Source organism: Pipistrellus hanaki (genome assembly GCF_964339955.1).
Source record: "Pipistrellus hanaki genome assembly, chromosome: 1".
NCBI classification, from domain to species: Eukaryota; Metazoa; Chordata; class Mammalia; order Chiroptera; family Vespertilionidae; genus Pipistrellus; species Pipistrellus hanaki.
Genome location: NC_140503.1, coordinates 42,064,380 through 42,554,689, shown reverse-complemented (window position 1 = coordinate 42,554,689; position 490,310 = coordinate 42,064,380). Strand labels below are relative to the sequence as shown.

Sequence of the window (490,310 nt, the reverse complement as noted above, 5' to 3'; positions counted from 1 at the left end):
CCTTGTTGCACTACAACATTAGGAATGTTTTTTAACTTTCGCCTGAGAATGGAAGGTTTCAGATCTCCTGTATTACCCCTTGCTCAAACATAAATAAAAGCAGTTATGGAAAAACCATGTGTAATCAATGCTAAGACTAAGTATACTGATGTCATGTAGAAAAACACCACACAGAGGATCCTTTTGTGGGTTTATTTAATTCTCTCTGTAATATATAGTATTTGCTCTGAAATATAACTCAGTAAAGTTCTAGCAATTAAAGAGAAAGGAAATCAGTTTTAGTCGAATATTATATTAGCCCTAGTCCCCAAATGGGGAAAAAAAAATTTTTTTTATAACACATACCAATCATCCAGAGAGACCACAGAGTCCATCTGTGCTTGCATGTAGGAGATATTCAATAAACGTTGAGTCAATTCATTAGTGGGCACTATATAATGGGCTATTGTAGGGAAAGCATGCGATGGCTAAAATGTTACTTTGATCAAATTATGGGAAAAATGGTAAAAAAAAAAAAAGAAGATGCCTGGGATTCAATCCCCATTCTAGCCGCCCACCCCCCACCCCCAATAGTGCTATAGCCTTGGGTAATCCACAAGCATCTTGGGCTCCAATTTCTTCATCGCTTAACCTACTCTTGGGTCAAACTGCCCGGCCGCTCCCTGTACGCGCTACATGATTTCCCAATTCAATATCCTTCTCCTTACAGCTCTCTATCTAAAACCTTCTCTCTTCCTCCCTCCCTCCCCTCCCCGCCCCCAATGCTGAAACCGGTTTGGCTCAGTGGATATAGTGTTGGCCTTCAGACTGAAGGGTCCCAGGTTCGATTCCTGTCAAGGGCATGTGCCTTGGTTGCGGGCACATCCCTAGTGGGGGGTGTGCAGAAGGCAGCTGATCGATGTTTTTCTCTCATAGATGTTTCCACCTCTCTATCCCCCTCTCTTCCTATCTGTAAAAAAATCAATAAAATATATTTAAAAAAATAAAAAATAAAATGCCTTCCCCCCCACCTCACTGCATAATTAAACTTACCTAGCTACGGCATCCTATTTCTTAGTAATCCTCCTAATGCAAATACTCACCTACCAAGCCTTTTTTAACACCACCCCAGCTAGAAGTTACCTTTCCCTCAGCTCTCACAGAACATTTTCCTCTTTTATCTCAATGGTGTACTTTGATACTTCATAGCTTGTAAGCTTTCATGTAGATATCTGTACGAGGCTGGAAGGTCATGAGGATAGGGCTCATGCTTGCTATAGTTTTGTAGTCCCCTCTCTCCCATATAATACCTAGGAAAATACATTGCCAATTATGTGTTTAGTAAATATCTGCTCAATCTAAAAACAAAGGATAATAATGTTTTTCTTCTGGTGAGAGAGATGTGTGTCAGATGGTAGCTTAAAGTCATTTCCAGCTTTTATTTTTATTTTTATTTTTTTAAATATATTTTATTGGTTTTTTACAGAGAGGAAGGGAGAGAGATAGAGAGCTAGAAATGTCAATGAGAGAGAAACATCGACCAGCTACCTCCTGCACACCCCCTACCAGGGATGTGCCCGCAACCAATGTACATGCCCCTGACCGGAATCGAACCTGGGACCTTTCAGTCCGCAGACCGACGCTCCACCACTGAGCCAAACCGGCTTCGGCCATTTCCAGCTTTTAAACCAATGATTGTAGAGCACTGATGGTGAATGCTGGATATAAATAAGTTAAAAAAAAATTGTGTAAGCTACCTGTGGAAGAAGAAAAGAAGAATATTTGGATGGATTGGAGCCCAATTTAAAAGCAAAGATGACGAGGGAAATTGATGATGCAAGAGCAGAAAGTGACAGAAGCATTATAGATCATTCTATTCTAGTCATTTTTAAAAAGTCCTTTTTTCTACTGCATTTTTTTAGACAACATGTACCTGTGTACAGTTGGTATATGAGCCAGAAAGTGAATTGCATTTTTAATTTTTTTAATGTTTTTATTGATTTTTAAAGAGAGAGGAAGGGAGAGGGAGAGAGAGAGAGAGAGAGAGAGAGAGAGAGAGAGAGAGAGAGAGAGAGAGAGAGAGAGAGAGAGAGGAACATCAATGAGAAAGAAACATCATTGGTCAGCCGCCTCCTACACAGCCCACACTGGGGCTTGGGGACCAAGCCTGCAACCCGGGCATGTGCCCTGACTGGAAATCAAACCCGGGACCTCTTGGTTCCTGGGTTGATACTCAACTGCTGATCCACACTGGCCGGGCTGAATTGTGTTATTATTATTGTCATCATCATTATTTAGAGATAGTGGAAGGGAGGAGAGCAGCAAAGACAGAGAAACTTTAATGTGAGAGAGACACATCGATTGGTTGCCTCCCACACCCACCCTGACTAGGGCCAGGGATCGAGCCTGAAACTGAAGCATGTGCCCTTGGCTAGAATTGAACCTGGGACCCTTTAGTCCACAGGCTGATGCTCTGTCCATTGAGCCAAACCAGCTAGGGCGGAATTGTGTTTTAGAAATGCAGTTAAACATCTTACAGACATAATGTTGAATTAAAAAAAGCAGACAGCCCTGGCCAGTGGCTCTGTTGGTTGGAGGATCATCCTGTTGTACACCAAAAGGTTGTGAGTTCAACTCCTCGTCAGGACACATACCTAACTAGGTTGCGGGTTTGATCTCTGGTCAGCAACCAATCAGTGTTCTCTCACATTGATCTTTCTCTCTCTCCCCTTTCTTGAAGAAGAAGAAGAAGGAGAAGGAGAAGGAGAAGGAGAAGGAGAAGGAGAAGGAGAAGGAGAAGGAGAAGGAGAAGGAGAAGGAAGAGACAGTTCATTCTGTATGATTCCATTAATATGAAGTTCAAAATCGGAATTTTTTGAACTTCAAAACTAATTTTCTGGTGATAGATGTTAAAATAGTGGTTACTCTTAGAGTGTGGGTTAGAGCACAAAGGGTGTTCTGAGGTGCTGGTAATTCTTTGTATTTGATCTGGGCATTGGTTACATGGTGTATGCACATGTAAAAATGTTTTTAGTTGTATACTTAAAGATTTGTGCACTTTACTATATGTAAATTATACCCCAATTTTAAAAATGCAGCTAACAAATTGGGTCTCTCCATGTTATAACCGATGAGCAGGTAAAAGATAGATCCAGGTTATACAGTGTGTTTCATGGAAAAAAATGCAGCACACTTTAAAATCCCCAAGTTTTATCTTCAAACCTGTTGCCAGATGGCTCTCATAAATAATGCATCAAAATGTGGTTAGAACTAGAAGAATTTGTGATGTGTGATAAAATGAAAACAACCAATGATCATCTGGTTTACTCATTTTGACTTTCACTGTGACTTTCTGAGTCAGGATCACCAGTAAATTGTCATGCATTAAGAATGGAATAAGTACTGTATGAGGAGAATTGCTAGCTCTGAAATCTTGAATAAGTCACAGGCTTTCTGGGCATCAGACTCTTCCTGTTAAGTGGGAAAATATTTATCTGTTCAAAGAGAGAGAACAGGAGCGAATGATCTCTTAAGACTTGCTTCAGTTCTTAAAAACTTTGGCTTTTGGAAGTTGGAACGACAAGGAACAACTCTGGTTAAAGCTTTTACACTATTGGAATTAGGGAAAATCTGTAACAATAGGCAACAAAAAATGTAGGTGGGATTTGGATCATGCCAAGTGGTGAGAAATCCAGGCAGAAAACATCTTTACAGATACAGCCAGTTACCTGAAGCCATTTGCTGTTGTTCTCTGAGGGTTTCCCTAGCCTTCAAGAAGGGGTTTACCTACTAGTACTAGAAGAAAGGGGAGGAAGAGGAGGAGAAGGAGGAGGAGGAGGAGGAGGGGGAGGAGGAGGAGGAGAGGAAGAGGAGGAGGAGGAGGAGGAGGAGAAGGAGAAGGAGGAGGAAGAGGAGGAGAAAGAGGAAGAGGAGGAGGAGGAGAAGAAGAAAGGAAGGAGGGAGGGAGGGAGGGAGGGAGGGAGGGAGGAAGGAGTGAACATTTTTAGACTTCAGTCAAAGCAAGTATTGTACGGTACGTTTTTCCTTTTTGTGTTTATATTCGCAGAGAATAAACCCATTGCAGAAAACGGTATTTCATAAAATGTATGTGCAGAAAAGGAGCACCAATCTAAGTTTAACTAAAATAAAATCTTACAACTGGGAGAAACTGTAGGTGTCACCTCTTCTTTCAATATTAGTACCTGTGAGCATCATATCTATTTTTCTAAAGAGGCAACTGAGGCCCAGTGAGGCCAAATGACTTGCCTAGGGTCACAGAGCTAGGAGGAACACAGAGCAGACACAAAGCCACTTCTGTCTCCCAGGCTATTACATCTTCCACTGCACTAGGCTGCCCCCTGTGGTTCCTTTTGGATGACTTGAACTCCAATATATATTTATTTATTTATTTATTTTTTACTTATTTCAGAGAGGAAGGAAGAGGGAGAGAGAAAGAGAAACATTAATAATGAGAGAGAATCATTGATTGGCTGCCTCCTGCATGCCCCTTACTGAGCTACACCAGCCACGCCAGCGTCTCATTTTAAAAGCAGTTGAGAAAGTGGAAAGCTAATAGGCCTGGGAGTCAGAAGCCCTCTGCCCTTCCACTTATAACTGGCTATGTGACTCTGGAAAAGTATTAAACTTCTCTGAGCCTCAGTTTTCTCATCTGAAATAGCACCTCAGGGTCACTGAGGCAGATATCAGTTTAAATAACCTATGGAAAAGTGCTGTAAAAATTGTAAACCAAAATGTGATTATTAAAATGGACACTTTCTTATCTACTTGGGAAATTAAGGAATCAGTAATTACAAAACAATACCTGATAAAAATGCTCTAGGTGAATACATTTTAACAGCAGGGCTGCTATTAGCATGGATAATAATCAGCAATCCTATTACAGAAATGTCTTTTATTTATCCTAACAGTCCAATGTAGTCACTTTTTTTTTTTTTTTTTTTTTTTTAAATATATTTTATTGATTTTGTACAGAGAGGAAGGGAGAGAGATAGAAAGCTAGAAACATCGATGAGAAAGAGTCATCGATCAGCTGCCTCTTGCACACCCCCTACTGGGGACATGCCCGCAACCAAGGTACATGCCCTTGACCGGAATCGAACCCGGGTCCTTTCAGTCCCCAAGCCGACGCTCTATCCATTGAGCCAAACCGGTCTTGGCGCAATGTAGTCACTTTTAATAAGTCTCCAAGGAACCTTTCCCAACACATAGATGTTGATTGTAAAAGCAACTCTTATATGAGGACATGTCTCTAATCTCTCCTGTACTTTGCATTATCAATCTTTCAAAAATTTGAACCCAATGTGGCAAAGGTGGTGTCCTATTGTTATTTTAATTTGTATTTTCCTGATTGTTAGTGAGGCTTGGCATCTTTCCATCTTTTTATTGGAAGTGTAAATTGATGAAGCTTTATGGAAGGCCTCTAGGCAGTACCAAGTAAAACCTTAAGTGCACCTCCTCTTCAAGCCACAAATTCACGTGTCAATAGTTCCCTTAGAGAAATAATACTCACATACATGTACATAGAAGCATGTACAAGGTTTTTCACTGTAGCATTGTCTGATAGAAGATAACTAAAAATAACCTAAATAACCATTAACACGAAGAGTGGTCAGATAAATTGTGAAATATCCAAACTATGGAAAACTATGTAATGATTGAAAAAGAATAAAGTGGAACTTCAACACGAGAAGAAAAAAAAAAAAGCAAGTTGCAGAATAATATGTATAATATAACATCAGTTACTTAAAAAAACTATATTTCTGTATGCATATCCATGCATGTAAATAATAAGCAATTGTCTTGAGGGTAACAGACAAATTGAAAACAGGTTACCTAAGAGGAGGAGACCAAGTGTGCTCAGGGAAACTTTTATATTCTTTAAACTGTTTGAATCCTTAAAACAATAATGTATTTGTGTATTACTTGCCTAATTTATAAAAATAAAGTAATAATTATACTGAACACTAAACTATAACATTTAAAAGAGAGAACATTATTATTTATCATTTGGCTTATTAAAACTTCTTGGCTTTTCCAGAGTTGCAAAATAAGGATGAGGCCAACTAAAGCCAAATTAATATGATACCTGCCATCCAAGTGAAGAGTATAAAGAGTTGTCAAAAGTAAAAATCATCTAATATCTAGATATTTGATGTAATGTAGAAATGGACTGACATTTTTTCCACCACAGATAACAAAGAGTCACAGATTGAAATTTACCCTTCATGTCACTGGTTTTAATTTACTTAAACAATTGTCCTTATTAATATTTTAAATTGAGCAGAGTCTATTTCAATGAAAAATAAACTCTCCCTCTTGGCATTGCTTTTTCCCCCTGTGACCACAAAAGTATCCTGTGATTAATCTAATATTAAAGAAAAAGGAAAAACATTTGAAGTTATGAAGAAAAATGTAGTCCTATCATAAAAAATAAATATTTGAACTTTTTAGGTGTTTTCCCCTTTGCACATAGGTGTTCATGGAATTGAGTTAATACTATCCATGCACATTTGTATCTTTTCTTTCTTTTTAAATATATTTTTTATTGATTTCAGAGAGTAAGGGAGAGGGAGATAGAAACATCAATGGTGATTGGAATTGGAGAACATCATGCTGGGTGAAATAAGCCAGTCAATGAAAGAGAAACACCACATGACCTCACTCATTTATGGATAATAAAGAACATTATAAACTGATGAACCAAAAGATAGATATAGAGACAGTAAAACAACAAGCAGACTGTCAAATTACAGCGGGGAGGGTAGGGAGATCTGGGGGAGATAAGAGATCAACCGAAGGACTTGTATACATGCATATAAGTACAACCAATGGACACAAAACTCTGGGGAGGGAGGGCATGTATGGGAGGGGAGGGCAATGGTAAAATATGTACACAGATAATAATTTAATAAAAAGATACAATAAAAAATAAAATAAAATAAAGAAACATCAATGATGAAAGAAAATTATTGATTGATTGGCTGCCTCCTGTACATCCTCCACTGGGGATCAAACCCAACTGAGCCACTGTAAGCATTTCTGCATATCATCACAGATCCTTCCAAAATGTTTATAATGGCACAATGATATTTCAAAGTAGGAATACACTATCATTTATCCATCTAGTCTCTTATTACAGAATTAGTGGCCCAGTGTATGAAATTCGTACACATTAAAAGGGAATTAATTAGAAGAAATATTTTAATATTACTATTTGCCCTCTCTCTATAATAGAAGTGTCAGAGATGGAAAAAAAATATTGGGTCGGCAGCTAAGTAATTGCGGGTTTCACACATATATGGCTTCAGTTGAATTTTTAGGTTTGCAGACTTAGTACAAATGTAAAACACATTTTGTTATTTGATAGTTGGCTATTCAGCTGTTAATCAGTAAAAAAAGTTTTTTGATCTGTTTTGTAGTTTTCGTTTGGCGTTCATTGAAAAATGGAAAATCAAAAGGAACATTTTCGTCATATTTTGCTTTTTTATTTCTGCAAAGGGAAAAACGCATCGCAAGCTCATAAAAAGTTATGTGCTGTTTATGGTGACGAAGCCTTAAAAGAACGGCAGTGTCAAAATTGGTTTGCCAAATTTCGTTCTGGTGATTTTTTACTCAAAGATGAAAATCGCTCTGGTCGTCCAGTTGAAGTTGATGACGCCCTAATCAAAGCAATAATCAATTCGGACTGTCACAGTACAACACGTGAGATTGCAGAGAAGCTTCATGTATCACATACATGCATTGAAAATCACTTAAAACAACTTGGCTATGTTCAAAAACTCGATACATGGGTTCCTCACCAACTGAAAGAATCACAGTTAACGCAATGCATTAGCAGCTGCGATTTGCTAAAGAAACGTAATGAAAATGATTTATTTTTAAAACGACTGATAACTGGCGATGAAATATGGGTTGTTTACAACAATATCAAGTGGAAAAGATAGTGGAGCAGGCCAGGTGAACCAACTCAAACAACATCAAAAGCTGATATTCATCAAAAGAAGGTTTTGTTATCAGTTTGGTGGGATTACAAAGGAATTGTCTACTTTGAACTCTTACCACCCAACCGAACGATCAATTCTGATGTCTACATTGAACAACTAACGAAATTAAACAATGCAGTTGAAGAAAAGCGGCCCGAATTGACAAATCGAAAAGGTGTTGTATTCCATCATGACAATGCAAGGCCACACACATCTTTGGTCACTCGGCAAAAATTAATGGAGCTTGGTTGGGATGTTTTGCCACATCCACCATATAGTCCTGACCTTGCACCATCTGATTACTTTTTGTTTTGATCTTTACAAAACTCCTTGAATGGTAAAAATTTCAATAATGATGATGATGTCAAATCGTACCTGATTCAGTTTTTTGCTAATAAAAACCAGAAGTTTTTTGAACGTGGGATTATGATGCTGCCTGAAAGATGGCAAAAGGTCATTGATCAAAATGGGCAATACATTACAGAATAAAGTTATTTAGTTCCATGAAAAAATTGTCTTTGATTTTCTTTAAAAAATCCGCAATTACTTAGTTGCCGACCCAATAGTAAAATGTATATGAAAATCTCCCTCCTGTTAGAATCTGGGGCATGCCGTGGAACTTAGAGTTCCACCATCTGCATGTCCTTCAACAGCCTAGGAGACCCAGACCCAGCCGGCCCCACCCCCATTGGGTGAGACCCAGACGTGGCTGGCCCCACCCCCCATCAAACCCCTTCGGGCGGGGGTGCACAGCCTCAGGTCCCCCGGCCGGGCACCAGGTGGGGGGGCGCTAGTCTCAGGTACCCCAGCAAGCTCCACCAGGCAGGGGGTGCAGCCTCAGGTCCCCGGCCTGGCACCAGGGCAGAGGCTGCGGCCTGAGGTCCCCTGTCAAGCTCTGCCAGACGGGGGCCATGACCTGAGATCCCCCAGCCTGACGCTAGAGCTGGGGGCACAGCCTGAGGTCTCTTGCCCTGGCTCAGCACCATGCAGCCTCAAGTCCCTGCTGTCCCGTTGTAATGCTAAGGCATCTGGGCTAATTTGCATATCCCCCTATTGTATAGACAGATATTTAGCTTGTTTTTACTTTTTTCACCCTTACACATAACTCTATGGAAAATGTCCTTGCATAATTCTTTGCTTTCATTTTTTATTATGTCCCTGGGATATACCATATTTTCCGGCGTATAAGACGACCTCCTAATTTTACAGTTAAAACATAGGTTTAGGCCTATATTTGCTGTATAAGACTACCCCCCACTTCAAAGAAAAGACTTACTTTGCCGTCAAGATCTGCAGGTAATTTTTGTGCAGTCTTGGTCTTTTGCCCCCGATTTTCGGTTGACTTTTTTTCATTTCAAAAATACGTATTCCTAGAAGTGTTATTATAGAATTGTGCTGGTTATTTGCATTGCTACCCCTTCTCTGCTTTTCTTCATTCTGTTTCCATAGATGGCCTCTCCAGGATCCTTTGCCTCTTGGGGTTTGATGGGTGGCACCAGGAGGAGATGAGAGGGTCAACAGAAAGGGAAGTCTGGGTATCTCCTCCTCTGTCTTCCTGCTTTGAAGCAGCGGCTACATGCCCCGCCCCACCTCCTGCCCAGCCCCCTTTCTTGGCGGTCCCTCCTCTACCCGGCCAGCTCTTACAGATTTCATAAGATTATTTCCAACCTTTGTCCTTTTATCCCGAGGAATGGTAACAGCTGTCCACTGTTCTTCTCCAGGTGCCTCAGCATCCCTGTTTACTCCCTTACCCCGGCCTGCAGGCAGTTCCTTTATAAAAATCATCCTGCATGAAATGCCTTCCCTTTGGAGATTCTGACAGACATAAACTCTTAGGTGCATGTTTCAAAGATACCGCCAGATTGCCTTGCAGAAAGTTTAGATCAGTTTACATTCTCATTAGCAGTGTGTGAAAGCCTGATGGGACGAGCTCTTCAAGTTGAAATAGATTTTTAAAGGCGTTGGTCTCCCGTTTGTTAGCTGGTGCCTTCCTCTCTGACGTCATTCCTAGACAGAGTTCTGCCGTAGACCATCTAAAGAAAACTCATGCACAACGAAGATGAAAATATTGGGATAAGCAGCGGCGTATCATGTACAAACTTGAAATTCACAACATAAAAAGAGACCCTGGATTGTGTTGTGAAAATGACCTCTTTTTGAATTGAGTAAGGAAGAATTCGTTCTGCCTGGCACACAGATAGTAAGTATATTATATGGTTTGGGGATGTCAGTTCATATGCAGACGACAGCTAACCAGTGGGCCAGGAAAACAGGGAAGATTCAGTGCTGCTGCCTATAAGGTCTTAGTACCCATTTTGTGGAAGAATTCCTACTTGGTCCGATAGTTCTGGCTTTCACAGGGGAACAGTTTGCGGATATGTGGATTTTGAGAAGGAGAAGATCCACAAAGACATCTTCCCTTCTCAAATAAGAGGCAGCCACATTCTGGCATTTTACACAATGATTACTAGAAAGTAGCTGAAATTGGGCCAAGCTGACTCATGACACAGGTGGAACTGTGCTTTTTCCATTTTTTTTTTCTCCAAAATAATGAGACACCTAGTGGGCACAACATGAACATGTCTTAATGGGAGATGGTGATTCAATTTCCAGGTAAAGGATATTCAGTAACTGCCTCATGCTTAATGCTACAAAAATATTCTTATTAGAGAAATACCAGAGCCAGGAATCAGATCAACTATTGACTCATATTCAATAATCAAGACATACTATTATTATTTATTTTGTAGTACTCAATAGTTCGTAAAATCTTTTAAATATGATGTTTCTTCCCATCACAGTATAATAGTCTCCACCTCCAGGCTATGGACTCCCTAAGGGCAGGGGCCACACTGGTGTCCTCCCAACACTAGCTCAGTCTCTAACGCATGAGAAGCAGGTGCTAGGTAAGAGTTTGATGAAATGAACTCATCTGAATGACGAGTCCGAGAAGGGGATAGTTTCTGATTTTTTTTTTTTTTCTAGGTGAGAAACCAAAGATCAAAGACTTGAGACAGTGTCCTGTGGTTTATTGAGTGGAAGAGCCAACCTTGAACCATATCCTGTACTCGATTTTTGCTCATGCCCAAACAGACTTTGTGGGAACGCCCCCTTGCTTACATAAATGCCCACAGGCCCTCTGATTTAGGTTGGCAACATCCATATGTGTTCCGTTGCAAGGTACCCTTTTGGAAGGTCTCAGGTATTTAAATCTGGGGTGGTCCATCTGTGACCCAAGAGAGGCCCCAGCAGGAGGCCTTCCTCAGAATTTTCCACATGTTACCTGGTAGCAAGCTCTTTTTCCATCTCATCATGGGGCTTATGCATTTCTATATTTATAGAACATACAGTATATTTAACTAACTATCTGGAGTGGAGATGGAATAATTTTCTTTTGTTACCACTGCTTAGCCTAGGGACTTGTAACGTCCTTGTCCAGGCTTTGTCTTCGGAAAGCACCTTGGGAAAAGTCTTCATCACACAACATGTAAAAGGGTAACAAATCCTGGGGGATTATCTGGGCCAATGTTTCTCAAACTGGGGTTGAGGACCCTTGGAAGTTTTGCTGATGAGTTCTTGGGGTCCGGAAATGATCTATTAGTGTTTTTAATTTCAGATATTCTTCCATGATCATGTAAAGTTAACACTGGACCACCTGGCTAGCCACATCATAAGTGAATCTGCGATTCACTGTCCCACAAAAAATTTATCTTGGTACCCAACAATCAACTAAGATAATATCATGTAACTTTAAAAATTGAGATATAATTCAAATACCATAAAATTTATCCTTTTAAAATATACAATTTGGTTGGTTTTAATATATTCACAAGATTAATGATTCACAGCCATCATTACTGTATAATTTTTATCACCTCCCAAAATCCCAATGACTATTCCTCTCTCCCCCAGACCCTGGCCACTACTAATCTATTTTCTGTCTCTTTGGATTTGTCTTCTGGACATTTTATATGAATGGAATAAATGACACGTGGCCTTTTGTGTCTGGCTTCTTTCATGTAGCATGTTTCCAAGGTTCACCCATGTCGCAGCATGCATTAGCATTTCATTATTTTTTCTTTTTAAAATATATTTTTATTGATTTCAGAAAGGGAGAGGGAGAGATAGAAACATAACGATGAGAGAGAGTCATCAATTGGCTGCCTCCTGCACACCCCTCAGTGGGGATCGAGCCCACAACCTGGGCACGTGCCCTTGACTGGAAATCAAACCATGACCTCCTGGTTCATAGGTCGACTCTCAACCACAACCACGCTGGGCAGGCAGCACTTCATCTCCTCTTTATGGCCGAGTATTTCCTCCATTGTATCCCATCACTTACCCAGTGGATGGACATTTGGTTTGTTTGCACAATCTGGCTAGTATGAATAATGCTGCTATGAGAAACTTTAAGCCTGCGTTATAAAAATTTGGGTCTGTAAGTCTTCAGATATGTTCTTGGGGTCTGTAGCTTCACAAATTTCAGAAATACTGACCCAGGGGGACTGCATTGCTTAATAAATAAATTGATCAGGTGACACTCACAAAATTAATGGAAGCTTCTATGACTAGATTCAGAGCACAAGCTTGTTGTCTTCCTTATCTATAAGAGGCGGACCTCCTGCTTTAGGGCCTTCCCACGTCATCTGTTCGGTTCTTGAATGGCAAGAGCCACCCTGTGCAGTGTGGTTAACACTTAATTAATAACACTGGCGTATGTTAATGCAGCCCAGATGCTGGGCTACGTCTAATTCTCCAAACCTGGACCGAATACTGATAATATTTCCTCAGGCTAAAAGCCACCAAAAAGAATCACCTGGTCAAACATCCCTGTCAGCCTGCTTTTCCTAGCGTGGCCTCCCTGGGGGGCTCTCTGGACAAACACAGCTTGTTGACCCAGTTTGAAAGCCTGGAAAATGATCATCTGAGTCACTGGGACAACAGCGCGAGGTGCCAGACCCTTGAGAAACGATGAGCACAGGCTCCCAGTGTCTGTTGTATCCCAATAGGGTGGGACCGGGCACCCCAGGGAGGCCCGCCGCTTGCCACCCAGCTGCTCCTCCAAGTGGTTTCCAAGCTCTCCGTGTGCGGTGCCGCAGAGGCCCGTTCTGCTTCCCTCCCCACGGGCTTTGCCTACAGCAGTGCGGAGAGCCACAGCGCAGTTGTAGGAAACCAAAACAAGCCTGGGTACTTAGAGGAAGACAGTCAGTGTTCTTTGGAGCAAGGCCACAGGCTCTCCATGGGAAAGGAAGGGCTGAAGCAGCTCCAAACGTTTCAAATTAAAGACCGAGAGTCCAGAGGCAGTGTTTTTCAATGATGCTCCCGTGAGTGAGGCAGACCCTTGCAAAAGAGTACCTCCAAATTACTTAAGGAGTGTTTTATAATGCTCTGAAAATGCTACTTCCTAAATTACACAAAGAACGAAAGAAACTAGCCAGGGAAGCAATGCAGGTAAAACTTGTGACAATTACATGGTGGGCAGTCTGTGGCTTAGATGGTAGGATGTCAGAAAGAGTGCCAACGGCTTTACAAATCCTAAAAAAACTCTCCCATGGGTACACAAGATTTTTGTGGACGGTTGAGTGCCAAGTGGGGACAAAAGGATAGGTGTTGAGCCGAAACCCGTTTGGCTCAGTGGATAGAGTGTCCGCCTGCTGACTGAAGGGTCCCAGGTTCAATTCCGGTCAAGGGCATGTACCTTGGTTGCGGGCACATCCCCAGGAGGGGGTGTGCAGGAGGCAGCTGATCGATGTTTCTTTCTCATTGATTTTTCTAACTCTCTATCCCTTCTCCCTTACTCTCTGTAAAAAAAAAAAAAAAAAAAAAAAAAAATCAATCATATATATATATATATATATATATATATATATATATATATATATTTTAAAGAAAAAAGTATAGGTGTTGATAGGAACAGATAAGGTGAAAATCATCCATGCCCCTACCCCCCAACCACAACACACACGCCTTTTTTAGAGCACCATGTCATTCTAACACTAATTCTAAGGTCTTCACCATTAGGAAGATGTAGTTTTAACACATAATTTGATCCAGAATTGTATAAATTCATGTTTGATTCATATTTTAAGAGAGTTAGAAACTATCAAATTCCTCCCACGTGTAGGAATATACATGGAATCTACCTCCTTCATGGCTTGAAGGATAAACTTTTGTGCCTGGAAGAACTAAGAAGATAATTTGATCACCAAGTTTTTAGTGACTACTCTCTTCTCCTCACTTCGCTTCTTACTTTCTCCCTTTGTCCTTTCTGCTTCTGTCGGATCTGCCAAAATACAGCGGGTTTGCAGAAACAGGCTGTCCACTTCCTACACTGTTACTGTCACTACAGATTGCTTCAGAGGGGCTTGGGCAAAGTGTCACTATCAGTCTTTGTCATCACAGTCCTGGTGCCTGGCAGAGCCAGCAGGCCAGCTGCAGGCATGCCCTGTGGATGCTCAGGTAGAACACCGAAGGGAGACTAGGAAGCGTATTCAGAATTAGACAATAATGATGAAAGAGGGGCAGACTCAGGTGAAGGTAAGTGCTTCGTGTGCCTAACTGTATCTTCCTGATGCATGACAGTAATATGTTAGCAGCACTTTCCATTAGAACTTTCTGCAATGACTAGAGGCCCGGTGCATGAAATTCATGCACGGGGGGCGGGGGAGGGGGGGCGGATGTCCCTCAGCCCAGCCTGCACTCTCTCCAATCTGGGACCCCTTGAGGGATGTCCGACTGCACTCTCACAATCCAGGACTGCTGGCTCCCAACCCCTCGTCTGCCTGCCTGCCTGATTGCCCCTAACTGCTTCTTCCTGCCAGCCTGATCACAGCCTTAATCACTCCCTGCCAGCCTGAGCAACACCTAACTGCCCTCCCCTCCAGCCTGGTTGCCCCTGTCTTCCCCTACCAGCCTGGTTATCTCCACCTGCCTTCCCCTGCAGGCCTGATCACCCCCAACTGCCCTCCCCTGCAGGCCTGGTTGCCCTCAACTGCCTTCCTCTGCCAGCCATCTTGTGTCCACATGGGGGTGGCCATCTTGTGTGCTGGATTGATGGTCAATTTGCATATTACTCTTATTAGATAGGATGAAAAATTCTACATCTGTGCTGTCCAAATATAGTAGCAACACATGGCTATTGAGCACTTGATGTGTGGCTAGTGAGCAACTGGAATTTTTATTTGGGTTCATTTTATTTTTATCTTTTTTATTTTTTGGGGGGGTCATTTTAATTAATTTAATTTAAATAGTCATATGTGACTAATGACTACTGTAGAAATGCTAGCATCTTTTTGTGATTTTTTTTTTCTGCAAAAGTTTTTTTGCTTCCATTTGGTCCATAGCATGGGAGAGGGCTCCGGAGTGATTACCAGGCTGCCTAATGGCTATGGGGAGGTGCTCAGGTACAATCCTGGCACCAGGGGATGCAGGGAAACCCTCAGGCCTCTGGGCTTCAAACACGTCTAATAATGCGGGAGGGCGAGCCTTTCGAAGGGGTGGTTGTCCAGCCTGGGGGCCAGTCAGCCTGGGGAGGTTGTTAGGTAGTTGCCCTTCTTCTTGTTGACTTTCACCTTCTCCTCTGGGAAGTTGTTCTCCAGAAAGCTGCAGAGATGGGGCTGTGTGTGGACAGAACTCAGGGCATGCAGATCCAAAACGGCTAAGGTTCAGGTTCTTCTTTGGACAGTTTCTGCAAGTCCTGAAAGAGGGTGTGGCCACCATGCTAGTTTTGCATTTTCTTTTTTTTTTTTTTTAATATATATTTATATTTAAACTTAGATAACTTTTAAAAAAATGTTTTATTGATTTTTTTACAGAGAGAAAGAGAGAGGGATAGAGAGTTAGAAACATCGATCAGCTGCCTCTTGCACACCCCTTACTGGGGATGTGCCTGCAACCAAGGTACATGCCCTTGACTGGAATTGAACCCGGGACCTTTTAGTCCGTAGACCAACGCTCTATCCACTGAGCCAAACCTGTTTTGGCTAGTTTTGCATTTTCAAGAGACTCTGGGTGCCCTTCAGTTCTTCCTTGGTCAACTTTCAGAAAAAGTGACCCGTATCCTCCAGAGCCGCATGGTCACGGTTGAAACAACCCAGAGAGAGGGAGATGCAAGAGGCCTGCAAACGCAGGTTGACCAGGTGGTTGGCAGTGGCCTCCACTGTGGTGGGAAAATTCTAAAGAATCTGGGAGCTCATGGTTGCTAGGCAATTGGAGTTAAGCTCAATAAATAATGCTAACTGGTTTTGGAGGTAGAAGATGGTTCTGAAGGTTACAACTGGAGAAGAAGTTGGCAGGTGGTGGGAGGCTGGAAGAAGGGGCATCCCTAGGTCTGTTCAGCTCAAACACTATAGAAGCAAGAGAAAGATCTGCAGGACTGCTGAGTGCACTGCCGAGAGACTAGTGTTTTAAAAGATAGCAGACAGCCCAGGCAGTGTGGTTCAGTGGTTGAGCGTTGACCCATGAATCAGAAGGTCACGATTCCATTCCCGGGCAGGGCACGTTCCCGGGTTGCGAGCTTGAATACCAGTAGGGGGCATGCATGAGGCAGATGATCAATGACTCTCATCATTGATGTTTCTGTCTCGTGCCCTCTCCTTTCCTCTCTAAAATCAATAATAATAAAAAAAAAATGTACATCTTTGAGTTCTGGGTTCAAATCCCATTTCTTCTGTGTTATTAGCTTGAAACCCAAGGAGAGACGCTTAAACTATACCTCTTTTTACACAGCTGTTCGAGGGGCTCATAATGCCGTGGTGTTGTTATGATAGGTAAGGTGGATGGAGCCTTGGGTGGAAAGAAGGAGCCATTTCCCAGTGTCCTCACTGAACAAAACTGGCCACAAGTATCTGGAAGAGGCAGAGGAGGCCCAGGGGAGGGATAACCTTTTCACATCTTGTGTTGTCCATTGTTGTAGTTGTATTAAGATCTCTCATTTACAGTCAGTTCCTTTTACTTTTTCAATAGGATCTTTCACTTTAATTCTGAAAGGCAAACTATCAATTTGTTTTTTGCAGGTGAGAAAACAGAGACCCAAAGAAAAGAAACTAATTGCCCCAAAATGTTACACTGAGGAGTTAACAAAGGAGAGAACAATGATCCTGTTGGTCAGGGGCCAAGGGTCCTCTGTCCAGGCTGCAGGAAAGTCCTCAAACTAGCGTGTGTGCAAAAAGCCTCCTATCAGTTCTGTATCCTTCACATCTTCAATCAGCCATTAGTGTGATATCTGTCTCGGCTTTGGCCTACTCACAAAAACGGGGAGCGAACCTGTTTTCTGGACGGCAGCAACTGTAATCTTTGCCATCAGAGAATCCTATACTTGGCTCCCATATGACTGTGAAGAAATGCTTTTGTCTTGCTACCTCATCCTCTCTCTGGCTGAGTCTATAAATGCTTGCTACTCTGGCACTGAGATATTTCAGCAGCTCTGGGCTTTACTGTAATCTTTGCACACCCATTTGTCTGTATCTTCATGCCTATAATTACTTAATTGCTTTCTTTTAATGCCTGTGAATAAGAGCTCTGTTATCCGAGAAAAGATCAGGAAAAACAAAACCGCGAAACGAAAACACAGGAAAACCATTTTCCCCTCTTGTGGTGCACAACCGCGCCCCCTGTTGGCGGAGGCATGCCAGTTTAAAAGCACAGAAAGAAATTCTTCACAACGTTATTGAGGTATAATTGATGTACCATAAATTTCACGATTTAAAGTGTACAACTTGATGAGTTCGAACGTGTGTTTGTGCCTGTGAAACCACCACAGCCAAGATGATGAACATTTCCATCACAGACAGCTTTCCCATTTTAACTGAGGTCTCCCAGTTCAAAAGTATATGGTGGTACTGGCCCCTGCAGGCCCATCTTTTTTCCAATCTCTATTCTCCATTTGACCTCTACATGGCTTTTCCTCCTTTCCAGCATTCTTCTTTCTGTGTAAGGCCAACTCCTTTCCTGGTGCTCTGGTTTTCACCCCCTCCCCTCTTCCAGGTCCTTCCACTCTGCAGCAAGCATCCCCTCTCCCTGCTGAATCATCCACTTCTTATCTACAGGCTCTCTCCCTCTCTCTCTCTCTCTCTCTCTCTCTCTCTCTCTCTCTCTCTCTCTCTCGGTATTTTTCCCATTGACTTTTAGAGAGAGTGGAAAGGAGGGAGGGAAGGGTAGGAAAGAGAGATTGTTGTGTCTCTCTCTTTGTTTAAAAAAAAATGTTTTTATTGCTTTTAGAGAGAGGAAGGGAGAGGAGTAGAGAGATAGAAACATAATTGGCTGCCTCCTGCACACCCCCTACTGGAGACTAAGCCCACCCTCATATGCCCTGACTGGGAATCAAACCAGGGACTTTTGGTTCATGGGTCAACGCTCAATCACTGAGCAACACCAGCCAGGCTCTTTTCAATCTTAAAAATAAACAACAACAACAAAAAATTAAATACCTGTTTCTGCCTCCCCATTCCTTTCTTCAATCACACATTGCTGCGTGTCCTGTCTTCTTGTCATGAAATAGTTGTCCAAAATTGCTCTCTCCACTTCCTCACTTCTCCTCTCTCTTAAGCCATTCCCCTGCCCCCACCACACAGACACTGTTTCTGACCAGGTCACTTACTAACCTCCCTGTGTTGCATCCAGTGGGCCAGTTTGGTCTCAGAACTTATCATACTGGGACACAGTTGACCACTCTGTCCTTTACAAAATAGCTTAGCTTGGTTGTTTTTACAAAAGTAATTGGTGCTTTCTTTTTTTAAAAAAGAGTCAATAAATAAAAGCATTAGGAGGCTCCATCTAGACTCACCCTGTCTCACTGCTACAGATGGAGCCGCAGCTGCAGGAACCCTCAGCTGATAGACAGCACGGAGCAGCCTCAGGAAGTTCCAGAAATTAGTCGCTGCAGATTTCTGATTTTGGGGAAATCCTAGTTGCTTTATTATAGACACCATAGAAGCCAAGAAATTGTTATAAACAAACACACAGAGAAGGGCCTGCATTCAGCAACTCTTTAACTCCTGTCCTAACTGTTGCCTTTAAAAAATTTTTATTATTGATTTTAGAGAGGAAAGAGGGGAGAAACAGAGATATCAATATTTTTTCACTTTTTAAAAAATCCTCACCCAAGGACATGCTTATTGATTTTTAGAGAGCGGGGAAGGCTCAGGAGAGAGAGAGGGAGGGAGAGAAACATCGATGTGGAAGACTGGTTGCCTCCCATATGTGCCCTGACCAGGCATCAAACCTGCAACCTAGGTATGTGCCCTGAACAGGAATCGAACCCACAACCTTTTAGTGCATGGGATGATGCTCCAATCAACAGAGCCACCAGGCCAGAACTGTTGTTCCACTTATTTATACATTCATTTATTGATTCTTGTATGTGCCCTGAGGAGGGATTAACTTGAAACCTGGGCATATGGGGGACAACGCTTTAACCAACAGAGCTACCCAGCCAGGGCAAGAGTTGCTTTAACTTCTGTCCTAGAGATGCTTGTTCTCCTTTACTAGTCCCTGTTGGTCTCGCCAGGCAAGGAAACCTGCCTGGGCATGACTTTCCTAATAGCCACCCATTGTGTTCCCCTTCCTAAAGCTTATAATTGGGAGAATGACAGCAATGAAACATAGGCTGACCCAGTGGCTTTAAAGGTTTTTAGACACATACTAGTACATAAAAACAGTGTTCTCACAACTAATGTTTTTACCCAAAATAAAGTACGAAACAGAAAATAAAAAACATGCCCAAACCCTACCATCTAAAAGCCATAACAATTTTGGTGAGCATCCTTTACACATCTCTATGCAGTATATACACATAGAATTGTATGTATAGTTTCACATACATGAGATCATGACTTACATGTTCTTCTGTAATGACTTTTTTCACTCAGAATGTACTGGATGAATATACAAGCCAATAGCTATAGACTAACACCGTAATTGCTAATGTTTCTCAATATGCAGGATATTTATAAACCATGTTTTACTCAGCCAGTCTCCTGTGGTTGAGCATTTAGGTTGTTTGTATTTTTTTGCACCATAAATGCACAATGATAAACATCCTGAGCTCAGGTTTTTGCTTTTGTGCAATTTTCTCCTCAGGCTAATCTCTAGAGTGGATTAGCTCAATACAATGGAATAAATGCTTTACATTTTGATACAATTAGGCTAACTTCCTTCCAGAAATGTTATACCAATTTATTTTCCCAGTATAGCTTTGCCCCATTATTACCAATTTTAGGCTTTATTAATTTCTGATTTTAGATGTAACTTTTTATAGACTGATTCTGTGTGTTTGATTAATTTGAGTATTTTTCATTAAGTTTATCTCATTCACATTTATTATTGTAATTATTATGTATAGTTTTAGTTCTGTAATCTTTTGTTTTCTATTTTTATGCTTCCTTGGCATAGCTTCATTTTTACTGTCTTTCAGTAGATTCTCTGTGTTTTCTTTGGATTTTTTTTCCTTCTGATAATTTTGAGAATATTTTGCCTGCTTTTAGTTCTATAAGTGGGCATTAGTGCCTTTCATTAGCTACTGAGATATGTCTTTCTCAAACAGTACAATATTTACTGCTCTCTAATAATAGCTAATCTTTATTGTGCATTTACTTGCCCTCATAACAACCCTATGATAATGTGTTTTCTTTCTTTCCTCCCACGAGCCCATATCTCCAGGCCTAAATCATCTAATCTGAGTGGTGTGTACCCTAAAAATTCTTTTGGAAAGAAAAATCAACCTTGGTTGGGTCTGAGCTCGGCCATCTCCCCCATCCAATTGGGCAATGATGATTATTTCTGTCCTTCCCTCAACTGACAGTATCCCAAAGGCATTATTCTGTAACTAGTCTGAGCTGCTCCAGTTTAGGCTGCACTTTCACATAGGTAATCTCATTAGGTCCTCAGAGCAAGCCTGTAAAAAACCTCTCATCTTTCACATTAATGACAAAAAAAACGGGTTTAAAAAAAAAAGTGTGTGGTCTGGTGGTGTGGTCAGTGTTGAGCATTGACCTATGAACCAGGAAGTCATGGCTTGATTCCTGGTCAGGTTGCAGGCTCAATCCCCAATATGGGGCATGCAGGAGGCAGCCGATCAGATTCTCTCTCATCATTGATGTTTCTATCGATCCCTCTCCCTTCCTCTCTGAAATCAATATATATATATTTATTTTTTTTATTTTTATTTTTAAAAGAATGTGTGTGATTTATCTTTGTGACAAAGAACTCTTAGTACTCTGTGGGAGCACTCAGCTGATAGCCACATTTTTAAAAAAAGAATAAAACAGTCAACATCAAGACAACCCAAAACACCAAATTGAAATTCTTTAGGCCCTTGCCCAAGAATACACTTTTAACTGGATGCTATTTAACTCTTATCTCTCTGTTAAAAGAAGTTATATTTATAAAAATTGCTTGGAGTTTATAGAACTCCACCCATTTCTCTAGATTTGTAAAAGGGATTGCTCAAATTTTATGCAGGATGTTAATAACCATTACATGAAAGTATGGTCAACTAAGGAGGTAAAACACTGAGTTAAAGTTGCTACCAGAAAGTGCTCAGAGAGTTGCCATATATATATATATATATATATATATATATATATATATATTTGTATTAAATTCAGAGAAGAAGACAGAGGGGAGAGAAAAATAGAAACATCAATTATGAGAGAGAATCACTGATCGGCTACCTCCTGCAGGCCCCACATTGGAGATCAAGCCTGCAACCTGGGCATGTGCCCTTTCCAGGAATCAAATCCGGGACCCTTCAGTCCACAGGCCGACATTCTATCCACTGAGCCAAACAAGCTAGGGCAAGAATTGCTTTTAATAGGCCAGTGTGCACTCTGCATGTATAAGAAGAGATTACATGCAAACTTTTTTGACTTCTATTTATGTCTAATAGGATGCTAGACAGTGATGGGTGGGAAAACCATTTCCACCAAAACCCCAACTCATTATTAATGGAAGAAAAAGTAAATTCAGGTTTGCCAAGTATAAAGCAAGTTTTGGGGAGAAAGAGAAAATATTCCATTTATTTGCTTTCAAAATTAAGAAAAAAAAACATAAACTATTTGAGTGAGAAGGTGAGCCAGTGTTTGTTGGCCACTTACTCATGTTGGCTGTTTCACATACTTTATCTCCGGTAATCCTGACAAGTCTGAGGTAGACTTCTTTGCCCCACTTCACAGGTAAGGAAACTGAATCTCAGAGGGGCTGATAATTTGCTCAAGGTCCACAGTACTTGGAAGTGAGAAACTAGGACTTGAATCCCTGTCTGTGTGATCTGAAACCTGTACTCTTTCTTCCATATCATTTTTCAAATAAATTATTTTTGAATGTCTTTCAGGTCATGGCACAGCCCACTGCTTCATAGGAGTTGCTCGTTGTCTGGTGGGGGGCAGCCTGGGTTCTGTAACAAATTAAATGGCCACAGTGTCCAGCAAAAGCAAAGACCACACCACCAAGAAGCGCCCCCAGCAGTCAGCATCTAATGTGCTTGTCATGTTGAACAGTCATAGATTCAGGAGTTTAAAGAGGCCTTCCACATGATTGATCAGAATCGAGGTTTCATTGACAAGGAAGTTTGCATGCTATGCTTGCTCCTTTAGGGAAGAATCCAGCGGACTCCAGGGCCTGTACATTTCACCATGTTCTTCATGATGTCTGGTGAGAAGTTAAATGGCACGAATCCTGGAGATGTCATCAGCAGTGCGTTTGTTTGCTTTGATAAAGGAGTAACTGGCACCACTTAGGAAGATTATCGGAGAGAGTTGCTGACAGAAATGGGAGGTAGGTTTACAGACAAGTAAGTGGAGGAGCTGTATAGAGAAGCACCCATTGACAAGAATGGAAGTTTCAAGTACATAAGTATCTTTAAACATGGAGCTAAAGATAAAGATGACTGAAAGAACTTTAGCTAAAACTGTCCAATTACTTTGTCTTACTCTGTATTATTTCCTGTAACATCCCCCATCGTGGTAGACAGAACTGTAGCACGCAACTTAGTTTCTTTCACAGCTTTGCCTCTTTGTTTTGATGGATTTATTATTCTAGATCTTTCTGCCACTTAGCACTTATATAATCAGAATGAGGATGAGTCTGTAAATTGTGTTGAAAAAGAGATTGCAAATAAAAATCAACATATATAGAAAAAATAAAAATGTTTTTCAATATTGGAAAGTTAAGGGAAAGAAATAGAGAGACGATAAGAAAGAAAATGAGAGGAGAGCAAGAAAAAAAAAAGTAAAAAAGGGAAAAGCAGAAAGAGGAACCAAGAAAGAAACCCTTGTTAATTTGTTTTAAGATAGAGAGATAAAATATACAAAGAAAGAGAGGTATAGAAATAGATATGTGTGTTTTTTTTATTATCATTCAAACACAATTTCTAGAGTTTTACACACAGAGATACACAGGAACTGATGTCTACACTAAGATATCCATCCCTCTTTTTTTTTTTTTTAAATATATTTTATTGATTTTTTACAGAGAGGAAGAGAGAGGGATAGAGAGTTAGAAACATTGATGAGAGAGAATCATCAATCAGCTGCCTCTTGCACACCCCCTACTGGGGATATGCCCACAATCAAGGTACATGCCCTTGACCAGAATCAAACCTGGGACCTTTCAGTCTGCAGGCTGATGCTCTATCCACTGAGCCAAACCGGTTTCGGCTCCATCCCTCTTTAAAAAATGTAGGCCTTTAAAAAAAAAAAAAAAATGGATGCCTTTGAGGAGTGGCAAGAAATATTCAAAGTGATGAAAAGCAAGGACCTACAACCAAGTGCTCATTTAGAATCCAAGGATATATTAAGAGCTTCTTAGACAAAAAAGGACAAAAGAGTTCATCACCACCAACACAGTTTTACGTGAAATGTTAACAGCCCTGCTTGTGTAGCTCAATGGTTGAGCATCAACCCATGAACCAAGAGATTACTAGTTTGATTCTAGCAGCCGAGTGATGTTTTTATCTCTATTCCTCTCTAAAATAAAACATTTTTAAAAAAACATTAAAGGGTCTTTTTTTAAGAAAAAGAAAAAGATAAAAAAAATATGAACAATAAAATGATAATAAATACATATCTATCAAAAATTGAGTCTAAAAACAAAATAGCCCTAGCTAGTTTGACTCAGTCAATAGAGTGTCATCCTGTGGACTGAAGGGTCCTGGGTTCGATTCCGGTCAAGGGCAGATGCCCGAGTTGCAGGCTTGATCCCGAGTTGGGGGCATGCAGGAGGCAGCCAATCAATGATTCTCTCTCATCATTGATGTTTTTATTTCTCTCGTCCTCTCCCTTCCTTGCTGAAATTATATATATATATATAAATGAACAAGCAGAACAGAGATGGATTCATACATACTGAGAACATTTTGAAGGTTTCCAGACAAGAGGGAAATTGGGGGGAATGGGTAAAAAAGGTGAAGGGATTAAGAAGTACAAATTGGTTGTTACAGAATAGTTGTGGGGATGTAAAGTACAGCATAGGAATAGCCAATAATATTCTAATAACTATTTATGGTGATAGATGGGAATGAGATTTATTGGGATGATCACTTAGTAAGTTACATAATATCTAATCACTCGGGTATACACCCGAAACTAATATAATATGTGTTTCAACTGTAATTGAAAAATAAATAAATGATTTTTAAATATAGGCCTTTGAATTAGTAATCTCAAAAGTGAACAGCTAAAATAATCAGTTAAAATATTTTTATTGCTATCTCAAGCTGGGAAGTAAACAGATGTTCTTCAAGTCATGTCTTTCTGAATTTTGATTAGAAAAATCTCTACTGTTATTCTTAGGAAATAGAGAATGTCAGCCATGGCCAGGTAGCTGACTTGGTTAGAGAATTGTTCTGATACACCAAAGTTGGGGTTTGATCCCCTGACTGGACACATACAAGAATCAACCAATGAATGCATAAATAAGTAACGAATTGATGTCTCTCTCTCTAAAATCAATAAACTAAAAAAAAAAAAAAAAATAGAGAATGTCACATTCTACAGGAGAAAATGGTTCCAGAAAATCATTCCTATCTTGTGGGTTCTTACAATATCACTAATAAAGATTTTTAAAGCCAAATGCTATGATTTAGATTATATCTCATCTGACATTTGCTTTGTGTATTAGATGAAAATTAAGATAAGAGACAAATCTGGCCTGGGAGTGGAAAGGAATTCTTTTTCCCTTTCCTAAAATATTTGGATTGCACATAAATAATGTGCCTTGTAGCATACAGAATGACATTTCAAATTTAGTCTTTTGATGGGAGACTGTTGATTTTTGTTGTTCCACTATTTCCACCCCATCCTAGAGATGGGGTGGAAATAGTGGATCCTAGCGATTTGTCTAAAGACATGTTAAAAAACCTACAATTTGATAGAAAATAGCTTTGTTAAAATAAAGAATTAACAAAAACTAGATCTTCATGTATTTGTAAGATTTTAGGCATCATGGAATGACTCTACAACTCTGCACATAGAATAGTTGCCTCTTTTCTCTTTTATTTTAATACCTGATATGTTTTTAGCTATTTTTTTTAAAAAAAGCTATTTGTAGGTTTTCCCATATGTTTACCAGTTCTCTTGCTCACAATTGCTTTTGGCACCCACTCCTTCCTTCAGAGTTCGGTTTCTTTCTCCCTAAGTATATAATTTAATAGCTCATTCAGCAAGAACCTGTAAAAAATAAACTTTCAGTCTTTTTATGTCTGGAAATTGTTTTTCTTTTGCTGAGTGGAGGGACGAGGAGAAGAGGCCCACATGGACCCTGGACTCAGGGCAGTTGGAGCAGTGTCACTGTCTGACTATTCATCAAGGGCACTGACTACTTTTCCCTGAAATTGTAAAAAAAAAAAAAATTAAAAAATGACAGCACAACAATAGCCATCTGGTGTGAATGAATCAAAATTATACCTATTTCTTTAGTCAGATCAGAAAAAAAAATATTTGTGTGTGTCACAGAATTTAGTAATTAGTTTATTTGGGTCGTGAGCTAAAAAAATAAATAAATAAAAAAAATTAAAAATGTTTAAAATTGCTGACCTAGACTATCAGCTCTTTTATTCTCTCACTCAAGAAATTTCCAGGGGAGCTTGGCCAGTGTGGCCCAGTGGTTGAGTATCGACCTATGAACTAGGTGGTTGAGATTGAATTCCTGGTCCGGACACATACCCAGGTTTCTAGCTTGATCTCCAGTACGGGGCATGCAGGACACAGCCAATCAATGATTCTCTCTCATCATTGATGTTTCTATCTCTCTCTCCCTCTCCCTTCCTCTTTAAAATCAATAATATATATATATTAAATAATAATATATATATTAAAAAAAAAAAAAAGAAATTTCCAGAGATCATTTGAGATCTTGCTCCCCAGCAGATGTCATCAGTTTTGCTCAAATAAACTCATAAAAATTCTCTACAGGTTTGGATGTTTTAAAGAAAGTTATTTTTAAATTGCTTTAGATTGTTTCTAATATCTTGAATTGTGGTGTGTGTGTGTGTGTGTGTGTGTGTGTGTGTGGTGTGGTGTGTGTGTGTGGTGTGTGTGTGTGTGGTGTGTGTGTGTGTGTGTGGTGTGTGTGTGTGTGTGGTGTGTGTGTGTGTGTGTATGTGGTGTGTGTGTGGTGGTATATGAATAAATTAGACCTTTCATCTAGTGTATATAGGCACAGAATCAATAGAATGGACTTCAACGTTTTAAAATGCCTCATTTTTCTTAAAGTAGTTTTCAGTTCCATATTTCAATTTTGTTTCAAAGCAGTAAAAACTGAGCTCTTACTTTCATTCATTTACCTTGTTGTAAAAAGTAGAGTGTGCTGTTTTAAATTAAGTCAACAGTTCAATACTAAGGGGATTTTTTCCTGCCTTCTCTATCAGCTGTTGCTGTTTCGCCTCCGGAAGGAAAGGCACTGAGACCTGAAGAAAGGACTTCTTGTCTGTAATTTACAGACTTGATTGGGAAACACTGTGAATTACGCTTGCCCTGAATAAATTTTAATGATTCACTGCTTGTTGGGGATTTAGAAACGATTGATTCATGTTCTGCCCTAAGGATGTTGCCTCTTTCTGCTGAGGGCTGGGTTTGGGTTTCCACTCTGCCTACAGGCAGACCATTGCCCACTTTTTACTCTAGAGTGCATGGAAATTTTCCTGAGGTGTCGCAGGCAAAGTTTTGATACAGAGTTAAATATAGTTACACATCTTTTCCTCAAATGTTACCTAATTAGATCAAACATTCCAGAGAAATGAGAGATTTCTCTGTTATCAGATAACTAGAGGTCCGGTACACAAATTCGTACACGGGTAGAGTCCCTCTGCCTGGCCGAGATCAAGGCCTATGAGGGGGCTGGCCATCTGGAGGGAAAGACCATGGGAGGTTGGCTGACTGCCCCCCTGATTGGGCCAATTGGGGGTTCGGCAGCTGGGGGGAGGGGCCGTGGGAGGTTGGCTGGCCTTGCGGGGAGGGGCTGCAGGAGATTGGCCGACTTGGGGCAAGGGTTAGCTATGGAAATGCACTGACCACCAGTCACTATGATGTGCACTGACCACCAGGGGTCAGACGCTACATTGAGCGCCTGATCCCTGGTGGGCAGTGCACATCATAGTGACTGGTCGACTGGTTATTCCGGTCATTTTAGTCATTCGGTTGAAACAGTCACTTTGGCTTTTATTTTTTATTTTATTTATTTATTTATTTTTTTTGAAAGGTTAATAGTTTATTATTTACACGGGCAGAGTGTGGGAACAGGAGGTGGGGGGAGGCGCAGTTGGAAGATGAGTCCAGCTCAGTCCGTGATGATGAGCTCGTCTACCCCCCAGACTTCATAGCTGCCATCAGGCAGGTAGGGCCGGATGATGATGGGGATCTTTCGGGCCTTGAGCTCTTTCATAGAGATAAGCAAGGGATCTGTCTCCTCCTCCAGCTCCACCATCACGGCGGCACACATCGCGATCTGGAGTGCTCGGGTGCCCAGCACGCGGGCTCGCTCATACTTGGTCATGTATGGTGTGGTGATCCGCTTCTGGTTGGCCTGCGGTCGCTCTCCAGAGGGGAGGATCTCCACATTCTCCTGGCCCTCCTCCTCAGCATTCTCCAAGTCATCTTGTCCTTCATCCTCCTCCACATCATCAAAGTCGTCGCCATCAAAATTGTCCTCATTGTCTGACATGACGCCTGCGCCCCGGCGACCCGGCTCCGCGCCCCACACCCGCGCCGAGACCCCGAAACGCGCGCCTCCGCCTCGCCCAGCACAACGCGACCTCTCCACTTTGGCTTTTATATATAGGTAGAAATGTTTGAGACCTGCACTATCTAATAAGGAAGTCACTAACCCATAAGTGACACTTGAAGTGTAATCAGTTCAGATTGAGATGCATTGTAAATGTAAGATACAGTGTATGAAAAAAATGTAAAATGTCAATGATAATTATTATATAGACTGAGTGGCCAGATTATTGTGATCTCTGAACGCATAATAATCTTACCACTCAGTGTATATCCTATATAATAAAAGGCTAATATGCAAATTGTCCCCTTGACCAGGAGTTCGACCAGCAGGCAGGCCAGCCAACTGCCATGTCCCCTCCCGCTGGCCAGGCTGGCCAGAGCCCACCCATGCACAAATTCATGCACCGGGCCTCTAGTACACACACACACACACACACACACACACACACACACACATTAGAGGCCCAGTATGTGAAATTTGTGCATGGGGGAGGGGGGGAAAGGGTGTCCCTCAGCCTGGCCTGCACCCTCTCCAATCTGGGACCTCTTGGGGAATAACTGGCAGTAAGACATCCCTCTCACAATCCAGAACTGCTGGCTCCTAACCACTCACCTGCCTGTCTGATTGCCCCTAACTGCTTCTGCCTACCAGCTTGATAGTCTCTAACTGCTCCCCTGCTGACTTGATTGCCCCTAACCACCTCTGCCTTGGCCCCACACACTCAGGATTCCCTCCTCCAGCCAACCACAGGCACCCAGGATCTGGGCTTCCCTCCCTCTGGTCAACCATAGGCACCCAGGCTGGCTACAGCCGCAGGGGATGGTGGGCAGGTGGCTTCACCTGGGCTGCAGCCACAAGTGCTGGCACCCAGGACTGCGGGTTGGCTACATCTCTGTCTCCTGGGTCACAGCCAGCCCCAGGTACTGGTGCCTGGGACTGCGGGGTGGGAGGCTTCTCCATCTACCAGGCTGTAGCCAGCCGCAGGTGCTGGCACCTGGACCGCAGGCAGCGGCTTCTCCGTTTTCCCTAGGATGCAGTGTGGGTGACTTCTCCAGCTGACTGTGGCCTAGGATCACAAGGCAGGCGGCTTCTTTGTCTCCCGGGCTTCAGCCAGCCTCAGGTGCTGGTGCCAGACTTCTTCAACTCCCACAGGTTTGGAGTAGCTGGGGGGAAGGGCTGCTGCCATCTTTTCAGGTTAATTTGCATATTCACTCCTGATTGGATGGTGGGTGTAGTGGAGGTATGGTCAATTTGCATCTTTCTCTTTTATTAGTGTAGATATATACACTGAGTGGCCAGATTATTATGCATTCAGAGATCATAATAATCTGGCCATTCAGGGTAGATTATATGTTGAAATGACAAAGTTTTGGATATATGTTGTATTAAATGATTTATGTTAATATTGCCTGTTTCTCTTTAGTTTTTTAAAAATGTGACTAACTAGAAATTTTGAAATTACTTATGTCTATTTTATTCCTATTGGACAGCGCTGCTACAGTCCTATGAACAGAGAACCCCAAAAGCACTCTAATAAGAACATCTGTCATTTTCCCCTGTACTTTTCATCCACCATTTTTTTTTACAATGTCATAAATTTTGGTGTGAGGTAATGCTGTACACTGCAATGCACATAAATGTACAGGGTGAGTCTCACATGGGTGAGGTTTTAATGGTAGCATAAAAGGTGAAAGTTGAATATAGTTAAAATTACCCTTGAAAATCTCTTAGGAAGGCTTCAGGATGTCCCTGACACCTGTCTTTGATTAAGTTCGACCAGACCACTTTTTGTCTACTATTAGGGTGGATCTTTTTTTCTTCAGTGAGACAAGTTGACCTAGTTGGTTTGTTTTTTGGTGACACACCATAGGGGGGAAAAAGTCATAATGAAGCATAATTACATTTGGTGGGTGGGGTTGGGACTTTGTGGACATATGAATTGGGGAGTGGAGATGTCACAGGTTGTGACCTCCAGAAAGCAGACAACTGAATGCGTTTAGCATTGGGGACATTTATTTTTTTAAATGCTATTGGCATCAAGACCACTGGGAGTGAGTGGTGGAGAGCGGGAATGAGTACAGAAAAATGTTGAGTTGTACTGCAGGCACAGATACAGCCTCAATCAGCCCTAGAAGGAGCTCTGGACCAAAAATGTCCCTAAAGAACTGTCCCAACAGTAAACTGAAGTGACCAGGCCTTAACACCCCAACTTCAATGATATGGGCTGCCCTGGAAAGGGTATAACTATGGATGAGGTGGCTCTGCAATTCCTGGAAGGCTGACAGCTGAAGGCTGTCTCTAAGCAACACTACCACAGCTGGGGCAACAGGTCCTTCCTTGGAAGGAGATTCGCACAGTGCATTTAAGGTGTCACCATAGAGATTGTTTTCCTTTACTACCCAGCATCCATTTCACCCTTCAAAACTGAACACTGAATGCCTTCTGAGAAATTACTTCTTTCACAGCAGGGGCCTTCTTTTATTAAAATATATTTTTATTGATTTCAGATAGGAAGGAAGAGAGAGAGAGAAACATCAATGATGAGAGGGAATCATTAACTACCTCCTACACGCCCCCTACTGGGGATTGAGACTGCAACCGGAGCATGTCCTATTGACTGGAATAGAACCTGGGACCCTTTAGCCTACATGCTGATGCTCTATCCAGTGAGCTAAACCAGCGAGGACTCGGGCCTTCTTTATGGGATAGTAAATTATATGCCCTGCCCTTCTTCTGAAGTTCAAGATCAACTGAAGTCTCTTTCCATGAACTTTTGAATTTTGAACAAAATGAAAGAAGGATGAAAAAAAGGTTCACACTTTCACACTGCAGGATGGAGTCATCCTTGTCCTAGTTCCAGCTCTGTTTTCTGCAGATCCATATTCATTCTGTGAGCTGTTCCATATACCTCTAATTAATGCTCGCCTTTATTTTGATGAATTTAGCCAATTTCTTTTGTTTGCAACCAAATAACCCTAATTAATGCTGGCTCCACCACATTGAAGTATATGATCTTGAATAAGTATCTCTGAGTCTTGGTTTTCTCACCTGCAATTTAGTACAATAAAATCTACCTTGCAGGGCAGAGCCAGGGTAAGAGATAGTGTATTGGACCAGAATTGTAATGAATAGTCTAAGCCTTAGACTCTAAGGGGTTATAAAACGAATGAGAGGGTGAAAAGGGGGGACATATGTAATACTTTCAACAATAAGATTTAAAATAAATAAGATTAATGAGGACTATCTCTGGCCCTACAGTTTATAATGTCAAATGCCATATCTGGTAAACATGGGAACATGGGAAATGCCACATTTCTCTTTTGGGACTGGGCTTCATTCTGCCTCCGCTATACTGCTCTTCTCTAAAGGGCAGAGGGGGTGACACCATTCCTGACACTGCAGCATAAATTAATGTAATGAGGAAGGAGATACGTAATCTGTCTTCCAAGGAAAGTTGGACCAACAGACAATTAGATGGAAAGTTACAAAAAATAAAATATGTCTGCCCTGACTGCTGTGGCTCAGTGGGTTGGAGCATCATTCCCTATACCAAAAGATGGCAGATTCAATTCCTCGGCAGGGCACATACTCAGGTTGAGGGTTCGATCTCCTGTTATGGCACATGCAGGAGGAACCTTTATTGGTTTCTCTTTCTCTCTCTCTCCCACTCTATCTCAAAAATAAATAATAAAATCTGTCCAAGGGAGTTTATAGAAAAATCCTTTTTAAAAGCTAATATTGGAGCCCTAGCCAGTTTGGCCCAGTGGACAAAGCATCGGCCCACAGATTGAAGGGTCCCAGGTTCAATTCCAGTCAAGGGCATGTACCTTGGTTGCAGGTTCAATCCCTGGCGCTGGTCAGGGCACATGTGGAAGGCAGCCAATCAATGTGTTCCTCTTTCTTTCTCTCTCTTTCTCTCTCTCTCTCTCTCTCTCTCTCTCTCTCTCTCTCTCTCTCTCTCTCTCGCTACTGTTATACATCATAATGAAAATATCTATGTTTTCTGAGGAACCGCTGCTGTAGAGCCTAAGACCATTGGAAAAGACAGATATTTACATTACAATTTGTTAACAGTTGCAAAATTACAGTTATGAAGTAGCAACAAAAATAATTTTATGTTTGGGGGTCACCACAACATGAGGAACTGTATTAAAGGATCTTGGCATTAGAAAGGTTGAGAACTACTGTCATAGGGGTTGTCATTTCTTGGACGTGTATGAAAATAAACAAGTTAACTTTGGTCTAGAAAATGAGCCAGCCTACAGAAATTCTGGGAGGCTGTCAGGAAATAGGCAAATCTCCTCAGAATGACAGGAATTCTGAGAAGACAATCTTGTGCCACTATCTGTCCTTTTTCCTGACCTTCTGTTTCCTGTTTTGTTTTGTTGGTGTGTGTGTGTGTGTGTGTGTGTGTGTGTGTGTGTGTGTTTGTTGTTGTTGTTGTTAATCATCGCCCAAGGATATTTTTTACATTGATTTTTAGAGAGAGTATAAGGGAGGGTAAAGGGAGAAGAGAGAGAGAGAGAGAGAGAGAGAGAGAGAGAGAGAGAGAGAGAGAGAGAAATCGGTTGCCTTCCACAGGAGCCCTGATTAGGTGACTAGGGTGGGAATGGAACCTGCAGCCCAGGTGTGTGCCCTTGGCTGGGAATTGTACCCAAGACCCTTCAGTGTGAGGGCTATCACTCTAATCATTTAGAAACACCGCCCAGGGCTGTTTCCTGTTTTTATCCACTTTTTCAAAAAAACAGATCTAGTTTCTTTTAATTTTGTGCATGCATTAAGATATACATAACACCTGGCCCATGTGGCTTAGTTGGTTGAGCATCGTCCTATGCAACAGGAGGTAACTGATTTGATTCCCAGTCAGGGCACATGCCTGGGTTCTGGGTTGTGAGTGTGCAAGAGGTGGCCAATAGATTTTCTGACTCTTTCCCTCTCCCTTCCTCTTTCTGAAATTGATAAAAAATATTTTTTAATAAAAATACATAATATAAAGTAAACCATTTTCATTGGTTCAGTGACATAAAATTTATTCATGATGTGCAACCATCACCACTATACATTTGCAGAATTTTTAAATCATTCTAAATGGAAACTCTGCACCCATTAAACAATAGTTCTCCATTCCTTTGTACTTTCTGTCTCAGAATTTACTCATTCTAGGGACCTCATATAAGTGAAATCATACAGTATTTGTCCTTTTGTACAGGCTTATTTCACTTAGCAGAATGTTTTCAAGGTTCACCATGATGTAGCATGTATCAAAATTTCATTTCTTGAGGCTGACTGATATTCCATTGTATGTATATACCACATTTTGTTTATCTATTCATCTGTTGATGAAACTTGTATTGTTTCCGTCTTTTGGTTACTTATTTCATGTCTTTAAAAAAATATATTCCCCTAGCCAATGTGGCTCAGTAGATTATTTGGCTTTTCCAGCTTTCTTTTCTTTTTCTTTTTTTTTTAATTTAGATTATTTATTGTTTAAAGTATTACATAAGCCTTCTTTCCCCTCAGTGACCTTTCCACTAACACCCCCCAACCCCCAGCATATGCCCTCACCACCTCACTGTGTCCATTGGTCATGCTCATATGCATGCATACAGTCCTCTGGCTGATCTCTTATCCCTTCACCCACTGCCTTCCCTCATAGGTTGGACAGTCTATTCAATGCTTCTATGACTCTGGTTCTATTTTTGTTCATCAGTTTATGTTGTTCATTATATGTAGAACACTTCCATACAATATTTTATTGTAGCTATTTTACTCCTTATTTCATCTTGATTCTTGCATATGGTGTTGATTTTCTCATCCATTCAGTTTATGAACTGTATGGCCCTTATTTTGAGTTCTTTTTCTGACATATTGCATACCTCCGTTTATTTAGTTTCTTTTCTGGTGATTCCTCCTTTTCTTTCCTTTTGGGGTTGTTCTTCTGCGTCCCCATTTCTGCTCTCACCAAAGGATCTAGATGTTGAGTCACTTGGGGCCTGTTGCTGCAGCAGTGGGCCTGATGGTGGGTTGCATGGTGGTGATGGCAGCTGCTCCTTGGGCGGTCTTGAGTGGCAGCTGATCATCAGGCGGTCATGGGCAGCAATTGTTCCATGGGCAGTCGTGGGCAGAGGCTGTTCCACACATGGTTGCAGTGGCTGCTGCTGGCATGACTTTTCGTGCAGTCACTGCTGTGGCTGCTCCTTGGGCAGTCATTAAAGTGAAGGTTTCCAGATACTCCAGCCCTATTTTCTTATGTTCTTACGTCTTTGATGAGGAATTAAGGACTCCAACCAAGGCTACAGAAGACACTAGCCAGTGTCTTGAAGCTGATCATTAGCCCAGTTTACTTTTTCTTTTCTTTTCTTTTCTTTTCTTTTCTTTTATTTTATTTTATTATTTTATTTTTTTAAAATATATTTTATTGATTTTTTTTTTGACCCCCTCCCTCCCTCCCACACATCCCCTCCCTCCCCAGAGTTTTGTGTCCATTGGTTGCACTTATATGCATGTATACAAGTCCTTCGGTTGATCTATTATCTCCCCCAGATCTTCCTCCCCTCCCCGCTGTAATTTGACAGTCTACTTGTTGATATACTGTCTCTATATCTATCTTATGGTTCATCAGTTTATAATGTTCTTTATTATCCACAAATGAGTGAGGTCAGTTTACTTTTTCTTAAGACCACGTTTATTCAATCACCCCTCATTCCACAAATGTTTGATGGCTCCCCCAAAGTGTTTAGAAGCATGCTAGTGAGTATTCCATGGAAAAAGAGTTCTGTGGTCTGATGAATCTGGTAAACGCTGTTTTAACACAGTTAAAAAAAAAAAAAAAAAAAAGATTTCTTCAAAGTGGAAGAGCTAGTCTTTAAAGTGGCAATATGCTAAGTGTCAAGGTAAAATAGGTCCAAATCTGTAAGACTAATTTTTATCCTCATCTGAGGATATGTTTATTCATTTTAGAGAGAGAGAAGGGAGAGACAGAAAGAAACAATGTGAGAGAGAAACACCAATTGGTTGCCTTCTCATATGCACCCTGACTAGGGATTGAACTTGAAACCTGTTAGTGTGTACTGGAGGATGCTGCAACCAACTGAGCCACCTGACCAGGGCTGTAAGAATTTCAACTGAGCCACCTGACCAGGGCTGTAAGAATTTCAACTGAGCCACCTGACCAGGGCTGTAAGAATTTCAACTGAGCCACCTGACCAGGGCTGTAAGAATTTCAACTGAGCCACCTGACCAGGGCTGTAAGAATTTCAACTGAGTCACCTGACCAGGGCTGTAAGAATTTCAACTGAGCCACCTGACCAGGGCTGTAAGAATTTCAACTGAGTCACCTGACCAGGGCTGTAAGAATTTCAACTGAGCCACCTGACCAGGGCTGTAAGAATTTCAACTGAGCCACCTGACCAGGGCTGTAAGAATTTCAACTGAGTCACCTGGCCAGGACTGTAAGAATTTTTATGAGTTTATTTGAGTGAAACTGAGACCAACAGCCAGGAAACAACATCTCACTGGATTGAGAAAATGGTCTAAAAAATAGCTGTTTTACACTTTATTTTATACATTAGAATCAAATGAGAAGCTGTAAGAGGACTACAAGAAATCCATTGGTGATAGGGTAGGGAGGCAGGATAAAACATAGGGTGGAAATCTCTGAGATTGGATAAAAAGTAAAAGTCACATTTCTTTTACATAGTTGGGCATAGGATAGTTAACAATGAACACTTACAGCACATAGAGATGGTATGTGGAAGAAAGAGATAACAATGAGGGATTCTCTGGTCTCTTGCACCTGTTTTGCCCTGAGAGGTCTAGAAAAAGATTACCCTGACATTGCAAAAGTATGTTATCATAGATACACTAAAAGATAATAGATATGCTCAGCTAAGGTAAAGATTGACCTTTGTCAAAGTAGATAACCAGCTGAGGAAATGGCTACTTGCCATGACTCACCTTTAGTTAGGAAGTTTTAATTTCAGACCATCCTATGTAATAGTTACTTTGGTCTCTTGAGTTTGTAAGGCTTCCCATGCATGCCTCCCCTGTGCTTGTCAGGTTTAGTATGTCGCCCCCGTTTTGTCCCATGAGACAGGATAGTAAGCCAGGACTAGTGGAATAAGGAAACTAAGATAGATAGTTAAACGTCCAAGCAGTTTATAGTCATTTAGCTTGAAAATTGCAAAATCTGCCAGGACCGGTTTGGCTCAGTGGTAGAGAGTTGGCCTGCGGACTAAAAGGTCCCGGGTTCGATTCTGGTCAAGGGCATGTGCCTTGGTTGCGAGCACATCCCCAGTGGGGTGTGTGCAGGAGGCAGCTGGTTGATGTTTCTCTCTCATCGACGTTTCTAACTCTCTCTCCCTCTCAATTCCTCTCTGGGTAAAATCAATAAAATATATTTATAAGAAAATTGCAAAATCCTATCTTCCCTGAACCAAGAACACTTATGAGTGTCATTTGGGAACATCTGCATAAAACTGATGAATATTCTATTGAGATCCTCCCTTAAGATCTCTCTTAAATTCCCAGCCTTTAAAACCCTTGAAAAAAAAAATAAAAGTTCCAGTATCTACTCTCCCTCCCAGGAGCACTCCCTCACTTTTCCCTTCCTCCTTTCCTCCCCCGACAGGCATAAATCCCTTAAACACCAAAGGACCCCCAAAGCTAGCAACCAGGAAGCAATGGGCAGCAGCAATTCCTCTTGGGCTAACCTTCTGACCTTGTCTCTAAGGCTCCCTTTTTTTCTGACTTTAAAAATATGTTTTTATTTCAGAGTGAGAGGAAGGGAGAGGGAGAGAGAGAAAAATATCGATCAGCTGCCTCCTGCATGCCCTCTACCAGGGATCAAACCCCAAACCTGGGCATGTGTCCTGACTGGGAATCCAACCAGCATCAAACCAGTGACTTCTTGGTGCATGGAACAGCACTCAACCAACTGAGCAATACCAGCCGGGCTTTTCTGACTTCTCAGGGAGCCAAAGCAGCCCAGCCTAGGCTCATTCCCTTACCTAGTCCCTCTCCTGTTGCTTCTTCTGTTCTAGGCCCTTTCTTGTTTCATTGCCTCCAGCTTTAATAAATGTCCTCTAAAAATCACTTGATCTCCTTTTGTGATGTCTTCCCTGCAAGAACCCACATACTATTGGCTGGCTGTAGACAGTAACACATAAGGGAACTTCTAAGGGGGTGGGGAGAGAAGATGTGTAGTTCTCAATTTATTTTGACAATGCAATCTTTCTTTTGAGGAACTCTATTGATATTCTCAGAATGATACCATTGTAATTAACTGGTTATTAATAGCAGGAAAGGAGCAAAGGGAAGGTAAAATATCATTGCTTATCATTTGGAAAGCTTTACCAGGAAGCTAAAGTTTTACACTCAGCTACCACAGATTGCTGGGGGAAGGGACGAGGCAGGGAGGAGTATAGACTCAAGTCCAGTAAAGTTGGGGTGACACAGGGAAGGTACTTACTTGTCAGTCACTCCAGGGAACAGGTTATTGGCCATAATGGGCATGGCTACTGCAAGAGTGGGTAAATTTGGGATCCTTAATTCCCTGAACAAAGAAGCTCCCTCTCTTCTGCTATTGGTTTCTCTTGGTTCCCCTTATGCACTTGGGACTCTTCTTGGCCAGGGTGAGCTCTCCTGTATTCACTCACATGGCCCATTAGTTGTCTATTGCTGCTGTAACAAATGACCATAAACTTGGTGATGTGGCTCTCACTGAGCTAAAATGGACACAGTGGACTAATGGGCTATAACTGGACCCAGCTGGAACATAGCCTGGAAAGTCTGGACACTGGCCTTGCTTTTAGTTTTACCGAAATCCCAGCTACACTTCTATAACTGGAATGGGACATTGGAAACCCAGGGATATAGTTCCACACAAATAAAAATCACTCATCCTGCCATGTGAGTCTCAGAAAATTATTTTTCTCAAGATATAGTAAGGATCCTACCCCCAGCACCCAGTGGGGAAGAGAACACCCAAATCTCTCAGATAACAAGAACATACATTGAGAAACAATGACTTAAGGGAAAAGGTTAATAATTATTCTTCGGGCATTTTTGGCCTTGCTCAACATGTTCTTATCATCTAATTTCCTTCATTTCCCAAAATGAATTTCCTTCCTTGTATCTCCCTTCAGGGGTCAATGCTAGTTCCTCCTCCTCCTCTAGGGAGTTCTAATTCTTTGTCTCTCTGAACTGTGGCACTCATCACCAGAACTTACAGTGTTTACCCCTTCAGAACGGTCTAGTTATTGATATTCTTCTTTTCTTGGGCCCACATTGTGTACCCACCTGAATAGTGCTAGGGCTGTGTAGTGCAAACTGATAGTGCTAAAATTTAACTGCTTGAATAATATTGTACTTCTTTTCCAATGTGGATAATTGTTCACTCTTAGACAAACCTTCTATTGCATTATACTGTCGCAGAAAGCATTGAAAATGGTGCTGTATTAGTTGTCTAATGCTGCTGTAACAAATGACCACCACCTTGGTGATGTGGGTCTCACTGAGCTAAAATTAAGGGTGGTGTTCCTTCTGGGGGCCTTAGGGAAAAATCCATTTCCTTGCCTTTTCTTTTTTATAGAAGCCCTTGCATTCCCAAGCTCCTGGCCCCTTTCCTCTATCTTCAAAGCCACAAGTGCTAGTTAAAGGACAAAATTCAATTTTAAAATCTAATTGGTTTTATATTAAGCAATTCATGAGTCAGGCAGCATCTCATCTAGCAACTAGAAGGGAGCTTTAAGAGGTTGTTCAAACTGAAAGATTTTTATAGGCAGAAGGGCTATTATCAGCAAAAGCAAAGGAAGGATTATTTTGTTCAGCCTATGTGCCACAGTGTTTGAGTGTTGACCTATGAACCAGGAAGTTTTGATTCTGGGTCAGGGCACGGACCTGGGTTTCTTTTGGGCTTGGTTCCCAGTAGAGAGCTTGCAGGAGGCAGCCGCTCAATGATTCTCTCTCACCATTGATGTTTCTACCTCTCTCTGCCTCTCTTTCCTCTCTGAAATAAATACAAACATACCTATATATATGAATATTTTTAGGTCAGGTCACATTCTTTTGACAAAAAAAAATGGAAGAGGTCCTATCATGTAGATTACCTACCTCACTGGTATTTGTGATAAGGATATTCCAGACTCACTGATTTAAAATTCTATTCCTGGGAGAGGCAGAAACTGCAATTAGATTAGTAAGTTTTGGTTTGGTGACATGGCTTAGAAAAACTGACTCCATTTTGACCCATTGTTTCTTTATTTTATTAAATAACTATATGATCCATTTTTATTTTTTTATTTTCTAAAATATATTTTTATTGCCCTAGCCAGTTTGGCTTAATGGATAGAATGTTGGCCTGCGGACTGAAGGATACTGGGTTCAGTTCTAGTCAAGGGCATGCACCTAGGTTGCAAGCTTGATCCCTGGCCCTGGTGGTGCCCACGCTGGAGGCAACCAATTGATGTGTTGCTCTCACATCAATGTTTCTCTCTCTGTGTCTCCCCCGCTCCCTTCCACTCTCTCTAAAAAAAATGGACAGCCGAAACCGGTTTGGCTCAGTGGGTAGAGCACTGGACTGTGAACTGAAGGGTCCCAGGTTCAAGGTTCTGGTCAAGGGCATGTACCTTAGTTGTGGGCACATCCCCAGTAGGGGGTGTGCAAGAGGCAGCTGATCGATGATTCTCTCTCATCGATGTTTCTAACTCTCTGTCCCTCTCTCTTCCTCTTTGTAAAAAAATCAATAAAATATATTAAAAAATAATAATAAAAAAAATAAAAAATGGACAAATATCCTTGGGTGAGGATTAACTGATATAATATATATATATATATATATATATATACACACACACACACACACACACATATATATATATATATATATATATACACACACACCCTTGGGTTAGGATTAACATATGTGTGTGTGTGTGTGTGTGTGTGTGTATATATATATATATATATATATATATATATATATATATATATACACATTTCAGAAAAGAAGGGAGAGGGAGAGAGAGATAGAAACATCAATGATGAGCAATGGCCTGCAAGCTGAAAGGTCCCCAGTTTGATTCCTGTTAAGGACACAACCCACATGCCTGGGTTGTGGGCTCGATCCCCAGTAAGGGGCGTACAGGAGGCAGCTGATCAATGATTCTCTCTCATCATTGATGTTTCTCTCTCCCTCTCCCTTCCTCTCTGAAATCAATAAAAATATTTTTTTTTTTTTTAAAAAGAAAAGAAACATCATTGATGAGAATCATTGACTGGCTCCCATCTGCATGCCCCCTACTGGGGATTGAACAGCAACCTGGGCATGTTCCCTGACCATGCCTGGGAGTCAAATCATGATCTCCTGGTTCATAGGTCCATGCTCAACCACTGAGCCACACCAATGGGGCCTGCCTGCCTGCCTTCCTTCCTTCCTTCCTTCCTTCCTTCCTTCCTTCCTTCCTTCCTCCCCCCCCCTCATTCTTACTTTCTTTTAAATAAGACTATTAACTTAAAAAAAAAAAAAGAATTTTTTAAAAGGCCAATGTGTGAGGAAATAAGCCTTTATTTGAGATCCAAAAGAATAGCTATCAGGGAAGGACTGATTCAGAAAAAAACCCAAATAGGGTTTTGATTAGGAGGTGAAGGCAAGAGATATTTATGAGAAAGGGGAAGGGAATAATTATTTGAATAGAAAGAAGGAATTTCTATAGGTGCATGAGTACTAACATAATGATGCTAATTCTAAAGAATATCCTTAATTTTCAGTCCAGATTTCATTGTCTACTTTCCCGTTAGCTTTGCAAACAGTTGTTTGGAATACAGTGCTGCTTTAGGCCCAATCCAAAGGTTATTTTGACCAGTTTTACTATCCCAAAGGTTGAGGAGTTACACATGCAAGGTAGTTCCTCTGGGATGGCAGCTCTGACTCCATTTTGAAGTGGCTCTGTTTATTATTTTTTATAAGGCCTTTTCACACTTCTCACATCACTCTGACCTTTTCTGCCTTCATTTTCCACTTTTAAGGACCCTTGTGACAATATCAGGCCCAAGTGGAGAATCAGCATAATCCCACTATTTTAAAATCAGTTGATTTGCCCTGGCCAGGTGGGTCAGCTGGTTGGAGCAAAAGCGCATCATAAAGGTTTTGGGTTTGATTTCTGGTCAGGGCATGTATCTAGGTTGCAGGTTCAAGACCAGGTCAGGGGAGAGGGGGTGTATGTGAGGCAATCAATCCATGTTTCTCTCTCCCTCTCTTTCCCTCCCTTCCTCTCTCTAAACATATCCTCCAGCGAGGATTACAAAATCAGTTTATTTGCAACCTTAATTCTCCTTTGATTTGCCCCCAGTTCCCAGGAATTGGGAAGAGAATATTTTTGGGGAGCCATCATTCTGCTTATTAGCCATCACCCTTGCTCAAAAGTCTAAATTGAGGATTTGCATACAGGTGATATGGGCAGGGGGAGAGGGCAATAAATGGGAAAAGTTTTGGGAATAATAACTCTAAATATAGAGAGACCCCTGCTGCATGATCTTTGGCAAATCACTTATCTTAGTATCCACATTTCTGCTAAAATGGAAATTGCCATCTTTGCTCTGCATCAAATTACTTAATTATGTAAATGAGTTTAACTTACAGCAGTGATTTTCAACTTTTTTCATATCATGGCATACAGAAATTACTAAAATTCTACAGCAAGCCCATAGAAACTATTATATATTTTTGCCAATCTGACAAAAAATATTAGGCATAATTTTGATTCATTCAAATCAGATGGTTATTGTTGCGTTGGCTGTTGTCATTTTAAAATTTGACAATCTAAGGGAAAAGAGGTCAGTGCCCCTGACTATAGTCAGGTATTGCACATTTTAAAAATTCTTGCAGCACACCAGTTTGCCTGGCACTCTGGTTGAAAATCGCTGGCTTAGAGCACATGTGTCAAACACAAGGCCCGCGGGCCAAATCCAGCCCGCCAGGCCTTGCAATGTGGCCCGCACCGCGCTGTCATCACTGCACTCCGCTGTCAGTTTATGACATTGTCAGTTTATGACTGTTCAGTAAACCATTCGGCCCGCGATTTAGGCTGGATTTTAGATTTTGGCCCCTTCTCTGATTGAGTTCGACACCCCTAGCTTAGAGGATGTAGCTCAAGAAGTTCTTGATGAATCTTGATATGGAGGGTGGGCGAAATTCTCTCAATGACATCTGTAAATAGTGGGAGAGACTATGAAGGAAAGATGTGAGTGAAAAGAGCCTGCTCTTGCATAAATTTGGGAGGTTGAAAGTTCTAGAAAAAAGGAATCAAATTAATCCAAGCTTTTCAGTTAAGTTTTGAGGGAAAGGACCCAGGGTTTTTTTGTTTTTTTTTTTTAAGGGAGAAGTGAATAAGTTGTTTAGGAGGCACCCAGGTGACAGAAAGTACAGGACTGAAGGGGTACCTTTGTGAGATCTCTGTAGGCAAAAGGTTAAATTTTATGAAACTCCTTTTAAAGATATATCGTAGTCACAACAATGATCACTCAATGAATAAACAGAAGAACTAAAAGTGTCGGCCAGAAAAGTCTAAATGGTACAGGTTCCACCGAGATTTGAACTCGGATCGCTGGATTCAGAGTCCAGAGTGCTAACCATTACACCATGGAACCACCACACGTATGGGAGGCTTCCTCCGGCTGTCTAATTACCCCTCCCCCATCCGCGAACCCACCACGAAGAAGGAAAAATGACCTATTCAAGCAAGGAGGTGCGGGAAATGAGGGAGGGGACACTGAGAGTACGGTGAGCGGCTGAAAGCGGTGGAATCAGCTAGGCGTCCAGGGCTGCTTCTCCTTGGAGCTTCCAGGAGAGGGTGAACATTTGAACACACACAGTCCCCGCACGGCCCTCCCTTCCCGGGCTCAGGGGCGGGGCGCAGCCTCCCCGGAAGTACTTCCCCTGAGGTCTGCCGGAAGTGGCGCACGGCAGGGAGGGGTTCTTCACCCGGTCAGGCTGCTGAAGCTCGGCGCTCGGGTTGCCCCTGCAGCGACGCCCCCTGGTCCCACCGACACCGCTGCTGCTCCCGCCCCTTCGCTCCTCGGCCGCGCCATGGGCACCCGCGACGACGAGTACGACTACCTCTTCAAAGGTGAGGCCGTGGGCCCCCCGCCCCCCACCGACTCCCGCTCGGGGGGCCTGGGACACTGCCGGGGGGCCCGCGGGAGGCTGCCTCCGTGCTGACATCGGCCTTCCTCAGCCCTTTTCCCTCTCCGGGTGGTGTGACCCGTGGCCTCCCAGCTCAGCACTTTTCCTTCCTTCACCGGGGTGGGGATGGCGCTCGCCGACGCCGGCCGGTCTCCTAGCGCCCTCCTCAGCGGCCTTCCCGGCCCCGGAGCCCCGCACCGGGAGTCCCGGCGGCGGGCCGCCCGCTCCCACATCACCTGCCCTGCCCGGGTGTGAGGCCCCCGCTCGGGGGTCGCCCCTCCCACCCTCCTACCCTCCGGACTCGGCGCGCCCTCCCCCTCAGGAGGCGCCCGGCCGGCCTCTCTCCCCGGCCGGCCCCGCTCGGACCCGCCCTTCGCTGCGCTGCTCGCCCAGCCTGGGCGCGGACTGCCTGCCACCCCACGTCTCTCCTCCTCGTCTGCCTCGCTTTCCCCTCTGCATCTCCTCACAGCCCCACCTTCCCCTCGGACCGACATCTCTCCGAGCCGTTTTCCATCCCGGGCCCGGGCCCGGGTTACAGTCTGAGCGGCCAGAGGTCTCCCCCCACACGCCCCACAGCCCTCGCCGTCCGTCACCGCGCACGGCCCCCTCCTCCCCCGGGGTTGGTAGCTCTTCCTGGACCTCCCCTCCTCAAATAGTTTCTCGCTCTCTCCTGGGTCGACTGGGCGACCCCGAGGGTGGGGCGTGGGGCGAGAAGGTGTGGCCCGTCACCCACGCACGCACTTGTCGCAGTGACCCGGCGGGCAGGCGGGTGTGACTTCCCAGCCAGCCAGCCTTTTCTCTCCTACCCTCTCTCCTTCTCTCCCTCCCTCCCCAGCGGCCACCAGCCCGGGGTGACTCTTGGCTCCGTGCTGCTCGCGAGAAGGGGTTGCGGATGGGTGGTGGCTGTTATCCCTGCCAGACCTGAAGGCCCAGTTCCTGAGCAGGAAAGGTTGTGCGCTGCACAAATGCCGGCTTGCTTTATCGCTGTGGACGGGCCGCTTCCTGCTGCAGCGGCTGGGAGGATCCAACCTGTTTTTAGCACAGGAAGGGGAGAGTCCCAGTTGGGCTACATTACCTTTCCCAAAAAGTGGGCGGCGGGGAGAAGTTGTGTGCTTTTTGGTCACATTGCTTACTTATTGTAAGACAAACCGTATTGGAGGGTGAGGAGTGGAGAGGAATTGCTTATGGGTTCGTCCGGAAAGAATCCAGATAGTGTTGTTGTTTTGTTTTAATCAACAGAGATAAAGGGTACAGTTTTCAATGAGATAAGAGTACAGTAAATGCTTTTTTTTTTTTTTTTTGGTTCTGTGAATGGGTTCTCTCTTTCTGATGTTCTTTCTTTGCTCCTGAATTAGGAGGGCAGCCATCAGTGGTTATGTTGAACAAAGATCATTACCAGGGAGGAAGAAGCCATTGCTGTTAAAGCTTTACCGTGGAGGGTGGAGTTTAAAAAGAGTGTTAAGCATGGTGACAGTGTCTGACTTTCTAATTGGGTGCTAAGTAATAATGATTGACCAAATGAGGCAGGTAACATTTCTTTACCAACACTTTGCAAATCTCGGCATTCTAGCTGATGATGCCCTTATCACTACTTACTCCTCTGGGCCAGAATATTCTATTATATGGGGTGAATATGTTCAGTATATTACCCCCTCCCCTTCCTTGGTGGAAAATTTATTACACGAAGAGGGTACCTAATGCGTTTTATATACTGTTTGCTGAAGTCATTTGAGATCAGGTGAAATTACTTAAGTGAGAACCTGGAGACAAGTTTAGCTATTAAAGAGAGAATTATTATTATTTTTTTTAATGAGGTGCAGTGGCAGTGAGCAGCTAGCTACCTTTAAAATAATTGATTCAGAACAAGATAGACTTTCAGAGTTTTTCTTCTGTTTGGTTTGGAACCTAAATGTTGATTTATAGAAGCCATTTCTTTTTCACTAAGAATATTATCCTGGGTTGGCTTAAGAAATTTTAACTTAATTTTGGCCTTAGAACATCCTACTAACAATGATCGAGAGCATAGGGCTTTGGAATCACAGAGGCCCATTCTTTTCCTGACTCAGATCTTTAATTTGTTTTGTGACCTTGAGAAAGTTAACTTTTTTAGCATCAGTTCCCTCCTTTATAAAAAGGAAATAGTACGTATCTCTCGGGATGTTGTGAGAATTAAATGGGATCGGTTATAAAAGTTTAGTTTCTGTGAGGACTCAATAAATGGTGATAATGTGAAAGAAGTTACTGTGATCTTGTCAGGTTTTTTTAAACCATAAATCTTTATAAATATAAGAGCATTTAAATATTAGTAAGGAAACTTAAAACTAGGAACTTCTAAAGTACTTTGTTTCCATGGGTTATGGTTTCATTTTGCTGTTTAAGGTAGGGTGTTTAAAAAAATTCTGCTGAGAAGGATTTCCACTTTAAGTTCTTACAGGATATGAGTCACTTTTTTTTTTTTTTTTAATTTCAGTGCTGATTAGTTAGCCAAATTCTTATTTATATAGTTGTTGTTATTTAAAATGAAGTAATAATAATTCTATTTTAAAATGGTTTCATTCTAGACGTGAGATAGGCTGCAGCTCTCCATTTGGAAGAAGGCTTACCTAGCAAACTTAATAGTTGAGGGAATGGAAGTTAGTTTTTAACCCTAACCAGTTAAAAATGAAGAGATATTGTCCTGGCCCTGTGCACTGAAAACCAGATGCTGGTCAGGGCACATACCTTGGTTGGGCGGGTATGGGAGGCAGCCAATCAATGTTTCTCTCTCCTTTCCTCCCTCCTGTCCCTTCCTTTCTCTCTAAAATCAATTAAAAAAAAAACAAAAAACTGTATTTTGATTAGTATAGGTGGTCTGAATGTGAGGAGAATAGGATAGTTAATATGAATTAAGTATTTTTTCTTGAACATTACTCTTTAGTTAACATGATTTTTGGTAAGGGATTGATTTTATTTTTAAAAACTTGACTTTTTATTTTAAACCACAATGTGGTTAAGGCCCCGTGGAGCACATTAGTGAAGTAAGCATCAACCATAGTTCCTATTTACAAATATTGTGGTAGACACTAATCCACTCAGTCACATTTTCTGAAAATACCTGGATTACTTAGTCACACCATTTTCTTTTTAATCTCGTAAAGGTCAGTAATAATTAATTATCAGCTAATTATCTGTGGAAGTGATCATAGGAACTTTGCTGTCTTGCATCTTGGTAATTTTCTTTCAAAATTTTTGGTTGAGCAATTCAGATTCTCCTGAGCCTGGAAAGCATGTCTAGATCTCAGCCTTATTATGAATATTCTTTTGGTGAGGTACTATGAATATACAGGATGAGGCAAAACTAGGTTTACATTTATTCATATGGAAAATAATACAATAACTAATCCTATATAATAAAACTAATATGCAAATCAATTGAAAAGTGGAATGACCAGTCGCTATGATACATAACTGACCACCAGGGGGAAAATGCTCAACGCAGCAGCTGTCCCCTGGTGGTCAGTGCACTCCCACAGGGGGAGCACTGCTCAGCCAGAAGCTGGGCTCCAGGCTGGTAAGTGCAGCAGTAGTGGCAGGAGCCTCTCCCACTTACATGGCAGCACTAAGGATGTCTGACTGCCAGCTTAAGCCCCCTGAGGGGTCCTGGTCTTCGAGAGGGTGTAAGCCAGGCTGAGGCTCCCCCCCTTCCCCCAAACGAATGTCACACACCAGGCCTCTAGTAAATAATAATACAAGAATAAACTGTTTCAAGTACTCATAACTGTAAGCCTACTTTTGCCCATTCTGTAGTTCGAAGAGTAGAAAGATCTCCAAGTTTATTTATGAAACCAGTATGAAATTTATCATTTTTTTCCTTCAGGTGTTAACTTACAGATCTGATATAATGTGATTGATTTGTTGAATTAAATTTTAGTCCATCCTGGCAGGATAGTTTAGTTGGTTAGAGCATTGTCCTGATACACCAACATTGTAGTTTTGATCACCAGTCAGGGCACATACAAGAATCAACCAATGAATGTTTAAATAGGGGAACAACAGATTGATGTTTCTTTTTTTCCTCTTTCAACTCAATAAATAAAACGAAAAAATTTAGTCCAGCATATTAGTTTGCAAGGGAGTGTACAAAACTAAATGTGGTTGAATAGGTGTTTTAAATTACTTAACATGATTAATATGTATAATATGTTTTATGGCATTTAGCAGCCTACATATTTGATATATATTGAACCAAATTTAATTTTAGGGTTAGAGATGATACTTAAAATTCAGCAGATAAGGTTAACCAAGTGGCAATAAATACTGTCAGGCTATTTTAGAAATGCTATAGTTATTTCATATACTAATATAGATGCTGTTTTATGTTTATATATTTTACTAGAGGCCTGGTGCATGGATTCGTGCACTGGTGGGGTCCCTTGGCCTGGCCTGTGTCTCTCTCAATCTGGTCCAGGAGGGATCGCAGGAGGTTGGCCACTTGGGAAGGGACTATGGGAGGGCTCCAGGGCATGTCCGGCCTATCTCACCCAGTCCAGATCAGTCAGACCCCAGCAGCAAGCTAACCTACCGGTCGGAGTGTCTGCCCCCAGATGGTCAATGAACATCATAGCAACTGGTCAACAGATTGGTTGGACACTTAGCATATTAGGCTTTTATATCTATGACTAGAGGCCTGCTGCATGAAATTTGTGCAAGGGTGCGGTCCCTCACCCTGGCTTGCACCCTCTCCAATCCAGGACATCCCTCTCACAATCTGAGACTGCTGGCTCCTAGCTGCTCACCTGCCTGCCTGATTGCCCCTAACTACTCTACATGCCTGCCAGTCTAATCACCCCTTAACTGGTCCCCTGCTGGCCTGGTCTCCCCCTAACTGACCCCCTGCCAGCCTGGCTGCCCTCTAACTACCCCCCCCAACCCCCGACCTGGTCACCCCCTAATGTCCCCCCTGCCAGCCTGGTTGCCTTCTAACTGCCCCCCTGCCAGCCTGGCCGCCCCCTAATGGCCTCTACCCCTGCCACCGTGGCTTTGTCTGGGAGGAAGTCGTCGGCCATCCAGAAGATGTCTGGTCAACCTGGTCTAATTAGCATATTACCCTTTTATTAGTATAAATTATTAGTATAGATGATGGCTATCCTATCTAATAAAAAAATAATATGCAAATTAATCATCACTCTGCTACACCCACAAGTCACACCTACAAGTCACACCCAGAAGCCAATCAGGAGGTGAGTATGCAAATTAACCCAACCAAGATGGCTGCGGCTCCAGAGAGAGCAGGAAGGAGGCTTGGATTTTTCAGGTGATGGAGGAAGCCAAGCTTTCTGCACACCCTCGGAACTGCTTGTTGGGCCCGGGCCTCTGCTTAAGGCTACAAAGTTTCAATTATAGAAGATAAATAAATTACAACATAAATGGCTGCCACCACTGAGCCAGCTGAAGGCTTGGCTCTGTTCAGGGCTACGAAGTTTCAATTGTAGAAGATAAATAAACCCCAGATTAGGGGGGGGGGGGGCATGGCCAGCCTGCAAACCACCAGAGGCCCCTCACCCAGGCTGCCCCATGCCCCAAGGGAACCCCCACCCTGATTCAGGACACCCTTCACGGCAAACCAATTGGCCCCCACCCATGCCCCAGGCCTCTATTCTATCTAATAACAGCAATATGCAGATGACCAGCATTCCAACACACAAGGTAGCTGCCCCCAGTGCTCAAAGATCCTGCCCCCATGTGGACACAAGACGGCCACCACAAGATGGGGAGGGCAGTTGGGAGGGACCAGGCCTGCAAGGGAGGGCAGTTGGGGGCAATCAAGCCTGCAGGGGAGGGCAGTTAGGGGTGACCAAGCCGGCAGAATAGGGAAGTTGGGGGCAAACAGACTGGCAGGGGAGCAGTTAGACATCAATCAGGCTGACAGGGAAATGGTTAGGGGTGATCAGGCTGGCAGGCAGAAGCGGTTAGGGGCAATTAGGAAGGCAGGCAGGCAGGCAGGCAAGCAATTGGGAGCCAGCAGTCCTGGATTGTTAGAGGGCAGTCAGATTGGAGAGGGTGCAGGCTGGGCTGAGGGACACCCTATCCCCCTTGCACGAATTTTGTGCACTGGCCTCTAGTAGTTATAAAATGTTCAAAGTACTTTTAACCTAAGATACTATTGTAGATATGGAAAATAGGAAAGTCACTGCAAATTCCTTTCTTGAACTTTATGGTGTGATCATATTGTATGTTACATTTTAAAAATGCAATTAAATATTCCCATCTTAATGAAAGAAACTGATTAGGAATTGAGTTTGAGTTCATGAAAAAAATTTTTTTAATGTATTTTTATTTCAAAGAGAAAGGGAGAGAGACAAATAGAAACATCAATGATGAGAGAGAATCATATATTGGCTGCCTTCTGCACACTCTCCTACTGGGGATCAAGCCCGCAACCCAGGCATATGCCCTTGACCAGAATCGAACCCAGGACCCTTCAATCCGCTAGCCAAAACTCTATCCTCTAAGCCAAAATGAGCTAGGGCTTTGGTTTGATTTTTAAATTATAGCCAGTGAATTCTCTTCTGTTGCTTAGATAATTTAATCTATTCTTTCTAAAAATCTTTTTTTTTTTTTTTTTTTTTTACATTTTATTTTATTTATTTTTTTAGTGAGCCTAAATGTTTACTTCTTAATTTGGTTTCTCATTTGGTAACTGAATAGAAGCAGCTTTCCTCATCATGTCATTTCTCAGCATCATCTAGGCAGCACTATTCTTAAGCATTATCTTCTGTTGTAATTTAAGATATAATCCTTTAACAAGTTGCTAATCTTAATTCTAGCAATCTTGTCTGTATCATTGAGATAATTATTTTATACTGTATAAAGCATTTATAAGTCTTGAATTATTTTTAGCTAAAGGTGCTATTTTTCATAATGTTAATTGGTTACATTGAGGCGGAAAATGCCCTCACTAACTTACTTTATGATGGCATAAAGATTTGAGGATGGGGAGAAAACATAGTTGTTAAGTGGAGGTCAAAGGGAAGACATAAAAAAACTTTAAAGGGCTAGAGTTCTTGTGTGAGGGAGATGGTGTTCTTTTATTTTCTAAAGGTGTTGTCATTCTAAATGTCTTGCTCTTTGGCTCCTGAACTGCTGATTGATTTCTGAGTGCCTATGAAATAGAAATGGTTAACTTTTTGGGTTTCTTTTCTTTCCTATTCCCACTTAAAGTGAGGCTTTATACCTCAGTGCTAGTGTGGCGCCAAAAATGATTCAAAGGAGGTTTCCTCTGCAGAACACTTGGCCTCTTTCACTGAGAGGCAATAGTGAGCATCCTATTCAGAGGGTAGACTCTATGACTGAAATTGGTATTTGATCTCACGACCAGAATGGTGGACCTTGGAAACTGACATATAAATCAACTATAAAATTGGAAGTGTTTTGTTTTTCTCTGTTACTTTCATAACCGTAATATATTATTTGATATCCACTTTAAGGCATTTATGATAATATCTGTATTTGCCACAATATTTTGCCACCTCTGTTTTACTATATAGCTAGAAATAACTCCTTGTGCTACATGGAATCACTGCTGCCTGGATGAATTCTTGCTGAATCAGCTGATAAAGGAAACCAGAAAGATATGCATTTGATAATATACTCCCTCCAAGACTCCCAGAGGCCAGCTTCTATTCGCTCTTATGGCAGGGAAGGAATGCATAATGGATTCTCTTTGCCCTCTGACCAGAATACTGTGAACTCTCACAGTTAAAAAAAACAAAAAACAAAAAAAACAATAATTTTTATTGATTTCAGAATGCAGAGGGAGGAGAGGGAAAGAGAGATTGAAAAACATCAGTGATGAGGGAGAATCATCAATCAGCTGCATACCCCCTACTGAGAATTGAGCTTGAAACCTGGGCATGTGCCTTCACCAGGAATTTAACTGTAATCTCCTGGTTCATGTGTCCATGCTCAATCACTAAGCCACACCTGCCTCTCAGTTGTTTTTTAAATATATTTTTATTGACTATATATATATATATATATATATATATATATATATGTTTTGTGTGTGTGTGTGTGTTTGTGTGTGTTTCTTTTTTCCCTTTCAACTCAAGAAATAAAAAATTTAAAAAAAATTTAGTCCAGCCCTGACTGGTTTGGCTCAGTGGATGGAGCATTGGCCTGCAGACTGAAGGGTCCTAGGTTAAGGCCATGCACCTTGGTTGCAGGCACACTCTCAGTAGAGGGTGTACAGGAGGCAGCTGATCGTGTTTCATGTTTCTCTCTCATTGATGTTTCTAACTCTCTATCTCTCTACTTTCTCTCTGTAAAAATTCAGTAAAATATATTTTAAAAAATTTAGTCCAGTATATATATTTTTGCTGTATCCAATGAGCAAAAATGGAGCTGCCTCTCAGTTTATTTTATTATTTATTTATCTATATTTTATTTTTTACCTCTCAGTTTTTACATCCCTCCTCCCTACTCCCTGTTCATCCCATCAAATCCCAATTTCTTTAGTAAGGCGTGGTCTTATTTGGTGTTATTCTTGCATATTTGATTTTCTAATCCTGGTGTCTAAATCTATTAGCTAGTAAGAAGTAAGAGGAAGCATTAGTGATTCACAATAGGAATAAGTGTAATATTTCCTGAAATGCCTATAAAATTTTTAGAAAGGAAAAATGTTTTATCAGGCTCAGATCCTGTAAATTGGTGAACTCTTTTTGTACTTTAAATTTTGATAAACATGCTTTAAAATAATTTAACTGCCTCTATCCCCATTGTTTTTGACATTCTTAAGGGGAATATTGCCTTGGGTGAAAAAGAATCCTCAGTGTTTATTAGTTAGTAAATAAACTGTCTCCTAAATAGTAATTATAGGGAATGATTTAATCTAATCAAAACCTGTTTTAAAGCCCTGGCTGGATAGCTCAATTGGTTAGAACATCGTCCCTATACACAAGGTTGAAGGTTCGATCTCAGTTCAGAGCACATACAAGAAGCAGCCAACGAGTGCATAAAGAAGTGGAACAACAAATTGATGTTTCTCTTTCTCTCTCAATGAATCAATTTAAAAAAAAAAAACTTTTTTTTTTTTTTTAAACACAAATCATGAAGTGGTAAGTGAAAGTGTATGTTCCCTGTTGGCTCAGAATTATTAGTCAGCTTTCTAGGGTCCCTGTTAAACTTGGTGGTTAGAGTGTTTCATTTTGGAGGAGTCTCTAGTTTCCTGCAATTCTGCTAAATGCAAATGTTGTTTCTGTGATCTGGGTAGCAAAGTTTATAAACCTGATGCCTCGTATGTTAAACGTGTTTCATTTTGCCCAGGTGTGAGTCCTTAGGTCATACCTAGTCTTTGATGAAACCAACTACATAATATTCATTTTTTCTCTCTCTACCACCAACTAATATCCTTTGTTTTTTTTTCATATCTGATACAAGTTAGAGTCATAAATTGGTCATTTGGTTTAGAATTTATCTTTCAGGTTACCTTCTAAGGCAGCAGTTTTCAACCTTTTTCACCCCATGGCACACAAACTACTAAAATTCTGTGGCACACCAAAAGAATATATTTTTGTCAATTTGACAAAAAAAAAAAATAGGTATAATTTTTATTTATTCACACTGGACAGCTATTGTTGTGGTATCATTCTTTTATTTGATAATCTAAGGGAAAAGAAGTCGGTGCTTCTGGCTAAATAGACAGGTATTGCATGTTGAAAAAATTTTTGAGGTACACCGCTTGAAAATTGCTGTTGTAAGGTGGTGTGCTTGTCTCATTCATCTTAGATAAAGTTCTTTGTCTTTTCAGTTGTCCTTATTGGAGATTCTGGTGTTGGAAAAAGTAATCTCCTGTCTCGTTTTACTCGAAATGAGTTTAATCTTGAAAGCAAGAGCACCATTGGAGTAGAGTTTGCAACAAGAAGCATCCAGGTTGATGGAAAAACAATAAAGGCACAGATATGGGACACGGCTGGGCAAGAGCGATATCGAGCTATCACATCAGCGTAAGTCTCAGCAGTTTTATAAGTTCTGTGAAATAGGCTGCCATCAAATGAATTGGTTGCCATTTAGGTAATTAGTTATATTTTGTTATCATAAAAGGTTTTTTCCCCTTTTAAGAATGCCAGTATTAGGATTTTGAAATTTATTTATAAATGTTTTTAAAAATATATAATCCATGCCTAGCTGTTGTGGCTCAGTTGGTTGAGTTGTCAGTCCCATGCACCAAAAGATTGCTTTGATTCCTGGTTGGCGCACATGCCTGGGTTGTAGGCTCCCCAGTAGGTGGTGTGCAGGAGGAAACGAATTGATGTTCTCTCTCTCTCTCTCCCTCTTCATTTCCCTTCCCCTCTCTCTAAAATCAGTAAAAACATATTAAAATGTATATAATCGATATATTTAGTTCTTCCTAGCATTTCCTTCTATTTTGTGGTTGTTTTCTAATAGTTACATATGTTTCTGTTTTCAGATACTATCGTGGAGCTGTAGGTGCCTTGTTGGTTTATGACATTGCTAAACATCTCACATATGAAAATGTAGAGCGATGGCTGAAAGAACTGAGAGATCATGCTGATAGTAACATTGTTATCATGCTTGTGGGCAATAAGAGTGATTTGCGTCATCTCAGGGCAGTTCCTACAGATGAAGCAAGAGCTTTTGCAGGTTAGTGATATTAGTTTCATGTTTTTACAGTGATTCTGTATTTTTTACTGTCATATTTTCAGTTTTGATAACCCTTCCAATGAGGTTAATCAGTTACAGTAGTTTCCAGAAAGTAAATATGAATAAATAATGAATGCTTAGCAAGGATTGTTGTTTTTAAAGTATATGATGACTGTTGAGCTCTTTTGCTTAATTTTGAGTCATTAAAACACTATAGTTTTTTGAGTTTTTGCTGCCAAAAATTGAATGTAAGTACTGTCTCCTTTTCTCTCCCTGAGTTCTTGTTTCTTTTTCCATTATATCTCTGTGTTTACCAAAGCTGCTCTATGTGGGTCCGAAAAGTAGTAGACCTGGGAGTGTCAAGGATCATAGGCATTCAGCTGCTTTGGAATGAAAGCTTTTTAAGCTTTACAGGGGTTTACTGTTCTGGAAGGGCATTCTACCAGAAGGCAACATTGTACATTCTTGGCTAGTGGAGGTTGTGAGCCTCCACTAGTGATTATGCTGATTTTTGGTTTTCCAGGCAAGAAGCTTTATTTCAAATAATATAGTTACAGAATTCTAAGTGAATCTTATATACCCATCCTTATTTATACTATAGTTCTGTGGTTAAAGGACCATAAGAGATAGAGTATGAGAATATTTGATATTTTACTGTATTTTGAGTAGTGTTGTTATTCTCGTGGTAGTATTTAGGTATAACAACTATTTATTTTAATGAACTCAATGAAAATTTCTTATAGTTAATTTTAATCTACTAGTGTAAGTAGAATGGTACCCTTATTGCCAACAAGTTGGGAAAGTGGAATAACAAATCAATTATTTCTCTCTCCCTCTCCTCCTTTCCTCTCTCTCTATAATTAATTAAAAAAAAAAAAAAGGAAAGGAAAGGTCTTTTATATTTCCATTTAAAGTCTTGAGTGTATTATATCTCTTGCATTAACTTTGCCGAAAACTGAAGTTTTTGCGTCTTCCCACAGAAAAGAATGGTTTGTCATTCATTGAGACATCAGCTCTAGATTCTACAAATGTAGAAGCTGCTTTTCAGACAATTCTGACAGGTAAGACTCGCATTTTAAGATTATACCAAAGGAAAATAAAAGTTTTAGGGAGATAATTTAAACAAATTAATTGGGAAAACGAATGTCACACTCTCTGAGAATGACTCATTTGAGAGAGCCACTAGAGCAAGAGCTATAAAATTAGTTACAACTTTTGCTTGCTGAACTTTAATCATTCTAATTTATCTGGTTTATAGCAGGAAAATACTTTGAAAATTATTTGCTCACTTCTGTTATGATCCATGTATTCTATAATTCATGGTTACAGAATAATGTTTAAATGTACTTTCTAAGATAAATATTGAAATCCTGGCTGTGGAAAGATACAATAAATGCCTTATTGAAAGTCAATAAAATAAAGGCATCCTAGGTTCTGATGAGTGTTATAGAAGCAGCTAGGGAAAAATATCTTCTTAAAAATTTAAATGAAAAACAAGAAGTAAAATTCTCCTGATATATTGTAGAAGAAGCAGTGTGTCACCTGTGGAAAAAAATCAGCAGTGATTGCATATAAAAAAGTTTAAGTAGTGGGGAAGGAACAAAGTTCATGCTGTTTTGGAATGTGGATATGCAGACTAGGTCAACATCAAGGATAAGAAGGCATTTTATTTGTAAATGACTCATATATACCTTGACTTTATTAATCTTAATCCTCTAATAAGTACTTTGATAGGTTTTAAGTACTTTAAATTATATGTTACTTTTAAGAACTCACTAGTTATTTGTTTTTAAATATATTTTTATTAATTTCACAGAGGAAGGGTGAGAGAGAGACAGACAGACAGACATCATTGATGAGAGAGAATCATTGATTGGCTGCCTCTTGCATGCCTCGTACTGGGGATCCAGCCCAAAACCCCCGGCATGTGCCCTGACCACAGAAGCAAACCATGACCTCCTGGTTCATAGGTCAACTCTCAGCCACTGAGCTGGGCAAGAGCTTGCTAGTTTTAATACATACCCGTGTTTCCCCGAAAATAAGACATCCTCCAAAAGTAAGACCTAGCGCATGGAAAGATAAGACATCCCCTGAAAATAAGACCTAGCGCAACTTTGGGAGAAAAAATTAATATAAGACACTGTCTTATTTTCGGGGAAACAGGGTAGGATAGTCTTGTTCTAATAAAGTCTATATGGAGAGATGGTTAAATTAATGTTTTCAATTATAATGTAACAAGTTTCTTTATATACAGCACTTGTATTAGATGTAAACAGGCTTTAATTTTAAAATGTCTTATTTTACTCTAAAAAGGTAGGGAATAAGTCTAGGATTTAAAAGCATGGATTTGGAAGCCTAACTTGGTTCTAGTCTGGCTCCTCTTCTTATTAGCTCTATAATCTTAGGTAAGTTACTTAATCTTTTTTAGGCCTTTTTTTTTTTTGTGTGTGTGTGTGTCTGTAAAATTTAAATATGTTTTGGGCAGTTTTGTTATTTTCTTTTTGGTGAGAGTCTGCATTTATAACAAATACCTGTGACACGATTTGACTTAACTGTTAGGTTGTGACTTCAAGGTTTTTGTCTCTATAATCCATAGAAAAAATTGCCTGTCACTGAGACATCTACTCTAGATTCCAAAATGTGTACATGAGTTTGTGCATATAAAATACCTAGCTATTCCTGGTACATAGTGAACATTTGATAAATTAGTAGCTAAATAGCAGTAAAGGTATGAAAACATTTAATTAAAAAAAAAATCCCTAAATATTGGTGAATCGTATACCTATCTTTGAATTCTTTTCTGTTATAAAAAAATAGTAACTAAAAGAAATGGTGCTGGGGTTGGATAGTCTTTGGATTATAGTTGCTTTTATTTAGAATCTTGTGTGTGGTTTCATTGCAGATCATTTCAAATAGGCAAGATTTGATTAAATATGCAGTATGTGTAAATCCTTTTTCCTTTATAACCGCTTATGTGACTTTTATTGACTCAATATATAGAATAATACTAAATTTAGACCTAGGAGTGTAGGCTTTTACTCTTTAACTATTTTCTCCCACTCCCTCTATAACTGAGGTCATTGAATCTCAGATTTATAGTGTCTTAAAATCAGGAAAGAGAAACAGGAAAGAGAAAAAAAGTCATCTTGAAGGTCTGAGTCTCTCAAGGCCTCTAAAAATGTCACTTGAAAAACTTTGTAGTCAGTCCTTATTGTTGGGATATTTTATATGTCCAGTTGTATCTCCTCTGCTATAATTCTAGCCCACTTATTCTGACCCAATTTCTGGCCCATTTATTCTGATATTAAGTAAAGGTGAGACCAAGTCTTCCATCTGCTGTGGACTATTGTATGCATCATTTGTGACATTGAACTTACAATCTACTTAAACCTGAACTAGTCATAAATAGTGATATATATACAAAAAGGAGCTGTTTTGTTCTTAAAGATGAAGAACATCTGGCTATTTTTCTTATAATTTACCCTAGATTAAACTTTTGTTATTGCTTGACTAATGTTGTTTGACTACAAATAAGACTTTAGCTTTACTTACTACCACTTTTCCTCTCTATATTCACTATTTCCTCAACTTCCTACATAAATCTCAGTGTTCGTCTGTGGGATCCAAAATCACTGCATATGGCAGCAGACATCTGTGGTGTTTTGCAAGTGTTAAGATGTTTGTTTGAAACTTTTTTTTTTTTTTAAACCAGTGGGAGTATAATGCATTGAAAGAATCTGGAAAAAGAAAAATAATCATTAAGCTTAGTTCACCTTAAATGTTAACAATATTGAAGGATCATTTACATTGTATATTGATGTTGCTGTAAGAAAAAAATAGTTTCTTAACTATAACAGGCAATAGGGGGGTGAAGACCTGAGGGATGTGTAGGGGTTGAAAAGAGGAGATTAGAAAGGGGGAGGGAGGAAGAGTAGGAGACATCTATAATACTGTCAATAAAATATATATTTAAACAAAAGAAAAAACAGCTTTTTAACTTTAAAATTATATATTGAAAAATTTATCTACAATATTACTCCTAAGTTAATTGTGTTGCTTATTTTAGAATAGAGCCATGGCATTTTTGACATCTATGAATTTGACTGTAACTCCATGACACAATTTTGCTGATGGTATTTTTTAGAGTTAGGTAGTACCTGAGTGAATCTGATAGATTGCTCAGCCTCTGCTTTTCAGTGCAGTTTTGTTTTCTTTTATCAAACTCATTAAAGAAAGTTTTTAACCCATACTTTCCATAGTCTTATTTTTTTCTTTTAACTTTGAATTTTGACAATTTCACCTTAAAGAAAAATTACAATCATAGTAAAAAAATTGGCAAATACCCTTCACCCATATTAACTCAAATGTTGATATTTTACCATATCTGCTTTATTTTTTCTTCTTCTCTCTCAATGTATACATATTATTTTTTGGTACCATTTCAAATGATAGACATGTTGCCCGTTATACCTAAGTACTTTTTATTGTGCATTTCCTAAAAACAAGACCTTTTTTTTTTTTTTAAAACTGTAGTATAATTCTCAAAGTTAGAGTTAAGTAGTAACTTTAAACATCAGTGTTTAAATATAGACCTTATTCAGATTTTGTCACATGTGTCAAACACAAGGCCCGCGGGCCAAATCCAGCCCGCCAGGCCTTGCAATGTGGCCCGCACCGCGCTGTCATCACTGCACTCCGCTGTCAGTTTATGACATTGTCAGTTTATGACTGTTCAGTAAACCATTCGGCCAACGATTTAGGCTGGATTTTAGATTTTGGCCCCTTCTCTGATTGAGTTCGACACCCCTATGCTAGTTGTTCCAATTATTAGCAAAATAAAGTCTGGAATTAGATTACACATTATATTTCACTGTTGTATCTCTTTAGTTTCTACTAATCTCAAACAGTTTGTCAGTCTTTCTATATTGTAATTTTTTGAAGGATACAGTTACTGAATTTGGGATTTTGTCTACCGTTTCCTCATGATTAAATTCAGGTTATGTATTTTTAGCAGGAACATCACAAAAGTGCTTAGTACATCATATTAGGAGGCTCATGGTACTGGTTTGTTTTATTATTAGTGATGTTAGCTTTGGTCACTTGGTTAAGGTGATATCTGTCAGGTTTTTACATTAAATTAATAAGTCCAAGTCATCTTTTTAGTATGAAGACTAAATCTTTTTGTGTTTGAAAGGATTTTAATTCACTTAGCATATTGACTTAAAAGTGGAGTAAGAGTTTTCAGGCATTACAGTAGTCTGCCCTTATCTGCAGTTTTACTTTCCTCAGTTTTAGTTATCCATAGTCGTCTGTGGTCCAAAAATATTAAATTCTAGAAGTAAACAATTTATAAGTTTTAAATTACACACCGTTTTGAGTAGTGTGGTGAAATCTTGTGTCCTTCACTCCATCCTGTCCAGGATGTCAATCACCCCTTTGTTCTGTGTTTCCTGCTGTATACACTAGCCTAGTCATTAGTCACTTAGTTATCAGATGACTGTATAGCAGTTCCTGTGTTTAAGTAACTCTTATTTTGCTTAATAATGGCCCCAAAACATAAGAATAGTACTAGTAGATGATGCTAGTAGATATGCTTAAGAGAACTTAACCAAATGGACTTCCATTTGGTGAAAAGGGTTGTATGTATAGGAAAAAAACATAGTATATATAGGATTAGGTATTACCTGTGGTTTTAGGCATCCACTTGAGGTTTTGCACTGTATCCCCTGCAGATGGACGGGAGGAGAAGGGAGCTTCTGTAATTTTACTAGAGTAGTGAGAATTTCTTATTTAGGTGTAGTAGCTTTGTTCTTGGAAAGTGGCAACTTTTAAATGTGTGTCAGTAATTAAATTGGAGAATTTTTTGACCTTTGAGAAACTTACTTGGACTTGGTGAGCATTGGGTTTGAAGAACACCCAAACATTTCTGATTTATAACTCAGGCCTCTGCTATTTTCACAATTTTTCGAGTCACTGAAGAATTTTAGCTCTTTTTGTCCCTAGTTTGGAACTGTGCATTTGACTTCCTTAGAATTTACTTTGCAACTTGATCCATACTTCCATCCAATAGAAACAGATATATGTCTTTTTTATTTAACTTTATCTGCTTATATTTAAAGCTATCTTATATTAACATTTTACTTCATATTTAGGTCGATAAGAGATTCTTATATAAGAAAGATAAAGCAGAATCCTTTTCTTTCTAACCTTACCTATTCTTTGGACATTTTGAAAGGGGACTGCACAGGAATTGGTGTATCATATACATTTGTTTCTAAATGAGATTATCTCCTAATTTTTCTGACCAATATTTTCCTCTTGATTTATTGCCTTTATTATTTTTATTAGCAGGTATCTTTTTGGTGACTGCAGCAAATGTAAAAGTAATTCATTTCTACAAAACAGTAATAGTACTTGTAGGCAGTTATACCACACTGCTCAAATTTCTTGCTTTGTAATAAGATCTCTTTAATTAACTTTCTATGTTCTTTGGCATTATTCCTTTTCCTTCCTTCCAGTATTTGCTTTTCATGTAAGAACCTGCAAAGTATTTTTTTTGTTTTGGTTCTTCTAATGTAATGTTTAATATAACTTGAGAAGTTAAAATTTGTAGAGGGTCACATTTATTCATTTGCACTTGAAAAAGAACCAGCCATCCAGTTTGGGATTAGAGAGAAGACGTAAAGAATAAAGAATGAGGCCGGCACCGGTTTGGCTCAATGGGTAGAGTGTCGGTCTACGGACTGAAAGGTCCCAGGTTCGATTCCGGTCAAGGGCATGTACCTTGGTTGCGGGCACATCCCCGGTAGGGGGTGTGCAGGAGGCAGCTGGTCGATGATTCCCTCTCATCGACGTTTCTAACTCTCTATCCCTCTCTCTTCCTCTCTGTGAAAAATCAATAAAAATATATTAAAAAAAAAAAAAAGAATAAAGAATGAATAGTATAGCCCAGCTCAGTGGTTGAGGGTCAACTTATGAACCAGGAGGTCACTGTTTGATTCCTGGTCAGGGCACATGCCCAGGATGGGAGTTCAATCCTTAGTAGGGGGTGTATAGGAAGCAGCTGATTGATTATTCTCTCTCATCATTGATGTTTCTATCTCTCCCTCCCTCTCTCTTCCTCTCTGAAATCAATATATATATGTATATGTTTTAAAAGAATGAATGGTATAGTTTTACAGTAAGTTGATGATTATCTTTATTCCTTAGCCACTAGTCTGATTGAATGACTGTCTTTCTTTTTACCTTTGAAACACTCTGGTCCCATCCCTTTTCAATGAAAATAATCTAAATGAAGACTCCATATCCTTTGTTGGCCTTGTTTTTTTTTTGTTTTGTTTTTTTAATTCTAGTCAGTAGTTTTTCTTTATTGTAATCTGTTTTTTCTCTTGATGCTTCTTAAGCTTTGAACCATTGTCAACCTTCTCAAATATAAATTTTAGTACCAATTCCTCCCTCCTTAAATCATAAAAAAGGGCACACTAGCTGTCAGTGTTTCTGTTAATTTATGCATTATGTTGACTAGCAGTATCACTTGCTGTTCAGCTTTAAGAAAATTAGTTTTTAATTTGGAGAAAATTCCATTTGTACATTTTTTTTCTCTTTAACTTTTTGTTTTGGAAAGTTTCCAACATACTAAAAGTAGAATAGTATCATGAACTCCCATGTAGCTGCTAGCCATCATTATGGCAATCTTTTTCCACCTACTCCCCCCTACCATTATTTTGAAACAAATCCCAGGTATTACATAATTCCATTTGTAAACATTTTGTGATGTATATCTGAAAGATTAGGACTTAAGCCCATAACAACAAAATCACTTAGAAATGGGCAGTAGTTTCTTATTATCATTTATTATCCAAACAACCTTAAAATTTCCTATCTTAAGCTTTTTATATTCAAATTGGAACCCAAAAGATGTTCATATTGCAGTTGGTTGACATGTTCTTGGAGCATTTTGAAAACACAATTCCACTTTCTTTTATCTTATAACTTTATGTTTTTAAAATTTTCAAGTATTACAGAAATAATATAGTGAATACCTTATACCCTTCATCTAGAATCATCAACTTGTCACATTTAGTTTATTTCTACATGTGTATACATACTCCTCCCTCCCCCCCTTTGCTCAATCTTTGGAAAACAGTTTGTAAACATTTTGGCACTTTACTTCAGTATTTTCTCTCCTAAGAACAAGGTAATTTCCTATATAATAACAATACCATACCCAAGTAATTTGCATTTATACTATAGTATATAATGTGCAGTAGTTTTTCCTGTGTGTACTAATGTCCTTTATAGATTTGATTATTACATTTTAAATCTAGAGTCTGGTCAGTTGCATTGATGGAATTGTTTTATATGTGGGGTATCAGATAGAGTAGCCACTGATAACAAGTTGTTATTTAGTACTTGAAATATAGCTAGTGCTGCTTGGCTGGTGTGGCTCAGTGGTTGAGCATTGACCTATAAACCAGGAGGTTACAGTTTGATTCCCAGTCAGACACATGATTGGGTTGTGGGCTTGATCCCCAGTTTGGGGCATGCAGGAAGAAGCCCATCAGTTATTCTTTCTCATCATTGATGTTTCTGTTTCTCTCCCATTCCCATTCTCTCTGAAATCAATAAAAAAAAAAAATTATATATATATATATATGTATATGTATATGTATATATATAAATATATGTGTGTGCATATATATATATATATATATATATATATATATATTAAGAGAGAGAGAGAGAGAGAGAGAGAGAGAGAGAGAGAGAGAGAAATAACAACTGTTTGCCTCTTGTACGTACTTGCCTGGGATCGAATTCACAACATAGGAATCAAACCTTTTGTTGTACGGATGACACTCTAACCAACTGAGCCATCTAGCCAGGGCTTTCATGATTTAAGCCCATAAACTATGAAATTTCTTTAAAGCAAGATTTATTAATTGGCTGGCAAATCTTTCCCTCTGAAATGGAAAACCTGTTTTTCTTAATCCAAGGGAAATTGTTAAAAAAATAGGTTGTGATAATTCTTGTGTAGTAATTAACTACTACTCAAGAATTATCTAATTAGTGGCTGTTTGAAAGTAAAACTTTAAATTTATGCATTATCTGTTCAGTTTATTTGCAGTTTATTCTGTGAATGTATCTTTTACCTTTATGTATCTTTTATGTCAACTATTGGATGGATCCGTTCAACACTGAGTGTTGCTGTTTCTTTTTTCCCCCTCACTCAGAGATATATCGCATTGTTTCCCAGAAGCAAATGTCAGACAGACGTGAAAATGACATGTCTCCAAGCAACAATGTGGTTCCTATTCATGTTCCACCAACGACTGAAAATAAGCCAAAGGTGCAATGCTGTCAGAACATATAAGGCGTTTCTCTTCTCCTATAGAAGGCTGTGTATAGTCCATTTCCCAGGTCTGAGATTTAAATATATTTGTAATTCTTGTGGTCACTTTTGTGTTTTATTACTTCCTCATACTTACAAATTTTCTGTGTTTTAAGTCTTGATTTTAGCTTTATAAAATCATCCATTTGTCCCGAATGACTGCAGCTTTTTTTTCATGGTATGGCTTCCCTAGCCTTAGTTTAATAAACTGAATGTTTGGATTCTTCAATGATTGTTTCCTTTCCATCAGGGAAACCTGTCACTGTAGTACATAATAGAACTTGATCACTTGAAGCTCAGACCTGTTGGTCTTAATCAAATCAAGCTAAAAAGACTTTAGAAATAAGCTATCATTTTGCCACAGAGCAGCTTACAATTCATGCACTCTTCTCTCAGTGCAGTAAATATTACCACAAAGCTAAGAATTGCCCTATAAACATAGCAGGATTTTGAGAGCTTGAAAATTTTACATTATTCTGGAAGTCACTTTCTAAAATGCCTTAATAGGGTTATGTGTTTTTTGTAAGCATCAAAGTTGATTCAAGAGGGCACCTTTTTTTCTGGGCAAGAATTATCTTAATAAACACAGAAGACTGTATTGTGGTTTTCAGTTGTGGCATGGTTATGGGTTCTGGAAGCTGGGAACTGGAGAGACTGGTGGAGTTCTATTCGAGGTGCTTCTGTGGGAATGATCAGGCAGCCTAAGTTTAATGATAAGTCATTTAATTTATCTAATTTCCCAGCAGTAGATTAGATGGCATTTTATTGCTCAGGCAATAACTGGTTTAATGCTCTTAGTATAAAATTGTGAACTGGTAATTTTTGTCTCAAAACTTTCCATTAAATGAAATGCAACTTAGTTTTATCACCATATTCACCAGCAGGCATGGATAATTGTTTTAATAATGCTGATTTTTTAGTTTTGCAGTATATTATGGAATATAGTCCAGTTAAATATCTGGTTTCAGTATGTCAAAAGAATACAATGAGAGGTTAATTACTCAAGAATTATCACTTAAAGGCATGTATTCTTTTAGTACTTAAGATGAAATAGTACCTTGAGTTTAAATAGAATGTATTTAGGCCATTATACAGACCTAAAATAGTTTTCTTCCACTATGTTATCGAAATCAATGGAGCAACTAGTTTCTCATTCACAAATGTGCACACTAATATTTAGTTTTACTTTCTTGTGGATAATATTAAGCACTTACTCTGCAGTGTTCTGAAAGTTGTGTCAACTGAAGTGATTCTATTCAGGATGGTGGAATATCCCCAAAATATATATATGTGTGGGATTGCATAGATTACTATGTTTCACAGTTAATCTCCTGTCTTTTGCGATGCTCATGATGTGTGGGGCACACTGAAGGCATTGCTGTGGTTTGTCATTTTGGTTTTCTTATTTTAGTGTATTAGTATGACAACTTATCTGTTTGTAAATCACTACTTTGTATTTTATGCATGCTCTGTAACTTGGCTTTTTTTTAGTTATTGATTTGGAATATATTCATATTCTAATAAACAGTTATAGGGGGACTATTCTTTATGTTGTCAGATTACATTTTCCCTTTGTTTTGGATATAGCCATAGGATATTTGATTCTGATGAATGAGGTATTATAGGTCCTTGCATTACAGAGTAAGAATGGAGTTGGAGGCACCAATGTGTGAATTCAGCTTTGGCTTTAGACATGTAGTTCAATTATGCTTTTCTTGGAAAAAGTATTGTCAGAAGTTCAAGGGAAGTAATTAATCTCTGTACTTTCATACATAACCCTGTCACTAGGCTCAGGAAGAGGCTCCATCACTCCTATTTTACTGTTTCTTACAAAATTATTTAAGAGAAGGAAAAAATAGGTAGTGAATTGAAAATGATAACGTAACTGAACTTTTATCAAGTATAGACTTAATGCTGCCTTGGATCTTGGGAGCAGTCCAAGAAACCGGAAGTAATAGAAAATGGCTTTGATTGCATTTCAAGTATCTTCATCCTGAACAATATCTCACGAGACAAACATTTAATGTCTCAAATAAGAAACATTAAATTAAAAAATATTATGACAATTTAGGGCCCAAGGCAGTTTAATAGAAATATTTTGCTGCTTGACCCTACTTTTTAGTTTTTTTAACTTTGATTTTTTAAAAATTATCTATTCTTCTGAAAAGTCACCTAACCATCTTGACTTGTTAAACTTGTATGTAAATATTCTCAAGTGCTATCTATGATTTCTCTCTTATAGTAGTTATTACTCTGTAAGGGTAAGTTCTTAAATTTAGCCATTGCATTGAGTATGCTAAAATTCTAAGGAGTGCTAGCTGGTGAGTTATGCCAGAGGTCTTTTAAGTTCTGAAGCATTCTGCAAGAAAGTTAATCTTCTTAAGGGTTTGGATTTTCCATTAAATCTAGTCATATTTATTTAATCATTGGGAAAGTGCACATCTTAAATTTTTATTTTTATTGATTTGTATTTACAAAATACAAATGCTCTCTGTAGTTTGGGCTATTGTGATTATCTCTTCCATCTACCTTAAAGAGACATGACTACTTAGACAATTTTCGCCAATACCAGAAGCAGAATAATTCAAGGACTGAGTGTATAATTAAGAACATATTCCAATCTGTTATGTTTCAATTTATGGAGCTCTTTTAATGAAGGAGAAAATGGAGATTGGTTTGCTGTTTCACAAACACCATAGCCTGAAAAAATTTTAAAAGAAAATATGAATTTTGTATAAGGACTGTGCCTGGTATTCATTCCCTATGTGAAAAAAAATGAACAAAGACCATGAAAGGATCCTCTCCTACTACATCATTTATTGGGTTAGCATAACAGACTAGAGCTGAAAAGAACAGGGCTCAATGGTATATGTACAAAGATAATAATTTAATAAAAAAAAAATTAAAAAACAGGGCTGATGTTTTTCTCCTGGTTGGGGCTGTGCTGGTGCCATACCCCCTTTCTGCCACCTTTTCTACCACCAGTATACCATGCCAAATAAACTAAAGTTGTCATTCGCAAGTTTTGAAGAATGGTGTGTTTCCCCAAACTGTAGGAAGCTGATGGAAACAATAAAGCAATACAAAATGCTATTGTCACTACAGCTTAGGTAAGGGAAAGCCATTAGTCTGAGAGAGAATTTTAATTCAAGTATCCATTTCCCTGAAAATTGAATTGGAAGATAAAAAAAGACTATTTGAAAGGAACTTGATACTAGGTAGGTAGGAGAAAATAAGCAAATTCTGTAAGTTAAAAGAAAGTGGCAGGTATAATAGAATGCTGGACTGGGTGACAAAGACATGGATTCTAACCACAGCTCTTTAGTCATTTTATTTCTGAGGCTCACCTTCCAGTTATTGAAGAGATTAGACTAAATCATTTCTGGGTTTCACCCCAGCTCCAGTTCAGTAATTCTGTGAATGAGCTCTCTCTTCATGTACTAGAGCTAAATTATTCATTTTAATAGATAGTAAAAATGAAGTATACACTTTGCTTGATGATTTTGGTTTTATCATCATAACTTGATTAGAATGTTATCTTTATTTTCATCTTAACTCCATTAAATAAGATGAAAGCTTTCAAGAACATTTGCAAAATGACTGTCAATTTCACAATATGGTATGCATCATAATACCATATGCGCTAGCCAGGGAGAAGCACTTTATGGGCTGCTATGTCAACTGTAAATTGAGAACTCCTTGTTTTTTTGGCTTTAACTATTAAAATTGCTGGCTTTTAATATACACTTTAAAATATACTCATGTCCGGGAGAGAACTTTTAAAAACATACTATGTTTAAATTTTTTTTAAAATTTCTAATAGGAGTCTAAAAGAAGGTAGGTGAATCCACAGCACTAGCTATCCAGTAGAACCAATTAAGTCCAAGTATGTATAGGATAATGTGTAGAAGAACATGATATTAATGGCATTATTGGGCTGTTAGATTGATAATATAATTATTAGTAGTCCAAACATTTGAATTCGATTATTTAACATTTTGAAGCATAGAATTGATAGGCCCTGGCACAGATGTCATGTATATTTGTTATTAACTACTCTATTACTGGTATCAGTGATGATAGTGAAAAATAGTAGCCAACAGGATTCCTTCCTATGTTTAAATCAGTGGAACTTAACATTGCCCTGTACACAAAATTTTAGATCTTATTATCTCCATCCAAATGAATAAGTAAGTGTACTGCTGCTTTTAGTACCCATTCCCCTACTGAAAACTCAGATTCTCAGCATACCATTTTCTCAGATCTCTATAGGGAAGTGGTATGGTTACTTACCGTATCTGTAAGAGGTTTCTGACTATATTGTACTATCCTCTCTGCCAAAGCATTTCATCATATAGACCTAACAATATTATAGAAAGTCATGCCTGAAACAGAACAGTCTGGGAAGCCCCAGGAATCAGCACTATTTCTGTAGGTTGTCTTTGATATGAAAGTAGTTCTGGAGGATGTTAGGAATCTGTTACTGGTCTAGGTTTACATTCAAGTGGATGCCTAAATAACAGCACTTGATGTAAGATCTTAGGTCCCCATATTTTCTCTTACACAAGGCTCTGGACAGTTACCTGCTGGGCCAGACAATGGCTTGGGAGGCAGAAGCTGGAATGAGGAGGGATTCTGATTACCTACAGACCAGAGCTTCAACCTTCTGTAGGTTTGGATTGGACCACTGCTCAGAGTCTTTCTAGCTCTTCAAGTGCAATAACCATCTGGCCCTCCATTTATTCCTCCCCTTTTGTAATTGCTACATTGTAAGATCCACAAGGACAAGAAATGAATGTGCTTTGTTCATATTTATATTGCTACTGTTTATCCCCCCCTTTAACCTTGTGTTAGATGATAAGGAAGAATCATTTTAAAGAGTGAAGGGACTCACCTTAAGGTTCATTTTAGTTTAGCTTAGGGAATATAGTCAGATAATTACCATTCAGGTTAAAAATTTTTAAATTAGAAATTATATATTAATAGAATTATAATTATGTAAATATTTAATTATACAAAATTATAAATAGTATAATGAGTCCCTATGTGTCCACCCATCCCTTCTAAGAAAGATGTTCCATCTCCTCTTTTGCCACATACTAGATGAATGGCAATAGAATGCATCATTCTTGAATCTTCTCTGTTGAGTATAAAACCTGTAGTCTTTGTTTAATATTTATTTAGTAATCACACCCTCTGTCTTTCCCTTTTTCTGTATTGCCTGATTTAATTTGTGGTACGTTTCCTTAAAAATCAGAATGCTAGAGTTAAAGGGTTTTAGGGTTCCCTTACCCCTATTTGTGTTGGGTGGTATTCTGAGCCTTCTAAGTCATAATCTTAAACTATTGTTCTCACTAAATGCCCTTTTTAGCCTTAAATTTTTAATTGTTTTATCTTTTACTAAGATATTAAGATCCAGCCCTTGAGAGGTGTTCATTGTTAGGAGAGGAGGGTCTTTTCTGAACAAGTTTTAATCTCAAACTAGCAAAAATGTATTCTTGGTTAAACATTTTATTAAATGGGGGTACTTTTTGAATATCACATAAGCCTTGTAAACAGACCATTTGAAATGTTTTGACTTAAGTATGTACAAACCTTTGAAAGTCTGAAGGAATTTTCAACTTATACCATTAAATATATTCAATAACCTATTTTTTTTTTAGCATCTGTATTTTATAATAAAAATTAATCCTGCTGCTTCTTTACTAGTTAGGTCACAAGGTTATGTTTTAAAAGGTCCTAAAATATTTGCATCCCAGAGTACAGTACTGGGTGATAACTTCTAATGGAAAGCTATTTATTACTCTTATGCAAATTAGGTGGCACTTATATTTGCCTTTATTCCCATTCCATAGAACAGTCGTCTCCAACAGTGAGGTCCGAAAGGTTGGTGACCACTGCCATAGAACTACCTTTGTGCCTCTGAAGCTGAGCACAAGCTGTAATAGTTGCCTTTGAGTTCAAATCTTTGTGAAAACAGAAATTCTCTATTTGAGTATACTAATGCTTATGAGCTATTTCAGTAATTTTTGGATATGAATTAAAAATATGTAGCTTCCATTCATTACTTTAAAGGAAGAGACTCTCTTGTTTTAAATGTAGGTTTGTTTTACATTTAAACCTAAGGTGTAGATTTTAGACACATTTTTGGTTTGCAGCACAACAGTAGGCATTCCTATAAATTAGTTTGAGAAATTAATTTTATTTTGTACAAGGTATAATTCCTCTGCACAGTGAACAAATATATTACAAGTCTGGGTTGCTTAAAAAAAGTATTGCCATTTCAGTCTTACTTACGCTGTTGTACAATGATTGTTTTCTTTATTTATTTGAATTATATGCACATCACTTTATTTGAGTGAAAACTTAGTTTCTGTATAATACTTGAACATATCTTTCCAAGTTGTAAATAAAATGCACAGTGCACATGTTTAGGTTGACCATGAACTTATTTGTGACAGTGATAGACAGAAGTTCCTAACAGTTGCTCTATAAGATTGAAATGTCTCTTACCAATAACTCTTAGATATGTGAAGACAATTGTCACCATCAAGTAATCACACCCTTTGTCTTTCCCTTTTCCTGTATTGCCTGATTTAATTTGTGGTACATTTCCTTAAAAATCAGAATGCTAGAGTTAAAGGGTTTTAGGGTTCCCTTACCCCTATTTGCTTTTTCCTTTTTTTTACACACAGAGGGGTAAAAGCCCACAGAAGGCAAGTAACACTCAAATCTCTTGTCCAGTGTTTTAGCAATTCCACCATTCCACCTCTTGCTGAAATTTCCCTAGAAGATAATTGGCATAAAAGAGGTGAAACTTGAAACTTGAGTGATAGTGCTTGTTTGCAGTTTGCCAGGCAGCAGTTACTGTACATGCAGGGTAAGGGAAGAAGATAAAACCTGGGATTGAGATGAAGTTCTTGCTGATCTGACTTCACCATGATTCTTAGTTCTTGCTTCACAAAGGAAATTGAGCACTTGCTGCCCTGAAATACTGAGGTAAGCCTCTTATCTATATTTCTTTCTACATATGTATGAGAAATATTTACTTGGGTCTACAAAGTAATTTTCTAGTATTTATATTTAATAAGACTTTTTGGAAAGTAAATTTGCTAGTACTGATTGCTTGCTCCCATGCACACATGCAGCATTCATGTTAAGTATTAGATTATTTTCCCCTAACATTTGCTTAAGCCTTGAGTGAAGTGGGGGGGGGGGGGGAAGAGGGGGAGGGGGATTACTCATTTTTGTCCTTGCTTTTGCTGATTATTGGCCAAACTAATGGGTTCCATGGCAGACTTCCAATTTGTATCAAGGACTTCAGAACTCCCACACTTCCTGTAGCAGCTATTCCAGGTTTGCAGTCATGTACTTCCTCTTCTGTATACCTTTTGGAAGTATGTTTCCAGGCAGAACTGTTACCAGAGAATGGAGTAGTATAGGGGTATGCGTTAGTTTTAATGGTTTGCCCTTTCAGTCTTTAATTCTTATGAGGAGGTCCTCTTTAGGGTTTGGGAACTGACTCCATTTAGACTCATCTGAGCCCATTTACCTATGTTCATTAGTAATGGAAGGTATAGACACGTCTGAATACTGGGATCTGGAGCATTAGCTCATTGTAATTCAGTTTTGGCCATCTCAGCAGATAGTGGGTTTAAGGTAGAAAGTAGAAGTTCTTCATGCCCTTACGTGCTATTTACTATAAAGTTTTTACATCATGTTACAGCAACTGATTATAGTACATTCTTTGATCATTTCAATTTAGTGCCATCAAATAGCATAATGTACTTTAAGCAATTTTAACTTGATATATCCTCTTTTGTTTAATTTCCTCTATACCAGGGGTGAGGAACGTCTGACTTGCAGGCCGTATAAGGCCTGAGAAATCATTTGTTCTGGCCCTGCCTAAGCATTAGTGGTCAGTTAATTAAATGTTTGACCAAATATAACAGGCTAATTTCAACTTGATAATTTAGTATGGCCTCGAATGATATTATAAATATCCAAATGGCCCTTGGCAGAAAAAGAGTTCCCTACCCTGCTCTACACTTTTAGTGCCATATTATATCCAGCTCAAGATTTATGAAGAAATGCTTGAAAGTAAGTACTTTTTTGAGTCAAGGAATGCCAACCAAATAAACTTGATGAGAGGCCAGATAGCCATTTTTAGGGATACTTAATTCTTATCAGCCTGTGACTGCTTGCTTGAAGCATCACAGTTTTATTTCCCATGGACTGACTCAGGTGTTGGGTGACGAAGGAGATATGATAAGGCCAGCGCTGAGTTGGCAATGTTCTGGAACTTGGAATTGGCAAGATTTGGTCAAAACCGGCCAGAATTATTGTTGTAGACTGAGAGGCTAATGAGCTTTGAAAACATTTTTTTCTTCTACTACCAGCAGGGGCAGAAGAGGGAATATTAATTTGTATTTATGTATTATTATCATTATTATTATTTTAGCTTTCAGTTTTATTGGTTACAGAGAGCTGAACTCAAAAACTCTGGTTCATTCTTAAAATGTTCTTTAAACTGAAATTGACTTTTAGAGAAAGGCTTCATCTATTACCGTGGAAGATAATACTATTTTAGATAGCAAAATGCAGGTTCTTGAGCATCCTGATATACTTGGTGCTAATAAGAGAAGTATGGATTCTAATTTCTCATCTGAGACATTAAGCCAGGTTCAGTGCTACACATAATTTGTATTTATTTAAATCTTATTTTAAAAAATTGAAGTTGTTAGCATTAGACCACAAAATAAACTGTAATCTTGGCCATTGTAATTTGACAGACCAGACATATATGTGTAGGTACTTAAGGATTGATATTAGCACAGTTTTTGTCTATGCACTGATTATCTTAGGTAATCAAACAGATGTTGATAGTAACAGCAACCAAAAGTACATATACATTTCAGATATTTTAAATGAATCCTCTCCCCTCTGCAGTCCCCCTTTCCTCTTAGGAAGGTTTATAAAACCTATTCTACATGTTCTTTAAGCATCATGTTTCAGATAATTAAATATATATAATTAGCTGTATTTAGCTGATGTTGATGAGTAGCTGTATTCTAAATGTTTTAAAAGATCATGTAATCCAGGTCTTTTGGAGTTGGGGGCTGGATGAGTGACAGGATTTACCTTTGCAAACAGACCTTTTGAGCAATTACCCCAGTCCCACTTGGAAGCTCTTCTTTAGTTCCAGGTGAAAGTAATAACTAACACGCAGCTGAAGTCAGTCTGTACCATTATTTCAAGTCAGGGGATTGTCTTCTTTCAGAGTCAGAGAATATTCAGTAGAGCACATTGCAAGAGAGAAGCTTATCCCTCTTAAGACTGCTTGTCCTGGGAGGGCTCATTGGCAGGGCTCTGTCTTTCTGGGAGGAGGTCATAATGACCAGGAATATGGCTGTTCCTAGGTAGGTCGTATGGATTCTGGATATAGCTGGAGTTGGGACCACGGCCTTCTTGGACCACACTGATTGTGGGCTCTAAGGAACATAGTGAAAAATGAGTGCAGAGAACAGATTAGCTTTGGTTGTCATGCTGGGGGGAAGAGAGTTCTATTCAACTGGGTGGTGAGAGAAGCCAGGGATTTATAAACCTGTGATAAATATGAGGATTAGGACTAATGCTAAGAGATGGAAAACTTAAGTGAGCATGCAGGCAGAAACCCATCCAAAGCTTGGTCAAAGCGGAAGAGATTTAGAATATCTTAAATATTTAGAATATTTAGAATGGGTGGGTCCTTAATGGTGACGTAAGGTTTTCACTGCTATTCTTAGCACTGAGCCTAGGGACGTGGGTTAAACTGGGAGAAAATAGAAGGTGGTGATTTAGAAAGTTAATAAATATTCTGTTCTGATTGTTTTCTTTTTTAAACTGGGATTTGTATCAACAATCAGTTGAGGTGTATGTGTGTGTGTATCCACTCCCCACCTCCGGTATTTCTGCTTCATACTAGTCCTGGTATGTTGTTTTTTTAAAGCAGAGTTGGCACAAGAATTTGATTTCCTGCATGAGAGAGGAGGGTAGTCCCCGGGGGAGGCAGTTTGCCTTGGATTCCTTAAAAAGCAACGAAAAAAAAGGTGTGTTTTCAAGACAGGGTGAGTAGAGAGGGATTGTTTTTATTTCAGATGCTGCACTATTGCCCTGATTTCGCTAAGTTACTTATTTGAGACACCTACCAACTTCATATATATTTTTATTAGATGTCGACAAGGATGGCACATCTGTGTACGGAGACCCCCTGTGCACAGGCGACTTCATTTCTACATAGCTGCTTTCTGGAAGCTTGCAGGTGAGGATGGGTGGGTCCTTAATTGTGGCATAAGGGTTTTCACTGCTGTTCAAGGAACAAGTGCTAGAACTGCACGCGGATTCTTTCATGTAATCTGCAAGGCAAGAGGGATTTCTTAGGATAAACAAGAACATAAGACAGTTTAAGTACCAGAAACAGACTGCAGTCAAGCTCATGTGCTTTCGGGATCCTGAAGCCGTAATAGCCTGTGGTAGTCCAAGATTTACTTAGGAAAGCACTCAGCATACTTAATAAGTAAGCAGAGTTCTTTTCCAAAAAAAACTTACGTTTTTGGAGGGATAGGAACATTTTTGTTTTTAGTAGGTATAGCACCAGAGAGATTAATTTAAGATATTCATAATGTACTTTCACATCTATTAATTTCTACAAAATCCTGCAAGGGTAGATGATAGTTTGCATTTTATAAGATGAAGGCCCAGAGAGAGATGAAATGTCTTGGCTAAGGTCACACAGCTCATAATTGGCAGTGCTAAGACTTAAATCTATGCCTTGGGACTCCTTGGCTTGTGCATTTTCTATAATACCATTTTTCTGAATTTGTTTTGATGATTAAGATGCTTAGGTTCAGAAGTAGTGCGTGTGTTGTCACAGGTGCTAGCAATTTGGTATCCTTTCAGCAGCAAATTGCCTGCATCCCTGTTCTCTGAGAAGCTCATGATCAGAGGTGGGGCAGATAGAAGTGTAATAGAGGTCTCAGAAACACCTGGGTCCTAAGCTAGCCTTTGGGAAGTTCCTATTTTCTCGCACGCCTGCAATGTATTTTCTGGGGTCATTTACCTCAGTTCTTGGGACTGCTAAATGAAACATTTTAACAATAACTTTCTCTGATACATGCTTCCTCTCTTGCCACCTCTCAGGCATGCATCCTCCCTCCTCCATACTTCAAGGAATGTTAGGGTAAAGAGATACAAACTAGTTTCCCAATATAAAGCCAGATAACTAGCTCCACTAGAGGAAGTTCACTTTGTGACTGGGAGTCACATGAGGAAAGGGGAGCCCTTCAGTCTACCCCATTCCCCTTTTGGAGACGATCGCTGCCTCTTGTAGATTGTTCCGAGTGAGTCGGGGCTTTATTACTCTTACTGTGACCTGGCAGTTCTGGTCCTCATCTGTCTGAGGCTCTGCCAGCCCGGGGCTTTTAGAAACAAGCACTGAGTTGGAGCTTGAAAGTCGAGAGTGATCTAAATCGCCTCTCCACTCCAAATTTCTACAAGTGGTAGCAGGTGGTGATAGTCTTGGACGATCCTTCTCTAGAACTATCACAAATTACATTTGGGTTGCTATTTATCTCTGCTTTCTGCTCCCAACTTGTGAAATTGATGGAAATGTAAAGGTAAAGTGATCTTGTAACTCAAGGGGTGACTAGACGAGCCTTGGTACAGTGAGAACAGAACAGAACAGAACATGCCATGTGGCTGAAGTAGTTGAGGTATGTGTTACCTCAAGTCTTTTCTTCCCTAATTGGTGATTGCGAGGGGATTTACTTTTCTGTTGGTGTAGAGTGAATGTCTGTTTCAGCAGGTAGCATTTCCTCAATCTTATACAAAAGTACATTGACCTGTTAGTTCCTTCAAGTGTTCATAACACCCTGTGGTGTAGGTAGAGCAATAATATGATTCTTGTTCCTCCCCCCATGGCTTATGAGGAAATTGAGGCTTCACATGGGGAAGTGACTGCTAATCAGTAACAAAGCAAGCTCTAGAACCAGGCTCAGAGCACTTTTCCATCACAACTTCGCTCACAGTGAGAGGGATATTGTCTTGGTTCCATCTTAGATCATGGCCTCTTTCTAGCATAAAACCCTAGCAGGCCCAGCCAGCCCCAGCAAGGACTAAAGGGAGGCTGCATTGGCCCAGCTGCTGTTGTAGCTCAATGAGGAAGGGGTGCCTGTGGGTCCTGGAGCATGACCTGCCACTAGTGAGTACTTTTTTCTTCCAACAAGGGAGTGGGGCTGAATCCAGAAACCCTGAGAGTATGGCTCATTGGTCCCCCTTTGAGTGTTCTGACCTTACCAGGCAGGGAGTAAGGCAGTGTGCCTCAGTGGCTTGTTTGGAAGCTGAGGATTGGAATTGCTTAAAGATTGTCCTCTGAGAGAAGTCTTAACACCTCACCCCTCCTATCCTCCCAAATGCATCCTTTTACTTTGGCAGCTGCCTCAGTTGCACATTTTCTAGAACAGCGGTCACCAACCGGTGTGGTCCATGAGGTCCGAAAGGTTGGTGACCGCTGGTTTAAGGACATCTTTGGATCAACGATCATCAACCTGTGGTCCGAGGACCACTGGTGGTCCATGAAGTTTAAAGGTTGGCGACCACTGTTCTATAACTTAATGAATATCGATAGCTCACTTTGTGTGGCACTTAAAACAAGTATTTCAGGTCATTTGAAACTTATTATATCTGTGAAGGAGGCTGGGCAGGAATGACTAGTATTACTACTTTAGAAATGTGGAAACTGAAACTCATAAAGTTTGTTTAATGTTAGTAAGTAGTTAAGACTCAACCCCAGTCTTCTCTGATACCCAATCAAGGTGTTTTTCCCTCCTATCAGTTTCCTTGTGCTCTTCTCTGATATCTGTACTAAATGCAAAGTATATCTGCAACAGCTTCACCTTACCTTCAGGGGACACCTTTTATCTATAGGGCCAAGCCCGGCTGAAAGAGAAAGGCCAAGCTCTAAGCTTTTCGTGGATATCCCTTGACTGATTCAGGGATATGGATATTCCTTGACTGATTCAGGGATAAGGCAGAGTGCCTCAGTGAGGAGAGCCTTGGCAGTGGGAGAGCCATGGAGCTCTAGCTCAGTGCCTGATAGAGCCCCAGCCAGGTAATAGTGTCCCTCTTTTCATTTCCACCAGAAAAGTCATGGCTGTTTCGAGTTTGGGGGACACATCTAAATGGATAAAAAAGAAGCTGGAATTGTGGGGGAGGTGATTAGTGTCAGGGGGAAGCTGTGTTTTCCATAAAGGGGCCAGCAGTAAAGACAAAGGATGAAATGTGTGTGTGCATGTGTGTGTGTGTGGAGGTGAAGTGAGGTGATAGGGGACGGTATTGAGTTATGGAATAATCTGGATTCCTATCTGGAACTGGTAGTTGGGGGACCTCTAGGCAAGCAGGAAGCAATTCTTCTCCAGCTGAGTCATCTACCTGCCTGCCCAGAGGGAGGGAGGTGAGAGAGAGAGGGTAGGATAAGGGGAAGAATAACCAGCTGCTCGAAGATATTTCCTCATCCTTTTAGAGTTCCACCCTTCCGTCTCTCCCCAAGGCCAGTCTCTGCACTTCAGGGCATTTTACTAAGAAAGGGGAAGCATCAACCAAAGCTACCCAAGCTCTGGGGAGTCAGTCACTCCTCCAAGGCCTGTAATTAGTATCAGTATTAAAGGGTTAGCCTGATAATGCCCTGGCATTTTCTCTCAGCTAGTTCCTACCTCCCCAAAATCACACACTGCCATATACTATGGGAGGCAGAAGGGACCTCTGAAATGAGCTAACGTAGTCATCTTCATTTGTAAAAGGGAGCAGCAAATCTGCAAGGGGAAGTGACTTTCAAGGCCACCTTGCCAGTGGGATCTGAATTACCAGGGCTTTAGGTTCAACCAACATCTAGCTAAGGCCAATGTTTTACTGTTGGGGAAAACGTAGGAATTCCATCGCAGCTGACTACTACTATTAGAAGGCCCCCTGCCTTTTTCTAGCCCGAAGTTAGCAGCCTTCTCTGGATTGAGAGACAAGGATATGGGGAGAGGAAAGGGAAGGTATCAGTCAGGAGAACCACATTAGTTGAAAAAAGTTTTCAGGGTGTCAGTGGGCTCCTAACTACCTTGGAACCCAAGGCAACTCCAAGAAGAGACTTATTTAGATTATCCAAGGGCATGAAGTGGGAAAAGTGGCAGCAACAGTGGAATCCAGGATTTCAGGACCATAAAGGTGATGGAGAGTAGTATTGGGGAAGATTTCTTCTACAGCAGTTTGAAATGCCTGATAGACAAGGAATTGAACATGAGGTAGTTTGTTGCTGAATCGTGCAGAGGGGAGTTCAGAGAATACTTAAAGACTCTTCACTCTTAATTGTTTGGTGCATAGGTTTGGGAAATAAGTTCATTCCCGGTGCAAACTAGTTTAGTAAGTGTTTAGGAGTTCAGCCAGTTATTGTGGGTTTGTTCCAGGTCTTTGATAAGTACTTCTGTAAAGTTTTGAAGTGGGATATTCCATTTTCCTCTTTGAAATTCTTTTGTTCAGATATGTTGGTCTCCAACACATGCTGGTACATTTGCCTACACATCCTCCTTTTCTCTCTAAGTTAAAGGACGATTGTAGCCACAGTGGTGGGAAAAAAAAATCTGCACTCAGAGGCTCAAATATATGACCACAAAACAGGAATGAATGACACTGAAGCAGAGACAATGCTCTCTTTAGTGTTGTTTTATATTCATGGTTGCAAGCTCTAATCACAATGGGCAGGACAACACAGTGCATAGGAAAGTTGTGTGCTTATTTGTTGAGGTGTCTGGGCCTGTCTTGAGCTTATTTACGATTGAATAATGCATATTCTTAGATCTGGAAAGGCCCTTAATAATATTTCTGCCCAATCATCATGCCTATTTGAGAAAGAAACAGGTCTCAGTTGACAGTGCTAAATTAGTAGAGCTATCTTTTCTGTACTAAGTCTTATACCTGCTGTAATGGTGCTTGCCTTCCTTGGGATAGTTTAAGTCAAAACTCAAAGAAAATTGCCAGAACAATGCTCCCAAGGGAGTGTTCGCTAGCTGGCCAGGAGCCCAGGCATGCCCTGTCTCCAGAGGCTCCTCTTGAGCAGTGTGCACTCTAACATGCTGCTGCTGGAGTCTTGCCCTTCCTGTCTCTTGCTCAGAGCACACTTCTCACCACCACCACCACCCACCCACCCTTAGCTCACCCCATTTCTAAGAGCTACCTTACCAAGGGCTACAGATGACTCGTTCTCTTTGGTTAGGAAATGTTTGTGTCTTTGGGTGTGTCTAAGGTTGAGTCAGAGAGACCAGAACAGAATCTAGGAAATCTGGGTCAGTCTAAACCAGTGATTTCTAAGTGTTAGTTGGGTCATTGCTGCAAGGAATTCCCTGAGATGCTCTTTGCCAATGCAGATCCCAGGGCCCCACTGAGATCTACAGCATCAGAATCTTACGGAGATGGGGTATGAACATCTGTAGTTTCTGCAAGTTTTCCAGGTGATTCTGGTGAACAGCTAATTTTACAATATCCATTGGGACCTTTGCTGTCAGTCATCTCTTACTTGGTTTGGCTGAGTCTCTTAAATAGACCTCTGAGACAAAAGGACAGCCTTGTTACAGTAGTATGTAATATTTTACATTATGCAAAAATACTTCCCACCTGTGATTTTATTGAATATTCATGACAGCCTTGGTAGACAACAGGATGATAGGCATAATTATCCTAACCCTGTAGATGAGGAAATGGACCTGGAGAGCTCACAGTTTAAGGTCTCAGTTAATAAGTAACAGAGTGATAAGTGACATGGTTCCAAAGCCACCTATTTCATACCTTCTGTCATTTAAACCTGGGGCCTAAGCCCTGGAGCAGGACCTGACCTTTCATCTTGGCTTTACCCAGAGACTTCCTAGAAGGATGACCCGACTTGAGCCCCCATGTATTGGGAATAGTCCTGGTGTCCCTGCTCTCAGGGGCAGAGATTTCTTGAGGGTGGAGTGCCATACATCATTAGGGTATCATTTTCATTTCCTTGTACCCCAGAAAGCCAGCAGGTGGCAGGGTGGCATTTCTTACCAGTGCAATGACAGGAGGCCTCTGGGGCAGGTAGATTGACTTTATTTCAGATTTTTAACCAATTTAACTCGTACTAATTGGTTGGATAATCACGTTCCACATTTCCAAAGACATTTATTTGGTATCTATAAAAAACCCACAGCATTTGCTAAGCAGGTGCAACTGAAATCGAAAGATGAATTTATTATTATGGTTGCTCCTCCTGGGCAGAGCTACCCAGCAGCCCCAGGTCCTGTGGTCTTTTAACTGTTAAGGGGCTTGGGGGGAACAGGTGCGCAGTTCTCTCTGGTAGAATTTCTGGCCATTTCAGATCTGCACTCTTTATCTTGCTAAGCCCTTTCTAATGGGACGTCAGGATTGGATACTCTACCTTTGAAGCCTTTGTCCATAATGTATGTGTTTTGACGTCTATCCATTCCACAAGCACCTGCAGAAAGAGTATAAGGAAAGAAAAACATGGTGTGAGGCTTACTTGGACTGCATGTGTAGGCTTCAATCTTTTGTTTGCCTTTTTCTCTTTCTCCCCTACCCAGAAAATAAATAGTTCTTTAGTGCTAGAAAATTGTTTTGGGTTACTTTAAGTCTTTTTGACCATATAGTAATTCTTAAAAGGCTCATAAGCATTAATGGTGAGCTACAGCGCCCCCTGGCATATTTGGCATTCCTCTTCTTTAACCTTCATTCTGAGGCAGTTCTGATGCCACCTGCAGTCACTAAAGGTGAAGTTCCAGGCTCCAAAAGTTTACGATAAGGAATGAATCAGAACTATTTCTTAGCTTGGGAAGGGTGCATGTTTTTCCAAATCCTAGTTCTTTTGGATATTAGAATAGGGTTGAAGACTGTTTCTTACCCCTCAGCTCTGGTCCTGCCTCTCCTCTTCTGGATCAGAAGCTTGACTGAGGGGACCCAGAGAGGGAGGTGGACAGGTGACTGAGGTCATCCTTATGTGACATACAGCCATTCCCCATCTACAGTCAGCTTTCTTAGTTATTCCTTATTTTGGGTGGACCATTTGCACCTAATTGAGAGCTGTCTCTGAAAATTATCATCGGTGTTTTTCAATCCCAAGGGTTTCTTTCCTCCCTTTCAGTTGTCACAATTTATCCTAGGCTTCCATGGTACATGGTCCCGAAGCTTAAGCCACAGGCAGGACATAGAGCTCAGGTTCTGTGCAGCTGCTGATCCCAGAAAAGAAATTGGGGCAGTAATGACACTGGCTCAAACCATTGAAACCATTTCCACACCCTACCTCCACCCCCAGCTTTTTATTGAGGACACAGTACTAGGCAAGACATGCAGCAAGTGCTTACAGTTTGGCTCCTCTGGACCCATTAGTTTCTGATACTGACCAACCAATCTGTTGCTGTTTAGATACTCCCTGTACCTCCTCCACATAGAGTTCCCAGTTGAATTTATAGGAGTCTACTCTTGTCTGCCTGCCTTCATACCTTACTGAGTGATAGGGCAGAACTAGGTCTAAGGTTTGCTATTCTTCTACTGGCCAGTAAGTACCTGTGCCCTTCAGAAACATTACTGCAATAGTCTGTATCCCTGACATTAGGTCAGCCCTTTTATACCAGACAAGGGCTTCCTTTGCCCTCCCTGAGGGACGGAGGCTAGGCTATTCACTCTGCCCTTTTCAAATAACAGGAAATAGAGGCCCAAAGAAGGGCAGTGACTTGTCTACAACCACAGCAACAAGTAAGAAGTTGAGTTGCACCTAGCTCTCTCCCAAGTATTCTTTCCCATCGGCTACCAGCCTGGTTGGATATAACCCCCAAAACGCTCCATTGTGGAAAGAGATACAGGGGGATGGTAGTGTGTGATGTGAGTGTGTGTGTGTGTGTGTGTGTGTGTGTGTGTTTGGGGGGGGGGTAGTAGAAAGGGAGGAGATGTTTTTGGTGGGGTTACTAAATGCTCTGGACACTGCCCATGAGCCCTATAACCAAGAATACAGCCTCCTGGGTACAGGTACAGGGTCTCTGCAGCCCATGCTACTCAATCAGCAGATGAATTTGGAATCTTCACTTAGTGTTATTGGGCCTAAAGACCTGCAGGGGTTGATAGGGCTGTTTGCCTTGAACTCTAAAAACCAGCTAGAGTTGAGCTCAGGCCAGGATTGTCCAGTGTGCTAAGGTCCTGCCCTAAAGGGGCACTTGTAGGGAGCCCACATTCTCTTCATTCACAGCACTTGCTCCTGTGATACCTCCTGTAACTTCTACCCACAATCTTCATTGCAGGACTAACTTTCCAAGAATCCTTTTTGCATATTTGCCAGGCTACCAAATTTGAACCTAATACATGAGCACAGAGGATGTTTGTTGACACATCCTGCCCAGCTTCTCCGACCCCTATGGGATACCCCTACCCTCGGGTCTGGGAGAGCTTAGCCTAGGCCACTGGTGGGTCTGGGGGACATTGGGCTTTTGTGCTAGAGAGCCTTCTGTGTGTCACACTCAGATGATCCAGATAACCCCAAAGATGTTGCCATCCTCGGGTCATTTCTCAGTGGTTTTGGGTTGTATTCTGTGGACTGCAGGGATTACAGTCATGTTTTGTCCCCTTCCTCTAATACTAGTCGTAGTTTGTCCACATCCACTGACCATGATGGGAGCAGACACGTCTCATTTGTTAGGGGATTGGGATTGTAGACTAATCATGTTTGGAGGGAGGGGGGTTTCAATAGGGAGAGTTCTGGGATGAATGGGGATGGGTCAAGCGAGGGGCAGGAATGGGAGGTAGGGCCAGTGCTGAGTCTGGACTGGTATGAGAGCCTTAGGGGTAGAGGGTAGGGCTGGGGTTGTCTAACCTGGTGAGTGTGGCTCAGCGGGGTGGCTGAGGTGTCTAAGTTCAATGTAGAAGTCCTCTGGCGGGTACCTGGGCTCCAGGGCACTGATCTGGAAATGGGAGTCTAGTGAGAGGAATGACAGGGAGGAGCCATTATTCCCAGGGCCCTGGCTTGGCAGGGGAGGGGATGGGGGTCTGAGGGTAATGGTAAGGCAGGATGGAAGGAATTAGGGCCCCTATGTGTAGCATTCAAAGGGGCTGGGGCCGGCAGGGCCATGGGGATTTGCTAGAGCTGAGGCCATTGGCCTTGCTTCCCCACCACCCTCTACCCTTACCCCATCCCACCCTTTATAGGAATTGGTGTCCACTAGAACAGTGGAAGAAACCCTTGAAAGGGGTACCTTGTTAGGGCTGAGTCAGACAGGGGTTCCTTTTCTAGATGGTGAGGCATCTTTGGCCTCCATCTGGAATCTCCATACCTGGGCCCTAGCCGTCTCTTTCCCTGGGTCACAGCCACCTTCTCCCTACCCCCTAATATAGGAACGAAGAGGGTCCTGGGCTTATAAGTCTGAAAAAGGCACTTGGGGTTCCTCCTTATACCCCTACTCCCTGGGGGAAATCATGCTCAGGATTCACCTACTAACCCGCTATCTCAGAGCTAGGACAGGGCCCCCCCCTCAATGCAGAGAAGGAGAACAGGGTAGGACATGATGGCAAGGGACCATACTCAACCACTACTGACCTAACACGTTCACATAGCTGTAAGGGGTCCAGCCTGCTGTGTCTCTGTCAAGGGACTTGTTACTGAGCTGTTTGGAAAGTAGGAGAGCCGGTTAATACCTAGTGCCTGGAGGTGCTCCCTGCCAGACTTCACTCTTCCCAGACTTGTGCACCCACCTATGTCCTGTGAGGGAAAGGGAGAGCTAGGTGTTCTGTGAGAGGCCGCCATGGTGTGGCTGATGGCAGCAGAACAGAGCATACACCCATTTATGCTGTCTGGCTGAAGCTGTAGGGTTTCCAGGTCGTTGGGGGAAAGGAGGGCAGGGGAAGGTCCTTCCCAAAGGCAGAGAACCTGCCTGAGCCGCGCTGATTCTGACAGGGGAAGTAGGTCAGCTGGTTGGGCTCTGGCAGTCTCACCTGCAACATGAGGCCATCTCCAGCACAGGATGGTGCTGAGGCCGCCTGCAACAGCACTGGCATCTCTGCTATGAGACGGGGGCTGAGTGTGAGAGTCTCCCTTTCACACGACCAAGGGAAAGCTTCAGGGTATGGTGTCCTTATGGTGCAATCTTTCCTCTTCCTGCATTTTCACAGCCGTATGAGGCAAGGACGGTTGTCCTCATTTTACAGGTCCTGCACTTGGTTACACAAGGAGTCTATGGTAGAGCTGGGTCTACAGTTCAGATTGTCTCGGCTCTGGGATTCATATCCGTATCATCTCATCCCAGCTGCCTGCTTTTCCTACATATGTCCTGTTGCCAGATTGAGGGGTCTTTGACCACCTAGAGCCACTTTGGACCCTGGGGTGAGGTGAACCAGAGAGTTAATAAGTGGGCTACTCTGCAGGAACTCCAGCACTTGACTGAAAGTGGCTCACGCCTTTCTATTAGAATGAGACCAAGAATGACACAGCCACAAAGGACCTTGTCATCCCTTGCACCCTCTGTCTCTTACCTGCTGCAGCTTTGATAATGTGGCTCTAGCTAATCAAGGGCCTCCTACTGGGAAATGGGATTCCTTTCTCTTAGCTTTCAGCTCCTCAGATAAGCCTAAAGCTAAAGCTGGGAATGAGGAGCTACACTGGAATGGGGTCAGAGCTATAGGGCTTGATGGCCACAGTTTTTGCAAATAGGCCTCAAAGCATCCTGCACGCAGCACTCCCATTTGGAAAATCAGAGGTGGGTGGCCTTGGAGTGTTGGCTTGACAGTGGTTGTCCTCGGTTGTACTAGGGGGTCCAGGCTGCATTGCTTTGGGTTCTGTGGAGCAGACAGGGAGAAAGGTTTCCCCAAGCTCAAGGGCAGAGGCCTGGAATATGAAAACTGCTCCTGTCCATGTTCCCAGCAGGAGGGGTTTTACAGGAAGCTAGGAGTCTGGGCCTGCTTCTGTGTGTGTGTATATAGGTGGGTGTCAGGAGGTATGGGCAGCATGAACCTGTCAAACATTGTGGGCCTTGAGGCTGTTCTTCCTCATTTCTGAACCTCCCACTCTGCCAGGGACGGGCCCTAGTACACCAGCAGGGCTCACTACACATGTATTCTGAGACATCCTTGCCCAAGGGCTGTAAGGTGGCATCTTACCACCAGCCCAGGTTTATGCTCAGAGCTGTGAGGAAAGACCCACAGGACTCACTGTTAATGAGAACACTAGCTATGGCTGAGGTTTGGGTCCCGCATCCTTTGCATTAGTTCTGACTACAATAAATGGTTGTGTACTGATGACATGTGGTATGTCCAGGTACAAGGACATCAGCTGGTTATCTGAGTAATAGTGGTTACTCTCTAATGTGCTGGTTGCACACATGGTATTGTGTGCATAACCTACTGCAGTGATTGGTGGTTTGTGGTGTATTTTGATTACATGTGTTAACATGTGGCAAAAGTGACTACATGGTGTACATGGTTATGTGACAAGGTTACACATGATTTTATGATCACATGACTTGGTACCAACTGGTTGTACACAGGTGTGAGGTTTATGTTATATTGAGTGTTGCTGTGGTTAGTTACATGTGATGCCTATTGGTTACATGGTGCTTGTTGGTTCCATGTAACCTGTAGGTTCCCTGCTACATGCTCACAGAGTGTTTACATGTCCCATGGACCACAGGGCTGTGTTTAATGTATTGGCAGTTGGTTCCAGGGGGACCTTTCAGTTCATGGGGGGCGGGAGAGGGTAGGGGGTTACGGTTCCTTCCTGGGCAGAGGTGAGGACTGAATGGGTGGACAGTGGGTAAGGGCTGGGGAGTCAGGGGCCCGGTACCTTGGTGGGGCTGTTCCTGTCCAGAGTGCTGGCCTGGCTGGTGGCAGGCCCCCCGCACTCCAGTGCGTAGTAGCTGGAATTGGAAAAGCACTGGGCATGGCTGCTACTTTGAGACAAATCTGGGAAGAGAACAAGTTGCCACATACCATCATACTCCTGCCCCTGGCATGAGATGCCCCAATACTAACGCTTGGGCTGGGCAGCCTTGAGAGTGCTCTGCAAAGAGATAGCCAAGTCGTCCATCCCCCAAACTTTTGGCATCCACCACCCCTACTGAAATTTGTGGAGTTGGATTTCCCCTTCCCTTGCAGTGGCCTTCCCTGAAGCATTGCCAGTGTGGGGGGTGGCACCAGGAGCGTGAATGAGGAAACGTTGGCTTTGACAGCCTCACTTGTCCCCCTGTTAATACTTAGGGCTGTGCTGATCCTCTCCTCCCCATGGTTATATCCCAGTATTGAGGCCATAAAGAGAAACCTCCCCTTGGCTCCAGACCTGCCCTCCTGCCCTATGGATTCCAGCACCTCTTGACAGGGATGGGGGATTCCAGTGGAATAGCATGGGAAAACCTGGCCAAGCTTGCTTATTACAGTGACAGAAGAAAATCCCCAAATCTCTGGGCTTGGGCTTTCATCAGAGGATACCTGCTTTGGTGGAAACCCCAGTGTGGGAGTAGGGAGGTGGCGGGATAGCAAGGACAAGGACAAGTGTTTGCATGCCCCATGCACCCTCTGCAGGGGACTCTGAAGGTAAGGTCTGCATCTGGGCCACGTCCATCTGTCCTGGAGCACCTGGCATGGAGCTGGGCACACGGTAGGCAACATGTAGCAGGAATGAGCCGACATGATGTTGTTTTGTAAATACAAGGTGGAGGAGGCTTCAGATCAGCCATGAGCAATGGAGCCAGCTGGAGTGAGCTGTCATCCTTGTGCTCTGGCAGAGAGCAATTTCAGAGCATTTCAACCTCGTCTTTTTAACTAAATATGAAGCAAAAAGCCTTCCTTCTTTCTAAGGCAGCAGTCTAGGGTTCAGGGGAGAGGAAGGATCTGACCCAATAGTCCCCCTTTCCCACCCCCAGACTCCCATGGCTGATATTACCACCACATTGATGGACAGGCTGATTTCCAATAGGCCTGGCCAGAGGGACATTGCCCACACTTTCAGATCTCCCCCAAGTCAGACACAATCCCCTTGGGGCCCTCCTGACTCTGCGAGCTGGGAAGGGAGGTTTACTGAGACCTTCACCCAAAGAAGCAAAATTGGGACACTGGGTCCCAAAGCCAGTTGCCCTGAGTTGTCACAGCCATCAGCCGGGAGAAGTTCCCCTGGAGAGTTTAGGAAAGTTGCTGTTTAAGTGGGTGCTCTTGGGGCTGAAGGATGGGAAGGTCTGGGGAAATGGAAGGAGGCTCCTGATCACAGGCACTCAGAGCTGGGGGCCCAGAAAGTGACACCCCATGGGACCTCATCTACCTTTTCTCAAGTAGGCCCATGCTCTCCACTCCCATCCTCTCTCTAGGGGAGTCTGAGCATCCAGCCCCCACCACCCCCTCTGCAGGCATGACCACCCAGCTTCGGCAGTAAACCCGGGTGTCCCCAAGGATATGCTGTAGCTCTTCCTGGGTTGTAAGTGTGAGGGAGATGGGAATGCTGGGCACAGCCCTTACCTGAGAGCGAGTAGTCCGTGCTGGTCATCCTCATGGCAGGTGTGTAGGAGACGCGGGGAGCCAGCTCTCGGCCCTTCTCTTTCTGCCGGCGGCGCCGCCAGGCGAACAGGCCCAGCAGCATCACAATGAGGAACAGCAGGAGGACGATGCCTGTGACGGCACCCACCGAGTGCCGCTCTGCACCCAGCGCCGGGCTGATCTTGGTGTAGGGATTCAGCTCCTCCATCATGAGGGCGGCTGTGGGCGGAGGGAGGGCCTCAGCTGGGGCGCCTGCGGGCTCCTCAGATCTCTGGGACCTGGACTCCTCTAACACTGGGAGGCTTGGGTTCCGGTCCTGGCCCTGGTCTTTAATTCCTGGGATCCCAACCCTTTACTGTGCCTATTTCTTCAGCTGCCTACCATGAGTGGGGTCCTAGGGAACTCCCCGGGGGACAAATGTGATTGTGGATCGGAAACAAAACAATGTTTGAATATTTTACTCTTTTTCAAAAAATAAGTTAGATAATAACTCACTTAACCTTCCCAGCAGCCTGATTAAATAAGGACTAGTTCTTTCTCTTTCACAAATGGAGAAACTGAGTCACTGAAAGGTTAGGTAACTTGCCCAAGATCAGACAATCAGTAATTGGTAGTGTCAAGTTTCTCACGAGTCAGAAAATCTTGGCTCAGCCCCTCTTACTAGCTGTGTTTCCTAGATGTGACTCCAGAGAGTCCTCAGTTGGCTCGGTAATTGCACCCTCTGCAGGGGACTGTGAGCACCACCTGGCAGACTGGCAATGAGAGCTGTGCGTGCTGTACCAGTGTGCCTACAGATACTGTTCACGAAGCCCCTCTTGATACATGTAAGGGCTAACTCCCGTCAGAATGCAATGTACATGGTTTTGGTCCCTTTTCTGTCATGTGAATAACCGAGCCCATTCTTATTCCCCATTTCCTTAAAACCAATAGCAATGTAATTCGCTACATGTGTGCAGCACTTTTCAGAGGGGTTTTATTTATAAAAACCATTTCTCAAGGCCGCACATTGTCTCACTTTGGTCGTCCCAATTGCCCTATGGGGGTCTTCTGACTAGACCTGGAGCCAAGGCTGAGCCCCCTTTGGGCTCCGTGGTTCTCCGTGGAACCTCATGCCATGATGGAAGACAACGGCTAATCTACTCTTTCCACTTTGCGTGTGAAGTAACAGGCCCAATGAAAGGAGATGACCTGCCCAAGGACACCTAGCAGGTTGACAGACCAGAATTTGGCAGATCTTCAGATGGCCTGTGACTCCCCAGCACTAGCTTGTGGCTACCCTTGCTTGGCTCACAGGAAGCTTGCCAAGGATGGGCACAGTGAAGCTGAGGCTGCCTGCTCCATCTGCTCTCCAGCATCTGGGACCTCCTCCCTCCTCTCCCTTTCTGCCCAAAGCTGAATAAAGTCACAGTGTCCTTATACAATCCAGTTGTTCCTGTTGGGACCTCCCTAAAGTCTGCCTGCATGGGGCCCTTTCCACAGCCCCTTGCCTGAGACTCTGCCATCTGTGCATTACCTTGGTCACACCTGATTCCTTTGAATCCAGAGCTGCAATAACAGGTGCCAGTGACGTGGTCACAGGTGGCATTGTTCATGCACTCACATAGCTGCTGACAGCCATAGCCAAAGGTTCCTGGGGCACATCCTGTGGAACATGGGGAGTTGGGTAGACAGCGAAATGCAGCCCACACCACCCTCCCGTCCATACTTGGGCAGTTCTGCCTCACAGACCGGAACCTACTTCTCTAACTCCCGCTATGCTTTGATTTAATACTTGGGGGTAGACAGCAACTCTACCTCTGAGTTGGAGGACACCTCTATTTCCATTTAACTCATCAGTATCCTCCACATGCTAAACCCTAAGCTGAGTGCTATAGGGGCTACAGAGAAGGATAGAACCAAGTCCCATCCCATTAGGCATCTGCTGTGCCTCAACAATCCACCATCCCCACCCAACTGGAGGAAGAAACCAGACACCAATGTAGGCACCATCTTCAGCGCTTTTCCCTGGGAGTTAACTCCAGAAGTCAAGGGAGCAGGGTGTGGAGCCCGGGATGGGGGGCCCTTGAAGAGGGAAGCTTTCCCTGTGGGAGGCTGAGGCCTGGCCCCGACACCCAGGGGCATGAGTTGGGACAGCTTACTCTGCTCGCAGTGTTTCCCGGTGAAGCCTGTGCGGCAGGTGCACTTGCCGCTGACGTGGTCACAGCTGGCACCGTTCTGACACTGGCACACACGCCCACAGTCCTTCCCATAAAATGCTGCCGGGCAGCCTGGAGAAACAGGGTGCGGGCAACTGCGGAGGTGCCCCTGGGACCAGACCTGCCTCCTGCCACCTTTCTCTGAGCATGGGGTGAAGACTAGTGGGACCATGCACCCGGGCCATTCCCACACTGAACCCTCACACTGAGGGGCTGGCGAGTCCTTTGGACAGAGGTGTTCTGGAACTAGAAGCCAGGCTGGGGTCTCCTGGCTATGTAGTAACAGGCCACTTCTGTTCACTCTGGGCCCCACTGTCCAAAGGTGGTCTGGTCTTGGTGATTGCTGGGGAATCCGCCAGCCCTGACCTCCCAGGACTCTGGGCTCTAACCCCCAAATCCAACCAAGCTTCTCTATCCTAGAGGTGGGAGTGCTCCCAGCCCAGAGGCCCCTTCTCCCCCCAGCCCATGGACCCCACCTCCCCCCACCTTTCACGGAAGCCTGAACAATGCCCAAGGCAGCCAGCAGGCAGCTGTAGGGTTTCTAAAGAGCTGGCGACCAGGAGGCGGAGCTTACGCTGCGTGCAGAAGAGTCCAGTCCAGCCTGGGGTGCAGTGGCACGCCCCGTCCTCCGAGCTGCAGCGTGCCCCGTTGTGGCAACTGCATGTGTGGAAGCAGGCAGGGCCCCAGAACCCAGGTGGGCAAGCTGGAGGCGGGAGGGATGGGAGGGTACGGGCAAGGCAGAGAGGAGCAGAGGGAAGGGAGGGAGAGGGAGGAAGGGTGCACGTCAGAGTCAAGATGCCAGGATGCACCCAGGTGGCATTTCCTGACTATGGGTGGTGGTGATGGTGGGAGTCCTGTATTCCCAGAATTCCTCTGTTCACTTCTTGGCCCAGCCACCCAGGATTTTCATTAAGTCCAGATTCTCAGCTCTGAGGGCTCCTTTAAACCTTACCTGGCTCTGTCTCACCCATCAGCCAAGGAGCTACACAGAGCAGTTGGATTGGATACCCCTTACATAAACAGCCCCCATAATGCCCTTTCTAGGCTTAATTTGTGCCCAGGACCATTTATATGGGCCACTCACAGGATGCCCTCACCCCTATAAGGTGACTGCCCTAGCCTCATCTCACTTCCTACACCCTAACTCCAACATGCCAGTCAGTCCTTGACCCCTCTTCTCTCCATCCAAGGAGTAGGGGCCACTCCTTGCTCAGGTGCTGATGGAGTATCAATTTTCAGCATTAACAATATTAATGGTACTAACAACAATATTAATACCTTTGATAATGGCAGTTAATGCCAGTGATCAATTCTAACAACTCATCGTATTAGAGAGCTAAGCAGGACTCAGGTGGACATTCCTATGACAGGAGATTTCAGGTCTGGGAGGTCGAGGCACCAGTGGCAAGGAGTGAGGTGTTTGGGGGCCTTACCTGGGGTAGGGGACATTCCCAGGAGGCAGCAGCTTACCCTGTGAGCAGTCCTTGCCAATCCATCCAGGGAAGCACTGGCAGGAGCCATCAATGGGGCTGCAGGTCCCATTGTTGGCACAGGAGCAGAACTGGGCACAGTCCTGCCCAAAGCGCCCTCCAGCACACACTGTGGGCACAGGACAGCTTGGTACCTGCCCTCCCATCAATACTCAGGCCACCACCCACAGCTGCATTCCCAGAAGTTTCTAGACTGCAGCCATGACCATCCTGGTCTCTGTAGGAACTGCCCAACTTGGCCCTTCTCCATTTGCACAGGAATGAGTTCCCCCCTCGTGCCCACAGCTGCGTCCCCTCCAGGTGAGGAACTGATGGAAGCCCTGGGGTAGGATCTCTTGACTGAGGTCTTGCAGACACAAGTGGAGAGCTAGGAATCCCACTGCTGCACCCTCCAGTGCTCCCTGCACTGCCCTCCATCACCACACTCTGGCCAACATTACTAACCCCATAGCCATGAGGGCAGAGAATGTAGCTGGAAGGAGAGGGGCAGATAGATGTGGAAGGCAGGACTATCTGCTGTTTATTGGAGGCCTGGCCCTGAGATCTATCCCTGTCCACCTATTTCCTCTGTTTCTCCAAATCTGACCTGTTCCTCAAGCCTCAGCTCAGCCCTGTCCTCAGGAGAGCCCCCCTGGGTCCACAGGGAACTCTCACTCACCAAACTTCTTTCCACCTGAGTCGCTGTAGGGCTTGGTGTCAGCCCCTCCCGGAGGAGTCACTCATTGGCCCCTGGAAGAGGCTATTTCCTCAGCTAGGCCACAATCAACTTCAGGACTAGGTCCGAGTGTCAATCAAGCACCTACCTTTCATTCCCTCCTGCAATCCCGCCTCCACCTTCTTCCTACAGCATTAGCTCTCGGAAGCCGTTGTCTCCGTGGCACTCCTGAGCCTTGCCTGACATCCTCAGTGGCTCCCTGGTGCCCCAGAATAAAATCTGGATCCTAGAGATCAACACTTAATCTACCTCATCCAGACACATGAGCCACTAACACACACCACTTTCCAAATGAGCCTCATGCCCATCTTCAGTCCAGCTCCTCCCTTCCCTGAACCTCATTTCAGCTGTAGAAATCCTACCCTGCCTACAGGACTCATCTTAAATGCCATCCCTCTGTAAGAGGCGCCAGTCCAACAATATCAATTCTCTCCTTCCTTAGGCCTATGGTCACCTGGAATAAATGATTTATTTCCTTGGCTCCTACAGAGCTTGGTGTGGCCATAGGACTACACTCTAGCCAATGGTAAGTAGAAATGTGTCTCTCTTTGCCTGTTCTCCTTGTTCAAGGATAATGTGGATTATGGTAAGAATGTTGGGTGAGATGGCTGGCGCTCAAGCAGCCATCTTTCATCAGACATGGAAGCCACGTGCTGAGGATGGGAATGGCTGAAGGAGAGAGAAGGAGCCTGGGCCCCTGACATCTTTGTCGGATGTCCTACCATTCCCCAATGGCCAGCTTCGGGATCTTTTCCCTGCTTTGTTTTATTTTAATGTGTGAGGGACATAATGTTTGTCATTTTCAAACCAGATATTTTGGGTTTTTAATGTCACCTATAGCTGAGCTTGGTCCTACCTGATTCACTTCCTCTTCTCTGTTCTGGGGGGCTATTTGTTCCTGTTAGAGCTTCTAGAACACTCTGCTAGTTTCTTCCCTGGTCTTCTGTTACTGTGGCTTGTGAGCCTGTTTCAGGCCAGGCCTGGGTTCTGCGCATGTAGGCACGGCAGCTGAGTGTGTGGAAATACCTGCCCGCCCCCCTTCCCCCTCCCCAATCGTCTCCCAGGTCCTGCTTTGAAAAGCAGCACTTCCCCTCTGACCCTAGCTGGTTTGGCTCAGTGGATAGAATGTTCATCTGCAGACTGAAGGGTCCCAGGTTTGATTCTGGTTAAGGACATATGCCCAGGTTGCAGGCTTGATCCCTGGGGGGGAGAGGGGGGGGGGTGTAGGAGGCGGCCAATCAGTGATTCTCTCTCATCATTGATATTTCCCTCCCTCTCTCTTCCTCTTTGAAATCAATTATATATATATATATATATATATATATATATATATATATATATACACACATATATATATATACATATATATATATATATATATATATATATATATATATATATATATATATATATATATTAAAATCAATCAATCAACAATGGGGAAAAAAAGTTCCCCCTAGACTCCAGGCATGGACTTGGCTCTCCTGCTCTTTGTGCGGTCTGAGGGCCCAGCACAGTTCTTGGTATGCAGCAACCACTCAGGAAGCATTGCGAAATGGCCCAAATAGGCCCCAGCAGCAGCGACCTTCCAATCGTTTCTGCTAGAAGCTCCTGTCCCTTTGAGGTCCTCTCAGGTCAGCATGCTCTCCTCCAAGCCCAGTACCAGCAGCCCTCCATCCTCCAGGCTTCCTTGCATTCCTGTTATGGGAGAGGAACTCCATACGGAGATCATGGGGAGGTCTTGATTCTTGAAGAGAAGCAACTTCCCCAGGGCCCAGGCTCTCAAAGCTTGGGCTGCACCCCCTTTATGCAGCACTGCCTGGCACCCGTATTGCCAGCCCTTCCCCAACCAGATCGCAGTACCTGGGATCTGTGCCTCAGATCCTGGACATGATTAGTGGTTGGGACAAATAGTAAAAACAGCGTGGTTAGCCAAACTCTCCGGTCCAGCCTTGGGCTCGTGTTTTATATGTTCAACAAGCCCTTCTATGGCACTTCTGTGCCCCAGGCACTATCCAAAGTGCTTCACAAATAGGAGTTCAGTGAACCTGTAACTCTCATTATTCTATATTTTCGTTATTATTCCTTTCTATTAACTCTATTTCAGGTGAGAAAACTGAGGCACTGAGAGGTTAAGTAACTTGCCCGGGTCACTCAGCTGGAAGTTCTGTCACTTACGGGCTAACTAGCTTTGAGCAAACCACATCCCTCCTCTCAGTGTTTCCCCATCTTTGAAATGGGCTGGTAAGCCTCAGGCTGTGGGTTAATAGCTATGGGCAGGGTGGCTGATGGGGGCACTGAGCTCCTGGTAAAACCCCTAGCTCCTTCCAGGGCAGGTCCACTGCCTGGAGGATGAGAAACATCTCCCTTTGCAGTTCAGGCTCTGGCTCCAGCTTCCTGAAAAACTCATAGTCCAGCCCTCTGGGAGGTGTGGGTTTGGGGAACACACCCCCCTGTCCTGGCTAGCGCTTTCCACTCCCCCCATCTCCGAAACGAGCTCTGAGCTTCTCTAACAAGACCATCTTATCTTCCAAGTCCTTGTCACGGACACAAATCTTTGACAAGTCCACCCACAGAGCTGCTAATGCGATCAGTATAATACGTTAATTGGTCCACTTCTTAGCTGAATCAAGAGTGAGGAAGAGAGGGGTGGTGGAGAGAACGAGGGCTGGTGAAAAGAAAACATCTGGTTATATTTAATCTATGTTTAATGATTCTGCATGAGCAATGTCTGCAATTTGTAACTCGCTGGGAAGCTGGTCATTAGAAAGTGTCAGTTCAATTTTTTACAGGGTTTGAGACTTAACCAGGGCAGTTGCCATTAATAGCAAACTCTATTAGATCTATACGTGGGAAATGCACATTAGGCCAGCGGGCGATAAATCAGACATCGCAGGATCTGAGAGCTACTCCTCGGGCTGCTTAGGTCCTAATTTAGACTCAGCCTATCTGTACTGATGGCGGGGTCTCTGGTGTTTAATAAGTAAACCTCGATGTGTCAGGTTATGATTAAGCTGTCCTAGGAGGGCTGCAAGCAAATGAAACTGTCACATATGTTTCCCTGGGGTCCAAACTTCTCATGACCTCAGAGCATCATGGAGTAAACTTTTCACTCATACATATTAACGGCCCATCCACTTATAAAAATAGCCCAGCTCAGTGGTGATTATTCATCAAAAGAATCAGTTCCCTGGGCGGTAGTCAGCACTCAATGGAAGTATTTAAGCAGAGGCCAGATGAGATTCCTGCACAGATGACCTTGACATTGCTTTTAGCTCTAAGTTTACTTTAGTCTAAGATCCCTTCCCTCTTTCCAGGCTAGAGTGCAAATTCTATACCCTTGTGCTTAAAGCTGTTCTGAAGGCCCCAACCACCTCCTCAGCCCTTTCCCATCCGCAGCTCCGCCATCCTTCAGCTGTTCCCTACTGCTGGGCAGTCGCGTGTCCACTCCCCTGTGCTTTGCCCAGACTGTTCCCTCTACCCAAATGCCTTTCTTCCTTCTCTGTCTTTCAAGCTGAGGCCCAGGGAGGTCCTGCCCAGCATGGAGCCATCTCCCAAATGCACACTGCCCCGGGGCCCTGGGGACATGAAGCCAGGGGCTGCAATCAGCAGTGGTATGTGCGGGAGCCAGCTTCGACCTTTGCACTGTTGTTAAATATTCAGGATTTTTTTTAAAAAATATATTTTATTGATTTTGTACAGAGAGGAAGGGAGAGAGATAGAGAGTTAGAAACATCGATGAGAGAGAGTCATCGATCAGCTGCCTCTTGCACACCCCCTACTGGGGATATGCCCGCAACCAAGGTACATGCCCTTGACTGGAATCGAACCCGGGTCCTTCAGTCCCCAAGCCGACGCTCTATCCATTGAGCCAAACCAGTTTCGGCAAATATTCAGGATTTCTGTGGCAGGTGTTAAGCCACTGGAATCAGCCATAGTGGGAATATTTTATAGAAATTTGCAAACATTATCAATCAGAGCTCTCCCCCGCAGAGAACCAGGTTAGCAGCACACCAAAGCAAATACGCTTTGAGTGGTAGGGGTTGGCTGGAGTTGGTGTTGGGAAGGGTTCTGCAGCTGAGACAGGAAAGGGGGTGGTGTGTGATTAGTGATGTTGGCCTGAGTGCGAGGGGAGAGGGACTGCAAAGTTGCCATCGCCAGCTGAAGCCAGAACCGACTCCTCTGAGCTCCCACAGCTATCTCTGCCTCTCCCACTCGGCCCTCATGTAAGCCATGAGGACCCCACCTACGCTTGTTTTATTTTTCATCCACTTAGCATGGACTTTGGCATCAGAATTTGTTTCTTGCTCTGCCACTTGCTAGCTGTGAGACCTTCGAGAAATGATCTGACCTCTCTGAGCCTGTGCCTTTAACTGCATCGTGGCTTTGTCTCATGCCTTGTGGTGCCCAGGTCTTAGAAAGGTAGGCCCAAGTCCTGAAGAGGCAAAGAGCTACCTCCAGAGATTATGATGAGACTCCCAAACCCTCCCTCCCTCCCAGGACTCCTCACCTCCCTGGCTCCCATCCCCCCTGAGACAGTACCTTGGTTGCAGAGGGCTCCGGAGAATCCGGGGAGGCACTCACAGACGCCGCTGACGTGGTGGCAGGGCCCGCCGCTGTGCACGCAGAGGGGGCACGGCTGGGCGCAGCTGTGGCCATAGAACCCAGGGGGGCAGACTGGGGGTGATGGGGAGATGTGGTCAGCAGCCCGAAGGGCCTCAGCCAGCCTGGTCGCCCTTCCAGTTCCACCAGTGATGAAGGGAGGCTCCTCAGAAACACAGGGAGAGCCACGCCCGCCACACCCTGGAGGGCCCGTCTCTCTGTACAGAGAGGAGCTGTGGTCTGGTCCTCTTTCCATGGAGGAACAGGCTGGGCCCTGAACTTGGGGGCAGAAAAGCCAGGGGGAGAGGGGACTAGAGGAAGGGCAGCACTAGTTCTAAATGGGAGTGGATGGGAGGACGAGGTGACTGCGGTGAGGTCTGAGGGTGGAGAAGGGGGCTCAGCCTTACTTCTCTGGCATAAGGGTCCTCGGAAGCCAGGGGCACACTCGCAGCTCCCATCCTCCGGGGAGCAGGAGCCGCCGTTCTCGCAGCTGCAGGAGACGGAGCAGTTGGGGCCCCAGCGACCAGGTGGACACGTGCTGTCACAGCGGATGCCTGTGGGCCAGAGGCAGACTCGGGTCAGCGGAAAGAGGGGTAAGGGAAAAGGAAGAACAGTGGGCCCGGCATGGCTCAGTGGTTGAGTGTCAGCCTATGAACCTGGAGGTCATGGTTCGATTCCCGGTTGGGCACATGCCTGGGTTGCGGGCCGATTGGGGAGGGCAGGAGGCAGTCAATGATTCTCTCTCATCATTGATGTTCCTATTTTTCTCTCCTTCTCCCTTCCTCTTTGAAATGAATTTAAAAAAAACATTTTTTTAAAGGAATAATGGTGGGAAGGGGCACCATGCAGTATGAGAGGTGGAGGCAAACAGTGCATCTAGAAATGTAGAAGAAAAACCTAGCCAAGGCTTGGTCTATCAGGGAGGGCTTCCAGAAAGAGGTGATGCCATAACTGAGTCCTAAGGGCTAAGGGGAAACTGACCAGGTAAAGGAAACCCTATGTGCAAAGAACAGGAGGCAGGAGAGAGAATCATGCCTTGAAAGAAAAAATAGTTCTGTGTGGCTGCACCATCCTATATAATAAAAGAAACATGTAAATTGATCATCCCTCCCATATGCTCACCAGCCAATCAGGAGTATGCAAATTAACCCAATAAAGATGGTAGGTTAATTTGCATACACAGGCACCGGGCAGAGAGTAGAATGGGAGAGCTGGCGGAGAGTGGAGTGGCTTAGGGAACTTGGCTCCCCAAGCCGCCAGACGAAGAGCAGAGAGGGAGAACTGGCGGTTTGGAGGACTTGGCAGAGCAGGAGACAGAGCAGAAAGGGAAAACCCAGAGTGTGGGAAGCACCAGGAATGCTGGGAATTGTAGTTCTGGTTTCAGACGGATCTCCTAGACCAGTGGTTGGCAAACTCATTAGTCAACAGAGCCAAATATCAACAGTACAACAATTGAAATTTCTTTTGAGAGCCAAAATTTTTAATCTTAAACTTCTAACGCCACTTCTTCAAAATGGACTCACCCAGGCCGTGGTATTTTGTGGAAGAGCCACACTGAAGGGGCCAAAAAGCCACATATGGCTTGGGAGCCGCAGTTTGCCAACCACGGTCCTAGACACTAGAGCAAAGTGAGCTTGGGTCAAGTTACTGTTGTGGTGGGGGATGGAGGGAAAGCAAAGGTGAGAGACATAAGTAAAATCAGAGTGTCTAGGAAAAATTAAAGGGAAAATACCCTAAAACTTCAAGGAAATTCCTACCAATGAAGCTAAGACAAAAATACCTCTATTATCCTGTGAGCAACAAACCAAACTGGGTTGGGGTCTCAGACAGTTTGCTCATATGATTGCAAAGACAGAAGAAACTCCCAGATTGGAGAGGGCTCCCCCTGAGGGCTCCCAGATTGGAGAGGGTGCAGGTTGGGCTGAGCCCTCCCCGACCCCCCTTCGCCCTGTGCACAAATCTCCGTGCACCAGGCCCCTAGTAAAGTATAAAATGAGATTTGGCAAAGAGATGTGATTGTGGGAATAAGGGACCAGGTCATGGAGGCCCTCCTTCATTTTTGACATATTAGCTGGTATCTAAGGTTAGCCTTGGGAAAAATCAACTGTGGGGCAAGTGAGTGCTGTGATGGGGGTTCCACCCATGTTAGCCCAGGAGCCACTGGTTCTCCCTGGGTTCCAGCCAGTCAGCTCTGGCCGGGCCCAGAGAGTGAGTGAGGTCTTTTCAGATTCTTTGACCACAGTCCTCGGTGCAATATGTATTTTATATCATAGGTGCACACGTATATAATAGAAACCAAGCCTTTGAAAAATGACATTTACTGTATATGATGCACTCTGATATTTTCTCTGCACTCTGATATATCCTATTAAGAAAAAAGAAAGCTAGTTGTGACCAACAAATGGATTTAATGACCCTCAGTTTGACAAATGGTGGTCTAAGGGGGAGGGAGGGAATTTCTAAGAAAGAGGAGCAAGGCCTACACATTCTTTCAGAGCTGAGAGGAAATTATATGTTGGGGGTGATTATCGCCAAAGGCTAAGAAGGAATTTGAAAAGGCCCGAGACTGGAGGCCCCAGCTCTGGGGTGGGGTTTGTTTCCAGGCAGAATGTCTCACTTGTATTAATTAGCTGGATGGACTGGGTGGACCCTAGAGACTGCATGGCTTTGGAAGGTGAATATCAGGAGCTCAGAAAATCAGAATTAGTTTAAAAATCATGTCTGCCTTGTTACAATGACAGGGATTTTGAGAGAAAGAAAAAGGGAGGAAGACAGGCCCACTGAACACGGCTAGTCCTAGCAGCGGAGGGAGAGCAGTGTGACCAATTCAGCTGGAATTGTACAAGCCCACCTGGGCTGGCGGGGAGAGAGCAGACAGGAGGGGAAGCAGCAGGCTGCATCATCCTCCAGTGAGCCTGGTGCCCGCTCCCTCCCCAGGACGCAGGTGTCTGTGTGGAGGGTGAGGGGCAGCTTCCCCAGGAAACGGGGTCTTTCCCCAGTGAGAATCTGGGGGCCACACCCCACCCCTTGATGGAGGCCTCTCCCTGGGGAGTGTTGGGTGTGCAGAGGTGAGTCCTGGACCTGCAGCATGGACTGACTGCAGGGGAGCCTGGGGAAGGGGACACCAAGGGGACACCGGGAAGCTGTGCAGAACCAGAGGCTGCTATCTGCCCCAAGGAATTCCTTTTCCCTCGGGTGTTGAGCACCCAGGCTGCTAACCCCCAGGGAATCTCCCTGCTTCACTTTTCAGGACCCTCCACGCGTTTTTATTGGGGTAAGAATCCACACATTGTGACTTCTAGTTCATGTCCCGAGGCCAGCAGCAGCTCAGCAGCCCTCATCCTATAGGGTCTCCTTCTCCAGGAAGCCTTCCTGGATGTCTGCCCAGGGATTCAAGCATCTAATTGATAGTCACCAACATACAGCTTTGCCTCCATCTATTGATTGAATGTTTCATATATAGGAGTCCTGTCTTTCCTGCCAGCAATTTGCAGACAGAGATTCTCCTAACACTTTTGATCCTTCTTCCTTGGTACTCTGATGGATGGGGATGTCGTCTTGGTCATTTTTGCATCTCTGGTGCCCCGCAGTGTCTGACACACAGTGGGTGCTCAGGGACTGCGGCTCTTTGTGAGTTTTGCCATTCACTGTGGGTAGGACTGACACAGTGCTGGACACCTGGTAGCTGCCAAATAAAGACTTGGTGAATGCTTAAGCCAGGAAATGCTAACTGAATGAGTAAATGGCTCCCCCTGAAAATGGAACCCTGTGTCTTCCATCCCTTGTCACTAATGTCCTGAGACCCTGGGCAACTCCCTTTCCTTATCTGTGGCAGGAACAGGTTGGAACCTTTCATCTTCAAGGTCTCCTTCACTTTGAGAGGAAAACCCATATATGGTGATAGGCCAGCTCCTTTCCATTTATCTCAAGAAACATGTAGTAAGCACCTACTATGTGCAGGGCAAGATGAATTAGTCACGAGGCCAGTCGTCAAGAAGCCTGTGGCTCCTGGGGGCCAGGGGAGGACACGCACACACTTTGGGCCCAGAACCCCTGGTGCTGTGCCAGGCACCAGGAATACGCCAGGGGCTGGGGAGGGGCCACTGAGGGCGGCTGGGGCCTGCCCCCCACCCCCTCCCTATCTCTCCTCAGTCCCCTTCTGCATGATAAACCCCAGGACATCAATCGCTCCTTTGAAATGTCTTCAGGACCATGTTTGGGGAAATTAGCTTTAGAACAGCAGAGGCTTTACTGAAAAGCTGTCCATCACAGACAGAATTCCTAAGCACCAGATGTCATTAAAATCTTACCGGGCACACTTGAAATTAAGGCAGTGAAAAATTAAAGTGAATTTCTACTTGGCTCCAGTAAGAGTCCAAGGTGCCAGTGTCCTGAAGGGCAGGGCAAGGGGAGCCAGGTCGAAGATTCTGCCGAGGTGGCAGTGTCCCTGGCCCTGGGCTGCTCAGAAGCTTTCTGCTTACCGAGAACAGAGGCTGCTCAGCAGCCTGGTGTGCATTATTTATCTGAGGATATCCACTGCAGCAGTGCCTGCATTCCTTTCTCCTTGGGCCCGGCTAGTGGGTTCATTCACGCAGTACATCATTATTCAGCACTTCCTGCGTTCAAGGTTTACATTTACTGAGCACTTACTCTGTGCCAGGCACTGTTAGCACTCACAGGTATTAATTCATTTAAGCTTCAAAAAAGACCCTGTTGTCTCAAGGATTATAATTATCTGCGTTTTATGAATGGAGAATCCAGGCCCTGAGCAGTTAAAGGACCCGCCCAAGGTCACAATCCCGAACAGTCTGGCTGCTGCTCTGAACCGCTGTGTCATCCGTGTCTCCGTGTGAGGCAGGCAGTGGGCACAGTGGTGAACAAGGCGGATGTGGCCCCTTCCTCCACAGAGCTGACGGTGGAGGGAGGGAGGCAGATAATAAACAAATACGGTAGCTACAATTGAGGTTTGTTCTGCAAAAGGAAAAATGTAGGGTATTATGAGAATAAATAAAGGTTAAGGGGGTGGATTGTAACTGGGGGAGAGAGCCTTGCCAGAGGAAATGACCTTGGAGTTGAAATCTGGTGGAGGAGAAGGCGTTAGTTATCAGGTGCAGAGACTGAGGGAGTGCCGAGGGGCTAGCGTAGGAAGGCCTGGACAGCTGGAACAGTGAGTGATGGGAGAGGGCAAAGGAGAGGTAGAGGAGTTGGGCCGATGCCAATTTCACGTGGGCCCCAGGCCATCTGAAGGATTCTAGATTTTATATGGATGCCCTGGGAAGCCATGGAAGCATTCTGAGCAGGGACTGATGGAAAGGAGCTGGGTTTGAAAAGTTCATGTTGGCCACCATGTGCAGAATGGATGTGGCCAGGCAAGAGGGGAGGCGCAGAGACCAAGCAGGAGGCTGAGGCAGTGCCAGCTGAGAGGCAGTGCCTGGTGGGCCGGAGTGGGGCAGTGGGAGGGAGGAAAGTGATGGATGACAGACAGGTCATGTAGAAACCAGCCTGGGCTGAGGAGGAAGTTCCTGGTCCCCCTCTGCACCATAGCTTCTGCAAACATGGACAGCCACCAGGGGTCAGCCTTTGTCTGATTCTTTATTGGCGTGCCCCTTCTCAGGAGAGAGCCTACACATAGGCGTTCAATCAATATTTGTTTACACAAATCGAGTGGAATGGAGAACTGAAGCCCAGGAAATAAAGGGAAAGGTGCTTAGTTAGGAAGCTAGAGGAAGTAATGAAGGAGAGAGAGCAGTCAAGAGAAGAAGGAAAATACCACGAGCCCAGTTTCCAGGGCTTGGGTGGCGATGAGGCCGAAGGGGGTTACCTGTCCACCCTGCCAGGCAGCAGCAGTGGCCTGTCACCGGATCGCAGCCATCGGCGTGGCTGCAGTCACAGCGCTCACTGCAGTTCGGCCCAAATGTGCCATCCTGTGGACAGAGGGGAGAGAGAAATGGTCAGCTCTAGCTCCCCGGAGCCCCACGCACTTCTGTTGGAATGTGATGACAAAACAGAGCCACTGCCCCACAAGGATGCACAGAGACTCCGGCTGGGCACAGTGGGAACACTTTTTATAACTGGGTAGCCCCACGGCCGGGAAGCCCCTCCACGGAACTCTCTGGCTGCTTTAACAAGAGCATGGGGTTCGGAAGGAGGGAGGCGATGGTCTCACCCTGCTTCTCAGCGGTCAAGCTCAGAGGGCCGCAATGACCATCCATTAAGATTGTAAATGGAAATGCACTTTGCAGATTGCAACGCATCAATCACCTGGGAGGAATGACTGATTTATGCTTTGTTGCATGGGAAGAGGGGGTGACTAACACGTGTTGGGTGCTCGTTAGGTATCAAGAGCCTTATGTTCTCTCCACAGTGACTCCATGCAATGGTTCCATTCTATTCACCATTTAGAGGAGAAACATTGTTAGGGAAGGGAAGTATCACGCCCAAGGTAATCCAGCTAGGACAGTGGTCGGCAGACTCATTAGTCAACAGAGCCAAATATCAACGGTAAAACGATTAAAATTTCTTTTGAGAGCCAAATTTTTTAAACTTAAACTTCTTCTAATGCCACTTCTTCAAAATAGACTCGCCCAGGCAGTGGTATTTTGTGGAAGAGCCACACTCAAGGGGCCAAAGAGCAGCATGTGTTTGCTGACCACAGAACTAGCGGGTGGAAAAATCAGGATTTGCACCCAGGACTGTAGGGCTCATGCGACAATATCACATCAGTTGGTTTAACTTAGTCATATCTAAGACTGAGGTCCAGCGGCTACGTCTGGTGGTTATTGCTGGATAGGGCTTGGTTCAGGCCTCCCACACCCCAATCATAAAATGATAGACACTGGAAGCAGAAAGAAGCTAAGACACGATCTTTCAAGGCAACTGGTGGGTTAGGAAGGGCTGTCCTATAGCACCGTATTGTGAGATTCTGAAGCTGCATTTGGGCTCAGACAAACATGAGGGTCCACTAATGTTTACCGAGAGCTGCAGGGGGCAAGGAGGGCCACACCACCGCCTCTGCCCAGTATTTGCCGTTTTATAGATGAGAGAGCTGAGACCTGAAGTGGGAAAGTGGCCACGGAGAGGTTAGAAGTAGGGCTGAGACCTGATCTAGGGTTTCCATCTGTGCTCTTCTCTGTGAACAAAATAACTCCAGGGAAAGGGCATGCAAGGCTGCTGGGCCCACCAGGTGCTTTGCAGCCCTGGACACTCACCGGGCAGGGCAGCTCGCAGGTGTCTCCCAGCCAGCCGGGGGTGCAGGAGCAGGAGCCATCCGTGGGGCTGCAGGCCGCCCCGTTGGCACAGGCGCAGCTCTCGTTGCAGTTCAGGCCCCAGGTCCCGCCGGGACAGGGCAGGCTGCAGTCCAGGCCCTGCCACCCTGAGGGAGGGAAAGGCCGTCAGCTCTCCTTTCAGGCCCCGCACAGCCTTCTGCTCACGCCCCCCAGCTCTGTACGGGGCATCCTGCCCAAACCCAAACCTCTCAGGGTGAGAACACACACTCCACAGAGCCCACTCCGAAATACGGTTGCCCGTGCTGGGTGGCTGTGACGGCTGTGAGGAGAGCTGGGGCTGGGATGAGGGCCTCCTGCCTCCCAGTTCTCACTGTTTTTGCCTGGGGCTGATGAGGCCACCTGGACAGGGAACCAGCTGAGCGGGGAGGGCTGTCTCAGCCCACGTGGAGTCAGCCAGTCGATCTCAGGGCCGTTGGTTTGGGGGACGGCCTGGTTTCCCACTCGGAGGCTGGTCACTGGCCTGCTTGCCCTCGGATCCTTTTTTCCTGCCCCTGCTCTATTCTATGTCCCAGGGGGGCTGACCCCTGCAGCTGCATCGCCCAAGACCCCCTCCGCTGGCTCCCAGGTGGGCTTGCTGATGGGAGACCCGGCCCACAACCCGGAGTGCGGGGGCAGGAGAGACACCAGGTGTCTCTTATTTCTCCGCCTCGAGCCCCTGGGCTGTGTCTCCATGCTCCAGCTCTATTGTGCTGTCCCTCTGTCCATGCCCCAGCTCCACCAGGTGGCCCTCACTCCCAGGAGTGGCAGCAGATCCTCCCACAGCTGCTAATCTCTGGTTGCTCACCTACCCTTGTACCTACTTCAGCTCTTCTCACGTCAGGTAGCAAATCCCCTTTATTTCATCCCCTCTGTTGAAGCCCCTGGCCTGGGTTTTGGTGGCTGGAACCTGACATACAGGCTCCCTGACCTTGTGTGCGGGTGGATGGGGCAGGGGCAGCCCAGACCCCTTCCCCGGTGGTCCCCCTGGGCAGTGTGCACATCGGAAGGGGGTGGGATTGGGAGAGAAGGCGCGTTACCTTCCTTGCAGGTACAGGAGCCGTCTACTGGGGAGCAGGTGCCACCATTGTTACAGCCACAAACGGATGAACAGTTGGGGCCGTAGGTCCCCGCTGCACAGGGAACTGCACAGACCTCTCCCTGGAAAAGGAGGTGAATTTTGGGTCAGAGGCTGCCCCATGCTGGGTGGCTGTGACTGGTGAATAATGACCCTTTCCCAAGATGTCTATGTTCTGGAATCTGTATGCTATCATACGGGGCAAAAGGGACTTCGCAGATGTGATTAGGACCTTGAGATAGAGAGTCTTGGATTATCCAGGTGGGCCCAATCTAATCACATGAGCCTTTACAGGGGTCCTCAAACTTTTTAAAGTGGGGGTCAGATCACGGTCCCTCAGAGAGCTGGAGGGCCGAACTACATGAACTACTAATTCCTACTGTAACACCTCGGCTGCGCTCACTGCCCAAAAAACCTGGCGGGCAGGATCAGACTCCCCTGGGGGCTGCATGTGGCCCGCGGGCCGTAGTTTGAAGACCCCTGCTAGAAGTAAAAGGTCATTAAAAGGGTAGCCTTGAGATGCTCTCCACCTGCCTTTGAAGATGGAAGCGGAAGCCACAAGTCAAGGAACAAAAAGAGGGACCTCAGTCCTGCAACCCTAGTAACTGAATTCTGCCAGCAACCGTCAGAGCAGGAAATAGATTCTCCCCTAGAAGGAGTACAGCCTGCCAACACCTTGCCTTTAGTCCTAGCAGACCCATACTAGACTTTGACCCACAGAAATGTGAGATAATACCTTTGTTTTGCTTCGTTTTAAGCCACTGAATTTGTGCTAATTTGTGATAGCAGTAACAGAAGACCAATACGGCGATCCTCACCGGTTGGCGGAGAGTCAGGCTTCCAGACCACAGCTCCAGGATGGGCAAAGCCCCCAGGGAGCTTGGCCTCTGAGTCTGTGTTAGGTCACAGCAGCCCAGAATTGAACCCTTTTCCTCTCCGTCTTATTTGATTGTCACCAGCAACCCCAAGACTCAGATGGTAATTTCCTATTCCTATTCACCTGAACCCAGAGAAGTTAAATGTACTAGCAAGTAATAATAGCTAATGCTTATTAAGTGCTTTCTCAATATCGGGCGCCATGCATCCATCATCACATTTAATCCTCACAGGACCCTCAGGAGAGAGGAACTATCGGCTCAGCAGTATTCGTACGTAATAGAACAATTGTATGGAGAAGTGGGGTGACTTAGCCCAGGTCAGAGAGCTAAAAATGGTTGCTCTCTATTTGAACCCGGGCTGGCTGCTTACACCTTCTGTTCCCAGGGGCCATAAACTGGCCCTCTTGGACCACATCCTCTGAGGCGGAGGTTAGCGAACTCTTGAGGGGAAGGGGAGCAGGACTGAGCAGAGGGAGTAGCTGCACTGAGGACTGATCTTTGGGGACGCTCCAGAGCTGGGATGGCCCTTAGACTTGTTCCACCAGGGGAAAGGGAGGGAGGGCCTAAACACCCCACCCGTCATTGGATCTCCACTGCCCTGGGGAAGGGGGCATTTCAGGCGAAGCTCTTGGCTGAGGACTCAGCCTGAAGCCCCCAAGTTCCTGCAGCTGGGGAGGAAGGAGTGCCTCCATCCCAAATTGTGAACGTGAGTAGCCTACTACGGCAGCCACTACAGCAGACCTTGTTGGTGGGCTATTAGCTCCAGGAGGGAGTTCAGAGCGAGGGCAAGTCACAGAGCAGGAGGGCCAGGAGAGGGATTTCAGAGGCCTTGAGGTGGGGGTGGAGGGAGCCTTCAGTTAATCAGAGAAGAGAGGGGTCAAGGCAGTCAAGTGGGAAGAGTGTGGACCAGGGTGCAGAGGAATATGAGAGGGAAGAATGTTCCAGGGGTAGCTGGAGGGAGGTGATTGGTGTAGGAAGGAGGAGGGAGATATTAAAAGGGGAGTTGGGAGCCTTGAATGCCAGGTAAGGGAGTCTGGGCTTTGTTCTGAGTCCCCCAGGACATGCCTTCCTCACTCAGAACCCACTCTGGAGCTGTCTGCTCTGGAGAAGGTGGTCACTGGATATTGAATTCCCACTGCATCCCCCAGGGAGTGTCTCCAGCCAGCTTCTCGGGTCTTACACCTCGGCTTACTGTGGGAATGCTGAGCAGATGGGACCAGGAGACCAGAGCTTGTCTGGCCCCACTAGCTGTTCCACGGGGTAGGTTACTGCCCCTCTCTGAGCCTTTGTTCCAGCATCAGTGAAATGACAGGTCTGAAGTAGAGGAGCTCACTCTTAACTGGAAGGGTCCCAGGCAGCTGGCCTCACTCCCGCTTAGGCCACAGAGACACAAGATTACGTAGGAGCCGTTAGAGGGAAGCTCCTCTCCATCCCTTTCCTCTCCTGGCTCAGCAGCACTGGCTGGGTCAGGAAGGAGAGACTGGGAGGGCAGCGTCCTGCACCAGAAGGTTCCACAGTTCCCACTCTTTCCCCTGCCAGCCCCTGGCAGGCCCTGACCAGCCTGAGTCTGCCAGCACTCCCATTACCCAGATCACTCTAATTTCCCCAAGATTACAAATAGCCCAGAGAGCATATTTTTGCTGTGAGAGCCTTGGCCCGGGTGCAAATTGCATGCACAGTTCATGATTTTCTCTGCATGAGTTTACATGGAGAGCGGTTTCTCTCCTGGTGCCCTCATTCATGTCCCCAATCCTGGGAGGCCTCCAGGGCCTGTGTGCCCAGCTCAGGGGCTGCTGGTGGGGCTCAAAGAAAACTCTCCCTCCTGGCCCTGCTCCAGGGGCCAAGATGCAGAGCACCCCGCTGGAAACACCTGCTCCCCAGAATGCTGCACCTGGGCCCCATTTCCCCCAGCACAGCCCATGCAAGGACATGGATAGTCGGTGTGGTTTTACAACAGCCCTGGGAGGTCGCCAAGTTGAGAGGACGTTTTGCTTCCCAGAGAAAGAGACGGACACTCAGAGGGCCAGTGAATGATCCAGGGTCCCACAGTGTATTAATGAGGGTGAAGGGGCAACAACTAGACTTCTTTCCAGAGTGGGGGCAGAGCCCAATGGTTAGAAAACAGACTCTGGTGTCATCTTACCATTCTACCTTGTGCAATTTACTAAACCACTCGGGAACTCGGTTCCTCCATCTGTAAAATGGGAATAATAATATCCCTCCTTCATAGGGTTATTAAGAGGATTACATTAGCTATCATATGTGAACCAGATAGAGCAGTGCCTGGCAGTCAGAAAGCACTATACAAGCTATTAGTACTGTGCCCTGGTTGGTGTGGCTCAGCAGTTAGAGCGTCCAAAGGGTCTCAACGGGCTTGATTCCTGATCCAGGGCACGTACCCAGGTTGCAGGTTAGCTCCCCCACTCCCACCCCCCATGCTGGAGGCAGCCAGTCAATGTGTCTCTCTCAGGTAGATGTTTCTCTCTCTCCCTCTCCTCTTCTCTCCTTCCAGTTCACTCTCTCTGAAAAGCAATGGAAAAAATGTGCTCATGTAAGGAGAACATAAAAAAGCTATTATTATTGTAAAGAAGTAATATCTCTTATGAAAAGAATACACAAAAACCCCCAAGGTTTCAGCAGAAGACAGCTCTGGAGGAGGGATCCACCTCTCACTCAGTGAATAAGCTCCTGGGCCCATTTCCTGCCACCTCCTTCAGGCTGGCTCCCTGCTTCCCCTCCTCATAGGAGAGGAGGCTGGAACTTAACCATAACATACCAAGGGCATGGTCTTGGGGGACAGAACGAAGGGCTACCACGTGCCAGGAGCTGTTCCCAGCACTTTCTATTTGTTTGCTCCTAAAAGCCAAAATGTCCAAATGGGGCAGCGGGCAGTTCCTGAAATGCACAGTTCTGCCCAGCAGGGAGGTGAGCTCAGCACAGCTACCTGCACTCCCCTTCCTCCACCTCGATGTCCTGACTCCGACTTGGTTCAGACTCCTCAGCAAGCACAAGTACTAACAGTTAAACTTTTTGTCAAGTTCCCTACCTTCTGGCCTCTGATCTGAGGGTCAGGTCTGGTGTGCAGGACATCAGCCATCTCTCGCGATTGCCATGCCAAACAAGCTAATAGTCAGCCTAACTTCTCAGGTTTAGACTGATCGCTCATCCCCCTGCCTAGGCCTGGGGATTCCCAGGGTGCCCGTGCCAACCCCCCAACACATCGGCCATTGTCTCAACCACACACTTCCCCAGTTTGGGGGACCACCAGCAGGCCTTGGCCATGATGGCCTGTGTGGCACCCAAGTCTACAGAGGTCATCATTTATGTCTGCACATGCTTAGGAATCAGTGAGACTCAGAGTATTTGTTTCTGGGGCTATCTGTTTATACATCTGTGTAGATTCGGGTATAAATTTGTGATTCCTTCTTAGTCCTTCCCTCCTGGTGTGTTCCCTCCCCAGCCTCCCAGCCCTGCTGGGAACTGGTTACACACAGACACTGTAGTCCTAGCATACTGGGGGTCCTGGTTGGTTCACATGCCTGCCTCCATCTGGGCTGTGCGTTCAGGGAGGCGGAGGCCTGATTTTATTCACATCCAGATTCTCAGGGCTTGGGATCCTGCTGGTACATAATGGGCCCTTGATAAATGTTGGTTAATTGAAATGAGATATTTTTGTGTACATGCTGGCTTTTACTGTGGACATAACCGGGAGGGCTGGGCACTTTCCATATGCTTTCTCTCTCATGCCAAGCAGTTCAACAAATGTTTGCCGAGTGGGGGCCAACTCTGAGCCAGCCCTGGTTGTGGGCTCTAAGGGCACACTGGAGCCTGAGAACTGTCTCTGTCCTTGGCAACTCCCAAGGCAGTGCCCACAGCCATACTCATGCCTGCATCCAACTGTGTTTGTCCACTTACTAATGTCTCCCCAGTTAGACTGGAAGCTTCATGAGATCAGGGATCTAACTGGTCTGGGCTGCCCAGTATCTCTAGCTCAGAACCTGGCACAGAGTGGAGGTACTTATAAACAGCGTTGAACAATGAGTGGCTCCCATCACACACAGGAAGCAGAATGTTATCTGGTCTAAGGACGGGTCCCATGCTATTCACACTGATTCTAGGCCTCCCTGAGGGCTCTTGTCAAAAGGGAAAGCCAGGCCAGATCTGGGGTATGTCAGTGGTCCATGCCATCCCCTGCTACCTCTTGACCAAACCCTGCTGGCCAGGCTGAGGGTCAGAAGTACAGCCAGAAAATTACCCTGTTGGCCTCTAGTGCATCCACTCAGAGAGACAAGCCTCTCTGAGCTGAACAGTATCTCAGAGCTGATCAAATCCATCACCTTCATGAGAAAGAGACCAAAAGAGTTGGTGGAGCTGGGGCTTGCAGGCCAGTGCTCCTTGGGACTGGCTGCAGAGCAGGGACTGTGTCTTATCCAGCCCAGTGCCTGCCCACACCAGCCTGAAAGCACACCTGTGGATCTTTTCACTCTCCTGGAAAAAGGACATGATGGAAGCCCAGGACTGTGAGCTCAGATGAGACCACACATGCTTCACATAGTCTAGCACCTCTGCCCACTTCCTCAGCCAGCAGTATATCCTCAGGCCCTTTATTGAAGCTGTTCCCCAAGATTTCTACCCAGAATTCATATACATCTTACTGCTAGGTAATAGATTAGTATCCTATGAGAGACTCGTGTCCGTGCTAGGTAATGGACAGGCCTGGGTTTCCTTATCTCCCTCTACAAAACCCTAATATGCAAATAGACCGAATGGTGGAACAACCGAACAACTGGTCATTATGACATGCACTGACCACCAGGGGCATGCACGGAACATGGTAGGCATCGGCTATGGTGGGATGGTGGAGCAGGTGAATAGGGGGACCAGACCAAGGCAGGGAGCCAATCGCTGTCATTGGGGTGAGCCTCTAATGGTTATTAAAATTTCTTTGCTCCTGCACACCGCTGTCCCACCAGGCACTCCCACCTGCTGCCGGCGCTGGCCCTGACTGCATCCACTGCTGGTGTTGGAGCTGCCTCTCACGCCCACTGCTGGCACCCAGCACCTGCCCCAATTGCTCCGTGCCATCACCCCTCAAGGCTTCTCCACCTCCCCCTGCTCCTGAGGGGCAATCAGGGCAACAGCCACCACTTGCACCCGCTGACAGCGCTGGCCCCGCTTGTACCCACTGCTGGCACTGGCCCCAGTTGGTCCACATCATCAGCAGGTGTGAGCAGGGCCAGTGGGAGCAGGACTGCTGGCAGACAGGACCAGGGGACCACAGTAGGAAGGGCCGGGTGAGGGTGCAGAGGATGGGCCGAGCCCCACCCTGAGCCCACTGCAGCCTCATGGCCCACAGTTCCTTTCAAGGTGCACGAATTCATGCACTGGGCCCCTAGTCAAGTATATGTGGCTGTTGAAATCAATCACTCTCCCCAGCATTCACCACCAAGAATCCTTGGTAGTGCGCTCCCTCTACAAAGCCTCTCAATGTGAAAGACACTGCTGTCACTCTGTGGGGCCTAAGGCATCATGTTTTGAGGAGGTGCAATCTGTCCAGTAACCACATGACACGTGACTCTGGTGGCAGCATCCTGTTCACCAACCATGACCTAGAAATTCCCATGATGTCACCCACAACCAATCAGAGCTTCTGATCAGTGTATGCTAGCCTGGGAATATTACACAGAATTAATTTAATTCCAATTATAAGCAAAAACAAAACAAAGCCGCCTTGGTCTTTTAGTTAACCTCATCACAGGCAATGGAAGTTTGCCCAGAGGCTTTGTGAAATGTTCAAAACCACTCTTGGCAACCTGCTGTGGGCTTTGCAGGTGTTTAGCTTGGAACCACTGGCTGGGTCATCTCTAAGGGCCCTTCAGCTCAGATTCTCTAAGCAGTTTCTTGCCTACAGTAGGAGGTCTTAACCCAAAGGAGTGAGGAATGGTGGAAATGCAGATTTCCTGGGCCTTTAAGAATCACACAAGCTGGGTGGCTACCTTCTCTGCTAATGTACGCAATCATCTGGGGCTGGCCATGTGCTCATTCCTAATGGTGGGGGGACAGTCCCTCATGCCAGACCTAGAAGGGATGAGTGGGGATCACTTGGTCCACGTGCCTTGCTTTACAGAGGAGGAGACTGAGGCCAGGAGAGGGAAAGCAAGTTGCCCATGATCACACAGCCAATGCTAAGCAGAGATGGGGTTGGAACTCGGATTTCCTGGCTCCCATTCCAAGCACAGAGTGCTAAGAGCCCAGATGTATGAAGCTCTGGGATAGCCCATGCTGCCCTGCTCGAATGCAACATCCAGAAGACATGGCTTTGACCTTGAGGAAGGGCCACTTGCCAAGGCCCAGATGCTTTGGCCCTCTCTCAATCCCAGTTCACCTGCTCAGAGCACACCTCACTTCCCACAGGGGCAGGGCCCGGAGGCCCCCTCTTCACTGGGGAAAGCCTGCCAGGCCCGCTCAGTGTCTTCATTCTGTGAATGGGGGATGGATGTGAACTCTTCTTCCCATCCAAAGGCCTGTTAATTATACATGCAGCATTGGCTATTAACATCTTGAACTTGATTTGAAAGAGCTACTGGCAGAACGGAACCCCTGGTGCTAGTCCTGCTAAAGAGATGCAAATATCCCCTCCGCCTCCCACCCGCCTCCTTGCACAACGCGGCAGCACAGGCCCAGACCCCGGTGGGTAATGAGTTATATGTTCTATTAAATTTGTTTCAAATGCTGTTTATTTAATTTTCTCCCCTGCAAGATGATGCTTTGTAGTTTGGCCCTATTTGGGAAAATTAATCAACAGCTGGGCTTCTTGTGCTCGTCATCCATTTTCCTTGCAATGGGCAGGAGGTTAATGAGAATTTTTTGGAGTGGAAGGAGGAGATGGAAAGCGGTTGACCCTCCCTCACACGAAAGCGGGAGGCAATGGGCGCAAGTTCGCCTCTGGGTCCCCTTAAATGTGTGTTCTGTGGGTGGGAGGCAGAGCAAATGGAGTAGAACTGGGTTTTCTAGCTCCAGGCCAAGGTGGTGGCGTTCTCCTGTCAGCCGTGGCAGCTCAGCAGAGAGGACTCTGCCACGGGAACTAGGGAAGTCGCCCCGGCCCACACGTCTTCTTGTTGGAGAGGAGGGATGGTTTAAGCAAGAATGGGCCCTGGACCCGGGGCCAGAGTACCTGGGTTTAAGTAAGGCAAAAGCCCTGGCTCCAGGTGACCTGGCCTCACTCATTCATCCCACTGGACATTTGTGGAGCTGTAGGCCGAGCACTGTGGCGGGGCCTGGGTCTCACTACCCATTACGTAGATGCGATGTGACCTCACGTGCCTTTAAGTCCCGTATTCTTCAGCTTCCAGAGCACGTTTCCCTATTAACCTGCCCCTGTGGCACGTACCACAATTGTACTGAACTAAAAAAGTCAACTCTCATCCATTAGACTAGGGGTGTCGAACTCAATCAGAGAAGGGGCCAAAATCTAAAATCCAGCCTAAATCGCGGGCCGAATGGTTTACTGAACAGTCATAAACTGACAATGTCATAAACTGACAGCGGAGTGCAGTGATGACAGCGCGGTGCGGGCCACATTGCAAGGCCTGGCGGGCTGGATTTGGCCCGCGGGCCTTGTGTTTGACACATGTGCATTAGACTGTAAATTTCATGAGGGCAAGGAGTGGGTCTGTTTTATTCAACCCCATGGCCCTGGCCCTACCCCAGAGCCTCACCCACAGTCAGTGCTCAGTGCATATGTATGAATGAATCCAGCCATCCAGGATATGTTTGTTAAAGCACTAGTATGTGTCAGACACTGTATGAGGCCAGGGGACCCGTGGCGAGCAGAACAGAGCTTGTCCCTACCCTCCCTGGAGCTTCCCATGTAGTGTCTGGAGGCGGGTAGGACACAAGATGAAGCTGTAGCAAGAGAGGGGCTCAGGCTAGCCCCTCCTGACTTCCAGATGCCCTGCAGGCGGCCTTCGGTGGCCTCCCCGGCCTCCGGTTGCTCCCACTCCCCTCTCTCCCCTGCTATTCCTGGAGTTTCAGGGCCACCAATGCAGGCCGATGTTTGGTGTCTGATGCCAGTCACTTCAATGCCAGCAGCACACACGTGGAGTGTGCTTTGCTGCTGACAAAGCCCCTTGCCAGCATCTGCTTTGCCACACAAAGTGCCAGCCTTGGGCTGCTGCCTCCCCCTGCCCACCCTTCTCAGTCACCCCACTCCCAGCTCCAAGTCTTAGGCGGTGGGATTCCCAGGTGGGAGCCTCATTTGTGATGTTCTAGGGAGAAAGAGTGACAGGATCCACAAGAGCACAACTTGGACAGAACGCCGGCCACGCAGGCCTCTCAATGCAGAGCAAACCTCGCTGGACCTAATTAGTGTGTCGCTGGCAAGGCAGCTCCTGCCAGCGGATGCATGCTGGGGAAAAGGAATTCTGCATAAGGCATGAGGAGCAGGGAGCTGGAGAGATGAGACGGAGAGAGGGCAGGAAGCTACTTGTCACAGCCATCCCCACTTCTTCCTCCCTGTGCTGAGGGGAAATGCCCAGGGGAAATGCCCAGGGAAATGTCTTTGGCCTGGCTCCCATGGGGGAGGGGTCGGGGAGGCTAATGGTTAGGCCTGGAAGCCCTAGGTCTGTCCGAAATGAATACGCCTTCAGTGACCCGTGGCTGCTTTGTAGGGTTGTGCAGGCTGTACTCTGGAGGTGCCACCCACTGGCGTTACCATTGCTTGCCGTGTGTGAGTGGGCTTCGTGTCAGTGGTGTGACAGCTGTGGGCGGGGTAGGCTTAGCCTCCGCATGCTGGACATTTGGCCAGAGAGCCCCCCAGGGTGATTTGGTCACGGTGGCTTTGAGTGTGGTGCGCACGCTGTGAGGGCTGGATGTATGGGGTGTGTGCATGGACACGGCGGAATCCAGATCCTCTGGGTGGTGGCTGGGTGGTGTGGGCCCAGCCAGTGGCCTGCAGAGCCAGAGGGTGACAACAGTGACAGTGACAATGTCCCAAGTGGGAACCGGATGGTGGGGAACAGGGGGTCCCGCAGAGGCCAATTGTGTACTAAAGTCCCAGCAGAATGTGGACATTCACATGTATGAATGTAGAGGGATGCTGCTAAGCTTCCTGCCAATGAATATTCATGATCACACTTAGTGCAGGACACCGTACCAGGCCCGGGAGTGGGCTAGGGCCAGGAGGTGGCAGGATGGGGAAAAGGGTAGCAACACAGGGACGATCCGATCGACCTGTCCCCCAGCAACTCTCTGTTCAGTAGAGAAACAGAAACATCTGTGAGGACAGAAAGATCCTCACTGTGCCAGCAGAGTGGGCGTGCCAGCGTCGAGGCTGAGGGGCAGCAGAGGGACGGGAGCCCGGAGGTCAGAATGGCCCAGCCAGGAAAGCCTGGCATGCCGAGCTTCAAACGTTCCCTCCAGACAAAGGCAGCCCCGAAGAACCCCTCCTCCAAAGGCAGGAATCTGGGCTACTCCTTTCTATTTGAGAGGCTGAGCCCAGACTCAGGCAGATCCAACTGCTTATCGATTGTGGAATCATTAAAAAAAAAAAAAAATCATAGACCAAATGCAAAGAAAGTTCTAACGTTGAAACCAGAGCAGCTTTTGCCAGGGAACGAGAACGCGTTGAGGGTGAGGAAGGTAGCCTCCACTGTCCACAGGGTCTCTCCCTCCTGTCCTCCAAGTCCTGTGAATGACCTAAGTCTTCACAAAGCTGGCTGCCTCTGGATTCCCTGGCCCCCGGAGGTTTCTCAGGCAAGTTCTCACAGAATGCTTCTCTACACGTAACTGGGGTCTGGGAGGAGTCCGCAGGGACTGGCTTGAAGGGAGCTCAGTTCAGATCAGCCACCACCCCCCCCCCCTCCCCCGCCCAAAGGAACACAGTAGCTTCAGCCTGGGGTGGAGCCTGGCTGGGAGAGAAGAGGCAGGAGGGGTTCTTCCCAGCATCCTCTGCCTGGGGAGGGGCTGGGCCTGGGCTTGAGAGTGGGAGGGTAGAGAAGCTCAGGGTTGGGTGACCTTGCTGAGCCTGTTTCCTTGTGTATAAAATGGCAGCAGTGACACCTAACCTCAGAGGGCTGTGGGCACTCCCAGAGGATGGCTATGAGGGGACTGTGGAGTGGAAGGACTGTGGTCCAGATGGCGGTCCTGGTGACCAGCTGGTGCTCCATCCACACCATCTCCTGAGCAACACGTGATAGATGCCCGACTGCCCTATGGTTGATGCCACCTTTGAAGTCAGCTTTGGCGGCTGGCACGCCCCTGTGAGGGTGGCTAAGGTTTCATCCTGGAAGGGGGCAGTGAGCGTCACTCTGGGTTTGCCCACAGATGAGGCAGGCCACAGCGAGGGGGCAGAAGGTCCCGTCAAGCCCATGGGCTCTGGAACTGGTTACATGGTTCAGGTCCTGGCTCTGAGGGATCTTGGGCAATTTATTATTTTCCCCCCCAGCTTTATTGGGGTGTAACTGACAAACGTTGGCAAGTTGTTAACCCCTCTGTTTCCGTTTTCCTACCTGCACAATGGGCAGGCAGCAGTGAAGACTACGCTGATACACACAGTGCTGCCAGAGCAGTGCCCAGCCCCGAGAAGGGACTGTACGCGCCTCAGGCATTTTGATGGTTACACGTGGCGCAGTGAGAGCCTAGGCCACAGGAGGTGTAAGAAGAGAGACTAAGATCTACCTGCTCTCTCACTTCCATACTTGCCCTGCTTCACCCTCACCACCATTTCGCAGGGTGTCCTGTGGGAGGGGAGGTCTCAGAGGTGACTTCCCAAGGTCACCCAGTGGGCAAGCAGCAGGGCTGAGATTCAAGTTCAGGTTTCCTCGACTCAAAGCCCTCCCAGAGCTCTCCCCATTCTGCCGACCTGCCTATATGGAAGAACCATGGGGGGAGGGGGGCGCGAGAAAACCAGCATCTGTTGAGCACCTACTGCATGCTGGGTTCTCAGACTGCCACGTTACCATCTCCCTGCACAGGGTACAGAGGCCAAACGCAGCTCCGTTTGGTCACGCCCCTGCTCAAGACTGCGGGAGCTCCCGCATTGCCTGCTGACTCCCGCACATGTTTCCAGCCTAGCCAGCAGGACCCAAGCTGCTTCGCTCCCACCATGCTCCTCCACAGCCCACTCATCTGGGCCTGAAGGCTAGGGGTGGGGGGTGGGTAGGTGGGGTGGGGGGTGAGTAGGGGTAGGGGTGGGCAGCCTGGCCCGGCTTCCCTGTGCCTGTCTCAGGAAATTAACCCCCCTCTGCAGAGCTTTTAGGACAGGCAAGAACAATTATTTAGTAATGTTCTTGGGAGAGAAGACTTGAGGATTTTTGTTTTGTTTTGTTTTGTTTATATTTATCCCCCTTGTTAGCTTTCTTATTAGCCCGACTTTGAAATAATTTATTCATGACCGTTTCTGCAACATCTTTCATTTTCCAGGCATAATCACATCTTCTGGCAGGAATCCTTTCCCTTCCTGGGGTCCGTAATTACTCCCGCCGAGGGGATCATTGATGCCAATGACTAAGGGGAGATGCCTGGGAGGGGCCATGCGAGGTGGGGTCTTGAACTTGAGTGCAGGGGTAGCAGGAGGGGAGTGGGTTCTTCCTTTGCTCCAGACCTGCAGCCTTGGGCGGGTCAGTCTTCGGGCCCGGCCCACTGCTCCCCCTAACGCCTCTCAGTGCATATTCCTGGGCACTTCCTTCAGTATTTTCAACAACTCGTTTCAGCTCAGCTCTACAGCAGCCCCAGGATACAGGGTGCAGGGTTTGCACCCCCATTTTGCAGAAGACCAAGTTAAGGCACAGAGAGGTGAAGTGACTTGGGCAAAGTAAAACAGCGAGTTGGCGCGGAGCCAGGGTTGAATCCCAGGCCTGACTCCTGCCTGGTCCTTTCCTTAGCACTGACCTCCTCTCTCAGAGCATCTGTCCCGGGGTGAGTGTGGCCTAGGAACATAAGCCCTGGGTTCCAGGCCCAGCTCGATCACCTTAGACAAGACCTGTAATCACTCTGACCACCAGCTCCCTCATCTGCGAGATACAGCCTGCTTTCCTCAGAGGAGCGCTGTGAGGATGGACAAGCTCAAGTGTGAGACGGCTGAGCCCCAAAATAAGGAGGGAGATGGAGGTACGCAGCCTCACCTCCCCTCAAAGACAAAAGGTCTGGAGGTCAGTAGGCTCCAGATGAGCAATGGGGTTGCGGGGTTGTCCCCTTCCTAGGAAAAGGCCTATAAGAGCCTCAAAATGGCAATTTACCAGGGACCCACAGCCCTCTCTCCAGACATTTCGGTTTGTGACTGAGAGTGCAGGTTCTGGGTGCAAATTCAGCCGTGGACTCAGCCACTTACCGATGAGGACGGTTACTTTACCTCTCTGAGCCCTAGCTCCTCATCTGCACGGTGGGCATCCCAACAGCCCCACACACAGGCGCTGTGAGGACGAAGGAAGATCTGTGAGGAGCAGAGTGCCTAGCCCAGGGCCGCCGCAGTGACTCAGGGCTCCAAACGTGTCCCCTTCCTCCGGACATTGCAGGGAGCTCCTCTGACACTCAGCCCACCCCCGGGCTGTGGGGAGGCCAGGACTGGGAGCCGGCAGGGGCGTCAACACTGTCCACAGAGACTTGGACAAACAGAACTGGGAAGTGTTTAAGGCATGGACGTGTCAGACCGGCCTCAGCAGCTTCTGCAGCTGCCCGGAGAGAGGTGCAGGCCCAGCCTGAGATCGAAGCCTCGGCTCCGGGCCGGCCCCGGATGGAGGGCACTGATCCGGACACGAGGGGGAGGTGTGACAGGGGCACGTTTAGTTTCTAGAACAGAAGCGTCAGCAGTTTCCCCTAATAAAGCCACAACTTCGGGGCCCCAGAGGGGGGAAGGCTGGACTCAGCCTTGTGACATAAAGCCAATTTCCCCTACTTTGCACTGTGGATTAATTGCCAACATGATTTAACACCCCAGGGACCCTCCACCCCACCCCTTGCTGCCGGGAAAAATTGCTAGGTGCCTCCGCTCTGAGGACAGCTAACTCAGAGGTGGGGGCGAAGGTGGAAAAAGCATTGACCGGGGATCATGGCCCCCGCTTTCCATTCCAGTTCTTCCGGTGATTTGCTCTATATCACACTCGCTCTCTGGACCTCAGTTTCCTCCTTTGTAAAGTGAGAAGATGCTTGAGGGAAGGACTGAGTATTCATCCAACTCTGCCATTATGAAGAAATATTCCCGTTCTGTGCTCACATCCACCCTGCAGGGCAGGGATTATTAACCTGTTTTATAGATGGAAACTGGAGCTCAGAGAAGCGAAGTATATTGTCCAAGGTCACACAGCTATTGAGCAACAGACTTGGGATTCCAACCCTGGCGTGTCTGACCCCGGAGTCCATGCCCTTTGCCTCCAGTGTGACATCTTCATACAAACACACAAGGGACTCCTCAACAATCATTTACTGAGCATTCGCTACATGCCAGGCTTTGTTCTAAGCATTGAATCTGTGTTATCTAATTCAGTCCTAAGAATAATAGCATCACACAGTACCATTGTTTAGTTGGCTTTATGAATGAAACACCAAGATTTGAGAAGCTTAAGTAACTGGGCCACAGCCACCAAGCAGGCAATGGCAGAGCTGATATTTGAATAATGGAATCTGTGTGTGTGTGCATGTGGGTGCACACGTGTGTGTGTGTGTGTGTGTGTGTGTGTATGTGTACGAGTGCATGTGTGTGTTTGGATCATTTCTACTGCTTTGCACTACCTAGGCTCCTCTGCTCACATGGGCATGGCAGCTGGAGGGTGAATTCCTCATCCCCAGCACAGCATCCTGGAAAATCTTTTCCCATAATCGTTAGGAAGCTACTCAATGGTGGGGTGCGGGGTGGTTTTCTACTCTTAGGGCTAACAGTCTTCAGACTGGAGTTTGATGAACGAAACAATTAGAACAGGAAATGCTCGCACATTCTAGGCGTGCCGCCTGGCTATAACTTTCGGTCCATAGCCTCTTCTGGCCCCGCCATTGTCCTTGATCCTCAGTTCCCGTTTAGAAGCCGTACAGGAGGCAGATACGCACTCTGCCCAGCTCGAGGGGGTGGAGGTGGACCAAGGGAGGGTGACATCTTTAAAGGGCATCGGAAACCTTGGAGGAAAATTCAATCACTGCTCCACTGATCTGGATTTTCATAACTCTCACCCCCCTCCCGCCTTCCCCAGCCAGAACCACCGAGGTCTGTGCCTGACCTACCGACAGCATGGAGAAAGGGGAGAAAAATGTGGAACTGAGTTTGTTCATTTGGGTGATGGAGTGCCTGCTCCCCTCGCCAGCATGCAGGGTTCAATAACGGCAGACAGGGCTTCAAAAAATCGCCGCATAAATAGATGAGCCCTTTAAGGTAATAGAAATTCTGTCATCCCGGGGAGAAATATAGGCCCCGAGCCCCATGGGAGGGGACACTGGGTCTGTCTCCCCCGCCCCCGTGCGCCTCATCCCCATTATAGCCACAGCTGAAAGGGGCCATCTGGGCTGAGGAATGGCCAGGGGGGCCCTTATCTCCCGGCCACACGGGCTCCATGTGGGGAAGAGGAGGCTGGGAGGGGATCTGGGAAATCAGGTCTTCACAGCTCTGGCAGTGACCTCGCAGGCTGTTCACTCAGGTGCCAAGGAGGCAGCCATTAGTCCCAGGGCAGCACAGGAGGTTTCATCAGGCTGGCTGCCTAGGTGAGGTCTAATTAAGGAGAGATGGTCAGCGGAGGAGCATAGTGGGGCCGAGAAACTGACCTCCCCTGTGATGAGCAAGTCTGTTCTCAGTTCGGTGGCTGCTCTTGGGGACCAGAGAGCCCCTTGATGACCCTGTAGCCCCCAGCCAGGAGAAAGTTTCAATTCTCACCCATTTCTTAAAAAAAAAAAATACACATACACACACACACACACTGATATATATAAAGAAGCTCAGTTCCTAGTTCTGGTTGTGCTAACTTTTGATCCTTCAGGAGGAGATGGAAGGGTTAATTCTGATATATATATATATATATATATATATATATATATATATATATATCAGAGAGGAAAAGATAGAAACACCAGTGATGAGAAAGAATCATTGATCAGCTACCTCCTGCATGCTCCCCACTGGGATCAAGCTCACTACCCGGGCATGTGCCCTAACCTCCTGGTTCATAGATCAATGCTCAAGCACTGGACCACGCTGACCAGGCTCACCCTCATTTCTACCTGTACCCTCAAACAGGGTGTGCAGGACAGGGCCAGTCAGCCTCTTCAGATGGGGGAACCCTTGGGGTAAATAACAACAATAGCAGGGCAACATTAACACTAATCCTATATAATAAAGAGCTGATATGCTAATTAGTCTGAACAGCAAAACGAGCCTCCCGATGGCCTTCCAGACGAAGCCAGGGCTGCGAGGGCCGAGCCCCTTGCATGCATCGGGCCTCTAGCAATGCTAATGATAGCTAACACTTGCTGAAATATTACCACTTTGCCAGGCATTCTAAATATCTTATAGGCACAAATTAACTTAATCAGTTCAATAATCTGATGGACTTTATTAATATTCCCCTTTCTCATATAAGAAAACAGAGGCACAGAGAGGTAAAGCATCTTACCCAAGGCCACACAGCTCATAAGGATCATGGCTGGTATGTGAAGGTAGGGAATCTTGCACCAGAGTCTCTTCAAAACCACCACACAGTACTGCATACAGTAGAAGCTCACATCATTTACCCAGAGAATCCAGAGATAATGTTGGGGTAGCTGCCCCATCCCCCTGCAGCTACCTGTTTATCTGAACTGCAGAGAAGCTAATGGGTAGACTCAAGCCCCCGCCCTGCTGGCAGGGTCTGCTGAGAAATGCAATAAATGTCCTTCCTATAAAGGTCAGTTCTGGAAATGTCTGCTTTAAGGGCATTGCCTGTCCCAAGAATTTCATTCATTTCAAAAAGAATATATTTATCAAAATGTTCACATTGTGGCATGGAGGGAGCAGTAGGGGGTGCAGGGTTGGAGGGAGACAGATTCTGAGTATAAACCATGTCCTGTGGGAAAGGAGGAGATGGAAGGGTTAATTCTGGAGAGGAGTATTCAGGGAAGGCTTCATGGAAGAGGTAGCCTTTGCTTAGCCTGAAAGGCGGAGGAGGATTTTCATAGACTGAGATAAGGATATTGGGGGTGAGCATTCTAGGAAGAGCATAATGCTTGAGAAAAGGCACAGGCTGAAGCACCAAAGCAGACACTGTGTTTGGGGAAAAGTGAGTTTTGTGTGGGTAGCACAGGTTTGTGGCAGAACTTAGCAGGACATGAGGTTAGGGCAAACTAGTTTTGAGGAAAGGTTACAAAGGACTGGGGTTTGAGCTTCACGTGGTGGATGAGAGAAGCTGTGGAGAGGGATGATGTTCTCCAACTGGAAAGACAGCTTGGCTAAATGTCCTCGCCACAATTCAGCTACCCCCCCCCCCCCAGCCCCGCCAGTGGTCAGCAAGAAAGGTCCTTACTTTCTGGATCATTCCTCAAATGGGCACTCTCAGCACTCTTCTAGCCCGAGCCCCCTGTCACCCTCACTCTTTCCCCCTCACTCCTGCTCACCAGGTGTGGACCCAGGGTCTAACCCTGAGAAAGCAACCTTGAAGCTGAGATTAGTGGAGCTGTCCAGGGTGCTGAAACAACGCCCTCCCATGCCACTCCCAATTTTAATCACTCCCAGTGGAACAACTGGCTCCCATACCATTGTTTCATTCCCATTTAACAGATGAGAAATAGAAAGAGCAAAGGCTAGCACAACCAGACTTAGGAACTGAGCTTCTTGCCTTCCAGCCCCGGGTTCTTTTCCGCCACCCGAAAGCCCTAATATAATTCAGCGATACACACCCTAAGCGATTCCATTCATGCTGCCCTGTTAACATGTAAAATGCCCAAAGTCTCTCCCACCTCTATCTCTGTGTCCCTATCACCAAACATTGATAGATATGTCCACCCCACAGTGCTGCTGAGACTGACCGTGTAGGGTAGGTGGGTAGATCTGCCTAAATGTATGTTCAAGGCTTTGCTCTGCTGGGAACCCATGGATGTAGCTCATCCTCACACTTTCCTGGAAAAGGGTGCTGGGCTCCGAGGAAACAATGGTCCTCCACTACTCTTCATAATTCACTAATAATTCTTACGGGTTGTCTACTGTGCTCCAGGCACTGAGACATTAACTTTCCATATGAAGTTTCTCACTCTTATGGCCAAGTCTCCTCTCAACAGAGAAGTCAATTCAGACTTCAGCAGGATAAATGACTTGCTAGTAGGCAGGGTGTGAATTGGAGGGCCAGACTATGAACTCAGATTTGTGTGGTTCCATAGTGACCTGTCAATAAAACCTGTCACCTAACGTATGATAGGTCGGTGGCTCTCGCCACTACTGGCTTTGTGATCCTGGGCAAATGACTTAGCTTGTTTGAATTTCACTCTCACTTGCAGATTGAGGAATGTGAAAGTGCACCTCTGTAGGGCTCCTGAAAGGAATAGAAATGAAGCATGTAGCAAGGACTCCATAACTGTTTGCTGCTAATGTGCATATTATTTTTATTGGGCACAAGTTCCTTGATGGCTGGATGGGTATCTGATGAGACTTTCTATATCCCCAGCTAGGAAGGCAGGAAGGAAGGAGAAAGAGTGTGAGGGCCAGCGCAAACAGAATGCCAGGTGGGACTTGCTTCTTGCTCTATATTTCTGTGGCCTCAGTGGGTGGGACCACCTCGCTTGAGCAGGCATGTCTCTGAGTAGTTCTGCACTATTTCATCAGCACTCCTCACATTTATGTTGAGCCTGAGACCACTGTCAGCCCTCAGAGACTGCTTTCATAGAGCGATCCCAATATCCTCCTTAACAAGCCCTTGGCAGGGAGAGGTCTGGTGGACTGGGATTGCTGAGGATGAGCCTTCACATCCATTACCACATTGGCTACTCACATTCAAAAACAGGCAGACTGATGTGCCTCCCATCTTACAGATAAGGAAACTGAGGTCCAGCAAGGGGAAGTGACATGTCCAAGGTTACTGAGCCTAGGACCAGGGTCTCTAAACACTCAGAAAATACCTATTTTAATTAGTCTTTAATTAATTGCTGATCCTTAAAATATCTTTTTTTGCTTTTGTTTTTTAATTTTTTTGTTAACCTTCACCTGAGGATATTTTTTTTTTCCATTGATTTTTAGAGAAAGTGGAAGGGAGGGGGAGAAACACAGAAAAACATGGATGTGAGAGAGATACATTGATTGGTTGTTTCCTGCGTGAGTCCTCACCAGGCCTGGGGATCGAGCCTGCAACCAAGGTATAGGCCCTTGACTGGAATCAAACCTGGGACCCTTCAGTTTTGGGGATGATGCTCTATCCACTGAGCAAAACCGGCCAGGGCCTAAAATATTTTAAGGAAAAAGGCAGGTACATAAATTCACAAGCCAACCAGTAAATAAAGGCTTTGATAATTCTTATTGACTGTGGGACATTTCGGGTAGGGGTTCAGCCAACTCTGCTCTGTTGATTATCATACCCTCCATCCTCACCAGGCTGGCTCATTACAGGAAGTCCCATTCACTCAGAAGTGAGGGCAACAGTAATGATTTCCCCCTTAGAGCCTGGTGCATGCAGGAATGAGTCACTAGATGCAACAACTGACTCTTATAATCACCTCCGGTGGCTCTTGTTCAATACCCAACAGGGCCCAGAAGAGCCTTCCCAGGTATAATGAGGCTGGGTGGGAGGAGATGGATGGAGATTTGCGGGGGGGTCTCACCAGGGCAGCTTGGCTCACAATCAGTCTTACCCCAAGCTTCAGGCAGGGGGCACTCAACAGCTAGCTGATTTCTGTAAGTGCCAACCCTTCACCCCCAAGTTCAAGGGCAGGAAGTCATTTGCATCCGAGAGGGGAGGAAGAGAGACAATAGCCTGGCCTCAGACTGTTGGACCTCTGACCTGCAGGCAGTGGGCACACAGTCACCAGCCTCTCTAGGTTCCCCCAGGGTCCTATTTTCCCTTCTGAGGAGCAGTGACTAGGCTGGCAGCTGGAGGTAAAGACAGGGGAACAGGGAGGTGGGACTCCCAGCAGACCCAAAGATAATGTACAACATCAGACCATAATAACCTCAATGAACCCCCTCCCCAACACACACATACACGCACACACACCTCCTTGCTCCTACTTTTACCTCATTTCCCCCCGAAATGTGTCTCCTGACTTGGTCCATGGAGTCTGCATAATAGACCCTCTTAGAAGTGAGATAGTTCACCTCCCTCTACAAACTCATCGTTTACAGATGGCGGAACTGGGACCATGAGAGGGAAAGCCACATGCCCAAAGCCACAGAACTACCCCAGGAGCCAAGATGCCTCACCAGCAGGCTGGTGTGGCCAGTGAACTTCAGCTTCAGTCGCCTGAGCTATGTGAGATTTTAATCCCAAACAACTTTCTCACCCAAGCCCCAAACCCAGGCATTGCATTTTTCTGTGGAAGTTATGGATGAAGCTCGCATCAAAAAAGGTAAATTAGAGACAAAACCTGCAGGAGAAACAGACTTGTCTCTTTTGAAGCTGCCACTGGAGCTAATTTTCACCCAGCTTGTCTGCACAGGGGAGGAGGAAGAGAGAGTGGAACTGAGTTTTGTTCTATAGACAAGGGACAGCCTGCCAACAAAACATGTCACCAGGCAAACCCACTCTCCTGCAATGCTAAGGGCTTCCTTGTAGGATCTCCACTTTGGCAGCACACTGGCATCAACCAGACCGTATTGGGTGTGTGTGTGTGGGGGGGGGGGGGGGGTAGGGACTGCAAAGTTCCCCAGGTGATTCCAATAGGCAACCCAAGTTGAGCACTTTCCCCTTCCTACAAAACCAAGGCCAGCCGAAACTGGTTTGGCTCAGTGGTAGAGCGTTGGTCTGTGGACTGAAAGGTCCCAGGTTCGATTCCGGTCAAGGGCATGTACATTGGTTGCGGGCACATCCCCGGTAGGGGGTGTGCAGGAGGCAGCTTGTCGATGTTTCTCTGTCATCGATGTTTCTAGCTTTCTATCTCTCTCCCTTCCTCTCTGTAAAATATCAATAAAACATATTTTTTTAAAAAACACAGAAAAACCAAGGCCACTGATCAGCAGCACTGGCATTGCTTGGGAGCATGAGAAATGCAGAACCCTAGGCCCCTGCTCATATCCATGGGATCAGAACCTGTACTTTAACAAATCCCACTGGGGGTTTCTAAGTTCACTGAAAATTGAGAAGTGCTGAGGCAAGACACTTTACATCTCTACACCCGACAGCAACTTCGCAAGGCAGGTGTCCCGTTCCACAGGTGAGGAAACTGGTCCCGTTAGCTTGTGGCCCAAGGTCACCCAGTTGGTGAGTGGGACGGCCTGGATGTGACCGTGGTTCCAAAGGCCATACTTCCTACTGCACAGACCACTTCCCACAGCACAGTTAAAAATATGGCCGCGTGGGACCCCTGAGTTTTGGGGCCCTGAGGCCCTCTAGGCACTCCCCACCTTTGAACAGGATTTCACTTCCAATGTCAAGTTCCCTGGAATCAAACCTCATAAGCACCAGCATAATTCATGAGGAAATACAAATAGTAAACAAACATGTGGGGAAAAGGTTCACTCTCCCTAGTAATCAAAGAAATGCAAATGAGAGCAACATTTGAAAATGAGGAGCCATTTTCTAACTTTATAATTAGAAAAAAAAAAAAAGAATGTTAGCCAAGTTGCTTTGAAATAGGTACATTCATATGCAGCTGGTGGCAGTATAGATTTATATAACCCCTGAGGAAAGTAATATGGTAACATCCATCAAGAGCCATAAATAATTATGCCCACTGACCCCGGGAACTCACCCTAAAGGAAATCATTCAACGGGAGGGAAAAAAGCTGTTTGTAGGGAGATGCTCCTTGCAACACTTGCTGGGAACACTGGGAACAACTCAATATGCATCGGTAAGGGCACGGCTGAGTTAATGGGGTGCGCCAGCTCCTGTGGTGCTGTGTAGCCATAGAGAAGGATCATTAAGAAGCCCAGGCAGCAAACGCCGGTGAAAGAAAGCAGATGGTAAACTGCCCATGTGCACTGTGATTACTATGATGTGAAAATACAGATGTTCCTTGACTTACAATGGGGTGACGTCCCAATCAACATATGGTAAGTTGAGAATATTGTAAGTCAAAAATGCATTCAATACACATAACCTACGGACCGTCATAGCGTAACCTGGCCTGCCTTGCACGTGCTCAGAACACTTCCATTTGCCTGCACGTGGGCAAAATCACCGCACTGCTGGTGCCGGGCCCCAGGGGAGAATAATGTAGAGCATATCACTAGCCCAGGTAAAATCAAAGTTCAAAATTCTAAGTATGGTTTCTACTGAATGTGTGTCGCTTTCACACCACTGTAAAGTCAAAAAGTTGTAAGTCAAACCACCGTACGTTGGGACCATCTGTATTGTGTGGATATGAACAGGGAAGAGCTGGGCACAAAGAAGACAACTGGTGTTTCAGGGTGAGGGGGCAATGGACAGAACCCCGATTACTTTCACAGTTACACTCCCTCCTCTGTTCCCCCCCACCCCCTCCCCGCAGAACTGGCCCTCTGAAGACAGCCTTGAGGGCTCTCCAGTCACAGGCTCTGTCTCTGAGGGGGACACAGAGACGCTCCCATTCTTTATCCCTGGGCACAGGGCCATACTCCCCGATTCCACCCCAGGGCAGGAGGAGCTGGCCCCTCTTTTCTGGAGTGAGGGGGGGGGGGACCAGAACCATGGGAGACCCCTCCCATCTTACCATGAAGCCTGGGGCACAGGTGCAGCTCCCAGTGATGCTGTGGCAGTCGGCGCCATTCTGACAGGCGCAAGGCAGCTGGCAGCCGTCGCCATAGTAGCCAGCGGGGCAGGACTCGTTGCAGTGGTGGCCAGACCAGCCAGGCTGACAGGTGCAAGCTCCAGTTACTGGGTGGCAGCTGAGCACATGAGAGAGGATGAGAGGACGGTCTGGTCAGGGATACAGGCATGTCCCACCCCCTGGTCTGCCCGGGGTAGCAGGATCAAAGGGTTTCTGAGGCTAACCTGTATCATGTCTCATTTACCTGTCAGAAGACCCCAAGGTCATGTGGTCTTATTATCCCCAAGACACTGAGGCTCATGGTGGTTATATGATTTGCCTGCAGTCACACAGCAAGAAACTGATAAAATCAGGGTTAGAATGCAGGCCTCTGGACCCCCCAAACAAGCGCTCTATATAGTGCAAATACACAGAGACCAAAGCGGAGGCAGCCTCTTCAGACCCTTCCCTTACGGAGTCCAGACCTTCACCAGCTCTGCGCCCAACATGGATGCCTGGTGTGGGGCAGGCACAGGAGGGTTTCTGTGAAACCCAGCGGCACCGGGCAGGTACTCGGTGAATGTTGGTTGAGTTAAATGACATCTCAGGGCAAATGGGGCCTCCCAGCGCTGGCCATGTCTGCACCGGAGAGGACGCTCTATCTGTGCTTTGCCAGGGCCCCTCCTTAGGAGTGAGGACACTGCCTCCATCCCCTGTCTGGGTCAGAGAAAGGGCCACTTGGCTAACGGCAGGAGCTGCCTGCCAGGACCTCCCGACATGATCAGAGGGGATGTGAGATGCCATGTCTGCTTCTCAGGCTTCTGCAGGTATATCTGACCGGTGGCCCCAGCTGTGGCACCTGGAATCCCTCCCTGCATTTGCCCAGAGGCCGCACGTTCCCTGGGCTGCTCCCAGCTAGAACGCAGCAGGGATATGAAGGTCAGAGCACATTCCCGGGAGAGCTGGGACTCCTCCGGTGGGCAGTTTTGGTTTAAAGACTTCCCACCTTACCAAACTTTTTTGGCACGGTGCTGCAGTCTAAGATGTCCCATCCAGTCTTCCTTGCTTCCTTCTCTCCTTCGCACCGTCAGACCCGTGTGACAGTCTGATGATGCCTACCCAGGCCCTTCCCCATTTCCCTCACAGCTGTCTCCCCAGTAAATCTCTTGCACTTGGCATCTTCTTCTGGGAGGACGGAGACTAACACCCCAGAGAAGATGCAGGATGGTAGAGACGAGCCTCTTGGATGCCCTGTTACCTGCCTCCTGCACCAGAGCCAGCGAAGGGATATGGTTGAAGGAAGCATCCTCTGGGCTGGCAGGAGGAGCTTGGGTACAAGTCTTAGTTCTGCTAAGCTCCCCGAGGACACGGGCTTTGTCTTCCTGGGTCACTGGTGGATCTCCAGAGCCTGGCTCATACGGCCAATTACACATTTGGGAATGAATAGTACTTTCCCTGTAAGTAATTATTTTCTGTGTCTGTTGACTTGTGTGTCATATGTTCCCCCCCCCCCCACACACACACACACACAAGGTGACAGCCCCGTGGGGAGAGCCTGCTGTCTGTTTCACGTCTGTATTTTACCCCAGGATGGAGCAGGGCCCCTGGCACACTGGAGAAGCTCAGTACATATTTGGCGAATGAAATCGTGAACAAACTAATTGTGTGAAGCCCAACCAAGCCATTTCTCTCCTGGGACCCCCTGGAAAAGGAGGGGTGGACAGGCAGTTCCTACATAGGAAGTGCAAATAGCTAGTAGTCATTTTGGAAAATGTTGGATTGTTAACTAGTCTCATTAATCATCAATTGAATAGCACTTTTTGTCTATTATAACAGTAAAAAGTTGGTGTTTTTTTTTTTTTAAGGAATAAGACTCAATGCTGGTAAAGGTTTCTGAAAAACAATGTGGGGATATGTACTAGTATCGGAAGTCCTGCTAAAAATAGTCAGATCCTTTGATCTGGTAATTCCATTTCTTAGAATCTATCCTAAGGAAATAGTCATAGTTGTGGGGAAAGATTTATGCACACAGATGTTTCCTGAAGCATTATTTATAACAGTGGAAAATGGAAGCAATTTAAATAATAAATAACATGTGACCAGGCTGTTAAAGAGCCAGGCACTTCACACACATATTTCTAATAATCAAATAAGCCTGCGGACGAGGGGTTGGATCCTCTATTTTACAGATGGCGCTTGGAGGTGCCCAAGGTCACACAGCAAAATCAGTGGCAGCCGGGAGTCACACCCAGTCTGTGTGACTGTGTTCTGTCCACTGCCTCTTGCTGCCTCGGACAAAAGGATCCTGGTAAAATGAATTATGACAATTCATAAGGAGGAATATTTTAAAAAGCACTCAAATATCTTCCAGACTATTTAATGACATGGTGTAAGGTTAAGTGAAATAAGCAGATTATATGCAAAGTCATGATCTAAAGTATGAAAAAAAAGTGATGTAGATATATTCAGACATGGATGATGGATGATGAATGAACAAATTACAACAAAATGGTTTTTGTGCTCCCCTCTGGGTTGACAAATGATGAGTGATTTAGCATTTTTTCCTTTAAGTTTCTATATATTCTCTAACATTCCCAAATTGAGCATTTATTCTATGGTGTGTCCTCAAATATGTAAATACACTTTAACAGCTGATAGCTCAATTTTGAAAAGAAAATGTATTTTAATAAAACCTGCCTTTATAATTCAAAGTGTGTGTAAACATTTTTGGGGGCGACACCCTATATTTATAAACAGATATAAAACAATCAAAAGTACAAAAATGTAAAAAAAAAAAAAAAAAAAAAAAGATGAGTTTTTTAAAGACTTCCTGGCCTAGAAATTCTTCCAAAAATTTCCAGAGAAATTCCTCCCTGAGCTCCACGTGGTAAGGGCAGAAAGAGTGGCCTGCATGGACGCAGGAGGCCCCATTTGGTGGCTCTGATCCTCTGCCAGACAGTGTGGGCTATTCCTTTTTGTCCCAACACTCAGCAAAGCACTCAAACGGGGCCTTTCTCAGTTCCGACTTCCCAGGGGCCTCCTCTGAGGTGAGGGTGTAGGCTAGAGGGACCAGCTCAGTCACTGGTGGAGAATGAGATGCTTGGACCTGGGAAATGACAGCAGGCCGTGCTGGCTGCAGCGATCAGCTCTGCCCAGCCTCTAGTCTAAAGGGTCATAGGCACCCTTCTGCCCTTCCCATCTATAGAATCTCTCTCTCAGGTCCTTGTTCTTGTGGGAACACCGCCCTGTGAAGCACGCTAGAGATACAGTGAACCAGCAAACGCTGACTTCTAAGCACGCCTGCATTGCCCATCTTCCATCACCGCTGTCAGCGTTTGGGCTGCTCAAAGGTGTGTCTCAGCAACAATTTTACTTTTCACCCTGAGTACCAGAAATCCAAAAACCAAACTTGAAATGCTTTCTTTCTCTCTCCTTTCATATCCCTACACTTGTATTATTTTTTTAAAGATTTTTTTTTTTTTTTTTATTGATTTCAGAGAGGAATGGAGAGAGAGATAGAAACATCAATGATGAGAGTCATTGATTGGCTGCCTCCTGCACACCCCCCACTGGGGATCAAGCCCACAACTTGGGCATGTGCCCTGACTGGGAATCGAACCATGACCTCCTGGTTCATAGGTTAATGCTCAACCACTGAGCCACACCAGTTGGGCTATATCCTACCATTTCATTTAAAAAACCAGATCTCTATTTTCGTAATTTGGTCACCTGACATGTTTTATAAAAACTCCCAAACCCCTTTGAAAAGAGGGAGGGGAGTGCCTGCTGACTGAATGGCAGTGACTGAGCACCTGCTCACTGTGCCCTCCTCCTCCCCAGCTGGCAGAGCCACTCATGCCCTTGGGTCACAGGGCGGGCAAGCGACTGCTGGTTTGGCTCAGGCACAAGTCACGATCGCTGGGCTGAGCTTTGCTCTGGGTCTCTTTCCCCGCCTTCTCCCATTTTCCCCAGACACAGATCAAGCACAAGTTAATGGGAGCAGGAAGCTGAACAATATAGGAATCTTTTCAGGGTGGGTTTTTCTACCTTTCCCTCCCCCCGGCTGCTCTGAGATTACTATCAATGCTGCATCTGTTGGCTAAATCACATCTTTCAAAGGTAACACATGATCATGGCTGCTAGAATTCGTCTCTGACAATCCGATTGTGGAGGGGGCCTGGGAGAGGCCCGGCATGCAGGCACTCTTCCTCAAGGTTATTCCTTTATGAAGGAGGGTGGCTTCTTTGTGTGTGCCACACAAAGGGAACCGGGTGCTGAGGAATCTTATCAGCCACTTGCTCCTTCCCAGGCGCGTGGACTTGACCTCTTTGAAGAAGCCTCTCCGGAGGGGCGGAGGGGCGCAGAGCAGACAGGCTGGGGATGGCTGGAGGAGCAGGGATTCCTTCGGTCGGGGGCTGGGAGTCCTTGTCTCCCTGGTAAAGACACTCAAAGCCTTGCAAACCGGCTCGGGAGGGGGGGCTTCTGTTGAAAACTCTTCCAACAGAAGCAAGCAGAGGCCCGAGGAAAATGAGGGTAGGCTTCCGGGGGTCCCATGCTCCATCTCGGGAGTTGGAGGGAAGCTTCACTTTCAAAAACCACAGGAGAACTTTACCCGTCCTGGGCTGCTGAAAGGTGACGGACAGATTGGGAAATGGAGGCAGAGAGAGGAGAAGCACCCAGCTCAGGACATTTGCTCAGACAGAGGTAGTTCTGAGGTCAGGACTCGGGGGCCCCGGGCCCCACCAGAACCTGCAGATGATCTGTTTGGGGATTAGAAGTTATAGAGGTGTCCCTCAGTTTTTCTAGGGCCCAAGAGAGGGCTCTGTAGTGGCACAGAGGTTCCTGGGAAGAGGGAAGTGACCTGTGCCCACACAGCAGAAGGCAGCTCTTCTCTGTCCATGGGGACAAGGACAGTGCAACATGAGAGGCTCAGTCAGACTGGAGGCTCTGAGCCTCGGCAATTTTGCCTCCCCCGTGCCACCCAGGAAACGTTTCTGGTTTTCAGAACTTGGGGGCGGGGTGTTGCTACTGCATCTTGTGGGCAGAGGCCAGGGATACTGCTAAACAAGGAATTGTCCAGCCCCAATGTCAACAGTGGTGAGACTGTGCAACCCTGAGTTAGACTGAACTCTGTGAGCCTTGGGGGCTCAGCCACTGGGGCAGTATGCCAAGAGAAAGGGGTGCAGTAGTTTTAAAGTTAGGGCTACAGCAGCTCAAGGGCAGAGCCATCTGCTCTGTGCAGGCACTATGCCACGCTGAGGCTACAGAGGAGGGCAAGCCAGGCGCTCCTGCCCTCAAGGAGCCCAGGCTCATGTAGACTCTGAGGAGACCAGCCTGGGGGGTCGGCTATCAAGTGCTCTCAGAGCCTCCACTTCTAAGCGGCGCTACTGCCTTCCAGTCTCTGAAACATGACATGCATTAAAGACAGTAAAGTAAATAATCATTAATATTGGATGGGCTGAGATTAGCGACAGAGAAGAGGGAGTCCTTCCAGATTAATAATGCATCGAGGACTCCTTCAGAGAAGGGATCAGTTATGCAGGGCATGGCTGCTCAGGCACGGGAGGAAACAAGAGCTCTGTCATTGGGGTCTGGTTGGCTCTCTGTGGCAGGGACTCGCCCTGCATCAGATCTCAGCAGCAGCCTTGCTTCCTGTTTCAGAGAGGGTCCTCCTTCGGCTTCCCAGCAGGCATGGGGGTTCCTCGTGTCCCTAACCATGGAGCAGCCTGAGATAGATACCCAGTCCCCTGACCAGTCATGTGGAACCCCTAGCAGACGAGGGCAGTTGTTGGCGATCAGGCCAGCAGGGGAGGGCAATTGGGCTGGCAGGGGAGCAGTTAGGCATTGATCGGGCTGGCAGAGGAGGGTTAGAGGGTGATCAGGCTGGCAGGCAGGCAAGCGGTTGGGAGTCAGCAGTCCTGGATTATGAGAAGGATGTCCAACTGCCGGTTTAGGCCTCATAGGCAGTCGGACATCCCCCAAGGGGTCCCAGATTGGAGAGGGTGCAGGCTGGGCTGAAGGGCGCCACCCTCCCCCACCCGTGCACAAATTTTGTGCATTGTGCCTCTAGACTAGGGGTGTCGAACTCAATCAGAGAAGGGGCCAAAATCTAAAATCCAGCCTAAATCGCGGGCCGAATGGTTTACTGAACAGTCATAAACTGACAATGTCATAAACTGACAGCGGAGTGCAGTGATGACAGCGCGGTGCGGGCCACATTGCAAGGCCTGGCGGGCTGGATTTGGCCTGCGGGCCTTGTGTTTGACACATGTGCTCTAGAGTGTGTGTGTGTGTGTGTGTGTGTGTGTGTGTGTGTATTTCATTGGTTCTAAGATGCATTTTCTCCCACATTTTCATCTGATACTGAATGTGTTATACAATCAATGGGGCATCATGATTAGTTGATAGCATTTTCCTTGTTTAGTAGTCCATAAAATACAGTTGTGCCTCACAACTGGTTTTGAAGAAATATGATAGGTGCTCAGTGTGTATGACTGCCCCAGACCCAAGTACCTATGGGCTGGACTAGTGATAAAGGACACTTTATTTCCTCTTTGCAGTCCCCCACAAAGGCATTCAGTGTTTGCTGAATGAATGATTGAGCGAATGAGTGTGAAGGTCATATACAGGCCAATTCTGTTGGCTCCAGGGCCCCCTGCAACAGTCTCCTTCCCAGCCCTCTGCCCTGTAGGCAGCACCACCCCTCGCCGCTCAGCTCCAGGAACTGAGGACTGAGGACAGATCCCACCTAAGCCATAATGCTCCCTAAGATGCCTGTTTGCACTGGCCAGAGGCTGTTGGGTGATTTGTGGAGAATCAAAAGCTGGAAATGAAGAGGGTCTGAGGCTAAGTCCTGGCTGTCCCAGAGACAGGGCTGCACACAGCGGCATGCACTGCCGGAGCGGCCAGTCCTCTCCTGAGCTGTCCTGCAGGCCCAAGGGGAGGAGGGAGCCTCTCCCCACACGTTACCGCCCAGATGAGCGGCAGCCACATAGAGGGCTGTGGAGGCATCTGTCTGGGACCATCCGCCTCATTTATACCAGAAGATGGTGCCAGCTGGTGCGAAGCAGGAAGTGAAGGGAGCCGAAGAGGTGCCCCAGGCAGCTCGGCTCTCCAGCTTCAGCCCAGGTGCCCCCAAGTCCCAAAGGACACAGCGCAGGGAGAGGCTGGCTCCAAGCCCAGGGCTTTCCATTCTTGTCATCAAAGTGGTCAGCAAAGATGGTTGCTGAGGTCCCAGTTCTCCCACTGTCCCGCCTGGATGACTGGGCTGCCAGTGAGGGCCTGTGCCCTGAGAAGCCCTCTCGCCACCCGTGCCCACCCCACCCCTCCCACCAGTTCATACCTGATGGTGTTGTCAGCGTCACAGGGGCAGGGCAAGGTGCAGCCTGGGCCGTGCAGGCCCTCGGGGCACAGCCGCTCCTGGCAGCGCGGGCCTTTGTAGCCAGGCTCACACTCGCAGGCGCCGGTGGTGGGGGAGCACTGGCCCCCGTTGTGGCAGTCGCAGTGCTGTGAGCACTGGAAGCCGAAGGTCCCGAAGGGGCATTCCTCTTGGCACCTGAGGGACAGCAGGACAGGGCTGAGGCCGTGCCCCTCACCCGCCCTCCAAGACCCACCCAGCAGGCACCCCCCACAGCCTCCTCCCCTTTCCCTCCTTCCAGAAAGCACTCCCGGGCATCCCGGCCCGCCAGGACTGGCAGTCCCCCCCTCTCCCCCCCTCGCCCCCAGGTGCCTGGTCCCCTTGGTTCCCGCACTGAATTTGCACAATCCCATTTCATGGATTATAGGCCTTGTGTTTGTTTTTTTGGTGTTTTTTTTTTTTTTTTTTTTTTTCATTTTTTGATTGCAATAAAATAGGTTGCATAAAATTTGCCACTCTGAGTATCCAGTTCAGTGGCATTATGTACATTCATACTGTTGTGCAGCCATCACCACCCCCCGTCTTCAGGACGCTTTCCTCTTCCCAAAGGAAAACTTCTCTGCCCACTGAACACCAAACCTCACCTTTTAAAAATGCATCTCAACATCCCTGAAATCAGCTAAGTCTTACAACTGATGGCACGTCCTAGTGCAATTACCAGTGCTCTTCCTTCTTCGCAGAATATGAAATAATGATGCATTTTATAATCGGTGGCATCTTAGATTGGATGAGAGGGGTGATTTCATTCCCATTCTCTGTCCCTGCTGCTCTGAGCCTCCCTTCCTCACCCGGGGAGGCGTGTCTCCTGTGTGGGGCGGACTTTCCCCAGGGTCACAGGAGGCAGCCTCTTTCATCGGACTAGAATTCCCCTCCCTGTCCGACTGGAGACTTCCTCCGCCTTGGACTGAGGGTCCCCGGAGCCTCTCCCATCAGCTGGGGAGCCCCCACAGGCCCGCTCTGGGTCCTGCCTCGGCTCAGGCCTGGTACTTGGAGCTCCCAGCAGAAGGGTAATCATTTGACTCAGACTCACAGCCGCTGGTTGTGGATCCTCTGTGGGAGGTGTGAGCCCTGCTCCCTAGCTCCCTGCACAGGCCAGACCCCCTCACCTGCCCCAGGGCTATTGCCCAGGGGATGCGAATTCACTGTCACAGCATCTGGCTCTGACAAGGGAAGGGGTAAACCTGGGGGCCTGTGGAGCAAAGAGGTGGGCAACTCCTGCGTCCCAGAGACAAGCAGAAACGGCCGCTGGGGTGCGGGGTCACCCTGTGCCGGCGGCGCTTTGATGGAAAGGAGAATGGAGAACCGACAGCCCCGGCGACTGCTTCCTCTTCATGAAGGGGGACAAGAACGGAAGCTCACCCACCAGGCTGTTTGAGGGTTAAATGAGATAATGTGTGTAAATGTTTAAAAAGGTATCCTCTGCATGGTAAGGGCTTGGTAAGAAATGTTCCTTATTATTATTATATTATGACTCTCGTAAATACTGTTTTTTGGTTGTTCTCATAACAGAGCCCATCTGACTTTCTGCCTCAGATTCTGACATAAAAAAGCTCAAAGGGAACAATTCCAGAATGTTAATAGTGGGGTGGACTTGGGGACTTACAAGTATTTGCGTTGTCACATTTCCCCGTTTTCCAGGTTTTCTACAATAATCGGGAGGGGTAGCAATAAGAGATGTTTACAAAAATGCAGCCCTGGTTTCTTGGTTAATCTTGCAGAGTCCTGAGTTAGTACCAGTGTCCTCCACAGCGGGGCTGGAGACCTGTGTCTGGGTAACCTCAGTTGCCTTTTGTGAGGGTCAGTGGCCAGACCCCTGTGGTGTGGCAGGGTCAGCCGGCAAGTGGCTGGGGAACAGAGCAGAGAGGGTGTCGGGCATGATTCTTGGCAACTACACAATGGGGTGTCTCTGTCTCTGTCCTTGTTGCCTTGAGCCCACAAGGACAGGGAGGAGACGGTAACTGGGGTCAAGCCCCCGGCCTTCCTTCAAAGGAAGATGCTACCCAGTCTCACCTCCCATGGCCGCTGTGGCGAAAGGAGGGGGCAACAGGGATAAGGATGCCTGCAGCCCCAGGCACCCGATAGAGAGGGGCTTCTGGCTGCTGGTTCCCACAGCCTGTCCCCAGGCTCCCAAGGCAGCAGATGCCCCATCACCCTCACTTTGGAGTGGAGGAGGCTGAGATGCAGGCAGGTGAGATGACTGCTCCAACCTCATGAAGCCAGCACATGGCTGTGATGATCCCAGATCATCTTCCTGTAAATCTTGCTGTGTTTTTAGCCAGTGGAGGCCTCATGAAGGGACAGAGAACAGGAAAGAGAGGGCGGAAGAGGAAGAAAGAAGGGAAGGTCTGGAGAAGGAATGGAAGGTGGAAGACAGGAAGGAGGTGGGGAGGCAGGAGGCAAGGAGGGAAACTGAGGCAGAAGGGGAGGACGCAGAGCATGGAAGAGCTGGGGGGAAAAAGTCACTATATGCCTCACCAGCCCTGTTCTGCCTCAGAATGGATTTTTCCAGGAGTCACTGAGCGAGGCCCCCCTCAGGTGTCTCAGACATCAGGGGAAGAAACCCAAGCATCCTGACCCCTCTTCCCTTTCTCTGGAACATTCCTGGTCCCGCCCACCAGCAGGACCGGGCAGATCCCTGGACAGTCACTGAGCTTCCTCTGAAGGGCACTTCCCCACGGGCCATGCTTGTGAAGTGATTGACTCCACAGCCCCAGAAAAAGGATCTGGAAATGAAATATTGACAATCTAATCCATTTGCATAATCAGCCTCCTTTTTTTTTCTGTACTCACAATTTAAATAACTTATTTATTTAGAGATCAAGCAATGACTGCTAATGAATTTTACACAAAGCACGCTAATAACGGGGCCTGCGGAACAGAAGGGTAATCACAGCAGGAATTAGTTTTCTACTTAAACATCCTTCCTTTGCAACATATCAATCTAATGTGTCTGATATTGCCATTAACAACCAGATACATTGCTCAATTAAATTACAAAATGAGCTGCAAAGCCCTCGTTACGTTTGGTGTTTAATTTGCACTGGATTCTGCCTATCCGGGGAGGCCCGCGTTATTACACCCACTCAGTTTTAATATGCTCGTGATGATTTGGGGTGGGTGACTGCAGCTGTCACCTACAAAATTCATGGAGGCAATTTCACAAAATATTAAACACCAGGCAGCCCGTGGTGGTGGGAGACCCAATGTTACCCGGCCCTTCTATTGAACTCTTGTCTGTTGTCCGATTGGTGACGCTTGCTAGGTGACCCTGAGGCTTTTGAGATGTCCCTCCACTCCAAGACCAAGGGCTGGACCCCAACAGGAAGAGGGATGGACTGCTTCTCCATGTGGGACATCCTGGCATTGAACATGGACAGTGCCAGTGAGGCAGGGTCCACTGGTGTTGGGTCCAGTCACGTGGAGCCCTGGGCCTGCTCCTCTCCAACAAGTGGGTCCTATTCCCCATCCTGTGAAAGTGGCCGAAACAAAGGGGGCCTGCCCTGTTCCTGCCTTCCCGTTCCTGTCCCTATTGGCTCATCCTGAGTGTTTCCTTCCTGGGGGGAGATGGATGGAAAGGTGGGCTCAGTGCTTCAGTCCTTCCTCCCCTCCTTCCCTTAGGGACCCAGCCTCTGACAGAGGCCACGGAGGGATGGGTCCCCAGCTGTGACACCCCAGGCTTGGTGCTTGGGAAGCTCATCGAGATACACCCGGACTCACAAAGAGCTCAGATCTGGCTTGAGGACTTCAGGCGAGGTGAGAGCAACCCCATGGCTAACAACAGAAAAGCTCCATTCTGCCATCAGTAAGGATTTGGGACTGACTCTAGTGAGAGCGGGAAGAGCCCAGTTGGGTCAGTCAGAGGCAGAAGGACTCACTGGTTGATTCAGCCCCATCTCTGCTCCTCATGTTACCTGGGCAGGGGAGGCAGAGGAACGGCAGACAAATGCTCCTCTCATCCCACGTTGCCCGGGCAGAGCAAGCCAATCCAGGGCCAGAGATGAAACATGGGTCCCAGAACCAGGCATGGGCTTTGAGGGTCTCCTCTCTCTGCCCAGAGAGAAACAGGTGGATGAGAGTGCAAGGAAGGAGGCTTGACCCCAGTCTCGTGGGCAAATGTCCTCTTCCAGCTCTGAGTCGACTCACCACCAGACGCTGGAACATTCCTGGTCCCGCCCACTGGTTGTTTCTCATCCTTCCATAGCACCCTATCCTATCATCATGGCATCCTTCCTACTGTGGCAAATGTGCCCCCGCGGTTATTCCTTAGTTACGTGTTTTGTGGATTATCCACTCTGCAGGGCTGGTTTGATCCCAGGATACTGGTGTCCTTGTTCAGTCTGCTTTCAGACCACAGGCCTTCGGAGGATGCAAACTGATGTCAGTATCCACTTGGCGGAACTCACATTAGGAATACAAACCCACTTCCAGAAGAAATGGTGCAAAGAGTTGGCACTCTTGGCTTCTTTGCATTGTTGGTGCCATCGCCTCCCTCCAGGAGGGCAGAACGTCGAGAGTGGATGGTAGGTGCTCACCTGCTTCCCCAGGTGAGTCAACGCCCGTTCAGGGCTCAGGCCCCTGGGCTGCGGGAGGGGGTACATTCAGCAGCCCAAGGGTGAGGAAGGAGGAGTTGATACATCTCCCTGGCAGGACTCAGAATGCTCTCTGAGAAAGGAACGGGAAAGCTGGCTGGACGATGCTGTGGGCTAGTAAATATCAGCTATTTCTCTGCAAGGCTGCTTCCTGTGAATGCTCAGAAAATGAGTGACGTGAACAGCAAGGACAATAGTTAGCATCATCCTCACCTGTCCCCCATGTATCCCGCTGTGCAGTGGCACTGCCCAGTGACGTGGTCACACTGTCCTCCATGGTGGCAAGGACAGTCCTGGCTGCAGTTCTGGCCGAACGTCCCCGGTGGGCAAGGCTGGGCGCACACCGCTCCCTGGAACAGAGGAGGAAAGGCAGCCTAGGCGGTGCTTCTGAGATGCAATCCGAAGGCCACTCTCTCCCACAAGGGGCGCTGTGGCTACGGCCGCAGAGGCCACCCTGCTTCCTTAGTGGAACTTTCCCCCCAACCACAGAAGCATAGAAAGTTAGACATCATGATACCAAAGCCCCATTTTAGAGATGGGCAGACTGAGGCCAATTTGTTTATCCAGTTGTTCAGCACACATTTATTTGTTGAGTGTCTGTTACATACCACGCACTGTTAGACACGGAAGATATAAAACTATGATTAAGACTTGATTCCTGCCTTCTAGTTTATTGGGGAGAGAGACGAGGAAGAGAAGGTGACTAAAGTGTCAGGTGTGAAGTGCTCTCACATTGGTACACAATGAAGTGCTGAGGGAAAACAAAGAGACTGTGATTAAACATGGTGATCTGGAAACATATATGTATCTCTACTTCTTTCCCAAACACACCTAACACCAGAGTAAAGGGGGAGGATATAAACTTATACGGACAAAAAGAATGGGGGAGGAGACTACAGAGGATGAGAGATGTCACTGTTGGATGGAAAAGCAGATGGAGGAACAGAACTGCTGAGATTCCTGCTTTCTCAGCAATGCTAAGTGCCTGCAAGGGAGTGTGGGAAGACATCAGGTGGCTTTGTAACCTCAGAAAAGCTCAGGAAGCAGAGACAGCAGGAACCTCAGAAGGCATACAGGTGTGATAAAACAGAAAACTATTTGAAAACTTATGAAAGAGGGAATTAGCCCTAGCCGGTTTGGCTCAGTGGATAGAGCATCGACCTGAGGACCAAAGGATCCCAGGTTTGATTCGGACAAGGGCACATACCTTGGTCAAAGGCTGCTTCCGAGAGCTTAGGCCCTGCTCAGGGCACATGCAGGAGGCAATCAATCGATGTCTTTCTCTCATGTAGTTCTCTCTATCTTTCCCTCTCTCTTCCACCCTCTCTCTGAAAATTAATGGAAAAATATCCTCGGTGAGGATTAAAAATATATATATATATCCTCGGTGAGGATTAAAAAAATAAATAAATAAATAAATAAAAGACCCCAGATTTTTGTGCCTTCTTCTTTTTTTTTTTTTTTTAATATATTTTATTGATTTTTTTACAGAGAGGAAGAGAGAGGGATAGAGAGTTAGAAACATCAAGGAGAGAGAATCATCGATCAGTTGCCTCTTGCACATCCCCTACTGGGATTGTGCTCGCAACCAAGGTACACGCCCTTGACCGGAATCAAACCCGGGACCCTTCAGTCCGCAGGCTGACACTCTATCCACTAAGCCAAACCGGTTTCGGCTGTGCCTTCTTTTCAAATAGACAGATGGCTTCCCAAGACTGGCAGTTTAGCAAGGTTGGCCCACATAGGCTGTGGACACAGAAATACCAAGCTGAGGGTGGGGTTCCACGGGAAATGGGGATCTTGAGAGCTCTTCCTGTGAATGCTCAGACCCTCTGCTCTCTTCCTTGCTCAGCTCCTAGAATGCAGATTCCCAGACTATACTCTCTGTGGCAGGATTCTGGAGGGTTCCTTTCGGGGACACTGAGAGCTCAGGAGGAAAGACCTACCGATTCTGGTATTTGAGGATCCCCTCTGTCAACACACCTAGCATCTATCCCCACACGTAGGCTGCCAACCAGCTTTTCTGAGTTCATGGTAAAGTATGAGCAGGTGGCTAAGGAGCATCAGGTATTTGAAATGAGGCTCTAACATGAAAGAATATTCCAACACGAAGACTTGTTAGAAGAAGATTTCTAACAAGAAGGCTCTAATATGAAAGAAGACCAAAGCAGACAAATAGACAAAAGGAACAATGCAGGAAGCAAAGAAAACAGGATTAACAACCTTTGCTATCATGATAGTGAACACCCTTATACAGTTGTATGAAGAAATATGGAGGAAAATGCCAGGAGAAATGAACAGATTTGAGTGTGGTTGCCTGGGAGTGGGATTTGTGAGTGGGGCAGGGCATGGCTCTCCTTTCCCTTGGTGTCAGCCGTGTGGTATTATAATGAGGTAACTTTTAAAATAGAACATGAATCTTAGATCTTTATCAAACAGAAATTGCAGCCCGCTCTTGTCTCTTGCTGCCCTTCCAGCCTCTCCCCGGCCAGAGGTAGTTATTTCCCTTATGGAGATGGAGGATTCTCCCACAATTAATTAATCAATTAGTTCAACACACAATTATTAAGCACCGATAATTGCCAACCCTGAGGCAGCTAGTGTAGGCAGGAAAATCCTGCTGACCAGAGACATCTTTCAATATCATTCAATTTACTTGTAATGAATTAAGTGGGAGGCTTTTTAGCTCAGGCGTCTCCTCCACACATAAGTCAGACAGCGAGGAGCTGAGAGGGCTGAGAGGGGGCAGGAAGGGCAGTGAGAGGAGTGGGTGTGTGAGGACAGCCACAGGGAAAGGCTACTCAGAGGAGGGGCCCCTCTACCTCCTGCAGGAGGTGGGAGAGCCCGGGTGTGGCAGGGGCCTGCATTTCTCGCCCTGCAAGCTTGGGGATTCTTGAGAGAAGAGAGGAGTCTTTCTGGCCTTTCTCTGAGTCGTCCTCTGCCGCCCTGGGGTGACCAAGGATACTCTGATCCTGAAAACACACACATACACACACACACACACACACACACACACACACACACACACACACACACAAGACCAAGGCTCCCGGAGAAGCCCAGTGGGAAAGTTTGGAGCACAGAATGCTTCCTTCCAACATTGCCTGGGGGAATCAGGGATCCTTGCAACTGCTTGGTATTCCCCAATTGCAGGCAACCCAGGTCTCTAACCCCTACACCTCTCCTAGGGCTTGAGCTCCTGAGGCCTTAAAGAATTTGATGCTTTGGAAGACCTGCTACTGGTGTGGCAAGAACACTGGATTCAAAGTCAGAACTTGGATTCAAATCCCAGTTCTACCTCTTCCCAGATGGCTGAGCCATGTGATTGTTCTGAGCCTCAGTTTCTTCATCCATAAAATGGGAATGGTAACCTTGGGTCCCCTAGGTGGTGGTAAAGATTAAGTGGGATTAGAGATATGAAGGATCAGTGTCTTAAAGAGCAGGCACTAAATTAATATAAATCCCACCCAAGCAGACATCTGATGAGGGGTGTGTGTTAGGAGCCCGGTATAACCTGGGTCTGAAAAGAGTGGAAAAGAACCACATAAACTAGTCAATCACTGCTGGTTAGAAGAACAGCCTTTGGGGAGAAGCAGGGGGCAGGGGGAGAGCAGGCAGGAACACATCCTCTTGAGAGAGGGCTGTGTCCAATATGGTTTCCCTCCTGTGACTATGAGCTGAATTGTGTTTCCTCAAATTCCTGCATCCTAACCCCCAGCACCTCAGAATGTGACTGTATTTGGAGATGGGGCCTTTATAGAGGTAACAGAGTTGAAGTGAGGTCATTAGGGCAGGTCCTAATCCAATATGACTAATGTCCTATTGAAGAGGAGATCAGGACTCAGAACAGGGACAGAGAGAAGACCATGTGAGACAGCCATCTACAAGTCAAGGAGAGGAGCACCGGAAGGAGCCAACCCACCAATACCTTGACCTCAGGCTTCTGGCCTTCAGATCTATGAGAAAGTAAATGTCTGTGCTTCAGGCCACCCAGTCTGTGCTACTTGGCCTGCCAGCCCTAACACGCCTGCCCTATGGCCAGCTAGGTGCGTGCCTCCAATTGTAGAGGGAGCATGGGCTGTGTGGCATCTGGGAGGCTGGAGATGCCGTGAGGCCATGGTCCTGCTCTTCTCAGAACTGGTTAGACCTGCTCATTGGTTTTATCAAAATCTGGATACCAGCCTCACTTTAAGAGGACAGTGACTAAACGGAGGATGGAGAAGGAGAGGGCCGAGATGATAAAAGGACTCAAGGCCATGGCAAGGAGACATCTCAGCCTCTCCAGGCATCTGAAGGCGTTTCTAATGATCACTGTGGCCCAGGGCAGCAGAGGTGCTGGGCCACAGGCCAGGGCTTGGGGCTTCAGAATCCTCCTGCTCAAACCTGAGCGTCTGTGATGCCAAACCTCTGCTCCAAACGCCTCTCTCTGGCCTTCCCTGGTAATGGATCCCTTCTCTTCGGGCCTGTGGTCTCCATGGGTACGCGCACACACTCTATCCAGCCTCACCATCAGACTGGGAACTCCTAATGAGGGTGATCACATCTCCTACCACCACGTCCATCTGCAGTGCCTGCTCCCATCAAGCTGCTCACACCTGGCTTCTCTCCTCGGAAAGGTCTGAGAGCTCAGAAAGAGAGAGGAAGTAGCCGAAACCGGTTTGGCTCAGTGGATAGAGCATCGGTCTGCGGACTGAAAGGTCCCGGGTTCGATTCCGGTCAAGGGCATGTACATTGGTTGCTGGCACATCCCCGGTAGGGGGTGTGCAGGAGGCAGCTGGTCGATGTTTCTCTCTCATCGACATTTCTAGCTCTCTATTCCTCTCTCCTCCTCTCTGTAAAAAATCAATAAAAAAAAAAAAAAAAAATATATATATATATATATATATATATATATATATATATATATATATATATATATATATATATAAAAAGACTCTTTGCTAAGCCGTCCACTGGAATGGGCTCAGCACAGCTGGGCAAGTGGAGTGTCCCGTGGGCATGCGCAGGGCCTGGTGGCAGGAATCTCTGAGGAGGGGCTGGAGGGCCAGGGTTGCTGGCAGCTCCCCTCCAGCTCTGCACAATGCCTCGGTTCCTTGGGGAGCTGCACCGTGTGAGTGAGCAACTGGAGTCTCTGGGTCTGATTGTGGCATCCAGGTAACACCCACAGGGGCCAAAGGCAAGCGAGGCCCTGGAGGAGGATAAAGGGGGGACCCTTCTGCCCAGAACCCTCTCCTTGGCCCCAACCCTCTCTGGGAGGGGCCTGAGGCACTGGGACTCTGCATGCATCAGGGGTATTAATAATTCAGACAAATCTGCAAGTTAAATGCTGTGTCAAAAATAGAAACGCAATTGTCTGCAATAAAATTAAAGACATAAAGTCCCCAATTCCAAAGCTTCTATTGACAGAGTTTCCTGTCTTCTGGAGGAACAAACCTCTCCCTGTGCTGGGGACAGAAACAAATCTCTCCTGTGTTGGCTTCCTCCCTTCCCCTGCTTCGCTCCCCAGCCTCTGCCAGTCTCTCTAGAGCAGGGGTCTTCAAACTACGGCCCGCAGGCCACATGCAGCCCCCAGGGGAGTCCGATCCTGCCCGCCAGGTTTTTTGGGCAGTGAGCGCAGCCAAGGTGTTACAGTAGGGATTAGTAGTTCATATAGTCCGGCCCTCCAGCTCTCTGAGGGACCGTGATCTGGCCCCCACTTTAAAAAGTTTGAGGACCCCTGCTAGAGGCCTTGACAGGCACAGGGCCTGCTCCACAGGACCACTTCCTGATCTTCTTGACCCAACCTCACTGCCTGCCGCTGGGCCTCTGAGGACCAGCGGAGGGTGCTGGGATTCTGGAAGCTGGCTGCAGATGAGAAGGCCTCTCCAGAGCGTGGTCAGGTGGGAGAGGCGGCAGCAGCCCCTGTGTCTCCTCAGAAGAGACAGAGAGACAGACAGAGAGACACCAAGGGTTAGGATTCAGGAGTCAGGAGACCTGGATTCCAGCTCCACCTCCCTCCTGACCAGTAGTGTGACCTCTCTGGCTTCCTCACATGAGAAAGGAAGGTGTGAATAGAACAATGGTGTCCAAGCCTGTTTAAAGCGGAGAGACTCTGATCTGATGAGAAATCTCCCTTAGAACCTCAACAGAGACAGTACGCATAGATTAAAATGGAGACGTGGGTGTGGGAGCCAGAGTCCTCATTATCAGGCTCCCACCCCCACTCTCACCCCCAAGAAACCCAAGGACTCTGTGAAACAAGGAACTCCTATGGTCTCGATTGATTATTTCCAAATGCAGAGCAGCAGACACAGTCGGCTGCTGCAGAATCAGCTGGGAGCTTATTAAAAATAGAGTTTGCTGGGCCCCAGAAGGTCTCTGGTGGAACCTGGGAATCCGCATCTAACATAGACCCCATCACTCTAGTGTGCAGGTTGGGGTGCTGCTGGACCAGATGATCCCCTAGGTCCTCTCCCGCCCTGAAAAGCTCTGGCCAGTCTGTCCCTCTGTCAATGGGCCCTGCAGGAGTCCCTCCTGCCTGCCTCCTGTGACCTAGAGGGGCACAGCCCCCTGCAATATTCTGCTCCTGCTCAGCAGCCCTGTCCTCTTTGGCTTGGCAAAGCTTCAGACCCCAGGATGAGGCCCCCAGCCATGTCACCGAGCTTCCCCCAGACAGGAAAGTTAGGGACTCGCTGCTTCTTAGGAGCGTGGGTCTATGGACAGGGAGGAGGGGCACGGCATGGGGAGCATCTGGCTAAAGGAGGCTGTGGATTGTCTGTGGCATCCACATAACACAAACACGTGCAGAGCACTTACATTGTCAAGGCACTCTGGACATGCACTGCCTCATCGGAGCCTCCTGCCGGCCGCGGCAGCTAAGGAGGCAGGGCTGACTGCTGTTACACCCGTTTTGCGGATAGGAATGCAGAGACCAGAGTACCCGAGGGTTTTTCTAGGGGCAGCATTGAACGTGAGACTTAATTTAGGCCTGTGAAATTATAAATCCCACTGCTTTTCCCACATGGGTGGCTCCCGGACACGAGACCTGGGTTGGTTGAGGCTGAGGCTGCATCAGAATCATCTGGAGCACTTGTTACAATGCAGACTCTTGAGCCCACAGAATCAGTGTGTGTGTGTGTGTGTGTGTGTGTGTGTGTGTGAATGTAGGGGATGGAGGCTGGGAACCTGAGGTTCTGCTAATGCAGGTAATCCATACCCTCCACCTGTACACCATGCTTTTCTGCCACTTCTGCCCCAGAACCCATAGTAGCTTAAGTGAGTACCTATGACCAAAGACAGAGCCCATCTATGAGAAGAATTCAACAACTTATCACGTGATGGACCACAGGTTCAGAGAAGTTAAGTAACTGGCCCCAGGACACATAGCACTTAGATGGTAGACCTGGGTTTCAAAGCTGTGTCCATGACGGTGTCTAATGATGCCTATGACCATAAATAGGAGGGAGGCTATTAGGGTGGGAGAGAATTTAGCCCTCCAGGGTGTGAGTGAGTGACATTCAGACCTCTTACAGGAACCCACCCAGGCCCACCTACCGTCCAGCCTGGGGGGCAGGCACACTCGCCAGTGATGTGGTGGCAGGTGCCCCCATTCTGGCAGGGGCAGCGCAGCTCACAGTGAGCCCCGTGGCTCCCAGGCGGGCACAGCTCCTCGCAGCTGCATGGGGAAGAAGAGGTGTTAGATGCAGCAGCACCCGTGCTGGCCCCAGTGCTGCCAGTCCCAACGCTCCAGGTTCCTTAGGAATTAGTCAGTGTTCTAGGCACAGGCCAGCTGAGATGCAGTCCTGCTTCCTGCCAGGAGGGGGAAGCAGGGCTCAGACATAAGGAACTGGATGGTGCACCTGGGCCAGTACTTGTGGGATGGCTTACGTGCTTTCAGTGTAAAACCGTGTTCTTCTGGGAGGGAGGGCTAAGGACAGCTTCCCTAAGGAGACCTTCCACTGAGCCTTAAAGTTGAAGTTCGTTTCACTGGGAGAATGGAAGGGCATGGCAGGTAGGGGAACAGCATGGGCACAGACACAGACACAGCAGGGGCCATGGATCCTGCCTTCAATTGTTTGCCTAGATTCAGAGAGAGGGAGCGTCTGGGGCAACCCCAGCCCAGGCTCTGGAAGGCTCCCAGGTACCATGATAGGCTCATGTGTAGGAATGGGCATGGGGGCGTGGCTTTGGGTCTTAGCCCAGTGGCCCTGGCCTCTGGCTGGAGCTAGCCCTGCAGCCGGCCAGACAGGGGGCAGGCACCACTCTCAATCAGGATCTAGGGCTGCTGGGGAGGCTGCCAAGCTTTCAATGAGTGTGTGTGTGTGTGTGTGTGTGTGTGTGTGTGTGAGAGAGAGAGAGAGAGAGAGAGAGAGAGAGAGAGAGAGAGAGAGAGAGAGAGAAACTTCAATCTTGCCTCTGAGTGGGTCTCAACAAAGCAATCTTAGGGGTCCCCTGACAATACAGACTCTCCAGGGAGCCAGAGTCTCTATTTGGGGTCTGAGGGAAAGAGGTAAGGGAGAGGAACAGGCAGAGTAAACTACCCAAATCTGTGCCTGGCATCTGGCCAGGGCCCTCACCCCCTCTGTTGTAAGTGGCCTGGAAGCGCCAGGACCCAGGTGAGCAGAGGCATCTGGGTTTTACGATCAGGAGAGAATTACAAGGTGAGGTCTGGGCCCTGACCAGCAAGGGACTCCTGGGAGGAGTGTAGTGAGCTCCTCTGGCCCTGGGAGCGCCCGCCCTTCCATGCACAGTCCCAGCTTCACCATTTACCCCAGGACAGGAGCAGGGTCTGTCATGTGACCCGCCTCCCGTCCCCACCCTGTGGCCACTTTACTCACTAGACGCCGGTGTAGCCAGGAGCGCAGAGGCACTCGCCGGTGCGCGGGTCACAGCTGGCGCCGTGTTGGCACTGGCAGGGCAGCTGGCAGCCCTTGCCGTGGGTGCCGGGCGGGCAGAGCTCCTCGCAGCGCCAGCCGCGGAAGCCGGAGGCACACACGCAGGCGCCGGTGATGGGGTTGCACAGGGCGCCGTTCTGGCACTGGCACCGGTTGCTGCAATGGGGGCCCCAGTGGTCGCTGTCGCAGCCTGCAAGAGAGGAGCGGGTCAGGGCTGAGGGATCCAGCGGACTCTGCTTGGGATGCGGGCCGGGAAACGAAGCCCAAGCTGAGAAGCTTCCATCTCCGCTTCCCTCTTCCCCAATAGGCGGCAGCGAAGGGTCTTTTTTTTTTTTTTTTAAATATATTTTATTGATTTTTTTACAGAGAGGAAGAGAGCGGGATATAGAGTTAGAAACATCGACGGGAGAGAAACATTGATCAGCTGCCTCCTGCACACCCCCTACTGGGGATGTGCCCACAACCAAGGTACATGCCCTTGACCGGAATCAAACCCGGGATCTTTCAGTCCGCAGGCCGAAGCTCTATCCACTGAGCCGAACCAGTTTTGGCAGCAAGGGGTTTCTGGTGGAAGCTTTGGCACCGCCTAGCCTCCATCAGCTCTTCCCCAAACCACCAGAATAATCAATCCTACAGGCTAAGAAGCTGACTTCTTCAATGCTTCTCCCAGGCATGACCAGCCCATTCCAACCAACACCCCCCACCCCGAAATCCCTCTCCTTTATGGACATTCTGGAACTGCCCGTGGTTGACCTCCCTCTGCCTTTGCTAAACTCTTCTCGTTGGCTGTCTGTCCTCTCAGCCGGGTCCTTTTTCTTAAGGTCCGCCACTCCTCTTCTCTGTGGCCCTATTCCTCTTGGGGACCTCCCCAGCCCTGCTCCCATCTCTCTACCTTTCCCTCTCTTTACAAGACTCATTAGTTTTCTCACCTCTTGCACCTCATTTTCTACGATCATGTCTTCCTCCTGCCTCTCCTTGGCTCCATCTGTCGGCCGCCCCTCCCATCTCTCTCTCCTGCTGCTTTTCCCGATCAATAATGCCTCCACCCCTGGTTGCTTCATCTTCAGTTCAATTTCATTACTTTTCAAGCAGCCAACTTCAGAAGGAACAGGAAAAAGAAATGTTTCCCTGCGAGGTGACAGACAGCCTTCAAGATCGTTATATGTAATTAAATGTTTCAAAGAGGGATATCTGAGCCAGCTTTGCAGAAATTCACCCCACAGCGGTGGAAAGGGGCTGAATAGCAGAGCCCCAAGTAGGTCACCCAGCCTGCCGCCACTGCCCACTCTAATCCTCAGCTGGTGCACACAGGACACACAACAACATGTCTTCAAACGTGCCTCATTCACTCCAATCCTGGAGAAGAGATGCAGGTGGAGTTCAGGCATGGACAGGCACAAACAACATTCAATGGAGAGAAAGACTGTCCGAGCTAAGGGGAGCAGATAAGACTTCCTAGAACAGAAGGCATCTGAAATGACCTGTAACAGGGGTCTCAATTGTCTGCCTTATCATGGTGACCAACTGCCCAGTTTCAGCACTGAAAGGGCGGTATCCTAAGAAACCCTCAGACCTGGGCAAATGGGCTGGCTGGTCAGCCTATTGCCTGAAGACAAAGAGATGGTTAATTGACCTTTGTGCTCCAGTGATTCTAGGGTTTAGGCTCAGGAAACGAGGCATATGAGTGGGATTGGGGCAGGCTCAGTATGAGCAAATAGACAGTGGCACTCAGGTATTGGGCATGTACAAGAGCACAAGGTTCTTCAAGCCAGTGAGTGGGTCTTTGGGGACTACCAACCCCCCTGCATGTACCTCTCACTTGTTGACTAGGAGGGTCAGGTGATCAATGTCATGGAGCCTGTCTATCACTCTTTAGCAGATGTAACCATGTGGAAAGCGGTTAGTGTTTGGGCAGGTTATGGTCCGAACCTGTGGTCCCACGTGGCTAAGTGATATAAGCTGCGGGAGGTGCAGCAAGTAAACAAAGCTTGATCAGGTGCATGTAATTGAGTGGATTCAGAACCCAGGAGAACATTGTAATCGCACCCTTACTTTGCCTCATGGAATCTGGTTATAAAATGAAGACACGGTTTGCAGGCTGTGGCACTGCCTCTCTCCATCAGAGATAGCAGTGTCCAACCCAGACCCACCTTTATTCTCTTGTCTGTCTTTTCTTAATCCTTCACCTCCCCCTCTCAGGCTCACCGAAACTGGCTGAGCTGGTGCAGCACAGAACCATGTCAGGCTCCATATCCTAATCATCTGATTTTGTTTTATCCCTTCTTTGTGCCCCAATATTCACACATACACACTGAGCTGCCAGGTTATGAGTGAACATCACTGTCTGTTTTCCACCTGGCACTACTACTATGAATGTGAGGCATAAATCAAGGACAATAGACAAAGGAATTTTGAGAAAGAAAAGAAAACCTGGAGGCATCATGCTTCCTGATTTCAAACTATATTACAAGCTTTAGTAACCCAAACAGTATGGTATTGGCTGAAAAACAGACATATAGGTCAGAAGGGCAGAATAGAGAGCTCAGAAATAAACCCATGCATATAATATATAGTCAACTAATTTACAACAAATGAGCCAAGAATATACAATGGGGAAATAACAGTTTCTTCAATAAATGGAGTTGGGAAAACTGGACAGGCACATGCAAAAATAAAAAACAAACAAAAAACAAACAAACAATAAAAAAAACTGGAGCACTATCTTACACATAGATAAAAATTAACTCAAAACAGATTAAATATTTTAACGTTAAGACTTAAAGTCCTAAAACTAAAAGAAAACAGTGGGTAAGTGGGTAAGCTCCTTTATCATGGATCTTAGCAATGATATTTTTGGATTTGATACTAAAACCAAAGGCAGCAAAAGCAAAAATAAATGGGACTACATAATACTAAAAAACTTCTGCACAAAGAAACCATCAACACAATAAAAAGACAACTTACCAAATGGGAGAAAATATTTGTAAACCATTTATCAGACAAGGATTAATATCCAAAATATATAAAGCAGTCATACAACTCAATAACAAAAAAGCAGACGATGTGATTTAAAAATGAAACAGATGGTGGTGGCCTTGACTACAAAGGTAGTGGCCATCGGGATGGACAGAGGGGGACAAGAGTCCAGCTGCATTTATGAGGTAGGAGCAGCAAGGATTTGTGATTGACAGGGTGCTTAGGGAAGGAAGAGGAAGGAAAGGGTATGTCACCCCAGCTCTGGTTTAAACTGCTGGGTGGATATTGGTATCACATTCTTTACAGGAAACACAAGGGCAAGGGGAAATACTGGGGGGAAGAGAAGGAGGTTAATTTTGGTCATTGTCTAAGGCACATTTAAGGTGGCATTCAAAACCCATTCACTTACCACTAACAGATGCACTAACATTAGTGTGTTTTCATCCTTCTACTCGTCCATCCAAAAAAGATTTAGCGAGTACCTGCTAGTGCCCTTTCGGAGTGTGCAGTCTAGTGGGGACCGTGAAAGTTCATATGGGTTCTCAGACCACAGATTGGGCGAGTGTGCATATGCACACGTACAGGTTTGTGTCCTCATGTGTGTATGTGTGTTTTAGGCTCTTAAAAAATAAGCAGGGGCGGTACTATGTGTCACAGTAGAAAACGAAGGAAACAGACTAAAAAGTGTAGACTAGTTGAACCGGTTTGGCTCAGTGGATAGAGTGTCAGTCTGGGGACTTAAAGGTCCCAGGTTTGATTCCGGTCAAGGGCATGTACCTTTGTTGCTGGCACATCCCCGGTAGGGGGTGCGCAGGAGGCAGCTGATCGATGTCTCTCTCTCATCGATGTTTCCAACTCTCTATCCCTCTCTCTTCCTCTCTGTGAAAAATGAATAAAATATGTTTAAAAATAAATAAAATAAAATAAAAAGTGTAGACTAAAAAGCAAAGCAACTTAGCAGCCATGAATATAGGGGCAGGTAGCCCCTCATATCCAATTTAAAATATCCTCATTAAAGAGTGTAATCCATACACAGACATCCCCACCCCTTCCCCACAGGGATTAAGTGAAAAAAGGTTCTCGTTCCCAGGGATGAGCTTCACTTATCTAGAAAATCCACCTACAAGCACCTCACCCTCTGCAAAGACAGAAATGAGGCAGAGCTGCTGTGAGTCAATTATTGACCCTGTTGCAAATGAATAAAAACTAACATCATTAAAATTACGACATAATTTTGCATTCTTTCACCGATAAGCACAAACTCTTCCCAATTTGGCCTTGGAATGGTCCTCACACACTTAAAAAAAAAAAAATCTGTCACAGATGCTCCTTCCTAATTATTCTTGGCTTTGGCTGATTTTTCAAATGGATGTATCTTCTCGGGCAGCTAGTGAGGGGTTGAGGGGCACCCAGAAGTGTAAGGCCTGGCTTGTTCTGTCCCTGTGAGCTGGCCAACTCCCCCGCTTCCCACCAGTGGATCTCCCTGCTGACCTCTTCAGACTGTGGGCCCACAGACAAGCTTCTACATTTGTAACCACAGTGAACACACACCAGGCCACGAGAGAAAGGGATACAATAAATTTTGTCATTTAGTAATTTTCATAACAACCTATTGGTAGGGGATGCTATTATTCTCCCCATTTTACAGATGAGAAAACAGAGGCCCAGTGAGGTTAAATAGCTTATCCAAGGTTGAACAGTTAGGGAGGGACTGGGTGTCTGGGCTCCTAACCCCTGCTTCCCACTGGGTGTGGTCTGGTGTTGATGGAAGAGGGAACTTGGGATGTTGGCCGCCAGCTGGGCGTAAGCAGTCACCTTGGATAACAGAGAGATGAGAAGGCACAGAGACGCATCTGCCAGGGCTTGGTTTATGTGTGAAAGGTGGTCAGAGGCCCAGGTTTTCCATGACTGGTCCAATTTCACCTAATTTTATTCTCTTCAGTAATTTATCTACTTGGAATACTTTCCACGTGATAAAACATATCTAACATACATTTTGTCATTTTAATCATTTTTAAGGGTACGGTGAATTCAGTGGCACTCATTGCGTTCACTGTGTTGTGCGACTATCACCACTATTTCCAAAACGTTTCCATCACCCCAAACAGGAACTCCGGAGCCATTAGCAATAACTCCCCCTTCCTCCCTCCCTTCTGGTGACCTCTATCTACTTCCTGTCTCTATGAATTTGCCTGTTCTGGATATCGCTATAAGCGGAGTCATTCAATATTAGTCCTTTGTGTCTGGAATCTTTCACTAATCTTTCACCAAGCATACGTTTTTAAGGGTCATCCTGTTGTAGCATATGTTAGTGCTTTATTCCTTTTTGTTGCTGCAGAGTAATCTGCCGTGTAAGCCACACTTTGTTTCTCTGTTCATCTCTTGATGGACACTTGAGTTGTTTCTACCTTTTTGGCTATTGTGAATGCTGCTGCTATGAACTTGGCGTACTAAATAAGTACTTATTGAAGGCACAGCTATGTTTTTATGCCTTTATTGAGGTTCTCCATTGGGAACAACTAGGCTGACCATTGTTTCTTTTGTCACCACTTCTGTTCGGTGCCTTGTGTCAGATCTCCTCCATTAATTAGCCTTGCGGTTTCTGTGGGTTGCAGTGGGGGGCTGGAGTGTGTTCCTGTTTGTACTGTCTCTCTCCCCCCTCACGCACACATAGCTCCTCACAGCGTCCCACCCAGAGTGGGGCACAGGAAGAGCTGTGAGCAGTGCTGATGAGGGTGGTTTGTGGGGCGCGGCTACAGTGTTCGGACAGGTTCAAGCCTTAGACTGATGAGGGCACGGTCCTCTCGTGGCCACGTGCAAGTCCCAGCTTGGAGGGCAGAGCCCTCCCAGCACAATTATAGCCAACAGCTATAGTTGTAAGCTTGAACCTATGGTCTCAACACGTGGCCCCACGTGCCTGAGTGATAAGGGCTTAATAGAGTTCAGGTGCATGTAATTGAGTGGGATCGAAACCCAGGAGAATGTTGTAAACATCTTGACCACGCCCTTACTTGGCCTCGTGGCATCTGGTTATAAAATAAAGACACAGCTTGCAGGCTGTGGTGCTGCTGGGCCTCCATCAGGGAAGCAGCGTCCTACTGAGTACCAGCTTCCATTCTCTTATCTGTCTTTTCTCAATCCTTCACCGCCCCCACTCAGGGTCACTGAACCTGGCGGAGCTTCGTGGCACATAAGTTGCCCTGGGGCTCAGTGTGCCGTGGCCGTGCTGGCTCCCCACAGGGGTCCTTCTCCAGTGACCCAGGAGCCCCTCCCAGCCGCTGAGGAGGTGCTCCCTCAGACAGCATTCTCAGCCTGGCTGCTCATTAGCATCGCCCTGGAGGTTATAAACAGCACTCTGCCTGGGCTTCACCCCTGGAACTTCTGATTTAATTATTCTGGGGCGGTGGAGCCCAGGACAGGCCCTTAAAAAAATGCAGTCGGTGAGAACTACTGTCCCTCTGGTAACCTGTGTTCTCACTGGTCCTCTCAGGGGGTGAGCAGGAAGATGTTGGGTGTGTGTGGGGGGGGGCGGGGAGGTGTGGAGAGAGATGGATGGTTCCTCACATTCCTGAGTCTCAGTGAGGAGGAAAAGGAGGGGGAGAGGTGGAGGAAGAGGAAGAGAGGGAGGAGGAGCCACTGAAGAGAAGGTCAAGGGTTAGGAAAGAACCTGGAATCCACTGACGCTGAGCTGCCCCGGCCAGTACTAGAGCCTGAGCCTAAGCCCGCACCCCCCACCCCATCCCCTTTAGCAACAGAAAGGCTGGACATGGTCCCAGCACCTCCCAGAAATGGCCCATGGTCCCCATGCCCCCATCCATCCCAAGAAGAAGTAGGGGAGCTGGCAGGTAACGGGATTGCTCCCGAGTTTACAAAACGGCAGGCATGGAGGCAGAGATGGAACTGCAGCCACCAGAAACCATTCCAGCTGATAAATAAAGTGACTTTCCACTGAGCAAAGCCATTTGTCAACTGACTGGCCCAACAAAAGCACAGGCAAGTTCTCAGAGGTTGAGCCCCTCCACTCTTTCCAGACCCAAGTTGCAATTCTGAGGGAGAATCAAAGGGTGGGTCACAGCCAGTGCTTTGCAATCCTGGCAGCCCCCTCCTCCTCTCTCTGGGCCTCTGTTTTCACATCTGTAAAACGGGGCAGGGGTCATTAGGTTGTCACAGGTGATCAGGGCCAGTACCGCACAAAAAAGAACTATGGCTCAGTTGGTTGGAGTGTCACAAAAAAGAACTATGCTCTCCACATGTCAGTGGTGTCCTCATTAAGAAACACCAGTGGGGCTCTGGATGGATGGCTCAGTTGGTTGGAGTGTCACCCATACACCAGAAAGTTGAGTGTTTGATTCCCAGTCCGGGCACATACCTAGGTTTTGGGTTTGATCCCCAGTCAGGGCACATACTGGAGGCAACCAATTGATGTTTCTCTCCCACATCAATGTTTCTCTCTCCTCCCCCTTCCTCTCTCTAAAATTAAAAACAAACACATATCCTTGGATGAGGATTAAAAAAAGAGGAAAAAACACCAGTAGGTAAATGTGGGGTCTCTCCCCATTCTGATTGCGATTCTATGCTCTGTTGCTAAATGTCCCCACTTGAGAAACAGGCCAGAGGGGACGGGGTAGGAGGTATGCTTGTCCTTTTGTGAAAAAGAAAAGTTTGAGGTGGTTACCCAGGCCCTGAATTGAGCCATTGCTCAGCTCCCTATCTTTACACCACTTAGACAGTTGGAATTAAATATTAATAGATCAAGATGCTGTAGATTAAAACCCAAGTCTCCTGACACAGTCCCTGAGCCTAGAAGGTGCTGACAGCACAGGATTATAATGATGTATCATTAGCTCCTAGTGATCCATTTATTACACTTGTTACTTCTGTGTTATTTAATCACGCTGTCTCTTTCTCCTTTTGAGCTCTGAGGGGAGGCAGGATTCACAGGGGCCGCGTGGAGTCCGGACTGCCCCTCCCTGGCTCACAGTGTCCTAGGAGGACAGGGGTGGAGGGGCACACACCCACACGCAGGGGGAACCCCAACCCTGTGAGCTGCGCTCACACCTGGGTTACATTATTTAATTCTCTTACTAACCCTGTGCCATTTACTCATACCTTGCTTTGTTCCAAAAAGGATTTGAGGCAAACCATCTGAGGTGAATGATTATTTCATTTTTCAACTGAGAAAACTGAGTTTCAGAGACATGGAGTAGCTAAATAGACTTTCTCACCCTTGGCATGACAGACATTTTGGCTAGAAAATTCTTGGCTGTGGGCTGTCCTGTGCACAGTATAGCTTTTAGCAGATGCCTGGACTCTGTTTACTAAAAGCCAGCAGCACCTCCCCCTCCACAATTGATACAACCATCAGTGTCTCCAGATAGTGACAAATGTCTCATTTGGGACAACATTGCTGCTGATTGCAAAAGGCAGAGTTGAGGGCCAGAGACTGGTTTACTTAGTCCTAGGCTTACAGGTCATCTCATGTACCCACCCAGCCCATACACACATTTTACAAGTCAGGAAACTGGCTCAGAAAGGCTGAGTGACTTGCCTGTGGCCACACAGCCAATGCGCTGGAAAGCCAGATTTGAAACTAAGGCTCTTTCCATCCCACCACACCAGCTTTTGGGAGATGAGTTAGGCTCATTTATTTGCTTGCCAAACAATTACTGAACACCTACTATGTTCTAGATGCTGAGAAGCCCACAGTCGGTGTGAGAAACACACACAAGAAGGGAACTGTTGGCCCATCAGACCCTGGGACGATGGGAGGGGTGCTGGGAAAGCTGCTGCTGGGGCAGCTACAACTAGGAAGAGTGCCCCACGGTCAGGCCAGGGGCCAGGAGGGCCCGGGAGCTGGCAAGGTCTCAGGGTAACAGGACTGGGGGAGGGAACAAAGCCAGTGGGGACATCAAAATGGCCTGAACATAGTCAGTCGCTTCAGCTCATGGCCTTTCTCAACCCCATCTTCGCAGCCTTGACCATAGCCCCAGGCAACCACATCCATTTTAACCAGACGTTAAGTCCTCAAACCATCAGGAGGGAGGAGGCTCAGCAACTCCATTCCATCAGAGCCCTGCCTCTCTCTGTGGATGGATGCATCCGAGTCTGCCTGCCAATCCATCCTCAGCACTGCATCCTCAGGGTCTGCAGAGATCCCCTACAGAATGGACATGCTTGTGGAGGGGTGTGTGTGTGTGTGTGTGTGTGTGTGTGTGTGTGTGTGTGTGTTGGGGGAGGGGAGGTAGCCATCACATTATGAAGCATTATCAGCCATTAATACCCCAGTTATGGGTTAATATCTGAGCAGCAATGAGCAGACCGGGGAGCCAGGTTAGGAAGTGGGTGTGTGCACGTTAAGCTGCTTTTGGGGAGAGGAGATGGGGACGGTTCCATGTAGAATGCCACAGCATTGTGTGGACAGATAATGGGAAAGGAAATTGGGGATTAGTTCCTTTGCAGTCCCTCCCTTGTTCAATTCAAGCCTCGGCTCCAAGGGTAGCTACAGGCACCCCCACTTGACCGAGGAAGAAACCAAGCTTAGGTGTGGCAGGCGACTGGCCTGTTTCTCACCCGGGATATTTAACAGCAGAGCCTCAACTCGCAGCACCGGGGCAGCCCTGGGACGCTGGGGTTTGTTCACACCCGGGCTCTCCTTGTGCACGAGGATAGCAGGGCCCAGAGGGACGGTTGTCTCAGTGAGAGGCAGGAAAGGGGGACTCCAGGGCCCAGTGAGGTCTCTGGCCATGCGGAGCAGAGGCGCTGGTGTGCACCCCACAGGCACCTCCCTTTCAGAGCCCACGCTGGAACTCATTGCTACCCCTCCAGCCTCCACCCCTCTGCCCTCTGCTGCTCCCATCTCTGGGATAAAAGTACCTCAGGGACCCCAGCACTCTTGTCTCACACACTTCAGCTATGGGGCCAGTGAGGCCGAGGGTGAGGGGCAAGCTTGGGACCCAGGAGCCGGCCAGGGTTAGTGTATCCTCAGCTGCTCAATCCTCCCTCCCCAACAGGCTTTTAATGAGGGCCCAGCTTCGGCTGCCCAGCTCCCTTGATCTGCCTGCATCAGTGCCTCTGAAGCTTCCCAGCCCCAAAGACCATTTATCTCCACAATTTGCCTAGAAAGCCTCATAAATCATGTCTGTGCACAAAGGAATTACCTCTTCGGAGAGCCTTTCAAAGGCAGCCGGCGAAGGCAGCACGGACCTGCCAGGGGCCCGCGTCATCGGCCCTGCACACTCCCCAGCAGGGCCCATCCCTCACTTTCCTGTGTAAGGGAAACAGGCGGAGCTCTGCAGTGGTGGTGGGGGGAGGGACCCCCGCGTGTGGGCTCTGAGGGAAGTGAACCCACAGTCCAAGTGGAAAAGGACATGGGAAGCCATGGGGTCCAAGCCCATTTCCTGTGAGGAGTAAGATCCTTTGCCAACCTTGTCCACCAGTTTCCCATCATCCCTCTTCCCTCTGACTTTCTTCAAATGGTGACGTCTGATCGGGTGGAAAGAGCCCCTCTGGCTCTGTCACTGGCCGTGGGCAAGGCAGCACCCTTCCAGGCCTCGGCATTCCCCTTGGCAAAGAGACAGGACAAGCTCAGATGAGTGGATGTGTTGGGTTGTGACTCACTGAGTCCAAAGAGGTCCTGTACCTTGGTTGGGGGTTGGGGGCCACATAGAGGGGCCCACAGAGCATTTTTATTGTTAATTCTCACCGGAGGATATTTTTTCCATTGAGTTTTAGAGAAAAGTGGAAGGGATGAAGGAGCAGGGGAGGGAGAGAGAGAGAGAAACATCAATGCGGAGACACATCAATTGGTTGCATCTCAATTGACGCAACCCAGGTACATGTCCTTGACTGGGAATCAGACCCTCAATCGTTTGGTGTGAGGACCAATGCTGGAACCACTGAGCCATACTGCCAGAACCCACAGATCATTTTATTTTTTTAAATATTTTTATTGATTTCAAAAAGGAGGCGAGAGAGAGAAACATCAATGAGAGAGAATCATTGATTGGCTGCCTCCTGCACACCCTCTACTGGGGGTGGGGGTGGGGTAGGTTCTAGGGATTGAGCCTGCAACCCAGGCATATGCCCTTGTCCCGTGTTGAATCTGGGACCCTTTAGTCTGCAGGCTGACGCTCTATCCACTGAGCCAAAATGGCTAGGGTCCCACAGGGCATTTTAAAACTCAGGCTTGGCTCAACTGTTGCCCTGCTCATGACTCAGCTGAACCCTCCTCCTTAGGTGGGGGGATGGGGGTGGAGGAGGGAGCGGATGTTGAAGCTGCTCCTGTAGCTCATTTAGCAGTTCACCAGCACTGGGTGTGGGTGTGGGTGTGGGTGTGGGTGGGGTTGTGGGTGGGGCTTGGGGGAAGGAGGAGTAAAGTAAGCTGTAATTTGGGCCAGGGCAGCCTGAAGAGTCACGTTGAGAGTCAGCTAGAAGGAGAGGGTGAGCCAGAAGCAGGATGGACCGGGACCCTCCGCCCCAGAGCCTGGTGGAAGGCTGTTCTCACCAGCAGGTGCACCAGCGCCTCCGGCTGTCCCAGTGAAAGGGCTTCACACCTGAGCCACGTTTGCTCTGGGCAAAGGCCATACTGGAGCTGACTGGTGCTCCTGGCGCTTTGCATCGGCTCGGCTGACACTCATTGAGAACTGATTGGCGGGAAGGTCCAGACCGAGCGGAGCTAAGGAAGGGTGGAGGGGCTGGTAGGTCCCAGGGCACAGAGGGATTAAAGTCAGGCACATGCGTGGCCTCCGTGGGTCACGTGAGACAGACTGTGAGATGTGCTTGCTGGAGGTGGAGTGCACTGGGAAATTGGGGTGCAGTGGGGAAGGGGTTCATCTGCCCAGGAGGGCCTTGGGCAAGAAATGGGATTTGATTTAAGCTCTAAGAAGAGGGATAGGATTCAACAAGTGGGAATGCAAGGGGTAGGCAACCTGACTGGACCAGACAGCAAAGGCAAGGGAGGGCGAATTCTGGATGGAAAGCCATTGGGAAGGAGGGTGCACACAGCCCTGGCAGGGGTGTCTGTGAAGTGGCTGAGGCTCTGCTTCTCAAACTGCCCAAGGGAAGGACCTGGATTTTTGTTTTGTTTTCTAGCCCAACACGGAGAGATACTTGGTCTTGACTGAGCATGACTCCTACGCAGGTCACACTGTGTGACACTCACCATGGGCTCTGACAGCACCCACACTAGGCTGTGCCCTGGTCAGCAGAGGAGTCCACCGACATGGGCTTGTCTGTCAGCAATGTCAAAACTCAGAGCCACAGGCTCAGGGATGTGGAGAACAGCAAACCCAACGGAGGAAGGAAGTGTTGAATCTCAGAGCACATGTGTGTGCTCTGAATTTCTGCTCACAGGCACCCATTGATTTATAGGCATAAATAGCATTTTCACGAGAAAACAATGGATTTAGGTTTGACTCACTTTATACAATCATCCTTCCAAGTTCTTGTACAATAAAATTGCTATTTGGAATAACCCTGTTTATCTGTATACTTTTGACCTCCCAAAGCATCTCTATTAAAACAAAGATTGGCATTCCCATTGCTCAGATGGATAGACTGAGGCCCAGAGAAGTGGAATGGCCTGTCCAAGGCCATTGGTCTAGTTAGTAGGAGAGTTGAGACTCTAGGTATTGAGGCTCTGATTCCACCCACTATTCTCCATGGCACTGCTTCCCCAGGGGGGTCACATAACACAGGGCCCACCTCTCAGCAGGACACTATATCTCTGGTATTTGGGTCCCATGCTCAACTCTCTCTAGCTAGTTGTGCCATTTGTAAATGGTACATTTATCTCCATACAAGGAGGGACTCTGAGAGCATCTCCTAGCTGGACTGCCAGTCAGAGGACACTCTATCCATCACTGTTGGGTGAGGACCTCTGATTGCCTACAGAGAGGAGGCCTACGGGTGAGTGACAAATAGCTTTCGCATCCATTGAGAATTATTATCAAAGGACAAGGACCTCCTGGGATCTGCTAAGGTTGAAGCCAGGGAAAGACACTCATGCTGCAGCAGTAGGAGGTCTGACTAGCTGCCCATTTGTTCATTAGCTTCATAAAGCTTTATTGAATGTCTACTATGTGTCAGGTACCGGAGATCAGGCAGGGAATAAAGGTAACAGCCCAACAGCATAAACAAACAATAAGCAAATATAGACCTTTATTCTGGCCTCTGCTCAAATGACACCTCCTCAGAGCCGTGGTGGGCCACCCTTTCTAAATTCTTCTTCCCTTCCCACTGGCTTCACTTCTTCTTTCTAGAATTGATTCTCTCTGATAGCATAGAATCACTGCGTTACACATTTACTTTCACCCCTTTCTTTATTGTCTGGGACTCCCTCTAGAATGCCAACTCGAGAGCAGGAGATTTGTCTTATTCACTGCTATGCCCTCAGTGCCTAGAACAGTGCCTGGCATAGAGTAGATGCCCAATCAATGTTTGCTGAACAAGTGAATAAATTAACAAGCAAATGTGTAAGGGTATGAAGGTTCGAATAAGTGCTAGATAGAAAACAATGAGAGGGGCGTCTTTTCAATTGGGAAATCAAGGAAGAGCGCTCTGAGGTGGTGACATGTATGCTGAGAGCTGAGAGGTGGATGAGACGGAGGCAGCCACGGGAAGGGCAGGAAGTACGAGCCTTCCAGGTAGAAACAGGGGCGGGGGCAAACATCCTGAGGGAGGGACAGGCTGGCAGAGTCAAGGCACTGAAGGGGGCAGACAGCTGGCCACTGTGAGAGCAGCGAGGGAGGGAAAGGGCTCTGTATGAGGCAGCCGGGGCCAGATCACATGTGGCCGTGGCAGGGAGCTGGGCTTTTCTTTGAGAGCAATGGAAAGCTCTTGAAGTGTTGGCTGTGACTCGGTGTGAGTAATGAAGCAGGACTTCCCTGTGAGCAGGACTGACCACCGTGGACGAGGAGGTGTGCAGTCCCTCTCTGCAGCCCATCACCGTTTTGTAGACTAGGCCGTCCAGGCTGAGGAGGAGTTAGAGCGAGGGGAGAGCATGAGCATGCGACAGAGCCCTTCCACTGCTCAGCACTGCCTGGTGTCAGTGAGATGCCCTTCCCCTACTCCTGTGCCAGGCAGGAGACACTGGGGGAGGGGGCATGGGGGGAAGGAAAATCGGACAGGACAGCTGAGTGCACATCAGCATCCAGCAGATTCAGGGACAGGTGCTGACAGTTGTACACAAGCTGCGATCTCAGAGATTACCTGCCCCCCCCCTCCCCCTGCTGGAGAGGTGGGGGCTTGCCAAATACAGTTCCCCTTGTTATTGACATCTCTGGGCGCCAAGCAGCAACTCCTGAAGCTGGTCTCACCCCATCCACCCCTAAATGTGGGCGCTGCATTGGCCAGCCGTTGGAGAGGTGCGAGGGCCGGTCCCAGCAGAGGCCGCTCCCCCTGTGCACCTGAGAGCCCTGAGAAGGAGGCGTGGGTGTGGGGAAGGCCAGGGCCCCTCTGGGCGGATCACAGTCAGTTACCCAGCTGAGACCACCACCAGCACATGAGCAACGGCGCAGGGTTAATGACCCTTCGGGTTTCTGATGCCCGCAGGGTGGCCTGGAGTGGGCAGAGCAGGCAGCCTCAGGAAGCAGGGCACCGCATTTTACGCTCTGGAGCAGTGGTCGCCAACCTTTCTGGCCTCACGGACCACCGGCTGGCGACTGCTGCTCTGAGCATCCCTGAGCTCTGAGGGGCCTGGGACTTCAGAGGGACTCTCACAAGCTCCCCTCAGCAGAAGCGGCCCGGGCTCAGCTGGGGGACGCTCAGCCTCCTCTGGAGCTATATCTGTCTCCACATCAGAGCCGCTCCGTAAGGCCCCACAGAACCCACACAGAGGAGGGGCTTCTGTCTCCTGAGACCTTGCTTGTCCATGGAGGCTCAGGTTAAATGCCTCCTCCTTAGAGCAGCTTTCAGGACTCTTCCTGCTTCCCACGTCCTTCTAAATGCATCGTGCCCACTACTTTTTTTTCCCTTGTATTAGGTGGATGCTCGCCCACCAGTCAGGACCCCGAGCTTTGGAACCATCCGGACCTGCTTCAAATCCATCTCTGCCCCTTGCTACCTGTGAGACCTTGGCCACATAAATCACCCCCTGAGGTTTAGCGTCCTCATCTCGCCTATAAAATGGGGCTCTTCGGTGCCTTAGAAGGCTAACTGCAGGAAACGGTACAAAAGCATCTGGTTCAGTGACTCTCAGGTAGGAGGTACTCAGCAGTATTCAACAAACTTGAAGAAAATGTAGAGATAAATCGATGCATAAACGAAGCCATTGATCTAGGCATCATGCCATGTGCAAGGGTAAACGCATCAGGTATCTGGATGATTAGCTGCATTAATACGAGGTCATTATCCTCATCGCCCGGCTATAAGCTTCTTCGGGGAGGGACTTGGTGTGAGCTTTCCCAAGGGCAGAGCCTGAGGCAGTTCCCCGGGTAAGGGAGGGGAGACACAGGGCAACTGGGGCTCCATGCCCCGGGACTTCTGAGGGACACGAAAGCACTGCCTGGAGGTTTCCCAGCCCATGCACCTCTCGGTCCTGCCTCAGTTGAGGGCATTTGCATTCGCTCTCCCTCTGTGCACTGTGCCCGTGGCAGAGTCGCAGGTGTTTGTTGCAGGCAGCCTGTGGGGTGCAGGGGTGAGGCCTGAGCAGTCTGGGGAGTCAACAGCGTTTGCTATAGGGACCAAGTCTGTTTTGTTCCCCACTATATACACAAAGCCAAACATGCTGCCTTTTGTGTATTGGATGCTCAATATTAATGCTTATTGATTCCATGAGTAATTCACCAATGAATTCTACATAAGAAATAAGCAGAGAGGCTGGGGATAAAAAGATGGCATGGCTTCTGCCCTCAAGTCTTCTGGACCTGAGGTGGGGAGGAGGGGGACACAATGACACATGAAAAGGCTAAGGGAAAGTCTCATGGACAGTGAAGGCACGGATGCCCAGGAGGGGTGAGGACACTGAACCTGAATACTCAGAGGGGTGGCCCCTGGGGTGGGAAGGCTTTAAGGAGGAGATGGGACTTGCCTGAGGGAAGAGTGGCTGAGGCATTAGGGAGACCAGTCAGGGAGGCTTGAGAGAACAGCACAAGCGCAGGCCTGGAGGCGGGAATGTCACCACAGAGTCTCTGGCTAGCGTGTCTCTAACTCTCTCACCTCTCAGGGTTAGAGTTGGGGGGTGGGGCGGAAATTTAGGCTTGAATGCTCACGAGAGAAGGGAGCTCAGGGCACGTCTAGGGAAAGCCAGGATTGGGAACAGCATGGGGTTGAGGATGGGTGTGTACAGATGGCTGTGTGTAGAAAAGGTCCCTTTGGGGTCACTGGAGTCCCCACACCCATCCTCAACCCCATAAAACTTCCCCTGTGTGTACTCTGCATAGCACATGAACTCCTGCACAGGGAGCCCTGCCTCGCTGCAATGTGTACCAGCCTGTTTGCTGGTACCAGGAAGACAAAGGTATAAAGAGGTGCTCAGAGACTGAGGAGGAAGGGCCAATTCCGCAGGCTGGAGTGACTGGGACCCCATCACACCTCAGGCCCCAGCACTCCTGAGCCCAGTAGAGGATACTGTTGCTTCCAAGAATCAGCTTCCATGGAACCTGAGGTACTGCCAAGGCGGTCCTCACTGGGCAGCTCAGCCTACTCTGGGAGAACGGGAGTCTCAGCGGCTGCTCCTCCCGATGTCTCTGCTTCTCTACCTGCCTCTGTTTCCATCCTTGCAGCCTCTCTCTCCACTCTCACCCCCTTTTCCTCTGTCCTACCTTTCTTCCTCATCTCCCTCCCTCAATGGCTGGGACCCAAGGGCATTGGGTGGGAGGTTTGGTGAGGCTGCCTTCCAGGAGGTGCTGGGAGATGTGTGGGAGGGTGGTCCGGAGGCCCCCTGAATTGGATGGTTGAGCCAAAAGGAGTCCTGGTGGAACTCCCCAATGTGTAGAGTTTTCTTTTCCTTTTAAAGCATTTCATTTTCAAAGGAAGCCAGGCCCAAGTGACGGGAGCAGGATAAACAGGAGCATAATCAAAATCCCTTTGAACCTGAGCCGAGAGCTGTGGGGTCCTCTCCTGTTCAGGGTCAGGGGCTGGGGAACCCTTGATGCCTAATTGGCAGCTAATTAAATACTGGGAGGGGCAGTGCAAAGGGGGCTGAAAGCAAGTTGTTTGGGATTGGGCGAGCACAGCTCTTTTCAACTCCATGTACAAAGCAGGTCCATTAAGGGTTTTCTTGCTGCGTCTAGGCAGTAGGGAGATAGGCTTCTGTAGCTTAATGAGCTCATGGCTCAAGCTGTCGCCAGCTGGGGAGCTCACGGAGGATTTCAAAGTAACGTTAACACCGTAGTTAGTTCTAGCTAGCTACCTGTCATCACTCAGGCTCAGGGGAGAGAGAATGATCTTAATAACATGAGCAAACAGGAGGCAGGCGCCTCGGCAGAGATCTGCATGTGGGGGTTAAGGTGGGGTCTGGTCACTCACAAAGCCCAGGAGAGCCCCAGACAAGTGTTCCCTTATGGTTCGATGTGGACCAAGGAGAACTTAGAAGGCACTACTATGGGGTCCTGGCTTGAGCCCGAGCCGGACATTAAGGTAAAAGAATTCAGAGCATGACAATAAAGGCCTGGGTTCAAATCCTGATTCTGTAGCATGACCTTGGGCAAGTTACTAAAACTATTGGTGCCTCAGTTTTCCCGTCTGTAAAATGAAAATATAGCACCTTCCTGGGAGGTTAGTCATAGTCATTAAGTGCTATTACACAGTGCTTAGCACAGCGCCAAGCATGTGCCAGATGGACAATCAATTGTAGCAATTATGATTTTGAAAGATCCAGGGCCGAGTAAAGTATTTGTAGGACTCAGAGTTAAGAATCCCACTGGGAATGAAGAGGATGACTTAGTTACAAAGTATTAGAACTGCCAACACCATAGTATTCTGCTAACCCAGTACTCTCCCTTTGTGGTCCAGAAAGGGAAGTGGTTTCAAGGTCACATGATGAACTAGGGGAGATGCTGAGCTTAGAACAGGTCTCAGGAAGCTGAGGGCTACTTCTAACAACAGCACCTGAGCTAAATTGCAGATGCAAGCCAGAAATGAGAGTGCAGCCCAGCTGATGTGGCTCACTGGTTAAGCTTCAACCTATGAACAAGGGGTTCGAGTCCCGGTTGGGGAATATGCCCAGGTTGTGTGCTTGGTCCCCAGTGTAGGGAGTGTAGGAGTCAGCAAACCAATGATTCTCTCTCATCATTGATGCTTCTATCTCCTTCTCCCTCTTCCTTCTTCTCTGAAATCAATAAAAATAATTTAAAATAAATGAATACTGCATTTTCCCTGCCATGTGAGAGCTGGTGATGGTGGTTTCTTTTCCATATTCTCCTCATGTCTCATTAAAAACGAACTTTCTATCCATAGGAGTGACTGAGGGTGGGGAGAAGGTGGCTCAGCAGAAGCTGTCAGGGCCTGAGAGTTGTCTGTTATCTGCTAAATAATCCAATAGTACCAGGAGGAAGAGAAGCCATGGGTGGCTGTAGCTTGTTGTAACGTGTCCAAACCAGCGCCCCACTTCTCCTGTCTTCCCCCACCTCACCTCTGCCTAACTTCCAGAATGATCTTTCTAACTCACCAAGCTGATGAGGCCACTGATGAGCCTTCCATGGCTCCACAGTGATTCGAGGTTCAAGTCATTCAGAGCCCTCCCCACGCAGGCCCACCCTCCCCACTTCGCAGTCCCTCCAGGCACCCTTCATGCCCAGGTTCCCAGTAGACCCTGCCTTTGAGTGCCCCTGCTCCATCACCCAAAGTGCTGCTACACTCAATTCCATTCTCAACTCCCATAGGGAAGTCAAGTTAATTTACTTTATTACTCAGTTATCTTTACCATGACTCAAATTTCTCATGTGGGAAATAAGGGGTAAGCCAAGGAATTCTTCCAAATGTGATTTACCTGGTATTTTCACCTGCACCAGAGGGTGACCTGACTGAGTTGAGATGGGAGATCTAAAAAGGCAGTTGAACAACCCAAAAGGCCTATAAAATAGATATACTAATCCATATCCCACTCCACATCAAAATGTTGGGTAAAATTAAAGAGAAGATAATGGCCATGAAAGGGCTTAGGAAAGCCACTGAGATCTCAAGTCAAGTCTTCCCTCCAGGTCTTGATTTCCTCATCTTCTAAATGAGGATTCAGAAAAGGAGGTCTCCAGGAACCCTTTTTGGCTCTAGCATAACTTTCTGGGTTGCAAGGTCAGATGAGCTGGGGGAGGGGGGAAGAGGAAGAGGGGGGAGCTGGAGAGAGGAAATTAGATCAGGGAGAGGCACAAAGAGGGCTTCATATATTTTTGTAACATTTTCTTTCTTTAAAAAGTATCTAAGGCAGATACAATGAATATTAAGATTTTTTTTTCTGTCTGGATGGTGGATTTTTTTTATATGATTTTCTATAGGTCACAAATATTTGATAATTTAAAAAGAATTTGGCAATCTGTAGAGAGCCCCTTGGGAATGCACATGGATGACCTTTAATTATCATCAGCTGAACTCAAGGCATAGGCAGAGCCACGCCCTGGGAACATGTTTCCCCAAAATGTCAGAGACTGTTATCAGTACAGATTTCTTATCTTTATCCTTGTACTTGGAATGAGGAATGAATAGGACCTTGACTTACCCAGGTCTTGATATGCTAAATCCCAGGAATGAGGGAATGAATAGGACCTGGCACACCCAAAATTTCTTTGACCTTAAACCCCCCTCTGGAAATCAATAAATGCACTGTGTTGTCTGTGGTGAGTGGTTTAACTGTCTCTCAGAGTGACAGCACCCCACCCAGATCCCAGCTTGAATCTATTTCTGTGTCTTGGTCTTTTTCTTCTTTAATTTCTTAATCCCCAGCTCCTCCACTCAGGAACCTGTCATTTTCTGTGTGGGTCGCAGAAAACAGAGAAACAGCCCCCCACAGCAATCCTCTTCTCTGCAGTAACCATCTCCCTGACTTGTCCACTTGCATCATCTCCAAGTACAAACCATACATCAACGGAAAGGACTGAACAGGGAGTGGTAAGACTCCCTACTGAAGGAGGTATTCCAGCAGAGGTCAGATGGGCACTAAATATTGGTTTGTAGAGAGGGTGAAGGTTGGATTCTGTGACCTCAGAAGACCCTGCTAAGTAGCAGGTCTTGTAATGCCGGGATTTTGGGGCCAGTGGCGCTGTCCTTGGTGCTGAATTCCACCCCAATGAACTTCTGAACACATACCATAGAAAGACGGACAGCAGAATAAAAATTCTTTCCATTCCTGTCACTCTTAGATAAAAACTAATGTTTCAACTTCCAGGCGATCAAAATGACAGCAAGAATTCATTCTTATAGCAATATCTGGTGTTTGCTCTCCTAAAACTTCTTCTGCCACCCACATCTCCTGCTAGTATTTGCTTCCTTCCCAACCCTATTGTAAAAAGCACAGAACGGGGACTCAGAAAGTCTGGGATTGAGTTCCAGCTCAGCCAATGACAGGCTGCATGACCCAGAGAAAATATCTTCACGACAGAGAGCCTCTGATTCTTCATCTGTCCAGTGGAGATAATTGCACCAGGTGATAAAATGCTTGAAAACATGCTTGCAAAAACACTTACGTGTAATATGATCCTTAATTGGTAATACTATTAGGATTCCTGCTCCAGTAGGTATGAAGTGGAACTCTCTTTCAGGGTGGGAAGCAAAGAAGGCAGTGAGTGTGGGAGGCTGAGTTAAGCTAAGAGAACTCTTGAGGGAGTTTTGAGAAAAACTGTTGGATTGGCTTCCCTGAAGGTACATTAAAACCCATTTGGTGCCTGGTGACATTTGCAAACATCACAGAATTTCAGAGTGAAGGTGGGCAGTGAAGCGTCTAAAGGGATGGTCATTCACACCCACCGAGCCGAGGGGCAGTCTTACCGGGTAGGGAAATGAGGCCCTCCTGGGACAGGATAAAGGTTGGAGGGCTGAGTGCCAGGACCCGAGTTCCTGTGTTGGCGCTGCCACTAACATGTTCACATGGTGGAGAACAGCTGGGCTCAAATCCAACTTTCTCACTGACTAGCTGTGTGACCTTGGGAAAGCCACTCACTTCTCTAAACCTGTTTTCTCTGATGGGCATATGTACCAAACAGGCAGATGTACTAAAATCTATCCACCAGGATAGGGTGGTTATGAGAGTAAAATGAAATCGCTAACCTATAGCACTAGGAGGTGGCTGGGATTTAACTTTTCTGAGCCCCAGTATTCATCTGCAGAATGGAGACAACAGGCCTGACCTTGTAAGTGGAATAAGGATAGGAGAAGAGTCACACACCCACACATCCATTTTGCTATCATTTTGAGGAAAGAAAGGAGGTGCAATGGGTCAGAGGAGAGAGACTAGGGTTTTCTAGTCTCTGCTCTACCGCTATTTAAATGCATGATCTCAGCTTCCACATCTTTAAAATGATAGATGGGATTTGGTCCCTTCCAGCTGAAATGTCCTACAAACCCACACACTGGGCTTCTCCCTCTGAGCCCATAGAGCCAAAGCCATGCAGCCTGGAGCTCTCTCTGAGGGAGATGAGGAGGGGCCAAGCCAACGACTTCCATTTCCGCTTCATCGCTGATTGGAAGGGCCAAGCATCAAAGACCAGAGTAAAGAGACTTCCCTTTCCCTCTCTCCTCCATGTGTGGCTGAGCTCCCAAGTGGGAATGGCTTGTACATGATGGGCCCTGGACACTCCAGACAGACAGGCTGAGCTGTGACAGTCTCAGTGTTCTGCTGAGCTCGCCGCCTCTGGCCCGGCTCTCTCCCTGCTGCTGGCATCCTCGACAGGGAAATTAATTGCTGCTGTCATTCTGCTTTTTGTTCCAGTCTATAATCCCAGGAATAAGATATCTGAATGGCATTAAGTAACCTGTATATAAAAGCCCGTCCTAAAGGCCAGAGCAGTAAGCACAGAGAGGCGGGTTCCAGGGAAGAGAGCCCCCGGGAAGCATGCGCATGTGGACACACCACAGGAGAGGGACCGTCATGCCTTCCCTGGGAAGCAGAGCGAGTAGAGCCTGGTCATCCCGCCTCACAAGCAAACACAAGCCCCTGACCCTTCTCACCCCAGGTGTGCCCCTCTCCACATTCCTTCTGCTGCCTGCTACCCTGTTTCCCCCAAAATAAGACAGTGTCTTATACTAATTCTTTCTCCAAAAGTTGTGCTAGGTCTTATTTTCAGGGGATGTCTTATTTTCGGGGAAACACGGTACTACAGGCATACCTCAGAGATATACTGAGGGTTTGGTTCCAGACCACTGTAATAAAGCAAGTATCGCAATAAAGCAAGTTATCTTTTTTGCTGGTGGAGGGTCTTGCCTTCAGTTCATAAAACACCTGTGAGGTGGAGCCTGCTAAAACGAGGTATGCTTGTCTCTACCATTTCCCCCCCTTGGCTCAGTGGCTTGTCCGTTGTTCTGATTCAGGTTCTGATTCAGTGGCTGCACACCATGACCTGCCAGCACTGAGTGAGTTAATATAGGAGGCTCATGGGTCAGCAGCACACGTGAGTACCAGGCATTTCTGCCAGCTCTGGCTGCTTCCTCACACTGATGGCAGAGTTCACACACATCTTTATCAGCAGGAGGCTTATGCAGAGTTTACTGGGGACAACTTTAGGAAAATAAAGTCACACACAGACACACGATCACTGCAGCACAGGGCTTACCATCTGGTCTAACTCCCTTCTTTTATAGGTGAGGATGCTCTTGCCCAGGGAGGAACAGTGACTTGCCCAGGGTCACAGAGTTACAGGAGCAATAAACTAGGTCTTTGGACTCCCAGTCCAGTGCTCTTGCTGCCACGACTTCCTGCCTGCCTCTAACAGCATCCCCTGTTCCAGCAACATGTGACATCCTGTCCCATCCTGGCCTGCCAGGCGGGCTGGGAGGCTGTGGGAAGGACAGCAGTGGATCCTGAAGTTCACAGAGCGTTTCACTCGCATTCTGGGAGAAAACTCCTGGTTCTTTGGAGTCTGTCTACTTATGGTCTTAATTACTTGCATGTACAAGATCTCGCAATCTGTGCCTGGGGACTCTTTGAATTGCAGATTAATATTCAACTAGCTGGAACGATCTTCAGAAGGAGGCTCGTGGTAATTAAGTTGGTTAGAGAACACTTCAAACTAACTTTTTTATAGAACACAAGTGCTGTAAATTACCAGCGGAGAGAAGACCAGTCCCTTAATGGGACCCCGTGGGAGTCACAGGAGGCCACGCACCTTCTTCTGAGCAGAGGCAGTGTCCTTGGGGGCCCCTTCCGAGTGGTTTCGGGCTGCAGACTGCAGGGATGGGAAGAGGCGGAGAAGGAAGTGAAGATGTGCGCTGGGCTGAGAGGCTATTAGGCAGGCTCCCATCTGTGACTCAAGATTACCTTTCCCAAGGCTCAGTGGCTGTCCTGGGAGGGAGGTGTCAGAGTGAAAGGAAGCGGCAGAGTGTGGGCATTGCAAAAGCAGAGGCTGGTGCTGCTGAGCAGAATCAGCAAGTGAAAGTGCTGGCTCACGTTTGGTCTTTTAAATAAAAGAGGAGGGAAAGGAGCCTCAAAACACTGTGTCTAAAGCTGCAGGTATTTTAGAAAATATATTTTTTTGATACCAGTACAATCTATGTATTTTAGACTAGATGCTCTTCCTGTTGTGTCATGACAAACCAACATAACACAATAGAGGGTGACATTTATCACAAGTAATTTGCTACTAATGTAATACGAAGCTGGTGAATAATTTATTCTTCATGCTAAATAACAGAAGTGTCAAGATTGTAAGTGCACGATAACTTCCCTCTGTATCATTTGTATTGCTAGATGTTTTCTCAAATGAGGAAGGAAGGGCCGGGTACCACCACCCGAAGCTACTGAGACTGCCCAGAACACACAGCCAACTTTTCTTGGGCCCCGTCCATGTGAATAGCGTAGGTCACCACATCTGGGTGGAATGAAGACTGAGGAAACCACTCAGGAAGACATGGTCAGTGGACCACTCCCATAGGTTGGAGCCACTAGATGTCAATGGGGATGGGGTAAAGGTGGAGGGAAGGAATTCCCCAGCTAGAGTCCCCCATGGTTCTCTATGTGGCATGATATATGTGTGTGGGGGGGGGGGGGGCGGTTCTTAAAGTGGCCTGGTAGGAGCAGGCACAAGTGGCAATTGTCCCAAAGCTGGAACAGAAATGCCCAGTTGCAGCAGGAGTTGCCCTGTCTCTCCCTCCAGCAGCGTCAGCCTCTGCAATCGGTTGAGGACAGACGTCTCAGGGATTGCTCTGCCAATATTTGGCCACCACAAGATTTCAGAGGACCCTGAGGGAAGAATGGTGAGGGAGGGGGCCAAGGAGAGAGGTGGCATGGGGGATAAGGAGTAATAGAATCTTGACCAGGGAGGCAGAAGGCCTGGCTCCCTTCTTGGACATGCCATTGTCCAGCTGTGAGTCTTGGGCCAAATTTCTTCAGACTTCAGTTCTTTGTCTGTCAAAATGATAATTGTAGGGGGGAAAAAGCAAGATGTGGGAAGCTGTGTGTGGCAACCTGCTAAGTGAATATAGAGAAACTAGAGACAGAATAGTGTTGTGTTGAAAAAGAAAAACACACACACACATACAAAAACAAACAAACAAAAAAACCCTCTCAGTTTCTTACAAGTTCCGCCTCCAAAAAGCCTCATGTGACCTTAGGCAAGTCACTTGGATGAGTCCCTTAACTCCTCAGAGTCTCAGTTTCACCCTCTGTAAAATGGGGATGATGGCATTACCTATTTCATAGGATTGTGGTGAGGATTAGACAAAACAATACATTTAAGCCCCTGGAGCAAGCTGTGAGAATGGACACCCCAATGGTTTTAGCTATTACTATTAAACAACTCCATTGGCCCACAATAGGGAACTGGTTAGGCAAATGATGATCTATCTATGGAATATTATGCAGCCATTCAAAATCATAATTATGTGGCAAATGAAAGTGATTATGCCATGCCATTGAGAGGAGAGAACATACTATCGCATGCTATGTGTATATATATTATGATAAAATAAGGTATGCATGCAAACAAAGAATACAAAATTATAAGCAAATTAAGGATTTTTTTCCTCCCCAAATTGTTTTTGATGTTAAAAAATAAAGGTAAAGGGTGGGATGCTCCTGTGGGGCCTCCAGTTCTGGTGTCTGGAGGCCTAGGAGCTCTGGGCTCCCATAAGCCAAGGGATCTGGGGGTCACCTGGGATGCCGGAACCCAGAGCTAGAGCCCAGCGTGAAATGTTCTCAGGCACCTGCCCAATCAATGTCAAAGTGGCCCAACTGACTCCTCTTTTGCTTAATTTACGTCAATCGATTTCCTATTTCTAATTAATAATTCTAATTATGATGCAGCAAATTTACCCAATGGCCACAACTGAATTAATCAGGGTCTATTGATTGGGGCCGAAGCCTTATCCCACAGTTTCTGATATCATCGATTTCCTGTTGGGAACAAATAAGGAAAGCACACGCACAGCAGATGTGGCTGTCATCGCTAAATAAGGCCCAGAAACACCGGCCCTCCCCCAATCCCCAGAAGCCACAGCTGCCAAAGCCACCCGGCAGCAGGGCCTCCCTTAGGAGCCTGGGGAAGCCTTCTTAGCCCTTGTTAGCGTCCCTGAGGAAGCAGGGAAGGTGACTGATAACAGGCCTGCAGAGGCACAATGGACTCTGCAGATGGGATCAACACAGTGTCTGCGGGCCAGCGGGTCTGGGCTCTGTTTAGAATTTGTTTAGAATTCTGCTGCTGTATCAATGGGTAGAGAGTAACTCCATGTCCCTTCTGTAGTAAGTACCTTGGAGAGCCTCCTCTCTTGCCCAGACATTTTATAGTTGAAGAAACCAACATCTATGGAAGACCAGGGTCTTGCCCAAGAGGGCCCACTGAGTGATTGCACAGCTGCAGCTGGAACTCAAGTCTTTGGCTTCCATGTCCTTTCCCACCCACAAGGAGCAGCAAGTGTGCCCAGCTGAACTGGGGAGACTGGTAGGCAGGGACAGTTTTTGTCTGTGTCTCTGATTACTACCATGGGGAAAGGTTGTGGAGATCTTGACCTCACCCTCCCTCCCTGTCTCTGTGCTTGGCTCCCATTATTAACCTCCTGGACCTTGAGAATTCAGCCTCCCACCCCCACCCCAAGTCTCTCGCCTCCACACCTGCTCTCGATATCAGCATGGTGACTTACGTTACATTTCTGCAATCCCAAGTCCTTGGCGAAACAGATGAAGCCCATGCCCTAAGTGCCTGCTCTGTACTGGGCACCTTGCACATGTGATCTAATGTAATCTCCACAACTCACTGAAGAACAGATGTAGGAGGAAAATGATGCTGAGAGAAAGCAATTTGCCATATTCCCACAGCAAACGAGGGACAAAGAGTTGAGCCTGGGACTTTCTTACTCCAAGGCCACCACAATTCCTTTTAAGAGAGAAAAAGAAAAGGAATCAGAAAAGACAAATAACAATGGAGATTATATAGAATGTACTAAGTGGTCCTCAGAACAACACAGTGAAGGGGTCCAGAGAGGATACCCAGTCAATAAACAGAAAAATGACATATGATTCTGGCAAAGGTAGGAAAGTGTGGGGAATGAACAAGAGTAGTTTGATTTGGATACATGAAGGTGAGTGAAGGGTGGAGGCTATAGGAATAGGTTGGGCCTAGATCATGGAGGACTTATAATCATGGAAGACTCTGAACTTCCTCTTTGGGGGCAGTGAGAGCAGCTGCAGGCTTTGAACAGAGGAGATTCATGGTCAAGGTCAGTGTTTCCCAAACTTCTCTCATGATGAGAATCACCTGGTGGAGTTGTTAAAACACAGATTCCTGAATCCCAACTAAGAAGTGCTAAACTAGAATTTTTGAGAACATATAGGTAAAATTGCATACCTAACTCAGTGCTCTGTATATAAAATCTGTCTTAGAGCACTAGTTAAGTATACAATTTTACCTATATGTTCCCCAAAATTCTAGTTTAGCACTTCTTAGTTGGGATTCAGGAATCTGTGTTTTAACAACTCCACCAGGTGATTCTCATCATGAGAGAAGTTTGGGAAACACTGGTCAAGGTGCTGGTTCAGGAATCCTCATCTGATTAGAATGAGTCTGAGTGGCGACAGACCGTATGAATCAGAAACCATTAGCAAGTTACTTCAACAGTTCAGGCACAAGCAAGGGACACCTGGAGCCAAGGCAGTGGAGGCAGGGATGGGGAAAACAGCAACACCAAGATTCAAGCAGGGTTGCAGCACCTGCAATCAATTGTGGGGAGCCCTGGATGGGATGTGGATGACTGGCACACCAAGATAATCTCATTGTATCTTGATTACATCTGCAAAGATCCTATTTCTAAATTAGGTCACATTTACAGGCTCCAAGTGGACATGAATTTGGGGGACACTGCTCAATCCAGCACATGGAGGAATAACACCTCTGCCTCATTGGGTGGTTCCTTCCTAGGGCTAGATGAGATACCGCTATGTGGAACAACTCCCTATGTGAGACACCACTGTGTGAAACCACCACCCGTCTTCCCTTATTCTTCTTCCGGCCACAGAGTTTGCTCCAGAATCCCCAGCTAGGATGCCTTAGAAAGACTATTTAGAAGAACAAATTCAGGAGGGAGAGTGGTAGTCACCAAACACTGCCTTGAGACTCCCCAGGCACTCCAGGAGCAAGAACTGGAGTTGCCCATTATTCATTAAGTATCTGGGGAGCACCCCCAACTTGGAGATAGTAAGCTCTGTAAGAGGCAAGAGAAGTAAGGTCTCTTCTTTTATCTTCATGAACTTCCTGTCAGCATTACAGCACATGCAGCAACTGTAGCAAGTGGCAGGAATTAACTATGAGGACTAATACCCTCCCCAGAGAAAATCCTCACATGGAGATGTGTACCTCATATTCACAATTCACTCTAAAATAAGGTGACCAGATGTCCCACTTTTGGCGGGACAGTTCCGATTTTTAACAATTTGTCCCGCGTCCCGCGGTGTTTTAAAAAGGCGGAAAATCGGGACTTTTTAAAAATGCTGCAGGACGCGCAGGACAAATTGTTAAAACTTGGGACTGTCCCGGACTTTTTAAAAATGCCGTGGGACGCGGGACAAATTATTAAAAATAGGAAAGTGGGATGTCTGGTCACCTTACTCTAGAAGCTTCCTGATATTAGCAATAACCTAGTCAATGGGGTGTTCATAAATGCTTAACAACCAGGGCTGCAGAGAAAAAACAGAAAAACCCTGATTTGTTGCATTTGCCAATCTCTATGGTGTAAATGCGCCTACTATGGCCAACAACAAGCTACCAATCCTATATAATAAAAGGGTAATATGCAAATTGACCCTAATGGAGAAACAACCAGGAATGACCGGTCACTATGATGTGCACTAACCACCACAGGGCAGATGCTCAATGCAGGAGCTGCTCCCTGGTGGTCAGTGCACTCCCACAGGGGAGCTCTGCTCAGCCACAAGCCGGGCTGATGGCTTGAGTGCAGTGGCAGTGGCTGGAGCCTCTCCCACCTTCTTTGTAGCACTAAGGATGTCCAATTGACAGTTGGACATTTCCTTAAGGATCCTGGGCTGCCAGAGAGCGGGCTGTCAGATCCCCCAGGGAACGGGCCTAAGCTGGCAGGTGTACATCCCCCGAGAGGTCCTGGACTGTGAGAGGGCATAAGCCCCCCTCTGCCCCCCCCACCAAGTGCACACATTTTCATGCACTGGGCCTCTAATATGAAATAACAGAACATAGAGATGGGAGGACATGCACACAATTGGCTCTTGTGAGCTAGAGTGAGCCAGCTCCAGAACACCATTGCACACAGTTACCTGGTGACCAGGGGGCATGAAGAGCGGTCTAACACACACAATTCTCCTCACCACCAGCCAGCGCCTTTTGGATTAGTCACCACTGCAGTGGTCATCAGCCAATAGATAGGAATTTAGAAGTTGCAAAGCTTATTGAAGAAGTTGTGCATCATTTTGAAAGCTGCAGTGTTGCAAAAGGTGCCCTAGGCTAGATCTGAATCTCGATTCTGCCTCTCGCCAGCTCTGTAACTGGGATAAGTCATATGACCTCTTGTTCAATGATGAACCATTCATTTATTCATTCATCCAACAATTATCTAATCTTCACTGTGATAGGATAATGGGCAATAAAGATGAAAAAGCTCACAATTTGGTGGAGAAGAACCACCATAACAATAATATCACTGGTTAGGAATTGACTTCCTCAACCAATGGAATGGGAACACAAATAGAAAGCTCCCAACATAGTACTTGGAAGAGAGTAAGGACTCAGGAAATGCTTGTCAAATTTAGGAAAGCCATCTTCAGTGGAAAATAGTCAAATCGATGGTTCTAGTGTGGCACCATGTTGGGAGACCTGGGGACTGTGAAGATGACCACTGGCTATGTCCTGGGAGGCTGGTGAGAGGGTCCCCTGACCCTGACCCTGACCCTGCATCTCTGTTCAGCCAGCAGTCCTCTTCTTTCCCTGTGCTGCTGAGGGAGTTAGAGGGGCAGCTGGGAAAAAGATCACCGTCTTTGTGACAGGAGACAGATCCTTTGATATTCCTAGGCCTCAAATCATAGATTGAGATGGGGCAAAGAACTTGGTACTTGTTTAGATAATTATCTTTTCCTTCTATTTAGCTAATCAACAACAACACTTTTTCTCGGCTTCAGTGATCATCAGCATATGTCCTATATTATTTCAACTTATCAACTCTCCCAACCTCTGCCCCTCCCCCTAGTTTTTTCTTTTAATGATCAATTAAAAACAGTTGAGTTTTGCTGTAGGTCTGAAAAATATTCTCCGGAGTACTTTTCTTGCAATACTCCTATGCTGCCACCAGAGAGCAGCAGGCTGTCTTATTTATATGGTTCAAATATCTGAGATCAAAATTATAACCCTGAATTTTCCAATAGAAACAATTTACCATTCTATTCTTTTTTTTTTTTTTAAATCTCCTTCCTATTCATCCATTTTTTTTAAAAAAAAATGAAAGCAAGGAGTTAAACGCAGTTTAAACATAGTGAGTCCTCTTAGCAACGCCCTTGACAACCTGCAACATTGACAAATTATCTCTGGTCCAAACTGTCTTTTTTTAAAGAAAGCTTCCAGCTACAAATCCAAGCTGACAGCCGACTATCACCTTCAAAATGACAAGTTAAATGAGTTATTATTTGTAAAGGGCTTGGAAGGTTTTATTTATCTTCAAATTTTTAATTCTTTTTTCCTTTACACAGGAATGTAAATGTGTTTCGGCACTGCAGGAATTAGCAATATTAGCAATGAATGAGTCTTCATTACTCTGGTTTAATTATCCAGCTCCCTGTGAATGGGGAACGGGACGCCTGTGGAGACAGGAAGTTGTCCCAAAGGTGGCCTCGCTGGGGCCCAGGCTGATTTCTCTCCTCCTCTGACACCTCCTACGGGGAAACTGTGGCTCCCTCTGGTTCACTCTCGGTCACCTGACTCAGGGCTGAGCCAAATCCCTTCTAATAACAGAGATGTTGGGCAGGGGTTATTTATTTTTTCTTTTCCTATCGGAGTTAAGCCAAGAAGAGCTGCTGGAGAAGCAGAGCCGGTGTAAGCAAGATCAATTAAATTATCATAAGCAGCAGGGGCATGGAGGAGGGGAGGCCCCCAAAGCCAGGCCCGTTATTACCTCAATGGAGCTGTCATCTGCCAGCAGACAGCACACATCAGGCCTGGCAGAGATGGTCAGTCTGACGGGAGGCCTCCGTGCCACCTCGGGGAATTGGTGGCACCCACAGGTCCTTAGGATGCTGCTGCTGAGGATGGTGACAATAGCCACCACCATTAACTGAACTCCTTCTATGCGCCAAGGTTTCCTACATTAACACCTAAAGGAGTGTAACAGTACCCCTTTTTCCAGAAGGGGAAACCGACACTCAGAAATGCTAGGCGACCTACTCAAGGTCACACAGCTAGTAAACTGAAGGAGCTGGAACAGGGCCAGGTCTGTCTGGCCACCACATCCCCTCTCAGAAAAAGATGTGTGTTTCTTTCATCCTCGCCACTCTGGGTCCTGGCCCCGCTGGCTGGACCCTCCTTTCTCCCCTTCTCAAAGTGTCTCCCCCAGGAGGTGCCTGCTTGTTCCCTGGTTCGTGAGGGCCACCCTTTCCCTCAGGACCCACAGGCTCCTTGCTAGGGGACAGTCTGGGAAGCTGCAACCCAGGAGGCATTTTTGCTGCTGTCTTGTCCAAGACACAGAATGATATCGGGTTGGATTCTTTATCTTCCAAGGACTGCCAGTCAAGCCCATGCAGAGATGTATTCCAAAAAGTGTGTGTGTGGGGGCGGGGGGGGGGAGGGGGATCTGACTTGCCAGCTAGTGTGCAGAATGCAGTAAGCCCTGGAACCTGACCCAGGGGTGACCAGACTCAAAGCCCAGGAAGGGAGATGAGGCAGGCCCTTAGAGACAAGACTTGAGGGGGTTTCTGGGAAGGAAAGGAGCCTATTGGGGCTGACACAAGAAACAGCTGAGTCAGCGAAGGTGTGAGGGAGGGCACCGCAGGATGTGCGGGATGGGGGCGGTCCGGACAAGACCAAGGATAAGGAAGAGGCAGCCCCAGGAGCTATACCCAAACACAGTGCCCAGCAGGGCCTCCAGACCTGAGTGGGGTCCCCCAGGCCTCAGAGCTAGGCTGCTTGATGGACAAGGTTAAGCGGGTCAAGCGGGCAACGGTCAGGGATGGACAGGGAGGAAAGCCAAGCTCTGCTCACATCTGCCCATCCCTCATGATTGGTTGTCGAGTCTCAGTCACATGAAACCCCCAGGACAGCGCAGGGTCCACCCTCCATCTCAATCCAGTGACCAAGCAGGACGTAGGCCACCCAGAGGCACTTCCAGTCAGGAGTGTCTTCCACCTCACCTAACCTTGACCCTGCCGGGCAGGTAACATCTTCTTGGCCCTTACCTCTGATCTGTGAATCAGAGGTTGGCCTACAAGTGGCCCAGGGCTGACCTGGCCACAGAGGCACCCTACAGGGTGGGTGCAAAGCAATGGGTGAACCCCTAATGCCCACCCAAAGGTAGGAGGTAGAGACAGAGACCCCCTGGTTCCATCTGCTGAGTCAGCCAGCAGCCTGGCACTGGGTGTGACAGTGTGAGAGAGGGTGTGTGAAATGGAGAGTATGAGAGTAAGTGCTTGTGTGTGTAGAAGTGTGTGTAGAGAGTGGGGCAAAAGTAGATACAGGGTGGGGCAAAAGTAGATTTACAGTGGTAAGTTCGTGAAACATACAGTTGTTTACTAATTATTGTATTCCTTTCCGTACAAACAACTGTAAACCTACTTTTGCCCCCTCCTGATTATGTTTGCAATACTCTGGGTGTGAATGTTTCAGAGTTTGCGAGTTGTGTGTGTGGTTGTGAAATTGTTCTGAAAGTGAGATTAGAGAAACAGAGGCCTTTACAGAGTTGGGCGTACGCTCAGAGCCAAAGAGAGGCCAAGATCAAGAGAAATATTTGGAGAGAGAGGCTCCAGGGGGAGGCCGAGAACGTCAATGAAAAGGAATGAAACGTGTGAAGTGGAGAGGAGAGAAGAGAACGGACAGAAAAGTAAGTCGAGGAGGAACAGCATTAAACAGATAGCAATTCTGCCCTGGCTGGTTTGGCTCAATAGATAGAGTATTGGCCTGCAGACTGAAGGGTTCCAGGTTTGATTCCAGTCAAGGGCACATGCCCTGGGTGCAGGCTCGATCCCCAGTAGGGGGCGTGCAGGAGGCAGCAGATCAATGATTCTCTCTCATGGTTGCTGTTTCTAGCTCTCTCTCCTTCTCCCTTCCTCTTAGAAATCAATTAAAAAAAATAAAAAAATAAAAAATAAATAAAAAGCTAGCAATTCCACCAAGAAGGCAGAGTCAATGATGCCTGCATGTCCCCCTAGATGGCATCCCCCTAAGATGGAGTTGGAAGGCCAGCCTAACAGTGAGACCCACACCACAACCCCAGCCTGGGGGCTCTGTGTTCCAATGTTGGCCTTGGCCCCTTCTATAATGATGGAGGGAAGACGGAGGCTGAGGAAGGAGAGAAAGCACGTGTACTTGGGGATGTGCTGATAGTTTGGTGGACAGGGCCTGTGAGTATGAACCAGGAGCATGTCCTGCAAAGGGGCCTTGACCAATTGCCCCCCCCCCACCTTTTCCCCCATACCCACACTCCCTCCCCCTCAGTAGTCCCAGAGGCCACCTTCAGCCCCCAGCATGTTCCTCTCTTGCCAAGCGCCAATCCTGACATGACATGCTTATTCTGCTGACCTAAGTCTAATTTACTTGGGGAAAAAAACCTTCCCTGGCACCCAAATCAAATCAAATCACTCAGGGAAGGAAGGGGGTTGAAAGGAACCAGGGGAAATAAATGCATTCAGCAAGTGTATTTTTATTCCAATAAAGCTTGATTCAATAACCACCATGAATATTTCATTTGCAAGAGGCTGCCCCCTCCTCCTGCAGTCTGCACTGGTCTCAGGCCAATTCTCCCCTCCCTCCTCCTAGGCAGCACAGGCCCTGCTCAGTGCCCGGGACAGCTCCCAGAGTGGATGAGGAATGGCAGGCCCGCTCTGTCTCCTGGCCACCAGCACATCAGCTCCTCAGGGGGCCTGGCCTGGTTTCAAGAATAGGGCAATGCCAAGAGCTCAGAATGGCTTGAACACTCACACTTGCTGTGTGACCTTTGTCACATATCACTCCCTGAGCTTCAGTTTCCACTCCCTACCTTAACAATATTCTTCTGAGGATCAATAACCACCAATAAAGGTAGAATAGAAGTAAATGAACTTTATATACATCATTTATTATATTTCCTGGAGCTTGAGAGCCAAAGTATGAGTTATCCACAAAATTTTATCCCCACAAAAGCCAACCTCCTTCTGGCGTTTGATTCCAGCCCTGCTCTCAGAAGGAGAGCACATGACCAAACTCTGGCCAATCGGAACATTTCACCCCCCCTGGTCTTAGTTCTGAGATGGGCCAACCAGGCCAATGGGACTCAATTCTGGGACTTTTGTTGGAACTCTCTTCATTGGAGATGCTAGGCTGAGCAACTGTGGACATCACCATTGCTGCTGTCCAACTCAGTTGTTTGGGAATTCCTTGAGAAGAGAAGACTTGAGAATGAAGCCAACATAAAGGAAACCAGGGCCAAGGCGGAGACAGATCACTGACATCATCTGAGCCCCATGATGCAGCGGTGCCTGAAGCAGCCACCACTTGCTGTTCTTTCCAGTTATAAGAGGCAACCTATCTCCTTTTCTGCCTAAGCCAACTTAGGTTGGGCTTCTGTCACTTACAATAAAGAAGCACTGGTTAATGGCTGGGATCTGAAGCGTGTCTTTTCTCAGCACTAATTAGAGCCTTCTTTCTCCCCAGGAAAATGTCTGGGGAAAGTGGGACATTAGATTGAAAGGAATGGTGGGGCTTCAGCTGGCTGGTCCCCATCCTCTCACCCCTGAGGCCCCTTTAAGAATTCGACATTTTGACCTCTGGGGTCACAGACCCACAGGCTGCAGCACTCTGGGCCGGTCTCGAGGAGGCCTTATTGAAGGCAGCATCCCCACTGTGCAGTGGTGTGTCTGAGGCTCATTGAGCCCCAACAAGCCAGGATTGGGGCCTCTGTGCCTCCCAGATTCATCTCTGCTTACAGAGTTCAACTCAGCGTCACCCCATTTAACCCTCCAGCCCGGGGTGTGGGCGCCTCTCAAGTCCTGCAGCCCAGACTGCAGCGTCCAGAACAGATAGGAACTTTGAGGACATGGCCATTGCCTTCTCTGAGCAGGAGTGGGGGCTCCTGGATGAGGTTCAAAGATTTCTATATGGCGAGGCGATGCTGCAAGTCTTTGCATTTGTATTATCTATAGGTTGTTGGCACAAAACGGATGCTGAGGCGACCTGTTCTAATCAGAGTGTATCTGCACAGGGAGAGTCATAGGTCAGGGTTTCTAAGGCAGCTCCAGCAATCCAGAAGACCCTTCTGTGGAAGCAGTGTTTCTCAGTGTTAAAAGATACTTTACACCTGAGTCACATGCAGCATGCTTTGAACTGAAAGGCTTCTTCAGTGATGCCTGTGTGAGAAACTTCTGTTCCATTGCAAACCCTCACTAGTAACAGGGGGAGAGAAGCCCTGGCCTCGATTTGAGCAGATTCTACTTATCTTGGGCGCCTTCAGCCAGGGGGAGGTGGGGAAAGTCTCCTCAGGCATCTCAGGGCTTCTCCTGCACCAGGCCACTCTTACCACCGAGGAGCCACAGAGGGGCAGTGAGACGTCACAGGAACGTCTCAGCCCGAATAGTCATCACCATTGCAGTGAATCTGAAAAAGCTGCCAGCCACAACCAGGAAGTTGCTCAACATCAGGGCGTCTGCTCTGGAGACAGGAATTAGGAGTGTAACAAATGTGGGAAAGTTTGTAGACGTCTCTTTAACTTCCATCGACGTAGGAGAATTCATACTGGAGAAAAGCCATACCAGTGTAGTGATCGTGGGAAGTCTTTCAGCAAAGCTCTAAGCTCATGGGCCACCAGAGAAGTCACACTGGAGAGAGGCCTCATGAGTACAGTAAACGCGGGAAATGTTTTAGCTGCAAACCCAGCATGATAGACACCTGAGAGTTCACACTGGAGAAAAGCCTTAAATGTGCAAAGACTGTTTTATCTTTCTCACTCAACAACCCTGAAGGAGACGCAGACCCATCTCCCTGAATATAAACCCCTTTTATCAGGACAGACACTGGGCTAGATTCCTCTTAAGCTTTAAGGAGTTGCATTGCACTTGCTAATGTGCCGAGGCCTTCTACCTAATGGATGTCACTGAATTTGTGGCTGAAGTGACCCCCTGGCTCACCTGACTAGTGTGTATCCGTCACAACCCCTGCGTGCTCAGGGAAAATGAATTCTGTGTTCTCACTTCGGCATGAGGAAATTATGAATAGTCCGAGCTCCTGGCAGGATCTTCATTCCTTTCTCTCTGGCTAGGAAATGTAGCTGACCCAGGGTTCATCCACAGCACCCATCCTCAGCTCAGAGCTACCTCTTTCAGGGACATTGTGGTTCTCACATTGTGCTGTGATGAATTTTTTGTGCTGGTTCTAATTCACCATCCTGCAAACTGCTTTGCTGTACACTGCTCTGGTTTATGATGGTTTGTAAAGATGTTTTTGTTTTTGTACCTTAAAAAAAAAAAAGAAAGGAATTCAAATGCTGCCCTTTCTGGTGTTGCTCAGTGGTTAGAGCATTGACCTGCAGACCAAAGGTCCCAGATTTGATTCCCTGTCAAGGGCACATACCTGGGTTATAGGATCGATCCCCGGCCCTGGTTGGGGAATGTGCAGGAGGCAACCAATCAATGTATCTCTATCACATCAATGTTTCTCTTTCTCTCTTTCTCTCTCTCCACACATGCTGCCTAAAAATCAATGGAAAAAAATATCCTCAGGTGAGGATTAAGAACAACAAAAAGAATTCAAATGCAATCAGAGGCTGTAGTGCTGGCTCCCCTGAGAAATTCCCAGCATCCCTTAGGGAACTGATGTAGGGTCTTACAGGGACAACTGTTGGGGTCAACCTACCCCTTCCTCCACTGTAGCTTTTGCTCTTCAATGTTGTCATCAATCAATCAATCAATCAATCGGTCAATGAAGGTGTAGTAGCAGGATGGGCCCAGAATCATGAAGCCTTGAGCAGGTCAGATGTCCATCTGAGCCTCAGTTTCCCTGCCAGTGAGATGAGGGGGTTGGACAAGATGAACTCAAACCCAGTTCTAACATCGTTCATAGTTATGTCTTCATTATGTTTAGACACTAGGGGTAATAAAAACAAAGAAAGGATTCTGTCCTTAACCTCACAACTTCTTTGAGAATTGAAATTTTAAAAAATCAATAATGCTCTCCTCAAGGTGAAATCTGAAGTAGAGAAGAACTGGCAGCGTGGTCTACAGGCTCCTTCCTGCCTGGGAATCTCAGAAGGAGAGAGGCTGTGTCTTAAGGAGACACTCAGCAGCCAGCTCCCAAGGTCTCGAACCTGAATACTTTTTCCCAGGAGATTCTGGGCATCAGAGGAGTTTCCCAGATGCCTCAGCCATTCCAAGCTGGTGTAGCCAACCAAGCGTGGAGCCAAGCCCCAGGTGAGCAGGTGTGGACGCTCAGGATGAAGAGGGGAGAAGAAGGGACAGCATAGGCGCTTCTGCAATCTGTTCACTATTTCTTCCATTTGCAAGAGTTTGCACATTTCAAAGTGGCTTCTGGCAAGAGAGAAAACTATCTCCCCAGAGTCAGAGGGTGCCTTCAGGCTGGAATGGGGGGAGGGGCATCTGGGGAAGGGCTGGCACTGGGGAAGACAAAAGTAGAGGACTCTTCCATCAGCTGGGATTGAGGGTATGGGACAAATGAGGAGGCCAGGCAGGTGGGTGGGTCTGGAGGGTCCATCAAGGGTCAGGATCAGGGACAAGCAACAGGTCAGATAGTAAGACCCCTGCAACTAGAACAGAGTGTTACCCAACTTGCAAAGTCTCTTCCTCTTCTCATCTCAGAACCACTAGGTATCCCCTGATTCCCAACGCCGTTAGGAACCATTCTAGGTGCTCTCCTCTTCCCTACTCTCTGGAACTAACCAGTCACCAAATTCTGTTGGTCCTACTTCCCCCAAACACCTTGGTGTCCCCCTTTGCACACTCACTTGCCTTTGCCCAGGACCCATCATTTCACAACGAACTCATTGCCTCTGCCCTCCCGGTAGATCCCTGGACTTGGCCTCCAGCCCACTTGGTTCACCTGTAACGTGAGAGGCTTGGCCTGGGTGACTCCTAAGCTCCCGCCTAGAGCTGATGGTCATGACCACTGGTGTAAGGCAACTGTGCTTTGACCACATGGCTAGGTCTCAGACCCGTTAAGGAGTCTAATGGAAGTCACAGACTCTCCCTATCAAAATGCACACACATACACGCGCTTGTGCACATATAGGCATTCCTCACTCTATGTTGTGTTTTATACAAACTGAAGTCATGACCCTCCACCAGCAAAAGGATTAGGACTTGCTTTATCATGATACTCCTATATTACAGTGGTCTGGAACCAAACCCGCAACATCTCCAAGATATGCCTGTAAATTCAAGGAGTTCACGCTCTTACTGGGGCCCAAGTTCACAGACTTCAGATTAAAAATCTTTATTTTGGGGGGGGGGGATGTTAAAATATGTACACAGATAATAATTCAAATAAATAAATAAATAAATAAATAAAAAAGAATCTTTATTTGAGCCCAGCCAGTGCTGCTCAGTGGTTGAGTGTCGACCTATGAACCAGGAGGTCATGGTTTGATTCCTGGTCAGGGCACATGGCCAGCTTGTGAGCTCAGCCCCCAGTAGAGGGCATGCAGAAGGCAGCCAATTGATAATTCTCTCTCATCTTTGATGTTTCTATCTCGCTTTCTTCCTCTCTGAAATATATATATATAATATATATATATATATTAAAAACGAATCTCTGTTTGAATTTCTAGGGCCCTGAGGCTCAGAGAAAAGCCCAGGTGGGGATCCCATTCTTTCCTTGTCCTCTGGACAGACTCCAGGGGCAACTGCTTCTTGCCCTGAGTGCCAGGTTGCAGTAAACTGCCCATCAGCTCAGAGCCTGGGGCTGGAGACTGCCTGGCAGAAGCAGGGTTGTATGCACAAGAGCCACTAGACATGGCCCTGCAGGGTGACTGAGCTGGTAGGAGGCCCAGCTGGGGCTGGAGAGTGTAACCATGGCCTCGGTCACACGCAGACCCAGTTAAAAGGCAGATGAATGGGCAGTCAGGTGTGAGGAAGCCAGCCAAGGTGCCATGCAGCGAACACAAGGCACTTGTTTGGGTCTGTAAAGCACTTTCTGACTCCCTCCCGGCCAGCCTTTCTGAAAGGAGAAGCCTCCCAAACACCCTCAGCCCGGTTGCGAAAAGGCCCCTCTGTCTTTGCTCCCTGCAGAAGGCACAGAAATCCAAGTGCGGTCGGAGTGCGGGGAGCGTGTGCGGAAGAAGAAAAGCAGATGAATCAATGGGCTGGATTACAGACCCTGCCGCGGTGGGCAGATAATAGCGAAGTGCCAGTTGGGCAGACAAAATGTCCTTACCTTTGCCCTGTAAGAAAGTGCCAATCACAGGGGATTAAAGCCAGCTGGGGTGTCCCCCTCCCCCCAAAGGCCTGAGGCTGGGCTATCAGCCAAGAATGGGGCTGAGGATGTGGGGATGGGCTGATGGTGGGTGAAGGCCCAGCCTGGAGGCATGGGGCGGTGGGGGCGGGGGGGGGGGGTGCAGAGTTGGGGAAAGGGGGAAAGCATTACAGGCTGCTCCTAGCAAGCAGAGGATGGAGGAGGCTGGGGCTGGGACCAGGGCAAGAAAAGGTTAGGACAGAATGCAATGGAAAGAAGTGTGGGCTTAGGGTAGGGGCTGGATCATTCCTGGGGGCTGTGAGCAGAGTTGGCAGCCAGACTGGGAATCCTGCTAACCCAGCATTGTCTGTGTCCTGGAGCCCATTTCAAACGCTGGAAGAATTCTTATAAGACCCACAAAGTCCCCCGAAGCCCCAGACTGCCATTAGAACTCAGGTGCTGAGGAGCGAAAGGTTGCCCAGAACAGATTTGCCAGGAGGGCAGCCGCGTGGTCGCCAGAATTCTGCGCCTGCCTTCCCACACACGAGATCTCACCCGACCCTCCCAGCAAGCCCGGAGGCGGGCTGTCACCACTGGGGCCTCACGAGGGAGGACACCAGGCTTGGGAAGAGCAGCTTTCCTAGAGTCACACAGCTGGTCAGGGGGCCTCCATGAGCCCGTTTCCTTGTTTGTGAAACAGGTATGATAACAGCTGTCTCACAGAAACGGCCATGAGTGCTGGCACTTACTATGTGCCGGCTCTGTGCTAAGCACTTAATGTGTATTATGTCGTGGATTTGTTTCAAGAATGCTGTAGGCTGGTGGTCCCACCCCATTGTGCAGACATGGAAACGTGCTCAGAGAGGTGAGGAACCTGCCCAAGGTCACACCGTGTGCAAGTGGCCAGCCCAGGATTTGAACCTGGTGGGTGTGGCTTGGGCTCCTGTGAAAATCTAATGTGAAGGGGTTTTGTAAAGAGAGGAAGGAGCCAGGATCTCCATCCCTCTCAGCTTAGCTAAGTGAGGCCAGAGAGGAACCAGCTCTGGCAGGAGGTGAACCGGGTGCCTATCTGGGTGGAACGGGGCTATGGGTATGTGTATGCTGGTGGCGATGGTGGTGGTGGTGGTGGTGGCAGTGGTGGTGATGATGATGGTGATGGTGGTGATGATGATGGTGATGGTGGTGATGATGATGGTGATGGTGGTGGTGGCAGTGGTGGTGATGATGATGGTGATGGTGGTGATGATGGTGGTGATGATGATGGTGATGGTGGTGATGATGGTGGTGATGATGATGGTGATGGTGGTGATGATGATGGTGATGGTGGTGGTGGTGGTGGTGGTGGTGGTGGTGGTGGTGGTGGTGGCGGTGGTGGCGATGGTGGCGATGGTGGCGGTGGTGATGGAGGTGTGTGTGTGTGTGGGGGGAGAGAGAGTTGTGGCAGGTGCCTCTCTGTAATTCAGCCTCCCATCACTCCTGTTCACGGCCTTCGGGGAAATCATCTACAGGAGGGACTTTCTGCTCCTCAGAGATCAAAGCCTGGTTGGGAGTGAGCCCCTCACTGGATAATGAAGATGAATCCCAGCCAGGTCTGCCCAGAAAGAACGTTAACTAAATGAAGACGGCAGCTCAGTGACTGTGGAGTTTGTATCAGGGCCAAATTGAGCTCTCTTCCAGCATGTAGATGCAAAACTTGGGCTGGTGCCAAAGAAAGGGAGAACGAACACACACACACACACACACACACACACTCTTTCTTCCATCCCCAGCTGCTGTCAGCCACTGCAGGGAGGGGCTGGTCCCCACTGGCTCTGGGTGGGGGCCTCCTCCTGGCTCTCTCCAGTGGAGGCTCATTGACACTCCTGCTGGGCCCCTCATTCAGCTGAGAAGCAGGGAGGGAGGGGAGAGGGGGAGCAGGGATGAAGACAGCTCAAATGGGAGGGGCTATAGGAGCAATAGGAGCCCTCTAGGTCTCCAGTCTTTAACCGGAGGACAAGGGTAGCATAGTAGTCAGCCTGGGTTCAAGTCTGCCTCTTACAAGCTTAAGTGACCTTGAAGTAAAATCTAAAAATCTCCAAGTCTCAAATTCTTAACCTCTAACGTGGGGATGATAATGAAACCTGACACCAGATCCATGCTGGGCAGTGTGGTGTGAATAGTTAAGAGATGGGCATCCTTTTGCCTGGGGCCTTTCAGAGCTTTCCCGGTCCCTGACCCAGACTGGGCTTGCAGACCTAAACTTTGCAAACTTCTGATGGAAGCACCTTCTTCTCCGGGATCAACCTCCCTACACCACACAAGGATGGGAAATTCCTGGCCCATGGGCTCCCAGAGATAACTAACAATGACTCCAACACTGTAGTACAGTACCGTATTTTTCGGCGTATAAGACGACCCCCTAATTTTACAGTTAAAACATAGGTTTGGGCCTATATTCGCTGTATAAGACTACCCCCCACTTCTGAGGCAACACCAGTTCTTTTTTTAATAGACCGCCTCTCTGACTCTGGCCAATCTGAGCAGGCTTTTTACTAGAACACAGTGTAGCTTCATGTACACTGTGTTCTAGTAAAAAGCCTGCTACACAGTGTAGCTTCATGTACACTGTGTTCTAGTAAAAAGCCTGCTCAGATTGGCCAGAGTCAGAGAGGCGGTCTATTAAAAAAAGAACTGGTGTTGCCTCGGAAGTGGGGGGTAGTCTTATACAGCGAATATAGGCCCAAACCTATGTTTTAACTGTAAAATTAGGGGGTCCTCTTATACGCCGGAAAATATGGTAAACTGAATACTTAGAGGGAGAAAACTTGTGGGGGTGAGGGGAGCCCAAGGGGGGAGGTGCCGGGGGAGGGGGGCTTGGAGTAAGGGGGGGGGGGGCGCTGCAGGAGAGAGAGGCCTGACCAGAACAAGCTTCCTCACCTTGGTTGCCCATTAGAATCACCTGGGGGAACTTATGCACATCAATGTCAATGTCATGTCAATATCAGATCTTGATTCAGATCTCTAGCCTGGGGTGTGGTCAGGGGATTTTTTTCTTTTTCTCCAAAGCTTCCCAAGTGATGCTAATCGGCAGCCAGCATGCAGAACCCCTACCTAGAGTCAAGGTTTTTGAGCTTTAATGCGTGTGACAGTCACTAGGGATCTCGTTAGAATGCAGGTTCTGATCAGGAGGTCTGGGTGGAGCCTGAGATCCTGTATTTCTAAAAGCTCCGCTGATGCTGACACTGCACGTCCAGGGACCACATTTAGAGCAGCCCTGCCTGGACAAAGGCACAGGTCTTTTTCATCTCTGTTCTTTGCCAGCCCTCACAGGCTTCCACACTTGTACGCGCTCAGCAACCACTTGTGGAACTTTATGCGCCCGTAATTGAGACAGCAGTACATTTGGAGCCTGGTGGCCTGTATTTGAATCCTAGTTTGATTCTTCTAGCTCTATGGATAAGGGCAAGACTCTTATCAACCATGGTCCTCAGTATTTGCATCTGTAAAACAGGTATGCTGTTAGTGCTCCACAAACCTATAAGATGAGTGGGAAAATAAAATGACATCATGTATATGAAACATAAACTGATATTAGTATTCTTGTTCTTCTTTTACCTGCTGCCGAAGGGCACCCATTCCACCCTCAATGACTTCTTAGTGCCTCTATTCTGGCTGATCATCTCTGGCAACCCTCATGCACCGGCACACCCTGACACGCCTGAAATGAGTGTGCACTAGACCAGTGTTTCCCAACCTTCTCTCATGATGAGAATCACCTGGTGGAGTTGTTAAAACACAGATTCCTGAATCCCAACTAAGAAGTGCTAAACTAGAATTTTTGAGAACATATAGGTAAAATTGCATACCTAACTTAATGCTCTGTATATAAAATCTGTCTTAGAGCACTAGTTAAGTATACAATTTTACCTATATGTTCCCAAAAATTCTAGTTTAGCACTTCTTAGTTGGGATTCAGGAATCTGTGTTTTAACAACTCCACCAGGTGATTCTCATCATGAGAGAAGGTTGGGAAACACTGCACTAGACCAGCAGGGGGTCGCCAACCAGTGGTCCATGGACCTCTCGTGGTCCGTGAGGTCTGAAAGGTTGGTGACCGCTGCACTAGACAGGCTAGCTATGCAGAGGCTTCTGAGCCACCCTATGCAGCTCCAAAGCCCTTGGCAGGCCAGAAAGCTCACTCAGAAACAAGCATGCTTCCAGATTTACAAACACACAAGACTCAGGGGTCCTGGGTTCAAATCCAGACTCTGCCCCTTCCAGCCACAGCTGAGCCCATATTTGGGCTCCCAGCAACCTCATAAACAACCAGCCTCCAAGTCACCCCCTTCTGAGGCAGCCCTGGGCTGTGGTGCCTGCAATCAGTGTCTCTTCAGGCCCACCTGCCTGCGGACAGGCAGGAAGACAGGGCCGCTCCTTCTTCTCCATCACTCTGAATCACAGCCATTTGCTGGGACAATGAGTGCCACTCATTCTCTCCTATTCACAGTGGCAGAGCTCCAGCCTCTACCCCCCATCCCGTCACAACCGCTCTCAGTGGGCCACAGCTTCCGCAGTGCCTCAGCACCAGGGTTCAGTTATGCAGGTCTTGGGTGGGGGTGGAGAATCAGGGCTGAGAATTGCTGCCCTCCATACTGTCCTTTCCCCATGCAGATGCCCACTAGGAAGCACTGGGCTTAGAACCAGAAACCCCCGGTTCAAGTTCTGGCTCCTCACCTTAAGCTGTGACCCAAAGGTCACTCAACAGAGCTGGGACTCAATGTCCTCATCTGCACACTGGGGGTGGTGCAACCAGTCATCCTGGAGGAATATTCAGGGTCAAAAAAGATCAAGACTGAGAAAACACGGATGTGCCACACAAGGACAAGGTGCTCTGAGTGCTGTGGCATAGAACACACAGCAGCACCCTCCTGGAGTCCCTGCCACAGAACTGCCCCAGGCCCAGCCATCCAGAGCCACCGAGGTCCTTCCAAGGGTCCCTGGCCTGACCCTGCAGGCTCCCCCTGCTGGCTGCACCTCACCTGTGCAGCTCATTCTCTTCCCACCCTCCATTCCAGTTCCCAGGGCACACCCTACGCTTTCCCATCCCCATGTCTTTGCTCAAGTTGTAACCTCTGCATGGGTTGCTCTTCCCCCCTTCTCAGGTTCGAAGTTCAGCCTTCCAGAGCCCTCTAAATGGCATCTTCTCCAGGAAAACATCTCTTCTTACTGTGCCCAGTCTCTTCTTCCTAGCAGCCATCCTATATAATAATAGGCTAATATGCAAATCGACCAAATGGCAGAACGACTGGTCACTATGATGCACACTGACCACCAGGGGGCAGACACTGAACACAGGAGCTGGCCCCTGGTGGTCAGTGCGTTCCCACAGGGGGAGCACTGCTTAGCCAGAAACCAGGCTCACCTGGCGAGCGCAGTGATGGTGGCAGGAGCCTCTCCCGCCTCTGGGGCAGGCAGAGGTCCTGGACTGCAAGCGGGCGCAGGCTGGGCTGAGGGAATCCCCCTCCAGTGCACGAATGCCATGCACCAGGCCTCTAGTTTAAGTATAAGCATGTATGGACTCTGAGCTTCCTGAGGACAGGGAGTTTGTCATATAGCCCCTGCAACAACTAGCACAGATGCCGGCACATAGCGAGCATACAATAAGAGCCTTTTGTAACACAGAAAATGTGTGCCCTGGCTAGAAAGCCAATAAATGCAAATTAATGCAACATAAAGGTCCTATTTTATACTTCCCAAATTAGCAATTGAGGGGGGAGAAATGATAACATGCACCACTGGCAATGTTATGTTGAAATTGGTACACATATCACTGATAATGTTGAAAATTGGAATGATCATTTTGGAAAGCAATATGGTAATATATAATCAAGGGTTATAAAAATGCTCATTCACTTTGACCCAGTTATCCCACTCTTAATGCTGCAGCCAAAGGAAATCATTCAAGAGAATAACAAGTGTTACATATACATGAAGATATTCATTGCAACATTATCTATAATAGCCCCAAACGGAAAACAACCTAAATGTTCAACAATAGGGGAACTGTTAAGTAAATTATGGTATATAAACTCAACAAACTATTCCTCAGCCATTTAAAATATTTATAAAAACTACGGAACATGGAAAATGCTTATGGTAAAATGTGAAATAAAAAACACAGAATGTAAAATTATATACACATTATAACTATGTAATAAAAATGTAGGCATGCTGACAAGGATCAGAAGGGACTAGGCAAAATGAAATTAATTATTGTGTTAAGGTGGTAGGACTGGAGGTAATTTATTTTTATTTTTAAACACATTTCCTATAAGGTTGTTATAATGCCATTTTCACAATGCAAAAGTTATGCAGCCAAATAATAAATGTTTGTCAGAAGAATGCAAGAAGAGGGAGATGAGAGTGAGTAGTGCTGTGTGTGGGGCAATTCTGGATCCGCTTCGTCTCTGTTCCAGAGTACCTTGGGCCAGATTCCCTGTGGTCTGGATAAACAGTGGGATTCTTAGAAAATCCTGGCCACGTGAACACAGTGGACGTTCCTAAATGATTTGGGGTGCCTTTTGGGGAAGGCTAGGTTTTCTCAGAGTCTCCCAGAATCCCTTGCTGCCCTACACGTACCTCTGGGGGCTGGGCCAGGGAAGGGTTCAGAAGATGTTCAAGCGCCAGGGGCTGACGGTGCTGGCCAGGGCATCGCCCACAGAAGACAGACTGAGGCTGATGAAGAAGGAGGAGCCTTTCTCTGCACACTCACCTCTCCTCACCTCCGAGCTTGGAGAAACTACTTCCCAGGCGACTGAGACAGCTCCAGTTTCACCTGCTGTCCTGGTATAATTATTAATAGCTCCTGCTAGTCTCCAAAGTGTCCCAGTTGAGGCATGGTCACAGTACCCAAACTGCATCAGGGCAGGGAAACAGGAGCGGTTGGATGTGTCTTTCTCCCGGGACGCTCAGACCCAGAGATGTCAAGATCGGTTTTAGGTGAGCCCAGTCCCTGCTTCATAACTTCCGTGAGTTGTCTCTGTCCTAGGCACCTCGGGGGGGGGGGGGGGGGGAAGCCCGCCTCATTCTCCCCTCCTGGAGCATCCTCTGTCTGCATCTCCCCACCGACATTAACACCCGCCGGCTTCCCATGGCTGTGTCTCTCTCTCCTGCCTTCCTCTCTGCCGAGCGGGCCCTGTCCCTCCTCTGAACCCCTTCCTCCAACCAAGAGACTTTCCGTTTTAATCAGGTTTTCTTTCCTGTGTCACCAGTACCAGCTCATCCTCTGCTGAGCCAGTTGAATTCCTTTCTCTATTCCTGAAGACATTTTTCATCCGTCCTTTCTCCAACCAATGTTATCTCGGCGCTAAACGGGATCATAATTCTGCCCAGTGTCATGGGAAGGCTCAGCAATCGATTGCTTCTGGCAGTGACAAAGTCCTCCGGGCTCAGATACCTGAGCGCATGCTCACCGATAGATTTGGGCACTACTTTTCACATACCCAAGCCACGTGTCTGCGATATGCCACATGTCAGACCACATATCCATGACACACACACACACACACACACACACACACACACACACACCCTCAGTGAAGGCTCTGGGGCTCCTGCCGTGCCAAGACCCTGCTCAGGCACAAATGCTCAATTCTCGCCACAGAGGCCACGTCCCCCACCAACCTGCACGAGAACTCAGCGCGGAGGAGTGTTCATTACTGCTAATGAGCATAAAGGGCCTAATTAATTCCCAGGCTGGGTCTGAGGGCCTGACCCAGGACCTGATTTCCATTCTGAGAGAAATGGAGAGCTGGAGGGCTCACGTGCCGGGTCAGGAGGACTTAGGCCCCACTTGCATTCGCCCATCCTGTCCCCAAACCCGCACCTCGGGGATGCTCAGCCTGACAGAACAGCAGACTTCATCCAAGTGGAGGGAGCTGGGTCTCTTCTGCCTGCCTTTCTGAAGCACGAGACCACGCCCCCAAAGCTGGAATGTCCTGCGAGCATCCTTGGGTGGGTTCCATGCTCGTGGAGAAGAGCCCCTTCTTGGCACCGATTCACATCGGACACTCCCCAGGGCATGTCCCCATGTGTGCACAGGCAGGGCCTTCCCCGCCCAGGCTGGGTGCCCTCCCCCAGATACAGCGGAGGACGGAGGCCTGGGCTCAGGGTGAGCAATCACAAGACTCTCTCAGCAAACCCGCTTTCTGATCACCACACTCTCCCCCCCTCAACCCAGCACCCCCCCACAGCCAGTTCGGACACGGTGTGAAGGATGAGAACCGCGCCCCTCCAAGAGAAGGGCGGTCACCACTTCAGCAGTTTCCTGGGGGGTGGAGAGACCATCCATGTGCAAACCATGGAAAGAACGTGAGGAGAACGGGGCAGAGAAACTGAGCTTTGGCACAAAGCCAACCTGGATTCAAATCCACCTTCTGCCAACCATTAAGCATGTGACTTTGGGCAACTGCTTATCTTCTCTGGGCCTCAGTTTCCAGATGTGTAAAATGGGATCACATGGTATTCCTCATGGGGTGGTTGTTGTGCAGCTTAAATGAACTGACGTGCATAGAGTGTGTAACGGAGTGCCTGACATGGAGTAAGAGCTTATTAAGCAGTAGTACGGAGTTACTGTATAATTAGTATATTATTATTATTGCTATTATATAACTATTATTGTTGTTATTATTTCTATGGCTGCTGCTTCTCCTCCTGCCACGCTGATACTCCTGTGGTGGAGGTAAACTCCTCAGAATGGCACTAAACACCCTCCATGATGTAGCCTCCCGCTGCATCCTGCACCTTTAGCTCCCAACACACTGTTTCCCCCCATCGAACCCGGCTGGTCTCCCACACTCACCCCCACATCCAAGCCTTTGCTCACAGGCCCGGTGGCCCTTCCTCCCTTGTCAGTCAAATTTGCTCCCTTAAAGTCAAAGCTCTTGCCCAACTTCCACCATGAACCACCCCACTCATCACTCACCCTGAGGTCCTTCTGTGTGCATTTCTATGGCGTTTGTTATTATGAAATATTTTAAATAAACAAAAAGTAACAAAACAAACACCCATATGCCGCCCCCCCCCCCCCCCCCTTAGCTTGCAAAAGGAAAGACAAATCACAGATGCAACTGAAAACTCCCAGTTCCCTCCAGATTGCGAATCCCTTTTTCTTCCCGGAGTAACCAGCCTTCCCAATGTGAAGTTTATCTCTGTCAGGAGTGTCTGTAGGTTTTATTACACCTTTATCCCTCTCAGTACAGGTTTGCAGTTTTGCGTGTTTTTGAGCTTGACACACAGGCATGGCATCTGCAGCAGGCTCCCTGTTCTCTGTGCCGCATGCCCACGTGGGCACTCTGCCAGCCTTAGCGATATTGAGAAGGACAAAGCTGGAGGTATCACACTACTTGATACCAAACTGTATTGCAAGGCCATGTAAAACAGCATGGCACTGACATAAAAGCAGACATGTAGATCAATGGAACAGAATAGACTGCCCAGAAATAAACCCACATCTATATGGATCAATTAATATTTGACAAGGGAGGTAAAAACATACAATGGGGTAAAGAGAGTCTATTTAATGAATGGTGCTGGGAAAATTGGACAGATACATGCAAAAAAAGTGAAACTAGACCACTTTCTTAGACCATTTACAAGAATAAATTCAAAATGAATCAAAGACTTAAATGTAAGACTTGGAACCATAAAAATCCCAGAAGAAAATACAGGCAGTAAAATACCTGGCATTTTCTTAACAAGGTTTTTTTCTCCTGTATTTCCTTAGGCAAGGGAAACAAAAGAAAAAAATAAACAAATGTGACTCTCTCAAACTAAAATGTTGAAAGGAAACCATCAACAAAATGAAAATACAAGTTATTAAATGGGAGAACATACTCACCAATGATACATCTGATAAGGGTTTAATTTCCAAAATTTATAAAGAACTCCTATTATTCAATAACAAACAATCTAATTAAAAAATGAGCAAAGGACCTGAATAGACACTTCTCCAAAGAGGACATACAGATGACCAACAGTCATAGGAAAAAATGCTCAACATCACAAATCATTAATCCCCCTTTATCTGGCTTTCCCTTCCCTGTGCCCTCCTTCTACTCCCTCCCGGCAACGCTCCCAAAGCAACTCCCTGTCTGCAGGCTCGCTTTTGGGGAACCCACGCTAAGAGAGGACAGTCAGCTCTCTGTATCTGCAGGTTTCAGATTCACCCAACAGTGGAGTAAAAATAATTTGGCAGGGGGGAGCAAAATTTGAATTTGTCATGCACCAAGCACAATGATGAATCCACACAAATAAAGAAATGGGTAGGGATATCTATACTAATAAAAGCATAATATACTAATTAGACTGGACATCCTTCTAGACATCCTTTGGATGACATTCTGGACAAAGTTGCGATGGGGGCGGGGGCTGAGGCAGAGGCGGCTGCTGTGGTGGTTGAGGGCTGAGGCAACTGAGGCAGAGGTGGCCTGGGGGGGGGGGGGAGAGGGAGGACTGAGCCCCTTGCATGAATTCTGTGCATTTGGCCCCTAGTGCAAATATAAGTTATATGCAACTACTACGAGGTTTTATATAAGGAACTTGAACAGCCACAGATTTTGTTATCTGCAGGGTCCTGGAACCAATCCCCCGTGGATATTGAGGAACTATTGCTTTTGCTCTCAACATGCATCTAGAGAGCTGCCTGTGTTTTCACATACAGCTGTTTCACTCATTTTCACAGCTGCACCACATCCCACAGAATGAACAGGTCCGGATACATAGCCTCCCTCAGCCGATGGACACTTCTGTGGCCTGCAGTGTTCCGCTGTGACCACCAGGGCTGCATCGTGCCTCATGCCCCACGTTTCCTGACAGCCCTCGTGGTTCCTATCAGACTCTCTGACCCTCAGTCACATTTTGCCTCGCATGTCAATTCAACTCTTTGGAGTCTGCATCTCTCTACCTACAGGCAACCCCAAAAGGCTGAGAAAGGAAGGGAGGAGAGGAAAAGAATTCACCCAATAACTCAGGGAGGAGCTGGTGAACTTCCATACAAGCTGGTACCCAGTTTGATATTGCTATCTACTCTTAAAATGATCACTCATTCATTCGTACTAGAGGCCTGGTGCACACAATTTGTGTACTCGGGGGCAGGAGTGGGGCAGTCCTTCAGCTCAGCCTGCGCCCTCTTACAGTCTAGGAGCCCTTGGAGGATGTCCATTCATGGCACAGGGAATGGGCCTAAGCCGACAGTGGGACATCCTTAGCACTGCCGTGGAGGTGAGAAAGGCTCCCGCCACGGCTGCAGTACTCACCAGCCGTGCATTGAGCATCTGCCCCCTGGAAATCAGTGCACATCATAGTGACCAATCATTTGGCCGTTTGGTCGACTTGCATATTCACCTTTTATGCCTGCGGGATTGGGCCAAAACCAGCTCTCCGACATCCCCTGAAAGGTCCCAGATTGTGAGAGGGCGCAGGCCAGGCCGAGGGACCCCACTGTTGCATGATTGGGGCCAGGGAGGAGCGGGGGAGATTGGACAGCCGTGGGAGGACTGCAGGAGGGCTCTAGGGCATGTCCAGCCCATCCCGCTCAGTCCAGATCGGCCGGACCCCAGCAACAAGCTAACCTACCAGTTGGAGTGTCTTCCCCCTGGTGGTCAGTGCACGTCATAGTGATTGGTCGACTGGTTGACTATCTGCCCCCTGGTGATCAGTGCACATCATAGAGAGTGGTTGAGCGGCCTTAGCATATCATTAGCATATTACACCTTGGTTGAACAGGATGACTGGACACTTAGCATATTAGGCTTTTATTATATTGGATAGTCTTTCTGTGCCAAGCTCATTAAATGAGATAAGAAGCCTCCACCAACTTCCCCTCCACTTTTCTCTAATTTCTCCCTACAATTCAACCTTCTCACTTCCTCTTCTCCCTCTTTCTTTCTTTTCTGCCTCTCCAGGGATCCCCCCAGGCCCTGGGACCATTCTGTAGTAGTATAAAGGCAAAAGCCACATGAGCCCCTCCCTGGCCAGCACAGGTGGGCCCGCCAGCACCACCAGCAATAACCTGAGCTATTTCTTAGAACAACACGCTGGTAATGCTGTTCATGGCCAGTTAACCTGTGTGCAGATGGCCTGCCAGCGGCAATTCCCAAGTTCCTGCCTGAGTGACTCTGCTGGGTGGGTGAGCAAGACTCAGTCCCAGTAGCATCCAGCTCTCCAATCAAAACCCACGTCTCTGTCTGGGAAGGCTTTCCTGGCTCTCCCAGACACCAAATCCTGTAGCATTTAGCACTTCTATCTAATGCTCACACCAGCCAGTGACTCAATAAGCTCTTATGAAGCACCTGCTATCATCAGGAAATGAATGAACTCAGCACCTGACCAAATGAGCCTGCCAGTTCTCATACCTGAGCTTGGTGGCTGGCCTCAGGCAGGTGACTTAGCCTCTCCATGCCTTCGTTTCCTCAGGAACCGTCCCTACCTCAGAGTTGCTGTGAGGACAAAGTGAGTCCTCCTGTGTAAGGACCTAGATCAGGGCCTGATGTAGAGTCAGTGCTCCTTGAGGGTTCGCTCTTGCAGCCTGGAATTCTCCATGGCTGTGACGGAGTGGGGAGGGGTGGGGAAGAGGGAGGCTCTCACGTGCAGGAAAGAGATCCTCCGTTAGAACAATGGCTACACGCCCGGGTCCTCTCGGGCCTCTCCCACCATGCTGGGAGCCCCTGACGTCAGGGACTGAGCTTCCCCATGAGACTAGCTTTCCCTGAGGTGGGACAAGCAGGCAGATGCAGGGGCTCTGGGGGGCCTGACTGCTGCCCCAGGGTCTGGCCCAGGGCTCCCTCCCTGGGGTCAGTGCTTCCCTGGGGGGCAGGTATCAGGAACATGGACAGGAGACGCCCTCAACCTGACACCCCTTGGCCACACCAGACCTGGAAGTTTAAGCGATTAATAGGCTGCAACATTAAAAAAAAAAATTCTTTTATTATCAGCTAATGGCCATACTTACCAAAGCAGTTTTATATGTAATAAAACTTCTTTATTATCTTAGTCTTGGCTAAGAGAGGCAGAAAAAGAGACAAGCCCAGGACCAGGGAGAGAAAGAAAGGAGTAATTAACGAGATTAATAATGGAAACTTCCTGAGAGAGTTAGGGATGATAAATTGAGGCAGACACCTGGTTTCTCCTCTAAATCGGGGTGAGGGGAGAAGGGGAATGAATGCCTGAGCCCACATTTGGGGGAACGTCTAAATTCTGGGGTGGAGAAAGGAGCGGGGCCTGGGGGAAGGCTGGATTCTTTTCCTGGTTTGCCATTTGCCCACGGGTATGTCACTTCCTGGCTCTGAGCCTCAGTTTTCCCCTCTATAAAATGGAGGGATGTTAAAGGGGCCGATTGCCCAAAGTCCCTTCTGTAGCTAAGGCTGTGCATCTTTGTGTTAAAATTCATTTTTTTTTTTAAATTCTTTCCTCCTCTTTCACACTGGGGACAAGATTAGAGTTTGTTTGACACTTTTATTTAACACAGCCTGTCAGAACACGGGAGACGTGCCAGGAGAACACTACTGTCTCCATTACAGAAGGGACTGAGGACCAGATGAGCTAGGTCACCACTGCTTCCATTACAACTCCTGAGAGTTCAAGGTCAGACCTCCTATGGAGCAGATACCAGGCTGAACCAAGGCTCTGCTCCGAGGTTCTGCCTCCATACCTATGTTCTCCCCACCATCTGAGGCAGTTTCTCAGAGCAGATGATGGGAGATCGAGCCAAATTCACTAATCCAGTCACCTGGGTCTCACTGGCACCTGTGCCGAGCAGCTCCCGGATCCAGAACAGGAGGGAAAAATAGAAACGGGAGTAGCAAGGAAATCTTCGTTTAACCCTTCAGCACCTAGGGGCTTCGCAGCGTATTCTGCACATACCCCTGCTGGCGCTGTCAGTCTAGGGCTGTGGTCAGCAAACTGTGGCCCGTGGCCCCTTGAGTGTGGCTCTTCCACAGAATGCCACAGCCTGGGCGAGTCTATTTTGAAGAAGTGGCGTTAGAAGAAGTTTAAGTTTGAAAAATACGGCTCTCAAAAGAAATTTCAATCGTTGTACTGTTGATATTTGGCTCTGTTGAATAATGAGTTTGCCGACCACTGGGCTAGGGCATGGTTCTCAGAGTGTGGTCCCCAGGCAGCAGCTCAGCATGGGTCTCTCCTTGGAGCTAATTGGAAATGCAAAGTCTCAGGTCCTGCCCCAGACCTACTGAGTCAGAAATGAATGATAAATGGCTTTATTTTATACGAGGCAATGAGGTGGCTACCCACATGATACAATGTTAGGAATGGATTTCACTCATTACACCACTGGAAAACATCTGCCTGGGGCAGATGTGAGGAGAGGTAGAAGAGGGAGAGGAGCTTTCCTTCCAGGGAGGAGGAATGTCCAGCAGGAGATCTGTCCCCGGAGTGAGACTGCAGTGGCACACCAGCTCCGAGAGGTGGGGGAGGTGAGGATGGCCGCAGGGAAGGGAAGGGGGTGCTTCTGTATGCCACCCAGCTCCGCCCGTGAGCCTCTCTCCTGACCTGGGAAAGGGGGAAGAGGACGCACATATGTTGTGCCTTTCTGATGTGCTAAGCACTGAGCTAGACATTTCATTTCGTCCTCACAAATGAAAGGCAGGGGACAATAGTCCCATTTTACGGATGGGGAAAAGCGCCCAGGGAGCTTGCATACGCTGCCCAAGTGGTTGCGTAGGGTTTAGGTTAACACCCAGGTGTCAATGATGTCAAAAGCCCCAATCTGCTCTCTGGTGGATTTCAGTGTCTAGGATGCCAGCTCTGCCCCAAGGCCTGGTGCCTGCAGAGAGGGCACAGCTGAGCCATCTGGCTGAGGGTTCGGAGCTGAGTCAGGTGGACACGAGGTGAGAGCCAGCTCTCTCTGATCTCTGTGTCTTTGCGGATCCTCTCAAGTTCCAGTGAAGGTGTTGGGGCTGCTGGTCTTCTCAAGTTCACTAAGGCTTAGAGAGGATAATGCCAAATGTGCGATCAGAGGGCTTGGAGTCCAGCCGGGGAGACAAATGCAACCCAATTGAACCAGTTTCTAGTGCCAGGCAGAAAGTGGTTAAATACCGATAGATCCTCCCTTCCTCCAGTTGATGGACAGACATAAACCCCACCTTCGGCCAGACATTCCTGATCTCTGAACCACCAATCAGCACCTGCCAAATACCCTAAGCCCCCATTCCTAAGTCCCTAATCACCAATCAGTGTGTGCTGAGTGCCCTAAGCCTCATCTTGTACCCCGGCCCTCCTCTCTTCCACCCCTTTCTCTGGAAGCAGCTGGCAGGGGTGCTCTTCCCTCCAATAAAGCCTGTGTGTGTCCTGCTATCCCAGTCTCTGGCTACCTTCTTTATTTAATCTATCAAATACCAACATGAATGGCTTAGCAATTCAGGGAGGGGGGCGATGAGTGGGGCCAGGAGCGGTTTGGGGGCTGTTGGCTGCAGGAAGTTTGGCACTTCAGACTGGCTCTCCATCAGGCCTCGAACACAATTCCAGATGTTTTACTGATGTCTCCCCGACCCCTCTCCCAGACCGTAATTACCTTTTAATGGCATACATTAATGCAAATTGGGTACATCGGAAGCACGCTGCACAGCCAGCATGCACTCCGTCCTCCAGGCAGCGGCCCCTCCAAGCACTGCAAGGTGAGGCAGGTGCTCTTCCGGGGTGGGGGCAGGGGTCCAGGCTGAGGGCTGGTTATGCGGGCACAGAGGGGGCAGCTCCAAATGGGGAGTCTGAAGTGGGTAGCCAAAGAGGGAAGTTGAGGGCATCCCAGAGCATCTTACTGATCTCTCATTTAGAGCACTCATACCACTGCTATCATACCGCTTCCGCGCCTCCCCACTCTTCAGACCGAAGCTCCAGAGAGCGAGGAAACAGGAGCAGCATGCAAGGGGGGTGAGCTGTGCACCGCTCACGGTGCCTGGCCACGAGGGGAAGGAGCTGAAACCCAGTCTGCCTTCAACTTGTCATTGAGGCTGTATCCACTCAGAGGAAGGGCTGTATCACTTTCACAAAGGGTCCATTTAGGCTGGTGGTGTCCCTGCTTGATCCTGTGCTTATTTGTTCCTCAATGTATCCCCGTCGCCCAGCAAATACTGGACACGCATTAGTACCTCCATGTATGTTTTTGCATCAATAACAGCATGAAAATTAGCAAAAAAGAAAAAAAAAAAAAAAAAAGAATGACTTCATGGAAGGAAGAACAACTCTGAGATGGGCAGGTCTGTTATTCCATTTCACAAGTAAGAAACCAGCTTTCTGAAAACTGGGGCAGGAAGTGGGGCTGATAGTTACCTTTAGTATTTTCCTCCTTCCCAGTCCCTGCCCGCCTCTCCCCCCGCCCCGCCCTGTCTAAGCTCAACAGCCCTAAGCACACAACAGAGCCTTGGGAAATCAACCAACTGGGATAGAGATAAGCCTTGTCTGTTGAGACACATCATGAGCCGGATGAGTGAACAAGCACATGCTATTGAGAAGAAGACACAAGCTCCCTACCTCAGGCTCCCTACCCAGCAGGACAACAGCTTTCCTAGACCTCAGTTTTCTTGTCTGTAAAATGGGAATTCCCACAATGCCTATCTCATAGGGTTTCTGTGAGAGCAAATGAAATGTGTGTGTGAGAAAGGATTTTGTAACTTCTGAAGTACTACAAATAATGGTTCCCACGGGTGGAGGGCAGCTTTGTGTCACATGGTAAACTAAGTGCTTGTGACAGTGGTCCGTGGGTTCACCACCTGCTTTTGTAAATAAAGTCTTATTGAACCATACCATGTCATTCATCTGTATACTGTCTGTGGCTGCTTTTTTTTTTTTTTTTTTTTTTTAACATATTTTATTGATTTTTTACAGAGAGGGATAGAGAGTTAGAAACACTGATCAGAGAGAAACATCGATCAGCTGCCTCTTGCACACCCCCTACTGGGGATGTGCCTGCAACCAAGGTACATGCCCTTGACCGGAATCGAACCCGGGACCTTTCAGTCCGCAGGCCGATGCTCTATCCACTGAGCCAAACCGGTTTCGGCTGTCTGTGGCTGCTTTTGCTCTATAATGGCCGAATTGAGTACTTGTGACCAAAACCTATGTGGCTCACAAAGCCTTAAATATTTACTATCTGGCCCTTAGTAGAAAAAGTTTGCCAACCCCTGTATTAACACATTTAAGCCTTCTCACTGTCTAAGTCATTAATGCTAATATTATCACCTCCATTTTACAGATGAGAAAACTGAAGCACAGAGCAGTTACTTAACTTGCCCAGGGTCACACAGCAGGGAAATGGCAGAGTTGGGATTCAAACCAGTGTGGGCGGGGGCCTGGTTTAAATATGAACATGCTCTACAATACAAAATCATCTTCCCTCGGGTCCCTAAAGCAGGGGTCAATTTACAAAGCCCTGAGCCCCAAGTACAAAAGGGGCTCAACGCAACAGCCTAAAGATGTTCTTGCTCATAATGGAGACAGAATGCACAGGGTAGCGGGACGGGGCTGAAGTGGAAAATGAGACCAAAAAAAGGTTCAGATAAATTTCTGGGAACAGATTTTTTCCAGGAATGCTCAGAGCACTGAGGGAATGTATCAGTTTCTTTGGGCTGTAGGAACAAATGACCACAAACTGGGCGGCTTACAACAACAGAAATATATTCTCTTACAGTTCTGGGGGTCATTAGTCTGAAATCAAAGAGTTGGCAAGGCCACGCTCCCTCTGAAACCTGAAAGGGGTCCTTCCTCACCCTTTCCTGGCTTCGGGGTGTTTGCTGGCAGCCTTTGGAGTTGCTTGGTTAGTGGCTACAGCGGTTCAAGCTCTTCCCTCATCATCAATGGCGTCCTCCCTGTCTCTGTCTTCACACGGCCATTTTCTTATAAGGACACTAGTCCAGCCGGGTTAGGGGCCCAACCTACTCCAGTAGACCCCAGTCCTAATTTTAGTAATTACACATGCAATGACTATGTCCAAGGGAAGGTTGTATTCTGAAGTACTGGGGGTTAGGAGTTCAACATTTTATTAGGAGTTCAATATTTATTTATTTACTTACTTATTTATTTTTTGGAGGGGAACACAATTCAGTCCCATAATAAAGAATGTCTCAAAACTCTGAGGGGGCTATCCCAACTCTTCTCTGAGTCAGGGAGCCAGCCAGAGACAGAGTGAACAGAGGCCTTCAGGCAACCAGGATGGGGTGAATTCATGGCCATTTCCAATGCAAATGTCCTCTTCCAGAACTTGTCTGGTCCCCACAGACTGAGAGCTGCTTGAGGCTGGTTCTTATCCCCTGTCTCCACCAGTAAGTGTTCAATAGCAGCTGAACCCCAAAGATGAAATTGTCCCTGTGTCTGTTGGAAAAGTGGCTAGGCTACAGGGCCACAGGGCTGACCTGCTCTGTGGCTTCTGTTGGGCTGAAATCAGATGCAAATAAACTAGGCACTGCCAGGCCACCCAGGAGGCTGGGCCACTTCGGATAGGAGGACCCTGCACTGGCCCCATCTGCTTCCTGGCAGGGCTGCTGAGGGATGTCTGGGCAGAGGCATCCAGATGACACGCAGCCCAGTGGTCCTGTGCCACATGTTTGCATAGCTAATGGAATTACGTTCACAGGATGTTGACACAAAAGGAGCCATATTTGAGAAGGCCTTATCAGCCACCCCAAAGTCTCAGATTATTGCAACGGGAAGGTTCTCACACATACACAACCTAAGGAGCATTCCATCTGGAAGTGCTGGCTGCAGGGCTGGCCCTGCTGAGAAACAGAACTCTGTAGGAGCTGACTTGGAGGCAGTAAGATACACTAGGCACCTACTCATGGTCTCACCCAGGGCTCAGACATCTATTCACTCAACAAACACATCCTGAGCAGTTTCTAACCAACCAAACACTGGGGAGTTAAGGATGAAAAAGACCCTAATGTCAGCCAAGAGAGGGAAAGATATGCAGAAATAGGTAACCGTATGCTGAAATATTTACAGATAAACTAACATGATATTAGACATGGGGAAAGGAGGTGGGGATGGAAGATGACTGGCCAGCAGTTGATACTTGTTGAAGCTGGGGATGATTACATGAGATTCATTATGCTATTCTTCTACTTTTGTATATATTTCAAATATTCCATAAGAAAAAGAAATTTAAAAGATGCAAGGGGCACTTGGAGCAGTAGGGGTAGGGTGTAGAAAGAGTGTGTTGAGTGATTCCTAGAAGAGGCAGTGATCTGGGTCTAATCTGAGAAAGGACAGGAGCCATCTACCCTTGGAGGACTTATACACAGCTCTGTTATAGCAAGATGATGCAAAAGAAAAATTGTTTCCAGCATTACCCAAACATGAGTTCAAATCCATCTCACCCACAAGTAATATCTACCTTACATTGCAGAGAAATTGTTAGCATTAAAAGAAATTAATAGATAAGAAGGGGCCTTGCACTAAATTAGTGATCATTTCATCAATCTTTCTACACATTGATATATTCATTTTTCATCTTCTATCTATGTTCCATCCACTCACTCATCCATCCGTTATCCATCCATCTTTATCCATTCATCATCCATCCATCTCCATCCAAACATCATCCATCCATCATCCATCAATCCATCCATCTACCCATCCATCTGTCCATCATCCATCCACCAATGCATCCATCCACCCACCCATTCATCCATCCATCCATTCATCCATCCATCCATCCATCCATCATAACTCTACATTTTCTCTGTGCTGCACCCTACACTGTGAACTCCTTCGAGGCAGAAAGGATAGTGTACATCTTCATATCACTGATGCCACACACAGGGCCAGTGTCTCATCAAGTGTCCATGGAAAGTTCTGTTATGTCTGCATTAGGGGCCACTTGTTTTTAGAGATTAAACTGAAAGATGAAGAGAATGGGGTGGTGGTGTATTAATGGGGAGACTTGTGTCCACATAATGTGGAACTGAAGTAAATTCTTAACAGCAGTATCATGCAGAGGGAACAGTCTGAATTATGAAGCCCAAACAGTACAAGATGAGAAAGCATATTCATCAGGATAGTCTGAGTCATGATGCTATAACAAACAACTTCCAAATCTAAGAGCATCAATACTACAAAGATTTATATTCTGCTCAAATTCTACTTGGGGTCCAGGCAGCTTTCCAGGGTGGTTGGCTTTCATGCAGTCAGCAATTCAGGAAGCTCCAATTGTGTGGCTCCACCATCTCATTATGAGGCCTCCACGTCTACTGCAGGGGGCAGCACCCCACCCAATACCTTCTCCCTCTCCTTTCAGTGCCTGGAGTCCTGGGGCTCAGAACCCAGCAGGGCTTTTGTGCCATGGGACTCGAGGCCTGGCAGGAGTGAGTGAAGGAATGGAGAGCCTGCTGCTGTCTACTTGCCACTCAAGGCACTTTCCCAGGGGTCACCTTCCTCTCCTATGCCCTGAAGCTCCCTCTGCATAAGCTTCCTCTGACTCACAGCTCCTTGGCTGGGCATCTCTGCTTGACCATTTGCAGCAGGGATATTGACACCCACCCAACATTCGTGTGCTCTGCCATAGTTTCCAGTAGCCCGAGGGCCGTGAGACTGGCCTTGAGCAGTGGGCTGTGAGGGGAGGGAATGTGTGATTCTGGCGCATACTCTGGCTCTCTTGTTCTCTGACAACAGCAGTGCTGCATGTGGGCACAGTGCTTTACAGTTTGCAAAGCGCTTTCCTCACCATGATCTCATGTGAGCCTTTCTACAACCTCGTGCTAAAGGATTATCATGTTCTCCTTTTCCAGTGATGGCAGCTGAGGCTCAGACAGGTGTAGTGACCTGCTACAGGTCACACGACAACCAAGCAGCAGAGAACTGTCTCTCCACTCTCTTTTTTGTCTTATGCTGGTTTTTTTGTCTCCCTCCAGCTTGATATCCAGATTCTGCCCGATATCACCAAGAGGGTGCCTTTCTCTGGGAGGTTCAAAGAAAAATAGAGACAGCCATCTGTGTGGATTCTGACAAGGCTTCTCCCTACATCCAGGCTCTGCTGGGCGTGGCAGCCGTGTGACAGGGGCCGTCTACTTCTGAGCCCTCCACAAGCCCCGCCCCCAAACACACACACACACACACACACACACACACACACACACACACCTTTAGACACACATCCGCCATCCCAAATAACCCAGACTGTATCTGGAAGGTCCTAATCTCACAGAGGGCCCCCCCCCCCCACCAGCCTCATGCATGGGTCTCACGGCAGGCTTGGCATTCAGGCTTTCTCGAGACCTCCGCTCAGTGGATTTGGGAGCACAGCGGACTCCAGACAAGCATTGCTCGGCATCCTGCAGATGACCCGCAACTGCTGCGAGCACAGGGCCTCCGCCAAGGGCTAAGGCTAATCCCAGGGGCTTTAGTCTGAGTGTTGGGGTCAGGGGGCTTCCTTGTTTACTTAGCTCTTTAAGGGATTTGTTCACGAATGCACACCATGCACACTTCTGAAGAGAAAGCCTGGAGCAGCAGGGAAGAGAAATGCCAACAGGCAGCCTGTCACCCTCACCACCCGCCCAGGCGGGCCTTGCCGCACATGCCTTAGGCATTTTCTTGCTTCCGTATCTGCCTAGACTGTTCCCTCCACCAGAAATACCCTTCCCTCGCCTCTGCCTGGTCAGCTCTGCCCAGAGCTCTCCTACGTACAATCAATCAGCCAGTTAACTCCATGCTCCATCCCCTACTGTCCATTGCCTGTCAGGAATTCGGGGGGAGACAAGGGGGGGGGGGTGGGGGAGAGAGCGAGAAAAACAAGGCAGGGAAGACCGTCTTCCCCAGGTTCTCTCTGCAGTGCTGTGGTAGCATCAGTGACTGACTAAATCAAGACATGTGGATTTCAGGGCAGCGACGAAGCTCGTTTGACTCAGCAGATTCCAAAATGCTGGGTCCAAAGGGTATTGTGCTGAGCTGACCCTCCAGGAGCGGGGCCGGGAGGCAAAGCCCTACCCGCACGGGAAGGATTCGGGAGGTCCTCTCCAAACGCTGCTGCTCAGAACAGGCATCTGAACAGCTGTTGTGCAGTTGTTCCTGCCACGGCGTCATGAAAAGAGTCCTTCATTTCCTCTGCAGACAGAACTGGGTTTGGATCCCAGCTCTGCACTTTATTGGCTCTATGACCTTGAGTCAAGTTACTAGACATCGCTGAACTTCTGTTACCTCCGCCATTCCCTAGCCAGGCAAGTTATGTATCTCCTCTGAGCCTTGTAAAGCTGCCTTTGGCCAGCAAAGCTGTTTGAAAAGACGAGAACAAAGGATCTGACAGCAGGTGGGAAACCCGGAGAGTCTGGGAGAGTCTGGGCAGAGCAGGTCTTGCAAAATGCCTGAGTTCAGGGCATCCTCCTGGACTCGGGCTCAGAGACTCCTTGGCGGACAAGCTCTCTCTCCGTGGGGCAGCAGCGGGGCCGGAAGCAGAAGGTGCCACGGGGCCCAGGGCGGGAGGATTAAGTAGTCACACAGGAGGAGTGTTTGTTCTCCTGCATGTCCCTGGAGCAGCCTCAGAGGAGTGGGGATCAGGGGACCCCAGGGGGAGCTTCATGGCTCTAAGCTTCCTGCCTGATATCACCAAGGGGGTGCCTTTCCCTGGGAGGTTCAAAGAGAAAGAGCGACAGCCACCTGTGTGGATTCTGACAAGGCAGAGAGGGCTTCTCCCTACATCCAGGCTCTGCTGGGCGTGGCAGCCGTGTGACAGGGTCCGTCTACTTCTGAGCCCTCCCCAGCCCATCACACCTGCCTCCCACTTCACCGAGACCATCACAGGGGATGCTCCATGGAAACACTTGTGGGCTGGACCACGGATGCCCAGCACCTGGCCTATGCTGGCCGAGCGACTGTCCACCCTGCCCCCCAGTGGGCAGCAAGCAGGGAGGGGACTGCCTGGCCATCCCAGGGTCCCGGCGAGCAAGTGAGACCACTGGAGGCTAACTTGCCCTGCTTGTGATATTGTAGGTTCTACACGGCACTGGCACTAACAGACAGAATCCCGATCGCTGGCACTTAGGAAGCCTTGCGGGAGCTCTAGGCTGAGCACTCTACAGGCCTTACCCCCTTTGGACCTCAAATCAGCCCGTGAGGAGTGCGTTGTCACCATCCCCGTCGGTTACAGTTAGGGACACCAACGCACTGTGACGCCCCTCAGCCCAGCGCTCTCCTCTCAGACGAGACCATAAGTAGGGGTGTCGAACTCAATCAGAGAAGGGGCCAAAATCTAAAATCCAGCCTAAATCGCGGGCCGAATGGTTTACTGAACAGACATAAACTGACAATGTCATAAACTGACAGCGGAGTGCAGTGATGACAGCGCGGTGCGGGCCACATTGCAAGGCCTGGTGGGCTGGATTTGGCCCCCGGGCCTTGTGTTTGACACATGTGCCATAAGGGGTGTTTCTTATAACAGGAAAGAAGGGATACACTACAGAAAAGAGCTGAGAATTGGACCAGTGGGGGCGTCATTTCAGGGGAAGGCAGCCACAGGGGGGTGAGCCTGCGTGTCCCACCCTCTGCAGGCTCGCCCCCCCAAAAAACAGGGGCAAGAGCCAGAGTCACCCCTGCCTTTGGAGCTGGTAAGTGCTGTCTCTACACAAGCGGTCACTTCCTAGGCTGGCCACCAAACACACCGGGATCCACTTATTTTGAGGAAGGTGGAAATTTATTCCCCATTATCTTCCTCATCGCAGAAGACGGTACTCTAGGTTCCAACTCTGGGTTTTAAATTGTGCTGTTCCTGGGGCCCTGGGGCCAGGGACGGGGCGGGGCGGGGGAGAGGTGACGAAGGAAAAGGGGTGGTGTGTTCATCGTTCCAATTTACCGATGGCAATTAGCCTCCTAAGACGGCTAACCTTTCAACCTTCTGTCTGCCTTCACTGGGGGAACTATTGACATTTAGAGTCTGCCAGCCGAGTGCTGCAGTGAGGGAGGCAATGTTTTTTTAATGGGGACTCGGAGCCTGTGGATGTGACCCCCCGAGTCCCTCATGTCATTTCCATACTTTACAGGGTGTAGGTCAAGCTGCACTGAGCAGGTTTGGTGACTGGGAATTATTATGGATGAGGCTTTCAGGAGGAGCTGGCTTTGCGTCCTTCCACCCTCTCCCTCGCTGGTTCCTCCCAGGACGGGCAGGGGGAGAGGATGGCTCAGGTCTGGGTCGGGCCCGGGGGCTCCCCTCTCTCACAATCTATGGAACTAAAAGATCAAGGTGCTTTTCCTGCCTGCCTGCCTTCTGCCACGCGCCTACCCTCCACCTAGCGTGGACCGTGCCTTCCAGTGGTTACTGCGTCCAGCTGATTGCCTTTGGACAGTGTGGTGGGCTTCCTCAAGCCCAGCCAGGGACCTCTCTGATTCTTTAGTCTGTCCGTCCATCCATCCATCTATCATCCATTGATTCATTTAAGCAACTAACGTTTACCAAGGGCTTTATGTGCTGGGCACTGTTCTAGGTATGGGGATACAGCAGAGACGAGGCCAGCCGCAGCCCCTCTCTTTATGGTGCCTACATTCTAGCAGATCGGACACAGGATATGCAAAGTAAATACGTACAACATGCGGACTGTCACACGTGCAGTGTGCCTGGGAGAACATTAGAACAGGGAAGGAAGAGAGAGGGTCGGGGCGGGAGACTTCTAATGTGGTGTCAGGGAAAGCCTCAGCCAGAAGATGGCTAAGCAGAGACCTGAAGCAGGGAGGACTGAGCCACATGGAGGCAGGGGGAGCCGCCAGGGCAAAGGCCCTGAGGTCCCCCAGAGAGACCTGCCACATGCAGGGGACGGCAGGGAGGCCGGGGCAGCTGGAGGTGAGTGAGCAAGAGGCGGGAAAAGGAGGCAAGGACTGTGCAGGGCCTGAGCTGCCTCCCACGGCTTCGGGCCGTCCGCTTTCTCTGAGTGCCATACGGGGCCAGAGAGGCATGGCATGACCTTGCCAGTGTTTACAGAGGCCCACTCTGGCAGTGTGTGGGGAGCAGATTTTAGAGGGTCAGAGAGACAGGACAGAGAGCAATTAGGAGGCTGTGGCAGTTCCCCAGGCGAGAGGTCCCCATGGCTACCTGGAGGAAGTGAGTCCTCAAACCCTCCCCAGTCGGAGGCCCATTCTGACCACCAGGAAGTTCTCTAACGTGTGTTGGGTTTCAGCTGGGATTTCGAGGCCACTTCAGAGGCTGGCACTGACCTCTGGGGGCTGAGAGCCTGTTCTGCGGCAAGAAGATGCCTGTGATAAATGATAACGCGCCTTATCCCGAAGCATCTGCCGAGAGCGCTCCCCCAGGGAGTCACCGAGGGCCTCTCAGCACCAGGCGAGGCTCGGGCCTCTCTCCCTGACAGACAGGAGTCCCGAGGGAAACAACGACAAGCCCTCTGCCTCCCAGCGTGTGTCTGCTCACAAAACCCCTGCATCATCTCATGCACTTCCCACAGGATTATTTCATCATTGTGACTGTTCCCACTTTGCAGATGGAGAGACTGAGGCCTCAGTGGGAGGACAGAGAGTGAGGACGGAGAGGAGAGGCTGGGAGATGAGTCTGGGGTGTGGAGGGGCCTTGCTGCCTTCCATCCTCCATGCCGGATGAGCCCTCTAGAGCACATGTGTCAAACACAAGGCCCGCGGGCCAAATCCAGCCCGCCAGGCCTTGCAATGTGGCCCGCACCGCGCTGTCATCACTGCACTCCGCTGTCAGTTTATGACATTGTCAGTTTATGACTGTTCAGTAAACCATTCGGCCCGCGATTTAGGCTGGATTTTAGATTTTGGCCCCTTCTCTGATTGAGTTTGACACCCCTACTCTAGAGGCTGGGATGGGAAGCAAGGAAAAGGGAAGTCTTTCTTCTGGCCATGGACCCGGACTGTCGAAGGGGGGTTTGACTCTGAGGCCTGACCCATCTAAGACCTGCTCGGTCCAAGAGCCCCTTTCCCACCAAGGAACTTGGCTCCGCTCCATTCAGGAGAACAAGGTGCAGAAGACAAGGGCTATTCATTCGTGTGTTTTTTTTAAAATATAGTTTCTTGATTTTTTACAGAGAGGAAGGGAGAGGAATAGAGAGTTAGAAACATTGATTGAGAGAGAAACATCCATCAGCTGCCTCCTGCACACCCCCCACTGGGGATGTGCCTGCAATCAATGTACATGCCCTGCCCTTGACCAGAATTGAACCTGGGACTTCTCAGTCTGCAGACCGACGCTCTATCCACTGAGCAAAACCGGTTTCGGCATGGGCTGTTCATTCTTAACCAGCCCTCTCTCAAAGGGCTCTCCATGCCCGGTCCAGCACATGGCAGAGTCTGGCCTGCCTTCCTCAGGCTTGCCCCATCCCAGAGTTGTTGAATGAAGGCGCGAAGGGTGGCCGTTCAGCCTTTATGGGCTGGAGTCTCCGAGGCATGGCTCTGTGGCTCTCCACACTGATCGGGGCTTAGAACTCAGAGGGAGGGAGGCGGCGGCAGAGAAGGGACCGTTGGTCATCTCGGGCCACCTGTGCCCGCTCTGGCACCGCCCTGCGCAGTCCTCACCCGGACCCCAGGGAGCGGGAGGGTGCTGTGCGCTCTAGTGGAACTTCCTCGGAAGCTTGAACCCACATTCATAATAGATTTATAAGAACCGTGTGGACATGTTTACTTTTTTTTTTAGCCCTTCATAAGTGATGCTATTATGGTGGCCATAACTCTTATTTACTCCATCGGCAGGCTGCTGGCAACAGCACAAAAATAGATTTGGAGAATTTATCTTATACATGCATCACGAGGAGGCAACAAAGGCGCCCAGGTAAGATTTATGGGGGCGGGGGTGGGGGGCGAGCATCCATCATCCCCACTTTCGCATTAACGCTGCTCCTCAAAGAGGGCCGTTATCCTTCTTAATCAGAGCAAAGTAATTGTTTAAATGTCCTCCCTGCAGCAGGCTCATCGCTCCTCATTGCTTTCCAGTGAGGGGTGCGGGGACACGGTGTTTGTTCCGAGGACGGCAGAATCCGTGGTCAGCTGTGACAGTGAGAGGATGCACAGCCCGGCGGTCCTCCTCACTGCCCCTGAAGGGGAGGTGTGGGCCACAGGTGGGGTGCTCCACCGAGGGGCTGCTCGAGTGTTTGGGAAGAGGCGTGTTTTGTGCGTTGAAAGAACACAGAGGTTCCCATCTCCAACATGCCACCTCGTTCCTGGTCCACATCATTGGCTGTGCTGTGACTCCGACTGAACATGCCATCTCTCCCTCCTGTCACCCAAGCCGACCCACGCCACAGAGCCCGGCTCAACGTGCCTCCTCCTTGACGCTTCCCTTGGCTGCTAGCAGAGAGCGGGGGAACAAGGTACCCTGAGCTGAGGAGGGGCCAAGTCCTGACTCCACATTAACCAGCCTCTCCTCGCGAGGAATCGGTTTCCTCATCTTTATCTTTTTAAAATATATATATATATTTTTTTATTGACTTCAGAGAGAAGGGAGAGAAAGATAGAAACACCAATGATGAGAGAGAGTCAACCTGGACATGAGCCCTTGACCGGAATCAAACCTGGGACCCTTCAATCTAAAGGCCGATGCTCTATTCATTGAGCCAAACTGGCTAGGGTGGTTTCCTCATCTTCAAAATGGGAGTCTACACTAGAGTGCTTCTAGGACCTTTCCAGCACTGAGGGTACATGAATGCCCGGATCCTCACCGACCCTCCCTCCTTTGGACTGCCAACCGACTTCAGGGGGCCTCATCACTGGTTACATATTGCAACCCTAGAGAACTTAAAAACACACACACCAAAAAAAACCCATACCAAAAGCCAAGCCCCACCCCTGACCAAATAAATCAGAATCTAGGGTGGGGTTGGGCATCAGTGTTTTTTAATGCCTACTTGATTCTAATACCCAGCCAAAGCTGGGAGAGCCACTTGGTATCTGGATAACCCAATTTATAATTATTGAATCAAATGCTAAATGGATGGATGGATAGATACATAGGTAGATAGGTGGGTGGGTGGCCGGGTGGACAGGTACGTGAGTAGGTGGGTAGATAGATGGAGGGAGGGAAGGAGAGAGGATGGATGAATGAATGGATGGGCAGGTGCATGTGCTGTTCCCATTGCCTGGAGTGTCCCCCCCCACTCCAGCCTCTTCACTCAACAAACTGCAAATGAGTCCTTAAAAGTCAGCTCCAGGGCCATTTAAGCGAAGACTTCTCTACCAGCCTGGGCAGTGGTGAGTGAGTGAACAAATGAGCCATGGGCTTCATTTCTTATGCTGTTCTTTAAAAATCTCAGCATCAGAAAATCCAAATAATTAGGGTTTCACTGCACTTTCTAAAAGTCTTCTTTCTAAACACACAGTCATGGAGGGTTTCTCTTAAATTGAGAACTACCTTAGGAGGCACAGCCAGGTTTATCGGTGTGGGTAGGGGGGAGATAGAGGGAAGGAAGGAAGAAAAGAGAGAGAAGAAAAGAGGACAAGATATAAAAGGAAAAAAGAATAGTCCAAAAAGTGTGTCTACTTCTTGAGATTAATGTAAGCGGCTAGACTCTAGAAGCAGGTGACACTGCTGGTGTAGACATAGAATCAGGGTAAGTGGTGGGTGCAGACATGGAATCAGGATAACTACCCCTCTTGCACTGAACCACACAAGAAAGAGTAAACGCCACCAACTCAGTCTTGATAAAATACGCCCCAAATTCCAACACGAAGGGCACACTGCCCTGGACGAGACTCATGCGCTGTGACATCGTCCCTCGAATGGGCTGCAGAGCCCTGAACCTGCAGCTTACTTCATGAAACGCGGTGATGCTCTCTGCCCATTGATTCAACGAAACTATCGAGCTTCACAGGCCCAGGATAAAGCTCCTATAAAGTTCATATTCTTCAGCTAATCTTTCAATTATGCTCACCCGTTTTAAACTGTAAATGATGTCATGTTAATCAAACATTTAATTTGCAAGTGTTTTTCTTTGTAAATGTCATGCACAAGGAGCTGTTCCGACGTGACCCGCAGCATAATTGGGCCAGGGGGCCTCGTTGGGTGGCTTGTGAGTGCGCGCGGGAGCCAGAGCGCGGGTGCGGGAGGTTGGCAGGGGAGGGGGGAGCGGCGGCCCCTTTGATCCTGACATTCTGTGCATTTCTTTTCTCATTCCAGAATATGGGGCCTTTGGAAAACAAACCGATGCTACTTACAATGTTTGGTAACATTCCCGTCTCAACTCAATTTCCAAAGTAAATATCTTGCTTCTGAAGCAAGCTCTGTGATCCAAGGGCCGACTAAAGGTAAGGGGCCGATGTGTTGTTCAATTGCTAGTTATTAAATCACCATGGCGGGAGGCCTCACACGGCCATGTGCTTAGGTTTTAAATACAGAGCAGTGTCCCTAGGACTTGGGAGGCTCCTGGGGGCATGGAGGTGGGTCCACCTCTCTCCTAGAGGAGTTCCAAACTCCAGAGGCTGGGGGATGGGCTTTATGGCCACCAGAAGGCATTGCCAGTGGCAGGAGTGGGTGACTGCATGACGCAGGGTCAAAAGCTTCTAGGAAGCATGGCGGCAGTGGCTCTGATGGGGTGATCCAGGCCCTTAGTACTCAAAATGTGATCCTGAGCCAGCAGCATGGGCCTCACACACGGGCTTGTTAGAAGTGCAGGCCCCAAATTCCACCCCCTTCCCGGCTACTGAATTGAACCTGCACGTTAACAAGCTCCCCAGTGGATTCGTGTGCACATTACAATGCGAGAAGCTCTGGGCTAGTTGCTGCCCCACTGAATCTTTTAATTGTTGGAAGCCTCTGACCATTTCATTTTTTTTTTTTTTTTTCTCTCTCTCTCTGGGTCTGAGAAGGAGAGAGAGGAGCTGCAGACCCGGCAGGGTGGGCAATAGGAAAGGCAGCAGGACCTGACTTTCCAAGTCTCATTTTTCCCATCTGTAAAGTGGGAGGTCAAAATACCAGTCCCTCACAGCAAAATACCAGTGGCTGTGGGGGTCATAAACAATGTAGAGTTAGTGTCCAGGATGTGCCTGGCACATAGCAGGTGCTCAGTAGATAGTAGTTCCCTGCCTACAGGAATCCACATACCTTAGTGCTCTGATCCTGAGCACCAGGCCTACAACTCTCCATCCGGGCAAAGCAGCCTTCATCTCCTGGGAAGAAAGTACAAGCCCGGGTGTGTGAGGGACCCATGTTATGAGGCCACAGGCACCAGTGGCACAGAAAGGTAAGTTCCACAAAGAGATATCACTTGCCAATAAGGGGAACAAATTAAAGAACCCGTCAGGACTGATGAGAATGGGGTCCCGGACCTGACTCAAAGACAGGCATTTACTGGGTGCCCTTGGGCCTCGGTTTCCCCACTTGTGCCACGGAGCGAGAGGATGGAATTCATCACCTCCAAGGTCCCTTCGAACTCCATCAATCCCTGGTTCTGCTCAGAGATGCAGGCAACAGCTCTTGCCAAGCTGCATGCAGGCTGTGCTCACGGGGAAAATTAATTCAGTCCTCAATGTTGCAGTCTATAAATTACTGGCCAATCTGTTTCAGAAATATTAAGGGAACGTTTATAAATTGCATCTTCCATTCAATGTTGCAGAGTAAAGATCTCGAGGCCTTCAGATGTTTATCTCACTTAAAGCCCCAGCGAGAATCAATCTCCCCCAGCCTTCACCGGCGAGAACATCGTTTCGGGGTGGGGGGTGGGGACCGTGTGTCAGACCGACTCTCCCCTCCCTCTCACTCCCTCCCTGATCTTGATAAGTCACTTTCCCCAGATTCACACCGGAGCCGTGGAGCGCGGCGAAGGGAGGGCGGGGAGGCTGGTGTGACAGGAGACTGGAACAGGCACATCCTCCCGAGGGGCTCTCCCCGGGCAGAGAGGGTGGCCGTGCCGGCCCCGGGGCCTTGAGAACAGGCTGGGAAGTTAAGCTGTCTTCTGCAGTAATTGATTTTGACAGCATAACAAGTTAATTCGTCACTGTTTTGCAACTTATTTGAGAATTCATGGGCAAGCAGCGTCCCACGGGACCGCTTGTAATCACTTGTACACTCAAATTAGGTCTCCCCGTTAAACACTGTTGGTATCAGGTGGAGCCGAGCTCCCACCGTGACTGCAAATGGGCTGCTTTCACCTTCTCTGTTACGTCAAGGACATGCTCTGGCGAGAGGTGATGCAAGCAGATGAAGGCCAAGCTACAGGCGCCATCATTGCAGAGCGATCGGGCTAATGGGAAAGACCTTCTGGGAGGCATGGAAGGCAGACCCAGTCCCCCGCCCCTCACATACACCCTCTCGTCTTCTTCTCGGTTAGTATGATCATGTGTAGGCTTGCTGGCGTGTCGTCATGAAGAATGGAATCAAGTAGGCTAAGGAGACTTGTTCTAGGCCCAGCTCCTTGAGTAGAATTAATACCTGAACTGAACCCCCCTCCAGCTGGGTCTTCCCAATACTTTATTACAATAGTTTATCAGGAACAGTTATTTTAATACCACCCCATAAAGACCATATCAGGTGGCAGCTTTATTTCCCAGGAGTTAAATATTAATTGCCACACAAAAGGAATATAAAAATGACATGGGGAACAAATATTTCCAGCTTCCTGCAAAGTGAACATTCTTTAATATGAGCCTCTCCGCAATAGGGTGCACACTGAGGCTTAATTAAAATGCACAATTATTCTGCGACATTTCTTCTTCTCGGTGGCTTCGGTGAGAGGGGTTCACAGATGGGAGCCGGGGCCACCTCCCTGCAAGACGCGCTGACAGCTCACGATAAAGCACTGCCTCCGAGCAAACTAGCAAGGCAGCCGCAATAAAAGGATAATATCAGAATATAGGCCGTGCGGAAGGTAAATGCAACTTTACCTAAGAGCCTTAAAGTGTTTTAACTACCATTTCAATCAAGCCAGGAAGTTTGAAATGTGGCATTAAACACACTCCTCTGAGAGGCTGTTTTCCTCCCACCCCCAGAGCTAATAAATCCAGAAGGCCTACTTAGGCTAAGACAAGCAGGAGCGGAGGAAGCGGTTTGGGGAGCCACTGGAAAGATCCCTCCCTGTGGTCGAGGGGCAGCTTTGGGCTGGACTCTGGGGTCCGCTGTGGCCCGAGGCAGGTTTGGGGCGTGGTTTGCAAGGCTGGGACGCCCCATGTATGAACCTCCCCACACCTTCCACAGCTCCGGAGGCCCGAGGAAGGGATAAAGGTGCCTCTGGGTGCCCCGGCCCTGTCCCCTCTCTGCAGACGGGAGACTTCAAGAGACCTCTCTATCCTGTCCCTTCCCTCCCGAGCGGAGCGGCCCCATTCCAATGCAAGTCCCACCCCCTTTCAGGAAAGAGGGAAATGGTGCTAAATATAATTACATGCATGCTGTTATTCAGCTGGTATGCATCAGCCTGTCTGCTCCAGGAACTAAAATTCTGCAATATTTTCATATGTGTTGGAAAAGAGTCATTTCCCACCGCCCCAGCATCCTGACCTCTTCCTGGGACTCCCCCCGCCCTGCCCCCCAAGCCCCACGCCCCTCCAGGACTCCTAACCACCCAGCAATTAAAGGGTTTATTCCGACCTCAGCTTGGGGTCTGGGAGTGGGCAGGTCAGTATCCCTCCTCACATACACATTATTTCCAACATCACCCCTAGCTACCTTGGAGGAGCCTGCTCCAGAGCTGGCCCCAGTTAGACACCCTTCCTCTAAGGCACATGTGTCAAACACAAGGCCCTCGGGCCAAATCCAGCCCGCCAGGCCTTGCAATGTGGCCCGCACCACGCTGTCATCACTGCACTCCGCTGTCAGTTTATGACATTGTCAGTTTATGACTGTTCAGTAAACCATTCGGCCCGCGATTTAGGCTGGATTTTAGATTTTGGCCCCTTCTCTGATTGAGTTCGACACCCCTACTCTAAGGCTTGAAGCCCCTAACGCACAAGGAGGACCCCTGGGCGGTGTAAATTGGTGGCACAGCCAGGGGGAACCCAGGCCAGCGCTGCATGCTCACCATGCGTAAGTCCTCCCTCGGCTCTAACCCAAGCCTTGACCGCCCCCAGGACCACTTTCTCTGGCTCAGGCTTGACAGCCTCATTAGGGCCCCGCTGCCTCTTCTCCTGGCATTCCTGCAGAGGAGGGCGGTGCCCTGCTCGGCAGCTCCTCTTTCTGCTCATCGGGTTTTAATGGTCCTGGCAGAGGGGGCAGGGGCTCCTCGGCCTCCATGTTTGGTCCCCATCCAGGCTCAATGAGCAACACCTGCGGCCTCGTGACCCATGTGCTTGGTCTCCAAAGAGCCCCTCACCTTCCCGCCCTGCCCAGTCCCGGAGGTCGGCGCGCCACTTGCTCCAGGCTCTTAAAGTCAGAGCAGCACGGGTTGTGCAGGCTCAGGAGTGCAGAGCGGGAAGAGGCAGAGGTTAGTCAGGAGAGGGCCAGCAGGGCCGGGCCGGCAATGTTTGAGAAATGCTAGGGCCGCACCCCAGACCCCCAGGGACTGCCCGCCTGCATTGTGTATAGAGCCGCTCTTTCTAGAAGCTGGCTCCTCAGCAGGAAGCTAATGGCTGATTTATTTACCTAATTATAGTAAAACAAACAAGCCGGAAAGTAAGGCAGGTCTGAGCTTTTGTTCAAAATGCAACCACACCTCCCTGCCCTGTGCTTGGGGACTGGGCCGCAGGGAGACAGGCCAGGAGCCCAGGGGGAACCGGGGGAAGAGACAGGAGGAATTATGGGCACTCACTAAGGCCCCACCCGCCGCAGTCTCTTCGGGGACAGACTCTCCTGACACCCAATGCGCACGCTCCTGAATGGCCCCGAGCAGTCCAGCTTCCACACCTTTGCTTGTGTAGAACCCTCCATCCTGGCGGCCTTCTTTTCATAGCACCGTGGGCACTGGCTTCCTCCTTCACCCATTTCAAATGCCACTTCCTCTGTGGACCGTGTCCTCCAGGCAAACAACCCTCTGTCCTCTGGCCCCCAAGGCCCTCTCCTGCCCACCAGATTTGGTTCCTTGGATATTTCGGCATGCCTGTCCCTCCTCTAGAATATGAGCTTCCTGAGGAAAGGCCATAGCTATTCACTGAGGAAAGACCATAGCTATTCACCGTAGTGTCCTTGGTGCCTAGCACATTGAGTGAGTGGTAAAGATGTGTGGAAGTGAATATGGGCCAAGACCCAGGTGTTATGAGAGAAAGAGAGAGAGAGAGAGAGAGAGAGAGAGGGTGATAACAGGTACACAGAGACAACAGTGCAGGGGACAGAGCCCCTGGGGCCCAGACCCTTTGGCAGGAGGCAGCTGGCTTGCATCTGGCTTGGACAAACCTACCCATTGGTGCCCACGGCCTATAGCTCTGGCTCCAAGTCCTCCTGGAGGAAGAGGGGGTTTGACAGGAGACTGAAGGAAGCAGGGAGCCCCCAGCCAGGGCCAGAGTAAAAGAAGGGGAGCCCAGGAACTAGGCGGGGAGCTAGATACAGAGAGACCGGGACCTCAGGCGTGGACTAAAGGATGTGACTTAAAGGCACATTACTGAATAGTAGTGACTAAAGGCTGCCTTCCCACCCATAGCCCCTTAGGCCTGTGGACAGGGACAAGGGGTTTAGCTCTGACTGTGCTCAGAAGACCAGGGAAACCAGAGCTGGCACTCCTACATGTTATGTTATGTTATGTTATGTTATGTTATGTTATGTTATGTATAAAGCTCCATTTGCTCCACTAGATAGACTTTTCTCCCTTGCTGGCTTGAAGAATAAGTTGCCATATTGTGAGAAGGCCTATGGAGGAGGCACATGGCAAGGAACTGTGGGTGGCTTCTGGGAGTTGAGAGCAGCTTCCAAATGATAGGCAACAGGAAAATAGAGCCACAATTTTATGGCTGCGAAGAGAGGAATTCTGTAACAATAGGAGAGAGCTTGAAAGCACATCTTCCCCAGTTGAGCCCCTCATGAGACTGCAGCCCATTGACATCTTGGTTTCAGCCTTATGAGACATCAAGTAGAGGACCCAGCTAAATCATACCTGAACTGCTGACCCACAGAAACTACGAGATAATAAATTTGTGTTGATGTAAGTCAATAAATTTGTGGTAATTTGTTATGCATTGCTAGAAAAGAGAATAAGGTAAGAGAGCAAGCTATATAGGCATTTAGGGGAAGATAATTACAGGCATAAGGTACAGCCAGTGCAAAGGCCCTGGGGCAGGAAAGGAATCCCACAGAGGTCAGAATGGCAAGGGACAACTGTAGAAGATGTGAATTTTAAAAAATACAATCTACAAAACAACTATGATAAGTACATGATTTCAGAGCAATTCAGATGTCCCTTGAACCATAGTTAGAGTGTAAAAAGGTGTACACTCACTATCCCCAAGTTTCACTTTTAGTCAAAAGTTAACAAGTCATATAATTTCAAATCAATAGGTTTGTACCCAGATAAACTGATACTTTTAATTGGAAACACTGTGGAATATTCTCAAAACTTTAAATATCGTTCCTAAGTAGCGTCTGAAGGTTCTGAGTGAAGAGGGACCTGATCTGACTCGTGTTTTGGCGTCCACACTGGCTGCTGAGTGAAGAGCAGGTTGCAGGGTGGCGAGGGTGGCGAGGGTGGACTCAGGGGCCAGGTGGGAGGTGGCTGCACCGGTCTTAGTAAACAACGAGAGACTCTGCTGCTGTTCCCTTCCAGCCTGGCTGGTTTCTGATGTGACCTGCAAAGGCTGGGGAAATGACACAGCCTGGCCCTCTTCCTAGGGCAGTGGTCCGCAAACTGCTGCTCTCAAGCCACATGTAGCTCACGGGCCGCGGTTTGCCGCTCTGTTGACTAATGAGTTTGCTGACCACTGTCCTAGGGCAACAGAAACTCTAGGCCACAGCTTCAACCCCAAACCAGGCTGTAAGCCCTTAGGATTGCATAAGCACATACCGTGTGCAAATTCTGTGCCAGGGGCCACAATTTCACATTTTAGCTTTTCTGTCTGGGGTAAGAGGACCCCTGGTTGGGCCTGGGGGAGAGACTGGGCTTTCCTTGGGAACCCTTCTTAATTCCCCCAAACTTGGAGTATTCCTCAGTCTTCAAGCTCTCTCCACACTGGAGAGTTCTCCGTTAAATTTGCATCAGTCAGATTAAAGGTCACAGAAACATATCACATGATCTCACCCGTATGTGGGATATAATGAGCAACATAATTTGATTAACCAGAGACAAATGGCAGGGGAGGGGAGGGGTTAGAGAGCAACCAAATGACTTGTATGCATGCATATTAGCATAACCAATGGACACAGACACTGGGGTGGATACTTGCCCGGGGTGGGAATGGCTGGGGGGGTTGGGGGGGCTGTCAATCGGGGGGAAAAGGAGACATATGTAAAACTTTAGAAAAAACAAAAAACAAAGTTCACAGGAAAACCCAGCTGGTGTTGCTCAATGGTTGAGAGTCAACCTATAAACCAAAGGTCAGAGTTCGATTCCCAATCAGAGCACATGCCAAGATTGTGGACTCGATCCCCAGTAGGGGGCGTTCAGGAGGCAACTGATCAATGATTCTCATCATTAAGTTTTTTGTTTTTGTTCCCTCTCTCTCTCTCCCTCCCTCCCTCCCTCCCTCCCTCCCTCCCTCCCTCCCTCCCTCATCAATTAAAAAAAAATCACAGAGAAAAGGGATATAAGGAATAAAACAAATATTTTGTAAGAGCTCACTACTTGCCTGGTACTGTGCTGGGAGCACGTATTTCCTAAGTGAAACATGGGATCTGTGTGACTGTCTTCATTTTCCCCGGGGAAACGAGCTCAGAAAAGGCACAGGATGCACAGAAGAGCGCACAGAGTCTCAACCCTGCCGTTGAGATATGAACCCCATACGTCCGACTCTACAGAGTCCACGTTCAGAACCCACCATTGTGCCAGCCAACTGGCACTGTGTTGAAGTGCCACTGTGAGAGAACAAAACTATAAAACAGGCCAAACCCCACCGATAACCACTGTTGCCAAGCAAAACTGAGCAAGCAACCACATCCCAGGACAATGAATGAATTAGGCAGGACCATGTCTTGAGAGTATATAGGTTTGTGAAATGACATATGTTTCCGTAAGTGCTATTACCCACTCCATCGTCTTACGGACAGGGTACAGATTCCTCCATCGGCCGGGGGCTCTGTGAGTCAGAGCCTCAAGCTCCCGCACAACCTGCGAGCTTCTGGAGGTACCAGGTCTCCTTCTAAGGCCCCTTCCCCTGGACCACTCATCAGCCCTGCCTTCCAGGCCACCCACAAGCCTCAACTCACTGGGCCCTGTGTCCCTACAGAGCCCGCAGGTTTTAGAAACTGATGTGGGCAAGAAGAGGAGCAAACACTGGGCAAAGGGTGAGGCCGGAGGGAGCGGATGTGCCCGCCGCACATCAACACCCTACCCTACTACCCAACATTTTGGGGCAATTAGGAAATAGGATTTAAAAATGAAACATTGCAGTATATCAAAGAGTGAGGGAATCAATATAAACAATGAGTCTATTTGTTCTGTGATGGGGAGGGGGGAGGGTGAAGTTGAGTTTCTCACCAGGATTGAAAAGGAAAACAAAGAGGAAAATGGCCAGTGCCCGCCCCTGGCAGCCTGGATGCGTCCTCCCTATTTCAGTCCCCCTTGGCTGAGCATGGGGCCACCACCTCAGGGTCCACTCAGGGGCCCGGGGTTTGGTTAATTCACTTCCAAGTGTTTGGCCCCAAGAGCCTCAGACTGGCTCCCTGAGAGGCTGCGCCTGGGCAGGAGGGGGAGGGGGGGAGCCGCCCTGGGGTTCGCTGCTCAGCAAACACCTCCAGGGCGGGGCCAGGAGGACACTGCCAAGTGCGGCTTAATGGCCTCCCGCTGCTCTTTGCATTATTGATTGTAATACCTGCTCAGAAGCTTGAAAATGAGATTTTTTTCCCTTCTATTGATTCTCCTGTCTCTGTCATTTGGCAAACAGCAAGATTTCCCCCGACTTTTCACTGCTGAGGGCACCGGAGGAGGGCAGGGTGAGGTGGGAACAGTTGGGGTTCCCCTCGTCTTCTTCTAAGGAACACCCCCATGTCCCGCTGCAGAGGGGCTGGGCCCAGGGGTCAGGAGCATCCCTCAGAGTTGGGGTAAGCAGCCTGCCCTTGCATTTTACAAAGAGACACCCCCAAGTTAACAGGACTCAGGGGTGAAAAGGCCATTCTGTCCATCTCCCATTCCAGACGGTTCTGAACACGGAGCCACAAGGACAGCAGAGCCACAAGGACTGTGGGGTCTGGCTCTGCCTAAGAACGCCCTAAGCCCTAGAGAGAAAGTGCCCAACAGAGGGAGCCCACAAAGTAGGGTTTCTGGCAGCTCAGGAACAAGATCACGAGAGGCTTACGGAGGACATGTCTCCGAGAACAGACGCAGGGGAGGAGAAAGGATACAGTGAGATTCCAGGGAAGTGGGGCCGGACGAGTGGATCTTAGGGTCCCGGCATCCACACGGGAGCCTGTTGGTCATCTCCCTAGTCAATGACGCTCCCCCCCTTCTCCAGGCCTCCTCACCTATGGAGATGCTGGAATTCATCGGGTGATATTTCTGTAGTATTGCTGGGCTGACCACATGATAACTGAGCATCGAGCTGCCCTCCGTGGTCTCCAGGCCTCTCTCTGTCTGGGCTGGGGCCCCTCTCTGCTACTCTCCTGGTCAGATTCCAAGTGCGGACCGTTGGCCCGTGTGTGTCCCGGTCCAAGACAAGCCAGCATGGTCCCCACACCAAGCTCCAATTACAGGAACTGCCCAGACCTCCGGGCTCCCATAGGCAAGGCCCTGCCATCTCTTTGCCAGGCCCCCAATGGGGCTGGGACGTCTCCTCTGGATGGATGCCACCACAGGGCTGAGCCCTGCCTCTTAAAGACACTGCTCTGCGTCAGCCCACCCGGCCCTGAGCTGAAGCTCAGAGTTACCCCACTTTCCAGGAAAAGTCAAGCTCAGTAACATACGCCATGCCCACTGTCACATGTCACCACACCGGGGCCTCCGAACAGCCCTGTGAGACAAACGTTCCTATCTCCGTTTCACAGATGAAGACACTGTGGCCCAGAGCAACGGCAGGGCGTGCTGGAGGCCTTGCGGCCGCCAGAACCCAGCTCTCCCCCACACTCTTTCCCGCCTCCTCCACGGCATCTCACCAGCGGCAAGTGGGAGCATTTGCCTCTGGCCAACAAGGCCAGTCACACCTGAGCCCGAGGGGCCCCTTTCCCACTAACTGAGGCTCCTGCGGCCACCGCAGGAAGGGCTGCCCTATCCGACTGCCTTTTACGGCTCCCATAACTGCATAACAAATATCTTTCCAGCGGCAGCGGCTGGGAGCAGATTAATGTCTCCGTGGCCTTAACACTTCTCCGGCCTCCTTGCCTGCCAGGTCATTACCGCTGGTTTACAGTCAGGAGGCCCTCTTCCAGTTCGCTAAGCGCTTTGCATGAAAGAGAGACCACAGGGCCCGAGCATGCCCGGCTGCCTGTCCTCCAGGTCTGTGCCGGCAGGGGCCTGACCTCCTCCCCTGGTTCGGGGTCAATGGAGGGCATGTATGGTGAGAAGCATGGACTCGAGAGTAAAAAAAACATCAGTGCTACCACTTACCGACTCCATGGCCTAAGGCAAGAGGCTTTTATTTCATTGAGCCTCAGTTTCTTCATCTGTAAAATGGGAGTAGGTGTTTTTGAGGATCAAGAGTGACAGTGTATGTAAAGGACTCATTATACAGTTTGCACTCAGCCAATATGAACTCTTATTATCATTATCCTTATCTCTGTGGGCCCCGAGAGGGCAGGGACTCTGGCTACTCACTGCCTGGCACCCAATGGGCACCTGATAAGCACATCCTTGGTGAGCAAATAAAGGGTGGGATTTTAGACCTGGAAGGGCCTTGGCAGGTTTTTAGATAACATGGCTTCTCTACCGTGGCACTCTCACCACTTGAGGTTCAATGATTTTGTTGTGGTGGGGCTGTCCTGCATGCTGTAGGATGGTTAGTAGCTACCTGCTGCACAGTGACTCGTTGTACCCAAACCTGTCCTAGCTGGGACATGGATGTCTGATGTGACAACATTCACTTTGACAGGAAAGGAAGAACAATCAGCATCACGGGATTACCACGGAGCAACAGTGGTGCTCGACGATCTTTGGTTCAGAGGTTTGTAACCTGGTATTTGACCAGAGGCTGGCTCCGGCGTGGGAGTGTCTTTAGCTAACTAGGTAACTCGGACTAAGGCAAGTATTATCTCACACACACACACAGTCTTCCAGATCCGTCTGCCTCTGCCTGCCACTCCGCCTCAGTGCCTCATCTGAATGAGAATGATTGGTGAGGCTGTCTGGAGGATTAGATGAGACCAGTGTCTGTGCGCGCCCACCCCAGCACCGACCACATTGTAGGTGCTTAATAATGTCCCATCCTTCTCCCTAGATTTCTGTGCAAACTGCTGTAGAAACAAAGGACGGTTTTAAAAGCAAAGAAATATAGAATCGAGAGGAAATTATGCATTAGCTTGATCTCTCATAGCCCAAGAACTAGGCAAAAACGGCCCTCATTCATTTCAGCTATGGCCTCTCCGTGTAACTTAGGGGCCAGGTGTCTCACGTTGCTTGTTCTGTTCTGTGCCAAGTACTGCATGGACAAAGAGTAGGGGTGATAAACATCTCACCTAAGGTCCTCTCATCCCACACACAGGCATGAGACACCACCACAATCCTGTCACACTATTGACTCACTTTTCTCCCTTTACTAGACTCCACATTCCCGCAGGAGAGGGTGTGCATTACTGCCTTGTCTCCCAGTGCCAGCCCGACCTGCTCCTCAGAAGTTCTCACAGCGAGACTCAGTGCTGGCCTTGGACGACGTCAGCCAATCGGCTTTTAAGCCACATGGAAAGTCACCGCTTTTCTAGGTTGTTCTCTGAATGCTCTGGCTGTTACCAATGTCAGAGACGTTGAGCACTTAGACCAGAGGCAGTGAATCTGTCTTTCTTGTTGTAAAGCAAATCGTACTGACTTACGAAAGCCAGTTGCTCATTGCAACAGCAGGCCTGCCTGTGTGGTCTGTGCTCTCTCCCAGAGACCCTGGGCTGAAGGGGAGACCTGCCATTTCCCGGGATCGGGACACCTGGGGCTCCTGGCTCCCAGTCAGGGCTGTGAGCCGGGGCCACAACACATGCAATGCAGCAACTACTGAGGGGGACACCCCAGTAGTTTTCTTCGGCAACAGCAAGAAAACATCAACCCACATCACTCATCCTGCTCCCAATTATTAAAGGAAAGCTGATTCCAAATCTGAGCTCCGCCCTGCCCTGGCTCACTCGGTAATTAATAGAACATATGCGCCCACTCGGGACTTGCACCGGAGGGGAAAATGAGCACTATCCGGGCCCAGCGCAGCTCCCAGAGCCCATGTCCTGCCAAGTGACTCCCTGTAGGCCTCTTCCCTCCAGGAGCCTTCCCTGCTCATCCCAGCTGGGAGGGACCCGTGTCTTCCATGAGCTTTCGGCAGAAGGCTGTGGCCTCCCCCTGCCCTCTGCCACATCGCTCCTGCGGTAGTTGGGGGATCACAGCCATGACTAGACTATCAGTCTGAAGGCACTGTGTGGGCATGAACTTGCCTGTCCACCTATAAATCCTCAAAAGAGCCTGGCTTAGCAATCGTCCTCCATACATAAGGCAACTTCTGTTCTACTAAGTCAAAAATGGACCAAGTACTAATAAGGTTTACTCACACACCGACCCTCTGGCCTTTCCTTTTTCTTATCATTCGGGTCTTGGCTCAAGTGTCCCCTCCTCCTTTTGCTGGCCACCCTGCCTCACCCAGCACTCTGTTTTAGTGTCTTCATACCAAACTCTGAAATTCCCATGTTTATTTCTGTGCTTGTTAGTTGTCTCCCGCACTCGAAAGCAAACTCCATGAAGGCAGCCTTCTGTATTGCTCCTGGGCCAGGCACACACCGTAGGCCTTCCTCCCACACAAATGGATGAGCCACGTACGTGAAGCGTACTCACAGGTGAGTGGATGAATGAAGGGTGAATGGAGTCTGCTCTCCCCGAGCCTTCTCCCTGGTGGCTTTTGGGAAACCACAGGAAGGGGCTTAGCTCTGAGCTCCTCCCTGGCCGCCTTTCCAACCCACGCACTTAAGACCATGTGTCCTGGGGCCCCCCAGGCAAGCTGCAGGCCTGGAAGGTCACCCAGCGCGCCCCAGTGGCAGGACTAGGCCCTCACTTTCCTAACTTGCTGTCTCCAGCTCCTGTCTCCCCCTGGCCCTATCAGCCCTTTGATTTAAGGTGGTAAGTTTTCCAGGGAACAGCAGAACCTTAATAAGAACTCGGTTGGGCTGATGGATGACACAAAGTTGGCACCAGCCTCAAGGTCAGAGGGAGTTATTTTAAACTATTCAGATTTACTAGAAGGGGAGCAAGTCAGGAGGATTTAGGGCTTGCTTGCCTCCTGGGAAGACATGCGGCCATGTCCCCGGGCAATCTAAGACGGACACCTCCCGTGCAGTCCACCCACACCAATGCCCTGCCACCCGGAGAGGGGCAGCGAGGACTCCAGCGTGAGGGATTTATTGGGAGCTGGACAAATAAATGTGAGGTTTGGGATTTGAGCAAATCTGTGTCCCCTCGTCCCTGTTGGGGCCATCATCCAAGGAGGGGCTGTGGAGCGGGCTGTCCCTGAGAGGCTGGGGCTTTCTGTGGTCAGGTGACTGTCTCTAATCACCCACAGCCTCTGGGGACCCAGCCCTCCTAAGCCCCCGTGAAGAATTAGACCCACTCCCTTTGTCTTTCTCCTGCGGGGCCCCACCAGCAAGGGCGCATTTCCCCATCTTAGCTGCAGTGCCCCCGTTCAGAGGCCTGGGCTGCCTTATCACTTCTTTCCCATGCAGATCTGGATCTTTCTGGAGCTCAAGGTTCCTAATCAATCCCTGTCATCCTTCAAGGCCCATTTCAGTCCTCACCGCCTCCAGGGAGATCTCCCTGATTCCCCAGGGGGACACAGGCTCTGAACTCTGGACCCCTCGCTGTGGCGCGCACGAGTATCTGCAGAGAAGAGGGTGCAGCCTTTGGTTAGCTAAAGCTGAGATCCAAACGCTCGCCTGCAATACCCTCCCCACCTTCCTCCTCGTCCATACCTCACCCAGGCACTGTCAGACCCGCAGAAGGTGCTCAATAAACATTCGCTGAACCAAACTGAATGGCGTGAACACCTAAGTTTAGTACAAACTTAACTTTTCTTTTTCTTCTTCACAATACTTAGGTACTGGTCAGGTGGAGAGAGAGCTGGAAAAGGCCTTTTCTTTTGTATATGGAGTATTCCAAGCATATTTCAAAGTTTAGGGAAAATCAAAACACAGTATATTCATCAAACAAGTCTTAATATTCCCCATAGATGCTTTTGTTTTAGAATAAAACACCACACGCTGAACCTCGTGTGTCCCTCCCTCTCACTTCCTCCTCCCCATGAGTGCCTAATCCTGAATTTAGTGTTTATCATTTCCATGTCTGTTTTTATTATTATTATTTTTTACTACATTTAGATGCACCCATAAATAACATACTATTTTGCATGCTTTTAAACTTTATATACTTTATATGATACTGCATGGTAGGTATGTAGCCCTCTGCAACTTGCCTTTTTCACTCAATGTTATATCTTTGAGATTCATTCCAGTAGACAGGCATGATGCTAGTTCATTCTTTTAAACTGCAGTGGCGATTCCACGGTATGACTATATTATCATTTCTCCATTGCCTCTTGAGGGCCTCTTAGGCTGCTGGCAGCTTTCCACCATTACAAACTATGATACATTGTTTGCACACATTAAGGTCTTGGGAGCCCAGTTTCTCAAATTTTAGGTTGTAACCCAGAAGAGAATCATGGAATCAATATAAAGGGTCACAACTGTCACTTTTAAAAAATTCAACAGAAGAGAGTTAAAAATATCAGTGTGTAAATAAGTATGGGCTAGAACACAATATAAAACACATTTCTTAATCTCGGCTGTGGTAGAAAAAGTCTACTTGAGACACATTTTATGGGGTTGGTATTATCCTCAGGTTTATTTAAAATTACCAAATGGCTCCCTAAAATGGTACTGCCAATTCAAACTCTTCCCAGTGGCATATGAGAGTGTCCATTTGCCTGCATCCTTATTAACACTTGGTATTACCAGGCATCAGTTTTTTTTTCCTGCTTTATGGATGTGATTGGCAGCATCTCTTAGTTTTAATTTGCATTTTTCTTGATTTCCCAGTGAGGTGAGCAGCTTTTCATATGCTTCTTGCCCCAAGATATGCTTTCCCTATAAAGTGCACATATATATTCTTTGCCAGTGTTTGAATTGGGTCGACCTTATTGATTTGTAAAATTTTAAAATATATATTGTGGATATTAATTCTTAGAGAATTATGTGTGCTGCAATTATCTTCTCCCAGTCTGTGGTTTCCCTTTTCACATTGCTTTTCTAGCTCTGACATCCCGATTCACAATGAGGCAAAGGGAATCCTGTCTGCAGCTCCAGAGCCCTGAATATAGCAGGCCCCTAATATATGTTTAGTGAGCATAATATAACTCACTAGGTAACTCTATCAGATTTGTCCAGCACAGAGCAAGGGCTCTTGGGAGACTTACTAAATTGAGTCATGGTTCTGCTGCACCATAAGAAAATTCTCAGTGTCCAAGCAGAGAAATCGCGAGGAGGATAACGTCATTGTTAAAAGAGCACTGGCCTTATGGAAGGGTTTCTTGCAGGGTGCCTATACATACGAGTTGGTTTCACTCAGAATTCAGTTTATGCCCAGGGTTCCAGGAAACAAACATGGGTCTCTAACCGGTAGCCCAGGCCTCTTGACATTCCTGTGAGCTCACAGTGATTCCTCATTCTTTACAGATAGGCCAAGAAAAAGTAATGTCTTGTCCAGGTCATACTGAAGGCAGGAGCCAGGGCAGAACTAGATCCCACATCCCCTGATCTCCATCTGATGAAAAGTTGGAGCACTGGGTGTTTTAAAGGCAACAGACCCCTAACCTCTTAAATGTAGTGAATACGGGGAGCCATCTTAGGATGGCTCAAGGCCAGGGATAATTCCAAATGTTTACATCGTGTCCCTGGAATGCATGGCAAAAGAAGGACAAAAATCATATCAGGCAGGACCTCTGAAGAGGACCAGGTCTCAAAGGTCTTCATGACTCAAAGGTCCACTTGCCTGGGCTTGGAGCTCTTGGGGGCAGGAGCAGGGTCTTCCCCATCTCCACCTGCCCAGATGTCAGTGTACTGGCACGTGGAAGGGGCTCAAGAAGTGTCTACTGAATGAACGGATGTAAAAACAGATGGATAAATGGATGAACACATAGATATGTGCATAGATGGATAGATGATGGAGGAGGAGATGAATGGACAGGTGGATAAACTTATACATGGTTGGACAGATGGATGCATGCATGCATGCATGGATGCGGAGATGGATACTTCACATTTGGAAGAAGCCCCAGGGAAGGATGGTCTCAGCAGAACCACTCACGTTCACAGCCAAATCTGGAAACCCTGTCTTGTTGCTACAGCTATTCATAAAAAATACCGAGTGGCATAACTGCAAGAAATAATTGCTTCTAATTGTGCTGACTTATTCTGGCCATATAGTAGGCATATTTTTATAACTGTATTAATTATTCAATTTGAGGCCTATTACCCAGCCTGCCAGAATGGGCTTTCCTTATTAGAGGGTGACAGATTCCCCAGTTCTGGGCTGCCTCTGCTGCTGCAGCGTGTGGGCAGTTGCTGCCTGCCTTGGGGCCCTACCAGTGTCTGAGACCTGGAGATGGAGAGCACAGCTCCCGAGAGGCAGAGATCCCGGGACCAATGGATCCAGCTCCTGGGGCTCTGCATGGTCTGCCTCGTCGGGTCTGGCCAGGGAGGCAGAAAAGTGTCAGGACGCATCCAATGCAGCCTCTGTGGGTCACCCTCTATCCCTGATCCGTTTTTCATCAACTCTTAATCATAGTGGTCTCCCCCACCCGCATCCAATCTGCTTCCCACGCAGTGCCAACATAACCTGCCATATGTTACTTGAACACCTCCAGCCAGGGACAGGGGAAGGAGAGCCTGGTCCAGGTGGCCTGGAGGGACGAGGCAGGACAGGAGGTGTAAATCAGAGCCTGAACCCCGGCCCCCTCTCCCGCCCCCCGCCAGCTCTGTTCCTATATCTAGGCCCAGATCTGGTCACAGGTTACTTGGGAGAAGAAACAGGAAGTTGCCCTATTGGAAGCAATGCAGACACAGGTGATGTAAAATGAGCCTTCGGGGCTCCCCAAGGCCCATGGGCTAAAGCCCACGCCCCTCGGGCTATTGCTGTAAGAGCACCATGCCGCCTGGCCTATGAGTGCAGCCGCTCTCACTCCTCCTCAGCAGCACGCTCTGCTTCGGCCACCCGAGCCTGCTCCCCATTGAGTGCCTTTGCTTATGTGAGCCAAGAATGCCTTCTCTTCCCACACCTGCCCACTGAAGCTTCAAGTCTCATCCTTCTTTGAGCTCTGGCTCCACTGCCTTCTTAGCATCTTTCCCACTTTACTAGCTCGATGCAATCCCTGCCTTCCTCGGAAGGACCAACCTGACGCCTGGCCTCACATTGCAATCCTTGCGGGCACATGTCTGGGCAGCCCTGAGAGGTAAAGAGCTTTGGAAGATCAAGGGACGTGGCTTCAAATTCTCCCCCACATCCAGCCAAGAGCCCCCGCCCTTTCCCCCAGCCCCAGCACCACCACTTGAGCATCATTTGAAAGAACAAAAACATGATAAAGGGGGAGAACACATCCACTGGACCCCCACTTAGCACTGTGTTGAATGCCTGCCCACTGTGTGCCTGCACATGCTGAGCACCAAATGCCAGAGACAAGTCAGACCTCCTTCCATAGAGATGGTCTCTGGGGCTGGGGGCTGAATATGCAATCAAACGATCATCCCCAGGGTAGCGTGGACCATGGCCATGTGTATACAGTCAAGGAAGCATCACAGCAGAGGTGGCCTCTGAGCTGGTCTTTGAAGGCAAAAGAACAATGGGTCAGTGGATAGAGAAGGACTGAGAGAGGGGAAGAGGAGTGGGGTGGGACGATGGGAAGTGAAGTTGAAAACTAAGCAGGCATCAGGCCCAGAGGGGTCTTGAAGGACTGATCCAGGAGCTGGGGCACTTCCTGGCAGGTAAAGGGGATCCAAGAAGTGACAGGATCTAGTTTCCATCTTAACCACCTCCCTACCTCCCACTTAGGGGAGGCAGAGAGCCCTGTAAGGAAGCATTAACCAGAGTTGCAAATGTGGTCTCCAGGGAATTCAAATCCTGATCCTGTTCTCCCTAGCTGTGTGCCCTTGGGCCAGATACGTAACCTTCCTGAGCCTCAGTTTTTCCATCTGTAAGATGGGGAAATAATAATGAACAATAACGAATAATGAATGGGGCAGCACGTACAACAAGTGCTGGGTATGAGTTAGGAGAGAACTCTAAGCTGACGTAGACTAAGCAAAGCCCAGCCTTCCTACCTTTCAGCCTCAAATGTCACCTCCTCCACAGCCCCACATTCCGGTTGAAATGTGCCTCAGTGGAAAGAGCACACACTCCGGAGCAGCCGAGTGAGTGGCTCACTGTCCCTGGACCCCAGCCGCCTCCTCTGTGAAGTGGGTGGTAATCCCCACCTCATGGGCAGTGGGGCGGCAAGAAGATGAAATAAGATCTTGTTCACATGGTGTCTGGCAACAGCAGGGCTGGGCTGACTGGGACTGAACCGGAAGTTCTTTAAGACGAAGCAGCTCTTTGCAGAGCTGGACCTGCCCCCAGCAGGTTCCTCCTGGCCCCAGAGGATGCCCTCCCCCTGCCCGCTCCCTGCAGGGCTCCAGGCTGCCCTCCAGGCTGGTGGGGCAGGTGGGAGAGGTTCGTGATTCCCTTCTCTAAGGAGCTGTGTTTCCCATGGAGGCCCAGCCCGCGTGCCCACGCTGGGAGTGGAGGCCACGTGTGTACGTGTGTGTGTGTGTGTGTGTGTGTGTGTGTGTGTGCGCGCGCGCGCATGGGGGTGGGGTGGGCACAGTGTCCTTTTCATGCCCGAGGGGAGCCGGGAGAGGTGTCAGCACCAGCTGCCAGCCCCACACGATGACGCCAACTTGGCTCCGGGTCCTCTGTTCTGCTTTTGTCAGATCCAGGCGGGTTCTCTCGCCCCCCTCCCTCTTCCCGGTTCCCAGGACTCCCTGTGTGTAATTTATTTATTAATGTTGCTCTCAGGGAGCAGATGGCCGGAGCTGAGCTGGCCAGCATGTACCTCCCATCGCTCCCCTGCAACAGTTCCCCGAACACACAGCTCATGCACTCAGGCTACCCAATGTCCGTGGTTCTCTGGTAAAGACAACAACAACAACAACAACAACAAAAACATTGACTTTCAGGCTGGGCTCCACAAGCTAGGGCCTTGCCGGGCCCTGCTCAGATGGGACTGGCTCCCATCTCTCTCCTGTGTGAGAGGCAGGGGCAGAGGAGGGAGGAGGGAGGCCTCTGGAGGCTGCCCCAGGCCCTCTCCCGGCGGCCTCCCCTCCTTCCTGGTGGGCAGCATCACGGAGTATGACTCGGTCCGGAGGTGGAGGTGAGGTGGGGGACCAACTGCCTTCAGTCCTGGGTTCTGGGGTCTCCACGGGCTGCCCCAGCCTCACCCCTTCAATGGTCTGGGCCCTGTGAGCGCAGGGCACCTCATGTCTGCTCTCTCTTTTCTCATTTCTCCAGGAAGAAAGAAATTCTAGAAGGGAGGACATGACCTCTTCATGGCTTCCAGGGCACAGCCGAGGCCAGGGTGTCCCAAAAAGAGGGAGCAGGGGCTGGGAGAGGTGAAGACCGAGGGTGGACAGAGGCAGAGAGGCCGGCAGATCCATCCTCCTTCATCGCTCCCCTGCAGGGCTCCGGCTGCGGCTGAGTTGAGGTCTCTTTCAGCCTCCGTCCCCTGCTCCTCACCAGTGACTTGGTTCTCACATTTCTTAGCCCCCTTCCTCTGTGCCCTGTGGGGAGAGTCAGACAGCCCCAGCCCTGACACTCAGCAGCTGTGGCACCTCAGGCACTCGCTTACCTCTCTGTGCCTCAATTTCTTTTCTTTCCTTTTTTTTTTTTTTTTTTGGCCTCAATTTCTTAATCTCAAATGAGACGATAGCACACATCTGGTTCCTTCCTTCCTCCAACCTCCCCACTCCCCACAGGAGGGTTTCCTGAGCCACCCAGCTGCCCCGCCCGTAAAGCCCAAGCCTTCTCTCCCCCTAGACTCTTCCTCCTCCCTCTGCTCTGCACTGGTCGTTCTCGCTTCTGCTCAAATTCCTGAGGAGGGAGGGGGACTATGCCCTCCTCAACCCACTGGGCCCTGGCGTCAGAGAAGCTACTCAATAAATGTGCATTAAATGGGACTCAAGCGACAGAGAACATGGAGCCAACTGGGTCTGTGTCCCGGCTACTGAATTCCCTTTTGTGTAAAACCAGAATTCTGAGGTGGCGCGCAGTCCTCTGACGCACAGACCTTGAACAAGCATCTGTGCCGCATCCACCGCTCCCTGCTGTGCCCGTCACGGGGGCTGCGCCCAGTGCGGTGCTGACACGGAGCCCGCCAGCCTGGGAGGCCCACGGGCACCGCAGGTGCCGGCAGAAGGTGGCCCAGGCGGCTCCGTGAGGGCCGCGGGCTGGGCAGAGAGGAGCTGGGCAGAGAGGAGTGGGGGACCAGCAAGTGTAATTGCTTTTATGGTGATTCATCTGAAGTCGCTTTAACCTTGACAACCGGCTCAGTGTGGTGAATAAAGAGCCCAAGAGAGCTCAGCCTCCTGGTTGGCAAGACACCCCTCTGCACGCCCCCTCCCGGATGGATGAAGCAACCCAGGGCTCACAGGGAGCCCCCACAGGGGGGCGGCTGCCCCTCCCATGACTGCCCCCTTCCCACTCCTCTTCCAAGCCCAAGGATAAAGAGAGAGAATCACCATAGGGCCGCGCACGCTGACAGTGGGGTGGGTGGGGAGGGTGGCAGAATGCCCTCCCAGAGGTCAGCAGAAAGGTCATCAGGACCTTGATAAGGTGACATGATACTGGATTTTGACTTCCTAGAAACAGAGCATCATGGGATTTTAGAGCTGGAACAGCCACCCAAACCTTCCTCTCATTTTACAGATGAAACAACTGAGGCTCATAGAGAGGGGGGATTAGCTAGAGCCACCCAGACAGAGACAGACCCGAAGCCGGCTCTCCTGCATGTTATGACACAGGAGTGCCAACCCTTTGGAGGCAGCATGGACCTGTGGGAAGAACACAAGTCCTGGGTTCTAATCCCAGCTCTGCCACTTGCTAGCCGGGTGAATATCAGAAGTAACTCCACTTCCCTGTGCTTGGATTCCTTTGCTTGTGGAATGGAGATCATGCACATGGCCTCTCCGAGCACCTGCCACGGCGGGAGCAGAAATGCCCATTCACCTCCCTTCCAGGCCCCGTGGCCCCCCTCATACTTCTTTCTGATCTCCTCCCTTCTCCTCCCCCACTCCTCACGCTGGGCTCCGCGCCAGGAAGGATCCCCTCTTTGGCAGAAGCCCTTCCCAGCACATCTGTGTGGCTGGGTCCACTCCCTTCCCTGCTTGGTCCTGCCTGTCTCCTTTCGGACCCCTCAGCTGCTCTGGGACAGAGGCCGGAACCCTGGCCCACATCCTATAACCAATCCTCTGACCCCAGACTGTGCCGTCTCCAGTTCATCAGGGAGAAGTGTGTCTGAGGCCCCTGATGTACCTTCCAAGCCAAGAAGATGTCACGGTTGGTGCCTCTGGAAGTCCCCAATCCCAGTGCCCAGCCTGACCTCCAGGCCTCCAGAGAGAAGGAACAGGAGAGTCTGAAATCTTTAGGTCATCTGCACAAAAGCTTGGCCTGTTTGCTTTGCTATAATGAGACCCACCTGCCTCTAGGACAACTCTAGCCTTGAACTCCAAGGGCAGCTGGTAAGAGGCAAAAGGCATGTGAGTCAGGAGAGCCAGGATTAGGCTACAGCTCTGCCACCGCCTCCCTGGGTGACCTCGGGCAAGCAGTTTCCCCTCGCTGGACCTCAGTTTGCCCATGTGTAAAATGGAAGGGCTACCCCAGACAATTTCTGAAGTTCCTCCCAGACCTTTATTTCATGGTTTCAAGTTACATCACAAGATCTCAGTGGCCAGGACTTTGGATTTGGAATATTAGACCATACTTTTCCTAGCACTCCATTCAAGGAATGCATGGAGACAGGCTCTCATATATGTTTTCCAGCTGCAGGAAAACAGACCACTCAAGCCGGTGAAATGCGGGTCCTATGAGCCTCAGCTCTCAGCTCTTGTAGGCCAGCACTGAGCATTGTGGGAAAGTGCCGAGGCTGTGGAACATCCCAGATGAGGTAGCATGAGCGCTCCCTATGCCAATTCTGAGCCCAGGAACCCAGACACAGACAGTGGGGGGACAAAAGACAGCCCAGCATGCTGGAGGGAAGACAGAGTCCCCCAAAAATGCAGTGGGGAAAGGGCTTGAGCCCTGATCCCTCCCTAAACCATCCTTGCAAACACTCACCAGCTTTGGGAGGTCCAATTCCGGTGATGGTCTTCCTGCCTTTCCCACTGCTTCTCAAGCTTCACCCCTAAAATAACCCTCCTCCAGGGAAGCCTGATGGCATAGCCACAAAGGTCCACCAAAGGCTCACATGATCACATTTAAAAAAATAAATGCCAATTCTACATTCAGTTCTATCACAAATTTGTATGTTTTAATATAAGAAACAATACTTAAATTACTCATCAGATAACAATGTGCCGTTGCATGCTGAAAAATGTAAACTCTATACTTTTTTAAAAAAAAAAACTCTATACTTTCAAAAATCATTAGCAGAAGTTTTTTTCAACAAATGATGCTGGGAAAACTTGATATCCATGTGTAAAAAACCTGAAGTTAGACCCCTACCTTGTATACCATGTGTAAATTTTAATTCAAAATGGATCAAAAACCTAAGTGCATGCACTTAAACTATAAAACTCTTAGATAAAACATAGGGGAAAGCTTTATGATATTAGATTGGCAATAATTTCTTGGATTTGACACCAAAAACACGGGCAACAAAAAATAAACTGGAATTTATCAAAATTAAAAACTATTAACAGAGTGAAAAGGCACCCCACAAAATATTTTTAATCATATATCTGATAAGGATTAAAATCCAGAACATATAAAGTACACGTACAACTCAGCAGCAATAACAACAAAACAATCCAATTTTTAAAAATGGGCAGATAACTTGAATAAACATTTCTCCAAAATAGATACGCAAATGGCCAAGCAAGCACATGAACACTAATCAACAGGGAAATGCAAACCAACACCATGGTGAGATCCCACTTCACACCCATTAGGATGGCAATTAACCATGTTGACAAAAACATGGGGAAACCAGAACGCTGCGCATTGCTGGTAGGAATGTAAATGGCATATACACTGTGGGGAATGGTATGGTGACTCCTTGAAAAATAGACATAGAATTCTTATGTAACCCACCAATGCATTCTGGGTATATATCTCAAAAAAGCAGGGACACAAAGAGATACTTGTACACCCATGTACACCCCTGAGCAGCATGATTCACAATCATCAAAAGGCAGAAGAAACCAAAGTGCCCATTGACAGATGAATGGATAAACAAAATGCGGTGTATACACATAAGAGAATATTATTCAGCCTTACAAAGCAAGGAGGTTCTGACGCTGCTACAACAGAGATGAACCTTGAAGATATAAGTGGAATAAGCCAGTCACAAAGGGACACATATTGCATGATTCTTCTTATATGTGATAACTCAAGTAGTCAAATTCATAGATAAAAAAAATAGAATGGTGGTTGCCTGTGGCTGGGGGGAGGGGAAATGGGAAGTTAGTGTTGAGTGGGACAAAGTTTCAGTTGGGGAAGATGAAAAAGTTTTAGAGATGGATGGTAATAATGGTTGCACATAGAACTGCACAATTAAAAATGGTTAAAGTGATTGATTTTATGTTATGTATATTTTACCACACACAAAAAAATTCTAGCAAACACCTTAGGCCGAAAAGCATGAATCCCAGGCTAGTTTAGGAGAGTGGGCATATTTCTGAGCTGTTAAATGTTTTATTTGAATCTGCAAGGATAGCCAACAGCCAAGTCAGCCAGGGGTCCCACACACCGTTCAAGATAAGGACACATTTGACTTGGCAGAAGCTACTCTTGGTAGTGTCCCAATTTGGTCCTGCTGCCTTCATCCCTCAGCTGGCTCTGCAGGCTGCCTCCTGCCCAACACGAGGGGGGGAGGGGGACGCAGTTTCAACAGACTGTAAGACATGGTGTAGTGAGCTTTTCTGTCCTGCAGCCTGTCTGCGCATGTGGATGAAACCAGTTTAGTGGAGTCTAAGAATGTGAGAGATGGCAGGGAAATGGAGGAGGGAGGGAAGGGGTCTCTGTCATGTCTAATCCAGCCCTTCAGGGGAGGCCCGAGACCAAAACCAAAACATTGCCCCACAGCCCAGAACCCAAACTTCAAAGCACCATGGGAGGGGAAGCTGAGAAGCAGCACCCAAGAAATACAATAATTAAATAATACACTGAAGGCTTAAGTTTCCAAGTTGATTCTTTGGTAATATTTATAAAAGTTAACGGGGCATATTTAATTTAGGAATTGGCTCACGTCCTTCTCCTTACAGCTGAAACCTCATAAATGAAATATACTGGATCACTGCCCAGCACGGAAATAAAAGTTATGAATAATGTTTCTATCTCAATCATTGTCACTGCTTTAATATTCCTAATTACTTTAAAAAGCTAGATATTCAATATAGGAAAACTTTTTTTTCTTTTTATCTCCACTTGTGAGATTAGTGCAATTTAATAAGAGTCACTCTGTCGTCTTTATTCAGGGTAGACTGACATTTCATCCTTTTACTCTTCATTATTATATAGGATGGAGGTTTATGACCAAGCATGCAGCCACTCCATTTCCCCATATTGGTCCATCGAACATCTCAGAATTACCCACAGGAGCTGATGTGTGTCCATCTACCAGGCAGCACAGCATCACCTCACCTCCTTTATGGAGCAGAAAGAAATTAGTTCAGGCCTTAAAGAAATTAAGCCATGGAGTTATACGTCTTTAAGAGACTGAGAAGCCCCCACCCCCCACGCCAGTACTGGATTCGTCCCCTTCCATCAGAGTCATAAATCCCTTGGCAGCCACAAAGGGCAGGGCAGGGGCAAGCAGCAGATGACGGATCTTTATAACCCTCCCTGCCACTTCCAGGAATTTAACCTAAGAAGAAATTGGGACAAGTGGGCACAGATTTATGCACAAGAAGAATTACTGCAGTATTTTTACACAGGGCCATGGTCCCTGATCCACATGTCCAAAAATCTCTAGAAAGTCCATAGGAAAAATTTTTTTAAGGTCGGCACCAAATTTCATTTAGAAACAAAATCTCCATGGAACTGATTTGTGGTTGTCACCACTAGATGTGATCAGTTCCATGTCACTTCAAATGAATTATTATATTTCATCCCAGGGTACTGCCCCACTGAGGGTGTGTGTCATATATGATATAGTCACCATATGCTTTCCTAAACTCTGAAAAAATATAAATTGTGAGACCAACAGGTCCCAAGGATCTGGGATAAAGGATGGTGGGCCTCAAATGGTGAAAAATCATGAAGAACCTAAATGCCCATCAATAAGAGACTGGTTAAATACTTTTGGTAATGCAGAGAATGAAATTCTATAAGGCCATTAAAAACTGGAAGGGAGAATTCATGTTTGTTGATAAGAAAATGAATACATGACAGAAAGTTGAGTTTTAAAAAAGCAAGTCACAGAATAGCACATATATTTGATCTAAATAATTCACGTTGTATCCAGATCTAGCTCTGAGTGCAAATGTGTTCAGAAATAATAGGGAGGCAAGCACCCAACTGCCAGAAGAGGTTATGCCTGGGTGTGTGGGTTTAACCTGTTTGTCTACACTTTTGGTGCCGTTTGAATTTTCTTTTTAACATGAACAGGTATAATTTTAGAATCAGAAAACAACAAGAATGCCCAGCTGGCATTCTCAGTGGTTGAGTGTCGACCTATGAACCAGGAGGTCACGGTTTGATTCCTGGTCAGGGCACATGACTGGGTTGAGGGTTCTGTCCCCAGTGTGGGGTGTGCAGGAGGCAGCCAATTGATGATTCTCTCTCATCATTGATGTTTCTATCTCTCTTTCCCTCTCCCTTCCTCTCTGAAATCAATAAAAAAATATTTTTTAGAATCAGAAAACAACAAGAATGATGCTTTCCATTGAACAAAAACAAAAGCTTCCCTGCAAGGGTGTCACCTGCATAGACATGTCTATGGACAGATCCCATTCAGAAGTCTCCAGAGGTACACACTGCACTGATTGGAACACCACCCCCACGGACAAGGGCCTCACAAAGACCCGGCCACACTGCGGAGCGCACGCAGGCCGACAGGCATCTCCGGCACAACAGCTAACCGCCTCTGATTGCTGGGGGTACACTCAGCCTCAATGTGTCCACAGCTGATTCCTCCACGCCACAACAATATCTCAGGGCCGCCACTTTCAAGCAGATCCTTCCTTCCCTTGTGAGCATTTATGTCTTCTAATCCATTTCAACCTAGGATTGCACTAATAGAGGCTGAACATCTAGAAGGAAGGAGAGCATGCTAATTAAATGTTTAGGTTTAGGACCTATGTTTTTGCTTGATAGTCCCAGTGTTACTATTTACTGGAGTTGTGTCTGCTGATGGTTGCTTAACCTTGCTATGCTTCAACTTTCTTAACTGTAAAAGAGGGCTAGTAATAAACCCTACACCATAGATTTGTTGTGGAGACTAAATGAGAAGATAAAGTGCCTAGTGCAGAGTAAAAGTCAATAAACAGTACCCATCTTTATTATTATTTTTCCATATCAACCTGCACTGATATGGCCAGACCTAGGAATAATAGTTTAAAACAGCGGTCGCCAATCTTTTGGGCCTCACGGACCACCGGTTGGTGACCTCTGGTTTAAAAGGAATAAAGGCCACAGCCAGTGGTGAGAAACCAGATGGATAAGGCAGTTGGGGCCATGTCCTGTGAGAAAACAAGGAGCTTGGAGAATACTTGGAGAAAACTTGGAGGAGGGAAGTGACCACTACCATACAATATTTGAAAGGCTGATCCATGGACGGGGACTCTGGCTTCTCCTATGTGACCTCAGTGGCTATTACCAAGTGCTCTGAGATGGCCACCTTCCCACGCACAGTGGCCTTGTCCACTGAGCTCCTTGGAAGAAATTCCAACATGACAGGGAGGGCCATGGCTGCCCTGGCCTCTATCATGAGTGAGAACCAACTGGTAGAAGCTAGAGACAGATTTCCACTCAAGAGAAAGGAAAACCTCCCAATAGTCAGAATGTGCTTCCACGGGAGGCAGTGAGCTCCGTGTTAACGGGGGGGATTCAAGCAGAAGGTGGAAAGCTCATGGCAGGGCGTCTACACAGTCACTGCTCTGAAGGATTTTGAGAGTGAGACTCTATGAATTCCCTCATTCCATGCGGCTGCCCCTCAAAACAGGGTAGGAATGCGTCTTTTAGGACTTCCTATGGACTTACTAGTACATGCCTTTGAGTAGACCAGGGGTGGTGGCTCTCGACCCAAGAGGGTGGATTTATTGAGAAAACAGCTGTGGCTGCTCAGCACCAAGTCTGAGGACTGATTTGAGGTGGGGAAACTGGGGAGCCCTGATTTGTAATATAAAGTAGTGAAGCTGTTTCCCTACGTGTTTCCAGAGGCAAAGTTTACTCTAAACTGCCTGGTCCTGTTCATCTATATATAATATTTATATATATAATATATAAGTATATATTACATATATAATTTATTTTTTCAGAGTTTATATTTTTCACAATTTATATTTTTTCCAAGATAATCACCCAGGTTACAAAAGCACACCCAGCTGCTTTCATTCTAGTTCCTTCCCCAGACCGGAAACCCTGAGAGCACAGACCAGGCCTGAAAAACCCGCCAGGGCCTGCTCCCTGCCCAGCACAGACCAGCACATCGTAAGTACCAAACACACTGGTATTGAACGGTGATTTATATGCACTTGGGGCCCCTGGGACTCAGGATGTATTTCAGCTTTCAACAGGCTGCCCTTGACATTATAATCCAGCAGCAGCAAGCAGATCTGTCCCAGCAGAGCTCGCCTAATCCAACTTAGATGGTTCTTCATCAAAGATTCATTGTAAGAAAAATTACACAAAACAGAGCACGGACAAGGCAGGGAAAGCTCTCAGGTATTTCAACCAGCCTGTTTCCTGTCGTTCACAGAAAGACTGGCTGAGCACACACTCGGTTACCTCAGCGTCCCTCAGGTTTACCCTTCATTGTCTGGAGGAGTCCCTGGCCCTGTCTCCGTGTGGCACATCTCAATGCGGTAAAACTGACGGGAGGAGGAGCCCCCCTCTGCCCCCACAGTCACCAACACTTTGGAGAGTCTTTTGACCTTGGACTCCGTGATCGAGATAACCACTCAGGTTACAAAAGCACACTCAGTCTTGCTTTGGTCGGTATTCTCTCATATACCAGGCCGACAGGGAGGCTCCGGGAAAGGCCTTTGGAAAAAAAGGACCATAAGTAGATGTTTCCACCCCACCAGAGAGTGTGAAAAGGGGTAAAAGCACCACACTGGGCCACCCAGCATTCCCTCTCTGTGTTTTCACCATCATTGTAGTCACGGTGGCTTCCAAAGATGGGTCAATAACGGGCTAGAACCCTAATGGATTAGCTTAGCTATGTGTTCTACTCAAGTCACAATAAAAAGACAGTCACTCTGCCCCATCTCAACACTATCAAGCCCTCTTTGAAAATCAAATAAGACCATGTCTTAACCAAGCATTGATGGCAAAATGCACCACTGGAAAGGGGGTCAGTTGTAAGGTTTAGGGGAAATCAGCCAGAGGGGAAGGATTTGCCTTCATCTGGGCTCTTGGCAGAGGACTTCCCTGAGGAGCTGTTAGGAAGGCCCACCCTCTCAGTGCCAGCCCCACAGTGGAGACAATGTCCTGGGCTGCTGTGTGTCACCTGATCAGTCCCCAGAGCATCCACCTCACTCCCTGCTCACCAGGAAACCTTCCCAGAGAGTTGGGAACCACAGCGACTTGCCCCTATGCCTGTCCCGTTCTCCTCCTTTTGGGCAGAGGCATCCCAGTGCCCACCAGTCTCAGGAATCAGTCCCCTGAGCCTCCATGAGTGCCCACACAACTAAGCCTTTGGACTAGCAAAGCTGAGGACCATGCCTTGACCAGAGTGACTGCACCCTTGGGTGGCATCGCATTTTCACCTCAACCCTCCAAGACCATAGCCAGAGGTGTTTTATCAAAAGTCAGAGTTGTACAGATGACACCACAATGCCCACACATACACACACTACACACAATGCCCCTCCAGACCTCCACAAACCATTACCCCCACGCCTTTCCCACCCTCTCCTCCAAGCACCGTCATGCACCAAACTGCAGGCAGGCCTTTTCCTCGATGCCCGCGCTAGCCTGGGCAGCTGCAGCCCAACACGAGTAATCCAGCATGTGCTCAGCCCAGGCCCTCCTGAGCCGGAGCCAGGGGGCCATCCAACCCTCAGAGACCCCAGACTCACCGCTGGAGCAGTCGGGTCCTCCCCAGCCAGGCTCACAGTGGCAGGTGTCGGGGGACACACAGCGGCCGTGCACGCACTCCTCCGTACACAGGGCTGCAGGGGGCGGGGAGAGAGGGGGGAAGAAGAGGAACAGACGGTGAAAACCAACCAGCTGGTCAAGAAGCACCAACCACTTTACAACGACTCCCCCCAGGCCCACGGATGTGCCGCACGCATTGCTGGCTTTGGAGAAACATCAAGCCACCCCAGACCTCGGCTATTTAATGAACTCCGAAATGCATCCCACAAGAGTGTGCTTCATCCCAGTCTTGTTTCCTACGATAAAACCCAAGCCTGAAGAATGGCAGCCTTGGTGGCTTTTCAAGAATATTTTCTCCAGGGCTTAACCCTCGGGGACTCTCCGCAAAGCCTAGCCCCCGAATCCACGCCCTTGCTCTTTCCCCGTCTGCTCAGGAAATGGCCTGTCATGCCCATCATTTGCTTTCCCCGATTGCTTTCTGCCGCGGCCCTGAAATCCATCGGGCTTCCCCGAGAAGAGGCTCCTCTCGTGCTTCCCCCCACCTCGCTGCCCTCCTCCCCAAATGCCCCTATGTTGAGGCTCTCAAATGTCAGCAAATCTGCAAAGTACACAAATGCTGAGAAAAGGCAACTGCTAATTATAAGAAAGTAATTAAGAGAGACAGCCACGATAATGATAATTGTAATTAGGAGGTGCCTGGCAGTTTCTTATCACGCAGTCGAAGGCTGTAGCCTCCCTCCCGAGCTGGGAGGCAGCAGCGCGAAGTTTCCATCCACTGCTCCGGCGCGGAGACGGCTTATTGGCAGAAGCTGGAGGAAGGGAGAGATCACGGCTCTCTTCCTCCGACATCCACGTTTCCTCAAGGTCATCTCTGCTCCTGAGAGATCTGCCCCCACCATCTAACCCATCAGCGAAGGATTACAGAGGACCCCAGGGCCACCCCCGCCAATTCTGTGAGCTTGGGAAGTCAGCAGCTACCACCCACCCTTAGGAGGGAGCTAGATGAAGTACATTCCTCGGACAAGCAGCTAGAGCCCTCTCTCTGCCTAGCACCTGCCTGGGAGCAGGGGGGCCTCGATCGTAAAGGCTGTCCCTGAGCTGCAGACACCCCCCTGCTTCCACATCCACTGCCTGGCTTGAGTACCCACCAAGAAGTTAGACCACAAAGCCCATTTTCTGTTGCTGTGGGGTCCTCTGACCCCTCCTAGACACACATGCTGATCCTGAGGTTGCTAGGCCCCCAGGAAAGGCAGACCCAGAAGAGCCACTTCAGATGCCGCTTGGTGAGTGGTCTGCAGTCAGCTTGTCCTCTGCGGGCCTGGGATGTGGTGTGTCTGGGGAGAACCCTGGCACCCGAGTCCTCGTGGGTACAGGTGGCTTTGGGCCGAGTTCTGGTTTGTGTTAAGACTTCCACGGCCCCTCACTTGGAGCTCGGGGGCTATCCTACTTCTTGCTGGGGAAACCGGCCGGACCCTGACCCCAGCGACCAGCTCCTCTCAGAACCACGTGAGCTGCTGACCCAGCTGCTGACAAGACCCCAGCTGGTCATCCCTGCTGCCCTGGCTCCCCGGGCTCCCTCCAGAATTTCCAAACAAGCTCGAATCGGTCAATGTTCCCAAGTATATGCTGTACACCATGTGCCCATCCCTATCCCCTGGCTAGGCCCAGCCAGCTCCCAGCTCTGGCCTCAGCTGCCCCCTCTTCTATCTCCTTCTCCCCCCCAGCTGAGGTCCCAGCGTGCTCCACAGCTGGGCCTCTCTGCCTTCCAGCAGACCCTTCCCATCAGCCTGTCAGATCAGCTCATGACACCTCCACCTGCTTTCGTATAGAGAGGGCAGTGAACCTACCAAGTGTCCGAGAAAATCATGTCCAACCCGTCACTTTAAAGGTGGAGAAACTGAGGCCTCAGTGCCCTGGACCTCACGGACATACAAGTTAGTATGTGGCCTCTTAGCCAGGCAGGAAGGAGCTCGGGGAAGAGGCTCCTGGAGACAGAGGCCTGTGAAGGCAGAGGGAGGCGAGAGGTGCCCAAGACCATGGGGCCTTCACAGGTCACCCAGGTGGATGCTCCCCGCCTGCCCAGATGCCTCAGGGGCTGGGGGAGCCAGGCCAGAGGGAACAACATAGGGGTGCTGTGGTTTACCCCAGGAGGGTTAGAGCTGGAGAGAGAGGACAGAGGAGCACCTACAGGGTGGGGCTGAGCAGGGGGCTCAGAGCTGCTCAATGGAGGGATGGGGCGGGAGAGGGAGACCACCAGCACCCTACCAAACCTACCACCCCTCGCCTTTCTCTGACCCTAAACACCTGAACTCTGACCCGTCCCCTGCACCCCTCCCTCGCTGGAAGTGAAGGCCTTCAGGCGCTCTGAGCAGGCTCCACTCCACACTGCCTTCCCCGTGGGCCCGCCCCAGCCCAGCCCTGTATGCAGCACACTGCAGACAACGGCCCCACAAGCCCTTGGCCTGACTCCATGTGGTCCCTCCGGGCCTCATTACCCCTCCCCGCTACACCCCCTGGTATTATGCCTGGGCTATTTGTTTGTCAAAAGCTCAAGGCATTCATATTTCATAGGTGCTGTTTGGACAGTGTTGTTTGAGGCATGAAATATTGATAGCAAATACCGAGGCTCAAATGGCCGCATTTGGCATTTGGGCCGCTGTGTGTCTGAGTCTGTCGGTGTACATGGTGGGGACAGACTGGGACGGGGGTGATGCAGGGAGAGTCCCCTGAGGAGGGATGGCTGGAGGTGAGACCCAGGACCGTGGTGCTGGGTGGCTGACTCCCACACCAGAGATCAGGGGTTACCCAGCAGGGGCCGCCCCTCTACAGAGGACAGGGACTTATACAGCAGCTGCTCCTAGAGCATTCTCTCTGACGCCAGCCCCCATCCTCACCGCTGACCCCCTAAGTGGGGCTGAGCCTGCCACCCTGACCTCCCTCTTCTCTCCTCCTGTAACTCGAGATGGGTTCCTTTGGTTGAGTCCCTCTTCCCCTTACCCACAGCCAGCTGCTGCTAGTGACAGGCTGTGTGACTGAGGCCAGGCCCTCTCCTGGCCCCGCTGAGAAACTTGAACTACTGCTCTCTTAGCTTCCCCCAACCTACTGTCCTGCCTTGGTCCTACTTCCAACACCCCAGGTGCCACAGGCAATTTTGGCGACAAACAGCTTGGTATCGTGGTTAAGAGCACAGACTGCACCCAGAAAGCCCGTCTGGACCCAGCGATGTTACTTAGTAGCTCTGGACCATGGGCCAGTTACTATCCTCTCTGCGTCAGTCCCCACCTGTTCCATGGGGACAGTGACAGGACCGGCCTCAGGCTGTGTGTGAGGATGAAATGAGTTGACAAAGGATCCAGAGCAGTGCCTGGCATATACACAGTAAGTGCTGTATGAGTCTTGCTGTTATTATCTGTAGGGTGTCCTCCAACCTGGGGTAGGGTCCTTGCAATGGCTGAGCCTCTTTTATCCTCCACACGAAGGTCATCTCCCTCTCTCTCGCCTTTCACTAAGGTCCTGGACACATGGGGTAGGCTGCAGGGACCTATTGACAGACCACTGGTTGGGGATGGTGTGAAGGGCACTTCCAATTCTACCCCTGGTGGAGAGGCCATGGTAATAGATGAGCTAAGTTACAGTTACAAATATAGGACAATAAGCAAGTATTTAATATCCCATGCCTCAGTTTTTTCATCTCTAAAATGGGGACAGCAGTACAGTCATACATCACACAACAACGTTTCAGTCAATGACAGACTGCATATATGGCAGCGGTCCCATAAGATTACATAGTGAGGGTTTAGCAGAAGCTTTTTCCAACTCTAACAAGCCTCTTTAAAAGCTTGAAAACAGCCCTGGCCAGTGTGGCTCAGTTGGTTTAGCATCATTCCCATGCAACTAAAAGGTGGCCAATTCAATGCCAGGTCAGGGCACATTTGCGGGTTTGTGGGTTTGATCCCCCGTTGAGAAGCAACCCATCAATGTTTCTCTCCTTCTCCCTTCCTCTCTAAAATCAATAAAAAACATAATTTTAAAAATAAATAAAAGCTTGAAAACATGGTCCCCAGCATCAAAAGGTTTTCATTAAAGAGAGAAATGTTGCCGGGACCGGTTTGGCTCAGTGGATAGAGCGTCGGCCTGCGGACTGAAAGGTCCCGGGTTCGATTCCGGTCAAGGGCATGTACCTTGGTTGCGGGCACATCCCCAGTAGGGTGTGTGCAAGAGGCGGCTGATTGATGATTCTCTCTCATCGATTTTCTAACTCTCTATCCCTCTTTCTTCCTCTGTGAAAAATCAATAAAATATATATTTTTTTAAAAAGAGAGAAATGTTCATTGATACATTATCTGCTTATAAGCAAGTTTATGATTAAGGAAGGAAGGAAGGAAGGAAGGAAGGAAGGAAGGAAGGAAGGAAGGAAGGAAGGAAGGAAGGAAGGAAGGAAGGGAGAGAGAAAGGGAGGAAGGGAGGAAGAGAGGAAAGGAGGGAGGGAGGGAGGGAGGGAGGGAGGGAGGGAGAGAACTGAGTTAAATGGCCATGGATATGTTTCTGAAAAGAGTGACACCTCCCCAAGAAGAGCCTGAGGCAGGCCCTCCAGGAGGTGATCCAGAAGAAGGCTCTGTTATCACGGAGGTGCCAGCTCCATGCACATTCCTGCCCCTGAAGACCTTCCTGTGGGGCAAGATGTGCAGGTGGGAGACAGTGATACTGATGATCCTGATCCCGTGTAGCCCCGTGATCAGCAACCTGCGGCTTGCAAGCCACATGTGACTCTTTGGCCCCTTGAGTGTGGCTCTTCCACAAAATACCATGGCCTGGGCTAGTCTATTTTGAAGAAGTGGCATTAGAAGAAGTTTAAAAAATTTGGCTCTCAAAAGAATTTTCAATCATTGTACTGTTGATATTTGGCTCTGTTGACTAATGAGTTTGCCGACCACTAACAGGCCAAGGCTAATGTTGCGTTTGTGTATTAGCCTTTAACTAAAAAAGTTTGAAAAGTGGAAAAACATTTTTTAAGTAGAAAAAAATATTATAAAGGTACAAAGAAATAAAATATTTTATGCAGCTGTACAATGTGTTTGAGCTTTAAGCTGTTATTACAAAACAGTTGAAAAGTTAAATTTTTTAAAAATTTATAAAGTAAAAAAAGTTACAGTCAAAAAATGGGCAAAGGATGTAAAAAGACCCTTCTCCAAAGAGGACATACAGAAGGCCAAGAGACAGATGAAAAAATGCTCAAAGTCACTGATCATCAGAAAGATGCAAATTAAAACAACAATGATGTATCACCTCATACATACCAGAAGAGCTACCATCAATAAGTCAACAAATGACAGTGCTGACAAGGATGTGAAGAGGGAACCCTAGAACACAGCTGGTGGGAATGCACACTGGTGCAGCCACTATGGAAAACAGTATGGAGTTTCCTCAAAAAATTAAATATGGTACCGCCATTAGACCCAGTGATCCCACTTCTAATAATATACTCTAAGAAACCTGAAACACCAATCAGAAAAAGATATACACACCCCTATGTTTTAGTTGCACAATTTACAATAGCTAAGATTGGGAAACACCCCAAGTGCCCATCAGTAGATGAGAGGATAAAAAATCTATGGTTCATACACCATGGAATACGATGCAGCATGTAAAAAAGAAGGATCTCTTACCCTTTGAGACAGCATGGGGGATCTGGAGAGTATTGCTAAGTGAAATAAGCCAGCCAGAGAAAGACAAGTATCATATGATCTCACTCATATGTGGGATCTAATGAGCAAAATAGGTCCAGAAACATAGAAGCAGACTGATGAATCTCAGAAGGAAGGCCAGGGAGGGTGGGTGGGTGGGAGTGATTAACTGGGGAACTCACATGCATCTATACAAGCCCACAGACACAGACGGTAGTGTGGTGAAGGGCTGGGAGGGGCAGGGGCAGGGTGTAATATTTGCAACAATAAAGATTAAAAAAAATTTTAAATTACAGTAAGCTAAGAGCAATTTATTACTGAAGAAAACTATTTTTTATAAATTTAGTGTAACCTATGTGTACAATGTTTATGAAGTCCACAGTAGTGCATATCCTAGCCTCCACACTCACTCACTGCCTCACCCAGAGCAACTTCCAGTAAGCCCTGCAAGCTCTTTATGGCAATGCCCTGTATCGGTGTATCATTTGTTACCTTTTGTGCTGTATTTTTACTGTACTTTTTCTGTGTTTGGGTATCTTTAGCTACATAAATGCCATTGTGTCACAATGGCCCACAGTATTCAGTAGGGTAACATGCTGCCCAGACTGGTAGCTTAGGACAGTGGTTGGCAAACTCATTCGTCAACAGAGCCAAATATCAACAGTACAACGATTGAAATTTCTTTTGAGATCTGAAAACCAACTTCTGCACATGGGCCACGAAGTTTCAATAGCACTGGACGTGCGCGCCCACACATGGTATTCTGTAGAAGAACCACACTCAAGGGGCCAAAGAGTCGCATGTGGCTCATAAGCCGCAGTTTTCCGACCACTGGCTAGAAGAGGCTATTCCTACAGCCCAGGTGTGGAGTAGGCTGCACCGTCTAGGTGCTTTGGTGAGCTCGGGGAGAAGCCTGAGGAGGCAGAGGGTGTGGACACATGACCTCGGAGGGTCATGAAAAGGTTGGGACTCAGGGGGGACTGTGTAGCCTGGAGAAGACAGCATTGGGTAGGGGGCACGTCACAGCCAGCTGACTCGCTGAAAGCAAAGAGGAAGCCACTCTTTCCCCACACAGAGCAGAGGCCCACGGACGTGCATGGCCAGGGGGCAGATTCCAGTCTAACCCAAAGCAAGGCTTTCTCACACCAGAGTGGGTTCGGTAGTTCAAAGGGCTGATCCTACAGGTAGGGAGCAGCCCATTGCTGGTAACTGGGACTGCCAGGCCCAACCCCACTGGCTGCTCCTGCTGTGTTTTGTTGGAGCACAGCCAGTCCATTCATTTGCATAATGTGCATGGCTGCTTTTACCCTGCAAGGAGAGAGCTGAGTTGTTGCCACGGAGACTGCTGGTCAGCAAAGCCTTAAAATATTTACTATCCGATGCTTTATGGAGCCTCCTGCGCTAGAGGTTTCTTGGTTTGATGACAGATTGGACTCTGAGACATTTAAGACCCCTTCTCCCCTGCTATCCATCTATCATGTACTCATTATCCATTATGATCAGAAGCTCAAAACGTGCGCAGGAAATCCCGACGATGCCCGTCTCCTTTCTAAAGAGTCCGCCTGAAGGGACAGGGGCCATCAACCCAGGGGCACAACCTTCAGCAGCCACAGATGCTCACCTGGCCCTTCACTGCAGACCTCTCTCGCCCCCGGGGCTGGGGACAAGACATGTGGATGACCTCATGGCCACCGTGTTCCATAGACACCAGTACAGACGTGTGTGAAAAGGAGACGGAATGATGCATGCTTTCTGTTCGCTCAGCACAGAGATGCCACGGCCCCGTTTCATTCTTGAGGCAGGGATTTTTACACTCCGCTCACAGCACGGACTCTACACCACAGAAAAGACTAAGGAACGGCCAACTCCCATGGCGGCCAAGGGGCTGCGCTATAACTATGTTTCTCAGCCTCATTTTCATGACTGACCTCCCCACCAGCCCTACCAGGACCCATTTTAAACATTGTTTTTCTTCATCACCCCCTCCCATGAAATTCTACTACCATCCATGCACTCTATATCTGTGTGTGTGCTGTATGTATATCTGTGTATAAACAAAGAGCAAATTGTTACCCCTTAAAAGTGGGTGTGCTAGATTGTCTCCATTTGCTCCCCAGGGGCACTCCGCTCCCTTCTTCACCCTTGTGTGTGCCCTGAGAGGGGCATCTCCATGGACTCACTAACCCTCTGGCCTTTGGGTGGGTTTGGCCAATGGCACACAGCAGCAGGTGGTGGGAGCTGGGCCATGGGTTGGTGGTGGTGGTCCTCCCCCCTCTAGCTCAAGGCTGGGGGGGGGGGGTGAGTGGGCGCACGGGTTCTTCTGGCCCGGGCGTGCAGTGGCTCTCCTTGGTGGCTAGCCCTACATGCTGCACCATCAAATATGGGTGTCCCTTACCTTTCCCACGCCCTAATACAGGTCTTATTGCCAGTAAACTCTCCTCAGTGAGCATGCCACCTGTGTCTTGCTGGGACCCTGACCCAGTGGCCAGGAAGAGAATGGAACCTGCATCTGTGTGATGCTGCAAGGCCCGCTCTTAACCACATGTCCCACCACCACCCTGGCCACGGGCCGAGATCAGTAAGTTCCAGCGCCAGACCTGCCGCCACCGGCTCTTGAGTTCTGTGTGTGACATGAAGGGATTGAACGACCCAATCCAAATGTCCCTTCCAGCTCTGGGAGCCTGGGGCTTGGCTGTAGCATCTTTAAAATGGGGACCATAGTCTTCTACCTCCCTAGTTGCTAATCACTACCTCCCTGATTCAAGCCAAGTGTGAGAAGAATCCGTTCCACAAACGCAGGCACAGAGCTCGGCATGGAACACATGTGCCCGAGGTACAGACACAGGGCCAGAGCGTCGGTCCTGGGACAGGAGGGGAGCCTGCACCAGCAGCCCAGGACCCAGTCTGAGGATCTTGGCATTGCACAAAGGGGCCAGGTCAGACACGGGGTCTCCTCTGAAAACTGCTGAGAACACGCTAGTCCTTCCCTGACTAAGGCCCTTGCTCGTGGGAAGCTCTCCGTCCTCGATCCGATTAGCATTCCGCCCAAGACGACCCACAAATCCCTGAGGTGCTCGCGGTAATATATTCTGCTCGGCGGTTTGCAAATGGCCTTACTAGTTAATGGAACTATAAAAATTACACGGAAAGGTCAAGATAAATAAAGACAACTCCATGCTCCCGGCCAACTAGCCTGATGCCCAGTTAGAACAAAAGGCTCGGGAGCCAGGGAGAGGAGCCGTGGCCTCCCAGAATGTCGCAGCCAATGGCTCCCGGAGTTTCCCCTGCGCCGTTTCCCCGGCGCTCCGAGGCCCATTGATCAGCCCTCCATTAGCATTCCCGGCAGGTGCCTCAGATCAGGCTGTCATTCGATTCTGCTTGGAAATAAAATGACCTACATCGGAGTGGACCCGCGTGCCAATTCCAGAGTGACACACTTAGCACCAGCGATTCTGCCGTGCCCAAGGTCACACGGAACGCGGGCGTGTGTGGGTGTATGTGAGCCTACGCCACGGAGTCGCCAAGGGAATTCTAAAACAATTCATGGGTGTGTATCATTTATTGCTTTGTCACTGCCAACCCTGAGTCCCCTCCACAGCCGGGGAACGCCAGGACGGCTGGCCCTTCCTCTCAGCACATCTAGAGCTGGCTTCTAATTGCTGTGGTCAGATCTGGCTCCAAGACATGAATAGTCAGTTTTTTTTTTAAAGCATTTCACCTGCAGGGCTGACAAGATGGAAGGACATTAAAAGCCAAACACTGTCTGGGTCTGGAGCCTGTAGGCCTATAGGTTCCTCCTCTCCCTAATGGGGGGTCCTGGGAGGGCTCAGACAGGACTCTGGGACCAGGTAGTCAGGGGTCTGCCACCCCCTCCTCACCTGCTGAGTTGGCTCACAGCCACTCCTAAGTCGTAATTCAGTGGAACCCTTGCCCAGTTTCATGCCTGGGCAGCCCAGCATTATCTAAAAGCCTGGGTCCCTGTTCTGCCACTCATTAGCTGCACAATGAGCAACCTGTCTGGCCTCAGTTTCCTCACCTATAGAACGGCTGTGGACTAGAGAGCTATTGCAAAGAATAAACGAGTTCATGCAAAGCTCCTAGCTCCGGGGGTGAGTGAGGATTGGTGCTGGTTGTTTGTTTGTTACGCTGTTGTTAATATTCCTCTTCTCGGGATCATGGCCCCAGATGCAGTCCCCCCAAGATGACCCACGTGGCTCATCTCCAGCTCAAAGGATGAGAGAATGGCCTGAGCAGGATCCGTAAAGAATTCCTTGTTCACGGGGAATACTGGAGGGGAGGGCTGGGGGCAGGGAAGGAGACAGCCCAGGTTCAGCGCTTTGGTGAATCATAAGGTACCCACAGCCCCCTTCCCTCGTCCATTTCTAAAGGAGCCTAGAAGAGGAGGCCAGTCCGGCTGCCAGGCCCTCTCTCTCATGGAGAAGCACCGGTTATGCTTCTCGGGGGGAAGGGGGGATGTGAACTTGGGGCGGGGTCCCTGCATCCCAGGTCCTTTCTGCTCCCACATACCCTCTGCTGATTCATGCAAATAGCCACTCACACATGCATTCACTCACCAGTCTGCTGCGTGCTGGGCCCCTGGCAGGGGTTACAAAGAGGTGTCCTTGCCCTTGGGACTGCCAGATGGTGGCTCCTCCTCCTGCTTGTTCTTAACCCCTCTCCCCCAAGGAGTCCCTCTGGCCCTTCAGAAAGTTGTGCACCCAACTCAGAGAACTGACTGCAGAGGGAGGAGGGCTTCGTGTTGACCGTGACGGGCCAGGATTGTGGGAGGTCAGAGAACGGACCTGGGAGCCAGGTCGTCTGGATTCGAGTTCTGGTTCTGCCACTTCCTAGTTGTATAACCTCAGGGAAGGTACTTTACTGCTCTGGCCTCCGTTTGCTCATCTTTAAACTTGGGACAGTGGTCCTCTACCTCTTAAGTTGGTTGCTAAGTTACATCAAACCATGTAAACTGCTAGAACAAAGCCTGGCCTGTGGAACCTCACTTTTTTTTCCCTCCAAGGTCATCTATTCCATCTCCCTGCCTCGGAGCAGTCACTCACTCAAAAAAACATTTGTTAAGCACCTACTGTACGCCAGACACTGTTGCTAGGAATACCATAAGCAAAAAGCTGAAGTACCAACTTCCACAATTGTAATAGTGAGAAAGGGGAGCTGTGGGTGGGCGGGTGAGACTGTGGGCAAGGGCACTAAAATGTTCCTCCCGCTAAAATCACAGCCCGTTCAGGGTACAGGATGGGCCCCAAGAGAAGGTAGGTAATTCTTTTGTATGTTAGCGGAGAGGGGAGGGGGTGGGGGTTCAAGAGGGGATGCTCAAACTGACATCCATTCATAATACATTCACTGAGTACCTACCATGTGCCAGATACTGTCTCAACCTTCCCCACTTCCATAGACCATGGAAATTCTGCCCCGAGGTTTTCTGCAGGAAGAAAACTTCCTCTACCTTCTTTCTTCCAGCCCTCTCACTTCTCCAGCTTCAGTCCTCCCTCCTGCCCTCTCTTCTTTGGTACATGGTATTTCTTTCGGTTCTGAATGGGGCCAACCCTGTCTTCCCTGAACCTTCATACAGCCTGAAACTCCATCCAAAACTCAGCTCTCCAGCTCTCTCACCTCTGACTTCTGCTTATACTTCACATTAACCTAGATGCGACTTCTTCCAGGAAGCCTTCCATGACTGCACTGCTCCCAGGCTGGGTTGGGTCTGCTCCCTGCTCCCCCAGCATGCAGTCTGTCCCAGAGGCCATAGTACCAACTCCTCTTGTCTGTCTCCTGTTGGCTCCCAAAGGCAAAGAATAGGCCTGAGTAGTTCATCCTTAAGCTCCAGCACAGCAGCTGGCACAATGCAGGTGTGCAATAGTATATGATGACTGAATAAGTATCTGAATCTACAAAGGATCTCCTTTCCCTTCACACAGAGCCCCACCTGGCTCCAATGTGAGCCATACCCGTTTGATTGGGGTTTAGCATAAATTCAGCTAAGACACCAGGGCAATGCACAGGCCGGAGTTCAAGTTCTAAACACCTCCGTGGTGGGACAGTGAGATGCTCTTTCGAAAAATCCCAGCTTCTCTCCAGCTAATAAGCAGAATTGTTCCAGCAAAACCCAACAAGAAGGATGTCAGTCTAGGGTTTTGGCCCCACCACCCCATTCCAGCCCTAGGGGCCATCCATCATCAAAGCCCTTGTCAGATCACAGGCTCCCCAGGGGTCCTCTCTTAGTGTCTCTACCAGTCACCCAAAGATACTAGCCTGCCTTGTATGGCTCACCCCAAGATGGCTTAACTGTTAATCATTGTTTATCAATTCAAATTGCAACTTGTCAGAACGTCCCTATAGAGTTCCTGTGTATAACAATCACACCCAACCCCGGGCCTGCTCAAAGGCCGGAACTGGGGATGCTGCAGGCTGCAGATCTGCTTTGGACGCTCTTGGCACCCCCTCGTTTTTCCTCGCTTTGTAAAGGGTTTTCCCAGCGGAGCTGTGCAAACCACCAATCCTGCATTCCTGCAAAGAGCAACAGCTTTCCAACGTGGTAATGATGCCGGCGCGTAGGGCCTGAGTCAGCAACCCCCAGCACACGATCCACGAAAATCTTTTCCTGGGCCCCTTTTCCCCCTATTTGACAGATGCCAGACTTTCTCCGGAAAGACACATTCCAACTGATTGATTTTTTTTTCCTTTGGGAAATTGATCCTCACCACCTATGAGGAAAGCAAAACATGAAGCTTGTCGAGCATTTTTTTAACGCTCCGATTTAAAAACCTGTCCCCTGGTTCTGCCTCGTGACTTGTCTTCCCTGAGGAAGGAGCTGGTCTTTTCTCATGGCCACGCATGTCAGAGTCCCAAAGGAGGGGGCGCAGGGAGGCTGGGCACACGCACGAATAGAAGCCGGAGCGGAGGGTGTGGTTACGCTCATGGGCTTCGGTTTGGACCGACGTGGGCTTAAGTCCTGGTGCTCCCACGTAGCTGTGTGTCCTTCAGTCAATGAAAACGACCTAACAATACAGAGCCTCGGGTTCTCCATCTGTAAAACTGGGCCATAGCATGACCTACATGAAGGGCTGCTGTGCGGGGCTACAGAAGATAATGCCTGCAAGGTGGCTGACAGAGGGGGTTCTTAGCAAGGGCCCCAGAGATCCCAACTCCTACCATCATGGCTGGTGTGGGAGGAGGCAGCCACACACAGCACTGAACATGAGCAACTCAGGGACTTGCGCAGGCACTCAGCACCACGGCACTCACAGCAGAAGGGGCCAACTGCTTAGTCCCCATTCTCACTGTGGTAGCCAGTGCTTGGAGCCCCTAAGTGGGGAGGGTGCGGAGTTCCTGAGCCAAACTTCTACTGAGACGCTCCTCCTGGCAGGCACCGTCACTCTGCTCCAGCCTCACTCACCGCAGCACATCCTCATGTGAGAAAGACCCTCTCCAGCCTCTGGGCCTTTGCACAGGCCTCCTCTCTGCCAGAGACCCTCTTCAGCCTCCTCTTTGCCCGGCTAATTCATCTCTCTTGCATGTTGTCTATTTTAGAAAACCATCTCTAGCCACCTCCATAGGTTAGGTGTCCCTGATACATGCTCCCATAGCAACTACTCTTCCCTGTCAAAGCTCAGGTTACATGTTTCTGTTTTGCTTGTTTGACTGTCTTTAACACTGGACCAGGAGCCTCTGAAAGAGGCAACCAATCCATCTCTCTCCCTCCCTCCCTCCCTCCCTCCCCCCCCCCCTTTCTCTCTCTCTCTCTCTCTCTCTCTCTCTCTCTCTCTCTCTCTCTCTCTCTCTCTCTCTCTCTCTCTCTCTCACCATCAGGTCCGGCACAGTGCTGGCACAGAACAGAGGCTTCAGGAACATCTGTTGAGCGTATGGATGAATCGATGAATCCCCTTTGATTTAGTAACAGATCTCATGGCTAGGAAGCTGTTTGCTTCGTTGAGCTGAAATCTGCCTCGTCGGAACTTGCCCGCGTTGGTGCTGAGTCCGTCCTTTCCTGCTCTCCACCCCCGATTCCACATGACGAGCCTTCGGAGGGCGTTTCTACCGGGACTGAAGCGGAGGAGAAACAAAGCCACAGGGATCCGCAGCTTCGAGGAGGGGTAGCTGGCTCCGCTGGTGTCCCACAGTGCAGTGTCCTCCCTTTCTCCTCAGTTAGTCTTCTGTCACGGCACTCCCGCCAGGCTGCTGCCCCCAGCCAGCGCAGCGAAGCCCGCCCCAGGTTTATGAGGGCCGCTGCTTCATGCCCCAGCGGGAACAGCCCATGCCCCGCTGGGTTTAAATCTCATTGCTATGGAGGAGCTAAATCAGGAGCTACTTAGCACCGCTGATTTAGGACTTTAATAAAAATAATGCAAAGTGGAAGGGAAAGGCGGCTATGAAGGTCACCGCCAGCCTCCTCCCACCCGGCCCTGCCTTCCGGTTAGCATCTTTACTAGACTGGAGACGCCGAAGGTCCCTCAACGCCAACATCTGCCTCGTCGGAACTTGCCCACATTGGTACCGAGTCCGTCCGTTCCTGCTCTCCACCCCCGATTCCACATGGCAAGCCTTCAGAGGGCGTTGGTGTGGGGGTTGATGCTTTTATGAATTAGTCCTCCTCTCAATCGCAGCCTGGGCTGTATTTGTTTCTTGCCGAGTCGTCTTTAAGAACCTCCTTCCCTCTTTGAAAAGACCCCCTCTCTCTCTGGCCTGAGAGTCCGCTCTGTAGCTCATTCGCCATGCGGACCACTCACAGCTCCTGCCTGAACAAGGCGGGAGGTGGCAGGACAGACAGCCTCTCAGTCTCCACAGCCTGATGCTCTCTGAGCAGGGAATTTGCAGACCTCCCCAGACACGAGTTTAGAGAAGATTTCCATCCTCCTGGCCCAAACCACTCCTTACCTAAGTTCAAGCCCAAAGTATTTCTTTACAGCCCCAGTCAGGTTGGCGAAGTGGATCGAGCGTCAGCCCTCAGACTGGAGGGTCCTGGGTTCAATTCCAGCCAAGGGCACGGACCTGGCTGCAGGCTCAATCCCAGCCTAATCGCGGTGCGTGAAGGAGGCAACCGATCCATGTGTCTCTCTCACATTGATGTCTCTCTCTCTCCCCCTCCCTTCCAGTGTCTTTAAAAATCAATGGAAAAATATCCTTGGGTGAGGATTAACGACGACAATCAAAACCCCAAAGTATTTCTTTATATATCAAATAGGCCTATTTGAACATTTAATGCCATCGTAATGAGTGGGGAAGCTCATTTTTAAGTAACATTTTTCATTTTAAATCGCCATCACCTGGTCTGCCGATTCTATGGGGCACGGCAGGATTCAAGCCCAGCGTTCCGCAGGCCCAGAGCTGCGCTCCTCCCCGCTCTCCCAATTAGCAGGCCTAAGCCTGCAGGGCAGCCAGATAAAGGAGCAATGTTGGCACATGGGTTGAGTGAGCAGGGAAGGCTTCTTTTTAAAAAACAAATAAAAATGTTTTTATTGGTTGTTTTAGAGAGAGTAATGGAGAGGGAGAGAGATACAGAAGCACCAACTCCCACATGTTGGCGTCGAGGGAACTTAGGTGTCTCCAGTCTAGTAAAGATGCTAACCAGAGGCAGGTGCGGGTGGGAGGAGGCTGGCGGTGACCTCCACAGAGAAGAACATTGATCAGCTGCCTCCTGCACGCCCTCTGCTGGGAATCAAGCCCACAACTCGGGCAGGTGCCCTGACGGGAACTGAACCATGGCCTCTTGGTGCATGGTCAATGCTCAATTCACTGAGCCACATGGGCCAGCTGGAAGGCTTCTTAGTGGAGGAGAAAACTGCAGTGGGGTGGTATGAAGCACCTCACTTGGACAGACCAAGGTTTGAGAAACAATCCCAACCAGCTCTCTCCCCTCACTCCAGGGGACAGAGCAGGGTCACCTACCTCCTACTGTCCCAAGGCAAAGAACACGCCATCATCTGGCTCTGGTGACATCCCGTCTGGTGCCCCCCGGACTCACTCTGCAGGATGGCCCTGCCTCTCACCCCTCCTGCTCCATGCATCCCACCCTGCCCTGGAGCAGCCCTACAGCTATGCAAGGAAAGGTGAGGATGGGCAGGCACTGTTCCCACCTAAGTATTGTACCCACAGACCTGCCTTTATGTGTTTAGGAGGTGGCACACTTGTACGTGAGCAAAGGACACATGCTCACTCTGCAGGATGGCCATGTCCTGCAGCACCGTCTATAATAGCAAAAGCTGGAACACAACCCAAACTTCCACTCGCAAGGGAAAGGGTACATAGATTCTGACACAGCCACACCCTGGAATACTGTGCAACCAAAGCAAAGGAACCAGAAGGCTCTTCCTGTATGATAACACACACAAAGCTAGAGCTACAGTGAGAAAAGTAAAGGCAGAGAGGGCCTAGCAGATGCTACCATTTGAGTAAAAGTTTATAAGTGTAGGGGAGATAAGAAAATAGCCTAAGTATTTGTCAACAAATGAATGGAGAAAGAAATGTGGCACATATAGAGGCTCCTGGACTTCTGATAAGAGTTACATCCCGATAAAAATGCATTTAGTACACCTAACCTACTGAACATCAGGGCTTAGCCTCGCCGCCCTTAAATGTGCTCAGAACACAATATGCAAACTGCTGACAGCACAGCACACTCTGGGGACGGCAGCCTCCCTGGGAGCTGCGGATCGTTGCCACCGCCGGCATCATGAGAGCAGCGTATTGCATATCGCTAGCTTGGGAAAAGACCAAAACTCAAAGTACACTTTCTCACCATCATAACATTAAAAAGCCATCGTAGGTCTGGGACTATCTGTACACGTGGAATACTATTCAGCCATAAAAAAGAAGACAATCCTGCCATCAGCCACAAGACTGATGAAACTTGAGAGCATTATGATGAGTGAAATGAGTCAGACAGAGAAAGACAAATGCCATGTAACCACACTCGTACTAGTATGTGGAATCTAAAAGAAAAAAAAAAATCAAACTCATAGTAAAGAGATCAGAAGTGAGGGGATAGGGATTCAGGAAATTGGAGGAAGGAAGCAAAGGTACAGACTTCCAGTGGCTATCTAAGATCAGTAAGTCCTGGGGTTTAATGTACAGCATGGCGACTACAGTTAACACTGCTGAATGGTGTATGTGAAAGCTGCTAAGAGAGGAAATCCTAAATGTCCTCATCACAAAAACAGAACATTCATTTTTCCCCCTTTCTTTTGGCTCTATAGGAGATGAGGGATATTAACTTATTGTGGTAATCATTTTTCAATATATGTAAGTCAAGCCATTCTGCTGTACACCTTAAACTTATGTAGTGCTGCATATCAATTATATCTCAATAAAACTGGGGAAAAGGATAGGGAAAGAATGCATAGACATATTTCCTTACATATGCATAAAATGCCTCTGGAAAGGTGTACAAAAAAGTGGTAATACTGGTTTCCTCCAGGAAGCGGGAACTGAGAAAAGGCTTCTTTATTGCATCCCTTTTGTAACTGCTGTATATTAAACCAGAGGAACGTGATACCTGTGCAAAAAAATAGATACCCTTCAAACCATACATCCTGGAGGCTCGCTCGGTTGGTTAGAGCATTGTCCTAATATGCCAAGGTTGTGGGTGTGATTCCGGGTCTGGGCACATGCAAGAGTCAACAATGAATGCATAAATAAGAACAATAAATCTCTCTCTCTCTCTCTCTCTCTCTCTCTTTCTCCCTCTCTCTCTCTCTCTCTCTCTCTTTCTCCCTTCCTCTTTCTTTAAAATCAATCCATCAATCAAACAAAAATTAAGGCACACTCTGCAAAGGGCCTCTTGTTCACATTCAGAAGAATCCTCCGGGAGAGGAAACACATTAGTGTCAAATTTATTAGTCCCGAGTGAGAGTAATTATCAGCACAGCAGGACCCTGAGGGGACAGGATTCAGGACTGGTACTTTTTGAAGAACATTTATTCATTTGTTTATTTGACTCGAGGGGCCAAACCTTGGCCACAGCCTGAAAGTCTGATGTTAGGTTGCTGAGTGAGGGCCTGAGGAGTCACCTCACCAGCAATAGCTTGGTCTGTCACCCCAGCCCAGGCCCCCCCTGGGGGGGTGAGGGGAGGAGGCAGGTCCCCCAGGGCCTCTGCAGCACCTGGGAGAGGGTGAGGCCAGCAGAGCACAGACTTCCCAGCAGCTGCAGGCCTCAGCCCAGCACTGGGAGACCCTGTAACACAATCACACCGATTCCCGGAGATGACGGTCACTCCGTGTCAACTGAGAGGAGTATTGATCCTTCTTTTTCTTTTTTTCCAAGTAAGACTCTTGTCCTCCCTCATTCCAACTCATCAACCTAACCTTGTAAGAAGCCCGCCTTCTTCTATTCCTTTTTCTCCCCCTGCCTCCTTGTGCTTTCTTCTTCTCTCATTTACTCCCTTCCCTTTCCTCCACTTCCTTTCTTCATTAACTAGTTCACAGCCCTGCTCTGAACATCCCGCAGGCTCAGCAGGCACAGCTTCCTTCCTCCCACCTCAGTTCTGGCCTCATCATTCAGACTGATTGCTCTGGCCCTTTGATGGGGGGGGGGGGGGGGAGGGGGGGGGGAAGCGGGCTGGGGCAATAGGAGGGAGGAGGGGGAAGGGAGGGCAGAGGCGGCAGCAGGTGCTGGACTGGCTCTGTCGTTTTAGGTCAGGGCCCCCAGGAGAGCCTGAAGGGATGTCATGTTGGTCAGCATCAGGTCTGAGAGGACACTGCATCACAGCCACGTCGCAGCATGCTGACATGTGAGCACCAGCTTTGGACCCCTGCGCCCCTTCCTCTCCGCACCCCCACCCCCATGCAGTGAACTCCCTGTTGGAATGTTGGAATATCCTTCCTCTCTCACTGCCCATCCACCTTCACACCTTCTCTTCAAGGCTCAGCCCATGCCCCTGCTCCTGACGCATCCTGCCAGGAACCCCAGCTGGCAGGGAGGTGGCACACTTTACTGTCACGGTTCTGGTGACACTTGGCTCCTCATTATCTCAAACTCTTTACAAGGTAGATAGACATTTATCTGTGCCCAGCTCTCTCCCCAAACCCTGACTATCACCTAGCACAGTACTTACAAAGGGAAGAAACTTGGTGGGTATTTACAGAAATGAAGGCGGGAAAAGGATGAAAGGGAACAAGAAAGGGAGGGAGGGAGGGAGAGTGGAATGAAGGAAGACAAAACCGGATTCTGTCTCTGAATTTTCCAAGCATATTACAGTTACTATTCATTGGACACATTATAATTTCTAAAGCACATTTGTTTGTCATGCATTTGTTTTCTCAACTCCCCTAAAATATAGGCAAGACAAATCTGTCACTAAGTCACTTCACAGATGGGAACAGTGAGGTTCAAAGTTGTGAAGTTACTTGTCCAAGGTCACCCATACCTGAGCTGGCGAGAACTCAGATCTCCTGGCTCCAGCCCTGGCACCTGGCACAGCCTCACTCATTACCTTAGCGTTCTCTTGGCCTGCCTCCTAGAGCAGCTGGCACAATTAATAATTATCTCCTCATATGTGGGGGCTCATCTTACAGGCTAGTCTCTCAGTGGCTGGAGGGCAGAGACCCTTGTCAGATGCTCCTTCCAGTGCTTAGACACAGCCAGAGCCTGGCACTGCACAGCGACCAGGGGACACTTGCTGGTATTTTTGACCATATGTAGGTCTTGCTGCAAGGCCCAGGCAGGGAGCTGTGCTGGGATGGGAGCTGGGAACATATAGTACTGCTGGCTCCCTCCCCGACTCCCCCCAGTGCCTGAGGACATACACTTCTAGAACCCAGAAAGCCTGAAAAGGCAGGACACTTACTTATCCCTGGGGGCAGGCAGAGAAGTATAGAAAGTAACAAGTAGGGAGAAACCAAGATGGCGGCATTGTTAAACACCTGAATTTGCTGCCTCGCACAACCACTTTAAAACTACAACTAAAAGACAAAATGGACATCATCCAGAACCACAGAAAGGCTGACTGAGTAGAAATTCTACAACTAGAAGGAAAGAGAAAAGCACACTGAGATTCAGAGGAGCTGTGGAAGTCAAGTGCAGAGGTACGGAGGCACGCGTGTGCACTGAGAGCTGGCAACTGAGTACACGGCTGGCTTTCTCAAGCGGGAGGGAGACATAAGCTCCTGACTGCTCTGAACTCCAGTTCCGGACGAGACTCTGGGGACCCAGACTCATACGGGGAGAAATTGGACTGTCTGGCAGTGGGCGGAACTCGAGAGTGGCTTTCTCTCAGAGGTCTTACAGCAATTACCAAGGGATACTGAGACCCGGGGGCCTCATAGGGCAGGGCTGAAGGAAATCCATTGCTGTTTGCTCTGCCCTGAGACTCCACCCCATCCAAGCTGTGCACAGATGAGGGTTTTGCATATGAATGGCCTGGTCCCTTGAAATCTAAACTTACCTAACAAACTGCAGCTGAGTCAGAAAGACCCAGAACTACCAAAAGAAGGCCCAAGGCCCCACAGCAGCTTGCATTGCTTCACAGCTCAGCTTCATCTGGACACCTCCAAAATCCAAACAAAGAGGAGGAATCTGCAGATCTCTCTGTAGCTCCTGCTGAGTGGCCTCAGGCAGAGGCTAAATTAGCACCTCCTTGGAGATCCAAGAGCCAGTGTACCCAGGGGTCAGAGGAGGACCATCCAGATTACAACACCTCAGATCCTTAAGAGACACATTCAGGGGGCAAACTCAGTGAGCACCAAAGCCCCACTGAAGCAAGTCTTGCCTCATAAGGGTGTCTCCAGCACAAATTCCTCCCATAGTAGACACAGCTGATCCTCACAGCCAATTGGCCTGAAGGTCAATTCCTCCCAGTAATACCAACAACAATCAAGGCTTAACTACAACAAGACTGTGCACACAGCCCACAAAGGGATGCATAAATAATGTCTACCTCAGGTAACTGGGGAGGCTGAGCCACTGGGCCCTATAGGACACCTAGCACACAAAACCACTCTATCAACTCAGGGAAGCAGCCAAAATGCTGAGACAGAGTAACAGATCACAAATGAAAGAAATGGAAGAAAGCAAATGACTGGATATAGAGTTCAAAACCACAGTTATAAGGTTTTTCAAGAATTTTCTAGAAAATGCCAATAAATTTAGCAAGACCCTTGATGATATGAAAAAGGACCAACTAGAAATTAAGCATACTCTGACTGAAATAAAAAATATTATACAGAGATCTAAAAGCAGACTAGAGGATCAAAAGAATCAAATCAAAGATTTGAAATACAAAGAAGCAAAAAACACTCAACCATAAAAGCAAAAAGAAAATGAATCCAAAAATATGAAGATAGTGTAAGGAGCCTCTGGGACAACTTCAAGCATACCAACATCCAAATTATGAGGGTGCCAGTACAAGAGAGAGAGCAAAATACTGAAAACCTATTTGAAAAAATAATCACAGAAAACTTCCCCCACCTGGTGAAAGAAATAGACTTACAAGTCCAAGAAGCACACAGAACCCCAAACAAAAGGAATCCAAAGAGGACCACACTAAGACACATCATAATTAAAATGCCAAGAGCAAAAGACAAAGAGAGAATATTAAAAGCAGCAAGAGAAAAACAGTTAGTTACCTACAAAGGAGCACCCATTCGACTGTCAGCTGATTTCTCAACAGAAACTATGCAGGCCAGAAGGGAGTGGCAAGAAATATTCAAAGTGATGAACAGCAAGAACCTACAACCAAGATTACTCTACCCAGCAAAGCTATTATTCAGACTTGAAGGTCAGATAAAGAGCCTCACAGATAAGAAAAAGCTAAAGGAGTTAATCACCACCAAACCAGTATTATATGAAATGCTAAAAGGTATTCTTTAAGAAGAGGAAGAAGAAGAAAAAGGTAAAGATAAAAAATTATGAACAAATACATATCTATGTATTTGTTCATAATTTAAAACTCAAGTGAATAAAAAATCTGATGAACAGAATAAACTGTTGGATATAATAGAATCAGGGGCATAGAAAGGGAGTGGACTGACAATTCTCTGGGGGAAAGAGGAGTGGAGGGGGCGGGAAGAGACTGAACAAAAATTGTACACCTATAGATGAGGATAGTGTGTGGCGGGGGGGAGGGGGGGGTGTAAGGACATGGAGTGGGGTGGGAACTGGGTGGAGGGGAGCTACGGGGAGAAAAAAGAGGAACAACTATAATAATTTGAACAATAAAGATTTAAAAAAATTAAAAATAAGAAAGTAACAAGTAATTCAGCCCTTTAAATACAAATAACATTGCTCCTTCTACCCTGACCGGACAAAAAGCATGTACTCAACAAAATATTTTACTAAAACGAAAAAAAGATCAGGTCCAGAATGGTGGCTTGTGGGTTGCCATGGCATTCGAGGAACCCTTGGAAGACAGCAGTCAGGGCTGCAGCTCGTGTGCTTCCATGGCTCCCTACAGACCCGCATGCAAGCATAAACTTGATATGACTTTGCTGCAGGTCATAAACTTGAACCTCCACCCCTAACTGTGGGCTCCCCCGATACCCACTTTTCCCTTGGTGCATCTTCTCCACCTTGTGCCATCACTGAGCAATCTCATACATCCAAAGGTCTGACTCGGGGTGCTGGAGCGGGTTACCTCCCTGAGGGTCATCTCCCAGGTGTCCCTACCTCCCCGACATGTAGGAGCCCTCATGCAGGAGCCCTCATGTGGGGAGAATGGAGGTGCAACTGGAAGGAGGCTTCAGCTGGGCCCAGAGATAAAGGACAAAGGGAGGTGTCCATTGAAGGAACTGGGTGCCAGCTGCTCTGAAGGTCATTTGATGGAATTGTCACCTGCGGTCCTCCCCTCTCAGTGGGGGTAACAAGAAGAGACTGGCCTCTACCCAAGGAAAAGGGAAATTCATGAAGAAGAAAGTGGGAGTGGGAGAGGGCAAAGCCAGGCAGGAGTGAAGTTCTCCTTTCCAGCTTTGGCTTCATTGATCAGTGGCCTTGGCCACATCAGCACCAGCACCAAAGGCCCAGGACAAGCCTCGCCGTCTCCCTAAAGGCCTGGACCAGCTCCTCTGCTGCCATAGATAACTGGGCAAGGCCCCAGCCCCTTTTGGGAGAGACAATGTTGACTTCCCAAAAGTCCCTCCTGGCAGACTCTGAAATAGTCAAGAAACCCTTCAAACTGCCTGTTAGCCCCATGGAACCATTCAGACCCAACCCCTGCCTGGTGGGCCTTCAGGGCAACTCTACCAAGTGGGTCAGAAGAGGAAGAACAGATAACAATGACATAACACAGAACACAGAAGGTAAAACAGCAGGCACTCAGGGCCCATCCGGGGCTTCTGGCTGGGTAGGGAGGGGGCTTAAAGGCTGGGTCCCCCACAAGCTAGGGAGTGAGGGGGCCTCAGGCCATGCTCCCTCCCAGCTGGGATGTCCTGGGGCCATCAACCTAAGGCCAACTCACTGGGATGACTGTCAGGTCTCAATTGTAGAGACTCATGGTGTGATGTCCTCCTAACAAGAGGTACAGGTGGTCAAGTTGGGGGGGGGGGGCAGAGCTGGCTCCAGATCAAGTTTTGAAGGGGAGAGGGCACACCTATCTTCTGGTCACATCTCCCTCCCTGTCTCCAGCACCACTTTTTCCCATTCTGGGAGCACGGAGACTAACGCTACCTCCTCAGGACGCAGCATTACAGTTTCCCAGACCAGGAGATCCCCCAGGAGAATCTCTCTAATGTGAAAAGTCCTGGCTATGGGGAGGCCCCGAGACATAGCAATTCCCATGACACCATTTCCTAAAAGCACACCCTCAGCTCACAGCATGTGGGCCAACCCGCCGCCATCCAGGTCTACACAGTTTCTAGGCAAGAGCCTTGGCTCTGGGTTCAGAGAGACCTAAGTTTAAGTCCTCTCTTCCGGTTCCTAGCTTGAGGACCTCTGGCCAGTTACATGACCTCCATGTGCTTCTGCGTCATCATCTGTGAGCTGGGGATAACACCTGCCCTCCCCCCCCCCGAAGCGCTGCCAAAAGATGGCAGGGGAGCACTCAGCACGGTGCTGGCACACTGTGGCCCTGCGTCAGTCTCCTGCTCCCTGGGGTCTGCAGCACATGCAGAGCAGAGAGCTCTCCCTGGGAGTGAGAATACACTTGAATCTATTCATCATCCCAACTGGCTGGAGAGCGGGGGGGGGCGAGGGAGGGGGCGCCCTGGGGGGAGGATCCAGGGATTCCAGCCAACCAGAAGTCCCTCATCACCTTTAATTCTCCCAGAGAGTGCCTGTCGGGGTTGAGTTATCTTCTGTGGGGAAGAAAAGCAGCTCTGGCCATTCTAAACCTAACACGGATCATAGAGCAGAGAAAATATAACAGCCCCAAACCACTAAGCACTCTTCAACTAGATGTGCCCAGCCCTGCCAGAGAGGCAATGGCAGCCACCGTTAACGGAATGATGAGTATATTTCAGGAGGAAGTGGAAAGCCCACCTGCCCGGGATGAGGCAGGATTCCTGGGGAGCTGACGGCGCCATCGGCCCACATGACCTCAGGGGCAAGTCCTGGCCAGGCCGCCCGGCAAGGAAGTGGCTGCTGAGTCAGGGTTCCTGGGATGAATGGCCGAGCAGTGGGCCAGAGCACAGAACACGGGGACAGTCCGTCACTCTCTGCCACCCACCCTTTAACGGCTAAGTTGGTGGGTTCCTGCAACATATGCATGAAAATTGCAAGTCTCATAGCTCACCCAGATGGTGGAAGCTCCGGAGTCGTTCCTTCTCCAGAGACAGCTGTTCCGCCGCTGGGCCAGATGGCTCCCCTCGCTCTGCACCCCGCCCTGGGAAATGAACCGCTTTCACAGGCAGCTTCCCAGACCTCAGCACTGTCTCCTGTTCTTAGCAGGTAATTAAGACCTCCGGCGGAGGCGGCCGCGCTGCTCCGTGCGCGGTTTGTACACATGTCAGGGCCGTGTCTGAAAGCTCCTTCGAGGGAAATACAGGGGGCTTTGCCTTCTACTCAAGGGGAGCGTCTGCCCAGAAAGAGAGAGACTGCCCACAAGTCAGCTCCCCATTTCCCCACCCAAGGCAGGGCAGCCCTCACCCGACACAGACATGCCCCAGAATTCGATGCTGGAGGCCCATGGCAGCACAGATGGAGACAGATAAATCTTACACTTTTCACCGTTTGAGTTGTAAAGTTATGAACAAAGACCTTTAAGACGAGCTTGTGATTTGGGAGTGCTCCAGCCTCCTCGGTGGGGAGAAATGAGCACCAGAGGGCAGAGACGCTCCCTGTCCCTGGAGGGCAGGGTGCCCACACCTCTTTGCAGGACCCCTCTCTCCGGTTCCGAGTCACTGTTTCCCTCTGGGACATCCAGGGCCTCGGTGATGCAGCACCCACATTCTCAGCTCTCTAAGCGGAAGTGTTGCAGCCTGGGCACCTCCCGGAGCAGAGCTGTGACTAGTGCCCACATTTACAAAGCTGGCCTCGGGGCATGATGGCTCCGCCCCTTTCCCATGACACATACTCTGAGCCCATTAATAGTTATTTGCCATTTCTCTCTGACATTTTCAAACATTTTTTTTTTTTGGGGGGGGGAGTCAGGGGAGGGATTTTGTGTGCCTTGTCTCCTTCCATTCCTTTTGCCCTTGACCTAGAGGGGAAGCCCTCTCTGTGTTATCCTACCATAATGGATACCAAGAGCCGAAGCTTATTAAGCACTTAGTGTGCGCCAGGCACTGTTCTAGGCTTGTCACAGGAATTTACTCACTTAGTCCTCACAAGCCTAAGTGGAAGGAACTCTTATTATCCCCATTACACAGATGAGAAAAGTGAGGTACAGAGAGAATAAATAGCAGGGTTCCCCAGGCCAGGCTTCATCCCAACAGGAAATGGGAACTATAATAGAAGCTGAGAAGGACAAATGGCCAGATGGAAGGTGGGGGTGACCACACACTGCAATGGTCTGATAGGCAACTACAGCCAATACCCTATCAGCTAAAGCCTACCTACCCTCAACTTCCAGAGAGATCAGGCCCAGAATCTTCCTGCAGGCGCCAGCTATACCAAACTGGTCATGAGCATGGAACTGACACCACATGCCTGGGTTTGACTTCCAGTTGTCTCACTGCATTGCTGTGTGACCTTGAGCGAGTTAGGTAATCTTTCTGTGCCTCTATTTCCTCATCTATAAAATGAGAATGTAGAAGTACCCACTTCACTGGGTTGTTGTGAGTTAATACAGAAATGAGGTCTAACATACGGGTTTGCTGTATAAGTGTTATCTATGATGAGGTTAAAGATGGCGGCTAGGAGGAGAATAATATTGTTATTTCTACTGCCCCATGGGCTAGGTGGGGTAGTGATTACAAAGCCCCTTATTGCTGTCTTGTGGGCCAGGGCTGGTACTCCTTATAGACAAGGAAAGAGGAACTGCAGGAGGTGTGTGAGTCACTCAGCTAGTCAAAGCAGGGCTACAGCCAGGCTCCTGCCCTCAGCCTGAGCTGGACACTCCACTGCACAGATCCCTAGCTCTGAGACAGGGCGGTCCGCAGCCCAGGAGGGCACCCCATTCTTTTAAACAGAAGGTTCCTGTGACTCCTCAGTCCTGGCTTCCCCACATCCAGGCATCGGAAACCTGGCTCCACCACTTACGAGCTGTGGGCCCTTGGACAAAGCATTGAACGTCCATGAGTCTCAGTTTTCCAGTGGGAAGAGAGGAATCGTTCCTGGGAAGTCATCTTGAGGATAAAATGAGATGACGTATGAGAAGGCCCGACAGCCAAAATGGGAGTCCCTCCCACAGCCCCTCTCTGTGGGGGTGAAATCCTCCAAAGGAGGCCGTGACCTAGGATGTGCTCCCGATGGGCGGAATATGCCTGAGCTCCTCTTCCCCATCTGTGGTCACTGGCAGCTCCTCTCCCCTGTCCCCTCCCTGCAAGCAGCCAAGTCCCTGGGAGAACCTGTGAAGACGTGTGCCAGCCCCTCCAGGGACACAGGCCAGGAAGAGGAGGTCCTGCCCTTGGGAACCACCCATTGACCACCTTAACCAAACAGAACTTCCAAAGCCCCCTGCGACTGCTCCGTGATTCTTTTCCGATCACACTGCCTCTACGTGACTCTTCCTCCGGTTCATCTCAGGAAGAGCTGCAACTGCATGTTTTCGTTTTAAACTCATCTTGACTTTGTCCATTGGCTTCCAAAGGGGAGCCACCTCTGCACCACGGTCACTGGAACTCCGTTTTCACGCACGCTCAGAGCTTCTGACACTGCCGAGGAGCAAGTTCTGGCCCAGGTGCACCTGGTAGCACAGCACGATGGCCGCAGAGGGTGAGAGAACTCCTTCTCTGAAAGCCAAGCCAGGGCTCACATCTGATAGCACCAAGAGGGCACCTCTCCACTAGAGGATTAACCCGAGTCCCCGCACCCAGGCTTCCGCGGCCTCCTCCTCAGAGCCGGAAGCCAGCGTGGGAGAGGACTCTCCGACAACAAATGCTGCTTCGTGCCCCCGGAACGTGGAGCCTCTCCAACCAAAGCCGTCCCATCAGGCACCAGATGGCGCTGGACTTTGGGGCGAAAGGCCTCAGCTAGATCCAAACCCGGCAGCCCACAGACAAGGCAGCCCCCAATCTGGATCTCGCCTCTGGGGCCTCCATGCAGAGAGGCAATTAAGGAGGAGGAGGGTGTGCTCTGATTAGAAAAAGACCAGGGCAGCTGCCCTCAGGAAGCCACAGAGCTTCCGCGGACACAGATCGGAGCCCCGAAGAGGGAAGGGAAAGGCCAGAGGAGGAGGAGGAGGAGGAAGAGGGAACGCAGGGTCCTGCTCAGCCCCTCTGCCAGGCCGGGCCCTGCCCCTCTTGCCTCCCCAGAACCAAACCGGCCGGTGGTGCTTTATGTCCGTCCACTGTACGGGAACAAGATGAAAAGGGACAGGCGGAACCAAGCATCCGTCTCCCCAACAAAGGCCCCTCCACTTAGTAAATTAGGAGCTCTTTCCACCCGACACACTTTTAAAGGGAAATCTTCAATTACCATGTGCTGGCAGGCTGGCCAACAAAAGGTCCGCCCCGGTGACTTCCTTCCCAAAGCCCCGAGCAGGCACTGAAATGGCTTTTATGTAATAGAGATACTAATCTAGTCCATATGATTTTAGAGAATCCTTTATGGAGGACTGAAGGACGTTTGAGCCCTCCAGCTGTTTAAAGAGATTTTTCTGCAGCTTATGCGTTTACCTTGCCAATAGCTTAGCTGAGCAAACAGAGTCCTCTAAATCGCACTCACTGCTGATTTACTATCAGGCTCTGCAGACTGTTTGGTGGATAGAACCCTGTGGATAAACGGGGACCAAGGCCTTGGCCCCTCTGCCTGGCTACACCAAAGGGCTGGATGGGGCGGCCTTTAGGTTGGGGCACCTCTGGCTCACACACATGGGACGTTCCCTTTCCTCCCTGTCAGGCTCAGCCCAGGGTAGAATGTCTGAGGGGGCAGTTCTTGGTCTGGCCAGGGACAGGAGGAGGCTCCTGGCTTTTGCCCTTGGTTCCAGGTCTGCCTCCATCAGGTGAATGGGACTGATGATATAATCAGCTCCCCCCTCCCACCCCATCCTGAGCAAAGATGTGACCTGGCTCCCGAGGTGACAATTTGGGAGCAGTGGCTGCTTGGAAAGGAGGAGAAAGTGAAGTGGGAAAGGATGATGGGGAAGGTGACTCAGGAGAACTGAGGGAGGCATAAACACGATCTTTAAGCCCAAGAATGAAGATATACACTTGGTACATAGGTTATGGGGGCCCTTTCCATGGGCAGACATGCAACACACACATACAGCAAGCATACACACAGAGAACACACATGTACACACACACACACACGTAAGAAGTCCACTCTTTACAGAGGAAAACCTCACAGTCATGAGTATACCTGTGCTTATGTAATAATAACCATAGCACTTACCATGTGCTTGGTTTACACTCACTTATTTAATCCCCCCAACCACAAGGATAGTATGTTTGCTACCCCCATTTTCCAGTTGGGTAAACTGAGGCACAGAGAAGCTAAGTAATTTGCCCTGCCCGCAGGCAGTAGACAAGAGTCTGGCTCAAGGGTTTATGCTTATGACCTTCACGTTGTCTGGCACAACATGCCACACAAACACCCATCTTATGGGTTGGGAGCAGCATCCACAAGTGCAAACTCACAATCACTCACAATCACTCACACACACACACACACACACACACACACACACAGAGCCAGGTACTCAAGCTGAGACACCCCTTCCTCAGAGGTCCAGACACATCTCCAGGTCAAATGAGACCCAGGTGCTCCAGTTCAGGCCAAGACTTAGACTGGGGAGAAGGGTACTGTTAAATGTTAAAATATTAAAATGCTTCTGTTCTGGTTGGTAAGTGGTTGCCACCCTGCCCCTCTCCCAGCACCTACAGGGTTAACCCCTAGCTCCACAAGAGGCCTCCGGGGTCCTATTCTGTTCTAACCTACTGGCAGGAGTGCCCTACTTTCAGTGTTAAATATTGTCATTTGTACCTCCAGGTATAGACAAGGTGGGGACAGTGGGATGTGCACCTATAACAAGGTGAGGGGGGCCTGGCTCTCAGGCCCTCCATGAATCTTAGCCAGTGCCTGGCCTACGTAGTATGGGGGTGTCCAGCTCCCCCAACCAGCCCCAGCCCCTTGATGGGCAGCTGATCAGAGCTCTTCAAAGATAAGGACACTGAAGAGGCCATTGGGAGGCTCTGAGTCATCATTTCCACCCTCACTGGAGCCACTCCGCTTCCCTTAGTGAAAGAGCAAGATTAGAGCAGACTTGGCAACCGGAGGGTCCATCATCTGCAAAACCCCATTAATAGCCACTTTTTGAAACCTCTCTGCTACAAAGGCCAGGAGCCAGGAGGAAATAAGGAGCTCGACAAACCAGGATGAAATAAGGAGCTCAGCATTGCAGGGGGCTCAGCCAGGCTCAGCTCCAACCAGAGGGCTGGCCTCCGGGACCTGGAATAGTGGCCTCAGTCCCTGCAGAGCCCAAAGCAGGGTCCCCAGACTCTTCACTCCCATGTGACATGTGGTGCAGACACCAGAACTCTGGAAGGGACTCTGGGAACCCAAGGGACCAGGGGCGGGGGGGTGGGGGTGGGGCGCCATGGGTGGGTGGTAATAAGGGTCTTCTAAGAGGCAGGCCACCTTCCACTCTTGGGTCTCACAGTTTACTCAGAGACCACTCCTTTGAGCACCTAGGAAAAGCCAGCCACATTTCCTTCTAGTCAACCAGGCTACACAAAGCATGTGTCTTGCTGGGCTCTGTGTTGAGCACTAGACAGTGTCCTGCAGCCTGGGCCCTCAGGGGCTCACTAGGGAGAGAGAGAGAGAATAGAAGCTGCCCCTGTAAGGGTGATGGGGGGAAGGGGCTGAGATCAGGACTGGGAGTGGGAGAGGCAGGTATTGGCTGAGCTTCCCAGAGACAATGCTGCTTTTCCTTGCGTCTCCTAGAGCCACAGACACGAGTCGGGAAGAGCAGGATGCGAGGTCTAGGGAGCAGAAAAGCCTGCAGGAAGTTGCAGGGTGAGAGGGAATGGAGAACTTAGTTGCCTGGTGGGAAGGGATTCACAGACTGTAGAGGGGCCCTGGGGAAGCGAGAGGCAGGTTGCGTCTCAGCATGAAGCAGCAGTGGGGCACGTGGAGGGAAGTGTCAAAAAATATGGGCGGGGACAAGGCCGACTGAGATGGACTGGTGGTGCCCAGGTATTTTTGATACACTATCTGTGCCTGGCACATTGGAAGCCACTGGAGAGCATATGGTATGTTTGAAAAGGGTGCTCCTGGCATTAGGAGCTTACAGTTAATTTGTTCATTCACTCATTCATTCATTTGACACTTAGGGAACACCTACTACCTGCCAGACACTGTTCTAGGAGGAGGAATGTCAGCTGGAATAAATCAAAGTCCCTGTTCCTATCAAACATATATTTCAGTTTGAGGAGTTTAAACAGAAAATAACGCCCCCCTTTCCTCGCGCCCCCCGCCCCCCCCCACCCCACCCCACCCCCCCACCCCCCCCCCCCGCCGCACACACACATATATTCTATATCTCTGTCATGCAGTGATAAAACTAATTCTTTTAAAAAATACACAGGCCGAGACCAGTTTGGCTCAATGGATAGAGCATTGGCTTGGGGACTGAAAGGTCCCAGGTTCGATTCCGGTCAAGGGCATGTACCTTGGTTGCGGGCATATCCCCAGTAGGGGGTGTGCAAGAGGCAGCTGATCGATGACTCTCTCTCATCGGTGTTTCTAACTCTCTATCTCTTTCCCTTCCTCTCTGTAAAAAAGTCAATTAAAAAAATATATTTAAAAAAAATACACAGAATAAGGGAGTAAACGAAGATGTTAGGGAGGGAACTATTTCGAAGAGACTGGGTGAAATACGGGAGTGAGCCACATGGGTATCTGGGGAAGAGCATGCAGGCAGTGGGACCAGCACACGGGCTTCCTATGGACCGAAGTGGGGCTGTCAGGCAGATGCGGAAAGAGCCGGGAGCCAGCAGGGAGAGGCAGGCTGGGAGGAGCTGGGTCACGGAGTTAGCTGGGCCAGGCCCTATGGGGCTCGCAGCACAGTGAGGACATCGGAGGAGCAGCACACACCCAGCCAGGACCAGAGAGCAGAGGCGGCGTTACATGGGTGTGGAGGGAACTCCGAAGATAGAAAGCCTTGGGGGAGTTTCCATAAAGACATGGGGAGTCAGGCTGGGATGGGTTGCTCCTCCGCAGGCTTTCCCTGGCCCAGGACTCGCAGCCAGGGGACTTACATAATGCCTGACTGCTCTGACACTCACTCGACTCATAAAGGCTTCCCTTGGAGGCCGCCGGTCTGGAGAGCAGGGTTTAATTACAGCTGCTGCGGTAATGAAGGAGCAGCGCCTCGATTCTCCCCAGCTGCATCAGCACTGGGACCCTGCACCTCTGCGGCTGCGGGGGGGAGGGGGGGCCCTACCCTGGAATTTAGGACCGGGCCAGCAAACGCAGCCAGCTAGACCTCAATTTCCTCTTCTTCCCGGGACAAGGTACCTGAGCAAAAATGACCTGGCTCCCCCATCCTGCACACACCTCCTAACTTGTCCTTCAGTCTTCTCAGTCCCCAAGCAATGAAGCCCAGACACCACCGCGAGCCTGTCTCTGGCTGCTGAAACCTTTATGACCCCATGAGGTGGTCCAGGCTCCTTGGTGTGGTGCTGCGGGGCCAGCTCCAGCCCCTTCTCCCCACTACTTTCTCCCTTAAAGTACACTTACCTTACTGTGACTGCTTATTTTTCAGAAGTTAAGAAAGAACACACACACATTTTCCCCTCCAGCCCAGGTACTGTTTACTCATGTCCATCCCAGAACTCAGCAGTTGATGAGTGGATGGTCAGCTAGAAGGATAGATGCTGTCCTAGGCAGCAAAGCTCAGCACCAGGTGCTGGCGACCCAAGGGACAGCATCAGCACTGTTCTGGGGAGGGCAGCAGGCAGGACTCCCTGGGGAGCCTCCTAAGCGCGCACGCGCGCGCACACACACACACACACACACACACACACACACACACACAGCAATCCTCTAATTGCTACATTGATCTGGGAACCTATAGGGCAGTGTTTCCCAACCTTCTCTCATGATGAGAATCACCTGGTGGAGTTGTTAAAACACAGATTCCTGAATCCCAACTAAGAAGTGCTAAACTAGAATTTTTGAGAACATATAGGTAAAATTGCATACCTAACAGTGCTCTGTATATAAAATCTGTCTTAGAGCACTAGTTAAGTATACAATTTTACCTATATGTTCCCAAAAATTCTAGTTTAGCACTTCTTAGTTGGGATTCAGGAATCTGTGTTTTAACAACTCCACCAGGTGATTCTCATCATGAGAGAAGGTTGGGAAACACTGCTATAGGGGACCTACCTTTGCAACATTTTGATATCAAACCAGTTTGTCTTCAGTTCCTTCCTCTCCCTACAAGCCTCTCATCTGCCCTCTTGTCTGACCCCACTTCTCCCTTCTGGCCCCAGGTCCCTCCTGCTGAAAGAAAACCCACCGGAGGAGGGGAAAGTGCAGGAGGGGACACTGCTCTGGTCTCAGTGTCTGAGCTCTGTGTATCCATGTGGACAAGTCACTTAGCCTCGCCTGCTTCTGTGGCCCCTGCTGCCCAAGGTCAGTAATATAGCACCGCTTCCCTAGTCTGTGACGAGCAAGTGGCATGCTGTATGGAGACTGCTGGGTAAACCGCCAGGTGTTACACTATTGTTTTATTATCGTTGTTTTGGAAGTTAGTGCTCAGTCCAAGAAAGCACTGAATTCGATGTCACAGGATCCAGCTATAAAGCCCTCCACTCTCCCACTCACTATAAAACCTGCCCGTTCCAATGACATGGCAGAAAGAACAAAAATACCCCCAAAATATAATACAAATATATTTTTAATAAAACATACAGCTGAGTTTTAATGAGAGAACGGTACATCCCTAAGTGGGCTCCAGGAGTTACAGAAGGTCGAATGCTGAAGGAAAGTGGCCCAGGCAACATGGATCCTGGCTGGCCTCTGCTCCTCGCCCCCCTATAGGGGCAGCTTGGGCCTCAGAAGTTGCCAGATCTCTGTAGAGGAACTGAACATTGCTGCCCACCAGCCTAGGGAAAAGCAAGGGATTCTGGACGAGGAGACAAAGTCTCCCAAAGAAACAAAGAACAAGGAATGGGGGGTGGGAGGTGACTGCTTCATGGTATGGGCCTCCTTTAGGGGTGATGGACGTTTCAGAGCTGGATAGAGGTTACCGTTATGGTTACTAGTATGTTATGTGAACTCCACTTTTAAAAACCTTTTAAAGGAAAAAGACCCGAAGCCTTCATCACACACAGCATAGGCTCCCAAACCAAGTTAGGAAAGCGAAGACGGGTAAGGAGCCAGTGAAAACCATCAGTGCGCCTAATGAGAAAATGCAAAACGTGTGTGTAAGGCTCCTGCTCAACCCAGGGCGTGGGGGCAGGGGGAAGGACGTGCGTTCACAGCAAAGGAAAAAATTACAATCTGCATGAGGACACGGTCCACAGTAAAGGAGAATCAGCAGTCCCCATAAAAAGGAAAATTGATACTCTAGGAACCTGAACTAATAGAACTATATAGCTCAAGATACAACTATCTGAAAGAGACCATAAAAGAAATATGTTTAAAATAATTAAAGCAATAAGAGGATTAGACTTCATAAGGAAAGAATAGGACGCTACAGAAACAGCCTGCAGATCTGATAAAGGACCAATGGAACTCCTAGAAACAAAACGTATCACTGAAATTAAAACCTCAACAGACAGGTTAATTAGCAGAGCTAAAGGATTTGAATAATGGATCCGAGGAAGATGTCCAAGATGCAACTCGGCAAGATAAAGAGATGAAAAATGAGAGGCCAGGAGAGAGAGAGAGAGAGAGAGAGAGAGAGAGAGAGAGAGAGAGAGAGAGAGAGAGAGAGAGGGAGAGAGAGAGAGAGGGAGGATGAGGTAAGAGACCATTTTAGAGCTCCAATAGGAGAGAACTGAGAGGGTGGAGGAAAGGAGATATTTGAAGAGAGGTGGCTGAGAAATTTCCAGAAGTGTAAAGGACTTCAAGAAGACGTAGACCTCTGAGGAGCAAACATTATGAATAACAATAACTCCACTCATGGACATATCCGAGGGAAACTGAAAAGCACTTCAACGACGAAGTCCAGACAATAGAAAAACATCCTCAAACTGCTAAAGGAAAAGGACTGAAAAGTTAGAATTTCAAAGACAGCTCAACCACCATTCAAGAGCAGGGCAAAATAAAGGCATTTCCAGACAAGGAAAGCGTAAGAGAGTTGGTCGCTTGCAGACTCTCCCAGAAAGAACTTCTTGAAAGAGACCTTTCAAGAATGAAGCCAAACTGAGAAGTGCGATTCAAGAATAGATGAGGAGCAAAGAAATCAGTAAGCATAGGAGTTGGACTTAAGTAAATCGACTGTATAAAACAACCATAATAATAAAACAGGGCTATCTAACCCCCAAAATGGCGTGAGGCATTTAATGGGGTTAATTCTTACCTACCCTCAGCTTCCCCTAGAGCAGCCAGTCTCCCAGGCCTTCAGCTGCTGCTCCCGCTCTGCCACCTAGTGCAGACTGACCTCACAGGGCCAGAGCAGTCCTCCTCCCAGCCAACCTGAGAGGTGCCCAAGTATGCTGAGCACCCCTATACCCCCAGCCCACAGCCCAGCCTGGCCTGTGAACCATGTACCTGGAGCTTCTTGGTAATCCTCCTCTTCCGGGTTTGGATGAAAACTACACTGCAGGAGGCATGTGCTGGCATTCCAAGCAGCCACAGAAAGGGCCAGAGGACACCACCTGGAACTTCGGGGGAGTTACCTCCCCCTGGGGGAGACTCTGACCAAGGGGAATAGGAGACAGGAGGACTGGGCCTGACGTTCTCCTCCTTGCTGGCTATTCTGAGACCTGCTTGCTCCCCGCTGCCCATCAGAAGAAGTCCTCGGTAAAGGGGATGCACCTGTTAAGCAGCCTGCTGCGCTCTTTGCAATTTCCTTGGCCAGCACAGCAGCCAGCCTTTTGAGTAAGGAGTTACAGAAGATCAGATGCTGTTACCCCATCCCATGGTAACCCCATCGTGGTTTTCCAAGTATGGTTCCCAGGCCAGACACATGAGCACCCCCTGGGGCCTAGTTAGAAATGCAAATTCTCCAGCCCCACCCAAACCTTCTGAGTTGAGACTCTGAGGCTGGGGCCCAAGAGTCTGTGTTGTAACAAGTCTTCCTGGTGATTCTGATATTAGCTTACCAGGTGCTCAGTAAGACCATTGAATAGATTGCAATTTGTGATTACTGTGGCATCTGTGTGGAACCTGTGGCAAGTGTTATACTGCTCACTAATGACTCTGGCCCTCTGCCTTCAATACCTGCCACAGTGCTCTTCTCTCTGCCATGGCAACAAGCAACACCGCAGGGTTGCTGCTCCATCAGCCTGGGTCCTAGGGTGAAGGTGACAAGGAGCAGGCCATTGGTAGCCCACAATGGACATGTAATATGAACAACAACAAAAAAATTTATTGTTTTAAGCCACTGGCTTTGGGGTGTTGTTTGTTACTGCAGCATAACCCAGCCCGGCCAGGCTAATATTTTCAAAGTACAGAGCGTCAAAAAATGCCTCAAGCCCCCACCCCATGACTTAAAATGAGTTCTATCTACAGAGGTAAAGATGTCCACTGCCCTATTTCACAAGGAGAAAGAAAGAAGGAAATGTGTTTGTGCCCAGGGATCCTCAAGAAGCATCTGATGCCTGGGCAACCAAGAAGGAACAAGACTGGGCTTATCTGTGGGTAATGGTCGGGTGTGGGCAGCTCTGGCGTGGATGGTTGCAGAAAGGCTGCTGAGGATGGCAGTTCTGGGCCAGAGGAAAGGGTACAACTAGAAAAATAATGTCACCTGCATCTGTATCTGCTTTCCAGGACACTCATTCACTGTTTCATCTTTCTCCTTCCATACACAGAGATGGTCCATCCTATATCCAGTGGGACCAGAGAGGCAAAGGGATTTGCCCAAGATTGCACAGCAAGTTACTGGCAGTCAGCCAAGGTTCCACTCCCAGGCCAGTGTCTTTCTACCACGTGACGAGAAACAAGGCTCCAGGAAGGTGGTTTTGGAGGAAGTTCAATGTCCCCGGGCCCCTTCCCAGAGCTCAGGCGATGTTCCTGGGCAGGGCCCTGAGGACTCTCAATACTGGATGAGTTCTCACCAGGCTCTGCTGAACCTGGAGTCCTCTGGCCTCTGGAAGGTGGGAGGGGGAGGGGAAGGGCAGAACGGCAGGATTTTGACTCCTGGATGCTCCCAGGCCTACAAGCTTCTCATCCAGGACCAGCATCCTGGGCACAATCTTTCACCCTCTCACTGCCATTTCTCCCACTCACGAGTTCCCCAACCCTCCGACTTCATTCTCTCACACACAGGTGACAAAGCCTGTGGGGGACTGATACCCACCCATTATGGGTTGAATTGGGTCCTCCTTAAATTCACATGTGGAATTCCTAGCCAACCCCAGAACCACAGAACGAGACCTTATTTGGAGATAGGTCTCAGAGATAGATAATCAAGTTAAAATGAGGTCATTAGGCTGAGCCCTAATCCAATACGAATGTGTCCTTATTAAAAGGGGAAGTTGGGGGGGCTGACACCCACAGGGGGAGGACTCCATTTGGAGAATGGTTATGTTGCCACAGGCTATAGAACTACCAGAAGCCAGAGAGAGGCCTGGAGCAGATCTGGCACAACCCTCAGAAGGAACCCCCCTGCTGGCACCTGGATCTCAGGCTTTAGCCTCCAGAGCTGTGAGACAACAAACGCCTGCTGGTGAGGCCGCCAGGCAGTGGTGCTTTGTAAGAGCAGCGTTTTTCAACCGCTGTTCCGGGGCACACTAGTGTGCTGCGAGATGTTGCCTGGTGTGCCGTAGGTGCAGACAAGACAAGAATTTTATAATTTTTCACTATTTTGTTTACTTAATATTTCATAATAAAGTAATTATAAAATACTTTCTTTGTGTTTATTTGATTCCTATTCAAGAGAATTACTTTATATATAGTCAATATAGGCACAGAGTTAAATTTTTTAACATTTTCTAATGGTGGTGTGCCTCGTGATTTTTTTATGAAACAAGTGTGCCTTTGCCAAAAAAAGGTTGAAAAACACTGTGTAAGAGCAGCCCTAGGGAATGAATAACTGCCCCACCCTGCCAGCCTCCTCTCCCCTTCTCCCAGCCCATATCTACCCACCCTGCTCAGGCCCACTCCGAATCTTGCTGATGGGATTCCCTCTCCCATCCACTCCAACAAGGCCCTTCCCTCCAACTCAAACCCCATGATGCCCCGCGAGGGGTCGCAGGTCACAGCATTCCCTCCTGCCCGAGTTTGTCTGGCTTGTCTAGCGGTTCTCACATTCCTCTCCGGCTGATCTCTAATGACTTCGTGTACGTTAGACTTGCCTTCCCAGCAAGACTGTAAGATCCACGAGGGCAGGGGCTGTTTCTGACATTTCCGTCCGGCAGCGCTTTAAGAGCTACTGGGCTACAACATCCTTCCCAGGCAGCCCCCTTCCCTCTTCCCTGAGGCTGGTTTCTCAGTAACACTTGGTGAGTGGGTGTGGCCAAAAAGACAGCCTCTCCCCTTTATCCCGCCCTACTCTATAAAGATGCCTGTCAAAGCAGCTACAACACTCTGTTGCACATATTTTTGTACCAGACCTTTTCCTTCCACCAGGCTGCAAGCTCCTCCAGACAGCATCCACCACCCACATGCGTGCATAATCCCTGCATTTGCAACAAGTGTAAGTTAAATGGGTAAATATGAGCCTGTGGCCAAAACTTCTGACCATGGGTTTTAATGGATCCACGAACCCCTTAAATGGTGTGCAAAGGGCCATGTGCATGTGTAGGTTTACATATGTAGTATTCATTTCCCCAGAGAGAGAGTCCATGGATCTCTGAGAAACTAAAATAAGAGCCAAGACTTAAAAAATGTTAAAACAATCATCCCTGCAGAGGAGGAAGCTGACATTAAGCCCCCATCCTGTGCCTGATGAAATATTTAGGTGTCACTATACCCATTTTACACAAGTGGAAACTGAGGTTCAGAGAGGGGATGCCTTGCCTGTTCCAAGTGGTTCAGAGCAGACTCTGGAACTACTAGTAGATAGCTTGGGTTCAAATTCCACTGTCACTGCTTTCCAGCTCAGTTGCAGCGCGTTTGCATGTACGGAGCAAAATCGCACAGCTAGAGAGGGGTGATCTTGGCCAAGTTACTGAATTGCTCTGCGACTCAGTTTCCCAATCTGTAAATTGGAAGAAGGGTCCCTACCTCAGAGGCTGTTGAGTGGAGGTGACGTGTTGATGGATGCAAAGTGGTCAGAATGGTGCCTGGCCTGGGGCTGGGACTCTGCAGAGGACGGTGAGGAGGGTAAAGAGGAAGACGCTGGGAGGAGCAGAGCTGAGATTCAACCCAGGCCTGTGTGCGTCTTGCCCCTCTCTATCACCACTCCCAGCTTCAGCACGCCACAATGCCCCATCTCACTCCCGAAAGCCTCCTGCTCCCTCCTAGGAAAAGCCTCCGTCCCGAGGAGCGTGGCTTCCTGGGAGGACGGGTCCGTGGCCCCAGCCCGGCAGGCAGTGCCTGGCAGTTACATAAGGAGCAGGCGACAATCATGAGCTGTCTTCCCAGGAGCCTGCGCAATCAGGACACAGCGCGCCTGCCCTGCTCTTCCTTTTCCAAGAGCTTGGCCAGCACCCACTAATGGAAATTATCGGAAGGTGCTCATCCGTTCCTGGGGCCCCGTGCAGACATCCGGACTCCATTTATAATTTCCCTGAGTCCATCACTTGCACTCTGAGCTCAGAAGGGCTGCTCACATCCATCCTGCTCCATCTCCATGGCTCCCGTGTCCCACCGCCAGCCTGACCCTCACTCCACTCCAGGCAAACAGAGCGGCAGCAGTTAAGCCTTGATTCTGACCTCACTTCTACACCTGGGTCCCCATGGTCACCTCCTCCAGGTGAAGCACTGACCAAGGCCTTGGCCCAGCCCAGTCCTCTGCACTGCTTTTTGAGTTTGCGTTGGGTAAGTACTACCTTTGTGTTTTTCCTGCAAACCATCAGTATTGACCCCATTTGCTGGAGCATTTTTCATTCATTCCTTTAATGCAATTAGAATCGAGTCTCTCCGGCATTAGGGGAGATGTAACAACAGTAGGGGAAAATTGTCGTTTCATTCCCAACATCAACACGCCCACTCTGCCCAAATTCTCTCTCTTGTGCCAGCTCGCTCTACCCACCCAGATGGCAAGGAGAATACTAACAAGGAAAATCACTCTTCAAATCTGCCTCCAAATGCAGAGGCAGAAGCTGTGTGGGCGGCCTCCCCTCGGTAATTACAGCTTCTCTGACAGGGTCCTGCCGTTGAGGAAATCTAATGCCCATTGGGAAGCCCCACACTGATCCCATCCCACGGGTCAGAGGTGAGTGGTGAGAGTCCATTACACTCCAGCAGGGCCCTAAGCCATCCTCCCAGAGCGGGTCAGTGACTGGCCCAAAGCCACGTGCCTGGGAAGCTGAGGCCAAAACCCTGACCTGCAGGCTCTTACTCCTGGATGTCTCCACTGTACCACACTGCCCCCCACTCAGAGGGCCTGCAGCTGCCAGCAACTCAGCCCTGGTCCCCCTGGGGACTAAGGCTTCAGTTTACTGAGCCACTGCAGACAAAAAGGGAAAGAGGAAACGAGTGTCTTTCATGAACCAACATTTTCTTTGGTGTAGTCCAATTCTTTTTGGAAACCTTCCCACTTCTTGGCATAGGTCCCTTGTGATGTCTTACTCGTGCGATCCTCCTTCGAGGTACCATGGTTTTGTCATCCAATAATCAAGCCTGCCTTCCTTCCTCTCATCCATCCATCCAACCATCATCTATCCATCATCCATCTCTCCATTCATTCAGTTATCCACTCAGCTTCCCTTCCATCCAGCAAAGCCTTCTTGAGCACCTACTATGCCCTCAGCTACGGGCTAAGCACTCAGCACTTCTTTCCCACTGCGCCCCAGAGTGCCCACTCCAGAAATGTCCATTTCTCTCCTGACCCTTCAGATCCTAGACCTGACTCTAGCTTCTATCAACCCTCTTAGGAGGTTGATCTGATAGACAATTCTGTGCTAATGCACTTGCATTAGACCCATTGTTCCCTCCAAGCTGGCAGCAGGCAGGAGTTCTGAGGTCAGCTGAGACCTTCAGCCCAGGGCCCAAAAGTCAGCTCTACCTCTCTTCCCCTGGGCACCGTCCCCCACTTCCCTCCCACCCCCACCGAGGCCAGAGCAGAGGCAGCCCCTACATACGTATGCAGAAGTTTCCGTTCTCGTAGTAGCCAGGGCAGCACTGGGACCGCCGCCGGTACATGGTCCGGAGGCCACGCCGATACGCCGTCTTATAGCTGATCCTAAGGCACAGGGGAGAAAGCCACTTGAAAATATTGGAAATCAATGACTCCTGCTAGGATGATATTTGTGTTGAGCTCTATTGAGGATGCCATTCAATAATCACTTTAAAATGCATGGTGGCTTCGAATATGAAGAAACACAATAAAGAACAATCGATGGCGGGGTTTGGGCCATTGTAACACAGAATGAAACGGTGTTCGTTCCACCCACTGACTGTGCCTCACTCTCTTCAGAGTGGTACTCAGAAGGGCTGCAGGGCATGCTGTCTGAGTGACATTGTGGAAGGCAACTGGGGATTTTCCTTAAAACTGCAAGACACAGTGCTGGGGGTGACTCGGATGGGACTGGGATTCTGAGAGTTCCTATGCCTACTGCCAGCACCCCAACAAGCAGATGCTGATGGCCCCCTGAAAATTGATCTACTCACTTGGAGAACTGAAGCACAGTCATCACAAGGACCCTCTGAATCTGACTCAGACCCAGAGGTGAGTTAATCTCCCTCACACCAACAGGAACACCTCCTGGGAAGGGCTTTGCATGCCATCCCTGGGAAGGCCCAGAACCAAGCCTGGCTCTGCAGAGAACAAAGCTACATACGGAGGGAAGCCATAGGCCAGACGGCAAAGGGCATTCAGGACTGGGAATCAGGGACCTGGGTTCAGTCCTGCTGCTGGCATGGGCGTTGAGACATCGCCCTGTGCCAGAGAGATGAACAGGCAGAATCTCCTTCTATTCCCTCCTTGAGGCAGGTAGCTTCATCATGCCCTTTATTTCATTTCTTTTTTAAGGTTTTTGTTCTTAATCAATTTTATGTACCCCTTCCCACTTTGTTTTGTGGATGAGAAGACCGAGATTCAGAGAAGTTGACTTGCTTGAGGTCACACAGCTCAACAATTTTAGAGCCAGGATTCAAACCTGAATCAGTCTAATGTCAAAGCTACTAGCTTACCCTACTGTGCCAGTTCCCACAGGGTGGCTTTCTGGGATTATGGGATGGCCATAGTGAAAGAGTGAGAAAAGGACAATGGATGCTGTGGGAACTGAGTCCTCAGGAGAGTCAATGGGATATTAAGAGGCAAAGCTCACATAGGGTCATAACGGAGGAGATCTGAAGGGGCCGTGAAGGACCAGAAAGAGAAAGCAAGTTCCCACGGTCATGTCATGTAACTAGGACACAACCCCAGGTCCTCAGGCCTGGAAGCCAGAGCTCTCTCACTGCCCCGCCAGCACCGGGGGTGCATGCCCCGTGGACCCCTCCTCAGGGGGCAGAGAGCAGGGGCTGGTCATGGCAGATGCCGACAGTCTGCTTTCCACGGAGGCTCAGGCCAACTTGGGAAGGGAGTCCTACCACACGGGCTCCCAGTCCTTAAAGCTTTTGCTTTATGACAAATGACAATGTGGGACTCTGGGGAAATCTGTGATATTTGGGAATGTCGTAAACTAAGGTCATTCTACTTTGTCAAAAACCCTTAATGGAAAGTAAGCTGATCTCAAAGTGAAGCTACGTTCCCATTCCCAGCACAGGAAGGCAGCTCCTGGCAATTTCGGGGGCGGTGTAAGCCTCTCGGGTAAAGAGCAAACTGGGATTGACTCAGAGGTCACCAGTCCGTTCCTCCCTCCAAACCCTCCAGCGGAGAGGTGGTCTTGACATCGCAACAGCCTCTCAGGAGAGAGATGCTCCCACTGCTGCTGGTTGGCCATCCCTGCTTGCTCCCAGTGCTGGGTGAGAAGCAGGAGCGGGAAGGGCCGGGGCCAGGCTGCTGTCGGGAAGAGGATGCTGTGTTCATTCAAACAAGGCACTCCGCGCAGAGGCAGACTGATGGTGCCGCTGTCAGCGGCACACTCTGAGTCGTCAGGAAGGCTGCAAGGCGACTCAATAATTTAGCAAAATAATTCGTGTTCCAGGAATGCAGCCTATTTTAATAAGCAGCCACTCACTCACCCTTCCCCAGCGGTGATGAACGGCAGCCCGGGCCTCCAAGGACCCAGCAAAGCCACCCTCAGAGCAAACTTGGCTGGTTCAGAGCCTGTATTTCCGCCTCTGCCTCGACCAGGTCCACAGGCAGCTAACTTGGCACAACTTGGGGAGTTGGGAGGAGGCACTGGGTCCCACCTCCTCATTTCATAGCCAAGGGCTGGAGGAAGGGGATGGGGTAATGGCTGAGTAGTTCCGGTTAGATCAACCCTCCTGCAAACAGTTATACAATCTGGGGAAAGTAGGAAAAAGCAACTACCTGAAGGCACTAGAGAGAGAACAAAGATGGATACTAGAGGGGAGTAGACACTTAGAAGAAGGGAATGACCCTGGGCAAGGTTAGTCAGCAAGAAAAACTCCGGGTGGCTGGCCGAAACCAGTATGGCTCAGTGGATAGAGCATCGGCCTGCGGACTGAGGGTCCCAGGTTCGATTCCAGTCAAGGGCATGTATCTTTGTTGAGGGCACATCCCCAGTAATGATTCTCTCTCATCGATGTTTCTAACTCTCTATCCCTCTCTCTTCTTTTCTGTAAAAAAAAAATTTTTTTTAAAAAAGAAAAACTCCAAGTGGCTAAAATTTAGATAGAAGACACGCAGCCTTACTGGCTTGAAGAACCACAGGACAAATATAGGGTGGACTCAGCAACTAGAAAGGGAAAAGGGAAACTCGAGAAAGACAAGAGCCACAAAGAGGAAGCCCATATTCTTAGTAAAAATCTGTCCACACTTCTGTCCCCTGAAACTATGTGTGTGGAGGACAGGTAACCAGCAGCCTAGGTAAGGCTAAAACTAGTGAACTCTCAGTTTGGAAACTGAGCTTAGCCAGGTTAACTGGCTGATAAAACAAACAAGCAAGCAAGCAAGCAACAATAAACAGATACTCCCCAGAGCAGGAGACGCCCGGCCCGCGGGGCGTCCATTGGTCTGGCCCTGCTGTTCTCACAGCAACGTAATTTTCAAGCTGACAATTCTGCATGGCCCATGAATACGGTTATAAATATCCAAATGGCCCTTGGCAGAAAAAAGGTTCCTCACCCCTGCTCTAAAGGAACATAACATAATTCAGTCTCTACTGTCTCTGCTGTTCATAATACTCAGCATACAAATAAAGAAACTAGAAAAGTGGTACCTACATAAGAGAAAAGGCAATCCATGGAGACCAACCTTGAGATGACCAGTTGTTGGATTAGCAGGCAAGGATTTTAAAGTGGTTATTATATCCATGTTCAGTGTCTCACAAGAAGTTGCTAGAAAACCCCAAAAGCCAGGACTTTGGCTTTTCAGCATAAGGTGGGTTTCCCTAATCACCATGATTCCTGCATAAATCCCAAAGAGGGAATAGGGCCAAAACCGGTTTGGCTCAGTGGATAGAGCGTCGGCCTGCGGACTGAAGGGTCCTGGGTTCGATTCCGGTCGGGGGCATGTGCCTTGGTTGCGGGCACATCCCCGTGGGGAGTGTGCAGGAGGCAGCTGATCAATGATTCTCTCTCATCGATGTTTCTAACTCTCTATTCCTCTCTCTCTCTCTCTCTCTCTTCCTCTCTGTAAAAAAAATCAATAAAATATATTTATAAAAAAAGAAAAAGAAAAGAGGGAATAGGCCCACAAGGAGGAAGCAAGGAAATCTGGAACCAACACAGATGCTCAGCAACTAGGAAGTGAACCTTCTAGGTGGTCTCTCACTCATTCATTCCCTCGTTTGCTCTTCATCTGCTGTTTTTTTCAACCCTGAAGTAGTCGTGCCACCTTGGGTCTAATACCTCACTGTTATCCATTCTCCCCTGCGCTTTTCAAAGTATTTTCATATCCCGGCCTCCCTGGACCCTGCAGGCGGGTAAGGCAAGGATCATTAACCATGGCTTTCCCAGGGTCATCCAACTAAAACTGTTCTCTCTTCCTCTCCACCCCACCCCCCTTTGCCTCTGACATGGGAGCATGTCATGATTTGCAGGAGGGCTGAGGCAAGGGAGCAAGCTTCCCACAGGCACTGGTTGAGATGCTGAGGTGCTGACTTCTAGCCTGCACTCTGTTCTCCAAGGCTTGGGACTTCATCTGCTCTGAGAGGGAGGGGAGGGGGTGTTTTAGGATGGATTTCCCCCCCAAAAGCAGACCTGAGACAAGGATTCAAGGACAAGTCCTTTATTTAGGAAGTGGCCCTAGAAAGCACTAGGAGGGGAATGGGAAAGTGAGACCGGGAAATACAGGCAGCCAATGTAGGGCGTGCTATTGAGCAGGTTACTGTTATGGGTGACCGAGCACCTCTGGAATACACTCAGACTTGTCCCCTCTGTTCTCAGGGGAAGAAAGCTGGGGTATTTACCCACCAACTCCCAACCTGTTACTGGTTGAGGAATGCCCCCCAAGGGCATTAGTTCTCAGGTGCTTCTAGCCTGCCCTGCCCATTGCTCCTCTGGCCAGAAAGAAGCCCGCCACAGAGCATCTCTGGGTTAGTGTAAAGAGTGAATACCAAGGGGACACGGGTGATGCCCTGACCACATCTGTCACAGAGGCCTTTTACTAACTGGCAGAAAGGCCAACATAGAGGGCCCAGCACCCTTTCCCTGCCCCGCCAACTGAGAGGGGTACTCACCTGTGCCTGGTGCACTTGAACCAGTTGAGGATGTCTGTGCATCGTGTGTAGTAGATCTGGTCAAAGGGGTGTGCGTATGATTCTTGGACAGTCACGGCGTAGCTGAGAACCAGACAGGAGATGGAAGCCACAGTCAGCACTTGGGAGTCGGAGCTGATATTCAGGATGGGGCCTCCCTCCCCAGGGAAGCCAGGCCTCAGCCAAGTGTCCAGGGGCTCCAACACCCCCTCTCTCCAGCCCCACTATCCTCCTTCTGCACTGGGTACCCTTGGCATCCATACCTACCTGGTGCCTGGTTGGATCTAGGACGCATGACTTACTGCTGTTGGCCCAGCTCATTTGCTGAAATTCTAGTTCATTTGTTCATTTAACAGAGGAAGAATAAAGGTGGGTTTAGGTTTATTCTATGTGGTTTTGGAAAGCAGAGCCAACAGTTTTAAAATATGTATTTAGCCCAGCCCGTGTGGCTCACTGGTTGAATGTTGACCTATCAACCAGGAGGTCATGGTTTGGTTCCCAGTCAGGACACATGCCCAGGTTGCAGGCTCAATCTCCAGTGTGGGGTGTGCAGGAAGCAGCGAGTCAAAGATTCACTCGATATTGATGTTTCTATCTCCCTCTCCCTTCCTCTCTGAAATCAATAAAAAAAATATATTTTTTTAAAATACATGTGTTTAGATCTTTATGGTTTTCAAAACACCTGCATGGAAGTTAATTTTTGTAGTAACTCTGTGAAGTAAGTGGTCCCATTTTATAGATGAAGAAACTAAGGCTCAGAGAGACTTGCCCGGGTCACACAGCTGGTAGCAGTAACTGTCAATATGTATTAACTGTCCTGCATTGAGTGTTTTAAATTCTTTTAATCCTCATACAATCTTATAAGGTAGGTGGCATTGCAACATCCCATTTCACAGCTGACAAAACTGAGCATCAGAGGGACGAGTGACATCCCCAAAGTTATCAGTTACCTTCTGCACTATCAAAGCGGCATCTCATTTTCCTGCCTGTTAGTTATAAAAATGGACCCATGGGTGGAAGCCACAGGGAAGCAGGTCTCAACTCCACAAAAACAAGCCTTCCCTCCCGCCCACTCTGGCAGGAGGTGTATGAAAAGGCAGCGAGGCCAGAACATAAAGCTCAGACGCACACTTCCTGTGCAGGCTGGGAGGGGACGTCGGCGGAGATTTCAGAATTCATTTTTATGTGTGTTGGTGCAATTCAGTGTTTTCCTCCCAGAAGGCTCATTGACCTGGGCCAGATGGCCAGGTCCAGGCTATAAAAGCCTGTCTGCTCTGCCTGAGGAAACTGTTGGTTTCCTTGCAAGGGGTCTGGGCAGACCAGCTCCCTGACTCGGTCCACAACAGGCTCTCCGACGCCAGAAGTGTGAAAGATCTAGAACTCAGCAAGAGGCCAGAGCAGTCAGCCCTGTCCGGGAGGGAGTGGGGTGGTGGGACATCCTGTTCTTCTGAGGATGTAAGAGGGCCCTCGGTGAGCCTCTACCCAGCAAGCCAAGCCTCAGAGGCACATCTCTATGCAGACATGGCCCAAAGCCCTGTGTTATCTCCAGGCTGGGAGAAACTGAGGCAGCTCCACACCCACCCCTAGCTTCCCAAAGGCCCTTCCACCCTGAAATCCCATGACCCTGTGCTCGGACACCTCACTGAGAGGAGGGAGAATGAATGGATGAGAGGGCATGGGCTCCGGGTCAAGATTGAAACCTGTCTCTTGTTAGCAGCATGTCCTCAGACATATAAGCCTCCCTTTCCTCACCTGGAAACCTGAGCTAAATATTCCCAGGGACTTCATGTAGCTGCTGTGAGGATTGAAGAGGGCAATAATAGTATCTATATCTTCCCAGGGTGGTGGGAAGATAATAAATGTAAAATGCACAGTGTCTAACATGTTAGCCATCATTAATATAAGACTGGCAATAGTTCACCTCCTGTGCCAGGCACTGAGGAATATTTCCTCCCAGACCATGGTGGGGGAGCCAGAACCAGCCCCACCCACAGAATGGCCTTCCTGCCTTTGTTAAGCACCCAATGGTTCAGACACACACACACACACACACACCCCAGCATTAGGGACAGTGGGTGCTCAGAGAAAAGGCATCAGCCCGACGGAGGGGGGTGGGAGGGGGTCATGAGGGACAGCTGGCTCTGCAAGACTGCCCTGAGCCAAGCAAGTCTGTCAATGAGACCTTGAACCAACTCCAAGACTCTGGGGTGAAGTGTGTGCCCCCGGTTTCATGGCTGGATGGTTTAACATGCTCATTTGCCAACATGCTAATGAGGGGCCAGATTAATCTTGTAGAGCTGGGCTTTACTAGCCTGGGGAGGTCTTTCCGCTGGGTTTTATGGTGGAGGTGTATAATTAACGAGGAGCCCGCCAGAAGCACTAATCCAACTGGGAAATTCTCCCCACGCGGTCTCTGGGGGCCGGGTGTGTTTCTGGAATGACACTGACTAGATCCATCCGTGTGTCACTGGCAGGAGAGCTCAGTTGGAAAAGCCAAAAAAAAGGAGGCACTTGGTATCACAGGGCATCACTGCAAGGGGGTAAAGATGACCAGAGGTCCTCAGACCTCATTTTAGCCGTTAGGGTTGCTCTTCGTTCTCCCACCAAAGCTATATATTCGGCTGACAGCCTTGTAAACCTGAAATGCCAGCTCTGTGCAGGAGGCTGGGCTCAGAATATGTTGGCATTCCAAACTTATTCGTGTTGGGCAGGTTTAGAAACTTAGGGAGTTTGGTCTAAGTTTGAACTGATCCACTGGTGCAAATGGGACCCAGACCAGAGGGAAGTCAGGGCGGGCTTCCTAGAGGAGAGAGACCTCGTTGGAGGCAGCAGGGAAGGCCGAGGTGAGCAGGGAAGGAGGTATGCGGGGGCTGGGATACAGCAGAGACACAGGCAGGAATCAACTGTCTCAGTGGGGATGGGTGGACAAGTCAGGGCTGATGAGACTAGAGTCCATAAAGCAGAAACTAACATGGAATTCCACCTGATCGCCTTCTCACCCACTGGGAAATAAAGGTTTTAATTCACCATAACCAGGAGGCCAAGGGGCCTGAATCACCTCACGATCACTTGGAAACCTTATGAGAAATACATACCCCTAGGGTCTATCCCAAACCAATGGAATCGGAGTCTCAGGAGGCTCCGTGCCTCATTCACATTCCCAGGGAGCCTCATGTGCATTAAATCTGTGATAACCATCCAGCAAAGATAGTGTTGTCAACCAGAAAAGGCAATACTTGAGATTTTTGTTCCTCAAAGCACTTTTGTGAAACTGCTTCCCTGACCCTCCAACAAGCCTGAAGTTCATTCTCCCCGCTTCCACCTTATAGAGGTGTGTAGGCTCAGAGTGGCTTGAAGACATGCCCAAGATCATAGAACTAACAGTTGGAAAACTCCAGACTGGAAAGAACCAGGGTCTACTGGTCATCGATCTCGTGTTCTTCCCACGTCACTGAAAAGGGGCACTCTGCCTTCTGCTCCAGCCTGACTCCGTGGGGTCTCCCCGTAGAGGGCCAGTCACCAAACACCATGCTGGTGCAGGCACTGTCCCTCCAGAGCCCTGGGTGAGGCGCCTTCCCTGCCGTGAGACGGGACAGTCACCCTCATGGGCATGGAGAATGGACCACCCCCTCACCTGTCCTCCTCCCCCATCTGCTTCCCCCACCGGGCCCTTGTCTTAATTTTATTCATTTGATTTATTAACATCTAAGTGGCAGAGTCATCCTGGTCAGCATGGCCAATCAATTCCAGGGTTTAATTTCGTTTTTCCTGATTGGGTCTCTGGTCACTGTCCTCTGCTCACCAAAATCAATACGTTAACCTTGTGCTTCAAAGTCAGACCGTCTGCAGGGCCTGGGCTACTCCCCGAGGACCTCATGCCGCAGCCGGCTCTTCTGCCTCTGCCCTCAACTGCCTTTCCCTGAGCAGCCCCCCACCGCCCCCAACTCATCTCCTCAGGCCAGGCTGCTGGCCGCCCACATGTCCAGGCTGCTGCGCTGTTGCCAGGCCTGGGAGACCACGAAAGACTTTATAGCGTCGAAAACAACATATCTGGACCAGAACAACCCACTGCACCCACCTGGCTGTGAATGGGCACTGAGCCTCTACTTCTGTAAAATGACTGGGGAGTGGGAATGCAGGGAGGAACATGAGACTGCATCCCTTAAATGGCCTGTCACTCAACCCCTTGCACCCTGACCTCCCACCACAGCGAGACTCAGACAGAAGCTGTCCTGCTTTGTCCTAACTCTGTGCTATCTCTCTTAGCTGGGCGGTAGGCCCTCAGTGGACAGCTTCTGTACCCAACAGTGCAAAGCTCAGGTGAGTGCCTGGCTCTCTGAGACCCATGCCTTACCTCTCCCAGTGGCTGCACACGTTGGGGTCCTCAGGGTTCAGAGAGAGGATGGTTTGCAGGAGGGAGAAGACAAGGAGCCCTGCCACGGAGCGTGCCATCCCGGGCCCTGTGCGGGAGAACAGAGGTAACGTCATTAACCAGCCCGCGTTCCCGGACATCTGTTTGGCGCTGAGACTTCTCGCATGAAGCGGCTAAGCAGACCGGCTAAGCAGACGAAGTTTCCCATCATCAGTGCGTGATGAGCACTGATATTTTTACATCTGCAGTCTTTGACTAATGCAGTAACACTTCACGGGTTCTGAGTAACCAAGGAGTAGGAAGCCTGACTCAGGGAAAAGTCAAAATCCCAAGCCAGGGCATCTGAGAGGGCTTCAGATTACAGACTGCTTTGAAAGTTAGAGACCTTCTCCCCAGAAAAACGCCCCCACACGTTTGGCTACGATTTCAGGGTGTGCTCAAGCCCATGAGCCCAATCTTGGACCAAGAGCCGTGATTTAACTACTTTACAGGCCACGCCCTCCCTCTGTCTCCTTAGCCCTCATCTTTGATGTTCTTTGCCCACTCGCTTCCTCTCCCTACGCCCCCTCCTGCCACGAAGAAAGAGAAGAAAGGTGGCTGGTGTGGCCCTGGGGGAGCTTCCAGGCAGCTCTGGTCAAGCCAGCCACCCAGAGCCGCGTCTTGCTTCTCTGCTCCTACAGGATATAAAGCCGCTGCAGCCAGAGTAACATAAGTTACAGCACGTGGTTCTCACCGTGGGATGAAGGGTTTGGGCAGCTTGGGAGGGGGCTTCCAGGAAGCAGTTTGTTGAGCTCGATCCAGGTCCCTGAAGAGACAGCCTGTCACAGGCGTTAAGTGTGCCTCCAAAGAATGCCAACCCCCTTGTCCCCAACAAAGGACTCCTCACAGAGAACCATTGAGGTGGGAGTGTCTGAAATGACCCCTGAGAACTTCCTAAGGGTTCCCACCGAGTGGGGGTGCAGGGGGCTCCAGAGCCACGTCGGGGGACCTGGAATCCCTATGTGCTTATACATCGGCTGTAGACTGAAGGGACACCATGACTCAGAAGGATGGCACCATTTTTCATGTGCACACAGATGCTATCATGATTTGATTAGAAGCTTTACTGAATTCAGAGTAGCTTTTCTTCTCAACCAGACACGCAAAAAAAAAAAAAGAAGAAAAAAAGAAAAAAAGAAAGAAAAAGAAAAAAAAAAGCAATTTCTATCAACTGGGGTCAGGGATGGTATTAAAAATACGTTGACATTGGAAAGGGATCCCCAGCTTGAAAGGAGGTTGAGCTTACAGATGAGGAAGCATCCCCCTCCTTGGAGACAGAGAAGAGGGGCATGGATGCTGCACACGCCCCGTCTTGTACACACAGGGAAGCTAAATGGAGCAACTGTCTTCCTGAAAGGTTAGCCGCTCTCCTCCCCATCCCCAAGATGTCCTTGTTCAACTCTTTCTTACCAGCTCCGCCAAAGATAAACAAATGTCACCAATTCTGTAAAGCCACGGGGGTCCAAATGAATGATTCATGAGTTTCCCTCTCCATTTGAGATCTGGAAATAATCTGGCTAAATGGACTCTGAAAATCGGTGAGGAGAGAGAAAAGGGATCCTGGTGTTTCTGCTCAATCTGCAGAGTCCGGGAGTGGGCAAGCCACAGCCACACCGATGGCCCCCAGCCCCCATCCTGGTCCTCAGAGACACAATCCCCCCTCTGCAGCTCGCCCTTCACAAACTGGAGTCTGCAGGTTATTTCAACCCTTTCTCCTCAAAGAGGAGGAGATACCTCCGGGCTGAGGGAGAGCCTGCGCAGGGTGCCGCCCTGAGCATAGTGAGAAGCATCGTCTTCCAGGTGGCGTTTGGGCTGATCAGACATCAAAGAAATCAAATTTAAAAATGAACAAAGGGTCACCGCACTCTGAAAGGCAAGGAGCCGGAATGCCAGCTGCAGAGGACGCCTTTTCTTGGTTCTTTCTGTGGCCCCATCGCCTTACTGTGGCTGCTCCTGGAATGCCAGCCTTCTCCTGAAAGGATCCCCCAACTCCATCTTCAAACTTATGAAACTTAGAACAACAGAGGACGAGGCCACCTAGACAAGAGGAGATTGTTCCTCTGGCCCCTTTGATCCATGGTGACAGGAAAGAGGTGGGAGATGGGGGTAACTTGGATCATTGCTGTAACTGAGAAGATCTTTCTAAATCTTCATAAAAACTGCCGAAGCCGGTTTGGCTCAGTGGTAGAGCGTCGGTCTGCGGACTGAAAGGTCCCGGGTTCAATTCCGGTGAAGGGCATGTACATTGGTTGCGGGCACATCCCCGGTGGGGGTGTGCAAGAGGCAGCTGGTCGATGTTTCTCTCTCGTCGACATTTCTACAATAGCTCTCTATCTCTCTCCCTTCCTCTCTGTAAAAAATCAATAAAATATATATTTTTTTAAAATCTTCATAAAAACCTCTTCCTTTCAGAGTCAGGTCTGGACAGGACGTTTAGCTGACTCCCACTGGCAGTGGGATGCCTGGACGCTGGGGCACAGGGAGGGTGATGGGTGTTTGGACGAGCACACAGGAACTGGAGATGGACAGGGCCACACAAGTACACACAGTAGGTGGCATTCAGACCAACAGTCTACGTGAGTTAAGGCTCGCAGGGCAGGGGCTCCCAGGCTTCACACTCTCGCCTTGAACAGTCCCATCCCCAGCATTTGCAAAGTTCCCCATCTGAGGCCAAGTCCGCCTCTGTAGTACTGTGGCGAGGATGAGAGAGATTGTGGGGGAAGAGGACACCCAGGCTGGGGTAGAAAAGATTATTCCTCTCAGATACTCACTGAGACTTTTCCTTTGAACCTGGCCTCATCTACAATCTTATCACCAGCCCTCTCCCTGGGTCAGGCTAGTCTTCCTTCCTGCTCTTCCTCCACCACCATCCCCCATGCTCAACCTTGTTCACTCTGCTCCCCGGGCTCAATCCCTTTCTTCCTTGACTCAGCACATCCACATACCATCCACAGGAGGTCCAGCTCAGGCCCCAGGGTCCCTCCTCCACCTGCAGGGCTTGGCACCTCCTGGGTGCCGGGTGCATCTCACTCGGGCAGCCTAGAGCCTGCCAGCAGTCACCACTCCCCATCTTGCATGCCGTCTTCCTCGCATGTTTACTTGATCTTTCCAACATGTCTGTGAGCACCTTGGTGGTGGGGTCAGTTCCTAAGCTGAACTAGTCAATTCCTTTTGGGAACTGATTTCAGAAAAACACACATCACTGAGGCAGAGTGAAGGGCAGACACAACGGAGCTGCTCCCACATGGAGGCAACTCATGGCCATTCACTTTACCGGGGCCTCCCTGGGCCCTCAGAGGATGGATCTCAAAGAGACACCCATGCTTACGTGCTGACTGAGGGAAAATCAATCCTGCCACAGCGATTATTAGGCCGACTCCATTCGAAGTGACAGAGGTTAACGTATCGAGCACCATCCGATGTAGGACATTAATAATTAAATGAGAAAATGCCCCTGTTCCCCTGCAGAGGAGAACATGTCGGTAGATCAGGGGGTTCCCTTCCCTCTTGGCCATGCTCCCGGCATATGAAGCCGTAGAGAAAGGAAGCAAAGTTCCTGAGGTGGAGAAATGTCTTCCCCCACGCAGGAGTGTGTGTGCTTTACCCCTGATGAACTGCGCATGGGGATCAGAGGGGAGAGAAGGTAGTCCGGAGGTGAGCCTCTCACACCTGCCCACAGGTACAGTCAGTCTGCACACTTGCCACAGCCTGAACTGATCAGCTGAGGGCTCCCGGAGTGCCACCCGCCCAGCCAGGGCTACGCTGCGGAGAACACAGGAGTAACACATGCCAGCTACAGCCTATGTGAAGAGACTAAAGCAGCTGGTGTTCAGCCACACTGTGGAGTGGATGGGACTAACGATGGACAGAATATGGAGAGGTAGAGGGTCAAACAAGGGAATTTCCAGGGCAGGCACAGGTCCTGGCAAGCATGTGGAGGCAGGACCGTGCAGGCAGTGCAGGAGGGCCTGGGCAGCAGAGCTGTGGTGGGAAACACGGAAACCTGTGGGAGGCGTGTCCAGAATTGGGTTCAATGGGACACCAGGCCAGTGGGATACTGATAGAAATCTCCCAGACAAAGGTTTCCATGAGTGGCTACGTTCAGGAGATGCTGCATGCTCTGTCCTCACTTTGCATAGCCGCATGTGTCTGAGCATACCTCAGGCTCCGAGAAGCCTGAAGCAAAGGCCTCCTTTACTTCCCGTAGAACTCTTTCCAGTGCCCACGCTAGGAGCAGAGGTCCTCCATCAAGCTCAAGTCTGAAGGAAGGCCGGGTCCTGTCAATCTGCATCCTTAGAGTTTATTCCAACCCCTGAGGGCCTCTGGGCCTGGCAGGTGGTGCTGAAGGGAATCTGCCAATGGGTAGTTAAGAGACACTGACATCATGGCAAAGAATCCCTCCTCCCCGCCTGGGCCTTGGCTCTGGCCTGGGTGGCTCTGTGGCTGAGCAGATCTTAGAGAGGAGGGCCTCGCCTTCTGCTGGGACCCCCATCCCTAGCACCTGTAGAGTCCAGCCTGTCTTTCTGATGGCAGCACATACCTGGCCAGACACCAGCTGCTCACATTAGCCAAGAATGCATAAAACTGGGGCAGAGGGCAGACAGACAAACAGATGGCCTCTGCCCTGGGATCCATTGTTATGACCTCACAGTCCATCTGTGCAAAATTCCTCCCCCACCTGCTTCACTTCTGCCACCTGCCTACTCCTCCGGACTGTGCCAAAATCTTCGGCACTGAAGCCTGGTCCACATACCTAGAACCTGCTCCCTCTGTTCATCCCAGTCTCCTCCAGGGAGCCCTTCCTTCTCAACAAACTTGCATTAGTGGCAGGGGTCAGCACTATTTTATGGGACATGGGAGGTTTCCACTCACAGAACTGGGGGACCGATTGGTAATGACTTGTTGGACTGCTCTGCTGAGAAATGGGGCTGAGTGGGAAAGCATGCCGTGATTGATTAGTAATGCCTGTGATGGGCCCTGGATGGGAGGGGGACCCATAGGTGCCACGCACTTGTCCTCCCTGTCCTATGTTGCTGAACAGTTGTCACTAAGTTTGGAAATTGTTCCTCTCCTCTACGAATCATCTAGATGTGGCCTCCGCTCTCTGGCTGGCCTTAGAACCTGCTATCGCTTTTCTTCCCTTGGTACCACTGACCACACTTCACAAGGACGGGGATTTTGGTCTTTTATGTTCCCTGCTGTCATCAGCACCCAGAGCGTTGTCTGCCACACTGCTTGTGCCTGGCCTGACAGAAGCCACTAAAGACCTGTTCGAACAGCAGGTCATCCTGCTTGTGTCGGGCCAGTCACAAGTAATGTGACTGATCCTGAGGCTTGGGGTGTCTGATTGGTCAAGGAAGTGGTTGGCTATAGATGGTTCATATAGGACAGGAAGGATTTCCAAAGTTAGTGACAACTGCCCAGCAACGTAGACAGGGATGACAAGGGCATGGCACCTGTGTGTCTCTCTCCCAGCCAGTGCCCACGACAGGCATTACTAGTCAATTGTGGCACACTTTCCCACTCAGCCTGTTTGTCAGCATAGAATTATTCCAAGCAGTCATCACCAACTGATCCCCAGTGTTTTGTGTGAGTGGAAACCTCCAAGCACCCATAAAACAGTGCCTGACCACTGCCACCCCAGCACTAACGCACATTTGTTGAGAAGAAAGAGCAAACCAACTCCTCGACCTCTCAGACATCCCACGCCTCAGGATCAGCCACATGGCTTGTGTCCGGCTGACAGAGGCCACAGGTCAGACTGCAGGGGGCATTCCACACCAAGTTAACGTTGCGCCATGGAGATACCGATGTGTTGGCAATGGATACAGAGGCACAGTGACATCCTGATAGTGATCCAAAGACTCCCGCCCCGGCCACCCTACCAGCACCGGGATACGCCTGCCCAGGAGCCAGCACAAGGCGGGCATTGAAGCCCACTCAATACCTCAAGCTGCAACTGGGGGCTGACTGGTGCTCCAAGCGCCTCATGAAAAGGCGCTTTCAGGCTCAGAAAGCAAGAGGCAAAACCCAAACTGGGACCAAAAGAAGGAGGGGGGAGGGGGCGGCTCAAAATCCTCCAAGCATGTGAGTGTACATGGAGATTTCTATCTTCTATTTATAGAAGACACACACACACACACACACACACACACACACACACACACACACCCCTCTCTTTTTCTGAATAAAACAAAAGAGCCAAGTTTGCTGGTAGCGGGGCAATGCCCTTGCCCTTCATCTGCCTGCTCCGCTCTCAGCTGGCTCCCGTCCCCACGCCCCGCTCTGTGCGCTGGCCTTGCCGGCGTCTGATTAGCGTGAGATGAAAAAGGAGCCGCGATCAGCCCATAATTAAGAGGCTTTACCCTTTTTGCCTTGATGAAGCCTCCAGCCTCCCAGCAGTCCCACCAGGGGCCAGGTTTATGTGGAACGCTTTCTAATCTTCCTGCACTTAAGAAAAAAAGTTTTAAAAATAAATCCACGGCTCTTAATCTCCCGAAGAGTGATTCCCTGACCGCAGGAACACATCGCAGAGCCAAAGTGGAGGCCCTGCCAGGGGCCTGCCCACCAGATAAATCAGAGGGGATTGGAGTCCCCTCCAGAGACATGGTAAATGTCCTCCTCCGAGTCTGGGCTCCACCACCCTGATAAATTCTGCTTTCTCCTTGGCCAGGAAAGCCTCGGGCTGCAAATCCTAAAAATGGCACCATGGAGGCCTGCAGCACCCATTAATCAGGGTCAAAGGGCTGCCCTGCCCCCTGCACCCTCACCCCTGCAGAGAGCAAGCGGTGGGCTGATTCCCAGGGCAGGGTGGATGCAGAGGTGTAGAAACCACTAAACTAATAAAGAACCCCGCCACCCCCCTTTATGCACAATCTCTGGGTTCTGCGCCATCAACCCTCGCCTTCCCAAGGCGGAAGCAGATGAACCCCCAGCCTCCAGCCCCTCCAAAGATGAGGAGAAAACTTATCTGTGTTCTTAGGCCATTCCATTTCTTGCAAAGCAATTATCTTCATCTTTCCATTTCTTTGCAAATCAGGGCACACTCAGCTGGCTTGGCCAACCCCAAGGCTGTCTGTCCCTCCCCCGAACCCAGCCCACTCCAGGCCTGTCAGCTTCCCTCTCCCATTCCCTCCCAGGGCTGCGGGGTTCTGAAACGATGGGAATCCCTCAGGCCCTGGCACTAAGTCATGGCCACATCCATACAACCAAGACAAGTCAGTCACTCCAGGATTAGTCCCCATTTCTGCCCACTGTGAACAAACATCTCTCAGAACACCGTGCCCATAAGGGAAGGGAGCACTGAGGGATGGGCCCTGGGGAACCAATCATCCGTCACTGCAAGGTCACGTGTCTGACCTAAGCTGGACTGTGAGAACAACGGGCTGGACAGCAAGCCGTGTGCTCTCAGAGCTGGACCAGGACAGCCCTGGAGCACCGACTGTCCAATGCTTTGTCCCACAGGAGGGGAAACTGCCCCCCGTTCACAGGACACCTTGGGGGCAGGGCTCATGTGAAGGGAATGGTGGACTCAGACCCAATGGGGTGCAAATCCCTTCTCTGTCTCACTATGCTGCTTAACCTGGGCAAAATCACTTACCTGCTCTGGGTCGGTGCTACACTAGAAGGGACTTAGTAAATTATTAGTTTCCTCCTGACTCACATTCCCCACCTCAAAGACCCTCGAAGCCCTATAATTCTGACTTCTAGTATTTTCAGGAAGTGGCGGGCAGGGGAGGAGAGGGGAGAGATATTAATGGGAAAATCCTCTGCTGGAAAACCTAGGCTAGGCCATGTGGTCACTCCTGGTCTTAACAATACAATTATCAAGAGCAGTCTCATCTTCCATCCATCCACTCAGCAAACATCACTGAACACGAGCCAGTCCCTGTGGATACAAAGATGACTCGAGCAGGGCCTGCCCCGAGACCCCCAAGCACCTGCCGGAGGGGGGGTGGGAATGCCGGGAGAGGGCAGCAAACCCAGGAGGTGGCTTATTTCAAAGCAGGAGGCCTTTCCCAGCAGGAAGCCTCGGGCAAGCATGATGGGAAATCAGAGACCTTTGCAGAATCGATGCTCAACATCTCACAGGACCTTCGCGGTGAGTCTGGCCCATCTCTGTTTGGTTGCCTCTGAAGCTACTCTTGATCAGGCAGCCGCTTCTGAAGGTAGAGCAGCCCATTCACTAGCTCCATTCTGCCAGGGCTCAGGGCAGCCTTTCTTTCCTCTCTCCCCCGGGTCTTCCACCCTGACTCCCACCTCAGCTCAAGAGCAGTTCAGCTTTCCATGGTCTTAATTCTTCCTCTCTGTCACTAATTCGCTGTGTGACCTGGGAAAGGTTGCTTTCCCTCTCTGAGCTTCTCTCTCTGCTTGTCCCCAAGGCTGGGGTCAGACTGAATCGTCTCTTGGACCCTCCCCACTTTCCAAGCTCACCTATGATGTGTTGCCCTTTCCTGCCCTTCCCCTCCTCACATTCTTTTCCCTCTTCACCCTCCTCGGGAGTTGCCCCATCTCCCAGCAGCAAGGAGACAAAGTAGAAGATGCAGGAGAACTGGATTCTAGTCTTAGATCCTGGAGAGCTCATTTCACTGCTCTGCGCCTTCTTTTCCTCTTTGGCTTCATGGGAAGGAGGGGAGAACCACAGGTTCTCGGGAAGATCACTGCAGCCCAGGACCAGAAATGCAGGTATCAGCAGCTCGGTGATGGTTGGGACCCTCAGTCCTGCCCACCTCCCTGTGCAATCCTCAGCATCCTTCTGATGCTCTAGTATTGTCCTCTATTCCCGCCCAGTGTCCACACAGGGAAGCCTCTGCCCCATCACATGCCAGGAACCGTCTCCCACCAGTCAGGAGCTAAACACGAGGGCTTGGCTGTCAGCCGCAAGGATGGCATCAGATCAGGGCCGCCTCTCAGGTTTCCTTCTGGAACTTTCCATATGCATGTAGGCCAGGAGATTCTGAAGCCAGGCTCCAACTGTCCCACAGCCTGAAGGGCCCTATGCCTGCACACTGGTAGTTAAAATGGGCACCGGTGTGCTCTGGAAAGCAGCCTGGCGGTCCATAGCAGCATATTTTAACACGTTAAGTGCCCAGTCAGTCACGGGTGACTGACACTATACTTTCCATCCAGAAGACAAAAGAGGCTGGGCACTTAACATGTTAATGTATATCTCTAACCCAGAGCATTCACTGCTGCAATTTAATTTTTAAAAATAGCTGGGACCAGTTTGGCTCAGTGGATAGAGCGTTGGCCTGCGGACTGAAAGGTCCCGGGTTCGATTCCAGGCAAGGGCATGTACCTTGGTTGCGGGCACATCCCCAGTGGGGGGTGTGCAAGAGGCAGCTGATCGATGATTCTCTCTCATCGATGTTTCTAACTCTCTATCCCTCTCTCTTCCTCTCTGTGAAAAATCAATAGAATATATTTTTTTAAAAAATAAATAAAAATAAACTAAAAATAAACCAAGGCCAAAGATAGGTTCAAGAATGTTTGCTGCATCATCCTATCCTATATAATGAAAGCCTAATATGTAAACCGACCAAACAGTGGAACGACTGGTCACTATGATGTGCACTGACCACCAGGCAGATGCTCAATGCAGACACTGCCCCCAGCCCATAGGCTCCAGGCAGCCAAGGCAGATGCCAGTGGGGGCCCCTGATCACCCCACTGGTCTCCCTGCAGAGGGAAGTAACTGGCGACAGCAGCGGGCAGTGCCAGGGAGCAGGCAGCACCAAGCCGGCCAAGGTGGGTGCCAGTGGAGGCCCCCTGATTGCCTCACTGGCCACCCCAGAATTCAGCTCTGATTGCTGGCCAGGCCTAGGGACCCTACCCATGCGCGAATTTCATGCATTGGGCCTCTAGTCTCTTAATAAAGAGATATTAGTTGTAGCATTGAAATAACCTAAATGTCTAAATCAGTGGGGGCCTTGCTAAATAAATTCCACCATCCTATATAATAAAAGCCTAATATGCAAATTGTCCCCTCAGGTGGATGTTCCACAAAGTGTTCCATCACTCACTATAATACGTGCTGACCACCAGGGGGCGATGGGGAACATGGTGGGTGTCCGCAACAAGCTGCAACCTCTCACCGGCTACCTGGGGGCAGGGGTGATGGGAACAGAGGTGCAATGAGAATGTGGGCTGTCTGCCAAGCTCATTATTGCTCCCCCTGCTACCCGGGGACGCCAGGGCTCAAGTGCCAGAGAGGCCCGCATGCTCAGGTGCTGGGTGCCTGCGAGGAGCCTGCCCTGCACCCAAATGGCATCTTCTGGGTGAGCCAGGCCTAAGCCGCCGGGACTGTAGGGACTGGTCAGGCTCCCCATGAGTTTGTACAGGAGCCAGTCTTCGGGGCCAGCCAGGAGAGAGCATGCTGCCCACCCGGCTTCTGTGCAGTGCCGCTGGGCAGTCCAGAGGCCCATGCTGCACCCCAGCCCAAGGCATCCAGCTGCCCTCACCACATCTCTCTGTGGGGACTTGGGCACTATGACTCAAGTGGAGGGGGGTGCATGGGGGTCCAGGGGCCCAGGTGCTGTCCAGAGCCCAGAGGTCAGCTGGACCTGCCCTTCCATGCCAGATGTTCATGCTTTGATCACTGGCCAGGTCTAGGGACCGCACCTGTGCACGAATTTCCTGCACTGGGCCTCTCAAAACAAAATAGTAGGCGAACATTAAAAATACTGATGTGTGGAAAACATTGTATGTCATCTTTGGTGCAGGAGGCAGAGGGGACAATATATAGGACTTGTGCTTTCTAAGTCAAACTATTATGTTGCTGTATTGGTGTTTCTTACAATGAGCATCATTATCACTATAATTGGAAAAGCAAAAATATTTTAATATACATTAAGTTCACTGACATGGAAAGATGACTCTGATGCATTACACAAAAAGTACAATGTCACAAAACAGCAGAAACATTATGATCACATTTATATAAAACTAGAGGCTCGATGCACAGAATTTGTGTAAGAGTGGCCTTCCTTCCCCCAGCTGCCAGCACCGGCTTTCCTCTGGCACCTGGGACCCAGGTTTACCTCACAGCCCTGAGTTCATCTGGAAGGTCAACAGGAAGGACATCTGGAAGGACATCCAGTCTATTTCGCAGCTTGTTTTTATTATTATAGGTGTGTGTGTGTGTGTGTGTGTGTGTGTGTGTGTGTTGTGTGTGGAGGGAAGAGGGGACATTGAGAGAGAATGAGCAGGAACAGAAAGATCTATGGAACGATATTAAAAATGTTAGCACAGATACCTGGTGATGGTATTTCAGGTGACTGACTTTCCTCTCTACACTCCCATATTTTATGATGAGCTGGTCTCAGTTTTAAATCTGGAAAACCACAATAAAGACATCTTCGTTTTGAAAACAAAAAGACAAAATACGGGCAGCTCTTCCCCAGCTTACGCTCCTCCCAGCCCAGATTCTCCCTCACTGCTCCTCGGGGTGCGTTTTCCCAAACAGCAGGGATTCATTCAGCCCTACGCCTGCTGCCTCCGGGGACACGGGCCACTTTACGGTACTTCCCAGGTGGCTCCCGGAGCCTCCAAGCTGGGGGGACATTCCCAGCACCACGGCGTGGCAGGTGTCCATGCTGCGATCGTATCCATGCTGTGATGGAAAACATTATGTCACTTCAAAGACCCAAAATGATCTTACGACATGGAAAAATGCATGGATAACGTACGGTTTTGTCAGTCTATTCAGTGAAATAAATGAACCAGGTTTTCCGATTTTAAAAGAAATTTATTGCAGCCCTTTGTCAATGACACTGATGAGTTCTGGCTCGCAGCCCAGTCAAGGCAGTGTGGGTGCTCCGCCTCACTGCAGGGCTCGTTCAGTCACCTGCACCCCCACCGGCTCTGCTCCTCCCGGGTAACAGGCCAGGCGCCTGGAGCCGGACTCAGTTCCTGAGCCCTAATCCCATCCAGTCTCTTACCAATTGTGGCCTTGGGCGGGCCACTGAACCTCTGGGAGTCCCAGCGCCCTCCTCTGTAAAGTGATCCTCCTGCTGGCGGCTGCGGGAGGGGGGAATGGGGCGGTGAGGATGGGGGTGTTACAAACACTCCTGGGGTACGGGGGATCCTACCCAGAGAGAGCACATATTCATTAGGGTCCTCCAATAAGAGGTGCCCCTTTGGGGTGGGGACAAGTCTGCCAAGACAGAGAAAACGGGACTGAAGATGAATTTTAATAAGTTCGTGAGATAGCCCAGCTGACCCACAGGCTAAGCTAGCGACGATTCCAAGTCTGAAACCAGAGCCTGATTTGGCTGCGTCTCTGGCCTAGGCTGTGTCTGACAACCACCTCCACAGCCACATGCATTCGTAATAAAGCAGTTCCTCGGAGCTCTGTCTCCTGCGGGAGCAAGAGGCTCACTCACCCCCCAGGGTCTCGGCACCCCCTCCCCACCCCCAAAGGAAGGGGCCACGCAAACAGCACGGTGGCCGGTGAGACCTGTCCCCTTCTCTCCGCGGGTTTAATTTGCAGAATGGCATACAGCTCCCAGATTCATGGTGTTCCTGGCCTGATTATCCGTTGTTTATTTCGGTATTTTCCAGGAAATCGTTCATTAAGGATAAAAGCACCTGCTTACTGTAAGAGACCATTACACAAAGGCTCTGGCATGGGGGCCCGGGACGAACATTAATTAATGAAGTGAAGCCGAACAAACAGGCTATCAATTACAGGTCTAAGAAGAAACGTCTGGCATTTAGTGGATTATGATGGAGGGCTGAAATAAAACGTCATATTTTAAGACCACGGTGGTGTTAAAAAATAATAATAAAAAAACACGGGAGGGGGGAAAAATTTACACAAAGGTGGCAGAGGTAACGATCTATTTCTGGAGCAACTAAAGCCTGGGCTTCCATTAAGAGAATTATAAATCAATTCTGTTTTGTCTGGGGGCCTCTCCGCTCGGTGTGTGCTAAATGAGAAAGCTTAACGTGTCAGAGCAGCTCCTGGGAGGGGGCGTGGAGCCGTGCGACTGCGGCCTTCAGGCCCGAGGGAGGCCGGCCGGCCGGTTATGAGGAGGAAGGGAGGACCATCTGCGTCCAGTCGCCGAGTTGGGCCCAGCTGGCAAAGGCCATCCTGAGCACCAGTGTCCATGAAAAACATGTAACCAAATCCCAAGGATGCCATGGAACCAGCTGGCCACACCCCCTGGCACCAGTCAGGCTTGGTTCTCACTTGGTGTCTTCCGCCCCAGCGCCGGTGAGATTTTTTTATCCTGTCCTAAAAAGCAGTGTCCAGGGCTGGCTACTTTTCTGATAATCTACTCGGCTTCATTCCCCTCACCTTCTTACCCACTGCTGAACAAGGACAGGCCTTCAGCGACGACGACCCTGAAGCCATGCAAACTCCCAGTAAATCCTGGAGACTGGATCCCACTCATCACCGCCCACTGGCCAAGGCAGGGAAGGAAAAGGGCACGGTTGCAAAAGGGTGTTGGTAGCAGATGCTGGCACCACAGAAAGGTCTTCTCTGCTTAACTCCCAACTCGACAGGAAATTCAGAAATCTGAACCTCCCATTCCTCAAGGCAGAATGGAGGGGGGCAGGGTCCTCCTTCCTGCCCTTTCGGGCTCGGCTGGTGAGGCACTAACCTTCCTGATCCTGATCACCCATCTGTCCAAAATAGGAAGCTTGTGCCAAGCCTAAACCATGCCTCCCCAGCGTTCTAATTCTGTGGTGTGCCCACAAATTTCTAAATTTGCCATAACACGTACGGAGACTCAATGGGGTAGGAAGAACAGGAGGCAGGCCTCTGACACACAGACATTTGGCTGTGCCAAGAGGGGGAGAAGGAAGAAAAGGGGAGTGAGGTGGGTAGGAGTTGGGTTGGGGGGGTGGGGACTGGCACTGCAAGTTTGAGCTCCAGGAAGCATCGGGTGCTAATGCCACAGTCAGTACCTTGGGAGCATTTACTGAGAATGCCCTGCTAACATGCCTTGTTGGATGAGAAGAACCTGGGTGAGTGGACTGAGTCAAATACTGAACATTCAGTTCACTCACCAACTGGGGAGCAGCTCGCTGAGTGCGGGAGGAGAGCAGGAAATGAGTGGTGCCCGGGAGCCTGCGCTGTGCCAGGCACCTGGCCCATCTCCCTCAGTCCCCACGTGGCTCTTAGGAACGGGCATTATGATCGCCATTTGCAGGTGATGAAACAGAGACTCCCAGGTTGGAAGTGGATGAACTAGATGTGAACTCAGGACTACCTGCTTGCCCAGCGCTATGCTTCCAGGTGTGTCTTTGCCCTTCTGACTCAAGAGCTTGTGTGTGTGTGTGCGTGTGTACCCATGTGTACGGCGTGTTGGGGAGGGACAGGGCCATCGCTTTGGACGAGAGCTTCCTCCAGGCTCACCAAATCTAAGCAGGGAAAGAAGAGATACTGTGCTATTGTGAGAAAGGACTGGCTTCGGCTAGCTGTGCGACGTTGGGCGAGTCTCCTGTCTCTGGGAGTTTCACTGTCCTCCATTAGTTGAGAGGAAGCCTTTCTTAGCCAGGCTTCCTCATCTGGACCACAGAACCGGGAAAATGATGCAGTGACTATTTTCTCAACTCTGCCAAGGAGGGTACATGACCCGTACCATTCTAGATGTTCAGGAAAAGCCAATCCGTGGCATTCAGTGGACAGCATAGGGCAAGAGGGCTGAATTCCCTCAGGAACCTGGCTGAGAATTCTAACTGGTCTCCAGGGCCCCTGTGGCCCTGTCATCAGGAGGTGGGTGGCCAGGGTGCCTTCCTCCGATACCAGAACTGGGCGGGGGGGGACATTCCTGAGCACAGACAAGGTTGCAATGAGGATACCAGACACCCTGGACCAGATTATTTAAAATGACAGTGCCCTCTGTATGTATTTCCCTGTGTCATCCCTTAGCCTAGCTGCCACCTTTAAATGTGCCAATCTTGCCTCAGCTGTGCTTTGAGGAATCAAGGGAAAGGCTGGGGACAGATCTTTAAGGGGGTAAGCCCTACCCCTCACTCTCTACCCTTAAGGCTAGCTGCATAGTGGGTGGGGATGGGGGCGGGGGGGGGGGGTGAGGAATAGCAATAATTGGCAAGAAATCTGAATGGGATCAATAATGAAGCACATGAGCCCCCCCCCCCAAACACACACACACACACACACACACACACACACACCTCCTACCCTCAGAGGAGTGGCATTTCTTTTGTTACAGAAGGTCGCAGTTCCCCAGCATGACAGAGCAGTCATTGTGTCCCAGGAGCGAGCAAGGCCCACCCATTCCTGACCCACCCAGAAAATAGTCTAGTAAGTGAGAGCACTCTTAGGCCCTCCACGCCTGCGGTTCCGCTCGGGAGTCCCCAGAGCTGGGGGTGGGTCCCAGGCAGTGGGAAGGTGCAGTGCACCGCGGAGTTCTGCAGCCAGCCCCCACCGTTCTCAAGAAACACCGGCTCAGCAGTAGCCCTGGCAACATCTTTGCCTCAAAAAGGACATATTTAGGCAGGACAGGTGCGTGCCAGGCTCTGGATCACTCCACAAAGTGGAGACGAGGCCAAAATCACCCCGAGGCAGGAAGGCAGAGGCGACATTTATTTCAAACCGATTTCCCCCGCTGTGGCGCAGTCACTAACACCAAATGGTGGAGCCGGGCGGTGCTGTGTCAGGGACCATAAATGTGGGATGTGCGAGTGAGCGAGGGAGGCCCCCAGCCTGGCGCAGCTGCCATGAGGGGGCAGAATCTGCTGACGAGGCTGCCTGCAGGCCTGAGGGCAGCCTGAGCTGAGCACCGGAGACAGGCCAGGGACAGAGACACCCAGAAACAGGTCTCCCACCCCAGTTCTACCGATGGTCAGCTGTGTGACTCTACATGAGCCACTCACCCCTCCCCGGGCTGCCTCCTGATGAGGAGGAGCTAGGATCACTTCTCAAGCGGCTGGTCTCACCGGAGCAGAGGGCAGGGGCCTAAAGGCCTAGCATCACCCACCAGCCATAGGACCATGGGAAGACTCCTGGATTCCCTGAGCCTCAGTTTCCCCATTTATAAAAAGGTGGTGACGTTTTATAAATGGGGAACTATTTTAGAGCCCGACTTGGGTTCCAGCTTAGTCTGCCACCCTCTCCCGAGTTCTCACAGTGGTCTCTGCAGCAACCGCGGGTGAACGGGAAAAGGGCTCCCGTCAGGGCCCTGAGCGGCTGGCGCGGAGCCAAGGGCTGGACGGATGCATCCATGAGCAGGTGTCTGCTCCTGCACGAGGGATCCGCGGCTGAGGGGAAAGAGACCTGCCCCAGGTCCCGCAGCTGATAGAACTGACCTCACATCGTACTCTTTGGGCCCCCAAACCCGCTGCCCCGCCCACCCCGCCACACTTTCAGAAAGGGACATGGCAGCCGGTGAGTGGAGGGGAGAGGAGGATGGTGCGGTCTAGGTCCCTCGAATCTACCAGCCTCTCAGTCAAACCCGCCTTTCCAGCCCGCTCACCCCGCCCATCCTGAGGGGGTTTCCCTCCCTCGGACGCAGGGAGGACTGCTGGTCGCTGGCGAGGGTCCCTCCCCGTCACCTGAAGAAAAGCTTCTGGAATTTAACTTTCTAGGCCAGGCAGCCACAGCCTGGCCCCACTCTGTCCTTGCCGCCCTGCTTTTCGGACCCTCAGAAGCCATTTCCCCCGGTCCTCTCTTCCAGGACTGGCAACCCCTCGCCTTCTCATGGGCTTGTGGCAAAGCATGTCCTTGTCCGCCGTCTGGTCTGACCCGAGCAGAGCCAGTCAGAGCTGAGAGCCCTGAGGGGGGACTCGGGGCGGGGTGAGGAGGGGCCCGACGTTTCAGGAGCAGAGCGGGGATGGGTGGCACAGGCACGGAAGGCTGGCGAGGAACACCTCACCTTTTCCTCCGGCGCCTCCTCTGTCGCTAGGAAACGACGAAGGCAGAAATGACAGCGCCCGGATCAGAGGGCTCAGGGCGGGCAGCGCGGCACTCCCCGGGGGGGTGGGAGGTTGGAGAGGCCGCTCCTGCCGGGCAGGACATCCGGCCGCTCCCTCCCGGCACATGCACACGCTAAGCACCGGGACCACATTCAATCACCCAGGGACCTTTTCAAAACTCTGTGCTTGCTCTCTCACTCCAGGCCAATTAGAACCAGATTTCTGTGCGTGGAGCTCCGGCACGGGTTTTGTTTAAACCTCCGCATCAATTCGGACGCGCAGCCAGGACTGACCACCCACTAGGACTCCTTAAGAGCAGGGCCGGGACCCTCGATGAGAGGAAAACCTACTCAGGGGGTGACCTCCTTCTTTCTCTGTCTCACTCTCCCTTCTCACTCCAGCTCACAGGCACCCCTTCCTGACGACACCCTGGCTCTGCCCTGGACTCACAGGGCCCTGCCCATCAGAGCCATCGGGTGGCAGACAGGGGTCTGCTAAGCTATTGGGGAAGTTGCCAAGAAGCCAGCCAGGCCCAGGTGAAGGGAGAGGGCAAAGCTGCTATCCCAGAAATGCCCATCGACCCCTCCCCACCGCACATCTCCATGGCAACCCACACAGAGCTGAGGGCCTTGTGGAACCCCTTACCCACCCCAGCACTGGCACAAGTGCCCGGGCACCACCAGAGCCCAGCCATAGGCGATGAGTGAGCATACCTTTACCAGCACCCCGACAGGCGTCCAGGGCCAACCCCATTCTGGGAAGCCCTGTCTTTCTTCTCTTGGCCCATCTCTTCTCTGGCTGACATGCCAGGCACTGGGGCAGAGAGGGGGAGGGCGGGGGCGCGAGGGGGGAGGGGCAACAGTGAACAAAGTAGATCTTTCCTCCCCACAGAGCTTAGCCACGTGGAAGGAACTGTGCTCCCCATTGAAGAGGTGGGGGCACTGAGGCCCCCCATCACCAGGCGGAGGCTGGGCCCGCCCAGGTCCCTCTGCATGGTGAGCTCTGCTGTATGACCGCCCCCAGTCCTTCTGTCTAATCCCGTTGTGAAAAGCAGCAGGACCCCCTCTGTGAGGACGAGAAAGCAGAGGTCACGTAGCGGGAGGGGGCTAGAGCCAAGCGCAGGCTCAGGTCCGAGAGCCTGAGGTATGAGAGCCCGAGGCCTCCGTCTGCCTGCCTTGCCCTCCCTCCCGCTCCCTCCGCTAATGAAAATTCTGAGAGCGGCAATGAAATCCACCTTAATAACGCTCGTTAGAAATATGCTAATAGGAGGAAGCTGATATCATATGCCCCGAAACCCGAAGGGAAGAGGCAAAAAATTCAATATTGAGTTTTGTCTCATTTCAAAGCCACTTTCAAAGTGGCCATAAATCTTCCATGTGACGTGACATAACAAAGGGCTGCCAGCAGCTCGGGTGTTAAGAATTAGCAGTTGCAGGTGCTGAAGTGAATGCGTTTGACTTTCAAGCCCTCCCTACATGGAGGGGGAAGGGGCCAACTTGGTCCGAGGGAGGCGTGGGCTGACCTATCTTCACAGCCCCACCCTGTGGGCCCTGGGGCTGAGCTGGTGGCTGTGAGAGGCTGCAGAATGTGCCAGAAGCATGAGGATCAGGAATCAGCAAGGCTCTCCTTGAACCCGTGCTGAGATGGGGTTGAGCACCCCTAGGTACATCGTTCTGGGACAAATCCCTAATGTGACTGAGCCCGGGTGTCTGGCTGTGAGGTTGGTGAGAGCATGTAGACATGCCTCGGAGGACCACGTGTCGATGGCTGATGGCACAGAGGTGTGGAGCACGTGCTCTCCCATCGGCCGGCCTAAATCAAGAACCAGCTCTGCTAATGACTAGCTGAGTGACGTTGGACAAACGACTTAATCTCACAGAGGCTCTGTTTCCTCATCTGCAAATGGAGGTGGTAATTGTATCCGTTGTGAAAATTAAATGAGGTAATTACACACAGTATCGGACAAACTGTAAAAACTCGTCCAATACAGCCGCTCTCACTATTGGGCGCCCAGCAAACAGCAGCCACTGTGTACGCTCTGTCTCCGTCAGTTTCCCAAACCCCCTGTTCGCCGCCACCGATGGAAACCCCTGGGTGCTGTCTCCTGTCCCTTTTTGTTTTCGATGTGCTGGGTAACTCTGGGAAACTGACTGAGCCTCTCTGATTTCTAAGTGTCTATTCTACAAAGTGAGGTGGTCGTTCCTGCTTTGATCCGTCTAGCACAGTGATTTTCCACCCACGTGCCGCAAGGCCTTTTAAAACATGCAATGCCTGACTGTTTAGTCAGGGGCACTGACCTCTTTTCCCTTAGATTGTCAAATAAATAAAAAATTAAAAAATGACAACCGCCCACATAACAATAGCCATCTGGTATGAATGAGTCAAAATTATACCTTTTCTTTTTTTTGTCAGATCAGCAAAAAATATAATTTGTGTTTGTGTTGTGCCACAGAATTTACGTAATTAGTTTATATGCAGCATGAGATGAAAAAGGTTGAAAATTGCTGATCTAGAGAGGGGGTTATAAAAACCAAAAAGGTGATGCAAGTACAAGCGCTCTGAAGTGTGTAAGAAGTGGCCCAGGTGGGGGAATTTCAGCCTGGCCTCCAGCGGGAAGGCTTTCTAGCTGCCAGGGCTGGCCTCCCGGCTCAGACAGCAGTCTCTCCCAAGACCTCAGAGGAAGAGTCTGCACTTCCTCCAGACAACAGGGACAGCACATGGCAACTTCCGGTTCCTGCCCATGTGTCTCTCAAGTCCCTCCTCCCGGACAGGGTGCGTGTCTTCATGCTCTGTCCTCGGGAAAGGCAGGGACAAGCCGGTGGTCGCCCTGTGGATGGGAGCTCCCCCCAGGCTAGAACGGTTTATTTTTGTTTTTAATGTACACAAACTATGGAGACTTATCATGTAATTTCACCGGGTTCATGCCAGGTCTGACCGCCACTCCCGCCTCCCACACGTCTCCAACCCGTCAATGACAGGAATCCCCTATCAGTATCAAATTGCTAGTTATTTTTCCCCCCTCAATTTCTGAACTTATCTCACTATAGACCCAACAGCTTGTGAACCGGCATCAATCCATAGCGTACACTTCGAGTAGCCAGAAGGCAGTGGGGGCAGAGAACAAGCCAGGTTCTCGGCTCCCGGTCCACCTTCTCATGGAATGCCCCACCTCCTTCTCACCTGCTTGCCCTTCTCAGCCCATGTCCTCTCCTCTGCCTTTGCTTTCTCTAGTTTCTTCCTACGGGTTCCCATGATGCTCCCACCTGAAAAGTCCAGAGGCCATTCTTTCCCACGCAGGTGCAGGCATAGTGTGGACACCTGTCCTGACCTGGGGTTGAGAGGTGGGGGATGGTGGCCAGTTCGAAGCTGCTAAGTCCTGGGACTGTCCCCTGAATCTCTTCACCTGCCAGTGAGTCCCAAAGGCGAGTGAACCTCAGGCATCTCATCTGTTCCAACGTTGTCCTCCTCAACCTCCGCCTCCCATAGAGGCTCTCATTCACAGATCCTTTGTGGCCCCTCCACCTCCCTTTCCCAATAACCACAGCCACAGATGCAGGGCCCGTGGAGCTCCCCGGCCAGTGGCATCAGCAAACTCTCCAAAATTACCCCCCAAACCCTCCGTGATCTGGCACGTCATAATGCCAGGAGGTCTAGATGGGCTTGCTTCCTGATGGGAAAAAGGACAGCAGCCCCAGATCAGAGCCCACTCTCCTTGTCTCCATGTAACCTTGCCAGTCATGTGGTCTCTCTGATCCTTGGTTTCCCCACCTGTAAAGTGGGGCTATTCATAGGACCTACTTCTAGGGGTCATTGTAAGGACTGAGAAGGAGTCAGGGCAGCCTGGGGAAGCACTGTTTTTAATTCTTATTGGTGGGGATGACCAGGATCTCCTCAGGCCAAGTCTATCTCCCCACCCAGTCCCCATGCCCAGGTACCTCTGGAGCTGGACAGACCACATCTCCCATCAGCCGCACTCAGAATGCAGCCACGGGGTTCGGCAAAACGTATCAGGCACAGAGCCTACTGTCACCCACCTACAAAGGTTCACTGCAGAAGTCAACAGGGGGAGGGGGCTTGGCCCACTGGTAAACATAAGCAAGTAAGGAACAAGCCTCATCTTGTAATTACACCACTGATAGAGATCTACCATCCCATGTAGCGGCTTTAGAGCCTGCACCCTCAGGGGCTCCCCTTCCCACCAGGCCTCGGAGCAGCACCCAGTCCTCAGAGCCAGCAGGCAGCCTTGGGCTGAGAAGAATGCCTTTTCCACGGCTCCCTTGAAGTGGGGCCCCTTGAGCCCCCAGGAAGTCAATGATCAGCATCTGGCTAATGAACGTGAGATGCCCCATTTCCTTCAGTCCCGACCAGCTCCCCCTTTCATGTGGCTCTGGGGAGGCAGAGCTGCTCTGATCCCTCAGAAAGCTGTGGTCCCACCTGCTCCGGAGCAGGGGGCAGGGCCCCCCAGGGGAAGTCGGCGGTTCAAAGCCAGCCTGGCAGGCACCGTGGGGTCCAGTTGGGATCAGGAATAATTAGGACACTCCAGACCGTGAGAATCAATAACATAATTAACAAATATTGTGCTATTCTTCAGAATCTTGCTACAAATTATGCTGCCTTTGATCAGACAATGTTCCCTGACTGTTAATGACATGTAACGTTAATTACCAGAGAAAGGCAACTACTCGGAATGAAGACTTCCTTGGAAAGTAATTAATATTCTTTGAGGAGGGCCTCTGAGAGGGACTTCCTCTCCGCCCTGCCCCGGGTGTGGTGACTTAGTAACCTCAGGAAACCCACTCTCCTTGTCTCGGTGGGCAGGCCTGTATCCCTTAGGAAGAGAGTAGCACATAGTAGGCCTGCTATAAAGAAATGTTAGCTGAATGAAAGAATGTGTGAATGAGTAAAGAGGTTTACCTGGGAATCTCAGGGCTTGAGGGGGGAAACACTTTGAATCATAATCTAGTCCCCTGTTTTCAAATGGGGAAACTGAGGCTCAAAGGAAGAAAACCATGCCCCTTGTCAGCGATTAAGTTTGGATGAAAACTCAGATGTCAAACCATCCGTCCCATCCCCTTTCCACCACCATCACCCTGCTCAGTGCCCTCTCCCCTTCCTCTCCCCCCCCCCCCCTCCAGGCACCTTCTGTGGCCCTCGGTCCCCTGACTCCCTCCTCAGTCCCCTAGTGGAGAACCCCTAACATGCCAGGCCGTCCTTTCACGCTGGCCCTGTCACTTTCCACCGAGGCTCTCAGCTCTGTGTGGGAAAGGACACGGGTTTGTGTGACTTCTGTGCGCACCCCCCCCCCCCGCCCCCAGCACTGACAGCTCCCTTAGAGCCAACGACGCGATGGACCGAGCTCTGCAGTGGATGGGCCGATGGAGAGAGTCAGGTGGAACTGCAGCCCCTTAGCTTAATGAAATGCCCAGGAGAGAAACCAGCTCAGACACCCCACATCCCGCTCCCTTCGGCCGGTGAATCAGACTCCACGCTTCTCCCAGGTACAGAGGAGCCACTCCCCACCTGCCTCTCCGGGAACATCTGGAGGACGGAGATGGCCTGGGCCTGGGGCTTTGGAATCCTGGCACTGGGCTCAAGCTCTGCTTCCATCTCCCTGTGGAGCTCCCTGAGCAATCTGTGCTGTCTTTCCAAGCCACAGTCACCTCACCTGGCGTCCTGGCAGCTCCAGTCACAGGAGCCATGCATATAAGCTCCCTGCGTGCCAGATCCCCTCATCCTCCCACTGGCTGGCGCTGGGTTCCAACCCAGACCCGGGTGATGGGTATCCGCAGCTTGGGGAGCAATGCACAGGGTGCTGCCAACCCCAGCTCCCCAAGGATAGCCACCCCTGGAGCTCCCCCGGAACCTGCTTCTCCAGAGGCGGGCGGGAAGCCCAGCTCTGACACCAGGCAGGAGCCGCGTCGCGTGAGACAGGCCTCCGGCAGCGCCAGCAGGCGTGGCTGAAGTAAATGATAGTGTAACCCTTGCTGCCCGAAACAACAACATCATAACTGTCAGAGCAATTTTCCCCCTCAGTAGTTTAACACCTGAACTGTTGCTGCACTCCTCCCCAGCCACGCTCGCTCGCGGGCACTCTCTCCATCTCGCTGCGCAGAAGTCAGCCCGCCAGGAGCCATCTCCTGTGGAAATGCAGCAAACGGTGGTTGCCTCCAGGAGCCCAGGGCTGCAGGACCGGTCAGCACACAGGCCTTTCCAGAGGAGCAGGAAGGAAAAGCCCACAGGCTCACATGCCCGGTCCAGCAGCTGTCAGCATCTGGGCTACAAGTGATCCAGGGACGTAACAGGGATTTCAACATGAGACAGCCTCTGACTCCCTGTCACACAGATGCGGTTACTGTTTTCTATTGGCTGGGATCGTGTTTATTTCCTAGAATGAGGAGCAAAATGCTGGAAGGGCAGGAGGGACAGAGGCACCTCTAAAATGCTGCCTGTGTCTGTTGGGGACCTGCCAGAGGAAGACACACACGCCTGGGTGATAGTCAAAATCCGTAACAGCTGGTGGGGCAGAGGAACGGACCACTTGCCCTCCTGTTGAGCCAGTGTACCCCTTTAAGTTGATGGATCTTGGTGTGGTCTCTGTGGGGTGGGTCCCAGGGGGGAGCTGGGGTGGCAGAGAGCAGCCCTCAGGGGACCCGGGGCAGCAGCTCAGCTATTTACCAACCAATATGGAAGATGTTCAGTATTTTAACAACACACACATACACACACACACCACACACACACACACACACACACACACACACACACACGCCACACACCACACACACACACACACACACACACACACACACACCCTGGTTACTCCAGCAGAAACTCCCTGCTTTCCTGGGGAGTTTCTCTGACAGCCAACAGATTCCCTTCAGGAGAAACCAAGGGCCGAACCAGAACCACAGAGTGGGGATGTTAGAGCAGGAAGGGATCGCTGAGAGGGTCCTGCCCAACCTGGGTGGGCAGATGTGTAAACTGAGGCTGCTCCTGGGACTCAGGAGCAGGGCCTGAATAGGACCCCGCCCTTGCAGAGCTCGCTGTGCTGACTCTGCCACCACAGCTAAGCCCGGGTCCCAGGTCACCACGCTGGGCAGCAGTCAGTGATGCCCACCAGGGCGGGACCAAGGGGGAGATGAGGAACTTGCCCACATCTGCCTCCGGGTGAGAGCAGCGGGGGGCGGGGGGGGGAGGGAGGCAGGACGGAGGCTGGACAGACCCTAAGACACAGGGCTCTGTGAGCCTGGGAAAAAAGCACACCCGGATTCAGGATGTGAGGCAGAGGTTAAGGGGTCGGGTGTCAGACGTTCACACCATTGCTGATTTCCTCCTGTCTCGTGGCCTTAAATAGCATCTGTTAGACAACGAATCACTCCCACATTTGTGATTTCAGCCATTTTTTGCCCGTGCATTCCAGACGTGTGTTTCCACCTTCCTTCTCAGTCTCCCTACATGGATGTCTAGCAGACATCTCAAATTTAACATGCCCCAAACCTGCCCTCCCACAGCCTTCCCATTTCAGTGACTCGGGCGGAGAATCTTGAGTCATCCTTGATTCTTTTCTTTCTCTCACACCCCTCATCTCACCTCTCAGCAAACTCTGTTGGCTCTTCCTGCAAACTGTATCCTGAATCTGACTCCTTCTTCTTACCTCCACTGACCCACCCTGGTCCCATCACCTCTCCCCTGTCAGCAGCCTCCTCGCTGCCTCCCTGCTTCCACCCCTGCCCTGTACTTGGTGGCTTGCTTCCTTGGTGATCACTACTCTTCCAAGCAAGTGGTGGGAGAGGGTAATGGTTAAGGTGACCAGACATCCCGCTTTTGGCGGGACAGTCCCGATTTTTAACAATTTGTCCCGCATCCCGCGGCGTTTTTAAAAAGTCCTGATTTTTGGAAAGAATCTTTTAAAATTTTTGGACTTTTTTAAAACGTCATGGGACGCGGGACAAATTGTTAAAAATCGGGACTGTCCCGCCAAAAGTGGGACGTCTGATCACCTTAGTAATGGTGTGTGTGTGTGTGTGTGTGTGGTGTGTGTGTGTATGTGTGTGTTGTTAAAATACTGAACATCTTCCCAGAGTGGCACCCACCCCGGAGCCAGGACTTGCCTCTTCCCACTGGAAACCCTGTGGGGGAGCTGCTGGGTCAGAGGTCAGGGGAGGGAGTAGTCAGGGACCAGGTGGTCTTGATGCCCACACCTGCTTTTAGGGGCACATCTGGTCCCTTCGGCAAGGGACTCACTCCCGAAGTCTCCAGCTGGAAGGGAGCACAGAGGCCCTCAACGGCCCTCCTGCCAGCGTGTGGATCTTCTCACGGCAGCTCTGGGAGGGAGCCCGCAGCCTCTGCTCAGACCCCGCCCCTGCCAGGACCGAATTCTGATTGCTCCCACACCTTCCCACACGCTGGTCCCACGGCGTTCCGTGCACTGTTCACGGCTGAACGTAAGTCCCCTTCTCACCGGCACAGCCCCCTGGAGGGCTTCCCACTGCGGAATCAGAGCTGCTGGCAACTCTCCCCACACCCTGGGAGTCACTGGGTCCCCCTGCCCCCTTCAGGGGGCCTCACCTGGCATGTCCCCGAACCCTCCTGGACACAGACAGCGCTGCTGGTGGCTCAGGCCGTGCTGTGGCCTGTGCTCTCCTCCCCCCCCCCCCATCCCTGAGTCAGACGGGCAGAGCTGGACCTGAGGGAAGGGAGCAACCTCTCCAGACATCAAGGCTCCTGCCAGCCCCTCTAGATGAGCTTTCTGCTTCTATGACTGTCCCCTTCAGGTTCCCTGCACCTTCTTTACCTATTAACTACAACAGGCAAATCATGTCCTCCCTGTCTGCGGAGCTCACAGCCAGTCCCTGAGCCTGAGCCCAAACCCACCTCTGTCCAAGTCAGGGTGTCTGTACATGAGCAGTGTCCAAACTGAGAGGCCTCGGCACCTCAGTGCGATCCCTCTGAACCCAGAGCAGAGGGCTCAGCAAGAGGAAGCAAGCTGCCACAGGGCACAGAGCTGGGTGGATGCCCTCAGCCCAGCCCAGCCCAGCCCTTCCAGGGGGCCGGAGCCTGGACTCAGACGCTTCAGCACCAGCTCCTGCACACGGGCTCTCTCCCTGATCGCACTGTGCTTCCGGTGAAGCCCGGGCTCTGGTATTGACACACCAGACACGGACAAGGCATCCACATTACATACAGCCACAATTCCAGGGCAAATGCTGCCACGTCCCTCCATCCACTCTCCGCCTTCCCGATCACAACTGGCAGAATGGCATAAGTCTTTGAAAACACAAAACCAACTCGGCTTTAATGAGTCAAAGTGATTGAAGAAGCGTAAGTGTCCTGTCCCACCGACGTCACTGTGCACACCCCATGTCACAGCAGCTCCAAGACCCCTTGCTGGGTCACACCAGTCGGCCATAGCCGTGGTCGGCAAACTGCGGCTCGCGAGCCACATGCGGCTCTTTGGCCCCTTGAGTGTGGCTCTTCCACAAAATACCACGGCCTGGGCGAGTCTGTTTTGAAGAAGTGGCATTAGAAGGAGTTTAAGTTTAAAAAATTTGGCTCTCAAAAGAAATTTCAATTGTTGTACTGTTGATATTTGGCTCTATTGACTAATGAATTTGCTGACAACTAGGCCACAGGGAATCAACAGCTTAGGGGGCACTAACTGGAGGGGGCCACCCAACTTCACCAAGGTTTGGTGCCAGGTCTTCTCTGTAGCCCCCCCAGCACCACCACCCACAGCCCTACAGCAGCCCCGGCCCCAGAATCTCCCGCCACCTCTGCCCCCGGCCCCTGCACGCATGTCGTTAAGAGGGGACATTGTCGGAAGCACTTAAGTTGCACGCCCAGCCCCCGAGCACCTGTCCCGCAGATGCCTGACAGAAGAAGATAAATATATTTGTAATATACAGCAAAGTGAATAACAAAGAATGCATAGAGTTGTCTCTGACAAAGCTGACAAGCCAGGGCTGGCCGCTTTAATCAGTTCCCAGCTGAGCCCAGGAAATCTGCAGGAACACAGCTCTGACCTTTTGGGCCAATTTCTAAAGGGAAGGTTAAAGTTTTGCTGCAAAGGATGCTGTGGTGTGTGTGTGTGTGTGTGTGTGTGTGTGTGTGTGTGTGTTTTAAATGTAAATGAAAGAAGGGTATGAAGTTGTGTATGTGTGCCGGCCTCCGAGGTGGTAATGGGAACATGGGAATAGAATTTTATTTTAAATTAATCCCTGGATGCCCCCCCACCCCACTCTCCCACCATGGTCCTCGGAGACGCTTGCCTCCGTGGGTGATGCACAGCGGTTCCCATCTGTCAGATGAAATGCTCGCTTGCGAATAGGCTGAAAGTGCATGTGGCTGCAGATTTCAAAGATTCATTCATATGTTGCCAGAAAAGGGCCTAAACATTTAAAATGTCACTTTTTAAGCCCTGAATCATTTTCATCCCCCTAACCGAAAGGACTGCTGGGAGCATCCACGTGACAGCCGTACCATGATATTCCTCTTCCCGAGGGCAGAGTCAATAGCCAGGAGCTCTGTATGGAAAGCTGAGGAAATCTGGTTTAACTGCAGCCAACCCTTTAATGTCCTCCCTTTCCTGCCTTTGGGCCCAGCCTCAGAGCGGCTTCGTGGAGTCTGCCTGCTCTGTGCCCGAGCTCAGAAGAGTACTGGGGACCCAGGTTTACAGAACAGCTGCTGGCCTTGAGCCCAACAGCCCTTTACACCCACCTCCGGAGCAGGGCCCTAATGTGCACATCAGGATCACCTATCATGCATAGTGACGGGGGGGTACTAGACTTTACAGGGTGGTCACTGCATAAGGTACTATATAAATGTCTAATCAACTATGCCATATACCTGAAATCAACATACAACATGTAATTGAAAAATAATACAAAAATTAATAAAGAAATCACCTAGGGGAGCATGGGGGTAAGGAGATATTAGAAAATGCAGGTTCCTAGGCCCCCACCCAGCCCTGCTGCTGGGACTCTCCACAGATGGAGCCCAGGCAGCAGAGCTCGGAAAGTTTCTCCGGGACCCTCCTGAGCGGCCAGGCTCCGGAAGCAGGGGCCTCACAGCCCTGATGAGGTGACAGAACGATATCGCTGCTCACATATTTCCTCCAGCTTCTGGTGCCTGAACTCCCCTTCGGAGAGGGGCCCATTTCTATAGCACTTCCCACTCACACACGGACCACATTTTAAAACAGGCCGGACAACCAGCTCCCGTTTCTGCTTAAATATTTCTAAGCACTCAACCCTGTGAGTCTGAACTCTAACATTCTGAGACAAACCTAAGTTGCCTCTCTTCTTAAATGCCCTGTGGAATGGGAGAAAATATTTGCAGACCTTCTATCTGATAAGAGGCTAATATCCAAACCATGTAAGAAACTCATGCAACTCAATAGCAAAATGATGATGATGATGATGATGATGATGATGATGATCTGACTTAAGAATGGGCAAAGGACCTCAATAAACATTTTCCCAAAAGAGACATATGAATGGCCAACAGGTAAATGAGAAGGTTCTCAACATCAGTAAACATCAGGGAAATGCAAATTGAAACCACAATGAGCTATTATCTCACACCTGTTTATCATCAAAAAAGATAAGAAATAAGTGCTGGAGGAAAGGAAACACTTATACACTACTGGTGGGAATACAAATTGGTGCAGCCACTATGGAAAAGAGTATGGCAGTCCCTCAAAAAACTACCATATGATCCAGCAATTGCACTGCTGGTTATATATCCGAAGGAAACGAATCACTATCTCGAGGAGATCTGTACTCGCACGTTTACTGCAGCATTATTTATAACAGCCAAGACATGAAGCAACCTAAGCGTCCATCGATGGAAGAATGGATAAGGAAAATGTGATCTCTATCTATATATAATGAAATATTATTCAGCCATAAAAAGAAAATCTTGCTGTTTACAGCAACACGAAGGACCTTGAGAATGACAAATATTGTACAATCTCACTTATATGTGAAACCCAAAATAGCAAAACTCGTAGAAACAGAGAGCAAAAGGGTGGTCTCCAGGGACTGGGTGTTGTGGGAAATGAGGGTATATTGGTTAAAAAGCACAAGCTTCCAATTATAAGATGAATAAGTTCGGGGTGTAATGTACAGCATGAATGATTACAGTTAATAATAGTGTAGTATATACTTGGAATTTAATTTAAATGTTACACACACACACACACACACACACACACACACACACACACGGTAATGGCGTGAGGTGATGAAGTGTGAACTAACTTTATTGTGGCAATTATTTTGTAACATAAGACCATCACATTGTACTCCTTAAACTTACACAATGTTATATGTTAATTATGTCTCAATAAAGCTGGAAAACAAACATTTTCATGCCCTTACTCTTTATGTTACATTTTAAGCTGTTGTTTATACCTAAGTCTGAATGAGGTTCAATTTTTTTGTTGTTGAAGACTTGATCTTACAGACTTTCCATGTGCCTGAACTTGGTTTGAGCAATAATGATGTCAAGTCTGTCCAGGCCCATGATCTTCACATTTGATTTCCAACAATCCTCTCACAGTTGTTACTGCCTCCACCTTCTGGATGAGAAAACTGAGGGTCAGAGAGCTTTCAAGATTTGCTCCCAGACCTGGGGCCAGCAAATGCTGCAGTTAGAACTCGGGTTCTGGCACAGCAAGAAACATTTCTACCAGATGTGCGAGCCCGCCCTACAGTGCCCACCCCAGTGGCTGTGGAGTCTCTGCTTGAGCATCTCCAGTGATGGGAGCACACTCCTTCCTGGGGCTGGTCCAGCCCTCCTCTCTCAGGTGGGAGGAGATGTTGTGTAAGACAAGGAGCCAGGAGAGCATCCACTCTGAGGCAGCAGTAATAAGGGAAAACATCTAGAGTACAGCTCCGAAGATCCTTGAATAAGATGAAGTAACATATACTTTATCACACAAAAAATTTTAGACTGAAAAAAAGAGAGACAGAATGCCCACAATCACTGCCTACAAATAGTGTAGGGTTGTGTGGGTTCATGAATACGATGCAGCATCGTAAAAGGAACTGCTGCCACCCACAGCAACATGGCGTTAAGCTGAGCTCAAGAAGACAGACCCAGAGTGCTGCCGGTATGCCTCTATTTACATGAAGTTCAAGGACAGGCAAAGCCAGTGGGTGGCAATCGAAGCAAAAATGAGAGTCACCTCTGGGAGGGGAGAGGGTATTGACTGGAAGGAGCATGAGTAACCATCCAGGGTGATAAAAATGTCCCATATCCTGACCTGGGTGGGCGCCACCCAGAATTATCTATCCATTTGTAAGATTTACACACTTTGATGCTTGTAGATTATGCCTCAATAGGAAAGAAAAGAAAGTATTTTTAAAAGAAAATAAAAATCTAAAAAAGAAAAGGAACATGATCAAATCACTTTGTGGGTGGAGGTTAAGTTCAAAAGTTACCAAGTAAAGGAAGCACTGCGTAGTCAAAATTGCCCTTGCAATCTCTTAAATCACCCATGAAGATTCATACGCATGGGTGTATGCAGCCCTGTAACACAATGCGTATACACTCTAAAGTTTGAATAACACTAAGTTTGACAGAGGCTAGAAAAAAAATGACATGAGGCCTGAATGCCAGGGCCGGCGGTCACCTTTCTTTACGGTAACTGTCACCTCGTGCTGGGTAGCAGGGGAGGGAGGAGAAAATCTAAGGGCCTGCCCACCCCTCCGGGCTTGTTCTGCCCTGCATTAACACTAAGCCACTCTACATGTTTAGGGATAAAGCTGGTTTGCTCAGTGAAGAGGGAATGAAGTGAGCTGGGATCTGAAGCCAGCAGGGAAGTCCAGCACAGCCATGACTCTGTCTTTAGGTTCCTGTGGTTTGGCCCCAAGGAAGAGAAGGAAGATGGAAACACTAGGAAGAAGGGTTCCAGCGTGAGAGAAGGAAGAGCTTGTGCATCAACGTGGGGGAACTCTCCAAAGATGGGCTGGGAGGCAGTGAGCTCCCCGTCAGCAGAGACGGTGCATGAGCTGAACGCTCGGACCAGGTGACTTCAGATGCCCCTTCTCTCCGGGGGCTTCTGAGCCGGCCAGATCCCCTGGCTCCCTGCTCTGGGCATGTCCCCTCAGCCCACAGTTGCCCTGACAAGATGTGGAACTGGTGAGAGGTACCTGCCGGGGACTAAAGGTGGCAGTCCTAATAGCGGATGGCTCTGCTGCCCCTGATAATTTACGGCCTCCCTCCTGAGTTATGGGAAGGCGGGCAGAGCCTATAAAAAGGCGCCATCCGGGCTGTGGGGCGCCCCGGGCATCAATCAGCCACAGTCTGACCACTGGAGCAGCGTGAAGATCAGTCTGCTGGCTTCTCACCTATAAATCCTCCCTCCTGCTCGGGACGAGCAAATCTGTCATATTTAAGAGCTTCGTATACCGTGGTTTAATTCCAGGGATGTATGTGGCGGGCGGGGGATAGTGAGGCAGAAACAGCCCTAAATGAAGCCTTTAGTTGTCTTCATCTCCCATCAGAGGCTCCGAACCCACCTCCCTCCGTTCTTGTCCCTAAGCAAAGGGTGCTGAGTGAGCACAGGAGGAAGAGCCACACGCCAGGGGCAGGGCTGTTGGCGGGGGTAAGGGGCCCAGCGTGGCCTGAACAAGGCGGAAAGCACCAAGGTGGAGCCATTGTGCCGCTGCTGGAGGCTGGGAGTGGACAGCCTGCCTGCATCTTCTGTTACCGCAGGGACTTTCGGATAAGGTGACCAGACGTCCCGCTTTTGGCGGGACAGTCCTGATTTTTAACAATTTGTCCCGGGTCCCACGGCATTTAAAAAAAGTCCCAATTTCTTTCCAAAAATCGAGACTTTTTTAAAACGCTGCAGAACTCGGAACAAATTGTTAAAAATCGGACTGTCCTGCCAAAAGCGGGACGTCTGGTCACCTTACTTTAGGAGAGCAGAGAAGGGCCAGACTGCCCTGGACTCAGAGTCACTGCACTGCACAACTCTGCAGGCGCCTTCACATCATTACCAGTGCCAAAGGACATGTGTGGTCGCAGCCGTCTAGGACCCACGTCAGAGGCCTTCCTTCCTGAGGGTGGAGTGGTGGAGAGAACACTGAACCGAGCGTCGGGGGCCTGGGTTCACCTGCTAGCTTCATCTCTGACTTGCCGAGGGCCCTGGGCCGGTGCACCGCGTCTCTGAGCCTGTAAAATGGGGGCATTCATTCCTGTCCTGCGGGGCCTTTCTCAGCAGGCCTGACATGTCTCCTGTGGGCTTTGTGGAGTGTGGATAGAGGGCAGCTTCTACAGAGGACCCCTTCAGAGTCCTTTCAGACCCCAGCCCCAGTTCCTCGCCAGCCTGTGACCGTCTGCCTTTCTAGGGGCCACACCTTTCCGACACAGAACCTGCAAGAGCTGACAGGATGCCCAGCCAGGCGTGGGTGCTCCACAATTTCTGAACTAAAAAGCAGTATGTGTGTCTGACAACCAGGGAGAACCCTTGGAACTGGAACTGTCCCAGAAAGCCACGGCCATCTGTTTGCCAGGCCCAGGCAGGTGACGGCAGCTGCCAACTGCTGTGCCCACCAGGGAGAGGGTCTGGGGGCAGGAGGAGCAACAACAGAGCACAGGCCAGCTTTCCTGACAGGCCCACCCCCGCTGCCGGGAGGCTCCAGCAGAACTGACCGCCCTCTATGTGTGCACGGGCTCATCCTCAGAGCACTCAGACACCCTGGCCTCCCCTCACAGCACTTTAGAAACAATATTCCCAAAAAAGTCATAATTCTTCAAGAATGTGGACTTAGCTGCTGAGAACAATGACCAAAAAGAGGGGCGAGGGTGTGGGGATGCCGGAAACCGATCATTGTCTCACTAATAGAAAGATGTACAGTCATGACGTTTCAGAGACCCCTGATGCACACACTCCTCTCCCACTTGGTTGTTACAGCTAAAGGAGGACCCTGAAGGAGAGAGATCTGTCTGATGCTGCACAGCCAGGAAGTGAAGCTGAAATACCCATCTGGAGCCTTAACCTCCAGGCAGGACAAGCTGCAGTGAGCTGCTCCAAACATGGTACTTCTTAGCCCGTCTCCCAGGATGGGGAGAGGGGTGGGCCTCAGCTCTGACAGGCCATGGTCTCTGGAAATGCAGCCTCTCGCCCTTTGGAGTCCCCCCTGCAATGGCTGCCTGGTGGGCCTCCTGGCCCCCGCAAGCCAGGTTCCTCCCAGCAGCCACAGTGAGCTGCAGAAAACAAAGATCGGACGCTCTGTCACTCCCCGCTCACAGCTCCTCTCCAGCTCCCTTCTGACTTCAAGGCCAAAACCCTCAGGCTGCCTATAAGGCCCCGCAAGCTCCTGCCTGCCCCGGCCGCCCCGCCTCCACTGTCCTTCCCCTTGCTCTCCCCGACATGGCCTTTGTACATGCCGTTCCCTCTGCCTGGAGTGCTTTTCCCTTCGCCCCCCTCACCTGGGATCTGCTGCCTGCCCTTCCGACTGCAGCTCAAACGGTCATTTCTAACCCCTCCAGCCCCTGCCCGATGGTTAGGCCTGCCTGCTGGACTCAGCCTTTGCAGCACCCACCGCGCTATGAATGTGTATCCAATTAATGATGACCTCATCCTGCACCACCCAATACACTGGCCCCACTGGCCACTGGCCCCACACACTGCTGAGTACTCGAAATTCAACCAGTACGAACTGGGGTGTGCTGTAAGTATAAAATACCTCCTTAAGAATTGTTACATTGCACGTTGAGATGATAATACTTTAGATGTACTGGGTTAAATAAGATACAACGTTAAAATTAATGTCACCTGTTCTTCCTGCCTTTTTCATCAGGTCACCAGGAAATGTTTAGCTACATGTGTGGCTGGCACTGTGTAGCTATGGGACTGCTCTGGTCTGCGCAGTGCCTGCCTCTGTCACTCAGGCCGTGCACTCTCGTGGAGGTCCCCCCACTCCTGCGGGCCCCTGCGCCTTGCATGGTGTGTGCCCACCGCGGGCACTCAAGAAACATTTGCTAAATGACTGCACACCAAGCTGCCCATCCCGATTTCAGGAAAAAGAAGTGATGCAAATAAGTCACCGGATCTCTCTGGTTTTCTCCCCACCCTCTCATCGCCCACCACCCCACCCTGTGCAACAAGGACCCAGACCTCGGTGGACTCCAGAGGCTGGGCCAGACCAGGAGAGGGCAGGCCTCACACTCAGTGAGGATGAGCAAAGGCGCTCGCTCTCTCTCTCTCTCTCTCTCTCTCTCTCTCTTTCTCTCTGAAATATCATTTCTCATGGTTTGGAATGAAACCCATTATTCCCAATTAACCTGCGGTGAACCCACAGTGCTTGCTGGCTTGCCCATAATTATTCATCCATAATAATAGCTAAAGTAAATTCTGGCGCTTTCAATGAACACTGACATCTCCTTTGGGAAAACTTTCAAAGATGCCACGTCCTTGGTTCCTTATCTGAGGCTTCCCCGCCCCGCTTTGTTTCATGTTTGCGGTTAAGGCATCCTGGGCCAGAATAGCTCCATCCTGACACTGTGTCACCGGGTGAGCCTGGCAGGGCTGTCCTGTACCTTCCCACCCACAGGCAGACAGCGCCAGTCCGATGGCCAGTCACACACACACACACACACACACACACTTTTTGCCATTAGCCGGTCCTTCCCAAGGTTCCCTTCACCCTGCCATCTCAGCAGCTGAGCTCCATGAGTCCACAGGAAGCATAAATCTTGGGCACAATTTATTTGGGGTTGTCAGATGTAATTTACTAAGAGTAACTATCTGCCAAAAAAAAAAAATCCAACTACTCATTTTAAATTAAGTGTGGCTCCTTTTAATCATTCTCTACTACCTAGAACGTTGCATTAACGATGCAGTGGCCTTCCCCCTCTAATCACAATGATAATGACGAGGGCCTCAGTGCGGGACTGGGGTTGGCAACAGGGAGAGACGGGGGCCGATGGAGGAAGGGTAGGGAGAGGCCTCCTTCCTCTCAGCCCCAGGGAAGGGCGTCCTGTTCAGAAGAGGAAAGCCTCCTGCGTTTTGCAGAGGAGACTGGCTAAGAAGGTGGTGGGTGGGGTGGGGAGCGGGGAAGTCTGCACAGACACTAACAGCATGCTCTCCTTAGGGGATTTCTTCCTCCCGTTACGAGAGCAGAGCCTCTGTTGAAACCGATTTGGCTCAGTCAGCCTGCGGACTGAAAGGTCCCAGGTTTGATTCCGGTCAAGGGCATGTACTTGGTTGCAGGCACATCCCCAGTGGAGGGCATGCAAGAGGCAGCTGGTCGATGTTTCTCTCTCATCAATGTTTGTTTGAGAGAGAGAGAGAGAGAGAGAGAGAGAGAGAGAGAGAGAGAGGGAGGGAGGGAGGGAGGGAGGGAGGGAGGGAGGGAGGGAGGGAGGGAGGGAGGGAGGGAGGGAGGGAGAGAGAGAGAGAGAGAGAGAGAGAGAGAGAGAGAGAGCGCGAGCGCACAGCGCCTCTAACAGGAAAGCCTCGATGGTGGACAATCAACACAGGGACCCTGGTGGTGCAGGTCCCAGCCTCTCTCCTCCCAGAAGGGGCATCTTTGGGCTTCAGCTTCCTGCCTATAAAATGCAGATCAGGCCTTCCTGCAAAGTGGGTTGAGTGATGGGATAACCTTGGAGAGTGTCCTATAGCTTTCAAACGTTCCAGTGGTTATCATCCAATAGAATGAAAGTGGTGGCCACTGGGGCTCTGAAAAGCCTTCGAGGTGGCCTCTCTGGTGCCCCTGCCCACCTGCTGGGAGGGTGGGCTGTAAAGGCTCACTTCCCCTCCCCCTCCCACCTCCGAGAACTGCCCCCGGTGACCAGAGCTCCCTGTCCAGGTCATGAATTCCCTGTCCTGACTGCTCTCAGTTGATGACGAGTAACACACAAGGCTGGCTCTCTCCCATCTGGGAATCGCTCTGAGTTTGGTTCAGGCTCCAGAGCCTGCCGCTCTGGGACAGGCCGAGGCTAGGCTTTCCCTGAAGCCACGCCCTTGCTTGTCTCCTTCCCCTTTTCCGCCCTGTCTCCCTCTCCCTTCTCGGTTCTTTCTGAGAGCCCCCCAAGAATAGACCACAGGCTGCTGCTGGAGTTGCTGTGACCACTGGGTGGGAGGGAGGGATGGAGGGAGGGAGGGAGGGAGGGAGGGAGGGAGGACAGCCAATGTTTCTGCTAGACTCCCCAAAACAGATGCCCTCTTGGCTGAAGAAGAGACTGAAGAGGAGAAGAGTGGACAAGCCAGAGCAGGGAGGAAGGCGGGACTTCCACCAAAGTGAGGCAAGGCCCCAGCCTCGGCCCCTAGTCCTTCCTGCTCCTGGAAGGATAGAGCTGATGCGGATGGTGGGATGGAGAGGACGGCGGTCCCTCACCGGAAATGAGGCTGGGTTCTGTCTAGGATTCAGAGACCTTAACCCTACACTGCCTTGTGCTCCGCCCCTGGGGTGAGGTCCCTGGAGAAGGGGATGGAAGGTAGGAGGAGGGGCCAGCACTGGGTTCTGAGTCACCTGTTGAAGTCTCCACACACTCTCCCTGCCAAGCCTCTTTAACCCACACTGAGACCGCCTCCCCTGGGCTCCCTGATCCCATGTGGGGCGGGGTCACTCCCTGTGGATGCACCACCACTCTCTCTTCCTTCCAATGCCCCCTTACCCCCCGGGCATCACCCCCTCCCACCTTCACACCCTGTCAACAGCTCCCTTCACAAGGTCATCATTGCCCACTAATTGTCCAAAATTCCACTCCCTCATCCTTCTTGGTTAGGAATTGATTTAAGGGATGAGTTCAATATCCCTGCCGTCTCCCAGTGCTTATTAACTCCCTGTGCCTGGAGCGCCCGGTGCAGGGCCCCGCTCACCTCACAGGGCTTCGCCCGCACTGATTGGAAAAGCCCCGGCCTATAGGCCTGCAGGATGGGAGGCCTAATGTGCACTAATCTATCATTACTTCTCGGGCTGGCAGAGTGACGGATGGCGGCGGTGGCTGGCCATGGCGGCCCGGCGCCTCCTCCAGCACCAGCTGCGTCAGGAGCTGGCTTGGCAGGAGAATGACGGCCACCTTTGTCTAGGCTGGCAGGGGAGGCACCGTCTGGCAAGTGCACGGACCCAAGGCATCAAGCAGGAATCAATAAACGTCTCGCCCCCACCCCAAGTCCCTCTGAGAGTCCATCCTAGGGCAGGAAGGTTGCTTGGGGCCATTCCCCTAGGGGCTGGCCTGCCAGTCAATGGGCCTCCCAGTAGCTGCCTCTCGTGGCGTTCAACCAACAAGGAGCCCCAGCAGCAAACGGGAGGGACGAGAGTGAGACCATGTGTTTATTAGACAGACCCCCTCCTTGCAGGGCCACCTGGGACCGGCTGTGTCCTGAAGGTCCCAGCTCCTTCCCTCTTCTCTGCCTTCCTCACCCCTTCAGGGTGAGGGCGGAAACAGCCTCACTGTCACTCACCCCACGTGCTGCACAAGTCCCTTCATTCACCTCTCCTCAGGCTGCCCAACGCGAGTGCGCCTCGTTTCCTGCTGGAACCCTATTAGAAACTGAACAACACACCTCATCTTACCAACGAGGAAACTGAGGCTCAGAGAGGACCAGCGCCTACTGTGGGTCACACCATGAGCTGATGGCAGGGCTGGCTCCAGAGCTCATGTCTTCTGACTGTCTAATGAGATGATGCCGCCTGACGTTCTGTGTTTGCCTAACCATGGAACATGTCTCCTTATTCCGGCCACGCCATGAACAATGGTGCCGGGGCACTCACAGACCTGCCCCTGCCAGAAATGGTAACATCAACTCCGGGGTAATTCTAGCCTCCTCGGCGCCTTCCTGATGCTGGGACACCCGCCCCCTCCGGACGGCTCTGTGGTTGGAGACACTTTCCTTCTAGTCCTTCTATCTGCCCCTCGGGCAACCATCACCTTTCAGTGAAAATGCTGAGCCCCAGGCCACCTCCTATCGTAATCAAACCTCAACCAAACAACAGATTGGAGGTTTAAATTCCCACCAAAAAGCCTGCCTTTTTAAATAAGTCTTTCCTTACAGAAGACGATTACTTAGTCAATAAACTTCTATTCCAGCTTCTCCTATGGGCCAGGGATGAGACTGGGCACTAGAGTTCGTCTAGCAGGGGGCGTAAGCAGCCAATGCAACTCAGGGTGTTCCGAAATAAAACTACGAAGCTGATGATACATGATTGGCTCCCCGTCCCCCCACCTCCTCCCTGCCCCCAAGGTGGCCGGTGAGGTCCAGGGGGACAACACCAAGCGCTGCGAACGGCATAGGAAGGTCCAACCCACCTTTCTGCACAGACTCATGGGAGCACTGGCCCCGCGAGAGGTCTGCCACGAATCCGCAGCCCATCCCAGCAGATTGAGTCCGTCTTCCCTTCTAAGCCCGGGCCTCTCCTCCAGAGCAGTCCCAGAAGGGGCTGGCCACGCACTCTCCCTTAGCCTGAGCCGCTGGCCCACAAGCCCCCACACACTGTCCCCCAGAGAGACTCGATCCTCTCCCCGGGCTTCCAGGCTCCTGGTGATGCGCGGGGCTTTGTGGTCTGTTCCTGGCACATCCTTCTCCTCCACAGGAGTGGGAACCCAGGGAAGCTGCCAAGGCCACATTCACCTGGTCCGAATCCAAGTCATCAGCAAATTCCCTTCCCACAGCCACCCTGAGATGGAACGAGCAATCGCCCAAAAGGGCTCCCCAAAGGTCAGCATGAGGCCGGGAACTGGAAAGGGGCTGGGGGAGCGGGAGGGGGGAGGGTTGCTCTGTTATAACCCTCAGGGAACTGCCCTGCCCCACCCCTTCCAAGAGGGGAAGAAAGCCTGGACCCAGGGCTACACCAGGGGAAGCTGGCCTCAGTGTTTGAACCCCTGGGCAGGGGATGGAAAGGCCTGGTCCCTCCCCCAGGCTGCCACTACCCACCCAGGCCTCTTCTGCAAAAGGAGGGTTGGATCAGATGAGTCTTAGTGCTCTAAGGGGTGTGACTGCAGTTTTCTGTGGAGAAGGAAGAGCAATGGCCTAATCCTGGTACGGCACTGCAGACAGCCAGAACCCCACAATGCCCTTCCTTCCGCAGAGCCACAAGGAGGAAGCCAGCCCAGCCCAGCCCTGCCCCGGGGCCCATCTCACTGTTGGGAGAAGTTGCTCTGAGGATCTGGCCCAGATCATCCCAAAAGGAGTCAAGATCCCCAATCCCCCAGCAGACACCTCCTCCCCCAGCCTCCTCTCCCCTCTCCAGGCCGTCCTCTTTGGAGCCTGAAATATCTAGAACCACACTGTCCAATCTGGTGGCCACGTGTGGCTATTTAGACCTCAGTTCGTCAAGATCAAGTGCAATTTCAATGCAATTTAAAACTCAAATCCTCAGTCACCCTGGTCACACTTCCTGTCCTCAGTGGCCACACAGGGCGGGCAGCTGCTGGACTGGACAGAGCAGCTACAGACACTTCCATCGCTGCACACGGTGCTGGTGGGCGCGCCAGGCTAGAGGCCGGCCTCTGTTGGTGCCAAGTGCTTCCTCTGGCTCCGCCATTCCTTCCTTCCTTCCTGCTGCGGAGTAAGCCCACTCTCTCCAGCCCCCGGGGCGGGGCTCCTGTCTGCCTGAGAGACAGCCATGGACACGTCGGTCACCCACCAGAACCTGAGAAGGACACAGTCGAGCGAATGAGCATCCAGCTCTTGGGAGAAGTTATTAACAAACAACAGACGCTACATTTCAAGAAGTGACAATGTTCACCAACCATCCCCTAGCCAGCCTCTCCTTCCTCACTTGATCCATCCCTTGCTAACTCCCATTCTCCAGGATGCTACGCAGAGGGAGGGGGCAGAGGAGAGCCAGAGAATACGTGAGGGGGCCCAGGATTTGGAATATTTCTGCTGGTGTGACCAGAGGAAGCTCAGAAAAACCCCCCAGCAATCATTTTTTTAGTCCTCCATTTTTCCAGAAATCATTCATATAAATGGCTGGGGAAAGCTCCACAAATGGTTAAAAACCAATAAAATACCCGTTTCTGGTAGCACAGAAGCCTGGCAGGGGTGGGGGTGGAGGAATGAGAACCAGACAGCTAAATGGGTTACCCAGAAATTACAGGAGGCTTTTAAAAGAAGGAAACTTAGCATATGTCAGGCCTATAATGTATAGACAATAATTAGTTTCCACTGAATTTTTGTATTTAATTTTGTGGTGACTATCTCCTTTTACATCATGCATTCAGCAATCACTCTTCTTCTCGCTTAATATGCACAGTAATCTTTCTCCTCCTATGTCACATATTCAATAACTCCTCTCCCTCCGGTTCCAGGGGCGTAAGATGAGGGAAATGTCACATTTTAAATTAGGAACAGCTGTGTTTTTGTTTTTCCGTTTCACCTCCACTGATGCCCTGCGAGTACCGTGAGCTCCAAAAAGCAGCACGGGGCTCCTCAATCCTGAGGCCTTGGGGAGGGCTTGCTCTGAGGACCGGACACCCCTCAGGCACCTAGCAGGCCAGAGAAGGGAGCGCTGAGCAACTAGCCAGTCCCGTCCCTGCCCAGGGGAGGACACGAAGCTCCTCCGCCAGCACCTGTGGGGGTGGGCCCCCTCTTGGGCTCAGTGAGAGGACCCCAAGTCTCTGTTTGCCCATGTCCGTGGGCCTCTGTGTCTGAACGCCCAAATGTTGCCTTTGCTTCTCCCTGGGACTTGAAGGAGCAGACAGCAGCCAGGAGAGCAAGGCGGGGACTTGGGTGAGGTCAGTGAGGCACCTAAGGGACAAAAATTTAAGGAGGCGCTGGCTCCCAGGTGCCAGGCCTGCACTTGCAAACCCTAAGACCCAGGACCTCCTTAAATTTTTCAGCCCCATGTGCTGTGCTTGCCTCCTCCAGGCCCTACCCCTCCCCTCAGAAGGACCAACCCTTGCAGGTCTGGGAGTCAGAACCCCTGAGGGGGGGGGGGGGGGGGGGGAGAGAAGAACAAGTGGCTCAGGAAGGGAGTTCATTAAAATGCTTCAAGGGACTCCGAACTGCCAGAGTGTGGTTGTTGTTTTAAGACAGAGAGGAATTTAGCAAGAAATCAATCAACACACAAGCTGATAACTTATTCCTTGACAAAAAAGAAACAAAACCCGGTTAATTTTTGTGCAGCCTTTGGGTAGCCAGTGTCTGTTGCCGATAATTAATTTTCCAGGATCTTCATTCTCCAGATATCTCAAAACATGGTGTGTCTGTCGGCCCCAGGAGGCATGGCCAACATCTGCTGTAGGGGTTGGTGATTCTGGAACCTGTACCACGCGGGAGGGAGGGGCTGAGGGGCACACAGCACACTCTGGGGGCTTCGGCCCAGGCTCCGCGGCCCCGGCCTGCTCTGCTAACACATCCCTGAGCTGTGCCAGCCAAGAGAACAGCACTCGGAACACAGAGCAGTGTGTGCCCGGGATGGACATGAACTCACTCACACACACACACACTCACACACACTCACACACACACACACACACACTCACACACACACACACTCACACACACTCACACACACACACACACTCACACACACACACACACACACACTCTCACACACACACTCACACACACTCACACACACACACTACACACACTCCACACACACACACTCACACACACACTCACACACACACACTCACACACACACTAACACACACACTCACACACACTCACTCACACACACACACACTCACACACACACTAACACACACACACTCACACACACTCACACACACACACTACACACACTCCACACACACACACTCACACACACACACACACACACACACACTAACACACACACTCACACACACACACACTCACACACACACTAACACACACACACACACACTCACACACTAACACACACACACACACTCACTCACACACACATACTCACACACACACACACTAACACACACTCACTCACACACACACACACACACACACACACTAACACACACACACACACACTCACACACACACTACACACACTCCACACACACACACACACTCACACACACACACACACTAACACACACACACACTCACTCACACACACATACTCACACACACACACACTAACACACACTCACTCACACACACACACACACACACACACACTAACACACACACACACACACACTCACACACACACTACACACACTCCACACACACACACACACACACACACTCCACACACACACACACTCACACACACACTAACACACACACACACACTCACACACACACACACTAACATACACACACTCACACACACACACTCACACACACACTAACACACACACACACACACTCCCACACACACTAACACACACACACTCGCACACACACACACACACACTCACACACACACACACACTAACACACACACACACTCACATACACCACTCACACTCACACACACACACACACACACACACACACACTAACACACATACACACACTCACATACACCACACACACTCACACTCACACACACACACACACACACACACACACCTCCTGCCTCAGTTTTCCAAAGTGCAAAGTAAGGAGATTGTACACAATCCGGTTTCAGATTCCTGCACCCAGATTACCCTGCTGAGCATTAAAGCCACATGGATCCTTGTCTGTCTGTAGACTGTTTGAGGGCAAGGATTGAGTCTCATCCATTCTGGCCCCTGCCCGCTGCCCACAGCACAGTGCCTAGCACCGTCTTACACACAAAACATGCCCAGGTACGGTCCCCCAGGTCGCACTGCACCTCCTCCCCCATTCCCCGCAATCCCAGCCTGCCTGCCATCCCCAGACCAAGGAGGAACTTCCGAGCCCCACTGCCGGGGTCTCAGGGCCCAGGAACCTTATCTGGAGAGTCCCTTCTGCCTGCCAACTGTACAAGCTCTTTTGTGCCTCCCCAAAGGAGCAAATAAAAACACGAGACTTGCCCGGCCAGTGTAGCTCAGTGGTTGAGCATCGACCTATGAACCAGGAGGTCACTGATCAGGGTACACGCCCAGGTTGTGGGCTCGATCCCCAGTGGGGGGGGGGGGGGGGGCAGGAGGCAGCCAATCAATGATTCTCTCTCATCATTGATGTTTCTCTCTCTCTCTCTCTCTCTCTCTCTCTCTCTCTCTCAATCAATCAATCAATAAAAATATATTTAAAAACAAACAAACGAATGTGAGACTTGATCCCGTAAAGTTAGCTCCACGGGTAAAAACTTCAGATTAAATAAAACCCAAGAGTCTATAGGTTGCAGGCTTCTTCTATAACCTGAGGCCCCTGGGAATAAACAAACTAGCATTGGCCGGGACCCTCCCCTGACCCGGTTATTCTGAGAGGATGTGAAGGAACGAGAACGTACCCCAAGATTCCAGGACAAGTCAGCGGGTGGTGCCGTCCCCGGCAGCAGCATCCCAGCTCAGGACCGGAGGTCTGGCTCACCTCCCTGAGCGGCCTCCTTTGGAAAGTGACCTGACGGGAGGCAGACCCTCCACGTCCCTTCTCGGAGCGCCTGAGCCCCGCCCCACGCACACCCCCTCCCCAGGGATGGGGTTGCTCTCTGCTTCCGGGAGCCCTCACCCCGGAGCCCTCACGCACCTAACAGGCCCCACAAGGCCACACTGCATCTTGCTCCTCCTCCGCACGGCTTGTAGTTTCCTCATATATTCATTTTTTTTCTATTTTCTGTTTCTGTTTCCTCAAACAGTATGTGCCTAGCATGAATACCATACTCTTTCCGGCAGAAAAAAGGAGTGTGGAGGGGAAATGTGAGAGCAGTAATCCATTGTAGCACTTTAGGGGAAACTGCAAGCAATTTCCATTCTATTGATCCTCCCTGGGCATCAAAGCCACACTGAGTTTATTTGGAAAATTAAATTCTGGAGCATGTAGCACGGGAGGCCTCTAGTTAAGTTGTCTAGCTCTGCGGCCACAATTTAATTACGATCTCACTCTGACTCTCCATTTAAATACAGCGCGGGCGCGGGCGCGGGGGCGCGGGGCACCGGGGGCGGGGCACCGGGAAGGCTCCCCAGTCCCAGCCCCCGCGTGGCCGTGGCGCCTGGCCGGGACCCCACAGCCACAGCGGAACAGCCACGTGAATCTCAATCACCCGCAGCTGAGTGCTCATCAGCTCCTCCTGCTGCTGCTCGCTTACATTTTAACATATGTGAACTGTATAACAGACTATCTTCATTAAGCTGTACATGTTTACTAAGTCGATCCAATATTTAGAGATTGCTCCTTGTTCAAAGGCAACTTAAACACTGTTATTATTAGAAACAAAATAGCATTTTACTGAGGCACAAATTGGTACACTGTGTCAGGTACGGGAAGTCCTCACTTAAACGGGTGTGTTTAGGTTTTGCAACTGTAAGTAAAACAAAACCAGTGTCACCATGGGCTAATTGACGTAAACAAGAGTTAAGTTCCTATAGCATTTCATAAACGTAATAATCACAGTCCGTCTGGTTCCAGCGTTGTGTGTTGTTCTCAGGCTTTGGGGGCTCAGACACAAGTAAACGTTAGGCACAGTGGTGCACACTCGCGCACACACGTACATTAGAGAGCCTGGCAGAGATTTTCCAAATTTCTATGTAGCCATCTAAGGACTATGCACTCATCTTCTTTTATCTGCTACTAGAGGCCTGGTGCATGAAATTCATGTACTCGTGGGGGGGCGGGGGGGTTCCTCAGCCCAGCCTGCCCCTCTCACAGTCTGGAGGCAACCTGGTGATCAGGAGAAGGCAATGCCCCATCACACCTCTGCTGCTGCCACTGTCAGCAGCACAAGCCCCGACCGGCCCTGGTTACCTGAGCCTCAGGCAGCCCTGGGCAGCTGGGGGGCTGAGGGCAGGTCCGGCTGCACCATGCACCTGCCCCCACCCTTCCTCCTGCCCCCATCTCGCAGGGCTGAAAGGACTGGGGGACTCTGGTGGGCTGAGGGGACTGACTGGGCACCACCATCTTGTGGCTATGGGTTTGATGGTCAATTTGCATATTCACTCTTTATTAGATAGGATTATCATCCCAATTGCATGAGCATCTACAGCAGGGGTCCTCAAACTTTTTAAAGTGGGGGCTAGATCACGGTCCCTCAGAGAGCTGGAGGGCCGGACTATATGAACTACTAATTCCTACTGTAACACCTCGGCTACGCTCACTGCCCAAAAAACCTGGCAGGCTGGATCAGACTCCTCTACGGGCCGCATGTGGCCCGCGGGCCATAGTTTGAAGACTCCTGATCTACAGAGACATAGGATGAAAGTTTTAGAATAAAGAAAAAGTCCTTAATAGTGCATACATTTAGCCTCATGAGGAACTCACTACCTTGTTCTCATTTTCCTGATCTCCTCTGGGAAAACCTGGTCACAGGTCCACTGATCACCTTTGGAAACCACTGGCATGGAGCGATTTTTCTTCATTAAATTTGCATTTAGAGCTGGTGCTGGGAGAGGTGTGGTCTCCGCTGGCTGCTGCTCGGCAGCCCAGGTAATCAGGAGCAGAGGGCCACTTTCATCCCTTCAAGGGACCAACCTGGCACCTTCTGGGTCCCTCCAGTGCTGACCCTTTTGCCCCCAAACAAGGTAGCGTCCCACGGAAGCTCTCCTGGAGGAATGTCCTCTGGGTAACCAGCCAGGCCTCCTTCCCTGCGTCCCACAAACAGCACAGAGCCTGACACAGGGAGAGTCTCACTTAATAGTTGCTGAATTCCATCGGAAAGTCACTGGCCCCTCCCAACTGAGCCACAGAGGAACCCCCACCCCATCCTCAAGGTCCCCCAGCCTCCTCTCTGCAGGGCAGCCCCCATCTAAGGACCAGCATGCAGAATAGGGAGGGAGGGAGTCATGTCTTTCAGTGATCTCAGAACCAAAGGCAATGAGAGCTGCCATTCCTCCTCCCCTCACCTTGCTCCCCGGCGCTCACTGGTCCTGAGATCCCTTTGGAAGAAGTGACTTTTCCTGCTGCAGGTGCCAGGGGTGAGAAGGACCGGAGAGAGCCGCGATGCTTGATCCTCCAGGTCTCTCCAGAGGGAACATCAGCAGTATTTGACAAGCTGGCCAGCTCTCCCGGGAGCAGAACTGTCATTAAGCCAAGTGGGAAATCATTACCTGATCTATAAATGATTACAGGGAAGTGGGAACTGTCACTACCTTCTGAGGAGTTTGCAGAATCAGGATTTTACACAGACCTGCAAACCGGAGCAACGCTCGGCTCCCTGGAGCAGCCGGTGTATTATTCACAGGGAAAAAAGGCACAAGTTAGGCCCTTTATGGATTCAGGGAGGAAGAGGGGGTCTCGGGGACTCTGGCTATCAAAGGATTTCAGACCATCCCCGGTGTCAGCCAGAAACTTAACTCAAAGGAAAACATAACCATTCAGATCTTCTGCCTGACAGTCTGGAGGCCTGCGACTTGATGAGGTCTTTCCACAGGCAAAATAAGCAAACCAGAGTCACAGCTGCAGGCAACTCGGCCATTTAATCAAAGACGCTGCTTTAACGCAGACCGAGACGGTGTGCAGCCTACCCGGACGGCGGTCAGCCTACAGCGGGGAGGAGAGCTGGTGACATCCTTAGGTGCTGGGGCCCGTCACTCGGGGAACGGATGAGTGAAAGCGGTGGACACACACTACAGAAAACTCAGCATCCGTAAGGAACCGTGGGCTTGGATGCACCTCAAACCATAAAGTATGTCCCAGACCACAGAGTCGGGGAGAAACATTAGGACTGGAAGGTTTGCTGCACACGGAAATGTATGTAAATGTAAAACACATACACGGAAAGACGCTACATATTTTATGGTGATAACATGCATATTTTAGAACATATTCCAACACGTTAGGATGGATGAAGTCGGGAGGAGGGTAGTAAGCCTGAGGCTAGGGGAAGGAGAAAAGACACAAAGGAAGACCATGCAAAGCTATTCGCTGAGTGTAAGTCACTCAGCTTCCTGCGCCTGCAGTCCACAGACAAGATGGGGGGGAGAGGAGGGAAGGGAGAGAAACAAAAAGTCCAGACTGCCTCTCAAACTTGGACGTGTATGCAAATGTCCTGGGATCTTGTTAGAGTGCGGTTCTGAGTCCAGGGCCGGGTGGGGCTTGAGGTCCCTCATTGCTAACACGCTGGGGGCAGGGGGAGACACAAACGCTGCGGAGCCATGGACCTCACTTTGAGCTGCAGGGCTTAAGAGATTTACCCAAGATAAAGAATGAGCAGCAAAGTCCAAGTAAGAGCCTACATATCCAATATGGATGAATTTCAAGATAATTATGCTGCATGAAAGAAGACAGACAAAAGAGAGTACATTATCATAATGGATGCTTCCATTTATCTAAACTCCTCGTACATGCATACTAATCCATAATGACAAAAGGCAGCTCCGTGGCTGCCTGACCAATGGATTACAAAGGAAACGTTGGGAGATAATGGATATATTGCCTATCTTGGTTCCGGTGATAGGTTTGCTAGGTACATACCTATGTCACTGCATCAAACTGCATTTCAAATGTGCACGGTTCACGGTGCATCAGTTTATCCCTCAACAAAACTGAAAACAGACACCAAGGCCTGTGCCCTCCCTCCCACTAAAGACGCCCCTGCGTGCATGGCGAGCGGAGCCGAACAGTGTTTGCTGGGAAAGGCTCTCCGGGGCTGGAACCGCCCGGTTGTCTCCTCCAGAGCTCCTGTCTCTGGAGGGACCAGCTCATCCCAGGCCTGCTTCGGAGTCTGTGCCCCAACTCCACCCTCTCCACCTTCTCATGCATTCACCTCCTAACCCAACACTTTACATCCTTCAAGACAAAGGGCATGAAGACCAAAAGCCAGCCCTGGCTGAGTAGCTCAGCAGGTAAGAGTGTCATCCCCAAAACACCAAGGTTGCAGGTTCGATGCCCTGTCAGGGCACAGAGGGAGGCAACCAATGAATGCGTAAATAAGGGGAACAACAAATCAATTCCTCCTCCTCTTCCTCTTCCTCTTCCTCCTCCTCCTCCTCCTCCTCCTCCTTTTTCTTCTTCTTCTTCTTCTTCTTCTTCTTCTTCTTCTTCTTCTTCTTCTTCTTCTTCTTCTTCTTCATCCTCTCTCTCTCTCTCTCCCTCCCTCCCTCCCTCCCTCCCTCCCTCCCTTCCTCTCCCTCTCTCCCTCTCTCCCTCCCTCCCTCCATCCTCTCACTCTCTCTTAAAAAATAAAATTTAAAAAAAAGAAAACTTTTAAGACCAAAGACACACCCTGCCTTTGGTGCCTCCCACCTACTCCTCAAAAAACCCTCTTAGCACCCCTCCCCTCTCACTCTCCACCCCTGCCACTCTGACTTCCTTTAGTTCTCCCAAAGCCCTGTCTACCCCCTCGGGATCTGTCTCCAATGCCCACCTGCTGTCCCACCTGCTGTCCGCCCTCCCTTGCCCAGTGAACTCCTACTCAGCCTGCAGGCCCCGCTCAGGCGCCCTTCCTCACAGCCTGTCCTGACCAGCGCCCGCCCGGGCTCCCTCGCTCTACATTTCCCTAGATCCGTGCTCCTCTCCTTCCGAGCACGGACTCTGGACCGGGGTGAGTGCTTGCTGCAGGCTTGCCTCTTCTGCACCAGGAGCTCCAGGAAGGGGTGCCATGCTCTTGCTTACCTCTCTGCCAGCACCTCGCATGGCGCCTGGCCCACAGGAGGTACCCCATAAGTACTCCGCTGTGAAAGGATGCTCAGTGACCTGGCCAAAGGGCCGCTGGCCATCCCAGGGAAAGACACCACTAGGATTTGGGGACAACAGCTCATTGACAACCCAGACTCAAGTTCCGTGGAAGAGACCCGAACCACAATGTACCAAGACACGGGTAATCCGAAAGTTCTCCCTTACATTCCACCTGGTCCTCACCCGCCCTTTCTAAGCAGCTGCACATTGTGAACAGCACGTTTGCCTTTGTGAGCCTTTTCCTCCCACAGTCAACACCATTATGCTGGGACGGGATTGTTTCCTTTCTGGCTTGGATCCCACCCTGTGCATTTCGGAGGATGATATGGACCCGAACAAAAGTCCCCTCAGGCAGGGCTGCCAAGCCCCAGGCCTTCTCCCTGCCCAGAGCGAAGGCTCTGGAACCAGAGGGGCCACTGCAAAGGGGGTGAGATGGAGGAGATGGGTCGGGAGCAGAGACACCAGGAGAAATGGGTGCCTCACAGGGAGGAAAATCAGAGGGCAGGGGTCGGATGCCTGGTCAGCAGCCAGGCGCCAGAGAGACCAGCTCAGTGGTGGACAAAGTGCAGCTCGCGAGCCACATGCAGCTCTTTGGCCCCTTGAGTGTTCTAACGCCACTTCTTCAAAACAGACTCGCCCAGGCCGAAAACCGACTTCTGTGCATGGACCACGAAGTTCCAATCGCACTGTATGAGTGCTCCTGCACATGGTATTTTGTGGAAGAGCCACACTCAAGGGGTCAAAGAGCCACATGTGACTCACGAGCCACGGTTTGCCAACCACTGAACCAGCTCATCAGAAGTAGAGCCAGGCAGGGCTCAAAGGGTTGGGCAAACAGCCAGGCATCTGGAGGCCCAGAGGGCCTAGACTAACCCCAAGCAGCCCCTGCCCCCCGCACCCTACACCCTCCCAGAGCTGCCATCACTCCTGCTCTTCCCTCTGCTGTAGCTCTCCCCGCTCCCCATTAGCACCCTGGTCGTGTCTCTTCCCAAACCCTATCCGGGTGTGAGGGCCACCTCAGCAGCTACCTGGGAGGACAGGAAGGGTAGACCTCCGGACATTTCTTCATACGTCCAGCTATGCCCCGCCCGATGGGGACATGGACCTGCGTGAGGGGTTTTCCTGACACATCCCATAATTCTCAGCTTCTCCATTGCTTGAGATGACACAGGAGGGAGGGATTTCACAGCACAGACCTCCTGGAAGTCAGAGAGGGATTCCCGGTGAGCTGTCCCTGAAGTCCAGGCATTGCCCCGGAGCCCAGAGTTTTTTGTAGAAAGAGCAGCTGACACCTGGGGAGCCAGTACGGACTCTGTCCACCCTGTCCCTGGACTGCCCAGTGGGCCTCTCTCTCTCCCAAGCTGCTTCCTGAAGACCCAGAGGTTGGTGATGCTGTGGGCATCCCTTCTCTGCCACAAGCCACCAGAGTCGGCCTCCATGGCGATAGAGCTGGCATCATTCTCTGAAGGCCCAGAGAACAGGAAGCTACCCACCGTGGGAGATCATCCTCAGGAAAACGCGGAGTGGTCCTGACCTGCTGTCACGGAGTGGTCCTGACCTGCTGCTAAGCCAACGACCATGCTGAGCCTCCACCCAGTGAATGGGGAATGAAACCCAAAGGTGCATGCCCCTCATGCGAATAACAAAACTTTAGCTGATGGACAGTTTATTTATTGCTTTCTCTGCTCCCTGGCAGCTGGGACAGGCATGATTATCACCTCCTGTGAAGGAGGAAACCGGGGCTCAGGGAGGTTAAGAAACTTGCCCAAGGTCATGGAGCTGGTGATGGCGGAGCCAGAGCTTAACCCAGAGGCAGCAACAACGCTGAAGTGAATCCCATCCACCTTGTGGTCCTCGCCCGCTCGGCCACCCACCAGCTGGGTAGCCCCGGGACCGTTAACCTCTCTGAACCCATTTCCTCTCCTAACAAACACGTTAATTACAGTCTATCTCACGCGGTACAAGAAGAATAAAACAAGATGAAAGTGCTGCCACAGAGAAAGCAGTTAATAAGTGTTTGTTTCTTCTTTCCAATTCCAAACCATAAAACATGTTGTTCTGGGGCCATTCCAACATGGAGGTTGCAAAGGACTTTTCAGGGAAAAAGGAAACACGTTCTCAAGAAAGTGGGACCTAAGAGCATGCCTGGCCCAAGCAGGTCTCTGACTTCAGCCACCCGAGAGCTGCAGCGCCTTCTTTCACTCCCCCCTCGCCTGCCCCTCCTTCAAATGCATGCAAGCCCAGTCCCTGTCCACTGGGGGCCCACCCACGTGCTGTGCGTGGTTCGGAGGCGGTGCCAGGCCTGCCTCTAAGGGTGGAAGTCCATCAGCAACCCTGAGACTGACCAGAGCTGAGCTTCATACCCAGGGACCAGCGGGCAGGGCGGCTTCCCCCCTTCCCAGTCTTGGTTCCCGCAGGCAGGCCCCAGGTGCTTGGTGGCAGCGCAGCAGCCTTGTGAGCTCTTGTGCGAAGCACTTCCTCTCCCGTCTGTTACTCACTTCCCTCCCCGAGCCCCGGCCGAGGAGCCGAGAGGCAGCTGTCAGCCCCTTTCACAGGGAAGAAAATCACAAAAGACTGTCCAGGGCCATGGGCTTGATCTCAACAGCCCAGAGCCCACATTTCTGGCCACCTCCATGTCCTATTCCAGCGCCCTTTAGGGTCCCATGTACTCCCTGAGGACCCCCAGCCAGAATCAAACCTAAACCTCCCTGCACCAATGTCAACTCCATGACATTTTTATGACTGAGCTTCAGTTCTATAAGAGAGTGCCCTTGCTTTTAGAAAATTCACATTGAAATATTTAAGGGTAAAGGAGCATCGTGTCTCAATTATCAAACAGTTCAGATAAGCACCCCCAGGGCAGGGTTTCTCAGCCTCGCACTATGGGTATTCGGGGCTGGATAATCTGGTGCTGGGGGCAGAGGGGGCTGTCCTGTCATCCCCGGATATTTCGCAGCAGCCTGGTCTCTACCCACTAGATGCCAGTAACACACACCCCCCCACTCTCAAGTGCCACAGAACTGTCTCCAGACATTGCCAGTGGGGCCAAAACGGCTCCCTGTTGAGAACCAGAAAGAGAGAGAGAATGTCAAATGTGAACCTTACTTTCCTGTAAGTCTGAAATGATTTCCAAATAAAAAGTTAAAAAAAAAAATTGATGAGCACTTAGAATGGAAGGAAGAAGGGAGGGAGGAAGGGAGAGAGGGAGGGAGAGCAGGAAGGAGAGAGGGAGGAGGGGCAAAGGGAGGGAGGGAGGAGGGGGAGGAAAGGGAAAAGGAGGAAGGGAGGGAGGGAGGGAGGGAGGGAAGGGAAAAGGAGGGAGAAAAGGAAGGAGGGAGGGGAACTGGAGGGAGGGAGGAAGGGAGGGAGGAGAGGGAGGGAAGAAGGAAGGAAGGACCTTGCCAGGTTTCCAGCTCTATCTCTGCCCAAGGGCCTTGGCTCACAGGTTGGTTATACTCCCACGTGCCAGAGCCTGCCAGGCCTTCCGAACACATGTGCTCCCTGAGGCCTCAGCCCTGAGGAAGGTGCTGGAATGTCCACTGGACAGAAGGGAGCCCAAGGCTGCAAGGGAGGGGCCCAGGTGCCCGGGACTGAGCCCTGCTCCTTACCCCTGGGCTCCCGCACGCACAGACAGCACCGGGCCCTCCCAGCCTCCACCCAGCGCGTGGGGGCTCCTTTGCAAAAAAAAACCCAAAAAACACCAAAACCCACAAATGTTAATCACAGGCACATTTTTCCTTATTCTTCCCCAGGGGCATCGCTGGGCTGGGCAAAGTTGCCTTTCAGATGTTTCCAAGTCAGCAGATTTTGCCTCCTGCCTTCGCCCTGCGATCTGTGATTATTCAGACGCAAACTGGCTAGCTGCCATGAGGAGCAACTTGGTTATCCGGGGGAAAATATCCCAAACTTCCCAATTAATAAACAAGCAAAGAAACAAACAAGGCGAGGAAGGCAGTCGGGGGAGGAATGGGGAGAGAAGAAAAGTAAATTGCACAAATGCAAATTAGAATTATTTAAAAATTAAAAGTTACTCTTTTAAATTATTGAACTTAATTACCACCTGGCTCTCCCGCGGAGACAGTCTCTTGTGTTCCGTGGCGCAGAGAGGATTAAGCCGAATCCTCGGGCACCGGCACTAGCCAGGCGAGGCCAGGAGAATCGAAGTTTCCAAATACCTGTGGGCTGGGGTGGAGGGAGAGGTGGGCTGTGGCACCAATAGCAGTAAGAAAGGGGAGTGGGAAGCGCAATTAATGTGGGTATCGAATTTCATGGCTTGCAGCCCACTTTCTCGTTTTTATTTAATCCTCACACCCACCAGAAGGCCCACATTGCTAGTCCCATCGTACACGTGAGACGCCAAGGTCCACGGTCACAAAGCAATAAACCAGGCCTGGAGCACTGCCCCTGCACAAAGGCCTGGGAGCCCCCCGTCCCCGTCCCCGCTCTCTCCCCCCACCACCACCCCCTCCACCACCACCGCTGCCTTCCTTGCCCTGTTTGTTGAACCAGACTCCAGGAGGACACGGGAAAGACAGTCATACCAACCTGTTCTGTGCCCACCTTTGCTGCCGCCCTGCTGAGTGATCTTGGGAAAGAAACCTCACCCCCCCAAGCCTGTTTCCTCGAGGAGAAGGGGGATGATACTTCCCACACGGGACTGTTAAGACGTTTCGGGAGACGGGTATCGAAGGCACCTGGCACCCAGTCAGTTTTCAGTGCCGGGGCCCTCACAGCTCCAAGGAGCAGCCGGGGGCGACGAGGGCGTTACATCTCCATTCCGCCCCGAGCTGGTGCCCGGGCAGGCTGCTCGCTGCAGGCACCAGGGAGCTCTGAGATTCCCGCAGCCCACGCGTGCTCCCAGAGCAATCAGCCAGAGCATCCGTGTGTCTAAGGCCTTCTGGGCGGGTCCAACATGCAGCCACAGTCACGGCCCTTCATGCTAATCTGCCTCCACTTAGAGCATGAAGACATGGACATGACACGGATTCCTCTGCACCTGGAGGGGCTCGGGGCAGACGGACACTCAGTGGAGCATTTCTCACGGGCTCTGGAAGGGACGATGTGCATATCCCTTTGGGGAAGGGGTCAGAGCGGAAATGCGCCCTCTGTGACAGAGAAGAGAAGCAAGAAGAGCCCTCCCCCAACATGTATGTGACCAAACCAAGCCAGGTCCCTGGGCAGTAGAATGGGTAAGGAGTGGGGTAGGAGGGGTAATGGGTGATCATGAGAAAGCTCCTTCAAATTGCCACACAAAAGCCTCTAAGTGAGCCTTGCCCACGTGAGATCCTCAAAGGAACACTCCAGATGACATGACAGCCCCCCCACACACACACTCTGGACCTTAGCACATGCACACCATCTCTGGGGTGGCTCCATTCACCCACCCCACAAGGCACAGTGAGATTCACAATACACCCCCATAGGCCCTGGGCACCACTCAGAGCTTCAATTTCCTGTCTATTAATCCAGGAAGGGTCTAATTTGCATGTCGTTTGCATAAATTTACTTGTTTCCAGCCAAGAAAGACCCCAACACTAAGCAGGTGAGATAAAATAAATTAGCTTATTTATTGTCCCTCCTGCTGCAATTGTATTCCAACCTAACCTCATGGAGTCACAGGGGAGATTTTAACACTGCAGCCTGGAGAGGGCCTGGCAGAGGTGGGGGGCAGCGGGGGGGCAAGATATGAAGACACATCCTGGCTGGACTTGCAGGGACAGAGGAAAAGTCGTTTTCTCCCCCAAAATCAGGCCAGGGGTAAGATGGAGGGCTGCCTCCGAAGGAGGGCCAGAGCAGTGTCACTGCTTCAGTTACACCGCCAGACATCAAACCCTGTTCCGCTGCCCTGTCCTGGAGGAAGGCCCGCCCTTCAGAACCGTCATTTAATTCATATAGACACCCTGTCAGGGCCGAAGCACAAAGGATTCAGCTTTTAAGGTCCCTCCTGACTCTAAGCTCTGACACTGGGGTTTCAATGGATGCTTTGCATCACATAGTTGGTAGAAAATTCGATTATATTAACAGCTGGCACCAGAATTCCTCTTAGGGAGGGAACTGTCTGGGGTTGGGTGGGGACGGAGGGGCCTTCGATATGCTGCTTCTGAGACCTGGACCCCGAGGGCAACCAAAGAGGGGGCGCCACGGAGAGGGTGCTACAGAGAGGGTGCCACGGAGAGGGTGCCAGAGAGCAGATGCCATGAAGAGGGTGCCACAGAAAGACTCCATGGAGAGGGCACTTAGAGAGGATGCCACAGAGATGACACCATGGAGAGGGACCACGGAGAGGGCAACTGCCTGCTTTTCTCGGAGAAGAGAGAAGGGCAAGATGGGATGAAGCCTAGGATTGATGAGGGTAAGTCCCTGATGTCAAGATGGCTTCAGACTGACTCATCAGCCCAGTTCAGATGACCTCCATGTCACTGTCAGTTACCAGAAATCTTGAGATCATGGAACTAGTCCAATGATCTCAGGGGGCAACCCCTCTGCCCCCACCCTGGAGCAGCAGTGCTCCTCTCCGGAAGGCCACTTTCCACTCTTCTGCGTGACCACAGACCTCCTCTCCCTTGGAGAGGAAAGCATCTGCTGCCTCAGCAGGCGCTGGTGCTGGTGCTGGTGCAGAGCGTGGTCCCGGCCCCTGCCCTGCACGCTGGGTTATCGCTGGAGCCCAGTCACAGCTCCCTGCCTTCAGGGAGGATGAGGTAAACTTCTGTTTGTTTTCTCCTCTACTTCTTGATCCAAAGAAAAACCCCGAGGCTAAGAAATGCTGCTTCTAGAAACAATTAAATGGTTCTCAGCTTCCCTCACCTGGAAGGGAGTTGGCTTTGGAAATGAACGTTCCTGCTTTTCACATCCTGATGAAAGGACAGAGGAGCTCATCAGTAACAGTACCACCGACTGGGTCAGCTTCACAGAGGAGTCAGCCTTGCCTTTCCTGACATGATGGGAAGACACAAGATTGGTTTCTTCAGAGATCTCTCTCCTTGGCTTGTAGATGGCCATCTTCGGTGTCTTCACGTGGCCTTTCCCCAGGGACTTCCTGATTGATAGGAAGACAGGGCCCCGCCCCCAGGAACTCCCCGTCTGATGGGAAGACACGCCCCGCCCCCAGGGACTCCCTGTATGAAGAGAAGACACGCCCCGCCCCCAGGGACTCCCTGATGGGAAGACACGCCCCGCCCCCAGGGACTCCCTGTCTGCTGCAGGGCGGGAGGCACCTGTCCTGCCCCACTGGAGCGCTCTGCCACAGGAATACCAGCCTTGCCTAGAAGACCCACAGGTACTTTTGGTTATGGGGGAAACTCATTTTTTTACTCCAAGCCATTGTGATTCTACACAATTATGGCACATCCTCACCCAGCTGTTCATGGTCCCAGGCTGAAGCAGGTTCATTTGTGTTTCTATGGCTGCCCCTATTCTGTACCCAATGACTCCCTTAGTTCTTTGAAGGATTTCCCACTTCATTCATTCATTTCTGGGGCAAAAATTTGATTAAGCACCTACTATGTGCCAGGCACTGCCTTAAGCACAAGTGTATGATATTAAGCCAAGTAGGTATAGACCCTAAATTCACGGAGCTTATATTCCTCAAGAGAGAGATACTAATAATCATTAAGTATATAACTACTAACTATAATATAGTTACATTTATTTGCTAGGGCTGCTGTTACAAATACCACATATTGGGTGGCTTAAAAACAGAAATGTATTTCTTTACAGTTCTAGAGGCCCGAAATCCAAGATCAAGGTCTTGGAAGGGTTGATTTCTTCAGAGATCTCTCTCCTTGGCTTGTAGATGGCCATCTTCAGTGTCTTCATGTGGCCTTTCCTCCAGATCCTAATCTCCTCCTCTTATAAGGACACCAGTCATGTTTGCTTTGGACTTACCTATATGACCTCATTTTACTTCAATCACTGCTTTAAAGGTTCTATGTCCAAATACAGTCATTCTGAAGTACTGGGGATTAGCATGTCAACATATAAACTTAAGGGGGACATAATTCATCTAATAATAATATTCTAAAAAATAAAAGTTCGGAGCATATAACAGTGGGAACAGGTAACACAAATCTAACTTGTTGAAGGCCTTCCTGAGGAAGTGACGTTTGAGTTTGTCTTGGCCTACACTCCCCCGAAGTTAGACTCTGAGAGAGAGGCATGCACGCAGGGAGCTGAATTGTGAGTTGACCTCAGAGGGCAGGGACAGGGACAGGAGGAAAGACCGGCAACACGAGGATGCATTGTCCAGCAGCCAATGCGACAAGCAACTGAGCTCATTCTGCTGGGATTCCTAGGAAGCATCTCAGAAGCATCCACCCAGGAAATGAAAGGGAAAGGCTTTTATCCATCCCTGCAATTCCCATTGCTCAGGGATGGCCACACTGTACGCCTACATTGGTATGTGGGTTCCCGGGGGGTCTCTCGCCTCAGTGTGAGAACTAAGTCCTGGAGAAGAAGTGAGAGGCACGTTGAGTGGACCGAGGGGAGGCCTGTCAGATCACAACTGTGTGAAGCTGGTTACAGCCTGTGTGGAACCGGTCACCACAGCAGGGGCTGGAGTAAGATGTGGGGGTGAGAGGATATGAAAGGAGGTCCAAGAGGTATCAGTACAAGCTTGAGCTGCAGGAGGAGGAGGAGTGAACCAGAGAAGACTAAGTGCAGGAAGAGCTTCCTAACGGCATGTGCAAAGACCGGGGAGCAGAAAGGAACACAGACATTCGGAACACTGAAAAGTCCGTGTAGCTCAAGCTCAGGGGAGCATCAGTGGTGAGGGAAGAGGCTGGAAGGCAGGCACACGCCAGGCAATGCAGGCCCACATCAAAGACTCGGATCATTACCCTCAGAGGGATGGGCACGATTGAGGGGTTTCAAGAAGGGATAGGGAGAGCCTCATAACAAATGTGTGCTTTGAAAGTTTACCTACTTAGTGCAGACAGGTTTGGGGTGAAAAGCATGGCTCTTCTGTGACTTTCCTGAAGTGCAGCCTTCATCCTACCTGCTTCCACCCAGGAATGAAGGCAACCAAAACCCAAAACACAGAGGTCAGTGCCTCTAACTAAATGAACACTGTCTGTGGCGCCTGTAGATGGATCATGGCCTGAAATGATTTCCTGGGAAGGAAATGGGAAAGGAAGAAGATGGCTGGTCCAATGTCCTAGTAAACATGCTAATGACAGACATCTGACAATGAATGAATGAAGTTTGCTAGCAGGGAATCCTTATCTCTGGAGTGCTTTCAGCAGATGTACCTGGTTTAGCTGGGCGTTTGTGGTAAATAAATATGGAAATCTATGAATGCATGGAGCACGCATCTCTTTTGTCACTATGTAACTACCTGAGTATAAAGTTGAGATGCTTCAAAACCAAACTCGCTCCCTTCTGTGGAAGTTACGTAATCACATCCGGTTCTTAGAGATCTCAAGTGGAAAGTGGGCAGAGCAAGGCCTGACGTGCTGGAAAGGACTTGGTGAGCGGCTGTCATGGTCAGACCTCTCCCTGCTTCACTTGTGCCTCCCGTATTCTTGAAATTATTCGTAAATCTTGATACCGGGTAAGGTCTCTGATTCAGCAGAGTCTGGTTTGACAATTCAATGTCTTGTGTCATCTCAGCAGGACAATATATGCAGTCTCATCCCAGGCTCATTAAATGGGCATTTTCTCTGCCTTTTGGACGATGGTCTCTCACAGAGATGATGTCTTTAGTTTCCAACTATATCTACAAAGTCTCCAAAATTCCTTTGTCCTTGACTGTGTCCTAATGCAGCAATTTTCAATCTTTTTCATCCCATGGCATACCTAAACTAATTACTAAAATTCTGTGACACACCAAAAATATATATATTATATTTTTTGCTGATCTAACAAAAAATATAGATATAATTTAGATTCATTCACACTGGATGGCAATAGTTGTGTTGGCTATTGTTTTTTTATTCCATAGTCTAAGGGAGTGGTTCTCAACCTTCCTAAGCCACGACCCTTTAATACAGTTCCTCATGTTGTGGTGACCCCAACCATAAAATTATTTTCGCTGTTACTTCATAACTGTGATTTTGCTACTGTTAATGAATCGTTATGAAAATATATGATATGCAGGATATCTTAAGCAACCCCTGTGAAAGGATCGTTTGACCCCGAAAAAGGTGGCGACCCACAGGTTGAGAACCACTGGTCTAAGGGGAAAGAGGTCAGTGCCTCCCAATAAATAGTCAGGTATTGCATGTTTTTAAAATTCTTGTGGCACACTGGTTGAAAATCACTGTCCTAAAGGGTAGCTCCCAGCCAGAGTTGAACGTTTGCTCCAGTAGGGTCTACTTTTTTTTTTTTTTTTTTTTTTTTGTAATATGTTCTTATTGATTTCAGAGAGGAAGGGAGAGGGAGAGAAGGATAGAAACATCAACGATGAGAGAGGATCATTGATTGGCTGCCTCCTGAATGCCCTCTACTGGAGATGGACCCCACAACCCGGGCATGTGCCCTGAATGGAATCAAACTGTGACCTTCTGGTTCATGGGTCAACACTCAACCATCAAGCCACACTGGCCAGGTGGGGCCACTTTTATTAATTCTCCATGAGCCCCAACCCTCAATAAGACCTCTGGGTTTCAAGAAATGTTGCCCACAGAACAAGTTACATTTACCAAGAAAAAAATTAATAGTTTTTCCAACTTTAAATTAATCAAAGATATTCATAACTACCATTTAAGAGCTTCTGACCAGCGTGAAACCACCTACCATGTGAACTTGACAGCATCTCAGATAAAAGCGGAGAAAAATAGTGTCTGAACATGGATAAATGTTCAATGGGGGCAGGAGAAGGCTCTTTTTGAAATTCTGGATATCCTTCTTAAAGGGACCCCAGTTGGAAACCACTGCTTATATATATTCCTTTATTCTCATTCACTTTTCTCCCATTTCTCTGGCCGTTCTCAAAGCTTTCCCATTTTCCCTGTGGCTTATTTGCTAGGCCTTCTCCACCCACATGAGCTTAATGTCTGAAGCTCATCATGAATATTGATTTCCAAATCCCAGGCAAAAATGTTAAACAGCCATCCTGGGAGTAAACCACTGGGTGTGACTCTGAACCAAACCACGAGCTATTTTTCTCTCTGCCCAGATTTGCTCCTAATAACTTGGGCCCCAACAATCCCACCCCTCCATAGCAGGTGTTCTCCAACGCCGAGTTCATAAAGGGATCTGTGGCTCTCAAGGGGGAAAATTTAATCTCCTATTTGTATTACTTGTTCTAAAAGAAGAAAACCATTGTTATTACTTAGTGTGCATTGACAAGCAGTACATGTGGATACTTCATTATTAAATTTACATATATTGGAGTAGAGCTCAAAACTCTTTTGAAAAAAGAGCAGTGGACAATCCGAAAAATGTAAATGCCACTGTTGAAAGTATTCTTCTATCCCCTACTCTCTTCTCTGTGTCTCCTTCCCTCCTTCCTGCAGCCCTATTGCCTGGATGTTTTTCTAGCTGCCGCTTTTCTCAAATCTCCACTCTGTTGCTATCTGCTTCAGCCCTCTGGCCTGCTCTCCACCTGATCTCCTGGACTCGGTATTTCAGAGGCCCCTTGTGTGCTGACCAGGCATCATATGGGTGTGAACCCTGCTCCCCATGCCAGCCCCTGAGACTCCCACACTATGACCCATTTCCTGAGCCCACAGTCCAGCTCAACGCCAGAGCTCTACTTACATAGATAATTGTGTAGTCAACACATACCAACAATATAAGTGTCCCTTGCCCAGCAGGTGTGGCTCAGTGGTTGAGAGTCAACCTATGAACCAGGAGTTCACAGTTCAATTCCCGGTCATGGCAATGTCATGGGTTGCAGGCTCTATCCCCAGTAGGGGGCAAGAGGAGGCAGCCAAACCATAATTCTCTGTCATCATTGATGTTTCTACCTCTCTCCCTCTCTTTTCCTCTCTAAAATAAACAAAAGTCTATATTTTTAAAAATGTCCCATAAATGTTTTCTACCTAGTCAAAACTAAAAAGAATCAAATACCTACCAGTAGGTTTTGAGGGGAAATAAAACTTAGAGTATATAAAACACTCCATTATGCAGCCATTAAAATTATATTCTCCAGAAATTTCTAATGGCATGGGGACATTCTCAAGCTACAACATCACGTGCCAAAGCAGGCCTCAAAAATCTACAAGTGTAACCTCAACTATGAAACTGTACATATGCAGAGGAAAACAAGCCTGAAAGGAACTCACCAGTGTCATTGGAGGCTTTCTCTGTTTTCATTCTACAAGGATTCACCAGCACTGAGCTAGACTGAGTTATGAAATCAAGGCTGACTTGGGTTTTCTACTGTGTACATTCCTGGGCTTTTCTAGTTTTCTACCAAAAACAAGTTTTACTTTTATATTTATAAAAAATGAGAACTAAAAGTATTTTTCTTGGAAAAGCTTGTACTGTGAATCCAAAGACTGATTTGAACATCTGTATTGTATGTAGTAAATCCTGCTGTTTTACATTTTTTTAAAAATCTGGGGCAATAGGGTGTTACTGCTTCTAGAGGAAGGGTGGTACCTTTTCGAGGTAGTTACACTCCCTAGAAATTTAAGGGTCTTCCCTCTTATCATCAGTCACCCTTCCCTACCCTCAGAGGCCTTGAATATTAGTGACTGGGCCCAAATTAGCAAAGGGGCTGGGACACAGCCAACCCCCCTCCACTGGAATCCAGCGCACAAAGAGTGAAGTGAGACATAAGGCAGAACTTTCCTTTCAATGGGGTGGTTACACCATGAATTAGGGAGGCTCTCTTCCCCACGGGCCTCAGGAGTGGGCTGGATGAGAGCAGGCCCTCTGGAGCCTCCGTCTACCTCTAAGATGCCCGTGTGCCCCTATGGAGCCCTGAGGGGGTCTTGTTCTGGGGATTACCACTGCTGAGATCCAAAGCATTCCAGTGCTCCCCATGCCAGCCCCTGAGACAAACACCACACAAGCTTACACACACAGCACAAAGCCAGTGAGCTAGACCAATGGTCAGCAAACCGAGGCTCGAGAGCCACATGCGGCCCTTTGGCCCCTTGAGTGTGGCTCTTCCACAAAATACTATGTGTGGGCGCGCACGTACAGTGCAATTGAAACTTCGTGGCCCATGCACAGAAGCCAGGGAGAGTCTATTTTGAAGAGGTGGCGTTAGCACACTCAAGGGGCCAAAGAGCCTCGGTTTGCCGACCACTGGGCTATGCTGCCCCGACATGCACACCTCATCCAGGAGCAGCTGTGGTAGGACCAGATGCCCTCCGGGCCACCCAGGGCCAGATGAAGGGTTTCTGATGCCCAGTGACAGACCTGGAAGAGAAGCCCTCACACCTTCATAATCAGCACTCAACACTCCGTGGGCCCCAATGAGGTTCACACTTCTCCCTCATCCCACCCCAACCCCAGTTCATCCATCCCCCTTCACCCCTTCTTCCTCCAGGCCTCAGTCTCAGTAACACAGCCCCTTCCCCCATTCCTGGTTCCCCTGCTCCCTCCTCTTCCTCCAGGATGAATGTGGGATTAGAGAGGCTGTTTCAAGGCTGGGGAGAAGCTCCACCTTATAGCCATTCTCAGAAAGGGGTGCAGGTGGGGTGGAATGGGGGAGGGGGGTGGCCTAGAGAAAGCAGAGAACACTAGGGGGGGGGGGAAGGGCAAATGAAAGCACACAGGTGCACAGGGAGCTGAGGCTGAGCAGCGCCGTACAGGGGTGTGTACCAGAGGAGAGGGTGAGGTGGTGAGCTGTGAAAACATGGATGAACACGGGGTGGTGGGAGTCTTACAGAAGAAGTAACATTACCCTGCAATGTATGTGAACCCTCCCTGCCCAACACTGTTTTTCCAAATGACGTCTTTAACGCCCTGAAACGTTTCCTGCGGTTCAAAACCTGCCTCCAGGCCTTGGCATTCACTCCCAGTGTCCAGAGAGGGGAATGGGTCTACGGCCATACCACCCTGAACGCGCCCAATCTCGTCAGAGAGGGGAATGGCAGCTGGGGGCCAAAGCCACTGAAGTGCCAAGACCCCGATGTACTTACCGGCACGTACACACACACGCACCAACACGCATTACAGACACACACCACACAAGTTTGCACACACAGCACAGATACCATCCATGTGCACACACGACACACACACACATGTGGCATACATGCCAGACATACACATGCCCTCCACGCAGCCATTAGAGCAATCAAAGCCCAGTGCCAGCTGAGCAGCCGGTATGGAGCCGCGTGTTTTCCCAGGGAAATGTCTAACGGCAATGGAGAGCAATCATGCCCCAGTGAGTGCACATGATGGCCCTCCACGCTAAGGTCAAGTTCCATTCTTCTCAGTAACAGCCACTCAGCCGGAGTGAAAGGGGGCCTCCTGTCCCCTCCGAGGGGAGGGAGCACACTGCAGGCTGATTGACAGGCTGCTACCCAATCTCCCACCTCCCTCAGGGAAAGCCCTGCGGCCCCTGGCCCTGCCTCCCCCACAGCCTGCCCACCCATCTTCTCCCTCCTCTGAGCAGCACAGCCCCAGCCCCTAATGGTTCACCCAGCACAGCATTCTGAGCAAATCCTCCCCTTTCTGGAAGCTTCCCTTTGTTCCTGTGGTTGGGTTTCCTTCAGGACCGGCTGCCAGGCAGGGCTGTGCCCCCCTCTCCTGGAGCTCGGGTCCCCAAGAGGATGTGAGTGTCCTGTCCATGGGAGCTGGCCCCGCCCAGCGGGTACCGGGGCAGACATGTGCAGAACGTGTGAGCAGTGACAGGGAAAGGCACCACTCTCTTTCAGCCTTGACGACTGGGTCCTTCCGCCCTCGGAGCCTAAAGGAACTGGCCAGAGGGGTCCAGCCACAGGAGACAGCCGCTGTGCCCCCAGCTCCCCTCCAGCCCTCACCTCTCCGGGCCCGGAGAAAGCCCCATCCTCACTTCACACCACAGTCAGAGCGGCTCCAGAAGCTGTAACTCCCACACATCAGCCCAGTTCCCACACACCCTGACCTGCCTCTCTGCCCATCCCAGCAACCCCAAAGTGCCTTCCGCACCCACCGGCCTGAGCCTGGGCACCCCCCCCCCCATGTGGGCAGCAGCTAAGACACCGAGTGACCGCACACACAGGCCACTGGGCAGTATTTATGGGGCGTCACCAATCCTCTGGGGCAGAGGGAAAAGTTACTCTGAATGGCACCCACCACCCCGTCTGGTTTCCCAGGAGGCAGCGGGAGTCCACTTGTTCTTTCATTTGGAACTGGCCTTGGGGAGGAGGCGGGGTCCTGGAGCTTCTCGTCAGACTCTGGGTCCCAGGGAAGGACCGCGGGCACAAGCCCAAGTTGTCCTGAACACAGACTGAGTACCTGAGGGGTGACCTTGCAGACCCCTTCTTATGCCACAAGTGGCCTGCTGACAAGAAAGATAGGGTCCAAGGAGAACTCTGGTCTCAGAGGGAAACTGAGTCAGGCGGTCCCATTTTTGACCCCAGATACTTCTGTTCTTTCCTCCCCAGAATTAACCAAAACAAGACTGTTCAAAGGTTAAGAAGAATCACTCAGGTTAAATAGGACAAAGAGACCAAACAAGCAATCTGATGATTCATAATTTTTCATTGGAGTTTGGTTGGGGGGGCGGGGGGGAGAACAAGTTATAAAAGACATTTGGGGGACAATAGAGAAAACTTTGTTATAAACTGGGTATTAGAAGATATTAGGATATTATTAATTTTGTTAGTTGTGCTAACGTTCTTGCAATTATGTTAAAAATGTGTTTCTTTGGGGGAGATGTATACTGACATGGTTAGGAGTAGATATCATGACATTGCGATTTACTTTAAAAATAGTTCTGGGGGGGGAAAAGATAGTAGATGAAGCAAATATAGAAAAATGTCAACAATTGTTGCATGGTGGTGGTGGTATACGGACTTTAATTATGCTATTCTTTCCCACGCTTCTATGCCTTGGAAGATTTTTCTATTAAAAGGTCAAAACAAAAAACAAACAAACAACAAAACAAACACTCTTCAAAGAAGGGAGAAAGAACCACAGGGACACGTCCAGGGTTTGTGGTGCCGGTGGCAAACCTGGAGTTTCGCTGCCGAGGGACTTCTAGTAGAAAGGGCACATGCACTGAAGGCAGAGAGCGGAGTTCAAGGCCAGCCGGCCCCTCCTCGCTGCCTGAACGTATTTTCTTTGAGCCTCAGGTTTTTCTTGTCCGTAAGCGGGAATAATAAAACCAATAAAACCATCCCCACCAACGTGTGAGAAGGCCGTGAACTTTTTCATGTGGAAGCCATAATACCCACGGGGTCCTCAATACACATTCATTCCTGTCCTTTCTCTGCACCTCCCCTGCTTGGTAAGAGGACCAGTCTAATATGAGGCAATTAAATGCAAAATGTAAGGATTTCCACTGCCCAGAAGATAAAGCAAATGTACTTTCCCCTAATCCTTGCTAAATATAACTAGACTAGAAGATTGTGAAAGGTGGAAGGAAGAAGCAGACCAACGAGGGACCTCAAAATTCACAAGACAGTTTAAACCTAATTTTGTGTAACCTTTTGTGTTCCTGTGTGATTTAAAAGACAACTGCAAAGAGCAATAATAATTAATCTTCTTATATAACCTGCACTTCAGGAAGTCAAGGGTCTGCCAGCCAGCCAGGGTTCCCTTCGCAGGAGGAGCACAGCGGGCAGGATGTGGGACACCAGGCTAATCAGGCTCCCTCTGTACCAGACACCTCTAGTCACCTCTTCAGGTCCTCCTGGCCTCACGTGCCTTCCCTGTCTCACCCAGGTGTTACCCCTCAGCCACTGCCAGCTGTGTGCACTCTGCCAGCCTCTGCTGGCCTCACCTGGCCTCATGCCCCGTCACAAGCCCCCTTCCTGCCGCGGGACTTCCTGGGTCACTGTGGTGTAGGATGCCCAGGGGCCACTCAGCACCCACACCAAGGCAACCCAGAGTGTGGGAAGGCAATACCCTTGTGTATACAGGAGCTGGAGTTAAACTCTTCTTTCTTCCCCCAGATGCAGGAGTGGTACAGACAAGATGGAGCCCTCGGAGCTTACCACCAGCTGTGCCCGCTCCATAAGCATCGCCTTGTATTTTCTCTCCTTCCTTCTTTCCCGGTCTTCTTTTTCCCCTCATTCCCACTTCCCCGGGACTACGCTCCTCCACAAAGGACCAGTACGATTCCACCTCGGATTCTGTTTTCTGGAGACCAGGACTGAAATACCCTCTTTGGGGGAATTAGAAAAGTTAGATAAACAGAAGAAAGGTCTCTGAGGCCGGAGCAAGCTGGGCTTTCTCGCTGCCTATCCCTATCCGGGGGCCCCTCGGTCCCTAGGTATCTCCCTGGCACTTCCTTCCCCATGAACGTATAACAGGAACAAGAAGAGCAGTGTCTTGCTAAGGGTGTGGCTCAGCCCCATTTTCCAGGCAAGCATGCAAAGCTGAGACTTGATCCAGACCAGTCACCAGCAGGTTACACTGATCCAGCTCAGCAGTTCCTAAGGCCGGTGTCTGTTCTGAACTCTGCCTGTTCCCATGGGCCAGTGCCTCTCTCTGACGGTTCAGTGCTGCCATGTACCAATTGTCTAATATTCTGACTATGACTCTGGGTGAGACACTCTCCTGGCCCACACGGTACGTGAGAGAGCCTCGTGGAAATAGTTCTTTGCCTTCCTCTGTGTGTATTCAAAAGCCCAGGTTGTGTCCCTTCCCTACATAACTCCACCTGCCAGAGAAATCAGAGAAAAACACCCGGGTTTGATGCCCTGGGGACCCAAATCAACAATGCAGACCCATGGCAGAGACCTAATGAAACAAAGTCAAACATCCCAGGTCATGCGCAGACTCCAAGGGGCCGTCAGACTTCCACTCAAAAGCATTTAACTGAGCAGAGTTTACTGACGGGGGCCATTTACAGAGGCATGGGAAGGATGAATGGAATCCACAGGGAATGTTAAAATACTTAGAGATTTGCAATGGTGGGAAGACCCCCTGTCCTGAGAGGGCAAAGTGAAGAATCAGGTTGGCAGGATCCAGGTGAGAGATAGAGCTGAGGACCACGGAGCTATAGTGACGGAGGACGGATGCAGCCAGAAGAAGCTCAGTAGGAAAGCTCTCTCTCCTCCAGTCCCCTAATTTCCTACATGTGCCTCCCTTTGATCAAACCCAATCAGAAGGCAGACTGCTGGGGGGGGGCGGTGCACACAAAAATGGGCTTCTCTGGGCACAGAAGGGTAGAGATGGGTGTGAGGAGCACAAGTGGCAATCAGAGAGACAATCAGAGACCCAAAGGGACAGCGGACACCTGTCACACGTGGTCAATGACACACCAAAGACCAGGCCCACCAGCTGCAGGACTCAGCACCCACCTCCCGTCTCACAGCTATCCGCTGGTTCTCCTGTCCTGCCCCATCGGCACAGGCGTGGTGTCCTGGGAAGACTGCCTGCCAAGGAGAAGCCGGGGTATCCTCCCAGCTTCTGGACTTGCCCTAGGCCCCCCAGAAAGGGAGACAGTAAAGGGGGCTTCTCCTCCTAACAGGCCAGACCCTCAGTACTCAAAGGCCTGGAGGCAGGCTGGACGGGCCCTTCACTCTGCCAGACGAGCAGTGCTCAAGGTCATGATGTTTCTTCCCTTCACTCCTGTCACATAGCCCCAACCACACACAGATGTACTTCTCCAACCCCCAGCTCTTTGCCTAATCTCCACCCGCAAACTCAGAGGCAGATGCACTGAGGGAACAGCCAGCAGAGCCCCCACTGCCAGGGACTCCCAGCCAGGACGCCCATGGGCCCCCACAAGGAACACTAGCAGTGGGCACGCAAGTCAAGGGCTGGGCAGGTTACTCAAGACACAGAAACAGGAGGTGTCCAATGAGAAAATGAACTGCAGGCTCCAAACAGCTGCTCAGGGCCCAGTCTCTAGGCAAGTCAGCACCCTTGTCATTGCCAGCTTTCCAGGCAGAGCTGTGGAGGGTCAAATAGCTGTTTGGTGGTATCAGGAAACTGTAGCACAAGGAAGGGCAGAAAGGAAACGTCGTAAGAGACTAAGCTGGCAAATCCTCTTGTTGGAGGAGTGCTGGGAGCTCCAGCTAACTCAGACCTGAAATTAAAAACCAAACTTGCCCCCTCGTCTTCTCCTGCTCTCTCTGACCCTCCTTGTGAGCAAAATAAATGGAATCGGCCAACTAGATACTGAAGATCATACCTCATGCAAGCTGCAATGGATGAGACCAACCAACCCTTCAATCTATGAAGGAAGAGACGCAGAGTGAAGAAGCAACACAGCCGGACAGCGGCAGCACCAGGGCTGGAACTCCTCAAGTCTCCAAATACTGAGCACCTACTGTGTGCTGGGGGTTCTTTCAGATGGTGGGGATACAGCGGTAAACAAAACAGACATGAATTAACAACCGAGAGCAGCACGGCCCAGGGAACTTCCTGCAATGATGGAAATCCCTACACGTTGCTGTCCACTGGCCACGTGTGGCCTTTGAGAACTTGAAACGTGGCTGATGTGGCCCAAGAACAACTTTTTTGCTTCGTGTACTTTGCAGCTCTGTGGTTGGACTGACCCTTCCATCATTATGTAATACCCCGCTCCATCCCTGATCATTTCCTTTGCTCTGAAGTAGACTTTGTCTGACACTAGTACAGCCACCCATGCTTTCTGCTGGTTAATATTTGCATGGTGTATCATTTTTCATCCAGGAACTAAATTTTTAATTTATTTCTTTTCAATTAACTTTAATTTAATTAACCACAGGTAGCTAATAGCTATAATATTTGGACAATGCCCCCATGGAGAACTCGGTTCAATAAGTGCTGCCTCCACTCTGCCCACGGCTAAGCAGACCAGCTCCTCCGCCTGGGGAAACACCACCAGCCAATCCCCTGGAACTCAGAGGCCCCCACGGTGTGCCCCAGGCAGGGGAGCTGTCCCAGCACTGTTCATGAATGGCCCTCAGAATGGCCCCAGGCGGCTGGGGAGCAAATGGGAATATCTGAGGGGAAGAGACTGAGCATGCACCAGCCACTTCTGAAGGCAAAACTGTGTCTCTGTCCTTGCTTCAGACATGTTCTCCCTCCAGGTCAGGCTGGCCTGACCCCTCTCAGTTCTGGTCCTCATGCCGTAGGAGGGAAGCATCATTCTTCTACTGTGTTCTAGAACCTTCTGGAAGGTCTTGTGCAAGAGGTAGACCCTAGTTTTTCTGGCTTGGCCTGGGCCTATTTAGCAGCAGCTGGAAAGGACCCAGCACAGGGAAAAGGGGCAGGCCTCGGGGAGGGGAGCAATGGCAGCCTGCTTAACTGAGATTACTCCTATAAGCCAGCCAGGTAGACCCCTGCTGCCAAGGACCCCCATCAGAGTGACCTCCTTTGGTCTCCACGCTCCCACACAGCCTCCTCCTGGCCGCACTGTGTGGGCTGCTTACTTGCACTCTCACCCCCTGGCCTGACATCTCCTCAAAGGAGCTTTGGTGAGCGGACATCCCTCCTAATGGATGGCACACACAGAGGCTGCCCCTTCCCTCCGTATCACACCGTGGCCAACACCCAGCTCAGAGCTGGCGTGAAGTGAGCACGTGAAAGGATGCAGAGAGAAGAGAAAAGGGAGCAATTGCCACCTGGGCCAGCAACAGTCCTATTGGCAAGGACCGAAGAGCAGGGGGAGGCAGAGCCCAGGGAATCCAGGAAAAGGGTCCTGATGTCCTATGTACCATTAACATCAAGTTTTAGAACTACAATGCCTCCTCTCCCTCCCAAACACACTCTCCTTCTCTTTCTCTCTCTCTCTCTCTGGCTCGACCTCCCTCACTCCTTCCCTCTCTCCCTCTCTCTCTCCCACCCCCAGCCCATTGCATTAACTCTGCACAGTAATGCTAAACCTGAGTCCCAGCCTCAGTGCATCCTGACTTTTTACCCGCTTGTCCTCTGACCTATCCCGGCATCTTTACTCTCCAGCCATGGCTTGCATCCTCCCATTGGCCCTGTTCCTGGGCTTTGAGGGCGGAGGAGCTGGGAGAGGAAGGGCAATGCCCCGGCTGGGGCCCCTGAGCACACGGAGCCTCCGTATCACACCCAGCGCACCTCCACTTTAATTTACACATCTTATTCCATTTTCCTACCAAATAAACTGTCACCATAATACGGGAGCTGATTCAATTCAGGCAGAGCCACACAGATCACATCAGAAAATGACTGATAGTCTTGATGCGGAAATTGCATTTATCATAGAGGAAAATAAAGCGGGAAGACACACACTCGGGATAAAGGTTTTGTGCACAATTGACCCGGGGTCCCCCCATAAATGAGCACAGGTTTCAGACGAGGCTGAAATGGGGGGCTGGGTAGAGGAGGGTCGGTGGGATCAGCGGGGTGCAGAGCATGGGGTCCAGTCCGCACTGGCACAGCCTCCGCCTCCGCCTCCACCAGCGGAGGGAACAGGGGGCAGGAGCACAGGGCTGCCGCCCCGGGAGGACCTGGAATCACTCCACATTGGAAATTCATGGCAAATTGCTCCTGTAATTTACTGGTCCGGCTGGAGAGATGCATCTTTGAACTGCGGAGACAGACTTTGAAAATCACTCTCAATCCTGGCTCTCCGAACCCCGTCTGAGATGAATTAAAGGGAATTATGCACATAACCCTCCCTCCCCCGGATCAAGGGGACACCCACTCTCCCTCAACTGCCTGCAAGCTGATTAGACAGACTGAGCTCACAGCAGAATAGGCACTCAGGCTGGAAAAATAAAATAAATTTAAAATGCAGAGATTGATGGCTTCTGCCACAAAGTCTCTCCAAAACCACGGTCCGTAAATTAGAATTTCCTTCCGTGCTAAGGCACGGGTGGCAGCTCCGTGGCAGTGGCTGGCCTGGTGGGGTCTCTGGGGAAGGACTCCAGATGCCCCTTGCAATCCACCCATTCTCCAGTGAAGGGGGTACACATCCCCGGGAGATGGCTTTGGTTCTAAAGGACACCCCATCACCCCAAGAAGGAGACGCTGAGGCACAGAACAGTCGGGTCACAATCAGCCCCCCAAGCCTCCTACCCTCACACCCAGGGCCTGGCGCCTCGCTGGTGCTCAGCAGCGTTCATGGGAGACCAGACCCGAGAGGTCAGGGCCCTGCTGAGCCAACCCACTCCAACCTCATCCTTCTCTGGCCCAGCACGGGGCCTCAGACAGCCACAGAGGGAGGTAGTAGACAGGTAAGTCCCAGAGTTCAGTTCTGCTCAGACCCTGGTCTAGGCCAGAGCCACCTGGCAATCAGAAGAGTAGAAATCTAGGTTTTTCACTCGAGAGTTTCAGGCCTGGTCCCCTAGAGGGGAGGATGGAGGAGGATGTATTGAAGGCCATGGAGAGCCTCCCAGACTCCCCCTTCAGGAATGAAACATTCATCCCTAAGGCCCTCTGTGTGAACTGCCCTCAGCCGGAGAGAGCCGCCCGGCTCAAGGTCATGTCCCAGAACTGGGGGCAGCTGCATTTAATGCCTGGTCAGGTGGCCAAGGGGAGAGGAGTTATAAGGCCTGGCCCTCTTGCTTCAAGGCGGGACCATTCTGCAGGACATCTGGGCCGCACAGCGCCCCATGGGATGGCAAAGTCTGAGGTGTGACTACCTCACGGCCCAGCATCTCCCTCTGCCCCACCGTGCTGCTTCACCCCCACCAGAGGCAGATGCCGAGGGCACAGGGGACAAGCCCTGATATGTCAGGTGCCGCAGAAACGGAGGTAGCACGAGGACGCTTGTCTGGTCTAGTCCTTCGTGTCAGAGCCCAGGGGACCAGCGAGGGGAAGAGACTTGTCTCTGTCTACATGGCCAGTCCTTGGCAGAGAACTGGGGCCTCCTGACTCCATGCTTCTCTAGGAACCTTCCAGAAAGGCAAGGCCTCACGCATCCCTCCCAGCAGGAGGCTCAGCCCAGATGAGTAATAGGGAAAGGTCGCTTCCTGGCCCCACTTGCCCCAGCTTTCACTCTGTCATGGTGGGAGCTCTTAAGCAGAACCCACGCTCCGAGGTCTCTCCGCATTCTTTGGCGCATCTCATCAGCATCCTTCTCAGAACGGGGCATACGCGCTCCAAGATTTTTACGAGATTTATTGGAAGCCTTTTTCAACTAAGCGGGGGGAAAAAATACTTCCATCATTCTCAGCTGGATTATTTCAGTTTACAATCACAATCACCTATCTATGTGTCCCCCAAATTTGATGGAATAAGATGGAAAGAAGAAAACAGAATTACAAATTGCCCAACATTTGCATTGATTTGGTTAATCCCTAGAGGAAAATACAATTAAACGGAAGGGACAAAATGAAAGCTGACTGATGAGTTGCCATTTTAAGACATTCGGTTCAATTAAGCTAAAAGCCTGCTCTCAGGACCACAGCGATCATTCCCAAACACTGCGCGCGCGCCAGCTCTCCAGCAAGCGTCGGGAAGCTCTCCAAGCCAAGAAGGAGGGAATCCCTGGAATCAGCACCAGAACCTGGCTTTCCCCGGGGGGACCAACTTCTCAGGTCCTGCAGACAGCCCATCACCCCTTCCTGCCGGATGCGGCTCAGCAGGGGACACGGATGTAGGGCAGGTTCTATCACCAAAATGTTGAACTTCTTGTGCTTAATTCTGCGTGCTTGCCTACCTGCTTGTTTTAGAAAAGGTGGCCCCTGGTGGGAATCCAGGGCCTGTCTTGCCACTAACTAGCTTCATATTCCTCATCCTTAAAATGGGGATGTCCTTGCACCAGGGAAACCCGGATGTTAAAGCCCACTCTGTAGATAACTTGAAGTATAACTTCAAACTAGTCCTTCATCCTCTCTGCTTCCAGCTTCCTGAGCAGCAAAATCAAACTAAAGCGCCTGTTTACTCCACCACACTGAAGCTTAAAAGTATTGGAACAGAAAGGACAGTCTTTTCAATATATGGTATTAGAACCACATGATAAAGTCTTCACCTAAGGCTCCTCTAGATATATAGATACTAGAGGCCCGGTGCATGAATTCGTGGGGTCTGGCCAGTGATCGAGGCCAATGGTGGGGGGGGGGGGGCAGCTGGGGGAAGGGACCACGGGAGGTTGGCCATGGGCGGGCACTGACCACCAGAGGACAGATTCTGCATTGAGCGTCTGCCTCCTGGTGGTCAGTGTGCATTATAGCAACCAGTTGACCGGTCATTCGGTTGTTTGGTCACTTAGGCTTTTATATATATAGATAGGTATAGATATGTCTCTATAGAGATATATAAAGATACATATTTCTTAACTCAAAATGGATAGACTTAAATGTAGAATCTAAAAACTTTCAGAAGAAAACATAGGTAGGAGAAAATCATCTAGGGCAAAAAATTCTTAATCACGGCTCCAAAAGCATGATTCATAAGAGAAAGAATCAATCCATTAGACCTCATCAAAATTAAAACCGTTGCTTGGCAAAAAATGGTGTCAAAAGAACAAAAAGACATGTTATAGAGTGGGAGAAAATATTTGCAAATCACATATCCAACAAAGGACTTGTGTCTAGAATATAAAAAGAACTCTCTAAACTCAGCAGTAAGAAATCAACAATCCAATTTAAGAATGGGTAAGTACTTGAACTTGAAACACTTCACCAAAGAGGAACTACAAATGTCGAAGAAGCCCATAAAAAGATGTTCAACATCATTATCCATTAGAGGAATGGAAATTAAAACCACAATGAGATGTCGCTAAGAATCTCATAACAGGATGGCTAAAACAAAAATTAGTGACAACACCAACTATTGGCAAGGATGCAGAGAAATGGGATTGCTCGTGCATTGCTGGTGGGAATTTAAAATAGTACAGCCACTCTGGAAAAACAGTTGGGCAGTTTCTTTCAAAACTAAACATGTAACTGCCATACAACCCAGCCACTGCCTCTTGAACACTTATCCCAGAGAATTAAAAACTTACATTCACACAAAAACCTATACAAGGTTTACAGCAGCTTTCTTTGTAATAGCCAAAACCTGGAAAAACCCAAATGTCCTTCAAAGGGTGAATAGTTAAACAGACGGTAGGTCACCCATAGCATGCATAGACCCAGGTGAATAGTCTCCTCCCAAATCCATATCCACCCGGAACTTCATAATATTATAGAAACTTATTCAGAAATAGGGTCTTTGCAGACAGAATTAGTTCAGATGCGGTCTTACTGGAGAAGGTGGGCCCTGACTCCATAGACCGGTGCGCTGAGGGAGGCAAAGGGATGCACCTGAGCCAGGAACACCAGGGTGGCGGGCAGCCAGCAGGCTCTAGGAAGAGGCAAGGGAAGGTTTTTCCCTAGCACCTCCCCAAGAAGCATGCCGACACCCTCATTTCCACTGTGGCCTCCAGAACTGTGATAATCAGTTTCTGTTGTTTTAAGCCACCGCATTTGTGGTATTTTGTTACAGGAGCCCTAACATAAACCACAGGATGCTACTCAGCAACATAAAGGAACAAATTGGTACACCCAACAACCTGGATGAATCTCCAGAGAATTATGCAGAGTGAAGAAAGCCAATCTCAAAAGGTTATACTGTGCAATTCCATTGATATGGCAGTCTCAAAATGACAAGAGGAGAATGTTGGGAACCAAATCAGTGGTCAGTGGGGGAGTGGGGAAGGAAGGGTAGGCCTACAGAGGACCAGCAAGGGGATTGAGCAATTCTATATCCTGATTGTGGTAGTGGTTCTATGAATGTTTACATGTAACAAAATTCACAGAGATACACACACATGTACAAATTGATAAAAAATCCCCCTGGCCAGTGTTGCTCAGTAGTTGGAGCGTCGACCTGTGTACCAAAGGGTCGCAGGTTCAATTCCTGGCCAAGGGTATTTGCCTGGTTGCAGGTTCAATCCCTGCCCTAGGGCACATAAAGGAGGCAACAAATTGATGTGTGTCTCTCTCTCATCTCTCTCTCATCTCTCTTTCTCTCCCTCTCTCTCTCTTACTTTCTCTTACTCTCTCTCCCCACCACCACCACCTTCTTTTCCATTTTCTCTAAAAAAATCAATGAAAAAATATTCTCAAGTGAGGATTTACAACAACACAAAAATGTATAAAATCCAAATAAGATCTGTAGTTTGATAAATAGCATGGTGCCACATCAGTTCCAGGTTTTCATAATTAAACTACGGTTATGTAAAATGTTGTCATGGGGAAAGAGTACCTGAAAACTCTCCTCTATTTTTCCAGCTTCCTTGTGAGCCTTAAATTATTTTAAAATAAAAGGTTTAAAAAGGAGTGTTGGGACAATTCCATGTTTTACAAGTGTAAAGAAAAAAAATGTTCTTACTCGTCAGAGCTGACTTATAGAAAGCTCCGGAGACAGACAGACCCAGTCTAGCATTTCCACTTCACCACTTGCTAACTCCGCAGCTTTGGAAAACTTCACTTCCCTGAGCCTCAGGTTCTTCACACCTAAATTCTCACAGAGAAACGACGCGCAGTGCACACATCACAGACGCGACGGTACGTAAAAGCATCTGACGTCCCAGCTAACCATGGACGGTGGCTGAGTAAACCTTAGCTCCCCTCTTCATCTCAACGGGCGCAGCTCCTCCGCTTTGCTTCCTGGACCTGCTGTTGTATTGGATTCCACCCTTCAAGGTTAAAGAAGGTTCTCCTGGAGCCCAAGTTCCTCTAGAACACAGGTCTTCCAGATCTCCTCACAGGGGCCCCCCGTGGGCAGAGCTGCCTGAAGGTCCGACCTCCATGAAAGCAATACCCCTCTGGTGGCTCCAGCAGGGTCCCTGTCCCCTGGCCCTCAGGGTTACTAGGGTACAGCCAGTAACCCTCTCTGCGCTGAGACCCCATTACCACCCCTTTTTCCCTCCCCCGCATCATTACTCCAGCTACTATTCCAAATGGTCTTGCAAAAACAAGAGTTGCTCCTTTATGGTTGCTAAGTACAGTGTACAAAGTACTTTCTACACATGTTGTACCTCCTTAGACCCCCAACAACAACCTTGGTTAGAGGCAGAGCAGGTGTAAGAATTCCGATTTTCCAAATGGAAAGAGGTGCACATTGGGGAGGTGGGCGAGGAATAGGAAGGAGAGAAGGGAGCTCACATGATCAACCACCTACTATGTCCCAGGCACTTGATTATCTTTCATATGATTATTATAAGATTATGACATAGCCAAAACAGGTTTAGCTCAGTGGATAGAGCGTCGGGCTGCGGACTGAAAGGTCCCGGGTTCAATTCCGGTCAAGGGCATGTACCTTGGTTGCGGACACATCCCCAGTAGGGGGTGTGCAAGAGGCAGCTGATCGATGATTCTCTCTCATCGATGTTTCTAACTCCCTATCCCTCTGTCTTCCTCTCTATAAAAAATCAATAAAATATATTTTTTAAAAGATTATGACGTAATTACTATTAAAATCTCCGTTTTGCAGATCAAAAAGAAAAAACCTTCTGTTCAGGGTAGGTAAGTAATATCACCAAGAACACACAGCCAGTAAGGGCAGAATAGGGATCAAGTCCAAGCCTGCCTGTTCAAAGCAGGGACTTTCCTTTCCATCAGGCACGAAGCCCATCAAGCTCTCACCCATCCATTCTTTCTTTATTTCAGTTTTACCAAGAGACCATTGGAAATCCTTCCTCTCCGTGAAGATGTCCTGATTGACCAGCCCCTGAGTGCTCTGGCCCCGGGCATGAGGCCCTTCCGGTGTTCCTCTTTACTCCACATCCCCCTTTCCTATTGCGTCACGTTTCCACCATGGGAATTCTCCAGGCACCGGTCTCAAGTCCCACTGGGAGACAGCGGCAGGGCCAGGACTAGCGTGCACCCTCCAGCCCCCTCCCTCCCCCAGCTCCCCAGCCTCCCAGCTTGTGTCCAGCCCCTGGGCAGGCACAGGCTCCACCCCAGCAGCGCTGTCACTGCTGAGAGCTCACCCGCCTTCCTCCTGGCACCTCTCCCGGAGAGGGCTGCCTGCTCAGGGGCTCACAGTCCTCCCTCCCTCACTCCTGAATCCTGCCCATCCTCCCAGCCCCAGCTCAGTCCGGCTCCTCCCTCCAAAGCTTTCCAGATGAATCTCTCCCCAAGGCTCCCTGCCTTCTGCCCCCTCACCCCAAAGCCTCCAGACTTCACATGCTATCTCAACCACCGTGAGTCTCCGTTCAACCTTCCCAGCCAGACCACTGCCCTCCACAGCTCTTGGCACAGCTGAGTGAACAAAAGCCAAAAAGAGGGAGGGGCAAACCCTCTGAGTATCTGTCCACATCACTCTTACGTATGGGGAATCTGTCTTATCTTTTCCCAAGCTTCTGGAATTGGCTGTTTTCCCCCAAAGAACAATATAGAAGTCCCCTTCCCCATTAGAATGTTGCCTAATAACCTACTCAAAGCTAAACTTTTGGGTGAAATTCCACTTTTAAGTTGAGACTTGCCCCCTCATGACTAATTGGGACGCCAGGTTCAAACCAAGTCCTCCATCCATTAAATCACGCCCCATAAAACCTGTTCCTGAGAACAGCACTTCCCTGCTTCCTCAAGCTGGCCTGCAATAAGTATTCCTAATTGTGCTTGTTAAAACGTGGATTTATGAATCCCAATTAGGCCACTTGCACTTACACAGCAGCAGTTTTCAATACCACCAAGCCTCCCTTCTTCCCGGGATGAAATTATTTTCGGTAGGTGACAGGATAATCGCTGAAACATAAAAGGGCCCACTCAATACCACAGCAGCAGCTTCAGCAGTTCCGTGAGGAAGGCTTGAGGACAAGCCAGCTTTGGATGGCAAGTTTAAAGCCATGGTCAGCTTCCGCCACTCCACACCCCTCAACCCTGGAGACACTTCCCTTGGTTCCTTCTCCTCGGATCCCAGACCACCTTCTAGATGCCTCACCCCACCCTGCATGCCCTTCCTTCTACCCTACATTGCCTAGTTGCTCCCCAATGAAAACTGGGCTCTCTCCTCCCAGAGCTAGTTCTTCCACCTGAGCAGCCTTTCCTCATTCTTGCTCTCCCCCATCTTCCTTGAAGACCAAGCTTACATGGCTCCTCCTCCAGGAAGCCCTCCTTCCTAACCCAGCCTCTTGTACCTACTTCTGTTCAAGCACTGGTTCCTGAGTTATGTGTTTGTCTCCAGTTCTGGGCTCCCTGAGGGCAAGAAGTGGGTCTTATTCACCTTGGCATCCCCATGCCTAGATGTGGAAAGCTGGCTCGCCCCTTCATTCTTCCCCTCAATAAAATCATTGGAACCCAATTTAAAAATGGGCGAGGGATCTGTTAGTGACCAATAACCACATGAAAATATGCTTAGCATCACTAATCATTAGGGAAATGTAAACCTAAGCCACAATGAAATGTCACCTCTCTCCAACAAATGGCCCTTATCAAAAGAGCAGAAAATAACAGGTGTTGACAAGGATGTGGAGAAACTGGAACCCTTATACACTACTGACAAAAATGTAAAATGAAGGAGCCATTTTGAAACACAGTCTGGCAGTTCTTCAAATGTTAAACATAGAGTTACCATATGACCCAGCAATTCCACTCTCACATAAATACCCAACATAACTGAAAACATATACTGTATTCATGCAAAAACTTGTACACAAAAATAGCAGCATTATTCGTCACAGCTGAAAAAGTAGAAACAACCCCAGTATCTGCCAATAGATGAATGGGTAAATAAAATGCGGTATGTCCATACAATGGAATATTATTCAACAGTAACAAGGAATGAAGTATTAGTTTATACTCCAATATAGATGAACCTTGCTAGGTGAAAGAAGCCAATTACAAATGATGCTATTCACATGGAATGTCTAGAACAGGCAAATCCGTAAATATAGAAAATAGATCCGTGGCCACCAGGAGTTGGGAGAAAAGAGATGGGGAGTAACTACAAATGGGTGTGGGGATTATTTTTGGGGTTATTGTGGTGATCACACCACAAGTTGATCGGGCCTAAACCAGCAATCAGACATCCCTCTCACAATCCAGGACTGCTGGCTCCTAATCGCTTGCCTGCTTGCCTGCCTGATTGCCCTTAATCACTTCTGCCTGCCAGCCTGATCACCCCCTAATCGCTCCCCTGCCAGCCCAATCGCCTCCAACTGCCCTCCCCTGCCAGCCTGATCGCCCCCAAATGTGCCCTCACCTGCCAGAACCCACCTCCTCCACCGGGACCTGCCTCCTCCGTGCTGCATGGAGCCATGGGACCCCCAGGCCTCACTGCACAAAGCAACCCTTGGGTCCCACCTCCACTGTGCATACAGACATCTTGTGATGGCCATCCTGTGGCAGCCATCTTGTGACGACATCACGCGCAAGGGCACAAGGCCCAACTAGGCTTTTATTAGTATAGATTATTTGCTGGGTTCTTACATGTGGAGGACAGGCGAGTACTAAAAGGCTGAGCCACAGTAGCCTGAGCTTCTGGCCACACCTCTACTTAGCGTGGTTGAGTGTGGGGCATCCTTCCTGCACTATTATAACCTCCCTCACCATATCAGTTCCCCACTTTGCCCAACAGGGACAGTGACTGATCTCTTCCTTTGCCTCAGTTTGCAAGGCGGAAATGTAATCAACAACAGGACAACTTGCTACTTCAAGACTGAATACAGTGTAGCAGTTGGGATCAGTCCTAAAATGAGACCACTTAGTATCAAATCCCATCTCTGCCTCTTACCAGCTGTGTAATCTTGGACAAGTTACTTCACTTCCCTGACCCTGGGTTTTGTCAGCTGTAAAATGAAGAAATAACATGTCGTCTACTTCATAAGGCTATTGTGTGGAGAAAATGAATTAATACATATCAAGTACCTGTCAGAGTATAGGTGCTAAACAAGGATTAGCTAGAAGAGTTCCCAAGATGAGGGAGTGAGTCCCATTAATTGGCTTAGTGATGGGCAAATCTTAACAAAATTCCTACCCATCTCAGTCAACGCCTCCACACCCCCATTTCTCCTTGAGTTACACAGTTCTTCCCCCAGCCCTCTCTCCCTTCAGCCGGCACTGCCAAATCCCTCTCCTCACCATTTGGCTCATTTGAGTGTTAGAGGACGTGGGGGTGAGAAAGAACACAGCAGCAGGCTCTGGCCATCCTTGGGACCCTGAGACAAGGAGGCAGGTGTGCGCAGGAAGAGGCTCAGGACAGCGGAGCAGCAGCCAGGAGGGCCCGGCCCTGCCATCTGCTCTCCTATCCGAGGCGTGCGGCCTGGCAGGGACTCACACTTGGTCACAGCCCAGCACTTCTACTGAATGCCCATTTGGGAGCAGCGCCAAGGCCCAGCCATTTCCTGTCCTGGGAGAGAGGTGAGCAGCCCTGCCCGAAAGACGCCTCTTCCGTGTGCTTTCCCGTCGTCCACACTCCATTTGGCCTGAGTATGGCAATAAAAACCAGCTCTCTCCCAAGGAAGGTGATGGTGGAGGGAGCTGTTTAGTAGGAAACATGGCTTTGATGAGCTCCTGTGGGGAGGTGGGAGACCAGTGTTCAATGGGTAATGCCACTCTGCGCCTACCAGTTTCCTCTATCACGTTTGGATAATTAAAATATTCCCAAACAACTGCCCTTTGGAGGGAGTTCAGTGGGCTAGACCTATCTGGTCACGTCTGGTATGCACACACTCACACACAGGCATGTCAGCAAGCACAGAGTCACATAAGGTCGCATACTCCCATAAACAGGTGATGTACAGACATGCACATACATGCACGTTCATACACATACACATGTGCATACACACATTCACACACTATACACACACACATATACTCACACAGCCATACATTTACAAGTACACACACATATGGTCACACACACTGAAGTACACACATGGTCACATAAACGGCTTATATACATATAGTCAAACACTTGCACACACCCTCATGCACTTGCAAACATGCTCATCTGCACCCATTCACTCCACACACATTCATACCCACACATAAACATATATGCATATACTCACACTCACCTGTGCTCACCATCTCAAACATATGTTCACATATTTACACATCAACACACACACACACACACACACACACACACACACACTCAGCCCTCCAGGGCTCTGTGCTCTCCTGGGAGCACAGGATTGGGGCCCAGCAGTTGAGTCAGAAGACTGTTTTCCCATTTGCAGGCTCTTTTCCTCCTTCAGAAAAATATTCCCAACCAGGTGGCATGAGAAGTAGAGAACACACAGGTCCACAGAGACTTCAAAAACCCCATTCTGGAAGAAATCCCCCAACATGCCCACAGACTGTGGGGAGTGGTGCTGATGGTGATGGCTACCTTACTTTTCTTAGACTTAGGTCAACAGAAATCACATCCAGGTTTTGCAGGTTATGGAGAATGTCTTCCTACTTATAAATTCCCTGCCTTACTGCTAACCTACCAAATCACCTCGGGCCTCAGTTTCCTCATGGAGTTGTAAGGCATAAATGAGATAATGCACAGAAACTGTGGAGTGCAGTGCCTGCCATATGGTGAGCCTCAATTAATGATAGCTTTTATCCTAGGTATTACTGTCTGTATGCATATTAATAACAATTAATCCCACAGCAATCCTGTGAGGTGTTCTTTTCCTCATTTTGTATAAATAAAAACAGGGTTCTAGAATTGGGGAAAGAAGTCCCTATGGGCAGTACCTAAGAACTACAGGCTGTAAAAACCAGTGTAGATTAAGGCTGAGTGACACACAGGCTGCTGGAGACCCAGCTGCTCCTCTTGAAAGGCCAGCATCTTGAACTAAATTTACAAGCTCCCACTTCCTCTGAGCTTCAGTGCCAGACAAGGTTCTGGGGGACCCTGACACACACAGGGAGAAACTGGACTATCTAGCATCAGGGTTGGAACTCAGAGGTGGCTTTCTTCCAGATGGGGGTGCCTGCATTGGTCATTGTTCCCATGCTGGGACCTCCCCAGTGCAGTGCTGAATGGTAGCCATTTCTGTTTGCTCCCATCCTGGTGATTCCCTGAGACCCCACCCCATCCAATTTACAACCCTACCCAAGCTGTGAGCAGCGGCTTTTGAATATGAATGGCCTGTCCTTTCTCAGGCTAAAAATCTGTCAAACAAGTTGCAGCTGGGTCAGAGAGCCCCAAATTTATCAATAAAAGGCCCAAGATCCAGCACCAGCATCAGCCTGCCTTGCTTCACAGCTAGGCCTAATGTGGGCACTTCCAAACCCCATACAAAGAGGAGGGATCTGCAGATCTCTCTGTAGCTCCTTATGGATGGCCCCAAGCAGTGGCTGACTTTGCACCTCCCTAGAGCCCTAAGAGCCAGTGTACCCAGTGATAAGTGTGAGACCATACCAGATTACAACTCTTCACATTTATAAGTGACACACTCAAGGGGCAAACTCAGTGAGCACCAAAGCCCCACTGAAGCAAGTCCTGTCCCATAAGGGTGTCTCCTGCACAGCAGCTCTTCCATTGTAGACACAGTTGGTCCTCACAGCCAATTGGCCTGGAGGTCAATTCCTCCCAGTGATACCAACAGCAATCAAGGCTCAATTACAACAAGACTGTGCACACAGACCACACAGGGGTGCACCCTAGAGTGTCCACCTCAGGTGATTGGGGAGGCTGAGCCACTGGGCCCTATAGGACACCTACTACACAAGGCCACTCTCAACTCAAGGAGACTTAGCAGCCATCCAATACATAGAAACAAACAGAGGGAAGCAGCTAAAATATGGAGACAAAGAAACATGTCACAAATGAAAGAAATGGAAGAAAAAAAACTACTGGATATAGAGTTCAAAACCAGTTATAAGGTTATTCAAGAATTTTCTAGAGCATTTTAGCCCTCCAGCTGCCTCCACGTCCAGCCAAGCTCCCAAACTCCCTGGGTAGGAAAATTCTCTCCGATGAGGAAAAGCCTCCGCTGGCCACTCCTCGGCCTCCTGCTCCTTTCCTTCCCTGAAATGCTCCAGAATTGCCGAGTTCGCTCTGGCACTGCCCGGCACCACCAGCTATTGCAAGGCTGCCTTTCAGACCTTCCATCCGGTTATACCTTCTGCCCCTGGCAGCAGGGTGGAGCTGAAGCTTCATGCCGCTCAGGGTTCAGGCCAGCTTCTTACAGATGGAGGTGCATAACTATGTACATCATTGGGCATTTTTGGTGATGTGCCTGGATAGTAATAAGAAATTATAGGCAAAATAATAATGATGACACATGCCTTCCTTACATTTATGTAGAACTTTGAACTCTAAGAATAAGAAATAATAAACCTAATAACAGGAATGACAGATGCCTTACATTTGTATAGCACTTTGAAGTTTGCAAAGCACTTTCATAGGCTTAGGCTTAATTTTATATCATCTTCAAATTATGCTTATATTATAAAAAGGGGGACTAGATGAACCAAGACAGGCACAATGCAAATTACTGCCGATGCAGAATGATGTGGACATGGAGGGCACTGTACTCTTCTCTCTACTTGGGGATCTGTTTGAAATAGTCCATTGTCAAGAGTTTAAAAACCAACAACACCCTAGTATGTAAGTAAAGTAGGAGGCATTATCAACACCGGTATTATTGTAAAGCTGGAGAAACTGAAGCTCAGCCAGGGGCTTGGCTGGTCCCAGTCATTAAGTTTGTACAGACCACATGACTGAGACGAGAGAAGTAGCATCCCCACACCTTGGCAGGTGCTTTCTTCCCTGCATCGCTGTTGCCAGAGTGGGTCCCACAAACATCATTTCTTGGAATGTTAGAAGGGTTCCACAGAAGCTAGCATTAAATAAGGTTGACAAAAGGCTACACAAAACAATCGGGTCCGTTTTGGGAGACTTGTCACAGCCTCTAGAGGACATTCTGTAGAACTGCGCTCTCTAGAACACAACTGGAAAACATCTGGCCCCACCAGACCCACAGGCACAGCGGAACCTTTCTTGTGTGCATCCCGACCCCTGCCAGCCCTCAGAGCTCTCTTACCTTTCCGGAGGCCAGAACCCTGTCTGAATGAAATCCCTACGGAAGGATGTTCTGCAGTTGTGCCCTGCCGAGGGTGTACAACGTGTTGGGTGACAGAAATAGGACAAACACAATTTTCCAGGGGGGGAGGGAGGCTATTACAGAGTATGAAAATTCCCCTAGACAACGGCTGAGTCAGAAAAGAAAGGAATTGTCAACAATTCCAAGGTAGCCCATGAGGCCATCCCTGGGCCTAACCCTCTAGGCTCCCAGATGGTGTCAAGGCCTCAGGAAGCTTCATTTGGGAGAACGGGAAGGGGCTGTTTTTCCTGCACAGGTTGCTCCTGAGCATTCTAACGGGAACAGATGCTCTAACCCTCTCCTGAGCCATGAATTGAGCTGCTGATTCAAAGCTCTCTCCCCACCCTTCCCTGCTAATTCCTCACCCCTGGATCGTTTTGTGCTCGCACCAGCTTCTTTGGCATTTTCACGGGCCCTTTGGGCAGCTACATTAATGCTTAATCACTAATGAAGCTCGGCTTTTTCCACCTTCTTCCCCTCAGTAGGGGATCTTGGGTCGTAAAAGAGCAAGGAAGAGAAAATATGATTTGTTCTGTGAAAGCTAGAAATGTATCTGTTTGTTATCCTCAGATAACAAATAATCCTTATCGAGCACTTACTGTGTGCCAGGCCCTGTGCTGAGTGCTCGCCCACTTAGAACCCCAAAAACTCTAGGAGGCAGGTCAGAGTGGCAGCCTAAGGCACACAGAGGGAAAGGAATGTGGCCCATGTCAACCAGATGATGAGTGTGAGAGCTGAGCTTTGAACCCGGGCAGGAGGGTCTACAGCCATACCACCCTGAACGCACCTGGTCTGGTCTGATCTCAGAAGCTAAGCAAGATCGAGCCAGGTGAGCCCTTGAACCCAGGCAGGAGGATTCTAGAAATCTGCTCAGAACCACCCCTAGCTGGCAAGCCCTGGTCAGGAGCCTGCAGAGCTGAACTGTTCCCAATAGAAACCCTTGAGAGTCAAAGATGGCCCTGGGGCAGATAGCCTGGATTTTCAAGACGCCCAGGCTGTAGAGACCTTCTCTAGCAACCGCAGCAATTTCTAAAGCCCATTGGTTTATCATTTTCTTTTGTCTCCACCCCCAGCCCCAGTCCTGGTCACCTGGGGTTGGGAGGCCTTTCACTGTAGCTGGCCCAGTCCCGGTCAAGGCAGACAGTGGGAGTTTGAATTAGCTGTGCTGTCAAAGACTCAGCACCCAAGTCTCCAGGGAGCTCTGGGCAACCTCCTGCCACCTGAGCTTCGGCCTGCCCTTAGCCATGGCCTACTGACTCCCTCTAAAACAGTGGGCTTCTGCTTTGTTCCCTAATGGGCACCGCAGTCCCTTGGCGACCTGAACTCTGACTGATACAGCCTGCTTCACCGGACCTCCCCCAAGGGAGTGGACCCTGATCCTACACCTCCACTCTGGTTAGGGCCTTGCTCTAAATGAAATGAGCACCCAGGATGGGAAAGAAGGAATGGGAGTTTTACTGAGGCCTGCTGTGTGCCAGGCACCTATGCCCACTCTGTACCTGTACATCTGCCTCGTTTATTTACCCACCCAACTACCAGGAGGTAAGTAATAGTGTCACCAATTTATAGATGAGGAAACTGGAACTCGGAGAGGTTAACTACAGTTAGTGCAGAACCCTAGCCTGATTCAAAAGCCAACACTGCTGACAAAGGCGCCATGGTGTTAGGACCATAATGCCAACTCTGCTGCTGTTAACAAAGGCAGGGGTAGCCCTGGAGGAGATAATCCTTCCACTTTACACAGTGCTGACACCCACAGAGGGTAAACAGTGTGCTCAACTCCACATGCTGTTACCAACACCTAAGGTAGCACAAACTATGTGCCAGGCACCTTGGTACTAACTTATTATGAATTATCACATTTAATCCTCACAGAATGATAAGAAAAGTACTATTATTATTATTATTCTCCCTTTACAGATGGGGAAGCTAAGGCTTAGAGAACTGAAACCAATAACTCAGAGTCACCGCAGTAAATACCTGCCCAGCTGCCATGTCGTGTGCTTCATTCCCAGAGTGCCCCCACTGTGTCCAGGTGCCCACTTCTCTCCAACATGACTCAGGGAACTTGAAACAAAGTGAGTCTACATCGACTGAGCTAATCAAGGTTATTACTTTCAGCATGCCAGTGATTGGTTTAGGAAGAAGCATATGACCCAGTTCTGGCCAACAGATAGGAGGAAACCCTTCTTGAGGGCTTCTGGGTAATGTTTCATAAATGAAGATGCCCCGTAAGAGATGGGCACCCCCTTCTTCCACTGGACATTGCCATTTCTGAAATGGAACTGCAACAACCATCTTACTACCCTGAGGCACTAGCACACACACACAAAAAAAAGCCAACATGCTGAGGAGAGCAGCCAGAAACATGGAGTTCTTATTGGATAAGTCTCTGATGCCATGCTTTTCTATTACTTGCAGCCTAACTGATGTAGCCAAAGAGAATATGAACTTCCATCTCTCTGTATCTAGACTCAAAAGTAGGTAGCTGGACATAACAACACCCACATCATAGGGGTACCAAAAGGAGAAGAGAGAGAGCAATAGAATACTACGTGGCCATAAAAAAAGGAACTGTACCTTTTCTGACAGCATGAATGGACCTGGAGGGTATTACGCTAAGTGAAATAAGCCATCAGAGAAAGACAAGTACCACATGATTTCACGTATATGTGAAATCTAATGAACAAAACAAATAATCAAACAAGCTAGAAACAGACTCATAGATACAGAGAACAAACTGACTGACAGCTGTCAGAGGGAAGAGGGTTTGGGGAGTTGGGTGAAAAAGGTAAAGGGATTAAGCAAAGAAAAAAAAACTTCATAGAAAAAAAGAAGAAGAAGAAGAAAAAAAGCCGAAACCGGTTTGGCTCAGTGGTGGAGTGTCGGTCTTCAGATTGAAAGGTCCCAGGCTTGATTCCAGTCAGGGGCATGTACGTTGGTTGTGGGCACATCCCCAGTAGGGGGTGTGCAAGAGGTAACTGGTCGATGTTTCTCTCTCATCAACGTTTCTAGCTCTCTCTCTCTCCCTTCCTCTCTGTAAAAAATTAATAAAATATATTTTTTTAAATAAAAATAAAAAAAACTTCATAGATACAGACAATGATATGGTGATTACCAGAGAAGGAAAGGGGCATGTGGAAAGGTAGAAGAGGATATAGAGGGCATAACGGTAATGGAAGGAGACTTGACTTGGGGGCGAATATGTAATGCAATACACAGTTGATGTAATACAGAATTGACACCTAAAACCTATATAATTTTATTAAGCAATGTCACCCCAATAAACTCAATTAAAAAGTAAAATTAAATTACAATAAAATAAAAAATAAATTAAAATGCCAGAGTAAATGGTAAAAACAAAAACAAAACACACACACGTAGATCACTTGAATCCAAGCCCAGAACTTGTAGCTCTACTCTAAAGACTGACTATCAAGCTGTCAACCTAGACAGAGCCAAAGATGGTTCCATCTCCTCAACCTTAAGCCTGCCTGTTTCAAAAACACAGGCCTGACTAGCCAACCACGACTCCAAGCCCTGAAGTATAAAACAAGGATCCCAGCAGGGACCCTCAGCAGAGGTGGAGGGGAGATCCCGGAGCCAGCCTGGTCCCTTGGGAACCAAGTCTCGTTTCAGTCTCCATTTCCACCGCCTTCCTCTGCCACTGCCCCATAAATCTCCAGTTTATTAATCTGTTACATGAAGCAGTCAGTTCGGGATCCTGATTTACTCCCTGTTCATAAAACGCTGAGAAATTAAGGGTGGAAATTACCCAAAAGGACACAGAGCCTCCGCTGAGGAGCCCAAGCACGTCCTGGCCCTGAACCAGGCCCTCGCTGCCCCTCCCACCCAGGAAGCTCAGGATCCGGTGATGTCATCGCATTGTCCTCCCTCACAGCCCAGAGCCTGGGGCTCTTTGCTAGGCTCACCTCTTCCCCCTGCTCAGCTCAAAGCAGGAAAGGAGGTGCCTCTGTCTCCCTGAAAACCCATATCAGAGTCTCCTACTTTCTGAAAACTTTCCTCTTCTTAAATCCCTTTTTGCTACACATGGGGAGTGGGGGTATGTGGACCAAGTTGAAAACAAAATATAGGTAGCTGATGAAGCATTTCAAATACCAATATATGGAACAAACCCATAGACGTGACTAAGAAGGAAAATGGATACTTTAAACCAAATGACTTTACCCACCCAGGTGGCTCAATTGCAGAGGATCCTCCTCATTTCTCAAGCTTCTGGGTGCACCTCAACATCACTTCACCCCAACACTCCCACCACCCTCCAGGCACTAAGAACGCTGTCAGTCTTTAAAATTCAGCAAAGCCTGATCCTTCCAATGAAACCCTAGGTGGGTCTCAAGGTTGCTGAGGTTCCCACATCTCACAGTTCACCCCAAAATTGGCTGCCAAATCCCACAGGCATCAGGGTCTCATATCAAGGGCAAGGACTATTCTACAACTAGTCCTGTACAACATATCTTTAGCTTTAGCCTGACTATATGCCAGGGGTGGCCCCGAGTACTCTGTGCGTGTTTGGCCAGGTCCCTAACTCCTGATGTTCTCACTGTGTTGTAAGACTGTAATAAGTAGAGCGCCAAAGGAGCAGAAACAAGGGTCGCTTACCTCAACAGAGGGAGGGGAGTTCAAGGATAGCTTCCTGGAGGAGGTGGTATCTGGGCTGGGCTGTGAAGGATGAGTAAGAGTCAACCAGAAAACAGCATGAGCGGTGGCACAGAGCTGTGACGCAGCCTGTGTGGCCTGGGGGCAGGGGTACGAGAAGCAGGTTGATATTGCCACAGAATAAAATAAGAGTAGATGATGGAGAGAGGACAGGAGAGGCAGCGGGGCCTTGACTGCTGTGCTAATGAGCTTTGACTTTACCCCAAGGTCAGTGGGGAACCATTACAGGGTTTTCGACAGGACAAGGACATGGTCCTGTTTGCACTTTAGAAAGATCACTCTGTCTGCCACAGGGAGTGTGGACTAGGAAGGGACAAGAAGAGAGGAGGGAGGCATTACAAGCAAAGGATGAAGAAGGTTCAAGGCAAGGCTGAGGGCTCGTGAGAAAGGAGCAGTTCTTCAGTCTGGGGGCACGAGCTGGGTCTGCCCTCAATACCATTCAAGGCCATGGATGGAGTCTGGATGGGACAAGGAGTGAGGGAGCAGCTTGGGGGACCCATGGGGTATGGAAAATAACCAGAACCCCAGTCTTTTGTTCATGAGGGGTCACTGGGAGCCTCCACGCCCAGTTGGCCACAGTGGTTTTTGCTGTCAGCCTCCTCATCACCCCCAAGACCCCTGGCCCCTCCTGCCTCTGCTCAGCCTCCAGATCCTCTTCCTGCCTGGGTTGGTGAGGAAGTTCTGCTAAACACCATCCATTTCCCCCATGAGAATAGAGGGGCAGAGGGGCCAAGCCAAGATGGGCAGCCCACCCCAACACCAGGGAAGGACTGGACTATTGCCCCCCCCCCCCCAATCTCATACTCAGATTCCACCTCAATCCTCATTCTTAGGGCCCTCTGTGTACCTGGCATAGGACACGCCTCATCCAACACCCAACAACCCCTTCCTTCGTCCACTGGTGACACTATGTGGGTGCCCCTGCTGTTGGGATCCTGGCACCTGTGTCCTCACCTCCATTATGCCTTGTCACACTGATTATTGGGTCATTTCCACTGGACAGGGTGCCTCGAGGACAGAGACCACACTCCTTCCTTCCTTAGGCTGGTGCTACCCACAGCCTGATGGAAGAGACTCCCCGTGTGAACACTGGCACGAGTTTCCTTCTCATGGTGCCCAGTCTGCCCAGAGAAGCTGTTTCCTGACGACCTGGGGGCCAACACCTGTCTCCTTCCAAACCCCTCCCTCCATCTCTCTGCCAAAACAATGCCCTCAAAGACAATGTTCTCACCATTCACCTCCAAGTGAGGAAATCTACAAGCATGTTTTCAATGACTGGCCTGTGCCATTATCTCTAATTCTCCTCCTCCTCCTGAGTAGTGACTATTACATTTTTTCAGGTTAAGAAACTGAGGTTCAGAGAAGCTAAGCCACTTGCCCCAGGCAACCCTTCCCCAGTCCCAGCCTGAACCACCAAACTCTCCTGTGAAGTTCTCCAGCATGCAAAGAGGCCCAAGTGTGACCGTGGGTTGTGACCTTGTGTTGTGTCTGACCTCCATTTCCTCCTCTGGGAAAAAAATGATGGCATATACTCAGGCTAACGATACGTTGTACCATTTCCTCCTCCAGAGATTGGGAAAACTGAAGGACCACCCTCACGGGGAGGTTTGAGAGAACTGAAGGAGACAATCCATGAAGACGCAGGCACGTGGTACCCTCCCAGGCACAGCCATCGTCCTGCTGGGCTCAGTGCTATCTGGAGGGCAGGCTGCCAGCGCCCACCGCTTCCATGGACTCTACAGCCCCTTCCAGGGATGAGGGGAGACGCATATTCCTGAATGAGAAGTGAACCAAGAAACCAATCTTCCTGTCTCGGTGGGTATAAATTACAGCAGGAAGCTTTTGGGGTTGGTGTCGTCCATGGCATTAGAAGTATCATTAATTATGTATTAAGTGTTTGAAAGGAAAAGACATCAGTTGCCTATAGGATGTATTTGCATAGTAATAGAGGATTGATTAGATGCAATATCTATACTGAGGGCTACTGGGATTCGGGTCCCTGGGCTTCGCAGCGGTGGTAAATTACAGTCACAAAAATCTCCGCGACAGTAAATAATGGCGTCATCGTTGCTGAGGGGATTCTTAGCGCCTGCTGATGAGAGCTGGGCAGCCATCCAGCCAGGAGAGGGGGGCAGGGTAAGGTCCCATGTCCTCACCGAAGGGGGTCCAGTTTTCTGGGTGGGTGGCCCCTCCCCCAGCCCTGCCCTGAGCTGGGCCAGAAACCCCTGCTCACCTCAGTCTGCAAAGGCTCCAGAGAAAGGCCTGACGATGCTTCCTAAAACCTGGATTTTGCTAAAAGCTCTTCTGTGATTTCCACTGGGGGTTAGACACCAAAAGAAAATGCGTGTGTTGCTTCTCCAACTGCACGTTGTGTGTCCCCTTTTAATGAGGAGATGGGGGTGGCTGGAGAAGGCTGCTCCCACTCCAGGGGGGAGGGAGGCCACAGAAACCCCTGTAGTGTGGAGCCCAGCGTGCCATCCGGAGACACAGGGTCGGACTCCTACCTGAGCAGCAGTGACTATAACAGGCCACACTAATGAGTGTTTTCTGTGTGCCCACCAGGTCTAAGCCTACCACGTGGATTAATTCACTGTGCTGTGCACTCTCTGCAGCAGATGCTATCATTAGCCCATTGTCAGGCAGGAAACTGAGGCACAAAGGGAGCTCCCCTAGATATCAGCATTGCCGACTCCCTCACCTCCCTCGGACTTTGCTTAAATGTCACCTTTTTATTAAGACTTTGCCTGACCACTCTTTTTAAAACTACAACCCCAACCCCATCCCATCACTCTCTGGTCACATTTCCTGCTTTATTTTTTTTATTTTCTTTAACCAATCACTGTCACCTTCAGGTGTGCTCTATCATCTCGAGCTTATTTTGTTTACAGGCTAGCTCTCTCCACGAGAAGGTAAGCTCCACAAGGGCAGGCATTTCCGTCTGCTTGTTTTGTATCCCTCACCACTGTATTCCCAGCAGCTAGAATGGGTCTGGCACATAGCACATGCTCAGTGAACATGAGCAGAGGTTGAGTCACCTGCCCAAGATCACCCAGCCTTTAAATGGCAGAGCTGGGGTTCGAACCCAGGCACTCTGGTCCCTGACCAGGCGCTCTGAACCAGCACGCTCTGCCCAGGAAGGTCATTCTCCTCTCTGACGAAGACATATGCAGCTGTTAGAAGGGGACCAGTCTCACCACTGCAGAAAGCTTCATAAGCAATGGCATTCTCTGAGCCTTTTCTGTTCACCTGAACTGAGCTGGGAATGCCAGGGCCTCTCCGAACAGCTCCCATCTGATCTTTTGTGGGCAAAGACTGGCAGATATGGTGCCTCAAAGACAAGCAAAAACAGGCCCTCTCTAAATAACCTCTGTGTCCTGGGCTGAACATTATGTCCCGCCAAATTCTTATGTTGAAGCCCCAGCCCCAAGCGTGGTTGTATTTGAGAGCAATTAAGGTTAAATGAAGTTAGTAATTAAGAGAGGGGGCCCGATCTGATAGGATCATCAACTTCGTAAGAAAAGACACCAGCGAGTCCCCCGCCCCACACTCCCTCCAGCACCAGCGGAGGTAAGGCCATGGGAGCACACAGTGAGGAGGCAGAGTCCTCACCAGAAACCAAATCGACAACAATCTTGACCTTGGACGTTCAGCCTCTGTGAGAATATGAATTTCCAGCCAGTCCGAGGCATTGTGTTATGGCAATCCTAGCAGACTAATACATCTTGTCATTGCTAAGTGCTGAGTGGGTTTCTCGGCCTGCTCAAGAATGCTGATGGCTCCCCACTACTTACAGGGTAAGGTCCAGACTCCAGCACCTGATCCCAAACATAGATTAATTAGTAGACTAATGGTGGCTGAATCAGACCCTAAGGATGTGCCTTCCCAGATTTGCTCAGTCCCACCAGACTGTCAGCTATTTTTCCAATGGACAACCAGGCCGCTGTCACTGCCTGGTCTCAGCTAACACCACCAGCTGTCTCAGCCTACCCTGGGTGACAGCCAGGCTCTGGCACAAACCTCCACGGCACCCACCACAAGAACCATAGCAGCTCCAGTACCCACGTTCAACCCAGTGGGCCTACATTGGCACTGGCTGTTCTCACCCCCTCTGGACTCAGCTGAGGTGCCATGCCATGCCACAGGGCATGGATTAGGCTTCTCCAGGGGCTTCCCAGAGGGACCAGGTGGTATGACCCGGAAGTACAAGGAAGTTAACGCCCATGGGGAAAACTTGGCCCAATGGGACAAGATGCTGGCCAGTAAACTCTCTCCCTTGACACTCAATATTTGTTCTGAGTCAGTGGTTTCACTCAGCCTAACCACAGGCATCCTTCATGACCAAGCAGACAGGTTCTTTCCTCAGGCAGCTGTGGCAGGCTGCCTCCTTCCTTGCCTCACCTCCCTTTCCTCTCAATCTCCTTGCCCTGAGACTGCACCCCTACTCCAGGAAAGCATTAGTTCCAGTTTTGCCTCAAGTTCTGTTTTCTGGGAACCCAAGATCTGCCAACGGTGGATGGCTCTCAGTGCCTGGCAGGGCCTTGCTCAGAGTAAAGACACACAAGAGACTCCTTGACTTTGAAAAGAAAACCAGATGCTGCTGACCCTTGGATGAGGGCAGAGTGGGGACCTGAATCCTTGGAGACAAAGACAAGGACACCCCCACTGCTTTGCTGTCGGTGCCAATGTGCCCGTGGGAAGACAACCCAGTCCCTGGGGACCTGCCTTCCTTGAAAGGCACTAAAGGGACCAGCCTGTTGCTAGTCTGAGGAGTGTCTGGTGGACAATGTATGCTAGGGTGTAAAGACATACTAGAGATCCTCTGTTTGTAATGGAGTCCCTGGGGACTGGCAATGCCAACATTTACTGAGTCTTTAGTATGTTTCAGGCAAAAAGCTAAGCCCTTTACTCGCATTGTTCATTGAATCTTCACAACATTCTAGGTACTATTATTATTGTTAAGTACTATTAGTATTCCCCCTTTTACAGATGAGAAAATGGGTGCTCAGACAGCGTAGGTAACTTGACAGAAACCATGCAGGCAGGACTTGAACCCATATCTAAAGAGGGAATGTTGAGCCGAAACTGGTTTGGCTCAGTGGATAGAGCATCGGTCTGCGGACTGAAAGGTCCCGGGTTCAATTCCATTCAAGGGCATGTACCTTAGTTGCAGGCACATCCCCAGTAGGGGGTGTGCAAGAGGCAGCTGATCGATGATTCTCTCTCACCAATGTTTCTAACTCTCTATCCCTTTCTCTTCCTCTCTGTAAAAAATCAATAAAATATATATTTTTTAAATAATAATAAAGAGGGAACGTTGAGCACACTGATGGCCCATAAGGAAGATACTTTGGGCATACAGCCCTCCTGGGGAAGGTTTTTTGTTTGGTATTTTCTGTGGCATTCAAAATTTCGTTAATTATTACTAGGTATGTGAAAGGAAAAGACATCCTTTGCTTCTTTGGTTCCTATAAGGCCAGCCCTGGCCTCCAGGTCTCTACAGAGGTGCCGAAACATCCGAGGTGGGCCTTCCTTTTCAGACCGTGGGGTAAGTCAGTGGGCACTCGGAAAGCAAGCAGCAGGGCACACGTTGGACTGTCTTTATCCCTGGCTATGACATGACAGAGTTGCAACAAACCGCAGAATAAGAAAATCTTCTCCCCTCCATTGCTCTGCCCAGGGTCCCAAGGCCTCTGGCCACGAACTATTCGACAGAAGGAAAGCAGGCTCCTGGGGCTTCCATCCATCCCTCGCCCCCCAGTTCTGGGAGAGAGTTCTGAACCAAAAATATAAAAGAAAAGGCAATTTTTAATGACCTTCAAGAAGAGAACTACATTTTACCTTGAAAACTGCAGAACTGAATGCAGAGACTATGTAGACAATGAAAATGAGATGCATTGATATGCAAACGCAAATGCAAATGGACCAGAGGCCTCAGCCCAGAGGCTAGAAGAGGAGCATGGACAGAGGCCAATTAGGGCTCCAGGGACCTGGGTCAGGGCCTGGGTGTTCTGGGTGGGAGCACCTTAGAAAGGACTCCAGGTCCAGGGCTCCCTGTGCACTATACACCTTCCCAACCCTATGGCACATTCTGGTCACACCAGTCCTGCACCATATACACGTGCATGCACACACACACACACACACACACACACACCATCACCACGAACACAGGCATTAAAGCACACACTTATGAGAAACACGCAGTAACAGTGATGCTGTCATGGAAACTGAGACACCTAGCCACTCACAAAGAGAAAACTATCATTCCAACACAGACACAAGGCATAGGTTCACTCACATACTTACCTACACCACCACTCAAAAGCAGACACATGGATGAAAGCAGAGACACACACACACACAAACATACACAAACAAGCGCACACAGAAACCCCCAAACACAGACACAGAAAGAGACCCACATGGAAACACAAGCACCAACACACACACACACATCCATACCCACCCAGTGCAGCCGGTCAGATACATCTATCTGGAAAAGAGAGGAATCTGGATAGTGAACACCTACTGTGTGTACCAGACATCATGCAGGAAAATTAAATCCTCGTTTAATCTTCACAAAGCAACGTTAAAAAGTGAGGTGATTATCCCAACATCGACTGACAAGAATAGAGGTGCCCAGAGGTGAACTGCCCAAGCTTACCCAGTCACCAGTGGGAAAGAGACCCCCACTTCGTACGACAGTGGTGCTGCAGCATTTTCCTCACCCAGCAGAGCCTTCCTGGACAGAGGGGGACACAGAAACCACTGCCAATTAATTAACTTTCCACCTCAGGGTCCTCCCCAGCTAGTGGTTAACCCACATGGCTTCTGCCGACACACTCACACTCTTTTCTGTCTTGGGATGTGCACTACAATGCAACCTCTCATTAATTCTGGCCTATGCATGGCCTAATGAAGGAATCTACTGGGGGAGGAAGAAAATCACTTCTTTAAACCCAAATGGGGTACAAGACCAGGTTTTCAGTCACAGCCAGTCTCTGAGTGAAGGTTCACGCTAGAAGAATGACTCTTTCCCCCAAAGGATACAAACTTTAAATGGCACCCTGCCCACCCCACTTCCTACACACACACACACACACACACACACACACACACTAAATCAATGGAAAAAATATCCTCAGCCGAGGATTAACAAAAAGGATGAATAAGATTTCTTACTTCCTGTCATTAAGTTACTATGTCACCCCAGGCAAGTCACCCACTGTCCCAGGGCCTCAGTTTCCTCCTTTGCCTGTGAGTGGTAAGACGAGCTAATCCCTCACTCCCCTTACCTCCCCCACCTCTCATCTCCTGGGCAGCACAGGAGCCTGAGGGCTACAGCTGCCTGCAGTGTTCCCCAGCACTGTCCCCTGGCCTTGGGGCCTCCCTGCTAACACTGGGGTCTGAAGAGGATCGAAGGCCTGGGAAGGCCAAGGTCAGCCCCAGCCCCCGAGTCAGGATTCAGCCATCACCCTGAGACACTACGACTCCCTAGTGACCTTGAGAGGTTCGGAAAGGAAGTGAGCTGAGAGCAGGGGAACCTTAACATATAATAAGGCCGTCATTTTCAAAGCGGACCAGAGGAGTTGCAAAATGCCACATGGTTGATTTTGAGTGTATTTTAGGGACTAGGGCTGTCTTTCCAAATTAATATTCATGGGGACTGGTGTGCCATTTATTTGCATATGTAGATTATTGCTCATCCACTGCAGGATAAAAAAAATTTAGGGTGTTTTTATTTATTGTACTTATATTAAGCTTGTATGATAACCCAGACAGGTCGGGCAGCGGGAGGGCAGATTCCAAGGGCAGGAGTGAGTTTTAAATAATGTTCACTATGAGCCAAAACCGGTTTGGCTCAGTGGATAGAGCATCAGCCTGCGGACTAAAAGGTCCCAGGTTTGATTCTGGTCAAGGGCATGTACCTTGGTTGCGGGCACATCCTCAGTAGGGGGTGTGCAAGAGGCAGCTGATGGATGATTCTTTCTCATCAATGTTTCTAACTCTCTATCCCTCCCTCTTCCTCTCTGTAAAAAATCAATAAAGTATATTTTTAAAAATAAATAAATAATGTTCCCTATGAGGAAAGGTGGGGCCTAGATCCACATGAGTAAACCAGCCCTTACCCCGACCCACAGAATCAATTCCAGGACAGCCCTTCCGAGGTCATCCCATTAAACCCCTTCCTCAGGAAACCTGGCCACCTCACGTTACCCCAAACAAACCTCTGGAAAACCAAGCCCACCACTGTCACCCAAGGTCACTGTCAAGAGGCAGGCACCACTTCTGAGGTGTTCCTTTGGACCAGTCACCTGAGTCCCTGTTTCTGAGGACGGTAACCTACTCTTTAAAGTTGTTGTAAAATACACACTAGAGAGTTATGGAATGGATAGAAGCGATGGCCACACAACATTAATGCATGTATTTAACACCACTGAGCTGTGCCCTTAAAAATAAAGTGGTCAATTTTGTTATGTGCATTATATCACAACAAAAATAATATTTAAAAACCCACACACCGGAAAATAAGCACAATAAAAAAGTGCTTGCCGAAACCGGTTTGGCTCAGTGGATAGAGCATCAGCCTGAGGACTGAAAGGTCCCAGGTTCGATTCCAGTCAAGGGCATGTACCTTCGTTGCGGGCACATCCCTGGTAGGGGATGTGCAGGAGGCAGCTGGTCGATGTTTCTCTCTCTTCGACATTTCTAGTTCTCTATCCCTCTCCCTTCCTCTCTGTGGAAAATCAATAAAATAAAATAAAAAAATTTTTAAAGTGCTTGCTAAAGTGTAAAACCCTAACAAAGGTAGGTGTTTGTTAAGGTATCACACCTACCTCTCTCCGGTGGTAACCAGCATCCACTCCTCCCAGGCACCTTCAGGGAAGGCTCCATCCCCTGCCACTGCCACCTACAGGGGTCTGGGGACCATTATTAAGTTCTATCCTGCTCTTTACCAGCTTCCCTCATTGTTTTTTAACCAAATAGCATGTCTTAATAGCTCCACCAGAAAGCTCTGAGTCCACTCTGAGAAGCTAGAGCAGTGGTCAGCAAATCACGCCTCGCAAGCCACATGCAGCTCTTTGGCCCCTTGAGTGTGGCTCTTCCACAAAATATCACGGCCTGGGCGAGTCTATTTTGAAGAAGTGGCGTTAGAAAAAGGTTAAGTTTAAAAATTTTGGCTCTCCAAAGAAATTTCAATCGTTGTACTGTTGATATTTGGCTCTGTTGACTAATGAGTTTGCCAAACACTGCTCTAGCTAGAGGTTCCTGAATTAGCCCAAAGTCCTTGTATTCTCGTAATTCAACGTGCCCTGAAGACTTGAGAGGGTCTGTAGGTAAGGAGGCAGTGAGGTCTGGTGGGGAGTTCACGGGCTTTGAGTCATCCATAACTGGGTGGAATCCAGATGCTGCTAATCACCAAAGGGATCTTGACCAGTCACACTCTCTCAGAACCTCAACCTTCTCCTCTGTACAATGAGGTTAATACTATTCTACCTCCCTCCTGAGATAATGGCACATAACAAAGATTCAAAGCATGGTTTCTGTTATTCTGATTACAGAACCATTCGCAGCTCTAGCATTAACTCATTCAGACCACTAGGGGCGCTATTTCAGAGCTCTCAAGAGCTGCTTTCAATCACTTGGTTCTATAGATGTTGTTCCAATTCCTTAGTGTAGTGTGTAGTGTGGTGTGATGTTTTTAAAAGAATGTTCTTTTTTATTGAATTTACTGGGTAGCATTGGTTAATAAAATTATATAGGTTTTAAGTATACAATTCCATAAAACTTCACCTGTATAGTGTATTGTGTATTCCCTACCCAAAGTCTAGTCTCTCGTGTACCCTCTTATATCTTCCCCCGCTGCCTTTTCCCTCTAGTAATCACCATATTGTTGTCTGTGTCTATGAGCTGTTGTTTTGTGTTTTGTTTTTTGCTTGTGTTTTCATTTCAGTAACTAAGCGGTGACACTCGGTCTGGATGCCCAGCTTTGTTTGCTTCAGGGTCTGCTGTTGCACTGGAATTAAACAGAGCTCCTTTAATTGTCACAGGCTAACGAGGAAAAAGCGGCCGCTAATGCACAAAAGCTTCTGTGCCAAGTGCCAGTCAAATGACCCCTCCGCAGGTGTGGGAACAAAGGTTTCAGGGTCGTTCCAGTTGAGAAAGTGGTGGGAGCGGAGAGTCACCACAGGGCACATGGTGGAGGAAGCAGCTAAAACGCTTCACACAGCCAAAACCACAATCACGTTGCAAGGGGTGATTTAGTCTTAGTGGAATAACAGCATTTATCACGTAAAATTAATGCTGTTAATCAGAATGTTGTTTGTAGTTTGCACTTTAATTTATAAACTTGAGTGGGATTTAAGGTTGGCTGAGAGTTATAAGCATAAACATAAGGCTTATGCCTATTTTTGTGTTTATATATATTTAAATAGAGGGTGGGGCAAAAGTAGGTTTGTAGTTGTGAGTAATAAAAACAGATTTTATTATTGTAGTATCTTTTATTAATTATTGTATTGTTTTCTACATGAACAACTCTAAACCTTTTGCCCCCACCCTGTGTTACTATATTAATAATTTAAGATAATATTGGAGCTCTATGGAAGCTTTCCCCCTTTAAAACAGAGCCATCTGTACAGTTCTCAAGTTTTAAAACCACTGGCCTAAAATTAGTGCAGAGACCAACCTGGGGAGTAGCTAGAATCCCCAAAAATCAGATCTATTGTTTATTCTCTTCTACAATGGGTAGAATAGAATAGAACTGCAATAGAATAGGCAAAGATTAACTTGCCCAAGGTCAATTACAGGTCGATCTTCCCCCCAGTTTTCCTGCCTCAGATGGTAGCGATGTCTCCAGAATCTTGGGTGAATTCCTTCCACCTTGCTCCTGAAACATCTTATTCCTCCTTGACTGAGAAATAAAAGCTAATAAAGAAGGGCTTCCTCAGCATCCCAGCTCTCCTCCCTCCCCACTCAGAGCCAAAGAGGTATACCAGTGCTGGGGAAAGGTGAATTCCTCCTCCCAGCTCCAGGCTCCTAGAAGCTCCCAGCTCAAGTGCTCTGAGAATCCCAGAATAAAAGATCATCTGTCCATTTAAAAGGACCAGGGAGGAGCATAGCATAAAGAAGGTTCCACCCACAGATTTCTGCAGAGCCCACCCCTTTCCTAACTCTGACACCAGCATCACCCATGAACAGGCACTGAGCCCAACTCTGTGCCGGGTCCTGAGGAGAGGTAATTAACCATTTTCAAGAAGCTGGCTCACTAAAGAGATGAGTCTTACACAGGCCAGGCCACGCCCACAAGAAAGGAAACTAGTCAACAAGTAATCAAGGGCTCAGTTGTGTAGTGGAGAGGAGAGAGCTGTAGGAACTCGGAGAAGAGGTAAACCAGTAAGAGATGGAAAAGATGGAAACCCCCTAGAACAAGCATGTCAAACTCAAAGACTAACACAGGCCAAATTTATGTGGGCCGCAAAAAAACAAAAGCTTCAATTTTCATGGAAACGTAAGTTTCTTTCGATAGAGACATGCTGAATACAAAGGACTGAAATAAATGAGTCATCATTAACATAAAATGATAGAGCATTTTAATTAGAATTAAATTTTTTCTTGAACATTAACTTACTAGACACCAAATAACTGCACAAATTAATAAGCGTAATACAAATAAACCTATTTTTCTTGTTCTCCGAAAGCGAAATATTTCCTGTTGTGCACACACCAAACAAGTCAGTACAAGACTAATGATGTGGACATCAGCTGCTAAAATATTTGCTGCTAGTATTAGTGGAGAGAAACGGTGCGCCTGCGCATAAGGGAAATGAATGCAGCACAATTATAGTAATCAGTCATTACAAATGATCACAGACACTGGCTTTTTATATAGATTGATTATGTATAACAGGATATTGTAAAAATATACAGTTTGTCAGTGGTCAGCAAACTGCGGCTCGCAAGCCACATTCAGCTCTTTGGCCCCTTGAGTGTGACTCTTCCACAAAATATCATGTGCGGGTAAGCACATACAGTGCGATTTTGAAACTTTGTGGCCCATGTGCAGAAGTTGGTTTTCAACTCTCAAAAGAAATTTCAATGGTTGTACTGTTGATATTTGGCTCTGTTGACTAAGAGTTTGCCAACCACTGCACTAGCACAATGTTTTATGCTCTAAAGAGAATCTCTGGCTTAGGCTTGAGGATGACAGGAAACACAGTCAAGGTGTAAAAAAAAAAAAAAAAAAAAAAGTGAGTGATCTATAGAAGCCACAATCTAACAGGAGGGAAGGTCCTCAGGAAAGACTTATGTAAATGTCAGTGTTTAAAAAGTCCCCAAACACACTCTCAGGACAAAAGGGGGTCTGAAGATTGTCAGAGAAAGGAAACAGGTGAGGCAGGGAGACACAGCAAATCGGGGGAAAGAGACCAAAGAACAGGGCACCCACAGGGTCAGGAGAATCTCCAGAGATATGAAACAGAGCACAGAGGAAAGAACTTGACTGTATCCCTCACTCTGCCTCCTGCTGGCTGAGTGAGGTTGGCAAGCCACTTAAACTCTTTCAGACTCCACTTCCTCACCTATAAAATGACTAAAATAATCCTGACCTCACAGGGTTGTTACAAGGATAAGTTAAAACAGCTCCTTAGAAATCACCTAAAATAGTGCCCTGCATTGAGCACACTCATCAAATTCTTTCTACATATTGAGGTTAAATGGGGAAAAAAAGTGAAGATTAATTATTTTCAGGTAAATCATTTTTCAAAAAATATTTTATTGATTTGTAGAGAGAGAGGAAGGAAAAGGAAGAGAGAGAAACATCAATGTGAGAGCCAATCATCAATTAGCCAATTAACCAGGGATGGAGCCTGAAACCTGAGCGTATGCCCTGACCTGGAATCAAACCGGCAATCTTTTGATGCCCGGGATGATGCCCAACCAACTGAGCCACACCAGCCAGGACAGGTAAACCACCTTAATTTCCCCTATTTCTGTGATTTGTTAATTAATAAATACTCCTCAAAGGGCCATGTGTTGCTGGCCACAATGCTGGGTACAAAGAAAGACCCACCGGACCTCATCTCAGACTTCCATGGTCTTACATCCAATTGCAGAGCTGAGGTACATTCCAATAAAACGCTGAACAATGACACCAGCAGCACATTATTAAGCACTGAATTTGTGGTGTAGGCAATAATTGCTACAGAAGTTCAGAGGAAGGAAAGATCGATGCTTCAGGATCGCTGTGGGCTCCAGTGGTCAGGAAAGGTCTAATGAGGATGCAGCTCAACACTGGCCTTGAAAGAAAGAGTGGTGTGGGTTAAACACAGAGAAGAGCAGAACTTGAAGCAGAGTCGGCAGTGGTGGTGAGTCCTAGCAGTAAGGATGGGAAGACAGGATAGGATGCAGCTGATTGTAGATGCCTTCAAATGTCTATTTGAGGAGCCTAAACTTCATCCATCCAGTGAGTATTATGAAAAAATAATGTAAGATAATGGGTGGATTAACAAAAAACATGTTTTGGGATGACTTAAAGAAGAGAGAGAGATGGGAGATTGGAAAATGGCATCCCAAGCAACATAATGTGTCTGCAGCCATGGATTCTAGACTCACTGCCACCCCTGCAGTAGAAATTACAGAATATGCTATTTACACAGCCCACAGACTGTTCCTAAAGACATCCATCCATCCCTATGACCCCCATGCACTGCCCTGATGGGAGATCATAGCGGGAGACTAATGCCACCACCCCACATAAGATGGGGGGGGGGGGGGAGGAACAAAGCATATATCTAATGTCAGAAAGGACTTCCATTCAAGAAACACAATGAGAAGAAAAAAAAAAAAAGTTGGTGCTTGAATATTGGAAATAGAGGAAGGAGGTGGGCACCAAAAATGTTGCTAAGATTTTGATACCAACACCTGGGAATATAGTGCTGCCAACAACAAAAACAAAGAATCTAGCCAAAACCAGTTTGGCTCAGTGGATAGAGCCTCAGCCTGCAGAATGAAAGGTCCCGGGTTCGATTCCGGTCAAGGGCATGTACCTTGGTTGCGGGCACATCCCCAGTAGGGGACGTGCAAGAGGCAGCTGATCGATGACTCTCTCTCATCGGTGTTTCTAACGCTATCTCTCTCTCTTCCTCTCTGTAAAAAATCAATAAAATATATTTAAAAAAGAATCCAGAAGGACAGATGGCTTAGGTATGGGAAGATGTTAGACTTCATTTTAGGCATATGGATTTTACAATGACAGCCGGACATCCAAATAATATCTAATAAGCAGCGGAAATGTACGTAGTATGAGAGGTGGAGCTTGATGGGCCATTGGGAAGTGGAAACCAGGAATCCAGAACTGGCAAGGAAGCCATGTGACCTGCCTCCCAGAACCACAGCCAGCCATATTTGGATTGACTGTCAAAAAGACACTGTGATTATAGAAATAAGATCTCATCTTGGCCTAACGGTCCCATTTACCACTGACAAAAGAAAAGCAAGTTGGGCAGAAGGAGCTCATAAGCCATCCATTCCTAAATATTGGTGCTCCAGTATGCACCATGAACCATTTCCTCCAGTAAGTCTTCTCTTGACTATTGTGTCTTTCACTGATGTCACATTCCTCCTGCCATAGATGGTCTGCAAGTCATAATTATTTACTCTCTGGTTCTGCTCTCTGATCTAGTCTTCACATGTCTCCTGCACTAGATAATCCTTTTATGGCAGAGATCAAATCTTTAAACAATCATCTACTTCTCTTATGTCAATCAAGTGTAATTATTGGGTTGATTCAGATTTATGTTCCCAATAAATTCCCATTAAACTGTGGCACAAAGAAGTGAAATAGCTACCCCGGGTCACAGGACTAAAAAGGAGTGGAGAGAATTAAAACCCAGGCCTTAAACTCTATGGTAGGCATTGTTGTTTGCTTCTTTCTCCCTTTCAAAGCACCCCAATGTTGTTCTTCTCTGGGGTTCAACACACACATCAAGATTATTCTAGGGCGATTATGATGGTCTCCTCCCTTGCCTGTGAGTGCTTAATGCATGGAGGTGTGATTCACAATTCCACCCAATGAGAAAAGGGACAGTCTGCTGGGAAGCTCCTGGGGAAAAAAGTTTCCTTCCTGCCTCTCTGCCTCTGCACATCCCTGTAAGGGTGTGACACCTGGCACTGTTGCAGCCATCTTGTGACCTTGAGAACAAGGAAAGATGAAAAGCATCTGGATCTTTCATGATGCTGTTAAACCAGTGAAAGAACCAAGCTTAGGACACACATAGCCTACCAGGGGTCCTCAAACTTTTTAAAGTGGGGGCCAGATCACGGTCCCTCAGAGAGCTGGAGGGCCGGACTATATGAACTACTAATTCCTACTGTAACACCTCGGCTGCGCTCACTGCCCAAAAAACCTGGCGGGCCGGATCAGACTCCTCTGCGGGCCGCATGTGGCCCGCGGGCCGTAGTTTGAAGACCCCTGGAAGGGTCTCATCAAAACTCACACAATTACCCTCTTGTTATGGGAGATACTAAGTTCCTTATTATGTCAGCACATTGAGTTCAAGATTTCTGCTACTTGCAGTCCTGACTGATACTGACTCCATTCAAGGGCTCCTGTCACTATAGATACCAGAGCCAAGCATGATGGGAGATATACTAGGTATAACAGGGGAAAGTCCTAGTCCCTACCCACCCTGTGCCTACTCCGAGATCAGGTAACTGTTCGATCTATATTTGATTACGTGATTCTGCCTTTGCTCACCAGTTACAGGGCATATATTCCCTGAGGACATCTCTCTTCTCCTTACTAAGCCTCACTGAGTTTCAGCCCAATGTTTTGATTGTGCTCTCCACATTACTGACCAAGTCTTTCCCTCTGGCCTCCCCCCACGTCTGAAGATCAAGCTAAAAAGAAAGGTGCGTGCACTTGGCCCACAGAGACCATCATTGAAACTCTGCATTCCTAAATATTTGTTCTTTGAAATGTCTTTTTCAATTAGATCTCGTCCAAATGTTTGAGAGTCAGGCTGAATTCCAACTTCCTGCTCCAGGAGAGACATGTTGAGCCTGCATAATTACTGCAGCCAGTTTTATTTGCTGTAAAAAACATAGATTTTTTTTTTTTTTTTTTTTGCTACTTCTCGACTGTAAAATAATCAATACAATAGAATCCAGATGAAAAATGCCAGTGTTTAGAACAACTCTTTTATGGTTCCTTTCTTTTGGGTCTAATAAACATACTGGGGATAACGCGTGCTGCTACATTCACCCAACCAGCTACATTGAAACACAAACTCTCCTCCTGCTGAGATACACCTTAAAGTCAAAAATTTTATAGGAGAAACAGACACAGAGTTTCGAAATAATGTTGACATGTTCAACTAACAGATCTGTAAATGTGTGGTGGGGACTGCCTCCAACCTCTCTGTTCACAATGACGGTTCCATTTCCCTCTCCCTCCCTTAAGAACACATTGCACCGTTACTGTCAAATGAAACAGAGAGAGTCCCTTTAGCAGGAGAAGCAATCTCTCTGACTTCCTTTTAAATGAAGAAGACATGCTTCTTTGGACAATGACCACCCAGGCCATGAAAGTTTCATGAGGGGCTCTCGGAGTGGATGACACCTTTTCAATTATAACTGCTCGGATAAACCCCCACAGAGCCACGGGGCAAGGAGCCTACATCCAACGTGCGACACCTATGTATTCCGTCATTATATTGCAATATATTCTCTCTGCGTGCGCTGATGAAGATAAAATATTCTTTTAATTCTATGGCCTCCTTGGGGGTAAGGGGAAGAGGATTATACATAGGCAAGTTCTGCAAGTTCCTAGAGCAAAATCAAAGCCTTTGTTTCAGGCTCCCCCATTGCATCAATCTCAGGAAAATAACTCGCTTTCCCCGGTTCTACCACACTGGCTAAGTGTGGTCCCTGGACCAAGAGGATCAGCATCACCTGTTAGAAATGCAAATAACTGGGCCCACTCCAGACCCACTGAATTAGAAACTCTGAGGGTGGATCCCAGCAATCTGCTTTTTGACAAGCCTCTTTACATTGAAGTCTGAGAACCGTTAGTCTACAAAATAGGAAGAAAATAGCATGATTTAAAAGTAAGAGATCAGGGATACCTGGACTCTAAAGTGGCTGGGTTGCCCTTTCTGCATAGCGATCCCAATCTGCAGTCAGGGCTCCATTTACCCGTCTGTACAATGGGGCTATAGAATTCACCAATGGCTGTGGATGCTGGAATTTAAGAGGCACATGGTTACCTGGCATCAGTCTCTATGGATACCTACTAGCAAGTCCACAGCTTCCAACACTCACCAGCTTCCTTCTGACATCCCTGACTGGCGACTGCAGAAGCTTTGCAGAGCAGCTCTCTCCACTGCCATATCCGAGGTCATCAATGCAGCTGCCTCTGGGTTACCCTTGGCAACCAGGAGCTGGGGTCATGGAAGCCCACGGAATCTCCGAATCTCATAGCCAACAGCTTCGGGTCTTTTCACCTTGGAGCTTTGAACCACTCGAGGGGAGGCTCAGGATTTTCTGTGTGATACTGTCCCACTTCAGCACTTTTTCAGATATTTTTTGTGAATTCGCTTCCACTCTGCAACTAGACTTCAAATACATGGAGGACTGAAGCCTACAGCATCATGAGGTAAGGGACTCTGCCTGTCCGGTTCACCACTGTATCCCCAAGACCAATCCTACCTCAAAATGGGAGCTCAAGAATTATTTGTTGACTATTCCTATTGCAGTAAATGCCTTACCCATAGTCGGTCCAAAACACACAAGTATTTAAATTCTAAAATTATGGTTGGAAAGGGACAATGAAACAATATGGGTTTGAACTGCGTGGGACCACTTACACTCAGATTTTTTTTTTTTCAATCAATATGTTGAGTTCTGCCTGCCATATCCACAAATTTGGCATCACGGATCCAATCAACTGCAGACATAAAAACAGTATTTTTCACCCGTGCCTGGGAACCTGCAGATGCAGAGGGATGACTGTATACACTGTCCTATACATTTTATAATGGGACTTGAGCTTCCATCGACTTTGGTATCCACAGGAATCTAGTCCTTGGCTGATATAGCAAGGAATGGCTGAAGTTTGGGTAGGTCAAAAGTTATTCACGAGTTTTTACTGGGGGTTAGTGCTACCCACCATCCCAAGTTGTTCAAGGGTCAACTGTATTTGAAACTCGGGGGCGAGCAGAAAGAAGAAAATGAGAAACAAAAGCCTGAATAATTCCCAGCACCTCAGGGTGCTGACTACCCAGCCAATTGCTCACCCTAGACACAGAACTATCAGAACTCTGGGCCAGGTTCTGAGCTTGGACTCAGAGCAGCTGGATCTTCTGGGTGCCCTTGGGCTTCTCATTCAAAGGTCAAATTCTCATTTGCCCAGACCCTGCTGTATATCGATCACCAACTTAACAATTTATGAGCTTTCCTGCCTCTCTCTTAGTTCTCAAACATTGTGCTCCATCATCCTCCTCCCCCAGCTGGAAACCTACCCCAGGCCAATGCCTAATTCTCCTTTCTCGGGGGCTATCCCTAATCCTGCCCCCTCCAAAATTAGTTTCACCTGGGAAGCCTATGCAGGCTTCCTTTGCTACAAAACAATGGCTGCTCTTTCCCTGAGGCCTGCTAAGTTTGGGCACAGGATAGGTGGCAACAAACTATCACCTATGAGATTTTCTGAGACATGATAACACAGGACCTAACAAGAGGATCCAGAGACCAGTCCTCTGTCCCTAACCTCATACGTGCCCAGTCCTCCATGACTTGCTGTGGCGTGACTGGGAACACTTGTGCTGTGCTGAGAACGTGGTCACATCAGCATAGAATGTTGGAAAAAGCCCTGAACTAGGGATCCCGAGACCTACCTGGTGTACGGTTCCCTCCCAACCTTAACTAGCTCTAAGCCAGTCCTGTCACGTCTCTGGACCTCGGTTTGCTGATCTGTGAGATGGGAGAAAGAGGTGGGACTGCAGTGGTGGACTGAATTTCTAGGGACTTAAACAATATCTGAGCAGCATAGAGACCTGGTGCGTGATATGCACCAGCTGAGAATGGAGCGCGCGGTGGGGGGGCCGCCCAACCTGCAGGAAACGATAGCCTAAGGACCCTCTCCGCAAAGCCCCCAGTTTCCCGCCCACTAAACCTCCTGCAAACCTTTCCACAGAACCTCTTCAACAGCACTCCTACAAAGAGGACTGCCAGCCCAGGGTCCCCCCCGCTGGTTCCGATAAAGCCGCACTGGACGAAGAATCCGGCCTCCTGGACTCCGGGAGCGAAGACCCAAGCCTTCCAGCCGTCAGCAGGCTCCGATAGCCCAGGCCAGCCCCTGCTCTCGGGCCCCAGAGCCCGGCGTTAACTCCGGTTTTCCAGGCAGAGCGCGGGAGGAGCGCCCGTGCCGGCGCACGAGTTCCCTGGCCGGAGCGAGCGGAGCTGCCCGGGAGCCCAAACCACCCGAAGGCTCCCTCCGGCCGGCGGCGGCCGCGCTCTGTGCGCCCCCCGGGACGGAATGGGCGATCCTGATCAAGCCGAGTCACTTTGAAATGTTTTTCTAGAGAACAGGAAGGAGCACGCGGGGGAGAGCCAGACCGGCCTCGCGGCGCGGGCTACCGGGGAAGTGACTGCTGGAGGCCGGAGCCGGGAGCCGGGAGCCGGGAGCCGGGAGCCGGGAGCCGGGTCCCGGAGAGCGCGGCCCGAGCCCGGGAGCTCTGGGCACGATCCAGCCGAGGCTGCCGCTCCCCGGCTCCCCAGGGCGAAGGCTCCGTCCCACCCACGGACCTGGACGCCCGCAAGGAACGGTTTTGCATTTTAAGTCGTATTTTTTCCAACAAATCAAGAAAATAAACCAAGTCCAGGAGGAAGGCGGTTGCGCTCCGCGGCGCCAAGGGGCTACCACCGCCATCCCTTTCCACACCTCCTCCGCCTCCTCCACCTCCTCCGCCTCCTCCACCTCGGACCCGGGCTGGCAGAAGTTGGTAACTTTGGGCCGCGCTCCGGGCGCGCGCGGCGAGGGACTCGCTTCTCTAACTTCGGGAGCGCGGGTGGCCGCCCCGGGCAGGAGGGACGTCCACGGTGTCCACCCAAATGTCGGCGTCCGGGACTTCTCTGAAGAGAGTCGGAGCGACGGGAAGAGAAAGGCATGAAGGGGGTATACGTTCCGCTCAGCGCCTCCAAAAAGCAGAAGCGCGCGTGGCACCGGCCGGGGCTGGGCGCCCGCGAGGCGCTCCGCTGGCCGCGGCGGGGACCTGGGCGCGCCCCGCAGGCGCTGAGCCCGGACCCGGACCCGGGCACGGGGGGCGCGCGGCGGACGCGCCCACGGCGGCTCCGGGGTGGGAGTCCCCGCACTCCGAGGGGCGGGCGAGCGGGCGCCTTCCCGGGGACACACGGGCCGCTGAGCTCCAGTCTCCCCGGCGCGGACACTGCGTCCCGACTGCGGCCGGAGGGCTGGCGGGTGCCTACTCCGGGGCCACCCTCCTCGCCAGCTGCCCGGACCCCCCGGCGTCCTCCAGACCCCGGGATCCTCCCCCCGCCCCGCTCTAAAGTCGGCATCGGCAGCCCGGACCCGGGCAGGACCGCGGGGATCCCCGGAGCCGGAGGAAAGTTAGTCGCGAGGCTGCACAGCCCTATCCCGACCCGCGTCCCCCCGCATCCCCGGCGGCCGAAGCCCCGCGTCCTCGCGGTCCCCGCCCAGCCACCTACCTGCCTCCGCAGCCGCCCTGGGCTCGCCGGCCAGTCGCTGGGGCCGGGCCTCCGGAGCCCGAGCCGCGCCGGAGCGCCGCCGGCAGCCGCAGCTGGGAGACCCGGAGCGGGGCGGCGGGCGGCGGGCGCCGCAAGCGAGTGAGGAGCCGGCGGGCGGCGGGCGGGAGCCGCTGCTGCCGCGGAGCCAGCCCCCTCCGCCCCTCCCTCTCCCTCCCCACCCGCCTCCTCTCCCCGCTCGCGGCTCCCGCCCTCCTCCCCCCTCCCCTCCTTTTCCCTCTCTCTCTCCCTCTTCGGTCTTTTCAGATCCTGCTCCCTCGCTCGCTCTTCTCCTATCTTTTAGTCTCTCTCCGGATTCCTTTGGGTTCCTTTTTCTCTGGCTCACCCTTTGCCAGCATCTCTTCTCACCTCCCTCCCCCCACTTTCCTTCTTTTGCTCGTTTCTCTTCTATCCCTCTTTTCTCTCTCTCTCTCTACCCTTTGTGGGTCTGTTATTTTCTCCTCCTTCTAGTCTTTGCTGTTCTCTCCTCTCCTTTCTCACCCCTACCCACTCCCCTCCCCGGGTGGGTCAGAACGGGCTGTGCAGCGCCTCCCTCTAGCTGCTCCGAATAGAGGAAGGGGGATCCCCCGGAATGGACGGGTACCAGGGGAGCCCCCAGCCACGCTGGTCACAATCTGAGGCCGGAGAGGCCGTGCCAGAGCTGAAGGCTGAGACCCCAGAATGTCAGGCCCTAGGCATGCCAAGCTGGGCCGCGCCTGGGAAGATGGGTAAACTGAGGCCCAGAGAAAAGAGATGGTGGGACTTAACCTTGGCGAGGTCAACTCCAGAGCCAGGGCCTCGTCCATCACTGCCCCCCGCAGCCAGGACAGGGCTCCTCCGCTGACCTGGGAATTGCGAAGGGGCTAGGGCCCATCCAATCCTTCCAACCTCTCTGCCTGCCCCGAGCGCCCAAGCCCCCAGACCTGAGACCTCGGTGCCAGGAGAGGAAGCTTTCTCCCTCCAGGAGAGCACCTTGGACCACCTCTGCCCTCCTGGGTAGCCAACCGGGTGAGGAGAGGACCTAGCAATGGATGTAGCACCGGGAACCCTTCTCCCCACCGGACCCTCTCTAAAGAAGGCGGGACTTCCCATCTTTCTCCTGCTTACCAGGGACGGAGTAGCAGCCGAGGGGTGCGGTTGTCTTTTTTTTTCCTTGAACTACTAGAGCAGAAAGGCCCAGACTTGGGAGAGGGTGCTGTACACATGTCCGGGAGGAGTTTCTTAGAGTAAAGCACACATCATCTGAGGCTCTGGGAAAAGGTGAGTCTGTACACGTGTCTGAGCACCTAGCCCTCTTGCTTCCACCGTTGGTAATGGACTTCGTTCTGATCAGGGAAGTCCCATCCCTAGAAGCTCTTCCTGGCACTTCCCCATCTCAGCCCAGAGGATCCAGAGAGATGCAGGCTCCTGTTTTCGTGGACCCCATTCTGCCACCCCGCTTTATCGAGACAGGACCGTGATTCTCCAGGGCCCATGCCTACTCGCTGGGGCCAGATGTTGTTCCTCTTCAGTGCAGTCCCTTCCGTGGTAGCAACCAGAAGCAGACCCTCCATTCAGCCCCTGGGGAGACACCTTGCTTGGGATGTTGCCAAAACTCCACAGGAATATCCCATCAGGTTTCTGTCTTGGGACATCAAATCAAATAAATAAACCTATGGCTGGCCCAGCTAGGGTGGCTCAACAGTTGAGCGTCAACCCATGAACCAAGAGGTCTCCAGCTCGATCCCCAGAGGGTGGTGTGCAGGAGGCAGCCAAAGGGTGTTTCTCTCTCATCAATGTTTCTGTCACTCTACCTCTCCCTTCCCCTCTCTCTAAAATCAATAAAAACGCATTTAAAAATAAATAAACCCATGCCTGGGCCATGGTCATCATGCCACAAAATCAGAAGAAGCATCTGATCAGGGCTGGGACTAGGCTGAGGCAAGTGAGGTACCTAGGGCACAAGATTTAAGGAAGCAGTCACTCTCAGGGTTGTGCAAGTGCAAGTTTGGCATCTGAGAGAGAATACCTCCTTAAATGCTGCATCCTAGGGCCTTCCTGCCTCACCCTAATCCTGGCCTTGCAGTCAAAGCTTAGAGCCCTCACTACCAGCTGTCTGACCCTGGTCCATCACTGCAATTCTCAGCCTTCAGTTTCCCTACCTCATGCTGAAGAGGCCGAAATAGATGTTCTCTAAGGGTTTCTCCAGCTCAGAGGTGCTGCAGTCTGTGGGGATCAGAGACGCTGAAGGCTAAGACTTCTAACTTTCTGGGTGTGTGTTCCTGCTCTGCCATTTACTATGACACTTAATCTCTCTGACTTCAGCTTCTCTATCAGTAAAATGGGAATGATAACAGTACTATAAGCCCTGGGAAGAATGAACCAAATAATACACATAGTGGCACTTGATAACTGTTGACAGTTAATATTACTACATAAGTTTGGTTTTTGCTATCTTTTCTTCATCTTCGCATTCCCTTTTGGATTATGAGTTACAGTTCCCACCTCCCCTTTACACACGCACACACCCTCACTTCTGTGTGGTAGCTGTCCATTTATAACTCTTAAACCTTAGTTCTATATGGATGGGGGAGGGGGAGGGAGGTAAGGGAACAGGGTGGATGGGAACCACCCAGGGGGAGGAACAACTGTAATAATCTGAACAATAAAGATTTATTTTAAAAGAAAAATAAATAATTTAAAAAAAAAAAAAAAAAAAAACCTTAGTTCTAACAGGTTTGGGGAGGTGGGCAGGTCTTACTGGAAAACCATTCCAGCCCATCTCAATAAGCAAGTGCATGGAAAGCACCCATGTCTCTCTCCCACACTCCCACACAGCCAGGCGGGAATTGTGAGGCTGCAGGGTATTGGCCCCCTCCATGCCAAGCTGGGGATTGCCTGGTTTGCTGCCATACTCTAAAAAGCCACATAGATCTATAAGGCTGCACCTTCTCTACCCACCTGGCAGGCCTCCAAGGACTCATGTCCCAACAGAGCCAGGAACACTTTTAGCAAATGTCTCTGAGGGTCAGGTTGGGGTCACATTGGAGCCCGTGATCCATCATTCATTTGCCAATCCCTGAGAGCCCGCACTAAAGGCAATGCTATGCACATCCTATATGCTCAACCCAGCTGCAACAAGTTTATTTGGGAAGTTATGACAACGTCTTGGACCTCACTACTCACCTAAAGGCATAATCTGAGACAAGAGTCCACTATTAAGAGCTGTAAGCCTTGCCCAACTGGTTTGGCTCAGTGGATAGAGCGTCGGCCTGCAGACTCAAGGGTCCCAGGTTCAATTCCGGTCAAGGGCATGTACCTTGGTTGCAGGCACATCCCCAGTAGGGGGTGTGCAGGAGGCAGCTTATTGATGTTTCTCTCTCATCGATGTTTCTAACTCTCCCTCTCCCTTCCTCTCTATAAAAAAAAATCAATAAAATATATATTTAAAAAATAAATAAAAGAGCTGTAAGCCTTGCTCTCAAAAAAACTTACTGGGCAAGAAGACTGTAAAACCAAGGAGTTGAGTGAGGTTGTTGAGAGCAAGGATTGCCCTGGAAACAGATGCCTAAGTTCACATCCTATCTAAGCCTAAGTTCACTATCTAAGCCTCAGTGTTTTCATCTGCAAAATGGGAATGATATAAGATAAGCACTGCTATTATCTCCATCTTATAGAGGAGGAAATTCAGGCTCAGAGAGAAGAATTACCTGGCTCAAGTTCACTCAGAAAGTAAGCAGAGCCCAAGCAGAATTCACTTTATAGCCTTTGTTCTCACCCTCTACCTTCTCCCCTCAGCCTCTCTGATCTTTCTTCCTACCAGGATCCCGAGTATCTCTTCTCCAGTGAGATGACATCTGACACCCAGCTCCATTTCCACCCTCTCTGCACAATTCAGTCTGCATGGGGATGGCAGGAGAAGAGGCCAAAACTCTGGTGACCAAGGTGGGAGGACCTCTTTCTTCTTAGAAATAAATGATCGAATGGCTAGAACACTGGGCCAACTGTCCAGAGCTCAGACCACAATGGTCCATGCCTTCCTTCACTCAAGTGAACGAGAAATGGCCTTTGTTTTCCTTCCTCGCCCTCCTTTCCCTGCTGGGTAACACCTTTCCCCTCCATCTTCCGGCAGAGCTCTGGCTCCAATCCCCAGGGACAAACATGCACACACACCAAGGATGACTGGAATCTGATGAGTGATGGAAAGATTTCAGAACTTATACAACTTTTAAACTCAAGTGGAACCTGACATATGAGAGTGCTTGAGAGAATGTCTATCTTCCCACCAGACTCTAAGGCACATGTGTCAAACACACGGCCCGCAGGCCAAATCCATCCCGCCAGGCCTTGCAATGTGGCCCGCACCGCGCTGTCATCACTGCATTCCGCTGTCAGTTTATGACATTGTCAGTTTATGACTGTTCAGTAAACCATTCGGCCCGCGATTTAGGCTGGATTTTAGATTTTGGCCCCTTCTCTGATTGAGTTCGACACCCCTACAAGGTATTTGGGGTCTTTTTACCTTCATGTATATTATAAAGCCTAGCATAGGGCCTTGCCTTGTTACAAGAATAAATAGCTACAATTTACTAATAAGGTATACACATGGTTTCATTTAAACCTCCCAACAATTCTACACAGCAGGCTTTATTATCCCCCTTTCACAGAGGGGGAAACTGAGGGTCTTAGAGGATAAATTGCCCAAGGCCACATAGTAACAAAACCCAAATTTGAACTCAGGCCTCTTCAAAGCTCATTGCTCAATGCTCTAGTGTCTTGTGTTGCAGGGGTGGACTAGGGCAGTGGTCGGCAAACTCGTTAGTCCACGGAGCCAAATATCAACAGTACAACGATTGAAATTTCTTTTGAGAGCCAAATTTTTAAACTTAAACTTCTTCTAACGCCACTTCTTCAAAACAGACTCGCTCAGGTAGTGGTATTTTGTGGAAGAGCCACACTCAAGGGGCCAAAGAGCCGCATGTGGCTCCCGAGCCTCAGTTTGCTGACCACGGGACTAGGGTAAGGAAAGCAAAGGGCCTAGAGCTAATGCTTAAGAAGGCACTCACTCTTAAAGTACCACCTAAACTTACACAACCCTGAGAAAAAACAACCTTTGGATATTCCTCCTCCAAAAAATTATAAAGGACTGTCATGGCCATTGATAAGGTGTAGAGAAGAAACCCGTGGAGCAGACAGGATCTAGGGTAACTCCCCAGTGTTACATCTGCTTACCTAACACACACTGACAGAGTCCACCCCAACACAGCCTCAAGGATCTCCACTTACCCCAGTCTGCCCAATGTACAAATCACTAAAAGATAGCAGCCCACTGCAACCCAATGTACACACCAACAGATACTCAATGCCTACACATGCATATAATACAGTTCCTGCACTCACTTAAAAATGGGAGGGAAGTGGAGGATCAGAATAAAGTCCAAGTGAAATGAATCTTCAAAAGCTTTTTCTGAACCCACAACCACCAATCGAAGCCTTGATTAACTTGGTTGTACTTATTAAATTGTGATCAATATTTAATAACTTTGAATATGGATTGAATATTTAATGAGATCTATTTACATATAAACATCAGAAGTGCCAATTGCTTTGAATTGAGGATTGAGTTTATGACTCTCTCAAAAGCTAATGCTGGAGATCTTTCCATCCTACATTTGCACAGATTTATTTGAATTATAGGTTATCACTATGACATTATTACTCTATCATTTATTATGATGCTCCATTATTATAACAGATTACTGCACAGTTCCGGGAAATGTGGCATTTGGACACTGAATTTCCTTGCATCCAGGCAAACTTGGATTGGGTTTCTTGTTCTCTTTCCTCCATGTCTACCAGGAAAAGGGACCAAATATGACACTGAAGTGCATCTTGGCTTAAGCACTTAGTCCTCCCACAGGCACAAAACTATCTGGAAGCAATTTATGTGGTATACTTTGTTTAAGACCAATTTGCCTCAGAGAAGAAACTCTGCTTTGTGGATTGGTGACAACAATATGAATTTCTGGATCTTTATTTATAAAAATCAGAGAATCAGATGCAAACGCAGCTTTCCAAGGTATCATGGAGATTCGTGAACGTCCTTAGAGGATTTGAGATTCCAAAAATTAATAAATGAACTTAGCATATCCACAGATGCAGATTTTACATATTACCATTATATTAATAAGTAATTACCTATCACTCTCTGGGTAATAAGTAATTTTAAAATGTGGTTGTTAGGGGCTGAAGTTAAATAATTGGAAACAGTCCTCTGTATGACACAGCGGGCAGTGGCCCAGCAGGACATAAACTGCTCACTCACAAAAGAGAGCAAATGCATTCTCCATCAAACACCTCATCTCACGAACACACCTTTGTCAGATTCTGATTTGCTTTGATTTGGGGTCTAAAGCAAATGTAAATGATGCTGCCAAAAGAATAGTAATGACAATGACACTATTGGTGAGAGTGAGCCTTCTGAATCAAAGTCAGTATAATCAGACTTCTTGGATACTATTTTTATTTTATTTGCAACAGATAATTGGAAAAAGTATATCTCTAAAACTTCCCCCTCTTCCCATTTTCAATAATCTGTCAATTTTAGCACCCTAACAGCCACATGAGTTTACCGGCATGCCTTGAATTTGACATAGTGTTCTGGGTTCCATAATTAGTTTGTCCGTTTGCATGGTTCTTTGTTGTTGTTTTTTTCTTTTTGTTAATCCTCACCCGAGGATATCTTTTCCACTGATTGTTACAGAAAGTGGAAGGGAGGAGGAGAAATAGAGAGAGAATGTCAATGTGAGAGAGACACATTGATTGATTGCCTCCTGCGTGCACCCGGACTGACCAGGCCAGGAGATACGTCCCTTCACAGAAATTGAACCCTAGACCCTTCAGTCTTTGGGTCGATGCTCTAACCACTAGCAAAACCAACTAGCAAAACTCCCAGCCCTAATTTTATTTCTGCTGTTCTCAGAATCTAATTGCTCTTCCCATCCTCTTTCATGCTTGGCAAACTCCAGTCTTACCCTTGAAAACTGCTCATTGACAAGGTCTTCCTTGGCCCCCTCACCGTCCCTGTTTATCTACCTCCATTAACACTTTTCTCATTGCTATTAGACATTTTACAGATCTATCTGTCCCTATTGGATGGTGAATTCATCAAGTCATTTCATTATCTCCAGTGTCTTACACAGTGTCTGGCCTAATGTTGGTTGAGTGGATGGATGATTGGACTTTATATAAAGGCACATGGGTTTTACTTTTGGCTTTTTATCCTTTGACTTGAGTTGAGCGAGGTATTGGAGCCATCTTCCTTTCCAGGAAGCTCATAATGTCATCATTCGTAGACTCAAGTCAAAGCTCAAGGGATTAGGCATGCCTTTGTTTTACAAATAAAATCATCATCTTCATGTTTTCATTCAGGTAACATTTATGAAGTTCTTACAATGCGCCAGGCTCTCCACTCTCTGCCTTGAGTCACAACCCAGATTATTGAATCAACCCTCGAGGATTTCCAAGGAGCAAATACGGTCCAGAACAGCCTCTTTTGTCCAGCACTGTTAGCATTTTCCTTGCAGCAGCCAAGAGACTGGGGAAAGGGGCTGGAGTTGGGGGATGGACTTCTGCTGGTGGTAGCTTGATCTGTTAATCCTTAGCTTTTTATAAGTGCCTCAGCCCTCCATAGAAGTAGGAAGAGTATCAACTCAACTTTCACACATAGAACAAGCTGCCACCCTCCTCTCCGGCTTCCTCTGCCACCACTCCCTTACCCTGCGCTGGGTTCTCCAGCAATGTCAAAAGGCTGATGGGCCATGTGTCCCTCAGAATACAAGCTCCATCAAGAAAGGGAGTTTGTCTTGTTTGCCTCCATATACACAGCACCTGTGGAACATAGTAGGCCATCAGTGAATGTTTCTTAAATGAATTAATGAATGCGATGTCATACTTTGTCTTTGCTAGTGACATCTCCTATGTTTGGAATGCTTTTCCATCTTTCTTCAACCCAATTCTTCCTCATTCATCAAGACAGCTCAGGCACAATCTCCCCCAGGAAGTCTTCCTTGAAGCCCCTGGGGTGGACAGAACACCATTCCTCTGGGCTTCTTGGCACCCTGTGCATAGGCCTCTCTTATTACTAACCGCAGCATAGGGCATTTATCTGTTATGTCGCTGCTTCCCACACAGGCCTTCGAGAGCTTGAAGACAGGAGCCATATGCTATTCATCTTCATATCCTGAGCTCCTTGGCAGAATGTCTAGAACATAGAAAGCACTCTATAAAGATTTATCAAGTTGAACTAAACAACCCCCAGTGGATGCAGATTGGGTCATACTCAATGTGATGGCTGATTCATTTGGTCATTTGGCAAATATTGATTGAGTGCCTATAATGTGCCAAGCACTGTTCTAGGTACCAGAGATCCATCCCTGAGCCAAACAGACACAAATAATCATAATGATAGTGCTTATCAGTTAAACGTGACCCAGATATTTTACCAGGCTCGTTAGTTGTTGTATCGAGTCAACATGAAAACTATTGTAAACTTCAGCTTTAACCATGACATCAAGTCAGGCAGGAAATTCAGGGTTCCAATAACTCAGCTCTCTCTTTCCTGGACTTTGATGTCCCCACCTATATAATGGACATTTACTGTAGTCTCCCATGGGATATATGTTTATAAGGGTTCTCTGAAATTCCTTGCACATTTTTTTAAAAATATATTTTATTGATTTTTTTTACAGAGAGGAAGAGAGGGATAGAGGGTTAAAAACATCGGTGAGAGAGAATCATTGATCAGCTGCCTCCTGCACACCCCCTACTGGGGATGCGCCTGCAACCAAGGCACATGCCCCTGACTGGAATCGAACCTGGGACCCTTCAATCCGCAGGGTGATGCTCCATCCACTGAGCCAAACTGGCCTTGGCTCCTTGCACATTTTTTAATCTCCAAAATTTGCCTAGAAATGCATTGCAAATAGCATTAAGTATTTCAAGGCTTGGAAAACGCTCCACAGTTGCACAAGATGTGTTTGTAATTTAAGATCCCATGATAAATAAAAAATTAAAGTGCAATCAGGTTTGAATTCAGTTGAAATTCAATTTGCCTTTAAAATGCCATGTATAGATTTCTTTGATCGTACCCATCACCTATGTAACATGAATAAGACATGATCTTGACCTTTACAGAGCCCCAGTTTGGGGAGAGACTGAAGCGCACCTATCCGCTGTGACAGGTGGGACTGAGAGATGCTGCAGCCCAGGCACACAACGGTGCTACAGGACCACAGAAGGCAAACACATCCATTTTACTTGGGGAGGTATCGGGAGGCTTGGCAGAAATGGTGACACCTGAGCCAAGCCTAAATCCATAAGTAGAGTTTGACAAACAATGCACAGGGGAAAGGACAGACTAGAAAGAGTGACATAAGTAGTGATAGAGAGCACATGGCACAGTCATGAAGGATACCTGTCATAGGCAGCTGGAGCTAATGTAACAGCAAGGAAAAGGGGGAGAAAAGGGTTGCAAATGTGAACTGAACTCTGATATTGACTAATAACAAGTTCAAATTTTATCCTGGAGATAAAGGAGAATATTATTAAAGCCTAAAGGTGGCCAGCGTGGCTCAGTGGTTGAGTGTCAATCTATGAACCAGGAGGTCATGGTTTGATTCCCGGTCAGGGCACATGCCTGGGTTGTGGGCTCTATCCCCAGTGTGGGGCATGCAGGAGGCAACCGATCAATTATTCTCTCTCATCATTGATGTTTCTATTTCCCTTTCTCTCTCAAATCATCAAATATATATATATATATATATATATATATATATATATATATAATAACTTATTTTTAAAAGATTTTTTTTAAATGTTCACACTCTTAATGCAGTAATGAGACTTATGGAAACAAATCTTAAAGAAATAATCAGAAATTCACCCAAATTTGCACGCACAAATATGATTACAACTTATTTATAGTAGAGAAAAGGGTTCATTATAAAGTGATGGAGTATCATATAACCATTAAAATCTCAAACAACTGGGAAACAAATGATTGCATAGGATAGAAGATTATGTAACCATGTAAAGAAAAATACATAGCAAAAATTAAAATCCCAAAAATAAAAAAGACATGTCAAATATAAATAGCAGTGGCCTCTGTGAGGGAATTGGGATTCCTGCCCCCCTACACATTCCAAGTTTTCTACATTTGAGCACTTCATTCTTCAAATAAGAAAAAAAGAAAAAAAAAAGGAAATGCACCCGGTGTCCTGATTAGAGTCATGTCATCCAGGTCTGCCGGGGCAGTCCGCAAAATGAGCACTGTCACAGCCAGATCACCTCCCTGTCCCTGGGTCCTAGAATGTGTAGAGATCCATCCACACATGGACTGAGCCAGTGTCCTGACCATGACCTGCAAGGGTCCGAATTCAAATCATCCCATTTATTCATAGGTACTTGAACATTAAAAAGAAAAAAGAAAAAAGGCAGAAAAATTCATCTTAAGTAAAAATACACATTGCTAGAACATTGCAATTTGTTTAGTCAACACTTCTGTAAAACATAACCATGTTTGTTCTTTAGCCTGACGGTGTTGATTCTTCCGGGGAAGAAGTGGGAGAAGAAGAAAGAACAGATCTAGACCTTTGAGGCCCAACCTGGAAAACCAGCTGTCTGAGGAATTCGAGTTAAAGCAAATAACCCAATTTGGAATAATTTAAAGCTCTTTTTAGGGAAGTTTTTTTACTCAATTGGGCTCATTATGTATGGGTTTAATGTGAAACAATTTGTTCTTGAAGGCTAACATTATTGTTGGCAATAAAGATGGGAAGTGGAAATAAGTTTCCAATATGTAAAGCAGATTTATTCCTCGTTTCATATGGACTTGTTCCGGGTCTCTGCTTATGAATCACAGCGTGCTCCCTGCCATAAGATGCTGCCCATGCAGTTGGTTATGATAAATGGCCTGTAATTGTGAATCTGATATTGGTTTTCAATATTAAATTTATCATTCTGTCCTCTTAACAGATATTAAATACTTTTAAGAATGTATACATTTGCCTGATCCATCTGTGATTTTTCAATATGTAAAATTTATTAGTTTCCTAGTTTTTTGAGATTTTAACAGCCGACAACATCATTAATAATGCTGAGTAATGGAGCTGACCTCTTTAAACCTCGTTCCCTTCCACTAATTCAGAACATCCAAATTGAATCAAAGTGTATTCGATTTAGGGACCCAAAAATGAAAACGTTCAGCAGGATACCTGACTGAAATGCGGCTCCCCCAGGATGGTCACCCTTTGGCCTTTTCACCTCTAAGGCCCCTGGCGGAGGGAGCCAGACTGAGGCTGCCTCCTCCCATAGATGAGCGAGCTTGGGCAGCCCGCCATTCCCTCAGCTGCCTCAGTTTCTTTAGTGCGGAGTGATTGATGATAATAATAATGCCGCTTGTCTGGCTCCCTCACGGAGTGCGCTCTGTGAATTAATGGAAGCGTGCGGGCTCTGCACGGGAAGAGCCCCCTCCCGGAGGGCCCCTTGCTGCCCTGGAACTCTATTCAAGCTTGGCTGGTAAGGCTCCCTGCCCTTCTCTGTTGGGATAGTGCAAAAGAAGGCTGGAAGGAATCAGGATGCGTGAAAGAGAAACAAGGCTGTGTGAAACACCAACAACAAAGCCGGACGTGCCCTGACCCTTCGTCCTGTGTGTTTAAGGCCGCGCCTGCATGTGGCCACCAGAACAGCATGAAGCTAGCTCAGGGTCAAGATTTGGGATTGTGCCTTTTCTGGGTTTGTCATTGCAGGGTTTTGTAGCGCCTACAAGGTTACACCTCACTTAGTCCCTTCCCAAGTCGGAACTGAGAAGCACAAAGGTCTATAGAACCAAACTCTCAAGGTCAGGGGTCATGTTGACCACCAACCGCAGGAAGTCCCTTCACCAGGGCCCAGAAGGGGCTGGAACCAGAGCTGTGCACACAGGCCCTGTGCTCATGACAGGCCTTGGGAGAGATGGAGAGCACACTTAGGGACCCAGAGGGTCACCTTCTCAAGGCAACTGCAGATAAGCAGCCCACTGCAGCCTCCAACCTGTGGATGATTGAAAAATAACTGCCTTCTCTTCCCGAGGCCTGATTTCGTATTCCTGCGGCAGCCTGATTGACTTTCAGTCCAATGCAGACCGGCTTCTTTGGGAGTTTTACCTATTTAAGGATTGTGGGCTGAGATCAAACCTATCAGGAGAAACTGGGAGCTGTCAATAGGGTCACTGAGAGGAGAAAAGTTTCCAAAGGGCCCTGAGTCAAGAGGAAACTTCTTTTTTACCAAAAGCCAGAGGGCCGCCAGGTCACAGACCCGGCCTCCTGGCCTCGATCCCATAAATTACCCCAGAGGAGGGAGACCAGAAGCCAAGTCTCCAAACTCCCTGTGCAGTGCTTTTCTGCCCGGCCAGCGTATAATTCACAAACTGTTACAAAGGAAGATAGATCGTCCCCAAATCACAAGCATTTCTGAACCTTTTGTAGACTCAGCTTTTACTTCCTAGGCCTCTTGCTATATGTTCATATAAATGGCTAACCACCTCACAAACCCATCCCTCAACGCTTACGGTAATTTTAAGCCTGGCAAATGTTTATTGAGTACCTACGAGTATATAGATGCTTAGCAGTAGGCCAACTGCTATGGAGATACCAAAAAATATATATGTAAAATGAAGTCTCTATCCTCAGGTAGGATTTGTAATGGCTCTGCATTTAATAATCAATTATTAAACATTCGCTGTATGCCGGCTGTTGCAAAGACACAGGAAAAAGAATCATACTTAGTCCCTTCCCAAGGAGCTTACCTTATTAGAGAGAGAAGATCGTCACATACAGCTCATGACAGTTTGTAGTAAAATATAAAGTTGTGTGGTTGAGCAATGAGGACAAAAGAGCCGGGCAGGATCCACGTAGGAAATAACAGAGTAAACCTCCTGGAGAAGGAGGCAGCAGAAATGGGCATGAGAAATGGATAGGATGCGGACAGGCAGAGACGACGAAATAGATGTGTGTGTGGGTGTGCGTGTATTCTCAGGAATTACTATCTTTGTTATGCAGCCCTTCAAATGTCTGCCCACACCTTCAGGCACTTTCCCACACATATCTGACAAGGGACAACAAATGTTCATGGAGCACTTGCCTCGTGCCAGGAGGCATTCTTCATATGCACTCATTGCCATAGGCATCTTTCCCAACCACCCCACCGAGGAGATATCATGATCCCCTTTTATGGGAGAAGACCCCCTGAGCTCAATGGGAAAATCATTTGCCCAGGATGGCATCACCAGTATTGGCCAGGCCGGGATTCAAACCTTGGCCTTAGCACCAGTGCTCATAATCCTTTACCACTGAATCACATGGACTCTAGAGAGTGGCCGTACTCCAGAAGGCCATGCTAGATGAGAATCTAGAAGGAAGAGGACGTAAAGGAAAATGGCTCGATGACTGCCCTTCTAAGCATGACCAGGCCAGGTGCTATGAATGACAGGGAACAGTAGCAGGAGATCATCCATTCACCTATGGAGACAGCCCCTACAGCATCCCCTTATGGCAAATGCCAGTCCTCTTGAGGCTACAGGGCTCTCTCCTGCAGCAGCTGGAGTCCCCGTGGAGGCTCCTCACCCTTCATCCAGGGCAAGGCAAGCTCAGTTAGGTTTGGTGCCCAGAGAAGGGCTAGCTCTCAACTGCGTCCTCTGCCTAGGGACATGAAAGGAAAACACCTCACTGAAAATGCATATCATTTCAGCACTTCAATGGGTCCTGTTTTAAACCAAGATCAATGTGATTAAAATTAAAAGAAAATAAGACCAAAGGATATCCCCTCACTGTTCTTAACTAGGTGCAAGATAAGAAAAAAGAAATTCTGGTAGAGCTTATTTAAAAGGCGTAATCCTGACATGGGACCAAAACAAAGACAATAATTAAAATGAAGGCATCATTCTTGTTTTTTAGAAGGTTCTCTGTAGGCAGAGGGGTCTGATTGGCAGACAAGACACATGAGGGGCATGTGCTTCTTCTCAGAGTGACTGTTCTGAAGATGACTACGCAGGAAGCTCTGGTCTCCAGGACCTCTTTCCTACATTCCCCGAGTGGGTCCAAGATGGGAGAACAGGAAAAATACCAGGGTGTCAGGATCAGTGGCAAGGAACCCTAGCCTTGGTACATTAACATCAAATACAAGAAGTGGTTAAATCTCTTAACCACTGGCATGCAGGAGGTGAGGTTACCACATTATTATTGTCCTCATCATGATGGCTGCTGCTATAAACATTTATCTGCACCAGCATTGTACTTAGCACAGCAGAGCATAAATGAAGATACAGCTCCTGTTCTGAAAATAAACACCTACGCTTCCCTACTGGCTGTGCCCCAGCGGGGTGAGCCAGCCTTCAGCAACACAGGAATTCCCCACCCTCCCTCTGCCCCATGATGCTGTCTCTTCCTTTTCCCTGAGCAACTTCACGTTTCTGGATCTGCTTGGTGCCTCAGGGGCCCTGTCTGGGTTGCTTGGCCTTACACTGGCCTCTGTGGCCAAAGTCAGGGCTTAAAGAACAGACTAAGGGCAGAAGCAGACATAGGCAACCGGGGGCCAAGATGGAGCTAGTACAGGCAGGGAGCATACAGGAAAGAAAGCACAGTGTTTTCTTAGGACTGGCATGTGAATCAAATTAACACTTCACTTAAGGTCAGCATCCTACTGCTCCAATCCTTTCATTTGTCTTACCACTTCATTCTGCAATCTCCTGCTTTACACTTTAAAAATCAAGACCCACGCTATAGTAAATTTTACCTTTGCAAGACTTTGGAACACGAAAGCATTGCCAAGTGTCCATGGCCATCTAAGAAATGTACAAATATTATATATACACATCAGTTCCTCAAGCAAAACCCCACTTTCCACTGCCAAATGTTATTTTTTACAGCAGGTCTGCCAGATGAGTGCAGGCGTATATTTCATCAGTGAGCCACTTTTTATAGAGTGGGGGGAAAAAAGCCTCCAACACTTTTATTGCTTTTTAACCAACAGAATTTCTGAATGCAAATGAATGAATCACCTTTGTAACGATTGGCTGCCCGAGTTTCCTTGTCACACACAGAGCAGGCACCGTGGATGTGACTTGTATCTTCATGAGTCCAGGGAAAGATAAAACACTGACATTGCTACCAGTGAATTATGAGATTTGTCTTTATCAGTGACAATAAGGTCATAACTGAGCCCAGCCAACGCTTATTATATTTGTGTTCCATCTACTTTTTTGTATAATGTAATCCAGGCGTACCTGGGTAAGCTGGAGTAGCCCAGTGTATAAATTAGCCATTTTATAAAGCTGAATTAAGTCTGTAGGGCCACCAGACTTTTAATGCGTTAATGCCACTCTTCAATAGACACCAGTCTTCCTTTCTTTTGGCCTGCATTTTAATGTCAATCTGGTCAAAAAGAGTAGCTAGAAGGACTCCCCTACATAATTTAAAGGTAGAAAGAAAAAAACAATATGAAGAACAATTGAGAGCCTTTAATATATATATATATATATATATATATATATATATATATATATATATATATATATAAAATATAGCGTGGCTCAGTGGTTGAGTGTTGACCTATGAACCAGGAGGTCACTGTTCAATTCCTAGTCAGAGCATATGCCCAGGTTGCCAGAAGAGGAAGAGAGAAGGACAGAGAGCCAGAAACATCGATGAGAGAGAATCATCGATCAGCTGCCTCTTGCACACCCCCCACTGGGGATGTGCCCGCAACCAAGGTACATGCCCTTGACCAGAATCCGGGACCTTTCAGTCCGCAGGCCGACGCTCTATCCACTGAGCCAAACCGGTTTTGGCTATATATTTATTTTTAAAAAACATAACAAATACTGTATGATTCCACTTATACAAGGAACCTAGAGAGTCAAATTCTTAGAAACAGAAAGAAAGTGATTATCAGGAGCTAGAGGGAGGACGATATGAGGAGTTGTTTTGCAAGATGAAAAGAGTTCTGGAGATTGCACAACAATGTGAATGTAACACTACTTAACTGTACACTTAAAATGGTTTAAAAAATGGTTAAGATGGTGAGTTTTATGTTAGTTTTTTTTTTCCACCACAATTTTAAAAAAATATTCTGTGTGAAAAATAGACTGGTGGCAAGTAAGACTGGAAGCAAAGGAGACCCCTAGATGTTACAGTTATCCATCACTACATAGCAAACCAACCCCAAACTTAGTGGCTGAAAACAACAACCATTTCATTATCTCTCATGATTCTGTGATGCACTGGGCTCAGCTGGGTGGTTCTTCTGCTCCATATGATACCAGATTGGATTGCAGTCCTATGAGGGTACAACTGGCTCACTCACATACCTAGCACCTTTGTGGGGCAGTGAAAAGGCTGGGTTGAGCTGGGGCACTGACTACTGGGCCTCTCTCACCCCATGCAGTCTCTGGGCCTCTCCCTCTTCACATGGCCTCTCCATGCGGTCTCTTCACTTAGTCTCTCCAGAAGAGTAACTGGATTTCTTAGAGATGGCTCAGGGCTCTCAGAAGTACAAAAGCCCCATGAAATGCACAGAATCACATCATCCACCTTCTACAAATTAAACTACTCACAGAGCAGCTGAAACTCAACATTGTAGAACCACATGACTATAGGAGGCCCGGTTCATTGGAGAATATCTTTGGAAACTGGCCTTACAGGATTGCTGCAGAAATCCAGGTGAGAAAGACAAATGCTTAGACCAGGATAACAGCAGTAGAGGTAGTGAGAAATGCTTGATTTGGAATATATTTGTAATAAGATTTGCTGATGGTTTAAATATGGGGTAAGAGAAAAAAAGGGAGTCAAGGATGAGTCTAAGTTTTTGGTCAAGGCAATTAAATGAGTGGTTTATCACCATCTTATCTTCTCATTTTCTTTGGGCTTCTACTTCCTGATCTGGAAGATGTAAATAATAATACCTGCTCATCCAGCTTGTAAGGTCATCATGGAATTCAATGAAATCTTATACAGGGTGGGGCAAAAGTAGGTTTACAGTTGTTCATTTGGAAAATAATACAGTAATTAATAAATAATAATACAAGAATAAACTGTTTCATGTACTCACAACTGCAAGCCTACTTTGCCCCACCCTGTACGTAAAAGCAATTATCTTGAGTTTGTTATAAAATGCAGTGGCTGGAGGAAAACCACACACCTTGAAATCAGGAAATCTGGTCCCAATTCCAGATCCATCTTAGACTTGCTGTAAGAACTTAGGCAAGTCATTTAGCCTTGCTTGGTCTGTTTCCTTATAAAATTTGCATTCCCTATTCTGAAAGCACTTTTGGAGAGTCGATCACAGAACATGTAAAGCATTTTGGGGTGTTTGTTGGTGGTGGTGTTTATCAGGTAAAGTTTATTTAGGAAGTCACAGAGGAGGAAGAAGTGAGCAGAAAAAAATGGGCTCAGGAAACAAGTAATAGAGGCAAAAGAAGAGCCCTGGAGCTTAGGGAGAGAAAGGTAGAGGTAAGGCACTTGGGGGGAAGAAGGGAGGAAGGGGAAGGTGCAGGCGAGCTCCCAGGAGGGAGAGCATGCTAAAGCATTTTTGAAAAGGCATACTATAGCAAATGGAAGGTATTATTATTACATCACTAATTACAGATCCAATATCAAGGGTTGAAGGGAAAAAAAACAACAACGATAGGGTGGAGTCTATAAAAATCCCCTTTCTCATGTGACCCAGGGGTTCCAGACTTGGCTTAAGGAACAACCAGGGGAGAATGCTATTCAGAGCTGCTGTAAAACACAACCCATAATTGCAAGTCAATCATACACATGGCAATCGAGTTGTGAGTTATTCACAAATAATGGAATACAGATAACAAGCTCATATTTGTAGCCCTTTGACTCTGATGCAAACTCTTTTGTTGCTAGGTGTGCTTTTTAATGCACTGGAAAACGAGAGGGTGAAAGCAGCAGGTCACATCATGGAAGCAGGGAAACAGCAGTACCTGAAGGAAGAAAGGCCCAAATAATCATCTCTCTTCAAAGGCGAGTTTGTGACATCTGGGGCCAAGCCAGGTTCTGGAACTCAGGCCAAGGACAGAAGGACAAGAACTCCAATGTCCCCACAGGCCACAGAGAGCCTCTGGGTTTTAAGGTCTCGTCTGAAAGACACCCACACACTGGTATTCAATTTGTTCTCTGCAGAGAATAAAAGACTGAGTCAATGCTGCGAGGAAATAAACTTGGGTTCTGAGTGAGTCGGAGCGGATGTTTTAAACGCTCACCCGGCCCCTTCAGGCAGGGGAGCACATACACACTGAAGGACATGGAAAGCAGTCATCGCCTCTTGAAAAGAGTGTTTCTGTTTTCATTATCGTTTAAGGCTGTAGTCAGTGTGGAGCGATAATAAGAAGCAGGCATGGGGGGAAAAAGCACCCAAATCACAGACATACACAATAAAAAATGCTATTATAGACTTTTGTGAATATAAATAGTTTTTAAAATGAGGCTGCTAAGACTGGCATCTTAGATGCTCCCTGAAAGAGTCATGTTTATATATTCCAGGTTGCACCCGTCACCAGTCTCAGCTTCCGACCTCAAAATGGACTGGGTAATTTTGGGGTGAATGAATATCAATGCAGGCTGGTTGTGTTCGGCAAAGCAGGGAGATGCAGATCAAAGTGAAAGGAACACAAAGGGCATAGAAAAAGCACTTGATGCCCGACAGGGGAAAATTGAAAACAAAGGGATAGGAAAAATAAAAAGGAATAAGGACGGGTTTACCCAGAATTCTGTTAAACAATGCATCCTCCGCTGCACCTAAGGACAGGCTTCACTTGGGGATTTTTGTCTTTGCATTTAGCAACAATCCCAAAGAGTCAGGGTGCCAACTTCTTTGCCTCCCCCATTCTGACAAAGGCATTGCATTAATAAATGAGTATTCAATAGAAGCATAATAATACTGCTGCTGGAGTTACTCCATACATACATGAGCTCATAAACTTCAAGGGGAACTAGTTGAAAGGGGGGGGGGGGAGCACATTGTAACTCCATTGTGAAGGTCAAGCTCAATTTGAGCAATGTAAAATAAGCATAAGGAAGGACTTCAATGGTGGAGCATGGTAAACCCTGAAAGCATAGTCAGAAGAGCTTGCTGAGCTCTGGCTGGTGTGGCTCAGTTATTAGAGCATTGGCTTTCGCACCAGAGGGTAGTGGGTTTGATTCCTGGTCAAAGGCAGGTTTTTCCCCTGACCCTGGTTGGCCAAGGGCCTCATGTGAAAGGCAACGAATCAAAGTGTCTCTCTCACATCAATGTTATCAATGTTTCCCTCTCTCTCCCCGTCTTTCTCTCCTTTCCACTCTAAAAAAAAAAAAAAAAAAAAAAAAATCAATGAAAAAAAATATCCTCAGGTGAGGATTTAAAAAAATAAAAAGCTTGTTGAATTTCAGAGGTGTGGGCTTCCTGAAGATGGAGATATAGGCTAGAGTAAGTACTACGTATCTTTCAAGTCGTTCAGCTATAAAACACTCAACCAGGCAAAAGATGTGGGATGGGTGGTCTACTAGATCGGAGATTACTGACCCAGCTGGAGGAGGTATGGAGGGCTTGCAGGTCTAACAAGTCAGCATCCACCATTGGTCCTAACCACTTGCTGGTGTTAGGCCCATGGAGTGTGAATGAAGAGATGACCATGTGCACAGATCAGTTGAAAATGTAGATCACTGTATCGGATCTACATCAAGAGCTCAAAGCAGGACTCAAATCAATCTGCTCTTCCTGCCATCTCCCATTGGACCTCCTGCCACACATGGCTCTTTTAGCCCAAGGTTTCACTGATGTCCTCATTTCCAGCCCAAACCCAGAATCACTCCTCCACCCTGATGTTTCTGCTCCTCCTCCCTGTTCATTACAATCTGTCTGCCCCCAAGTCCTTTTGTCCCTGATCTATTCCTTCTTTTCAAGTTCTGTCTTTCCAAGGTTAAGCGATTTCTCCTCTACAGGAACCTCCTTCCCAGTGTCCCTTCTGCTCTCATTTCCTTCTTCTTCCAAATCATCCTGACATCGCCTCCAGATTGATCTTCCAATACACAACTTGGGTCATACCATCCCTCTGATTGCCAGGATTTCCCTGGACTCCCCATTGTCTATGCAACAAAGCCCAGGATTGGTGATCCTGTCATTCAAGATCCTCCACAGTTCTGTGGAGGCCTTAAGCTTTCTGACACAACTCTCTGTCATGGGCAAGGCCACCTTCCATTTCCCACCGCCACGTGCCTTCTTGGTGTTTCACCTTCTGTTCTGCTTAGACTTAATGCTTGGCCATCCCCTGGCCTGAATGGATATTTCTCTCCCCTGAAGGTATAAATTGTACATTAATAGTCTCTAAGTGTATTTGGCAATTCACTTCCAAATAAACATCCACTTGGCAAATCATGGCTCATTACCTGTGGCATCTCATGTTTTACATAATACTGTGCTGTTATTTAATGTTTGCCTCTTTGTGTCTTCCTAATCAGACTGAAAGCGCCATCCATGTCTTCATTTTGTGTGTGTGTGTGTGTGTGTGCGTGCGTGTGTGTGTGTGTGCCCTAGCTTACTGCTCCGAGCAGAATAGATACTCATTAAATACGTATTAATTTAGGAGGGGGAAACCTTAAGGACATTCTACACAGAGTCAGCAATCTGTTCTGGAAATCACAGAAAAGGACTGCCTTCCCAAAAGGCTTCAGCCCTTGCTGAGGCGACACTCTCTACAGCCCACTTCCTCTCACCTCCACAGCTCAACTCGAATTAAAAATTCAAGAATTTCACTGGAAACATCGGACAAGAGTCGATGCAGATCCCTACGACAAAATTCTGTAGCGGTCCTGGTTCCAACCCAATAATGATGAGGCCAATTAATCCCTCAGGTGGGCTTAGGAGGACGGGTTTCTGGCCCAAGCGGAGTGAAAACACATCCATGCTCCTGTGGGTGCACACACACCCGTCTGCACAAACTCAGACAGACGACGTAATCATCCTCAGACGAATTTTGAAACTTCGTTCCCAAATAGCCTGTGGAATTGAATTTCTGATATGAGTGCATATATGGATATGCATTTTCCATTACTTGTTTAGGCAGACTATAAAACATCACCGTGGAGGAGCCACCAATTTATGAAGTGGTTGCATGCTTCAGGTTCATTTGTTGGCTGTTTGGAACGTAGAATGCTTTTTTTTCTTCCTGGAAGCAAGAGTGTGCACAAGCCCACTTAACCCCTAATGTACTGTGCTATGATATCACAAAGTGATTTTTTTTATTCTATTCATCATGGGTTTGCAAACTCCAATGCCTACAGTGGCCAGGTAGGCAATGCAAATGAGGAGACTCGGGTCAGGAAAACACAAAATCACAGGGGCTGTGCCGCGCATGTGCTGTTCGTCTAAAAGGAGCACTGCTCCCCAGCGCCAGTGGGCGGCTGCCATGGGAGAATGCAGACCCAATACAGCAGATGAGAAGAAGCCAAAAACCAAAATTTTATGGGGAAATAGTTGGCAACTAATTTGAAAGAAAAAATAAAATTGTATACACACAGTGTAGATGAGACCAGACTCATCGGTGGGCTAAAGTTGGCCCATGCTTGCAACCTCTGCTCAATCATGTTGCTTCTTTGGAACAAAGCAATTTAATTTCTGTAAGTCAATACGAAGGAAGTAGTCCCTCTCTTTTAGCAGTGTGGGTGGCTCTTCCTGGGCTCGAGGCCCAGGTGGAGGCTCCACCTTGCATGTGAGAGAAGGCTAATGTATCTGGTGTTCTGTCTAAGAACCCAAGTCTGACACAAGGCCCCTGTCCTAAACTAAGCCCCACCTGGCCCTATCACTGAGTTGAGGCTATGACCTTTCCACTCTGTTCTAAGTGTCAAGATCACTTGTTAATAAGTTAGGATCTGCCCGTGTTTTGCTTTTGTTGTGGTGGTGGTTATTATTGCTCTATATTTTGTATGTCTGTTTTTTCTAATTATTAATGTCACATTAGGTTCCTTATAGAAAATTTGGAAATATTTCCCTCCCAGAAGCAATCACTATTAACAGTGATTCATTTTTTCAACCTTTTTCTTTTTAATTTTTTCAGGTTACACTAGTGTAGTAGGTTGAATGATGCCCTCCAACCCCGGACCCTACCACCCAAAAAATGTATGTCCTTGTCCTAGTCTTTCAAACCTGTGAATGAGACCTTATTTGGAAAAAGAATCTTAAGGATCTGGAGATGTGAAGGTCATCCTGCAGCATCCAGGTGGGACCTAAATCCAATGACAAATGTCTTCATAGGAGACACACAGAGGCGACACACAGAAAAGTAGGAAGCAATGGGACTGTGGAGGCAGAGATTAAAGTGATGTGGCTACCAGTCAAGGAACAACACAGCCACCAGCAGCTGCAAGAGGCAAGGAAAGGATTCTCCCCTAGAGCCTCCAGAGGGAGGGACAAGGCAGACTTCCGACTTCTGGCCTCCCGAACCTTGAAAGAGTACATTTCTGTTTTAGCAGTTGTATGGTAATTTGTCACAGCAGCCCTAGGAAACTAATACAATACATAAATAAATGGCCGTAATTAATTCAAACAATACAGGATTGTGTAAAGTAAAAAGGATTATAATCTCCTATGTGCCATACAAATCCTTCTGTGTTCCCCATGAATAGCAACTGTTTAGTAATAAACTGTCTAGGCTTTTTCCTATGCACTCCACACACACACACACACACACACACACACACGCATATAAACATATTTATGTGCTTTGTATCTTTTAAAATAAATGAGATCTAGATATTCTGCTACTTGCTTTTTAAAAAAATCAATATTTCTAGGGATTATTTGCATGAATGTACATAAATATCGGCCTTATCCTTCTCACTGACTGTGGTATATTCTATGAACACTGCCTAAGCCGTTGCTTTTACTAATTCTAAACTTACTGATGTAGCAATATTACAATGATAAGTCAAAAGTTTATCTTCTTCAGCAACTAAAGTTATTTCCCTCATTTCAATCTACATACACATTGAAATGTGTGTGTGTGTGTGTGTGTGTGTGTGTGTGTGTGAGAGAGAGAGAGAGAGAGAGAGAGAGAGAGAGAGAGAGAGAGAGAGAGAGAGAGAGAGAGAGAGAGAGAGAGAGAGAGAGAGAGAGAGAGAGAGAGAGAGAAAGAGAGAGGGGGAAAGAGAGAGGGGGAAAGAGAGAGAGAGGGAAAGAGAGAGAGATTAGTTCTGTTGACCAAATATTTCTGGCTCTCTGCACTAGGAATTGGATGTGATCAAGTGACTTGCTTTGGCTACTGATATGTGAGCAGAAGCATTAGTGTCATGGAAGCTTTAAGAGCAAGTATACGATTTGCTTCATTCCTTTCCCCTGCCGAGCAATTACAGAAGCACTGGCAGAGATCAGGCTAGGTCTCTTGGAAAGGATGACACAGAGCAGAGGGACATAGAATGTGCACAAGAAGTAAGCCTTTATTCTTTTAAACCACCGAGATTTGAGGACTACTTGTTACTGCAGCATAACCCAGCCAATCATGACTGATTTTACATATATATGATGTTCCCACCTCATACACATGTAAATATGTATACCTCTTATTCTTCTAAAACTGAAGAAAGCCTAAAACAACTGGCTTGTAAAAAAAAATTTAAAAAAGTATGGCTTATTATAACCTGCTCAGTATTAATCAACAATATGATTAGCAATACACTTTTACTTCCTGTTTAGTCATTTATCCTTTCTACATTTTCACTAAAATGATGAACTTAATGCTAAAGGAAATGAAACAACATGTTTTCAATGTCACAAATATCACACTAGTCATAAATAGATAAATATGTTTGGAGGGTAAGTGGGTCCATGGCCTTGCTTTTAAGTCTATAAATACCTTTATATTCTGTATCAATCAATGAGGCAATGGGTTTAATGACATTCCCTCTTTCTGTAATTTTGAAATAATGGTGCTCTGTGAGCTCAAAGAACAGCTCTTCCTCTTTCTTACTTCTGGATAGGGAGACTGGCAGGTGCTGTTTGCTTTAAAGAGGGACATAATGCTTTTCTCTGATCAACAGTGATGCCTTGAGCTCATTTCTTTCTTTTTCTTTTTCTTTTTTTCTTTTTAGAGAGAGAGAGAGAGAGGGAAAGACAGAGAGAAACATGGATGTGAGAGAGACACATCGATTGGTTGCCTCCCACACGCGCCCAGACCAGGGCCTGAGCCAGGGAGGAGCCTGCAACCAAGGTACATGCCCTTGGCCAGAATCAAACCCCGGACCCTTCGGTCCAAGGGCTGATGCTCTATCCACTGAGCAATACTGGCCAGGGCATACCTCACGCTTATTAAAGAACAATGTCTATAGAACTGGAAGAGGATCAAAATGCCTTCAGTTCTCCAAATCAAATAATATAGGACCTTAAAGGCGAAAGTGGCAAACATAACAAGAGTCTCATTGTTTCAATGAAAGATATAAAAAAAAAAAAAAAAATCCAGGCCTTTTCTCTCCTTGGCAAAAGAATATTTTAAAATGTTCTTAAAATGTCAGGTATTAGGGGAGAATGTAAAGAAAGCCCTCCTGCTTTTCCCCAATCAGACCCAGCAATCAGAGAAGGTTCCTTAATCTCGGCTCCGACCCCATCACAATTCTGTGCGGTGGCTGGGCAGCAAATACCAGCAGCTAACCAATCCAATCTTCCAGGTTTGATCACGGCAGCCAGCCACCCAATGGAGGATGTCTATGACGATGACATCTTTTTTAAATTTTTAGATTTAAAACTCTGGATTCATAAAATCCCAGGGCTTTCTATCTATCACCGGTGGCAGTGGGGTTTTGAGAAAGGATTCTAATCTGGGGGAGACAGCATCACTCCTCTTAGGCGGGAACTGAGGGGTAAGACAAAAGATGGTCTTTGCCCACAAGACCCCCAAACACATTGCCTCGCCAAGCTGATCCTGTGTTAGCAGACGCGGCTGGGCTCTATGCAGTGGCTCCTAAGTGAACTCTGGGCCCCGTGTACATCATTGCTGCTTAAGGTTAATAGAACGTGGGTCTGTATCGGTGCAGTTTTCTCCCTCTTAGCTTGAGCATAAATCTATCACTCATTTACTTTTGCTATAGCCTCTGGATTATTGGCTCAGTTCTCTCATTTCTTTTTAAGAACATCACTTCTGTTGTTCTCAGATACTTACTAAATACCATAGTTTTAAATATAATTGATTGAGATAAAATGTTTATTATAAATCATTATGGTAGTGCTATGATCTGAATGTTTGTGTTCCCCCAAATTCATGTTGAAATCCTAACCTCCCATGATGATTGTATGAGTAGGGTCTTTGGGATGTGCTTGGGTCATGAGGGTGGAGCCCTCATGAATAGGATTGGTGCCTTATTAAAAAAAAATCCAGCCGAAACCGGTTTGGCTCAGTGGATAGAGCGTCAGCCCACGGACTGAAAGGTCCCGGGTTCAATTCCGGTCAAGGGCATATACATTGGTTGCAGGCACATCCCCAGTGGGGGGTGTGCAGGAGGCAGCTGGTCAATGTTTCTCTCTCATCCATGTTTCTAGCTCTCTATCGCTCTCCCTTCCTCTCTGTAAAAAATCAATAAAATATATATATTTTTTAAATCCAAAAAGATCCAGAGCCCCTCTGCCATATGAGGATAAACAAGAAGTCTGCAACCTAGAAAAGGGCCCTCGTGCAACCATGCTGCCACCCGGATCTCAGACTTCCAATCTCCTGAGAAATAAATTTCTGTTGTTTAGGACAGCCTAAATGGACTAAGAGAAGTAGGCAGAATTCTGGATAGGGAGATTCCTGTGCCCTGGCATCCACATACCTTCTCCAGGTTATTCAAGCACTAATCTAGATGCTGCTGTGAAAGGATTTTATAGATGCAATTAAATTGCCAAATCAGTTGACCTTCAAGTAGAAGATTATCCTCCATGGCCCTGACCTAATCAGGTGAGCCTTAAAGGGACTGGGTTTTTCTGGTGAAGTATGAGAAGGCACACAGAGGGGCCGCCTGCCAAGGAACCGCGGGTGCCCTCCGGGGCCTAGAGCTGCCCCGGCCTAATAGCCAGCAAGATAGCAGGGGCCTCAGTCCTTCAACTGCAAGGAACTTGAAAGAAGACCCCAAGTTCCACAAAGGAATCAGCCCAGCCAACACCTCGATTTTAGTCTTGAGTAGAAACCTAATTTGGCTTATGAGAACTGAGATAATAAATGAGTGTGTTGTAAGCTGACTACGTCTGTAGTCACTTGTTATGCAGCAATAGAAATCTATTATAAGCAGATATAACGTGCTTACTGTGGCCTAACATATAAAGAAAGTTAAGTGTAAATGTAACTTTAACTTTTAGCCCTCATCCCTCATTCTTCTTCCTTTGGAACCAAATACAAAAGTGTCATTTAATATGCCTTGTACTTATTAAGTAAGTTAAATTGAAAAGTTTAATACTTTGTTTATCCAAAACCTGGAAGGTTTTCTAGAAGTTAGGATCATTGTTAAGCACTCCTCATTCTTTCTGCCATTTCCTACAACTTTTCTATTGTAATTATAAGGTTTTATAATTCATAGAATTATCTTTGTGAGACATAAAATGGAATTCGCTTTCCCAAATTTAAACATATGCAGTAAAAATATAGTAAAATACAGAAAAACTCCTTGTAATACATCCACCCAATAAAATAACAAATATATCATGGCTAATGTTCCACTGGTAATAATAATCCTACAAGATTAATGAAAATTTAATTTCATCAAATAAGATCAATATGAAAAAAAATAAATGACAAATAGTAATGCTTCTATTTTTGAATTATAAGTGGCTATCCACATAACTGGATTTTCTTCTAGTCTTACTCAAGATTTAAAGTATTTTATTTTTATTTTCTGTATTAATCAATGAAGCCCAGTTTCTAATTAATTTTGGAGCATCTGAACCTTTAAGCTCCTGGATAAATGTATTGTTTAATACTAAAGGACTTTTTTTCTTTTTTTTTTTTCTTTTTTTATTACTAAGATTTGTTCGTTTGCCTCAACTAATTGGATGTGTTTTAATAGTAGTATGCAAAAGGCCCAAGTTTCAACTACTCAGATACCACCACAAAAAAGGAATTCAGCTGAAGAACCCTCACCCTCCACAAAAAAAAAAAAAAATATATATATATATATATATATATATATATATATATATATATCAATAAACAGCGCCCCTTAGTGGAAGAAGGACAAAATTATTGATAGGTTAACAGTACAGTAACAAACTTGCTGAGAAATAAAATTGGTAAGTACAAAATAATTTTCTCTTTAAAAAAAATTAGAAAGAGTTAAGCAGAACATTTTAGAGTAATCATTGCAAAGTGGATTATGGGAATTCATAGCATCTTTAGAAAGTCAAAAGAGAGCAACTGTATCTGCTGGGAAAAGTGAAAATCTAGGATTAACACATATGAAATTAAATTATCTCTAAAACAAGGAGCAGAGTAATCTCAGCAGCCATTTGTCCTCCCAGGACTCTCCCACTGAGCTAGTACACAACTAAAAGTAAGTTGATTCTTCAGAAAAAAATGGGATAATTTTAGACACGTACATGACTCTTTAGAATCATTGATTCGTTAATATGGCCAGCAACATCTGTCTTGCTAGCTGTATTTTATAGTCAAGATCACTAAGGCTCATGGAAGTTAGGAAAGTAGTAGGATCACCCTTGCAGGTCTGGCTCAGTGACTGGAGCGTCGGCCCTCAAACTGAAGGGTCCTGGGTTTGACTCCGGTCAAGGACATGTACCTTGGTTGCAGGCTTCATCCCCAGCCCCGGTCCAGGCACATTAGGGAGGCAACCAATCAACATGTGTCTCTTTCATATCTGCCTTTCTCACATCGATGTCTCTCTCTGTCTCTCCCCTTCCCTTTCACTGTCTAAAAAATCAAGGGAAAAAAATATCCTCAGGTGAGAAATAACCAAAAAAATGAAAAGAAAGTAGTAGGGTCAATATTTGAATGGCACTGTTTCCAGTTCTCTCACCCTAAAATAAGTGGGTTCATCCATGGTCCACTAAATAGAATGTACCCCCTCCTGTAACTCACTGTTGACTAGCTAAAAAGTGTAATGACTGCGTCATTACCGCCTGAGCTCCGTAGCCAACCTTTCTGGAGTCTAAGTCTAGCTTTGCCACACACTGCATGTGTGGCTGGTGTCTCAATCCTTCTGCACGTCTGTAAAATGTAGTTGGTAACAATATCACAATCAAGGCATTGTTTTGAGGATCAAATGAAAAAAAAAACATAAGAAAAGTGCTTCAAACACCGCCTGGCACCTGAGAAATGTTAGTGTAATTAGCTGATGCTGCATAAATTGACAAGCTGTTCAGAACGTTGCAAATGTGGGGGTTATATTTAAAGCCTTCTAGGATGAATACCAACGATCAACAATGGTAAATTACTTAGGAGAAGTAGACTTTGGATGCAAGCAGAACATGGATGTTTTTACTTGGCATACACCTCAGTATTGTTGGAATGTGTTGCAACAAGCATGTTGTACCATTGTACTCTTAAATAGGTAAGTTAAGACAGAATATTTCAAAGCCTGCTTCAGGAATCCATGCTAACCCTTAGAGCTCATCTTCCAGAATTCCTTTTATAGATTTAACCTCCCTGTCCTCTTAGCCCTTTGTGCTAATGTCCTGCCCTCTGTAGACTAACCTTTTGATGAGACCTTTTGATTATAATCCAGTGGTTGCTGATGTCTGCACTCCCAGAGTGCATCTGCACAAGGCATGCAAATGTTACAGACTCCTGCAGTGTAAGCATGCCGGTGCTCAGTCTGAAAAGAGACTGCAGTCATGCACCAGGGAAGCCGAGCCACTACTGAGATTTCCATCAGTGCTGAAAGCTGTCACAGCATTCTGCTATCTGGGCACCAGGCTGTCTATCTGTACTCAGATTGACAGGGAAAGAAAAAACTAAGAAGAGAGGCAAGCCACCAAGCCTCCTTCCCCGTATGTCACTGCCATGGCACCATCGCCCAGACCAGACCAGAGCACGGAAGACCACAGCTGCTCTCTCACCTCCTAGGATTGCACAACTTAGAACTGCTGTCGCGTCCTTGAGAACCTTCATCGAGACCATTTACTATCTACTAAGGGTGTGTGTGTGTTTTAAAAACAAATAGTCAATTCTCAAGCCTTCACTCTCCTTTGTAAAGTAGGTGTGTATTATAATAGCTAGGGCAGTGGTCGGCAAACTCATTAGTCAACAGAGCCAAATATCAACAGTACAACCATTGAAATTTCTTTTGAGAGCCAAATTTTTTAAACTTAAATTGCTTCTAATGCCACTTCTTCAAAATAGATTCGCCCAGGCTGTGGTATTTTGTGGAAGAGCCACACTCAAGGGGCCCAAGAGCTGCAATTTGCCAACCAGGGAGCTAGGATAATGCTAGCTGCTATAACAAAAGTTTATTTCTCCTTACATTAATCTCCTGTGGATGCTCTTGGGTGGGAGACGCAGAGCAAAGCCCTTCTGAGACCACAGACCTTCTGAGACCCATGTTGATGGGGGCGGGAGGGGGTTTGCTGACTTCAATGCTGGCTTCCAAGACCGCGTGGGCTTTCGGCATCCAGCTGGTAGCACAGGAAAGAGCATTCATGCCGGGACCGGTTTAGCTCAATGGATAGAGAGTTAGCTTGGGGACTAAAGGGTCTCGGGTTCGATTCCGGTCAAGGGCATGTACCTTGGTTGCGGGCACATCCCCGGTAGGGGGTGTGCAAGAGGCAGCTGATCGATGACTCTCTCTCATCGATGTTTCTAACTCTCTATCTCTCTCCCTTCCTCTCTGTATAAAATCAATAAAATATATTTAAAAAAAAAAAAGAGCATTCATGAGAGATATTGATGGGCCAGTCCTGGAAACAGTGCAATAACATTGTGTGGCCACACCTATCTATGTGCAAAGGAAGATGGGAAATGTGGTTCATCTGTGTTCGCAGAGAAGAAGAGGGCATGGATTTGCTGAACAGAGAACCAGTCTCTGTGCCCCACACACAAAACAGGTATTTACCTTGAAGGACTGTGATAGGATTAAAGATGATATGGTGAATTATGTTTGGTTCCCTCGCTATTAGGGAGAGGGGTGAGGATGTATAAAGAGGTGACAGTAGAAAACTTAAGCAGAGACTGGATAGTGGGGCAGAGCTAGAGTAGTCACAGGCCCAAGGGTGAAGGTGATGGCAGAACAGACTGACAAAAGGGTGTGCGTTGGGGACACTCAGCCACTACTGCTGCTCACCAAAGGGTTTCTGTGCTCAGCTTTTGGGTGTGTGGTCATGTGACTAGTTCCAGCCAACAGGCAGAAGGCACTTCCTGTCTGAGCTTTTAATTGCTGGGGTAAGGGGGTCCAAAGGGCTCTTTTCCCTCTGCCGGAGAATAGCAAACAGTGTTGCAGAGAGGACTGGCCTCCATCAGTCTAGCTTCTGGTGAAGGACAACAGAGTAGAGCTTCTAGTCACCCAGGCAGCATCTTGGTGTTTTTAAATCACTGGGATTTTGAAGTTGTATATTACTGCAGCATAACCTAATTTATTCTGACATAGAAACCTTTTTTTTATTTTTTTCAGGCAAGAGGAATCAGATGCTTGTCCATTTTAGGTCATCACTTCCGAGAACTAAGGAGCCATGCTTTTAAGAATAAAAGTTAGCCCTGGCTGGTGTGGCTCATTGGTTGGAGCATTGTCCAATACACCAAAAGGTGGCAGGTTTGATTCCCGGTCAGGGCACATATACAGGTTGCAGGTTGGATTTCACACACATACACACACTGATTAGGGGGGGAGCAGGGAGGCAGCCAATTGATGTTCCTCTCAACCTTCTTCTCTCTAAAAAATAAATTTAAAAAATGTTTTTTTTAAAAGAACATGATTTATACATTATTGCCTCAATGCAAGCAAAAAAAAAAAAAAAGTGCTTGATGGGCTTTGGATTATTTTAAATACTGATAAAATCAGCTTTCAATACAGCTGCCAGATACACTCTTTTCCTCAAAAGGTCATTAGTTACAATTTAGAGAAAGCTTAAAGCTACAAAATGCCAAGGAGAGATGTTAAGGACATAAAATCAGAAGTAAGAGAAAAATGAAAATGGGAGCGCTTTGGAGGGAATTGGGCAGCAATAGGAGGCATTTTTATGGAAAGGACAAATTTGCCTGTCCTCTGGGATCTCTGGAACTGGCCTCCTGAGCTAGGGAGGGCCCCCTGCACCTCGGGTTGCTTTATGGGGCCTCCTACTGTTCTGGCCTATGGAGCAGCCCTATGTTTTCCTAACTTGTGTGCGGGGCCTGATGCGGCGGGGGCCAAACATGGTGGGGAGCTCTCTTTTCCACGGCCAGCGCGGAAAGAGAAATGAATGAGCAGGTTCTAAGTGGAGGCGGCCAGGGATTGAGAAATAATAGAAATAAAGAGAGGACACAGAGATAGATTTAAAGCTGGGAGCTGGGTGGGCTGCCATCCTGTCTGCTGGAGAGGTAGGAAGATCAGGATGTGACCCCTCCCAGCGCATTTATTTTATACCCCCAATACCAGGAAGTAACACCAAAACTTAGGATCAAAGGAGCTTATTTGCATTCTTAAGTAGGCCCTAGCATTCCTGTTGCTTGTCTGGATTTACATATCTAGTTCCACCCCTGCGGACACCTGGGCTGATATGAAGGCCAGGCTGATTACACTTTCCGCCATCTTGGGGAAATGTGTATCGGAGCCTCTGCTCTGCCAGTTGTCTCAGACTCAGCTGACAATTTTTTTTTTTAATTTATTTTATTGATTTTTTCAGAGAGGAGGAGAGAGGGATAGAGAGCTAGAAACGTCGATGAGAGAGAAACATCGACCAGCTGCCTCTTGCACACCCCCTATCAGGGATGTGCCCGCAACCAATGTACATGCCCCTGACATGAATTGAACCTGGGACCTTTCAGTCCGCAGACTGATGCTCTACCACTGAGCCAAACCGGTTTCGGCTCAGCTGACAATTTAAAGGAAAATGCCCATGTGCCTTCCCAGGCAGCCCTCCACACTTGTGAAATTCCATCTCACATCTCCCTCACATTATCCCATATTGCTGATAACTTGACATAAAAACACAATGGGTGAGGGACTATGACTCTTTTTTTACTATGTCCCCCTAGAACAGTGGTCGGCTCTTTGGCCCCTTGAGTGTGGCTCTTCCTCAAAATACCATGTGCGACTGAAAGTGGCCCATGCGCAGACGTCGGTTTTCAGCTCTCAAAAGAAATTTCAATCGTTGTACCATTGATATTTGGCTCTGCTGACTAATGAGTTTGCCGACCACTGGCCTAGGATAAAAGTAAGCAGTCCAACAGGACACCCTACTTCTGCTTACTTCAGCATAACAAGAAACTCCCATGTTCCCAGCCAGCTGGTCGAGCTGCCCGGACTAGAGCTCAATAAGCAGACTATAAACTCCTTAGACACAAGAGCTATATTTTATTCATCTGTGAATAGCACAGCAATTAGTTAAGAGCCTGCTTTGGCTTGAATATTGATTCCTCCACTTAATAACTGGGTAACTTTGGCCACTTCACCTCCCTAATCGTGTTTCATCGCCTGTGGAATGGGGACGATCATGCCCGACTCCCCTGACTTGTGGAAATTAAATGTGACAATTGTCTGTAATGCTTCTGGTGCAGCTCAAAAGTCTTTGTTCAAGAGCTTGAAAGAACAGTGGCTTCTCTCCAACCAAGGCTGTGTGATCTCAGAAGAAACTGTGAGTCTCACCGAGTGTCAAGGAAACTCCCTTCGCCAGAGGCTGCAAGGGACGGGCTCTGCATTGTTTCAATTTTTATATGGATTAAAAATACATGAAATTAAAAATAAATACAATTTTTTTATAGGGGGGGGGGGGGACGGGCTGGCAGGGTTCCTAACTTATTTGCTGATTCTTGTAGCTCTTTCAGGGACATCAAGCACAAATTACCCATACTAATACGGCTGCTCACTCCCCTCTGGACCTGGGGGAAGACACAAAGTAAAATAACCCTCTGCAGTTGTAGCACTTGTTTCTTCACAAGACCTTAGGGTGGCTTCCGTGTGTCATCTTCCAGCGTCCATACATTAACTTCCCACAGTCTTTCGCTCGTTCCCTCGGCCATCTTCCTGCTCCCAGGCAGGGAGGGAGGGAGAAACTGAGGCCGGGGTGGGGATCAGGGTGGGGATTGGAGTGGGGGTAGGCGTAGCCGCCCGGAGTGCCCCACCCGCCCCGGGGGCCAGGGCGGGAGGGCGGAGGCGGAGGGCAGGGCCCCAGGAGCCCCGCGCGGGCCCGGCCCAGGCCCAGGGGGCGGGCCCGAAGCCGCGGCCTCGCCTCCGCCCGCGCCGCCGCTTGGCTGGGGCGGCCCCGCGGCCGGAGCTGAGCCCGGAGCGGGGCCGGAGCCGGGCCGGAGCCAGCGGCCGCCATGCTGCAGAAGCGGGAGAAGGTGCTGCTGCTGCGGACCTTCCAGGGCCGGACGCTGCGCATCGTGCGGGAGCACTACCTGCGGCCCAGCGTGCCCTGCAACAGCCCGCTGTGCCCGCGGCCCGCCGCCTGCCGCAACGGTCCGCCCGGGGCCGGGGGAGGGGACCGGCCGGGCGGGAGCGAGGGGAGCGGGGCCGGGGGAGGGGCCGGGCCGGGGGAGGGGGCCGGGCCGGGGGAGGGAGCGAGGGGAGCGGGGCCGGGAGTGGGGCCGGGCCGGGCGGAGCCAGGGAAGAGGGGCCCGGAGGGAGCCGGGAGTCCTGCCTCCCGGGAGGCGGCGGGAGGGCGCGGCGGGAGGCGGAGCGCGAGGCCGGGGACGCGCCGAAGCCAGGCCCCCGGGCCCCCGCCGCCCCGGCCTCCCCTCCGTCCGGACTGCTGGTCGGAGCTTGTGGGGCTCTCCGCGCAGGGCTCCCCGACGGCTGCGCCCAGCACTGGGCCCGGGGCTCCCGAGAGCCCGGAGCGCGGAGCCCGCCCGGCTGCCCCCGGGGCTGCAGGCGGGGACAGGGGAGCCCTGAGCTGCGGGCCCCGCGGCCACTGGCGGGACGCGAACCAGGGGCCTGGGCGCGGGGCCTGCTGCCGCCCTCTTTCTTTGCTCCCTACACATCCTCTGGCCGCCAGCTCCGAGGCCGCAGGCTTCTGTCCAGGGGAGAGCCCTCCTCACCTAGGGTCTGTGCACGAGGCGCACCCGCCGGTCCTGGAAGGTCATGGGGAGCTGGATTTGGGGCTGCAGTGCACTAACCTTCCCGCGCTGCCCATTGGAGGCAGAAGGTTACTCACTGGTTCTCTTCCCTCTGTGGGGGGGATGAGCGTCCTGGGCCTTTTCAAGGAATGTTTGGGACCCTTAGCCTGATTAAGAATGGATGGTTAAGGGGAACATCTCAGTGACTGCTTGGCTAACCAGCTCCCTGACTTGGTCTGGGTGGACACCCTGCCACGGCCCTTGCTTGCCCTGAGCATCTTTTCTGGACCGTGGGGACTTGTGCACATGTTCACAAACTTGAGACAGTACCGACTTGAAATTGCTGGACAGAAACCAGCGGCTAACAGGTGCATTTTTAGAGTGCCTCCTTAAATGTAAGCTTCTCCCCAGTTGACGCAAATATTCAGGTTGTGTTGAAGATGTGCCCGTTTAAAAAAAAAAAAAAAAAAAATCCGTTTTCCCCTGCTCCACTGGCAACACTGTAAACCACACCTGGATTTACCTGAACGCTGGGCCTCTACCAAAGCACATTTGTCTTGTCCTTTAAAAACTTCACGGCGTAGTTGAGGTTGGAAGTTATTTTGCACAGGAGGGCACCGTGACATTGAAATAGTAATAAACCAGGTTTGCAAGTGTTGTCTAATCTCTTGCATTTTGAATTATGTTTCAGATGGGAAACTCTTGTCTGGTGATGTGACTCATTACATGGTCCCAGATTGGAAAGTTGTTCAAGATTACCTCGAGATCCTTGAGTTTCCCGAATTAAAGGGAATTATTTTCATGCAAACAGCTTGTCAAGCTGTGCAGCATCAAAGAGGCCGGAGGTATCTGTTCTACATTATTTATTTACTGTGTTGATGCTCTACCCCCCCCCCCCCATACACACACACATACACACATATACCCTTTTTTAGGGAAGATCCTTTGTTGTAGGGGAAGGGCATGCATTTATTATTTTGTCAGAAAATATTTTTTTAACTAATGTAGTATTCTCTTTGCTGGTAGGAATGCAATAACATTACTTTATATTTCTGCTTCAACATCTGTCCAAAAGATCTGACTTGTAGATCAATAAACTGCAGTGTCCCCAGTATGAGGGTATTTTAGATCCTTGGCTTTTGGTTTACATTTTATACAGTTATTGCTTATTTCTTGTTGATAATGCGTATTATTTAATCTTCTTATTTATAGATCTATTGTTTCAGATGCTTGCTTTTTATTCCCTTGGAGAAAAGTACTTTATTTTTAAATTTTAGTCTCCTTTAGGGTAGATACAAATCGTATTTGTAGTGATTTATTCAATGAAATCAGAAATAACTTGTTTTATTTTTAGGTTACTATTATAACTACCAACCATAGTAATTGTATTTGCTAAACAAAGGATTTTTTATTGAAGTCGGTCTAAAATGCTTGCCTTGTACCTTTTAAACAAATGCTCAAAAATTGGTTTTGTTTCATTTAACACTGGGAAAAGATTTACGATTTGAACTTGAAGACTCCTGCTGTATGGAAATGGCATACAGCATTACAAACTATATATCCAGACTCTTAACACCCCAAGTCATTTAAAAAGCAGAAACCATGCATTTATTCTTTTTTAAATGTTGTCGTTTCTTCAGATCTTAGTCGTAAAAGATGAACTGTGTTTATTTGTATATGAAAATGATAAGTTGTCCTTATTATATGCTCAGTTCAAAAAAATATGCATTAAGTAGATTGTGTGCAGGTTTTTCAGATAGAATATTTTTAAATGAGCTTGAAGTTGATTTTGTTCAGACAGAAAGATATAGATGTTTATACACATTCAGATTTAAATGCTGCTCCAGGTGTCGTATTTCAATTTCTGCTACTAAAATCAATTTGTTGTTATCACTCAGATTGCTAACACACTGCAGAGCCTTTTCAGCTTCTGTTTTCTAAAATATTTTTAATATTAAGGATTGTTTTAAAAACCAATTGCTGGGACATTAAAAAACAAAGAATTTGGATTTAAATGTCTTTTCTCCTGAACATTTCAAAAGTAGTTAACTTGATGAAAAACTATTGGTTTTCCATCGCTTTACCATGTCTATGAATATTCTAGATGTGAAAACAAAAGATGAGTTATGAAGTAGGCCATATGATAACACCCTGGTTTCCCATTTGGTAAGCACTTTGTGAGCCTCTACTTTCAGGCCTTCTGGAGTAGTACAAAGTCTTAGTTCCTTTCTCAGCAGACATATTGTCTTGTTGGAGCCAGAAGCAAGAAGCAAGAAGGTAACTAGGACACACCTTAGACAGTGGGATAATTGAATGTGGACTATACAAAGTGCAGAAGTATATATGGGGTGTGGAGATTAAGCTACAAAGTCCTCTGAAGAGGTTAGAGACTGGTCTTAAAGGAGGGATAGTGAACATGATTGATGTCCAGAGAAAAGAGGCAGGAAAGGAATCAGCAAGTCTGGGACTTGCTGCTTTGTCTGTCTGTTAAGCAGCCAGCTGGTGTGTTCAGATTGACGTAGCTCAATGACCAAAATGGCCTAAGCCCTCGAAAGTGTCAGATGTGGAAAGCTAACTTTAGAATTGATGATCGCTGTGGAATAGATAACATCCAGGAGTTTGCTTTGTTAACCTGGTGTTCATAAGTTTCAAAATGGCCTGTTCCCGTTAGTATATTGTACAGAAGTGTAAGTCCTTTTACTTTTTATATTTATCCAGATGTGGCCTGGCAGAAGCTCTGTGGTGATCGCTTCATTTAATGTTGGGAAACGTTTTGTTTTTCAGGTCTTCCTTGGAAATTTTTGAGGTGCTAGTAAATAGTTTTTTGTTTTTGTTTTTGTTTTTTTTGTTTTGTTTTTTTAAAAATATATATTTTATTGATTTTTTACAGAGAGGAAGGGAGAGAGATAGAGAGCTAAAAACGTCGATGAGAGAGAAACATCGACCAGCTGCTTCTTGCACACCCCCTACCTGGGATGTGCCCACAACCAAGGTATATGCCCTTGACTGGAATCGAACCCGGGACCTTTCAGTCCACAGACCGACGCTCTACCACTGAGCCAAACCAGTTTCGGCTAGTAAATAGTTTTTTATATGCTTTTAGGAAAGGTATTGCTTGGGAAAGCTTTGTCAGTTAAAAATACCTGCTCTGGCCAGAGCCAATTTGGCTCAGTGGCTAGAATGTCAGCCTGAGGACTGAAGAGTCCTGGGTTGGGTACCTCAGTTGCAGGCTCAATCCCTGGTCCAGGGGGTGCATGCCAGAGGCAACCAGTCAAAGTGTTCTCTCTCCGTCTCTCCCCCTCCCTTCTACTCTATAAAAAAAAAAAATCAATGGACAATATCCTCGGGTGAGGATTAACAAAAAATAAAATAAAATCCCTGCTCTGGTCTAGTGTCTAGTTTAAGGATGCCTTGCTCTCTCCTTTTGACCCCCTTTCTGATTTCTTTTGTATAGCTTCAGAGTCTCAATAATTCTCGATATATAACATAAGATAGGGATCATAGACTGTTAGAGTTGAAGAGGATCTAAGAGGCCAACATGATCTATCCCCATTCAGTACATCAGTATTACTCAACGTGAGAAATGTCACTGACTTTGTTTCTAAAAGAAAGCATTTCTCACGGACACCCAGTGTTCATTTAAATTATGTTGTTGTATTATTATTTAAATATGTTTAAACGTAAGTTAGGTGTAAGTTCTCATGCTTAAGTACTTAATACAACACTAAGACCAAATAGAGCCCTAGCCAGTTTTGCTCAGTGGATAGAGCATCAGCCTGCGGACCAAATACTTTGGTTGCAGGCACCTCCCTGGCTCAGGCCCTCCGTGGTCGACTTGTGCGGGAGGCAACCAATTGATGTGTTTCTCTCTGTCTTCCCCTCACTCTTCCACTCTCCCTAAAAATCAATGGAAAAATATACTAGGGCGAGGATTAATAAAACAAAAAATCAAGCCTTCAAATCCAATAAACAAAACTAAAATCAGAAAACTGCAAATGAACATTAATTTAATGTGACAGATGACATTATTTTACTGAAGTGGAATTACCAGAGTTGGAGAGAGAGAGAGCTATAATCTGCTCCTGTATTTAATATGACTTTGGGGTGTGTGTGTGTGTGTGTGTGTGTGTGTGTGTGTTTAATAATATTGATACAGAAAAATGGCCTGTTCTCATTAGTATATTATACAAAACAGTATGAAAAGTTAAGGTTTTGATTGTTCAGGATAATCACACTTTCTGCCATCTAACAATCCTCAGATGATTATTCAGTGAGGGGTTTCTTGATAACTCTGTAAGGCTATCTTGTTGACCACATTCATTCTCAGGGGTTGTTTTTTTATCCAACAAATCTTTATTGAAAGACTATAGGTTCCAGAAACTGCCAGCACTGAGGCTGCAGTAGTGAACAAAAGCGGATATGATCTTGAGGGGAAGCAGGCAGTATCAGGTAATCACAGGAACAGAGGGAGAATGCATCTCTGACAGGGGCTCTGAAGGACAGGTGCAGGGCTCCAGGAGAGCCCGAGGCATCAGGGAGACGGGAAAGGCTTTCCTGAGGGTGGTGTCTATACTGAGCTCTGAGGGAGGAGTAGGTAGAAACCAGAGGAAAGCTTCCCAGAGGAAAGCTTCCCTTGCTGTGCAAGGAGGTCACAGAAGGGAATGCTGCTCAAGGACCATAAAGAAGGTCTTGAGCCGAAAGCAGTTTGACTCAGTGGATAGAGCGTTTGCCTGCAGACTGAAAGGTCCCAGGTTCGATTCCCGTCAAAGGCATGTACCTCGGTTGTGGGCACATCCCCAGTAGGGGGTGTGCAAGAGGCGGCTGATTGATGATTCTCTCTCATCGATGTTTCTAACTCTATCCCTCTCTCTGTAAAAAATCAATAAAATATATTAAAAAAGAAAGAAAAGAAAAAGAAAAAGAAGGCCTTGAATTGGGTGGTAGACCTCGTGGGCCTCAGCAATGTCAGTGAAGGGTCTTAAGCAGGGTGAAATGATATAATTAGATTGCTAGTTTTAAAAGATTACTAAGCCAGTGGAGAAAAGGCAGGCAGAAGACAGGAGGCTCTTGATTTAGTTCAGATGAGAGATGTTGGTAGCTTAGAGATGGAGAGAAATAGACACTCCAAATAGCTATTTAGTAGGTAAAATGTATAGAACTTCTTAAGTACGTGACCAAGAGGATTGAAAACATGTCCACACGAAAACTTGACGTGAATGTTCATAGAAGCTCTATTTATATTAGTCAAAAAAATGGAAACAACCCAAATGCCTATCAATTGATGAATAGTTTATTCATGCAAAGAAATATTATTCAGCCATAAAAAGAAATGAAGAACTGATACATGCCACAACTAGATGAACCCTGAAAATATTATTATAAGTGAAAGAAACTAACCCCACAGAAAAATTATATAGTATATGATTCCACTTATATACAATAAAATGTCAGAATAGGTAAATCCAAGAAACAGAAAGTAGATTAGTTCGGTTGCCAGGGGCTGTGGGTCAGGGGAAATGGAGAATGACTGCTTAATGGGTATTTTTCTTTTGAAGGTGATGAAATGTTCTGGAATTAGATCGTGGGCATGGTTACATAACTCAGTGACTATACTAAAAACTATTGAAATGTTCATTTTAAAGGGTGAATTTTATGGTATGTGAATTATATCTCAATAAAGCTGTTACTTTTTTTAAAAAAAAATCTATAGAACTTAGTATGGATTTAGATAAGTGAGGTGAGGAAGAAGGTGGTATCAAGGATAACACTATGGTTTCTGGCTTATGGATGGAGAAAGGATGCATAAGGAGGCCTAAGGGGGAGGGGCAGAGAAAGGTCTGAGTTTGACGTGTCTGAGGCTTTCAGGAGGGCAGGCACTGACCACAAAGGATAACGCAGTTAGAAGGCAGTGGTTCAGCTGGTCCCAAAGATACTCTGTTAGAAACGTTTTAAGAGAATCACCTAAGATAAATGGAAGCATAAACTTAAAATTCTTGTAGAAAACTCAAGGACCTTTGAAAGTAAGTCTAGCTCTGGCCTGTTTGGCTCAGTGGATAGAGCGTCAGCCTGCGGACTGTGGGTTCCCAGGTTCAATTCCGGTCAAGGACATGTACCTTGGTAGCTGGCACATCCCGGGGTGTGCAGGAAGCAGCGATCAATGTTTCTCTCTCATTGATGTTTCTCTCTATCCCTCTCCCTTCCTCTCTATAAATAAATAAATAAATAAATAAATAAATAAATAATCAATGAAATATATTTAAAAAAGGAAAGTCTACTAGACCCTACCAAGGTTCTGGGGAAACTGGCTGAAGAAACACAATGCTGAATGCAGAACTCACTTCCCCGCTGATTGTGGGACACCCACTTCTCATCCCCAGGGAGTACAGTCAGCAGGGGGATGGGATGAAGGGATGTTGCATCTGTAAGATCACCTTGGGTAAAAATAGTAAAAACAAAAAATCAGTTTAAAGAAGTTAAATTCATCTGTCCTCCTAAGAAATGGTTGGAAATGTTTTTAATAATAGAGATTTGGAAAACACTGAAGCCAGTCCAGAAGCATCATGTCTTTAAGCTTGAGCCATGTCATAGCATGTATCAGAACTTCCTTCTTAAAGTTGAATGATATCCCATGATACATATATTTACCACATTCTGGTTTTTCCATCTACCTGTCAATGGACACTTAGGTTGCTTCCACTTTTTGGCTATAGTGAATAATGCTACTCTGAACAGGGGTGTACTAATATCTTTTTGAGACCCTGCTTTCAATTCTTTAGGGTCTCTACCCAGTAGTGGGATTGCTGGGTCCTTTGGTAGTTCTCGTTTTTATTTTATTATTTTTTTTTTAATATATTTTATTGATTTTTCACAGAGAGGAAGAGAGAGGGACAGAGAGTTAGAAATATAGATGAGAGAGAATCATCGATCAGCTGCCTCTTGCACACCCCCCACTGGGGATATGCCCACAACCAATGTACATGCCCTTGACCGGAATCAAACCTGGGACCTTTCAGTCTGCAGGCCGATGCTCTAGCCACTGAGCCAAACCAGTTTCGGCTCGTTTTTATTTTATTTATTTATTTATTTTTATTTTTTATTTTATTTTTTTTTTTTGAGGAACGGGTGGTTCTGTTGTGTTCACCTGGAGCAGGACTGCTTCGGACAGAGGACAGCAGTGAGATGTGTGGGTGGCGGCCCTAAGTGCAGGTGCTTTATTGGGGGTGTGTACAATGTGATGGTAGATAAAGGGAACACAAACCATGGAGGATATGATCAGGGAAAATGGGCAATCTGTGTCTGGTGTTTCCTCTGAGATCATAAATTGTAGATGTTTATGAAGCCTCTTCTAAAATATTTCTTATTGCTTAACAAATAAATGCTGATTTGGAAAAATTCGTGCGTGACAGAAACGTGTAAAGCAGGAAGTAAAAGCCTTTGCCTCACCGGTCTGCAGTTGACAGGTGGTGTAGACTCCTCTGTGCATAATCTAAGAGGCTTTAAAAATGACTTCATTGTAACTGTGAGTGTGGGAAAATTACCGACTTAATAAGTTCTGGGCATTGTGGGGTGGGGCAGCTTTTTCTGCGCAGTGGGATCTGTTAAAGAAAGCTGCCATCCACAGAAGTGAAAATGAATCCCTTTGTTTATTAGGGAATTTTACAACTTGTATTAGTTGATGATTCTTTTTCTGTTGGCTCAATTACAGAATTACCAAGAAAAGAAAATCAGTGTTTCTTGCTTTCTAATGAAATGTTGAGGCCACACAGACAATGGTGGTTAGCATCTATTTGGAGAGTTCTGTCTTTGCTTTCATGAAAAGACTGATTTTTAAAAACCCACGGTGGCAGCCGGGTGGTGGGAATGGAAGGGCACAGATTTTATTATATTAAATAATAAGTCATCTACCTTGGATAATTTATATATTAATTTAATATCTTATTTCATGTCAATCTCTTTTTAAATAAACATTGTCTTCCTATGACATAACGAAGTATTCTGTAGTCCATATTACCCAGACTATTGAAAAGCACCTTCTCAGAAATTGACCCATATAAGGCCTCATATTTGATTTGTGACTCTGATTATAATAACATTGGAAGGATCTCCTGATGGGAAACCTTAAAACTCTGTTAGTTCTGACAGATGAAGCCGGCCTCACTCATGTGAATGACGTGGCTGCATAAATAAAACTTACACACAAATCCTCATACTTAGTTTTCCAGGGCTGCCAGCAAAAAGCAAAAGGCACCAATGCCTAGAACAAAGTGAGACACAAAAGTGAAGTGAGCCTTTGAAGTGGGGGCTCTGTGAGGCAGCGTCATATCATTACATAATAAAGGGCCAGATGTCCCAGAAGGAGGAAGAGGGATAGAGGGGTTGGACTGATCCACAAACTAGTTAATGAGGACCTGCTCAGACACATTGCAGCAGACAAAACTGAGAAGGAGCAGCCCAATGATCCTGCGCACACTAAGGCCACTATTAAATAAATGGTTCTTGGGTTTTAAATGATCAATCTTTTTCTCTAAACGGCCTCATCTTTTTTGATCCTTAGCAAGAGCTGGCAGGAGATGAGTACCTGCTGTGTTAGATTTATTTTTCTCCTCTGTGTCACAGGCAGTATAATAAATTGCGAAACCTCCTGAAGGATGCGCGTCATGATTGCGTTCTCTTTGCTAATGAATTCCAGCAGTCCTGCTACCTCCCTCGGGAGAGAGGAGAATCCATGGAAAAGTGGCAGACCAGGTATGGCACCGAATTGCTGTGTGTGTTCATGGGATCATCTTCTTTAACCTTGGCTCTTTGGGAATGAATCTAAGTGGCATGCTAAAATCAACAATTATTCTGGAACCATGATGAATGCTGAAATGCTTACTATGTCAATGTTTTAGATATGTCAATTGAATGCCTAATTGATCTATTTTAGAAATTATAATTAGGGAGGTTATACCCAGAGTGTCTTTGCCCCAGACCCTAATAGCTAGCAGAGTCATTCCAGTGATCCAAACGTCATCACTTCAATGCTTGTGTGTGGGAGGACGGGGAGTCCTACTCTGGAGCTAAGATCTCAGTTTCTCTGATGTACCTCTATTATCCCAACTAGCCTTAGTAAGCTGACACTGGTAGGCTCATTCTAGTAGATCTGTTTTAGGAAGAGCCGTGTCATAGTTCGGATCCACCTAAAAGCAGGGCCTGAAGCAAGGACTTGGTGTGAGTTGTTTACTTCTGAGGCAGTTCCCATAAGCAGGACTGAGGCAGTGGGGATAGTGAGACAGAGAAGGAGGGAACGCAGGGAAGGATGTGTTCATGCTGTGGGAAACCGAGGCTCCGTCCTGCTGGGATCCCCTGAGAAGCTGAGTAGAGTGTGCCTGAGAAGTTCCCTCGAAGGTCGGAGGCTAGGGCTTTGAGTGAGTGCCCCCTTTAGCTTTTTAGGATAAGCTTTTTCATTTATTTTTCGAGAGAAATGTCCATCAGTTGCCGCCTATATGTGCCCTGACCCAAATCGAACCTGTACCTAGGTATGTGCCCTGATCCAGGATCAAACCCTCAACCTTTTGGTGTGTGGGAGGACACTCCAAGCAACTGAGCCACCCAGCTTGTTTCTTTATCTTTTAAGCCTCACATAGCTTGTCATCCATGTGGTGCTGTGTCACTCACCCTCTCGGTAAAAAGCATTAGCAGATGGCAGAACCTCATCGTTTTTAGGCCACATCAAGCAATAAAGGGATCGAGGTGGCGAGTGGATGTCATGGGGAAGAAGAGATGTCAAGCACTTTCTTATTCATCTTTGTATCCCCCAGAGTACCCAACCCGGGGTGTTTATAACAGTGTCAGGAAGTATTTGTGGAGTGAATAGCTCGCTGTATAAACCAAAGGATTGCAGACGAAAGTAAGATATAAAATTCTGAATAAGAGCTTGTGTTTGTCTGCCCTGAGGGCTCACGTGCCCTTTGCTTTTCTAGGAGCATCTACAAGGCAGCCGTTTGGTACTATCACCACTGCCAGGACAGGATGCCCATCATCATGGTGACAGAAGACGAAGAGGCAGTTCCGCAGTACGGAAGTGAAACAGAAGGAGTGTTTGTGATTTCTTTCAAGGTATTTCCAGCTGCGGGTGTGTGTGTGTGTGTGTGTGTGTGTGTGTGTGCATTTCCTAAGTAGTTCCCAGAGGGCTCTAGATCCCTTTGGCAATATAGAAAATAAAGATTGAAGGAAGACTTGAAGAAGTTCCATGTCTTCATTACTCCCCAGCTAATTAATCTTGACTTTTGCAAATCTGCGCAAACTACCTGTGACTGTAAGGCCTATCGCATCCAAGACCTCAATCCAACAAGCCCCTGTTGACAGAAGCTCGTGTTTGTAGTTTCAGCAATAACAGTATTTAAGTGATGATGATGATGATGATAGGTTGAATCTTATAAAATTGCCACTGTTCTGTTGCTTTTGACCTACAAAATGGCGATTTTACCTAGTTCCACCTACTAGCAATATCTATGCCAGACACTGTTCTAAGTGTATTATTTCATTTAATTCTGGCAACAACCCTGTGAGGTATGTGTTATCATCCCCATTTTATTGGTGAGGAAGAAAACTAAAGCACAGAAAGGCTAAGCAACTTGCCCAAGGTTATATGGGTAGAACTGGGATTAGAACCCAGGCAGTCTTTATTCCAAAGCTCTTAACTTTCATGCCTTACTACCTCCCAAATAATTCCTCTGAATATATATAAAACACAATTTTAAAGGCCAGTCTTGTTTCTTCACTCTTCCCCGCTTATGAATATGCATGGGGGTTGAGAGAATAAAGGAAGGGGTGATACATGATATCGTTTTTGTGAGGGTTGTTGGGTCAGTTAGGTGTACAGATCACAGGAAGGAGCAGCATTATTGGTGGCAGGTTCTTGGTTGTCTTAGCAACACAGTTCTTCTATTTCGTAGGTACCTTTTGGGACATTAGGATGAGTATTAATCTCTCTATCGATTACTGGTCTCTTCTGCCTGCCCCGTTGGTCAATCAAGTTCCAAGGGTTGATATCTTTTTTTTGACTCAGAGACTAGAATGAGGTCCTCCATTACCCCTGTCAGTTTGCAGAAAGTCTAGTTGGATTTTGAATTGTAGATTCTATAAGTGTTCCAAGGTGCATGTATTGCTAAAGATTTGCCAATAGAATTCTCCTGGCCTGCCCCACTATAAAAAGTGTTCTGGCGTGCCAGCGAATTCCAGGGCACTGGATATTAATGGCAGTGTCACTTATTTTTTCTGTTGCAATACATCATGTCTTGTTGCTGCAGAGGACAGTTGACTAAAATTACATTTTTCTACTTTTTGTGAAAATTGTTTTTCTTTGTAGTTTAGTGGTGTAGTACAGTTTTATTTTGTATAGCATTTCCTAAGCAAACTCCTCTGTGACCAAGGACTTCATAGAAGTGAATGATAACAGGAGGAAGGAGATCCTGTGAAGATCAGATGGGAAGGAAGCCTGGAATCTTCTGTGGGGGCTTGAAGTTAGATGGGGAAGAGCGAAGGCAATAAAGCCTCTGGAATAGGTGGTTTATAGTAATAAAAGTTAATCGTGGTAACTTTTATACCTTCTCGTTATAAATTCAAACCTTGGATAACAGGACTGGAAAATTTTCTGCAAAATGAATTTCTTGATTTACATAAAGTCCTTAATTTATATAGTATCTGCTGAATTAGAGACCTTTGGGAAAATTTATTTTATCTTATTCATTCTTTTGGGTGTAAAGCCTGGTGCTTTTTTAAATCACTTCTAATCATTTAATGTAATTAGTTGCAATTTAGCTTAGATTTATGTGTGGGAGTTTTTGCAATTTAGGAGTAAAACTTTTTTTAAAATATATTTTTATTGATTTCAGAGAGGAGGGGAGATGGAGAGAAAGACAGAAGCATCAATGATGAGAGAGAATTACCAATAGGCCGCCTTCTGAATGCCCCCTACTGGGGATCAAGCCCACGACCTGGGCACGGGCCCTGACCAGGAGTCAACCATCTCCTCCTGATTCATAGGTCGACACTCAACCACTGAGCCAGACTGGCCGGGCAGACTTTTTTATCAATACTTTTCCTCTGATGTTTTAGCTATAAATTTGCCTTGTCAATGAACATGAAAAGTTGTACTGTGGCTTATGCAACAGCTATCACCTAAGCAAGCCTTATTTTCAGCACACTTTGCTCACTTGACTTTTCCCACTCTCTGCTCGTTTGACATTGCCAGTGGTTTGAGGGAAAGGAGACATTTTCTTACACACTTTACTTCTTGCCATTTTTATATACTTAAGTCTCTTATAAATTTCAAACATTTCAGGGTATTAAAAAAAAAGATAGGAGCTTTTTCTGTCCATTCATAATAGGCCATTATCTGCAGCAATGACATGACAGGCAGACTGTGTATATATGCCTGTGTGTGGCGAGAGAGGGAAGGAGATTTGAAAGTTCAGAGTAATCAGGGAGGTGGAAGGGTTCCATGGAGGAACAGCCTCCCTAGGGTTCATTGGCAAGGCTCCTGGGGTTAATGAGATGGTAGGAAGTGAACTAGTAGCATGAGGTTTAAAAAGGTTATGCTGATTTGACACATCTTCAAAACTGCATGCTGGTCGTTCCTGTTTGAGATTGTTTTATAATCCTACATAATAAAAGGGTAATATGCAAATTGATCCTAATGGCAGAAAACCAGAACGACCACTCGACCTGTCACTATGAGTCACATTGACTACCTCTTGGTCCCTTCCCCCAGCCAGCAGGCACCGATCTCCTGATGGTGAACAGGGAACTGGAGGTGAGTGGTAGCGGGGTGGGGGTGGGAGGCCAACTGCAGGCAGCTAGGGAAGAGGGCCCTGTCGCAGGCGAGGCCTAGGGATCCTACCCATGCACAAATTTCATGCACCGGGCCTCTAGTACTACTATAATGAAGAATTACTCTCTTCTGACCATGTTTCTCTTGTACCTTCATTGAATGCAGAATTACCTGGACAATTTCTGGCCTGATTTAAAAGCTGCCCACGAGCTTTGTGACTCTATCCTTCAGTCTCGGCGGGAAAGAGAGAATGAGAGTCAGGAGAGCCACAGGAAGGAGTACCCTGAGCATCTTCCCCTGGAAGTGTTAGAAGCTGGCATTAAGTCTGGACGCTACATCCAGGTGAGGTGGTAATGAGTGCGCATCAGCACGGCCAGTGTGTTTTCTTCTCTTCTTTCCTTGTCACCTGTCAGAAGTTGTCTGATTTCACAGGCTGTAAACAAGATGGGTGGCTATGAGCAAGCCCGGACCAGCGAAGTTTAAGGTGCTTTGGGAGTCATTCTTCCTGTAGACGTGGCTGTCTGGCTGGAACTGCTCTATAATGTTCTTAATTGGGTTACATGTTGAGCATCACACGAGTAACCTTGTAAATGCCTTCTGTCACTGGGAAAGAGGATGTATTTTTGAAACAAGGTCTAGAGGTTTGGCAGAATTATAAAATTTGTGGAACTTGGCTTATTCACTTCTTTGTCATTTTTTTCACCCCTTTCAAGGGTCCTTTATGATCCCCTAGAACCCAGAACCTGTATTCTGTCAGGGTCTTGAGAATAAAGCAGATAAAATTGTTCAGATTTTAAGTTTTGCATGTACGTGTGTGTGTGTGTGTGTGTGTGTGTGTTTCTATGCAGTTTTATTACATGGTTAGATTTGTGTATTTACTTCCACAATCAAGATATAGAATTGTTCTGTCTTGGATTTTGCATTTTTAACAAGCTACTCAGATTACTTTTATGTAGACAGAATAGAATACAACACTGAAATCCTTCCCGTAAGTGTGGGTATTTTAAATTAATATACCTAGAAGGACTAATTCTTCCAACTTGAGAGTAAATTTCACAACATTCTTGGGAGGGCACTTTGAGAAGGTTTTTAAAGACCACTCATCACTTAGGTAAGATAGATCTTGGCACTTTCAGCACCTGGTATAGCTAATAGTTCAAAATGATGGTGTATTCCCTGGAGAAAAGAAACCTTAGGTGATGAATATTAGTCCTAAACAAAGGGATCACAGACCTTATAAAAATATTATGGGGTTATTTTTATATAGGTTTTTTTTTTTATTTAAGTTTTTATATTTTGGAGATAAAAGCAGGCAGGAAAAAAATGTCCACATTGATTTTTATTATGATTTCAGGGAATTCTGAACGTCAACAAACACAGAGCACAAATAGAAGCTTTTGTGCGACTTCAAGGAGCCAGCAGTAAAGATTCAGGTTCAGTATAAACCTTACATAAATCTCCGTGCCAGCTTTTCGTTCTGATATTACCCAATGAAGGAAGTAAAGTTGAAATGGTCACATCGTATATGCCATGTCAGATATCCCCACGTACACACTGGGCGTGTGGGATCATGAGTTGATTTTTTTTCTTCTCTAACTTTTTGTTGATGATTTCTGAATTTATTGTCAGAAACTTTAAAAATTATAATAACTAATATTTTATTGAGTGGTTACTATGTACTAGGTACTTTTGTGAACACTTAACATCGGTATCATTGTTTTCCACCTTTTATACATGAGGACACACAAGGCTACACGCAAGGAACTAAACTCCAGGGAAGCACAGTAACTTACTTGCCCAAGAGCAACACTTGCTGAGTGGGGGGCTGAGACTGCCACTCCGACAGTCTGACCATGATTTTAAGACATTGCCCTGAACTGCATCAATGTGCTATCTTACCTCATTGGAATCACTAAAAAAGTATAAAATGAAGAAAATACGTAAATAAGTTGAATGATGGAATGTACTTCCTACGTCTACAATGGCACGGTGAAGAGACAGTCAGGGAGCGTGGCTGGGCTGAAGGAGAATGAGCAGTGGCTTTCTCGGGGCACCTGCTCATCAGAATCCCCCGTCAGTGCTGCAGTGTCCATAGTCCATCAGCTGCTGGCCTCGCCCCAGCTGCACGGCCCCTGCAGTGTGTGACAGAATCCCAGGGTAGGCTTCCATGGTCTCACGCAGGGACCTGTCACCTCCTTTAAAAGATGATGGAAGGTGATCCTTTATTAAAGCACATTATACAGTGTGCCATGGCGGCTGTGTTTACTCATTCCTAGCCTGTGGAACAAAATAAAGAAGCTTGACCTATCTTTTTTTTTAAAGGAGGCTTTTCTTTGTAGGAAAGCTGATTAGACCTCAGATACATTATGTTCGAAGTGCCTCACTGGTGTGGCGTCCCCCTTGGCTTGATGGGGTTTCTCTGTGCTGTCCACACATAGGTCTGGTTAGTGACATCCTAATCCACGGGATGAAGGCTCGAAACCGCTCGATTAACGGAGACATGGTGGTTGTGGAACTGCTTCCTAAAAGCGACTGGAAAGGAAGAACCGTGGCTTTGTGTGAGAATGACAGTGATGACAAGGCCACAGGGGAGTCCCCGAGTGAGCCCATGCCCACAGGTGAGCCAGCTGCAAAGTCACACAGTTACCCATTTCTCTTGTGCAGTGTTTACTTTGCCTCTCAGCAATCCAGAAATTTTGCGATTATTAATATACGATACCAGCTCTTTTCCTACGTTATCAGTTTCTCCTCTCTGCAGGTTTATATTCTCATCAGCACCCAAATTTGCTGTAACATCTCCCATCTTAAAAACAAAACCCCCTTGAGCCCCACATCCCCTGCAGCTACCACCCTTTTCTCTGTTTCCGTTTGTGGCGAGACTCAGTGAAACGGTTAACTTGCATTCTCTCTACTTCTTCTCTGCCCGTTTCCTCCCAAAGACACTACATTCAGGTGCGCTCTCCCCCCCCCCCCCCCCCATGTTCCCGCCCTAAAAGAAAACCTTGATCTCTTGTCAGAGCCACCAGCAACCTCAGTGGCCGCAGTCCGTGGCATAGGCAGCCTGTTGGTAGCACTTGGCCTCTGGACCACATCCTCGTCTTTGGCTTCTGGGTTCTTCCCTCCCGTGTAGGTTGCGCCCACCTCATTTCCTCTGCTGGTTACTCTCATCCTGTTGTCTGTCCTCTTGCAGGCACCTGGCTCCTCCCTGGCTCTCTTTTATCGCGCGCACCCTCCACAGGAGCGCTCACTCAGTCCCCTGGCGTTCTGTCTCCGGCCCAGACACCTTTAGCTCCAGGCTTGTCTGCTCGGTTGTCCGTTTGGCATCTTCCCCTGAATGTCTAATGGGCACCTCAAACTTAACACGCCTAATAACAAACTCCCTATTTCCAAACCTGCTCTTCCCATCTCCATGAACAGCATGTTCACTTTAAACTGGTCAACCCAAAGACCCTGGAGTCAGCCTTGAGTTTTCTTTCACACGTCAGCAAGTCCTAGCATCTCTGCCTGAATTCAGCCACTCCGTACTTCACCACTTCTCTCCTAATCGGGTCCACTCGAACTCCTTGGCGAGATTTCCCCAGCGGCCTCCTTGCTGGTCTCCTGCTCCCACCTTAGCTCCCAGATAGTCTTTTCTACTCACAGAAGTCACCATGGTCCTTTAAAAAATCTAGGTCTTGCCGAAACCGGTTTGGCTCAGTGGATAGAGCGTCGGCCTGTGGACTGAGAGGTCCCAGGTTCGATTCGGGTCAAGGGCATGTACCTTGGTTGCGGGCACATCCCCAGTAGGGGGTGTGCAAGAGGCAGCTGATCGATGATTATCTCTCATCGATGTTTCTAACTCTCTATCCCTCTCTCTTCCTCTCTGTAAAAAAATCAATAAAAATATATTTTTTTAAAAAGTTACTATGTTCTTTAAAAAAATAAAAAATAAATAAAAAATAAAAAATCTAGGTCTTGCCACATCCCCACTCAAAATTCTCCAATGGCTACTTCCTATTTCTCTGAATAAAATCCGAAGTCCTTACTCTGGCCCACAAGGTCCTGCCAGTGTGGGCTGCTGCTGTCATTGTCCTCACCATTCTGTTCTGCCATGAACCAACTTGTCCTTTCCACCACCGGAAACGAGCTGTCCCCAAGCATCCTCACCCCTCCTGTTCTCACTTCAAGTCTGCTCACATGTCACTTAATTTAAAATAACGCTACCTCTGACCCTTTCTTACTCTGGATCGCCTTACCCTACATATATCTTTCTTAGCAATCTTTACTGCCTCATATATTTATTGTGTTCACTGTTTCCCACCCTACAGTCACCCAGACTACAGTGTACACTCCGGGAAATTAAGGACTTTGTGTTTTGTTTTGTTTTTATTGATTTTTTTACAGAGAGGAAGGGAGAGGGATAGAGGGCTAGAAACATCGATGAGAGAAAAACATCCATCAGCTGCCTCCTGCATGCCCCCCACTGGGGTTGTGCCCGCAACCAAAATACATGCCCTTGACGGAATTGAACCCGGGACCCTTCAGTCCACAGGCTGACGCTCCATCCACCCAGCCAGACCGGGTTTGGCAAGGACTTTGTTTTGATACTGCTGTATTCCCTGCACCTAGCACAGGATGATTGCTGGTAGAGGCTCAATGAATGTTTGTGAAAAGAAAAGATAGCACTTTTAAAAATATCTATTTTTATTGATTTTAGAGGAGAACAGAGAGGGAGGGAGGGAGAGAGAGAAACATCAATGATGAGAGAGAATCATTGATTGGCTGCCTCCTGTATGCCCCACACTGGGGATTGAGCCTGTAACCGGGCATGTGCTCTGACTAGGAATCACACTGTAATCTCTTGGTTCATAGGTCAGTGCTCAACCACTGAGCCACTCTGGCCAGACAGAGACACTTTTAAATAGTAAAACTTGTTTTTTCAGTCAATGATGATTAAAAGTGTTATGTATCAGTCTTAAATGATTTGTATCTTTTCCTGTATATTATGTTGGGCCCAACAATCTTGGCTGGTGGGAAAATGCAAGAAAAATGGTAAAAATGTCCAGTAGAGGGAGCTGGTTTAAAAAAGTAAAAACCATTGACTTTTCCCAACATTCCTAAACCTGAGGTCAGTAAGGTAAGAGTAAAAGAGGAAGTGGGATGATTCTAAATGTCACATCAGGCCCCTCAGAAGAAAGGGCATACTGCCAACGTTACTTAAAAAATCTGTTTAGCCGAAAGCAGTTTGGCTCAGTGGATAGAGCATCGGCCTGCGGACTGAAAGGTCCCAGGTTCGATTCCGGTCAAGGGCATGTACATTGGTTGTGAGCACATTCCCAGTAGGGGTGTGCAAGAGGCAGCTGATAGATGTTTCTCTCATCGATGTTTCTAACTCTATCTCTCTCACTTCCTCTCCGTAAAAAATCAATAAGAGCCGGGACCGGTTTGGCTCAATGGATAGAGCGTCGGCCTGCGGACTGAAAGGTCCCAGGTTCGATTCCGGTCAAGGGCATGTACATTGGTTGTGAGCACATTCCCAGTAGGGGGTGTGCAAGAGGCAGCTGATAGATGTTTCTCTCATCGATGTTTCTAACTCTATCTCTCTCACTTCCTCTCTGTAAAAAATCAATAAGAGCCGGGACCGGTTTGGCTCAATGGATAGAGCGTCGGCTTGGGGACTGACGGGCCCGGGTTCGATTCCGGTCAAAGGCATGTACCTTGGTTGCGGGCACATCCCCAGTGGGGGATGTGCAAGAGGCAGCTGATCGATGACTCTCTCTCATTGATGTTTCTAACTCTCTATCTCGCTCCCTTCCTCTCTGTAGAAAAATCAATAAAATATATTTTTTTTAAAAATCAATAAGATATATTAAAAAAAAAAAAAAAAAACAACTGTTTAGCCCTAGCCAGTTTGGCTCAGTGGCTATCAGTGGCTAGAGCATCTGCCTGCAGATGGAAGGGTCCCAGTTTGATTCTGGTCCAGGGCACAAACCTGGGTTTTGGGCTCCATTCCCAGTGTGGGGTGTGCAGGGGGCAGCTGATCAATGATTCTCTCCCATCATTGATGTTTTTATCTCCTTCTCCCTCTCAGAAATCATTAAAAAATATTTTTTAATTGTTTCTATCTATCTTAATAATAAAATGCTAGTAAGGCAAATGCTGAAGCATCTCTCGACATGTGTGGATGTGCTTGAAAAAATGGGATGTTGTATTTCCTGCTTTTTTCCTCACTTACTGCTAAACTTGTCTGAGTCCAAATAGGTGACATCTCACCACTTAACGTTTGTTTTCTTTTGTTTTGTTTCCCCAAAGGCAGAGTGGTGGGCATCCTCCAGAAGAACTGGCGGGATTATGTGGTGACATTTCCATCCAAAGAAGAGGTCCAATCTCAGGGGAAAAATGCTCAGAAAATCCTAGTTACACCTTGGGATTACAGAATTCCTAAAATCCGAATTAGCACTCAGCAGGCAGAAGCCCTCCAGGTAGCTGACATTGTACCTCTACTGTTTTCCTCCAGTTTCTGCCAGCTCCTGAGCAGTTCCAGAAAGCATTGCTAATTCTTTTGCATAAGAAGGCATAAAATGCCCTAGCTGGTTTGGCTCAGCGGATAGTGTTGGCCTGCAAACTGGAAAGTCCCAGGTTTGATTCCAGTCAAGGGGACCAAGTCCCTGCTTGATCCCCAGTGGGGGACTTGCAGGAGGCAGCCAATCAATGATTTTCTCTCACCATGGATGTTTCTATCTCTCTCCCTCTTCCTTCCTCTCTGAAATCAATAAAAATATATTTTTTAAAAAAGAAGGCATAAATTGTTGATAGCATCTGGCATTTGAGATCCCGTTTTTCTTAAATTCTAAATATATAGAACCATCTATTAAGTAGTCCTTGGTTAATGAATGAAGGCCAGAGAGAAACCGTCCTAGAAAGAGCTGTGTAAGACAACTAGAGAGAACATACATTATCCAGCTGTCCAACACAGAAACTTTGAATAGATACCCTGTGCCAACACTAACAAGCTTTCTTCTAGCAAGCGATACAGAAATACGATCACTCTGCCCTGTAGAGATGATATAGTGATACTTCACAGAATCGATTATCCATAAAGGAATGGAGCACCAGAGAGAAGACATAAACAAGAAAGTTAGAAATTAAACTTTCACTGTGGGGAAGAGTGTAAGCATCACCCAATCTGATTAGCCTGATGCTTTGCTGTTTCTACATGAGACAGTAACCTGGTCATTGTGTACCTTTCCATCTGGGAGCCGTATGGTGTACGGCTTTCTGAGGCCAGTTGGAAGTGCTGCTTTCCTTATCCAGGGTTTGCTAGAATTTGGGAGCATTGGCGTCAATCACACTGATACCTTCTTCCCCACCAGAAGATGACTTAAGAAATAAGAAATTAACTCCCATACACACACAAAAAAAAAAATTAGTATTTTTGTTTTGGGAATTTAATTTAGATTGTGCATAAATCAATTTGGATTGTGCATAAATAAATTTTTTCCTTGTGTTGCAAATGTTAACTAAAATGTGTTAGTAGGCTTTCTTTTCTTTTTTTAATAAACTAAAATTCCCAGCCCATTTATTTGATGTAGAGAGGTGATGCCTTCCTCCAAAGCAGTGGGCCAGGTGTTTATATACCATATGATATTTGGTAAGACCTATTTTTAAAAACACACACCCGTTATTTGCAAATTGGCTACTTTTGGAGCACGTTGTGGTTTCTCTCTTGTTTTTTGGTGTTTCTCATTGATCTACTTAATTCCTGGCGCTGGGCTCATGTGTTTTGTTCGTGTTTTTTTCTCTCCTTTTGTGCAGGACTTCAGGGTGGTCGTGCGCATTGATTCCTGGGAGTCGACATCCGTGTACCCAAACGGACATTTTGTGCGTGTTTTAGGAAGAATCGGAGATCTGGAAGGAGAAATTGCAACCATCCTGGTGGAAAACAATATTTCTGTCGCCCCTTTCTCAGAAGCTCAGGTCAGATTTCGCTGAGAACCTGGGTCGGGTGAAAGACATTTTGTACTTTTTCTTTTTGCCTCTGTTGTTGTTGGTTTCATCATTAAGAGAGAGACGAAATCTTGGCACTGTCACAATTCACTGTCTAGGAACACATAATGAAAAATTCTCACTCTTCTTTAGTCTATGTTTGGACCAGAGTGAAATCAGCTTGAAGTGCAGAGTTAGTTTCCTGTAGCTTCACAGCTCTCAAGTTTTTACATTTTCCAACTGTGCTTAAAAATGGTATGTCATATCTTACAGTCAGTACGCATCCATCCCCAGCAACTGCAAGGGTACCTAGTTACAGACTCACTGGGCTCTGCTCCCTGGCGCAATCACTCACAGAGGCCTGCGGAGGCTGCGGGGAGCAGCTTGTTGGGCTCCATACATCTCTGGTCCTGGGTAAAAAATAGCATCCTCATTACAAAACAGCTTTTGTAACCTTTACAGAAGACAAAACTTTCATGAACATAAAGCATCAGCTATTTTCATCACTTTGTGATCTTTTAAAATCCTCATAAATCTTGTTTATTATTCTTGCATAGCTATATTCCTAGTGTGCACACACTATTTTCTGTGCTGCTTCTTTCAGTTAAAATTATTTTTATATATTGATGTAGCCTACTTACCTTTATTTTTTTAATTTATCTGTATTGTTGAAAGTATTGGGGATGTCCCCTTTGTTTTTTCGTTGTTGTTTTTTTCCAATAGACTCTCCCTCCTCCCGGCACCCGCCCGAGCCTACTTATTTTTAGTAGTTATAGCAAATTATTGTATATTGATGTACTCTAGTTCGCTTAAGTGTTCCTCAGTTGTTGGGCATTTGAGCTGTTTAATTTTTCAGTATTATTAAAAAAAATGCTATTTCAAATATGTACTTTTATAAACATTGTGTGTTTTTTTCTTCTTAATCATTTTCCTTGGAATGTAATCCTTCAAGTGAGATTACCAAATCAAAGGACATAAACAATTTAAATAGCCTTTGTTATGCATTGGCAGATTGTTCTTCAGAAAAATTGGACCAGTTTGCATTGCCATCAGGAGCATATGGGTGTTATTTTCAGTGCAGTTTTTGACAGATCAGTAGATATATTAGTAAAATATTTTAGAATATTTTACATTGTTAAATTTTTATGTTTAACATTAGTTTTTGGAGATTATTTGTTGACTTGTTTCGGCTCTTAATGAAAATGTTAGAGTAAAATAAGCCTGGATTAGATTTACAGGACAAGAATTCTCTTCCCTTTTAGCCTACTTAGCTACAGATTGATGGTTTAAGTGGGTAATAATGGAGAGAGAATGCTCTAGATTGGTCCTGCTTAAATTATCTTTGAGGAATACACTTCTCTAAAACAATAAGCTTTTAATATTTGGGACATTTTAAAATTTTTTCAGGGTTTGACTTGAATTAAAAGCTCAACTACAGCCGGGACCGGTTTGGCTCAATGGATAGAGCGTCGGCTTGGGGACTAAAGGGCCCCGGGTTCGATTCCGGTCAAGGGCATGTACCTTGGTTGCAGGCATATCCCCAGTAGGGGGTGTGCAAGAGGCAGCTGATCAATGACTCTCTCATTGATGTTTCGAACTCTCTATCTCTCTCCCTTCCACTCTGTACAAAAATCAATAAAATATATTTAAAAAAAAAAAAAAAAAAAAAAAGCTCAACTACAGTCGAAACTAGTTTGGCTCAGTGGCTAGAGCGTCGGCCTGCGGACTGAAAGGTCCCAGGTTTGATTCCGGTCAAGGGCATGTACCTTGGTTGCAGGCACATCCCCAGTATGGGGTGTGCAAGAGGCAGCTGATCGATGATTCTATCTCATCGATGATTCTAACTCTCTATCCCTCTCTCTTCCTCTCCATAAAAAAATCAATAAAATATTTTTTTTTTAAAAAAAAAGAAAGCTCAACTACATTTAAATAAATGGATCATTTGAAAATGAAGTAGAGGCTGTACCCTTTGTATGCCACCCATTAATTTCTGCTTGAGCCCCGTAACTAAAGAGGCTGGTGAAAGTTGTGGAACCTTCCTGTCAGACTGGGAGGGTCCCTATAGGCAGGAGACTGTGTTATTTCTATAGACTCCTGACTTTTCAGAGCCTAGCACATTTTCAGACACATATGAGGCACCTAAGAAATCACTATTGATCAAAAGAAGCAAGCACAGGTCAATTGCAGAGGGTAGCAGGTAATGAATGGGATTTCTATGAGGTCACATTGAGATTGTCAGAGTAGATTTCTATAGGAAACGTGTGCTGGGGAATTAATCAATATTTGGCCTCCCGTTGGACAGATGTGTAAGATGCCAGTAAACACACCAGAAAATCCCTGGAAGGTGAGTCCTGAAGAGGAACGAGAACGTAGAGACTTGCGGGAAACCCATCTTGTATTCAGCATTGACCCCAAAGGTTGTGAAGACGTGGACGACACGCTCTCAGTCAGAACCTTAAACAACGGCAACCTGGAGCTCGGGGTCCACATTGCAGATGTCACACACTTTGTGGCTCCCAATTCTTACGTTGACATTGAGGCTAAGACAAGGTAATGCTATTTGAAATAAGCAGTGTGATTACGTGTCTGTCCCTGTAACGCATTCTGTAACTATGCTAGTTTCAGATTTTCAAAACGTAGATTTCACAGTTTATTACAATGCTGCAGATCGCTTACAGGAGAAAAAGCTGAGATGCACTTCCCCTTTTCCCTTTAGAAAAATAGTACCTTGATCAATGTACCTTGCTTTTTGTAACAGAACCTTTTCACACATTATTTCCTTCTAAATTGAAATGGGTTAAATTTTTCAAGTAGCAATATACTATTTTATATAAATACTGGATCATTACACTCTAATTTTTTTTTTTTATACAACTAAGAGTCGTGTCATTTTCCCTTTCCTTTTTTATATCAGTGGAAGCAGACTCTGCCCGAAGCGGCATCGCTTAGAAAAGTAAGAACATGGGAGTAGCTTTATTACCCAGTCGGCTGCACTTTATGGAAAAACAACAGCCTTAGGGAATTTGTGCTGAGATTTTGGCCGTTTACCTCACAGTAACCCAGGCAGTCAGCAGTTGTGCTTCTTGCTGCTGAAGGTCATGTACTGTCTGTGTGTCTTCCACAGGGCCACCACCTACTACTTAGCAGACCGACGCTATGATATGCTGCCCTCCATCCTCAGCTCGGATTTGTGCTCCCTTCTGGGAGGCGTCGATAGGTGAATTCATTATTTTTACCTGTGTGACACCTGGTGCTCTTGCTTCTGGCCTCTTTCTCCTCTTATTTCTAATACACTTTATCACCCTACACCGCACCCATGCTTACTCCCCGTATTCTCTGTACCACTCTGTATTTCCAGAAAGCTTTATTTCTCCAGTCTTCCCTTCCTCTCTCTCCCTGTGAGGCTCTTTCTCCCTCTGTTTTTTGGCTTTTTAATGTTGGCTAACATCTGGGAACATTTGTGCATATATAGTCCTTGGTTGAGGCTGTTTTGCATAAGGAGCATGAACTTAGGAAGGTGTGATGTTATTTTTTGTAGTTAAAGTTTCTATCTATTATTGAATAGGTAATAAAACCATGTAGTCCAAAAATTTATACTTCTAAAACATTTAGTGAAAGAATCCCTCCTATCACTTTCCCTTAGTTACCAATCTATCTATATATATACAAGCCTAAGCAATGCTTGTACCATCCGACTAGTAGCTATGACAAACACTGACCACCAGGGGGCAGACGCTCAATGCAGGTGATGCCAAGCTGCAGTGACTTGGCAGCTGCAATTCTCAGGCGATGCACCCGAAACCAGAGAGGAAGAAGCCCAATTCCGGGGTGCGTTACCTGAGAACTGCCCTCTCACAATCTGGAACCCCTCGGGGGACGTCAGAGAGCCCATTTCAGCCCGCAGGCCAGGCCAAAGGACCCCACCAGTGCCCAAATCCGTGCACTGGGCCTCTAGTTTTGTACATATTTTTCTAGGTATAACACACATAAGCACAAGTATGGACATGTGGTCTGTCTTTTTTTTTTTTTTCCAGAGAGGAAGGAAGAGGGAGAGAGAGATGGAAACATCAGTGATGAAAGAGAATCATTGATTGGCTGCCTCCTGCACACCCCCAACTGGGGATTGAACCCACAACCCAGGCATATGCTCTTGAGTGGAATCGAACCCAGGATTTTTATTCCACTCAGCCAAACCAGCTAGGGTGATATGTGGTGTTTCTTTTTTACACAAATGGTGATACGTGTTATATACAGGGTGGGGTAAAAGTAGGTTTACAGTTGTTTATGTGGAAGACAATGCCATAATTAATAAACAAACCTGTACTGAATTACTTAGAACATAAGTCATTTCATATTTTTAAAAGTACAGTGTAACTGCCGAAACCAGTTTGGCTCACTGGATAGAGCATCTGCCTGCGGACTGAAAGGTCCCAGGTTTGATTTCGGTCAAGGGCATGTACCTTGGTTGCAGGCACATCCCCAGTAGGGGGTGTGCAAGAGGCAGCTGATCGATGTTTCTTTCTCATCAATGTTTCTAACTCTATCCCTCTCTCTTCCTCTCTGTAAAAAATCAATTTATATATATATATATATATATATATATATATATATATATATTTTTTTTTTTTAAGTAGGAAAGGTTAAAGAAAGGAATTAGAAGGAAAATCAGGTAAAGAAAAAAAAAAAGTTGTTTAAAAGTACAGTGTGTATCTGGAGGATAAATTCCTAAAGTGGAATTTCTGTGTCAAAGGAATATGTAGTCCAGCCAGTGTGGCCCAGTGGTTGAGTGTCAACCAATGAATCAAGAGGTCACAGTTTGATTCCTGGTCAGGGCATATGCCTGGGTTGTGGCCTTGATCCCCCAGTACGCAGAGGGCAGCTGATCAGTGATTCTCTCTTATCATTGATGTTTCTATCTCTCTCTCCCTTTTCTTTCCCCTCTGAAATCAGTAAAAACATGTTCTTTTTTAAATAAAATAAATATAAATTTTTAAAAAAACAAACCTTGAAAAAAAATTTTCATAATTTTTTAAAGATCTATGTATTAGATAGAGTTAATCAAGTTTCCCTGTAGAGGTTACAACCACTACATTTCCACCATCAATGGATGGGAATTTTCCCCACAGTCTTGCCAACACAGTATGTTCTAATTTTTTAACTTTGCCAATTTGATAGATAAAAATTGTATTTTAGAGTGGTTTTAGTTTGCATTTTAATTCAACTACTACAAGTAAAGTTAAAATTTTTATGTTTAATAGTCATTTACATATCCCTTTCTGTGAATTATTACATGTTTCTTTGCCCTTTTTTTGAGTTTTTGATCTATGTAGTAATTGATTTATAAGAGCTTTTTTGTATTTTGGGGGAAAATAGTGGGGGTTTTGGTTTTGGTTTTGGGGGGTTTTTTTGGTGAGGATATTTTTTCCTTTGCTTTTTAGAGAGAGTGGAAGGGAGGAAAATGGGGGTTAGAGGGGAGAGAAACGTTGATGTGAAACACATCGATTGGTTGCCTCCAGCATATGCCCTCGACCAAGACTGGGGATTGAACCAATGTGCCCGTGACCAGGAATCGAACCCCAAATCCTTCAGTGTGCCATCCAGCACTCTAACCACTGATCAACACCGGCTAGGGCTAGCCCTTTTTTTATGAGTTGTAAATGCTGCATGTTTTTTTTTTTTTTTTAATCTTTATTGTTCATATTATTACAAAGGTTCCTCATTTCTTCCCCCCTCCACCAGGTTCCCACCCCACCCGCTTCCCCCTTTCCCTCCCCCATTGTCCTCATCCATAGGTGCACAGTTTATGTTCAGTCTCTTCCTCCCTCCCTTTCCCCGATAGTAAATCCCTTTTCAGATAGTAACTCAGTTACTTAGCTAAATGCTGCATGTTTTTAAAGAGAGTGATTTGGTAGCTGAGTGGTTCTTTAGTAAGTGGTCTTTTTGCTAATTTACCTACCATCAAGACTGACGTTCAGTGTCATTCTATGTGATTTGAAATGCTTTGCTCTTCTTTGCTAGAGAGCCAGGAGACTTGACTCCCTCTGTCATTGCAATGTTATTCTAATTAAATTAAAAAGGAAAGCTGTAAGGTAGGATTTCTAACATAACATGTGAACTCATTTCAGATTTGCTCAGAGCCCCAAAAAATCTAGTCTAACTTTATTTAGTGATGGAGTGTTTAGGTTGAGACATCAGATCAAAAACTTGTAGCAATGCCATTTATTTCAAGCTACACTTAGAGTCTAGTTCTGCTTGCTTCAAAAATGGGAGAATTCAATAATCATTTCAGCGTTACTGGTTTGTAGGTACGCTGTGAGCATCATGTGGGAATTGGATAAAACCTCCTATGAAATTAAGAAAGTGTGGTACGGCAGAACCATTATTCGGTCATCATACAAACTGTTTTACGAAGCAGCCCAGGAACTACTGGACGGAAACTTCAACATCATCGATGATATTCCAGAATTCAGAGGCTTGGATGAGAGGAGCAGACAAGCCAGGCTGGAGGAGTTGGTGTGGGCAGTGGGAAAGCTGACTGACATCGCACGCCACGTCCGAGCTAAACGAGACCTCTGCGGCGCCCTGGAGCTGGAAGGGGTGGAAGTTCGCGTGCAGCTGGATGAAAAGAAGAACATCCGTGACCTCATCCCCAAGCAGCCCCTGGAAGTCCATGAGACGGTGGCTGAGTGCATGATCCTAGCCAACCACTGGGTAGCCAAGAAGATCTGGGAGAGCTTCCCTCATCAGGCCTTGTTGCGCCAACACCCTCCTCCACACCAGGAGTTCTTCTCGGAGTTGAGAGAATGTGCTAAAGCGAAAGGCTTCTTCATAGATACACGGTAGTTCCTCTTTTGAGGGGGCAGCGGAATGGGAGGGGATGCTGTACGCTTATTTATCTTACAGTAGATCTTAAAATGTGATAGCCAGATCGTTGACCAAAAATAGAAAACTTCTTGGCTTTTTCTTCATATACTAAAATGTAGGTAGAGAGCCTCAAATGAAAACAAGTCTACTGAGGCATAATTTTGACCCACTACAATTTGTAATACGGAAGTAAAGAACCCTGATTTAATTTCATCTAGTCCTCAGGCAAATCCCCCAAAATAACTCTGTTTATTTCACTGCTTTAAAAATGCAGCAGATCATAAGGCACCACACTGATGGCAAATTAGTCCACCATGGATGGAGACGTTTTACTCCCTACCTCCAGGATAAAATGTTTCCCTGTTAAAAAGGATGTATAAGAGGATTTTTCCATATTTTATTTTGAAGTAACAGGTGCTAATTTTATTCATTAATCAAAGTGGATTTTTTGCCACTATCTTAGCTGATGGTATCTTTTGCTCACAGTATTGCTTTGCTTTCTTATTCCTCATTCTCCATCATTCCTTTCCCTCTTTTCTCTTAGTGGGCTACATACGGAACTGAATTATATGCTCTATTTTTTTTTAATATTTTATTGATTTTTTACAGAGAGGAAGGGAGAGGGATAGAGAACTAGAAACATCGACGAGAGAAAAACAATTGACCAGCTGCCTCCTGCACACCCCCTACTGGGGATGTGCCCGCAACCAAGGTACATGCCCTTGACCGGAATCGAACCTGGAACCTTTCAGTCCGCAGACCAACGCTCTTCCACTGAGCCAAACCGGTTTCGGCTATATGCTCTATTATTAAATTTTTAGTATAATCCTATATTTCCTGTGGGTGTTTTTTTTAATTTTTTTAATATTATTTTTTACTGATTTTACAAAGAGGAAGGGAGAGTGATAGATAGAAACATCGATCAGCTGCCTCCTACATGACCCCTATTATGGATCAAGCCCACTGTCTGGCATGTGCCCTGACCAGGAATTGAACTGTAACTTCCTGGTTCATGGGCCGACACTCAACCACTGACCCACACCAGCTAAGCTATTTACTTGATTTTTAAAAATTATTTGAGAGTAAATAAATAGAATGATTTCTCTCTTTAAATAATAATTTAGGTTTATTTTACTTATGTACCTCGTTTAGGTTAGTTTTTTTTTTTTTTTTTTTAACTCTATCTGGCTCTATAATTCTTGATATTAAAAAAAAGAAAAAGTCCAGCCCTCATGGGTTTGGCTCAGGTGGTTGGGACATTTGATTCCTGGTGGTTTGATTCCCGATCAGGTTACATACCCAAGTTGTAGATTCATACACAGAAGGCAACTGATCAATGTTTCTCTCACATTGATGTTTCTGGTTTGTAGGTACACTCTCTCCCTTCCTCTCTCTCTCTCTTGAATCAATGAAAACATCCTCAGGTGTAGATTAAAAAAAGAAAAGAAAAAAGTCCATTCTTTGATCTACAGTATGTTTAGGTTAAAGGTGTTAGGAGTTCAACAAGTATTGGACCACCTGCTTTGTGCCAAGCCTTAATTTAACCTTGCAGGCATTACCACATTACCCTTTACTACTCAGGAAACAGACTGATGAGTGAAGTGTTCCCCTCAGAGTGTTAGCTTACGAGTCATTTCTGGGGACTAAATAAAAGTCCTTCCGTTTTTCTGTCAGGTCCAATAAGACACTGGCTGATTCTCTGGATAACGCGAATGACCCTGATGACCCCATTGTGAACCGACTGCTCCGCTCCATGGCCACCCAGGCCATGTCCAACGCCCTCTACTTCTCCACCGGCTCCTGCGCGGAGGAGGAGTTCCATCACTATGGTGAGTGATAACGTTGTCCTTCTGCGGCCCTCACCTTGAGCAGGTTGTTTCAGAAGTAGTTTCTGTTGTTATTTATTTTGATCTTTTTGTTCTTTTTGAAGGTCTTGCATTAGATAAATACACTCACTTTACTTCTCCAATAAGAAGATATGCAGATATCATAGTACACCGATTGTTAATGGCAGCCATTTCAAAAGATAAGAAAATGGAAGTTACGGAAAATTTGTTCAGCAACAAAGATCTTGAGGAATTATGCAGACATATCAACAATAGAAACCGAGTAAGAAGGGTTTTAATTTCTCTTACCCAGTATCTCTTTTGCTAAGAGAATATCACCTTTTATTGTGTAATAGAATGAAGTACCACATATTCTAGCAAATTAAGTGTTAGAATCATTCTAACCAATGAAATAACGTGAAAAATTACAAAAGCTTGTTGCGTAGCTCTTAATACATTTACAAATGTCCTTAAGTAATTTAATTTAGATTTTGAAGATTTAACAAGATTTTTTTCCCTAAAATGTAGAAATGTAAAATATCATCTATCATCTTACCATCCAGAGATAACCATTATTAACAATTTTAGATAATGCTTATTTATAAAAATATTATACCATACCTGTTGTTTTGAAATCTACCTTTTTTTCTACTTAAAACATATGTTATTGATTGCACACCATGTCAATATACTTACATCATTGTTTTAGAAGCTGTTTTGTGTTCTATTTCATATTGTTGCTAGTGGCTTCAATATTGCACAGCATCAAACTAGATCATTTGGTGACACATAAAATTATTGTTCAGCAACAAAGATCTTGAGGAATTATGCAGACATATCAACAATAGAAACCTTAATGTTTAATATAATTGTCTATATCCAATGTTCTATAGTTCTGTGCTTTACAGTATGATTATAGCCACTAGCCATGTTGGCTATTTAAAGATTTTTAATTGATGCGAGAGAAACATCCACCAGTTGCCTCCTTCATGTGCCCAGATCGGGGATCAAACCTGAAACCTAGGTATGGGCCCCAACCAGGAATCGAACCCACAACCTTCTTGGTGTATGGGATGACGTTCCAACCTGGGGCAGAACCTAGCCTTTGTGAAGACATTGTTTCTGTGGGACTGTAAATTTCATGTTTCTTCTGGAATGTCAGAGAAGTCTGTCATCATGCTTTGGGTTGTTCTTCTTACAGGCAGCACAGCATTCTCAGAAGCAGTCTACGGAGCTCTTCCAATGCATGTATTTTAAAGACAAAGACCAAGAAACTGAGGAGCGTTGCATAGCCGATGGCGTTATTTATTCAATTAGAACAAATGGTGTGCTTGTATTTATACCAAGGTATGTTATGTCTAACATAAAAACTGTTAATAAATTATAGTTAAACTAAAAGTGTAGAGCAACAAACAATACTTTAGATATAATTAAGATATTTATTTTAGCAATTATTATTTTTTAAATATATTTTTATTGATTTCAGAAAGGAAGGGAGAGGGGGAGATAGAGATAGAAATAGCAGTGATGATAGAAAATCATTGATGGGCTGCTCCACACTGGAGATCGAGCCTGCAACCAAGACATGTTCCCTGACCGGGAATCAAACCATGACCTTCTGGTTCATAGGTCAATGCCCAACCACTGAGTCATGCCAGCCAGGCTTTTAGCAATTATTTATAGTTACCATATGTACATAATATATTATAAACAGTAGGGAAAAGTAGGTTTACAGTTATTCATATAGAAAATAATGGAATAATTAATAAATAATAAAAGAATAAACTGTGTTTCATATATTCACAACTGTAAACTTACTTTTGCCTCATCCTGTATAATTCACTATAAAAGTATAAAAGATTAGAATCTAATATATCTTTATCAGTCTTAGGATAGGATTTTACTTATTTAGCAAGATATTTTGTTTGATCAATGAAATAAAAGTTTAGAGGTAAGTCACAGGAAAAATGATTTTTAATTTAAAAGAAAAACTAGCATTCTGGGTAATTATTCCAGATCTGCATACTAAGAACATATTATCTCTGGATTTTTATTCCGGCAATGATTCAGGTTTGGGATTAAAGGTGCTGCTTATCTAAAAAATAAAGACGGCTTAGTAATCTCATGTGGACCAGACAGCCGTTCTGAATGGAAGCCAGGATCCCTTCAACGATTTCAGAACAAAATCACCTCTACCACAACAGCAGGGGACTCTGTTACGTTCCACTTGTTTGACCATGTAACAGTAAGTCTTGTATTTACATTACATATCGCTTCCAGTGTAAGGAACAAAGAATGTGATTTAGTAATACCCATTTTATCCTCTGTGATAGGTGAGGATATCCGTACAGGCCTCTCGATGCCATTCCGATACAATCAGGCTTGAAATAATGAGCAACAAACCATACATGATACCAGATACAGAACTTCTTCATCAGAGTGCCCCCTTGCTAAAGAGTGACTTGGTGAAGGAGGTAACTAGATCTGTGGAGGAAGCTCATCTGGCCCAAGAAGTCAAAGGAAACATCATTCAGGAAGATTTTCAAAAATACTGCCAAACCAAGGGAAGAAGCCTCTACATGCTTCTAGAAGAGATACGGGACCTGGCTCTCCTAGATGTCTCAGACAGTCATGGAATATGAAATACTCATGTTCAATAAAATAAAAGGGTTTCATGTGAATGTTTTACCCTCTTCCCAACAATAACGTTAGTCGAATTTTTGTGTCACTGAATGTTCTAATCGATTGAGATTGGGTAAATAATTCACATACTGTAGTCCCCCCTTAACTGCAATTTTGCTTACCATGTTTTCAGTTACCCACAGACAACCACAGTAAAAAAATATTAAATGGAAAATTCCAGAAGTAAACAATTCATAAGTTGCAAAGTGCATGCCATTCTGCATAGCATGATGAAATCTTGCTGTCCTACTGCATCCCGTACAAGACATGAATCTTCCAGTGTATCCACAGCAAAGCAGTATATGCAGTCAATCTGTTAGTCACTCAGCCATCTTGGTTATCAGGTTGACTGTCAGGTTTGCAGTGTTTGTGTTTCAAGTAACCTTCAGTTTACTTCATAAGGGCCCAAAAGTGCCGGAAGCTAATTCCAGCATGTCATAAATGCAAGAAGTTTCCTCAAAAGGTTGATGGAACTTTGAGGATTGCCTGCTGGAAATGGCTAAGGGCATTTCCCCATATCTAAAGATTTGCATAAATGATTGCTTGCTGCCAGACAGTTGAGGGCATTTTTTTTTAATATATTTTATTTTTTACAGAGAGGAAGGGAGAGGGATAGAGAGTTAGAAACCTCAATGAAAGAGACATCGATCAGCTGCCTCCTGCACACCACCCACCGAGGATGTGCCCGCAACCAAGGTACATGCCCTTGACCAGAATCAAACCCGGGACCTTTCAGTCTGCAGGCCCAACGCTCTATCCACTGAGCCAAACCGGGTTTCGGCCAGGTGAGGGCACTTTAATCTACAAGTTATTGCCTCCTACTCGCCAAACACCTGAACAGCTATAGGCAGTTCCCCCAATCTGACAATGGATTCTGTATACTAAACCTTGCCTTTGATATATCTACCTTGCCTTAGGACAGTTTGTGTTACTAAAAAGCAAGGGGTCTAGAGAGACAGAACTTGGTTACTATAGCTAAACAACTCTGGCTTCCCAAAATGCCTTCCAAAATTACCTTTTGTCTCTAGACTCTAATAATTTATAGCAGTTCCTTCTCCAGATTCCTGAGCCCTTCCAGATGCTGGACAAGACCCCCTGCACAAAAGCACAAAGTGATGCTGGTAACTCAAATGTGCCACAGACAAGCAATGAAGTGCTTCCTTAAGTGAAAAGGTGACAGTTCTCAGCAAGGAAAAAAAAATATATATATATGCTAAGGTTGCTAAGATCTACAGTAAGAATGAATCTTTTGTCCATGAAATTGTGAAGGAAAAGGAAATTCATGCTAGTTTGCTAAGAGACCACATTCACATAACTTTTATTCCAGCATGTTATAATTCTATTTTATTATTGGTGTTAATTTCTTACTTTCTAATTTGTAAATTAAACTTTATCATAGATATGTGTATATAGGAGAAAATATGGTATAGATAGGATTTGGTACCGTCCAGCCTCTCACACCTACTGGAGGTCGTGGAACATATCCCCTGGAGCTAAGTGGGACTACTGTATGTGTAAAATGTTTTCTCATCGTTAAAGTTACATTAAATAAAGTACAATTAGGTCACTATGGAAACTGATTTTTCAGAAATGAATAGTGAATGTTGGCTCTCCAAATCAGGTTGCCAGTTTTTTAATAAACCCAGAATTAATATTTGGTTAGCTTACCTAAAAACAGTTCTTTCCACTAATTGCAATAATGGGCCATTTTAAGTTATAGGCCCGTCTGACATCTGTCAGATTAACTTTTCAGTCACTTTCAGATAGTGAGATTTGGTCCTGTCCACCTATTCCTTTTAAACTATTTCATATTTGACTCTAACCTCCCCTACTATCCCCAGCACCAGTTGGTGATAGGGCATAGGAGTAGAGTGGGGTGTTCAGGTAAGCTCTGTTCTCTCAAACCTCCCTTTCCACCCTCAGTTTTGATAAGTTACATTGGTCTTGCTCTTGGAGATTTGTCACTTTGCCAGCAAATCCCACCACTGGAAAAGTAACTGCCCTTTCCCTTTGTCATCTTCTCTAATCCAGCTGGTGAGGGTGAAGAGCCAGAACAGGCCATCCTGAGAAAGCAGTTTTTCTAGCCATTGGTTAGATCTAAAGAGACTGGGCTCCATCTTCTAGTTGGTCACCCTACTGACACCAACAAGCAATAATCCTCAAAGCTTCTGCCTCTTGGTCCCTTACTATAATGGCCCCCAGCCTCCCTAGCCCCCCATCTCTCTATATTTTTATACTGAACTTCCTGACCTTCCAACCAAACCATCCTTGTCACCCTTCACCCCACCTGAATCAGCAAGCCTGAAGAGAGCAAACTGCCCAACTTCATGGATGGAAACCAATTCAGAACCATCCCTCTGTCGGTCTTTCTCATGTAAAGCAACTTTCCCATCTCCTACTTTGTAAAAAATAGCTTTGACTTTCCCTTTCCCCAATGGGAATCTCCTCCAAGAACTAGAGAGACTTTCTTTAAACTTAGTTGTCAATGTAGTACTTCCTTATCTATAATTAATCCTCTAAAATCCCCAATCTGGGTGGGGAGGGGATAAAAAAAAAATCCCCAATCCTTGGAATCTCTAACTTAAAGGTCTCCTGTGAATCTGCCATATTCTCATAATACTTTCCAAATTTCCCTCCAACTGGTCAGTAGGTACCAAGGAGCATTTGAACCTTCCTAGCTCCTAGGCAGGCCAGGCACTATATCAACCTTTCATGTGACCCTTTAAATATTAAAGTCATTTCTCAAAATACATGTAAACACATATAAAAACCTTAAACATTTTACCAAAAGTGAAAATGGCTGAACTAAATAGCAATAAGAAATTTTTATAGCCAAAACTGGTTTGGCTCAGTGGATAGAGCGTCCGCCTGCAGACAGGTGTCCTTTGGTTGCGGGCACTTCCCCAGTGGGGGGTGTGCAGGAGGCTGATTGATGTTTCTCTCTCATTGATGTTTCTAACTATCTCTTTCCCTTGCTCTCTGTTAAAAATCAATTTAAAAAAATATTTTTTAAAAAAAGAAACTTATAGAACCAAGATGGTGGCATAAGTAAATGACATTACTCAGCCTCCCACAACCACATCTAAAATACAGAGCAACCATCCTTCTGAACTGCCTGGAACCTGGCTGGATAGAATTCTTACAAATAAAAAAACACATTGAGACTGGTGGGAGGGACTGAGGCATGTAATAGGCTGTTCAGACACCCAATCTGGCATTTTTTTTCATCGAGAGGGATATCTCAGTTGTAGAAGCCTCCCAAGAGAAGCAATGAGCCCCAGGGTTCCAGAACTGGGAATCCTATATAATAAAAGCCTAATATGCACATCGGAACAGCAGAACGATAAGTGGAACAACTGGTCACATACTGACCACCAGGGGACAGATACTCAATGCAGGAGCTGCTCCAGCCCAGGCCCCAGACCAGCCAAGGCGGGTGCCAGCAGGGGCCATCCACTTGCTCCACCAGTCACTCCACAGATCAGCCCCGATCACCAGCCAGACTTAGGGATCTATCCGTGCATCAGGCCTCTTGTTTGGGCTATAAAAACCAGCAGGGATAGGCTTAGTGATATGAAGGCTGCTGGAGACCCAGGTAGTTTATCTCATAAAGGGCCAGTGCTCAGACTCACTTCCTCTGAGCTGTAGCACTGGGGCAGCAGCTTGGCCAGGGGTATGGGGGAGACAGGAGTGCCTCCTGCACAGCAGCTCTTCCACTGTAGCCACAGCTGGCCCTCACAGCCAATAGAGGTCAATTCCTCCCAGTGATGCCAACAGCAATCAAGGTTCAACTATAATAAGACTGTTTACACAGCCCACACAGGGGGGAACCTAAGAGTGTCCAGTTTATGTGCTGGGGAGGCTAAGTCACTGGGCCCTCCAGGACACCTACTACAAAAGGCCACTTTACCAATTAGCTCTATCTAATACATAGAAGCAACACAGGGGAGCAGCCAAAATGTGGAGTCAAAAAAACATGACACAAATGAAGTAACAGAAGAAATCTCCAGAAAAAGAACTAAATGAAATCGCAGCAAGCAAACTACAGGATACAGAGTTCAAAACAATGATTACAAGATTGCTCAAGGATCTTAATGAAAGCTTCAAGGGACTTAGTGAGATGTTCAGGATCTTAGAATTTCAAAGATATGAAAAAGGACCAGTCAGAAATGAAGGATACACTAATTGAAATGAAAAATAATTTACAGGGAATGAACAGCAGAGTAGAGGATACCAAGAATCAAATCAACAATTTGGAATATGAGAAACCAAAACACCCAGTCAGAAAAGCAAAAAGAAAAACAAAATCCAAAAATATAAAGACAGTGGAAGGAGCCTCTGGGACAACTTCAAACATACCAACATTAACATTATGGGAGTGCCAAAAGGAGAAGAGAGCAAGTTATTGAAACCTATTTGAAGCAGTAATGACAAAAAACTTTCCCTACCTGGTGAAAGAAATATATTTACAAGTCCAGGAAGGGCAGAGAGTCTCAGACAAGAGGCCCACACCAAGACACATCATAATTAAAATGGCAATAAATACATATCTGTCAATAATTATATCTAAAAATCAAACAAACAAGGATTCTAATGAACAAAATAAACTGATGAATAAAATAGACAAATCTCAGTGGGAGTTGGAAGGGCAGGAAGAGATAACCAAAGATCTCATATGCATTTATACCTTACCTATGGACACAGACAATAGGGTGGTAAAGGCGTGTGCACGTTGGAGAGAGGCAATGGGAGGAAAAGAGGGATACAGTATATGTAATACTCTCAACAAAAAGGGTTTTTTTAAAGAAATTTTTATAAAGCATCTATAGTTATTATTTTTTATTTAAATGTACATTAATATTCACATATATTTACATCTTAAAACTCCACCTAATTTAGTGAAAACAAGGCAAAGAATGGCACCCTGGCAGCAGAAGATGCTTATTAACTATCAGTCATTGTTATAAAATCGTATCTATATACAGGCAGTTCTCAGGTTAAGTCATGTCATTTAAGTCGCCAACTCCCATTTATTTATTAAAAAAAAAGTTCCATCATTTTGACATATGTACATATGTGCTTATGGTTTTTATTATTTATTTACCACAAGTAAAGGTCAGGAATTGTGTTTTTTTAATTATTTTTACTGTTTCACTTCATTACTGCTATGTATGTGCTCCATGTGAGTAATGAAGGTACTTATGTAGGTGGGTTCCAACTTACAGCGAAAGTTGCATTACGCTGCGCTATAAGAACGGATCTCTGGCGTAACCGAGGACCTACTGTACAACACTAAAGAAAATAGACTTAACTAAAGTTAATAAGAAGCAAGTATATTATAAATATCAGATTTTAAACAGGAATCTGTAAAGGTTTTACTACATAAGGATTTCACTCAAAGTAGACAAAATATATAGTAATCTCAAACTTTGAGGATACCAAATTAATTTCCTCTTAGTTGAGGCCTATTCAATCTCAATAACTTTTCAGAATGAAGCATAAAGTTAATGCTATACATTTAAAAGGATTGGTCCAGTTGTTTTCTCTATTTTTAATTCCTCCTCTTCATTTACAGTATTGGCAACAGCATCATTATGTGGATTATCTAGAATGTCTTCGTTAAGTTCATCTGACTTCTTGTTTTGATCCTCATCCGTATTAACATCTTCAACTGTCTGTGCCCTGGACGTGTTTATTAACAAGTCTGAAAGAGAAATCATTGTTAAACATTAGTTAAACACTTCACCCAATCTTACCTAACACAAATTTCTTCACAAGCTTAGATCAATAGAAATTATGTCTGTGATATCATGTTAATTATGGTTACCTCCAAATAAAGCCATTTTTACATATGTATAAAGCCCATTCAAAAATACAAGAGGTCTTGGCCCTGGCAGGGTGGCTCATTGGCTAGAGCATCTTCCTGTTACACCAATGTTGTAATTCTATTACCAAGGTTGCTACCCCTGCACATACAAGGAACAATCAATGAATGCATGAGAAAATGGAACAACAAATCAATGTTTCTTTCTCTTTCCTTCATTTCTCTAAAATCAATAAAATGTTTTTAAAAATTTAATGTGAGATGTCTTAAAATGCAACTGTTCTCATTCAAAATCACAACTACTAGACAAGTTTTAAAAGTTCAAATACTCTTAACAGCTGTATGTCAAAGTGACATATAGTAAAGAAAATTTCAGGTACTTTTATCTATATAGGAAATTTTTAAAGTCATATGTTATAAATAGAAAATAAGCCTTAAAATGCTTATTGATAATCAGAGCAAGGAAGACACTGCTATCAACAATAGTTTTATCTTCAAGTAATTTTTCACATGGAAATAAAACCTCCATTTGTAAATTTAAAATTTAAAATTCACTTTAATTATAAAAAATCATGATAATGTAGTCACAATACTTCTCACTTGAGAATTTTATTATCTTGGGTGAACCTTGTTTTTTTTTTTTGTTTTTTTTAATATATTTTATTGATTTTGTACAGAGAGGAAGGGAGAGAGATAGAGAGTTAGAAACATCGATGAGAGAGAGTCATCGATTAGCTGCCTCTTGCACACCCCCTACTGGGGATATGCCCGCAACCAAGGTACATGCCCTTGACCAGAATAGAACCCGGGACCTTTCAGTCCCCAAGCCGACGCTCTATCCATTTAGCCAAACCGGTCCCGGCTGAACCTTGTTTTTTGACATGATAATCTTCACTACTTACTATAATTCTTACTTTCCTCTTTCAAAAGGAAAAACTAGATTGGAAATAGAGAATGACATGCCATCCTGCTTCATTCAAAGCCAATTTGCAATTTTATTTATCTACCTACCTATTTATTTTAATTGATTTGAGAAAAATTGACTGTTGTTTCACTTATTTATGCATTCATTGGTTAATTTTATATATATATATATATATATTGATTTTTTTTACAGAGAGGAAGGGAGAGAGATAGAGAGCTAGAAACATCGATGAGAGAGAAACATCGACCAGCTGCCTCCTGCACAACCCCTACTGGGGATATGCCTGCAACCAATGTACATGCCCTTTACTGGAACCGAACCTGGGATCCTTCAGTCCGCAGACCGACGCTCCACCACTGAGCCAAACCGTTTTAGGCCATTGGTTAATTCTTATATGTGCCCTGATTGGGGATCAAACCCACAACTTTGGCATATGGGGTTGATGCTCAAACTACTGAGCTACCTGGCCAAGGCTGCAGTTATTTCTAAAAACAGATTTGTTTTTGTTAATTCTCACCTGATGATATTTTTTCCACTGATTTTTACAGAAAGTGGAAGAGAAGAAGGGAGGGAGGCAGAGAAAGAAACAGAGAGAGAAACCGACCAGCTGTCTTCCCATGTGCACCAATAGAGGCCTGGGATCGAACCTGCAACCAGATACTTACCCTTGAGCTGGAATCAAACCCAAGACCCTTCAGTGCACAGGCAAACATGCAACTATTGAGCCATACATACCAGCCAGGGCTTAAATACAATTTTAACAAACATGAATGTCTAGTTTCTAAAACCACAGTCTGTTTTAAAAAACAGCACATTTTGGCCTGGATGGTGTAGCTCAGTTGGTTGGGTGTCATCCCATGCACCAAAAAGTTGCAGATTCAATTCCCAGTCAGTCATAGGCCCACGTAGGGAGCATGCAGGAGACAGCTGACAGAGGTTCTGCTCTCACATCAATGTTTCTCTTTCTCCTCCCTTCCTCTCTCCTTAAAAATCAATAAAATTAAAACAGCTCATTTTATGGCAATTTTTCTAGAGAGAAGGGAATGTAACAGGTAATCAAACTGAAAGCTCACAACAAGTGACACAATGAAAAAAAAAAAAGAACATTTTAGGACCCAGCTGGCGTGGCTCAGTGGGTATCGACCTATGAACCAAGAGATCACGGTTCAATTACTGGTCAGGGCACATGCCCGAATTACGGGTTCGATTTCCAGTGAGGGGTGTGCAGGAGGTAGCCAATCAATAATTTTCTTTCATCATTGATGTTTCTCTCTCTCTTACTCTCTGAAATCAATGAAAATATATATATTTTTTTTAAATTTTAGAACCACTTTATTCATCATAGCAAATGGCTCTATAATCCTCACTGGTTGCAAAAAGCATTTTATATGTTTAGGAAAAGTATAATAATTAATGTTCATAATTATGATCCTAAAGATAAAATTATGTTACATGCTTTAAGGAGTCAAGGAAGAATGTTTTTAAAAGACTCAGAATCAATTTTAAATGATTAAAATAACTTTTTAAGAGGTATTTAACTATTCAGAAAATCAACTTAGACATTTATTTTTTGGAGATTCCAAATAGGTAACACACACACACACACACACACACACACACACACACTGTCCTTTTCTCTCAATTGTACATAAACTTAATATACTATCTCATTTTTCTATTTCTAGAGGTATTTTATTTTGGAAGATAGTAGAGAAGTTAAGTTTCTAACATGCCCTTGCTATATTAATGGTAACACATAAAAACCAGCATAACATTTACCATTTTCTAAGGACTGACTATTACTCAGTAGCTTTGCCTGTCTTCTTTCCAAGGCCAGCTGTTTATTTCTCTGAATTCTTTGTTGCTGCTCTTCAGTTAGGCTTCTACTTGATTCAGAAGCAAACGTCACATTTTCAGATGAGTTTGTCAAAAATGGATCTAATTCAGTAGCAGTTACATCATGGTCATTATTTTCCCCTACTTCATCTGCAGTAGGAAAAAACAAACAAACAGTGAGTACATCTCTAGTAATAAACTAGCTAGAAAAAGAGCTTATATAGCTATTAATTTAAAACCAGTTTAAAGTGACAAGGTGCAGACCAGAGGAAACAATTGGTGAGGCATGAAAATGTTACAAACATTATTTGATTCAAACAAGTAAAAGGAATATTTGTAAATCACTTTAAAGAGGCATTTTAAGTCAAATGAAAACACTAATTTAAAAATATATTGGGGGGGTGGTCAATGGTAAGATATGTACACATATAATAATTTAATAAAATAATAATAATAATAATAATAATATATATACACTGGGAGAAATCAAGATGGCGGCATAGGTAAACACTTGAACTTGCTGCCTCGCACAACCACTTCAAAACTACAATTAAAAGACAAAACGGACATCATCCAGAACCACAATCTTTCACTTTTAAAAGTAATTTATAAATAACTTTGGGGAATTCTATAATGAGCCTATATTTTACACCACATAAATTAAAAGATTATAAAGCAAACAAACATGTATGGAGCCATCGCACAGAAAATCTGATAACTATACAGACTCTGTCGGCAGGAACCATGTTTTGATGTGTGTGACTACCTATGGTTGCACTGTACAGCCAACAATGCAATCAATACCAGGAACAGTCACATACGTCTTACTCAAGTCCTATACCCAGGATCTGTACTCTTTTTTTTATGTTTTTATTGATTTCAGAGAGAGAAAAGAAGAGGGAGAGAGGGACAGAAACATCAATCATTGATCTGCTGCCTCTTGCACACCCCCTCACTGAGGATCAAGCTGCAACCTGGGCATGTTTTCTGACTAGGAATCAAACTATGACCTCCTGGCTCATAGGTCAATGCTCAACCACTAAACCAGCTGGGCCAGGATCTGCACTCTTAAGTGAAATATAAACTAGTTCATCATCAAATTATTCTGCCTAATTTCCAAGAGCCACTTTTTTTTAATGGTGTACATGTATTTTGTCATATATTTTTACTAATAATCACTACAAAGGATCAGTGGATCACCATCAGATTTCTTAAAAAGCTCATGTTCTATGGCTAAATACATTTTTACATCTCTTAATAGTATTGCAGCCATTCCTTTAAAGAAACAAATATACACAACATTCTAAATCTACCAAAGCATTTAAACTCATTAGTATTTACTGTACTTTAATTATATACTCAACATAGACTAAGAACCCAGGCCTATAATACTGACCACCCAACAAAACCCATCTCTAAAAGAAAAATTGTTATAAAGTAGACAAGCCTTTATTCTTACCATTATTGCTAATAAAATCTTCATGTAAAATAGGGAGATCAAGTCGAATTCGTTTTAAACAGGTCTGAAAATAAAGAGACATTTTTACATTTTTATTAATAACATTTAGGGAAATGATCATTTTTCCATTCTGAGATTCAAAAAAGATGTTCTTTAAATAATTAATTTTCCTTCTCTCTACCAAGACAGATTTAAAAATTAAGTCCCAAACAGCTACTCAGCCTTAACTAAATCTTACTTCGTACTATTCAATACTGTCAATGAAACTCATAGTAATAATCTCAACACATACCTGAACTTCCTTTTTATTTCCCAGGTATTCAACTCTGTCAATAAAATCCTCAAATTGCAGTTTAGGGAATAGCCTATGTGCCCAGTGCTCCATGTGTCTGATTAGTGTCTTCAAGTCTTCAGCCTGGCACATAAAAATAAAAATGCTAAATAGAAAACTCTTTCTCAGAACTGACCTTGTCAGCAGATTTTAGAATTGAATAGTAATGCCAAAGTCACTGGTGTCATTTTACATTTATAAGGTGAAGAAACTCTAAAAAGAAAAATATTTATTAAGGGCTTAGAGGATTGCAGTCTAAAAGCACTGGATACAAATTTTTTTAAATCAGAGGTCCTAGCTGTTTTGGCTCAGTGGATAGAGCGTCTGCTTGGGAACTGAAAGGTCCCAGGTTCGATTCCAGTCAAGGGCACATGCCCGGGTTGTGGGCTTGATTCCCCAGTGGGGGACTTGCAGGAGGCAGCCAATTAATGATTCTCTCTCATCATGGATGTTTCTATCTCTCTCTCCCTCTTCCTTCCTCTCTGAAATCAATAAAAATATTTTTTTTTAAGTTTAATACAAGTTAAAATCACATGTGGTTTTACAGGACAGTAAAGTAACGCTAAAAATAAGCTTTAATAAAATATATCAAGATATCTTTTAGGAATAACTAAACAAGTGGTTGGTCCCCTAAATCATATAGCGAAGAAAGCATTGAGAATTCAGCATTGTGAAAATACATTCAGAAATCTCAAGAGCAAAGTACTGAAGACCAGCAAGTACAGTTTAAACATTCTCAGACCAGAATACGTATGTTTGAAATTTCAATTTAACATTAAAATTTTTTAATTAAATGAAATACAAAACCTTTTGTTGTTGTTATCCTCACTGAAGGTATTTTTTCCATTGATTTTTAGAGATAATAAAAGGAGGGAGAGAGAAACATCAATTGGTTACCTTGAGGGGCCAGGGGATTGAACCTACAACCCATATATGTGCCCTTGTCCAAGAATTAAACCCATGACCCTTCAGTGTGCGGGCCAATGCTCTAACTCAGTGGTCCTCAAACTTTTTAAAGTGGGGGCCAGATCACGGTCCCTCAGAGAGCTGGAGGGCCGGACTATATGAACTACTAATTCCTACTGTAACACCTCGGCTGCGCTCACTGCCCAAAAAACCTGGCGGGCCGGATCAGACTCCTCTGCGGGCCGCATGTGGCCCGCGGGCCGTAGTTTGAAGACCCCTGCTCTAACTCCTGAGCCACTTGGCCAGGGAGACAGTTCTTAAATGTCTCCATTTTTCAACAAAACTTAACTGATGCCTATTAGAAACCAGGCATGGTGCCGTGTCTTAGGAACACCTCAGTGATCAAAAAGGTAAAGTCCTGCTCTCATAAAGCTTAAAACCACTCTCTGAAATAGACAAAGTAAATTTTCAGGAATAAAATTTACTTTGTCTACTTCAGAGAATGGTTTTAAGCTATTCCTCAAAATTATAAAGTACAAAGTAAGGCTTACTGACTCATATATGATTTTACTAAAGTCATACGGTGGCAAAACCAAGCCATGTTTTCTGATTCTTCTAACAGTTCCCTTTCTACATCATAGTTTCTCAAAAGATACAATGATGAGTGATTAAATCTGTAAAACATTTTAAGATTCCTAACAACATGATAACAAACCCAGTTTTATAGAGTCAGTCAACCCTATATATGAATGGATTCTGCATACATAGATTCCACCAACTGTGAATTGAAAATATTCAGGGAAAACAAATGTTACGCTGTTGCTGATATGTGCTATGTACTTAGGCCTATGATGGTTGCTGCATCTGTATTGAACATGTACAGATACTTTTTCTTGTCATTATTCTCTAAACAATGAAATAAAACAACTATTTACTTAACATTTACATTCTGTTAGGCATTATAAGTAACCTAGAGATAATTTAAAGTACGATATATGCAATTCCATATGAAATTTTATATAAGGGACTTGAGCATATGTGGATTCCAGCATCCACAGAGATCCTGGAACCAATCCACCACAGATACTGAGGGATAACTATATTTTAAAAAACAAAGATCTAAAATAAAAACCAGACATTTCTTACCTCATGACCTTTACCTTTAAATTTTGTCTTATCAAACACATGTCTTAATGCTGGAAGCCCTCTCTCTGAAATCAATCTGTGAATAGAAATATATTTTTAAATTCCAAATTTTCTAGAGCTATCAAGGCCAAATCAAGACCATAAGAAGAAAAGATATATAATAAAAGCCTAAGTGACTGCTATCGCAGAATGACCAAAACAAACTATGATGCCCACTGACCTCCGGGGGGCAGATGCTCAATGCAGGAGCTGCCCATGGTGGTCAGTGGGCTGCCACAGGGGGAGCACATCTCAGCCAGCAGTCAGGTGCTTTTCCCACCTTTGTGGCAGCACTAAGGAGTAGCAAGCCGAGCAGTAAGGAGCAGCAAACAGGTGGGCAATAAGAAGCGAGGTGTCCTAGGCCCTTCCTTCCCCCCACCCCGCCCAGTGCACGAATTTCATGCACCAGGCCTCTAATACTATCTATTGTAGTAAGAGTAATATGCAAATTGACCGTACCTCTGCTACACCCACAAGCCACACCCACCAGCCAACCAGGAGCAAGTATACAAATTAACCAAACCAAGAGAGCTGCAGCCACCGAAAGAGCTGGAGGCTTGGGTTGCCCTCGGTAATGGAGGAAGCCAAGCTTTCCACCTGCCCTGGCAGGCCCAGACCTCCACTCAAGGCTACAAAGTTTCAATTATAGAAGATAAATAAATCCCAGATACCAGTGCCTCCACTTGGGTAGGGGGCAAACCACCACAGGCCCAGCCTGCAAACCACCACAGGCCCCTCACCCAGGCCGACCCATGCCCCAAGGAAGCCCTGCCCTGATCTGGGACACACTTCAAGGCAAACCAGCCGGCCCCCACCCGTGCACCAGGCCTCTATCCTATCTAATCCTATCTAGTAAAAGGATAATATGCAAATTGACCATCATTCCAAAACATAAGATGGCTGCCACAAGTTGGCCAGCAGGGAAGGGCAGTTGGGAGGGACCAGGTCTGCAAAGGAGGGCAGTTGTGGGTGATCAGGTCAGCAGGGGAGGACAGCTGGGAGGGACCAGGCCTGCAAGGAAGGGCAATTGGGGGCAATCAAGCCTGCAGGGGAGGGCAGATGGAAGGGACCAGGCTGGCAGACAAGGGAAGTTGGGGGCGACTGGGCCTGCAGGGAAGGGAAGTTTAGAGGGACCCAGGCATGCAGGGGACAGCAATTGGGGGAAGGGAGTAACCTGGCCTACAGGGGAGGGTAGTTAAGGGTGACCAGGCCTGCAGGGGAGGGCAGTTAAGGGCAAACAGGCTGGCAGGAGAGCAGTTAGGCATCAATCAGGCTGGCAGGGCAGAGGTTAGGGGTTGATCAGGCTGGCAGGCAGAAGCGGTTAGGGGCAATCAGGAAGGCAGGCAGGCGAGCAGTTGGGAGCCAACAGTCCTGGATTGTGAGAGATGTCCGACTGCCCGTTTAGGCCCCATCCTACCTGGATCGGGGCTAAACGGGCAGTCGGCATCCTTCGAGGGGTCCTAGATTGGAGAGGGTGCAGGCTGGGCTAAGAGACACCCTGCCCCTGCACGAATTTTGTGCACTGGGCCTCTAGTATCTTTATAACTATCTGATTTTCAAATCATCCCAACCAATAGATTATAACACAAGGAAGAAAAAAGATACTGTACTGAAAAAAAAAAAAAAAAAGTAAGCCCTGGTTTGGCTCAGTGGATAGAGTGTTGGCCTGCTGACTGAAGGGTCCCAAGTTCAAATCTGGTCAAGGGCATGTACCTTGGTTGCAGGCACATTCCCAGTAGGAGGTGTGCAAGAGGCAGCTGATCAATGTTTGTTTCTCATCGATGCTTCTAACTCTCTATCCCTCTCCCTTCCTCTTTATAAAAAATCAATAAAATATATGTATTTTTAAAAAAATACAAATGTTTAAGGGAATAATAGTACATATACCTCTGAGCATCAAGCTTTGGTATATTCCTTTTAACTGTTCTCCTTGGAGGTACAGGAACAGGTGCTCCTCTTCCTGACTCTGGTGAAATATACCAAAACTTAATATTACTTAAGTAATTTAAGCCTCACTAATAAAATGTGTCATTTCTAAGCTGATAAATGGATAACTGAACATAAGACATTATTTTTTAGAACTCCATACATACCATCATCAGGTTCAGCTCCTTCATCATCTCTCTCTGGAGAAGCTGGAGGTGGGAAAGGAGGGAAAGTTTCATCTTCTTCATGCTCATAATCTGGTAGGTCCATCAAGCCATTCTCCTGTGGTTCCAGCATCTTTTCCTCTGGGGGGGAGGGGGAAAGTAAACATGTTTATTTGTCCAAGCAGTCTTCCTATTACAGTTAGGATCCACCTGCAGCCAAATACACCATATTTCAAACTCAGACATGATGAAAAGTGGAAATGATAATAATTTCAGAAAAAAGAACTGAGTTAGAAATCAGAAGAACCGAGTTCTAAACACTAATAATATATTTTTGAACAAATCATTTTAACTCAATTGTTGAGTTTCATCTATCATAAAATGATCTGGACTTTTCAGAGGGTTTCAAACTATGATCCAAATGGTGTGAAATATGCAGAAGACAGGTACCTCAACTGCCACTTCAACCAGAACAGCTTATAACAAAAATCTGTTTATATATTAATCTTCTAGGTAAGGTTCCTTTGAAGAAAAGGAAATAATCCTCAGGTTGATAACTTGAAAGAATGTTTTTGTACTATCTTACTCAACCTCTCAGCAACATCTGAAACTTTTGATCAGTTCCTTTTTTCTGCACAAGTGTTTTCGTTGACTTCTGAAACATACTCACCTCTTTTCTTCCTTTCTGGACACTCCTCTTAGATCCTCTTTGAAGATGCATCTTTCTCTATCCTAGTCAATAAGTATCCATGACTCCATCCTAGGCCCTCTTCATTCACTTATACACATGGCATTATAGATAACTCACTAATTCTTTATTTCCATCCCAGGCATCAAATCCGAGCTCCAGATCCCTATTTTTCATTTTACAGCTCTTAAATTCCTGTGGTATCTGTAACTCATCATGTACAAAAGTGAATTTCTAATTTTCTCAGTTCACTGCATAGCATCTATCCACCTAGGCAAGTCAGAAAATTACAAGTCACCCTTGACACTTCCTTCTGTCTATCATACATATCCTATCCATTTTACCTCCTAAATATCTCTTCAATTGTCCATTTCTCCCTATCTCCACAATCAAATCATAACATTTCTACTTGGATTACTCCATTCCTCCTATCCAATTTTGACTTTTCCAATCCATTCTCCATATTACAGCTAAGTTTAACCTATGGAAATATAAAGCTGATCGCTTAAATATTCAATGGTTTTCTTCTTTCTTAGGATAATGATAAAACTCAGGCTCTGCATGGTTTGGCACCTTCCTACTTCTCCAACTTTACACCAACTCTTCATGCTCTTTTCTCTCAGTTCTTTGAAACAGCCATATCCCTCAGGCCTCCAGACTTTTTTTTTTTTAATATATATTTATTGATTTCAGAGAGGGAAAGGGAGAGAGGGATAGAAACATCAATGATGAGAATCATTGATCAGCTGCCTCCTGCACACCCTCTACTGGGGACCAAGCCTGCAACCTGGGCATGTGCTCTTGTTGGAATCGAACCTGGGACTCTTCAGTTCATAGGCTGACGCTCTATATACAATGAGCCAAACCGGCTAGGGCAGGCCTCTAGACTTTTGCAAAGGACATTTCCTATCTTTAAGGCCTTCCTTAAGTCCTAATCTCTTTCACATCTGTACTACCATGTTTCCCTGAAAATAAGACATCTTCCGAAAATAAGACCTAGCACATGGAAAGATAAGACATCCCCTGAAAATAAGACCTAGCGCAACTTTGGGAGAAAAATTAATATAAGACACTGTCTTATTTTCAGGGAAACAGGGTATCACCTCCACAAAAAAGCCTGTCCCAATTTCCCTAAACTAAATCCTCCTATAATAAGCATTCAAAGTATCAGGTACAAGTTTCATAGCACTAACCCTGTTTCAATACTAGGTTCTATTTGTATGATTATTTTATTAAAGTTGTCTTTCATACCAGACTGTAGCTCTAAAAGGGCAAAGACAGATAGGTTTCTTTGTACTTCACCATTGCATCCCCAAAGCTGGTACACAGCAGATGCTCAATATATATTTGCTGAATGAGGGAATGAAGAAAAGAATTCCACAGCTTCCCCCAAATCTGTAAAACTACTGGAGCTAGATGATCTCTAATCTCTCCCATTCTAAATTTCCATGATCATCTATAATAATAATATGCTAATTAGACCAAAGCAGGGGGCTGTGAGGGAAGCCCAGGTTATAGGTGCCAGAAGTCAGTCAGGGGAAGGAAGGCCTACTCTTGCACAAATTTCATGCATTGGGCCTCTAGTAATATATAAAAACAAAATATAAACTCTTGCTGATGACCCACTGTATCTACAAGTAAGGGTCAAAGAACCAAAGATTTTCAAAATTGGAAGAAAGGCTGTCAGAGACCATAACCTCTGAAGTAGCTGCAATAAATATATTTAGCCCCATCGTAGTTAAGCCCTCTAGGAAGAAATGGGGTTCACACCTTCTAGGCAGACCCGGAGGTCTGAGGTTGATGACAGGACACAAACTATATGAAGTGTGGCAAGTCGGATATAAGGAACTGGCCAAGCATGGGGTGGGGCTGGTCTTTAAACTGGTAGTGAACAAGATATCTTTCATTTCTTTTTTAAAATTTAATTTTATATTTTTATACCTTTCACTTATTGATAACTTTTGCATTGTCTCTTCATTGTCTCCTTTTTAGACATCGATTAAATTCTCTTAACTCCTTCCTCCAGTCCTCAAACTCCCAGAGGAGGGAACCTAACCAAGAAATGTAATGTTCAAACTATACAGTTTGCCAGAACCGGTTTGGCTCAGTGGATAGAGCATCAGCCTGCAGACTCAAAGGTCCCAGGTTCGATTCCGATCAAGGGCAGGTACCTTGGTTGCGGGCACATCCTCAGTGGGGGGTGTGCAGGAGGCAGATGATCGATGTTTCTCTCTCATCAATGTTTCTATCAATAACTCTATCCCTCTCTCTTCCTCTCTGTAAAAAATCAATAAAATATATATATTTTTAAAAACTATACAGTTCGTTCCCTAACCCTTTAGGTGTCCAATGTCCAACTTTTTCCGAGTTATCAAAGCAGAAGCCCCTCTAGCAAGAGAAGTTTTTCCCTCTTTGCTATCCATCCCTGAAAACACACTACATTTCCTCTCCCCTCCATTCCCGCCCCCCCATCCCCCCCGTCTCGTTTCTCACTTCATTCATTCCAGCCACCGATGCCTTCCCTGTTTAGAAGCCCGTGGACGGAAGCTGGCCAAGTAACGATGTTTCTGATGCACGTCCCCTCCCGCTAAAAGGCTAGGTCTAGTGAGAGGCGGCCCCCAGACATAAAAAGGAAATGTGCACACCCCTGTCCCACCGGTCTCCTCGCCGCACAGGTCGCGCCGGGTGAGGCCCCTCTTGCTCTGTAGTCCACCTCAGCCCTGTAATCCACCTCCTCACTCCCTCCTTGCTGCTCCCGCACCCGACCCTTCCGCCTGAACCCCGCGGCCGCTTGTCCCCTGAGGGACTCCACTCCCGCCAGACCGCTCTCACCTCACGCGGACGCAGCACCCGGCGCGCGGCGGATAGCAAACCGCGCTTCTCGCGAGACTCTAAGGTACCGCCGCCGCGAAAACAGCCTTCGGCGTTTCGCGCCAAATCTGTGCGCAGCGGACGTGGCTGAAGGACCCGCCCACCCAGGTCCCGCCTACCACGTCCCACCCCCGCTCCCTAGGTCCCGCCCCCCAGGTCCCTCCCACCACGTCCGACCCCCGCCCCCCTCCCCGGTCCGGCCCACCCACATCCCACCCCGCTCTGCCCGGGTCCCGCCCATCCCACTGCCCCCCTCCCCACAGCTTCCTTCTTCCCGAATTCCTCAGAGAAGTTAAACCTCCCTGTTTGCGTAAACTTCACCTTTGCTACGCTCGAGGCATTTTAGACTTTGGAAACAGGTCTGGGTTTCTCAGAAAACAGGATTGTGGGTGAAGTAGAAAGGGTAGAGGCTAACAGTGTGGTGATAAACCACCGATTCTCCATAGTTAACAGAATATCTTGAACATGGAGTTTTATGCATCGCTTATTGAATAATGAGCTGAGATGAAAGAGGCGATGAAGAGTTCGTGGTAGGAGTGTAGACAACAAGAAGAATGTCAAATATTTGTTACCCTTAATGTGTTTGTTTTTTAAGTGAGTCCAAATATATTCCTATTTGTTTCTAGGTACATGTGCGCACTGGCACACAAAACTGGGGGGAAATAAATACATAACACCTGTCGGATGGGAACTGGGCATATGGGACAGGGTGAGATGGGGACTTAGCTCTGTACTCTTTTTAAACATATAAAAGTATTAGCTATTAAAAAAACTTAAAAAAAAAAGTTATCTGCAGTAAATATAGGATCAAGATTTGACAAACCAACAACATGAGAAGTGCTCCCAACATTATTCTGTCTTTCTGTAGCTTGAAATATTTTATTAAAATTATAGAAGAATAAATCAAGTGTGTGAAATAATAAGATAAAATAAATTGTAAGTGTTAAGGTCGCCCGAGGAGGAACTCGACGCAAAAGGAGTAAAGAATTATGAATTTATGCCGAAGCCGGTTTGGCTCAGCGGTAGAGCAGCGGACTGAAAGGTCCCAGGTTCTATTCCGGTCAAGGGCATGTACCTTGGTTGCGGGCACATCCCCGGTAGGGGGTGTGCAAGAGGCAGCTGGTCGATGTTTCTCTCTCATCGACGTTTCTAGCTCTCTATCTCTCCCTTTCTCTCTGTTAAAAATCAATAAAATATATTTTTTTTTAAAAAGAATTATGAATTTATGAGGTCATCTGGAAAACCAGATAGGTTGAGCCCCAAAATGATCCCAGTACCCAGGAATGGGGAGTCAGAGGTTTTAAAGGATTCTAGACAGGCTTTTTTTCTCTGGGCGAGTCCTGAGGGGAAAGATAAAGGTCTTAGCAAACGGAATGTGGTCTTAGCAAGAGGAATATGTTCTAAGCAAAAGGGAATGTCGATTGTGAAGTGGTATAAAGATCAGTCCCAGGGGAGGGGGTGTTGACTTAATTATTTGATCGGACCTAACAGTAAGCTCTATCTAAAACTATGTGTGTAAATATGTATATATACCACATTTTTCTTAGCTTTATGGTTTATTTCTATACATGCAAGATAATATGCAGCAATTAACTAAATTTACATTAATTTAACAGGAAAT

At 47.7% G+C, this 490,310-nt stretch overlaps 5 protein-coding genes across 15 annotated transcripts; 2 read left to right on the top strand and 3 right to left on the bottom strand.

Annotated features, from left to right (window-relative positions):
• Positions 1 to 27,650: 27,650 nt before the first annotated feature.
• LOC311626242 (DNA-directed RNA polymerases I, II, and III subunit RPABC2-like) lies at positions 27,651 to 28,203 on the bottom strand. Its single transcript, XM_084891311.1, has one exon. The coding sequence runs from the start codon at positions 28,134 to 28,136 to the stop codon at positions 27,753 to 27,755; it is 384 nt and encodes a 127-aa protein (XP_084747437.1). The 5' UTR covers positions 28,137 to 28,203; the 3' UTR covers positions 27,651 to 27,752.
• Positions 28,204 to 43,139: 14,936 nt separating this feature from the next.
• Positions 43,140 to 64,953, top strand: RAB11A (RAB11A, member RAS oncogene family). Its single transcript, XM_084888261.1, has 5 exons — positions 43,140 to 43,321; positions 53,165 to 53,360; positions 53,825 to 54,018; positions 54,999 to 55,079; positions 63,252 to 64,953. Exons 1-5 carry the CDS (start codon positions 43,282 to 43,284, stop codon positions 63,389 to 63,391), a joined length of 651 nt encoding a protein of 216 aa, XP_084744387.1. The 5' UTR covers positions 43,140 to 43,281; the 3' UTR covers positions 63,392 to 64,953.
• MEGF11 (multiple EGF like domains 11) lies at positions 63,992 to 404,300 on the bottom strand. 10 transcript variants are annotated; one of them, XM_084886618.1, is made up of 26 exons: positions 404,175 to 404,300; positions 295,243 to 295,348; positions 290,871 to 290,972; positions 286,203 to 286,303; positions 245,652 to 245,744; positions 147,816 to 148,062; positions 146,533 to 146,653; positions 139,213 to 139,349; positions 134,336 to 134,548; positions 126,958 to 127,132; positions 104,264 to 104,384; positions 103,170 to 103,333; positions 101,783 to 101,885; positions 96,369 to 96,515; positions 95,902 to 96,036; positions 90,625 to 90,753; positions 89,729 to 89,857; positions 89,098 to 89,226; positions 88,473 to 88,601; positions 86,942 to 87,178; positions 85,281 to 85,399; positions 83,043 to 83,109; positions 82,323 to 82,424; positions 79,884 to 79,940; positions 73,597 to 73,803; positions 63,992 to 72,900 (listed from the first exon to the last, which is right to left on the bottom strand). In XM_084886618.1, the coding sequence occupies exons 2-26, from the start codon at positions 295,338 to 295,340 to the stop codon at positions 72,740 to 72,742; spliced, it is 3,423 nt and encodes a 1,140-aa protein (XP_084742744.1). In that variant the 5' UTR covers positions 295,341 to 295,348; positions 404,175 to 404,300; the 3' UTR covers positions 63,992 to 72,739. The 10 variants fall into 10 exon arrangements, 9 of the variants coding, with proteins under 9 accessions (XP_084742744.1, XP_084742747.1, XP_084742748.1 ...); XM_084886621.1 differs by lacking the exon at positions 82,323 to 82,424; XM_084886622.1 differs by lacking the exon at positions 88,473 to 88,601.
• A 33,232-nt stretch (positions 404,301 to 437,532) lies between these two features.
• DIS3L (DIS3 like exosome 3'-5' exoribonuclease) lies at positions 437,533 to 470,573 on the top strand. Of its 2 annotated transcripts, none has more exons than XM_084886712.1 (17): positions 437,533 to 437,827; positions 439,115 to 439,268; positions 447,040 to 447,168; positions 448,386 to 448,521; positions 451,403 to 451,579; positions 452,592 to 452,670; positions 453,676 to 453,855; positions 457,529 to 457,698; positions 459,032 to 459,193; positions 461,505 to 461,752; positions 462,327 to 462,419; positions 465,508 to 466,041; positions 467,741 to 467,895; positions 467,997 to 468,175; positions 469,094 to 469,239; positions 469,963 to 470,137; positions 470,226 to 470,573. In XM_084886712.1, exons 1-17 carry the CDS (start codon positions 437,689 to 437,691, stop codon positions 470,532 to 470,534), a joined length of 3,165 nt encoding a protein of 1,054 aa, XP_084742838.1. In that variant the 5' UTR covers positions 437,533 to 437,688; the 3' UTR covers positions 470,535 to 470,573. The 2 variants fall into 2 exon arrangements, with proteins under 2 accessions (XP_084742838.1, XP_084742839.1); XM_084886713.1 differs by lacking the exon at positions 437,533 to 437,827 and adding an exon at positions 438,174 to 438,791.
• Positions 470,574 to 475,398: 4,825 nt separating this feature from the next.
• TIPIN (TIMELESS interacting protein) lies at positions 475,399 to 485,271 on the bottom strand. The gene is given in 8 exon segments (XM_084888040.1): positions 475,399 to 476,114; positions 476,116 to 476,278; positions 479,103 to 479,309; positions 480,619 to 480,682; positions 480,911 to 481,033; positions 483,002 to 483,077; positions 484,928 to 485,006; positions 485,134 to 485,271. Coding segments are annotated over 8 exon segments (864 nt in total). The 5' UTR covers positions 485,264 to 485,271; the 3' UTR covers positions 475,399 to 476,092.
• Between the last annotated feature and the right edge of the window lie 5,039 nt (positions 485,272 to 490,310).

Bases quoted from the DNA above. Each gene is read 5' to 3' on its own strand.
- MEGF11 (XM_084886618.1), bottom strand. From the start codon at position 295,340: ATGGCACGCTCCGTGGCAGGGCTCCTTGTCTTCTCCCTCCTGCAAACC. The intron at 96,037-96,368 runs GTAAGGCTGAGC...CATCACCCCCAG, and splicing joins AGGACCCTTATGCCAGAGAA to TCTGCCCCCCTGGGTTCTAT. The intron at 87,179-88,472 runs GTAATGCACAGA...CTCCGCCCACAG, and splicing joins AGGAATCAGGTGTGACCAAG to CCGCCCTCATGATGGAGGAG.
- DIS3L (XM_084886712.1), top strand. From the start codon at position 437,689: ATGCTGCAGAAGCGGGAGAAGGTGCTGCTGCTGCGGACCTTCCAGGGC. The intron at 452,671-453,675 runs GTTCAGTATAAA...GTCCACACATAG, and splicing joins AGCCAGCAGTAAAGATTCAG to GTCTGGTTAGTGACATCCTA. The intron at 462,420-465,507 runs GTGAATTCATTA...ACTGGTTTGTAG, and splicing joins CTTCTGGGAGGCGTCGATAG to GTACGCTGTGAGCATCATGT.
- RAB11A (XM_084888261.1), top strand. From the start codon at position 43,282: ATGGGCACCCGCGACGACGAGTACGACTACCTCTTCAAAG. The intron at 53,361-53,824 runs GTAAGTCTCAGC...TTCTGTTTTCAG, and splicing joins TATCGAGCTATCACATCAGC to ATACTATCGTGGAGCTGTAG. The intron at 55,080-63,251 runs GTAAGACTCGCA...CCCCTCACTCAG, and splicing joins TTTTCAGACAATTCTGACAG to AGATATATCGCATTGTTTCC.
- LOC311626242 (XM_084891311.1), bottom strand. From the start codon at position 28,136: ATGTCAGACAATGAGGACAATTTTGATGGCGACGACTTTGATGATGTG.